This window comes from Staurois parvus, unplaced genomic scaffold, assembly GCF_062004578.1.
Source record: "Staurois parvus isolate SC_StPar_1 unplaced genomic scaffold, SC_StPar_1.0 ptg000450l, whole genome shotgun sequence".
In the NCBI taxonomy this organism is placed as follows: Eukaryota; Metazoa; Chordata; class Amphibia; order Anura; family Ranidae; genus Staurois; species Staurois parvus.
Genome location: NW_028318246.1, coordinates 1684546 through 2261261, shown reverse-complemented (window position 1 = coordinate 2261261; position 576716 = coordinate 1684546). Strand labels below are relative to the sequence as shown.

The following is a 576716-nucleotide window of genomic DNA, read 5'->3' as shown; positions in this document are numbered from 1 at the left end:
TACCTGGCAAGCCGTACTCAGCATCCTCTCTGAGGTCGGGGGGCGGGGCTCCCACTCACATCATAACTTCTACTACAGCAGCTCCCTCTGGAGCATACAGGATGTATGGGGTGGGGTCAGTGGATCTTGCCCCATCCCTGTTAGCTGGCCCCATATTCTAACACGACGGCGGCGGCAATGGGGGGAGGGGGGTGTCTGATCAATATTCACTCCATAAGATGCACAGACATTTCCCCTCATTTTTTTTTTTTTTTGGGGGGGGGGGTGCATCTTAAGAAGTAAAAAATATGGTAGTTAGGTAAAGAAAAGGAATGTTATGTTAATGAAATTAGGTACAAGTGATTTAAAACCACCACAGCCACCACAAAAAAATTAGAAATAAATAAAAGATCAGAATAAGTGTAGCGTCACCCCTGCAGGAGCCGCTGGTTATGTGGGGTCCTCTGTTAGTACCGTGGCTCCATTAAATGCCTCAGCACCACTGACACCTCAGTAGAGGAGCTTCAAGATACCAGATGGCAGAACTTAGATGAAACATCCAACTTTATTGAAGCATAAAAACATCCAAGTACAGCACTAAGACACTATGGGAACTAGAAGAAAAAAGGTCAACGTGTTTCGCTCTATCTTAGCACTTATGCATGACTGAATGACAGTCATGTATAAATGCTGAGATAGCATGAAACTAGTGTTTTGAACCCCCACAGCCAGTTTTTCTACATATGCAGTTAAGCAAACTGGGTTGGCACCCATATAAGTGAGAGGTTGAGGTATATCACCACATCAGACTCCCCTTGGGCAGCGACTAATCACACTGACACCTCATGTTATCCACTTTAACAGAGGTACGCTACTGATTTTCCAGAACCTTAGCAAATAACAGAGTCTGTTGTCAAGTATTTTCAGATGTAGTAAGGTGTAGTAGTGAGAAATGTAACAGCTTACACAATACACTAGGGACTTCTTGAAATATTTGGTGTACTACAGTAAACTCAAATCTGACAGAATAAACTGTAGCTCTCCTCAATAAATAGGCAGCAATAAGCAACCAAAATAGATACCAACACAGCTAAAGACTAGGTTGCCAATGGGCACTTGCAATGAGGAGGGGGGGGGGGGATAAGCCAAGGCCTTTTGTAACAGAAGATTGCAATGTGATGGTAACTGTCCACAACAGCAAGGGAACTAGATAGAGTCCTCAAATTGAGTCTTCTGTCTGCTACGTTGGGACCCTAAAGGCTTTATCTCGCTTATTGACGTTGGGTAGTACTACACTCAGTGACACAGTCTTAAACAACAATAAGCTCTTTAGAATACTGAAATGGGAGGGGCCAGGTAAGGTGTTAAGGTTCTGGTGAATAGGTTCTGGTCAAATAGGACAAGCAGTGCTTAATCGTGAACAGAAGCAGACTTGGCAAAGAATGATCAGCCTCACAAGAAACTGTACAATATCAACAAATAGGACAGTACTGGATCAGTGACCCATTCATCAGCTTCCTTGGGTTGGTTGTAGTAGGCTTTACTGTTGTATGGGCCCCTTTTCTTTTTTTTCCAAGAAGTTGATCACAGGCAGCTTCCTCTGGTGAACGGTGATCCCACTGATACAGCAGTCTGTCAGTGGCCCCTAAAGAAACCCTGAGCAGCAGGAAGACCAGGTCACTATGCAGGGCTGTATGTTCTGGTACACCAGGTGGTACAAGATGGACAAGCATCAGAGTAGGATCTAGTAGCAGCAGACAGATGCTGGCACTCCCCAGGTCTCAATCCAGTGATCTGCAACTTCAGTGAGTGGCCCTCCAGATAGTGCAGGCCCACCAACAGCTCAGCTTAGAGTCACAAACCAAACTCTTCAGTTCTCCTTCTCTCTCTCAAAGCAACAGCTCTTCACTCCCCGCACTGGCTGGCAGTGATCTACCAACAACTTCTGTTTTTTCTAAGGCTTTTTTATTTATACCCCTATCCTCTGGGAGCCTTCTGTCTCCAGGCACATTGGATCTTCTAGGCTCTTTCTCAGCAACTGTAATGGCACCGCCCATAGTCCAACTACATCTCCCAGCATTCAGTGTTCTGTGTTTTAGCATCAAGAGCTCAAGGACCATACAAGGTTTATCTTATGACCAAAAAACTGCATTTAGGCAACTTTGCAATATACATTTCTGTCTCTGCATAATCCAGTAACAGCATTTATGGTTACATAAAATAAAAACATTAGACTTAAGGGGTTGATTTACTGAAGCCACATAGGCTGTTAACTTTGCAAGGGAATTTGACCCAGAGTTTGATGAATGCAGTGAAATGCCACTTTTCAAAGAATACCCAAAAGAAAATGAAATAAAAAACCCTTTGAATAATGAAAGTCAGCAGAACTTCTCCTCATTCACTAAACTCTGGGGAAAATTCCCTTGCAAAGTGAACAACCTATTTGCTTTTAGTAAATGAACTTTTATTTCTTTAGCTTGATGCAGTGTTTGCTGAATAATGTTAGCAGTTAACTGACTGGTTTCCGTTGTCTAGAATTACAGCATACATATACAGTGTGTTGGAAAGCTGCTAGAGCAGGGGTGTCAAACGTAATTTCATCGCATGCCACATCAGCATTATGGTTGCCCTCAAAGGGCCAGTTGTATCTCTAAGAGTGTATAAATGTATCTACTCTCTATCATATTAAATAATTGCTTCTGCATTCAGTTATTACTGGTTTTAGTAATAACTTATGAAGGACAGGTGCAGACCAGCATGGAGCCCACTCACCCTCCTGTAACAGATAATATAAGTCTGAATAGGAGGGTCGCACACCACTGGTATCATCCACAAGACTCTTTATTGGAGACTGCTCAGACAGAACATGGTTTTGCCATGGTGTTCTGTCTGAGCAGTCTCCAATAAAGCTTATTGTGGAAGATACCAGTGTTGTGCAACCCTCCTTTCAACTGGCATGGAATTGTATTATTCCCATAATAATTATAGGCAGATGTCCAGAGCACCTCACCCCCCCTTACATCAGATGTCAAGAGCCCCCCCCCCACCGTCAGAAGTCAAGAGTCCCCCACCCTCCCTTACATCACAATGCACCCCCTGCTGCCAGGAAGAAGCTGGGGGCAGAGCTGGAAAGCAGAAAATTCAGGGCCTGGAAGAGGACCAAAGGAGGGCTGGAGTCAGCTGCTGGAATCTGCTGAATGCTAAGACCAAGGGAGGCTGAGACAAGTGGGTGCTGTGGCTTTACAGAGAAGTAGGATTTGTAGGAGCAGTTCTGTCCTTGTTTCTGCTGCTGACTGCTGAGGCGGAGGAGAGTAGAAACATGCCTGTTCATGGCTGCACAGAGAAGTGCAGGATTTGGTGGAAGAGTTATGTCCTCCTCTCTGCTGCCAACTGCTGAGATAAGATAGTGGCAGAGATGAGGGGGGTGCCGCAGCTCCAGGATAGGTGCAAAGGCCACTTGAATGGCCTTGTGCCTATGCCTCTTCTTTTAGTTGAATTCCTCCTCCATGCATGTCCTTTCAACCCTGCCACAGCAATTTTCCAAAGCGGGGGGGGGGGGGGGGGAAACAACTGAGGGAGCTGTCATAGGCTTTCATCAAGACAGCCCAACTATTCCTGTCCTTTTTGCCCAGCTGCTCCATTCAAAGAAGCCATACTTCAGCCTCTATGAATGAAACAGGATCTGTGAATGGAGAGGATGAAGCTTTCAATCATCCACCTGTTCTCCATTCATAGATCCTGTTTATTTCACAGAAGCTGTAGCATGGCTTCTATAACACTGTTCAACAGGTAAAAAGTTTTGGGCATAAAATTAGCTAATCTTACATAATTCTGGGGTGCTGAAAACAAAAATGACCCAAAAAATGTTTATTGGCTCTAGTTTCCATGATATATTCACCCATCTAATGACGTAGGCCATTCAAAATTATGATGCAACTTCAGCTGCATATTGCGCAATTGATACTGGTGACCAATAGAAAATTGCATGTATACTGAGATGATGCAATATTAGCCTTTAATTGCATCACTTCACTGCATAAAAGCTGCAGTATCTGTAGCTGATTGTAGTTCGACAGCGTGTTTACATTTCGTTTTATGCTTATATAGGCTACTCAGTAATGCCTCGAACTTGTGTGAATAAAGCAGATAATTTCTGCTATATCTGCGGTGAAATAACTTTTATCTCACAAAAAAGGAGGATAACAGGAATGATTAAGAAAGCCTACAACTTGTATTTTGGCTGCAAGATAGGAGACCAGGACAAGAGCTGGGCACCACATATATGCTGCAATTCTTGTGGGACGGCACTGGAGCAATGGTTGAATGGAAAAAAGGCATTCGCTGTGCCAATGATTTGGAGAGAGCCAACAGATCATGTTAGTAATTGTTACTTTTGTATGGTGCCTCCAATTGTAAAAGGGCTAAATAAGAAGAAAAAGTTATCTGTGCACTATCCAAATATTCCATCGGCAATACGTCCAGTTCCTCATGGAGAGGGGCTACCAATTCCTAAAGCACCAGAATCCTTTGTGGTTGAGTCAAGTGAGGAAGAACCTGAAGCGTGTAGTCACGTGCAGTTGTAAGAGATAGCCCTTTCCTCGAATACAAGAGAAAAGCCAAGAGAAGCAAAACCGACACAAACTGAAGACAAAACTAGTGAGAATCCTAAGTATTAAAATGATTCAACTTAGCTTATGGCTATAATTTTTCTTGGTAATCCTATGCAATATATTATGCCATTTAGGCTTTGTTATGTAGTCAATATCACTTGCTTTATATTTGTGGAAAGACATCTATCTATATAATTATTGTGCATTATGTAGTCATTACGCCTATAGTAGAAAACTTTCCGTTTACAGAAAAACTAGAGCCAATTGACAAATTTCATTGTTATATTTGAACTCAGAATGTGAAATTCATTAAGAAATGGATCCTTTTGTTTCCAAAACTGGCAAAAAATAAAAATTTGTTGAACAGTGTAATTAGAGCAGCTTGGCAGAAAGTGCTGGCATAGTTGGGCTTTCTCAATGAGAGCCTGTGAAAGCCCCCTAGTTGCAGTAACCCCTGCCGCATTGAAAAATTACGGCAGTGAGATTGGGGGGGAACATGGACAAAGGAAGTGTTGGAGATAAGGGGGGGTTCTGCAGCTGCAGGAGAGATGCGAAAGCCACATGAATGGCCCTGTGCTTATGCCTCTTCTTTTAGTTGAATTCCTCCTCCATAAATGCCCTCCCACCTGTGCCACTGCAATTTTCCAAAGCAAAGGGGGTAATAGAACTGAGGGAGCTGTCATAGGCTCTCACCAAGAGAGCCCAACTCTGCCTGCCCTACTACAGCCTCTATAAATGAAACATAATCTGGATCTATGAATGGAGGGGATGAAGCTTTCAATCATCTACCATTTCTCCATTCATAGATCTGTTTATTTCACAGAAGCTGCAATATGGCTTCTATGAATAGATCGGCTTGGCAGAAAGTGCTGGCACAGTCAGGTTTTCTCGATGAGAGCCTGAGAAAGCCCCCTAGTTGTATTAACGCTCCGGATGATTACAACAGTGGGATTTGGGATGGGGGGGGCATGGACAGAGAAAGATTTCAACTAAAAGAAAAGGCATCAGCACAAGGGACACACTATTCTAACTATATGTTATGATCCTTGTACTGATTTTTTTGTTTTTTATTTTGGTTGTACTTAGGCTTTAAGCCCTTCTTGCTTTATAGGAAACAGTAAGAATGGACAGAAAATAATAAGAACAGGAAACTACATCATAACCATTTAGTTCACAAGAGAGAAGATTGTATTATCTTTTGTCAAATAAGTCCTGTCTTCTTTTGGAATACTTTGTCTTTGGTAGTGGTTTGATCATAGCATTCCAGTCCCTTTTGCTGGAGGTTTGCTTACATGTCTGCAGAGAAGTGACATGGCAGCTCACCTCTGGATGTGTAGTGGTTGCAATCTATTAAAATTCTCCCATTGTTTGTCTGTACTGTCTATAGTATGCCCTGAAGAATTTGTACTGTAAGTTCCCAAGCTTTGAGCAGGTTGACAGATGTCATCTCTTCATCTGCAGCTTTTATCCACATTTGCTTATCACGAGCAGGTAGCTATGGTGCTGTATGAAGCATATGACAAGCATCAAGCCAACATACCCTTGCAGGTTGTTCAGCTTCTTTCAAGAGGATAAATCACTGACACCTGTTCACTTTTAGTTCACTTTTAGTGCTGTTTTGTTTTTCTTAGGGGGACTTTTTGCTCAGGTGGTTGTTCATCAGGTGTTGACTGTATCACTTCATAAGGCATTTCACACAAATATACAGCACCTCCCTTAGCATCCCATTTTATGTGCTTTCCTTCAGGAATATGTACGTCTGCTTGTTTATTTTCAGGTCATGCTTCTTTACCTTCCATACCAAGGACAAATGTACATTTAACACTTTAGCACTCAGATATCGTAGGGAAGCTTGCCATAAAGGATGCAAATGCCATGGCCGCTGTGCAACTCGGACTGGATAGTTGAGGCAATGCGGCCCTCCTCAGATCGGGGAATCCAGCATTGCATAAGCAACAAAGAACAAAAAGCATGCAAACACCTAGGGCATTACCTCTCGCACTTTATTAAACACTAGACAATCTGATTGTACAATCTCTGTGCAATCTCCTTTAGATTTACTAAAACTATATAATAGGAGGGCATACTTATCTATACAATCACTCTGTATCCAATCAGACAGGCCCTTTCACTACATACAGTAGCTGATGGTAGATATAAAGGAGATAGTACATCTAGATCACGGGTGTCAAACTGGTGGTCCTCCAGCTGTTGCCATGAGGCATTGCAAGATTGACAGTTACAAGCATGACTCCCAAAGGCAGAGGCATGATGGGACTTGTATAGTGTATGGTGAGCTTTACAGATGTCCAGGCCACACATCTCCTGTTTTCAATACTACATAGGCTGTTATGTGATCACTGGCTCCTGCACACTCAGCCAAATGAACGATCTATGCAAGAAAATGGTCCAGAACAATTGATGGCTATGTATTCAGTGAGAATGGTGTTCATTGACAATGACAGCATGTGAGTACAGAGGTGGGCAGAAGCAATCTCCTGGAGGGGGGTGGCAGGTGGAGGGTGTGTGTAATGAGCTCAGCTGCTGAACTCCTTCCTAAGTCTCTAAGAGTTGATTCACACATGTGCGGTGCAGATTGAAGCTCAGGTTTCACAGCTAATTGATACAGTAGTTGTTCACCTGTTCATGTCAGGTTTACATCAGGTTCAGGACAGGATTAGCTCAGGATCTTATTATGTTCACACATTTGCGGTTTAAGAACGGTTCCTATAGAAGTCAATGGCCTGTAATCTGCACCTGAACCTGAAGTCACTGCTCAGAAATTGGACAAGACTCTTTTTAAAACCACCACTGAATCCACACGGAATCTACACTGGCTGTGCATCGGACATATGTGAACAGACACCAAAGGAAGCAATGTTATTGCACGTCATGAGGATTGGATGCAGTTCAAACCGCATCCAATCCGAATATATGTGAACTGCATTAATGGTTTTCACAGCCTGAGGAATAGATACTAGGAAGTAATGTAGGGGTTTTCTATTCAACAAACTGGAGGCTGAGGTAAGGCCTGTCCTAGAATATATAGAAAGCTTTTTCTTTTCTGCAAAAGAGATACATTAATGGTATATTGGTACATAGCGAAGCTGAAAATGAGGGGAAAAAAGTTGAAGGTTTGCTCTCTAATGTACTGGGTCCATAACCTGTTGAAAAGCTAATACAGATATGTTATGCTACCTGTTTGATGCTGCTGGGCACAATTTGAGACCTTATTGCTTTATTGGGAACAAACACAGAAATCGGAACAGGAAATGACATCATAACCATGTAGTTAACAAGAGAGTGGACTACATTATGCAGCTATCAAACACAACACTTTAACACTGCCATCTAGTGGCAGAATTAGTAATATATTATATGAGAATGGATGTTCCAACTATAAACAGCCCCAAAAGTATTTACCCTCTTGACCCTGTTGCCATAATTCCCATTACATGTGGTGGTGCACTGAGCTTCATTTTGGATAGTATCCCAGTGTACAAAGGCAATGTGCTGCAGCGTGCTGCAATGAAAGGTATCACATTACTGTGCATCGTCTTCCCAAAAAATGGTTAGGTGCAATTTTAGCCATGCTGATCAACTTAATAGCTAATAGCAGATTATTCACTGGCTGAGTGTTGCCACTGCCGGTTCCAGGGGCGGACTGACCATTTGAAAACTCGGGCACTGCCCGAGGGCCCGGGATCAGTAGGGGGCCCTATGAGATGCCCCTGGTACCTTTTTCTTAGGTTTTTTTGAGTTTGGGTAAGGACACAGGGGCCCCATGATCCTCTATTGCCCGGGGGCCCTATGAGTTGTCAGTCCACCCCTGGCCGGTGCACATGCTCCACCAATGTACCCAAACAGCTGTTTACGTGCTTTTTTCCTTACTTTAAGCCACCACAAATGGCTCTTTTCACCAGGTTTAGGGGCTCCAGCACTAACTTGACATGTTCTCCCTGTTACCCCACCCCTCCCCGTGCTTCAACATGTGACCATTGTTTCAGCTAGAGGGTGGATCTAACAAGTATTATTGATAGAGCCTTCTTTTTTATGATAGCTGACCCATGTGACACACATTTCCCAAGCTGGAGGGGCATTTTGTTCATTGTGATTGGCAGAAGCTCCTCCTGAGAGTCTCTACCACAAACTCCAACTCCCCTTTTATACAACAAATATTAAATAAATATAAGTAAAGAGGTTATCTTTTGTATTCAAAATAAACTTTGGTATGGCTTTTTTTCATTACAGTTAGAAAGCTTTTTGTTTTCTGTAACTCATGACCACAATAGTGCCAACTGGCATTGAAAGACTCTTTACACTTCCTAAAGTGATGTTTACTAGCTTCCTCCGAGGATTACTCCAGACCCCACAGCATGGCAGAGAGGGTTTATTTATTTTAGGTACAGTATATAATACCTTCAATTTACATAGAACTTTACACATATATTGTCCATTCACATTAGTCCCTGCCCTCAAGAAGTTTACAATCTATGGACCCTAACTCACATTCATACACATACTAGGGCCAATTTTGACAGGAGCCAATTAACCTTCCAGCATGTCTTTGGAGTGTGGGAGGAAACCCTTGCAGGCACAGGGAGAACATGCAAAACTCTGTGCAGGTATTCCCATGGTTGGAATTTGAGACAACGACCCTAACGCTGCCAGGCAGAAGTGCTAACCACTTAGCCACTGTCCATATACCACAGTCAGCTGTCATCTGACTGTGGTATCTCCTAGATTGTAAGCTCTAATGAGCAGGGCCCTCTGTTTTCTCTTGTACCAAATTATATTGTAACTGTAATGTCTACCTTCATTTTACAAAAATGCAACAAACTGTTGGCGCTATATAAATCCTTATTATTATAATAATAATAATAATATTAATATATGGACTATGATAAAAGGTATTTGGGGCATTTTTTTTGCAATGTAAAAAATATTTTTTATTTTAAGGTGGGGAATGAGGAAGATCTACATGAAGTTGGTGTGCTGGGTTTAATAACACTTTATTATTTTGTTATAGAAGATTGAATCATTGTGAATGTAATTTTTTTTTTTTGCTTGATTAATAACAATAGATTCTTTCATGTAAAAGTAAAAATAGGTTTCTGCACAGTGGCTTGAATTAATCATCATGAAAAAAAAAACATGCAAATGTTTACTGCATGAATATGCACCCCTTTCAAGTTAGCATTCAGTATAGGCTCTTTTGGCAGCAGTTATACCCATGAGTTTGTGTGAATAGGTCTATATCAGTTTTGCACATCTGAAAACGTCAGTTTTTCTCCATTTTTCTTTGCAAATCTACTCCCTCTGTTACATTGTATGGGGATCGTGAACCACAAATTATCTATTTAATTGAGACTTCTGGACTTTTCTCTAGGGTCAGGTTTAATCAGGTTTTCCAATATTTCTCTATATTTAGTTTTTTTTATTTTATTTTCTGCCCTTGCATAGCTTCAAAGTCTTGCTGCAGATTAAAATCCCCTCAATATGTGACTGCCACCTGATGCAGTTGAACACTTTTAAACCACTTGACCTCCAGGAAGTTTTATCCCCTTCATGACCAGGGCATTTTTTTCTATTCAGCACTGTGCCACCTTAACTGGCAATTGCTCAGTCATGCAACCAGAGGAAATTTTAATATTTTTTTCACACAGATAGAGCTTTATTTTGGTGACATTTACTCACCACTGTTTTATTTTTATTTTTTGCAATATAAACAAAAAATACCAACAATTTTGAAAAAAAATGTTTTTCTTAGTATCTGTTATGCAATTTTGCAAACAAATAATTATCCTTTATAAATCTAGGCCAAAGTGTAGTCTGCTAAATTTCTTTGTTAAAAATAACCCAAATCAGTGTATATTATTTAGTCTGTGATTTACTGATTGCCTATCTCATTTCTTGAGGCTCTAAAATGCCAGGACAGTACAAATACTCCCCAAAATAACTCCTTTTTTGAAAGTAGCCAGTCCAAGATATTTAGTAAGAGGCATGGCAAGTTTTTTGAAGTTGTAATTTTTGGAAAAATGAAGAAATTTAATAACATTTTCCAAATATTTTTTTTTTACATACTGTTCAGTCCAGTTCAGTACAGCATCATCAAATGACTGGTGTGGCAATGATCAGGGATACTGACAGATGACAGTATGTAAACAATAGTGACACTGTACTGCTGTGGGGGTTGTGATCAGGGATTTTTTTTAACCCTGTGATTGCTTGTTACAGTGATGATCACTGTAAGAGCAATCCTGTGAACTGTCATGAATGGCTCATTGTTTACTATTGTGATGCTGTGATTGGCCACAGCTAATCACATGTACAGTGTGCTGTGACTGGGCCTGGTACTATGAGATCACTGGTGCCCATCACAGATCACACACAGTAGTAAACAATGATGTCACGAATGACATGTGGTTGCATATTGATCATGTAGTAACACAGCAGCGCAATACTGAGCACTGCAATCCGCTGTGTTTGGTGGACACAGTGGTCACAGATCACGCTGCTGTGCATGAATAGGGTGGCGTACGAGTACATCATGCCTGCTCAAGCCACCTGCCAGCAGTAAAATTACTGTTGACCGGTTGGCAAGTGGTTAAACGCACTGCAAATACATATGTATGAAAAATGAATGTATAGCCTAGCGTACACCATTGAACTGCTTTCATGTGCATTTATAACATATGAATACACCACAATTACATGTTGGTGCAACTCAGTAAAATAAAAATGCTAAAAAAGACACTGCAAATGCACTGCAATCACATGCATGCAGAACAACACACTAAAAGAGAAGATTGTAGACAAGTAATGTAAACAAACCCTCAAGGTGGGGATAGTGTGCTAGCTCCTGTTCACTAACATTCTCCTTTTCCCATTCTAATTATTTGTGGCACTTTAGTATGTTGATGATTTGAAGGCAGTAGTCACTTGTACCTGCTGTCCTGTCACTAGCAAACTACCTTTTTTTAAGCTGCGTGGTGTTCCTTAACCTCCCTGGCGGTATGATTATGTCAGGAATTTTGTACCAAAAGCGGTACCATTTTTTTGCATGGAAATTTGGTGTTATGTATTGTAGGCCTGCAATTCTTAGTAATTACTTAATAAATACTCATAAAAAATAATAATATAATAATAATAAATTGAATTCAATAATTTAATCAAACCAAAAACACTGAAATTTGAAATATAGCGACAAGTTTGCACATCACTGAGCAAAGTCGCAAAATTGTTTTCAGTGTCTGATGATGAATTTCCCCCATGAATCATTATCACTCAATGCTGCAAGTAGTTCTGATTTACTGTCGCTGTTCTCTAGCCGGTCTAAAACCGATTTTGACCTAAAGGGACGCTTTTTGGACGCCGTGGACTTTTCTAAGTTTCCAGGCAGAAAGAACAGTCAAAATGCAGGCAGGGCACAGGACAAAGCAGTAGGGACAAAATGTATGTGAAATGCTTTGATACAGGAATGTTTTGCTATGAAATAATCGTTTTAAAAAAAAAGTCTTTTTGTTTAAATTTTCAAATTTGCCGCCGGTTCCGGCGTCCGTACGTCCCAACGTCACAGGGACCGGAACACGGAAGCCAGATGCCGGCATCGGTGCGGAGGAGATGGCCGGGGACGCTACAAGGAACGCATCGCGGGAGCGAAGGACAAGGTAAGCTCTGCAGGGACTCCCTGTACAACGCCGCATGGTAAGCCCGAGTGTAGCTCGGGGTTACCGCTTTTGGTACTGAAACTTTAACCCGAGCTACACTCGGGAATACCGCCAGGGAGGTTAAGAAAGAAAAGGAGCTCATGCTCAGCTAGTGGCTCCAAAGAGGTTTGTAGCAACTCCCCAAAAGATCTTGATTCTGTTAGTCCTGACTGCAGTCCCTCCCCTGAGTAACTTCCCTCCTCAGAGACCTCCCCAACTCTTTCTGGGGCATCCCCCTCCTCCTGCTTATCCAAAAAGGAATTCCCAACCACTGTGTCTGAATTTATAGGTAGATGTTCAGTCCTTTTTGAGGCCTTAGAAAACAAGGGCTCTAAGTGACTCCACTCAGAATCTCTTCCTGAATCAATCTCTGAATTTCCTCTTCTTTTCTGCTTCCTAAAGAGGAGGAGGATGGCAACTCATCTGATTCTGAGTACTCAGTACAGATGGAGGTCCAATCTACTGATGTCTCTCCCAAGCCTAAGGATACTGTTTCCATTATTACTGATGCAGTGTGAACAATCAATGCCTTATAGCAGGAGTATTGAGCTAAAATTCACATTGGTATGATCAGAAACATTTTCAGAATAAAATTCAGAGGTCTGTCATAGCCCCCTCCTTATATATCTCAATCCCATTCTAATATCAGTGTATATATCAGCCCCCTACATATCACAACCCCCCCCCTTTACAACACAGACTCCCCATTTCACATTACCGTTCCCATTCACAATAGTGTTTTCAGTCCCCCTTCACATTACCCCCCATCCAATTCACATCACTCCCCCCTTCATTCAGAGCAGTGTCCACAACCTCCCCTTCACATCAATGCCTCCCCCCCACAGTAGTGTCCCCCTCTGCCCCCCTTCATCCCTCCACAAAAGTGTCCCCTTCTGCCCCCCTTCACCCCCTCACATCAGTGTACTCCTCTGCCCTCCTTCACCCCCTAACATCAGTGTCCTCCTCTGCCCCCCTTCACCCCCTCACATCAGTGTCCTCCTCTGCCCCCCTTCACCCCCTTACATCAGTGTCCTTCTCTGCCCCGCTTCATCCCCCACATCAGTGTCCTCCTCTACCCCCCCTTCACCCCCCACATCAGTGTCCTTTTCTGCCCCCCTTCACCCCCTCACATCAATGTCCTCCTCTGCCCCCCTTCACCCCCTCACATCAGTGTCCTCCTCTGCCCCCCTTCATCCCCCACATCAGTGTCCTCCTCTACCCCCCCTTCACCCCCCACAGCAGTGTCCTCCTCTGCCCCCCTTCACCCCCCCACATCAATGTCCTTTTCTGCCCCCCTTCACCCCCTCTTCACAGTAGTGTCCTCTTCTGCCTCCTTCACATCACCTCTCGCCCCCCCCCCCATCTGTCACAGCTGAGTCCTGGCCCCTTAGCTCCCCTACCTCACAGGGGTACACAGTAGCACTGGATGAAGGGCAGAAGAAGGAGCTGCTGAAGCTAACTTTTCATATGCAGCTCGTCCTCCAGATGACATCATCTCTGACGAAACACATAGGGTGGGGCCTACGACAGTGACATCAACACACATAAAACCATTGTTTGATGGTAGGGTCCGTCCAGAGAAGCCCATAGGAACGCCATTTATATCCTGCCATAGCTTGTCGCTACTGCTTTCATGTGAGTGCAATATAGAATGTTATTATAAACGTTTGACACATACTGTTTTACCCTATGGAAATGCTTTTCTTGCTTTATTTTTGAGCAACCAAGCTACTTTTTCTTAACCGCTTCCCATCCGCCCTATAGCAGTAATACTGCTATAGGCGGCACAGGTGTGCAAAATCACGTATATGATTTTGCATTTCTAGGCACGGGGCAAGCATAAGCCGTGCACGGATGCTACCCATGCTGCTATTTGCGGTCTCGGCTGTCAGTGATTACTCACCAGCACCCAGTGATCAAGAAGCATTACCGACGGAGGGAGAGAACTGTAGGTAAACAATACAGTTCTCTCCCCTGTCAGCTCCTGCACACTGCTATGCATGGCTTTACATAGCAGAGCCAAGCAAAGCAGTGTGCTTACAGTGAAGCACACAGCACACAGTAAAACAGCACACATAACACAGTTAACCCTTTGATCACCCCAGATGTTAACTCCTTCCTGCCCAGTGCCATTAGTACAGTGTCAGTTCCTTTTATTAGCACTGATCACTGTATTGGTGTCACTGGGGATGTCAGTGACACCAAGTCAGTTCCCCCCAGTGTCAGAATGCCTGCCGCAGTCCTGCTATAAGTTGCTGATTGCTGCCATCACTAGTAAAAATTAAAAAAAACATCCCAGTATATATACTGCCATTTGTAAATGCTATAACGTTCACGTAAAACAATTAATTTACATGCACTTGGATTTTTTTTTAGCAAAGACATGTAGCAGAATACATTTTGGGCTAAATTTATGACTAGATTAAATTTTTTTTATTTTTTTACTGGACATGTTTAATAGCAAAAAGTCAAAAATATTGCTTTTTTCTCAAAATTGTCTGTCTTTTTTTTTATAGCACAAAAAATAAAAACTGCACAGGCAATCAAATAACACCAAATGAAAGCTCTATTCATGGGAAAAAACGGATGTAAATTTAACTTGCATGGCCGTACAATTGTCAGTTAAAATAACAGCACCGTAATGCAAAAAATTGCCGGGGTAAATCCTCTGGAGGGCAAATGGTTAATTATGCTCTGGTAGAGGAAATCAATGATGTGAGTAAGATCCTAACCTTCTGAGCGCAGTTTGACCATCTGTAATACACTAGGTTTTTTATCTGGTAAGGAGCTGCTTTTTTCCTTTGGCTTGGGCACAACTTTTTCCTTTGGATCTGGAGTAACAACATTATTGGTCCCTTTCCAACACATGGTGCTTACTTTTGTCTATGAAGACACTCTGCAATCTTGTTTTCACTATCCAGTTATTGTGGACTTTTTACTATTTATCACTTTTGGAAACACGTGCTCCTAGAGCCTGTGTTGTATGATGACTTGCCTCATTCTGAAAAAAATGTCATCCCTACCAAGCACTTTGCTTAGCAATATCCTATTGAAGATGGGTTCCTGAAAAAATGGACTGCCCTAACGCTGGCCATTTCTTGCCTTAATCAGCATTTGGCTTAACCCCTTCACGCCTAAGGGTAAAACAAATCTAAATGCCTAAGCAAAATTCTGCAACGTTGACATGTGTTAGTAAGACAGTACATATAATCACAACTGTGATGGGCGCGGCGTCAGACCCCCAGCCCTTCTCACCAACTTGTGACCGAAGGACTAGCCAATCTAAAACCGCGCTGTCACGTGCATAACAATGCCACGCTCAGCTGCACCCTGCACAAAGATTTTCCAGCTCACTGGACCACAATCTATGTGCTGCAGCCTGAGAGCGATTGTTACCGGGTCAGGTTAATTACGCAATTAACCCTTCACACTGCCACCACTTCCTTTTTGTATGGAGAAGGAGGAAACTCGCCAATCTTAACAGTAACACTATGATGTTTGAATAAGCATCTGTATACACACTGTCAGATGTATGCAGAAGTTTAAAACACACAGTAGTGCTCTTCACAGGGATTCTTAGTTTGCATTAAAGAGCTTTAGAAACAGTTCAACAATTTTCAGAAAATAGGATTTATTACTAAAAAGGTCAAAATGGTGCAATAAAAATATTTACAGAAAAAGATGTAGCCAATATATATATATAAATACAGAGAGCAATAACACAACCGGGAGATAATAGAAAGAAGTTTAGAGAGGTAGAGTACTTGCCAGAGTCCTGGGTTTAAGCAGATCAAGATCAGATCCTGAACAAAAGGGTACAGGTTCTCCCAAAGTTGGTTTCTGACGTTAAAAGGGAGAATCTCTTCATCTTACCTCTCTCAGGCCTGACAGCCTCTTTTCTAGTCCACCAGCAGGGGATGTCTACTGAAGCCAAGGGCCAATCGCCTCATTTGGGGAGGGGGGTTTAGGCGGAGACCCAGGCTAGAACTAAATCCCTCCTAAATTATACTAAATTAGGTCAAAAACCTTCCATAGGTACATGTTAGCATCCTATCCACTGGTTGGACATTCAGAATATCATGCTGCATATTATCCTGACACCAAATATGACATATTTGCTTGGGACGGTTACGGAGATGTCGCTTTCTGCTCTTGGGTAGTTGTAATCTAGGGATGTAAGGTATCAGGTGCCTCGCATTAAACTGACCTGTCTGAATATATGCTCTGTTTCATTGTACGTATTTCCTGCGAGAAGTTATGAAGTTATATGAAAAGTAGTTTCCAAATGAGATGTATGTTTTTCTGCTATTCCGGAATGCTTTCAAGTCCAATGACTGGCGGGTTTATAGCTTTACGAGCAGCTCAGAGGAAGAGTTGGACAGACACCATGGCATCAGCTAATTGCATTTACAACCATGAAGGGTATCCAGCTGTGCCCTGTCCGCTCCTGAACTCAGCCACACCAGACCACATGCCATTCAACAAAAAGGGGAGGGGGGGACTGATTTGGAGTGAGAATGACACAAGATGGAGGATCTTTAGCAACATGAGTACAATGAGATGAGTACAAACACATGAGAAGGGATCAGGAACAGAACTGCAGCAAGAAGGGCAAAACTGTGGTGGTTTGGTCCAGGGTCCAAATGGTACAATCGAAAGTCCGGGATTTCCACACGGGTATCCAAATTATGCAAACTGCACGTGGATAATAATCACTGGTGAAAGAAACAGGATACAACTGTCATTTCACATTTTTGCTCTGGAGGAAGATTTTGATATTCTATCAGTGTACGATGGACAGCCACAACAAGGAAATTTAAAAGTCAGGTTATCAGGATTTCAGTTTCCATCTTCAATAGTAAGCACAGGTTCTATTCTCACACTCTGGTTTACAACAGATTTTGCTGTCAGTGCGCAAGGATTTAGAGCTGTATATGAAGCTGGTATAAGGAGGATTGGAGAAGGTGATAACCCCAGGAGGGGAATTAGGAGATCCTTAGAGAGCTGGTCAGGATATCTGTTCATGAGCAGCTGCACAAGGGGATAAAGGAGAGAACAGGAGAACCCCTATAGATCCACACCTACCTTCTGGAACAGCTTGTATAAGAGTATCATCCCATCCCATCAATCCTGGAAGGATTAAAAGCGTATTTGCCTGGATATATTCAGGCAAATATTAAGGTGAGCGCATAGGGAGACCACTAAGCACTCGGCGAGAGGGAATAAGGAATCCACCTGCACACTGAACTTTATTTTGAAAGACTTTTGATATTATTATTATTTTACTATATGCACGTGCACACTTTTATATGCTTTTGCACAATATAAATGGAGTGATCACAGTAGATCAGAGGGGCACTTATTTAGATTATATGTATTTGAATTTAATTGTTAATTTTCACAGTCACAACCAATTTAGGATTGATTGTTTTCAGTCACATGTATGAAGGTTCTTGATTTATTTATATTTATATAATTTGCTTGATTCACTAGTCATAGTGATTCACTATTAATTTATTACTGCTATTTTTATTTTTATTTAATAACTGTACTTATTGGTCACAGAGATTTATGAATTGTTATAGATAAAATTTTATGCACCTCTAGGAGTGAGAGATATATATATGAGTTAATAGGAGCGCGGCACTATTTATTTATAATCTTTAGCAACATGGATGTCCTCGTCCATATCTGTACGTACAATTGCTACAACTACTTTGTACATCCAGGGGGATTATACCTTGATTTTTTCAGGAGAAATTGGGCTTTCATTTGGTGGTAAATGGTAATGGATAGCTCCTGATTTTTTTTTATTATCAAAGGAAAACTGGCCCAAAATAGTAAAAAAAAAAATTTTTTTTATTAAGCTGTGTGTTTCTTGTTACTACCATAACCTACCACCAAAGAACAACCTACAATAAATTCTCCAGCTCTTGACAATCACAGCGATACCATATATATGTATGTTATTTGTTGTTTGTACCCGTAGTATAGCCCAGAAACAATAGTGCGCATTTTGTTTTTGTCTTTTTTTTTTTACCTAAAACACACTGACAGTGATATTGACACTAACTGACACTGATACAATTTTTTTTAAAAAACATCCTGACCTTTGACCTTGACCTTTGACCCTGACCTTAACACTAACCCTGGCAGTGAACTAGATCAGACCTCGATCTAAGTATTTTTCTTTATTTTTTCTTTAATTTTTTATTTATTTATCATCTTTTTTTTTTTTTTTACAAACATTTTTTTTCTCTCTTCTCCATTCATAGAGAGAGAAAAAAAGCAAGGGGGCCAGACTGTACGGTGACTGATCACTGTGATAGCCAATCAGAGGCTATCACAGCGATCATGTGACCCGGAATCTGGAGTACCGGGTCCCGATCATTAGAACGGGACACGGGCTCTCAGTGACACCACAGTCTTTGTGCTGGGAGCACGTCGTGCGGCGTGCTCCCAGCACAAAGACAATTACGCAAATATGCGGCCACATGGAAAAAAGCCCAGTTCTGTGAGGCCGCATATTTGTGTGACGTCAGTGTCAAGGGGTTAAAGCACCAACAAGGGCCAAATCTTAGCTTTAACAATTTTTTTTCTAAAGACCATTTGCTTCTCATTTATTGGTGAAAGCCTTTTGCAGGCTGTCACTCACATTGTTTCCCCTGTATGCTTCCAAGTAACACCACAGGATTTCAACCTGTAATTTAAAATTAAGGTGGTCTTATCCTGTAAACAGTGCTTCTTAGTTTTAAGACCTCTTTCGTTCTTCCACCTTAACTAGGACATTGTTCTTTCCTCTCCGTGTCCTGTCTAACTCCAAGGAAATCTCTCTCCGATGTCTAGATTTGTCAAGGGCTGTGTGAGTCTACCTCTCAGTTACAGATTCTTTTTAGACAACTAGATTCACTTTTTACAATTCCTCAGGGTCCCATAGGGGACATCATGCTTCCAGTTCACTATTGTCAGGATGATTAGACAAGGCATCATTTGAATCAATGGTCTAAAGCAGTGGTCTTCAAACTGTGACCCGGGGGCCAGATGCAACTCTTTGCTTGCTTTTATCTGGTTCTTGAGGCACTGTTTAATTCACCAACACCAATAATGGGGCACAGTTCCTCCCAATGACACCAATGATGGACCATAGTTCCTCCCAATGACACCAACAATGGGGCACAGTTTCTGCCAATGACACACCAACAATGGGGCCCAATGGCACTAATGATGGGGCACAATTCCTCCCAATAATACCAACAATGGGGCACAGTTCCTCCCAATGACAACAACAATGGGGTCCAATGACACCAATGATGGGGCACAATTCCTTCCAATGACACCAGTGATGGGGAACAGTTCCTCCAATTACACCAGTGATGAGGGCACAAGACCTTCCAATTACATCAACGATAAGGCAAAATTCTTCCCAATCACACCAACAATGGGGCACAATTCCTTACAATGACACCAAGGATGGGGCATTGTTTACTCCAACTGATGCTGGGGCATGTTCTGCTCCCGATGGTCACAGTGCAGCCTCTCTAAAGTCTTAAGGACAGTAAACTGGCCCTTTGTTTAAAAAGTTTGGAGATCCCTGGTCTAAAGGATTTTCAGCATCAGCCATATATTTTCCAGATTTTTAAAGGCTGCTACCTGGTTTTCTGTTCACAAATTTGTGTGTTTTACCAGATGGATGTTCATGCCTCATTTGATGCCAGTTTTGGCCGTAAGATGCTGCAATCTGCTGTTTGGGTAATTGAGCCCTCTTCTGACCCATAGATACAGTCAGGTCTATAAATATTGGGACATCGACACAATTCTAACATTTTTGGCTCTATACACCACCACAATGGATTTGAAATGAAACAAACAAGATGTGCTTTAACTGCAGACTGTCAGATTTAATTTGAGGGTATTTACATCCAAATCAGGTGAATGGTGTAGGAATTACAACAGTTTGCATATGTGCCTCCCACTTGTTAAGGGACCAAAAGTACTGGGACAATTGGCTTCTCAGCTGTTCCATGGCCAGGTGTGTGTTATTCCCTCATTATCCCAATTACAATGAGCAGATTAAAGGTCCAGAGTTCATTTCAAGTGTGCTATTTGCATTTGGAATCTGTTGCTGTCAACTCTCAAGATGAGATCCAAAGAGCTGTCACTATCAGTGAAGCAAGCCATCATTAGGCTAAAAAATCAAACCAAACCCATCAGAGAGATAGCAAAAACATTAGGCGTAGCCAAAACAACTGTTTGGAACATTCTTAAAAAGAAGGAACACTCCGGTGAGTTCAGCAACACCAAAAGACCCAGAAGACCACGGAAAACAACTGTGGTGGATGACCGAAGAATTCTTTCCCTGGTGAAGAAAACACCCTTCACAACAGTTAGCCAGATCAAGAACACTCTCCAGGAGGTAGGTGTATGTGTGTCAAAGTCAACAATCAAGAGAAGACTTCACCAGAGTGAATACAGAGGGTTCACCACAAGATGTAAACCAATGGTGAGCCTCAAAAACAGGAAGGCCAGATTAGAGTTTGCCAAACGACATCTAAAAAAGCCTTCACAGTTCTGGAACAACATCCTATGGACAGATGAGACCAAGATCAACTTGTACCAGAGTGATGGGAAGAGAAGAGTATGGAGAAGGAAAGGAACTGCTCATTATCCTAAGCATACCACCTCACCAGTGAAGCATGGTGGTGGTAGTGTCATGGCGTGGGCATGTATGGCTGCCAATGGAACTGGTTCTCTTGTATTTATTGATGATGTGACTGCTGACAAAAGCAGCAGGATGAATTCTGAAGTGTTTCGGGAAATATTATCTGCTCATATTCAGCCAAATGCTTCACAACTCATTGGACGCCGCTTCACAGTGCAGATGGACAATGACCCAAAGCATACTGCAAAAGCAACCAAAGAGTTTTTTAGGGAAAGAAGTGGAATGTTATGCAATGGCCAAGTCAATCACCTGACCTGAATCCGATTGAGCATGCATTTCACTTGCTGAAGACAAAACTGAAGGGAAAATGCCCCAAGAACAAGCAGGAACTGAAGACAGTTGCAGTAGAGGCCTGGCAGAGCATCACCAGGGATGAAACCCAGCGTCTGGTGATGTCTATGCGTTCCAGACTTCAGGCTGTAATTGACGGCAAAGGATTTGCAACCAAGTATTACAAAGTGAAAGTTTGATTTATGATTATTATTCTGTCTATTACTTTTAGTCCCTTAACAAGTGGGAGGCACATATGCAAAATGTTGTAATTCCTACACCGTTCACCTGATTTGGATGTAAATACCCTTAAATTAAAGCTGACAGTCTGCAGTTAAAGCACATCTTGTTCGTTTCATTTCAAACCCATTGTGGTGGTGTATAGAGCCAAAAATGTTAGAATTGTGTCGATGTCCCAATATTTATGGACCTGACTGTATGTGGGGCTGTTAGAGTTTGTTTGTATGCCACCCTTCAGTTGGACTTATTTTGGACATTCCATGGTCTAAAGCTGATCCTGTGTCCTGTAATATAAGATTAAAAAATCTGGATTTTTTTACTTACATGTGAAGTCTTTTATTTGGAGTGTATTAGAGGACACAATCCATTCCCTCTGCTCACTATGATTCTGAGGCTTGAAAACTGGGGCTTGATGGGAGTGGCATCATATTAGAGCTAACCATACAGTTTTGTTTGGTAGTGTCCAACCACCCAAAGGCGGCTACATAACCCATGATCTAACACTTTAAACATGTGTCTTCTAATGTACTCCAAGAACAGGATTTTACTTGTAAGTCAGAAATCCAATTTTATAGTCAATGTATGTGTGTATTACCAATAACTAAATTTTGTAAGTCGCATATTAATCACTTTATCCCAGTTGCCCAGTTTAACTAACTGCATTTGAACAGCTGCATTTGAACATTACTTTTTTTATTTAATTAGCTAGTTAGAATATAAGAGTTGTAGTGAGTTATTGATAACATAGTTGTACAAATACATGCATACCTATTTATTTATTTATTTGTTTGTATATGCATCTTCCGTTACAGGATATTTTTTCATGTGTTTTCATTGCTATTCATACATGCTACTGAATGTCAAATCGCTTTCGCTATGCGAGTCAGAGAGCAGTATTGATTGCTCTCACCATCACAAGAATAAGGCTCTAATCCTCTAGCAATTAACATCATGTCAGGGTCAGAAGGGGTCATTGCCTTTTCTTGTCCCCACAGAGCCTGACTGTGATTCTTGTCTCCATAGCTCTTTCATGGATTGCCCACCTGTGTATATCTTTCTGGTAGTCCAAATAAACCAGTATGGAGAAAAAAATTAAAAAGAAAACCCCTATGAAAGCAAAAGTAACATGTTAAAACATATGTTAATACGGTTAATCAATATCCTTATACCTTTTTAGACAGTCAAAGCCATGAGCAGATAGAAGCAGTTATACAAAGTCAATTCAAAATAAAGCAAAATATACAGTTGTACAGAAAAACAAATCTATATTTTACCTGCCAATCTTTATATAAAGCTTTTCATATACTCTGCTGAGCTCTCTTTCCCCTTTGTGTTACAAGGCTGCAACGGATGATTTCAAAATGATTTAAAGAATACATTTTATTTTCATCCACACTAGACTCACTTGCTCCTCTATCTACACGAAGTATCAGGCCCCGACCATTACAACTATGGCAGACTGACGACACCAGAAATCTTAAGCAACATAGTCATGCACTGGAGCGATTGTAGCATAAAACCAAATCTGAGCAAGCATTCACCCTATTTAAATCTGCTTTCTTAACATGCAATTCCTCCCTCCATGCTGCCAAATAAGCCTACTTTGTCACTCTTTATAATACCTTGTCATCCAGTCCTAATTGTCTCTTCTCTTCTATTAACTCTCTACTTTTTCCCCTTCCACCTCCACCCAGTAACTCACTCACTGCTTATGAGATTGCAAATCATTTCAAAAACAAGATTGATGCAATTCGTAGGGGCATCTCCGCTACACAGACATCTATCCCACTTAGCATACCTTATACTAAACCTCCCTCAACACTTTCCTCTTTTGACCTTGCTACTACTGAAGAGGTCACTAAAGTTTTCTCAGAAGCCCATCTCACCATGTGCCCTATGGATCCTGTCCCCTTTCACCCTCTTCTTCTGTCCTATGCTCCCTCACTCACATCTTCAATCTCTCCCTCTCTAATAATGCCTTGCCCACCGCTCTAAAGCATTCACAGATCACTCCCATATTTAAAAAACCCTCCAAACTGAACAACTTAAGACCCATCTCCCTGCTCCTGTTTACCTCTAAACTCTTAGAATGCTTAGTCTACAATCGCCTGAGCTCCTGCCTCACTGACAACAACTTTCTTGACCCTTTACAGTCTGGCTTTCACTCACTACACTCCACTGAAACTGCCCTACTAAAACTCACTAATGATTTACTAACTGCTAAAACCAATGACCACTACTCAGTACTCTTACTACTTGACCTCTCTGTGGCTTTTGATACTGTTGACCATCCCCTCCTCAAAAAACTCCACTCTCTTGGCCTCAGAGACTCTGCTCTCTCCTGGTTCTCCTCCTACCTATCGCAACGCTCCTTCAGCGTTACCTATAACTCTGTCTCCTCTCCACTTCCTCTTTTTGTAGGGGTGCCTCAAGGTTCTGTCCTTGGACCCCTTCTCTCCTTCATCTACACCTCCTCCCTTGGTCACTTGTAAACTCCCATGGCTTTAAGTACTATCTCTATGCTGATGACACACAAATCTATCTTTCTACTCCTCACCTCACCCCTTCAGTCTCCTCTCGCATTACTAACCTACTAAGCGACATCTTTTTTTTTCCCATAAAGTTTATTAATAAACTCAGAGCATACAATAGGTACAGGTAATACAAGGTATCAGTCGGAAATACAATAGGAGGTAATACACATACAGCAAACAAAAAGATACATAGCAATACATAGGCAAAAAATCAGATGTAAGTAATCCCAGGGAAAAGAAAACAGGGGAAAAATGAGGACATGCAAAACACTAAAGGCATATCTGGTCTCAAGCCCATATTCAGCATATTGGAATCACAGCACTGGCAGGGTCGATGATATATAACCTCAGTTACCAGGCAGCAGCAAAGAGCAGGGCCAGTGAGTCAAAGGTATGCATTGGAAATGTATATAGTAGGTGTGGAGGGGGGATGCAAGGGCTTGTAGGATAGGGCCTTTTACTTTTGATGAAACTGAGGTAACCCACTACAGGTTGCCAGCACGTGGGTAAAGGGTTCGGGAAAGGAGATATGTAAAAGTAAAACATATGTGCAGCTGGATTGCAGATAGGGAGTAGGGCTCCTTTGCGTAGAGAAGTGTACCAAAATGGAAAGGGGAGAATGAAAGCTAAACTCTGACTAGGAAAGCAAGGAAATGGGGATTAAGAATTTAAGAATAAGCATGAAAAAGAAGGGAAGAGAGGGGAAGAAGAAGAAAAAAAAAAAAAGGGGTAGGGTGGGGGAGAGGGAGATGGGGGGTTGGGGAAGGGTCGGACGGGGAGGAGGTGTGGAGGAGTAGGAGGGTAGGTAAGTCACTTTTACTCAAGACTCCCAGGACATGAGAGATACGTGCAACCCTGGAAGAGAAACGAGCTGGGGACAGTTGCTGGCGTAGCAGGGTGCCAAGCGTATCTTGCTCCAAGCAGTACAGGACATTGAGACAAAGGACCTCAATCACAACCTTAAAAAAAACAGAGAGCCGATATATCACCAGAAACACTACAGGGTATCAGAGAGGTTCAGAATCAGTCAGCAAAGCCCATGAAAGAACGATATTCAGGGGTCGTTCGGAAGTGAATCCAACAGGACCACGTATGAGAAAGTTTAGTAGGGTTATCCAGAGAAGAAGCAATCAGCTCTTCCATTTCAGCAATTCTGTTCAAACGTATGAACCAATCTCACATTCTGGGGGGGTGAACAAACCCCCAGAGAACCGGTAAGCAGAGTTTAGCTGCGTTAAGCATATACATAGCCAGAGATTTGAAATATAGACGTTTGGGAAGCAAGTGTGGTGGAGGAGGAGTTGGGCCGGAGAGAACTCAATATCAAGAGTAGACAACGAAGAAGTAATCCGATGTACCTCCTCCCAAAAGGGCTGAACTATAGGGCAGTCCCACCAGATATGAAGAAGAGATCCAACAAGAGCCCCACATCTCCAACAATTACTAGGTCTGGATGGATCAAAATGATGGATTCTAGAAGGTGTATTGTACCAACGTGTCGCCAACTTGTATCTGTTTTCTTGTGCTGAAACATTCAAGGAGCACTTATGAGAAAAGGTAAAGATTTGGTCCCAATCAGAGGAAGGAAAGTCAATGTTTAAGTCTCTTTTCCAAGCTTTGCAGGTGGGAAGTGAATCAGAGGTTCTGTCACCAAGAAGAAGCAGATAGGTAAATGATACTAAATGCCTCCGTGGTTCAGCCTTTGAACAGAGTGACTCAAAGGAGGTGAGAGGGCGGACCCATTTATGGCGATATGCAGGAGAGAGAAGAAAATGTCTGATTTGAAGATAGGCCCAAAAGGGAAAGGTGAGATCACCCATAGTACTTGCCAGGGAAGAACAAGACTTCAGCTGACCTTTGTGAAAAAAGTGGTTTGCCAATACTTGACTGTGTGGCCAATGTGCTGATGGAAAGGACTTATGCATACCAGGAGGGAAGTCCGGATTAAGGCGAAGAGAAGTTAGTGGGTTGGGGGCATCGGAAATGGAGGCGATTTACAGGCTAAGCAAAAGGTTTTAAGGGAAGGATCGATTATTGGAAGTAGGAGGAGGTCTTGAGGAATGTGTTTGGTCAGAAGCCACGGGATCGATGCCAAGGGGGAAGTGGAACAAGAGTGTTCCAGCTGGACCCACGCTTTGGTGGTAAAGTGGATATTCCAATCGATTATCCTAGCAAGATGGCAGGCCCGATGGTAAAGTTGCAGGTCAGGTAGTCTAATCCCCCCTTTGTATTTGGGGAGCACAAGTTGGGAGAAGGAAATACGTGGCCGTTTATGATTCCAGAGAAAAAGAGAGCACATTCTTCTGCATGAAACGAAAAAAGGCGGGTGGTAAATGGATAGGTAAGGTTTGAAATAGATAGAGGATATTCATTTTTAGTATAGCAGCCCTACCAAACCAGGAGAAGCATGGACGATGCCAACTAGTTAGGTCTGCTTGGATGGCACCAAGGGTTGGAAGAAAGTTTTTAACATAAAGATCAGAGAGGTTACTCGTAAGCTGTATTACCAGATAGGTAAGGGAGTCCCTTTCCCATTGAAACGGGAACTGTGACTGACAAAAGGAAACCAGGTCTGGAGGAAGAGTTATAATGAAAGAAGGAAAAATCATTAAGTAGGTTGGGCAAGGTAATCTGGGGCTCCGTCAGAAACAAAAGAATGTCGTCTGCGTAGGCAGCAAGTTTGTATTCTTTGTTCGCCACGGAAATACCCCTGATATCTGGGTTTAAGCAGAGTTTGCGTAACAATGGTTCTAGTGATATCACAAAAAGAAGCGGGGATAGGGGGCAACCTTGGCGCGTACCATTCCCAAGAGGGAATGGATGAGATAGATTCACACGGACCTGAGCCGTTGGACCAGAATACAGTGCCATAATGAAATTGAGCATGGTGTCCCCTAAACCAATCGCCTGTAGGGATGCCTTTAAGTAATCCCAGGACACCCTATCAAAAGCCTTCTCGGCATCTAGGGAAAGAATAAATCCTGGACTGCGAGAATCGTGAAGTCAGTGGAGAAGGTTAAGAGCCTTGATGGTGTTATCCCTTGCTTCCCTTACTGGGATGAAGCCCACTTGGTCAAGGTCAATCAGGGAGGGTAACAAGGGAAGGAGACGGTTGGCTAGGATCTTTGCGTAGATTTCGATGTCTACATTCAAAAGAGAGCTGGGCCTATAATTGGTAACCAAAGTGACATCTTTACCTTCTTTGGGGATGACAGTGATATGAGCTTCCAGGAGGCGATGATGTTGTGTGGAGGGTGAAGAGAAAGTGTTGAAGGCGGAGAGGAAGGGTCCACTCAAAATATCTAGAAACTCCTTGTAATATGCCACCGAAAGACCATCAGGGCCCGGACGTTTACCAGGTTTCATTTGCTCGACAGCTCAGGAGAGTTCCTCCGCCGTGATATGATGTTCCAAATCCTGAACAGTATCATCAGGTACAGTGGAAGGACTATAGAGGTGAAGATAGATTAGGGTGTCTCTAGGCTTAATGGCTTCAGAAGGGCGACATTCTGGAGGGAGATTGTATAATGTTTTGTAGTATTGCTCAAAGTGAGATGCTATATCCACATTTGAGGCGGCCAAAGAGCCATCCGAGCCCCTAATCTTGTGAACCGTTAAACTCGACTTTTTTGTCTGGAGGGATCTGGCTAAGAATCTCCCACTTTTGTTAGCAAACTCAATAAAAAGTTTTTGCGACAGAATGAATCTGCACTTAGCTGCCTTGCCTAGTTCGTTTAAGAGCTGTGTGCGGGTGTTCGTAAGATCAGATAAAGTTGAGGCGGCCTGATTATGTTTGTACGCCTTTTCCAGGAATTTAATGCGATCTAAGAGTTGTTGTAAGCGAGTCTGTCTCTCTTTTTTATGTTTTGTGGCCATAGCTATTAGGACTCCTCGAATGAGGCATTTATGTGCCTCCCATTGAGTTAACGAAGAGGTATCTGGAGTTTGATTGTTAGAAAAGTAGTCCGTTAATTGGGAGCGAACCTCTGCTTCATTGGCCAAGTCAGAAAGAAGAGAGGTATCCAAACGCCAAATCTTAGAACGGGAATGTTTCTCCAGAAATTGTAATGTCATAGTGATAGGGTGATGATCAGAGAGGATCATCAGTTCGATGGAGGAATCATGGAGGAAAGAGAGGTCAGCTTGCTTGATAAAGAGGTAATCGATTCTGGAATATTTGTTGTGTGGAGGGGAGAAAAATGTATAGTCTTTGACATTCGGGTGGAGGACTCGCCAAGAGTCGTGAAGTTGCAGATCTTGAAGTTGAGTGTGAATCTGTCTAATGGATTTATATGGCAAGAAAGAGCTTCCCGAGGAAGAGTCCAATAAAGGGCATAGGGGAACGATAAGATCACCTCCCAAGATTAGGATACCCGTCTGGAAGGAGCAGAGTGAAGAGGTAATGGAGCGGAAAAAGGATACCTGTCTAGTGTTGGGTGCGTAAAGATTTGCTAAAGTGATGGGCCTATTGGCAAAATTACCTTTTAGAAACAGGAATCTACCATCCGGATCCGGAAGTGACTCAGAGATAGCCAGAGGGAGGTGCTTTGCAATCAAAATGGCAACGCCTTTAGATTTAGCATGAGGGTTGGGAGCATGATATACTGTCGGAAAATGGGAGTTGGTAAGCTTGGGTATGGCATCGTGACGGACGTGCGTTTCCTGAAGAAAAACAATATCCGCTCTCTGTTTAAAAAGGTGCGAAAGCAGGAGAGAGCGCTTTTCAGGGGTATTCAGACCCTTCACATTAATAGACAGAACTTTCAGCGAAAGATGTCCTGACAGGGAGTTGAGAGAAGGCATGTCCAGGAGAGTAAAGGGAACCTAAAGGGATGGGAAAAGGGAGTAAGAACAAAAAAAAGGGGGGGTGGAGGGGGAAGGGGAGAAGAAGGGGGGGAGAGGGGAAGGAAAAGAAAAGAAATTAAAAGGAAGAGGAAATGTGGGAAGAAAAGAGAGAGATAGAGAGATAATCGGCAGTGGGGGTAGACCAGTTGACCCACCAAGATGTGGGAAGGAGGAAAGAAGAACAAGAAAGAAGAAGGGGTAGGAGGGAAATAACAGAAAGAGAAACAAGGAATGAAAGGAGATGAGAAGCAGAGGACAAGGGAGTAAAGACGTCCGGAAAAAGTTCAGCGAGAGCTCTCAAAGCTCGCCTTGTGGGAAACGCGGTGGACTTAGATCCAAAATGAAAGGATCCGCCGGGCTATGGACCTTAAAAAAATGCAGGATTCGGGGAGGGAGGGTAAGCACAATTCGTTGGAATGAAGATATAGATGGGGGCACAACCGCCATCACCCAGCATAATGGGTGAGGTAAGACACAGCAACAAGCTTAGGGATATCAGAAGGAAAATGTAACAAATGTCATGAGGGCAAGGAGACCAAATATATATCATTAGGGCGTATCGAGGTGGAAGCATTGTATGTAGGGAAATGAGAAAATGCACATCTAAGTGGAATGCAGTCGTGGCATGATCCTAAAGTTATGGGCAGAGTTGCGGTATCGTAGGTGTGCCGTGGTAGGGCCAGTGTGTGAGTCCATGCTGAAAATAAAACATCCGTGAAAGCCAGATGGAAAACCTGCATATCATTAAGATGAAAAGCAAATCGTATCATAATCTGTTTAGGGCAAAAACATTGCAACATCACAGAAACAGCACAGCAACCATTCAGAAAAAAAAAAAAGCAACCCTCAAAGGAAACAGTTGGGAAAAATGAGACATAGTGCACCATTTCTTTTTGGAACTCTAAGGTATCTCTCATCTGTCCTAACTCTTCTCTTTCCGACTTCCTCGCAAAAACTCAAACCATCCATCTCCCACCCCGCTCCCGCAGGACTCCACAACATTCTGAAAATCAAGTAGCACCTCGTACCTGAAAAGAAAAAATAGCGGTAGCTAAGCAAGGGGAGAGGACAGGACTAGGGGGGAGCTCAGCAGAAGCTCCAAATGATGGTTTCAAAACCTGTAAGCAGTAAATGTGGTTTAGATGGGTGTTATGACATGAGGTGGAGGAGGGGGCCGGACCCCACAGAGAACAACACCTGGAGAGTGTAACGAGCTGATACTTGATTTCAAACAGATATGTAACATAATAATAGTATGGAAATGACAGCCCAGGTCCCGGATCCCTTCCTCTTCCGCCATCCCACACTACCCCTGGAAATGGTATAAAGGCGAGCTGGAGTATGAAGCCTCTCACAGTAAACTCTGATGAAGAACAGTAGGGATCATGGTCAGGAAAATACAGACAATATGTAATTGAGGGCATGGAATTCACCTCTGACCACTGCAAGACCAACAAAAGACCCCTGGGAGGCCATACAACCAAACAGGGGCCGGGCATAGAGGGTCTGGAGATCCATACTCTCCAGAGATTCTATGCAGTGGACAAATCAGCATATACATTACAAAGAGGGCTAGAAAAAAGACTGTAGGACCATCCCCCAGGCTTCCATCAGAGGTAGTGAAAATGCAGCAATAAAAAGGTCGGTGACATGGAGGGTGCTTGCGGAGGTACATCAGGACTGGCAGTCCATTGGAGAAGCTGAGACGGAGAGGGAAAAGGTCTTCATGATCGATGAGGCAAATTTGGCAACATCTGCACGGGCATTAAAAGACCTGGACCAGGGCAGATGGGTTAGAGAGCAGAAAATGAAAGGGTGAAGGTGTACAGTTAAGGGGCCAAATAGGACCCGAGGTGCTACCGGCATGGTCCTGGAGTCGGATGGGAGGGATCTGGTAAGATCATAGTCTGGATAAGTATTGCTGATGAGTAATGGGGAAAAGATCGAAGAAAGGCCTTTAGGCATCATGGCGGGATCTGCGATGTGCAGGAGAGGCCGTCGGGCTGTTGTTGGTAGTAGAGTCTCCGGCAGGAAGTCTCGGAGGAGTGGAAGGGACTGATCGGCGGCGGCGGAGATGGGGGCCTTGCCAATCCATGTCATTTGGTACTCGACCAGATTCAGTAGCATTTGGAAGATGCAGAGATCTGTACCAATCTGGTAGCTCAACTAGAGGAATGTCTAGTGCGGAACAGAAGCTGGGGAGATCCTCTGGAACTAGCAGGTAGGCTGTACGCCCCTGAACGTGAGCGGAGAGGCAGAATGGAAATCGCCACCTGTATGGTATGTTATGAAATCGAAGTGTGTCCAGCAGGGGGCGAAGTTCTCGCCTTTGTTGCAAGTTTATGGAGGAGAGGTCCTGGAACAGGTGTATCTCATTACCCTTAAATAAAAGGCGTCTTCTTTCTCTGGCCCTTCTGAGAATGTCTTCTTTGATTGGAAAGCTGACCAAGCAACACACCACATCTCTTGGGGGGTCAGAATCTCTGCCTCTGGAGCGAAGCACTCTGTGTGCACGTTCCAGATCAATGGGTGCAGCAGGTGGACGGCCCAGCAGATCATTGAAGATTGCAATTACTGTTTTGGGGATGTCGCTCGGCTCCACAGATTCAGGCAAGCCACGCAATCTGATATTATATCTGCAACCTCTATTATCCAGATTTTCAATCTGTCTATAAAAATCATGAATATGAGATGTGTGCGATACTGACAACTGCTGTATCTCCACTATGGCAGCAGCATTAGATCTGCTTGTGAATTCCACCTCCTCTATTCTTAACTGTACTTGTACTTAACAAATGAAGGTCTTCCCTTAGGTCACTGAGGGCTGTGGCAAAAGTAGCTTTAATGTCAGCTGCCTGCAGATCTCTTAAAGAAAGTGTATGTGTGTCTGAAGAGAGATCATGCTGTGGGACAGATTCCATGCCAGTGTCTCTGCTCTGTACACCCTGAGCACATGTTTCTGTAGTGGAGGGAGGAGGGGGGGAGAGGGGATGCTGCATGTGGCATGTCCCTCTGCTGAGAGCTGAACAGCTCCTGAATATGTCTGGACTGCTGGGGGTTATGTGCCCGCGGAGAGCGGGAACGGGAGCCGGTGACCTTCCGGTTCGCTTTCCCCATCATGTAATGGCTCTGTCTCACCCGCTTCTCTGCTAATATCGATGCAAGGTCTCTGGCTGGCAGGAGCTCCTGTGTCACACAGCCATCTTGGATCTTGGCAGACCACACCCCACACCCCCACTAAGCGACATATTATCATGGATGTCACTCCACTTCCTCAAATCTTTCCAAAACAGAGCTCATAATATTCCCTCCAGCCCGTGCCCCCTCCCCTGACTTCTCCATCAAGATCAATAATACAACCATCAGCCCCTCCCCTCATGCCAGGGTACTAGGTGTAATCCTGGACTCCCATCTCTAATTTCAGCCCCAAATTCAATAACTGTCAAAATCTTGTAGACTTCACCTCTGCAACATCTCCAAGATACCCCCATTCTTAACCTTTGAAACCATTAAGCAACTTATTCACTCCCTTGTTATCTTTCGCCTTGACTATTGTAACTCCCTCCTCATTGGCTTACCTAATCGCAGGCTATCCCCTCTTCAGTCCATCATGAATGCTGCTGCCAGACTCATCCACCTTACTAACCATTCCATATCTGCCATCCCTCTCTGCCAATCCCTCCACTGGCTTCCCATTGCCCACTGAATAAAATAAGAAAAATTAACAATAACATATAAAGCCATTTATAACTCTGCCCCAATTTACATCACCAACCTTGTCTCCAAATATCACCCAAACCGTCCTCTCCGCTCCTCCCACGACCTCCTGCTTTCTAGCTCCCTTGTTTCCTCCTCCTATGCTTGTCTCCAGGACTTCTCCAGAGCCTCCCCCATCCTCTGGAACTCTCTACCCAAATCTATCTGACTGTCGCCTACTCTGCCCACTTTTAGGCGATCTCTGAAAACCTATCTATGCAGGGAAGCCTATCCCGCCTTCAGCTAATAACGGAATCTTGTATTCCTCCTATCAGTTCATCCCCCACAATTATTACCTTTTGTACCACCAGCCCCTCCCTCTTAGATTATAAGCTCCTAGGAGCAGGGCCCTCCTAATCCTCTTGTATTGCACTGTATCATTGCTGTATTGTCTCCCTTTATATTGTAAAGTGCTGAGCAAACTGTTGGCACTATATAAATCCTGTATAATAATATATAATTTTTACAATTTTCCACACTTGTATGTCTACTGTTTTGAGGAACTAGTGTACGTCCCTACCCTGTGACACTCACCTCTCCGTCCAAAAACCCTATTTAGATACCTCTCCTTTCTGCCCTTTAGCTTTTAGAGCATGACTCCAATAAGCCAGATCTTCTATTCACAGCTGGCTGGGGCTCGGACCTATTATGTAGAATTATTTAAATAGTTAATTTGGGCCAAACCTGTTAGTTCGCTTGCTCAGTGCATTGTATTAGCTGTTTGTAGCCTCAGTTTACATACAGTATATAGATTCATTTTCTGGCAATGTGACAGAGACTTCCAATCCCACTTCCCAAAAAAAAAATAATAAAATTGGGCTGAGTGCTGCTAAGCCATTCACAGGAAGCTTTGTATTCTATGAATTAATGCAAATCTATCTATGATTGGTAAAGAGGCGGGCTGATGATGTCACAATCTCTGACTCAGGAAATCAAAGGAAGCCGTGTATTCATTCATACTATACAAAGGTTCCCGTGAATGGCTGAGCATTCCAGGAGTTGAAGGGAAAGTCTCTCTCCCACAGCACTAAATACTGTAATGCAGACAGGTAATGCAGCATGCCCACTAAGCATACCTGTTAGTGCAGTAAACTATTTGTTTGGGCCAGCTTGGCTCAAATGAACTATTTCGAGGAACATTAAACATAGTGTTAGACTATAACACAAACTTGTGTTACTGGGTTGCATTTGCCCAAATCTTCTTGCATTTGCTCAAATCTCTTTCATACAAACCTATCGGAAGTTCACGCGGCAAAGATCTCATTAGACCAGTTACAGTGAGTAACCTTTCCCTAAACTAAGATGGTGCCATCTCTAAATGGAAAGGATGGGAGTGTCTGGATTCATTTTAATTAACCATGGCCAACATGATCGGGCATGAGGCTAGGGTGGATACTTTGCTTAAATTTCAGTGTTTTTGTATCCCTCTTTATTATCTCAGAAGGTAGAGAAGAACGAATATTTATTGAGATGAATAGCATGAGTAAAGGTTAATTCTTGGTTTTACAGAGTTACCTTGCAATATGGGAAAATTCCATGTCAATATATAAAGGCCCCTTTAAAATGTAACAGCATTCTCATTGGGTTAGTTTTGCTGCTTTTCTTTGCATTTGTCAGTTTTGCTGCAGGTTGTATACATTGTACAAATGCACCACTACACAGGACATCCCCACACAAGATTTTTAAAGGGATATTGCAGTTTTTATGTTTTCACTGAAAGCCATGGTAAAATTGCTGCTTATTAAAACCTTTTTTTTTTTGGCACATGTTCCCCAGAGCAGTGCTAGACCCCCATGTTATTTGTTTGTCTATCTCTTTACTTCAGTAAAACTCAGATTTGGCATCCAAACTCTGGTAATATTTACTGAACTTGCCTCAAAGAGAGAGCTGGTACATTTGGCTCACCCCTAGTGGCTAATACAGCACCTCTAAAATATGAATGGGCATCTTTACCATCAGAAGGACCAGTGCTTTACTGCTTACAAAAAATAGGGGTAGAGCACACCCATGTATATCTGTGTATATATAAGTATTATCATTCATAGAGAAATTCAAACATTTGCTTTGCTCATTTAGGGGTTTGCTTTGCTGCTCTCCTCTCAAGCAGCATATACTCACATTTCATTCTCTCCCTCCTCACCCACATCACTCTCTTAAGCCACTGGAAGCAAATAAAATAACTTTCTGGGTGTGGAAGGGCATTTTACGCACTCCATATCAATTACCTACATGCTAAGGTGGCTGTTCTTGCACTTCTATTTCAAGTGTGCCTGGCAGTGTAAACAGGAGACACAGGGACAGTAGAGTGCTGCTAGTTGCCTGTTTGATGATAGCATCAGTGTAGTGGTGAACAAGATGTTTGTCAACAGATGAGCAGTAGCAGTACCAGGCAGAAGACAGGTGCAGGGTAAGGAAAATGTCAACGTTGTCAACAGGCAGGCAGCAGCAGCAGGAACAGGTGAAACACATGTGCAGGGTCAGTAAAAAACTAAAGACATTAATAGATAGGCAGCAGTATTGCAGAACACTGGTGTGGGATCAGTCACAAACCAAAGATGGGCAGCAATGTGCCCCCTGAGATGCTGGGCAGCTTCCTGTCTGTTCCCTTGAACAATGTTTCCTTGCCTCCTGTTTCTAATGAACCTTGAACTTCTTACTCCTCCCATGAACTTCCTGGTTTAAGCCGTCTCTGCTATTCCTGTTTGCCAGATTATTATGCTCTCTCCATCCGATAGCTTGCTCCTTTGTACACCTGCAGCTTTCTTTATCTCCACTACCACTTGTTACCGACCTTTGGCTTGTTCCTTGACAATGCTTCTGCTTGATCCAAACCTGCAAACATTCACTATCGATGTTTGGCTTGTTCCTTGCCTACGCTTCAACTTGATCCTAACCTGCAATCACGTGTTACTGACCATTGGCTTGTTTTCTGACTATGCTTCTGCTTGATCTACCTGCTATATCTGCTATTGGACCCTGGCGGCTTCCTCACCTCAAGGAGGGGTGATCCCGAGCACCACGACCTGGTACTAACACGCAGCAATATCCATCTCCACCATCAGGAGCTCTGGTGAATTCTGGTTAGCGCTTAGACCCTGCGCCTCATGTGAGCCTGCATCATCCTCCAGGGTGATCTGCCTATGTACTTATCCTGCTGGTTGGTGGGAGCCACTCTACTGCTATAGCCACTGGTCTCTGACCCGGAACAGTGACCATAACAAGCAGCACCAGGAAAAAGACAAGTGCAGGATCAGAAACAAACCAAAAGACATTAATAGATGGGCAGCAGTGTCAGGCAGAAGGCAGGTGCATTGTTAGGAACAAACTGAAGACATTAAAAGGCAGAAAGCTGCACCATGCAGAAGATAAGTGCAGGGTCAGGAACAAACTGAAGATATTCATAAGCAGACAACGGCACCATCCAGAAGACAGGTGCAGGGACACGGACATCAGTATATGGGCAGCAGCAAGACCAGGCAGAAGAAAGAGTCACTAGTCAGGAACACCACAAATTGTCAATAAGCAGGCAGTAGCTCTACCAGGCAGAAAGTAGGTGGACAGCCTGGAGCAAACTAAAGTTGTCAACAGGCAGACATCAGCAGTATTAGGAAGGAGACTATGCACAGGCAAAGCACAAGTTCACTGTAAGAATGGACAATATTCCTTAAAAAGTGAGTCTCTGGGTTTATCATAGCAGTAACCTACCCAGTAAAAAAATCAAACAAGAATGTGAAATAGCATGTATAATAGGAATACAAAGTAAGAATTAGGAAGTAAAAGCTTGAACATTTTAGTATATCGCAGTCTAAATTTGTAATATTTAAATACCAAATCTGGTGTTTTAATTGAAGATTTAAATCACATACATAATGTTTTTGTGGGGAAAATGTAGGAGGAGTGAGACTCCAAGGTAAGAAGGAAAAGAGTGGAAATGATGGTGGGGTAATCGTATCACTGGAGTGTGAAATGCTATACAAAGCCAGTGGGCAATTCAGCCCACTAGACCCTACCTATAATTGAAATATCACTGTGGGCGGGCTGATCCTTTAAATATAAAAAGCAGATACACCAGGGTTAGCAATAATGATAATGTGGTCATGTAAACAACTGTCATGTTTCCTGTGCCCTTTGGTTCGTTGACATTTTAGTCATTGCCTTTTAGAGAATGAGCTGCCATGGTACATTCAGTGAGCGGCCTGTGAAAATGTGAACATGGAAAAGCTTTGCAGAATATTGATTTACTGCATCACTACAGCGGCAAAACCTCTCAGTCTAGCATTAGCCACGCTCTAGTTCCTGGAGCTCGGGGCTTTCCTCGGTTCCCTCTCAGGAATAACTTCTCATCTTTATGTGGTCTATGTAAAAACTATTGCAGGGACACATTACTGGCATAATGAAAAAGCAGTCTGGCTGTTCTAAAGCCATCTCACTTTTACAGGTAGTCTCATTTGTATTTGAAGGTAATGTCTGTCATGTAAAACATGCATCAATGAAGTCAGAGCAAACAGGAGGAAAATATTCTTGTCCTGTTCTTGTGCATAAAATCGCCTCTTATTAGCCTTATTATTTTAAATGTTTTTTACTAGAAGAAAAAAACAGACAGCATAAAAAATAAATAGATAAATAAATCAACACTACACAACTAGTGATCAATACACAAAAAAGAAAAAAAACCCACAAATATACAAATATAAAAAACAGTAAATTTTTTACCCCCCCCCCCGAAAAAAAAAATACACCTTCTATAAAAATAGATTAGTAATTTCATCGGTAGTAAAACTGATATGGCCAAACTCCCTCTGCTCATCCCTATTAAAGAGCAAATCCAGGAAGCAGGTGATAGCATTCAATTATCTACTAATGCCCATCAAACACAGAAATTATACTCCATTCAGAATGTCTACTCAATTTAAATTAACAATTTAAAAAGTTCCCTGTAATTGTTTACAGAATATGCGCACCACACACACCTTTGTAGCGTTTCCCCCTTAAGAACCACTGAGAATGTTTGAGTTCCCTGTCTGTACTGAGTCTATTTTGGAAGTACAGCCCCTGCTGACACCACTATGAAACCTTGACCAAGAGGTGGACCAGGCTTTGAACCATAAAATAAACACATAGTTTAAGGCGAGCAAATATTCTAATTGTATTATTGAGGTCAGAGTATAAAGAATGCAAGCACAACAGGAATGACAATAGATGTGCATAAAAATTAAACACTCCAAAAAGGTTAACAAAATAATAGAGCACAGTTTTACTTTACATAAACCCATTTGTCCTGAAGGATCAGAGATTAAACATGAATTTCAGTTTCTGAGATATTTCTACCCAAGTGGGCTGAAGTGGACTATCAAGATGTTAGGCTAACTCACTTTTGGGTTCTAAATAGCTGGAAACTGGGTTTAACTATTGAGATGAATCTTTTTCTAAGCAATAACTTCCCCTTTTTTGTATCTCATCAAAGAATGGTGACAAATATTCTGCATGCTTGATGGGGCCCTAGTTGGTGTACATGAAAGTCAAGATCCTTTTTGTGTAAGAGCAAGATTTCTTTAAGATGGTACAGCAACAGAAAGATTCCCCTTTAAGTGGTGTTGAAACTTGGTAAGGTCTCTTTAACCACTTGAGCTCCAGAGGATTTACCCCCCCTTAATGACCAGGCCTCTTTTTGCTACTCGGTGCTGCACTAATTCAACTGATAATTGCACGGTCATGCAATGCTGCACCCAAACGAAATTTATGTCCTTTTTTTCACACAAATAGAGCTTTCTTTTGGTGTAATTTGATCACCTGTGCGCTTTTTATTTTTCACGCTATAAACAAAAAAAGGCCAAAAATTTTGAAGAAAAACAATATTTTTTACTTTCAGCTATAAAAAATATATAGTAAACTCAAAGTTGGTTATAAATTTAGACCAAAATGTATTCTGCTCCATGTTTTTGGTAAAAAAAATCCCAATAAGTGTATATTGATTGCTTTGTGTGGAAGTTATAGCGTCTACAAACTATGGTATAAATACTGCAATTTACGCCATTTTTCTGCTATACAGCGCTGCGCTAGTTTAACGGACAATTGCGCGGTCATGCAATATGGTACATAAATTAAATTTCCATCCTTTTTTTTCCCCACAAATTGAGCTTTCTTTCGGTGGTATTTGATCGCCTGTGCGGTTTTTATTTTTTGCGCTATAAAAAAAAGGCTGACAATTTTGAGGAAAAAAAACAATATTTTGGACTTTTTGCTATAAAACATGTCCAGTAAAAAAAAAGGCAAAAATCAAATTTAGTCATAAATTTCTGCCAAAATGCATTCTGCGACATGTCTTTGCTAACAAAAAAAAAACCCAATACGTGTAAATTAATTGGTTTACGTGAAAGTTATAGCGTTTACAAATGGTGGGAAAGATACTGGGATTTTTAGTTTTTTTTTATACTAATAATGGCGGCGATCAGCGAATTATGGCGGCGATCAGGGACTTATGGCAGCGACCAGCGACTTATGGCGGGACTGCGGGACTGCGGGACTGCGGCGGACATTCTGACATTGGGGGGTACTGACTTGGGGTCACTGACATCTCCAAAAAATATAATACGGTGATCAGTGCAAAAAAAACACTGACACTGTACTAATGGCAATGGCGAGGAAGGGGTTAACTTTATTTTGCAGGGAAGGGTTATAGGAGTGAGGGGAGTGTTTTACTAGGGGGCGGGGGGGTGTACTGGACGGGACAAGGCTGATCGAGAAAGAGAAACTGTTCTTTCTCGATCAGCTCATCCTCGAGCTGACAGGGAAGTGACAGACAGCACAGCTACTGCAGCTGTGCTGTCTATCACTGTTTGCCGCTGATCGCCGGGAGATAGCCGCTAAAGACCAGCTGTGTCCCGGCGACTCACATCTGCGGCGGTGATTGGCGGGACAGATAGGGCGGCAGCGCGCCTCGCGCGCGCCCCCTATTTGTTTACAAAACGCACGTTTTAAAACGTGGTTTTGCCTGTGAGTGCCGCCCTGCCGCCGTATATCTACAGTGGCTGGGCGGCAAGTGGTTAACACAAAAGACAAGAATTGGCTAGATTGAAGAAAGTAGACTTCACCAGAGGTTGAACCCCTAAGGATGGTGAACTAGTCTGGTGAAGCAAGTTGCTTTGGAACTGTAAGAGGCTTGAATTGAAATACTAGTATAGCCCTGTCTGCAGGAGGCATGTGCTGTAGCCAGAGTCCTGCAATTTCAGGATAATATGGAGACACTAAAGCAGTAGGCTGCAGGACTGAATGGTCTAGGAAGTCTATGTCCCAATGTGATAATCTGTGGTGTAAAGTGTACTGAACTGAACAGTTGAAAATAACACAGTCACTAGCAACTTGTGATGATCTCTCCCAGTTTGTAGTATTTGCAGCTTGAGTGGTAGTCTCTATGTTGGGAGGGGGTGATGGCAGCACTATGATCCAACTGCCTGTAGGATTGATTGTCCTGCTCGTCAGCGATACTAGTGGTCTGCGGTCCCTCATTCCTTCTCCACGAGGTGGCCCGATCCAGCCTGGATCCCCAGAGTCCTGCACAGCCTTCTCCACACACACATCCTCCGCCTCTTACCATCTACTTCCTTTCTGTAAAATTCCCGGGCTTCTCAATATATATATACACCCCTGCTCCTTTGTCAGCTCTTCTGGGAAATGTAGTCTGTTCACTCCCTGTCTGAGTGCAGATGTCCTGCTAGCAGCATTCAACTTCAACAAGGCTTTGCTTCAATAAAGTCTGAATAACTAAACTGCAGAATACTGCCATCTTGTGGTTAATTAGCTTCCTGCAATCCATATTAGTGCAGTGTGTTACACCTTTATGCATGTTCTTAAGGAGGGCAGGAGTGGAATTCCTGCAGACAATGCTGTGTAACTTCTTGCCTCTTTGTTTCTTGTAACATAGATTACATTTAAACTTCCAAGACAGGTTTGTCTGGATTTAATTGGTGGCTGGAAGATACTTTAGTACTAGCATTAGATGTTTGTTTTGTTGGAGTCAGCAAAAAAAGTGTTCCAGCATAAACAGCCTGTGTATTTCAGGAGCACTAGTTTGCTCAGAATGGGAATACTGGTGCATTACAGCAATGTCTGTATGAAAAAAGAAAACTTCTCCCTGGGAAGGCTATGCTCTGTATATGTATCACTGGATCAACATTTTAATTTTGATTGTAGGGTTCTTTTTTCAATTTTGTCTAAATCCAAAACTTTACATTTTGGATAGAATGGGGAAGGGTTAAAACCCTGATCAGGTTTTTACTTCTGTCCCAACTGTGAAGAATCACTCCCTCTATTTTTCATGGTGACCACTGTCACTGAGAATTTCAAGTAAGGGATAATCCAAAAGTTTGAGTTGGCACTAGAATAATGGAGAGAAATTCTTGCAAAGGAGACACTTGTTTTTATACTAACTGCCTAACAGGGTACTTTCCTCACTTTGCAGCGACTTCCTTTCATGAACAATTCTGTCTACAGGACAGGAAATGAAGGAAAATTCCTTTACATGCACACAGATAGCAAAAAATAATTTGACAGGGGATTTTTGGCTTTAAGATTCAAAAGTTTGAACAGGGATGTACCTTTTGAGGTCATATTAGTTCCATCACTGTTTTATATAATGGTGCTTTATTTACTCAAGGGTAGTCTCAGAATAAGCCAGTATAATTTTTTAGAATTATTCAATAACTCGTGCACTAAAGAAAATTGAATTCAAAAGCATGTAAGAGGCACATATATGCAGAACTTCTAATACCCCTATAGCCAGCATACTATATCATGTAAAGCACCCTATTATTTTCCTAATAAAAAAATGTTCTTCAAAGACTTGTTTTTGGACAGATGCCTAACATCAATATCTGGAGTGTATTTGCACATTTTCTAGACAAATCACTAGGTAGCAACACAATGTGTAATTACATGTGTCTTCCACTGTTCCACTATGGGTTAAAGCAAAGTAACGATAATAAAAGCACAGTAATGTACTTTCTGCATCCACTGCTAACACATTCCCCAAACATTCATTATTAACACTGCACTAATCAATTTAAAGTTTTATAACATACTGGATAAAGATGCACTTTTAAGGCACGAACTGTAAGTGCCCCTCTTAACTGAAAAACACTGCTAAATTCAGGGATGGGAGGTGGGGATGGGAGAACAGAAAACAAAAATGAAAAATATGTTTAAATCAAATAAATCATCCAGTTCAAGTGTGTTAAAGTTATAGAAATAAAATCAAACAGTAAATGTGTACAGTAGGAATAGCAAGAAGTAGAGTTAGAAAACATTATTGTAAAGAGTAGTTGTAACATCCTTCTAGTTTATTTAATTAAGGACATATAACTCCATCTTCACTGTTAGGTTTTACAGTAGAGAGATGCCAACAGCACAGTAGTTTTGCTTTGCTAATTAATTCACTGCCCCTCAAATGGCATATTTTTTTTTTACATTTTCTCTACATTTGTGCGATCATTTGAAGCACAATGTACTGCAATGGTAATTGGCAGAATCTATATTTATATTATCTTTCCAAAATTCTCTGCACAGCAGAAATGGGAATGTAAGTGGAAAGTTATGCACTGTGAGCAAATATGATAGGTGGGGTGTTTATGCAGCTTGTAGGAACATAGGGAGGTCCTCAGTGGTGGGTGTATTAAAATGTTTCATAGCCCAGTGAGCAAGCAGAAGACACAACAAGCTGAGTCCATTAAACAGGTGAGTGACAAACAAGCTATTTCCAACACGCAGGCTGGTGACACAAAAAGGTGAGTCCAATGAATAGGTGGGTGACACAAAAAGTGAGTCCAATGAGCAAGCTGGTGACACAAAAAGCCAAGTCCAATGAGCAGCCAGGTGAAACAAAACATTGAGTCCATTGAGCAGGCAAATTAAACAAAAAACCAAGTCCAATGAGCAGCCAGGTGAAACAAAACATTGAGTCCATTGAGCAGGCAAGTGACACAAAAAGCCAAGTCCAATGAGCAGGCAGGTGAAACAAAAAGCCAATGAGCAGGCAATGGACACAGCAAGCTGATTCCAATGAGCAGGCAGACACCGCAAGCTCAGTCCACTGAACAGGCACATGGCACAGTAAGTTGAGTCCATTAAGCAGACAAGTAACACAACAAGGGAGTCCAATGAGCAGGCTGGTGACACAAAAACTCCAATTATCGAGCAGGGAACACAACAAGCTGAAAAATTATAATCAGTAGTGTGGATAGAGTGTTTAGGCAGCTTATAAGGAAAGGAGAACATAGAGAGGTCCTCAATGGTGTATTATTGCTTTTCATAGTATTTAACTGTTTGGTGGGGGCTCCACATTTATTAAGAGCAGCCTTGAGGTACACAATACCAGGGCCGTATAGACATGATAGACTCTCCTCTAGAGCACTGTGAGTCCAATGGACAAGCGAGTGACACAACTCTCTGAGTCCAATAAGCAGGCAAATGATACAAGCTAAGTACAGTGAGGAAGCGGGTCACACAAAAATCTGAGTCCAGTCAGCAGGTAGGTGACATAGCAAACTACGTCCAATGAGCAGGTGGGTGACACGACAAGCAAGTCCAATGAGCAGAAGGGTGACACAACAAGCTCAGACCAATGAGCAGGCAGGTAAGAAAAAAAACAAGTCTGAAGAGCAGGCTGATGACACAAAAAAACTGATTCCAATGAGTGAGCGAGTAACACAACAAGCTGAGTCCAATGAGCAAAAGAGTGGCGCAACTATATCATAACATATAAGAATTTCAACTATGCACTTAACTGTTTGGTGGGGGCTCTGCATTTATTAAGAGCAGCTTTCAGGTACACAATATCAGGGCAGATGCAGAGACATAATAGGCTCTCCTCTAAGGCACTGCAGTTGAGGGAGTGGGTCACAGCTGCCAGATGAGATTTTCCTGCCTTTGTGCCTGAACGATTTCTCCCACACTCTGCAGGACTTCGCTGTCAAACCTACAGCCCAACTCTGCAGATTACATTGGGACATCAGCTCTCCAAAGTGACAACAGAGTTGTTAAAGAGCTGATTACACAGCAAAAGCCACTGTCCCACTGAAAAGTGTAGGGATGGGTTATCAGTGTGACAGCCCAGTCCTGCTCTTCATTAATTTATGGATGAAGGCTGTGGTTGCAGTCTTCATTGATAAATTAGTGTTATGTGTAATTTGTAAATTCAACTTTTAATAATTATATATTTAACTTTTAATATGTGCATTCATTTATGTAACTACCTTAGTTTTCATGTGGAAGAACACATTTTGGTTACTGTGATATAAATAAAATCCTGGCTCATTTACCATGCTCATTATAAATAAAGCACATTAGTTTAAAATGTTCCCATTCCATAACACAAGCACATCATCGATATAATAGGCAAAAAAGACAATGTGTTGGGCATAGGGATTATTATGCCAAATATAGCACTCTTCCCAATAGTCCATTGTAATATTGACGTAGCAGGGGGCGGAATTACCGCCCATACTGGTTCCCTTAATTTGTAAGCAAAATTTGTCTAAAAAGTGAAATAATTATGTTCAAAACAAAACTTGGTTCTGTCAACCAAGAATTGTGCTTGATGAGAGTTAATATCAGAATTTTTACACAAGAAATTTTTCAATGATAGCAATTAGAGATGAGCGAATCGAACTTGGCGAAGTGGAATTCGTTTCGAATATTAGGAAAAATTCGATTCGCACCGAATCCGAATATTAGCAAACTTCGGATGCGCGAATCGAATTTTTCCCGATCGGCCGATTTTCATCCCTTCTACAGCCAGCAAAAAGTGTCCCTGCAGAGAGCTCCGCTATTTCTGACAGTTCTCTGACAGTTCCTTCACATTTACAGCGGTTGAAACATTGTATCTATTTGTTTCCATTTAGGATACAGATGTTTTTATTTGGAAACAAATAGATACAATGTTTCAACCGCTGTAAATGTGAAGGAACTGTCAGAGAACTGTCAGAAATAGCGGAGCTCTCTGCAGATACACTTTTTGCTGGAATGGAATTCTTCTTCTTTTCATTCTTCTTCTTCTTTTCATTCTTCTTTTCATTCTTCTTCTTCTTTTCATTCTTCTTCTTCTTTTCATTCTTCTTTTCATTCTTCTTCTTCTTCTTTTCATTCTTCTTCTTCTTCTTTTCATTCTTCTTTTCATTCTTCTTCTTCTTTTCATTCTTCTCCTTCTTCTTTTCATTCTTCTTTTCATTCTTCTCATTCTTCTTCTCATTCTTCTTTTCATTCTTCTTCTTCTTCTTTTCATTCTTCTTCTTCTTCTTTTCATTCTTCTTCTTCTTCTTTTCATTCTTCTTTTCATTCTCCTTCTTCTTCTTTTCATTCTTCTTCTTCTTCTTTTCATTCTTCTTTTCATTCTTCTCATTCTTCTTCTCATTCTTCTTTTCATTCTTCTTCTTCTTCTTTTCATTCTTCTTCTTCTTATTTTCATTCTTCTTCTTCTTCTTATTTTCATTCTTCTTTTCATTCTTCTTCTTCTTCTTTTCATTCTTCTTTTCATTCTTCTTCTTCTTCTTTTCATTCTTCTTTTCATTCTTCTCATTCTTCTTTTCATTCTTCTTTTCATTCTTCTTCTCATTCTTCTTTTCATTCTTCTTCTTCTTCTTTTCATTCTTCTTTTCATTCTTCTTCTTTTCATTCTTCTCATTCTTCTTTTCATTCTTCTTTTCATTCTTCTCATTCTTCTTCTCATTCTTCTTTTCATTCTTCTTCTTCTTCTTTTCATTCTTCTTCTTCTTCTTTTCATTCTTCTTCTTCTTCTTTTCATTCTTCTGCTTCTTCTTTTCATTCTTCTTCTTCTTTTCATTCTTCTTTTCATTCTTCTTCTTCTTCTTTTCATTCTTCTTCTTTTCATTCTTCTTCTTCTTCTTTTCATTCTTCTTTTCATTCTTCTTCTTTTCATTCTTCTTCTTCTTCTTTTCATTCTTCTTCTTCTTTTCATTCTTCTTTTCATTCTTCTCATTCTTCTTTTCCTTCTTCTTTTCATTCTTCTTCTTTTCATTCTTCTTCTTCTTCTTTTCATTCTTCTTCTTCTTTTCATTCTTCTTTTCATTCTTCTCATTCTTCTTTTCCTTCTTCTTTTCATTCTTCATTCTTCTTCTTCTTCTTTTCATTCTTCTTCTTCTTCTTTTCATCCTTCTTTTCATTCTTCTTCTTCTTCTTTTCATTCTTCTTCTTCTTCTTTTCATTCTTCTTCTTTTCATCCTTATTTTCATTCTTCTCATTCTTCTTTTCATTCTTCTTTTCATTCTTCTTTTCATTCTTCTTCTTCTTCTTTTCATTCTTCTTCTTCTTCTTTTCATTCTTCTTCTTCTTCTTTTCATTCTTCTTTTCATTCTTCTCATTCTTCTTTTCATTCTTCTTCTTCTTCTTTTCATTCTTCTTCTTCTTCTTCTTCTTCTTCTTCTTCTTCTTCGTCGTGCCCCGTGACTGCCCAAATGAGTGAAGTGTGCGGTGATTCTAAGATCGACGGCACTCATCTGCATGTCATACTGACTGACAGTATTATTTCTCTTCCCCAGCAGACTCCAAGGGCATTTAAATTAAAGGTACAGTGTTCTGCACTAATATAAAGGCTCTCTGAAGCCTAGAAACCCTTTTAATAAGTTAAATTCGCAGCGAATAAATTCGCATCGAATCGAATTTCTTCCGCAAATTCGGCGAATCAGCCGAATCGAATTTTTGAATAATTCGCTCATCTCTAATAGCAATCCAATCTCATGAGAAATTGACATATAAAGAGAGCTTACGTCAAGAGAGGGCATAAATAGTGATCCTCCCATCTGTTATTCTGGAGTTCCTCTATTATGCAATTGGAGTCACGAATAAATGAGGGAAGTTGGCACATGATAGGCTATAGCAAATGGTTTATATATGTGGTCCCCAAACTGGAGCCCGGGGGCCAGATGCTGCTCTTTGCTTGCTGTTATCTGTCCCTCGAGGCATTATTCCTCCCACTGCAAGCAACAGTGTGGCATAGTTTCTCCCACTGACATCGACAATGGGGCACTATTCCTCCTATTGACAACAATAATGGGGCACTGTTCCCCCATTGATACCAACGATGGGGCCCTATGCCTTTCATTTATACTAATGATTGGGCACTTTTCCTCCCATTGCTACTAACGATGGGGCACTATTTCTCCCATTGATACTAATGATGAGGCATTATTCCTCCCATTGACACCAATGATGGGGCACTATTCCTTCTATTGAAACCAGTGATGGGGCACTATTCCCTCATTGATACCAATGATGGGGCACTATTCCTTTCATTGATACTAATGATGGGGCACTATTCATCCTGTTGATACTAATGATGGGGCACTATTCATCCTGTTGATACTAACAATGGGGCACTATTTCTCCCATTGCTACTAATGACGGGACACTATTTCTCCCATTGATACTAATGTTGGGGCACTATTCCTCCCATTGACACCAATAATGGGGCACTGTTCCTCCTACTGAAACCAGTGATGGGGCACTATTCCCCAATTAATACCAATGATGGGGCACTATTCCTTTCATTGATGCTAATGATGGGGCACTATTTCTCCTATTGATACCAACAATGGGGCACTATTCCTTTCATTGATACTAATGATGGGGCACTATTCCTTCCATTGATGTTAATGATGGGGCACTATTTATCCCATTGATATCAATGATGGGGCACTATTCCTTCCATTGATACTAACAATGGGGCACTATATCTCCCAATGATATCAATGATGGGGCACTATTCCTCCCATTGACACCAATGATGGGGCACTGTTTCTCCTATTGAAATCAGTGATGGGGAATTATTCCCTCATTGATACTAACGATGAGTCACTATTCCTTTCATTGATATCAACGACGGGGCACTATGCCTTTCATTTATACTAACGATGGGGCATTTTTCCTTCCATTGCTACTAACGATGGGGCACTATTTCTCCCATTGATACTAATGATGGGGCTCTATATCCTCCCATTGACGCCAATGATGGGGCACTATTTCTCCTATTGAAACCAGTGATGGGGCACTATTCCCCCATTGATACCAACAATTCCTTTCATTGATACTAAGGATAGGGCACTATTCCTCCCATCGATATTAACGATGGGGCACTATTTCTCCCATTGATAAAAATGATGGGGCACTATTTCTCTCATTATACCAATGATGGGGCACTATTTCTCCCATTGATACCAATTATGGGGCACTATTCCTCCCATTGATACTAACAATGGGGCACTATTTCTACCATTGATACCAATGATGGGGCACTATTCCTTTCATTGTTACTAATGATGGGGCACTATTTCTCCCATTGATACCAATTATGGGGCACTATTTCTCCCATTGCTACTAACGATGGGGCACTATTTCTCCCATTGATAATAATGATGGGGAACTATTCCTCCCATTGACACTAATGATGGGGCACTGTTTCTCCTATTGAAATCAGTGATGGGGTACTATTCCTCCCATTGATACCAACGATGGGGCGCTATTTCTCCCGTTGATGCTAAATGATGGGGAACTATTTCTCCCGTTGATACTAAATGATGGGGTACTATTTTTCCTGTTGATACTAATGATGGGGCACTATTTCTCCCTTTGATACCAATGATGGGGCACTTTTCCTCGCATTGATACTAACAATAGAGCACTATTACTCCCCCTAATACCAATGATGGGGCACTATTTCTCCCATTGATACCAATTATGGGGAACTATTCCTCCCATTGATACTAACGATGGGGCACTATTTCTACCATTGATACCAATGATGGGGCACTATTCCTTTCATTGTTACTAATGATGGGGCACTATTTCTCCCATTGATACCAGTTATGGGGCACTATTTCTCCCATTGCTACTAACGATGGGGCACTATTTCTCCCATTGATACTAATGATGGGGAACTATTCCTCCCATTGACACTAATGATGGGGCACTGTTTCTCCTATTGAAATCAGTGATGGGGTACTATTCCTCCCATTGATACCAATGATGGGGCGCTATTTCTCCCGTTGATGCTAAATGATGGGGAACTATTTCTCCCGTTGATACTAAATAATGGGGTACTATTTTTCCTGTTGATACTAATGATGGGGCACTATTTCTCCCTTTGATACCAATGATGGGGCACTTTTCCTCGCATTGATACTAACAATAGAGCACTATTACTCCCCCTAATACCAATGATGGGGCATTGCTTACTCCCACTGATGCCAGAACATTTTCTTCTCCCACTGGTCACAGTCCAGCCCCCCCTAAAGTTTCAAGGACAAAAAAACGGCCCTTTGTTTAGAAAGTTTGGAAACCCCTAGTCTATATATTGTGACAGGCCAATTGAAAAACTATTTGTACCTGCTACCACGGGCCTACCCGAAGGGGTTGTTTATAGACTTGTGTATTTTTTGTAGGTGATAGAAATGAGGAGTGCTACAACTAGGGGGCAACATAAATTGATGGTCTTTCTTGCTGGCCACTCCTTCCCTACCTGCTCGCTCAACCAGCTGTCTAAATTGAGATTGAAAAGCTGGGAGGGAATTCTGGCTAAGGGAAATGTATGTGCTAGTGTCTGACAAGAGACAGAAGGATTCCTTCAAATAGTCATTTCGATCCTGAATGACAATACTACTGCCCTTGTCGGCTTGTGTTATTATAATGTCTTGGTTACTTTTCAGACTTTTTAGAGCCTTAAATTCACTAGGGGATAGATTTTGGAAAACTGTTTTCCATATTTTAATTAGGTCTCTTTAGGTGACCTGATAAAAGGTCTCAACAAATGCACCTTTGTATTAGGAGGGAAAAAAGATGGACTTGGGTCGGAAATTGGTATGTTCTATAGGGGAATCAAGCCAGTTCTCAATAGGCTGGCTATCCATGTGTCCTTCCTCATATAATTTCATCAAAGCATGTAGTGTAGAAAAATCATTCCGTACTATGGGTTCTCCCTGTTCTTCTTCAATAGGAGCTTTATCAGGGTCTCTATCATTAATGAAATGATGCTTAACGGTCAAATTGCATAGGATCCGGTTTAAAACTTTAAAAATATTGAATTTATTAGCAGTAATGTGGGGGGCAAAACTGAGGCCCTTTTTAAGGAGAGAGCATTCTGCATCATTTAGTTGTAGAGAGGATAATCTAAAAAATTTTTATGGTGCTGGACGTAGGAGCTATTGACTGTCATTTTTGTTTGCACTCACCTCTCCACCCTTCTTTTCCCCCTCTATGTGTTTTCTTTTTTTCTTTCCCCATATTGGGGGATGGTATCTCTAAAAAAGATTCTGTAAAGGGATTGATGTTGGTAGAAGTGTGGATGAGGAGCTTGTATCAGGATGTAGGGTCAAGGGGTGAGTTTCCTCCTTAGTAAATGATTCAAAGTCCCTCCAAAAGGGGGCTAAACTTATTGCTAGTGAAAATGGAAAAAAGGTGAGTGATTCAATACATGCGGGACTACTGATGTAAGAGGAAATATTGACCATAGGGCGGTATTCGATACCGATTGGGACAGAGGTAAAGTGATCCCTCTGATGGACTCGCATGTCTCCCAACCACATTCTTCAACAGGCACTGCGCTCTGCGAGAGAGTAGCAGTGTCCATGGGAGGCATTGGCATGTCTGGGGGTCATCACAGTGTCCACTTGCAGGAGATTCACTTGACATTTTTCTTATTGGGACAGTTGTATTTTTATTCCTATTCCTGTTATTAGAGGTCTTGTTCTTGTTAGGATCAGGTTTTTTTATTCTTGGAACCAGTATTAGAAGGACAAGGCTTGATGGATTCAGGTCCATAGATGATAGAGATGTATGAGGGGTGTGTTTCCAATTAAACAAATGTATACTGAGAAATAAGGAGAGACTCATGTTCTTGCCAAAATACCCTTAAAGGGAAAAGCTGTTGCCTACACCAAAATGTGTTCCCACATAAAAGTGACAGAAAAAAACTGACAAAGAAAAAAATGTGTGTAGTGTGCGCTGCTAATAAGTGCACAAATAACAAAGGCCAATAAAAGAAAGTAAATAATATATCAAAAACCAATAACGTGAAGCAAAAGTGGATGTATCAGCAAACACCTGGCTGACCATCAAACCTGTGTGTCAATCATCCTCTTTAAACTCAAAAATATATATTAAAATATAGTGCCTGACATCAAATTACAACTGTAGACACTAAATAGACACAAATAAAGAGTAAAAAATAAATATACAAATAATAAACCATCAAACCCATATAGGGCAAAATAGTGCAAAATAAAATAATATAACATAAGTTGTACTGATGTTCAAAAGAAATACCCACCTGCTGGTAACATTCCTAATCTACGTGCATAAAAAATACAATGAATAATCCGGCTGACAATCAAACACATTCAGGATAAAGAATAAATATAGTATAAACATGAGTACAGGTGTACCTCGGTTTACGAATTGAATATGTTCTCCAGGACGTTTCGTATTGCAAACAATTTGTAAACCGAAAAGCAGTTTCCTATAGGAATGCACTGAAAACCAATTAATCCATTCCGGAGGGCAGAAAAAAGTTAAAAAAAAGTTGCTGTCACTATAGGTCAGTGCCGGGTTTTATATGTAATTACCGGGGGTTATTTTTTCTTCACTATAGCTCAGAGAATCAGCTGTCACTTTCCCCCCCAGCTAAAAGAGAGAAAGTTTCCTTTTAGTTTATTTCCTCAAGTTAAAAGAAACAATGTTTCCTTTTAGTTTGTGTCCCGAGATAAAAGAAACAAAGTATCCTTTAGCTCTGGGAAAAGTGACAGTTAATTCTGTAAGTTATAATGAAGAAAATAAAAAGCTGGCAATTGCATTTAAAAATTGACACCAACATACACTTTGTATTGCAAAAAAAATTTGTAAACAATTTGTAAACCGAGGCATTATTTTCAATGGAGTTTCATTCGTAAACAAAAAATTACGTTAACTGAGGTGTTCGTAAACCAAGGTGTGACGAACGCGGCGTCAGACCCCTGACCTTCTCACCAAACTCGTGACCGAAGGACTAGCCAATCTAAAACCACGATGTCACGTGCATAACAATGCCACGCCCAGCTGCACTCTGCATAATGATTTTCCAGCTAATTGGACCACAATCTATGTACCAGCAGCCTGGGGAGTGATTGTTACTGGGTCAGGTTAATTACGCAATTAACCCTTCACACTGCCACCACCTCCTTTTTGTACAGAGAAAGAGGAAACTCGGCGATATCAGCTATAACACTATAATGGTTGAGATAATCGTCTGTATAACACGGTCACCACAGGCCGGTTATGCAGAGGGTTAAACAAACACAGTAGCTCTCTTTTAGAGGCAGGAATTCGTAAATTGCAATAAAGAGCTATAGAAACAGTTCAACACTTTCAGAAGGAAAGATTTATTACTAAAAGGTCAAACGGTTGCAATAAAAATATTTACAGAAAAAAGATGTAACTAATATATATAAATATACCGAGAGCAACAGCACAGCAAAGAGATGACAGAAAGGAGCTTAAAGGGTTAAAGTACTTGCCAATCAGCCTTGGGTTTGCAGATCAAGTTTCAGAGCAAAAGGGCTGTCTCCCAAGTTGGTTCTGATGTTAAACGGGAGTATTCTTCAACTTCGCTCTCTTAGGCCTGACAATCCATTTTGTAGTTACCCCACAGGGGGTGTCTCTGAAGTCAAGGACCAACACCCTGTTTAGGGAGGGATCGTCTGGGCGTAGGCCTAAACTAGAGCCAAAATCTCTTGTAGTTCATATTTGGGCTCATAACTTTCCATCTGCACAAGTGACACTCCACCCATGGGTAGATTATTATGCAGATACGTCTGAGGATTGATTAGACATGACATATGAAATTCTACACTGAATGGTTCATGAGATCTATTTTTCTGCTTTCCTATGTATTCCGGCCAAGGAGAATGACCTATCAAACTGTTTGTCTTCTCTTGGCCAATCTGACAATATGCCTGGTTTTTATGTAAGTCCCTCATATTCCTAGATATGAGACATAGGTGAAAAAATGGATTTTTAAAAGTGTTATCTGGGCTGTGCTTAGCTAGAATCTCTTTGAACTGCTGGGAAGGCTTGCCTTATCTTTTTATGGGGTGCTAGGTTGCACAGATTCTTTGGACAGCAAGGCCCCAGCTCCCTTGGGGGTTTTATAGCTCGTAGCCCCTTGCTGGGCCCTGTCCTCCTGTGACATTTCCAGCACACACACACACTGGCCAAATGTCTCTGTGACTCTTGGGGGGGGGGGAGAATGAGGGGAGAACATGGAGAATTCTTAACAAAATGGAGGGTTGGAGCAAAATGGTTGAACCGCGTCCATCTCTGTGTGTACGCTTGCGACACAAGGTACACCTGTAGATGGTGCAAAATGAAAAATTAGTCCATATAGTAAATGACTAGCAATTTTTAGTCCCCAAGTGAAATGACTCTTCAAAACGATGTTTCCACCATGGTGCTCATCCACCACCAGGCTTACCTGCTCACCTCCTTTTTTGACCTATATGTTAAACAGGTCAGAAACAGCACTGTGTATGATATTCACAGTCACTCCAATTATTCCTCCGACTGACTCCAACTCCAACTGTTCCTGCAGCATCCGTTAGAAATGCCAAAAGGGTAGCTTCTAGAGGATCAACTCAACTGTTTGTGTCAAAGTTGATGATAAGATAAAAAGCAGAGAATTTTCCATAGTGCAAACACAAAACCAAGATACAGCATGTAAACACAGAGAAGTAAAATGGCGGCTTCCATAATGCCAATAATAAGCGTAATATGCAGCTAGCTAAAACCAAAAATAATTGTATATGACCAACATAGCGGCTACGATCTCTTAAAGAGACAGTGTACTAAATCCAATGTGATATAGAAATATACAAATAAAAATGTTTTAAAAGACAATAAGAAACCAATAATAACTAACTGGACCCAAATAAGGCCTAACGTAATAAAGGGGAACCAAGGTAAACCCAAAAAAAGAGGAGAAATCAGGGAGAAGGAGGGAAAGGAGTAAAAAGGGGACGAAATATCCAAGTCTAATGCACCCCCCTTAAAGGGGCGGAAAGCTGCAAAAATGTTAACTACACATGCAAGACAGCAAAAGATGAAATGAACTAATATTCACTAATAAAACATTTCCATCAAATTCGATATTAAGACCTAAGGGAGCTATCGTATGCATATTTAAAATCTACTTCGATTCAGCCTGACTAAGGGCATGAACCTTATTTTTACCTCTCCAATGGGGATGGTATTTTTTCCATACCCCCAAGAAATGAGAGAGGGAGGGTCCATATTGTGGCAAGTGGCAAAGTGTTTAGGCACTATGCTTGGGATAACCTTTTTTTATATTTTGAGCATGTTCCCTCAATCTCTTCCATAATGGTCTTTTGGTAAGGCCAATGTATGGAAACCCACAGGTGCATTAGGGGGCGTATACTACTCCTTCCATTCTACAAGCAAGTAATGCAGTGCCTAATATGATAAGTGGTTCCTGTTACTGAACTGGCGAAGCTATCTTTTTTCTTATTTAATCCTCTTGTTTCTCTACATGGTTAACACCTTTTACACAAAAAAAAGGAAAGTGGTTAATTTATTGGTGGTTCCACCACATTTTTGCTAATCTTATCCTTCATTGTAGGTACTCTTCTGTACATGAACGTGGGGAGATCAGGTAGGTCATCTTTAAGATGTTGTTCTGATTTGAGGATGGGCCAATGTTTTTTAAAAATCCTTTCTATTTTCTTATGATGGGAGGTGTAATCCAGGATAATTGGTATTTTATCTTCTCTCTGACAATCTCATTCTATATTCAATAAGTAGTTTCTGATCAAGAACTTCCTTTATCCTCTCCTCAATAAATGACCTCTTATATCCTTTCTAAATAAATCTATGTCCAATAACTGAGGCCTGTTCCTCATAATCCTTCTTTTTAGTGCAGTTCCTTCTGAGCCTCATACCGTATTTTTCGCCGTATAAGACGCACCTGAGCATAAGACGCACCTAGGTTTTAGAGGCAGAAAACAGGAAAAAAAAAATTAAAAAAAACTAATGGACTGCAGACACAGTACAGGAGATGACCAGAGACTGCGGACAGCACAGGGATGACCAGAGACTGCGGACAGCACAGGGATGACCAGAGACTGCGGACAGCACAGGGATGACCAGAGACTGCGGACAGCACAGGGATGACCAGAGACTGCGGACAGCACAGGGATGACCAGAGACTGCGGACAGCACAGTGATGACCAGAGACTGCGGACAGCACAGGGATGACCAGAGGCTGCGGACAGCACAGGGATGACCAGAGACTGCGGACAGCACAGGGATGACCAGAGACTGCGGACAGTACAGATGACTGCTGACCTTTGGGGAGGTGGGGAGCGGGTACCTGAATTTGACAGGTACCCGCTGTTACTTCCGCAGAGTTTTTGTTTGATCTTACCTGTTCCTCGATCCAGCCGCGCGCTGTCTTCCCGGCTTCTGTAATGGCGCTCGGCATGACAGCCGGGTGCCCAGTGTGCATGAGCGAGAAGCACTTGCACTTTGTGATTGGTCCGGCGGCTTCTGGGATCTGTCATGTGTCCCAGGTACCGCCTTACCATTCACAAAAAGCACCGCTTCTTGCGCATGAGCACCCGGTTGTCATGCCCAGTGCCCACACTACAGAAGCCGGGAAGACAGCACACCGCTGGATAGAGGAACAGGTAAGGTCCCACTGCAGAGCTGAGCGGCCGGCCCGGTATTCTGACACGGCCACGGTGGAAATACCGGACCGGCCGCTCCATATTCGCTCCATAAGATGCACTGACATTTCCCCCCCAGTTTTGGGGAAGAAAAAGTGCATCTTATACGGCGAAAAATGCGGTAAGTTGTCCCTTAGGTATATTAGTAAGCCATGGGACATGAAGACAACTGTTGAAAGGGAAACCCATTTCGGTCAACCGTTTCTGGTCATAAAACGTTTTTCCTTCTGATCTATCTCAAGATCCAAAAAAAATATTTTTTTATTACCCACCTGCCATGTGAACGTTCTTATCATTGGTATTCAGATGATTCAGAAATATTTCCAGATCTTCCTGCCACCCTTTCCAGATAATAACCATGTCATTGATGCACTGCTTGTAGAGTCTCAGCTGTTCCAGTCTATTTGTATAAATAGCTTCTTCCCATTGTGACATGAACAAGTTTGCTAAACTGGGTGCAAATCTAGCGCCCATGGCCACACCCTTAATTTGCTTATAATACTGATGTTCATGCCAAAATGGTTATGCATCAGGCAATACTCAAACTATTTCAAGAGATACTTCTTTGGTGGGGAGTGCATAGTTCATGATTCATCTATTGCCTATTCAGCTGCTCCCATTGCATCCCAATGTCCAAGGAGGATATATCAGCAGTGGCTTATATAACTGGTTTCTGTCTCCTTTTTAAATTCTCTAATGATTGGATAATGTTTCATGTCCCTCAAATAGGACTTAGTTTGTTACACCAAGGGCTGTAGGAATTGGTCAATGTATTGGCCCATTGGTGCCCCAAATAATTGAATACCCTTTCCTTTGTTCTTATGGATTTTCGGTAATGTATATATTACCAGCACCCTACAAGTATCCGGCACCAGGTTTCTTGATTCCTTCTCATTTAGAATCTTCTTCCTAGTCCCCTTATTCACTAAAGCTTCCAACTCTTTCTTTATATTTAACCGTCGGGTTAGTCCGGAGTTTCTCATATATGTTAGGGTCTTCTAATTGGTTTTTGAGATCTTCCAAATATTAATCTTTTGCTAAAACCACTATTCCTCCTCCCTTGTCTGCCGGTCTGATGACAATATCTTTCATTTCTTGTAGACACTTCATCCCAGCTTCTATTTCTTTAGTCTACGTTCACACTAGCTTTGTCAGCAGACATCAGACAGGCATTTGGGAAGCGTTTTTAACGCTTCTCAAATGCCTATGAAAATTCTGCACATTGCAGCACACAGTGCTGTTCACACTGAAGCGTTAGCGTTGCGTCATGGCAAAATTGATGCCTCATGTCGAATCAGTAGGAGTTGAAGCCTCCCATTCAAGTCTATGGTGCAGCTCCTCAAACACCTGCCAGGCGTTTGCGACATGGTTGCGAGGCGGTTGTGAGGCGTTTGCAGAGCGTTAATACCATTTAACTTCATTATAGGCGTTTATAGTGCAGTTTTAACGCTTGGCAACCGCCTCAAAACCACATATAGGGCATTTGGGGAGCGTTTGGGGAGTGTTAAAAACTCTTCCCAAACACCTGTCTAAGGTCTGTCAAACACTATAGGGACGTTTGGCAAGAGTTAGAAATAAAGTCAAGTGTGAACGAGCCCTTAGAATTTTTCACCTTGGGCAAATTCAGATTGTATAGATCTTGTACCACCATCCATCTTTATGAATACCTCGATATGTTCATTGTCATTTACTTGAGGGTTAAAAAGGGATTTGTTCCAACGTATGTTGCACCTCCACTGGATTATTTATTTTATCTATACATTTTTTCCCCAGGTTTGGAGAGCATATATTTTTTAATGTTCAACTTCCTCATATATTTTTGTAAATTGACAAACACATCAAATTTATTCTCATTTCTTTTCAGGTTAAATTTTAAACCCCTATCCAATACCTTAATATCCTCCCTAGTCAATTGTATCTTGCTGAGGGTAAATACCCCCTTCCATTAGTACTCTCTTTTCCTTTTGTTTTTATCGACCAGCTCGGCACCCCCTCCTACATTTGCTTCAATTTATTGTTTTTTGATATATTTACTTTCTTTTATTAGCCTTTGTTATGTATGCACTTATTAGCAGAGTCATACTACACACATTTCTTTCTTTTTCCAATTAAACAATTGAGCCTCCTTGTAATCTTAAAATCTTTGAAAGTCTCTTTCAAATTTGTCTAATTTTTTTGTGAACCACCTTGTCTTCAAATTTTCTTAATTCATTTCCTGCTCCTTAACAACTGGCTACTCTGAATGAATCCAAATGATCCAAATGAATCAGAAAATTTTGTTCTAACTTTTTTGGATTTGTTCAGATTCGTTTCTAAGTCCATTTGGAAATTTGGATACAGTGGAAATTTTCATCCAAAAAATGAATTTGAATGAACTGAATCACATATATCTATCTTCTACACAACTTCTCGTTTACATATACAGCCGCTACCATATGCCTCATTCACCCAGATGCATGCTTTGCTCCTTGAAAAAATGCTACCACTAGTGATGGGCCAAACACCCCGTTTGGTTCGTGGATGAACATTCAAACCTAACGAAAGTTCGACCTCAAACATCAAACCTAATGCAAGTCTATAGGACTTGAACTTGTAACTTCAAAAGTGCCCATTTTGAAGGCTTATATGCAAGTTATTGGCTATAAAAGGGGTATGGGGACTGGGATACTGTACTGAGGGACATGAATCAGTGAAAAAAAAATTCAAATAGTTAAATTTTTAAAGGCGCAGTCATTTCAAAGTGAAAAATTCCTTTAAATACCATGCCCGGGGGGTCCCCTTAAACTACCTGCAATGTTGCACATCTGTACAATGTATAGAGCCTGCTGCAGCAGGACTGACTTTTTTTTTTAATTAAATTTTTATTTTAAAAAAACAGCATGCCCCCCCCGCCCACCACCACCAGTGCATACCAGACCCTTTAGTTCTGGAAGGAAGGTTAGGAGAGACCCCACAGTAAAAAATAAATATTTAAAAAGGGCATGGGATTCCCCCTAAAAACCATACCAGGCATTTTAGGCCTGGTAGGACTTTAAAAGGGAACCCCACCTCCCAAAAATGGGGGGGGGGGAATTGTGTGGGGTTCCCCCTAAAAGACTTTAAGGGGGACCCCACCTCCAGAAAATGGGGGGGGAAGTGTGGGGTCCCCCATAAACTCCTACCAGACCCACAGGCCTGGCAGGCCAGGATGGGCGGGGGGCAGGGGACAAGCGAGCACCCCCCTCCTGAACCAAACCAGGCCACATGCCCTCAACATGGGGTGGTGCTTAGCCCCAAGCAGCTTGTCCCCATGTTGATGGGGACAAGAGCCTCTTCCCCACAACCCTGGGCTGTGGTTGTGGAGGTCTGCAGGGGGTGACTTATCAGAATCTGGAAGCCACCTTTAATAAATGGACCCCCAGATCCTGCCTCCCCTTCTGAATGAGTATGGGGTACATATATACCCCTACCCATTCACCAAAAAAAGTGTAAAATGTAAAACACAACAACAGTTTTTGATAAGTCCTTTATTAATAAGAAAAGCAAAAAAAAATGGTTCCATCGTTGTAATCATTCGACAATCACGGCGTCTAGCAATGTCAGGGCAACACTGACTCGCTGAAAAAAACAACGCCTGCCGACCTGTCTACACCTGCCAAGCACTCACTGCTATCTAACATTTGCCAGTCAGATGTAAACAATTGGGCAGAGCTAGCAATGACATCACCGTTAGCTCTGCCCAATTGTGCTGTGATTGGCCAAGGCATTGCACCTGACCTGTGATCAGGTGCATTGCTTTGGCTAATCACAATGCACTGTCAGAGCGTAGTGCATTGTGGGGCGCGGCGGGCGAAAAAACGGCCCGCTGAACACACGAACAACCAATGTTCGAGTCGAAATTATGTTTGACTCGAACTGCAAGGACACCACTAGCTGTCACTTTATATAGCCACTCAGTGCTAGCCGTACATGTAACAATAAATTATCACTCATAGATTGAATGATTTGAAACAATCAATCTACAGTAAGACAAGAGATCGGTTTGATTGAATTCAATGACATTTTTTGCAAGGACCAAATTGTCTATTGACTGAATTACCCTCATTGCACTATTAAATTTTAAACAAAATATAACTCTTCTATCTAGGAGTTTGTTGTATTTAAGAAAACTCAACCCTGGAACATGTACGCACAAAGGAAAGTAGAAAACACATGTCTAATAATCACGATTGCCTGATGGTTATCTCCACATTTCTGACTTACCAAATCTTGTTCTGCACCTTGTGGGGGGGGGGGGGCGGTGGGCATCTTGGTCTAATGTCTGGTGTTCTGATCAAAAGAAAGAAGTAGCAGCATGGGCATGCATATATACTGCAGATTTCTCTCCAGCAAGCAGCACAGTAGAGACTTCAGCAAACCTCTAGCAGTCAACTTGTCTCAGGCACCCTCACATACCAGAGCACACTCTCATTATGCATTACCGTGATATACCACATATTTATTAAAAAAATTATTAGGTATATACTCATGTTTCAGGAGACAAACTCCCTTCTTCAGAGCCCTTCTTAGCTCTGAAGAAGGGAGTTTGTCTCCCGAAACGCATTAGCCTATCCCACCAAGGGTGCATTATTCCATTGGACTGTCTTTACAGACTACCTGCTCTGTTTTTATTTCCTTTTGGTTTGTGAATATATACCTAATAATTTTTTTTATAAATACGTGGTGTACCACAGTAATGCTTTTGTTTAACAGTACCTAGATTTCCTGATCTCTAAATGGCTGCACCTCAACGTTTCCGGGTAGGGAGCAGGGCTATTGGCTCCTGAGGATGTCAATTACCAGGTCTCAGCCCACGATTTTAGGCTGGGACTCAGTGATCACTGGTGAATCTGAGAGGGGAGAGACCTGTGTGTAAACAACACAAATCTTTCTCCTGTCATCATGGACATGCTGCACAGCAGAGAGATAGAAAGCAGCAGGTCTGCTCAGTAAAAAAAGCACATAGTACACAATAAAATGACTCCCTAACAAACAGTTAACCCAGATGTTAACCCCTTCCTCCCCAGTGTCATTAGTACAGTGTCAGTGCTTTGTATTAGCACTGATCACTGTATTAGTGTCACTGGAGATGTCACTGGCAGTTAGTCAGTTCCCACCCAGTTTCAAAATGCCCGCCGTAGTCCCGCACTTCGGCTATAAGTCGCTGATCGCCGCCATTACTAGTATAAAAACATTAATAAATAGAAATTCCAGTATATATATCGTCATTTGTAGATGCTATAACTTTCACATAAACCAATTGATATACACTTATTGGGCATTTTTTAGCAAAGACCTGTAACAGAATACATTTTCGCCTAAATTTATGCCGAAATTGAATTTATTAATATTTTTATTGGATATGTTTTATAGCAACGAGTCAAAAATATTGTTTTGTTTTTTTTTAAATTGTCAGTCTTTTTGTGTTTACAGCACGAAAAATAAAAAATGCAGAGGTGATCAAATACCACCAAAGAAAAGCTCTATTCCTGGGGAAAAAATGACATAAATTTAAATTATGAACAGCATTGCATGACTATGCAATTGTCAATTAAAGTAACGCAGAGTCGTATTGAAAAAATGGCCTGGTCAGGAAGGGGGGTAAAGCTTCTGGAGGGCAAGTGGTTAACTGATAGCATAGTGGTAATGCTTGTATGTGTGAATTCGCTCCCCCTCATAGCTGAATGCCAAATTTCTTCATCAAGCCTCACACCAGCACTTGCCAGTGACACCTATCCCAACACTGACAACAGAGACAATTTGAGAGGTACCACATTGAGCATGGATTCTCTCTGCTAGCTCTATTGTACACATTACACAATATACTTTTCTTGCTTCAGCTTGAAAACATGGAGAGATACCTCACAAGGCCTCGCACACGTGGTGCAGAAAGGGTCCCTAGGAGAGGGTTATGCAGCTTCACAGGAAAAAAGTAACAGTGGACAGTGCAATCTCCAGTCAGTCTCTTAGCTTGTAGAAGAGAAGAGGAAGAGCAAGGGAGTGCCATACCATGTTAGGCTATAGGGCTGTGCTTTTTTAATGCTGTACACAGTGTAGAATGACACAACTGCAGTCCTTGCATAGAAGAGTGGCTTCATATGATGCTGCAAGAGAAAGGAGCCACCATGAAACTGGAACGTAGGCAAGAATAGAAGATAAAGAGGTTGCATACTCAGTAGGTGATTAAATCAACTGCTGAATGTGCTTTAAAAAGTGAGCATTCAATATCACTTTAACATGTTCATGTGCATTTTTAATTGCATTTTATATTTTAAGATGTCGCATAATTGGTGTATATAGTACATGAGTTTATGTGGACTGCAATGGGTGTTATGCGCAAATGACTGCCATTTGTTTCCAAAATATTACTCATAAGGTTTGATATAATCTACACTAATGGCATCCTAGTCTTAATCCGTAGGGTTCAATGTTGAGTTGGCCCACCCTTTGCAGTTATATCAGCTTCAACTCTTCTGGGAAGGCTGTCCACAAGGTTTAGGAGTGTGTCTATGGGAATGTTTGACCATTCTTCCAGAAGTGTATTTGTTAGGTCAAGCACTGATGTCGGACAAGAAGGCCTGGCTCACAGTCTCCACTCCAATTCAACCCAAAGGTGTTCTTTCGGGTTGAGATCAGGACCAGTCAAGTTCCTCCACCCCAAACTCGCTCATCCATGTCTTTATGGAGCTTGTTTTGTGCACTGACGCACAGTCATGTTGGAACAGAAAGGGGCCAACCCCAAACTGTTCCCACAAAGTTGGGAGATGAAATTGTCCAAAATGCCTTGGTATGGTGACGCCTTAAGAGTTCCCTTCACTGGAACTAAGGGGCCACGACCAACCTCTGAAAAACAACCCTACACCTTCCACCAAACTTTAGACTTGGCTCAATGCAGTCAGGAAAGTAACTTTTCCTGGCAAACTCCAAACCCAGACCAGTCCATCGGTTTGCCAGACAGAGAAGCGTGATTTGTCACTCCAGAGAACATGTTTCCACTGCTCTAGAGTCCAGTGGTTGAGTGCTTTACATCACTGCATCCGGCGCTTTGCTTTGCACTTGGTGATATAAGGCTTGGATGCAGCTGCTCGGCCATGGAAACCCATTCCATGAAGCTCTCTATGTACTGTTGTTGTGCTAATCTGAAGGCCACATAAAGTTTGGAGGTCTTTAGCTATTGACTCTGCAGACAGTTGCAGACTTCTGCTCACTGTGCGCTTAAGCATGCACTCATCCCATTCTGTCATTTTACATGGCCTGCCACTTGGTGGCTGAGTTGCTGTTGTTCCCAGTTGCTTACACTCTGTTTTAATACCCCTAACAGTTGACTGTGGAATCTTTAGTTGCAAGGAAATTTCACAGATGGATTTATTGCGCAGGTGGCAACCTATCACGGTACCACACTCAAATTCACTGAGCTCCTGAGAGTGACCCATTCTTTCACAAATGTTTGTAGAAGCAGTCTGCATGCCTAGGTGGTTGATTATATACACCATGTAGGTGATTGCAACACCTGAATCCAATGATTTGGAGGGGTGTCCCAATACTTTTGGCAATATAGTGTATATCTGCACTGAGACCAGATTTAAAGGCAAATTTGTCTTTATTTGGTTTTGCAGTAAATCAAACAGTACATAGTATGAACGAAAGAATTATGAGAACATCAACAGTGATAAGGGTGAAAAAGCACATTCAAATGGGAATTAGCGTAGTCTATGAATTCGGGAGATATGGATCCCTTTGTAGTTATAGAGGGGGCATCCCCCAACAGTCGATATTCAAGGGTGATACAATAATTCCTTAACGTCTAAATGAGAAACCCTTGTAGGGAATAATGGAAACGCTCGAGAGAGAGTGAGGCAGGGAGAAAGAGATATAGGAAGGGCAAGAGGGAAAGAGATGTGGGGGAGAAGAGAGTCAAGAATGTGAAAGAGGCGCAGAGAAGAGGCGGACGAGGGGGGAAAGGAAGAGAAAAAAAAAGGGGGGGAGGGGAGAAGATCCTGGGTGGGGAGGATGGCCGGAGCAAACTTGTTAGGTGGCCCGCCTCTGGTATTTCGCCGGAATGATCCCCCATGTCGCCCCCTCAGGGCGTGTCAGTTAGTCGAACTGAGACCAGATTTAAAATGGATGATTAAGTGATGCTCCCCTCCCCTACTTTTTTCTGCCTGAAATATTCTACCATATATGCCATTTTCAACAAGACTTTGAGAATCTCAATTTATACAAACTTTGACTATCTAACTGATTTAAACCTTAGCTAATTGAATCTTGATTAATTAACCCAAATTCATCTAAGTGATTATATATAATACAGGAAAGGATCCAGGGCTGCTTATCCATCTCTGTACACATGTAAGCATTCAGATGTGTGGTTACAGACATACAGAAAAGGCATCTATCAGCCTGGTATTGATTTGTACAGGTTGTTGGCTGTGGTTTTACATCAATACCTGTGACTCCCAGGCACAGAAATACATTGAATCATGGTGGTGTATGCACAAATGTGTCTGTGTGCGCAAGCTTTAAAGATGAAATTTAAGTATGATCACTAGCATCTCATTAAAAGCTTTAAAATGTATTTTCATATTTCTTTTTAAAATTGGCTTTATGATTATATCTAGTGAGTCTATAGCAAAGTCCCTTGTTCAAACACTTCCTATTATAGGGTGACAGCACTCTTTCCCTGTTTTTCTATTGAGTTCCTGCATTGTCACCCTGTCACACTGCCTTCTGAGGGAGACTACAAGTGGCTGTTTTATCACACATTTTACAATTATGGTCCTCTGTTGTCAAAAGTAGGAAGCAACTTATCTTGAGAGACGCCATGTAGCTAACACTTGAGTGCATGTGGATAGGAAGTGGCTGCAAAGAGATTGCAGGAGTAGCAGCAAATGCGAAAAAAGTAAAAAACAGTAACATAAAAAAAAACTACACAGTAGTTTAGCAAACTAAAAGTAATTTAATTATGGTTTAATAGCATTTTTATATTGAATTAAATAAAAAAGAAGTTATATTTTCTGTTCTGTGAAATATTATTGCATATCATGGCCACTTATATCCTCCTCTTGAGTCTGCTGCCGGTGCTCTTTGCTCCTTCGTCCTGTGGGTGCCCCCATAACAAGCCATATGCTGAAAGTGCTCCCTTGTGGGTACACTCCCAAGATGGGCTGTGTGCATCCAGAGACACACACAGTGTATCTCGGCCACACCCCTTGCTCCCTCCTCACGGGTTTCCTATGAGACCAGGAAGATGGAAGGAAGGATAGCACTGGAACATGAGAGGACCAAGGTAAGTGTTTAGGGATGGAGGGGATTGGGATTGAGGTATCGGAAGGTTTTTTACCTTAATACAGTTTGAGTTTAGAACAACTTTAAGGATGAAAGACATTCCAAATATCTTTTATGAATGTTTGTTTTACATCCAGCTCCAGGCTGGAAGAAAAACGACCCTTCCCATGCTGAAGGGGCAGTATTATTTACCTTATCCCAATACTAGCACCCTACTCTCTCTGGTGCCCTTTACTGTTGGTGGTCCTTCAGCATCATCATGAAAGCTGCAAGGCCATTAACACTGCACTGTACATTCAGAAGGCAGGAGTGTGACTGTGACTGGGGGCACCTTAGGAGGCTTCGCAGGAATGGCTGCACCGTTAGAGGGACCCTGCTGGAGTGAAGGATATGGTAAGTATTAAACCTTATTTCTCGACTGTCATGTTTCACATGACTGTCATATTGACTGTCATATGCCTTGCTGTCATATGCCTTTTAAGTGTTTCTATATTTTGTTTCTGCTCCTCCCTTTCCTTTGGTTTAGTTAATGCTATATAGATAGCCCTCCCCCTTTCCCAGAAATGCATTGCAGCTCTAGCCTCATGTCATGAAGTAGATCACATTATGATCTTTTGACCTATCGAATGTTCATTGTGGTAAGATTCTCTCAGTTTATGGAATAAACTTCGCAAGATCTACAAGATGTCTTATCGATTGAGTCACTGACTGTGGTATCCAACTGAGGTTGAAGTTATCGCTATCTCATCACAACTGTAAGTTACAGAGATCACACTATCAATGCTTAGATTGGAGAGACAGAACATCGACCCTTAAGCAAAAACAAGCCTTTAACCCTTGCAGTGTGTGTGGGAGGGGCACTACAAGGGTGTTTTTTTTCTTGGGTCCAGAGTTGGGCTTTAAGCTTTAAATAGACAAGAGATTACAGATGCCCAATCATGACATTTATGCTTTCAATTTTAATGTGTTCACCCTTAATATTGATGGCCAGCTGCTTGTCGAAATAATCTGTCATGTAGGTTAGAAAACATACTCAGAATTGCCATCCCACATTGAGAAGCTACATGAGCAGTCTTTCAGCCCCTCCATTCTGCATTGACATACTATATCAGTAGAAACAACCATGGATGTTTATAGAGCACTCTGGCTCATCTTTTGGATTTTTTATTCTGAGTGTGATTGAATTGTACCTGCATGTCTGACTAGCTTCTCACATCTATGGGCAGCCTTAAAAAGACAAGCCCAACAATAAGTGGAGTTGTTTCCCATGAAATGCAATTATATTCTATATGTCACTTTTCTATTGCCTGCCTAATATGAAAGCAATAATACGATTGGTTAAATTAGACAGGTAACGTGAACTAATTTTTTTTTAAAAAAGAGGCCAGCTATCATTTCAAATCTGAACGAGAAAACCAAAAAAATCTTATCCCATCTCAGAATTTTTATATCTGGCTGAAAATATCTGGGACTGACACATGTAACTTTTACAGAGTCTGAACTCTTGGTGCCAGTTGTTCATAACCCGTGCATTACCACATTATTAGACTACTTGAGTGATAGCTATTGGAGTTTGAATCAAAAATTGTGACTGGATCCAATATTTGCATGCAATTCGAGAATCCAAGCAATTGTAATTCATGAGTTTTATGTTTCTCTGCATCTGCTTGCATATTTTTCAGGCAAATCAAAAAGCATAATATTTGCCATCATGCCCTTTTTGTGAACCAATTTGCCCATCACTAGCATTGCTAATATCAGTTATAAGTAGTATATGGCTACACAGATTATATGAAATAAAATGTATTGTAAATATTTCAGTCCCAACTTTTAGATCACTGTAAATAATCTCAGTAATGTTCTTTCCAAAGTGTTTACTGCCCCTTGCACATAAATATGTATGAACAGAATTGTTTTCAATCATATTGTAAGCCACTCTGGTGACGCAAAATGCCAGTAATGTGAAAATGATTACAATATATATATATATATATATATATATATATTTATATATATTTATATATATTATTATTATTAATATTCTTTCTTTTTTTTTTACAAATGTATTCTCTGTAATCACATAAACAAAATGTTCCCTATAAATCACCAGTATGAAATTAGCTTTCGTGTCCAGATGTAGCACACTATAGCAATGAATGAAGATTGACTGGGATATTCCTTCAGCCAGATGGAATCTTGTGCTTCAGAACAAAAAGGGAATTATTGATTTAAGGTCATGTTGCATGCTGAGGATTTGAGGAGGGGGTGTGCAGTCACTCTTTGGATGGCTAAAACCCTCCTTGTTTCCTTGTCCTGCAAGTCAGAGGTCATGGGAAAGGATCAGATATTAGGTAACACCTCACACCCACTGGAGATTCCCTATCAGACTCATTTCATTTCCTGCTGATCACTACAAGTCTGATTTTTGTTGGAGAAAGCACATCTTTCTTATTTACAGATCTGATTTATGTACTAATGCAGCAAAATATGTATAACTTTTGCAAACCGTCACATAAAAAGAAGGAAATCATAATAAAGCATTCTATGTGAACATGTATTAATATTTAAAGTAGACTTTTCACTCTTTTCTAAATTTCACTTTAGCATGCATCACTGTACTTTCATGTGAACTCCTCTAATGCTGATTTAAAAAAAAAAAACAGTTTATTTTTATGTATTTATTTATTATAGATTCTTATTTAGCACCATCGATTTACACACTGCTTTACATATATTGTACATTGACATCAGTCCCTAAACATCAAGAAGCTTACATTCTAAGGTCCTTAACTCACATTCATACATACATATACTAGGGCCAATTTAGACAGGAGACAATTAACCTACCAGCATGTCCTTGGAGTGTGGGAGGAAACCGGAGTTCCTGGAGGAAACCCACGCAAGTACAGGGAGAACATGCAGTTTTTTATTTACTTACCTTTTTTAAGTCCACTTCCTGATTCTCCTGAAAGGCGCTAGTGACATAGCCCCGGATGCACAGATGCTTCCTAATTAGCGGGATCTTGCTACTGCGCATGCGCGAGATGAAGCGCATCCCGTCCTGCACTTCATCTAGTGCATCATGTGCTGTATGGCAATAAACTCATTTGCTGTAAAAAGAAGAAAAAATTATTCTCCACTACCCCCCTCGAACCTCCGCCCCCTAAAAAGGGTCCTCTTTAAGAAAATCTACTTACAAATAGCTGCAGCATTACACATACAAAAGTGGGCATTCGTCAATACAATACAAGCAAAAGATTTATTTTCCAAGCCCACTGATGTAAGTCTAGAAGTCAATCTGTCACACGTTAAGCAAGATTACAATGCAGCAGAGCAGAGTGAAATGATGTAGAAATTGCTTAGAAATTCAAGCAGCTAACGCCCAGTAATCAGTAATGGAACATTGCATTATCTATTTGAAATCTCTGACAATATCAGAAAGCTGCATTGAGTGTGGAACTACTCACACTGCTTTGTGCACAGACACTACACATCATTTTTCAAAATGGCTGTACACAGAGCTAATTTTGTTCTAGATTGCAGGACACTTCTGAGTGATCAGATCATGCCCTTTAAACTCAATAGCCAGTTTGAATTGGGTTTTATTAATATTATCAGCTTAATATATATAATAATTGTGATGTTCATACCTTTGGCCTGTCACTATACAGTTTACTTTCTATACCCTGTACAGGTTAGTTCCAGTTATTGTTCCTGCTATTATATATTCAGAGGTAGTGATGAGCATAACAAGCAACATCCAGTTTGCTAGACATTCACCAGACAATTGAAAAAAATCTGTAAACCCTGAATATAGAACCTGAACCCCATAGGAGCAAAATCTTGTTATTTTTTTCTGGCCTTTTTCAAGGTCAATTTGCAAGCTTTTAGGAAAGAGGCACAGCTAGCTGGGCACTGCAATAGGGGACATATACTATACAAACTATCATTGAGCAGGCAGCAGGTTTTTTAATAAAGCTTGTGGGTGGGCCAAGAGCCGTGGTAACCAATGGAGAGGGTGCACTCACACAGAGACCACTAGTGGTATAGGATCATCCTTGATGATCATTGGGTAGGCATTTTTACAGGGAACCACTTGTAAAAACTGTGGGTTCCCTAAAAATGAATACCAAACACTTATCTGAGCATGCAGCCATGGCTGGCCAGGAAAGAGAGGAGCAGCAAGCATGCATCCCCACCTCCTACACCATACAAGAACACATGCCCTCATCATGGGGAGGGTACCTTGCAATGTTGACAGGGACATGGGACCCTTCCCCCACATGCCTGGTGGATTTTGGGGTCTGGGGAGGAGGTGGAATCTCAAGCTCTTTAAAATCCCCCCCTCTTCCACACATACTGAAAATGATTAAGAGGTACATTGGTTGGTGATGCTGCCTGACATCATTGACCAAATATTTTCAAGACCATATATGTATAATGATGTCACCAAGGATAGCCACAGGCTCAGTTACTATGAGAGATGGTCCAGCAAGTGGATGTGCCAGGAAGTAATTTGTCTAGTGGCTGTAGTAATACTGCCACTAAATGAATGACTTCTGGTTGTAGCAGCAGCCAGAGGTTCGGTGCAAGTAAGCAGGCCAGATATGGCCACTTAGTTTTCTCTTTCGTGAACCTTGAATGTTTGAGTGACTGACTTTTAGGGACCTCACAGGGACTAACCCTTGAGCCTTTGGGTTGGTCTTTATGTCTACCTAAACCCAAAGCTCATCCCTACTCAGCAGGCTGCATGGGTTTTACAGCTGCTTGAGCAAAACTTATGTCACTCTTTTACAAATTTGACTCCCAAACCATAGAACCCAACAGATTTGGTGATGAGGATGTCTCTTCTGGCCCTACAACAGCTTGGATCTCACTTTCCACACCCTGGTAAGTCCGTGATTGTGGACTGGAATTCCGTATATGTATAAAGAAAAAGGATAAAATCATAATAGAGAAATACCATTAAATTTTCTTTATTAAATAAAATCATATGAACGCACATGATCTGAATGCAGGTATAACATTAAAACATATGTATTACCCGCCAGCGTGAGCCACCAACAGGCAAGTTTGGAACCTATACTATAGTAAGTTTAGTTACATAGGATAAAGTGAACTGCTATATCAAAACTGTTGATGTTCTTATAGCAATACTGCGATTCCCTTTGAAATTATTATACTGCTTGCTCTGTTTGCATTATTCATTTCCTTATTATCAACGTGCAGTCACGCATTGAAAAACGTTACATATTATTTATAGTTGTCTGTCTCACTGTGTCACAGGATTGTAAGGGTCTTGCCAGATTTGAGTACGAGCTGTACCTGCATACTTATCAAAGCCAACACCTACAGGTGCATTATGTAGTTCATAACACCTTTGAGAGAGTTAGTTACCCATAAGTTTGGTGCTTTAACAGATGAAATTATAAAATACTAAGTGTAATTAAAAACAAGCCCAGTCCACATTAGAGAAAGATTGATTTTGGAACATAATTTAACTCTAGGTTAATACAATTTTAAGCCAAAGTGAAACTACCGTTGCTGATGCACAAACTCTCAGTCAGGGGACTGCTGGCACCGTACAGGCTGTAATTTCAGTATCTGCCTCTCATAAGACACATATTCAGGCTTAATACAAGGATACAATAAAAGATTAACTGTAAAGCGGAGCTTCACCCAAAAGGGAAGTTACGCTTTAAAGACTGCTCCCCCGCTCCCCAGTAAGGATTGGCACTTTTGGGGGGTGGGGAGGGGGAGCGGGTACCCGAATTTGACAGGTACCCGCTCCCACTTCCGGTCCAATCTCTTAGGTGATCGGAAGCGGAAGGTGTCCTCCCTCCCTCCCTGCCTGTTTTCTTTTGGGACACATAACAGGTCCCAGAAGATTACAGGACCATTCATGAAGTGCAGCACTACTCACGCAGCTGCTCACATAGACCAGAGAGCACACTCCCCTCTCCCCTTCCCTGCATGGACAGGAGAGGAGAGAGGGGATCCATGTACACTGCCTCCTCCCGCCCCTCTCCTCCTGTCTGCCCCACCCACATTCCAACTCCTAACCAGTGCTGAGCCTGAGAAGATGTGTGAGTGGGAAAGTTCAAGCACTGAAGATTGATTCCTCTGCCTGAGCCTGCAGAGACCAACATGGGTGAGTGAGCTGAGCTCTGCACTAAAGCTCGACTCTCCCCATCTGCCTCCTTCTCTTCCCTTCATCTCCATCCTTCTTCTCTCTCCCCTCCATTTCCTTCCTTTTTCTCTCCCCCCTCCATCTCCCTCCTTCTTCTCTCCCCCTCCATCTCCCTCCTTCTTCTCTCCACCCTCCATCTCCCTCCTTCTTCTCTCCCCCCTCCATCTCCCTCCTTCTTCTCTCTCCCCTCCATCTCCCTCCTTCTTCTCTCCCCCTTCCATCTCCCTCCTTCTACTCTCCTCCCTTCATCTCCCTCCTTTTTCTCTCCCCCCTCCATCTCCCTCCTTCTCCCCCCCTTAATATCCCTCCTTCTCCCCCCCCCTTAATCTCCCTCCTTCCCCCCCTCCATATCCCACCTTCTTCTCCCCCCTCCATCTCCCTCCTTCTCCCTCTCTTAATCTCCCTCCTTCTTCTCTCCCCCCTCCATCTCCCTCCTTCTCTCCCCCTTCCATCTCCCTCCTTCTTCTCTACCCCCTTCATCTCCCTGCTTCTTCTCTCCCCCCTCCATATCCCACCTTCTTCTCCCCCCTCCATCTCCCTCCTTCTTCTCCCTCTCTTAATCTCCCTCCTTCTTCTCTCCCCCTCCATCTTCCTCCTTCTTCCCCCTCCATCTCCCCCCTTCTTCTTCCCTCTCCATCTCCCTCCTTCTTCTCTCCCCCTCCATCTTCCTCCTTCTTCTCTCTCCCCTCCATATCCCCCCTTCTTCCTCCCTCTCCATCTCCCTCCTTCTTCTCTCGCCCCTCCATCTTCCTCCTTCTTCTCTCCCCCTCCATCTCCCTCCTTCTTCTCTCCCCCTCCAACTCCCCCCTTCTTCTCCCCTCTCCATCTCCCTCCTTCTTCTCTCTCCCCTCCAGCTCCCTCCTTCTTCTCTCCCCCCTCCATCTCCCTCCTTCTCTCTCCCTTCTATCTCCCTCCTTCTTCTCTACCCCCTTCATCTCCCTGCTTCTTCTCTCCCCCCCTCATCTCCCTGCTTCTTCTCTCCCCCCTCCATCTCCCTCCTTTTTCTCTCCCCCCTCCATCTCCCTCCTTTTTCTCTCCCCCCTCCATCTCCCTCCTTCTCCCCCCCCTTAATCTCCCTCCCCCCCCCCTTAATCTCCCTCCCCCCCCCCTCCATATCCCAACTTCTTCTCCCCCCTCCATCTCCCTCCTTCTTCTCCCTCTCATAATCTCCCTCCTTCTCTCCCCCTCCATCTTCCTCCTTCTTCTCTCTCCCCTCCATCTCCCCCCTTCTTCTTCCCTCTCCATCTCCCTCCTTCTTCTCTCACCCCTCCATCTTCCTCCTTCTTCTATCCCCCTCCATCTCCCTCCTTCTTCTCTCTCCCCTCCAGCTCCCTCCTTCTTCTCTCTCCCCTCCAGCTTCCTCCTTCTTCTTTCTCCCCCCCAGCTCTCTCCTTCTTCTCTTCCCCCTCCATCTCCCTCCTTCTTCTCCCCCTCTTAATCTCCCTCCTTCTTCTCTCTCCCCTCCATCTCCCTCCTTCTTCTCTCCCCCCTCCATTTCCTCCCTTCTTCTCTCTTCCCTCCATCTCCCCCCTTCTTCTCTCCCCCTTCCATCTTCCTCCTTCTTCTCTCTCCCCTTCTCCCCTCTCTATCTCCTTCCTTCTTCTCTCGCCCCTCCATCTTCCTCCTTCTTCTCTCCCCCTCCATCTCCCTCCTTCTTCTCTCTCCCCTCCATATCCCCCCTTCTTCTCCCTCTTCATCTCCCTCCTTCTTCTCTCTCCCCTCCAGCTCCCTCCTTCTTCTCTCTCCCCTCCAGCTCCCTCCTTCTTCTCTCTCCCCTCCAGCTCCCTCCTTCTTCTCTCCCCCCTCCATCTCCCTCCTTCTTCTCCCCCTCTTAATCTCCCTCCTTCTTCTCTCGCCCCTCCATCTTCCTCCTTCTTCTCTCCCCCTCCATCTCCCTCCTTTATTCTCTCTCTCCTCCATCTCCCCCCTTCTTCTCCCCTCTCCATCTCCCTCCTTCTTCTCTCTCCCCTCCATCTCCCTCCTTCTTCTCTCCCCCCTCCATTTCCTCCCTTCTTCTCTCTCCCCTCCATCTTCCTCCTTCTTCTCTCTCCCCTCCATCTCCCCCCTTCTTCTTCCCTCTCCATCTCCCTCCTTCTTCTCTCACCCCTCCATCTTCCTCCTTCTTCTATCCCCCTCCATCTCCCTCCTTCTTCTCTCTCCCCTCCAGCTCCCTCCTTCTTCTCTCTCCCCTCCAGCTTCCTCCTTCTTCTTTCTCCCCCCCAGCTCTCTCCTTCTTCTCTTCCCCCTCCATCTCCCTCCTTCTTCTCCCCCTCTTAATCTCCCTCCTTCTTCTCTCTCCCCTCCATCTCCCTCCTTCTTCTCTCCCCCCTCCATTTCCTCCCTTCTTCTCTCTTCCCTCCATCTCCCCCCTTCTTCTCTCCCCCTTCCATCTTCCTCCTTCTTCTCTCTCCCCTTCTCCCCTCTCTATCTCCTTCCTTCTTCTCTCGCCCCTCCATCTTCCTCCTTCTTCTCTCCCCCTCCATCTCCCTCCTTCTTCTCTCTCCCCTCCATATCCCCCCTTCTTCTCCCTCTTCATCTCCCTCCTTCTTCTCTCTCCCCTCCAGCTCCCTCCTTCTTCTCTCTCCCCTCCAGCTCCCTCCTTCTTCTCTCTCCCCTCCAGCTCCCTCCTTCTTCTCTCCCCCCTCCATCTCCCTCCTTCTTCTCCCCCTCTTAATCTCCCTCCTTCTTCTCTCGCCCCTCCATCTTCCTCCTTCTTCTCTCCCCCTCCATCTCCCTCCTTTATTCTCTCTCTCCTCCATCTCCCCCCTTCTTCTCCCCTCTCCATCTCCCTCCTTCTTCTCTCTCCCCTCCATCTCCCTCCTTCTTCTCTCCCCCCTCCATTTCCTCCCTTCTTCTCTCTCCCCTCCATCTTCCCCCTTCTTCTCTCTCCCCTCCATCTCCCCCCTTCTTCTCTCCCCCCACATCTCCCTCCTTCTCCCCCCCCTCCATCTCCCTCCTTCTCTCCCCCCTCCATCTCCCTCCTTCTCTCCCCCCTTAATCTCCCCCTTTCTTCTCTCCCCCCTCCATCTCACCCTTTCTTCTCTCCCCCCTCCATCTCCCTTCTTCTCTCCACCCTCCATGTCCCTCCCTCTTCTCTCCCCCCTCTATCTCCCTCAACACTCAGGGACAAATGTAGTATTATTGGAGATGGCTGACAATCTGCTGCCTGGATAAACTGTTGGAGGTTTTTCTCAAGTTTGTGTTGCTTATGTTTAATCCCTTCCTGCGCAGCCCCAGCATCCCTTTAGGGGCTTGTTCACATGAGCTTTGGTCTCTGAAGAGAGATCTGAATTCAGATCACTCTTCAGAGAGCAGTTGGCTGGCAGTGAGCAGATGCTGTATCACCTCCTCACCACCTGCTTTAACCCTTAGAACCCCACACTAGTGCACTGCCACCATGTTCATTGCATGCATTTGTCGGGTGCTTACAGAGCAGCCTCATTCACTGTAATGGGTCACATTCAGCAGGCGCTGTGCCCACAGGATGCAACAGAGAATATAATTTCTGCCACGGCCACAAAACATCACAGTGGCAGTATGTGTATACCCCAACGTGATGCTCATCCTGACTGCTACACTCGATATGTTTTGTTTTTTGCGTACTCCTGACCCCTGTGCTCTGTACTGGTTTTAATGAAGTTCTTCTTTAAGGAAATGCTCAGTAAAGCAGCCTATACATTAGCCTATACATTAGTCATTTTTTTTTTTGTTCAACAGTAGGTTGAGCAAAAAAAATTAATTGATTCTCTCATCCACAAATTCGATGTGGATGGGGGAATCGCTCCCGCTGAGGTAATGTGTTCTGAAAGTGAAGAGATTTCCAGTGCCACCAGAATACACTGATCAGTGCTACCAGCTATAGTCGGTGGTGCTGAGCGTGCAGAAATTTTCCTAGAGGCTGATTGTACAGAAGTCGATGGGTACATCGACTCCTGTACAATCAGCCTGCCCATACCTGGGTTGGAATTCAACTGTTTCAGTCACTCCCCACTGAAGCAGAGGAATTTTGATCCATGTATGGCCAAAGAAAAAAATATCCTTTTGTGTGCATAAAAACATATGCAATGGAAACATTTAATTAAAAATTGTTCCTTTGTCCTGAGGTTTGTCGTTGAGACTGTCGGTTGTGGCACAGTATTTAGTATTTTGTGGGTAAGAGTACTGTGGTATAGGTGTGCATTGTATACAGCAGGCACAGATTCTGTTCAGTCCCCTCTTCAGACCCTCCCACTGGCCAGCCATAGAACTTATTTCTCTTATTTCCCAGGGTGCCCTATGTCTTTCATAATCCCACTCTTGCTCATATTTTGTCATCCTGCTTTGATTTTTAATTGTAAAGCTAGTCAGATTACTTGTTATGAGTATTGTTAATATTGTCAACATTTACATATTGTTTATACTGTTTAGAGGCTAAGTTCGGAATTAAAAACATATATGTCCTGTGCACTGCTTATCCCTGTTTACTGCCATACTTACCCCTGTCCACTCCCCTTCTGACTAACCATCCTCTGCCCTGATGACCCCCTGTACACTGGCCTACAAACTGCTGACCCCTGCAATACAATACCATACTGACCCCTTTCCTCCACTCTGCTGACCGCCCATCCTCTGCCCTGCTGACCCCCTGTAAACTGGCCTACAAACTGCTGACTCCTGCAATACACTACCATACTGACCCCTGTCCTCTGCTCTGCTGACCAACTGTCCTCTGCCCTGCTGACCCCCTGTACACTGGCCTACAAACTGCTGACCCCTGCAATACACTACCATACTGACCCCTGTCCTCTGCTCTGCTGACCAACCATCCTCTGCCCTGCTGACCCCCTGTACATTGGCCTACAACCTGCTGACCCCTGCAATACACTACCATACTGACCCCTTTCCTCCACTCTGCTGACCGCCCATCCTCTGCCCTGCTGACTCCTGTACACTGGCCTACAAACTGCTGACTCCTGCAATACACTACCATGCTGACCCTTGTCCTCTGTTTTTCTGACTGACTGTCCTCTGACCTGCTGACCCCCTGTACACTGCCCTACAACTGCTGATTTTGCCCTTTGCTTTGATAATTCCTGTCCTCTACCCTGCTGACATCCAGTATACTATACTACTGATTCCTGTTTTTGCATGCTGCCTTGCTACCCTCCTATCCTCTGCCCCCCTGCACCCCCATATAAGACCAGCTAGATCCGGCCCTGCCCTTGTCCTAGACTCAGAGACTGAAAGCAGAAGATTATAATCAGCTCAAAACAACCAGATGCTGGGGTCTCCTGCTTGTTATGTGTAATCTATTTATTAGGTGTTATGTGTACCTGTGTTTGCCTATCCTGTCTAGGTATGGAGTGTCTTTCTCTCATTATATAATTTTCCCATTGTGTGCCTCCTAGGTGTGAACTCCCATTGTTAATTTAGTAACCTATTGTTTCTGTCTGTTTGCTAATCCTCCTGAATGTAATTAGTCTGGTGTCAACTTTCCTCCTTACCTAACCATTGTTGCATATTTAGCCCAATGTGTATTATTTGTTTTTATTGTTCATGTTGGGACTGCCCCTATTTTTGCAGTGTATATAAACCTGTATTTCTGTTCGATAACATTATTCCTTTGGTTTTTACCTCAACATCTTGTGTGTGCATGATGCTTGGGGTAAAGGGCTGGTATTAGCTATCGGTCTGCTGGAAGGGTTTGGAGGGCATGAGGCACTGTTTGGCAGGGGGCACTCAGGCAGGGTGCCAGGCAGTCCGTCACAGGCTAAATCTACAATTAGTGGACAGTCTCATTACAACAGATCAATTGCCTCTATGCTATCAGAATCCAAAATTTCACAATTCAGTAAAACCTCAATGGGCTGCGCAAAGCACTTTGTTCACAAAATTAAAGTGCGATCAGATGTGAAATCAGAGTGTCAGAAATCAAGATATTTAACCTTCTCTGTAAGTGAAGTTGTTTCCCAAGAACTACTTGTGTTTTATGTGTAGTCTATAAAAATAGTCTATAGTATAGTTTTATGGGTATTAAATAATGTAGTCTATAACCACTCTACCTCAGAGACTATAGGACACAAAAATAATGATAATATATGATCTAATCAGTTTGTATAACACTCAACCCCAGCTTGGCGAAAAACAAAATAGGCAGTTCCCAGCATTTAAAATGAGTCTACCCCGCAGACTAAGACACTTACTGACCCTTTGCAAGTAATTTTCAAATTAAGTGGCACCTCGTGTTATTCAACCAGTTTCTGCAGTCTCTGTTTCTTTGTATTCTGACAGTGCCCCCCCCCCCCCAAATTAGAATACACTGATCAGCACTGCAGCTATTGACTGATAGCACTGGTTGAATGCTGTTTTCATAGCATGACCATTCAACAGAAATTGGTCTATTGAACAGACAGCGGTAAACAAGGATCAATATTTGTCCGGTTTGTGCTCAGCTGGCCGAATTTTGGTATGTGTATACCCTACTTTACTTTTCCCACTCTTTCCAACTGTCCTATTTTCCCAGTGGTGCCCCAGGGAAAAGCCCTGTGTAGATTCTGAATCTGTCTGAGTTGTATCTTACACAGAGTTAAGGACCTCCACCCTCATGTAGCAATGCCTGTGCTTGGCTGCCCAGGCACATAGGGAGGGATCAGGGGAGGAAGGGGAGGGAATAACATACTCTACAATACCCACATATACAAGGTGATAGGGGAGCAAGGGGAATCTAAGTGTATTCATAGGAAGGACTAGGCTTGGGCTATGAAGTAACTCTGTTACTCAACCCTGAACTGGCAAAATATAAGTTTGTGTAAACTGTGCCCTGGCTGTTCTTGACAAGCAGTAAATGAGCCTTTGTGCCCATTCACACATAAACGTACAACTGCCGCATTATAAAACCTCATTAGTTTAATATCTGGCAACTATCTGTTCCAGCTGCAGTAAGCCAGTAGCACATCACACTGCTCCCTTTTTTTCCTGTGTGCAAACTTTATATGAAGTGCACAAAAGTGACACTTCATTCATGTCAATGTACAGAAGTTCAGTGTATTGCAGTGCTGTGCAATGTCAAGCAATCCCATCCAGTGCACTGCAATATGATGCAGCATGTATGCAGTTTATCACAGTTCACAGCAGCACAGCTCCCGGCTTTGCTTCAATGTGAATAGAGCACAAAGAAAACAACTGTGTGTCCTAATGGTAGCTGGTGTTTTCCCATGCAGAAACACACTGGTTGCTGCATTAGTGTTAATTGACCATTAAAAAAAGTTTTCTCTGTCAATTGTAGCTGCAGGCACTGTGGAGTAGTTTATCCTTAAAATTCACAAGAGAAGCATGGAAGTTTTTTGAGTCCTCTCAACAGATTATCTCCCCCTGCTCTCCCTCCCAGGGTGCCTAATCTGTGTTTACATTAGAGACATTAGGGATAAAAAGTCTGTATGTTTGCTGAAAATAAGTGTTTCTGCTAAAAAGACAGCCAAGAAATTTGACCGTAATACAATAGATAATTCTATTACATTTACAGCATACAGCTCCCTTCATTATATTTAAAAAAGCAACAAAAGTTTAGAACATGTAAAAGCTGTCCGGTCCTAAAACCAGGGGTGTATTTACCACAAGGCACTTGCCTAGGGCAGCATTTTTCAAGGGGGCAACACCTCCCCCCAGAAGAAGGGATGAAAGATGGGACACGAGCACCATGGGAACCAAGTGGGATCTGAGAGAGGCTGCTTGATGCTGTCTATAGAGCCTGTTGTCCAGAGCTGTGAAGATGAGTGTTTATTGCCGGGGGGAGGGGGGGTAGTGGAAGGCTCTCCTGGGTGGGGGGCAGGGGTGTTGTTGGTCAGTGTCAGGCTCTCTCCATGGGAGGGGAAGGGGGGGTTGTGTTGTTCAGTGTCCGTGGGGGCAGATGATTTTTGTGTTCCTAGGGCAGCACAAAACCTAAATACACCACTGCCTAAAAACATTCACCATATGTGCTTTCTCAGAAACAAATGGCCATAAAGAGAGTTGTGTGTGTGTTGTAAATGCCCTTGAAGAAATCTTTTGGATTCAATTAAAAAAAGGATTGGTGCAAGTGAGCACCAATGATAAAAAAGAAGAAATATCACTGCACTAATGTATATTGTAACCAGTCTATAAGTCCCAATAAAGTCTGTAGTTGGCAACTGCTCTATCCCAGAGTGAGCGCCTTCTAAGTGCAGTATAAAAAGATATTTAATAAGCCACAAATGGTAAAACTCACAATGTGGAAGTGATAATATAGCCCATCAGTATAGCCATGCCCCTAGTCCTGCAGGAACCCATCCAGTGGGGTGCTAACTGTAGCAATTGTACGTACAAATAAGGATGTGAACATCCATTTTGCTAACGATCCTCCATCTTGGGTCATCCTCTCTCCAAATCAGCTTCCCCCTTCCTTTCTGTTCAGTGACATGTGGTCCGTGTGTGCTGAATTCAGGAGTGCACAGGGTACAGCTGGATACCCTTGATGGTTGTAAACCCAATTAGCTGATGCCAGGGTGTCTGTCCCACTCTTGCTCTGAAGCTGATCATAAAACTATAAACCCGTCAGTCACTGGACTTCAAAATCATTCCGATATAGCAGTAAAACATATATCCCATGTGAAAACACTTTTTCAACAATTTCGTAATTTCTCGTAGGTAATACATACAATAAAACAAGACATATATTCAGAGAGGTCATTTTAATACAAGTCACCTGATACCTTACACCCCTAGATTTCATCTACCCGAGAGCAGAAAGCGATATCTCCTTAACCGTCTCAGCCAGATATGTCATATGTGATGTCTGGACGTTCAGAATATCGTTCTGCATATTATCCTGCCAGTGGATAGGCTGCATGTCCCTGTGGAAGGTTATTGACTATGATATAAACTGGGAGGGATTTGGTCATAACCTGAGTTCCCCGACTAAACACCCTCCCCAAATGAGGCTATTGGTTCTCTGCTTTAAGGAGACACCCTGCTGGTGGACTAGAAAATAGGCTGTCAGGCCTGAGAGAGATAAGATGAATAGATCTCCCTTTTAACATCAGGAACCAACTTTGGGAGAAAAGGCACCCTTTTGCTCAGGACCAGGATAAACCAGGATTTCTGCAAGTATTCTACCTTCTTAAACTTATTTCTTTATCTCTCTGCTGTGTTATTGCTCTCTGTATATATATATATATATATATATATATATATATATATATATATTGGCTACATCTTTTTCTGTAAATATTTTTATTGCACCATTTTGACCTTTTTAGTAATAAATCCTATTATCTGAAAAATGTTGAACTGTTTCTAAAGCTCTTTAATGCCATCTAAGAATCCCTGTCTCTGAAGAGCGCTACTGTGTGTTTTTAAACTTCTGCATACATCTGCCTGCGGTGACAGAGTGTATACAGACGCTTATTCAAGCATCATAGTGTTACTGCTAAGATTGGCGAGTTTCCTCCTTCTCTGTACAAAAAGGCGGTGGTGGCAGTGTGAAGGATTAATTGCGTAATTAACCTGACCCAGTAACAATCGCTCTCAGGCTGCGGCACATAGGTGGTCCAGTGAGCTGGAAAATCTTTGTGCGGGGTGCAGCTGAGCATGGCATTGTTACACATGTGACAGCGCGGTTTTAGATTGGCTAATCCTTCGGTCACAAGTTGGTGAGAAGGGCTGGGGGTCTGACGCTGCGTCCGTCACACTAACCACTGTAGATGGTGGATTGGATCCCAAGCTGCTGTGGATGGTCAGGAGTCCAAGCACCATCGTCTGACCGGAACCGGAAGTACCTGTAACCAACATGAACCGCAAGCCGGGCGGAAATGACGTCACACAAGAAGAGTTCGGCCGACAGAAGGGAAGAAAGAAGGCTATGCTCTCTGAGCTAACTGCTCCTTCTCTCTTGATGATGTAGTCATCATTTGGGATGGTCCTGACCACACTGTTGATTTCTTTGTCCAACACTGCAATAACAATATCCTGGGACTCTCCTTCACTCATGTTCATGACCATAATGTTCTTGCCTTCCTTGATTTAGAATTATATCATGAGGGTAATAGCAGTTACACCAGAAATTACACCAAACCCACAGCGGGTAATTCCTTCCTCCACTACAGTAGCTGCCACCACCCTAGATGAATATGAATCAATAACATCCCCAAGAGGAGCTTCCGGTTCCGGCGCCGCATGTGAAGACGGTGAGACCCGCGGCTCCGGCATATTAAGCATATTAATCCGGCACACCTCAGCTGGGGAGGACCTACTCAGCTTAAAAGTGCCCCCCGATCCCCCCCACACTCACCAGGCATGGACCGATTCCTGCTCCCGGTCCCAAACGGCCCTGGATCAGCCGTGGAGGCAGAGGGAAACAGCTCTCCCCCTTCTGCAGCCAAGATGGCCGCCGAGCACAGCAGCAGCAGCAGCAGCAGCATGGACACAGGACAAGGTATGGCAGTGACACACACACATGCCACGTCCATACAGTGCCATGCTGTCACCTGTAGTCCAGCAGATCAGTATGACAAGATAGCACAGGCTGTGGCTTCCTTACTGTTACCCACTATCACCCAAGCTGTTGACAGAGCAGTGGCAATGGGAATAGAGCAGCTTAGAAGAGATATGGTCTGAATTTCTCCAGCTCCACGGTCCGTCGGCTCTCTCGGAAGACTTGGTCAACTCTCTGGAAGCGGATCTGACCCTGAATGAGCTGCAGTGTGCTTTGAAACAGACAAAACCTGGTAAGAGTCCGGGTCCCGACGGCTTCTCCGCAGCCTATTATAAATCCTTCTTGGATATCTTAGGTACCCCCCTTCTTTTGGCGTTTAATACTTTCTCCAAATCCCCCCTGCCTCAACATCGTCTTTTGGAAGCCCACATAACTGTTATCCCCAAGGGTGATAAAGATAACACGCAGGTATCCAACTACAGACCCATCTCCCTGCTGAATGTAGACATTAAGTTATTTGCGAAGATCTTGGCTAATAGACTTCTCCCCCTGCTTCCCTCCTTGATCAATTTAGATCAGGTTGGATTCATACCGGGAAGGGAAGCAAGGGACAATACCATTAAGGCCCTTAACTTTCACCATTGGTTGTGCAAATCTAACACTTCTAGTTTTTTCCTTTCCCTGGATGCAGAGAAGGCCTTTGATAGAATTGCATGGGACTATCTGCAAGCGTCTCTGGTGTCACTGGGTTTGGGTGAGAAGATGCTCAACTTCATCATGACCCTGTACACAGGCCCCACCGCTCGAGTCAGGGTCAATGGACATCTGTCCAATTCGTTTTACTTAGGAAACGGAACACGTCAGGGTTGCCCCCTTTCCCCACTCTTGTTTGTCCTATCCCTCGAGCCCCTATTGCGCAAAATCCGCTCGAACTCTGACATCAAAGGGATCAGGGTATTGGACAAGGAATACAAGCTCGCTGCTTACGCAGACGACATCCTTCTCTTCCTTGCTGATCCACACACCACTTTGCCTAATCTGTTAAAAGAATTTGCCCTCTTTCGATTCTTGTCAAACTTTAAAATCAACTTCTCCAAATCTTTTGCCCTTAACATATCCCTGCCTCCAGAACTCGTATCTTTCTGTGAATCTCATTTCCCGTTTCGTTGGGAAAAGGATTCCCTTCCATATCTCGGCGTCCAACTTACCTGCAACCTCGATGACCTCTATGCAAAAAACTTCCTTCCCGCTCTACGTTCTCTCCAAGAGGACCTCCACAAATGGCATCGTCCTTGTTTCTCTTGGTTTGGAAGGGCAGCTATAATCAAAATGAACATACTCCCACGCCTTCTCTATCTTTTTCAAACGCTGCCAATCCACATACCTGCTGCTTTTTTTACATCTTGTAAAAAATTCTACACACAATTCCTGTGGAATCATAAGCGTCCACGTATTGCTTTTTCTCAACTGACTCTCCCCAAACTTAGAGGTGGAATTGGGCTCCCTGACCTTCACCGGTACTACTGGGCATGCCACCTTACACGCATAGTGGACTGGCATGTTCATTCTACCTCTAAAGACTGGGTCTGCCTCGAAAATGCCTTCTCACCCTCACCCCTGACATCGATTCCATGGTTACTGCCAAAGCATACACCTCAAGAGCTCCTCACCCACCCTTTAGTGGGGCCAAGCTTAAATATTCTCCGTCTGAACTGTAAAACGGTATCTATCTCTGAGTCACCAAATTCCTTAACCTCCATTCGTATTTATGCATACTCATAAATGCTCCCTCAATGTCTCGACTCAGGAAAATGGATATAAAATTGCTTCGAGATGGTACCGAACTCCGTCGAGAATCTCTCGTTTTAATCCTTCCGTCCCCAACAGCTGTTGGAGATGTGGAACCCCGGATGGATCCTTTCTCCACATTTGGTGGTCTTGTCCCAATATCCAACCATTTTGGCAGGAGGTCCACCGGCTTGTAGTGTCTGTGACCACCTTGTCCCTAGCTTTCTCTCCAGAGCAGTTTCTTCTCCATCACTCCTCTCTGCCCAGGGGACAATACCTCAAATCTTTAGCAATGCATATGGTCAACGCAGCCAGACTCTGTCTTCCCACTCTTTGGGGCTCCACCCGCCCTCCCTCCATACGTGATTGGCTGCTCCGTGTGGGTAAAATTGCGGAAATGGAAGAACTGATTGCGACCGCACTCGATTCCCCCACTAAATTCTCCCATGCTTGGGCCTGCTGGAATCACTTTAAAACTACTTCTACGTACTGGTCCTTTATGAACCGTCCAACCAACACGCCTGATTGATTACTAATCTCCATTGTATGTTACTCCACACTCTAGAGCATACGGTAGGCGACTTCCCCACTTTCAGGGCTCTATCCCCACCTACCGGCCCCGGTTAATAGACTTTTGCTCAAATCCACCCATAAAAGACCCTTGGTGTTGACGACAATACAAACCCAGCTCCCCCCCCCCCCTTCCGCCCCCCCCCCCCCCCCCGTTTTTTTTTTTTTTCGTTTTTTTTCTATCTTTTATCTTTTCTTGTTCTCCTTTTCTTTCTTCTTACCTTCTTGTTACTCGCCCAGTTAACCACTGGGTTCCTCTTTAGAGAACATTAGGCATGCCATTGTCATATTTACCTTGCTTACATTAGCGACCCTCACGACAATCTAAGCTTACTTACAGGTACCACCACTCCAGTAAAACACTAGCTTCATCCTCAACGGTTGTGCTGCATCTACCCTGCCTCCTTCTGCGGCGCTATAATGAGAATTACATACTAAGAAGGTCCGATGCGATAACATTCCCATGCGCCCTACTAGACTGCCTGAGTATTACAGACTTACCCCGTCGTGGACTGGCACATCCATGCTCCTTATGTGGTTCTTTGTAAGAATATTCCTACTTTCTCCCGACATGCACTGCCAAATGTTGTAAATGACCATCATTTGCTTTTCTTTTGTATTATTATGCACTTTTTCAATAAACGTTTTTTTTTGGAAAAAAAAAAAGAAGAGATATGGGTGACAACACTAAACGCATCACTGACGCGGAACAGCGACTGTCAGATTTCGAAGACGATCTTCAAGCTATTCAGGCGGGAACCGCACAATCCAAACGTGTGCAGCAGACCATCTTGGAAAAAATTGATGACCTGGAAAACCGTTCACGCAGGAACAACTTACGGGTCATAGGACTCCCTGAATCTTTCAACTCGGGCACCCTAGCGGACATATGCTGCACGCGCATTCCCGCCGCTTTAGGCATAACCACGCCATGTCAAGTTGAAAGAGCACACCGCCTAGGGGCACCCTCAAATGATCGACGTACTCCACGCTCAATCATAGTCAAATATCTCAATTATGCAGACCGCGTGACTATCCTCAACTCTTTTCGAAACTCCCGCTCACTTCAAGTAGATGGTCATAAATTACTCCTATTTGCAGACTATTCACAAGAAGTCGCTCGAAAACGCAAATCTTTTCAACAAATATGTGCAAACCTCTACCAAAAAGGGATAAAATTTACCCTAGCATACCCAGCCACTTTGCGCTTCACCACCCCCACGGGAGACTCTAAATCCTTTGTCCACCCTGAAGAAGCCCTCCAGTATATCCAGAGTAATATGTCGGATATCCGAGACCCTTCGCTTTCACATTCAGCAGTCCAAAACACAGGCTCAAGAGACCAACGCAGCCCCCGCAACGACCCACCAAAACGACAGCGAATCAACACCTCCTTGGCCAAGCCAAAACCACCCTGATGAGGTCTAATAACAAAATGGCGCGTTTATTCCTCTTTCACCTAATGATTACCACGATGCTCTCTTGGTCACCAATTTCTAGGCTACGTTACACGCCTTCTGGTTTGAGAACCACATATGTTATGACTATCTGTTATACTCGTTCAGGAAACTAACTTTGTCTCCTATTGTATTTTGATGCGTTTGAAAAGGTCATTCATCAATGTTATGGCTACGGCCAGGGTTACTTGGGGGATCGTCAGGACGTATGAGCGGCTGCCAAAGATATGTGCTCTGGTAATGACTACCCCTTAAAACTGCTTTGACCATCGTAACGCTGCGGATCTCAGGGATAAGAAGTCCCCCCCATGCCAAACGGCTATCTCCTAACTAGAGCACCCTTTTTTGATCACCACCCACTCGCAAAATTCCCCTTCCCCCGCTGTAGGTCCATTCTTTTTTCAGTTACGGTTACGCTGGTCAAAGTTTAGAGGCAACATGCGGAAAAAAGAGAAGTTCAGGCTGTATTTGTGTTTATCAGAATTTTTGTTTGTTCAAACGACCCTTGTTGGGTCTTACCTAGTTTTCCTCTCCTGTCTATTTTCTTCTTTTTTTCTTCTTTCCCGCCCGGAGAGCCCCTATCCCCCCTGGCCCCCCTACTGCCTTAAACCTAACCTGGAAGATAGATTCGAGCTTAACAGACGTACACTATTCTCAGATGATGCAAAACCTATCCATCACATCCAAGACTTCCCAATACCATGACACGCATTATTTCATGGAACGTGAAAGGCCTGAGATCACCCCACAAGCACATGGCGGTCTTGCGTCACCTCCAGCGGTTGAAGACTGACATAGCGCTACTCCAAGAAACACACTTGTCCCAAACAGATTTTACACGCATGCAGAAGCTATGGGTGGGTAAGGTATACGGCTCCTCTTCACCTCGCCACAAAGCAAGAGTTTTAATCCTAATACACAAACGACTCACCCCTGAGATTCTATCCATAGAGACGGATGAGGAGGGACGATTTATTACCGTACATCTCAAGTTGGGCTCCTCCTCGTTGGTAATCACAAATATCTATGCTCCAAACTCTCCTCCCAAACACTTCTTTCAGGACTTATCGCACAAAATCTCAAAATATATGCATCTCCCACTTATAATAGGGGGAGACTTTAACTCCTGCATGAACTTGCAGGAAGATAAGTCAAGGTCGACCGACCATACCAGACAGCTCCCCTCCACTCCTTCCCCACCTTGCACGTTGCTTAACAACTTTGCTGAGGCACTCCAACTCATAGACATCTGGCGATTGGCGCATCCAGATGGTAAAGATTTCACCTTCTTTTCCCCAGTACACAACTCTTTGTCTAGAATTGATTACTTCTTCACCAACCCTACTCTGTTACAACAAATCTCAGACTCTATTATTCATGACATTGCGGTCTCAGACCACGCTCCGATCTCCATATCCCTTCAACATCTAACACCCAGCCCTCAGGCATATACATGGCGCTTTCCTTCATATCTAGCAAACAATCAGGACCTATTCCGGGTGTTACGAGACGCCTGGAGTGAGTTCTGTGATACCAATGCTGCCCACTTGTCTAATCCGAATCTATTCTGGGATACAGGCAAGGCGGTATTACGAGGTAGAATTATTGCATTCACATCAGCTTATAAGAAAAATCTCCTTCATAAATACACAGAAGCTAGTCAAAGATTAAGACGAGCTCAAAGGCATCTGGCGGACCTCAACTCCCATCAAAATAGAAAGGAATGGGCAGATGCCAAACTCCAATTTGACACCTGGGCAGAAGCCCAAGAGTCCATACATAAATCCTATCTAGATCTTCAATACCACAAATACGGAAATAAACCGGGCAAACTTCTGGCACGCCTATGTAGAAAACCTTTAGTTCCCACCCACTTCACCGCACTAAAGGACACCCAGGGCATACAAAAAATGACCTCAGAAGAGATAATCTCTATACTGGAAAAATTCTTCGCAAATCTCTATGACGTTGACCCCATTGACACAGACCGGGCCATCACTTTTCTAGAAAAACTTGACCTCCCGCAAATTGACACTACTACACTCCAATCCCTTAATGCCCCCATATCTCAAATGGATATCAGCCGGGCTATCCAATCCCTAGCAAATGGAAAAGCCCCAGGACCTGACGGATACACCGCAGAGTTCTACAAACTTATGACCAAAACCCTTACACCTACCCTGCAGACAGTGTTCCAAACAATTCAAGAGGGAGGAGAATACCTGCCCTCTGGTTTTCAGGCGTACATCAAACTCATAGCTAAAAAAGACAAAGACCCTACTAATCCAGGCTCATACCGCCCAATATCTCTACTGAACCTTGATGTTAAATTGCTTTCTAAAATCATAGCAAACCGACTGGCCTTAATCTTACCTACACTAATCCACCCCTCCCAAGCAGGTTTTGTCCAGGGCCGCTCAGCCGCTTCCAATATACGTAAGGTCTTAACAGTCCTCAATCATGCTAAACTTAATCCTCTCCAGGACATAGTGATCATATCCCTAGATGCTGAAAAAGCCTTTGATAATGTCAACTTTAACTGGTTATTTCTAACACTACAGAGATTCGGATTTACGGGCTCTTTTGTACATGTGGTTCAGGCTATGTATTCAGCACCGTCAGCTCGGATATTTGCGGCAGGTCACATTTCTAATTCTATAAAACTCCATAAGGGAACTAGACAGGGATGTCCCTTATCCCCACTACTTTTTAATCTTGCCCTGGAACCCTTAGCCCGTTTTTTGCTTTTTCATTCTGATCTACATGGGGTCTTGATAGGCGGCCAAGAGTTACGGCTATCACTTTTCGCAGATGACATCTTAATTTTCACATCAAACCCCATATTGGATCTCCCATACATCCGAGATACCTTCACTGAATTCCGTCATTATTCAGGTCTGCGTATAAACTTCTCTAAGAGCGAAGTACTGCCACTTTTTCACGCCTGCCCCCCAGAGTGGACCCAAACCTCACAGTTAACTCTAGCTCACAGATACATCACATACCTGGGTATAAAAATAGGAAAATTAGCCTCTTCCCTATACACGCTCAATCTGACACCTACAATTAATAAAATTTTAGGAGAATTGGAGATGTGGAGAGATTTACCTTTATCACTTATGGGCAGGTCACATCTCTTTAAGATGGTGACCTTCCCGAAGTTACTATACCCTATGCAGACTATACCCCTCCTTCTCAGACACAAAGATTGTAGGCAACTAAACCAGGCAATATCCAAATTCTTATGGAGAGGAAAACGTCCTCGTATAGCATTGCACAAATTGCATCTTCCGAGGAGTGGGGGGGGATCCGGACTCCACAATATACGTATATACAATCTCTCCTGCCTTGTACGTGTATGCCTTGACTGGCTTACTCAGTCATCTAAATATTCCAACTTCCAACTTGAATCCGACATGGCCCACCCCTTTAATCTCACTGCCCTCTTACACTCAAACATTAATTCTCTTCCACCCCATTTAAAACACAACCCTCTTATTCGTGACACTCTCATTACATGGAGGGAAGTAAGACGCAAATTAGGGGTATCTCCGTGGATCTCATGCTTTCTCCCTATTCACAATAACCCATCTTTTCCCCTTTCCCGCCAACACGCAGCTTATGGTAATTGGGTAATACATAATCTTACTTTAGTACAACTATATGATACTCCTTTTGGTTCACCAAAACCTCTACACCTCATCCAACAAATGTATCATTTGCCTACTCACCACTTTATATATGTATTACAAGTGAGGAGCTATGTAAACTCTGTGGCACCAATCAAGTCCACCAGATTTGCCACCACAATAATAGAAGTTATGGCACAACACCAAAACTACAAAATATCCAGCATCTACAAACCACTAAACCTCCTCTACACGAAACCACTGGAAACTTCGAGCTCAATTCAATCCTGGATTAGAGACTTTGACAATGCCTTTACAGCGGATCAAATACTCACAGGTTTTAACACCACATGTGCCTTCAACACTAATGAGTTTTGGCGCGAACAACAATTTAAGATTATGCACCGAGCCTACATGCCAAGTCTCTACCTGAAAGACAATCCGGAAGCGGCTAAATGTCCGCTCTGCAATACTCCTAAACCATCCTTACTTCACAAGTTTTGGCTTTGTCCCTCCATATCAGTCTTTTGGTCACAAGTACTCAACTTTATATCCTTTATCACCTCCATTCAACTGACCAGAGATCCTCTGCTTCTACTGTTTGGCAATACAGAAAATGTAACCGCAGGATCTCTGCCCTCTCAAATACGGGCGCTGAGAAAACATAACCCATGGGTATCTACTTGTCTCCTAGTAGCAAGGAGGGCCATATTGAAAAAATGGGTCTCCAGTCAACCTCCTTCCTTAACAGAATTAAAACAAGATCTCAATTTTCTTCTTCGCCTGGACAAACTACACCTAATCTCATCGCACCCCATTCATGGGGTAGACCATTACATCAGGAAATGGAATTCATATGTGTCTGCAACACTCTCCCTGCAAGAGCAGAAATTTTTCCTTCAGGATGAAAAAGTTTTTGTGTCATGATATGTAACCCCTGCTAGTTACAGTACTACCCAAATGTAAGATGTTGGTTATGTGATACTGCTCAAGCATAGTTCTTGCCTTACTCTCTGCCTTCATTTATCACTTCCCACTTCTGGATCTCTTAGTGGCTTGGGATCCAGTAGTGGTCTGAACCAAATGCCTTGCTTCAGTTAATAATATTACACACAACCTATACAATCACACCCGATTTACTATTCGCATCTCAGCTAACAGATAGGAGAGAGTTCTCTCCTCATCGCTCTCCTCCTATATTACTGAGTGATCAAATGTTATACTCCCATCCGTACTCACTTTCAACACCTGTTAACGCGTCAGAACTGATTGTCACCTCAAATCTCTCTTCCATGGCCTGTATCTTGTATATGACATCTTCCTCTTTTTGCATCTTTGCGCACATAGAGGTTCTCGGGGCATACCTCAGTCAACTCCATTTCTCTATATCCTTCTCCCCACCCTATCCTCAACATTATCCCCCCTAAGCTAATATTTTCACACTACCACAGCAACTCCCTCCATATACCTCACTCCATTTCTTCCCTTTTTCATTCCCCTCTTCAACTTCACCATCTCCCCCCCCCCCCCCACCTCTCTCTTCCTTGGTAATACCGAAGTTGATGTAACAACTACTTCATCTAACTAAGATTTTATTCCTACTTAGTTGTGTATTATCTTATGGATCTGTTTTTGTGATAAATGCTACCTTTGTATTTTACTGTATGGTCGTTTTTCAATGTATGACTGTAAAATCCTAATAAATTTTCTTTAAAAAAAAAAAATAACATCCCCAAGAGCCAATTCTGCAGATTGCAAAACAACTGTACCTGTAAGGAGGATTACTTATCACATGGAGCTCACCTCACCGATACATTTCTGGAAAAGGGCTATCCAACCTACCAGATTTACCACACAATACCATGCATGATATAGACACATGGAAAATGTTTTCAAACAACATTGGTCCATTCTGCTTGAGGACACTTTCCTAAAAACCTCACTCACACCATATTCCAAAATTTCATATCGTAAGGCTCACAATAACAAATTTGCCCCAAGTAAACTGAAAACACAACAAACCACTTCAGGCTCGCTCACCACATTTCTTAGCCTTAAGGGTATGTATAGGTGCAAGGAAAAGTTGTCCTTTTGTTACACATGGGCTAAAAGACTTTGTAGCCAAAGGCAAGACATATACCATCAAATAATTCCATAACTGCTCATCTGACAATGTAGTATACTGTCTTACGTGCCCTTGTGGCCAGTTTTATGTAGGCAGAACCATTAGAACCCTGAGAAAGCGTTTTGGCAAACACAGACGCCTCATAGAGGATGGTAACAACCAACATAGTGTTCCCAGACTTTTTCTCGAGGCACACCAGGGTTACACTGTAGGTCTGTCAGTTTGGATTATCGAATCCATTCCCAGGACTCTCCCCATGGCAGAACATTTAAACATTTATGCCAGCGCGAGACCTTTTGTATTTATATGTTAGGGACCCTTACTCCAGGGGGACTCAATGAGGAGATAGAGATCCACACCCTACTATAAATCGTGCACTTGGTTCCATAATATTCTTCCCTTCACCGTATGACTCATAAATACAAGAGGCTTTTTCTTATTTTATTTTATTTTTTGATACTTTGTAATGTGCTATTTCCTCTCCCCCCCTCCCTGCTAGCAAAGAAGAAAACATCCCCCTCAGTTGATGATGCTATACATACTTGTGCCTTGTATTTACTCATGCTCATTTATTTATGTTATATCCTTATTTTTTACACATGGTTCGCTGGGCCTTGTAGTCTTCCCTTAAAATTCTTACCCTTTTTGACCATTTTAATCTACTAATCTATTGACACATTTTGTCTCATATATATATGTGATTTTATTTATTTATTTTGTGATTATATGGTCCGCTGGGCTCTTTAGTTCTCCGGATGGTTCAGCTCTATGAATACAACATGTAGACATTACACTGTTAGGCCTGTAGAAGGAGCAGTTAGCTCTGAGTGTGTAGCCTTGTTTCTTCCCTTCTGTCGGCCGAACTCTTCCTGTGTGACGTCACTTCCACTGGTTACAGGTACTTCCAGTGCCTGGGATTCCTGACCATCCACAAGCAGCTTGGGATACCCTCCACCATCTACAGCGGTTAGCACACAATTCCTGCAGGACTAGGATCACCGTTATACTGATGGACTATTTTATCATTTCCACATTTTACCATTTGTGGCTTATTAAATATCTTTTTATACTGCGCATAGAAGGCACCTCTCTCTCTTTCCTTATTGTGCAAGTGAGCACCTACACCCATGTGCATTATACAGATTGACAACACCGTGGGATTTCCTGGGGCAACCTCTCTGGGCACTCTTCTGTGTTTTCCTCCAATGAAAAAACAGCGTGTGCCACATTTCTATTAAGCAACCTAACTGTGCTGCCTGACAAAGCTTGTAAATCTCAGTAATTACTTATCAGTTGGCAGGTAAAATAGCTCCTATACACATATCTCAACTGTGCATTTGGTTGTTTGCCTGAAAATCAGCTGGAAATGAGAAATGCACCACTTGTGTTTTTTTAGTAATTTATCATGAAAGGAATAACTATGGATGTTCGGATTTGCTGCTCAGTGGAATTGCTGCTAACGCAGACAAAGCTGCCCTTTGCAGCATGTTTCCACATACTTGTGCAGTAAAATGCTCTGTTCACCCAAGCATCATATATTTATGCCTTCTATTGCCATAACGCCATAGCTGCCATTAAACTTAGGCAATCACAAAAAAAAAATGTCAAGCAGGCCCAAAGTGAGAGACAGTGATTTTGCATATGGGGATTGTAGAGCAGGTTTTGCAGGATAAAGTAGTAGTCAGGCCACACCATCTAGACACAGGGCACTTCTGCCTTTTCTATATCAAAGTGGCTGTGCTATAAAGCCACAGCATGCACAGGTGTTCTCTTTGTCTTCCTCCCAGACACAGAGCAACTAGTTGTCTGCAAGTCCTGCTAATGTACCAATTTCCTCTTCTACTGCTAATCCCACCATAGCCCCATGAAATGGCTATAAGAAATTGGTGGAAATGTTTGATCACACAATCATCAACTGATTACAGGGATAAGGCCTTGGTCATGCACAAGCATTCAGATATTGAAGATGGGGAATATTCCACCATGACCACAGAGGGAGAGGTTGGTTTAGCCACAGAAAAATTAGGGGACATCAGGCAGGGAGCAGTAAGAGATAATGATGATCTAGCAGCTAGAGCTTCCTGCAAAGTTGGCTCCAGTAATAAAGAGTGTGTGGATGATGAGATGGCAGACCATCCGTGAGTACCACTATTTAGAGATGAGGAAAGTTCTCTATCTTCTCTCTTTGTCCAGGGGCAGGGGGAGTTTTCAGAGAACTGGAGGGAGCAGCCATCCTAATCCAAACAGTCAAAATACCCAACAGGTACAGGGCACTTCAATACACAAAGAAAAAATGCCATACAAATTGGGTGTAATCACCCCTTCATAACTATTTCCCCAACTCACCACTACTGGGGTGTGGATTCTCAAACCAAAAAAGCATATAAATAGATATTAGCAGCTGGCAAGAGCAGACCTGCCACAAAGCGGTATATTGCGAATCCTATGCGGAGTAATGATCACTATATTAGTGGATGCACTTGTATTTATTAAGATCACATGGATCATGAAAAGGTAGACATTATATGATGGTGAACACAGTGTTAATTATGAAAATAAAATCAAAAAAGTAAAAACAAAAAACAAAAAAAGTTCTGCGTTTTCCACTTAGCTGCATAAGTGCCAAATGAGCCAGATAAAGTAGGTAAAGACTACTTCTGTATTCATTATGGGAAGTCCATGTAAGAAATCCAGGCCTTCCGCACAGGCCTCATCCTCCAACTTCTTGGAAACAGCAGTCCTTTGCCACATCCCCAGCCAAATGCTGCCAATGCTGTTTTTCAGCTTGTATGCTTGATGGATAGGAGCCATACTGGGCTTGAGCTGCTAGCAGCCTTCCAGGTACAGGCTAAATGGTGGCTGAGCCCATACTATCTTCAGCCATGCAAGATCATATGTGATAATGGAACTTAACTGCTGGCTGCCTTTCACCTGGGAAAATTCACACATCTACCTTTTCTGGCAAACGACCTCAAGCTGAGGGTTCAAAAAGCTGTGTAGTACCCAGCTAATGATACAGACTATGTTTTTAAGTGTCCAGTGAAAAAAAAAGTGTTCCCCCCACCATTACCAGGTTATGCCACCTCTCCTAGGCTATTTTAGTGGTCCAGCACTGTAAAGGTGCCACACATTGTTTCTGAAGCTCAACCAAAGCTGCTGTTTACTGAGAAAAACCTGCATTGTATATCAAAGCTTGCTGCGTATTTCTGTCTTGTCTCTCCCTCCTATATTATGTCCTAACCAAGTTGCTTACATACTGTCCAGCCACTGTAAAATATCTGTGGCTGTTTTCGCTTAGATAACATATTCTAATGTTTATATGCTTTATCTTTCCAGTGGCATATTTAAGAGAGTGTGCTTTCTCACACACTCTCTCCCCCACTCTGTCCCTCTCCCCCCCCCCTTTTTTCTTTCTCCCCCCCTTTCTCCCTCCCCCCTCCCTCTCTCTCCCCCCTCCTTCTCTCTCCCCCCTCCCCCTCTCTCTTTCTCCTCCCCTTTCTCTCTCTCCCCCCTCTCCTAGTTTTCTCTGTCCTCTTCCTCCTCTCTGTCTCTTTTCCCCCTCTCTCCCTTTCTTTCTCTATCTTTGCCCCCCCCCCACACCACAATTTTCGCCTTCTATCTCACACACATCTACCCCTCCTTCTCATGCTTCTCTCTCTCTCCCCCTACTCTCTCGCACACACACACACTTTCCTCTGTCCCTCCCCCCCCCTCTCTCTCTCTCTATCTCTCTCTCTGTCTCATCCTTCCCCCTCTCTCCCTCACCCTTCCCTCTTGCTCTCTCTCCTTAAAACCCCCACCCCACTCACATCCTGACTTTTGCACTCAATGCACTACGTTTTATGTTACTTACTCCTGCATTCAAGCATGCTGTATGTAGGCTTAACCAAAGTGTTCATTGTCTCAACAGTTGCTGGTTTTAATGAAGTTCTTCTTTAAGGTAGTCTCAGACAGACAAAGTGATATTCTCATAGATTGATGGGCTTCAGTTCAACTAGCTGCTGGCTGTAGCTCACAGCAGTGATTATTGTATTCTGACAACTGGGAAAATTCCCAGTTGTCAGAATACAATAAAACAGCAAGAGGAACTCCTCCTTCAACACTTACTGGGGGAGATTTAATAAAACTGGTACACTCAGAATCTGGTGCATCTGTGCACGGTAGCCAATCAGCTTCTAACTTTAGCTTGTTCAATTTAACTTTGGCAATATAATCTGTAAGTTGATTGGTTTCTATGCAGAGCTGCACCAGATTTTGCACTCCCTGGTTTTAGTACATAACCCCCATTGTGTTGATGGGGGAATCAAGCAATTTTCTTTCCTTCCACCTGTGGTTGAAGGAAATAAAATTGCATGGCGTATGGCTAGCCTTTGCCATGCTCCCCTTTTTGGACTGGAAAGGAGTATTCAAGGCTGTTAGGGAAGATTTGTACTGTGGGGAGATTGGGGCTGTTGGTTGAGATCTGTACTGTGGGGGATTGTACTGTGAGGAAGGGGTACATTTTGGTTGTATTCTGTGCAGTATATGTATGCTATGCACTCTCTACAATACCCACTCCTGAGCACTGCACTGTGTGCTTTTCACAACTCTGAGAATGTAGGTACAAGTACTGTGAAATATGTGTGCTGTGTATACAAGTAGTTTCAGCTGTTATTTAACCATGGATCTTTAGGCCCCTCACTCCTTTACATGCAGTTTGGCCACACTCAAAATATTTGTGGCAATTAGATAATAACATGATTATTTAAAATGTTAATTTCAAGATAAAACACGTCTTCTCTTTCTGTTTGCTGCCTACTCAGGTGCTTGTGTTTTGTTCTGATGATGGTTAGTTTCTACCAAACACATACTGTACCTAAAGACTATATATTAAATATTTTAAGAATAATTAGGGATAAGTGGGTGGATGAATGTCCAGTCCAGTTTTTGGCACTCTGTTTTGACATTTTATTAAACTTCCAAGACAATGCAGCATAGTACTTCAAAGAACAGAATCTCACAAACTGCTATTATTCTGCTGTCCTAATTTGTACAGCTGAGGGGCTTTAGGGTTATTTTGTTAAGAGGAAAGCTTAGATTCACCAGTCATTAAAGGTGACATGTAAATTCTTCACAGCATTTTAGTGTAGAGCGTATGGCCATCTTTTGGCCACCTTGGCCAATTTGACCATTTGCAACACTGTTTAATGCATAGCCTAGAAGAAAGCAAACAGCTCATCTTCTTCTTAGGAAAGTATTGGTGGAACAATAGTTTTGGCAGGGTAGTGATTTGCAAGGCATGGGCTTCACATTCTGGAAGCACTGGAGAGCCCTGATGTGAACTCTGTAAACAGTTGGAAAACAAAGCTGGCATCTTCATGCTTCCCTCTGGCAAAGAGGCTGTGATACCACTGAAATAGGAGTTCATATGTCCCATGATTGTCAGTTCTTGTCATGGATTGCAAGGCTGCACTGTCCTCATAGAATCCTTTCCCCTCAAAAGTGATTCCATTTGTCACTATGGCTGTCACAGTGGTCCAACATGGTTTGGAACTACAATAGTTAGGATCTATAACACCAGAGGATTGATTTACTAAAGGAATAGAGCATGTTCATTTTGCAAATTAGGTTGTCACTTTGCATGGAAATTTTCACTTAGCTTAGCGAATGTGGTAAAAATTCACTTTGCAAATAATGCCCAATAATGTGCAAGAAAAATGAAAATAACAGGATTTTTGCTTGCACATACTTAGATTATTTAGGTTAGCACAGATTACTTAAGCTAAGGGAAAATGATCTAACAAACTGGAAATTCACTTTGCTAAGTGAACAACCTATACTTGTTTTTGTAAATCAGACTCAAGACACTTCTAATCTCCCTGCTCCCTAGGACAGTAGTAGCAGAACTGGCCGTAGTTGCGAATATGATTGCTCCCAGTTTGGGGCACATAGAGTTTGAGTATTATGGTCATTGCTATATGGCAAGAGAGATTTTATTCAGTGAGCCCTGAGTGAGTAGGAAAGCAGATACTACCAATCTTACAACTGACTACCAAGGATTGACATTCACTTCACCCATCTTCAGCCAGGCAAGATCATGTGTAACAATGGAACTTACCTGCTAACCACCTTTCACCTGGGAAAAAATCATATATCTACCTTTTTTGGCACATGGTTTCAATCTGGGGGTTCAGTGGCTTATTGTGAGGTAGCCAGGCAGCTGATGATACAGACTAAGTTTTAAAGTGTCTTCCAGTACAAAAAAAAAAATTGCTACCCTCCACCAATACCAGTTTCTGCCACATTTGCAAGCCTGTTCTGGTGGTTCAGCACTGTAAAGCTGCCACACATTGTTTCTGCAGCTCAACCAGAGTTGCTGTTTGCTCATTTATAATCAGTAAGGCCACTACTGGTTAAGTAGCCAAAAGTATACTCACAGAGGGACCATGACCTGAGCTTAAGCATTGGATTTGAACACAAGATAACCACAGGAAAGAACTCTCTTATCCAGAAGGGATATGGAAGCATATCTCCCTGGCTCTACCAAGAAATCAAACAGGTTATAGAACAGATGATGCATCAAGGGGTGATCGAAGAGTGTAAGAGCTCATAAGGGGCTCCAATCATCTTGGTGAGGAAGAAGTATAGCACCCTCTGCTTTTGAGCGGATCATAGGCACCTGAACAAGATTACCATGGCCACCTGTCCTCTTCTACCAGTTGAATACTCTAGTTCCAATTGGGTGTCCCCCTGTGTTACCCTGACAGAGCAACAGAGACTTTGTTGTTCATATTTGTACAGCTTCCATAATATTTTTTCTATTATTATGCTGTGTAAGCATGTTCTTTTTCAATCTGACCCTGTTTTGCATTATTGATTCTAACTTTAACAGGTAATTGCAAGTTACAGTTACTCCTTGTCTGATCGTTCAACTGATTAGCTGTTCTATTAAACCCTTTGTATGAATACATATCTTTGTGACTACACATTTACGTATATATACATCACCAAAGAAACAGTTATCTTGAATTAATAAATGCTAGTTTACAAGAGAAAGAAATTTGATAAGATGAAATGAAATGTAGACTTTTTCATCAATCAAGGCCTAATCATGTACTGAATTTGACAATTGAGGTATGTGCATTGCTTCAGAACCATTTTAGAGCAAACAGAAAGGAGACGAGGGATCTCTATTTGAGATCAACAAAGTGATCAAAATTTACCCTACCTTTATTTTGTGCAGACTGGACTCAAAATTTACCAGGGAATATTTTCCCCATAATGTACAGATCATCAGGGGGATTTAAGAGGTGCCTTTTGGATATTCAACCATGCTTAATGCTTTTTGGACTTGAACGTGAGCTTTGAAAAGGGTGAAGACTGATGGCACTGAAAATTATGGGGAGTAGAAATGTTTTTCTTGCAAATTGTTCACCTCTATCCTTCTCTTCTTTCTGTAACCAATGCTAAATTTCACAAAGTTGCTACCTGACAACCACTGCCAGCCTTCTCCCCTCCACAACACAAATGGCACAAGTGATTTATTTCTCAAGCATCTGTTATGTTTTTAGTGTCCCAATTTGCTGATCAAATCACTAATCTCTATTCCATGAATGCACCCAATGGGTACATGATTTCCAGTAAAGAATACTTACGTGGGCATAAACAGATGGCATGGAGATCAAAGATGTATTTTTGTTCCTGAAGGTCTTATTCAATTTGATGCTCTAGTGCAACATTGAGCAGAGAAGCAGAACAGCATAATTTTGTGTAGTCCTGTCAGCTAGCATTGACCCTCAGTGAGCTTTAACAAATACTGTACTCTTGTTATTATTATTATAATACAGGATTTATATAACAGTTTACACAGAGCTTTACAATGTGAGGGCAAACAGTACAGTTACAATACAATTTAATACAGGAGGAATCAGAGGGCCTTGTTCATTAGAGCTTACAATCTAAAAGGTGAAGGTCAAGTGGTACAAAAAGGTAATAACTGTGGGGGACGAGCTGCTGAAGAAAATACATGTACAGTTGTTAGTTGGAGGGAGGATAAGCTTCTCTGAGGAGAAAGGTTTTCAGAGATCACCTAAAAGTGGACAGAGTAGGAGGTAGTCGGACAGATTGGGGTAGGGAATTCCATAGGATTAGAGAGACTTGCGATACGTTCTGCAGGCGAGCATGGGAGGAGGTGACAAGGGAACTAGAGGGCAGGAGGTCTTGGGAGGAAAGAAGAGTGCAATTTGGTTGGTATCTTGAGAATAGGTTAGTGATGTAGCTGGGAGCCGAGTTGTGGATGGCTTTGTAAGTTGTTGTTAGTATTTTGAATTTAATTCGTTGGGTGAGTGGCAGTCAATGTAGGGAATGGCAGAGAGGGGTAGCAGTCACTGAATGGTTAGTAAGGTGGATGGTTCTGGAAGCAGCATTTATGATGGACTGGAGGGGGGATAGCCTAAGAAAAAGGTAAGACAATGAGGAGGGAGTTGCAGTAGTTGAGACGAGAGATAACCTGGGAGTGAATTAGGAGATTTGTGGTGTTATTGGGATGTATTTTGGAGATGTTGCGGAGGTTGAGATGACAAGCTTTGGAAAGTGATTGGATGTGGAGCCAAAAGGAGAGTTCAGAGTCCAGGATTACACCTAGCACCCTGGCATTCAGGGACAGGTTGATGGTTGTGCCTTTGATCTTGACAGAGATGTCAGGGGGAGGGGCACGTGGGGGAGGAAACATTAGGAGCTCGCTTTTGGATAGATTGAATTTGAGGAATTGGTGTGACATCCAGGCTGATATGTCGGTCAGTAATTTAGTGATACGTGAGGAGACTGTTGTAAGCTGAGGAGTAGAGAGATAGATTTGGGTGTCATCAACATAGAAATGAAATTGAAAGTCATGGGAGGCTATCAACTGACCCAGGGAGGAGGTGTAGACTGAGAATAGGAGAGGCCCAAGAACAAAACCTTGGGGGACCCCAACGGAAAAAGGAAGAAGAGAGGAGGAAGTAGAATCGTAAGTGACACTGAAGGTGTAGTGGGATAGGTAGGATGAGAACCAACGAAGAGCACAGTCACGGATACCAACGGAGTAAAGGTTTTTTTATGAGGAGGGAGTGGTCAACTGTATCAAAGGCAGCTGAGAGGTCCAGAAGTAGGAGTACAGAATAGTGTTCATTGGTTTTTGCTGTTAGTAAATCATTTGTGAGTTTTAGGAGAGCAGTTTCTGTGGACTGTTGAGGGCAAAATCTAGACTGAAGGGGATCAAGAAAGTTATTCTTGATTAGGTGATCACTCAGTTAGTTATAGACCAGGCATTCAAGGAGTTTGGAGGAAAGGTAGAGCAAGGAGATGGGGCGTAGTTTGTTAAAATTGGTGTGGTCCAAGAAGGACTTTTTAAGTATTGGGGTGGCTAGTGCATGTTTTAGAGTGTTGGGAAAGGTGCCAGAAGAGAGGGAGAGATTTAACATGTGAGCTAGAGAGTGTAGGATAGAGCCAGATGGTGACTGCATTATTTGAGAGGGAATAGGGTCCAGGGGACAGGTGGTTAGGTGGGTGTTAGAAAGAAGTTTAGCAACCTCTTCTGTAGTAGCAGGATTGAATAAGGGTAGGGCATGAATTGCATCAATCTTATTTTAAGGGATTGGTGATCTCCTGGGTAGTGAGTGAGTTGATGGGGACTGGAAGAGAAGGTGTTGAGAGTGATAAAATAGGTCTACTTGGCAGTGTGGAGGCAAGAGTTGTATTTTGAAGGGCAGTTTTATATTAGTTGAAGTCTTTGTGAGACTTCTTACGCCACAGAAACTCAAGAGCACGGCTCAGTTTTTTCAGACTTCTTGTATTGTTTATTTGCCAGGGTTGTGGGGGTCAGGGCCTGATTCTGTGTGTAGTGAGAGGGATGAGCTCATCCAGAGTGGAGGACAGGGATCTATTGCAGACAGAAGTGGCTAGATTGGGGCAGGACACTGTGAGATATTGTCATAGAGGTGGCCAGTAGCACAGTGGAGTAGAGAAGGGTTAACTTGGCGAAGGTCTCTATGGGAGACCACAAAACTAATAAGGTGGTGATCAGAGAGAAGAAAAGGATTGTTGAAGAAGTTGGATAGAGTGCATAGGTAGGAGAATACAAGGTCAAGGGTGTTGCCTTTAGAGTGTGTAGGCACATGTACTCATTGCTTCAGGTCAAATGAGGAGGTTAGACTAAGAAGTTTAGAAGTAGCAGGGGTGTTAGTATTAACAGGGGTGTTAAAGTCACTGAGAATGATTGTGGGAATTTAAGAAGACAGAAAGTAAGATAGCCACGCAGAGAAGTCATCAAGGAAAGTTGATAATGATCCAGGGTGCCGGTAGATGACAGCAATTCTTAAAGAAATTGGAGGAAATAGACATACACACACAGTGAGCTTCGAACGATGAGAGGGACAGAGAGGGAGTAGAGTGAAGAACCTGAAAGGTGCTCACTGGGGATAGAGGATTCCCACTGCACCTCCCTACTGGTTCTGGGGGATTGAGTCCAGAGAAGACCACCGTGGGAGAGGGAAGCAGGAGAAGCAGTGTCGGATTCATGAAGCCAGGTTTCGGTGACAGCAACTAGATGAAAGGAGTTAGTGACAAAGAGATCATGAACAGAGGTAAGTTTGTTGCAGACAGAGTTAGTATTCCCGAGGGCACAGGAGAATGGTGAACTGGTTTTGGGAAGAAGAGGAATAAAGACTAAATTGTGTGGATTGCAGCTGCTGCCAGAGGGCATAGGGTGATGGGTGCATTGGTTGCAGTTAAATAAAGGAGGCCCAGGGTTTGGGAATATGTCTCCAGAGGTTGAGAGAAGCAGAAGGGTGAGAGAGAGGTAATGTGACAGTGTGATTTATATGAAGGGACAGTGATTTATATGAGGGGACATGCCTCAGCATCCTGGGAGTTTTATTAGCATGTGGGATTAGAATTAGAAAGAGATGATGAGTGCAGTGATAAGGGGAGGACAGAAGTGAGGATGATATATACATATAGATTGTGGGGTGGAGAAGAGGGGTGAAGGAAACAGAGTTTGAGGAGAGAGGACACAATTGTGAAAAGGAAAGGTAGAGAGCGCATGTTACAGAGAAGTTGGTGACCTGAATAGGGAAAACGAGGTCATCTGCAGTCTGGTGTTTTGTAAAGTAGCTTGCTGTAGATTTTCACCTCATGCAATTGCTGAAGTGCAACAGCGGAAGTGCCACTTAATTAACAAACCCCACTTTATTGGAAGAAATCCAACATGCACCACCCTGGCATGTGCCCCCCCCCCCCCCCCCGACATCATAGATGACTTAAATTGTGGCCATTCAGCCCACATGGGAGAGAAAACAAATAAATTCCTCCATCTACACTAAACATGGATGAAGGAATCTTCCCTGCTTTCTACTGCTTTCAGGCAGCTGCAGCAATCTCAACTTTGACTGCATCTGATAAGATACAATCATTGTTTGGCTGATAACTTTCCATCTAGCTCAGTCAATTTTTTAAATCAACTTTTGTCTGGCTGGGTGGTGCTTGCAGGGCCACCCACTGGTCAAACTTTGGGAGATTCTGCATATCATGGATCAGTATATCATGAATCAGAATTAAGGTAAAACATCAAAATAACAGAGCTTAAGATATTATCGTATATACAGTGGTATGATTACGCCAACTTTAGTTCTATAGTGAAACTGATCATTAGACATATGCAAACACTTAAAGACTTATCCCTTCTGCAATTTTCAAGTGTTTGAATCGAAGATTGGGCTCATTCCCAATAATCAAACTTGATTTTTCCTCCAGGTTTATTTTCCCACAAAAGTATTGAGTTCTGAAAGAAGCAAACCAATTTTTTTCCCATTTTACTTTGTGACATTTGTTTTCTTGTGGAATCTGACAAGACAGACTAGCTACATATAAATTAATGTATTAGGAGTAGCAATATTCAGAAGATAGGACCTCTTCCTTATATTACGATTTAATTTGTCAGATTGGAGTCAGGGTGTGTGTTGTAACCCATACAGTTTACCTGGTGTTAGGAGTCTATTTACTGTATATAGAAGCGGTATGGCCTTACCAAAACAATAAGGCTGCTTAAAAAAACATAGACAGGTTAATTGATAAAACACAGCTATATGCTTACGTATGTGCCCCTTGCTTTGCTTGCTTCTGGACTCTGAAGTAACCATTATAATTATAGAACGAAAGGGTGGCTCCAGTTAAGTCACTAGCATCCGCGTTTATTGTGTAAGGCGTCCACAAGCTAGCAATGGCAGTCCCCACCCTAGGACCTCTGGACCTGCCCCCCAAAGGAGCAATCCTAGGGCAACGACTGTCATTGCCATGCTTGTGGACGGCTTACACAATAAACTTGAATGCTAGTGTTTTATCCAGTGTATGTCAGTCCTTTCTTTCTCTTGAGTCTATGAGCAGAGATGGTTCAGCTTTGCCTTCAGCACCTGGAGCCAGAGTGATGGTGGGAAGGAGCTACTTAGAGTACAGCTGCTTACAGCAGAGAGCTGCATGTTCACTGTCATCCACTTTTATTAAATGGAGGAAACATGCATGGGGAGAAAGGGAGTTCAGTAACATGACCTGTCAAAATCATGTGACCGAAGTCTCCTCCAGTCACAAAGTATTCTCTGCAGTGTTATGCAAAAAACATTCTGAAGGACTCCACAGATTCCACACTGTTCCCTGTATTTTTTTTAATGATTTGAAAAATGCACGCATTGTGTGGAGTGAATGTTATCTGCTTGGACCCATACACAGGGCCACAGTGTCACTCTCTTTAATATTCTGCAATCAAGTTCTGAAGATTGCTTAGTGTCCCTGAGTATAATAACAGCCACACATGGACAGAAATGAATGTCTTTCATTGGATTACTCCACAATGTGGCCAGTAACCAAATGTCCATAAACTTACTTACACTCAACTAACCTCTATAACATGTTTTCTCCTCAGGATGCCCCCCCCCCCCACAAAGAGACACAGCTTTGTGCGGCCTACCGACATAAGTCTACATCACCCAAGAGGTTACAGTACAGTCTGGCTCTCCATAGCTCATTTTGCTCTGGCAACTGCTCTACTCCAGAGTACAGAGACTCATAGCTTCGGGGAGAAGAGTCTCTGTGACACATGGCTTATAATTAATCCAGCCACAGCTGATTCTCTGACAACCATTTCAAACATGTCTTTATGTCAAGTAGACTATTAGCCTTGTAAAAACTATAAAAATGGAGAGTCACTCAGTCAATGTAAAACCAATAAGGGAAGTGCACATGGGCAGGATCAATCCATGAACACAAAAAAACACAGTTTTACAGAGTTTAGTATTACCAAATACAACAGAGGAGATGTACAGTAAGTCACTAATTTAATTAAAAGCTCACACTGATAGGAAGGACATTTTGAGTGTGCATGTTGGCAGGTGCAGTCTGCATCCTTCACTGTATGTGGTACTCAGCCAGAGCGGTACTGCAGCTGGAAAGGAAGTCAAGAGAAACCTGGTTCCTCTATGATTTTTATTTATTTCAGGTACTTATATAGCACCGTCAATTTACGCAGCACTTTACATATATATTGTACATTCACATCAGTCCCTAACCCTCAAGGGGTGTACAATCTAAGGTCCCTAACTCACATTCATACATACACACATACTAGGGCCAATTTAGACAGGAGCCAATTAACCTACCAGCATGTCTTATGATTTCCTGGGCCCCAGAGGCAGCATTCCAGTTCACTCCACTGCATCCAGGTGACCCCTGGCGGCCATCTTGGGTCAACTACCCCTGGGTTTTGGCGCATATTTTGCATAGTGGCTACTTCAGGGAAATATCACCTGTCTGATAGGGAAAGTGATTAGTGGCAGGGAGAGGCAGACAAGTTGGGACAGGCTAGGGATACTCCACCCTTTTTGGAAGCCTCCCCATTTGGACTGATTGCATTCCACCCTCTGAGATGCTATCAGAGCATCTGAACCTGCTGTATCTCCAAGCTGCAAAGAACTGTGAGTGTTGCCTGGCATGGTGCATTTCCCACTGAGCTGTTTGTAAAGTTGAGCAGCTCTTTTAATACAAATACTTCTCCTACAACCAGACTCTGTGCAATTTCTGTTGCAGCACAACTCTGCACACTCCCACACTGGTTCAAACATTCCTTTAGCAAATTGGGAAGAATGGCTGGAGAGTTCCTGGTGCACTTCCCATTGGGCTGTTTGTAAAATTGAGCTGTTCCTTCAGTACAAGTTCTCATTCTCTGCAAGCAGACTCTGTAATTTCTGATGCCGTACCATGCTGTACACTCTCACATGCACACAATCCCAAACTCCACCCTGCTCATCCCACCTTTTAGCAAAGAGAACCTATCTGACCTGCTGCCAGGCCCTGTCTCTCAGTTTTTACCTCAGGTGGCGAAACAATGCATGTACAGTTGTGTTCAAAATAATAGCAGTCAGACATCACTAACCTGATCAATCACTGTTTTTGGTAGAAATGATATTTCTACATGGCAAATAATTTACTAGCGGGTGTAGTAGAGTAATAGAAATCCAACAGACCCAACAGTCATGACATGCATGCTGCTGATTCTGTGTAATTGAATCACTAATTGAAAGGGGCATGTTCAAAATAATAGCAGTGTGGAGTTCTATTAGTGAGCTCATTCATTCTTTGTAAAACAAAGGTGGCAATTATTTCCCTTATTTAAGGAAGGAAGGCAGCAAATGTTGTACATGCTGGTTACAGTGCATTTCTCTCTGAAATTCTGAGGAAAATGGGTCGTTCCAGACATTGTTCAGAAGAACAGCGTACCTTGATTAAAAAGTTGATTGGAGAGGGGAAAACATATAAAGAAAAGCAGAAAATGATAGGCTGCTCAGCTAAAATGATCGCAAATGCTTTAAAATGGCAACCAAAACCTGAAAGATGTGGAAGAAAGCGAAAAACTACCATTCTAATGGATAGCAGAATAGCCAAAATGGCAAGGACTCAGCCAACAATCAGCTCCAGGAAGATCAAAGAAGGTCTAAATTACCTGTGAGTACTGTTACAATTAGAAGACACCTATGTGAATCCAAGCTATCTGCAAGAAGCCCCCGCAAAGTCCCACTGTTGAAAAAAAGACGTGCTGAAGAGGTTACAATTTGCCAAAGAGCACATTGACTGGCCTAAAGAGCAATGGCGCAACATTTTGAGGACTGATGAAAGTAAGATTGTTCTTTTTGGGTCTAGTGGCCGGAGACAGTTTGTCAGACGACCCCCAAACACTGAATTCAAGCCACAGTACACTGTGAAGACAGTGAAGCATGCTTGCGCAAGCATCATGATATGGGGATGTTTCTCATACTACGGTGTTGGGCCTATTTATGGCATACCAGGGATCATGGATCAGTTTGAATACATCAGCATATTGGAAGAGGTCATGCTGCCTTATGCTGAAGAGGAAATGCCCTTGAAATGGGTGTTCCAACAAGACAACGACCCCAAACACACCAGTAAACGTGCAACATCTTGGTTCCAGACCAACAAGATTGACGTTATAGAGTGGCCAGCCCAATCCCCGGATCTTAATCCAATAGAAAACTTGTGGAATGACATAAAAAATGCAGTTTCTAAGGCAAAACCAAGAAATAGAGAAGAACTGTGGAATGTAGTCCAATCATCCTGGGCTGGAATAACTGTTCACAGGTGCCAGAAGTTGGTTGACTCCATGCAACACAGATGTACAGCAGTTCTCAGAAACAGTGCTTATACAACTAACTATTCATTAAGTGATTCAAAGGAAAGCAAAATCTTCAAACATTTTTCAGTTTATATAGTGAATGTTTGAGTTTGTAAAGAAGAATACAAACACTGCTATTTTTTTGAACAGTCTAATATTCACTTTTCTTCAATTTTTTTAGAGGAACAACACAAATTTGATATATTTTTCTTCATGTTTTGATTTGGAATAGAATGTGTAGTGTTCCCAATGCATTTGTGTGTATGGAAATAAAAGCTATTAGAAGGATTTTGAGTTTTATTCACTTTTTTCAACACACTGCTATTATTTTGAACACAACTGTCCATTACAACTTTAAAAGATTTCAAAATAACCCCCCACAGCATATTTTTTCCTAAAACACAGCACCTATAGAAATAAAAAAGTGAACTATGAGTTTGATATTTGCGCAAAAGTTTATGAATGCTTTAAAAAAAAAAAACCCCTTTAAATTCTTTGACACATATATTAACACAATATATCACATAATATTACATAATCTCAAATATTCCCATAAAATTTAAAGAATACCACCATATCATGTTAACCACTTGCCCTCCGGAGGATTTTACCCCCTTCCTGACCAGGCAATTCTTTGCTATACAACACTGTACCCACAATTTATATAATTTTTGACACAAATAGAGCTTTCTTTTGGTGGCATTAGATCGCCACTGGGGTTTTTATTTTTTGCGCTATAAACTAAAAAAGAGCGACAATTTTGGAAAAAAAAAACAATATTTTTCACTTTGAGCTTTAAAACATATCCAATTAACAAAAAAAATAACAAATCAAATTACTTTCAAAATGTGTTCTGATACATATTTTTGGTATAAAAAAAAGTCCTAATACGTGTATTGGTTTGCGCAAAATTTATAGAGTTTACAAACTATGGGCTATATACTGGAATTTTTATTTTATTTATATATTTTACTAGTAATGGCGGTGATCAGCAACTTATAGTGGGACTGTAATAGTATCGCGGTCAATCTGGCACTAACTGACACTTTAGGGAAACCAGTGACACTAATACAGTGATCAGTGCTAATAATATACACTGACACTGCACTAATGACACTGGTTAACATCTAGGGGCGATCAATGGGTTAAGTGTATGCCTAACAGTGCTTTGTGTGTGTTCAGTGTGGTGCTTTTACTAGGGGATGAGTTGTTTTGTATCCCATCAGATCCTCGCTGACAGGGCAGAGCTCTGTACTGTTTACATACACAGAGCTCTGTCCTGTCAGCCTCTTTGCCGATCACCAGGTCACTGGCCAGAACCCACTGATCTCCTTGTGCACCCCCTACCCGAAAGAGCTGGATCACATACTAGGTATTTCCCATAATCCCGATTGGCAGCCCACAAATTCTGCAGCACCCGTACTTCCCCCATTCACTGCCCAACCCGGAATCCAGGTGGAAACAGCAAATTTAAATACTCCCCTTGATTTGTTGGAGCTGTTTTTCACGGAAGATCTGTATGCATTGATTGTGGATTAAAGCATTTTATATGCACAACAGTTTATCGCCACCAACCCAAATTCAAACCTTGCCAGACTATTTGCATGGAAACCTATTATGGTTTTCGAATTTAAAGTTTTTTTAGACCTAACCCTCAATATGAGCATTACTAAAGAAAATGAATTGTGGTTGGATTGGTCCACAGACCCGATTCATCATATGTCTATGTTCTCTACTGCCATGGCCAGGCATAGATATGATAGTATAATGCAAAGACATGCTGGTAGGTTAATTGGATCCTGTCTAAATTGGCCCTAATATGTGTATGTATGAATGTATGTTAGGGACCTTAGATTGTACACCCCCTGAGGGTTAGGGACTGATGTGAATGTACAATATATATGTGTAAAGCGCTGCGTAAATTGACGGCGCTATATAAGTACCTGAAATAAATAAATAAAATAATAATAATAATGTGTTTTATGCATTTCAGCTACAACACACTCTGTTGTCCTCGGGGTGACCCTGAATTTGACCGGCTCAACAAAATTCGTCCCCTGATAAATCACCTTAACCAAAAATTTGCAGATATATATACAACTCAGCAAAACATCTGCGTTGATGAGTACCTCATTAATTTTTCTGGCCACCTTGCATTCAAACAATTTCTCCCCAGCAAGCATGCCAGATATGGAGTCAAGATGTATAAGACCTGTGAGAGGGCAACAGGCTATACATACATATAGGTTTCGGATTTACGAGGGAAAAGATAGTCACGTGGAGCCCCCCGGATGCCCAGACTACATATGGAGCAGTGGCAAAATAGTTTGGAACTTGTGTCATCTTTTTTCCACATGGGTTACCACTTATACGTGCACAATTTTTATTCAAGCATGCCACTATTTAGACATTTGTACAATCTTGGAATTGGCGCATGTGGCACCGTTTAACCTAATCACCGGGGCTTCCCCCAACGACTTGTAAATATCTTTCTTAGAAAGGGGGAAAAAGCCTGCTTGAGAAATGAGGAATTGCTCGCAGTGAATGGAAGGACAAATGGGATGTTTTCGTCCTGTTTTTCATTCACGCAGACACGACCATCCAAATTGCCACAGCAGCTGGTGTTGTTGAGAAGCCCCTCTGTGTCCATGACTATAACCTTAACATGGGAGGGGTGGACTTCAACGACCAGATGATGAAACCGTACTTAGTTTCCCAAAAAGCCAGACGCTGGTACAAAAAAGTGTCTGTTTATTTATTTCAATTGGCTCTATATAATGCAAATGTGCTTTACAAAGCAACTGGCAAAGTGGATCCTTCCTAAAATTCCAGGAACAGATCATCATGGCCCTTTTGTATCCAGAAGGTGCTGTTGCCCAAACCCCCAACATAGATGCAGTTAGCCAGCTGCATGAGAGGCATTTTACCTTTGTCATTCCTGGTACCCCAACCCAAAAAACACCCCAAAAAAGATGTTGTGTCTGTAGCAGACATGTCCCGCTTTATTTGTCCCTCCTGTCCTGAGCAACCTGGTCTCTGCCTCAAAGACTGCTTCCGCTGCTACCACACATTAGTGGAGTATTAGTATAGGGTACAGCATGGCACAGTTCAGGGCATATATTTACACAGGGTCTCAAAAGATGTTAGGTAGCCAGGAAACTCGCATTTTGAGAGACCCTACAATCTGTTTTAAAAATTTAAAGTTTACAAAAAAACATAAAAAATAAAAAATTTAAATTTTAAAAATCAAAAATAGTTTTTTTTTGTTGTTGTCATTGTTACTGTTCTACTGTTATAACTGTACTGTTTTATTGTTAACCGTTGCTGTTTTTTTGCAGGAATACCATTAAGCTGCAGCACCAACCTGTTTATTCTGACAGCACCAGGAACTTTCTCTCAGAATATACATAAGTCAGTGTGGGCAGTGCTGTTGGATGAGATTTTTCATCTGCAGTTAAAAAAGAGCATATATGCCAAAGCATGGAGGCCTGGGGTGGCCAGTGGGTGGATATTTTATAATATTTTTTGGCACATTTCATGTGTGCCCACCATTAGAAGTGGGTGCATGCAGGGCGGAATAGTCTAATGGTGGGCATACCACACAATTTTTCTGGCAGAGATTTCTTCTGTTTTTTTCATTCAGCCCACAGGCTGCATAAAAAAAAGAACATAGCATATATACCCAGCAAGGGCCAGCAATGTACTAGTACATCACTGGACTTTGAGTGATTATACTAGGATGATGCCTGCAGCTGCAGGCATCATCCTGGTATCGTTTTTATTCAGCCGATCGGCTTTCATGTAAAAGCAATCCTAGTGGCTAATTAGCTGCAGGATTGCTTTTACAAACAGCGGGATAAGATGCCCCCTCCCCCGCTGACTTCCACGACTGTAATTCCATATATACTCATGGCTTGTGTGAGCAATATATCATTTAAGTGACAACTTTGTGCAAAAAAAAAATGTTTTTGCCATTTTCCAAAAACTTGTGGCTGTTTGTACTGTCCTGGTATTTTAGCACCTCAAGAAATGTGATAGGTAGTCAGAAATAAAAGCTGTTTAAATTCCATTGTCTATACCAGGGGTCTCCAAACTGCGGCACGAGGGCCGGTTGTGGCCCTTTGCTAGCCTTTATCCAGCCCTTGGGGCACTATTCCTCCAAATGATATTCCCCCACTTGCCACACTCCAGCCCTCTTAAGTCTGACAGACCATAAACCAGCCCTTTGTTTGATAAGTTTGGAGACCCCTGGTCTATACCATAGTTTGTTGATGCTATAACGTTCACACAAAGCAATCAATATACACTTATTGGGATTTTTTTTTACCAAAAACATGTAGCAAAATACATTTTGTCCTAAATTTATAATGAAATTTTAGTTTTTTGGATATTTTTTATGACAGAAATGAGAAAATATTGTTTTTTTTTTATATTTCAGTCTTTTTTTGTTTATAGCGCAAAAAATAAAAAGCGCACTGGTGATCAAATAAAAAAGTTCTATTTGTTTTTGTGAGAAAAGGACATAAATTTCATTTATGTACAGTATTGCAAGACCGCGCAATTGTCAGTTAAACTAGTGCAGCGCTGTATAGTAAAAAAATGGCGTAAATTGCAGTATCTACACTATAGTTTGTAGATGCTACAACTTTCACTCAAAGCAATCAATATGCACTTATTGGGATTTTTTTTACCAAAGACATGTAGCAGAATACATTTTGGCCTAAATTTATGACTAACTTTGAGTTTACTATATATTTTTTATAGCCGAAAGTAAAAAATGTTTGTTTTTCCAAATTTTCGGTCTTTTTTTGTATATAGCGTAAAAAATAAAAAGCGCACCAGTGATCAAATGCAACCAAAAGAAAGCTCTATTTGTGTGAAAGAAAGGATATAAATTTAGTATGGGTACAGCTTGGCTTAAATGTATGACTAACTTTGAGTAAAAAATATTGTTTTTTTTCTCAAAATTTCTGGTCTTTTTTTGTTTATAGAGCAAAAAATAAAAAGCGCACAGGTGATCAAATACCAGACATCACGGGTATAATGGTCATTATGACTCCTGTCCAACAGAAGGAGACTGAAGTGCACATCTCCAGGTTTATTAAAAGAAAACTGGTGAATGTGAGATTCATATTGAATGATCTTTTTGCCTATCTTCCTAAATGAACGCATCAGCAATGAGACCAGGAACAGGAGGGGATTTCTGTCTTATTGCCAAGTAATGGGGAGGGCATCCATATGTTCATTTTGTACAAGTGATCAGCAACTTCTACATTCACTTCAACATTTATCTCAGTGGCCACAGATTAAAATAAAAACGAGCTCATGGCTGATTTTTGCTTTAACCCTTTGATTGCCTATTGCATACATCATTGGCCATCTTAAAAAGAGCAGATGCCATGGCTTATGTTAGGGGAACTCTGTACTGACAGAGATACAGAAACTGCAAATTTTTTTTCCACCTGAAAATGATAGGTGTCTGGTTGTTTCTGGTTTTACTACTTTTTGAGTCAATGACCTGGAATAAGTATGCGGTGTGAAGTCAGAACTACTTATCTACATGCTCTTTCCAGGTCAGTTACTCAAAGAGGATTTAAGGGAGACAGAGTAATGAGGCAAGCATTTTCTTAAAGTGACCTTGTAACAAAACTAATATTAGCCAAGGTGCTCCTCTTGAAAAAGCTAAAGTTAATAACTCTACTTGCCACTCTTGCTGCCGTATCCTACTCTGTTGAAGAGAAATCTTCCTTTAAGATCTTCTTCTTCTTCTGGGAGACCAATAATTCTGACAGTGTCTGTCCCTTTGTCTCTTGCTGACCTCCATATTACTAAAAAAACGAAGAAGTGATGCAGAAATTGTTTGGAGGAACCACAGAGCACAGCGAAGGTTCGGGAGACACTCCAGAAGTATTGTTATCTCCGTATATTTTAGAGAGAGACTCAACGGCATTTGACAATGGGATCAGCAGAAACAGTAACTTTAATGAGGGATGAGCAATCATAAACTGTATATTTCTCCCAACTCAAATTTCATTTAAAAACAGTGGACTATAAATGAAAGTATCCTAAACAATTGCAATTTTCTCTTATTTTTACAACATACCTTTTTACCCTTTTTGATCATCCTTTAGTCCTCATGCACACTGGACGTTTTTACAGCTGCTGTTTTTGGCTTTTGGCATTTTTTCTACAGGCAGTAAACTCCCCAGCATGTTATCCTATGTGTCCATGCACACATAGGCTTTAAAGTGGAGCTCCACCCAAAAGAGGAAGTTCTGCTTTAAGGACTGCTCCCCCGCTCCCCATTAAGGATTGGCACCTTTATGTGTGCAAAAAATGCTAAAAAAAATGCAAACGTGGAAAAACACAGATGAAAAACGTGCGTTTTTAACACAACTTTACATAGCTACGCTACCAGCATTATTAAAACGCCCAGTGTGCATGGAGTCTTATAGTTGCAACTGTGGCAGGAAGTTCTCGTCCTTACCATCCTAATAGTAAAGAACTTCTTATGCAGTTTAAGGTTGAACTGCTTCTCTTCCAACGTGGCCATGTGTGAGTTTTAGAGACCGTAGATTAAATACACTGCTCAAAAAAATTAAACACTTTGAAAACACATCAGATCTCAATGGGGAAATATACAAGGTTAGATATCTACACTGATATGGACTGGGTAATGTGTTAGGAATGTAAGGATGCCCCATTGTTTGATGGAAATGAAAATTATCAACCTACAGAGGACAGAATTCGAAGACACCCCAAAAATCAAAGTGAAAAAATTATGCAGCAGGCTAGTCCATTTTGCTGAAATTTTATTGCAGCAACACAAATGGTACTCAGTAGTTTGTATGGCCCCCACGTGCTTGTATGCATGCCTGACAATGTTGGGACATGCTCCTAATGAGACGACGGATGGGTTACTGAGGTATTTCATTCAAGATCAGGACCAGGGCTTTACTGAGCTCCTGGACAGTCTGAGGTGCAACCTGGCAGCATTGGATGGACCAAAACATGATATCCTAGAGGTGTTCTATTGGATTTAGGTCAGGCGAGCATGGGGGCCATTCAATGGTATCAATTCTTTCATCCTCCAGTATCAGCCTGCATACTCTCGCCACATGAGGACAGGCATTGTTGTGCACCAGGAGGAACCCAGGACCCACTGCACCAGTGTCTGACAATGGGTCCAAAGATTTCATCCTGATACCTAATGGCAGTCAGGGTGCCATTTTCTAGCCTGTAGTGGTCTGTGCATCCCTCCATGGGTATGTTTCCCCAGACCATCACTGACCAACCACCAAAATGGTCATGCTGAATGATGTTACAGGCAGCATAACATTCTCCATGGCTTCTCCAGACCCTTTCACGTCTGTCACATGTGCTCAGGGTGAACCTGCTCTCATCTGTGAAAAGCACAGGGCGCCAGTGGCGGAACTGCCAATTCTGATGTTCAGTGGCAAATGGCAATCAAGCTCTATGGTGCTGGGCAGTGAGCACAGGGCCCACTAGAGGTCATCAGGCCCTCAGTCCACCCTCATGAAGTCTATTTCTGATTGTTTGGTCAGAGACATTCACGCCAGTGGCCTGCTCGAGGTCATTTTGTAGGACTCTGGCAGTGCTCATCCTTTTCCTCCTTGCACAAAGGAGCAGATGGGTTAAGGACCTTCTTCGGCCCTGTCCAGCTCTCCTAGAGTAACTGCCTGTCTCCTGGAATCTCTTCTATGCTCTTGAGACTGTGCTGGGAGACACAGCAAACCTTCTGGCAATGGCACGTATTGATGTGCCGTCCTGGAGGAGTTGGACTGCCTGTGCAAGCTCTGTAGGGTCCAGGTATTGCCTCATACTACCAGTAGTTACACTGACCCTAGCCAAATTCAAAACTAGTGAAAAACAGTCAGAAAACATTAAAAGGGAAAAAAATGTCAGTGGCCTCCACCTGTAAAACCATTCCTGTTTTGGGGGTTGTCTCATTGTTGCCCATCTAGTGCACCCCTTGTTAATTTTATTAACACCGAAGCAGATGAAACTGATTAACAACCCCCTCTGCTACTTAACTGACCTGATCAATATCCCAAGAGTTTAATCGATTTGATGATATACTCTGATTAAAAAGTGTTCCTTTAATTTTTTTGAGCAGTGTAGATTCCTCCCAATGCTAGAGTCACCATTCAAAGATTTTTGTATAGTGATCAATTCCCCTCTTAAGCACCTCTTCTCCACAGAGAATCAGTTTATTGTTTGTAGTTGTTCCTCATAACTGAAGTCATCCAGTCCCCTTTTTAGCTTGGTTGCCCTTCTCGGGACTTTATCTCTTGAGTAAATACCATTTTTAATGCATTGAGTCTATGGGGAGGGAATCTTGTTAAATTGTGTCCAATTTTTTATTGCCAATAGGCAAACTACTGTCAGGAAAAGGCATGGAAAGTTGGTCACTGATAGGGAGGACATCTATTAATGCAAAAAATGTTTTAAATAAATATTGTACATAAGTCTTTTTAGGCAGCTTCGAGGGTGACATTGAAAATACACAAATCCTTGAAATAACATGCTCAAGGGATGCCTTAAAGCTGTACATAGTGTTATGAAACAGTATGATTTTCGTAGACAGTCTCAATGACAGTGTACCCTGGCAGTGCATATTTTAAAGCCTTGCAGCAGAAAAAAAAAAGTTGCAGCTAAAAGTGACAAATGACCTCAAATCAACCACAAAATAAATTGAAAGAGAAAAAATAAAAGGAACAAAGGCAGTAAAGCGGTTGATTGCTCAAAGAGCTAGCAATCAGAATAAAATAATTCCAGATATGGATATTTAATACATAGTTACATTGGTTCAGCTAAGACCAGTGTAACTATGCATATACATTAACTGAACGATGCTCCTGGAAGCTGAAAGAATTAGACACCGCTACTCCAGTGATCTCCACTAGCTTCTGAATCCTGTGTAAAGTGGCTACCATGCTGCAGATAGAGAGAATGACACCTCTCCACCCTGGGGCGGACTGACAACTCATGGGGCTCCCAGGCAATAGGGCATCATGGGGCCCCTGTGTCCTTGCCCAAACTCAAAAAAGCCTATGAAAAAGGTACCAGGGGCATCTCATAGGACCCCCTACTGACCCCGCCCCTGTCTCCACCTCATCCAGTCATAGAATGCTTTGCATTCATTCAGAAAATTCAAAGCCATCTCTGAATGGCTCCCATGCTGTGTTCAGAAAACAGCAGGGCAGCTGCTTGGCACAGGACCTGATAGTAAATGAAAATCTCTAGAGTAAGGATATCTACTTCAGTGATTTACAGCATCCAGGGGTGTCAGCCAGGTAAGGTATATACATACAGAAGTTACATTGGTCCAGACTAGATCAATGTAACTATGTAAAAAATATCCATGCCTGGTATTCCTCTTTAAAGTACAGCTTAATCTGTAACGAACTGTAGTAGAATTAGCTACATACAGTAAGTAGCACTGTGTCCTGGCATGAAAATAATTCATTTTTTCAAAAATTATGTACGGTATCCCCTTCACTAATATAGTACAAAAATCCCAAAACGCATATAAACACTTTCACCCCAAAAAGTGTAGTAATTTGAGAAAATAATATGCTTTCTATCAAAATCAAACCAGTGCAAAAAATAATAAAATAACGCAAAAATGTCCAAATTCCATTATAAAAATATAAAACAATGTCCTCCAAAAATATTATAGTCACTCAAAAAATAATTCATTTTTTGCCAGCTTGGCCCAAATGAACTATTTTATAATGAAAGCAAACCTGGAATTCTCTTTTAGGTCTCAGAAGATTCATCCTCAGTGCAGAGATGATTTTTGCTGCTTCTGCATCCACCTTGGAGCTGCATGCAGCTTCATCCAGCTCAGAAAGGTGGATGCAGATGCAGATGCAGCTGCTGCACAGAAACAGTCACATGTCAAAATTTGACATGTGGACAGGACTGGGATCTAAATGGGAAGTGTTTGCGTTCAGAGCCATGCACCCACTCCTGCCTGCATGTCAGATTTTGACATTCATCTGTGTCTGTGCAGTTGCTGTATCTACATCCACTTTTTTGGGCTGCCTGCATGCATCTTTGAGGTGGATGCAGATGCAGCAAAAAAACAGGATGAAACTTCTGAGCCATAAAAGAGAATTCCAGGTTTGCTTTCACTTTAAATAGTTTTTTTTTCTGGGCCAAGCTGGCAAAAAGGAACAGGTGATGTAAGGATTGAGGACCAGAAGTGCGGTGGTACTTGCAGTGTGTTATCTTGGAACACTGTTTCTGTTCATTGTGAGATGTTTATTTTAACTGTGAGTGTAATCTTTTTATTAGATTTAATGGTACAGTGAATACTACACTATTATGGCTCCTACAGTATGTGGCATTGAGTTCATCCCACAGAGTGGAAACAGTGGTGCAGCAGGATTGTAAAGATACAGTGATCCATTCAAAGACGGTGCATGAGAAGAGAGTCCAGGACCATTGAGAGGCCTTATAACATTATCCCCAGAAGGTGGGCTTCTAGACCTATTTAGTCCATAGGTCATAATTTGGAGGTGAGTGTATATCCTTACTCAGGATTGAGGTGTGACACAGTGGTTTAATGAGTTCTTACAGCACCGGAATTTTGGTTTCACTTCCCTGTAGGAAGAATGCAATTTGGTAGCGCACAACCTGTTCATAACCTGGGCCGGATTGGCTATAGGGCACACTGGGCATTTGATAGGAGGGGCGGCCAGGTGGCACATAGAAGAACCAGACTGTGGTGCATTTCTCTGTTCCTCTATATGCCACCCGGCTGCCCCTCCTATCCATCTTCTGCATGCCGTGGGCTCCTGTATGTTCCCTCCCGGTGGCCATCCCCCCCTCATCCCCCTCAGCGCTGCAGCCGGGTTCCCCCCTCCCTGCAGCTGCTGCGGGGGATCTGTCAGCATATTCTGTCCCCAGTGCTGACAGTTCCCCGCCCACCACAGACAGGAGAGAAGAGAGAAAGTTCCTCCTCCTGCCCTTTCTACCTGTGTCTGCCCCGCCCACACTCCCCACCAGCCTTGTGTCTTCTTGCCCCATTTTTTCTTTCTTTCTTTCTTTCTTTCCTTCTCTCATTCTCTGTTTCTTTCTTCCTTTCTTCTTACTCTCCTACAAAAAAGTAAGAAAATATAAAAGTGTGAAAAAATAAATAAAAATAAAATCTACTGACTCTAGTGGCGGAACTACCAGGGTCGCAAAGGTCGCTCTTGCGATCGAGCCCTGGCATTCCGCTACCATGCTCCAAGGAAAGGGTCCCCGGGATAGGGGCTGCTCAGTCTGAAATGCCCTGGCCTATTTCTTATCTCAGTTCGGGCCTGTTAATAAGGCTGTATAGCAGTGGGACTTTGGCTTCATATACCTGTAGGAAGAGTGCACTGGGAAGCATGATTTATTCATCAGACTGTATTGACAGTTTATGGGGACTTTTTCACTTTATGGGAATATATATATGTGTGTGTACTGATCACATGAGTTTGATCCTGTCAACATAAGTGAGGTCGACATGGTCAACTGACCGAAAGTTACAAAAGGACATTGCACAGGATTATGACTCGGAATAAGATAACAACTGTCACAAAAGTGACTGCAGAGCTCAATCTCAGTCGGCACTACGTTTATGCTTATCAGACGACGTGTTCCCGGAAACTGTATATGCCATCATAACCTTTGATAATGTATCTTTCTACATAGCAAATAAATTGGCAACTTCAGTCACAGAGGCACCTGCTAAGCGGGCATCAACAATTTGCCCTCTTTGAAGCTCAGTAAGCTCTGACATGACTCCATATTACTAGCAGCACATGCAGTGAATGGCACAAGTGAGGCTTCTCACCTGTTAGCCAGGTGTCTCATCACACACCAGAAACAAAAGAATGTTACAACACTTCCACTTTCAACACAAAACATTCACACCAGAAAATCTTGTATTGTTTCTATTTTTTTGTCTAACCCCTGTTTATATATATTTGGGGCAGACTATACAGACCACTTGGTCTTTTTTCTGTTATCAGTCTATCACATCACACACTAGGTCAGCCTTTCTCAACCAGGGTGCCCAAGCACTCTGGGGTACCTTGAGGTCTTCTTCAGGGGTGCCTTGAGGTCTTCTTCAGGGGTGCTTTGGCAAAATGTCTAAAAATTGCCCAGTACTTGTATACAAGCCTGCGGGTGGAACAAGCCTGCCTTTTAGTTACACAAAGCCACAGGTTTTCATTGTGCACTATTAAGACCTTCTAGCCACCAGCGTCCTGACAACCAATGACATAATGAGTCGATAAGGAGGATATTAGCTGGCTGCACAGCATCCTACTTTGACATTCCCCTGCTCCTCTCTGTCAGTACTGGGGTCATATTAGCTTAGTGATGGAGGAAAACTGAAGGAGAAGAGAAACCCTGGAATACTAGTCAGTACCAGTGTGCAAAAGTGTATTTGCTTTGGAAGAATAAATCACCTCTAATGTTGGGTGTGCTACATGTGTGGATGTTGCTGCGCTATATAAAATTATTAGAATAGATTTTAACATTTTAAAATGGGATGCCTCAAGACTGTCCATAATTGGAAAGGGTGACTTGACTGAAAAAAGGCTGAGAAACACTGCTCTAAGTCACCGGTCACACTGCTGCGATTTAAAATTTGTGTGCAATTTCAGCGCGATTTCAGAAGACTTCACTGCTACTTGTGAAGATTTTCAACGATTTCTTGCAATTTGCAGTGCAATTTCCATTGTATTCTATGTATGTGAAATCACAACAAAGCTGCAGAAAAAGTAATGCAAGAACTACTTTAGAAATCACGCTGCAGCAAATCGCAAATGTTAAGACACTAACATTCACGTTCATTGAATGCAATTTCGGGTGCGATTGCAATTCCCAAATTGCACCAGTGTGACCGGGCACTAAGGGCTCGTTTACACTTCCTATAAAATGTGGCATTGGACGTACTTTTTTAAAGCACTCTGAATGTCAATCAAAACACCTGTCACTAAATAAAATAGTAAGCTTACAGACCTATTCACATGTTGTGTTTGCTTTGCTTAAAAAATGAATCGCTTCCTGCCCACCCTACAGCAGTAATACTGCTAAACGGCGCCACGGGTTCTCAAAATCACATATATATATATGTGATTTTGCTTTTTCGAGTAGGGGACGTGTGCGAGCCATGCGCGCGCCCTACCCACGCCACTATTCGCAGCCTTGGCTGTCAATCATCGGGTCCTGGTGATTACTCACCGGCACCCAGTGATCAAGGAGCATTACAGACGGAAAGTAAGTAAACAATAAGTAAACAATACAGATCTCTCTCCTGTCAGCTCCTGAACACTGCTATGCATGGCTTTGCATAGCAGAACCATGCAAAGCAGTGTGCTTACAGAAAAGCACAAACACACAGTACACAGTTAACCCTTTGATTGCCCCACATGTTAACTCTTTCTTGCCCAGTGCCATTAGTACAGTGTCAGTGCTTTTTATTAGCACTGATTACTGTATTGGTGTCACTGGGGATGTCAGTGACACCAAGTCAGTTCCCCGTAGTGTCTGAATGTCCGGCGGTGTTGCTGATCACCTCCATTATTAATAAAAAATAAAAATCCCAGTATATATACCATCATTTGTAAACACTATAACGTTCACGTAAACCAATTAATTTACAGATATTGGGATTTTTTTTTAGCAAAGACATATAGCAGAATAAATTTTGACCTAAATTTGTGACGCAATTTGATTTTCACATTTTTTTTACTGGACATGTTTAATAGCAAAAAATAAAAAATATAGTTTTTTTCTGAAAATTGTCGGGTTTTTTTTATAGCGCAAAAAAATTAAAAACGTACAGGTGATCAAATACCACCAAAAGAAAGCTCTATTTGTGGGAAAAAAGGATGTAAAATTAATTTGGGTGCAGCGCTGCATGACCGCGCAATTGTCACTTTAAGTAACGCAGCACCATAATGCCAAAAAATGGCCTGGTCATCAAGGGAGGGGGAGTAAATCCTCAGGAGGGCAAGTGGTTAAACCCAATCACCGCTATCACATCTGTGTTCTAATAATCTCTTGATACTTGACTATTTTACATCCTGGAGTGTTATTAAAACCCATTTTTTATAAACCAGCAGTAAAAAAGCCGTTACTTTGGTACACAGCACATCTTCTCCACCTCACTTCCTAATGGCAGCTCTGGGGTTACAATGCACACAAAGAACTGTAGACAACAAAAGCAATTCAATGACCTCCAGCTTACAACAGGAAAAGAAAGGCCCCAGCAGGAACTGATGTTTGTAAATACAAAGTCAAAGCTTCTATTTGCTGTGGAGATGTGACAAATCTCAGCACATCAGCCCACAAAGCCTTCTGTCAGACAGGTGCCAATAAAGCTAGGCCCCTTCTCCAGACAGCCTTGAAGCAGGTACACCATGGCAGTCGGCTATCCTCCCTCCTTGTGCTGTAAATCAGCCAGCAGACAATTGTTGTGACAATTTTATTGAGAGAGGAAACAGCTTTACAAGAACATTTTCTCAGTCTCAGTCACTTGCTTCAGTGTGATCTCTACAACCTGCAAATATCCTCAGCTTTCTGTCACCTAGTCAGAAGAAATAGCATTGAGAGAAGCCTTTAACCCTTTTTTCCCAGGCAGCCATCTGTTAAACTGTTGCAATTTTTGTGCAAGTGAAACTTCCACATTGAAAAAATTCCTTCAGTCATTCTTCAACACAGAGGAAAAAAAAAAAGCCAAATAGGAGGATCCCCTGAGGCACAGAGTTTTTAACTTGGCCAATCCTGCTGGCCTAATGTCTGCCATTTTAGCCAATGTTGAAGCAGGGAGTGCGTCACGTGCTCACCTCCACCCCTCCTTTCACTCTGCTGCCTTTTCAGAAGACAGGAAAAAAAAATCCCCAGTTCATGTAAGGTCTGCAGCTCTAAGAGATGCACAATCTCAGTCTCCTGCAGACTGTGTGTTTTCATCTGCCTCTCTAGAGCCTCTGAAGATCAGGAATGTCTGGACAGAAACGTGGCCATATCCTGTAAGTGTGCCCTTTATTGTCTTCTCTTTAGAAATAATAAGAATGCATGATATATTGCCTTTCTTTCATGTGATATCATTAGAAAAGGAGTTCCCTAAATGACACTGTTGTGCCAAGTCATCTCCTTTACAGAAGGAAAATGTCAATAAAGCAAATGGAATGTCTGGCATATTAACTGCTTTGCTGCCAAGCTGACCGATTATACAAAACACACAAAACCAAAAGCTTAATAGTTTCCTTGCAGTATATTATTTTATGGTACAATTAATAGGGTAATGATTATACCTTCATTTAGTAAATCAGTGGATTGTGTTACTGTGTTAATAGGTCTCATTGTCTATACTCTGCTTGTTTTTGTTATTCTTGCACAGAAACATACTGTACTTTTGTATAATGGGTGGAATCTGCACGTTTAGCTGAATCAGATTTCTTGATATTCGGTTCAACAGGAATAACTCATGTGTTTCTTAGATACTCTGGTCATTTAAAGAAAAAAAAACTTTCTGCATATCCTCATGAAAGTGAACTGATCATTTTCCAATCCCAATTAAACAACCTATCAACAAGTATAGTATCCATGTATATTATAGTAGATCTCAATGAATGAAGTTGATGACACACAAGAGAGCAGAATAAGAGAATGTTGTGTCTTTTAGGACAATGATTAGTATCATCTAAGGTAATGTTTTATATGAAGGGGTGACGTTCACTGAAATTATATACTCCTGACATCATCAACAACGCAATAATATAATGATTATAAAGTAATTAATTGTAGAATTGTAAAGTGCCTTTCACAGTAAGCAAAGAAAGAAGTAAGGGGGGGGGGAGAAAGAAAGAAAGAAAGAAAGAAAGAAAGAAAGAAAGAAAGAAAGAAAAAGAGAGAAAGAAAAAGGGAAATAAATAAAGAAGGAGAGAAAGAAAGGAAGAAGGAGAAAGAGAGGGAGAGAAAGGAAGGAAGAAAGAATGAGAAAGAAGAGAAAGAAAGGGGGAAATAAAGAATGAGAAAGAAGAGAAAGAAAGAAAGAAAGAGGAAAGAAAGAAAGGGGGAAATAAATAAAGAAAGAGAGAGATAGGAAGAAAGAAGGAGAGAGAGAAAGAGAAAGAAAGAAAGAAAGAAAGAAAGAAAGAAAGAAAGAAAGAAAGAGTGTGTAAGTGAGAAAAAAGGAGAGAGAGAGAAAAAGAGGGAAAGAAAGAAAGGAGAGAGAGAGAGAAAGAAAGAAGGATGGAGAGAGAGTGTATGAGAGTGAGAAAAAGGGAGAGAGAGTGAAAAAGGAGAGGGAAAGAAGGAGAGAGAGTGAAAAAGGAGAGGGGAAGAAGGAGAGTGAGAGAGAAAGAAAGAAAGAAAGAAAGAAAGAAAGAAAGAAAGAAAGAGAAAGAAGGAGAGAGAGTGTGTGAAAGTGAGAAAAAAGAGAGAGTGAAAAAGGAGAGGAGAGAGAGGGAAGGAAAGAAAGAAAGATGAAGAGAGAGAGAAAGAAGGAGAGAGAGTGAGAAAGGAGAGAGAAAGAGAGGGAAAGAAAGAAAGAAGGAGAGAGAGAGAAAGAAAGAAAGACAGGAGAGAGAGTGTGCAAGTGAGAAAAAAAGAGAGAGTGAAAAAGGAGAGGAGAGAGAGGGAAAGAAAGATGAAGAGAGAGAGAAAGGAGAGAGAGTGAGAAAGGAGAGAGAAAGAGAGGGAAAGAAAGAAAGAAGGATAGAGAGAGAGAAAGAAAGAAAGACAGGAGAGAGTGTGTGAAAGTGAGAAAAAAGAGAGAGTGAAAAAGGAGAGAGAGAAAATGAGGGAAAGAAAGAAAGAAGGAGAGAGAGAAAGAAGGAGAGTGAGAAAGAAGAGAGAGAGGAAGAAAGAAGGAAGGAGAGTGAGAGTGACAGAGAAGGAAAGAAAGAAAGAATCTTTACTCAGCATCATTAAGTAAAAGGTTTAAAATTTGGGCCTCAGAACAGAAAGTAGTGTATTTGGTCAGTGATGGTTTAAACACAGTATATCCCAGCTCTTTAAATTACAAGGTGTGATTTTAGAAAAGAAAATTACTTTTTACACACTATTTGCAGGATGCTTCTATTAACGTTCAAAGAATGTTGGTTGATGCATACATTTACAATTATGAAACATCCTTACAGTGCAACGTGAGTGGGACATCATTATTTATATGTCAGAGCACATCTATGTACTTGTATGATGAAATTTAGGGAGTGGCTGCATTGAGCAATAATGAAAATGATCATATAGAAATAACATATAATGTGTAGAGTAAAGAGATGGACTATATGATGTAATATATATGGAGTTAATCTGGTGTGTAGAGTTTTGTGCCATGATATAGGTGTTCAGTTTTTGAGCATGTAGCTATGAATTTATGCATGCTAATATATATATATATATATATATATATATATATATATATATATATATATATATATGCAATCCAATAGAATAGACGCATATTATACACACAGATTAAAAAAAAATCTATGGGTATATTGTATGGATGCCCATATTGTAAATACATGTTGTAAATATATATATATATATATGTCTGTGTATGTTTCTTTATACATGCCTTTATATGACAAGTGAACTGAGAATGTGAAAATGCTTGTGTATCTAGCCTAAAAAAATGTGTCATTTAAGCGCTTGCTGTTTCAGGAAGAAGAATGGATACTTCCATCCACATAGTCTAGCTCCCTCCTGTTTCTTTGTCTGTTTAGTGTTACCGTCTGCCTTCACCCCACCCCCCCACCCCTTCCATCACCCAGTATGTTGGAGACACCTGAATGCCGACAGAGTGATCCGCAGAGGTTCAGACTGTCTGGAATTCAGCCATGTACCCAGACTTAATTTTCAGCCATAAAGCAGACAGCACTCTGTGTACTCCTGACTGTGAATCACTGCAAGCTGATTACATATGAAAATTAGTTAAAATTGCATTTTGTTAGCCTTAACTGATTTTTTTTTCCGAAGTTAGCAAATCAGCCAATATAGAATAGTTTTTAGGCTGCTCTGGGTTTTCTATAGTAGCCCATTGTCTACAAATTTTAGGTTGCTTGTTGCCAACTTTTGTTCTGTGTGGGCCTTTATAATTCAGCTGGTTATAAGCTTTGCTAAACAATGAACATGGAAAATTTTGAGATGTTCTCATTGTTCTCAGTACCATAAATTGCAGAAATATCATTATAAAAAACAAATTGTTAAACAGAACTTAAGAGTTCTACGAGCAAGGATATAGATAACTATATTTTGGTGTATTTGCTGATCACATTGTGCTCAGTATGTCGTACCAGCAAGCATCGCTTACCCTGCATCCTGTAAGACAGCTCACAACAAATAAGGTTCTACTAGCTGCTGACTGGAAGCCTTTACAGTGTCAATTTAAATGCACAATCCTTTCATCCCCCGTCTTTTGTAAGTGCCTCCTTTATCAGATGATTACATCCACTGTGCTATAAAGGCCTTCTGAAAATTATAGCTGCTTAAGCACAGAACAAGTCAAAATAGAGCCAGATGACATTTTCTCACTGCTGTGATCTCATTACCCTATGTCTACTAGGTAGAATTTAGAAGCCAGGCAGACAAGGAGATGATTTCAGAAGGGAGTATATCAATGATGAAAAATAATTTACAAAACTCCCAGTGTATCAACAATGCATAACTGTTAACTGAAGTACTGCCCTCGTTCATTGACCTTTTATTTCATAAACTGGTTATCTCCTCTTTTCCTAAAAGTAACCAGTACCAAAAGTCATCAATACACCTTTGTCTGCAAATACTAGGTAGTATAGGAACTTCCTATATACTGCAGTACTAAATGATAGATCAATATTTATAATCTGGAACACTTGTGGTCTCTGACTTTAGTATCTAGACCAGGACCAAAAAATACTACATTGTTTTACACCAGCATTGCTCTTCGCATTCTTTTCATAGTTCACCAAATAAATGTTATAGACATAATGCTTTTACTTTATTATCGTTGGAAGGCACAGTTTTGGTGTTTGTGAGAACATACTAGTGTTTTTTTATTGTCTACAGACCTTGAAAGTTACCACAATTGAGTACAATATATTGATGGGAGCACTTCAAACAATGTTTTTTTAAGAATTGTGAGAAAATAAGACATTGCACATTTTTAGACCGAATTTCAGTGTTTTGAGATATTACATGAGTAACAGTCTTTAATTGTCCAAAGAATCACAATGGTTTGAGGAAGCTTCAATATAAAAATATGGAAATACGTCTGGTTTACTCTTAAGATTAAACCATACTAGGCCAATTTCATTAGTTTGAAAATGTTTCATGAATTGTGAAATTCACTGTTGTCAAATGAAATAAAGGATACCATATCTGACAGTCTCCCAGTCTGGCTCTGATGGACATATCAGATGGTGACCCAGTTTCTGTTGTACAGTGCATGACAGCCCTGAACTAGCATTCTCAAGGATCAAACAAGCTGAAAACCCATCTGATCCCTATTGTGTTCCCTGGAATCAGACTTCTGCACCTGTCTCCCCCTCCTCTCTTCCATTACCCTATCCAGGAGTAATTCTCTGATTAGAACCTTCCTATTTTGAAGAACAACTTCATATGGTCAGTGTAGGCAATGTGTAGCTCTGATTTACCAAAATTCACATAGTATCAAACACATATAATTCATTCACGTTTTGCAATTTTTTTAAGGAATCTCTTGGAGTGTGTCCATTATAAACATTAGTCCAGGGTGTAAGCTTTTGTTAATTATTCCTTCAATGTACAAAAGATCATTTTGGGGCTGTATACTAGCCAGGAAAATCCACATGTGTATTTTAAATTTCTCTACGTCAAACATCCTATTTATGGATGTCCAGAGAATTCTAAAGTACTTTCCTGCCAGTTAATGTTAACATGCATAAGAAGAACTTTTAAACGTTACTTCATAACCTTTTATCACTTTTCTTTGTAAAGGTGTTAGGTTGACTTTGTTTCTTTTATTCAAAAGTATTGCTCATTCTAACCTTACTTTTTTTCATGCTTCTTAAAAATAAGCAGGAGTTTGCACTACACATCAGTCCACATCTGAATATGTCACCAAATTTAAAGTGGCTACAGATATTATTGAACGGTGAGATGTACAGGCACCAAGCACCCTGTGTTGCTCTCTCTCCAAGTTTAGAAACAGGAGCACTTTAGGGCTCATTCACACCAAAGAGAAAGACGTCACTTTTTCTGCATGTGTTCTGTAAGGACACAACAAAATCAATTGTTCTCTATGTGCCCTGTTCACACCACAACACTGGTATCACATACAGATTTTTTCTGTGTAGGAATCTGCAACATGTATAAAACTAATTGAAGCGCGCATGAAAAGTGATGTAAATTGGTGTCTCTGCACGTGAAATCTGTGCATTATTCTACATCAGATTTTCTGCATGTATAGTGTGAACGAAACCTTAGTCTTCCTAGCTTATAAAAACGCCACACTGGCAAACTGTCTTCTCTATGTTCACCTTTGGCTAAGTCTGGTGAGCAATGTCTTCATAAAAACAGAATACTTACTGCCATTGTTGCCAAATACCAACATATCCATGTTTATTGTCATTAACTTCGCCTAACAATATTACAATTTCATATTTATGTGTGCACTGAAGAAAGTACCACCTTCTTTAATCCCTCGATGCTTAAAGAATACCTGGCAAAAAGGTAACAGGTACATGCAATTGGACAGTGATGATCAAATTAGGAGGTCTGCTTATTCAATGATTGTTGATTTGCTTGAGTATTTCCGTGTGCAGATTGTGAGATTATGAGATTGTATGCAGAAAGGGAAAATCTAATACATATTCAAGAGAGTCATAAATGTGGAACTTGCTGATTTGCCTTGTTTTTGGACCAGTGTGCTCATCACTAGAGATTGGACTTGTAGTGCACTGGTCTTGAGATATAAGAAGCTAACTGCTTGTTTTGTCTTGGGGATGATAAGTAAGGTTGAAATCTTTTTTGTCACTTCCCTAGACGTTCGCTCCCCCTTTTGCTCTGCTGGAATATGGGCAGAACCTCAGCATCCTCACATACAACATCGGACCAATGGTCCTGCATTGTGCATAATGACGTCAGAGAGCTGTAACCAGTCAGGCAAAGAAGAGAAGAGAAGACCAGTCTTCTAAACAGGAGGAATCCTGAAAAAGAGGAAACCTTTTTTTCCTATTCCTCTAAACAAAACAAGCATTTAATTCTTGAAGTGCCGAGGGGGCTTGACTATAAGGGTTACTCTTTCACTAGTTTGGAGTTCAGCGCTAGAATGTGAAAATGCAGTCAACCTTATACTTTTTTTGACCATGGAAGTGCAGAGTCAAGCAGTTTTCTTTCCTTCAACCTGTGGTTAAAGGAAATAAAATTGCATAACGTATGGCCAGTCTTAAGCCGGCCATAGACAGTTTGCATCTTGGCCAGTTTAGCAGGGACTGGCTGAGATTCAATCCATGTATGGGAAGGTTGAATGAACACAAGTTGATCGATCAATCAACTTCAGTACAACCAGCCTGTAAGATTTTACATGTGATTATTGTTAGCGGCTTTTATAGCCTCTAGCAGTAATTACTGTGTTCTCTTGGCTGGGATGGCTCCCCCCCCTGTGCCAGGAGAACACAATTGGAGGAAAAGGATAGCAAATCACTTGATTCCCCCTTCAACACAGTCAGTGTTGATGGGGGAAATGAGCAATTTTCTTTCCTGCAACCTGTGGAAAATCGCTCCATCTATTGCCGGATTAAGTATATGCACATCTAGGGAGACAATGAAACAAGTTTATGCAGACACTGGTGTACATCAGTATAGGCTAGACAAGTGAAAATGCTAATTTGTGTGGTTTTTACATACACAGAATTGTATACTTGAAATACAGTATGTATTTATCATGCAAGTTGCTAATTTGAATGTGTATTAAAATACATTTGTTAAAACAAACCTGTGACAAACTAGGGTTGTCCAGTTTGACCATTTAATCTACAAATGTAAACCACAGTAAAAACTAAAGGTAAACAATAAATAGATAGATATAGGCATCTGACTTTATATACAAATCTTGTCGCACACCCAATTCTTTCCTATTGGTTCTTCAATGCAATAACTATCGTGTGGGCAAGGCCAAGTGTAATTTTTACAGAAAAAGTTGACATTTACAAATACATTCCATAGCCTATATTGTTTTATGCGGTTATCTATCATATGATTAGTTTATGTTACCATAACTGTGAATGTTCTACTTTAGGATGTGTTTTGTATATTTATTTTACCTTGACCTGTGGTTTTGTCTTATAAAATGAACTTTTTACTACACAGTTTTAATGCAATACACACTTTATCTAGAATATATAATAGGTATCATGTGCATGTGCATGTGCTTGTGTAATTTGGCTTTAGTACAGTGCTCCTTCAATATGTAAATTCATATGACAATTAATGTTGTTAGAATCCACTACAGTGAAAATTTAATATTGGACAGCAAGGGCATAAAATATATTTGTTAAATGGAAAAACTACTCTCACGTTAAATTTATAGTAATAACTCAAATATGCACATGGACAAATATTTTATCTCTTGGATGTAACATCAGTGATTTTGCAGTCAGAGTTTTCTTGGTAAATATGTTCCTACTGAGGTGCCACACTTCTGGTTACAGCCTCCTGCAACACCTTAACAGTCTGTTAAAACATTGTATTTTTTTTTCTAAATGCAGTAGTTCAAACTTAACTCCAGGCAGCCTGCTAAATGCACTGATGTAATACATATATGGGAACTGTTTTACTTATTACAGTATTTCTGCCCATCCGGTTCTGAGATGTACACAGTTTCCCCTTCCCCCTTCGTGTAACAGCCAAGTGGATGGTGCCACTAACATTTATGGGATACAGCATTAGCTCTCCACCCCCAACCTAACTGGATGGTAATAGAACAGCAGAAGTCTGATGGGGTCATTGTCCTGCTCTACTACTATTGACATAGTCCTTGTCAGCCCATTTGCATGGAGCAAACCTGATTGGCTACCAGTACTTTCCTATTCATAGTTAGTCTGGCTGAAAAAAGACAAAAGTCCATCCAGTTCAACCATTAAAAAAAAAAAGTTATAATCCTATACCCACAGTTGATCCAGTTATTCCAGTGAGAGTGTGCTGTATAGGGGACAGCAATCCCAAGTCAAATTCAGGCACTTACACAGATTGCATTAAAAAATATGTTTGATGAATTATTACTTACCACCTAAATGCAATGATTTGTATATTTTACAGCATATCTGTCTGGAGTACAGATTTCAGCTTCCTATTAATAGTTTTTTTGTTAAATGTTTAAAACTTTGATCATTAGGGACAATTCTGAAAATACAAATATGTAATAAATGGAAGCTTTTCTTTGTGCATTCATGTCTATAGTCATTTAATCTAATCAATGTTAAACTTTTTTAATAAATAACTCACTTTTAGGTGACCTTGTGACATTAATTACCAATATTTAGAGTCTAAATTATTTTAAAGAATGTAAGTGCAAGCCTGCAGAAGTAAGGAGATGTGCTTATGTACCTCTAATAACTGGGAAAAAAGTTATGAGGTGCATAAATGAAGCAATAGGAAGAGGTAAAAACATGACCGTGATTCAGAGCTCTAAGCAGTCAGGGATTGAGAGAATAATAGAGAGCTTGTTCTTTTTGGTGTATTACGCGCACAAAATGAATTCGGTAAAGTTTATTTCCAGTGGGCCATAAAAGATTAAAATGAACTCTTTCTGCTGGCTCAGCAGTCTTGCTTCTCGCTGTCTGTGTGAGGGAGACTTATTCTGAACAGCATGTTTTTTTCTCTTTTTGCCTGACTGGTGAAAGAAACACAAGGGTTTTGGAGTCTTCTTGGAGGACAAGATTTTTTTTTTTTTTTTTACATTACAAAGTTTGTTTTATTTCACATGACGTTGACCATATGATCTTCTGCAGGGTGTTGCAGGGTCATAAACACTCACCGCACAGATAACAAGACTTGTGCTAAAAGCTGCTGGTTGCACTAAAGTGAACATGTGCTTTCCCTAAACAGAACAAAGCAACAAGTTGACACGGGCTCAGAGGAGTGTACAATGTGCAGAAGGGTCATGTTCATGTGCCCAGGAGGCACACGCGTTCTTTACAGTAGTGGCCAGCAGTCTGGTAAAAATCAACCACAGACTGACAGACACAGCGGCTGTACAGATCTTCCTGCACTTCTGAGAGTTTCTATGCATCTATCCCTGTATGGGTGTAAAGCTTGGATGTGCGGGAGATCCGTAAGGCTGTGTTTACCAGCTTGTCATTGAATTTTAATAGGTTGCTGGTCAAAACTGGGTGAAAACACTTGTCACTTTCAAGAGCATGGATACATGCAGTTCTGCACACTATATGGGCATCTGTACCCATTTGAATAAGCTCCAATTGCCCCTTCTTTTCACACAGCATGCTATCAGTGTTCTTTCACTCCCCCAAATACTTTTAGTGCTGGTAGCAGAAGTAATCTACTTAAAGTGAATCTTTACCCTCAAATACATTATCCCTCTTCTCCATCCCTCCTCTGGTGATCTGTACAAATAGCACTTTTTATTTAATTACCATTTTTTTATTACTAAATTGTATGGCCCCACCTGCCATCTTCCATTTTCCTCCTAGGATATGCACATCACATATCTCAGGAGGCAAATCCTTTCCTTCAAGAAGAAAATCATCAGGAGGTGCATCAGATGAACCCGGAACAGCCAGTAGCCTCTCGATGACTTCCCACCAAAACATAGTGGTGTGGGGCAGATTACTTCCAGAAGAGAAGGGGGTCTCAGCTGGCCAATGCTGGATCCACTGGGTGGGTGACAGGGGCGGACTGACAACTCATGGGGCCCCCGTGCAATAGGGGATCATGGAGCCCCTGTGTCCTTGCCCAAACTCAAAAAAGCCTATGAAAAAGGTACCAGGGGCATCTCATGGGGCCCCCTACTGACCCCGGGCCCTCGGGCAGTGCCCAAGTTTCCAAATGGTCAGTCCACCCCTGGTGGTTGAGTGTCTGAAATGTGCAGAACTCACTACCAGTTAAGTAGGGTTTAAATAAAAAAATCCACTTTAAAATGGATTTTTTAAATCCACTAAGCCCAGTATGTAGTTTACATTGCTGTAACCTGGCACTGTTAGTTTTGGCAAAGATCTTTTGCTGCTAAAATGAGTGAAAATAGTAAAGTATTGATTCTGTCCATAAGGAAAAACTTTCTCTACACTAATGCACCCATTTCACATGTTAAATCCTAACTTGAAAGCACTTGTTGGTTTAGCTAATCATTTATTTGCATATTAAATCTTCTTAGTCTGTGTAACTTGTGGTGTGGCAAGTCCACATACTTTGTACAAAAGGAGTCCTTTCTTCTGTCTCAGAAGTTTGGAAGGTATGCTAACCTATTACTTTAAAGTGTTATTAAACCCGCAATCTGAAATGGGATATATAGCAGCATACTGCAGAACCTACCATGTTTGCTCTTTGCTTGCTGTCTGCTTTTGATGTTTCTGGCCTCTCCACTTCTGTCTAGTGGGTGGCTCCATTATCTTGTAAAACCTATGGTGCCAGGCACTTCAGCTTGTGACAGGGAAAATATGCACTGATCTATCAAGAGAGTGACATGGGTAGGCATGGGATGGGGTGGGTGGGTGTGATGAGCGACACTATGTTCATCTGACCTGGGGGACCTGGGGTGGGACCGACATTCACTGTGCAATCAGTGGATTATGGGCCAAGTATTGTGATGCAAGCGCTCAAGTAACCTTTCAGTGTCCTGTGAATAGACCACACCCTCCTATAACAAATGATCAGTAGCAACAATATACCCTTGGCCACCACGATAATACTTCCACCCAGGAAGTCCAAAATCAAAATGTGTTCGATAGCAAAAGAGGGATTTTTTGGAGGGATTGGTATTCTACAACTTGTTTAGGAATGTGTAGGGAGAGTATTATTCACTGTTTTGTATCTCACATACACATAGTAGTACTTAAGACATCAGGATTTGCTGCCCTATAGGGTGTATTGCCCCCCCCTTTTTTTTCTTGGATTGATATGCTGTACATGTAGATTGGGGTCCATATGGTTACTCATATCCTTTTGGACATAATTAGGGACCCTTTATCATCTTTCTGATACTAGTCCTATGGTCATAATAATTTTGCATGCGAGTTTCCCTTCTTTATTCCAATTTATTATAGGCAATTTATTAAAGGCAATTTATTTAATTTAATTTAATTCATTTATATCTGTTTTGAGTATGTACATTCATGCATTTGATTTTATCTATGGTATGCAGTTGTATTTGGAGATTCGGCATCTCGCCACTAGATGTCGGCAAGAGGTCGGAGGATCTGCAACATTGAGTACCTTTAGTGTCATCATTTAGTTCGCCCCTTGTTCACTTAACGATCAGCTGAGATCATTTAGATGATGTGGAGAGTGGTAGAAGGGCGCTCTTCCCTCTTGTAAGATGGTGATTGTAGTCAGAGGAGGGGCAGTGCATATATAGCCGGCCGCAGTCTGACGGACGCATCATTTGAAAAAGTCGTGATGATGAAACGCGTCAGTGACATCAGATGTTGCGGGAAGTATAGTGGTGGCCATTTTGGATGAGGTCCGGACTGGTAATACACACTAGAAGGAAAGCAGGCTTAACGAGAGATGCAAATGCTGTGGATTACTCTGCAAATGTAAGCGCTTTTTAAATAAAATAAGAAGTTTTTTAAAAAGTTGGTACGCGATGACTATATGTTCTTCTGGGATATGCCATCGTTGTCATTGGAGTACTGAAAATTACAGTTTTGGAGAAAGAGTCTGTTTGGTGAAGAGCCTCCATTACCTGTCAATCTGGTAAGGTGCTGGATCACTCGGTTGTCTCACTGTTTTGTGATCACTGGTGTGGTGTTTTAACACTGATTCAAATTATATGATGTTTATGTGTTGACAATTTTACACTATATATGATTTACATCTCTCGGAGGGTCTTGTTTATTGGGAAGATTTTTGGAAGAAGGATCTCAATAATCAACAATTTATACAAAGCAAGCTGTTCACCTACTGAGGGTAAGAGTAGGAATTGCGGTCACTGGATGGACAAATGGTTATTTGGGGCACGTTTTGAACACTTTTATGGAGGAAGAATCTTCTCAGAGAATGATTGGAAGTTGTTGGGAAGTATGAAGATATCACCAGTTTATATGGGAATTTATTGAGACTTTTTGGGATTTTTTTGTTGGATGCTATCGAACACATTTTGAACCTTTCAGTGTCCACCCCCCTTGTTTCTATCCTTCCTAACTGGAAGTTCACTCTAGCAGCAGAGATCAGTAAGGAGTGAGTGACAAAAAAAGGAAGATATTGGGGATATCAACAGTTTGCTCAGCGCTTTACAATATAACAGGAGACAATACAGCAACAATACAGTTCAATACAAGAGGGATAGGAGGGTCCTGCTCCTTGGAGCTTACAATCCCAGGAGGGAGGGGCTAGTGGTACAAAAGGTAGTAACTGTGGGGGTTGGACTGGTTGGAAGAGTAGAAGATTCCATTATTAGCTGAGGGCAGGATAGGCTTCCCTGAAGAGATAGGTTTTCAGAGATCGCCTAAAAGTGAGCAGAGAAGGTGATAGTCTGATAAATTGGGGTAGAGAGTTCCAGAGGATAGGGGAAGCTCTGGAGAAGTCCTGGAGATGAGCATGGGAGGAGGAGACAAGGGAGCTAGAGTGCAGGAGGTCGTACGAGGAGCAGAGAGTACGGTTTGGGTGATATTTGGAGACAAGATCGGAGATGTAATTTGGGGCAGAGTTATAAATGGCTTTATATGTTATTGTTAATGTTTTGAATGTTATCCGTTGGGCAATGGGAAGCCAGTGGAGGGATTGGCAGAGAGGGATGGCTGATACAGAACAGTTAGTAAGGTGGATGAGTCTGACAGCAGCATTCATGATAGACTGAAAAGGGGATAGCCTGCAATGAGGTAGGCCAATGAGAAGGGAGTTACAATAATCAAGGCCAGAGATAACTAGGGAGTGATTAAGTTGCTTAGTGGTTTCCGAGGTTAAGAACGGCCGTATCTTGGAGATGTTGCGGAGGTAAAGTCTACAAGATTTGGACAGCGATTGAATTTGGGACTAAAAGGACAGATGGGAGTCTAGGATTACACCTAATACCCTGGCATGAGGGGAGGGACTGATGATTGTGTTATTGATCTTGATGGAGAAGTCAGGGGAGGGGGCATGGGCTGGAGGGAATACTAAGAGCTCGGTTTTGGAAAGATTGAGTTTGAGGAAGTGGAGTGACATCCATGCCAATATGTCGTTTAGTAGGTTAGTAATGCAAGAGGAGACTGAAGGGGTGAGGTGAGGGGTAGAAAGATAGATTTGTGTGTCATCAGCATAGAGATGGTACTTAAAGCCATGGGCTTTAAGGAGGTGTAGATGGAGAAAAGTAGGGGTCCAAGGACGGAACCTTGAGGGACCCCTACAGAAAGAGGGAGTGAAGAGGAGGAGGCAGAGTTATAGGTAACGCTGAAGGAGCGCTGTGATAGGTAGGAAGAGAAACAGGAGAGAGCAGAGTATCGGAGGCCAAGAGAGTGGAGTTTTTTGAGGAGGAGGGGATGGTCAACCGTATCAAAAGCTGCAGAGAGGTCAAGTAGTAAGAGTACGGAGTAGTGGCCATTGGTTTTAGCAGTTAGTAGATCATTAGTGAGTTTTAGTAGGGAAGTTTCAGTGGAGTGAGCGAAAGCCAGACTGTAAAGGGTCAAGAAGGTTGTTGTCAGTGAGGTAGGAGCTCTAGACTAAGCATTCTAGGAGTTTAGAGGTAAATGGCAGCAGAAAGATGGGTCTTAAGTTGTTCAGGTTGGTGGGGTCCAGGGAGGGCTTTTTAAGCATGGGAGTGATGTGTGCATGCTTTAGAGGGGAGGGGAAGGCACTGTTAGAGAGGGAGAAATTGAAGATGTGAGTGAGGGAGCATAGGATGGAAGAAGAGGGTGACCGTAGTAGTTGTGAGGGGACAGGATCCAGGAGGCAGGTAGTGAGACGGGCTTCTGAGAAAACCTTAGTGACCTCTTCGGTAGTAGCAAGGTCAAAAGAGGAATGTGTTAAGGGAGGTTTAGTATAAGGTATGCTAAGTGGGATGGATGTCTGTGCAGTGGAGATGCCCCTACGAATTGCATCAGTTTGTTTTTGAAATGATTTGCAATCTCATGAGCAGTGAATGAGGTACTGGGTGGAGGTGGAGAAAGTAGAGAGTTAAAAGTAGAGAAGAGACTACGAGGCCTGGATGACAAGCTGTTGATGAGAGTGACAAAGTAGGCTTGTTTGGCAGCATGGAAGGAAGAATTGTATGTTAAGAAAGCAGATTTATATAAGGCGAATGCTTGCTGAGATTTGGTTTTATGCCACAATCGCTCCAGCACACGACCGCGTCGTTTAAGATTTCTGGTGTCATCAGTCTGCCAAGGTTGTATTGGTCGAGACCTGATGCTTTGTGTTGTTAGAGGAGCAAGTGAGTCTAATGTGGATGAAAGCAAACTGTTGTAGACAGTAGTGGCCAGGTCAGGGCAGGACAGGGGAGAGATTCTGTCATAGAGTTGGTCAGTTGCAGAGTGGAAAGGAGCAGGGTTCAAGTTGTGAAGGTTTCTGCGGGTAATTGTTTGCTGCTTGGAGGGATAAGTGTTTGAAGACGAGGATACTGTGAAGGTGATGAGATTGTGATCAGAGAGAGGAAAGGGGGTGTTTGTGAGGTTGCAGGGAGTACAAAGACGGGAGAAAACAAGGTCTAATGTATTTCCATCAGAGTGAGTGGAGGACTGTATACATTGTGCTAATGCAAAAGATGAAGTTATGTTGAAGAGTTGGGATGTAGCCGAGTTGTTGACATTAATAGGGATGTTAAAATCTCCGAGAATGATAGTGGGTAATTCAGAGGAGAGAAAGTAGGGTAGCCAGGTGGAACAATCATCAAGAAAGGGGGACACTGGTCCAGGAGGCCGATAGATCACTGCAATCCTCAGAGAAATGGGAGAAAACAGCTGAATGCAGTGAGTCTCGAAAGAAGAGGATAGAGAGGGAGGGTTAGGGAGGACTTGAAATGTGCTCAGTGGGGATAGAAGCAAATCAACCCCACCTCCTTTCTGACCACTGGGTCTGGGTGAGTGGGTCCAGAGGAGGCCTCCATAGGAATGTGCTGCGGGAGAAGAAGAATCTGCTGCTTGAAGCCAGGTTTCTGTAATTGCTAGTAGGTTAAGGGAGCTGGAGACAAAAAGGTCATGGACAGAGGTGAGCTTATTACAGACAAAGCGCACATGAAAAAGGGAGGGTGGTTTTTGGGAGCATGGGGACTGATATTAAATTGAGGGGATTGTGGCTATTCCTGGAGGAAAGAGGGTGCCTGGTGTGGGGGTGAGATGCTGGAGGACCAGGGTTTGGGGAGATATCCCCAGAAATTAGGAGAAGAAGAAGGGTGAGGAAAGTAACATGGGAGCGGGATGTACACAAGTGCACATGCCTTCCAGTCCTGGTGTTTGGGTCAATAGGAGAGTAAAGTATCAGCAAAAGATGATGAGAGCAGTAGTAGGGAGATGGTAACAGTGAGGGCGAGGTGTATAAGTTTTGGGGTGGAGCAGAGGGGTAAAGAAATGAGATTTTGGGAACGCAGGATAGTAATATGAAAAGGGTGAGTAGAGGCTGCATATTACAAAGGTACATAGAGTGGGACTCAGACTTGTAGAAGATGTTTCCCAGGGTGTTTGCTTGCAGTCCATCCAGCATGCAGTAGAGTTCTTTGTTGTATCTTCCTGCTGCTTGAGTTACCCTGCTTAGTTAAACTGCTGTGTTCAACTACATCTTCGCACTCCAACAAAAACCGCACTCACACAGAAAACTGCACTCCATCTGTGACTATAAGCTATTATATATTATATTAATATATAACTATAAACATGTTGCTTCGCATTCTCTTTAATCCTGTAGTGTTCTCACAATACTTTTCCTAAATAATCACTTAAAACTTAAGCCAGCAGTGCGATTTGTTTCCTGCAAACACGGGTTGCAGGAAAGAAAATCGGTCAAAAATCACTTAATTCCCTCATCAACACTGATCATTTGTAAAACTGACAGGCTGGTTGTAACCAAGTTCATCGATCAATCAACTTGGATTCATTCGACCTGCACATACATGGTTCAGATCTCATCCGGTCCCCGCTGATTTGTACTGTCTATGGCCAGCTTTAGTTAAAGATCAATGAAAGTAGTCCCAACTTTTACAGTTAAGGCATCAATTCCTTACAGTGAAGGGATACTACCACTCAAAAGGAATGATTTTACTAAATGCCCAATAAGCACTTTTAAAATACTCTGAAAATTTATTTTATATATATATATATATATATATATATATATATATATATATATACACACACACACACACAGTGCCTTGAAAAAGTATTCATATCCCTTGAAAATTTCCACATTTTGTCATTTTACAACCAAAAACGTAAATGTATTTTATTGGGATTTTTTATGTGATAGACCAACACAAAGTGGCACATAATTTTGAAGTGGAAGGAAAATGATAAATGGTTTTCAAAATATTTTACAAATAAATATCTGAAAAGTGTGGCGTGCATTTGTATTCAGCCCCCTTTACTCTGATACCCCTAACTAAAATCCCAACCAATTGCCTTCAAAAGTCACGTAATTAGTAAGTAGAGTCCACCTGTGTGTAATTTAATCTCAGTAAAAATACAGCTGTTCTGTGATGTCCTCAGAGGTTTTTTTAGAGAACATTAGGGAACAAACAGGATCATGAAGAACAAGGAACACACCAGATAGGTCAGTGAAAAAGTTGTGGAGAAGTTTAAAGCAGGTTTAGGTTATAAAAAAATCCCAAGCTTTGAACATCTCACGGAGCACTGTTAAATCCATCATCCAAAAACAGAAAGAGTATGTCACAACTGCAAACCTAACAAAGTAATGTCCGTCCACCTAAACTGACGGCCGGGCAAGGAGAGCATTAATCAGAGAAGAAGCCAAGAGGGCCATGGTAACTCTGGAGGAGCTGCAGAGATCCACAGCTCAGCTGGGAGAATCTGTCCACAGGACAACTATTAGATGTATACTCCAAATCTGGCCTTTATGGAAGAGTGGCAAGAAGAAAGCCATTGTTGAAAGAAAGCCATAAGAAGTTCCATTTGCAGTTTGTGAAAAGCCATGTGGGGGACACAGCAAACATGTGGAAGAAGGTGCTCTGGTCAGATGAGACCTAAATTGAACTTTTTGGCCTAAAAGCTAAACGCTATGTGTGGAGGAAAACTAACGTTGCACATCACCTTGGAAATACTATCCTCACCATGAAACATGGTGCTGGCAGCATCATGTTGTGGGGATGCTTTTCTTCAGCAGGGACAGGGAAGCAGGTCAGAGTTGATGTGAAGATGGATGCCCAATAAAGGGCAATCTTAGAAGAAAACCTGTTAGAGTCTGCAAAAGACCTGAGACTGGGGCAGAGGTTCACCTTCCAGGAGGACAATGACCCTTACATACAGTCAGAGCTACAATGGAATGGTTTATATTAAAGCATATTCATATGTTAGAATTCCCCAGTCAAAGTCCAGACCTAAATCCAAATGACAATCTGTGGCAAGACTTGAAAATTGCTGTTCGCAGACGTTCTCCATCCAATCTGACAGAGCTTGAGCTATTTTGCAAAGAAGAATGGGCAAAAATTTCACTCTCTAGTTGTGCAAAGCTGTAAAAAAAACTTGCAGCTGTAATTGCAGTGGAAGGTGGCTCTACAAAGTATGACTCAGGGAGCTGACTTCAAATGCATGTCACACTTTTCACATATTTATGTGTAAAAAAATTTATAGTTATTATGTGCCACTTCTATCACATAAAATCCCAATAAAATACATTCATGTTTTCGATTGTAACTTGTATCTTTTCATGTGACAACACTGAAGAAATGACACTTTGCTACAATGTAAAGTAAAGAGTGTACAGCTTGTATAACAGTGTAAATTTGCTGTCTCCTCAAAATAACTCAACACACAGCCATTAATGTCTAAACCACTGGCAACCAAAGTGAGTACACCCCTAAGTGAAAATGTACAAATTGGGCCCAATTAGCCATTTTCTCTCCCTGGTGTCATGTGACTCATTAGTGTTACAAGGTCTCAGGTGTGAATGGGGAGCAGATGTGTTAAATTTGGTGTTATAGCTCTCACTCTCTCATACTGGTCACTGGTTGTTCAACATGGCCCCTCATGGCAAATAACTCTCTGATGATCTGAAAAAAAAGAACTGTTGCTCTACATAAAGATGGCCTAGGCTATAAGAAGATTGCCAAGACCCTGAAACTGAGCTGCAGCACAGTGGCCAAGACCATACAGCGGTTTAACAGGACAGGTTCCCCTCAGAACAGGCCTCATCAACCAAATAAGTTGAGTGCACGTGCTTAGTGTCATATCCAGAGGTTGTCTTTGGGAAATAGATGTATGAGTGCTGCCAGCATTACTGCAGAGGTTGAAGGGGTGGGGGGTCAGCCTGTCAGTGCTCAGACCATATGCCGCACACTGCATCAAATTTGTCTGCATGGCTGTCTTCCCAGAAGAAAGCCTCTTCTAAAGATGATGCACAAGAAAGCCCAGAAACAGTTTGCTGAAGACAAGTAGACTAAGGACATGGATTACTGGAACCATGTCCTGTGGTCTGATGAAACCAAGATAAACTTATTTGATTCAGATGGTGTCAAGCTTGTGTGGCGGCAACCAGGTGAGGAGTACAAAGACAAGTGTGTCTTACCTACAGTCAAGCATGGTGGTGTGAGTGTCATGGTCTGGGGCTGCATGAGCACTGCTGGCACTGGGGAGCTACAGTTCATTGAGGGAACCATGAATGCCAACATGTACTGTGACATACTGAAACAGAGCATGATCCCCCTCCCTTCGGAGACTGAGCTGCAGGGCAGTATTCCAACATGATAACAACCCCAAACACACCTCCAAGATGACCATTGCCTTGATAAAGAAGCTGAGGGTAAAGGCGATGGACTGGCCAAGCATGTCTCCAGACCTAAACCCTTTTGAGCATCTGTGGGGCATCGTCAAATGAAAGGTGGAGGAGCGCAAGGTCTCTAACATCCACCAGCTTCGTGATGTCATCATGGAGGAGTGGAAGAGGACTCCATTGGCAACCTGTGAAGCTCTGGTGAACTCCATGCCCAAGAGGGTTAAGGCAGTGCTGGAAAATAATGATGGTCACACAAAATATTGACACTTTGGGCCAAATTTGGACATTTTCATTTAGGGGTGTACTCAATTTTGTTTCCAGCGATTTAGACATTAATGGCTGTGTGTTAAGTTATTTTGAAGGGACAGCAAATTTACACTGTTATACAAGCTGCACACTTACTACTTAACATTGTAGCAAAGTGTCATTTCTTCAGAGTTGTCACATGAGAAGATATAATAAAATATTTCCAAAAATGTGAGGGGTGTACTCACTTCTGTGAGATACTGTATATTTCAGGACATTATTTGAAATGAGGGTACTTAGTTGAACTTTTAGTCCAAAATTATGCTTCAGAATAATAATGATTCCTGACAAAATTCCAGCCCCTGCTGAGACTTCCAAGTCACTGAGTTGGAATACTCCCAGAAAGTCCCCAGAGTTGGCTCGCTGGCATAGGGATCACTCCTGGCCAAACTGCAAGTATGATGAAGTAGCAGTTGCACTTTTAAAGCAGCTGGGCAGATAACTTTTCAGTTATTACTGTTATTACTGTAAATATAAAGGACAAGTTTATCTTAAAGAATGACACTATGCAGTAGTCAAATCAATCCCATTTCCACTATGTTAATGTTGGAAAGTGCACACACTTTACCTTGGTTAACATTATTTAACAGGGCTTCATTGGCAGGTATGCTGCTCGTGGCTATTGTGGACCATGAAGGCACCTGTCTCTACAGTACTTCCAGGAGACTGCAGTACTGACTGATGTGCAGTGTTGATCATTTCTGTGACAGCAAAAGATAGATAGAATGTAGCTTCATGGGATGTGGATAACTACTGTGTCTATAAAGATAAGATATTTACAAATTAAATATCTTAACATCAAAGATTCAATAGTCATTATTTTTTCATTCATTATTTCCTAGAACACAGGTGTCAAGCAAACAAAAGATTTTGCACAGTATATTCATACAATGCCTGGCATATACTTTTATCAGTACTTTTATCATAATGGTATACTGTACATGTAAAAAAAAGAGTAAAATGAAGAATTTCCTTCATTTCATGTGGAAAACTTATATTTCTAAGATTTCGACTTTGCACAGCTTCAAAACAGTTGATACAAAATTCCACTCTACAAAGAACTTTGAAGGTTAAAAGCTTAGTGCTCATACTAGACCACTTCATGATCAAGTCATCTGCCAACTGGCTTGCTGAATAAGAATGGTGGCCATTTTGAAGCCTTTTCACATGATAATTTGGAGGCATTTGTATTGGCAGAATCTATATTTCACAAACCAAAAAAGTGTAAAACTCTTAGTGTTTTGCAAAAAATATCTGTAGTTTTAAAATAATTTTGCTAACTTAAAATGACTAGTGCAAACTTGAATATGGATGGGTACCTCGTGGTTTTCAAGACATTGTTGGGTCTGTGCTCAACATCTCTTCTGGCACAATGTGCCCTCTTAATTGAGGATGGCTTCCAACTCCATCCCCAATCACATACATTATTGGCTAGCCTGATACAAACCACACATAACCACACAGAACAAGCAACAATCTGTAGCATTTTAATAAAGCTAAGATACACAAGTATTTTAACAAATTGACAGTACTGTGTGAAACTATTTTAGGCATGCAAGTTACAACAACAAAAGACTAACAATAATAATAATAATAATTAAAAAACCCCATTTTACTATTACAGTGCAGCCCTTGCTGAATTCGAGCCAAGTAACTGTGCCTAGGCCCAAGAAGAGCATCTTGGTGCATGATCTGCTGCAGGCAGGAGATGAGCATTTTCTCAGTTTCCCCATAACCAGTCACTGGGACTGTTCAAACATTGTAACTTTCTGGCAGCTCAGTGAGAGCATGCTGAGACAATGCAAAAATTGCTTTCACATTAATCCTACTGTCATAGTTGAATAATCAGCAGAAAAAAATACCAGAAAGGATCATAGCTGGCTAATGCCTTCAGTTCTACTCTATGGATAAATATACTAGACCACACCAAGAATGGATTTACTATTATGCTGTAACATTCATTTGGACCTGGTGAAAATATGTAACTTTTTCCAATTAGTGACCTGTGGTAAGTATAGGATTTTTTTTGTAGGTGACAGATTAGATTCCTTTTAAAAAGAAAATGTAAATACAATGTATGGTTGAACTGAAAGCATCTATAATTTGTATTTTCTAGGATACAAGGGTGGAGTTTATCACTAAAAAAGAAAGACATTACACAGCTGGATTTGTTCATTACCAATATTTTTTTTATTTGTGCTTTTCAACAAAAATTATTTGTAGTATTACATCTCACCAGAAAAGCACAACATCTTGACAATTTGCATCAAAATGTGATATTTTTCATGCCCTTATATGACTTACCAACAGACTTATACCATAATGGTTATACTGTCATTTCATTTATCCATTTATGCCTAAATATTTATTACTCTTTTTTTTTTTTTTGAGAGAATACATTCTGCTTTCAGATAATTATTTTTGTTAAGCTGTTTATTAGTGACATTATTTTCTGTTTGAAATGACGTCTACAAAAGACAGCTCATATCTCATTCATATCAGATTCAATGACATCTTTCTTACTAAACTTATTATAAATTCAAGAACATTAAATCAGCTCCACATTTTCAATTCTAATTGGGCTTGTGTGGAGGGTGAGAGAAAGAAAATAAGTGAGTCCTTTGTAGGCTGTCTGTCCCTAGTCAATCTTTCCTTTGTTTTTCTTTTCAGTTGTACCCATATTTGATGCAAATTATTGAAGAATAAGACAGTAAAAAAACAAAACAAAACCATTTAGCATCAAACATGGTAGAACAGAATATACCGAAAAAAACATTTTGAATATTTTAGTGTAAAGAAGGTCACTTGACAATGCTACATTGTAGACCAATGAAAAACTGTTTTATGGCTAACCATGAGAGCGTATTAAATGTTTGAGTGAATAAAATTTCATACCCATTGCAAAATTACAAAAGAAGAAAGTGGGACAAGAAACATTAAGATCAATATAAAGGCATTTATGAGTATTAATAAATACGTGTAGAAAAGTTCACTTTTAGTAATGCATTTTCATATTATTACATGTACGGTACTAATATAGATTTACACAGTGCTTTGCTCAACTTACACAGTGCTTTACACATTCACATTAGTCCCTGCCCCAAGGAGCTTACAGTGTATGAATGTGAGTTAGGGACCTTACATTGTAAGCTCCTTGGGGCAGGGACTAATGTGAATGTGTAAAGCACTGTGTAAGTTGAGCAAAGCACTGTGTAAATCTATATTAGTACCGTACATGTAATAATATGAAAATGCATTACTAAAAGTGAACTTTTCTACACGTATTTATTAATACTCATAAATGCCTTTATATTGATCTTAATGTTTCTTGTCCCACTTTCTTCTTTTGTAATTTTGCAATGGGTATGAAATTTTATTCACTCAAACATTTAATACGCTCTCATGGTTAGCCATAAAACAGTTTTTTACTAGGACCAGTTAACCTACCAGCATGTCTATGGAGTGTGGAAGGAAACATGGTAGAACTTGCAAACTCCAGGTAGGGTCATGGTTAGGATTCAAACCAACAAACCTAGTGCTGCCAGGTGAAAGTACTAACCACTTAGCCACCATACTTTATTTTGTGCAATCAAGTTATGATCTTTAATGCATCATTTACTACAGGTACTTATATAGTGCACATATATACTTATACTATATACATATATTATACATTCCCGGAGGACACCCACACAAGCACAGGAAGAAAATGCAAACTACAGGCAAGTGGTGCCTTGGTTGGAATTTGAAACAATGACCCTAGTGCTACAAGGCAGAAGTGCTAACCATTTAGCCACTGTGCTGCCTATATAAGCATGTTTGTACATTACTGTAGCTTAGTACTTTGCAACAATGTTGAAGTGTTGAGTCCTGGGTTTGAATTCCTCTAGGAACAATATTTGCATAGAGTCTGTATGTTGTGCTGCAGTTTCCAGTCTCCAGGCTGTTCATGATTATGGAATTGGGGTTGTTTGTATTTTAAACTTGCATGATTCTCCAGAAAAAGATTCAAATGGAACAAAAATCTATGAATTGGTACTTCTACTGATTTGGTCATCACTTCTTGATCTTCCCATGTGTTTTTTTAATATGTATCTCTGGGTGCCCCAGTTTTCCCCACACAATCCAAAAACATTCTAGTATTCTTAACCGGTTCCCGCCCGGCCTATGACCGAATGGCGGCCGGCAAAAACCCTCACCTTTCCGAGTGGACGCCATATGGCATCCTTTCGCACATGCGCAGTTTGCGTGCCTGCAGAGCTGCACAGCGGCGTGATCTGTCACTGGCCGTGTACCTCAGACACGACCGATGACAGATCTGGGTACTGGCCCCGTTTCCGGTCCCATGTGACCTGCTGTGACCAATCACAGCAGGTCACATGACAGTTGTATACAATAGATGGCTTCATTCATGCCATCCATTGTATACTAGTGTGCCTAGCTGTGAATGGTCACAGCAATCACATGCACAAGCTGGGCCAATCACAGCCCAGCTGTGTCAAGTGATTAGCCATGGCCAAATCACAGCTAAGCACAAAAAAAAACCCTGAATGAATCGATGTCATTCAGGTAAATGCTTGCTTATAGCAAAGTAAATCTTTGCTATAAGCAAATTGTGTAAAAAAGAAAAAAAAAATACTGATCACTTCCCCAAAGTAGTACAAGGTTACTATGGTAACATTGTACTACTTTGGTCATAGTGAAATATGAAAAAAAATCTTTAAAAAAAAAAATTAATAAAAACTTTAAAATATTAAATTTTTTTTTTAAAAAATTATAATTTTTTTTTTCATACTGTCACCATTCAGTGTCCCTGATCACTGCCATGCCAGTTATATGATGATGCTGTACTGCTTTAGTGACAGTATGTAAAAAAAAAATAGTGAAAATAATTTTTTTTATTTTTTAATTTTCCGAAAAATTATGACAAAAAAATACAACTTCAAAAAACTCGCCATGCCTCTTATGAAGTACGTCAGACTGTCTGCTTTGCAAAAAGGGGTCACTTGGAGGATATCTGTACTATTCTGACATTCTTGGATCTCAAGAAATTAGATTGGATGTCAGTACTTCAGGATTGATCAATATTCAGATCTATACCATAGTTTGTGAACTCTATAATTTTCCTACAAACTAAAAAATACATCCTAATTTGGGTTATTTTCACCAAAGACATGTAGCAGAATACATCTTGGCCTAAATTTTTGAAGAACAATTATTTATTTGCAAACGTTTATAACAGAAACAAAGAAAACCGTGGGTTTTTTTTCAAAATTTTCGGTCTTTTTTTGTTAATTTAGCAAAAAATAAAAACCCCAGTGGTGATTAAATACCACCAAAAGAAAGCTCTAGTTGTGTGAAGAAAATGATAAAATTTTAGTTTGGGTACAATGTCGTATGACCGCGCAATTGTCATTCAAATTGTGAAAGCCTGAAAAATGGCCTGGGCAGGAAGGGGGTAAAAGTGCCCTGTATTGAAGCGGTTAACAGAGTTTGACAAAATTCGATCTAGTTTAAAGTTTCTGTATGGAAGACAAGTCTACAAGTTACTTCCATAGCTTGCCACAAAAATCCAATGGATGACAACAATAAAGCAACTATTCAAATGGGCTCCATCAGTCAACCTCCACTCAAAGGCTCAAGAGAGTCAAGTGTGGGCACACAGAATCAGTGTTTTCTTTTGTTATTCAAAGTTTGGAGCTTTTTTGCTCATTATTTTATTCAGCATTGCAACTGAGCTTAAGTCTCCTCAGTATACACAAGTTAATGTTTTATGTAATCAGGTGCAGCCAAATTAAAGGAGGCACAAACATGCTTTTAGACAGGACCTTTTTTTAGCATTTTATCACATGATTCAAGAGCAAGTAAAGAGTCTTAAACGGCTGGAGATGAAAATAACTAACCTGCACATTCAAGTGTCTTAGCAACTGGTGCTACTAAGACAACAAATTACCAGCAATAAGTCTGCATTAGGCTTGGGGTGGTCTGTGTACTACAGCTGTGCCTTTGAAAACAGAAGCCCAGTATGCATTTAAAAGCTTAATTTAAAATTTTGAGTGCTGCATAGGTTTAAAAATCTGTCGATAATTTGGTAAAATAATATTGTTGTTCATAAAGAATGCATTTTTTAAGGGTGTGGTGTTGGAAGAGTCTGCATTTGAAATAATGACCTCTTCACTCATATAACATGAGGATGAAGGTAGTGAAGTAGGAGGCAAGCAAATCAGGTTAGAAATATGCTTAGTTAAACATCAATGTTAGATAAGTCCCTGCCATTGACGTAAGAGCCGGAACACTTAGTGTTAGTAAAGTCTTCTGTGTGCCCAGGGAAACGTCCACAGAGTTAAGTGAAGTTCCCAAATTGTTAAATTATTAACAACCTATTTACTGGCACATAGCATTCTGTGTACCAATAAATGAGTTGCTAAATATTTCCAAATTTGGAATACACTGTATATATCATAATACTTTAAATCTAAAGACATCATTTTATTTTAGCAATGTTGGCTGACATTCTAATGTTACTCTTGGAATTAAACTGCTGAACTGCTCAAACTGTTTTTCCATGAACATGTTCTCAGTCTGCTGGAGTAGATTGTACAAGACAAATGTAGCAATAGTTTGCCCATAACTATCAAATGAGACTATTTGGCTCCTCAGAAAGTAATATTATCCTGAAAGTATTTTCATAAGTAGGGTATCATTTTATTGGCAGCTAAGCTGTGTTCAAACAGTGACTGTCACACTGGGGTTATTTCAGGCAAATCTTTTTTTTTCTATCACTTCCTGCTCTTTCCCAGCTTCATATATCTACCACAGTGAAGTACATGTGGATTTGTCTACACATAATATTTCATGCATGTGGTGGCCAGACACCCCTCCCTCCTGAAGCAAGATACATTTTAAAATAATCTATGGTGGTGCGTGGCAGGACCTCCAGATAGATGCTATATTACAGATGTTATGTGATGGTTCTGAAGCATTCCCATTATAATGTTTTATGTCTGTCCTCTGGTTTTGTTTTAATGATCCCTGCAGAGATATAAGAGTCTAGCCTTGAGTCTTGGTTTAAACAGATATATATGTCCATATCATAACTAGCATATAGAATATAATGTGATTATTTGAAGCCTGGTGGCATCTTCAGCCCACAATGTGTTTTTTGCTGATTAAGGGCTCTTTCATCTGCACACATTAGGACAGCGATATTAACCTAGGAAAACAGGTTGACAGGGAACAGGTGACAAAGAAGTGATGAAGGGCCTTTCACACGGGCATTCCGTACGTCCGTTTTTTCATTTCTCCATTTGCGGATGAAAAACGGAAACTCATGCATTTCTATGGACTAGCAGATGTAAGTGGAGGATCATCTGTTTACATCCGTTAATGTCCGCATCCGTTAACATACGTTTTTTTTATCGGTAAAAAAACACAAAACTGACAAAAAATGGATGTAAACAGACATACAGTTCGTTTTTGGTAAAGGATGTAAAAAACGGATATAGACTGATGAAAAACGGATGTAAACTGATCCGTTTGTATTTGAAAAAACGTGACTGAACTGATGAAAAAAACCCGTGTGAAAGGACCCGAATGCTGCAGCAAAAACTGTATGTGACTCAGTGATGGAACTACCAGGGCTCACAAATCGCACTTTTAACTGGGCCCTGGTGTTCTGCCACCATGGGGGGACCCAAGATGTCAGGAAGGGATCCCGCTTCAGAACAGGTAAAAGGGTACAGCTGCTGGACCTCGCAACGGGAGTAAAGGACCCCAGGATCAGTGGGAAGGGCCATGGGCCTGGAGCGAAGGGCCTCAGCTGGCGGTCACGGGGACCCTTCATGGTTTCTTGCACTGAGGCCTTGAAGGTTCTTGTTATACCTCTGGTGTGGCTACATTTTTGAAGACGAGTAGTTGAAAAACACAAAGTTAAAAAGGAAACTAATGATATGAACAGTAAATAATGAGGTTTTGAGCAAACATAGGAGGTTGTACATTACCCTTAGACAGGAAAATGAACAGATACCAAAAATCACTTCCTGGATGCATTTGAAGTGCTGCTATGCAATGTCCATAAATACTGAAGAACAGAAACTGAGAATTAAATTCAGTTTACAAAACATGAACTGAGCTCATTTTCAGCTTCCATCTTTACAGGACAATCAATGATACTAAGAATCATCCCCAGGGTACAGACTGTGCTACTGTGCACCGTTCATACAATACATACAAAAAAAGAGCAGCATCCAAATTACACCCAGCATTCAGACCAAGTAAAGGATCACTGTGCAGGATCCATACATACAGAATAAGAACACATACTAAGACTTACACCTAACATACAGACCAAGTGAAGGGTCACTGTGCTGGGTCCATACATACAGAATAAGAACACATATTGAGACTTACACCTAGCATACAGACCAAGTGAAGGGTCACTGTGCTGGGTCCATACATACAGAATAAGAACACATACTAAGACTTACACCTAACATACAGACCAAGTGAAGGGTCACTGTGCTGGGTCCATACATACAGAATAAGAACACATATTGAGACTTACACCTAGCATACAGACCAAGTGAAGGGTCACTGTGCTGGGTCCATACATACAGAATAAGAAAACATATTGGGACTTACACCCGGCATACAGACCAAGTGAAGGGTCACTGTGCCGGGTCCATACATACAGGATAAGAACACATATTGAGACTTACACCCGGCATACAGACCAAGTGATGGGTCACTGTGCCGGGTCTATGCATACAGAATAAGAACACATATTTTGACTTACACCCAGCATACAGACAAAGTAAAGGATCACTGTGCCGGGTCCATACATACAGAATAAGAACACATATTGAGACTTACACCCGCCATACAGACCAAGTGATGGGTCACTGTGTCGGGTCCATACATACAGAATAAAAAACACATATGGAAACTTACACCCAGCATGCAGACCAAGTGAAGGGTCACTGTGCCAGGTCCATTGAAACAAAATAGGAGCAGATACTGTGAATGAAATCCCAATCTACAGACCAAGCGAAGAGTCACTGTGCAGAGTTCATACACACAGGATAAAGAAAAATACTGAGAATTACACCAAGCATACTGACCAAGCAAAGGGTCATTTTACAGGGTCCATACATATGGAATAAGGGCATATACTTAGAATTATACTCAGAATACAGGCCAAGTGAAGGTCACTGTGCAGGTTCCATACATATATTATAAGAACTGGTACTGAAAATTACGCCAAGCATACAAACCAAGGGAAGAGTCATTGTACAGGTTCCATACATATAGAATAAGGGCAGTTACTGAGAATTATACCCAGCATAGAGACCAATTGAATAGTCACTGTGCAGGGTCCATAGATACAAAACAAGAGCAGACACTGAGAATTTTACCCAACATACGGACCACATGTAGGGTCACTGTGCAGGGTCCATACATACTGTATAGAATATGAAAAACATAGAATTAGTCTCAGCTGAATATGAAATGCTACCGTGTCACCAGACGTTAAAATAATAACACTGTATTATATCCAACATACTGTATATAGCAGAAAATGTTCAATGCCCATATGCAAATGTTGTCAGCATTTTGGGAACTGTAACCAAGACAACAAAGTACACATTGCCGTTCCTAAACATATGAAAACAGTGGGACTATTTTGCAAAAATGGGAGAATGGGAGAAATCTTATTATACATCATACAGGGAGACCAAGTTAGAAGAGTAATAAAGTGGGTTCCTCCTGATTTTAGATTTAGGCATTAATGCTGTTAGGATTGTGAGCATCTTCATTCTAATCTTTTTTTTTGTTTAGCACAATAATTTATCTATAAATAGTGGCAGGATTTTCAACAAGTGTTGTCTGTAATGTACTGTGAATGCTGATATAAATATTATTAAGATATGTATTGTATATCACAGCTTAAATGTTGAGTTTTACATTAAATGCAAAATAGACTTCTCAGTTCAAATAATTTGTGTTAGGAATAACAAGGTGTTTTTCAAACAATGCTTCCCCTTTTCTACAGAAATGCAAACATTTAGGCGAAGGTGGCCTTTGTTCACATGGATCTCTGTTCTCAATGATATCCACTGACTTGTCCCTTAAAATACTAATGCATTGTATTAAGATACTCTGAATCATCCACTTCAAAATCCTCTGACCCTATATTTGTCTTCCCTATGGTCTTCCATAAACAAAACTGTTAGGTTTAGCAATCTCAGCAGCTCACATACTATAATTTGATGTATTACTGGATTTACAGTACATTTTAGTTGTATAACAGGGGAAAATAAAAATATACAAATGCACATAGGATGTGTTTTGGTGTTTGGTATATTATCTACAAGCAATACAGAAGGGATTTTGGTAATATTGAATCATAAATCACAAAATGCATAGATAAGGTTGTTGTTTGAGCATTACATACTTGATTTTATTATTGGCATTTTAGTCCATAAGAACATTTTGGGTCTAGAAAAAAAAAATAGTCCAGTTTTATTTGGATCTTGCTGTTTTTACATTTTTCTATATATTATATAGAATACTTCTAAAACTATGTGCTCCAAAAATACGCTAGCATAATATTCTGCATTTCTCTTCGACTTTTGATTTCCTGCAGCACTGTGTTTACCTTTTTTATTGTAATTTTAGGTTAACTATTTTCATGTTTTTATGCAGTTTAGCAAAGTAGGAAGTATACTTAACCCCTTGATGCCGACCGCACACAAATATGTAGCCTCTCGGCAGCTGGGCCTTGACGCTGAGCAGACGCATATTTGCGTACCATTTGAAAACACATATGTGCTGAGAGAGTACGCCGTGCATGCTCCCAGCACATATGTTGGTGTCTCACGGAAAGGTCCTGATCCCCGCTTGCGATTGGGACCTTTTCTGATCATGTGACTGCCGTGACAGCAAATCACATGACCCCAAAACCCCGCCCTGCCTCCCAGCGTCTGAAACCTCTTAAAAGGCCGGAAGGCGCCGGGGTGAATTAAAGACAGTTTTATTTCACTTAATTTACAGGAAGACCAACACAGTCCTCGTCTAAAACACAGTAGATTACTTTTATAAGCATGCAAGTAATCATGTTATCCTTTTCAACTTCCTTTTGGGAAAAGATGCTAGGGTTTGTTAACATTGGAAAATATATTTTTATTTCTGATCAAGCCTAAGGCCTCATGCAGACCAGATGTTTTTGATGTGGCTGTTAGGGCTGTTCTTTTACTGCCCCTAATACTGGCGCAAACAGAATCTGGTGCAGCGTGCATAGTCAGCTTCTAGGTTTTATTGTCAAAGCTTAAAGTGTTACTAAAGCCTAAAATTAAAATAACAAACTTGTTCTACTCACCTGCTCTGTGCAGTGGTATTGCACAGAACGGCCCGATCTTCCTCTTCTTGGGTTCCCCCCAGCAACCTAGGCTTCTCTTCCTTGTGTGTTCCCTCGTAGCAAGCTGTTTGCCATAGGGAAACATTCTGCATGCACACTCTGACCTGTGTGTCTACGGAGCCACACTCTATAGATATACACAGTTTGACTTAACCCCGCCCACCAACGTCTTATTCACTACATTTGATTGACAGCAGCTAGAACAAATGGCTCCTGCTGCTGTTAGAGTCCCTGTGTGAAGATGGAGCAGGAGCGGACTGACAACTCATGGGGCCCCCGGGCAATAGGGGATCATGGGACCCCTGTGTCCTTGCCCAAACTCAAAAAAGCGTATTAAAAAGGTACCAGGGGCATCTCATGGGGCCCCTACTGACCCCAGGCCCTCATTTCCAAATGGTCAGTCTGCCCCTGGAGAGGAGAAGAGATGCAGCTGTGCGCAGCGCTGATCCCTTCTCCCCTCTCTTCCCTTGCACACAGGGAAGGGGGGGCACTGGGAGACTAAAACCGCTTTTTAACTGAATGCATGCAATGCATTAAGGTAAAAAACATTTTTAATTTTAGTATCACTTTATTTGAACAAGCTGAAGTTAGAAGCTGATTGGTTACTATTAGAGATGAGCGAATTATTCAAAAATTCGATTCGGCTGATTCGCCGAATTTGCGGAATAAATTCGATTCGATGCGAATTTATTCGCTGCGAATTTAACTTATTAAAAGGGTTTCTAGGCTTCAGAGAGCCTTTATATTAGTGCAGAACACTGTACCTTTAATTTAAATGCCCTTGGAGTCTGCTGGGGAAGAGAAATAATACTGTCAGTCAGTATGACATGCAGATGAGTGCCGTCGATCTTAGAATCACCGCACACTTCACTCATTTGGGCAGTCACGGGGCCAAAACCAGAGTGTGGAGCCACAGTGCGGCGGTGGAGGCAGCAGCAATGGGAGGCCATACAGCACCCTATGACAAAAATGGAACCCACCAGCAGTGTGAGGAGACCTGAAAGTGGCACATGGCAGAGTGTGGCGATGGAGACAGCAGCAATGGGAGGCCGTACAGGGACCCATGACACACTCTGGACCTGGCAGCAGCATGAGGAGGCGGTACAGGGGCCCATGACAGATTACGGGCCTGGCAGCAGCATGAGGAGGCGGTACAGAAGATGAGGATGAAGAAGAAGAAGAAGAAGAGGATGAGGATAATGAAGAAGAAGAAGAAGAAGAGGATGAGGATGAGGAAGAAGAAGAGGATGAGGATGAAGAAGAAGAAGAAGAAGAGGATGAGGATGAAGAAGAAGAAGAAGAAGAAGATGAGGATGAAGAAGAAGAAGAAGAAGATGAGGATGAAGAAGAAGAAGAAGAAGAAGAAGAAGAAGAGGATGAGGATGAAGAAGAAGAAGAAGAGGATGAGGATGAAGAAGAAGAAGAAGAAGAAGAAGAAGAGGATGAGGATGAGGAAGAAGAAGAAGAAGAAGAAGAAGAGGATGAGGATGAGGAAGAAGAAGAAGAAGAAGAGGATGAGGATGAGGAAGAAGAAGAAGAAGAAGAAGAGGATGATGATGATGATGATGATGAAGAAGAAGAAGAAGAAGAAGAAGAAGAAGAGGATGATGAAGAAGAAGAAGATGAGGATGATGAAGAAGAAGAGGATGAGGATGAGGATGAAGAAGAAGAAGAGGATGAGGAAGAAGAAGAAGAAGAAGGAGAAGAGGATGAGGATGAGGAAGAAGAAGAAGAAGAAGAAGAAGAGGATGAGGATGAAGAAGAAGTAGAAGAAGAAGAAGATGAGGATGAAGAAGAAGAAGAAGAAGAAGAAGAAGAAGAAGAGGATGAGGATGAGGATGAAGAAGAAGAAGAAGAAGAGGAAGAGGATGAAGAAGAAGAAGAAGAGGATGAGGATGAAGAAGAAGAAGAAGAGGATGAGGATGAAGAAGAAGAAGAGGATGAGAATGAGGATGAAGAAGAAGATGAGGATGAGGATGAAGAAGAAGAAGAAGAAGAAGAGGATGAGAATGAGGATGAAGAAGAAGATGAGGATGAGGATGAAGAAGAAGAAGAAGAAGAAGAAGAGGATGAGGATGAAGAAGAGGAAGAAGAAGAAGAAGAAGAGGATGAGGTTGAAGAAGAAGAAGAAGATGAGGATGAAGAAGAAGAAGAAGAAGAGGAAGAGGATGAAGAAGAAGAAGAAGAAGAAGAGGATGAGGAAGAAGAAGAAGAGGATGAGGATGAAGAAGAAGATGAGGATGAAGAAGAAGAAGAAGAGGATGATGGTGAGGAAGAAGAAGAAGAAGAAGAAGAAGAAGAAGAAGAAGAGGATGAGGATGATGAAGAAGAAGAAGAAGAAGAAGAAGAAGAGGAGGATGAGGAAGAAGAAGAAGAAGAAGAAGAAGAGGATGAAGAAGAAGAAGAGGATGAGGATGAAGAAGAAGAGAATGAGGATAAAGAAGAGGATGAGGATGAAGAAGAAGAAGAAGAAGAAGAAGAAGAAGAGGATGAGGATGAAGAAAAAGAAGAAGAAGAAGAAGAGGATGAGGATGATGAAGAAGAAGAGGATGAGGATGAGGATGAAGAAGAAGTAGAAGAAGAAGAAGAAGAAGTAGGATGAAAATAAGAAGAATTCCAGTACAGCAAAAAGTGTATCTGCAGAGAGCTCCGCTATTTCTGACAGTTCTCTGACAGTTCCTTCACATTTACAGCGGTTGAAACATTGTATCTATTTGTTTCCGAATAAAAACATCTGTATCCTAAATGGAAACAAATAGATACAATGTTTCAACCGCTGTAAATGTGAAGGAACTGTCAGAGAACTGTCAGAAATAGCGGAGCTCTCTGCAGGGACACTTTTTGCCGGCTGTAGAAGGGATGAAAATCGGCCGATCGGGGAAAATTCGATTCATGCATCCGAAGTTTGCTAATTTTCGGATTCGGCTTGAATCGAATTTTTCCTAATATTCGAAACGAATTCCACTTCACCAAGTTCGATTCGCTCATCTCTAGTTACTATTCTCAGCTGCACCAGATTCTGTGTGCACCAGTTTTAGTAAATCTCCCCTTATGTGTCCATGCACACAGAGCCATTTAGAGGAAGAAAAAAAACCCACTGCCAGCGTGTCAAGGAGCATTATGACAAAAAAAATACTTAGTGAGTGTAAATAAAGTGTTACTAAACCCAGGACCCTACATTCACTATATCTGGTCTCCCACAGTACACAGAACATGAAAATGCAATTAGTTTAGTAAATATAAACTGCTAAATACCTTTTCTCATCAACAGAGCAGTCTTCTATTGGTGTCCAGCTTAGCACTGGTTAAAGCTTGCAGGAGGAGTTTTCATTCTCCTCTGAGGCTGCATAACCCCTGGCCCTCTGTCTGGACAGTGCTGATTGGCCCTGTGCTGATCACATGCACCCTCCCAAAGAAAAAATAAGCTCTCTAGCCATACACACTAAACTGAGCATGCACACAGTGACTCGTGGAGCTTTTTACTGTCAACAGATGAATTGGAGACCGTAGAAGAAGGGGATGATCAGGACAAGATCAAACAGCCTTTTTACACAATGCCGAGGATTAACCCCTTAGGTTCCACAGTGAGTATAACAAGCATGGTTTACTGCATATACAGACTGATTTTACTGTTGTGGGTTTAGTAACAAGTTAATGCTAAACTTGTTTAGCACTCGACCATTAATTCATTTCAATGGCCAGAATAAGTTTTTATTATGGCCAATGAAATGAATCAATGCCTAAGCATTTGACACACCTAAAGGCGCCAAGTGTTTTTTCTGCCAAAGCGCTGCTGCCCGGGGGAAAGGTGTTTGGAGAGTTGGTAAAACATTCAGTGTGCATGAGGCCTTACAGCTGAACTGTACCCTTGCAGTGGGTAACCCTTTGCACTGCAAAGGTTCACTATTGATTTTGCCCAGATGATGAATAAGATGATACTTACCTTATTCCTCACTCCTGAAGGTTTCTTTAATGCTGCAATACTTGTCCTCCAAAGCTGCTTCTCTTCATTGTTTGACCATTCACAGCTCTCTGACATCATTCCATACAATGCAGGACCAGCAGGCCCACATTTTAGATGAAGGCCCGTCCACATACCAGGATGTCAGAGAACACAGGAGAGAACCTTCTGCCATGAGAGTGAGGAATCATGTATATAGTTCACTTTATTCATCATCCTAGAGCCTAGATTCACATATAAGCGGTGCAATATATCGCATGTGATTTGCACAGGAAACGCGCCACATTCCTGTGCAAATCACATGCGATCTGTGTGTAGTGTGACTGGAGCCATACATTTTGTATTGCTCTAATCTCACTGCACCTGCACCAGAAACATGCAGGACCCTTATTTGGGTCCACACTAAAATCGAATTGCATGGCTATTCACACCTATGCAATCCGATTCTGCACATCGCACTGTTTTTCGGACCACTTTTGGGGTGTTGTTAACTTAACATACACACACGCAGCGGTTTGCATGAACGGGGTGCGATTCTGATGAAGTGCGGAATTTGCACAAAAAACCCTGTGAATTCAGCACCACCAGTGTGAACCGGGGCTTAGGCACAGTAAGCATTTAAACCTTGTAGTGTGTAGAGACCCCCACTGCAAGAGTAAAGCTTTTTTATTTCCTGGAGTTCAGCTGTAAAGCCCAATTTCAATTAAGTCTTTAATTTTCTCACTTTTGAATAGAGTGGGTATGGGATATAACTTTTGTCAGGATTTGATTCTGTTTATTTGTCTTAACTTTGAGCACTGCAGCTTAGTTTTGATTTACCGCTATATAGGTGAGAGCCAGGATTTTTTCCCTATCCTTTTGATTCTGTCCCCATTGGGGTGATCTGCCCTCCTTCTAATAAAACTCTTTTTCAGCAGTATAGGGAGGGTTAGAACATCCGGCAGGTTATTATTATCTGTGTCTTCGTGTCCTGATGACGACTGCTTCTGTTATTTCTTGTCTTTCTGTCACAGGGACAGAAAGTGAGCTGAAATCTTTCCAGCATGGTCACAGACAGCAAAGAAAACTTGAATTAAATTGTTACTAAGTCCACAACAGTCCTGTGAACTGTGGGAGACCAGATATTGTGAATGCACAGTCAAGGGTTTAATAACACTTTAGGTACTAAAGTGATATTAACCACTTACCCTCCGCCCCATATCAGATGTACTGCTACAGAGCGGCTTCACTAGGCAAAATCACATTAATAAATGTGATTTTGCATTTCTGGGTAGGGGGCATGTGCGCCACATTATCCGCGCTTGTATTGGCTCCTGAGAATGTTATTCACTGGATCCCGGCTGGCGATTTTAGGCCGGGACTTGGTGATCGTCGGCAAAGCTGAGAGGGGAGAGACCTATGTGAGGCAACACAGATCTCTCTCCTGTCAGCATGGACATGCTGCTTTCAATCTCTCTGCACAGCAGAGAGATAGAAAGCAGCAGGTCTGCTTAGTAAAACACAACACAGTACACAATAAAATCACTCCCTAACACACAGTTAACCGGTTGATCACTCCAGATGTTAACCCCTTCCTACCCAGTGTCATTATTTTTATTAGCACTGATCACTGTATTAGTGTAACTGGAGATGTCAGTGGCAGTTAGTCAGTTCCCCCCAGTGTCAGAACGCCTGCCGCAATCACACAGTCCCTCTAAAAGTCGCTGATCGCCGCCATTACTAGTATAAGGAAATAAATAATTCAAAATTCCAGTATATATACCACCATTTGTAGATGCTATAACTTTCACATAAACCAATTTATATACACTCACTGGGATTTGTTTTTAGCAAGGACATGTAGCAGAATACATTTTGGCCTAAATTTATGACTTATTTTTATTTTTATAATTTTTTTATTGAATATGTTTTATAGCAAAACATCAAAAATATTGTTTTTTTTTCAAAATTGTCATTCTTTTTTTGCTTATAGCTCAAAAAATAAAAAATCTAGAGGTGATAAAATACCACCGAAAGAAAGCTCTATTTGTGGGAAAAAAATTATATTAATTTCATTTATGTACAGTGTTGCATGAATTGTCAGTTAAAGTAAGACAGCGCAGTATCGCAAAAAAAGGCCTGGTCAGGAAGGGGGGTAAATCTTCTAGAGGGCAAGGGGTTAAAGGTTCCAGATGTTTTTACCTAAAATGAAAAAAAAGAAGTTTATACTTACCTTCTGCAATATCATTGCACAGAGCGGCCCCTAACATCCTATTCTGGGGTCCCCTGCTGAAGCTCTCCTTCCTATATGTGCCCCCATAGCAATCTGTGTGCTGTGGGAGCACAAGTGCGGATGCACTCCTGAGTCAGGCTGTGTGCATCCATTGACACAAACAGCATATTTTTATCCCCCCCCTCTCAAGGAATGCATTAAGGTAAAAAGTGTTTTAACTTTATAACCCTTTGAGGACCATAAGAGTACGGAACGCCGAAAGAATACATTTTTTGTTTTTAAAGTTCGTAGACTTCAGTTGCTGTAACTAAGCCATTTCATGAAATAATTGGCAAAAAGCTAGATCCATTTGTTGATAAGAACTAATATTTTGACTCAAACCAAAAAAAAAAGTATTTTAAGTTCTTAATCAGATGATACAGACAATTAAAAACATGGGACAAATATGTCCCTTGGTCCTCAAAGGGATAACCACTTTAAAGTGGTTGTAAACCTCAGACATGAACTATGAACAAAGCATGTCCTTCTATAGTGTGTGCTTGTCCCGCTTAAGAGCATTAAGTGTCATTTCTGTCTGCTGCCTTGTTCTTCTGCTATCTGCATGAGCCATTTCTGACAAGTTTTCCTGACACAGAAAAATGGTGACAGGGGAGGGATCTCCAGCAGGTTGACAGTCTCAGCTCTGTGAGCTGGTTGGAGTGGGGGGGTTCTCTTCTCCCCAATCAGCTCTCAGAGCTCTCCTCACTGAGCTCTGCAAAGTGTAACTCCAGCTCTTTGTCCCATTTTTTCTGAACTTTCAGACAGGCTTTACAATTCAGCAATTTGAACAGTTGTAGAGAAGAGAAGACTGCAGATAAATAGGTACAATATATATAGGAGGATTTGTTTCATCTCTGGGTATCACCTCAGATCAGTCACTTCACATGGAAGGTATAAGGAAGGGTTGACAATCACTTCCCAATGCTATTCAAAACTAACTATGGACTTTAAGGTAGCCATAAACACTAAGGAACAACTGAGGATGGCAGCTAATTGATGAACACAAATAACTGCATTGGGCAACTAATTTTTGAACTATCTGGCTCAAAAAAATCCACTGAGCTGGGAGGAAAAATCAGATTCAGGCAACCGTGGGTGCTGCAACAGTCCGACAAAATAGCTGGCTCTGGAGATTGGATCATTCAAACTGTTTAGCATGGATGAGTAATACGTGGGCTACACAGGAGAAAATCTGGTTGTGTATGGCTAGTTTAAGTATCGCTTACAATGATTGGCCCCCATCTGATATACCCAAAGGTGATAAGAGCGCCTTAGGCAGTTGGAGGTGGTCATTATTACATGAAGACATTGCTCATGGGAGGCCCCATGAGTTATTAGTCCACCCCTGATGTGAAATTATCCAAAGTTTTCTTGCATGATACCAGAATTAACAAAAAAGTAAAGGAAAGAAAACTGTATAATCTATGGGTGGCCTTACCCTTCTATGAATATAAGTGACATATCCAAAGTGTCTTTCATGTGCTGCTTTCAGGGAAAGGTTTGGCATTGAACTCTGTTGTGATTTGTTCAAGGATGATCGTTTTTTAGGAAATTTCCACTATGTCCATAGTTCATGTTAAATTATCCAAAGGGACAAACACAAAAATTTGTCTCGCACAATACCAGAACAAAAATTTTTGCTTAATCAGTACAGTATTCGTCATAAAAAATGGAGTGACCAAGACCGCGCATGCTTGGAAATGAAAGAACACATTACAATACAAAACATTTGGGGATTCCCCCATCAACAATGACTGTGTTAATGGGGGAATCAAACTATTTTTTTTCTTTCAACCCAGTCATTGATGGAAAGAAAACTGCATAATCTATGGGTGGCCTTGCCCTTCTATGTAAATAAGTGACAGATCCAAAGTGTCTTTCATGTGCTGCTGTCAGGGAAAGGTTTGGCCTTGAGCCCTGTTGTGATTTGTTCAAGGTTGAGCAGGTATTTCCCTGTTGATCGTTTTTTAGGAAATTTCCACTATGCCCGCAGTTCATGTGAAATTATCCAAAGAGACAAGCACAAAAATTACCAGAACAAACTATTTTTGTTTATTCAGTACAATATTCAGCAAAAAAAGCGAGTGACCAAGATCGCGCATGCTCGGAAACGAAAGAACACATTACAATACAATACATGTGGGGATTCCCCCACCAACAATGACCGTGTTAATGGGGGAATCAAACAATTTTTTTTCTTTCAACCCGTGGTTGAAGGAAAGAAAACTGAATACTCTATGGGTGGCCTTACCCTTCTATGTAAATAAGTGACAGATCCAAAGTGTCTTTCATGTGCTGCTGTCAGGGAAAGGTTTGGCATTGAGCCCTGTTGTGATTTGTTCAAGGTTGGGCAGATATTTCCCTGACGATCGTTTTTTAGGAAATTTCCACCATGCCCACAGCTAGCATTACAGGTGAGAAAGACAGGAAATATATTGACAACCGGATCGGAAAATCAGCCACAAGAGATGCTTTGATTCTCGCATGACAAATATACAGTAGATGCTTTCCTATATTTGGGCTTAGAGTAAAGCCTATAAATCTCCCAGATATTTCATGTGTTTTTTCTGCCAGTGTGAACATACTGCTGTATCACGCAGGCTGGAATTTGTAGTCAAGTGCTTTCCTAACAAGCTGGTCACCTGGGTAGTTTATATGGTGATTCAGGAGCTGTCATCAATCAGACAGATGAGCCGAAACAGTTGATATGCAGGTATGCACTGCTTCATGGAGAAAAACTAAACCCGTCATTAATTTTCCACTGAATTCAAATAAATCAGACAGGCAGTTTGCAAGGAACAAGGAGTAGGAATATTTCAAAGCTGTACTTTGGACTCCTGTCCTTGCTCCCAGGAGGGTTAAGTGTAGGAGGCAGTGCATTGTGGGTAACACCCTGCTGAAAGAAGGGATAGACAAGGAATAAGGTAACACCCTGCAGGGTTTCTGTCTGGCAAAGAAAGGCCTGTTTATTCTATGTTTTAATGCCTAGGCTTGACCTCTGACCTTTTCGTCTTTGTGTAGCCAGGTGCAAGTTTCAGTGGAGGTTCATGCACTGTTAACTGCCTACTTTCCAGAAAGTTCTTTAAATGTCTTGTCTGGATTTTTTTCTGTAGATGTCAAGATTCGTACCTTCCACGTTATTCTCTAAATACAGAATCTGATTTGTTTTTGTTTTGTTTTTTAAAGTGAACATTTAATTTTATGCTGCAAAATATTAGATAAATATAGTCATATTACACGAATGCAACACAAATTCCTCATTAAAGTAGACCAATATCTGACAATCCATACGAAAGAGTCAAATTCCAGTGCTCATGTCATCAGCATAGTCACCATATGTAAATTAATGACTGCTTAGTCCCTGTATACAATTAAACAGAAACATTACAAAAATTGCCAGTTGTCTTCTGTGAAAATGTCTTTTTATTTTATTTTTTTTACGAATTTCTTTTTTTAAATGTTGTGCTTCTACAGGACTGGACAGTTTTTCTGGTGAGCAAGAAAATTCACACTTTTTTTGGGTGTCAGTAAAATTTATGTGATGGTGTTACATTTTTTTTTTTTTTTGCTGTGTTTGTTGTTTTTTCAATTCTTTTCTTTTTAATCACCGTTAAAATGACATTTTTATAATCAACCAATTTTTTGTTTAATCTAGCCATGAGGACTTTTGAAAAAAAAATTATTTTAGAATTTTTGAGAATTCTTGTGGTAGCACAATTAAACATATTTTACTGATTGATGTTTTAACCAGAAATGTATTAAATAAAAAAATACATGTTTATCTGTTCATTTTTTCTTTTGATGTAGGTTTGCAGGAAAAAAAAATATTGTTCTGCTGTTTAAACCAGAAACCATGAATATTTTTTTATACACAATTTAGACTTTGCGTAAAGGCTCCAAACCCCCTCAGGCCAGGCATATGCAAGTGTCCATACTAAATAATGGTAATGGTCAGCACAATCCAAAACTGATATTTTGCCTCTGCATGGAGCTGACAAGCGAAATCAAATATTGGTTTCTTTTAACCCTTCGGAACTTCAGCACTGAGATATCACTAAAGGCCCAGTTAGATGTGTTTGCATAGAGATGTGTTTTTTGTAGAATCAGGCAGGTGCGTTGTCACGCATCAGCACGTGTGTACGCATGTTTTCAATGCGTTTTTGAATTTAGGATTTCTAGCACTTCAACAGCTGTTTTTGAATACTTGCTGCATTTTTAAAAAGACAAAACATGGGGGAACATGCATGCATTGGAGACATCTACTACGTATATATATATATATATATATATATATATATATATATATAATTTTAACATTTTTCCTAGACATGTCCTTTAGGCCTCAATGACACTTTCTTTGCTCTCTGAAGAGCAATCCACGTTTGGATCACTCTTCAGAGAGCATTTGACAGCTAGTAAGAAGACATTGTGTCTCCTCCTTACTGCCTGTTTTAACCCCTAAATATCAGACTACTATGCTACAATTGCATGTGTTGTGGGAGGCTGCAGCGTGGTCCATTTCACTGGTCTGTGATGCTTTGCTTCATATGTATATGTACACCCCCAGCTTCTGACACTAGTTAAATGAGCTGTTGAGGGGCAGTGAAAATGTGGCTTAACCTAGGGGCTTTACTGCCCCCCAGCTGCAAGTATAAATGAGCCTTCAAAGCTTTTTTTTTCAAGTTTTCGAGAGAGTGGAGATGGATTAGACTACCTGTCAGTGTTAATAACTGTCTTTGCCCCTATTAGGGAGATTCACCCTCTCTAAATGTCCTTGTTACCTTTATCATTGAAAGTGAAAGAAAATCCAAAATTTTGGGTTGTCCCTTGAACAGTAATAGAGGGGAAATCTTCCAAGGGGGACACTGATATTGGTGACCTGGGAGGGCAATGGATTCCCCTAATTTGCAGGAATTTCCTCTCACTTCCTGTTTTGGCTGTGAAACAGGAAGTGAAGGTAAATCTCCCCAGTGGCACCCAGATAACAAAAAAAAACCTCGACAGGGGTTATAACCCTCCCTTACTCTAGCCAAAATGGGAAAAATAAGTTTTACCTATAGTTCTACTTTACAGTGTTTATCAAGGGGACAATGACTATAGGGACAAGGTGCTTTGAAGGGGAGCCCCCCTGCCCCAAAGCACCCCTCCCATGTTGAAGGCATGTGGCCTGCTATGGTTCGGAGGGGAGCACTTGATGCCACCCCTTTCCTGGCCTGCCAGGCTACATGCTCTGATAAGGGTCTGGGGGGGACCGCATGCCATTTAAAAAAAAAATCCATAAAAATCTGTACCAGACCCGAGTCATGGTTGTTAAGGATATGGCAGCCAGGAGGTCCTTGGTCCTTAAGAACTAGCTATTAGCGAATTAATTGAATTAATTTGTTTCATTCGGATCCAAATTAATTTCGTTATCCTGATTTGTTGAAAATCGTTACTGTTGTTTTTGGAAATTTTGGTACATCCAAATTTCTGAATAATGAAAAATTTGTCAGAATTTCAATTCGAAACGGAACAAAACGAACCGCATTTCTATTTTATACCTGTCGGTTTTCCTTCACTTCCTCCCTGCTCAAACTGTTGTCACCAGGACAGAAAGGGAGGCAAAACCTATATCATATACATAAATCAGACAGGGGTTTTATTCTTTTCCCGCAAAAACAAAAATAAATGTTTTAAGCTTGACACACTGTTCACTGCAAGGTATCGCCTACATTTTTTAGCAGAATTTATAAGAGTATAGTAAACAATTAGGCAGTTGCCATCCATTAAAAATGCGTATGTTTTTACATAATAGCCAAAATTTCAGTAAGCATGTTAATTCACTGCGTAGATCTTTTTCATCCCAACATTTTTGTCAGGGAAGACAAGAAATGTGCATGTGTAAGTGTAAAAAAATATATATATATTGTAAAATACACACACATATGAATATGTATATATATAGATATATATTTATATTTATATATATTCATATGTGTGTGTATTTTTGCAGCCTTAAATATACATATGGATTCACTTGAATTAAATAAATAAATATGTATTCAATGTCTTTTGTGGAATAAATGGAAGTCTGTCAGTAGCCACACAAATTGTAATAGTACTTTCTTGTGGAAATGCTTACACTGCAAATTATTGTTGGCAATTAGAGGTTTGCATGCACAGTGTGCTGCAGAAAGATAAGCATCTGTTTGACGCCAGACAGTTGTAGCAGTAATGAGCCCACTACAAAAAAAAAGTTCTCTGTCGATTTTGAAGTGGCAGCAGACATTTTCATCTGCACAATGTTATGACTTTTAAAATGTATTATCTTACAAAAAAGTATACATTGATAGCGAGCTTTTTTTTTTATGACATTTGTAAAACATCTAAACATAAATCAGCATTAGTTGCTTCTATTTTAAGCAACGTATAAAAAACCTAGACCGTGAATATATAGGCTTTGGTAAATGCAGCCAAATATTTTATTAAGTTTGGTTGTTCATTTTGCTTTTTTTTTGGTTTTGTTTTCTTCTGCATCCCCAGAGTTTTTCTCTTGGATGTTTTGCAGCATAAGTGAATGCATTTATTAAAACTACATTTTATGCATTTATTATTGGTTCACCATATTAAATAAGACATTTCCATGAATTAATTTAAATTGTATGTAAACCCTAACAGTGAGCTTTTCTTATTTCTTTCCTTTTGGTCTGTTTGTTATACAATTGAAATTGTTTAGTTATGTGTGTGTGTGATAAATGCAAATAATATCTCCTATGCCTACCAGATTTATAGTGATGATACATTCTTGTGCCTTCTTCCTGTTCTCACTGGTATAAGTTATAATTGTTCTCAGTTCCCTCTGTGGACTACAGAACACCTCCTATCTTATGGATATAAGGAGAGGGTTAAGGTGATATGTAGTCCTGTCTAATAACAAAGCCTTATTATTTTATGCACCATTGTTGCAATTATTTGCAATTACTGGACGAGGGTGTGTTTCTCTATGCACCAAAAGCCGTTGGTATAAAACTTAAAGTGGTTGCACAGGCTTAAGGTTTTTTACCTTTATGCATTCTATGCATGAAAGTAAAAAACCTTGTGTGCGCACAATCCCCCCCAGCCCCCCCTAATACTCACCTAAGCCCCCTCTAAATCCAGTGATGTGCACTGGAGTCTCCACTATCCAGGGACTCCCTCTTCTTATTGGCTGAGACAGAAGCGGAAGCCATTGGCTCCAACCACTGTCATTCACAGCCAGTGAGCCAAGGAGAAGAGAGAGGGGCCGGGGCCAAACTGTGGCTCCGTGTGTGAATGGACAACACGGAGCAGCGGGTGCCCCTATAGCCAAGCTGCTTGCTGTGGGGGCACCCGACAGGAGGAAGGGGCCAGGAGAGCCTGCGGGCCACCCGAGAAGAGGGTGATCAAGGCTGCTCTGTGCAAAACCACTGCACACAGAAGGTAAGTATAGACATGTTTGTTATTTTTTTCTTTAAAAAAAAATAAGCCTTTAGAATCACTTTAACCTTTATTAAGGGTATAATGATTGAGCAATACTGCAGGAGGGAGATGTCCTTTGAATTAGTATATGTTCCTAAAAGTAACTTTTGACTTAGGAAGGCCATGCATTATGCAATTTTCTTTCCTTCAGCTATGGATTGAAGGAAAGAATATTGCTCGATTACCCCATCAATACAGTTAGTTTGGAGGGGGGAATCCCTCACACTTCTATTGTCGCCAGCAGCGATATTACAAAAAAAAAAAACGACAAGCTGCTTGTACTGAGGTCAACTGATAGATCAACTTCAGTACTGCCAGACTGCCCATAGCTGGAACAAAGTTTTGCCATGTCAGGTCATTACAAGAATCGTTACATCCCCAGAATTTTTATCCCTATTGCTTTCCACCCCCTACTATTCCCCCAGTCCCAGGAACTCAAATGCCCAAAAGTTTCTGGTTATGATCATCACTACTAATTTCATTAGAATGCGAATAACAGTTGTAGTTGGAATCAGATGTGGATTGTTTATGGTTCAGATTAAGGTTTACCCTTAGCTAGCCATTCCTTAAACTGCAATACATTCATCCTTTTTTTTTTTTGTTCAACCAAAGGGTAGAATGAAAAAAAATGACCAGATTCCCCCATCCACACATTTGAAGTAGTTGGCGAAATTACTCTCGCTGTGCTATTGTGTTCTGATGTTAGGAAGGATTCCCTGTCGTCAGACTCCACTGATCAGCCTGACCATACATGGATTGAAATTTGTCTGGTCCCTGCTCAGCCGTTCAAATTTCACTTCATGTATGGGTGCCCTTACAGCAGGACCCTGCGCTTAGGTTGGTAGGTGGGGTTGTAACTACAGGAACAAAAGCCCAGATGTTTGCTATGGGACTGTTGTTGCAGAACTGTTATAATTCAGACAGAACTCTACCTGTCCTGTTGTGAGCAGGGGCGGACTGACAACTTATGGGGCCCCTGGGCAATAGGGAATCATGGGGCCCCTGTGTCCTTGCCCAAACTCAAAAAAGCCTATGAAAAAGGTACCAGGGGCATCTCATGGGCCCCCCTACTGACCCCGGGCTCTTGGGCAGTGCCCGAGTTTCCAAATGGTCAGTCTGCCCCTGGTTGTGAGATAGGAAGCCACATAATTCCTTGCTTGCTTCAGCTGCCAAATATTTTGTAATCTAGTCAGCAATCCCCTCCATGGATGTGTGGGAGGAGACATGCATCAAAAAGTTTTTTTTACCTTCATGCATTCTATACATGAAGGTAAATCTTCACTGTGCAGTTCCTTCCTCAGACCCCCCCCCCCCCCAATACTTACCTAAGCCCAATCTTGATCCACTGATGTGCACGAGAGCAGTGGATCTCCCGGGTCTTTCCCACCTCATTGGCCTCATTGAGACACAGCCAGTGAGGAGGGAGTGGGGGCGGGGCCAAGCCATGCTCTGTGTGTCCCATAGACACACACAGGCAGCTCGGGAGCAAGCATTCATAAGTGTCCCCAGATCAATCAGCTTGATCTGGGGGCACCCAGCTGGGGAAGGGCCCGGAGACCCAAGAAGAAGAGGATCGAGGCTGCTCTGTGCAAAACCATTTCACAGAGCAGGTGCATATGACATGTTTGTTATTTTAAAAAAAAATTTGAACATTTAGTAACACTTTAAGTTTGGCCTTTTTTAAAGAATGATGATAATGAGAGAGTTGAGTCTGTGGCATAAATTACATTAGCAAAATGTTTTTTTTCTTTAGAAACTTGGGTTACATACTGTATGTATTGTTTGTTAAAATTAGCTCTTTAAAATTCTTTTTGACATCTCAGATATTTGAGAGTACTGGTAATGCCTTGATTACTCCTTTGGCCTAGTACTCTTTACTATTCCCCACAAACCACCAGCAAAACCCACACCTATTGGTGTACAGAATGTACTGTCACTACCTGTCAAATGATATGCCAAGATCAGGCATGATCAGAGCAATGAACAAAGATCATTGAGCTGGCCCCATACCATGGGGCCCCGTGATATGCAGCTATACCCCTTTTTGTGTTCAATTACTCTATGGGACTTATTAATAAGAGTTGACATTTCAGGTATTTTTTCTTTGCATGTTTAGCAATATAGTCTATTTTTGGTCATTTCTAAAAAGTTGAACCTATATTTTCCTTGTTTTTGAATACAGTATTATTTTTCCTATTAAATATATTTTCTGACTGATTGCCTTTAAATAAAAAGGGAAAGAATGTTTTACCATTTTAAGAAACATTTCAGTTTGGGGAGTATGAACCTGTTGTAATCCATTGTTCTCAAGTCTGAAGAAAGAATTCCTTTTGCTGGTAGGATTGTTGTTTCACCTTTTCTGCAGTTTCCAATCGAATTTTGCCTTTACCATTGGTTTGCATTTGATGCTTTACCCTTTATACACCTTTTATACATTTTTCTGCCAGAGTTTTGTTCTGTACCAATATTGTTTAAATCGTGTCCAACTCAGATTGTGTTAGTACAATCATCCCTGTTATGAAAAATGTTAGCGAGAAACCAAAAATACCCTATTCCAAGGCAAAAGGTAAGTATTTATAATGCTTCTCTAACAATTTTTTTTTATTTAATAAGGTTAGTGATTTTAATAAAATAATTGTATTTGGACGGTACAGGTTCATTGTATGGCATGGATGCAGTTTTTCTTTTTCTGCATGCAAACATTATTTATTTATTACAGGTACTTATATAGAGCCGTCAATTTACACAGTGCTTTACATATATATATTGTACATTCACAGCAGTCCCTAACCCTCAAGGAGTGTACAATCTAAGGTACCTAACTCACATTCATACATACACATACTAGGGCCAATTTTAGACAGGAGACAATTAACCTATGGGAGGAGAAGGCCCATCCACTGACGTCCCCGCAGCTATCTCAGTACTCTGATGTGGAGATTGTTTTTATTGGCGCTGTTCTTTGCACTTGGACACAAGTGCTTCTCTTGTGAGTGAGTTTTTTTTTAATAAATTATTTGGCATATCTAGCAGAGAGCACTATTTATTTTATTTTTGCTCCTATTTGGTATTATAATACTTGTCGGACGATCTGCTGGTGAGGGCCGCCATTGGCGTTACTGGAAGCCCATAACCCGTTTGGGAAAGCGCTGTATGACCTGCCTGTACGTTCAGGGGTCATATAAGTAAAGTTAGAGGCCCAGAGTGCTCTTGTGGGTGATGGGATCTACTGTAACTCTCTTTCCACAAGAAGGATTTCATCGGATGACATATGATCTTTCATGTTTCATATTTATGGGAGGCTCGTCATTTTGGACTGACATCACTGGTGTTTCTGCTTATTTCAGATTATATAGACTTTTCATTTGTTTGTTTTATGATTACGCTACACTTTTATCTGTAATTAACCTACCAGCATGTCTCTGGAGTGTGGGAGGAAACCCATACAGGCACAGGGAGAACATGCAAACTCCAGGCAGGTGGTGCTGTGTTTGGGATTCAAACCAATGATCCTAGTACTGCCAGGTAGAAGTATTAACCATTTAGCCACTGTGCTGCCCTAGACGTTCCCATTTAAAATGAGCCAGAGATGTAAATCAAGTTTAAAAACTATCAGTATGGTTGAACAATAGATGCAATAAAGATCTCTGCAAGTACCCTTTATATTATTTTGGATGCATGTGGGGGAACCCCCCTTATCCAAGTCCTTATAGGCCTTATCTTTTGTTTTAATTCCAAATTAAGCCCAGTCCTCATGCCTCACCATCACTGTTTAACAATCTTATAGGAGAACCATAAATGCCAACAGAGGCTGTGATAGTGGACTGCTGAAAAGTATGGGTGGAGCTTAGCTGTGAGCTTGAGCAAAAGTCTAATCCTATGTGGACATTGCTGATGTGAATTGTTTTATGGTGCTGCACACTCATTTTTGTTATGATTTTTTTTATGCAGATGGGGTGAATTGTAAGCATAGAAAATTTACTTAAATAAAATCATACAGAAAAATGACATGACATAATAAATTAAAGGGGTGTTTCCTGGGGTGGAGGGGGTGTGGTTTGTTGCAGTGGGAATACAGAGCATGCATAAAATGTTTGTGGGCTGGATTTAATAAGGGACCATGCCTAGGAACAAACGCATATTATTTATTTTTACTTCTCTAAATTTTTCTTTACTCTAATTATAGTACAATACAATAAGGCAGGTGCAGTGCCTTTAAAAAAACCCTGCTTACTGCATTCTTGGTGCAATTTCCCCAAAACACAAATTCTATAGGGGTGAATATATCCACATTTAAAGTGTACAACACCCAAAGAGTATTTCACCCCTTATGCAAGGATTTTCCTTAATTTCCTGTAATTATTATTATTATCCTTGGCCATGCGGGATCTCCTGCATGGTAGGGGTTGGGGAAAGACCTGGCAACCTACCCTGTAAAAATAATTGCTAAGAGAATTCATGGAAAAAATCGCTTACGAGTGATGGTCCATGCAATTGCCAAGGGTCGGATACGACTGAATGGATAGATAGATTATTAATATTATATAGGATTTATATAGTGCCAACAGTTTTTGCAGTGCTTTACAACGTGAGGGTAAACAACATGGTTACAATACAATTCAATACAGGAGGAATCGGAGGGCCCTGCTCATTAGAGCTTACATACAAAGAGGTAAACTAGGAGGTAATAAAGACACACGAGAAAATGACTGGAAATTTTCCTAAAAGGAGGTTATATCTCACTTTTGACAACTGTCACCTTCTACAACAATGTTTGTAATAACTAAACCACTTTGGATGTTTGTGTCTCTGTGAAAAAAGTTACTAAGTCAAATAGTGAATAAAAATCTCCACAATGGAGACATAGGTGAAAAAGATGTTGGGTGTTCCTCGCATCCTTGCTCAAACATATTGCAAATCTATACAAGAGAGGCTTCTCTTGCATGAGTGAACCTCTCTTATTTGTTCCCTTTTGGTCTGATGAATATACCAAAGTAAGCACTATGTTGCATCTGATCAATTGCAAAAAAAAAAAAACCTGTATATCTTGCCAGAAATTCAGAGCTGCCCTGTGTGTTCTGTGTTATCTCAAACAGCCCCCCTAGTTCATATCATGGGCTAGAAAATTATTAATTTGCTTATATGTTGTAGAGATCTAAAAGTGGGTGTATTTGAGGAGGTTGGCGAAAGGCATTAGACTGAACTGACTTAAATATAATTTAAAAAAGTATTATATTTACCTGTTCTGAGCAGTGTTGTTGCACAGAGCAGTCCTTTACCTTCTCTTCACCGGTGCTTTCCATTCCTCCATTGCAAGTCATGTGCTGGGGGGGAAACCTTTTTCAGGTGCGCTCCTGAGTCTGGTTGTGTGCGTTCATAAACACACACAGTGCCAGTAAGCCTCGCCCCCTTTCACATTCCACAGGAGTCTGCGGCAGGAGCCTATGGCTCTTTCTGCTGCCTGTGTCTCCTGTGAAACTAGGAAGTGAAGGAAATGTACTGCAGCTGGGACAGTACTGAAACAACTCTACAAGCCAGGTAAGTGTTTAGGGACAGAAGAGGGGAAAAAATAGTGGGGCGTTATTTACCTTAAAGGATAAGATCACCTTAAAAAAACAAAAATGCACATTTTTTTTTGAGGATGCACAGTCCAGCTCCTGCAGACTGTGTGTGTAACTGTCTACCCATACCTCAGATAGGCAAGCAGTTACTTTCAGTCCAAGAAGAATCAATGAACTATGAGGATGCAACACCCTCGTAGTTCCCTGAGAACTACAAGCTGTCAGCCGCTAAGGCTGTCGGTAATTGTAATCTATTCATTCACAGAACCCTGTGAGTGAATGATGGGGCCATGTTGGTGGCCACACTCTTTTCAAAATGTGACAGTGGATTCAGGGAGAAGATCCCTGGCCCACTATCACAGGCATGGGGGGATCGAGGTGGAGAGGCTTCAGGAGAAGAACATGTTATGTGTTCCAAAGGTGAACTTATCTTTTCATGTATTAAGGTCAAATGTTTAGACCTTAGAATCACTTTAAAGAATAGGTTATGCAGCTAGATGAGCAGCATAGGCGTAAGGCCAGAGATGACTAGGTTTGCAGGCCAGGCTGGAGTAACATGGGGTTAAAAAATTAGCTTTGTTTAAAAGTTTGAGTATCCTGTCTGATTAAAGGAACATTGGGTTGGATGGTGCAAGGCAGGGAGGGCCCTGGAAAGGAAAAAAGGGTGGAGCATTTTCCTCATGGTCATTCGGAGCTGGCTCCCTCCCTCCAACCCGTGATATCTAATTTGACCTCAGATTGTTTTCGCCTTTTGTTAATTGCCTTGATGTTTGTTCTTTTGGGGTTGATCTTCGTTTTCTTTCTGGGTTGTGTCGTAGCAGTTGGCAGGGGGTCTCAGTTAAGATAGTGACTGGTAAAATTGTTGGAGAATGAGCGGGTTGGGCACATCTCAGGTATGAGTGTACCTTCCCTAGTTCAGTGAAGGAGTAGTGTATTAAGAGACATTCAGTTTTATTGAGATTATCTTTATATTAAATTGTCCTCGAGCCAGAGTGTTTTCGGCTGGAGGCCTTCAAGTCTATGCGGTGGTAGATATAACAGGTCGGTTGAATACAAGCTGCCTTAAAAGACCTTTAGACTTTAAGGAGGTTCGTTACTGTAATTACATTGTGGTCAGTGATGTTCACATATTTAAAAAGAAAGATGTAAATTTTAATAAAGTTGCATTTTATTGTCCTTACAATAAAATGGCTGCTATGGCCTTTGAATTCCAAGTAATAAGATTGTGTTGTCTGTTATTGGGGGGGACACAAGTAATGGGGTGGTTATAAAGGTTACGGCAGCCAATAAGTATCTGCAAAACCTCAGTCAAGTGGTAGTAAACAAATTTTTTTAGTTTTACCTACAGGTAAGCTTATAATAAAGCTTACCTGTAGGTAAAATTAATATCTCCTAAATGTTTAGAAAATATTCTCTCTTTCCTAAAGCCAGCGCAAATGCACTGGGAAGGAACAGCATGCCCGTGCTGTTCCTTAAGAGCTGTGTGCCGTGGCCTGGGACTCTCATGTGCATGCTGGACGGCCAGAGATTGGAAGAAGGACCAGATAAAGATGGAAGCCTCTGCAGCGGTGACAGCGTGCCGCTGGGGGGCTTCGTCTTAAGGTACGTAAGTTTTACATAATGTATTAGTTTGCAATGCATATCAGCACATTACCTTGCAGGGGACTGTTTTTTGGTGGTGGGTTTTGCAGTTTACTACCGCTTTAAGGGTTGATTTATTAAAGAAACAGAGACTATTCAATTCTCAAAGTAAATGTTGACTGAGTTTGTATAAGATGAAGGAATGTTCACTTCAATCATCTGCTAGGAAAAATCCTGTTAATTTAAAATTCCTTTGCACATGATTGGAACACACTACTATTGCTATTATTATTTTTCAAAGTGAACATACACTTTTCAAATGATATCTGTTGATACAGGTTTATAAACTTAATGTTTATCTGATTTTTAAATCTATTTATATTTTAAAAATCATTTAAAGTCCAGACAAAAATAGTTTTCTATTTGTATGGTGTGACTAAATTCTTAATGCTCAATAATGGTGCTTGCAAAGACATCTTCCTTACCCACCCTGCTTTCTATTCGGGGTAATTCACAGTCCGCTGTGTTCGAAGTCATTATTTCTGGCCCTGGGGACCTGGCATTTTTCTGTGCATCCTTATCCCTTCAGGGACCTGTCCCCTCAGCACTCATGTGTAGTTCTTCTGTGAATGGAGGTGATGTAAGCGCGCCAGCATCAGGTTAAACTGGGTGGAATTTTTTGATGCCGCTTTCAGTCTGCTTTTGCTGTTTCTGTCCCAATTTTCTTGGAGTGGTGTGTGGCTGGTTAAGTGAGCATTCCCTTGAAAAGTAGGTACTGCATAAGCTGCACCTACAGTAACAACCACCACATCATTTGCAAACTCTGGCCTCATGAGAAATGTGGTTTACTGTAGACTTACAGCAGAATACTGTAGAAGATGGAAGTCGTATCCCCCCTCTGTTGCCTGGAGTTGTAATGCATCCAACAGTGAGTGACGATGTCACCACACTAAAATACAAATGGTCTTCAAAAATAAATCTTTAATTGTGAAATTACTGCAATGCTTTTATTAGCTTATGTATTGGGAGTTGCGAGTAAAGGCTGGGCATGATCCTGAGTTGGGCTTTACTAAAGGGTGTATTAATGATCCCCATCTTGTGTAAGGTTCTTTTTTTTTTTTTTTAAATAATAAACATGTCTATACTTACCTGCTGTGTGCAGTGGTTTACACAGAGCAGCCTGGATCCTCCTCTTCTCATGTCCCCCGCAGCCTTCCCTGGTTCCTCCTATTTGTTGGGTGCCCCCACAGCAAGAATCGTTTTCAGTGTCTGATGACGAATTCCCCCACGAATCATTATCACTCAATTCTGCAAGTGGTTCTGATTTACTATCGCTGTTCTCTAGCTGGTCTAAAACCGCTTTTGACCTAAAGGGACGCTTTTTGGACGCCGTAGACTTTTCTAAGTTTCCAGGCAGAAAGAACAGTCAAAATGCAGGCAGGGCACAGGACAAAGCACTAGGGACAAAATGTATGTGAAATGGTTTGAAACAGTAATGTTTTACGATGTTATTTAAGTTTATTAGAAAATGAAATTTTTTAAGATTTGCCGCCATTCCATCCCCCGTACGTCCTGACGCTTGCAGGGACCGGAACACGGATGCCGGATTCCAGGGACGCTGCAGGTGACGCATCGCGGGAGCGAAGGACAAGGTAAGCGCTGCAGGGAATCCCTGAGCAATACCGCATGGTAAGCCCGAGTGTAGCTCGGGGTTACCGCTTTTGGTACTGAAACTTTACCCCGAGCTACACTCGGGAATACCGACCAGGAGGGTTAAGCCAGACACAAGACATGTATATATCTTTTATTGTTCTCAACAACTTGTAGCAATTTCAGCCTGAGCAAAGGGAAAAGTGTAATGACTTTTTACAATGTCTTTGTAGCCCAGTCTTGCATAGAGCACACAGTTATATTTTTCCACTAGAAAGAGCAGTACATTGCTGAGCTTCGTAGTGCCTTGTGAGAACACAAACCAACTCTCCAAAGTACACGGTCTGTGATGATGATGATCTAATTTCCCCAAGATGACTCGTTAAATTGTACTCTATACTTCACATAGAAAGTGATACATGTCCTAATAAAGGGGTCATTTTAATCAGTTCCACACAGATGACGGGGGGGGGGGTGGATATACAGTATTAAAGTAAGGATTGTTCACTTTGTAATGTAAGAGTTTGCTGAATGTTGTTTTCATCAGATGAGGTAGCGCCCACTTGATTCAGCTAATCATGTGCTAGCAAATTCAGTTTTTTTTAATTGCCCTCGCACATGATTGGCCATTTAAAGTGAATAAAGGTTCACCTTCTCTACTAACATTTACTTTGCCATCTAAACATAACACTATGGAGTCTCTCCACTACACTGCTTCTTCCAAGCATTTGTGACGGGGTAACAGGTGACATTATGCTGCACGCTGACCTACACTCTAAAGCCTTGTACACATATCAGACAAATGATCCGCCATTTTTTTTTTTTTTATGAGAAGCTGTTCTCATATCGAATTTGAATAGGTCACTAAAGTTGAAATAATTCTCGTACAACAGAATACAATTTCGGAAGTGATGTAAAGTATTGTATTGTATTTTAATGTATTTTTTAGTTTCCGAGCATGCATGGTCTTGGTCACTCAGTTTTTTTCAGATGAATACTGTACTGATTAAACAAAAATTGTTTGTTCTGGTATCATACGAGAAAAATGTTCATGCTTGTACCTTTGGATTATTTTGCATGAACTGTCATGGTTGCCTCTTGAAAGCTGTGTACAAATGATCAGATTATCAGACAATCGCTTTGCAGGTGGTATTTTTCATCTGATTTTCTGTCTTCACTAGGCATAACTCTGAGCAGATAATTCACCTTGCTTCCACTTGCTGTAGCAGAGAACCATGTATATTCACTCACTCTCCTGAGAGTGAACGACACCTAGTTTTACATCCAATTCCTTAAAAGTGATTGTAAATCCTAACATATACCCAGTGAAGTAACTGGCCTCAGGTGATACAGAGAGATGAAACAAATCATCCTGCATAAGTTGTACCTGTTTTTTTTGTAGTCTTCTCTTCTCTCCATCTGTTCAAAGTGCAGGATTTATAAAGCTTGTTTGAGAGTTCAGAAAAAGGGGTTTGAGAGCTGAAGTCACATTCTGAAGATCTCAGTGAGGAGGGCTCTAAGAGCTGATTGGAGGGAAGAGACATTCCCCCCCGCCACACAGTTCACAGGAACGGAGCTGAGGCTGTCAATCTGCTGGAGATCCCTCCCCTGTCAGCATTTTTCTCTTGGTGTCAGGACAACTTGTCAGAAGTGATTCATGTCAATAGCAGAGGAACATGGCAGCAAACAGAAATTACATTTAGTGCTCTTAATTGAGTTGAGCACACACTATAGAGCAGGGGTCTCCAAATTTTTCAAAGGGCCAGTATACTGTCATTCAGACTTTAGGAGGGCTGGATTGGGCCAGTGAGGATAGAAAATGTCCTGGCTCCAGCATCAGTGAGAATAAACATGGCCTCAGGGTTGATGGTCAGTAGGAGTAGGCGTAGTGCCCCACCATTGGTATTAGTGGGAAGAATAGTACACCATCATTGGTTTCATGGGAAGAAGTACTGCCACATTGTTGGTCTCAGTGGAAGGAATAGTGCCCCAAGGGCAAGATAAAGGGTAGCAAAAGGCCACATCCGGCCCTCGGGCCACAGTTTGGAGATCCCTGCTACAGAGGTATATACTTTGTTCATATTTTATGTCTGAAGTTTACAACCACTTTAAGTTGTGTCTTATGATCCCTCACATGGAGCCAGGGGGTCATATGCAAAAACAATAACACGTCTAAATACTGATTACCCCACTTTGGCAAAATTGTACCTTGAATAACTAGGATGCATCCAGGAGCCCCTTGCACCAAACAATGACCAAGAAAGATTTTTGAGTATCTGGGAACCTACTCTACGTAACCACATTCATTTGAACCCGTAAAGAGGACCAATCACATAAATAAAAATCTGAGCACTGCTTGTTTGGAAGCTCTTCATGTATAGCTGAGCCACCAGTCAGACAGATTTACCTGACATTACACAGCTATGAGATAAAAGGAGGGCTGTATTCCTTCTGTGCAAATCATTACTCAGTGAGTGTAATCTGAGCTTCCGGCTGCTCACAGCTATTTCACAACCAAAGCTTTTATCTAAATTCTAAAATCTACTGCTATTGCTTACAGCTCAGCAAATGGTGACTGCGAGGGGTTAAACATTTTTAAGATTTAATATTTCATATTTATATAAGGAAAAAAACATTTTTATGCCTGGACATAATAGTAAATAAAAAATACCATAACTGCCCTTATATATTCTTTAGTCTGTGCCTGGTTTCAACATACTATTAGTTTTACAATCTTTTGTAAAAGTGTTGTGCCAGCATATCTTCAAAAAATCTTCAAAAAACAGGTACTTATATAGCATCGTCAATTTATGCAGCGCTTTATTATTATTATTATTATTATTATTATACAGTATTTATATAGCGCCAAAAGTTTTCTCAGTGCTGTACATTAAAATGGGAGACAATACATGAGATCGTACAATGACAATACAATACACAAGGGGTTCGAGGGCCCTGCTCCTTGCAGCTTACAATCTAGGAGGGAGGGGATAGTGGTACAGGAGGAAATGGCTGTGGGGGATGGAGTGGTAGAAGGAGTGGAGGAGATCGGCAGTTAGGTGAGGGCAGGGTAGGCTTCCCTGAAGAGATGGGTTTTCAGGGTCCGCCTAAAGGTGAGGAGGGTTGGTGATAGTCTGATGGATTGGCGTAATGAGTTCCAGAGGATGGGGGAAGCCCTGGAGAAGTCCTGGAGCTGGGCATGGGAGGAGGAGACCAGGGAGCTAGAGAGTAGGAGGTATTGTGAGGAGCGAAGAGTACGTGTTGGGTGGTATTTGGATATCAGGTCGGTTATGTAGTTTGGGGCAGTATTATGGATAGCTTTGTACGTCAATGTTAGCAGTTTGAATTTTATGGGCAATCAGAGACCAGTGGAGGGAATGGCAGAGGGGGGTGGCGGATACGGAGCGGTTGGTAAGGTGGATGAGTCTAGTCGCAGAGTTCAGGATAGACAGAAGTGGGGATAGCCTGTGTCGAGGTAAGCCGGTGAGGAGGGAGTTACAATAGTCAAATCGGGAGATAATAAGGAAGTGAATGAGTTGCTTAGTAGTTTCTGGGGTTAGGAACGAACGTATTTTGGAGATGTTGTGGAGGTGGAGCCTGCATGAATTTGCCAGCGATTGGACATGGGACTGGAAGGACAGATTGAAGTCTAGAGTGACACCTAGAACTTTGGCTTGCGGGGTGGGACTGATGGTGGTGTTGTTGGTCGTGATGGAGAGGTGCTTTATTGTACAGTCACATCAGTCCCTAACCCTCAAGGGGCGTACAATCTAAAGTCCCTAACTCACATTCATACATATACACACTAGGACCAATTTAGACAGAAGCCAATTAACCTACCAGCATGTCTTTGGAGTGTGGGAGGAAACCGGAGTACCTGGGGGAAACCCAGGCAGGCACAAGGAGAAAATGCAAACTCCAGGCAGATTCTTCACTTATTCATCAGCTGATCAACCTGAACAAGTCACATCCCGGATGTATTTGCATTTGCAAATGTGAATACACTGGTATTCTTCTCAGAGTGAGCAATATTTTAATTGTGAGGGAGGATGCTACCGTGTTAGAAAATGAGCAGACTGCAGTCTTTACAGTCTTTACCTAATGGGAGTTTATTTCTAGATTTTTTTCCTGATCAGACTAATTCATCAACACCAAAATATTGACGACAATTGCTTGATTTGCTGGGCAGACCAGTTCACTTCCCTTTCCTTGTTTTTTGTTAAAGACTCTGTATATAGCTCTACAGAACAGACAGTGCACAGTCCACATGTGTTTATCTGCTGCTTCTCTGCTAACAGAACACAGGAACTTTATTTTCAGGAAGAAGACATAAAGTATAGTTATAAAAGCAGCTACAAACTTTTCAACACTGCCACCTACTGGTTGAGGAATATATCTCTACTGAACACTCACACTGATGTGCTGAAGTGGTTGTTGCACAAAAATACATGAAAAATGTGTTCCAACATTATGTGCAAATTTGTGTGCAAATTTTGTTCTTGGAACGTTTAACCAGTCCCATGCTCTAAAAACCCTCTGGCTTGTTTTTTACCTTATAAGAAGGTACCCTACCTTACTGGGTAAATGACATAAATGTTGTGTCGTCATGTCACATAATGTGTGTAAACACATAAACCTCATGTGTCACCATTCATGTCCAAGAGGAGATATAATATTTTCTTTTTTGTAAAAATTGTACACTTACATCCATCAGTTAATTAAAGCATGGTACACTATCAATCACATCATTAAGGAATCCCTGTTGGTTTTCTCAGTGTTTTATTGGTGGTTTAAAGGCATGCAAGTGAATGCATAAAACATTAGGTGGAGAAGGATCTGGGAGTTCTAGTAGATCACAAGCTTAATAATGGCATGCAATGCCAAGCTGCGGTTTCTAAAGCGAGCAAAATCCTCTCTTGTATTAAAAGAGGTATAGACTCCAGAGAGAGAGAGAGATCATTCTACCCCTGTACAAATCATTAGTAAGACCTCATCTGGAATATGCAGTTCAGTTTTGGGCACCAATTCACAAAAAGAACATTGGGGAACTGGAGAAAGTACAGAGAAGGGCAACTAAACTGATAAGAGGCAAGGGGGAGCTCAGCAATGAGGAAAGATTAGAGGAACTGAATTTATTCTCTCTTGAGAAGAGGAGATTAAGGGGGGATATGATCAACATGTATAAATACATCAGTGGTTCATATAGTGAATTCAATTTCCAAACACGGAAAGGTTTCTTCACAGTGAGAGCTGTGAAAATGTGCAATAGACTCCCTCAAGAGTTGGTTCTGGCCAGCTCAGTGGATTGCTGTAAAAAAGGCCTGGATTCTTTCTTGGATACACAGAATATAACTGGATACTAACATTTATAGGTAAAGTTGATTATAACTTTTTTTAATGGTTGAACTGGATAGACGTTTGTCTTTTTTCAGCCAGACTATGTAACTATATAAGGACCCATTTGGCAGTTTAACTCACAGACAATATTTTACTTTTCTCTTTAAAAAATATAAAAAAAATAAAATTGTCAAAGAATATGAGCTGCATTAAAATCCACTGACTTCCTATGCAGTGTATGAAACATCTACAGATTCAGTGATCCTTACTGATAAATACCAGTCGGTCCGTATGGCTGCTCGTGAAAGCAAATAATAGCAGATAATTGTGAGAACATACGTCATATATTATTTGTTGTGTATCTTGAATACAGAAGAAAGAAGGAAGAGCATTGATTAGAAGAAACACTTGAACATTATCATATATAGATTTCTTTGTGTGTTACCTTTCTAGCAGGCTGGACTAGAATGGCCTGTAGTCAATCTGTGTACCATTTCTATATATGTTCTAAAATGAATGTTAATAGCATAACTAAACTAGCTTTGTCTTTTTAGGTAACACTCTGATCTATCCACTTCTCAAAGGTATCTCAAGGTACTCTGCTTGAGGTGAGTGAGAATTATTATTGTTATTATTATACAGGATTTATATAGCACCAACAGTTTGCTCAGCGCTTTACAATATAACGGGAGACACTACAGCAATGATACAGTTCAATACAAGAGGGTTAGGAGGGCCTGATCCTGGGAGCTTACAATCTAAGAGGAAAAATATTGGCCAGAATGTGTAAAGATATAAAAGATGGTTATACTGAAGCAACAAAGACACATGGGGGGGTTACTAAAACTGGAGAGTGCGAAATCTCATGCAACTCTGAAGAGAAACCAATCAGCTTCCAGGTTTTATTGTCAAAGCTTAAAGCAGAGCTCCACCCAAAAGGGGAAGTTCTGCTTTAAGGACTGCTCCTTCGCTCCCTATTAAGGATTGGCACCTTTGGGGGGTGGGGGGGAAGCGGGTACCCGAATTTGACAGGTACCTGCTCCCACTTCCGGTCCGATTGCTACTCGCGCATGCACAGTGGGCACCTGGCTGTGAAGCCGCAAGCTATCACAGTCGAGTGCCCACACTGGAGATGTCAGGCTCCTGGAATCCAGGACGCCGATGAAACGGGCTGCGGGGGACACACCATGGGACCGAGGGACAGGTAAGTGGCTGTTTTTTAAAAGTCAGCAGCTACAGTTTTTGTAGCTGCTGACTTTTATTTTTTGACAGGATGAGTGGAACTCCGCTTTAATTGAACAAGCTGAAGTTAAGAACTACTTGTCTACCATGCACAGCTGCACCAGATTCTGAGTGCTCCAGTTTTAGTAAATCTCCCCCACTTTCTGCAGGCTAAAGGTGTCTACAGATATTTGAGATTCTTCCACCAATGTGGACATTCACAGTTAGGAATAGTGTTCTTTGTAGTACGACCCTGGCAGACATGCACTGGTTCATTCAGGCAACATACTGATATCTGCAAACTCTACATTTACATTCACAGATTGGATAAGTATAGCAATGTAAGACAATCAAATGTAATTTTAAATGATCACCAAAATAATCCCTTTTTCATTGCACTACTCTGTGCCCTATTTACCTGCTGAGTTTTTGTCTAGTTTATGAATGCTTAAAATGCAAAGTTGTGATGTTAAAAGGAAGGGAAGAAAATGCTAAAAATGAAATATATTGACATAAAAGTGTAGATATAGAAAACAATAAGTTAAAAAAAATATAACATCTTGAAAATAATGTTTCTAGTATTTCACCATTACAAATAATATAACACATACACTAGATAAAATATGCAAGCATCATATATTGTTGTCTTATACAGAATAGCAGCTAATCAGAAATCAGTTTATAAGCAAGCTAATGAAGTTTATTTTCAAATGGACAAAAGGATGCTTATTCTGAGCACAGGAGAATTAGGTGACTATCTAAACCCTAACTGGATGCCCTAGTGTCATTTTTAATTTTATAACATATAAACTGTTGCCATGTTTTATTCTTCATTTAAAAACTGGTTTTCAACTTTTTAAAGTGGTTGGTAACCCTTTCGTATACCCAGTGAAGTAACTGGTCTCAGGTGACACACAGAAATTAAACAAATCCTCTTATATAAGTTGTACCTGTTTATCTGCAGTTTTCTCTTTTCTACATCCATTGAAAGTGCAGAATTTACACAGGATCTCTCAGCTCTGAAAAGTAGCGGGCAGAGAGTTGAAATTACACTCTGTAGAGTTCAGTGATGAGAGCTTTGAGCCCTGATTAGAGAGAATGGACACACCCTTCATACAGCTCATAGGAACAGAGTTAAGGCTGTCAATCTGCTGGAGATCACTCCCCTACAACTTTTTTTCTCTTGGTATCAGGAAAACTTGTCTGAAGTGGCTCATGCAGATAGCTGAGGAATGAGGCAGCGGAGAGAAATGTCACTTTGTGCTCTGGATTGAGACTAGTACACACTATAGAGGGATATGCTTTTTCGTATTTCATGTCTGAGGTTTACACCCACTTTAATTCTTTTTTTTTCGCGCTGTAGATTGGCACATCCACCTGTAGTCTCCACCAGGGTTACATGTGACAGGGTGACACTGCAAAAGCACAATGGGTAGACAGTTTTAAACCCAATAACAGAAAGTGTCTAGGCTGGGGCCCCTTATGGCAGAATCACCAGGTATTGTTTTAATGAAAGCTGCAGATTTAGAACAACTTTACAACTACATGTTAGAGAGTTTATGAGATTTAGGAAATTGCATTTCTTCTTTAATAACATAATGGAGTGTATACATAATCAAGAGGAGAGTAAATAGAGAAAAGCAAAGTCTATAATGTGCAGTGGGAGTAAATGACATGCACTTTATTCCAAAGCTTACAATAATTTCCCATTAAGAGGCACCATCCATTTTTAGACTTAATTCTGTATGTCAAACAATAAGAATAAAAATTCCCAGCTCAACTTACAGACCAGCCTACTACAAACCAAATTGTCCTGTCTAGCAGTTTGCGTTAAAAACAAGGGTTAATTTACACACATTTGCAAAATGTGTGCAAACTAAGCTCCTGTTTTTAACACAAAATGTTAGACAGGACATTTCAGTTGGTAGCAGGTTGGCTGGTAAGTTGAGCTGGGAATTTTTCTTTTTATTGTTTGACATGCCTTGCTCTTCCATGTGCTCCTTACTGTGAAGACCAGTTATAGATTGGGGCAATCGCCATTTGTTTATACTGTTAATTCCATATATCCCTCATTTAGGTTTCATTTATTGATAAATCAAATTCCATGTGTCTATTTTAGGTTTCATTTATAGATATTACAGATAAATGTATTATTAAACTGCCAAAATATTTTTACATCATGTTTTATGTCCCATCTTGTACATGATTACATTGCATATTTTCAAACAATGGTTTGGTTTCAAACACTGGAATGGTGAAATGCCTATAGCAACCAGTCAAATTGACAGTTTATGTTATAACCTACCCAAAAATATGATGGCATTTTATCATTCTGGGATTTGGGTTATGTAAAATGCTTATGAAGTGAATGTTTAAATAAAATCACTTGGTACATCCCCAATTTAGTACCAGGCAATGGTCTCAGACTCTCTCTGGGACAATGGTCTAAGACTCTCTCTGGGTAAGAACTCTGAATACTATAAGAACCTTGATTACTACCATTGTTATCATTGAACATCAGGGTTGATCACTCATCTCAGCAGAGTTGGGACAGTCTACAGCAGGCCAGAGATGTGATTTTCTTTCCTGCAACCATGAGTTGCTGAGAAGAAATTTGCTCAATTCCTCCACCAACACAGTCAATGTTGATGGGGTAATTCCTACCTTGGAGGTTTTGTGGCTATAGCCACTGGTGATAATCGCATGCTGAAAATCTGACATGTTGGTTGTACCCAAGTTAACCAATGGATAGACTTGGGTACAATCTGCCTGCCCATAGATGGATCAATACACTATCAATCATGTCATTAAGGAATCCCTGTTGGTTTTATTAGTGTCTTATTTGTGGTTTAAAGGCATGCAAGTGAATGCATAAAAACATAAGGACCCATTTGGCAGTTTAACTCACAGGGAATATTTTACTTTTTTTTTTTTTAAATACTAAAGAAATAAAATTGCCAAAGAATATGAACTGCATTAGGCCTCATGCTCACTGGTCGTTATAAAAATGCCAGTGACATTAGCTGTAGAATTAAAAACATGAGTTTTGTCATTTTTTTAAGCATATTTGCATTAGCTTTTTTCAGCTTTCTTTAGTGTTTTTCAGCATTTGTGTTTTTTAGCAAAATTATACTCCCACAAAATTGTCAGGCTCAAATCGCTCATGAATGCTGGATAGCCACATTTTTTAATGTTTTTCAGCTTTTATCAGCATTTTTGAGCTTTTATCAGCATTAGAACATTTTTACAGGTAAAAAATTACTCCTGAAACACACTAGTTTTGGGTGGTTTTTCCAGCCAGAAAACGCTCCTGCCAAAAAATGCTGATTGAAGCCTATGTGTGCAAGAACACATAGAAAAACATGCTGTTTATTGGCTGTAGTAAAAACCACCAGAAGCCAAAAACAGCAGCTGTTAAAACTTCCAGTGTGCATGAGACCAGAGATCCACTGGCTTCTTATGCTGTGTATGAAACATCTACAGGTTCAGTGATCCTTACTGATAAATACCAGTTGGTCCTTATGGCTGCCCGTGAAAGCAAATGGCAGACTCTGATAATTGTGAGAACATACATCATATATTATTTTGTTGTGTATCTTGAATACAGAAGAAAGAAGGAAGAGCATTGATGAGAAAAAGCGTTTGAAAATGTTCATATATAGATTTCTTTGTGTGTTACCTTTTCAGTGGGAAATCGCTCAATTCCTCCATCAACACAGTCAAGGTTGATGGGGGAATTCTTTCCATGGAGCTTTTGTGGCTATAGCCGCTGGAGATAATTGCATGCTGAAAATCTGACATATGGTTGTACCCAAGTCAACCAATGGATAGACTTGGGTACAATAAGCCTGCCCATATGTGGATCGATTTTTGGGTGGTCTCTGCTGAACTGGCCGAGATTCAGCCCAGCTATAACCAGTTTAAAGAAAGCAGCCTTTGAGCTGCCTAAAAGAAAGAAAGATAGTGGCTGCCAATTCCAAGTCTGTGAACATCAATCTTGTCTTTTAAAATGGAAGTCTTGTATTTCAACACAGTGCTTGAATTTCCACTTATGGCAGGGTACACTCACATTTTGTGTTCCTCAAGCTGGAATGAAATGCCACCCACCTTTTTGATAATTATACACAATAGAAAGGATAATGTTCATAAATAATCTCCCATAGAAACATCTCTGGATCCCACATCAGATCCAGGTACAGAGGAGAAAACAGAATTTGCTTATAGCATACTTTAATGAATATATAGTGCCAAAAAGGGAGATACTGACACCTCGAGACAAATGAAATATTTAGGTCTAATCAGTGACCTCCACTCTGCAATAGAACTGAAAGAATATACACTATATTGCCAAATGTATTGGGGCACCCTTCCAAACCATTGGATTCAGGTGTTCCAATCACCTTCATGGCCAAGGGTGTATAAAATCATGCACTTAGGCATACAGACTGCTTCTACAAACATTTGTGAAAGAATGGGTTGCTCTCAGGAGCTCAGTGAATTCAAGCATGGTACCATGATAAGTTGCCAACTGTGCAATAAGTCCATCCATGAAATTTCCTTGCTACTATTCCACAGTCATCTGTTAGTGGTATTATAACAAAGTGGAAGCAACTGGGAACAACAGCAACTCAGCCACAAAATGGTAGGCCACGTAAAATGACAGATTAGGGTCAGCGCATGCTGAAGCGCACAGTGCATAGAAGTCGCCAACTGTCTGCAGAGTCAATAGCTAAACACCTCCAAAATTCATGTGGCCTTCAGATTAGCACAACAACAGTCCGTAGAGAGCTTAATGGAATGGATTTCCATGGAGCTGCATCCAAGCCTTATATCACCAAGTGCAATGCAAAGTGTCGGATGCAGTGGTGTAAAGCACGCCACCACTGGACTCTAGAGCAGTGGAGACTTGTCTTTTGGAGTGACGAATCACGCTTCTCTATCTGGCAGTCCAATGAATGTGTCTGGGTTTGGCGGTTGCCAGGAGGACAGTACTTGCCTGACTGCATTGTGCCAAGTGTAAAGTTTGGTGGAGGGGGGATTGTGGTGTGGGGTTGTTTTTCAGGGGTTGGGCTTGGCTCCTTAGTTCCAGTGAAGGGAACTCTTAAGGCGTCAGCATACCAAGACATTTTGGACAACTTCATGCTGCTAACTTTGTGGGAACAGTTTGGGGATTCCATGTTCCAACATGACTGCGCACTAATGCACAAAGCAAGGTCCAGAAAGACATGGATGAGCAAGTTTGGGGTGGAGGCACTTGACTGGCCTGCGCAGAATCCTGTCCTCAACTTGATAGAACACCTTTGGGATTAATTAGAATGGAGACTGCGAGCAAGGCCTTCTCATCTGACATCAGTGCCTCACAGTGCCTCACAAAGACGTTTCTGGAAGAATGGTCAAATATTCCCATAGACACACTCCTAAACCTTGTGGACAGCATTCCCAGAAGACTTGAAGCTGTTATAGCTGCAAAGGGTGGGCCAACTCAATATTGAACCCTACGGACATAGACTGGTATGGTAATTAAAGTTCATATGCGTGTAAATGCAGGCGTCTCATACTTTTGGCAATATAGTGTATGTACTGTATGTAGGCTTATATGTACATAGATCTGCATAACTTAAAGCAGTATTAAACCCCAAAACAAAAAATTTATATATTGTAGCCCAGCAGTACTTACATTTGGTGGCTGCATTTGTTTTCTTTTTTATCTTTATTTTTAGCTGGTGATCTGGCCTGTAACACACTTCCTGTCTTAGGGTATCTCCACTCTGGATGGAGGAGCATCAGAGAAACCTTTGGACAGCAGCATTGTCAGTCTGGAGAGAGGATAGCATTAGATGCACTTGCAGAATGGGAAGGATTTGACATAAAGTGTTTCTAAAGGTTGTAGGTTTTTTTTTTACCTAGGTAAAACACCTTCTGTGTGCTGCCCCCCCCCCCCAACTGCTCCCCCTAATATTTACCTCAGTCCCATCTCAATTTAGTGATGTGCACGGGAGCCTCGGGTCTCCCTCCCTTTGTTGGCTGAGACACAACAGTGGGAGCCATTAGCTCCCACTGCTGTCAATCACAGCCAGTGAGGAGATAGCAGGGGACAGGGCCAAGCCGCAGCTATATGTATCTTATGGACGTAGAGAGGGGGCTCGGGAGTGAACACTCACCATTTCCCCTATAAAATGCGGCTTGCTGTTGGGGGCACTGGTCAAAGGGGGGGGGGCCTGGAGTGCTGGCAGGGGACCAGACAAGAGGAGGATTGGGGCTGCTCTGTGCAGTGGTTTTGCACAGAGCAGTCCCAATATATAAATATGAATGTTATTTGATATATTTATAATATATAAATATGTTTATTATTTTATAACCTTTAGTATCACTTCAAGTATTTAAGTATCACTTTGTTCAACCTGAAAATATCTGTCCATGCTGTACAGTGCACATGCACAAATCTTTTATTATATGTTGACAGTTCGCCTTGTCAGCTGTCCAAATACCCAAACAGCAGCTGCATATGCTGTTCAGCTGACAATTTCCTGCCCAGCTTCTTCAATTCTTCATTTAAGGGATGTTGAGCAGGAGGCGGTGATGGGGCCACCCACTGTTTGAATTTCAGCCAGATTAAAAAATTAAAGTCAGATTCCAGCTAGAATTTTTAAGCAGTTACAGAAACCAATGCTTCTGCCACATACAAGAATTGGTAAGCTGCAATTTAATGCATATTTGTTTTTGGGTTTAATACCATTTTCAGGACTTCATTAGAAGTACAATAGGCGCAACACCATTGTTAAAAAAAGAGGATCCATTTGATTTTGCTGCCTTATTACTTTATAGGCAATATGGGTGTGTTGCTGGTGTCTGCCAAAGCTGGCCATAGATAGATTGAAATTCGTCTGTTTCATCGGGAACTGGCTGAATTGTAATGCATCTTTAGCTGTTCTTATTCAACAGACTTCAATCTAATGATTAACTTCTCTTGAACGGGACACTTGGAAAACTTTCACTTGATCAATGCTTGCAACCAATCGGCTGCAGTGCTAATCAGTGTATTCAGTCAGCAGAGGAATCCCTGCTGTCAGACTAGAGTAGCAAAGTGGAGAGGATTCCTCCTCCCACCTCACTTGTATGGATGGGTAAAAAAAAAAAAAAGATCTGTGTATGGCTTGAGTGTTGTCAGTGTTTTGTGCTGGTATTATCTGTATTAGGTCTTCATAAAGTAGATCCAGCATGTCTTCTTTTGACCTGGCGAAATAGAATCCATGTTTTCTAGTGATCATGAAAGTAACTAGGTACTATCTGCGTATAGGAAAAATCAAAACAGAGTGTTGGTGCATGAGAACAAAACAAGCGAGTATCTCACACTTCATAATCAGTAAAATAATCCAAATGTGTTATTGCTAGGTGAAATAAGCCAAATCAAATTTGTACAGCTTAATGTGAATTCCAAGATTGTTATTTTTAAATTACTGTAACAGAATTGCTGGTGGTTTACCTAAGTGGTCTAGTAAGGAACTTTTAAAAATTTGCCGTGGAAATTGTACACTGAACATAAAATGTAATTTCTGTACAGGCGGTATTCTTCCCAATAACTGACATTTGTATCCGTAATTCCAGTGCCAGCTGTGAGAGGAAAGTGGGTCACAGAGCACTTGAGCTGAGCCCCCATCCTCATTGTTCACTGCATATGTGACCGCTCCAGAAACGGTTGCATTAATCCACCACATTACAGTATTTCACATCCTTCCTGTCCTGAACTGCCCCATCTGTGCCATTTTAGTATTTAATTCTGTTTGTTAAAAAAAATGCTTAAACCCTGTCTGTCCTTTTGCTCCCATCTTTGAACATCCACCCTTCACATTCCAAGCAAATTTATGTTTATGGCTGCTAAGAACATCATGATGAAGCAGTAAACTTTACATTTACACCAAATGAAATGGATTATGGTATAGCTTTAATCTTTGTGTCATTTGCTAGACGTGTCTCCTTAATGGCTAGTAGGTCATTGCTTTCATCATACACTCATTTAGTGTGGGTCTCCTCTGGATCCTCTCTATTAATTAAATGTGACTTTGAGTCCATCTGTGCAGACACTAAGCATCTAATGTGTCCTATATTGCTGCCCTGGCTATTATTTTTACACAAATTTAACACAGGCAAAGCACTATTAATGATCTTTAACTGATGAAGCAAATACAGATATGTCTCACCCTACAGCAAACATTTGTTGACCAGATTTATTTTCCTGCTCTAGAGTACCTCCTTTATTACATCTGATAGCATGGCTGTATTTAGAACATAGCCTCTGAATATCAACTTGTTCTTCTCAAGACTGTGATCATCTGTATAACTCCAAAGGGGCTGTTTCTACAAAATGGAGAAAAATACTTCACCACAAAAAAGGGGGGGCACTTGCTCACAGCAATAAACCAGGCTTTATATTTCATTCACTGAGACAAAGAAAGAAGGAAGCTGATACTGGCTATAGGTACGTTTCGTTTTCCTGGAGAACATTCTTGTTTCCCATTTTTATGAAGTGGCCTGTAATTTGCAGGTTTTAAATTCCCATCCAATCCTCTCTGACCTAGCAGAGAACTTTTTTTTCAACTGAGCATACTCATATAAAAATAGATGTAAAGCAAACCATACTACTCATTTTAAAATCAAACACAAATAATTTGTTTCAAAGTTCATGACCAGTGCATCTTCATGCCAGTTTATCAGATGAACAATCAAGCAGGAAAAGATGCACAAGCAGGTCCCTGCCTTTCCCTGACTACAAAATAACAATAGATAGATGGGTTTTTGGATAGATGGGATCCTTTAGTAAGGCATCAAAAGAATAATATTTACAGAAACCAATTATTTATTATGGGAATTAATATAGCGCCAACAATTTATGCAGCACTTTACATATATATTGTACATTCACATCAGTCCTAACCTCAAGGAGCTTACAATCTAAGGTCCCTAACTCACAGCCATACATATATATATAGGGCCAATAGGAGCCAGTTTAAGATACCAGCATGTCTGGAGTGTAAGAGGAAACCAGAGTACCCGGAGGAAACCCAGGGAGAACATGCAAACTGCAGGCAGATAGTGTCATGCTTGGTATTTCAGTCAATGACCGTGGTGCTAACCAATAAGCCACTACTACCCATTGCTTTCATTGGTTGGACTAATCTGAAATGATGAAATCCGATTTGTTGCTGAGGCTTACAAAGTTAAATCTTTGCACAATTTATTACATAATTATCATTAATTATTAGTGATATAAAGTAATATATCACTTGTAATTGTTAGCTCTGAAAGATGGACATCAAAGCTTTTGGTGTTATTAACAAAACTTAAGAACTTAAAAACTGAAAAAAAATAGTGGCAAAGAATGGGAGTGCTAAATACCCTGTACAATCATCAAATTATTTTGTAAAATGCATGCAGTTATCATAATAAATTGAATTTCATTTTACCAAACATTAGTTTTGTATACATTTTTATTCATTTAGCAACATGTACCGCAAAAAGAGAATTTGCTTGAAAATAGTAAGAGATGTCATGTAAGCATTGCCTTTTTACAATATTTTATTTTTAATAAATTAATTTTTATTTCCTATACATCTTCTGTTAGTGATTTGTGGGGAACATCTTGAAGACTGGTAACCCAAATAGCTACACAACACAGTATTAAAACTGCATAATGTTATGTCTGGTTTGTTAAAATACTGTGTTTCCCTTACAGTTATATAAAACAGGCAGCCAAACCGTATCTTGTTATGTTTAATAATGCCAGACAAAGTGGTTTTTTTTGTATAGTATGAGAAATAGGTACAATTTCTTTCAGGTTTTAACATCTTTCTATGACCCCTCTGGGGAGATTTTCCCTAATTTCCTGTCCCCGTGAAATTCCTGGGAGAAATGTGGGCAAGGATTTTCACCGGGAGCAGAAGACATACACAGCAATAAAAGCATTGTTGGAGATTTCCCTAAGAGGGACATTTAAAAACAATAAACAAAACACATAAATAAATATAAATAGGTGCAGTGCTTGACAAGCCCTGCACCTTTTTATATTTGTTTGTTCAAGTGGAAGTGGAGGATTTGCCACTTTGTGCCAGCTGCTTCATTTTGTCTGTGTTTGTGCTCACCATTTACATTTTTTCAATAAAAATACTCCACTGTATCCAAAATAGGATAGGATAATAGGAACATTTTGGCTTGATTGGACTTTAAATATATACATTTTTTGCTACAGTTGCCTTCATATTAAGAATACATCAAAGGTCTGCAGCAAATCCTAGCAAAAATCAGCTCTCAATATCCTGCTTACTAATATCTGTTGAAGTTGACAGTTTCCAAATGAGTCCAGTATTGGTAGGTTTGCTGCATGCTGGTCCTGAATTAGATAGTAGATTAGAATTAATTTTGCAATCCACAGACCAGAGGTTGATTTACTTAAAAGAATGGAGACTGTTAAGTGAATGTTCAATGAATTTTGTAAATAAGTAAAATCTGTGTTCAATTAATAAACCAACAATGTGTCAGAAAAAATCCATAATTTCATGTCCTTATGTGATTGAGAATTCACAGCTGAACTCATCTTCACCCTATGTAATAACATCAACTTTACTGATGGAGCAGCCCCTGCTATTTTAATAAATCATTCCCATGAGTACATGTCATAGAGTTTCCACTGAATACCATGTGATACTGCGCAGACCATGATGTAAATTCATTGGACATTGAATACACTGCCTCTAGAACAGTTACAAAATGTATAGTCTATGTGAAGCCAACACTTTTTTGTTCTAAAAACATAGCTCTACACTTTTTATGTTTTGAGTTTTATATCTTGTATCATGATGTAGTGTCAGCTGTTACACTTTATAAATACACTAATACCGTAAATAACGGACTAATCATTTTTCCTCAGCACGGATTTTTCTACTTTTTTGTTCTAGATATAGTAGGAAATGGTTATAACCGTTATCAAGTTAATTTTTCTTTGCGTGCTCCGTTGGAGAGATTTCCCTTTACTACACTGGAGACATGATTGAAAATGAGGGATGCCTCTCAAAATTAAACCGAATTCCCATCTTAGAGATCTTTTACAGGAACAGGTGTCTATATTGGAGGATTTTCCTTACCTCTTTCTCTGATTACAGCTCAAAACGCTGGATTTCCTCTCACTTTTCATATTGGTGACAATAGTCTCAAAGAAAATTAGAGGGGTGAAACTCCCCAGCTTGGATACAAACAGCAGTTAAAATTTGGCAAAGGATCAAACCTTCCCCTACTCTATGGAAAAAAGAATTTCCTTTAGTTATACTTGAAAATACATTTGTGAAAAAATATATATTCCCTCTGTATATTATATATTTATTTATTTTTTTAGACAGATGGTTATGCATTTTTTCCTAATAAAATTAAGTAACCCGATGGCTCTGCAGCTACATACAATTCAAATATTATAGAAGACAATGTTCTTTTTATGAAGCAATCCAGGACCCCAGTGGCTTTCCAGCAATACATTCCTAAGTGCATGCAGTGGCTGTGATGTTTCGTCATTTATCTGTCTTGCACTCTGTCATGTATACAGTTGAAACCTGCAAATGTGTTGTGAGTGTGCATTATGAAAGATTTTTTGCGCATGACCTCCTTTTAACAATTCATGTCTGAAATTCACACTTTCCTCCTACTGTCCCTCGGTCCCCCAAACATACTGTGCTAATTCCAGGGACGCTCAATAATCTGCTCATTTAAAAAAACAGAAAATATTCCAGCAGCTTCGTTAGCGATTGAAATCCTTCCTTCCTTTGATATATTGTGGAAAGTGGTTTTCTGATGTTCCCGACATGCTGTACGAAAGCCTTCTATAATGAACTGATCTTATCACCCTGTCAGACTGGCCTGTCTGCTCAGCACCCTTCTCTTCACTATCCCTGATCCTCTTCCCAATTAATCCCATATGCCCCTCTCAGAACATTATCTGCCGCCTTGCAGCAAGGAAACTGGTTTTATCTCATAAATGCAGTTCTTCATAATATATTCACTGGGAAAAAGAGGCATGTGGAATTTTCAAGAGGAGGTGCTTTGTTCATTAAACAAAAAATACATTGTATGAATCATCTGCGGTAAGAAAACAAGCGTTAGCTTGTATGGTTTTGTAAGATTTAGTCAAATGAATTCAGGGCTGGTCTGTGATAAGGTATGAGAAAATGTTTATGTGGAGAATATACTCATGCATTATCACGTGCTTCTACATACTGTAAAATAGTACAGTTTGGCTTTTTTTTTTAGGATGCATAAACAATTTTTACCTTTCATGTTGCAGTGTGAAAGGCGTGAATAAGCAATGAATCACGGCTGCAAATTTCTCTAATAAACTCTTAAACTGTCCCCTTGGAGAGCAGTGGAATGAAAATGTGTGCATGTGGTGTCTATATATCCAATCTTCCTGAGATTAGAAAGAGGGACACCTTTTAGGACAAAGTATGAAGGCAAACCCACAGTTACAGGGACCATGATGAATAATTTGATTGATTAAACTCACAAGTGCTTTTTGTCATTGCTATGTTTCTTTTATACTGACTTGTTAAAATGGATGCAATAATTTAGGGGTTTGATGAAATAGAGGGACAACGGAGAAGATAAGTGGAAAAGAGTGATTTGGCTTTAAAAGAGGGACAGTCCCTCCAAATGAGGAAAAGTGGGAGCTATAGGTATCTTCACTAAATTCAGGTTTTCCAAAACAAACACAAAATGAGGTGTTACAACATATTAATACAAGAAATATAAAAGGAAGGGTGTTCACACTGTAAGTACATATCAGTGTATTAAAGAGATATTAAAGGCAATAAACAAAAAAAAAAACAAACATATTATACTTACCTGCTCTGTGCAGTGGTTTTGCACAGAGCAGCCCCGATCCTCCTCTTCTTGGGCCGTCCTCCGGCTCTCCTGGCCCCTCCTGCCAAATAACCCCAGAGCAAGCAGCTAGATATGGGTGCACCCAAGCAGGCTCTCTACTGAACCTCGTCTCTACGTGACTATTCACACACAGAGCTACTGCTCAACCCTGTCCCCTTTTTTTTCTCTTGGCACACTGGCTGTGATTGACAGCAGTGGAAGCCAATGGCTCCTGCTGCTGTCTCAGCCAGTGAGGGGGGAGAGTCCCCTGAGAGCTGAGGCTCTCGTGCACATCGCTGGATCGCAGTGAGGCTTAGGTAAATATTGGTGGGCTGTTGCACACAGAAGGTTTTTACCTTCATACATAGAATGCCTGAAGGTAAAAAACCTTGAATCTTTACAGCGTTCACCTTTTAAAAAAAACTAATAAATTAACATCTTTTTGCAGGTAAAAATTATGTGCATTTTTGTTTTTAATAGGAGCCTGTAAAGCATTGCGCCTATGCAATTGTAATATGTTACATGTTACACCTTGAATATCGGTGTATCATGTAACATGTTACAAATGGTGAGCTTATCCTTTAAAGCTCAAGGCACATCAGGATATATGTATAATCAAGATATGAGGATATGATTTAGAAACCAAGCATTTTACGATGCCACAGAACTGATGTAACTCAAGTGTAGACACCAACAAAAGACTGATACATTGCCTACCATGTTTCCAGCCTGTGTTTATGTTTATCTATGCTCATGAAAGAAAGAAATATACATCACACATTACATTGTTTTAATGGTTTAAATTATTGGTAAGCTCCAAGGCATGAAAAATGAGCATACACTTGCCGATAGTCCACGTTTTAAAAGCTCAGTTTCCCATATGAACCTAACAATTACATTAAATTACATCCTCCTAAAGCTGCTATTTCAATTTTTAAATCACCTGACATTTATAAAAAATCCTTCTGTTACACTGTTGGTGAAGTATGTGTGCTTGAATTCCTGGATCTGCACAACTGCTCTGGCCATTACGAGGAGCAGCCACTCACATAACTAGAATTTTAAATATATTTATTTTTTGCAGGTACTTATATAGCACTATCAATTTACATGGTGCTTTACATATACATATATTGTACATTCATATCAGTCCCTAACCCTCAAGGGGTGTACAATCTAAAGTCCCTAACTCACATTCATACTTACACATACAAGGGCCAATTTAGAAAGGATCCAATTAACCTACCAGCATGTCTTTGGAGTGTGGGAGGAGCTAGAGTAAACCCATGCAGGCACAGGGAGAACATGCAAACTCCAGGCAGGTGGTGCTATGGTTGGGATTTGAACCAAAAACCCTTGTACTGCCAAGTGGAAGTGCTAACCATTTAGCCACAGTGCTGCCCCTAAATGATTTTAGATTATGGATAATGCAACAGTAGAAGCCCACAGTAGAAGACAAAGCTCTCAAAGGTTAACAGGAACACCCAAAGGTAGGAGGAGCACACATTGGTAGACATGACACACAAAAGCAGGCAAGAACACCCAAAGGTAGGAGAAGCACACATTAGTAGACAGGACACACAAAGGCAGGCAGGAACAGCCAAAGGTATGAGGAGCACACATTGGTAGACATGACACAAAAAAGGCAGGCAGGAACACCCAAAGGTAGAAGGAGCACACATTGGTAGACAGGACACACAAAGGCAGACAAGAACACCCAAAGGTAGGAGGAGCACACGTTGGTAGACAGGACACACAAAGGCAGACAGGAACACCCAAAGGTAGGAGGAGCACACATTGGTAGACAGGACACACAAAGGCAGACAGGTACACCCAAATGTAGGAGGAACACACATTGGTAGACAGGACACACAAAGGCAGACAAGAACACCAAAAGGTAGGAGGAGCACACATTAGTAGACAGGACACACAAAGGCAGGCAGGAACACTCAAAGGTAGGATGAGCACACGTTGGTAGACAGGACACACGAAGGCAGACAAGAACACCCAAAGGTAGGAGGAGCACACATTGGTAGACAGGACACACGAAGGCAGACAAGAACACCCAAAGGTATGAGGAGCACACATTGGTAGACAGGACACACAAAGGCAAACAAGAACACCCAAAGGTAGGAGGAGCACACATTAGTAGACAGGACACACAAAGGCAAACAGAAACACCCAACACTCCCAGGTCGATAGGATCAGGTTTGGGAATTATAGCAGGCAGATATCTGCTGAAGTCTCCAATACCGAATATAAATCTCGAGTCAGTCTGGTTCCTTTGGGTGCCTGTATGACTTCGACATCTCTCAATAATTTATCCCAGTATAATGTTATAAGCTTACCAGTTGAGTATATATGTTCATTTTTAGCTACTGTTTACATATTATTAGCAGTTTGAGATTTGGCATATTCCAGCCAAAAATCACCAGCAAGGAAATCTATTAACAGCTCTATAGGCACAGTGATGCTTTAAAAAATGCACATTTTTATACTGGAGCAAGAAATGTAGTATTCATTTCCTACATGGTGGTTTTAGATACTTGCAATAAGTGCTGAAAAGCTTTGCATGGTTCTAAATAAATCATAGCTACTGTACTAAATCCTATTGAATTTATCTGTGCTCTGGTCAGGAGTAGGCACAAGTTAGTCATATGACATTTGTTCTTAAAAGCATCCAAAAAGTTCAAGCTCTCTATGAGGCAAAGTAAGCTCTAAACAGAATCTGTTTGCAAAGTCCAATATGAAGTGTGTTTAAGAAGCATTGTTTGTGATGTTAGCACTTAGCATTGTTTTTTTAACAGCTTCTAAAATGCTTGTGTGAACAATACATTTCTTCTGTTTTTGTTAAGGGAATACTTGAAATAATTTAAAGGAAAGCTTAGAGTCAGTTTCCAAGTTTTTTTGTCAAAGCTTAATTGAACAAGCTGAGGTTAGAAGCTGATTTGCTACCATGCACTGGTGCACCAGATTCTGAGAACACCAGTTTTAGTAAATCTCCCCACAGAGCACAAAGAAATAATCATTCCCCACTTGCAATTTACACTGTTCAATGCTGCTGACTTCTGCTCTCTCAGTGCGGCCTCCTTGAACTTCTATTCTTTACAGGGGAGAGTTAACATTAGGCAGTGTGGTCTTGAGCCATTGCTTAGAAAACTGAGGGTTTAATATTACATTAATGGTTTATGGTCAATTTAATTTTTCTTAAATGTTTGGACAGAAATGGTTCGTGAAGCCATCAAAGGGTTTATAGGAAGTATAGGCACAAAAATCAATTAATTACAAGTAAATGGTTGATACGTGTCAAATCGAAAAATGCGTAGCCATAAGGCTTGGTGCTTTAAATACTCTTCGGTGTCAAAAGTTTCCTATCTGATATTCACTGATTTTTGTGTCAACACTTCCAATAAACCCACCTACTGCTGCATATGGCTTTATAGAACATTTCTTTATTCTTCATTTTAAGTTGACAGCCAGGCAAGGGGGCAGGTGGATCGGGGTCAGTTTCTCTAGTTGCGTTAGTTTCATTTCCAAAATGATAGTTTTCAAACTTTTTTTTCTTACCACTTGACATCCGAAAGATTTTACCCCCTTCATGACCAGGCCATTTTTTTGCTATTCGACACTGAGCTAATTTAAATGAAAATTATATGGTCATACAACTTTGTACCCAAACAAAATTTGTATATATTTTGTCACATAAATAGAGCTTTATTTTGGTGCTATTTGGTCACCACTGGGTTTTTTAGTTTTTATTATCTAAACGAAAAAAGACTACACATTTTGAAAAAAACACAATATTCTCTACTTTCTGTTATAAAATATATCCAATAAAAATGTTTTTAAAATCAAATTTCTTAAAACAAAATCCCAATAAGTGTATATTATTTGGTTTGTGTGAAAGTTATAGCATCTACGGAATTTTTATTTATACATTTTTATATAATAGTATTGGCAGAGATCAACGACTTATAGTGGGACTGTGATAGTGTGGCAGGCAAGCTGACACTAGCTGATGCTGGCTGGGGGCTACACTAACTGACTAACTGACACTGACATCAATAGTGACATTAATGCAGTGGTCAGTGCTAACACTATACACTGTCACTGTACTAATGGCACTGGCTGGGAAGGGGTTAGAATCTAGGGGTGATCAAGGGGTTAACTTTGTGTCTAACAATGTGTAATGTGTGTAATATGTGCTGCTTTTACTAAGCCATCTTGTTGTTTTTACCCTGGGAATAAAAACACATCAAGGTCACTTGTCAGTGTGGAGAATTCTGTGTTTACCAGCACAGAGCTCTCTTGCGTGAATCACTTTGTTGATTAGCAGGTCCCGGCGATCAATCATTGGCTGCCCCCCATCAGCTTGGGTTGTGAAGAATCAGAGCACAGCCAGAGTAGTGGGCGAGCGTGTGCACGCACCCTACCTAGAAGAGCCGATCACATACCAGATCATGCGCAGAGCGGCCAACCTATAATGGCTAATATTATATATATATATATATATATATATATATATAATATACACGCACACGGATAGGTAGTAAAGTGTAAAAAAAAAGAAATACCTTCCACCTGCGAGTTAATGTCATAATGTGCTAATATGCATTGCATGCTACCACATTGTGGGAGACTAACCTAAAACGAAGCTCTGCAGCGATATGCTGTCTCCGTAGACATGGCTTCCATCTTCACCCAGTCTTCCCTCCAGGTTCGCAGGCTCTGGCCGTGATGACATCAGGATCCACGATCGCGGTACAGCACTCTGCAGGGATGGCATACTTATGCAGGCCATATATGGGTCCAATTCTGAATTAATTTTCTTTAGGAAATCGGAAATTTCATGCGTTTTGTAATTGGATGGTGCCATCACTGATTTAAAAATTTGACCAACCAAACCTTCAATTTCACGTCGTGTTGCTAAAGAAAAGAATTTTCGTGTCTGGGAATCTTCTTTTCTTTCCAGGTCACAGCTCACACCCATTTTCTTTTTTCATTATATTTCTCGCACATTTTTCCCATCGTTGATTAGAAATTAGTTAATTTTTCAAGAAATTTCTAACATGCCGGATCACTCATATTCAATGGCTGCACAAAAATCATCCAATGCTGTGGCCCACTAATGGTGGGAAATTCGAAAGAAATTTCTTAGTAATGATTTTCAAATCAGAATTCGACCCATGTATGGTCTGCATTAGTATGCCATCCCTTCAGAGCACAGTTCGCATGCATCGGGGATGTCACCGGCTGCAGAAATAGTGAATATCTCCTAAATGGTGCACTTTTAGGAATATTCCTTGTACCTACCAGTGAGCTGTATTTTGAGCTTAGCTGTAGGTACAATACATTGTCATGATAATGCGCGATGTTATTGATGTTTTAACATCACTGTATTTGCTTCACGGTTCTTATGGAAATAGTGGCACCTGCCATTGTGTACAAATAAAGAATTTAAAAAAAAAATTAATTGAAAGGGATTTTTTACGCTTTCTATTTTTTCATTTTTCTGTACTACATTGTGATCATGACATTTTTAATATGGATTTTTAGTTCCATCCTAAAATTGTTAACTGTACATCATACAGACTCTTCCAAATAGTTGGTGGGGGAAATTTTCAATTCAGTCAAGTTACAGGATAAGCCATCTAGGAATTGTATGATGTTTACTGAATCACTATGGGTCTGAACTGACTATTATTATTTTATTTATTTCAAGTACTTATATAGCAATGTCAATTTACATGTGTGTGTATATATGTATATATATATATATATTGTACATTCACATCAGTCCTTAATGCTCAAGGAGTGTACAATCTAAGGTCCATAACTCGTATTCATACATACACATACTAGGGCCAATTTTAACAGGAACCAGTGAACCTACCAGCATGTCTTTGGAGTGTGGGAGGAAACCCACACAGGCACAGGGAGAACATGCAAACTCCAAGCAAGTAGTGCCATGGTTGGGATTTGAACCAATGACCCTAGTACTGCCAGGTGGAAGTGCTAACCATTTAGCCACTATAATCTTACATAGCCCTTAAGATTACCATGTTCACATATGTTCAAATGTGGATAAACCATGTTTATTCTACAGAAAGAATGTTTGTGAAGTTTCTTCCTAGATATTTAGATTTTGGGTTGCGCACAAGGCAAGTTAACAAAACTTTGTTCACAAGAATTTAAACACCTACCGGTATACTACAATGGGTCTTTTAGTAAGGTAATGCAAAGAACTTTAATCATAATATTCAAAATGCACTTACCAATAGCAACCAGTCTGAATATGTTTAATTTGATTTAACTGAACTTAAATTTTATTGGTTGTTGAAGGTTGCTGCACTTTGCATCGCCATTGTGCATCCCACTGGAATAAGCCTATCTCTTTCTGGAAAGTAGTAGCTTCACCAGAGACAGGGCTTACATACCGCAAGGATGATATGAACTGAAAGAGGAAATGTAGCCATGCCACATCCTACTGTTAGTGTTTCCTCTACGTGTCCAAAGGGTTTGATGACAAAAGTAGGGATGAGGTTTGGGTATGGGACAATCCTGCATGTTTGGGGTTCACGTCCCAGCAAAATAATGCATAAATCCACCATGGTAGTCATAATGAACTGCTTGGCCTTTGAACTTAGGTCATCTGGCTTATATGGGCTTATATGGGCTTTCAAATAAGCCAGCCCCCTCAGCCAGGTCACAGCAGCCATATTGACAATGTGCTTCACTATGATAGGAAAAGCATAGGAAGTGCTGCTAACAAAATGCATAGGAGAGAATAGTGTAAGGCTTGTAGGCACTAGCAGGTCTGGTAGAGTAGATGAGACTATTACTGAATGCCCTGTCAGTAAGCAAAATTCTATTAGAGAATTAGGGGATGGGGGAAGGGAAGTATATTTATCTTTTTCATCTTTTACTACATCTTAATGCAGCTGTACATACAGTGATAACAGGCTGCATGTGTTTATATCACAAGGCATGTTTCTTAAAGGATAAGTTCACCTTTTGTAATATATTCAGGGTGTAACATGTAATATGTTCCAATTACACCTCCCTGCACCTCCCCCCCAATACGCTGTTGTAATAGCTAGCAGGGGATCTTTTCCTCCCGCTGGGTGTCACGCTCTGAAAAAAATCAGCCATGCAGGGAACTGGAGAAAGGGTTTTTTAAAACAATTTTTCACCATATGGGATTTAGGGGCGCATGGTTCATAGTCAAATAAGATGTAGAGGAGGAAGAGAAGGAGGAAGGGAAGAAATAGAGGGAGGAGGAAGGGAAAGAGGAAGGGAAGAAATAGAGGGAGGAGGAAGGGAAGGAGGGGGAGGAGGTCACATTAGCTAGGCTTGCCACCTACTACCTCCATCTGGCAGCATCTCTACGTCTCCTTTTATACATTGTATAAATGTAATTTTATTTTATTTTTTTTATTTTTTTTTATGGTCTTATTTGGGAAAGGGCAGACAGCCTATGAATTTTAGTTTCTATGTTTAGTATTCACTTCTGTCTGCTCTTCACTTTGGCCATGAAATCCAGCGCTGCCTCTGTTTCCCCCAGAGTGCTGGACCCACATCAATCAGACTGGCGCCATTCCTTTGAAAGGCAACAACCAATCAGAGGTTTTCCCCTTTCCCAGACTGGCTGAATCAGAGTGGTATAAAGTTACAGTCAGTCTGAGCAGTACCCTTCTCCCTGTGTCAGGCTGCAGCCTGACACATCAGAACATCAGAACAAAAAAGGGCACAAATGCCTAGTGCATTATCTTAAGGCATTTTATTCTAAAAATCATTAATATTATACTCACAAGCTCAGTAGGCTGAAAGCATGTGCACAAGCACGAAGTACATTCGTCCGCTATTCCATTCCAGCCGGAGACTAGATGACAAAGCCAGCTGACGTGTTTTGGGGAAACTGGCCCCCTTCCTCAAGCTAAGGCTGGTGTCGCATGCTACCTCACAAGGCGTTTGCACCCTTTTTTGTTTTAGTAATGGATTTCCCTGATTCGAAATTGGCTGCACCGCCTATCCTTCAGTGTGGGTTGCCTGACTTTGGTCCATGTGTGGTTTAGATGGGACCTTCACCATTTTTGAGCACTAAAGTGTCAAGTTTTTGCCACTTTCTACTTTGCAGCTGATCAGAGAAGCTTCCTCATCGTTCCTCGATTATTTAAACTCTGTGCAGCTCCCGGCTCCAGACTGCATCTTTTCCATTGATTTCTGTGTACTGACCTTTGGCATGGGTGCTGATGCTGTATTTAAGCCAAGATAAATGTAAAAGTGTGCAGTGATAAGCCCAACTGATGTATGCTTAGCTACAGTATGTGTGTGTATATATATATATATATATATATATATATATATATATAGTAAATATTAATTAGAATATCCAGATGTAAGGTGGGCAGCAAGGCTTTCAAAAAGTTCTGGCAAATATGCAAAGTCCAACTGGTGAATCTGTGGTAAAAATACAGCAAAATATCTAACAGGTAGCAGTGACAAAATTTCTGGGAAATTATTATTTAATGCTTTGTAAGTTTGCTTTCTAAAGTGTACCTGTCTGCTGGTGGTGTAATGTTGCTATACTGGCTTTTCTTCAGATAGCAGCTTCCAGCTCAAATGTAGTCTCAAACTGCAGGACACTCTGTAGGGGAAATTACATTGGTCACTGTGCAGAACTATTGTCCCAATTTCTATAGCTTTCTATAGGTCATACTGGTCAATAGGAAAGTGTAGGCAGTGGCAAGGATGGGGTTACATGTCAACCATGCATACTTTGGATCAGGGGCGGACTGACAACTCATGGGGCCCCCGGGCAATAGGGGATCATGGGGCCCCTGTGTCCTTGCCCAAACTCAAAAAAGCCTATGAAAAAGGTACCAGGGGCATCTCAGGGGGCCCCCTACTGACCCCGGGCCCTCGGGCAGTGTCAGAGTTTCCAAATGGTCAGTCCGCCCCTGCTTTGGATGTAATTTTAATGTATAAAGCATCCTGATATTTAAGGTGCTTTGCAAGGAAACTCATTCCTGGTCCACATCGATGCGGTGCGGAATTCGCAGCATATTCTGTACGAATTCTGTACCCCATCAGAATCACACCCCATTCATACGAACCGCTACGGGTGTGTATGCTAAGTTAACAACACCCCGAAATCAGTCCGCAAAACGTGGTGCGATGTGCAGAATCAGATCACATAGGTGTGAATACCCATGCAATCCGATTCTAGTGCGGACCAAAAAAAGGGTCCTGCACCTTTTTGGTGCAGATGCGGTGCGATTAGAGCCATACAAAATGTATGGCTCCAATCGCACCGCACACAAATCACATGTGATTTGCACAGGAATGCGGTGTGGTTCCTGTGCGAATCACATGCGATATACCGCACCGCATATATGTAACCCAGGCTGAAAGTTGCCTGCTAACCAGAAGAGAAGCAATTTTATCAGCATTAAACCACAACACAGGTTTTCTTTAATAGAAATAAGTAGACGGGAGATCCAGAGAGCACTATCAGTGACTCTCTGCTGACCCCTTTGAGACATTACTAACATATTTTCTCTTAATAAAAGTTGATAACAGCTTTTGCATATGTTCGAGGTGGTTACTAGGGCCGTAGGAATGGTATGTGTAGATATAATTCCTCAGAGAATGACACAGAAAAGGTTAAATAACTGCTCCGTTAAAATCATTAGAAATTCCTAAAAACCTTTCTGTGGGAAACTGGAATTTTAACATTTGCTTTTTCTTTGGAAACAGAAAAAAAATCTTCTCCTGGAGACTTGAAAATGCAATACAAAGAGCCTATTTACAGAGTCTTAAAATATACACCCAGGCTTCTGACCCGGTAGGGGAGCTTCCCCTGTAACTAGATTTTTGGCCTCTAAGTGTAAATTCAAACAGGGGCAGGACACAGTTGTGAGACATTAGTAGCGCCTGTTTCTGCACAAAAATAACATTTAAAATATAACCTTAAACCACATAGTCATTTCATGCAGCTGACAGGGCACATTTAAAGATAAAACTGACATCCATTGCTTTTATTGAGGAAGACCAGAGGCATATGATCTTCGAGGCTCCTTGGTTATTTCATTACATCTTGTAATATATGTGATTATATTTCATTCTTTGAAAATATAGTTTATACATTTCAGGGCGCCAACATTTCACAGAGCTTGGAACAATGACTAATTACGAGACTTGGCAAATCTTTTTAAATATGCCAGGATTTTATACAAGATGTACATACACAAATATACCATCAAAATGTTCACCTACACTTGATTAAGGGATTGTGAATTTAGTTCCATTCTTACTTATCTGGACCAGAACTTCTGCTTAAAGTGGTAGTAAATCGCCACAAATATATAAAAAAATGCAGGTTCAAAGTTATTATTATACAGGATTTATATAGCACCAACAGTTTGCGCAGCGCTTTACAAAATGAAGGTAGGTATTACAGTTACAATACAATTTGGTAAAAGAAGAAACAGAGGACCCTGCTCGTTAGAGCTTACAATCTAGGAGGAAGGGTTGAGTGATACAAAAGGTAATAGCTGTGGGGGGATGAGCTGATGTGGTTTTTTTACCTGCAAACCTTCAGTGTGTAGCAGCCCCTCCAACACTGACCTGAGCCCCATCTTGATCCAGCGATGTGCACGAGCCTCAGCTCTCTTGGAACTCTCCCTCCTTATCTGAGACAGCAGCAGGAGCCATTAGCTATCAATCACAGCCGGTGAGCCAATGAGGAGAGAGAGGTGATGGGCCAAACAAATAAACATGCAAAGCAGTGGCTCAGGAGTGAGCCTGCTTGGGTGCCCCATAGAAAGTTGCTTGCTTTGGGGTCACTTGGCAGGAGAGAGGAGCCAGGAGCTCCAGCAGGGCACCTGAGAAGAGAAGGATCATGGCTGCTCTGTGCAAAACCACTGCACACAGCAGGTAAGTATGACATGTTTTCTATTAGAAAAAGCCTTTAATATCACTTTAAGTCATAATGTACTAGTATGCACTGCATACTAGCACATCATGACAGACTTACCTGCACATATAGCCCTCCAGCGCAGCGCTGTTACAAATCCCTGGCGCTTCCATCTTCACATGGTCTTCCTTCCAGGTTCACTGGCTCCAGCTGGCTCCAGCTGTAGGAATGGTGCATGGGAGCCCCAGCATGGAACTCTGAAGGTATGGCTGGTGAAATATGCTGGTGACATCACTGGCTGCATCCCGTGTGAATATCTCCTAAACCAGTGTTTCCCAACCTTTTTTTAGTCAAGGCACCCTTTAAAATTATAGGCACCTTCTATAATTCTGGACAGGCCCGAGGCACCCTCATAAATTATAGACAGTCTTGAGGTACCCCATTCTAAAATGTAAAACTATTCTAGCAGCAACATACACAGGGAGACAATAATAATAGTGTAGCGCTATTACATAAGAAATAAAAATATATATATATAACTTAATAGGTGATAGTAATAAATAATATGAAATAAACATGCATATGAGCAAATCTATAGTGATATGATCCAATACGGATCTAATTAGTGCCAAAAACTGCATAGTGCAAAACAATGTAAAAACTGGTCCTCAACCAGGACCTCATATAGTGAAAAAACAAACCAATCAAAAAAATCCCCAGAATTATCCCTACCAGGGATTTTAAAATGAAAACCCCACACAAACTAGTGCAGAACATCAGTGACTCCCTAAATTGGGGGAATATTCTCCTAAGACAAAGTGACATGTGTTTACATATAAATACAATCAAAAAAATTTCAGTGACAAATTTTATCAAAAAAATTCCCTAAATGTCCACAAAAATCTTAGATGTAAACCGTGTTCCAAAAAAGACATAAATATAAATATTCCATGCAGGTGATGAAGTGAATGTGCATTCACACCAACTGTGAAATCCTTAATGGCCAAAATGCCCCCTCACCTCCTTACTATGACCCACTGGGCCAGCGCGCTTTCAGGATCACCCCAGGATCCTTCACAGGCAGTATCTAGTTACTGGATGGTATCCAACAGTAATCCCCTTCACTGGCGGCACTTACGCTTCTCTGGTCCACTCCAGGTAAAAGTATCCGCTACACAGCACAATCTCCCATCCGGATCATAATTGAAGAGAAAAGATCCTTCATAGTGTAATAGGTTTTTTTTATTTAAATGTATTAAAACCAAGCAAAATGCCCACTTACTTGTTTTTAGCAATATACAGGCCTTTAAACCTCATGCTATGGTGTACTGCATTGGTTTCAGGTTTTAGGTGTGCCAAGATGGCGTCCACGCCTGAAGTACTTCACTATGTATAAAATTTGTCACTGAAGTTTTTTTTTATTGTATTTATATGTAAACACGTGTCACTTTTTCTTAGGAAAATATTCCCCCAATTTAGGGAGTCACGGATGTTCTGCACTAGTTTGTGTGGGGTTTTCATTTTAAAATCCCTGGTAGGTATAATTCTGAGGATTTTTTTGATTGGTTTGTTTTTTCACTATATGAGGTCCTGGTTGAGGACCAGTTTTCACATTGTTTTGCACTACGCAGTTTTTGGCACTAATTAGATCCATATTGGATCATATCACTATAGATTTGCTCATATGCATGTTTATTTCATAGTATTTATTACTATCACCTATTAAGTTATATATATATTTTTATTTCTTATGTAATAGCGCTACACTATTATTATTGTTTTCACAGTTATTTATAAGGTATAAGGTAGAGTGTTGGCCGCTTATTTATATACTGACCACCATATAGAAGCCCAGGAGGAACCCTATAGTAACTTTTATGCACACCCAACAAGGTAATTTATTCTTCCAAACCAAATACACTTTTGCACACTGGTACTGACTAGTGTTCCAATGTTTCTCTTCTCCCTCAGGTTCTCTCCCTCACTCAGCTAATGTGACCCCAATGCTGACGGAGAGGGGCAGGGGAGGGTCAAACTAGGATGCTGTGCAGGTGACTGACATCCTCCATATCGTCTGATGATGTCATTGGTTGTCAGGACGCTGGCGGCTAGAAGGTTATAATGGTGCACAATGAAAACCTGTGGCTTGTGTAACTTAAAGGCAGACTTGATCCATCTCTGGCTTGTATACAAGTTTTGGCCAATTTTTATACATTTTGCCAAGGCACCCCTGCAGAAACTTCAAGGCACCCCAGGATGCCTGGGCACCCTGGTTGAAAAAGGCTGTCCTAAACAGTGCACATTAAGGAGATATGCACTGTATCTAAAGGTAAATCTTCTTATAGGTTTACCTGAAGGCACAAATTAAAATGTGGATTTTACTTCCACTTTACCTGTTTGCCAAAACCAAAGAAATACTCCACAGAAGTAGCTGAATGCATATATTTCTTTTGAAATTCAGGGTTTTTTTTAAAAGTGTGACCAGCCCTGAAGTTTTTTTGCTTGCAAATTCCAAACATGTGACATTTCCAGATTAAAAGATCCAGGGATCTCCTCTGTTATCCATTCATTTACAGGACACTAACCTAACTCATTTCTTATAGAGTTTATACCAGTGGCGAAGCCGGTGGCTTTGGCATTCAACACATTTCTGGAAAAGTACAGCAAGCTGCAATTTGTTCCAGTTAAACTGTGTCACCCGCTATTGATTGCCTTATTGGAGCCAGCAGTGAGCTAGTATTATACCAAATAGTGAAGAAAATGTATACGAGCGCACCTACAAATGCAATGTAGCAGCTGTGCACCAGGTAACCATAAACCTTATAAAACAATATAAATCAGAAGATGCAGCGCTGAACAAGAGATACTATAAATAAATAAATAAATATAAAATAAGCAGTTCATGTGATGATATCAAAGTGACTTCAAGTGCTCTCATCTATTCCTATCCTCCTGGTAATAAGGTGCTGTGCGGTATAGTGCAGAAGGAATGCACACTCACCAGAACGCACAGTTTAATGAGCGTTTGTAAATATATATTTCCCTTGAGGTCATCAGCTGGTCAAGGTAGGGTCTGGAATCCAATAGCCTCCCTCCAGTGCACTTGAGATTGCACTCCAGATTTTTAGAATGAATGATTTCTTGAGGGATAGGAGTGCAGGGGTAGAACATTATGGACTTATGCCTTTTTTTTCAACCTTTAAAGCTCAACTCCAGCCAAACCTTTTTTCCATAGGTTTGGTAGGTGTAGGAAAAGCTTTTATTGCCCGTGACCCTGTTAAGATTTCATCTTACCTCCTGTCCCTGTGAGAGCCAGACCAGAAATGAGAGAGTGGTTGCTCTTGGAGAGGAAATCCAAAACTAAAAATAAATCCAATAATCCATATGTCTATGTTTTGTAAACTATTTTGAAGCATTTGATAAGTAACTGAACTCTTGCAGCTGTGCCCAAAAAAAGGCAGGCAGAGGGCAATGGACTGGTCAACAGTATTGCCTGTGGGCACCCTTCAACTGATCGTTTCCCTATGACTGACTTCCCCTGTCTTTCTCTGCCTGGTGTTTCTTTGAGTAGACAGTCATCCTGGTAGAGGCAGTGCTTTACTTCCTCATCTTAGAGCCTCATAACCTCCTGAGATGTGCATTCAGGCTAGGTTCACATACAATATGTGCAGATGGTGCTGCTGCGGATCTGCACAAAAATCCATGCAGCCACACCACTCGCACAGAGGAATGCAGTCCCGCGGGTGGGTGTCATTAATTCTAATGGTATACCGCCCGCACTAGAAATTGCAACCGTACTGAAAACTGAGGTTCCCGTGAGGGCTGCATTTTCAGAAGAAGTGCAGGGACTTCTACCTTGCGTGTCCTGGGGCACGGGAGTCCATGCAAATGAAATGCGCTCCCGTGCCCACGCAAAACACGGATATGTGAACCAGGGGTTAGAGGAATTCAGAAGCAGCAGTAAATTGGACCCCTTAACACCTGAGCATTCTGTAGTGTGATTCCCTACACCTGACTACTCCTGACCATGCTCAACATGCAGAATCCCATTGTTTGTAATCTTTCCTGTTCACATTTTAGTACTTGAACATTCAACACCCCAACCTCAAGAAGTACTTGAGCTAATTTTTTAGCGTAATCAGGCGTTTTTAGCCCTATAGACTTCAATGGGAGCATCTGTAAATGTGTGATGCTTGCTTTTGAGCCTGAAGAACTGCTTTCCTCATCTTGCCCAGCCCAGAAAATGCATGCCTGCAGCTTGATACACATGCAAAAACGTGTACACATAGCTTGTATAATGTATGTAAAGTGCACAAAAAAGATTCCCAATCACCAAGAATACACTCTGCTCATGCTCTGCTCAGGTCTCACAATGCAGGTATACATCTATGAGGCTGCAGGCATAGACATTCCCAGGAACACTCACATACCAAGAAGTACACTGCTATTTGTCAGGAGAAATTCAGATTTCTGCTTAGGCACAATTACAATTTCTAGATGTCCCAATAAAATAGTAAATCTTCACTTATTGAGTTCAGGTATACTTTAATATTTTGCAGGTAATGCAGATTAATGGTTTGCCTCAGATGGTGCTTCCCAGGGGAATCAGGCCAGAGAACACAAAGTGAAAGTGGTTGCAAAGGCTCAAGATTTTTTTACCGTCATGCATTCTATGCATGATGGTAAAAAACCATATGTGTGCAGCAGCAGCCCCCTAATACTTACCTGAGCCCCATCGTGATCCAGCGATCTGCATGGGAGCCTCAGCTCTCCGGGGACTCTTCAGCCTCATTGGCTGAGACAGCAGCAGGAGCCATTGGCTACCACTGCTGTCAATCACAGCCCGTGAGCTAAAGAGGAAAGAGAGGGGAAGGGGCCAAGCTTTGTGTGCAAATGGACATGCAGAGCAACAGCTTGGGAGCGAGCCTGCTTGATTGCCCCCATAGCAAGCTGCTTGCTCTGGGGGCACTTGGCAGGAAGGAGGGGCTGGAGCCCTGGCTGGGGACTGAATAAGAGGAAGACAGGGGTTGCTCTTATCAAAACCACTGCACAGAGCAGGTAAGTATAACATATGTGTTTGTTTGTTTTTAAATTGCTCTTAATATCACTTTAAGAATATAGAGCCTGCATGGCTATACATGTTCTATAGTGGTCAGGGCTTATTACTGGGGACACACAAGTTGTGGAGATATTTCCGGGGTTGCCTGGTATACCTTGTTGCTATGTGTTTTTTCAATTTACACATAATTCCTCTTTGCACATTTTTTTCAAACCTTACACTTTCTTCCCCACAAGCTCTATCTGAATGCGATTATGAAAAAAGACAAGAAAATTACTCTGTTACCCTGACCGCAAAGTGCTTGTCAAACCTATGTGTGCCCACGTGTTAGCAGCTTGTATGTTAGGAAACACAACATTAGTAATAAAAAGGGGGTTACAATTACAGAAATCTTAATTGTGTCTCACAGCCAGACTTTATTGCAGAAATTGCACTTCAGCTCCCATGCAATTAAACACCCTTCTTCGGCTTATTTTTCCCAGAAATCCCAATAGAATAGTCTGGGTAGGAAGGCTCCTCAAAAAGCCACTGTTACATTAAGTTGGACTACCCCTTCATGCTTCTTATCAATTTGGTTGCCCATCTCTTTTTCCCCTTTTTTTTTGTTAAAAGCGCTTAAAGTGGAGATCCAGTTGAATAGAAATAAAAAAGTCAGCAGCTACAAAAAGTGTAGCTGCTGACTTTTAAAATACAGACTTTCACCTGTCCCTTCGTCCAGCAGTATCCTCACCACCGCTGGTTTCACTGGCTGTCTTCTGTGCCCGCCACCGGCATCTTCAGTGTGGGCACCCGGCTGTGTCAGCTTGCGGCTTCACAGTTGGGTGCCCACTGTGCATACGCGAGTACCGCTGCGCTTTGTGAATTGTCCCATAGTCTTTTGGGACCTGTCACATGGCCCAGAAGACTACGGGGAAGAAGGGGGAGGACAACTTCGGCTTCCGAAGTGGAAGTGGGTACCTGTCAAATTCGGCTACCTGCTCCCCAAAGGTACCAATCCTTAACAGGGAGCGGGGTACAAAGGCTTAAAGTGGAACTTTCCCTTTTGAGTGGAGCTCCGCTTTAACAGTTGTTGGACCTCACCTTATCTGTCTCTCAATATTAATCAGCTGCTTTGACAGGATTTCTTCACCATCTCTCTACCCAGTCTGAAAGGAACAGAATTTTGCCTAGAACCATTTATCGTTCAGTTCACTCATCTTTTCTTGGAGGTTCAACATGGAAACACACTCACTAATTAATAGTACAAAAATCAGGCTAAATCCTATCACTATATTAATGTCACTCTCTACCACTTTATTATTATCAACCAATAGTGGCATCTATATTATTGCCAAACACAACACAATATCAAACCTTTAGCAGGTATGGCTAATCTGTAAGTCTTTTAAAGTCTCTGTCAAGCCAAAAACCTTTTTCTAGTTTTGGACAGAGTGGGGAAGGATTTTAACCCCTGTCTGGTATTAACTAATATCCAGAGCTCCATTGGAGAGATTTTCTCTCACTTTCTAACCTGCTGCCATTTGTTAAATATACAACAGTGAAAAAGGATTTCTAGACTTCACCTACTGTACTAAAGAAAAGTTTCATTTTTGGCTGTGTTGCTCTTGGGAGAGTTCCATTCATAGTTATATAGTTAGTCAGGTTGAAAAAATCCACAGTCCAGCTAGTTCAAATAACATAAAAATAAATAAATAAATAAATTGAAGAGTTTCACATACAAAAACCTAAACCCACATTTGATCTGGAGGAAGGCGAAATCCTTTAAAGCTTGGTCCAATTTTTTCCAACATCCCCTAAGGAAATTGGACATTCCCTGGATCTGAGGTGGTATTAATTCTATATGCTAATAACCAGTTAAGTTCTGTGCATTTAGGAATACATCCAGGTTTTTTTTTCCATATACAGAGGTCAGATCTCTTTTCTTCCAGTCACAAAGAGTCCTGTCTTGTCCTTGTTAAAGTGAATAATTTTGCATCAAATTCACTATATGGACAATTTATGTATTTATACATCCCCCCTTAAACACCTCTTCTCAAGTGAAAATAAATTCCATTCGGCTATTCTTTCCCCATAGGTCCTTCTGGCCTATTATCAGTTTGATGACTGGCGTTCCTTGTCAGTGCTGGGACCCTTGCCACTCCTACTGTGAACACCAGTACTGACTGTTGCTTATGACATCCTCTGCCTTCAGATTAGTCTGCTTAGGACTACTTTTGAGTACATTTAAAATTCTGCCATTTCACTCAGCCCCGATGATGGGCTGATGAGGCCCCCAAAATGCATTAGCTGTCTTTTGTCCCGCTTGGTGCAATCAGTTGAACAGTAACTTTGGACTGAGGATTTTTCTTTTGACTCTCTCTCTCTGACCTATTACATTTGGATTTATCAGCTCGGGGCATGTCCTTTCCTGGGGGGGGCCCTCTCTCTGTGGTAAACTGCTGATAGGCCAAACGTAATGACGTTGCCCGCATTTTAATAAACTGTGAAAATCCATGTCCAGCACCTCTCTACCACTACCTGAAGGGTGCCCTCTATTATTTCTAGTTAAGGCTATATTCATACATCTGCATTTAAGTGTAGAGCATTAACAAAATGCTGCATGCTGCACCTTCCTTAGGATTAAGTGCTAATACGTGTAAAATGTGTTTAAAACACACTGCATTGCAACTACTTGGCAAGTCAAAAGTCGAGGTGTGAAAGTAGCCTTACAGACTTCTAATCGACAACAGCTGCAGTGTATAGTTCCTTTATACTCTTTCCACAGTTTGCATCCGTACCCACAGCTGCCAAGTATTTTACTGTTGCTAAGTTCTGCTCATACTTCCTGAGCGTTGTGAACTCAGTGGCAGACTATCCATTGGCTGGCTGGCTAACACACATGTGGCACTGAAATGAAACACACCAGCCCTGCCTTCCTAGCTGAAGCCACTCAAATAACGGTGACTTTAGTTAGGAAATAGTCCGGAAGCTGATATGAATTTGCATTCCAACCTCAGCATTTCATGGTGGTATGTACAGGTAGGATCCCATAAACCACACATGGAGAGGATCCCACTGATTTTGCAGCACATGCCTATAGAACATCTGGTGTTGCAAACCTAAGGTGGTTTGTATCAAGGGGGATAAAAGAGGTAAGCTTAACTCTGAACCCACCAGTCAGAACTGTTGTTTTGATGAAATTGGACATTTCTATACTAATTGCATGAATCAGTATAATGCAATTTTATAGCACTGGACCTCAGTGCTGTACAAGGAACACTGAGGCGTCATCTTGTATGTTTTCACCTTACATAAACTATTCATCCGGCTAAAGGCCAAGATCTGGCTGAAAGGGTTCCTTTTTTCGCTTTACATGGACAAAAACATCTAGAAATTGCAACGTAAACCACAATCTTTGGCTGCCAAAATCAATTCAGCTAATTCAGGTTGCTTAAATGTATATTCAGTATTTATTGCCTTAAGTTTTTTATGTGGATGGTAATTATGTTTTTTTATACATGCTCATTTAAAACTGATATTCGCTCCAGGGTAAAGGAAGGGCTACATGTGGTAGCAATTGTTGTCTCTGGTCACCCAGAATGTGGTTTGCTGTAAGGTACTTACATCATAAGTCATATCCTTTTTTTTTTTTTCAAACAAAGTTCAAGGTTAGAGAAAGAAACTTTAGAAAACTACAGAAGAAAGCAGAGAACTGAAAGATCTATTGTTCTTCAAATTAGTTTTAGCAATATTCTGGGCTACAATGTGAATCATGTTAGCAAACAAACTCTTTCATAGATTGATACTTGATAGATGGATTTTGTTTACCTAAAACTAGATAATTTTCCAAGATGTAGTCAGTGTGCACATAAATAAAATCAGTTTTATAAAGTATTTTGTTCAAACTCAGTTCTTGATGACCACTAAGGCCCATGGCACACAAGCAATATTGTCCTTGGGGACAACCTACCAGTGACAGATTCATCATAAAGGACAGACAATACTCATCTGTTTCCATGTGTGGCTCCCCCACTGGCCAGATAAGTAAGTCATCACTGGTAAATGACATTGTGCAGCATTTCCATCAAAGAGGCACAACTTCTTGTTTGACCTGCCAGCAAGGGAGGGATTTATGCAAATATATGGAAATGGGAATACTTACTTTGCATATTTTAGTGATCCTAAAGCTAGAAAGTTTCACCAATGGAAGGACTGCTTGTGTGCCTTGGACTTCAGAGTACATGTTCACAGAATTACAGGTGATACGATTACCCACCTGTTCATTGAATCGCTTGTAACTGAGTTCCTGTTGAGTTCTTCCTGACATGTTAGTTGTAGGCCCCATGTGTTGATGCTATTAAAATGTAGCATCCCCAAAATATGCAGATGGTATTCACATATATTCAGACATCTACTGTATGTTTAGATTTCACTAAATGTGAAATATGCAAACCTGCAGTGAGTGTCACTTACTTTCCCTGTAGCTATAATATGGGTTTGGGAATGCTCTTCTCAGTGGCTGTGGAATAAAGCAAATGTATTAAGGGTCACTGAGGTTGATTTACTAAAGGGGCCTAGAATGTTCAAAGTGAATGGTTACTTAGCAAACTAGGTGAAGTTATGTTCACTTTGAATGACAGAATTTTGTTTCCACTTGATTGGATGATTGACATGAATACAGCTTCATCATATTTGCTAAATTCTCAGTCAATCAGCTTCAGAACATGTGTGTGTCACATGACCGTGTCTTTTTTTTTTGCTGACAATTCAGTAACACAATACAAGTGGCATATCTAGGACTGCTTGGTGGTCTACATGCACTTTTGTAACAGTGTAACTGCATTGCGCACGAGTTAAAAAAAAAGTCAAGAATTGAGGAAACTACACTTTTTGTGGAACTATTTTTTAATTCCAGCACAACTTTGTGCTGGAAAAAATGTTGAATGACTTTGCAATAGAGATATGGAATAGGGGTATTTTTATTACTCAAAGTGTAACTTGACTTTTGTTGAGGTGATCTATACCAATTGCAAGGATTTTAACAAGCTTTGTTGCAGCATCCTAGCTGTTTCTGTTCTAAACAAATTGATCTTTGTTTCACTATATCCTTTGCGGACTGATTCTGAATGGGAGGGTCTGTTTCAGTATGATAATCTGGTGCACTCCCACTGTTCTGATGATAAAAGGTGGTATCCGTAAAGAAGTATTCCTTGGGGAGAATCTTGCCAAAACCAAATTTCCAACTAGGGCTGACTAATATTTGATTTGTATCCTATCACAGACTTTTGGGAAATTCTGTCAGCCAACCTCAGAAGCAAGAAATTATGTTTTTGGGGGTGTCCCATATGCCAGTGGTGTACAGAACACCTCCAGGTTGCAATATTTCATTGAATTTTACAGTGACTGCAGATTGAAAAGGAAAGGTCATTTTTAATTAAAGCAGAACTAAACCCTATTATCTTTTTTCAGCCAAGGAAGCTGCCATCTTATCTACTATTTTATCTGCAACTGTCAAGTTGCTTCACATGTGATCAGTTATGTCAACAGCCATTCGATGGTTTGACAGTTTGGTTGACAGAATAAGCAAATGTGTCAGTTAGCATTCCTGGCATGTCGGGAATATAACTGTTCTTTGATACTATGAAATCAACAGATTTAGTTCCTCTTTAACATTAAATTACAATATGGCTTGCCTATCATTTTTATATGCTATTTTTCTTTATTATTTTCCCCATAAAAGTAGAGTTATCCTTTGGTTTATTCTTTGTTTCATAAATGTAAACCTAGGTATAGGTATAAACACCTGTAATAAATAAATAAATAAATACAGTATTTAAACAGTTATTATTCTTCTTTATGGGAGGGCAGAGACAGAATAAAATAGTTTGATCCATTGCCCATTGTCATAACAGTGATCTGATAAAGTACTTTGAGAAGTCTTGGGCCAGCAATGGGCCTAAGATATTTCTATTCCTAATGAAGTCATATAGTCTCTGTACATATTTGAAGAGGATTACCTTATACTGTCATAGAGAAGCAGATTTTGTTTTAAACATCTATGAAATGTGTGGAATGATCACAGGACTGATGAATATGTTAACTTAAATTGTTGAAGGTCAGTTTCAAAAGATTTCTTTTTTTTTTTTCAATTGGCCCTATGCTTATAATCAGATGCACTAAGAACATGCAGCTGTGTGAACTCATCAAGCTCTTACTTCCAATAACTGTAACAACATTAATTGCTGCATGATGACATTTATTCTGCAAACAAGTCTTATTTATTGTCATTGCTTTCATTATGAATTCTTTAAACTCTCTAATAGTACCACTGAGACTTGGCTGTTCGTTCACTTCTGGTAGATGATGGGATATAGCATATTAACTTCTTCACTCTATTTTTCAAATTTATGACACACAAACCAACTATTAAATACATGTATCTCTTGAGTTTCCTCATTCATAATCATTTTGCCATGGTTTATGTTATTTCATATTGTAAAATTGATTTTGTCACCAGTTTATTACTCCTTATTGCTTAACATAAAATTAACTTTATTCTTTATGTGTGCTAAAGTTATGAAAACTATTGCATTTCAGTCTGGATTTCAAAACAAATCACTCCCCACACATTTGTTTAGGCAGTTAGAGTAGCTCTATATGTTATCTATATGATCAGAAGATCCTTGCTGACTATTTGGTGTATTCTAGTGTATGAATGGTCAAAAATTCAATTCCTAAAATATAATTAGTATATACTTGCGTACTATATGTTCATTCCGGAGCTGGCATCACAATAAATAAAATGTTTTTATTCACAAATAATGGTTCTATCTTTATGTGTCCCTGGAATGACAGCAGTCACCCTGTCATTTTTTCCTCTGAAACCTGAAAAATTTATAAATGACGTGGGAATTTTTCTCATTCAATAGCATACAGCAACAGCCCTGAAGAAGGGAGAGTCTTTTCTCCCGAAATGTGTTGGATTGATGTACTTGTCATTACTCTCAATAAATGCCTCCTAATCTACCATCAAAAGTGCAATCATTTGGACATCGGGTGCTCCTTCTTTTCTACTATTCCACTGATAATTTTGAGGCAGCCACCTAGTGCTGTCAGCCTGTAACAGGAACTGCTGTTACTGGCAGAAATTCTAGGTAAGAAGCTTTGCAAAAGATTAACAAAACAAGTTTTTCCTTATGAAATCTGTATACAGTGAAACATACTGAGAATAGGGCTTGGGTTTACATGCGCTTTAAGTGATAAGGTATTTTAGGTAGAATAGGGAATGGTTATTTACCCAGTCAGTTATTTTCTAAAATTTCAATATGAAAAGCACTCAGCGCACTAATGGCTCATATCCAGTGAGTATATAGAACAAATGTAAAAAAAGTCCATAAGTCCAAAAAGTCCATAGCTATATAACCGCTTAGGTGGCAGTTATCCCAGAGTAAGTCAACTCTATAAGCATAATGTAGAGAGAAAGAAAAAGAAAGACGCTTTCTAAGTGCAGTATTTAGCAGTTTTAATAAGCCACAAATAATAAAAACTCACAATGATGAAGTAGTTAAAAAGCCCATCAGTAAGGTAATGTCTGAAGCCGTCATCCGTGTCTTGCAGGGATCCGTTCGATTGGGTTGGTGGCCGCCATGGGTGGTGAAGGAGGTCCCAGAGCGCTGTGGATGGTAAAGAGTCACAGTGTACCTCCGCTGAAACGGGACCGGTTCACGCTGGTCACCGACACTTCCAGTTCCGGTTTTGGCGGCGGTCTCCTGTGACTCCTTACCATCCACTGCGCTCACCACCCAAGGAGGCCACCAACCAAATCAGACGGATCCCTGCAGGACACGGATGACGGCTTCAGACATTACCTTACTGATGGGCTTTTTAACTACTTCATTATTGTGAGTTTTATTATTTGTGGCTTATTAAAAGTACTAAATATTGCACTTAGAAGGTGTCTCTCTTTTTTCTCTCTATTTTCTTAAATTGCATTCAATTGGGGATATGTATGAAAAATTCCAATTTCAAAGCTAAGAATTTGACTACGCTCTTATAAATTTTTTTGGCTGCAGATGCGAATTGTTGGAATGTACACAAGTGCATTGTGACTTCCTTTGAGAAATAGCTATCTCGTGAGTGCAGTGTGATTCTATCTGGGGATAATGAAGATCACTATCTCCTTCGGTGTCGCCTTTCTTATCACGTTTGGATTTATTATTTATATTATTATTATTGATAACGGACTTGAATTGCATACACTTTCAATTGTGTATATTTATGTTAACATTTATGGTTACATATATACACCTATTTATTATTATTTTTGTAACACAATTAATATATAAGGGCTTGGTTCAATTCTTAGTTTTGGATAGGAATTTTTCATAAATCTTTGGGCTTATTTTAGTTCAGCGATGAGCAGCTCTTAACATATTGTCATTGACACACACACATACTTTGGATTTTATTTAGAAAGTGAGCACATTTTTTTATTGTGTTGAGAAGAGGGTGTGTATTGGACATTTATTTACGGTTGTCACATTTGGTTTTGGTTTGCATGGGTGTGGATATTCGTTTCAATTGGGGAGATGTATGTTTATCTCCTGTCCTGTAAACACAACAGGAAGTGAGAGGAAATCTCTTGCCCCCTTTGCAACAATGTTGCCTTATATTCATGTTCTGTTGGCAGCTGAGAAATTTTAATTTCTCCTCATTTCATTTCCTTCTATTTGAAAGTATCTTTTAATAGACATGTTATTTCAAACTCATGACCAATCTTTAAGAAATGTAATTAAATAAATTAAATAGTTTTACAAACTAGATGCAAAGCCAACAAAATGTATGTGTGTGTGTGGGGGGGGGGGAGGTATTTACTAAAACTGGTGCACACAGAATCTGGTGCAGCTGTGCATAGTAACCAATCTGCCTCTAACTTCAGTTTGTTCAATTAAAGTGTTACTAAACCCAGGACCCTGAATTCACTATATCTGGTCTCCCACAGTACACAGAACATGGAAATGCAATTATTTTAGTAAATAGAAATTGCTAAATACCTTTTCTCATCAGCAGTTATATCAGTCTTGTGGCTTCTATCAGTGTCCAGCCGAGCACATGTTAAAGCTTGTACGATGAGTTTTGATTCTGCTCTAGGAGGATGCAGAACCCCTGACCTCTGTCTGGACAGTGCTGATTGGCCCTCTGCTAATCACATGCACTCTCCCAAGGAAAAAAAACCCTCTCTGGCAATACACACCAAACTGAGCATGTACAGAGTGACTGAACATGATATGTCTTATCAGGAGATAAGAGGGGGACAGTGGAAGAAGGGGAGGATCAGAGAAGTCAGGATCAAACAATGATTTTACACAATGCAGAGGATTAACCTCTTAGGTTCCACAATGAGTATAACAAGCATGCTTTACTGCATATACAGACTGGTTTTACTGTTGTGGGTTTAGTAACACTTTAAGGCTTGACAATAAAACCTAGAAGATGATTAGTTACTATACACAGCTGCACCAGATTCTGTATGCGCCGGTTTTAGTCAAAATCCCCCCCATAATGCCCCTGTTCTATGAGAGTGAATGATGGAGCAAAGATAAAAGATCTAGTAAGCTCCCAATAAGTGTGACTAATAAATCTCAATCCACATGATCAATTTTCTGAACTAAAACTAGAAAAAGGTCCCCAACTTGTTTTGTCACAATAAAGGGTGGCTTTGTCTAGGGAATGTACAAAACCAAGTAAAAAAGAAAAGTGATGTGTTCTGTGCTATAATCAAAATTATAATGACAGTGCACAGCACGTTATGGTTTTTGATTACTTGATCTCTTTGATCCCAGTGGCTATAAAGACCAAAGTAGCTTGAAAGGACTATTTTTATTTGTTTTAGTTATTATTGAGCAATGAACCATGCCAAATGAGCATAGTCATTTGAAGGACTTAATCCACAGTAACCTGATGAATAGCAGCAAATAAAAGCTTAACCTAGCACACGCACATATGGATTTACATAACAAATATATTAGAAACATGGTCATACACATTTCCAACAGAAGAACATTTATTGATCTTTGGGTTCTGTAGGGAAAGATATAGTTGAGATAACATTGTATGGAAGGACTGTTTATATTCTTCAGTTGTAACCATAAAGCCATAGATAGAACAGGCTTACATCCCAAACCAAATTTATTTTATAGGAAATCCTCTTTGATTTTTCCAAAAGGTTATTTGTAAAGCTTGGGAGCCCCCCACTTAATGGAAACTGCTTTTCTGGCGTTAATGGTAATAGCAGTATTTAAATAAGAGCTGCTTTTAAATGATATGGCAGCAAACTGAATATTTTACTGAACTGAATATTTTTTCTCTGCGCACTGGCACATTTTCTCTGTATATGTAATAAAGTGCAGAAACCTTTTGACCATCATTATGTTTCATGGGCCTTTAGCCAGCTATGGCCTTCTACTGTCCTCAGCTGCCCTGCCAGTAGACATCTGTCTGATAATCTAGTTTGGAATGCAGCTGTTTATATGGAGTCCATATGTGTTTCTTTCACACGGTTCATGGCATTTTAACCGTTGCTCTAAATCTACTGAACTGAAGAGCAGATGTTTCCTGTCTAACGTCATAGTGTATTGCATATAGATGCAAAATCTCCTGTCTGAATTCATTGCACAGATAACAATCAAATACACACAGGTGATATTCCAAACTAGAACAGTTTACTTGTAAACCACGTGTATATACCAAGCACCAAGATACATTATATGTAATAAGACAAATCCACTTTGAGCACTCTAGTTTCACTTAGCAGAAAAGACACAGTACAGCACTAAGAAACATTCATTTCTGGAAATTTAACAGATGCACATAACTGTTTTAAAGTGATGTAGACCATAAATAAGGCTTGATGGTGCCGCTCTCTTTTAAAATATACCTATAAATATTAGGAATTCAATAACTAGAAGTGTAAAGGCTGATAACTTGAAGATATATTCATCCATTTCCTTTAGCTAATGCCTGAGCTCCTCTGTAGGAAGTGTAAAGGTTGATGACCTAAAGGTGAACATATTTTCATCCATCTACTTCAACTACTGCCTAAGCCCTACTGTAGGTTGGCAGAAGTCAACTTTTGGACAGGGGGGCATACCAGCTTACTGTATAAGTGAAGCTTCTCTGATCACGTTCAGTAAGAGAAGGAAGGAAGGAAAGAAGGAAGGAAGGATGGAAGGAAGGAAAGAAGGAACAAAGGAAGGAAGCGAAAAGGAAAGAAGGAAGGAAGGAAAGAAAGAAGGAAGAAAGGGAGAAGGAAGGACGGACGGAAGGGAGAAGAAAAGAAGGAAGGAAGGAAAGAAAGAAGGAAGGAAGGGAGAAAGGGAGAAGGAAGGAAGGAAGGAAGGAAGGAAGGAAGGAAGGAAGGAAGGAAGGAAGGAAAGAAGGAAGGAAGGAAGAAAGGGAGAAGGAAGGAAGGAAGGGAGAAGGAAAGAAGCAAGGAAGGAAAGAAAGAAGGAAGGAAGGGAGAAAGAGAGAAGGAAGGAAGGAAAGAAATAAGGAAGAAAGGGAGAAGGAAGGACGGAAGGAAGGAAGGGAGAAGGAAAGAAGGAAGGAAGGAAAGAAAGACGGAAGGAAGGGAGAAAGAGAGAAGGAAGGAAGGAAAGAAGGAAGGAAGGGAGAAGGAAAGAAGGAAAGAAGGAAGGAAGGAAGGAAGGAAGGAAGGAAGGAAGGAAGGAAGGAAGGAAGGAAGGAGGAATATGCAAACATGGAGCTCTGGTTCAACCCTCCATAGGACCTTGTCCCCTAATGGTGCTTTATTTATAACAATTAGGACAAGGGAGAGCACATTGTATGTTGATGACTGTTATAATTTTATAGGATGATGAGAATTTGTTTATATGAAGTAAAAATATGCTCATCCACATAGCTAAAGACAAATGGTAGTCAAACTGTAAGTGAATGGCGTGTATTAAATATGCTTTTCATGCAGAAACTCTAATATGCCTCTATTCATACTGAGTCAGCAAAGTTATTAGCCCTTTTATTTTGCAATTATTGGGTTCTGTGCTGGGTTCCTACCAGGACCATTTTATAATGGTATTGGTTTATTCTCCCCATGTCAGTGTAGATTTCATCCAGATGTTCCAGCTTCCTTTGACAACCCTAAAACATACTATTAGGTAAATCAGCTTCTGCTCCCACAGCGCATGTTTATTGACTGTGGTAGAGAAATTGAATTACAAACTCCTTAGACAACAAAGACAGTTTTGAATAGCTCTCTGTAAAGCGCTACATTATCTGTTGACCCTATATATTGGATAAGATAAATAAAATGTTTTCATCTCTGTATAATGCGTGTTTATCTTCTGGTAAAAGGCGGATTTGTCCTTACACCAAAAAGCATCAGCAAATTTAGGTCAGAGAAGAGAATTCCTGCAGAAACATCGCTTTTCTGCTCCAATTCCTCTGCTCGGCCACTGGATGCGTAGCTAACACCGTCACTTAAATTATGTCCTTTCCATCAGCGCTGGTGCATAGGCCACTGGAGACAGGCCGCAGAGACAGCAAAAGTCCCCTCGGGTATGTGAGAGAGGGAGGGAAGCGCTTACTTGCCTCCTCATCCTGACAGTGTGCATTAGGATTCCTGTATCTGCAAAGAGAAATCTTGTGTACGTTTTCACCCCATCGCTTACGGCAAACAAATTGCTTGGTTTATTTATATCTAGAGCACCCCTCAGCTCAGCCCTCTTTGTGCCTCTAGCAGATGAAGGAAAACTATTTAGCTACATAATTATTTTGTATATTTTCCTATATGCGCAATTGTATGCATGGCTTGCTGAAGATTTTCAAAATTCTACTTAATAAGTCATGTACTCAAGAAAAGGAGTAAAAAGGAGTAAAGAGCAAAATGTAGAATTGCATTATTAAAACAAAAAATAAAAAGCCTGTGTGTACACATTTTGCTTGGTAATAAACATCTAAATAACATGTAGACATGCTAGAAACCTAAGTGAAATATGAATCAAAGCTATCAAACATTATACTTATGTCTCCATTTCATACTGAGAGAATAACATGACCAGAGTTTTTTCCTTTGTTAGTCTAGAGGAAATATTCATTGGAATTAGTTACAGTATATTCATTGTGCAATGTGATGTACAGCATTGTCATGTCAATTTTTGTAACAAGCTTATTTTTTGGAACCGTTTACGGCCATCTCCTCTGTATATAGATTGTTTTTCTTCCTATACAGATTTTTGATTGGTGGTGTCTACTAGTACCATATCTCTGTATATAAAACAGAGAGTTAAATTTGCTTTGGATTTCTGTGAAGTAAGATTAAAGTGGTTCTAAAGGCAGAAGGATTTTTACCGTAATGCATTTTCTGAATCCTCCCCCCCAGCTCGGGAGTGAGTATGCATGAGTGCCCCCATAGCAAAAGGCTTGCTATGGGGGGCACTCGGTTGGGAGATAAGACAAGGAAAGCTGGTGGGGTACCCAAGAAGAGGAGGATTAGGGTTGCTCTGTGCAAAAGCATTTCAGAGCAGGTAAGTATGAAATGTTTGTTATTTTTTTTTAAATAAAAGTTTAGCTTTTAGTATAGCTTTAATGTAACATGGTTTTTGACCAAAGAGTAGAAACGTATGAAAGGCCTAGTCATTTATTTGTACCTTGATTGGCATGATCTCTTAAAACAGATTTGTTTTCTGATATGTGCACTAAATGAAACCATTGGGTGACTCTTAACCAATTTCATCCTTAAAGTGTATCTAAACCCAAGAACAAAAATGTAATATATTTTAGTTTACCAGTTCTAAAAGGTGGTAGCTGAATTAGACATCTTTTTTCAGGCTTTTATTTTCATTTTTTTCACCATTCAAACACACTTCCTGTCCTAGGAGGACAATGCTCACTCACTGTGCTGTGTATATAGGTGTCTGTTTATGAACCAGCGGTAAATGATCGCTGCTCAGTTCTCCAGAATTCTCAGAGAATACAGTTCTCCTGTGGATGCCGTTTATGAAGCGGTGTAGATCAGTTCTCCGAACGATCTAAATTATCGCTGCTTAGTTTGTGGTTCCTCCGATTCTCCAGCTCTGGGCTGGAGAATCTGGAGGGAGAACACAGATCTCCAGTGAAGGGCTGAACATGTTCTCCGCTGATCTCCTGAGTGTCAAGAACTGTGAATGACCAGAGAATAGCTGCGATCCTCTGAATCGCAGCTATTCTCTGTGTCATAAACGGACACCATAATGTGATAAGGGGGTGCCAACCCAAAAATAAAACCGTATGAAGTGCAGTTGCCCCTTTAAGTGTACACAACACTAAATTATAAAACCAAATGAATAAAAACCAAATGAACCTACTGTATAACTACTTCAAAAATATAAATCAGTAATACTTAGATAACAAAAAAGCCTTTAAAATAGAAGAGTGTGCCCAACCACCATGTCTTTAATCAGAATTGTGAATCTTCCATAAATTCAGCAACAAGTGCTGCATCACATGAGAGAATGCTCACCTATCAAACATATACAGCTATCACAAGCCTATCACGCCTTCCAAATAGACCCAGAAGAAGTAAGCTGAATACAATATTTCCATTCAATATAAATGTTGACTCTCTCTTAGTGGTGATGAACATATTAAGCCCAATAAAATGATATATTCCTAGCTTAGTATGTTTATTAAAAGCAGGATACGGCATTTCTGGTTGGTGAAATGCATGCTGGCTCTGTGAGCGGTGGTGCTTTTTGTGTCTAAGCTGTTTATGTTGGTGTCTTTCATGTGCACCAGAAAAATGTGAGCGCAATATTTTATTACCGTTCTTATTTATCCAGCATTTAATAAGCATACTACGCTATGAATATATCATGTTATTGGGCTTATTATGTTCATTACCACTGAGAGAGAGTCAACATTTGAAGTGCATGGAGATACCGGATTCAGCTTACTTCTTTCTATTTATAAGGCATGATAGGCTTGTGAAAGCCGCATATGTTTGGTGAGTGAACATTCTCCCTACACGTGGTAGAGCACTTGTTGCTGAATTTATTGAAGATTCACAATTCTGAATAAAGACACGGTGATTGGGAACACTGTTCTATTTTATGAACTTTTTTGATATCTATGTACATGCTGTATGTGGATACCAACTTATATTTTTGAAGTAGTTATATGTTCACCTTGACGTGTAAAGGAGTAGCGTCTACCTTTATTCATTTAGTTTCATTCACTGTACTGTATCAATAGCGGAGCAGCATTGTAGCATTTTCACCCTAGCATGGGACTTCAGCACACCTCCCCCTCTCACCTCTTTTATAACATGGGGGGGAGGGTTTCTACAGCCCACAAAGTAAGGTGGAAACAGCTGTAAATTACATGAATGTGGTACAAGCAAAGAGCACAAGGAGCTATTAGCGCACAAGACATTTTTCAGGAGTAATGTATATTTTAGGCACTGATTGAATGGATATAACAAAACATTTTCAGTGTTATATTTAACCACTTACCCTCCTGAGGATTTACCCCCCTTTCTGACCAGGCCACTTTTTGCATTACGGCGCTGCATTACTGTAACTGACAATTGCACGGTCATGCAGCGCTGCACCCAAATGAAATTTGTATCTTTTTTTCCCTCAAATTGAGCTTTCTTTAAGTGGTATTTGATCGCCTGTGCATTTTAAATTTTTGTGCGCTTAAAAAAAAAAGACCGAAATTTCATCATATATGTAGGTCAAAATGTATTCTGCTACATGTCTTTCCTCCAAAAAATCCCAATACACGTACATTAATTGGTTCACATGAAAGTTATAATGTTTACAATTGACGGTATATATACTGGAATTTTTTTTCTTTATTTTTACTAGTAATGGCGGCGATCAGCGACTTATAGTGGGTGTGCACAGCCATCCAAAGCAGGGTGCACGAGCTGACAGGGAGAACTGTTTTGTTTGCAAACAGTTCTCCCCATTGGAGACGCTTGGCAATCACCGGGCACCAGCGAGTAATCACCAGCCAGGACCCGGTGATTGACAGCCATGGCTGTGAATGGTGGCACAGGCAGGGAGTGGTTGCGCTTCGCGCGCGCCCCCCTACCCAGAAATGCATAATCACATATATAAGTGATTTTGCGCACCCATGCCGTCAGGAAGCGGTTAACAGACCAAAAGGGCACAAATAAAATAACGTTATTGTTACTGTTTACATACACTTTAGTGGCCATTGAAGACATGGAAGAGTAGGACTGCATCGTTATATGGCCCTAAGACAGATAGTGTGTATCACAGCATCGAGTGTAAACAAGGATCCTAAACTGTTGATCTGTTGGATGTATAAAGCTGGTTGGCACTGGAATACGAATAGTTTAGCTTGTTGATGAATTTCCAGACCTTGCGAATGTAAGCAGTTTTCACATCTTCATCTGCAAGTCAGCAGTTGATGTAATGGTTTACACCTAGACTTTACATCATAATTGTAATTGGCAGCTGTTCAATAAAGCAGTAGATGTAATTTAAAGTTAATTTTGGTAAAATATAATTTTCTGTTCATGTAAATGCACGTGTAGGTAGCACTTATGCCTATTGAGTTACTATAGACAATAAATATTTCTCTTTCATTTTAGGAATCAGGCCAGTGTTAATCCCTGTCATGATTTAGAGCTAAAAATCATGGTTTTAATCTAAGGATTAATGTTATAAATTCTCATTCTAGAAAATGGTTTTATTTTGTACTTTATGGAGCTTGGGAAATATATTTGAATGTAACCTACATTAGGAAACCCTTTAAAGTTCTATGTTCTATCAATTTCCTGTACCGCCAATACAATTCTATCAGTGTGTCTGTCTATCTATCCAGTCTTTTTTTGTGTGTAGAAAATTCTGATTAAAGCATCTATGTAAACACAAGAATAATATAGTGGTTCCAGATCTTTATTGCTGGTACAGAGTCTTGCTCCACCCACTGAAGTCAAGATAGTTTTGCTACATATTAAAGATAATCAGTTATTCTGCATTAAAGCGTATCTAAACCAAAAAAACAAACATTTATTATAATGTAGTATACCAGTCCTTCAAAACATCTATAAAAATATGCCAGAATTTTCTTGAACCATTTTGGTTAAATCATCAAAATATATATTTTCAATATATTTGATTATTGCTCGATTTATATGTTTGTTTTAATTTTCCAACAAGATGATAGAATTCTGTCAAATCTCAGTGAGTGTCTTTTAACAAAATAAATATTTTCCTCTTTTTTTCTTTTTCAGCACATTTATCTTGATGGTTTGCCAGCTGTTCTCCGAGAACACTGATTAGTCTTCCATCTGCAATTACCTCAGCTGACTACAGGGTACCAATTAAATAAATCTCTAAGCACGTCCCAGGAAAGGGTTAATTCTGGAATCTCAAGCACAGAGGATCCACAACGAATAATACTTCTAATGAAACTACATGCTTGGATCATAATAAATGCTTACACGAGCCAAGTTTAAAATGGCAGCCTGCTTTTATCAGGACACCATTCAAGCTGATAAACGGCATGTTTATTTTAGGACTGTCTTGATGAACATTCAACGCTGTCGGTGAGTTTGGTATTAGAAGGCAAACCATCGATCGTTGACTGTACATCACGACAAGACCATTGTCTGCAGAACTTCATACCTGCCATTTTTTTTATGACTTATATCCCACTGGCTCCAACTTCAAAGCCAACAGCAACCCAAAAATGTCTGTGTTTTATTAACCATGTTTTAGATGTTTTTTACATTACTAGATTCCTTCTACATTTGTTGTGTCTGTTTGATGCCACAGGTTTAGAAAATTGTGGCTCTAATGAACTTACAATCTGCCTTTCATTCGATAAAAAGTTCAATGTAACAACAGTTCATTCTAATACTCATTTACTCTATCATTTTGGTGTCTTGAAAATATTAAAGTAAAGATTTATCTAAGTTTTAAATTAAGCCTGTAAATACTCTCTGTAAAAATAACTCAGTCTGCACTGTAAATTGAATTATATTTTAGATTTATTAGTGTTTTTTTGATAATACAAATTTGATGTTGTACTGTGCATACTTCAAACTTCTTTACTTTAGTGTCTGAAATTCAAACTTCTTTACTTATTTAAACTAGTGTCCAAGTATTATAGGTGCCAACGATGACAATTCAGGTTTTTTTGCAAAGCACATGATACACCTGTCTACTATCAATTTCTTCCACTGTTACATTCAGATTCAGAATGGAGAGCTTTATGAAGAAACTAAATGAAAGGTCACATTTAACATTCATTGCTGTCGGTGGGTTGAATTTTGTGAATAAACTCGCTGAACGATGAATGCAACTGTGTCCCCACTTTAAACATAGAAAGAAACACATATTTGGACCTTAACTGATAATATAAAGTACTGTATATTATCCATGACAAATAATAGATTAATATTGGGACTCATCATTACTATCAATAATGTCTGGAGTCATCTAACGCTGGTCACTAATTGTGACAAAACAACAAGATTCACCAATTGGTGCATTCTATATTGAAGAATAAAATCTAAAGAAATATGTTGTTTGTGCTATGTAGCATTATTTCATTTGCTTCCTTTATATTCATTCAAAATTTGAGAATTTCACCGTCACCAGCTAGACACAGAGACATGCAGGGAGCTCATTTGAATGCTGGAGATTTGCAGTTTGCAGGACACACCTGAAACCTGACTCAATTACCAATACACATGACATATATATATATATATATATGAAAAGAGAAAGTAACAAAGTTTAGTCTCCTAAAAATGTTCAATGTATAGGTTTTAAATTTAGTGGGCTCAGCAGGACCATGGGTGACCCACAATACATGGATGTGTTATAGTTAAATAGCAAGATTGCAAACCTTTTTTTTTGTGGTAGAACTTTCAGATCTCTGTGAATATAAGGGCAAAAGCACACATATTAAAAATAATTGTAAATGGTTTTTGCAATGAGACTTAAGGGGAACTTTGAAAGCGTTTTGTGCATCTTATACATGCATACTGTATATATATATATTTATATATATAGAATTTTGTATAAACCAAATAGATTTATTCTGTCATCAATCTTATGCTTTATTGCTTGCGCTGCAGTAGGATTAATTTAAAGCAGAGTTCCAGCTGAAAAAAAGTCAGCAGCTACAAAAACTGTAGCTGCTGACTTTTAAAATACAGCCACTTACCTGTTCCTTGGTCCAGCGGTGTCCTCACCACTGCTGGTTTAACCGGACGTCTTCTTTCCCTGGTGCTGGCATCTTCAGTGTGGGCACCCGGCTTTGACAGCTTGCAACTTCACAGCTGGGTGCTCACTGAGCATGCGTGAGAAGCTCTGTGCTTTTTGAATGGCACCGTAGTCTTCTAGGACCTGTCACGTGTCCCACAAGACTACATTGAGGAAGGGGGGGAAGACAACGTCTGCTTCTGATCTCCTAGGTGATCGCAGCAGACGTGGGAGAGGGTACTTGTCAAATTTGGGTACCCACTCCCCAAATGTGCCAATCCTTAGTGGGGAGCGGGAGACAAAGCATTAAAGCAGAACTTCCCCTTTTGGGTGGAACTCCGCTTTAAAGCACCAAGCAAGGGTGCCTGAAAGTTCATTGTAATCATCATTGGAAATTAAAGTGTTACTAAACCCATTATCTCGCATTCACTATATCTGGTCTCCCACAGTACACAGAACATGGAAATGCAATTATTTTAGTAAATATAAACTGCTAAACACCTTTTCTCATCAGCAGTTAGAGCAGTCTTCTGACTTACATCTGTGTTCAGCAGAGCACTGGTTAACGTTTGTAGGAGGAGCTTTCTCTAGGAGGATGTAGAACCCCTGACCTCTGTCTGGGCAGTGCTGATTGGCACTGTGCTGATCACTTGCACTCTCACCAGAGAAGAAAAAAATCCCTATAGAGCAATACATACCAAACTGAGCATGTGCATTGTCTCCACACAATATGTCTTATCAGGAGATAAGAGGGTGAAACTGGAAGAAAGGAAGGATCAGAGAAGACAGGATTAAACATCCTTTTGACATAATGCAGAGGATTAACCCCTTCAGTTCCACAGTGAGTATCACAAGAATGCTTTACTGCATACACAGAGTGATTTTACTGTTGTTGGTTTAGTAACACTCTAGGTTTAGCTGCTCAGTTTAAATCATTCATTCATTCATTCATTCATCTAGCATGCTAGTTCTCCTCACACCCCTTTGTTAACAATCTGGCTATCTACTATGCCTGAATTTATGGGAAAAACTGCAGCCATGAGGCTGACTCAGAATGCAGAGTCCATCTCTGGATTCCTTGGGGCTGCAGTTTCTTCTGTACAGTCAGCTAAGGATGAGGAGGATTGTGCTTTGTCCTTTTTGAGAAGTTGGTAAAGGAGGAGTCCCAATCCATAGACAACTCCAAAACTGCAGGTTCTGCCCTGAAACTTGTCATTGCAACAATGTCCATCTGCCTGATCTTAGCAGTCTGGTCCAAATTTCCCAGGATTCTGGATCTATCCTAACAGATCCTTCTGTTCTCCAACAGCTGGAGCTTATGCTTTTTAACTTTACTTTATTATTTTGAAGGGCTAACTGATGTTATATGCCAAATTTGAAGAATGGACCTCTTTTCTATACACATGTGGAGGACCCTTTGGCCTAAATATTGGTCTGTCAACCAAACCCACCGAACACTACACATTCAAGTAAATGTGGAAGCAATGCAAAACACGCAGTTGATGAGAGTTTGTCAGCAAAAATGGTGTTAAAACAAGCGGTGAGGAGTTGTCACATCACTTCCTCATCGCCTGTCAGTTGCCTGTGGAGCGCGATCCGAACACAAATCGAGCAATAGAGGCAAGGGAGATTTAGACGCATGTCTAAATCTACCCTTAATATATGATTAAGAAAATAGATTATTTTACTTACTGTAAGATCCTTTGGAGTACATTAAGTGGCATGGGTCCCTCCCATCCTTCCCATCTGTTCTGATCATCCAAATGTAATATTGTTTGAAACAAAACTGAGGCATGCCGGACGTGGGAAGGGTTATACTGGGCTGCCCTTGCAGCTTTGTTTGCAGGGTCCTATGTCCTGAAATCTGCTGCATAACTCACTGTACCTGAATGCTTCATCCCATGTCCCTTAATGTACTCCTAATAGATTTTACACCAAGTCAAATATATATATTTATATCCACCAATCAAATTTAAGTTTACCTTGCAAGTGTGAATCTGATTAGTTATACATCAAACCCAAAGAGAGAAAGCTTTGCAATGCAGCCTTCCAGAAGAAGACCTACCCACAGCATAATTAAAGATCTGCCTAGAATCTAAGTGGATTTCACAGATACAGGAGATTACTGATTGCCTTTGTTTGTGGCCTGGATTTGCTCTTCTGTTCAGTGGATGTTTATGGGGTTTTTTTCACAATTACTTTTTGACACTCCAAACTTTTCTTCAGTTAAAAAGAAGCCATATTTTACAGATTAAAAAAAAAAAGATGTAACCTGGCAAGAACGATCTTTCAAATCAGAGTCTGTTTGATGGTATATACATATAACACAAACCAACATATTTCAGGGGATCAAAGAGGTACCCCTTTCATCAGAGCTGGAATAAGTATGTGTGACTAATGTGGAGTTGTGGTAGAAGTCTGCAGCTCTGTGCCTTTGGTCAAATTGAGAACGGATGCCAGCTGCCCAAATTTAATTCCTATAGAATGTCAGTTCACAATTTGTGAGGTTGTTTCACTAAACAGGGAGTGCCTGTACACAAGATTTCATGAAAAGGTCCAAAACCTACCCATTCTTATGAGATTTGGGAGAGGGTACATGTTCAACCCCTAAATAATTCTCACTTTAACAATTTTTTGGTACTATATGGCTCAACAAAACTTAATTAAAAAAAAAAAGTCAATAAACCTGAAAAAATGTGCACGAAAACATTAAGGTAAGAAAACTATTAAATAGGTAAATTAATGTAATCTGTAATATGCTGCTTAATTTGTCATTGCTATATAAATATGAGAAATAAAGCAGGAAAATAAATTAAGGTCCCTTTTGTAGAACTACAGTCATGGCCGAAATTGTTGGCACCCTTGATATTTTTCCTGAAAATCAAGTATTTCACACAAAAAAGGTATTGCATTAACACATGTTTTGCTATACACATGTTTATTCCCTTTGTATGTATTGGAACAAATATAAAACAGAGGCAGAAAAGCAAATATGACATAATGTCACACAAAACCCCAAAAATGGGCTGGACAAAAGTATTGGCACCCTTAACTTAATATTTGGTTGCACACCCTTTGGAAAACATAACTGAAATCAGTCGCTTCCTATAACCATCAATAAGCTTCTGACACCTCTCACCCGGAATTTTGGACCACTCTTCCTTTGCAAACAGCTCCAGGTCTCTCTTATTGGAAGGACACCTTTTCCCAACAGCAATTTTAAGATCTCTCCACAGGTGTTCAATGGGATTTAGATCTGGGCTCATTGCTGGCCACTTCAGAACTCTCCAGCGCTTCTTTGCCATCCATTTCTGAGTGCTTTTTGACGTATGTTTGGGGTCATTGTCCTGCTGGAAGACCCAGGATCTTGGACGCAAACCCAGCTTTCTGACACTGGGCCCTACAGTGCGACCCAAAATCCTTTGGTAATCCTCAGATTTCATGATGCCTTGCACACAGTCAAGGCACCCAGTGCCAGAGGCAGCAAAACAACCCCAAAACATCATTGAACCTCCACCATATTTTACCGTAGGTACTGTGTTTTGTTCTTTGTAGGCCTCATTCCGTTTTCGGTAAACAGTAGAATGATGTGCTTTACCGAAAAGCTCTATCTTGGTCTCATCTGTCCACAAGACGTTTTCCCAGAAGGCTTTTGGCTTACTCAAGTACATTTTGGCAAACTGTAGTCTTGCTTTTTTATGTCTCTGTGTCAGCAGTGGGGTCCTCCTGGGTCTCCTGCCATAGCGTTTCATTTCATTTAAATGTCGACGGATAGTTCGCGCTGACACTGATGCTCCCTGAGCCTGCAGGACAGCTTGAATGTCTTTGGAACATGTTTGGGGCTGCTTATCCACCATCCGGACTATTCTGCGTTGCAATCTTTCATCAATTTTCCTCATCCGTCCACGACCAGGGAGATTAGCTACAGTGCCATGGGTTGCAAACTTCTTGATAATGTTGCGCACTGTGGACAAAGGCAAATCTAGTTCTCTGGAGATGGACTTGTAACCTTGAGATTGTTGATATTTTGCCACAATTTTGGTTCTCAGGTCCTCAGACAGTTCTCGTCTCCTCTTTCTGTTGTCCATGCTTAGTGTGGCACAGACAGACACACAATGCAAAGGTTAAGTGAACGTCTCTCCTTTTTATCTGCTTTCAGGTGTGATTTCTATATTGCCCACACCTGTTACTTGCCCCAGGTGAGTTTACAGGAGCATCACATGCTTGTAACATTCTTATTTATCCGCAGTTGTGAAAGGGTGCCAATACTTTTGTCCAGCCCATTTTTGGAGGTTTGTGTGACATTATGTCGAATTTGCTTTCTTTCCTCCCTTTTTTTGTTTTGTCCCAATACACACAAAGGGAATAAACATGTGTATAGCAAAACATGTGTTAATGCAATACGTTTCGTGAGAAATACATGATTTCCTGGAGAAATATCAAGGGTGCCAACAATTTCGGCCATGACTGTATGTCCAAACTTTGGAAGTCAAATATTTACACATTCTTAACAAGCATTAATCTTTAAAACAAGCCCTCATTGACTTCTGTAGTTACAGCTGTTGTGGAGCAATACCTTCTCAAAGTTCACAATAGAAGCAGTGAAATTATTCAAGTCAGGTCTTGCTGTTTTGCTCTTCCATGTGTGCCTGCACTGTGTTTACACAAGAAATGAAAAGACTGGAAGGCTGTCAACTTACTGCTGGAAGGGGGAAGCTGAGTTATCCAGAGAATGTGAGACGAAAGTGAGAATCTTCTGTTGGGAATTGATGTTGAATTACTGCACAGTGACTGTAGTACAAAGATCAGTAAGGGCATGTGTTAAATTGTATTTACTTCTTTATAGGAATATGTAAATATTTGAATGTTCATTGTCTGGCCATAATAAGTGCTGGTTCACATACACGCGGACTGGATGCGGTTTGAACCGCATCCAATCCGCATGACATGTGAAAACATTGCTTCATACGGTGCCTTTACATATATGTCCGTGGTGGTGCGGATTCAGTGTGGTTTGAAAAAGAGCCATGTGCAATTTCCGAGCAGTGCAGTCCAGTTCAGGTGCGGATTACAGGCTATTGACTTCTATGGGAACCATTTCTAAACCGCCTATGTGCAAACAGGATAATCCTGAGAGCTAATCCTACCCTGAACCTGATGCAAACCTGACATGAACCTGTGAACAACTACTGTATCAATTAGCTGTGAAACCTGATTTTCAATCAGCACTGCACATGTGTGAATCAGTAGAGTTGCCACCTCATCATTAATTATACAGGTTGTGAGGCTAACTTAATGCAAATAAGGCACTAATTTTAATTACCACTTTAATCAGCTACAGATCCTGTGTAATTAATATGTGTTTGGTTTTAAAGAGATGAGGTGGCAACCCTAATTTAAAGCCATAACTTTTGATTGGTTCTTGATCCTTTTTATTCATCTTATCATTGTCACTTTTAGAAGAATAAGAACAGAGGGAAGTTTTCCATTGGGACACCTAATCTAGTGACAACTCTTTAGAAGTCTCCCCTCAAGTTAGAGAGATTTCTCTTCACTTTGTTACTGTGTCTCTAAGATAGGGAGTAAAGGGAAATGTCCCCAACAGGACAAAGCCAGCAATGTAAAAATACTTAAGCCTCTATCCATTCTCTGCGTTGTCCACATTTTTTGAACAAGTTTTGGCTTTTGATATAGTTTAACAGAATAAAAATGGTTTGACCACAAAAGGTTAAAAAAACACACAAAAAAATAACAGAACATAAAAATGACTGCAAGCAAGTGAAGAGAGGGATATCACTTAAAACAATTATACAGTGAGGAATTTATTTATCTTGCACTGCTGAACATAAGTATTTGAACACCTGAGAAAATCAGTGTTAATATTTGGTACAGAAGCTTTTGTTTGCAATTACAGAGGTCAAACGTTTCCTGTAGTTCTTGACCAGGTTTGCACACAGCAACAGGGATTTTGGCCCACTCATCCACACAGATCTCCTCTAGATCTGTCAGGTTTTGGGGCTGTTGCTGAGCAACACGGAGCTTCAGCTCCCTCCAAAGATGTTCTATAAGATTTAGGTCTGGAGACTGGCTAGGCCACGCCAGAACCTTGATATGCTTCTTACGGAGCCACTCCTTGGTTATCCTGGCTGTGTGCTTCAGGTCGTTGTCATGTTGGAAGACCCAGCCATGACCCATCTTCAATGCTCTGACTGAGGGAAGGAGGTTGTTGCTCAAAATCTCACAATAAATGGCCCCATTCATCCTCTCCTTAATACAGTGCAGTTGTCCTGTCCCCTTCGCAGAAAAGCACCCCCAAAGCATGATGTTACCACCCCCATGCTTCACAGTAGGGATGGTGTTCTTGGGATGCAACTCATCCTTCTTTTTCCTCCAAACACGAAGAGTGAAGTTTAGACCAAAAAGTTCTACTTTGGTCTCATCTGACCACATGACTTTCTCCCATGCCCCCTCTGGATCATCCTGATGGTCATTGGCAAACTTCAGACGGACCTGGACATGTGATGATTTGAGCAGGAGAACCTTCCGTGCAATGCATGATTTGAAACCATGATGGCGTAGTGTTCTACCGACAGTGACCTTTGAAACTGTGGTCCCAGCTCTCTTCATGCCATTGACCAGCTCTTCCCTTGTAGTTCTGGGCTGATTCCTCACCTTTCTTATCAGTGATACCCCACGAGGTGAGATCTTGCATGGAGCCCCAGTCCGAGGGAGACTGACAGTCATCTTTAGCCTCTTCCATTTTCTAACAATTGCTCCAACAGTTGATCTATTTTTACCAAGCTGCTTGGCAATTGCCCTGTAGCCCTTTCTAGCCTTGTGGAGGTCCACAATTTTGTCTCTGGTGTCTTTTGACAGCTCTTTGGTCTTGCCCATGGTAGTAGTTGGCGTCTGACTGACTGTGGGGTGGACAAGTGCCTTTAAAGAGCTCAGACAGGGGCTACTAAGTTAGATTAATGAGTGGAGTAGAGGTGGACCTTTTAAAGGCACAGTAACAGGTCTTTGAGAGCCAGAATTCTTGCTGTTTCTTAGATGTTCAAATACTTATGTTCAGCAGTACAAGACAAATAAATTCTTTAAAAATCCTACAATGTGATTTCCTGAATTTTTTATTTTTAAAATTCTGTCTCTCAGAGTGGGAATGCACCTACAATGTGAATTTCAGACCCCTCTAAGTGGGAGAACTTGCAAAATCGCAGGGTGTTCAAATACTTCTGTTCCTCACTGTATTAATTGTAATTTACTGCTTCATTATTTTAAAATACATAAATTCATCCAAATAATACCTACATAAATAAGGCTACTTCTATACAAACTATATCCTATACCTATGAGGAGTATTAGAATGTATCCCACACCAATGCAAGATGAAATTTATAAATTCGACACTCCACTATCTAATGCAAAAAAAAATTAGTTTTATTCTCTGAAAAATGTTTCATTTATGAATCCTCATGTAGACTAGCATTGTGAAGTTACATTTAATCTTGGGACCCTTTAAAGTGTCCTGTTCCCTTTTTTATACTTAGTTGCACTCTTTGATGTTGTAAACATGGATGATAACCTGAAGCTGAAACAGCCGAGGGTGAAAGCAAAAGAAAACTTGCCCTTCCTACTGTAATTTATTTCTGCAAATAATTTCCCTTAGGAAATCCTAATGATCAAGAAAAGTATTTAAACAAGTCACATTTTATAAATATTTCTGCATTTTTAGAATTATCTGTGCCTAAAAAACTCTGTAGAGAGCTAAGCTGAAAGAGCAGAACTATTCTCATATTCATCTCTATCTCATATTTTTCTAGACAACTAGTTAGTATTTGTCGTTATAGTATACCAGAAGATCCAATGCTAGCTATTGGAAGAGTGTGCCAAAGGGAAAAGAGAAATGCAATATAGAATGGGTTCATGTATGTTTAATAACAGCAAGAAAATGCATATGTAGGGATTGGCTTAATCCATTTCCTCCAACTCTATTAATGGTTCAAAGAGATCTAAAAAAAACTTGTTTTATGTAGAAAATCTATCAATTAAAATAGGCAAAGGGGGGATATGCAAAGAAAATATATCAACATTGGGCACTATTCGTAGAAAAATCTTTACCAGCACAAAAAAAGGATATGTTATTACCTACTTGGGTGTATATAAGTTGTAAGCCTAGAATATGATAGGTGACTGCATGTTTCTGTTTCCTTTTTTTTTTGTTCTCTTAGACTTTATATTGTATATTCTAGATTCCAGATTTCTGTCTACCTATGAAAATGTTTATATAATATAGGTGAGTTAAGACAATGAGAAGAAAATAATGGTAAAGGAAGTTTATAGGAATTTTGTGGATAGAGTTCATTTGGTGATGGGTTTTGAAGAGATAAATCCAGTAAAGGATTTGGATAATTCATTAACAATTTATATTGTCAAAAAGCTTTTTTTAAAATAAATAATATAATTTTATATATATATCCCATGACAGCCAGTTTGATACTGGAAATATAACTGAAGTATAGATATTGGATTCCCTCTTTTTAAATCTGTAATATATTTTTCTCTGTTTGTAAAAGAACATTTTTTAAAATAATTAATAAAATGAGTATTTAAAAAAGCTAATTAAAAGGTATGAGTAGAGGGTTTTCAGCTAAATTGATGTTACAGCTAAGTCAAGGATTTCGCCATTGGCAGGATTTTGCCAAAGCAGAGACTCCCAGTTTTACTTAAATCTGGTACACACATTCAGATTTTTTTTTGTTCAGCTGCATCTGCGAGAGCTGGTGTTTTCCAGCATGTCCCTTAGACAAAAGCCAGTCCTTAGACTGGCTTCTGTTAAAAGGACAGCTGTACACACAGTCCAAATTTTGGCTGCTTCCTGTTGAACTGGCCAATATTGTGTGTAGCCAGCTGTGTACCCAGCGCTGCTCAGGCGAAATTTGTTGGACTAAAAAACTTTTTTCCCTAATTTAGAGGGTGTGTTTTTGAGAGGTTGTATTTAACCATTTGACGCCTGGCCAATAGCTGTATGGCGGCCGGAAAAATGCACGAGCTTTCCGGGAGGCCGCCATTTGGCATACTCCCGCACATGCGCAGTTAGCGCGCTTGCAGAGCTGCGCAGGAGCGCGATCTGTCACCGGCCGTGTACCTCGGACACGGCCGATGACAGATCTGAGTATCGGCCCCGTTTCCGGTACCATGTGACTTGCTGTGACCAATCACAGCAGGTCACATGACAGTTGTATACAATGGATGGCTTCATTCATGCCATCCATTGTATACTAGTGTCTAGCTGTGAATGGTCACAGCTAATCACATGCACATGTCATGTGATTAGCTGTGGCCAAATCACAGCTAAGCACAAAAAAAAAAAAAAACCCTGAATGAATCGATGTCATTCAGGTAAATGCTGGCTTATAGCAAAGTAATTCTTTGCTATAAGCAAATTGTGTAAAACAAATAACAGTACAAGTACAAGTAGTAACATTGTACTACTTTGGACATAGTGAAATATGAAAAACAAATTAATAAAAAATTTAAAATAATAAAAAAATGTAAAAAAAAAATATATATATGTTTTTTTTTCACACTGTCACCAGTCAGTGTCCCTGATCACCACCATGCCAGTTATATGATGATGCTGTACTGTACTGGTGACAGTATGTAAAAAAAAAAGTGAAAATATTTTTTTTTATTTTTTCATTTTTCGAAAAATTATGACAAAAAAAATACAACTTCAAAAAACTCACCATTCCTCTTGTGAAGTACGTCAGACTGTCTACTCTGCAAAAAGGGGTCATTTGGGGGATATCTGTACTTTTCTGACATTCTTGGACCTCAAGAAATTAGATTGGCTGTCAGTACTTCAGGATTGATCAATATTCAGATCTATACCATAGTTTGTGAACTCTATAACTTCCTACAAACTAAAAAATGCATCCTAATTTGGGTTATTTTCACCAAAGACATGTAGAATACATCTCGGCCTAAATTTATGAAGAACAATTATTTATTTGTAAACTTTTATAACAGAAACAAAGAAAAACGTGTTTTTTTTCAAAATCTTCGGTCTTTTTTTGTTAATTTACCAAAAAATAAAAACCCTGGCGATGATTAAATACCACCAAAAAAAAACCTCTAGTTGTGTGAAGAAAATTATAAAATTTTAGTTTGGGTACAGTGTTGTATGACCGCGCAATTGTCATTCAAAGTGTGAGAGCGCTGAAACCTGAAAAAATGGCCTGGGCAGGAAGGTGTAAAATTGCCCGGTATTGAAGTGGTTAAGGAAGTTTAGTTTATTTATTTGGTGTTCTTTGTGGTTTTTTTTCCTTTGATATGTATTTCATCGTTATTTGTGTAGTGTTACTTTAAAATTTCATTTTTACTTTTTTCCACTATCTTTTTCTTTTTGTACTAAAAATGCTAAAATAATGAGGCCAAGAACAAGCATGGCAAATATGAGTCACACCTTATCTTTGGTGTCTTCATGCTCACTTGTATTGAGGAGCAGAGGGCATGTCTGATCAAGTCAGTTAAAATGCAGTGACAGTTTAATCTAACTCTAGTGGTTATTGGTCATATTTGGTCATATAGTCGTATTCAGACACATTGCACAACTGCTGTAACAGGAAAGTGCAACAAAGATCATAAAAAATCATAATAGTGGTTGTTAGTACTACCTGTCTGACTGAATAACTACTTATATTACTTCAATTGGGCTTTAAATGTTGCACCAGATTGTAAGGACTCCAGAGTCTCCTGTAAACTAGCTGAAAACCTGTGTTGGCCAAAGAGGGTTGGACTTAAAGGTGAGTATACTCACATGGCAGATAATTTTGTTTCTCTAGCTTTTAATGCCAAATTCCAACATTATTAAAAAAAAAATAACAAAAATGGAATCTAAGCATTTAACTATAAAAAGTCATCTTTGCTGACTCTCAAACACCTATGCCTTTTTTTGTTGGTTTGGTGACTTCCGATAGAAAATTATCAGGAATTACATTTGCTTTTCAATGTATCAAGCAACCATTGAAATCAAAGACCTCTCTAACAGGAACAGATACAGTGCAAAATCTGTAAGAAATATTGACTGGACTGTAAGTAACTACTGTTTGATGCTGGTTGGAGACAGATAAATTTAGGTGGCTTACTTGATCTGATTTAAAGAATCCAAATTCCCCTGTAGTGGAATGAGACTAAATGTGCCCCCAATCTCTGCATTTATTTATTCAAAGGGAGAATTAATTTATGTAAAGTACATAGTGGAGGAAAAGCTCCCGACTGCATGGAAATGAGATGTCAGGATTTAATCTCATAAAGAAGAAATGGGGCGGATTATAAAGCTTAGCACTGCAATATTATGTCTCACTTAGTAAAATACATTTCCAAGAGAGAACGAGATTGAACAGGAACTGTATGGTGGAGAAATAGACCCAAGAATTTAGTGTACTAATGGGAATGGCAGTTTTGCACAGTCAGCACCTTTTCAGGCCAGCATTCTCCAGAGTTGTAAAACAATTAAATGTCTACAATCAGCTGCACCTGACTAGCACATAGAAGTATCACATATGGTGGGAAATGGAGAGTGAAAGCTTTTGTCTCAAGTGACTCCAAGTAATGTAAGCAATAATATGGATCATTTCATTGGTTGGGGATGTCTACTGAAGCAAAGCATTGTAGAAGCTTGGCAGGCTCTAGGAAGCCCTACTTCTTACCATTTTAACTACTTCCCGTCCAGCAACTTACCCACTGGACTTTCAGTGCTTATACTGGGATTATGCCCACGGCTGCAGGCATTACCCTGGTATCTTTTTTTTAATACCGGCGGTCGCCCTTCTTGCAATAGCAATCATAGCGGCTACCTAGCTGCTCAATTGCTATTACAAGCAGCGGGAGGGGATGTCCCCCCTTCCATGGCTTGCTCAGGCTCTCCTATCCCACCAGGAGACCCGAGTAACCAGCCAGCGGATGCGCCGGCTGACTGAGCAAAGCTGAGAACAGCTTTGATCAGCTCTCTGTTGTAGTAAACCGGAAGCGATGACCTGACATCACTTCTGGTTTACTTGAAAGTACACGGTGCCATTTTAAAAAAAAAAGCATTCAAAAACACTGATCCTGGTGCAGAGGACCCCAGACCTCTCAATAATGAGCACCTGTTACGTGCCTATTACTATCACAAGGGATATTTACATTCCTTGTGACAACAGTAAAAGTGAAATAAATAAAGCAACAGTGTAAAATAAATAAATTAATACATTAATTAATTAACCTCCCTAACGGTATGATTATTTCAGATTTTTGGTGCTGAAAGCGGTACCATTATTTTGCATGGAAAGATGTAGTTTTTTTTATTGTAGGCTGTAATTTTTAGGAATAACTCACTGAAATCTGTCCGAACAAGAGTCTATTAAACATCCCGGGTATGATAAAATTTGAAACACGAAATCATAAATTATAATTTAATAAATAATCATAAAAAATAATAATATAATAATAATACATTTAATTCAATAATATAATCAAACCAAAAACACTGAAATTTGAAATATAGCGCCAAGTTCGCACATTGCTGAGCAAAGTCGCAAAATCGTTTTCAGTGTCTGATGAGGAATTTCCCCACGAATCATTATCACTCAATTCTGCAAGTGGTTCTGATTTACTATCGCTGTTCTCTAGCTGATCTAAACCCGCTTTTGACCTAAAGGGACATTTTTTGGACGCCATGGACTTTTCTCAGTTTCCAGGCAGAAAGTACAGACAAAATGCAGGCAGGGCACAGGACAAAGCACTAGGGACAAAATGTATGTGAAATGGGTTGAAACAGCAATGTTTTGCTATGTAAAATTTTTTTTGAAAAAAATGACATTTTGTAAAATTTTCAAATTTCCCGGCGCCGGTGGCGCTCGTACGTCCCGACGTCACAGGGACTGGAACACAGAAGCCGGATGCCGGCATCGGCCGGAGGAGATGGCCGGGGACGCTGCAGGGGACACATCGCGGGAGCGCAGAACAAGGTAAGCTCTGCAGGGACTCCCTATGCAGCGCCGCATGGTAAGCCCGAGTGTAGCTCGGGGTTACCGCTTTTGGTACTAACATTTTACCCCGAGCTACACTCGTGAATACCGCTAGGGAGGTTAATAGTTAAAAAATATAAAGCTCCCTCATCTTCTCCTCGTGTACAAAGGCGAATGCAAGTGTTGGTCCCACACGCACGCAAACAGCGATCGACCCACATGTGAGGTATCACTGCGAACATAAGATCATGGGCAGTAATTCTAGCACCAGACCTTCTCTGTATATCTAAAGTGGTAACTTTTAAAGGCCATACAGTCGCCTATGGATATTAAAATTTACGGTGTTTATCGCCATTGTGGTATCACTGGAAGTGTGCAATTTTAGTATTTATTTACTTCGGCGTAATATCCTCTTTTATATTTTGTTTTTAAGGAAATCATTCCTACCAGGACTCTTCATTATTCTGCATTTTATATGTTAAATACAACTGTAGCTATATTGTTGCTTTAACATCTTCACCAATACCACAATAGATATAAATCTTCAAGACATACAGTATGAGCTTGCACCTGAGATTTGTGATTGTGGTGTCACAATCATTGTGGTTGCCCAAGAGTGAAACATCTACACATTTCCCAATCAAGTGACAGTTAAAATATTCAGAGTAAAAACAATTCTTAAAATCCATTTCCCACCACATTTTAATTTTCCTGGCAAATTTATTCTATAAAACAAATGCTTCATTCTGGTAAAATAGAAGAAAATTAGAAATATGGACAAATTATGTAATAGATTTCTAGGCTGAAACTGGAGAACATTTATGAAAGCTGGCCATACCTGGTAACAGAAACATAAAGGAGATTCTGTCTATACTAGAACATTTTTCAAACTGTCACACCAAACACAGAGAAGCATCTTTAATGCTGGGGGGTGTCTATTGTTGCTGGGAGGATTTATTTCTGGGGGTATATTGTTGCTGCGTAAATCTATTGTTTCTGGGGGGTTTATTGTTGTTGAAGAAGATCTATTGTTGCTGAAGGAGTCTATCATTGTTGTTGTTTCTGCGGGGTATGTTGCTGCGGCTGAGGATCTATTGTTGCTCAGGGGGTCTTTTGTTGGGGGTACCTATTTTTGCTGGGGGAGCTATTGGGAGGGGGGTAAAGGCAGGGACAAGGAACAGTGGTTGGAGGTGGATTGGGTGCTGGAAAAATGGGTGACTCGTGGGAAGGGGAAGTGTTTGCACCTATTATCTGTGGAAAAAAGCCCCGTGCAAAACAAATAAGACTGCCTTTAACATAGCAATTTCACACAGAAAAGATAAAAAAAAGCTAATCAAAAACAATGAATCCAGAGCAGAGGACAATGAGAGCAGAACAGAGGATTTCAACTATGACACCTGCACAAGGGACACTTTGGATTAAATGTAAGTACCATCCCTTGTGCTGATATTTTTTAAAGATTTGCCTACATTTAGGCTTAAAATAATACCTTGTGATCCTGCCATTAAGGTCTTTGTTCAGGAACTTCCTGTTACATTGTGACAACGCTTCGCCCCGTCTCCTCATTTTTCTTCTACATTGTCTGCCTTTCAAATATGCTTCTAATGCTGACAACTGGGCTGAGAATCTTCACTAAAAAAATCTGTGGTTACTTTGGATACCTAATAATGTGTATGTGAAATAAATAAACAGGAATTCGTTTTCTGGGAAATTGAAGTAAATCTTCTTTAGTATATCAGCTTCTGTAAGCGGCTGTGCTGAAACTTACTGTGTGGGCATGTTCCATTGTTGGTATCATCAGGAAGCCTATCCAGAGCAATGCCATGCAGCTGCTGGCAGAGCAGTTGCATTTAGACCGGAAGCGGCTTAAAAGAGGCTGGGTGAGATCATCAGCACCAAGGTGCAACAAAGAATGAAGAAAGTAAAAATATGTCATGGCAATTATTTATAATATGCAGTGCTTTAGCAAACTTTTGTTTTTTTGGTTTTTATTTACACACATACTAAAATGCACATTTTTACATGAAAGTGCGCTTAAAAGCCCAAGGAATTTTCTGAAAGCAGAGAGCACATAGTATAAAAACATGGTAGTTGCAGTTTTCACAGTAAAATATTAGTACAACTGTTACAAATCTGAATTTTCCACAAAATAATACATTCAAATAATTTTAGTGTATAAAAACACTATAAAATCTCTACAACTACAACAGATGCCACAGAGTTAAGTAAATAACGGCAACCAATTGGACATGTTCACGCCTGAAATTTTCCTTTCAACCAGTTTTGGATGCATTTCTATATTTTTTGGTCTGAGTGAATTTGAAAAATATTGCAGTTTTTTTTCGGAAGATTGTTATATATTAGTTTTCGGTTTCAATATTTCAGCTGAATTTGATATTTACATATCAAAACTATTTGGAAGGATTCAATATATTTGGACACAACAGAATAAATAATGCAAAATTTGGCTGCTCTGAATTTTTCAATCCTAAGAATTGCATTAAACTGAACTGACTGACTGTGACAATTACAAATTCAATTTAAATCACAAATGTACATGAATCTGAATTATCGAACTAATTTAAAAATGTAATTAATTTCCCCATGGGCCCAAACTACTATCGCATCATGTGACATCATCCATATAAAACAAATGCAGGACATATTTTGTTTTATATTTTTTAGGATTTGTCAGCATTCGTTACTATCTCCATTCAAAGATTCGTATACATCCAAATCTCTGAAAATCTAATTTTCATCCAAACATCGATTAATAATGAAACACATGCTTACAACCAATTACAATACCAAAAATTGTTCATAGGTGGCATTGTTCATAGGCAACACTTTAAAGTGGTTGTAAACCTCAGACATGAAATATGAACAAAGCATATCCCTCTTCAGGCTAGGTTCACATCTAAGCAGGTTGCAGTTGATACGTTTTTCCGGCGCTTTTGGTGGTTTTTGAATATCTGTTTTTGCTATGTTTTTGCCGCTTTTTTTGCTAATAAAAAAGAATTACAGTTCAATTCATGTGGTGAAACTTTGATGCTACTTGAGTGTCAGAGCGGGTAAAGTTGCAAAAACGTTACATCAAAGTTGCACAGAACAGAATTGTCATTCTTTTCAGCATTAGCAAAAAAACCCACAAAACACATCAAAAATGCAGCAAAGACGCAACACTTGAGTTTTTGGTGCGGGTCCATTGAAAAAGCAATCTGCTGTGGGAAAAAAGTCCCCTACAGTTTCCAAAAAAACACACCAGCTCAAAACACACAGATGTGAATTAAATTCATAGGAAATCATGTTAAATAGACTGTAGTGCATTTCTGCAAGTTGGAAAATGCACTGAAATCTGCATAAGTGTGAACCTAGGATTAGTGTGTAATTGTCTCAATTAAGAACACTAAGTGTCATTTCTGTCTGCTGCCTTGTTTCTCAGCACTTGGATTTAGAGAAGAGAAGACTGCAGATCGACAGCTACAGTGGATATAAAAAGTCTACACACCCCCATTAAAATGTCAAGTTTCTGTGATGTAAAAACAAAGATAAATCATTTTAGAACTTTTTTCACCTTTAATGTAACCTATACACTGTAAATGGAAAATAATATGGTTGCATAAGTGTGCACACCCTAAACTAATAATTTGTTGAAGTGCCATTTGATTTTATTACAGCACTCAGTCTTTTTGTTTTTTTTGAGTCTATCAGCATGGCACATCTTGACTTGGCAATATTTGCCCACTTCCTTGTAAAAACACTTCACATCTGTCAGATTGCGAGGTATCTCCTGTGCACAGCCCTCTTCAGATCATCCCGCAGATTTTCGATCGGATTCAGGTCTGGGCTGTGGCTGGGCCATTCCAAAACTTTTAAGTTTCTTCTGGTGAAGCCATTACTTTGTTGATTTGAATGTATGCTTTGGGTTGTTGTAATGATGAAAGATGAAGTTCCTCTTCATGTTCAGGTTTATTGCAGAAGCCTGAAGGTTCTGTGCCAATATTGACTGGTATTTGGAATTGTTCATAATTCCCTCTACCTTGACTAAGGCCCCAGTTCCAGCTGAAGAAAAACAGCCCCAAAGCATGATGTTGCCACTACTGTGCTTCTCCGTGGGTATGGTGTTCTTTTGATGATGTGCAGTGTTGTTTTCGCGCCAAACATATCTTTTGGAATTATGGCCAAAAAGTTCAACCTTGGTTTCATCAGACCATAACACATTTTCTAACACGCTTTTGGGAGGCTTCAGATGTGTTTTTACAAAATTTAGCCGGGCTTGGATGTTTTTCTTCGTAAAAAAAAAGGCTTCCGTCCTGCCACTCTACCCCATAGCCCAGACAAATGAAGAATGCGGGAGATTGTTGCCAGAGCGCGTAAAGTTGCATCAACGTTACATCAAAGTTGCACAGAACAGAATTGTCATACTTGCCAGATATTCCTGCAGCTCCTTTAATGTTGCTATAGGCCTTTTGGCCGCCTCTCAGACCAGTTTACTTCTCGTCTTTTCATCAATTTTGGAGGGACGCCCAATTCTTGGTAATGTCACTGTTGCGCCATATTTTCTCCACTTGATGACTGTGTTCTTTTGTACCCTTCTCCTGACTGATACCTTTTAACAATGAAATCCCTCTGATGCTGTGGAAGCTCTCTGCAGACCATGGCTTTTGCTGTAGGATGTGACTAAGAAAATGTCAGGAAAGACCTACTAGAACAACTGAACTTTATTTGGGGTTAATCAGAGGCACTTTAAATGATGGCAGGTGTGTACTGACTCCTATTTAACATGATTTTGAAAGTTATTGCTTAGTTCTGAACACGGCTGTATCCCCAGTTATAAGAGGACGTGTACACTTATGCAACCACATTATTTTATGTTTACTCTCCCCCGCCCCGGTGTACTTGAAACCAGTCACTTCCCTGGGTATATAAAGGTTTACAACCACTTTAGGCTTTCACTGGTCAACAGCTTAAAGTGAATTGTAGGGTGTCAGGGCTCCAGGGTATGACCAGAGGTATGTGAACTGACGCAGGGAAACGCAGGCTTCAGATATGTTATAAACAATATAATTTATTAATACTAACAATACATAAATGCAGTGCAATACTAAAACATAACACAGTGCAAACGAACCAAACCAAACCACCCACAGATAACAATACATACAAATGCAAGCGTCATCAGGCAGGCCCGGTCAATAACAATCGGGCAGGTAGGAACAGGAGGAGCAGGCAGAGAGTAGTCAGGTCACAAGCCGGGTACAGCAACTAACGGGTAGGTAGGTACAGGGGGGTCAGGCAGAGAATGGTCGGGGTCACAAGCCAGGGATCAAACAGGAGAAGTCAGCAGAGGTCCGGATCAGGCAGGGTCGGCAACGAATCAGTCAGACAGGGACAGGGACAGGGACAGGAACAGGAACAGGGATGCAGGTAGCAAGATACAGGGGCCCAGGAAAAACACACACCAAGGCACAGACTGTAGGTCTGGCCATCCCTTAAATACACCTGCATAATCAGCTTCAGGTGTTTGGCTGGCTGCAGGGTTGAGTCTTTGATTGCTGAGAGCACCCGCTGGCCAGCCCTGGTACTGCAGCCCACAAGGCAGGTGAGTCCCACCATTACTGGCAAGTCCATTCATGACATAGGGTATGTATTACCACATTAACCGTATGGGAAGGGCTCCTAGGAAGAGCAGGTGAGCGCATGGAAAAAGGAGGGGATGCCAGACGGGGCCAAAAAAAACACTGACATTCACATTCCTTAGATGCGATTTCAGGTACGATTTCATTCAGTGTAACCGGGCACTTAAAGTGGTACTAAAGGTTAATTTTTGGGTTTTTTTTTATAAAATAAACATGTGTGTTCTTATGTACTGTGCAGGGACAGACTGACAATTCATGGGGCCCCCGGGCAATAGGGAATCATGGGGCCCCTGTGTCCTTGCCCAAACTCAAAAAAGCCTATGAAAAAGGTACTATGTACAGTGGTTTTGCACAGCACATCCTGGATCCTCCTCTTCTAGGGTCCCCTGCAGGCTCTTCTGGCTCCTCCTTTCTGTCGGGTGCCCCCATAGCAAGCAGTTTGCTATGGGGGCACACACTGCTCTGTGTGCCGATTCACACAGAGCCAAGCCTCCCTTTCTCCTCATTGACTGACTGACTGTGATCGACAGCAGTGGGAGCCAATGGCTCCTGCTTGCTGTCTTAGCCAATGAGGAGACCCAGGACAGCTGTCATGCACATGGCTAGATCTCAATGAGGTTCAGTTAAGTATTGAGGGGGCTGGGGGCACTGCTGCACACAGAAGGTTTTTTAGCTTCATGCATAGAATGCATGAAGGTAAAAAACCTTGAGCCTTTACAACCACTTTAACATCTGACCGCTGACATGGAACTAATTCTGCCTAATTATGCCTAACTCTGCCTCATGGGCCCATTCATTTCAATGGGTAATCATACTCAAGGCACCCTCCAGTGGCCACTTGAAGTATGATTCTCCCCTTAGGAATAGAAAGAATGAACGTGCAGTGAGATGCATAGGATAAAAAGAAGCTGGTTAGGTCCGTGTGAAAATAAGATCGATAAACTATAGATGAAGGTAATTAAGGGTACTCCAAGAGTATGGGGCTTTAGACTAATCACATTCCCTGCACTGATTGGATTGCATTTGGGGGTAGGGTGCAAGTAATACTAATCACATTCTTATAAAAAGCATTTTGAAATCTGGACATAAAACAGAATAAACAAAATACAGAACAGCAAGACAATGCAAAGTGCAAGGAATATTACTTTCTGATTAGTGTTAGAATAATTTAAAATATGCATTTATTGAAAATTATGACTTGATTCTGTCTGCCACCTAAAAGACTCCTTCAGTTGACTTAATAAAACTAGATTGTCTGCAAAATGTAACATTTCCAGAATATTTGCTATCAGTAAATGTGTTAACTGACATTAGGTTTATTACTTAAAGTGTTATTAAACCCAGGACCCTGCATATCTGGTCTCCCACGGTACACACAACATGGAAATGCAATTACTTTAGTAAATATAAACTGCTAAATACCTTTTCTCATCAGCAGTTAGAGCAGTCTTGTGACTTCTAGCAGTGTCCAGCAGAGCACTGGTTAATGCTTGTAGGAGGAGTTTTCTTTCTCCTCTAGGAGGATGCAGGACTCCTGACCTCTGTCTGGACAGTGCTGATTGGCCCTGTGCTGATCACATGCACTGTCCCAAGAAAAAAAAAGAAACCTCTCTAGCACTACACACCAAACTGAGCATGTGTGGATTGTCTTCAGATGGGGACACTCTACACATGCTCAGTTTGGTGTGTAGAAGGGGAAGAAGGGGAGGATCAGAGAAGTCAAAGTGGCACATAATTTTGAAGTGGAAGGAAAATTATAAATGGTTCTCAAAATTGTTTACAAATAAATATGTGAATAGTGTGGCGTGCATTTTGTGTTCAGCCCCCTGAGTCAATACTTTGTAGAACCACCTTTGGCTGCAATTACAGTAGCAAGTCTTTTTTGGGTATGTCTCTACCAGCTTTGCACATCTAGAGAGTGATATTTTTGCCCATTCTTCTTTGCAAAATAGCTCAAGCTCTGTCCAATTGGATGGAGAGCATCTGTGAACATCAGTTTTCAAGTCTTGCCACAGGTTCTCAATTGGATTTAGTTCTGGACTTTGATTGGGCCATTCTAACACATGAATATACTTTGACCTAAACCATTCCATTGTAGCTCTGGATGTATGTTTAGGGTTATTGTCCTACTGGAAGGTGAACCTCCAGTGTCAAGTCTTTTACAGACTCTAACAAATTTTCATCTAAGATTGCCTTGTATTTGGCGCCATCCATCTTCCCATCAACTCTGACAGCTTCCCTGTCCATACTGAAGAAAAGCATCCCCACAACATGGTGCTGCCACAATGTTTCACAGTGGGGATGGTGTGTTCAGGGTGATGTGCAGTGTTTGTAACATGGCAAAATGTGGAAAGTTTGAAGGGGTATGAATACTTTTTCAAGGCACTGTATATCAGTGTATTGGAATGTTAGCAATAAAGTCATGTCAGAAACAAAACCTACTATAAACCAACAAAAAATGAATGGAGAAAAGTTGCTTCCTTTAAATTAGTTGCCACGGAAACAGCCTAGCCTATCCCAAAAAAATCCAACTGAGAAAGAACAAGAACACAATCTTGTGTATTATATATCTGCTCAGGGAATATATCACTGAGCAGAACTGAAAATGTATTGGCATCCAACAACAATGGCAGTAGTCCAGGGACTGGCAACCTGCCTAAGAAATCTTACAAACAGAATGAACAAACTGAAATAGCTATTTGTTGGCAAATATAAAAAAAATCTTGGGTGTAGTAGAAATGTAGCCCTGGCTGGTGACCTCTTTAAGCAGTGGGAGCATTGCAGTAGTTAGTCACTCTTTTCCTGCAGGTGATGAAACCAATCCACCAGACAGGAAGAGGGAAGAGAGAGAACCCAAGAAGGAGGAAGGAGGTGGATAAGCAATGCTGCTGGGGAGAGAGAAATAGGACACATGTGGACACAAAGGAAATAGTTGCAGGCTTGGCAGAGGAGCCCAAGAGTGCTGTGCTAACTCTTCTCTGGTCTTTGGAAGATGCATGATCAGAAATAGACACCGACTAAAAAGGGGACCCTGAGGGTGCTGTGCTACCTCTCCCCTGGCCTTGCAGATGTGGGAGGTGTCTAGAAATGAAGGAGCAGGGTGATATCCCAGGGATATTACTCTTCATATGTTGCATCTACCCCCATCCAGTCTGCTGAGGCAGTAAAGACTATGGACATCCAATGGGTATCTCAGTGGTGGGAGACTTTTGGCCACACTGAACCTATTCATTACTGAAGAAACCTTCTTGGCTGTTACCAATAAAGCTATATTTCAGATTTGGACCTTTTCATCCTGTCATCCTCAGTTGCTTTAACATACTTTATGAGTATGTCTCTACATACTCCCATGCCAAGTTCAAAGGCTGTACCACCAGCAGACTATGCAGTTATTATTCCACTGACCAGTGGCTAGATAGGGTCTTGGAAATAGTTGTTAGTTCACACTGTTTCTCATGTTTCAAGGATATTCGAGGATATTATCCCCAGTAACTGTTGTTATTGTTGCTAGTAGAATCTTCCCCCTCCCACTTGACTAGTGTATTCTAGCAGTGCTGTTCACGGGTGACCATAGGAAATGAAAATTATTTACCTCATTGTATATTTGACTATTTCAATGGGTGATAACATGATAACTCTACTAATGTCAGTTCTGATCAATCAGTGCTCTATTTACAGGGCTTATTTCAGCAAACAAACCTCTTTATAACACTACTGGTGTGTCAGTGAGTTGTTGAGTCCAGTTAAGACCAGGCCATCACTGGAAATGGCAGGAGAACCTGATATTCAAACAGCTCATCGGGGAGTTATTTCTAGACTAACTTGATGCAAGTCATGATAATGAGATTGCAATGCTGTAGCATCTTTAAAAAGGCAAAAAACAGTTTGTTAAAAAAATATTGTAATAGTCCAGACCCATTTCATCCAGACCCATTTCATCTATAAGAAATCTTTAGCTTACCTAAACGACAAAATTACCAAATTTGACAAAGCTTGGAAACCCTTGTCAAACTGGTTCAGAACTGTAACCTAAGATATTATTTATTATTTATGTTTAACCTTTTTTTTGGATACTCTAAAATGATTATTTCGTGGAACTAGTAGGATTGTTAGGAATTATTCAATATGTCATTTTTTTTCTTGTTAAACTTTAACACAGCACCTATACTGTGATATTGTGTAGCTTTTCACTGTCCTATTTTTGTTTTTTTGTTGTTGTAACTATATTTGTAAAACCAAATAAAAATTCATTATGGAAAAAAAAAATTGTAACAACATTAAAGCTGTATTAAATGCAACAAAAATGTAATGTATTGTAGCTTGTCAATCCTTAAAGCAAAACTTCACTTGCAGCAATGAGCAGTGAAAGTTCTGTTCATCCTCCTCATCCCCACCCCCACCATTATTGAAAGCTTTTTTTATTTTAACCGGGAGTATCTTTTTCCGACAGGTACCTGCTCCCATTTCTGAATTTCTCACCTAAGTGAGAATTCTGAAAGTTCGGCCCACCCACTCTTCCAAAATGTAACCTCTTGGGAAACATCACATGTCCCAGGAGGCTATGGGATCAGTCTCAAAGTGTAGCACATCTTACGCATGTGCAGTGGAGAGCTGGCTGTGAAACAGCAAGAAGTTATAGCCAGCTTCCCACAGTCAAAATGGTAGCTCCAGGTATTTGAAGGTGAGTGAAGAACTGGGCTGGCTAAAGGCAGAGCTCGACTACTGGGCTGGTAAATGTTTATTAAAAGTTGGCTGCTACAGTATTTGTAGCTGCTGAATTTTATTTTTCAATTACTGTAGTTCCCCTTTAAATGTGGTAGCTGCAGTTTTATTTTTTAGGCTTTTTCCATTTATTTTACCTTATCTGGCCAGTAATGCACCTCCTGTCTTAGGATGGCTTCTCCATTTTTAGAGGAACAATGGAGTCACCCTTTAATGCATAACTCCAGCTAATACTATTACAGTTAGAGTATTTTTTTTAATATATGTTTTACATATATGCATAAAAGATGACCTTTGTAAGAATCCCTATCTGTGTTAAATGGTTTGTCTCAACCCCCTAACTTCCACTTTTGCTGCACAGCTTGGTCTAATAAAGATGGTTGAAAAATAACAGCAGGATCAACAGGTAAGAAAAGTTACAAGGGAGACTAAAAAAACAAAACAAAAACTTCATTGTTAATTCTAACGACAGACTGCATCATATACATGTAGCACTACTCCCTCAGGAGTCAAGTTATTTTCAGGCTCCATGTTGCTCTGGGCCCTTTTCTGAAAGCCCAACCCTTGCTGACACCACAGTACTCCTCTGACCAGAGTAAATTATCCCCAGAAAATAAACTCACACACAGATTAGAGTGAACTCATATGATGTTTATATTAAACTTGACTGTAAGCTTGGTCAAACAGCATAAAGTGGTATATATGTACATAGTGGCAAATACCACTTTTAGCAACTCTTTTAGCAAATCTCAACAAGTGTTGGCAAGCCTAATATTCAGAAGTTAACCCAAAACCTCCAACCTGAGGTGTTTCTAGTCCCCAATGAGCAAGGAAAACTATCAAGGATAAACTAGCTCACTTTGGGCCCTTAGGATCTGATGGCAAAGTTTAAGTCTGAGATAGGAAAGAACTCTTTAATTAGGGTAGTCAACATCCCCTTAAATGCAGTGAGAAATCTTCTGCGTGCTTGTTGGGGCCCAGATGGTGCACTACAATGATCCAGACCTTTTAAGTGGGAAGAGATGAAGGTGAAAGTCCCTCAAAGGATTAATACAAGAAAAAGAAGAAAGACAGACAGGCATTAACCCTTTAACTGGCACTTGACTGGGATGGTGTCCCTTTAAGGCACTAAGCAGGTTGCCAATTCTATGCAAAAAAAGGTGTCAGAAGTTGGTAGAAGCATTTGCTGGCAAAGGGCAACTCCTCTCTGGACTTCAGTAACTAATGGCAATGATGGTAGATACTCCATTAACCACTTGCCTACTGGGCACTTATACCCCCTTCGTGACCAGGCCAATTTTCAGCTTTCAGCGCTGTCATGCAATATAGTACCCATATGAAATTTTTATAATTTTTTCCACACAAATAGAGCTTTCTTTTGGTGGTATTTAATCGCTTCAGGGTGTTTTATTTGTTTTTTGCGCTATAAACAAAATGAGAGCAAAAAATTGGAAAAAAAAGGTTTTTCTGCACTGATAGGCAGCACTGATGGGCACTGATAGGCAGCACTGACGGGCACTGATAGGCAGCACTGATGGGCATTATTGATGAGGTGGCATGGATAGGCAGCACTGATGGGCACTGATATGTGGCAATGATGAGCTGGCACTGATGATACTGCACTGATATGCACCAATGATGGGCACTGATAGGGTCTCTCACTCTCTGTAGATGTTGACCCCGACAGATTCTCCGGTCTCACTTGCAGAGTTCTGTCTGGACACTGTGCTCCAGGTCACCTGCTGGCAGAATGTCTCGCTGAACAGGGTGGAAAAGCTGGTGATCAGCAACTCCTCCTTACCTCTCTCCTCTCTAGCTCTGTGGCCTATTCCAGTACTCCAGCAGTCAGCTTAACTCTCTCTCTCCACATCTGCTCTCCAGCTCTCTCCCCTCTCATTTCCTGTTCAGTCTCTTGTGCTTCTGTACATAAATGTCCCCACCCAAACTCCAGCTCCTCTGGGAAAAGTAGACCTCTGATACACTGCTGTCCAGCAAAGTCCTGAGGTTCAGCATACAAGGTCCATGGGGCTGTGCCATAGAGTGTGAATGCCACTGAGTGCAGGACACTGCCATCTTGGGTTTCTCTTAACATCCTGCAACTTGCATTATAGCAGGGTGTTACATACAGCATGTAATTTGTTTATATTTTGCCTTTAGTACCATTTAAAGTCTGTATGTCATAATACTGAATAGACAATAAAAAACAGAAAAATCATTTTTGTTATGAATGATTCTATTTATCCAGGCATAATTTTTACATTAAAGCTAGTGGACCTAGCAAAGAACATTTTTTTAATGGAAAGTAGAAGTAATAATATATGAAGAGCTTCAGGTGTCCCACAATAATTAATAAACACAAATCCAAAATCAATATTGTACAAAAGTATCTTTATTTTCATGATTGTACCTCAAAATCCAAACCCACAATTAAAAACTATTAAATTATATTAGCCACACCCCATGGGAGGAATTGAAGAGTCTAAGAGCAAACTCAAAAATTTTAATTACTATATCAATGACAAAAATTGTATTACTATATCAGATTGTATTACTATATCAATGACACCACAAAGCTTCTAATTTACTCTCTGGTCACCTCTCGCCTCAACTACTGCAACTCTCCCCTCATTGGATTACCTTTACATAGGCTATCCCCCTTTCAGTCCACTATGAATGCTGCTGCTATACTCATCCACCTTCCCAGCTGTTCAGCGTCTGCTACCCATCTCTGCCAATAGCTTCATTGGCTGCCACTCACCCAATAATTCAATTCAAAATACTAACAATAACTTACAAAGCCATCCACAACCTAGGCTCCCAGCTACATAACAAACCTTGTCTGAAAATACCAAGCAAATCATTCTCTTCATTCCTCTCAAGACCTCCTGCTCTCTAGTTACCTTGTCACCTCCTCCCATGCTCGTCTCCGGGACTTTCCCCAAGTCTCCCCATCCTATTTAACTCCTTACGCTAATCTGTCCAACTATCTTCTTCTCTGTCAACTTTTAGGCAGTCCTTGAAAACCATTCTCTTCTCAACTCATCCCCCCTGTCCGATGGACCGAAACATGATATCCCAGAGGTGTTCTATTGGATTTAGGTCAGGGGAGTGTGGAGTCCATTTATAGTTACATAGTTAGTCTGGCTGAAAAAAGACAAAAATCCATCTAGTTCAACAAAAAAAAGTTATAATCCTATACCCACAGTTGATCCAGAGGAAGGCAAAAAACCCCAGCAAAGCATGATCCAATTTGCTCCTGCAGGGGAAAAAATTCCTTCCTGATCCCCCGAAAGGCAATCGGATATACCCTGGATCAACTTTACCTATAAATGTTAGTATCCAGTTATATTATATGTATCTAGGAAAGAATCCAGGCCTTTTTTAAAACAATCCACAGACCTGGCCAGACCAACTCTTGAGGGAGTCTATACCACATTTTCACAGCTATCACTGTGAAGAAACCTTTCCGTATTTGGAGATTAAATCTCTTTTCTTCCAGACATAAAAAGTGCCCCCTTGTCCTCTGTGATGACCTCAGGGTGAATAGCTCTACCCTGAGTTCACTATATGAACCACTGATGTATTTATACATGGTGATCATATCCCCCCTTAATCTCCTCTTCTCAAGAGAGAATAATTTCAATTCCTTTAATTTTTCCTCATAGCTGAGCTCCTCCATGCCTCGTATCAGTTTGGTTGCCCTTCTCTGCACGTTCTCTAGTTCCCCATGTTCTTTTTATGAATTGGTGCCCAAAACTGAACTGCATATTCCCGATGAGGTTTTACTAATGATTTGTACAGGGTTAAAATAAAATCTCTCTCTGGATTCCATACCTCTTTTAATACAAGAGAGGATTTTGCTCACCTTAGAAACCTCAGCTTGGCATTGCATGCCATTATTAAGCTTATCATCTACCAGAACTCCCAATGGTATCAATTCCTTCATCCTCCATTGTCATGCACCAGGAGGAACCCAGGACCCACTGCACCAGCGTAGGGTCTAACAATGGGTCCAAGGATTTCATCCCAATACCTAATGGCAGTCAGGGTGCCATTGTCTAGCCTGTAGAGGTCTGTGCGTCCCTCCATGGATATGCCTCCCTAGACCATCACTGACCAACAACCAAAATTGTTATGCTGAGCGATGTCACAGGCAGCATAACGTTCTCCATGACTTCTCCAGACCCTTTCATGTGTGTCACATGTGCTCAGGGTGAACCTGCTCTCATCTGTGAAAAGCACAGTGGCGGACCTGCCAATTCTGGTGTTCAATGGCAAATGCCAATTGAACTCTATGGTGCCAGGCAGTGAGCACAGGGCCCACTAGAGGACGGCAGGCCCTCAGGCCACCCTCATAAAGTCTGTTTCTGATTGTACGGTCTGAGACATTTACACTAGTGGCCTGCAGGAGGTCATTTTGTAGGGCTCTGGCAGTGTTCATCCTGTTCTTCCGTGCACAAAGGAGCAGATACGAATCCTGCTGATGGGTTAATAACCTTCTACGGTCCTGTCCAGCTCTTCTAGAGTAACTGCCTGTCTCCTGGAATCTCCTCCATGCTCTTGAGACTGTGCTGGAAGACACAGCAAACCTTCTGGCAATGGCACGTATTGATGTGCCATCCTGGAGCAGTTGGACTGCCTGTGCAACCTCTGTAGGGTCCAGGTATCACCTCCATGCTACCAGTAGTTACACTGACCCTAGCCAAATGCAAAACTAGTGAAAAACAGTAAAGAATGAGTAGGGAAAAAAATGTCAGTGGCCTCCACCTGTAAGATTCTTGTTGTATTCTTGGCTAGGAAAAGAAATGTTTGTTGTATGCTTGGTGATAGGAGAGCAATGTTTGTTGCATGCTTGGCCAGGAAAAGAAGTGTTTGTTGCAGGTGTTAAATGGTCAGATGTAACAAACAGAATTTGTCATAATACCCTAAATATACCATTGAAAGTGTATTGTTATACCTGTGCACAAATACCTGTTGATGTTGACATATATTAATGCATCATTAAATGTATTTTTTAAATGCAAACAGTATAGGTAGCTGAAATTCACTTGATATCTGCCTTCACTGTACAACCGAGAGTGGGAGAAGAAGCAGCACAAAGAGACAATCAGTGTGCTGACAAGGAGTAGGGATGAGCTTCAGATTCGGATTGAAGTAGAATTCGGTCCAAATTTTGTCAGTTCGGGGAACGGGCAAACATCCCTCTTAGCTTACCTGAACCTCTTGCTGCAGTGGAAAATGATACATTTAGCAGTAATATTACTACTACAGATAATTGTGAGTGCCCTGCAAAAAAACACAGGGGTGATGGATGGGGATGATGGCTTACATCACTGACTAAAAAAAAAATGACCATGGCCATAACTGGTCAATGAGATCATGTGACCTGGTGAGGACTCTATGCCATTTTATTCTCTTTTTTATTTGCATGCGGTCTCCCTTTTCAAACCACAACAATGATATGGGTCTGGTATGCTATGTTAGGGGGAAACACATGCATTTGTTTTTTTGGGGGGTTGTTTAGGATGTACTGCAGCAAAAGAGATAGAAAAAAAATTATTTGTAAGTAATTTACATTTTCCTGTTGGCTTCTTTTTTTGTAATGAAATGTCATGTTGACCCCCAAAGGTTCCCCAAATTCCATGCCAGACCCTAAAGAGTATGGTATGTATGCTGTTGTATGTGGAGGGGGGCACCAAGCCTTTTTTGAATACAATGTACAAATGTGCCAACTCAAAAGCATGTTATTTAAACAATTAATAAAACCACTGCTGCCTGCTAAAAGGTGATTTTGATAAAAAAAATTGCATTAGTACATGTCACCCAGGGAAACGCTCAGTCCTTCATGCAATTTTTTGGACAATCCCTTGCCTTGCTGCCTTGATGCAGCAGTCTGGGGAAATTGCCGCTCTTCTCTCCGCAGAGGTTCTGCGGCAGATCAAAGCAATTCTGATTGGTCAGTGCCAACACAGAGCATCACTCTCATCCATCCCGGAAGAGCGGCAGAAAAAACAGGGAGAAGAGCGAGGATTTCAAATCCCCAAACTGTTACAGTGGCTGGGTGGGTACTGACAGCTCATTGCCCGCAGAGGTAAGTGCAGCTGGAATGGGGGGAGAGGGGTGTGGGGAGAATGTACAGTGGTCATTTTTCTTTTAATTCTTTCTGATAAGGTGAAATAACCCTTTAAATGTATTATTACTGCATAAAAAGCAACGCCAGTCAACTGAACTGACCAGGTGCAATATACTATTATGTGATATCTAAAATCTATGGCATAATAAATTCAGGCTAGTAAAGTAATTGATTATATATGATACACATTATCATTTATTACTTTTAGGTTCACCACTCCATCTGAATGCCAGAACTTGCATATACCTGTTCACAGCTTAATTGAATCCATTATACAACTGCTGTGGTACATAAATTGAAAGAGGGAAACAGAAAGAAGAAGGCTATGGAGGTGAAAGGCAAATATAGAGCTTTCTTTTGAACAAGACTGCATCCAAAGGATTACATCAGCTTGCTTTTATACCATTGAAGCAAACTGATCTACATTTGATTTATACTTTCAGGTTAAACGTCATTGTAATGCATGCAGAGTGTTCTCCAAGAGCTCACATGCAGGTCTAATTAGCTATAATTAGTCAGCTGGTGTTAATTACATGCTCTAGTTTGGTTAATAAGGATATGTGAATGAATCCAACTCATAACAAGGGATCTGACTGCCATCTGCTGGTGAAGATGACAATATTTGAATCTTATAAAGTGCACACATTTGTTGGAAAAAAAAAATGAAATTTAAATACTGTAGTTTTCTAAAAGAAGACGTTGCAAGGCAAATGTGGAAAGATCAAAATGGTGTTAACAATCATTGCAAACAGTGACAAATACCTTCTCTGATCTTTATACTGCTTGTTGCGTTAGACTGTCTTTTCTCTTTTCTCATATACCAACAGGATTATTATTATTATTATACAGTATTTATATAGCGCCAAAGGGTATGCTCAGCGCTGTACAGTAGCAAGGGGTACAGAACATGAGACAAGACAGTAACAATACAATACACGAGGGGTTCGAGGGCCCTGCTCTTTCGAGCTTACAACCTAGGAGGGAGGGGAAGGTGGTACAGGAGGAAATGGCTGTGTAGGATGGAGTGGTGGGAGGAGTGGAGGAGGTTAGTTGTTAGGTGAGGGTGGGGTAGGCTTCCCTGAAGAGGAGGGTTTTCAGGGTGCGCCTGAAGGTGAGGAGGGTAGGTGACAGTCTGATGGATTGGGGTAGGGAGTTCCAGAGGATGGGGGAAGTCCTAGAAAAGTCCTGCAATCGGGCGTGGGAGGAGGAGACCAGGGAGCTAGAGAGCAGGAGGTCCTGTGAGGAGCGGAGGGCATGGGTAGGGTAGTATTTGGGTATCATACATAGATTATACACTAATAGGAAAAATAGGAAAACACTGACACTGTACTGGGCAGGAAGGGGTTAACATCTGGGGAGATCACAGTGTGCTATGTGCTGTTTCACTGTGTGTACACTGTGTGTGTGCTTCACTGTAAGCACACTGCTTTGTCTGCTATGCAGAGCCATACAAAGCAGTGTGCAGGAGCTGACGGGAGAAATCTGTGTTGTTTATACACAGGTCTTTCCCCAGCAGAGATACTTGGCGATCACTGGGTGCCGGTAGGGAATCACTGGCTGGGACCCGGTGATTAACAGCCAAGGCAGGTAGGCATGCTTGCCCCCTGCCCAGAACTTCAACATCACGTACATATACGTGATTTTGCACACCCGTGCCACCCTGTAGCAGTATTTCTGCTAAAGGGAGGCACGGAACCGGTTAAATGAAATTTTCTTACAAATGATTGTGCTGAGGTCCGAACTTGCTTGTTATCCTCTCACTCATGGCACAGTAATTAAAGCATATTTTGTGGGTAGAAGGACTATGGAATGTTATTATTATATACAGTATATGTTACTTTTAAGCTCTCTCAATATTAGCGCACTTTTTCCAAACCCACAATTCGAAATAGCTTTCTCCTCTGGGCTCCCAATGCTGAGCACCACCCAGGAAAAAGCTTACCTATGGTCCTGCTGCTGCATTTGTAGTTGCAAAGACCTGGGCTTCATGTTCTTTTTTTTTCTATCCATGCACCCCAGAACTGTATTGGGACTGGCTAGTCAGGCTTCAAAATCAGGACTCCTCCATTCGTGTCTAGCTTTAGGAACTTTTGATTTATTTATGTAGTAGCAATTGTATAATTAGGCTGCAAAATAAAAGCTCTTCTACTCCCCTGCAAACCTTAAATTCCTTTTTTTATTTATTACTGTATGTATGTATGTATTGTACACTTTGTTGTATACAAGGTGTGATAATATAATTCTCAGAATAAACCAGTAATAACCCTATTAAACACCTCTGCATTCTTTAAAATATGAGATTAAATTTGGAGACAAAGTTCTTTCTAAACTTCTGTCAAGATTCGAAGGACCATCTTTGCAGAAAGCTTTCTCATCCACAAATCCTCCATTCTGACACACTGGTACCCTGTTCATCTTCAGTTCTTTTTGCCATCATTCGTACACTCATCTTCAATCTGAGCATATGAGGTTCACACTCTGTCCACATTTGCATCCATCCTTTGCATTTTTGGCTGTCCACTTCTTGTCTCATCGTGGACACCTTACCGCCCCTCCTTAAATTGTCTATGTAATTTCTTCATAGAATGTTCACCATAAAGCTGTTCTAACAGAGCTAAAGTTTCACTTATACTTTTGCCAATTTTCACAAAAAATTTGATATTAATCCGCTGCTATAGACTTATGTAACTCATTTTCCGCCAATGGTGCAACACACTTTATTTCTTCTACTACTCTGTAACAACTGAATCAACTGGTCTGTGACCCAGGCAACTGTTGACTCAACACCATAGCATTACCCTGCTGGCATTTTGGGAATTAAATTGTTACACTTTGTATACCTTTTTCCACACAATATCTAGATAGGAAGTGTATTACACCTTTCATTTCCTATCTGAATAGTTCTATGGACTCTATTACCATTAATAAACTCAACAAACAACATAAATGTAAAAAAATGCCTGTGCCAGGCTACATTTCTACAAATTCTTAGCACTGATCTACATTTAGCTGTGTGGATAAAAGCATAATCTATTGGACTTGTACTGGAGTTGTATGGTGCTCCTGAATTATTATTCAGTGAGACACATCTAATCTTAGCTTACATGTTTTGAGAAACAGCAGTTTGTGACTTAGCACATTTACCAAAAAGCTGAACATTTGGCTTTGACCTCATTTTAAATTGTTGTATTACACATGCAAACAAAATAACAAATGCTAAATGATTACTATGGCTGTTTTGATATTTTATAACAAGTGCCATCATCACATTGCTATAGCACAAGGTGTGACGCGCGCGGCATCAGACCCCCAGCCCTTCTCACCAACTTCTGACCGAAGGACTAGCCAATCTAAAACAGCGCTGTCACGTGCGTAACAATGCCACACTCAACTGCAACCTGAACAAAGATTTTCCAGCTCACTGGACCACAATCTATGTGCCGCAGCCTGAGAGCGATTGTTACTGGGTCAGGTTAATTATGCAAGTAACCCTTCACACTGCCACCACCACCTTTTTGTACAGAGAAGGAGGAAACTCGCCAATCTTAGCAGTAACACTATGATGTTTGAATAAGTGTCTGTATACACACTGTCACCGCAGGCAGATGTATGCAGAAGTCAAAAGCACACAGTAGCACTCTTCAGAAACAGGGATTCGTAGTTTGCATTAAAGAGCTTTAGAAACAGTTCAACACTTTTCAGTAAATAGGATTTATTACTAAAAAGGTCAAAACGGTGCAATAAAAATATTTACAGAAAAAGATGTAGCCAATATATAGTATATATACATAAATACAGAGAGCAATAACACAGCAGAGAGATAATAGAAAAAAGTTTAGAGAGGTAGAATACTTACCAGAGTACTGGGTTTAGGCAGATTCCAGGGTCCTGAGCAAAAGGGTACCGTTTCTCCCAAAGTTGGTTCCTGATGTTAAACAGGAGAAATCTCTTCATCTTTTTTTCCCAGGCATAACAGCCTTTTTCTAGGAACCCAGCAGGGTGTCTCCTTAAAGCAGAGAACCAATCGCCTCATTTGGGGAGGGGTGTTTAGGTGGGGAACTCAGGCTATGACCAAATCCCTCCCAGTTTATGCCATGGTCAATAACCTTCCATAGGTGCATGCAGCAGCCTAGCCACTGGCAGGATAATATGCAGAATGATATTCTGAACGTCCAAATACCAGATATGACATATCTGCTTGGGACGGTTAAGGAGATATCGCTTTCTGCTCTCGGATAGATGTAATCTAGGGGTGTAAGGTATCAGGTGACTCGCAATAAACTGACCAATCTGAATATGTTTTGTGTTATTGTATGTATTTCCTACGAGAAGTTATGAAAGTGTATGAAAAAGTGGTTTCCCAAATGAGATATATGTTTTACTGCTATTTCAGAATGCTTTTCAATTCCAGTGACTGACGGGTTTATAGCTTTACGATCAGCTCAAAGCAAGATTCTGGCAGACTTCATGGAACTAGCTAATTGGGTGTATAACCATGATGCGTATCCAGCTGTGCCCTGTGCACTCCTGAACTCAGCACACACACAGACCACCAGCCACACAATTTTGGAGTGAGAATGACACAAGATGGAGGATCTTTAGCAAAATGGATGTTCACGTCCATATTTGTATGTACATTTGCTACACAAGGTTGTCCAGCCACAGCTTCTTAAAAAAACTGCTGGGTTGTTTTTGCTTTTCCGTTGATGAGCTACTCCAGAGGTGATTACAACACGCCTTTCCTGCCCTCTGCATAGACAAGTAAGCCCTGGACAACTGTTTATATTTTGGTCTCAACTGACAGCTTCTTGAGGATTGTTCAATGAGACCTGTGAGTTTGATTGCCCTCGGGTGTCTATGTATGTTGTACCACTCTTTTTCCAGTTTTATGAGCACCCACAGCTATATTTAGTGTAGCTCATGTAATGCATTTTTTCAGTTCGGCGGTCAAATTGGTCATTTCCTAAACTGCTGTTCCACAAGTGTAGAGCATGACACTTGTGAAGTTTGCCTGGTTGGCTACAAGATGTCCCCATTACCCACAGTGAACCTCAGGTTCTAGAGCCACTGGGTTATGTAGTAACTCTGCCACCTTGGGATGGCTTAGGTTATATATACAGAAGACTTCCTTTTGTTGGGCCATGGCTTATGACAGTATAACCTGATCTTCTGTTTTGATGCCAGTATACGGAACATCATGTAGGCAGTAAGCCAGCACTACTTAGATTCCCCTTGGGGGTTAGTCTTAGGACTCCTATAACTGGGACTATTTCCATCCCCTTGCTGAGGATGGCGGGACTTTGACCCACCATCTTACCAGGTCATGTGTCTCTATATGTCTCTCTTTCTGTGTTATCAATTAACTGTGAACTGTATGCCACTGTAAAAGCTACGTGCCACCCCATTGGTAAATTAAATGTTTGAACCATTTAGTAAAGCAGAACTGCGGACCGAGACTCCCAGACACATTTAGCATGTACAGGCCTAGTATACCCGCCCACATTCACAACAATTCCCTGTGGTTGATGGGAACTGTAGTTTCCTTTTACTGCAGAGAGAGAGATGAGAGTATATGATGTAATCCCTATTGGTACACTCCCTCTTTGGCAGAGCAGGTGCTGTTATCTTTTGAATTACAAAGATAAGGTCATAAAAATGTAATTACACTTTTCTCCTATATTGTAGGGATTTTCAAAATGTTATTATTAGTGCTTTGTGTAGGGGGTGTACTAATGGGTGATTTTTTTGCCTATCCTGAAGATCTTCTTTAAGTAAATGTTCAGAAAAGACTATCCCTGTGTGTTCTGCTTGCTGATTCTACCATATAGGATTTCTTTTGAAAATGGCCCTGTGTAAATAGGTCACAACTGGGTCTGTTCTTGGTAAAGCAGGAATGGAATAAAAGATGGCCCTGGGTTCCTAGTCACACTAGGCTGGGTAACTCTCACGGGGGAGATTTACTTATACTGGAGCACTCAGAATCTGATGCAGCTGTGCATGGTAGCCAATCAGCTTCTAACTTCAGCTTATTCAATCAAGATTTGACAATAAAACCTGGAAAGTGATTGGTTTCTGTGCAGAGCTGCACCAGATTTGCATGCTCCAGTTTTAGTAAATCTATTCACTTAAAGCTGAGCTCTGCAGAAAACTGTAACAGGCGGAATAATCTGCTGATTGTGGGACTTGTGGAGGGGCTGGAAGGCAAAAACCCCACGGTCTGTGTGGAGGAGTTGCTTTGTTCCCTGATAACAGTTTTCGCTCTACTTTACTTTGGAGAGGGTGCACCTACACAGGGACCCCTGGGATCACCCCCTCACACTCTAATATTCAGACTGCTTAAATTCAGGGACCTTGATGAGGCCCTCAGAGCTGCTCGGGCTGTAGGTGAACTGAAACATTAAAATGCCACGTTGCTCTTATTCCCTGACTATTTGATTGAAACTCAAAAGCTCCACAAGTCCTTTGACCAAATAAAGATGGCATTGTGTGTGTATGCTATCCATTACAGCATGCTTTTTCCTGCAAAGCTGTGAGTCCAGGCTGGGGAGACCGTCCACTTCTTCCCCTTTCCCAGCGATGCTGCTTCATGGCTGGATATACTGCCTCCTCACTGCTGAGTAGCTGATGTCTGTGAGTTCTACCATTATTGTCTTTCATTTACCTGTTGTACCTCAGCTCCATGCTTCTATGCTGCCAAAATGAGCATCTACCTATTGATGTCTCACACAATGTTTGATTGCTGTGCTTCACTACCAGACAGCCTGGACTACCATTGTTACCTCCTTCCTGATTCCCTATGGTGTTGAGGCAATGACCTGCTGCACGGAAGTTTTATGAGGCTGCTTCCTTACTTATTCTTAAGCTGGTGCCCCTGGATACCCCAAGAGTAATTGGATCCTTTCACCTGTTCCAGTAACTCTATTGGAACATTTTGGAGGTTATTCCTTCTGTTGCCTAAGTGACTTAAACCCTCCCTTTAGTGTTGTTTCTGTTGGGAGCTTTGGGACTCATGCATCTCTTCCAAATGTGGGGAATGCAGGGTGGGGAGTTAGTTGATCTGCTGTTGCTGATCTTTTTAGAACTTGTCTTGTTGGATACGTCTGTCCGCGGGGGGCATGTTGCCTCTGTTACTTTATTATTGTTTCTAATTTTTGACATGGTATCTTTGCTCTACCTGAATATCCAGCATGTTGAGTCTAATGCACTGTCTTCTGGGTCTGAAGCCTCTTTACTGGGTGCTCCTCCATACTGCTCATATTTCCTTATTGTTTCCCTATGTCTCGGCTGACTATAATTTCCTGGAATATTCAGGGCTTGAACTCAGCTGTTAAGCGGGCTCTTGAGTTTAATTTCCTGCAGAAATTTACTCCTCACATCTGCATATTGCAGGAGACCCGTCTGGTAGGCTGTAAAATACTTCGCTTACGCAAACCATGGGTAGGTGCCCATTACCACTCTACCTATTCCAACTATGCCCGAGGAGTCAGTGTACTTATCCACAGATCTCTTACTCCAGATACTGGATGTGCGCACATACCCAGGGGGCAGATATGTGATCCTTGATACTCTCATATATGGTAAACGCTTAGTACTTGTGGGTTTATACCTCCCTACCACTGCTAATGTACAGGTTTTATATGATCTAATGCACTTATTGATGGATTATGATATTTCTTAGGTCTTCCTCTTTGAATATTTCAACACAGTCCCTTCTCAGGATTTGGACAGGTTCCACTCCATTTCTATCCCTCTAGTAAGAAATATACATGCCATTCGACTTCCCATAGAGTTCTGTCACGTATAGACCTAGTATATGCATTGTCTGGGGTCCTTCGCTGGGTGCAGGAGGTGCAACATTTATCTAGAGGGATCTCTGACCATGCTCCTCTCTCTCTCTCTAACCCTTTCTCTCTCTAAAGCTCCGGGCCTAAGGTTATGGTTATGGTGCCTCTCCAGGTTTTGGGCTATGGACACCAGGATACAAGTACCACTTATGGAAGCTATATGTAACTATTGGGTACTTAATGATGATTTGGCTGATCCTAAAGTGATGTGGGATGCCTTAAAATCCTGGATCAGAGGAAAATATATCTCCTATATCTCTAGAATCAAGAGGGAGGCAGTTTGTTTGCTGGAAAGTATGGAGAAGAAGGCTAGCAAATGGGAAGCAGTGTATACAGAATTCCCTGAGAGTGACAGTTATTTGATCTGGCACCGTGTGTTGAGAAATCTTTCAGTTTACAGAACTGAGCAAACTAAAAAATCATTATTACATTCCACACAGAGAGTGTTTGAGTATGTGCATAAAAATGGTCAGTTATTGGCTTGGTTGGCTAGGTGACAGGTAGCTTTCACACATATAGCTAGTGTTCGGGATGCAAGGGGTTCCCTGTTGATGGCCCCCTGATGAGATTAACAACCGGTTCTTGGAATTTTTTTCAGGAGAAATACTCCTCTAGGGCTCATTTTTCCTCCTTTGAACTGTGGGACTTCCTGAATACTATCCCCTTCCCTATGTTAGACAACTTCATTAGGAGTCAGTTGGAGTCAGATGCCTCACTAGAGGAGGTTCAGGAGCCCATCAGAGGGTTACAGGGTGGGAAGACTCCTGGTGAAGACGGTTTGCCCACTGAATTCTACTCCCAGTATACTGCCCCTAGATAACCTGGTCTTTTTTCAGACATCACTTAATTGGAGTCCCTTCCTGAATCTTTGGAGGAAGCAGTTATTGTGTTGGTGCCTAAGCCGGGTAAGGACCCAGAAGAGTGTGCCTCCTACAGGCCTCTTTCTTGAATGTAGATGCCAAGGTTCTTCCCAAAATACTTGCTTCTCGGCTGTCCACAGTTATTGCTGACCTCATTCAAGTTGACCAAACTGGTTTAATGCTGGGCAAAGGTACTGACATCAATATAAGACGCCTTTTCCTAAACCTGTCCCTGAAACATGATAATAGTGACTCTCGCGTATTGACCTCCCTGAATGTCGAAAAATCTTTTGATTTTGTAGAATGGGACTATTTGTGGGAGGTCCTACGTCATTTTGGGTTTGGCCTTAAATATCTACACTGGGTCTGAATGCTTTATAGGGCGCCTAGGGCACGGGTCCACACTAATGATTGGATATCTGATCCATTTTTATTGCACAAGGGATGTCCTCTGTCTCCTGGTCTGTTTGCCCTGGCCCTGGAGCCTCTGGTGATTTTAGTCAGGGAAGCTTCGGTGTTTCGGGGCTTGTGGATCAGGCAGTTGGAGGAGAAATTATCCTTTTATGCGGATGATATTTTATTTTATCTGAATGATGCAGGCCCGACACTTAAGGCAGCTCTGGAGATTTTTGACAATTTTTGGCACCTACTCTTGCATTCGCATTAATTGGTCCAAAGCTGTTTCATCTTGATGATCAGTCACTGGCCTTGGCTAACCCCTTCCCATTGCAGTGGATGACTGAGTTTCATCAAGTGACCAGAGATGTATCTGAATACTTTACACAGAACCTCATCCGCATCCTGTTGCTACTTATAGAATGATGTACTTGTGGGCTGGGATCTCCCTTAATCTTTTAGGACTTATAAATATTATCAAAATTATGATCTTGCCTAAATTTAACTACATGTTCTGCAACTGCCCAGTATGGATCCCACCCTACTTCTTTCGTGATATGGAGCGCTGTGTGAGTTCCTTCATATGGAACGGTTCTCTCCCCCACCTGGCCAGATCTCCCTTATACCTTCCTGCACAGTTTGGAGGCCTAGCCTTATCCAACTTACGGTATATTACTGGGTGGCAGTTTTAGTGATGGTGTATTGGTGGTTTGAGAGTTCCTGTTCTAATGCTGCAGTGTGCGTGGAGGCTTTCTGTCTGGGCTCCTTGATGGACCTCTGTAACTTGGTCTATAGGGGAGCAAGAGCATATGACACTGTGTCGGGTCCAACCAGGGTGACTTTGAAGGTTTGGATGGCGACTAGACGTCTGTTTTTACTAGGACCGTGTTGGTCCCCCGCTGAGCCTCTCTGGGGTAACCCCAACCTAACTAATTTTTGATCTGATCCTGATCCCCAGCTATGGGCATAATATGATGTGAAGACTCTCTGTGATATTATGCTTGCGGGTACCTTGCTCTCAGCTCTCTGAGTCATTTTGGTTGCCAGGTTGGATGTTTTTCTTTATGTTCAATTGCATCATGCTGCCATATCTCAGTTTCCTACCCAGCCCCTCCTCCGGATGGATCCAGTGGGGGACCTTTTATCTGAGGGTACTCTTCTAGATAAGCCACTATCTGCTCTATATAGGATCTTGCTCATTACTGACTCTCCTAAACCCCTCCTGGGACCTCTGGAAAGAGGATATTCCTTCCCTGGATAGGAAAGATTGGGAGGACTGTCTTGAACAGTGCCCTAAACTGGTGATATCCTGTAGGGATAAACTAATTCAGACTAAATTCCTACATCACATATACTATACCCCTATGAGACTACACAAAATGTACCGGGACAGGGACCCAAATTGCCCTCATTGCCAGATTAATTTAGGCTCTTACTTTCATATGTTTTGAGAATGTCCTAGAATTAGTGGTTTTTGGTTGGATGTTTTCAATCTTATTAACCTTAGACTTCGGATGTTGATCCCTAAATCTCTGGAGCTGGCTCTGTTAGGGATTCATGATGACAATCAGAGTCCCCACCATAGTAAATTATTGATTTCTTACCTTTTATTCTACGCTAAGAAGCAAATCCTTTGTGAATGGACATCTACGTCATCCCCAGATATGTCCTATGGAAAACCATGATTAACACTGCTCTGCCCTTATACAAGCTTATATATATTAACTGAGGTTGGCCCTGGAATTACAAAAAGGTTTGGCAGCCATGGATACCCCAATAGGAGGGGTCTGGCTAGGCCCTTCCCTATCCAAAGGTAATGTTTGGCTCTCACTGGTATTTGCCATGTATCTCCCTCCTTAGGGTCTGTGCGCTCCTGATTTTGCTCCCCCGGCCCCCTTCCCGAGGAGTTAGACTTGATCTTCATGCATTTATGGTCAGACCCATGAGTGATGTAATACATTCTGCCTGTATTTATGTGGTGATGTTGGATTTTTTCAGATATTGTGTGTGATCCGTTAAACTTCTATGTTATGCCATGTCAACTGTTTTGTTTTTCTGTTCCAATGTAAAGTGTCATACCTTTCTTTAATAAAGCACTTCTGATTGTTAAAAAAAAAGAAAAAAAAAAGCTGAGCTCCACCTAAAAGAGGAAGTTCCACTTTAAAGACTTTTGACAGGTACCTGCTCCCATTTCCACAGGAAGTTCTCCTCCTCCTCCACCCCCACAGTCTTCTGGGACACGGGACATGTCCCAGAAGACTGCAGGACCATTCACAATGAGCAGTACTACTCACGCAGGTGCAATAGGGATCTGGCTGGGAAGCCACAACCTGTCACAGCTGGGTGCCCACAGTTAAAATGTCAGTGCCAGGGACAGAGGACGGCCAGTAAACCTGGCTGTGGTGAGCACAAAAACACTAATTGTATGAAATAAATCAATGTTTTTAGCAATTCTACCCTGGCCCCCTAATGGAGTCCTGAAGTATTCTTTTGAGAGTGGACTTTTATTTCTATTATATGGATTATATTATATGAATTCTTTTATATTCTATATATATATGTTTATTTATACTGAATATGGTTTTATTTTTCCACTCTGTAAGTGACTTTATTAATTGATGTTAATATTATTTGCATCACTTTACTGTTTGTTTTCATTGTGATTTTTATGATTGGAGGTTTTGCACATTCTTTTTATTTAATATTTAGTTTTTCTCCTGTATCTGGAACACGGTTTGCAGCATTACCCTCTAGCACTGAGCACATTGTTTGGCAGTCTAGTAGCTTTATAGCCTCACGATCTAGTAAAAGTCTACCAGATAGTAAAGCATAATGTGTTTTTTTTTCTCTAGGTAGGAAGTTAAAAAAGGAATAAAATAAGACAAGCAAAGGCAGAATGATATACTAGATAACCAAAAAGAGAACTAGGAAGAGTTAATTAAATTAGCAGACCTAAAATGAGGGCTGTGAGTCATTATGTACTCTAGCTGACAAAGTAAATGCACAGATATGAAACTGTTATAGATTGTGTATATACAGTAACCTACAGAACAGACAGTGCACAGGCCACATGTGTTTCTCTAGTAACAAGAAACAGGAAATTTATTATAGAGAAAAGACATAGATTTCTGTCATAGATGCAGCTACAGACTTATAAACACTGCCATCTACTCGTTGAAGAGTATATTTTTCCTGAAAATGAAGCAGTTGTTACAAAATATATGAACACTGTATTCTAACAGAAACAACATAATCATTTTATGATGAATTGCAATCAATTGCTTTATTGGTGTAAATTTGTCTGAGAAATGTGTTCCTTTGTTTCAGAATGGATTGAAATATTTATTTTTTTGAGGTACTTATATAGTGCCATCAATTTACGCAGTGCTTTACATATATATTGTACATTCACATCAGTCCCTAACCCTCAAGGGGTGTACTATCTAAAGTCCCTAACTCACAGTCATACATACACATACTAGGGCCAATTTAGACAGGAGCCAATTCACCTACCAGCACTGTCTTTGGAGTGTGGGAGGAAACCCATGCAGGCACAGGGAGAACATGCAAACTCCAGGCAGGTGGTGCCGTGGCTAGGATTCAAACCAATGACCCTAGTACTGCCAGGCGGAAGTGCTAACCATTTAGCCAATTTACTGATTAATGTGCTTAATTTATTTCTATAATATAATACATACCTTTGCATGTTCTAAAGATAGAGTAGATAGTGTAGAACTTAAAGTGATTGTAAAGGCATAGCTGTTTTGTTAAAATTTTAAACATGTTTTAACTGCTCTGAACAATGGTATTGCACAGAGCAGCCCCTCTTGGGCACAGTGCTGGGTTGAAAAAGGAGCCAGGTAAGTATTTGGAGGGACTGGAGGGAAGCTGATAATGGAAGATTTTATACTTTAATGCAGAAAATGTGTTAAAAAAAAAAAACCTTATGCCTTTAGAACCATTTTTACTGCAAAATATGAATTTCAGGTTACAGATTGTAAAGTAATAGGTTTTAGCCTGGTGATGTCTAGAAATAAGTTGTGGGCACTGGAGGAGATCTTTCCCTATATCACTGGACTATAGAGCTTTGAATTATTTGAAATCCTGTCCAGCACTAACTCTGAAACCCATTGATAAGAATGAAGGGGGGTTTGCCAAGGAATTCTTATATCTAAGAGTCAACTCACATATAGATTTGTTTTACAGATAAAAACGCTATCATCAGATCCAGTGGCAAAAATTAGACTCAACTGCTGTTATTGTCAATGAGAGTGGGAATACGGGCTAGGTGGAGAGTTGCTAGATAAGTTCCTCAAAAAAGTCTAGTATTATTTACTAAAAGCCCAAAACTGGGATGCCACTCCCCTTTCTCCTCAACGGAGACCGTTTGGCCTTTCAGAAGACATCAAGCCACTCACATAATGCCTCCTTCTCTGGGCTGGACTGTGCTCCATGCAGAAAAAAGCAGCGCTGACATAATGATATCAGTGCTGCAATCTGCTCTATTATGCAGTGAATGTAAAATACCATGGTGACATCCCCTCAGGGGGTTGGTCCATGGACTCCTGTATTCACAAAATGTCCTCATGTCTCATGTTTGAGTGCCACTGGTAGTCATTCAACCTGGAAGTCTGAGAACATGTTGTGGCAGAAAAGGGGTATTGCAGGGGACAGCTCTGGATTGAAAATGAGTATTGCATCCAGAACTGCTTTTTTAACAGGTTGGAAAACATTTCTAAATAAAAAAGACCACAGTTTGGTTTTAAAGTATATAATGTCTTTATGAATTACTTGGAAAGAGCTAATGTCTCTGATCTGATACCTTTACCAAGCCTCAATGTTTGCCTGATATTTAAATTAGAACTAAAGGGGGGCGCATGCGCGGCCGGCTCCTGTATGGACGTGTAGTGTGAACCGCTCCGTCCAGCCGCCAGAACGATCGCGGCTCACACTGACCCCAGGGAATTCCGACAGCACAGAGACCAATACAAGCGGTGCCCGATCCTCCCCAGACATGCCCCGCAGGAGGAAAACCCCGGGACAGCCGGGGAAACTAACACATTTCTTCCCTGCCATCACGGCAGAAATCCAAGATGGCGCCGGCGGCAGTGACATGAGGGACAGCAGGCAGCAGGGGGACTACTCTGCCCAGCAACAAGATCCAAGGCTGAGATACACGCTATATCCAGGGGACCCTGGTGAGTTGTCTCCCCCTCTGTCCCCCACCACAAGAAGCCCAGCCAAGTCCAGAATTAGACTGGACCCTGAACAGCAGCAGACATGCCAGACCCTCAGTGATCCACCCTCACAATTACACACAGACCTCCCTGTCATAGAGGCATTCCCAGCAACAGATCAGCCAGTAACCGAAATATGCATGAAGAACATGCTATTATCCCTTAAGCAAACCCTGCATAATGATTTATCGTCATCTTTGGTACACATCACTAATGTGGTCAAACACCAAGATCAAAGAATACAACATATTGAAACCAAAATGGGCGACATCATTATAGCGCATAATGATTTGATTGACGCACATTCAGATCATACCTTGGACATCGAACAAATCAATTTGAAACTAGCCGATCTAGAAGATCGCTCAAGGCGTAACAATATCAAATTTAGGGGCATACCTGAAAGCGTCACTAATGAGACATTACTATCCTATATACAACAGTATATAAAAGCCCTCATTCCATCCATCTCAGATCTAGAGCTGGCCATAGACCGAGCCCACCGCCTACCCAAACCAACATTCCTACCGGCCTCCATTCCTAGAGATGTTTTAGCCCGGATTCATTTCTACCATATAAAGGATAAAATCATGCTGGCAGCCAGAAATACATCTACACTACCACCGCCACATGCAAATATCCGGTTATTCGCAGATCTCTCAAAGGCCACGCTGCTTAACCGCAAAAAGATGATTACCATTACTAAAGCCTTGAGGAACCATAGTATACCATATCAATGGGGATTCCCCACGAAACTAACCGTGAAACAACATGGTAAAACCTTCACCATTAAAAATCTCGAAGCAGGCCTAGACCTGCTTAAAGCCTGGAAAATAATACCTGAAGACACACCACAAAACGCACCTTCTCATTCTCAGAGTATGGAAGCTGATTAAACGTGTTACTACTCGCACCCGCTATAACATCAACGTAGCACCTCAAAGATGTCGTTTCCCCTCAATAATATCTGGCGATCAGCCGAGTTTTTGAAGTTTTATGTTATTAGAAACTGTTTGGCTTGACCTTTTTTATGGCCTAAGCCTGTTTGAACCCCCCACATCTGAAGTAGCAATGCAAGCTACTCAGACCACTTGCATTTTCCGCAAGTCTCTTTTTTACCCCCCTCCTTTTTTCCTTCCACCTCCCTCCTTGGCACCATCACCAGTCGCTCAAATCCGCCTTATTACCAACAGATTAATGAAGAACTTTCATGGAAATTTCACCTTAATCCAGCAACCGAACCTAAATCAAATTCTCACTTTTGGTTACCTCCTCCCTCACATGGAAATGCTAGCACAATCTCACATCCATTCAATTATCACCTCAAATATATCGCTTAGCGCTTCAAGACCTGCACAATGATCAACATTACATCCCTTAATGTCCGGGGTTTAAACTCTCCATTTAAAAGATCGATGCTTCATAAAGAAACTAAGAAATTTCAGACCGATATAGTTTTTATCCAAGAATCCCACTTCGCTACAAACAAGATACCCAAATTCCACCTCCACCGTTTCCCAAACATCTTCATGGCCACGAACTTAAAAAAAAAAAATGGAGTCATTACGGCCATAAAAGACTCTGTCCAGTTCCAACACATATCAGAAACTGTTGACCCTCAAGGCCGCTACCACATTCTAATATGCCAACTGAACAACAACCTCTACACTTTAGTGAACGTATATGGTCCCAACAAAAACCAACTGCAATTCTTTAACAAACTTTACAACACCATCTCTTCACTAAAACAAGGTAGAATTATCATTGGAGGAGACTTCAATATCATCGGCAATCCGCACCTAGACTCATCTTTTAATAAAAGATCGTCTAAACAGGCCTTCAATCAATTCCTACATAACCATGACCTCTACGACATCTGGAGATGTCAACATAGCAACGAGAAAGACTTCACCTACTACTCCCCTCCACATCTTTCATACTCCAGAATCAATTTTTTCCTCACGGACAAATGGACACTGCAACATATAACATCATCTACAATTGGTACGATAACATGGTCAGACCATGCTCCTATCCATATCTCAGTGGACGAAAACCAGCGCTCGGCAATCCCGCCAATCTGGAGATTAAACTCTGCAATCCTGAAGAACCCTGAATACCAGAAACATATTTTAGAAGCTCATAACCTATTTTTTGAGACTAATGCAACTCCGAACATGCCTATAACCACGCTCTGGCCCACCTATAAGGCTTACATGAGAGGTATCCTCATACAATTAAATTCCCGCATTAAAAAACAAAGATCCCATCAAATAGATCAGATTCTTTCCTCCATTAAACGTAACGAAGAAATTAACAAAACCAACCCAACTGCCACCATAGCCGAGTCCCTGGCCTCTGATAGAAACAAACTACGAATACTTTTGTTACATGAATACGACCTCAACCTACAGAGAGCTAAATCCAAATTTTACGCGCTTGGTAATAAAGCAAATGCACTCCTATCAAAAATGATTAAACAAAAGCGACTTAAAACTAAGATAGCCTCGATTAAACACCCCACTACCCAAGCATTGCTTACAAACCCTCGAGACATATCCGACGCGTTTGCGACATATTACCACACACTATACAACCTCAAAGATGATATTAATACGTCCCAACCCACCACCAATACCATTCAAAATTTCCTAGATAATACCAACTTACCCCGTCTCTCAGCATCCCAACTTACCTCGCTATCGATACCAATCTGCCCTGCAGAATTGACCGTAGCATAAAAACATTACCCCTAAACAAATCCCCAGGAAATGACGGTTTTACCAATGAATACTTCAAAATAATGGCATCCAACCTTACAACACATCTATCTGAATTATTTAATCATGTTGCCTCTACGGGGATATTCCCCGCTGAAATGTTACAGTCAGTAATTACAACCATTCCCAAACCAAACAAAGATCCCCAACTGGTACAAAACTATAGACCGATCTCGTTATTAAACACGGACATAAAGCTATATGCCAAAATAATTGCCCAAAGATTACTTCCTTACCTCCCCACGCTAATCCACCCTGACCAGGTAGGTTTTGTCCCCGGTAGACAAGCACCGGACGCTACTAGAAGAATAATATCCCTCCTCCACAAGCTTGAAACCACCAAACAACCATCATTATTACTATCTTTAGATGCTGAAAAAGCATTCGACCGAATTCATAGGCTTTTTATGAAACTCACACTCCAAAAATTTGGTCTTACAGACTGGATGTTGTCGGCAATACTCGCCCTCTACTCCAAACCTTCTGCTACAGTTTTAACTAATGGCACACTCTCCAAGCCCTTCCAAATCTCTAATGGCTCTAGACAAGGCTGCCCCCTCTCTCCCATAATCTTCACTCTATTAATTGAACCCTTGGCCTCTAAACTTAGAGATGACACAACATTCACAGGTATTACACATTCCAAAATGGACCATAAAATTAGCCTTTTTGCTGATGATATCATCCTAATGGTCACTAATCCCTACAAATCTCTTCAATCGATACGCATGCATCTTCACAATTACTCTGAAGTCTCCTACTACAAGCTCAATGAGCCAAAATCCTCCATTTTGAACCTATACACCCCTCCTAAGACCCAAAATTTACTGAGCAAGCAGTTTCCCTTCACATGGGAATCACACAGCATTCCATACCTGGGAATACAACTTACCCCCTCAACTAACCAACTATATGAAGCTAACTATAAACTTCTACTTGACTCCATTCCACGAGAGCTCAAACAACTCCATACTCCCACATTATCGACAATGGGTAGAATAGCATCTTTAAAAATGTGCATATTACCTAAAATACTTTATATTTTCCGTACCCTTGCTATTCCAGTTCCTAATACCTTTTTTCACAAACTCCAAGCGATACTAAATAAATTTATGTGGAACAACAAAAAGCCTAGATGCACGACAAATCTACTAATAAGACCTTCCTCCAAGGGAGGAGCAGGCCATCCTCATTTAAAATCTTACTACAACGCTGTGCTCCTAGACCAGCTCTTCTTTTGGTGGCATCCTACAAAAGATAAATTGTGGACTCACTTAGAAATTCCGTCACATCTCCCATATACTCCTGATAATCTATTATTCCTCCCTCTAAATAGCCAAACTCTTTCACTATCTAAACATCCATGTATAAAAGCCTCTTTACAAGCCTGGTTTGACCTCTTGTCCTCTCATTACCTAGGCAATGAAACAACAAAAATTCCTACTCCAATCTCTACATTGCACCTCATCATCCCCTCACTAAACCTCACGCAATGGGAAAATCAAGGTATAACCCGTATCCGAGACTTATATACAGATCATAAGCTAAAATCCTTTGTTAACCTCCAAACACAGTTTCACCTCCCTGACAATGAACAATTCTCATACATGAGAATTGCTCATGCCTTGCATACAATGGATATATCTCAAGAACGAATAATTCCCTCCAGAGCACACCTTTTCTTTCAGAGATCACATTACCCTCAATCTTCTACTCCATTATGAATAACACTCAGTTTAATATTCACACTACTTCCCTGATTAACTGGGAAAAAATATTCCGTCAACCAGTCTCTCCTTACACTTGGTCGAAAACCTTCAATACCACATACAAGGCATCCAAATGTAACTCCCATTGAGAAGCATACATGAAAATCTTACATCAGTGGTATCTAACGCCTGTTAAGCTCAATCTCTATTACACACAACATTCGCCCAAGTGCTGGAGACACTGTGGAGAAATAGGAACGCTCCTCCATATACTTTGGTCTTGTAAATCTCTCACATCGTATTGGAACAAAGTATTTCGGCTGATCTCCACCATATCTACAGTTTCAACGACTCCAAACCCAGTTATAGCTCTCCTTCATATAGGAATAGATAATTTTCCTGTGGACTCTCGTACTATCATAATTCATATACTAGCAATAGCAAAAAACAATATTTATTTATTTATCTAGTTTATATAGCGCCAAAGGGTTTGCTCAGCGCTGTACAATAGAGGGGGGGACAATACATGAAACAGTACAGTAACATCAAACAGCACACGAGGGGTAAGAGGGCCCTACTCTTTCGAGCTTACAATCTAGGAATATTACTAAATTATGGAAATCTACCACATCCCCTTTGTTCTCAACCCTCATTATAGAGCTTAATCTCCATTGTGAGATGGAAAAGAGAACAGCGATCCAAAATTTTTCATACCACAAATTCTGCTTTCAATGGTCTCGGTGGCTCCAAGACCCTAATTGCTCTGTTAAGTGACAACTACAATAATATACCACCATACTGTAATCAACACATTGGACTGGTGCTCCCCCCCCCTCCCTCCCCCCCCCCTATCTCCCTTCTAGCCCTTCTCCCCTCTACGGTTTATCATATATTCATCCACACTTAGTTCACAATCTTCTGAGCATACCTCTCAAGTATCCGAGACCCTGCTACATCATTTCCGGCTAAATAATGGAAAATTGTTTGTTTTCTCTCATAATTACCTGTTTTCTTGATTATACATTTTCTTATTGTGAACTTTGATCGTTTTATATATCTGTAATATGTTGTGGTAAATTGTTGAAAATTTCTTCAATAAAAACTATTTGAATATAAATTAGAACTAAAGGCAATTTTTTCTATAATTACGAGAAGAGTAAGGGATGGATATGACACCTGTCAGGTTTTATTACCATCTCCTGTTGGGGAGATTTCCCTTCATTTCCTGCCCCATACCCAAAACAGGGAATGAGAGGAAACCCTTCCAAAGTAAGAGAACCCCTGGTTGTCACCAGAATTAGTGCCCCAATTGGAAGAGTTCCTTTCTATTACTGTTCTAGGGACAACCCTAAATTTGTGATTTTCTTTTACTTTCACTTTCAATAATGTAAACAGGACAAATGGAGAGGGTGAACCTTCATAATTGGGGCACAGTTAACAATAAAAACCTAATAAACCAGGTGTTATAATTCCTCTCCATTCTATCCAAAATAAAAAAAAGTTTTGTGTATGTGATTATCTACGCACAAGCATGTGAATAAATAAAGCTGCAAGCATGAAGTGAAAAAAATCAGTTGAATGTGTATAAAAAATGATTGGTGCTGTGCTATCACCAATAGTTTATCTGTAATAACCACTGTCTGTGAATTGATGTTGTATGTGTTTTCAGCAATCATCAAATAATCAGAAAACAAAAACTGAAAAACTATGAATGAATCATAAACAAATACAAAATACAAAATACAAAAGTCCAAATAATTGTGAATGTGGTAGTCCCATACAACGTGTGACATATATCACTCCTAGGTAAGTGCTGCAAAAACTTGCAAGTAGAAAACACCTCCACCACAGTGAATTCCTTTTGGACAAACTCTCACCTCTCTGTATTAACCCTCATAATAAAGGTCAATATGTGCTCCAACATTAAACACTTTTAAGCACAAAATGGAATAAAATTAATTTGTACATTTGAGATTTTACAGGCTTACCAAATACCTACATGCATGTGGCAGGCGCAGCACCCTTTGGTGCCTTGTGCGCTGTGGCATTAGAAAAATTATGCAATTGCTGTTTCTTTGTTTGATTAGACTGACTTTACTCTTTAATTCCTCCCATGCCGCTCTATGGATGCAGTAGGTTTAAAGAGCACACCGAATACTTTAGTTAACTTCTTTAATAACTTCAATTTTCTTCATATAACTGCTTACAATGGCTTGTTTCATTTATCATACAGTAGCTTATTTCTTTCATATTACAATGGTTTAATTCGTATTACATTGGGTTGATTCGATAGCTTATCTCGATAGGTTCAATAGATTTGATAAATTCGTTCTGTATATTTCGATAGATTGATAAATTCACTTGGATTTATAAATTCGTTAGATTACTCTACAGTGACTTGATTCGTAAGTTCGTAAATTCGTAAGTTCGTAAGTTCGGTGGAACTACAAGTAAACACATACAACAGTTTTACATACAGATCTACCTGCATTACTAAACAATAGAGGAACACACAAGTGCATTAAATACCTATTTGGCCTTCTCTGCTTCCATAAAGCTTTTCTGATTGGAACTGTCTGTTTCCTCTTCTGTCTGGTGAGCATGTGTCTCTAGAAAATCCTAGCAGGGAGTTTTACACAGGCATAAATGTGAAACTGACTGGGATTGGTTAAGGCTCTGTACAGTATGAGGCCTGTCTGTGATTGGCTCAGCTCTAACTAACTCTTAAAGGCATATTTTCCTTTTCTGCTTCTGCTAACACAATGAATATATAAATGTCATATAACAATCAAAGACATAAATTACAGCAATGATTTTGCTTTTGGCTTTAACATATGCACATATATACTATACTGAGGTTATTGGCAGGTTTGGTATACACATATATATGAACCATATTAACAACTTAGGACTGGTCTTAGCTGGCCAGCTACAATGCACCCTTTTAATATTTATTAAATGTAAACCCACCTAATTTATTCATTATTAAGTGCTTGGATCCTTTAAGCTTCCACTTTCCTTTTTAATCAGTAAGGATTCTAGCTCTTGGAGAACCTCAGTAGCTCGGGTGGGTGGATGGAAGGACGATTCAGTGTGTATTTACATGTTAAAAGACAATGAGAACCTATATAGTGCTCACTGTTATTTTATTTAAACAAAAAAGCATTCAAATAAAAGTTACTCACTTGTGTTAAGACCAGACATGAAGCTACACAGCTTTAAAAACTTCCCATCTGCAACTGTGAGATGGGGAAACAGCTCTCATTGTTTGAATACTGATTGAAGTAAATTAAAAAATGTTCTGAATGACATTCTGCGGTTTAGCCACAAGATGTCACTGTTTTTTTCTAACACAGCCTCAGACTGCATAGAGATTTCTATATTCATGAACGGGTGGGGTTTTACACTTGGGGAGTGAACAGGAAAAGGATAGGAGAGCAGCCATACTGGAGAGAGAGAGAAGAAGGCTGAGTGATCGGAGAATCCGTTGCCATCCAGCTGTGAAGGCTGCCCTCCGTAATCAGAAATCCCATTGAGTGAAGCTGATGGTGTTCAAGACGCTAATCCTGTTCAAAGAGGGGAAGATTTGCTGCCAGGAAGCTGATGAGGACAGAGGAGCAAAGCAACATACATTGCTGATAATATCGCATGATTAGTAGAGAGACTTTTGTTCTGTTCAGAGTCATCAGCGGCTGCAATACAGACCCAGGTCGGTAAGAATTGTGCACGCACCTCCTTTCAGTGTTGGCGAATATAAGACTGAGACAGGCCTATAGTTAGTTAGGGTCTCTGTTTGTGTCAGGCCACAAGTGTCATTACTGATCATTGGAAGGACTCCATAACTTAAAGTGACATTTCACATTGGAGAGCTGATAAAATCCTACAAACTCAAGCCAGACTGGTGTTTTGCTCAGAAGGAATACTCAGGCACGTACTACAGGACCAGTTATGGGAGGGGGAATACTGTAGATTTGTGTAAGATTGTAAGATGTTGTGCTGCACCGCAGGCTAGCCCATACCATACACCCATACACTGATTCTTGTTCTTTTAGGGTAATACCATGTAAGGTGTGGCAGCTTATTTGTGCCCGCCAGTAGGTAAATTACTACACTTTCTACCTTCATCCATCAGAAGGCACCATGCTGTGCAGCACAAGGGTCTCAGCCTTTGGGCTGAGTGTATGTAAATTTATTGTATGTTCCAGCATTTGTGGTTTTGTTTATTTGCCACATCTAAGTAAAATTCTGTTGTGACAAAAGCTGGTGTAGAGGTTGCTTTCCCCGTTCGTGACTTCACTGCCCACCCCTGTACACGGCTTACACAACCGTCAGGATGGATGGCAATGGCTTGGATCCTTCAATGTAAGCTTCCACTGTCATCTTTCTCTCCTGCTGTGAATCCATGCCTCGACCACGCCCCACAGCATTGAGAGAGAGAGAGAGAGCGAGCTGACAGTGGAAGCTTAAAGGATTTAAGAACTTAAAAAAGAATAAATTAGGTGGGTTTACAGTTAATAAATATTAAAGGGATGCATATAGGTATTTATTAAGCCTGTAAAATCTCAAATGTACAAATTAATTTGATTCCATTTTGTGCTTAAAACTGAGCTCTGTGATAGTGAAAAATTACTACTCCCCCACACACACACATGCACTGCAAAGGTTAAATATTCAATTGTCTAGGAGGGTTGGACTAAGCAGTAATATTGAGCCTATTCCTCACTCCACCATCAGCCAGTGCTCTACTCCGCGCCCAAGGTGTGGATAGGCCCTTGCAGTAATACAGAGTACTTACGAGCCAAACAGATGTGCAGGCACTTGGACATAGGCACGCACAGGGGCGGACTGACCATTTGGAAACTCGGGCACTGCCCGAGGGCCGGGGTCAGTAGGGGGCTACATGAGATGCCCCGGTACCTTTTTCATAGACTTTTTCGAGTTTGGGCAAGGACACAGGGACCCTGGTACCTTTTTCATAGACTTTTTTGAGTTTGGACAAGGATACGGGCCCAGGGGCGGACTGACCATTTGGAAACCCAGGCACTGCCCGAGGGAACGGGGTTAGTAGGGGGCCCCATGAGATGCCCCTGGTACCTTTTTCAATGGCTTTTTTGAGTTTGGGCAAGGACACAGGGGCCCAGGGGCAGACTGACCATTTGGAAACTCGGGCACTGCCCGAGGGCCGGGGGTCAGTAAGGGGCCCCATGAGATGCCCCTTGTACCTTTTTCATAGGCTTTTTTGAGTTTGGACAAGGACACAGGGGCCCCATGATCCCCTATTGCCCGGGGGCCCCATGAGTTGTCAGTCCGCCCCTGAAGGGGCCCCATGATCCCCTATGATGCACTCGTGCATACGGGCACGCGCCTATCACTAATGCTGGCGCCAAAAGGGCAATTTAAACTGGGTGCAGTAGTTGTTCCATTGCCGTATGGTCTTTTTCCCTGCTCGTGTTCCCTGATTCCTATGATTGTCTCCTGATACCGAACCAGCCTGTTCCTGACCTCCACTTGCTACCTGCCCTGAACTCTGGCTTGCCTTGGAATATTCTTCTGTCTCCACTCCTGTCTGATTGATCCTCCGGTACTGACCTGGCCTGTGACCTGACTACTCTTCCTCCTACCGCTTTAAGCTTGATCTGCCTGACCAATACCGAACCCGGCTCGTCTGACCCTGCATCCTCAACACGCTGCTCTCGGGTATCCATCCATCCAGCACGGCTACATCAGAACCCTGCTTCCTGCCTACAACTCATCAGCTCACATGCTACTACTGAACTGATCACAGGCACTCATACCCCACCGTGCCCCTGCCACTGCTGTCTCACCATCAGCGGTCCTTGAGCCGGAGTTGTACAAGAGGTCTGCCTCTTCACATCAGGCTCACTATCCAGGTACGTGACAGTTCTTTAGTGTCTTACCTAAATTATGGCCTGATCTTATGTTTACGACTCTGCCTTCTTGCAAGCACGATTCTGATGTGAAAAGTTTGCTTTTCTTGCCAGGCGTCCTTTATTAACTCCTGACTGATTAACCACTTGCCTACCGGGCACTTATACCCCCTTCCTGCACAAGCCAGTTTTCAGCTTTCAGCGCTGTTGCACTTTGAATGACAATTGTGCAGTCATGAAACACTGTGCTCATATGAAGTTTTTATAATTTTTTTAACACTTTTGGTGGTATTTACTTGCTGCGGGGTGTTTTATTTTTTGCGCTATAAACAAAAAAAGAGCAAAAAATTTGAAAAAAAAAGTTTTTCTTTTTTTCTATAAAACAAATTTTGCAAACAGGTAATTTTTCTCCTTCACTGATGTGCGTTGATGAGGCTGCACTGATAGGCAGCACTGATGGGCTCTGATAGGAAGCACTGATGGGCACTGATAGGCGGCACTGATGAGCTGGCACCGATGAGGCGGCACTGATGATGCTGCACTGATATGCAACAATGATGGGCACTGATGGCCGGCACTGATGGACAGCACTGATGAGTGGCACTGACTGACGGCACTGACTGGCGGCACTGCTGAGCACTGGCTGGCGGCACTGCTGGGTGGCACTGCTGGGCAGCACTGATGGGAGGCACTGATGGGCACTGGTGTTAGGAACTGCTGGGCACAGGTGGGTGGCACCACTAGTCATTGATGGGCACAGGTGGGTGGCACTGCTGGGCACTGATGGGCACATGTGAGTGGCACTTCTGGGCACTTGTGGGTGGCACTGATGGACAAAGGTGGGCGTCACTGGTGGGTGGCGCTGCAGGGCACTGATCATCAGTGCCCTGATGATCTGTGCCAATCTGACCTCTGACAATTGCCGGTTATCGGCAGTACTTTCCTCACACTGTAACAGCGTGAGGAAAGTGCAGCCGATAACCGGCAACTGCATTTACTGGTGATCTGCTGTGTCATTGGACACAGCTGATCATGTGGTAAAAGGCTGCTGTGATTGGCCTTTTACCACATCACGTCATTAACTGTGTCCGTAGGACACAGCAATCATGGAGATCGCTGGGTGAGCTCCCCCAGGGGCACACGGGAGGGCTCGTTCTGGGAGGATGTCATATGACTCCCTCCCAGAACCGGACAACCGCGTTGTATCCATCATTAGGCTCTAGCGCGGTTGGCAAGTGGTTAACCGCTTGCCGCCCTGCCACTGTGTATATACGTGTGCAGGGCGGCAGTGGAGCGCAAAACCACGTTTAAAAACGGGTTCCGCGCTCCCGACACTTTCGCCGGCAGAAGGCGCGTGCGCGCGCTCACGCTGACCCGCGGGTGATCCGATTCGATCCAGGAGGGATCAATCATTAGATTTCAGCCAGTGATTTCTGGCTGAAATCGGATGATCGGTCCCTGTCCTATCCTGTCCTGTGTTGATATTTACACAGGGCAGGATATGATGTCATTCTTCTCTGCCTGGACACATTCCGTTCCAGACAGAGAAGAAGAGACATTTAAACGTGAGTAAAACAGCACACTGACAGTTAGAACACAGTCTAGGACACATTTAACCCCCTGATTGCCCCCCCCCAGTTAACCCTTCACTGCCCTGTCACCAGTGTCACTGATCAGTGAAGCGATTTTTATTGATCACTGTATCAGTGTCGCTGGCGACTTCCAATAGTGCTAGCGCCCCTCCCAGATAGCGCCAGTTTGCCCCCCAGTACACCAATAAAGCCATTTAACCCCTTAATTCCCCCCCCCCAGTTAACCCCTTAACTGCCCTGTCACCAGTGTCACTGATCAGTGAAGCGATTTTTACTGATCACTGTATCAGTGTCGCTGGCGACTTCCGATAGTGTTAGCGCCCCTCCCAGATAGCGCCAGATTGCCCACTAATACACCAGTAGTCCCGTCTAACCCCTTGATCGCCCCCCCCCCTGAGTTGACCCCTTCACTGCCCTCTCACCAGTGTCACTGATCAGTGAACCAATTTTTACTGATCATTGTATCAGTGTCGCTGGCGACTTCCGATAGTGTTAGTGCCCCTCCCAGATAGCGCCAGATTGCCCGCTAATACACCAGTGATCCCGTCTAACCCCTTGATCGCCCCCCCCTCCCCCCCGAGTTGACCCCTTCACTGCCCTGTCACCAGTGTCACTGATCAGTGAACCAATTTTTACTGATCACTGTATCAGTGTCGCTGGCGACTTCCAATAGTGTTAGCGCCCCTCCCAGATAGCGCCAGTTTACCCGCCAGTACATCAGTAATCCCATTTAACCCCTTGATCGCCCCCCCCCAGTTAACCCCTTCACTGCCCTGTCACCAGTGTCATTGATTACAGTGAACAGATTTTTACTGATCACTGTATTAGTGTCACTGGTGACTTCCGATAGTGTTAGCGCCCCTCCCATATAGCGCCAGTTTGCCCGCTAGTACACAAATAATCACATTTGACCCCTTGATTGCCAGGAACATGCTTACTTGCACGCTAAACCTTCATTGATAGTATAGTGTCTGATTGGATCAATATCTTTGATCAGATCAGCGCTATACCAGCATTCACATTACTTTAGTATCCCCAAAAACGCAGTGTTAGCGGGATCAGCCCCAACACCTGCCAGCACCTGCATTTAGCCCCTACGCCCCCCCCCTTCTCCCCCGACAAGTGCAGTGTCAGTAGATAACTGTCACTTGATACATATTACACACAAAACCGCAGTGTTCACAGAATCAGGCCTGATATCTGTTAGCACTTGTCGGTAATTTTTTTGTAGCGGTTCAAGCAGTCCCTGACAGCCAGGCGCTCTTTTTCCCGTGAGTCGCACTAGGTACCTGTAAATTTAGTGGCCAAAATGTCTAAGCAAAGGTACACTAGTGCAGAGGCCTATAGGATTCTGAGCATGTCAAGTGAGAGCGAAGGGGAAGACTCACTGGCAGAACCAGGCTCAGAATACGAACCTATAGACAGCAGCGGCACCCTGACAGCTAGCTCAGACGACGAGGAAGTGGTCCCTGCTAAGGTCAGGCGTACCCGATCCCATTCACAGGTTGCTGAGGTGGTACAAATGCATGATGACTCTCATATGCAGCAGAGTGCCAGTACTAGTGCCGCAGTATCTTTTGGTGAACTGGCGAGCACCAGCGGCCTAGTACGTCGTGGTCGTAGGCATACCAGCACTGCAGTATCACTTGGTGACGTGGCGAGTCCCATAAGTGCAGTACAAGCTGGTGCGGTGGCGAGCACAAGTAGTGTCCCGCGGCCACCAAGAATTCGCAGACAGGCCCGTAGAGCCCCTAGTGTCCTTCCGGATGTGCTTGCAAATCCCGATTGGCAGCCCACAAATTCTGCAGCACCCGTACTTCCCCCATTCACCGCCCAACCAGGAATTCAGGTGGAAACAGCAAATTTAAATACTCCCCTTAATTTTTTTGAGCTGTTTTTCACAGAAGATCTTTATGCATTGATTGTGGATCAAAGCAATTTATATGCACGCCAATTTATCGCCGCCAACCCAAATTCAAACCTTGCCAGACCATTCGCATGGAAACCCATTACGGTTTCCGAATTTAAACTTTTTTTGGGCCTAACCCTCAACATGGGCAATAATGATAAAAATCAATTGCGGTTGTATTGGTCCACCGACCCTCTTGTTCATATGTCCGTGTTCTCTGCTGCCATGGCCAGGCATAGATATGAGACGATAAGGCGTTTTATGCACTTCTACGACAACTCACTCAGTCGTCCTCAGGGTGACCCTGAATTTGACCGGCTCCACAAAATTCGGCCCCTCGTAAATCACTTTAACCAAAAATTTGCAGATGTGTATACTCCCCAGAAAAACATCTGCATCGATGAGTCCCTCATTCAATATTCTGGCCGCCTTGTAATCAAACAATATCTCCCCAGCAAGCGTGCCAGATATGGGATCAAGATGTATAAGACCTGTGAGAGGGCAACAGGCTATACATGTAAGTTTCGGATTTACGAGGGAAAAGATAGTTACTTGGAGCCCCCCGGATGCCCAGACTACATGGGGAGCAGTGGCAAGATAGTTTGGGACTTGGCGTCATCCTATTTCCATATGGGGTACCACTTATACGTGGACAATTTTTATTCAAGCGTGCCACTATTTAGACATTTGTTCAATTTGGGAATTTGCACATGTGGCACTGTGCGATCTAATCGCCGAGGCTTCCCCCAACGGCTTGTAAATACCCGTCTTAAAAAGGGGGAAAAAGCCTGCTTGAGAAATGAAGAATTGCTCGCAGTGAAGTGGAAGGACAAACGGGATGTTTACCTCCTGTCTTCCATTCACGCAGATACGACCGTCCAAATTACCACGGCAGCTGGTGTTGTTGAGAAGCCCCTCTGTGTCCACGATTATAACCTTAACATGGGAGGGGTGGACTTCAATGACCAGATGATGCAGCCATATTTAGTTTCCCGAAAATCCAAACGCTGGTACATAAAAGTGTCAGTTTATTTATTTCAATTGGCTGTATATAATGCTTTTGTTCTCTATAAAGCAACTGGACATAGTGGATCATACCTAAATTTCCAGTTAGAGAACATCAGGGCCCTTTTGTATCCAGAAGGTGCTGCGCCCCAAATCCCTCTCCCAGATGCAGTTAGCCGTCTGCATGAGAGACATTTTCCCGATACCATTCCTGGTACCCCAACCCAAAGAAGACCCCAAAAAAGATGTCGTGTCTGCAGCAAATGTGGAATTAGGCGTGACAGCCGCTATTGTTGTCCCTCCTGTCCTGGCCAACCTGGCCTCTGCATCAAGACCTGCTTCCGCCTCTACCATACACTAGTGAACTATTAGTATAGGGTACAGCACGGCACAGATCAAGGCACATTTACACAGGGTCTCAAAAGATGTTAGGTAGTCAGGAAACTGGCTATCGTATTTGGAGAGACCCTACCAGCTGTTTAAATGTTTGAAGTTTGGAAAAAAAAAGTTAAAAAAATAAAAAAAATAAATAAAAGTACAAATACCCCCCAAAAAAATAAAAAAATGTAAAAACCAAAAATAGTTATAGTTTTTTTTTGTTGTTGTCATTTTTGTGATTGTTCGACTTTCACTGGTTTATTGTTGTTTTATTGTTAACCATTTCTGTTTGCAGGAATGCTTTCAGCTGCAGCGCTGACCTGTTTATTCTGACAGCAACAGGAACTTGCTCTCAGAATAGACATAAGTCAGCGTGGGCAGCGCTGTTGGATGAGATTTTTCATCCGCAGTTATAAAAAACAGAATATATGCCAAAGCATGGGGGCCTGGGGTGGCCAGTGGGTGGATGGCCCCTATGCTTCGGCATATATATTTTATATTTGTTGGCACATTTCATGTGTGCCCACCATTAGAAGTGGGTGGATTGAGGGAGGTTTCTAATGGTGGGCATACCACCACACACTTTTCCTTATAAAGTTGTTTTATTGAGTTTGTTTTATTGTTAACCATTGTTGATTTCTTTGCAGGAACGTCAAACTGCAGCACTGACCTGTTTATTCTGACAGCAACAGGGTCTTGCTTTCAGAATAGACATAAGTAGGTGTGTGCACTGCTGTTGGATGAGATTTTTCATCCGCAGTTAAAAAAAAGAGAATATATGCCAAAGCATGGGGGCCTGGGGTGGCCAGTGGGTGGATGGCCCCCATGCTTCGGCATATATATTTTATATTTGTTGGCACATTTCATATGTGCCCACCATTAGAAGTGGGTGGATTGAGGGAGGTTTCTAATGGTGGGCATACCACACACTTTTTCTGGCAGAGATTTCTTCTCTTTTTTTTCATTCAGCCCACAGGCTGCATAAAGAAAAAAAGAACATAGCATATACACCCAACAAGGACCAGTGACGTACTGGTACATCACTGGACTTTGAATGGTTATACCAGGGTGATGCCTGCAGCTGCAGGCATCATCCTGGTATCATTTTTTTCAGCCGGCAATGGGCTTTCATGTAAAAGCATTCCTAGTGGTTAATTAGCTGCAGAATTGCCTTTACAAGCAGCGGGAGAAAATAGCCCCCCCTCCCCCTCCCTGAGATAGCATTAAAAGTGATTTAAAAAAAATGAATTAAAGGGACAGTGTAAAAATAATTAAATAAATCAGAAAAAAAGAAAAAAAAAAAAAAAAAAAAAAAAAGGACCCTCGCCCATCCGCGCACGCGCACACCTGCGGTCGTGAGCGTTGACCATTTCCCAGTATGGAAACAGCGATTGCACCATGCATGTGAGGTATCGCCACGAACGTCAGATCAAGGGCAGTAATTATAGCTCTAGACCTCCTCTGTAAATCTAAAATGGTAGCTTGTAAAGGCTTTTAAAGCGTTGCCTATAGATAATAAAAATGTATGCAGTTTGTCGCCATTGCACAGGGCATGTGTAATTTTAAAGCATGTCATGTTTGGTATCTATTTACTCAGCATAGCATCATCTTTTATATCATACCAAATAATTGGCCAATATATTGTGTTTTTGTGCATTAAAATTAAAAAAAGTGTATATTTTTCAAAAAAATTGCGTTTGAAAAATCGCTGTGTAAGTAATATGTGAAATAAAAAATTGCACCACCCACCATTTTATTTACTAGGGTGTCTGCTCTAAGAAAATATATAATGTTTGGGGGTTCACTTTAATTTCCTAGCAAAAATACAGATTTTATTAATGTGAACAAAAAGTGTCAGAAAAGGCTTGGTCTTCAGGTGGTTAGAAGAGTGAGTGATGTGTGGCATAAACCTCTAATGCTGGGCATAAAATGCCCCCACCCCTCAAAATGACCCCTTTTTGGAAAGTAGACACCCCAAACTATTTGCTGAGAGTCATGTTGAATCAATAGAAGAATTTATTTTTTTACCACAAGTTTTTGGAAAACGAAGAAAGAAAATAAAAATATATTTTTTCTTTTCTTTTTTATATTTCAAAACCTTGTGAGAAAAAATTATATCTGCAAAATACTTAACATGCCTCTTTTTAAATTCCTTGGAGTGTCTACTTTCCAAAAAGGGGTCATTTGGGGGGGTTTGGTGCTATCCTGGCATTACAGGGCCTCCAAAACTGTGATAGGTAGTGGGGAAGTGAAATGAAGAAGTTGCGCACCTTCAGGCTTTCAAAGTGCTCATTGGATTTCAGGCTCCTGTATGTGGCTAGGCTCCCAAAAAGTGTCACACGTGTGGTATCCTCATACTCAGTAGAAGTAGCAGAATGTATTTTGGGGTATAATTCCACATATACCTATGGCTTGTGCAAGAAATAAATAATTTAAATGACAATTTTGTGTAAAAAAAAAACAAAAAAAAAGTTTTTGTCATTTTCCAGAAACTTGTGGAAAAAAAATAAATCTTCCATGGACACAATATGTCTCTCAGCAGATAGCTTAGGGTGTCTGCTTTCCAAAAAGGGGTCATTTGGGGGTGTTTGTTCTATCCTGGTATTTTAGCACCTCAAGAGATGTGATGGGCGGTCAGAAAGTAAAAGCTGTGTAAATTTCAAATTATCTATACCATAGTTTGTAGACGCTATAACTTTCACACAAAGCAATCAATATACACTTATTGGGATTTTTTTTACCAAAAACATGTAGCAGAATACATTTTGGCTTAAATTTATGACTAACTTTGAGTTTACGATATATTTATTATAGCTGAAAGTAGAAAAAATTGTTTTTTTTTCAAGATTTTCATGTTTTTTTGTTTATAGCGCCAAAAATAAAAAGCGCACAGGTGATCAAATACCACCAAAAGAAAGCTCTATTTGTGTGAAAAAAAGGACGTAAATTTCAATTGGGTACAGCATTGCATGACCGCGCAATTATCATTTGAATTAGTGCAGCGCTGTATAGCAAAAAAAGGCATAAATTACAGTATCTATACCATAGTTTGTAGACGCTATAACGTTCACACAAAGCAATCAATATACACTTATTGGGATTTTTTTTACCAAAAACATGTAGCAGAATACATTTTGGCTTAAATTTATGACTAACTTTGAGTTTACGATATATTTTTTATAGCTGAAAGTAGAAAATATAGTTTTTTTTCAAAATTTTCGTGTTTTTTTTGTTTATAGTGCAGAAAATAAAAAGTGCACAGGTGACCAAATACCACCAAAAGAAAGCTCTATTTGTGTGAAAAAAAGGACATAAATTTTGTTTGGGTACAGCATTGCATGACCGCGCAATTATCATTTGAATTAGTGCATCGCTGTATAGCAAAAAAAGGCATAAATTACAGTATCTATACCATAGTTTGTAGACGCTATAACGTTCACACAAAGCAATCAATATACACTTATTGGGATTTTTTTTACCAAAAACATGTAGCAGAATACATTTTGGCTTAAATTTATGACTAACTTTGAGTTTACGATATATTTTTTATAGCTGAAAGTAGAAAAAATTGTTTTTTTTCAAAATTTTTGTGTTTTTTTGTTTATAGCGCAGAAAATAAAAAGCGCACAGGTGATCAAATACCACCAAAAGAAAGCTCTATTTGTGTGAAAAAAAGGACGTAAATTTTGTTTGGGTACAGCATTGCATGACCGCGCAATTATCATTTGAATTAGTGCATCGCTGTATAGCAAAAAAAGGCATAAATTACAGTATCTATACCATAGTTTGTAGACGCTATAACGTTCACACAAAGCAATCAATATACACTTATTGGGATTTTTTTTACCAAAAACATGTAGCAGAATACATTTTGGCTTAAATTTATGACTAACTTTGAGTTTACGATATATTTTTTATAGCTGAAAGTAGAAAATATTGTTTTTTTTCAAAATTTTTGTGTTTTTTTTGTTTATAGTGCAGAAAATAAAAAGCGCACAGGTGATCAAATACCACCAAAAGAAAGCTCTATTTGTGTGAAAAAAAGGACGTAAATTTTGTTTGGGTACAGCATTGCATGACCGCGCAATTATCATTTGAATTAGTGCATCGCTGTATAGCAAAAAAAGGCATAAATTACAGTATCTATACCATAGTTTGTAGACGCTATAACGTTCACACAAAGCAATCAATATACACTTATTGGGATTTTTTTTACCAAAAACATGTAGCAGAATACATTTTGGCTTAAATTTATGACTAACTTTGAGTTTACGATATATTTTTTATAGCTGAAAGTAGAAAATATTGTTTTTTTTCAAAATTTTCGTGTTTTTTTTGTTTATAGCGCAGAAAATAAAAAGTGCACAGGTGACCAAATACCACCAAAAGAAAGCTCCATTTGTGTGAAGAAAAGGACGTAAATTTTGTTTGGGTACAGCATTGCATGACCGCGCAATTATCATTTGAATTAGTGCAGCACCAAACAGCAAAAAAAGGCCTGGTCATTAAGGGGGGTAAATCCTCTGGGGCTCAAGTGGTTAATTGACAAATGACGACTCCCACCTTTAACAGTATAAACCATCTTCATGTTGTAAGCACATGGCTGAGGTGCACGTGACTGGGGTTCTTTCTATAAATGTGTTCTTTATTTAAGTTGGTGCACTTGGCTCTGCACTTCAGAGATTGCACGAAGTGAAAATACACAGCAAACTACTTTGAATAACACCAAACAGGATGCAGGTGACCTTATTTCCCCATTTAGTTCTCCTTCCTCTGTGTAACATACACTCTTTACCACTCCTTCTGACAGTTGTGTCCTCTCTCCTTAAACTCTATTTCATTCACCCTTCTTCTCCACCCTACAGCTCATATATATCACCCTCACTTCTGCACACTCCTTATTACTGACCAACTCCTGTTAATTCTAAACCCACTTGCTAATAAAACCTCCAGGACACTGGAGCATGTCCCTTCAAATAAATCACACTCACATATTACCTCGTTCACCCTTTTACTTCTTTTAATCTCTGGAGATATATCCTTAAACCATGGGCCTCCATCATTTAACTGTGCCCAATGCTCACATCACTCCATGCCTTTTAGGAGGCGCAATCCACACAATTAATTTGCATATCTCTTCTTCCCAAAACCAGCCTTCCCTATTCCTGCGCCCTTTAGAAGGCCCACTCTGTCTGTAATAAACCCACCTCTCTCCAGCACAACTTCTTCTGCTTCCCTCTCCCATGGTGGCCTTCTCTGGATATATTCTCCCAGACCCAGCGGATGGAAGAGAGGTAGAGTGAGAATCCTTCTATCTCCACATAGCACCTTTCAGGTACTTCACCCACATACCTCTCTGTCACTCTCCTCATTTGAGGCACATTGTATTTGTCTATTTTCTCCAGTTTCTTTAAGAATAGCTGCGGTTTATTGACTCCCTGAACTGGTATCAACCTTTCTTGATGACTTTCCTGCCTAGCTATTCTACTTTCTCTCTTTTGAAATCCCCACAATCATTCTCAGTGACTTCAACATCCCTGTTCACACTGCTGCTACTTCTAAACTTCTCAGTCTAACCTCCTCTGTGACCTGAAGCAATTAATACATGCTTCGAATTACCCTCTGGCTCTATCCTACTGTCTCTAACTCGCATTTTCAATCTCTCCCTCTTTTCTGGCTTCTCTGGCTTCACCAACTCTCTAAAACATGCACTAGTCACCCCCACACTTAAAAATCCCTCATTGGACCCCACCAATCTTAACAACCTACACCCCATCTCCTTGCTCCCCTTTTCCTCCAAAATCCTTGAAACTCTGGTCTACAACCGATTGAGTGACCATCTCGCTGAGAACAACCTTCTTGATCCTCTTCAGTCTGCATTTAGCCCTCATCACAGAAACTACTCTCCTAAAATTCACAATCGATCTACTAACAGCTAGAACCAAAGGACACTGTTCTTTACCGCTACTCCTGGACCTTATTGCTGCCTTTGACACAGTGGACAACTCCTTCATAATCAAATATTCCACTCCTTTGGCCTCCTTAACTGTACTCTTTGCTGGTTTTCATCCTACCTATCCCACCACACCTTCAACGTCACTTACAATTTTACTTTCTTCTATTCCTTTCTTCTATTCCTTTCTCTTGAGTCCCCCAAGGTTCTTTTCTTTGACATCTCTTATTCTCAATCTACACCTCCTCCCTGAGTCAGTTGATAGCTTTCCATGGCTTCTAATACCATTTCTATGCTGATGACACCCAAATCTATCTCTCTACGTGTTAGCTCACTCCATCAGTCTCCACATGCATCACTAAAACATATCAGTCTGGATGTCACATCACTTCCTCAAACTCAATCTCTTCAAAACTGAGCTCATATTATTTCCTTCCCATGTGCCTCTTTCCCTGACTTCTCTGTCAAGCTCAATAGCACATATATCAACCCATCCCCACATGCCAAAGTGCTAGGTGTTATCCTGGACTCTGAACTATCCTTTCAGTCCCACATCCAATCGCTGTTCAATACTTGCTGCCTCAACCTTAACAACATCTCCAAAATACACTTGTTCCTAACCAATGACATCACAAAGCTTCTAATTCGCTCATTGGTCATCTCTCGCCTTGACTTTTTCAACTCCCTCCTTCTTGGCTTACTTCTACATAGGCTATCCCTTCTTCAGTCCATCATGAATGCTGCTGCCAGACTCATCCACCTTACCAACTGTTTAATGTCTGCTACTCCTCTCTGTCAATCCCTTCGCCGGCTTCCACTCACCCAACAAATTAATTTCAAAATACTGGCAACAACTTACAAAGCCATCCACAACTCAGCCCCCAGCCACATTACTAACCTAGTCTCAAAATGCCAACTAAATTGTTCTCTTCTTTCCTCCCAAGTCCTCCTGCTCTCTAGCTCCCTTGTCACCTTTTCCCATGCTTACCTCCAGGACTTTTCCTGAGCCTCTCCCATCCTATGGCACTCCCTACCCAAATCTGTCCGACTCTTTCCTACTCTGTCCACTTTTAGACAATCCCTGAAAACCCTTATCTTCAGAGAAGCCTATCCTGCCCCCACATAATACTTGTATTTTTATTTTCTCCATCAGCCCATCCCCCACAGTTATTACCTTTTGTATCACTTGACCCCCATCTTAGGTTTTAAGCTCTAACGAGCAGGGCCCTCTGATTCCTCTTATATTGAATTGTATTGTAACTGCACTGTCTGCCCTCTTATTGTGGAGTGCTGCGCAAACTGTTGGCACTACATAAATCCTGTATAACAATAATAATAATGTGTGTGAGATAGCAGCTAATGTGGTAAATGACATGCAGCCATTGCTGAAGTCCATGTAGACAGGAAATGGCTGCAGGCTGCAGGAAGGCTGCAGGAAATCAGCAGTAAAGAGACGAGACAAAGGATGAAAAAAAATGCACAAATTGTTTTATTTTAAAAGGAATCTGTTTTTTTTATTTACTGTAAAATATATTGTTTAAGTCCATTGAGGACCACAGGATTGTAGTAAATCTTGAAAATGTGGTTCATACTGTGTTTTCAACACTGCCAAGCAAATAAGCCATTGCCCTTGTATAACCCTGCCTTCGAACGTCCTGCCTCAGTTTTGTGAACAACCAGTAGAACAACCAGTATTGGTTTAGATAATTTCTTTACATGCTTACTTAAATTTTACCCCACACCCCAGCCAGTGTACAGGCCGGGCATTTCCCCATCCCCACCCCTCAAAAAAAAATATATATATAGTATGATACTTTTCACCCCAGGGGTCCCATTCTTGACTAAGGAATCCAAGTGCAGCACCAACACCATGCTCATTATTCACAGTGGCAGCCTGCCAACTCATTGACCTAGATGCTGACAAGGATTGCCGATGTTCTCGATATAAATTCCCCATCCCCAACTATAGGCCTGTGCTGGCTGTCTAATTGGATTATTTGCAAATGTAAAGCACAGGCTGTGGTGGCTCTGAGCAGGATGCACAGCTAAAAAGCTATATTTGGAGGTATGGCCCGCTAGAGGGAAAGTTACTGGTGAGGTGGAGGAGGTTGCTTTGGCAATGTTTGTAGAAAATGCACTCATTCCTTGGTCCCTGTGGAGGTTGTGTACTGTCTTTCCAATTATAATCTCAAGTAAACATGTAATTTGACTAGGGGTTCCCAAAGTTTGACAAAACTGCATAGCTAAATATGAGATTAGTCATCCTCATAAAATGTATTTCTGCACCATGACATCCATTTCAGTAGGATGTATAAAAAACAACTTAGATAAACCGTATATGACAACTGAAACAGCTGGAGGAGTAGTAAGAGAGAATCAGGAACACCAGACACCATGATTCTGTTAAATGCCATCTGAAATTGTCAGGAGACATTGACTTAAAAATGACAAGATATCTTCAATACTGACTTGACTCAGGAAAGATTTTGACAACATATGTGACAGAGTAACTGAAGCTGAAAATTACATCTCCATTGTTGAGGGCCCAGAAGATGCACATGCTATGTGCATTAATGGTCTTATATCGAATATAAAACAAGAAAAAACAAAAAATACTGAGAAATTAATAAGGATTATATTACTGGATATTCCTGATAACTCACATACCGTATTTTCCGGCGTATAAGGCGACTGGGTGTATAAGATGACCCCCTAATTTTCCAGTTAAAACATAGGTTTTGGGCTATTCTCGCCGTATAAGACTACCCCCCTTCCGAGGCAACACCATTTAAAAACATCATACTTTTTAATTGAAATGGTTATGACTTACTGGTACTTAAAATCCTTCAAAATCCTCATGTTCATCCTCTGACATCATAAGTTCATGAATGACATCTTGTGATACATTTGTAAGACAGTCATCATATGGATCAAATTCCAAATCAGATGGTTTCCGCTGGATGTGCGGTAATACGGCAGCTTCGGCTACATACAGTATACAGTATATATACAGCCCGCTGGATGTGCAGTAATGTACATACAGTATACCGCACTGAGCCAAGCTGGCTCAAAACAAATTTCCCTATCACAGATTAATCTGTCAGCCCGCTGGATGTGCAGTATATACAGTATACTGAGTATATACCACTGTGGTGTATACAGTATACTGAGCCAAGCTGTTTCAAAACGTACCGGTACGTCCCTACTGTAATCAGCCCACTGGATGCGTGTATGTACGGTAGCTGTGGCTACATACAGTATACACTGGGCCAATCACGGCGAGCGATGTATTCTACTAATGAATACGAAGACTGCTCGGATTGGCTCGGATTGACATCATCAGCCCACCTCTCTGATTCAGCCAATCCAAGCAGGCTTTGTATTTATTAGTAGAATACATCACTCACCGTGATTGGCCCAGTGTATACTGTATGTAGCCACAGCTACTGTACATACACGCATCCAGCGGGCTGATTACAGTAGGGACGTACTGGTACGTTTTGAAACTATTTGGTTCAACGCAGTATACTGTATATACCGCACATCCAGCGGGCTGACAGATTAATCTGTCATAGGGACATTTGTTTTGAGCCAGCTTGGCTCAGCACGGTATACTGTATGTACAGTATTACCACACATCCAGCCAGCTTGACCCAAACAAACTCAAGGTTCACATTTTATACCCCGCGTATAAGACGACCCCCATTTTTTGGGGTATATTTTTAAGTATAAAAAGTAGTCTTATACGCCAGAAAATACTGTATATTTAATATAGAGCGATACTTTGTACAGTATGTGTGTGTGTAGGGAGGGGTTTGCTCAACTTTTTATGTCCTTATGTTTAATGCAGGGAAAGGTTTGACATATCTGGCATATTTTTGTATTTTATATATTATAAGGAGACTTTTCTTCACTTCCTGTTGGGATAGTAAAAAACAATTAAAATATGTTACCGGTTCGCTACTCTATCCAAAACAAATGAAAAAAAATGGCTGAAGTTAGGCTTTAAAATTATGTTTTATATCTTTTTTTATTCATATAAAATCTTTATTTTACACATTGCCATTAAATATATGTGGCATTTGATTCCAGAGTATTCTGGGTTTTCTAAAAAGCCAGTCTGGCATTATGAACCTCACCACACAAAGCACACATAAATAGAACAGAGAAGGGAACGTGTAACTCCTCTGATTCATTTACCCATTGTTAGTATAATTTGATCTCAAGCTATTTAGTCCTCTAGTTGGTAAACAGTTTTTTTCAGCAGAGTAGGTATAGTTTGCCTGATTTCAGTTGAGGTGATTGTAGCCGTATTAGTGCACTTGCAACAGAAACAATTGAGTACTGACGTGACACTTTTTTTATTTGTACTAACATACAATTTTGAGGACAAGCTTTCAGGGTATTTCCCCATCTTCAAGGTCCAAGCAGTACTGCTTGGACCTTGAAGAAGGGGACATACCCCGAAAGCTTGTCCTCAAAATTGTATGTTAGTGCAAATAAAAAAAGTATCACGGCAGTACTCAATTGTTCCTGATTTCAGTAAAATTAATGTTACAGTGAACTTTTGCATTCTCTGAAAATTCTTTGAAATTATCAGCTAACTTCCCCCATGAAGCATAATTCACATAAAGGATCCCCTTTGAGCCCCTTTAACTTGTGATTAGATGGATATAAACGGATTGCAGTGTAACCCTATTTATGGCCACTTGTAAGTGGATGTCCATCTGGGTCCCTTCCTGTTCATTGGACCAGATGCAAGATTCACTGTTGCACTGTTGCACTGTTGTACAAGATTTAACTTAATGCATTTACATTGCATTTGTATAATTGTATAGGGAAAAGTTTAGACCTTTACCAAAACAGTACCTTTGTCAATGATTTTACATGCAGTAATATTAATAATAATGATCAAGTATGCTTTTCTATACTAGCTATTGGAACAATAAGCACCAGACCAAAAGGATATTGATAGTGTAGGTGCTACATCCTCAAATGAATAACCAAATTAAGAGAAAAAAAACGACATGGACTTTTTAGGCACCGTTTGTGAGACTTACATAACACTGTTAATGAATCTTAAAAAAATTTAACAAAGTTTATTGTTACAACACATTTAAAACATATAAAACCAACAATACTGATCCTATGAATGTATACATTGTGATTCTGTAATATATTGGCATAATAATGATGAAGAGCATATATTTTTAAAATACTAGACACGTAGTCACATCACAGTCTATCATGAATGCTGCTGCTAGACTCATCCACCTTACTAACCGTTCCATATATGCCATCCCTCTCTACCAATCACTCCACTGGCTTCCCATTGCCCAATGAATACAATTCAAAACAATAACATATAAAGCCATTTATAACTCTGCCCAAAATTAAAACACCAATCTTGTTTCCAAATATCACCCAAACCGTCCTCCCTGCTCCTCCCACAACCTCCTGCTCTCTAACTCCCTTGTCTCCTTCTCCCATGCTTGTCTCCAGGACTCCTCCAGAGCCTCCCCATCTTCTGTAACTCTCTACCCCAATCTATCTGACTATCGCCTACTCTGCCCACTTTTAGGCGATCTCTGAAAACCTATCTCTTCAGGGAAGCCTATCCTGCCTTCAGCTAATAACAGAATCTTCTTTTCCTCCTATCAGTTCATCGCCCACAGTTATTACCCTTTGTACCACCAGCCCCTCCCTCTTAGATTGTAAGCTCCAAGGAGCAAGGCCCTCCTAACCCTTTTGTATTGAACTGTATTGTTGCTGTATTTTCTCAATTTATATTGTAAAGTGCTGAGCAAACTGTTGGCTCTATTTAACCACTTGCCTACTGGGCACTTATACCCCCTTTGTGCCCAGGCCAATTTTCAGCTTTCAGCGCTTTCGCACTTTGAATGACAATTGCGCGGTCATGCAACATTGTACCCATATGAAATTTTTATAATTGTTTCACACAAATAGAGCTTTCCTTTGGTGGTATTTAGAGTCACCACTGGGTGTTTTATATTTTGCACTATATACAAAAAAAGAGCAAAAAAAAAAGTTTTTCTTTTATAAAATTTTACAAACAAGTAATTTTTCTTTTTCACTGATGTGCGTTGATGAGGCTGCACTGATAGGCAGCACTAATGGATGCTGATAGGCAGCACTGATGACCACTGATGAGGTGGAACGGATAGGCAGCATTGATGGGTGCTGACAGGCTGCACTGATGAGGTGGCACTGATGAGGCTGCACTGGTGGGCATTGATGAGGAGGCACTGATAATGCTGAACTGATATGCAGCAATGATGAGCACTGATAGGGGGCACTGATGGGCGACACTGACAGGCGGTGCTGACCGACGGCACTGACTGACAGCCCTGACTGGCAGCACTGATTGATGGCAATGATAGGCAGCACTGATGGGCACTGATGGGTGCAACTGCTGGGTGCACTGCTGGGGGGCACTGATGGGTGGCACTGCTGGGCACTGATTGGTGGTATTGCTGTGCACTGATGGGAGGCACTGCTGTGCACTGGTGGGAATCACTGCTGTTCACTGCTGGGTGTCACTGCTGTCCACTGGTGGGTGGCACTGCTAGGTGGCACTGCTAGGCAGCACTGCAGGGCACTGATCATCAGTGCCCTGATGATCAGTGCTGATCTTCTCTGTGGCAGCTGCCGGTTAACGGCCTATGGACACAGTGATCACGGAGATCGCCGGATGTGTGCCCCTGGGGCCGTGTGGGAGGGCGCGTTCTGGGAGGACATCATATGACGCCCTCCCAGAACCAGGTAACCGCGCTGTAGCCATCATTCATCTATATCACAGTTACCAAGTGGATAAATCTTGTATAATAATAATCTGCATTGATAGCTCTTCATAGTGCTGTCCACATGAAATCACAGCTCAACGCATTTCATAACTGACAGCGCTGCTCCCTCAGAAAATAGAACAAGGATATCTACAATACACAGTACATGATTATGACAATAAAATGTATATGAAAAACAATAAATAATGATATACAACAATACATTATGACATAATAATGGTATACATGTATTTGATAATGTTACAAAATGACTTATAATGTTATAATGTGGCCTACCTTACCATAATATTGTTAATAATGATATACATGTATTTGATAATGTTAAAAAACATCTAATAAATACCTTACCTAAATATTGTAAAACCATACTGGACGCTGCCTGACATCTCCAAATAACCATATCATACAAGCCTGGGTTACAGTCCCTCCCCCAAAAAAAAGCATCAGTGCACTGGAGCACACAGAGGGGCCAATGCTGCTCTTGATAACAAAAACCAGGAAGGGTTCAGAAATGGGAAAAACCCAAACCATAAGGGAATTGACAATAGAACTATGGATACTATCAATCTAAATATCCCCTAATTCATAATATTATGAGGTTCTAATACCCCTTTTATACATATATATACACATATGTACATGCACATGGATGCATTTTTTAAGAATTATTAATGACATTTTGTAAGTTTCACATGTGGTACCTTAAAATTCAGTTTTTTTTCTATCAGTTTGTTTAGCTATTAGTAGGTATTCACATTCAACTGGTCTCGTTCTCTAACATTGAAGACATTTTGAAGCTTGTCAAAGCCACTTTTTCAGTTTTAATGAGTCCTTTACTAGGTATAGATTCTTTTTGACACCATATTGATGTTCTATTTTAAAAGCAGGATATGGTGCTAGAACTATGAGCTGTACTAATCACTAAATATAGCTAGGTAGAACTTTCCTTGCATAAGTTATTGCTAATACTATGTAGTTCTATGTCTGGCACCAGTAATGGTGTTATTGCATCCCTCCTAAAAATTAGTTTTATAACTCAACGTCCATATTTTATATAAACTGAGGATGAATGACTACTAATTAGTAGAATAGAAAATCATATTTTCATGTCAGAAACATGAGGACATTTTTAAAATGTTTTTAAACATTTTTTTTACATTTTTATATATATTTTATTATGTGGTCATTTTGGATGCAGAAATATGTAAAGACAAATGCTTTTCAATTTTCTAGTAAATCAGGTTACTTATGTATGAGTTACATGTGGGGGTTAATTTGTAGCTTTCATGTTTTTTTTTTATAAATTGCTTTGATCATTTCACACATCTTTTTACTGGATCCCTTCCATTCTTAAATTTGTTTAAGGTCTCAGCAGAATCTCTTCCAACCAGAGGAAATTCTAACAGATGACAGAATCTTACAGGAAGCGTGAGGTCAGATGAAGGGAGAACGAAACCACGGCTGTTTCATAAAATCATTTCTGCTATTTTTCCTAATATATAGTATTTGGCTGAGGATGCTACAAAGCCCTGAAGTTTCATTCCCAAAAAATAAAAGTTCGCCAATAATGTCCTCCAGAGAAACATAAGTCAGAGAAAACAAATTGGAGATGACTTTCCTTGAGCTTTTAGACGCATTTCTGCAAAAAGAGCCTTTTAACATTGTGGCCCAGATTTGAAGACTTTGAAGTGAGTTATGATACTCTGACTTCAGTGATTAATTACTGAATCTCTCCCACTGTCAGTAATTCACAGTATCTTATTAACTGTTTCTTAATAAATAGACAAGATATTTCCATCCTATTTCTAACCAGCACAACTAAATCCTAACATGCTAATCTCATAAATGACGGAATCATAAAGAAATACAAACTGTTCCATAAGAAACTGTCAGCGATTAATACTGACATAATTATAATATTCAAACTCTTGATAATTTAAATGAAACTGAAACAAAATAAAAATAAGCCATCCCAGTGCCTGACATGCATAGTCCTGTAAAGAGTAGTGTTGCATAATGGCAATTACAGTTATCAAAAGTGCTGTGCAGGGGCGGACTGACAACTCATGGGGCCCCCGGGCAATTGGGGATCATGGGGCCCCTGTGTCCTTGCCCACACTCAAAACACACCCAAAAAAGCCTATAAAAGGTACCAGAGGCATTTTATGGGGCCCCCTACTGACCCCGGGCCCTCGGGCAGTGCCCGAGTTTTCAAATGGTCAGTCCGCCCCTGGTGCTGTGTTACGGTGACAAATTAAGCCCAACTCCGGGCTCGAAAGACACACACAGTTTCTGTTAATCAAAAATAGTATACATACATTTTCCAGGTGTTTTCAGTTCAGCCTCTGTAACTCAAGGACAAAAATAAAAAAAAATTAGGGGTCACCAGGACAGGAAGGAACAGGCAGCAATAAACAAGAACAAAAGAATAAAAGAAGGAAAATCTTCCTGATTGGGGATATAGAGAGCCATTAATACTTGTCAAAGGTTCCATCCCTTTTCACTCAATGTAAAAACAAATGTTTGGACTGGAGTTGGGCTTTTATTGTCTCTGACTGTTGAACCTCCATGTTTTGAAGAAAACTTTCTCTTCCATCTAGTAATGAAAATAAAAAAGATAATACATTTGGGGTGTTATTTCTACTTCAGCATCCTCCCATCAGGAACCTGTGACCAGGGTGAGGAACCAGTTATGGTAAACTCAATTATCAGCTAGGAGGAAAGCTTTGCTGGCGAGAGGAAACATTCTGGTGGAATAGGGGTCAGTGGAATCCAATCATTTCTTATAAATAAACACATTTGTTACTGAGGAGGGTGCGGTGTGACTTTTGATTTTCTACATCTGAGGTTTTATCACAGTTGTAATTTGTAAGATTAGTAATTGCCTTTGTACTTGTACTTTTTATTCTAGTTAAGTTTCTCAGCGTATTGCCCTTATGTAATCTTTTAATTAAAGAACATTACTCCCACCTCTAGTTCTCTAGGAGGATTTCAGGGCTTGTTTTCCACTTCATTATTTAGGAAAACTTCTGGCCAGTATTTGTGAAATATAGTACTAAATGCCATCTACCAGTTTACTGTATATATATATATATATATATATATATATATATATATATATATATATATTATTATTATTATTATTATTATACAGTATTTATAAAGCGCCAATAGTTCGCTCAGCGCTGTACATTACAAAGGGAGACAGAACATGTGACAGAACAATACCAATACAATGCAAAACATGAGGGGATCGAGGGCCCTGCTCTTTCGAGCTTACAATCTAGGAGGGAGGGGGTGGTGGCACAGGAGGAGATAGCTGTGGGGGATGGAGTGGTAGGAAGAGTGGAGGAGGTCGGCAAGTTAGCAGGGGGTGGGGTAGGCTTCCCTGAAGAGATGGGTTTTCAGGGTGCGCCTAAAGGAGAGGAGAGTAGGTGATAATCTGATGGGTTGGGGCAGGGAGTTCCAGAGGATGGGTGACACCCTGGAGAAGTCCTGGAGGCGGGCATGGGAGGAGGAGACCAGGGAACTAGAGAGAAGGAGGTCTTGTGAGGAGCGGAGTGTGCGTGTTGGGCGGTACTTGGATATTAGGTCAGAGATGTAGTACGGGGCAGTATGGTGGACAGCTTTGTACGTCAGCGTTAGGATTTTGAATTTGATCCGTTGCGCAATCGGAAGCCAGTGGAGAGATTGGCAGAGGGGGGTGGCGGAGACAGAGCGGTTGGAAAGGTGAATGAGTCTGGCAGCCGTGTTCAGGATGGACTGAAGAGGGGATAGCCAGCGGCGAGGCAGGCCAGTGAGGAGGGAGTTGCAGTAGTCGAGTCGTGATATGATGAGGGAGTGGATGAGCTGTTTAGTGGTTTCTGGGGTTAGGAACGTGCGGATTTTGGCGATGTTGCGGAGGTGGAGTCTGCACGAGTTTGTTAAAGATTGGACTTGGGGCTGGAAGGATAGGTTGGAGTCCAGAATGACACCCAGTACTCTGGCCTGCGGGGCGGGTTTGATGGTAGCGTTGTTGGATGTGATGGAGAAATCAATGGGGGGTGGTGTCCGGGCTGGGGGGAAGACAAGAAACTCGGTTTTGGAGAGGTTCAATTTAAGGAAGTGGAGCGACATCCAGTCTGATATGTCGCTCAGTAGGTGTGTGATTCGGGCTGAGACCAAGGGGGTGAGGTGGGGGGTTGAGAGATAGATTTGTGTGTCGTCGGCATAGAGGTGGTAGTTGAAGCCGTGAGAGTGTATGAGTTGGCCAAGGGAGGAGGTATAGATGGAGAAGAGAAGGGGCCTGAGGACAGAGCCTTGAGGGACCCCAACAGAGAGGGGGAGTGAGGGGGAGGTGGTAGCATTATAGGTAACGCTGAAGGAGCGTTGTGACAGGTAGGATGAGAGCCAGGAGAGAGCAGAATCTCTGAGGCCGAGGGAGTGTAGTTTTTTGAGGAGGAGGGGGTGGTCGACTGTGTCGAAGGCCGCAGAGAGGTCAAGGAGTAGGAGCACTGAATAGTGGCCATTAGCTTTGGTGGTTAGCAGGTCGTTGGAGAGTTTGAGTAAGGCAGTTTCGGTGGAGTGTAGGGGACGGAAGCCGGACTGTAGGGGATCGAGGAGGTTGTTGTCGTTGAGGTGAGAGCATAGGCGGGTGTAGACTAGGCGCTCGAGGAGTTTAGATGTAAATGGGAGCAGGGAGATGGGTCTGAGGTTGTTCGGGTCATTGGGGTCCAGGGAGGGCTTTTTAAGTATGGGGGTGATGTGTGCATGTTTCAGAGGGGAGGGGAAAGTGCCTGAGGAGAGGGAGAGATTGAAGATGTGGGTGAGGGAGCGTAGGATGGAGGAGGAGGAAGGTCGTAGGAGTTGTGAGGGGATAGGGTCGAGGGGGCAGGTGGTGAGGCGGGCATCAGAGAGGATCTTGGAGACTTCCTCGATGGTAGTAAGGTCAAAGGTGCGGAGTGTTGGGGGAGCTTCAGTATGAGGAATGTAGGGTGGGGTGGAAGAGGAGGTCAGAGCAGTGGTGGGGCCGTGGGAGAGGGGTGATGAGGGGGTAGCTGAGTGAGGGTGAAGGGGGTTGGAGAGAGTTTGAGCAGCGACGAAATCCCTGCGGGTTAAGTCGAGGGGGAGTGGGGATAAGGGGGTAGCTGTGTGAGAGGGGACAGGTTGAGAGGGCGTGTGAGTTGCGGCAATGTCCTTGCGAATTGTGTCAATTTTGTTTTTGAAGTGATTGGCAATCTCAAGGGCAGTGAGTGAGGTGCTGGGTGGAGGTGGGGGTGGAGAGAGTAGAGAGTTGAAGGCAGAGAAGAGTCGGCGAGGATTGGAGGAGAGGACCTTGATGAGGGTCAAGAAGTAGGCCTGTTTGGCAGCATGGAGGGAGGAGGTGTAGGTGCGGAAGGCAGATTTGTAGCGGGTGAAGGCTTGTTTGGATTTGGTTTTGCGCCATAGTCGCTCCAGGGCACGACTTTGTCGTTTGAGGGTTTTGGTGTGATCAGTCTGCCAGGGCTGGAGCGGTCGGGGTCTGATGTTGCGTGTGGTTAAAGGCGCTAGTGAGTCAAGGGCTGTTGAGAGCGCGTTGTTGTAGGCGGTCAAAGCCAAGTCGGGGCAGGACAGGGGGAGGATGCGGTCGTGGAGTTGATCAGCTGCAGAGTGGAGGGAGGCAGGATTAAGGTTGCGGAGGTTACGGCTGGTAGTAGTGTGACATTTGGAGGGGTAGGCGTTGGAGGACGAGGAGATAGAGAAGGTTATCAGGTTGTGGTCAGAGAGAGGGAAGGGGGTGTTAGTGAGGTTGTGGGGAGCGCATCGGTTGGAGAAGACAAGATCAAGGATATTTCCGTCGGAGTGGGTGGTGGATTGTATGCACTGTGCAAGTGCAAAGGAGGAGGTTAGGTGGAGGAGACGAGCTGTGTCCGGGTTGTCGAGGTTGACAGGGATGTTGAAATCCCCAAGAATTATGGTGGGTAGCTCAGAGGAGAGGAAGAAGGGTAGCCAGGAGGAGAAGTCATCTAGGAAGCGGGGTATGGATCCAGGAGGCCGGTATATCACAGCAATCTTCAGGGGGGTTGGGGAGAATAGTCGGAGGCAGTGGGCCTCGAAGGAGGAGAAGGATAGGGAGGGGGGGTTTGGGAGGACTCGGAAGGTGCTCTGCGGTGACAGGAGCAGACCAACCCCACCACCTTTACGACCGTTAGGCCTGGGTGAGTGGGTCCAGGTGAGACCTCCGTAGGAGAGTGCAGCAGGGGAGGTAGAATCAGTGGGCTGAATCCAGGTTTCCGTAATCGCTAAGAGGTTGAGGGAGCGGGAAACAAAGAGGTCGTGGATGACGGTAAGCTTGTTGCACACCGAACGGGCGTTCAGGAGTGCACATGAAAACGTGGGGGAGATTTTAGGGAGCAGGGGGACAGATACTAAGTTGCGGGGGTTGCAGTAGGACGTGGAGGTGGGAGGGTGTTGAGCGGGTGAGGGAGGTGGAGGGCCAGGATTCGGGGAGATGTCCCCCGCGGCTAGGAGGAGGAGAAGGGTGAGAAAGGTGGCATGGGAGCAGGATGTGCAGGAGCGTGAGAAACTCCTAGTGGAGGTGTTGGGGTCAGTGGGAGAGAGGAGTAATAGGAGGAGGTGGTGGGTGCCATAGAGGGGTGAGGGAAGCAGTGAGGACACGATATACAAATGTTTGGGAGGGGCAGAGGGATATAGTGAATGGATTTTGGGAACGGAGGAGAGGAAAATGAGAAGGAGGAGTGGAAGAGACATTTTGGGGAGGTGAAGAGAGCAGTAGTAGGGAGATGATAGCAGTGAGGGGGAGATGTACAGGTTGTGGGGTGGAGCAGAGGGGTAGGGAAATGAGATTTGGGAACAGAGGGTAGTAATATGATGAGAAGAGGGGTGTATTATATAAAGGTACACAGAGTGGGTCTCAGGCATGTATGAGGTTTCCCAGGGTGTTTGCTTGCAGTCTTCCAGCGTGCAGGAGAGCTTCTTGCTGTTGTTGTGTCTTCCTGCTGCTTGAGTTCTCCTGCTTTAGTTCAACTGCTGCGTTTAACTGCTTCTTCTATGCACTCGTTCGAAGCCGCACTCAATCTGAAGCAGCACCCCATCAGAGACTGTGCCCCCCATCAGAGATCTCCCCCATGAGCTGATCTAAATTTATAGGGAGATGCTCAAATGAGCATTCAACTCCACCCCAATTAGAAGCTGATAAAGATCACATGAGGAGTGGGGGATGATTCTCTCAGGAAACAGACACCAGTCGTAAAAGGGTGCAACTGAAGGTGAGAGCTGATCAACATATACAAAAATATAAATACACCATTTGTTCTGAATATAGCAGGAGTCAATGCGTTTTGGAGTTAAGAGTGGAGGTAGGAGAAAGGAGCATTTACCCAGGAGGAAGGCAGCAGGAGTCAATGCGTTTTGGAGTTAAGAGTGGAGGTAGGAGAAAGGAGCATTTACCTGTGAAAGTAGAGAAGGCATAATTAGATTGCTGCGTTTAACTGCTTCTTCTATGCACTCGTATTGTCTCTGTATATATCTTGTATTCCCTATATTGTCTTTCACCATTGATATATATTAACAGTCTACCAGCATAAATAAAGTTAAATGAAAAACAATTTCATATAATTACACTCACATTGGTAAATCGTCCGTGTGTACCAAGTGAGATCATATGAATATACACTGCTCAAAACAATTAAAGGAACACTTTGAAAACACATCAGATCTCAATTGAGAAAAATATCATGCTGGATATCTATACTGATATGGACTGGGTAATGTGTTAGCAACGTAAGGATGCCACATTGTTTGATGGAAATGACAATTATCAACCAACAGAGGATTGAATTCAAAGACACCCCAAAAATAAAAGTAAAAAATAATGCAGCAGGTTAATCCATTTTGCTGAAATTTCAATGCAGCAACTCAAAATGGTACTCAGTAGTTTGTATGGCCCCCCACGTGCTTGTATGCATGCCTGACAACATCGGGACATGCTCCTAATGAGACTACAGATGGTGTCCTGAAGTATTTCCTCCCAGATCTGGACCAGGGCATCAGTGAACTCTTGGACAGTCTGAGCTGCAACCTGGTGGTGTTGAATGGAACGAAACATGATATCCCAGAGGTGTTCTATTGGATTTAGGTAAGGAGAGCATGGGGACCATTCAATGGTATCAATTCCTTCATCCTCCAGGAACTGCCTGCATACTCTCACCACATGAGGTCGGGCATTGTTGTGCACCAGGAGGAACCCAGGACTGCACCAGCGTAGGGTCTAACAAGGGGTCCAAGGATTTCATCCCGATACCTAATAGCAGTCAGGGTGTCAGGGTGCCATTGCCTAACCTGTAGAGGTCTGTGTGTCCCTCCATGGATATGCTTCCCCAGACCATCACTTACCCACCACCAAAACAGTCATGCAAAATGATTTTACAGGCAGCATAACGTTCTTCACGGCTTCTCCAGACCCTTTCACGTCTGTCACATGTGCTCAGGGTGAACCTGCTCTCATCTGTGAAAAGCACAGGGTGCCAGTGGTGGACCTGCCAATTCTGATGTTCAATGGCAAATGCCAATCAAACTCTATGGTGCCGGGCAGTGAGCACAGGGTTCACTAGAGGATGTTGGGCCCTCAGCCTATCCTCTGTGTCTGATTGTATGGTCTGAGGCATTCACAACAGTGGCCTGCTGGAGGGCATTTTGTAGGGCTCTGGCAGTGTTCATCCTGTTCCTCCTTGCACAAAGGAGCAGATACCGGTCCTGCTGATGGGTTAAGGACCTTCTACGGCCCTGTCCTGCTCTCCTAGAGTAACTGCCTGTCTCCTGGAATCTCTTCCATGCTCTTGAAACTGTGCTGGGAGACACAGCAAACCTTCTGGCAATGGCACGTATTGATGTGCCATCCTGGAGGAGTTGGACTGCCTGTACAACCTCTGTAGGGTCCAGGTATCGCCTCATGCTACCAGTAGTGACACTGACCCTAGCCAAATGCAAAACTAGTGAAAAACAGGTCAGAAAAGATGAGTAGGGAAAAAATGTCAGTGGTCTCCACCTGTAAAACCATTCCTGTTTTGGGGGTCATCTCATTGTTGCCCATCTAGTGTACCTGTTGTTAATTTCATTAACACCAAAGCAGCTGAAACTGATTCACAACCCCCTCTGCTACTTAACTGACCAGATCAATATCCCAGGAGTTTAATTGACTTGATGCTATACTGTGATTAAAAAGTGTTCCTTTATTTTTTCGAGCAGTGTATGTATCAACAGTCAATAAGATGAATAAATCTGTAAATAAAATTTAATAAAGCTCATGCAATAATAGTCTAGCACTCCAGTTGTCGACAAACTAACTTTATGCCATGATAATGTTTCCAAACGTGAAAAAACATCAGTGTTCCATGATCCTCCTACAGCACCTGCTTACCTACAGATATGACCTACTGCACAGTAAGGTCAATATGTGTCTTGCCCTTTAAGGTGGGTCGCTGTAATCCCAGGTGTAACAGTCTCCACAGTCTGTAAGAGCTAGCTTCTCCTACAGCACCACACACCAGCTCCTCTCTACATCAACAAAGTTGGCTCAACATCAAAAAGATAGCTCTCATTGCGCAATATATTAATTAAAATGCCCACATTTATTTAAATCCAGATAAAACACTCACAAGCAATGTGCACTGTATCCCAATGTACTCAGATATATCGCCTCCTTAATAGTTGTATTGTCACCTTAAGGAATACAAAGACATATAAAAAACCTCACTTCCAGTAATGATCCCCAAAAAGAACAGTTGAAGAAAAAGTTGCCCTAAAGAGAAATATTTTTGTATTTTCCAAATGAAAATTTGGTATGCCCATGGTAAGAATTAAAGGAGGGCTCTGTTCATCCCAAAATTAACTGAAAGATGTATGTATGAAGTACTGTAATTATATTGTTAGAAAGTATTGGTTGTTTAGAATTCTTTAGATGTAATAATAATATTTGTCATTAGATGGCGTTTAAAGATAATGTTTTACATAAGAATGGATTTTTGTATTGCATCTGTAAATGCTACAATTATAATGTTATGGTTAATCATTTGAATGTGTTTTTTAACTAATTGTTTTTTCCATTTTTCATCTGTTATATTTTTAAATTGCCTTTTAATATTTTTACTGCAATTTGCAAATTGTTGTTAAAGTTCTTTGTTACTTTCTTTTTTGTTACAATCCTTTTTCTTGCTCTTTGCTTTAGTGTAGGTTCATACCCATGCTTTTTCCATTGTGTTTTGCAGAAGCGCACAGCAGTCCATTTAACATGATTTCCTAAGGGACAGGTTCACAACGCCATGTGTGAAGAGAAATGGTGCTGCGCTACTTATCCAAAAAATGAATAAACATTACACATAAATAAAAACAATATGTGTATAAAAATCTGCAATACTAATAAATAAATAAATGAGTGAACAATCACATAAACCCAAACATGACTGAACAATCCACATAGAACCATATAACTAATGTGCAAAGTAATATCCACAGGAGTGAATCCACAATATGTGTATCAAGTGGCAATACGGATGAAAAGTGGTCAAATAGTGAATGCAGAAAACATCAAGTTTTCAGTGGACAAATAGCATAAAGATAACATATAGGAAAACAAAATGGCTGCCAATGGCGATAAAAAAGTGGCATAAAAATGGCAACAAAGATGAAACGTGGCCAAGTAGGGAATGTAGTGGATAAATAGCATAAGGATAGCATATAGGAAAAAAAATGCTGTCAATGGCAATGAAAAAGAGGCATAAAAGATTGGCAACAAAGATATAATGTGGCCAAATAGTGAATGTAAAAAAACATCAAGTGTTCAGTGAATGAAATACATACGAATATATGAAAAAACAAAATATGATCAATGGCGATAAATCAGTGGCAAAAAAACCCAAATAGTCCCAAAAAAAGTCCCAAAAAACACAAACGGTGTGTGTATATCTTTAACACGAAGCCGCGAAAAATCAGTTACCACAGATAAACAGATCCTTTACCACCTAGCGTGCGCGTGTTTTCACCCGGTGCATTTTTTGGAAAGGGTCAGGGACTTCTTTAAATGCAAAACGCTGCATTTTTGGTTCTATAGACTTCAATGGAGACGCTGCAGAAAAGCACGTAGTGTGTTTTTGATGCGTTTTTTACGTATCGTTGATGCGATTTTGATGTGTTTTGCATTTAAATTTGCCCAGCAGCAAATTGAAAAAAAGAAAACACAAAAACGCGTGAAGAACATATGTGCAACAATGCAAAACGCACCGCAAAAAGCACTGCAGAAATGGATCAAATGCAAACTACATAAGCGTGAGCCTAGCGCTAAGCTGAACCCATTCTGGCTTTCATGCATTCTTTAGCACATAGATCAAAAACAAGTATTACACCCCGGTCACATCAAACACTACTTTCAAATCGTGTGACGTACAGTGAAGTCGAATGATTTCAAAGTCGGATGACATGACAATTTCGGGTGCGATTTGCAAGACATCTGACACAGATGTCTATGCAAATCTCACCAAAAGTAGTGCATGTACTACCTTAGAAATCGGTGCAGCTCCAACCAAGTCAGAACCACACCGATATGACTGCAATAATTGCGGACAATAGGCTCTGATTTGGCATGCGATTTGCAAGTCACATGGCATGCAAATCACATGCCAGTTTGCATCCAGTGTTGCTGGGGTCTTAGTTATACATTAAATTGTGAGCTATTAGTGACTATTTTGTATTGCTATGAGGGAATTGTGGCCGCAGCCCCCCCCCCACACCCTTCCCCAGTATACAGCAGGTGATTAGGTGATTGATAGCCTCATGAGACTGTGTAGATAAGAGTGAGTCCTTTCCCCCCACTCAGGTCTCAGATTACACTAAGCTGTGCAGTATGTAATGTTAGATCTCCACCCCCTGCCTCCTGGAAGCTGAGAAATACCATCTGCTCTGTGTACTTTGGAAGGCTCTGAAGGAGAGTGGGCTTCAGATAAACAGATACAGCTTATATGGGAGGTTTTGCTTCATCACTGTGTACCACCTAAGGTTGGTTATTATCACTTTAATTGCAAAATGAACCTGTGATTTGCCCATGCAAGGCAAAGCCACAGGTGCACTGTGATGGCATCTCCACCAATTGCTTTTAATTGCCATATCTCCGCTACTCAGGCAATTGGTGGAAATTCAATAAAGCTGCTGCTCCACATATCTGGCATTAAAGTGCCTACAAATCCTCAAGGTTTTTTTACCTTAATGTATTCTATGTCTGTGTGTCTTCTGTGTCACAGACCCGCCCCCTCACTCCCCTTATACTTACCTGAGCCCCATCATGATTCAGTGCTCTGCATGAGAGCTCCGGCTCTCCTGGCTTTGTCCCTCCTCACTGGACAGATCAATAGCAGCAAGAGCCATTGGCTCCTGCTCCTGTCAATCAACTCCAGTGATGAGGAAGCGGGGAACAGAGTCGAGTCCTGCTGTTTGTGTCAATGGGCGCAGCAGCGGGGCTGGGGAGTGAGGAGCACAAGTACCCCCATGGGAATCGGCTTCCTATTTGGGGCACCAGCAAGAGGGTAGCAGCCAGGTGTGGTGGCAGGAGACCTGAGAAGAGGAGGATCGGGGCAGTCCTGTGCAAGTCTATTACACAGAGCAGGTAAGTATAGACATGTTTGTTATTTAATAAAAAATTGTTTTACCCTCTTGTTAACCACTTGCCAACTGCGCTATAGCCGAACGATGGCTAAAGCAGGGTTGTCCAGTTCTGGGAGGGCATCATATGACATTCTACCAGAACGCACCCTCCCACGTGCCCCCCACTGGCGTGCACCCAGCGATCTCCAAGTCCTACAAACACAGCTGATCACGTGATCTGGTAAACGGCCAATCACAGTGGCCTTTTACTACATGATCAGCTGTGTCCAATGACACAGCAGATCACCAGGTAAATACAGTTGCCGGTTATCGGCTGCACTTTCCTCCCGTTGTCACATCGTGAGGAAAGTACTGTCGATAACTGGCAATTGTCAGAGAACAGATCGGTACTGATCATCAGGGCACTGATGATCAGTGCCTTAATGATCAGTACCCAGCTGTGCTGCCCAGCAGTTCCATCCACTAGTGCCCAGCAGTTCCCAGCAGTGCCTAGCAGTGCCACCCACCAGTGCCCAGCAATGCTACCCACCAGTGCCCAGCAGTGCCACCCACCTGCGTCTAGCAGTGCCACCCACCAGTGCCCAGCATGGCCACCCTTCAGTGCTGCCCAGCAGTGCTGCCAGTCAGTGCCCAGCAGTGCCACCAGTCAGTGCCGTCAGTCAGTAAGTGCTGCCCATCAGTGCTGTCCATCAGTGCTGCCTATCAGTTCTCTTCAGTGCCGCTTATCAGAGCCCATTATTGCTGCATATAAATGCACCAGCATCAGTGCTGCCTACCAGTGCAGCAGCATAAGTGCCGCCTATCAGTGCAACCTATCAGAGCCCATCAGTGCTGCCTATCTGTGCCACTTCATCAGTGCCCATCAGTACTGCCTATCAGTGCTGCCTATCAGTGCCCATCAGTGCTGCCTATCAATGCCCATCAGTGATTTCTATCAGTGCAGACTCATCAATGCACATCAGTGAAGGAGAAGAATTAACCGTTTGCAAAATTTTATAATAGAAAAAAAGAAAAACTTTTTTTAAAAATATTTTTCTATTTCTTTGTTTATATCGCAAAAAATAAAACCCATCGGTGATTAAATACCACCAAAATAAAGCTCTATTTGTGTGAAAAAAATGAGAAACATTTCATATGGGTACAGTATTGCATGACCGCGTAATTGTCATTCAAAGTGCGACAGAGCTGAAAGTTGAAAATTGGCCTGGGCACAAAGTGGGTATAAGTGGCCGGTAGGCAAGTGGTTAATGTCTTGCACCAAATTCATGAAGCATCTGCAATGCTTTTGGTTCTGACAGCAACTCATGAGCCAAAATGAGGTAGTTCTAAAATGCACCGCTTTTATATTGTGGTGCAGTGTCTGTGCCAAATTCAAAATAAAATGCCGACAATTCATATCTTCTAAAAGGTGAGCTAATTAGGACCAACTCTCTTTTGGCGTACAGAGAGAGACCATGGCACAGACAGATTTTGTGAAAGTGTTTCACATGAGCTCTAAAAATGGCTCCGGATTCAAGTACAAGTTCTAGACAGGTATGTGAAGTTGATGTACACTGATCCACTTTTAGAATACACACGAGGCACTTTCACAAAATCTGTCTGCACCAGTCTTTGTGAATTTAAGGGATTATAAATTGCTCGGTACTCAGCCCTTTTCTCTCTATGTGACACTGCTGGTGCTTGGTGAATGGCTGCTCAGGCACTCAGAACTGTCATATGGGAAAGCATCCTTAGCCCTTACAAATGGTATCATTTTTTCCTTCCTGGAGGCTGAACGGAGTGGCGGGGTGGAAAGGAGAAGGTGAATAATAGCTAGCAGGACATTTATTAAAGTGACTAAAGTGTATTTCCACTTTTGCAGCCAAATTGGAATAACACCCACTTTCTATTTCTTACATGTCCCTAATCACATGGCATAACATAGAAAATATTTTTAAAAGTGCAGCTTTCCTTTTTAAATGCTCTTTTAAATCTCAAAAAGTGTATAATAATTGGTTTGTGTGAAAGGTATACATTCCACAAACTATGGTATACAGTATACATTTGAAAATTGATTAGTTCTGATATACTGACAGTCAATATCATTTCTTGAGACCTTTAAAACACTAGGACAGTACAAATACCCCCCAAATTACCCTTTTTTGGAAAGTAGACAGTCAGAGGCATTTAGTAAGAGGCATGGCAAGTTTTCTAAAGTTGTAATTTTTTGTCACAATTTTTTGGGATATTGTATAACATTTATTTTCCACTATCTTTTTAAAATACTGTCACCAGTGCAGTCCGGCATCATCCTATGACTGGTGTGGTGTTGATTAGGGACACTGACTGCTGACAGTTTGTTAAACAAATAAACTAAAAAAAATTAAATAATTCAATTTTTCAATATTTTTAATTTTTTTTTTACATTACAGTACTTTTATCAGAGTAGTTAGGTGTCACCATGGTAACACTGATCAGGGATTTTTTTTATTATTGCTGTTACAGTGGTGATCATTGTAACAACAATGCTTTTAACTGTCATGAATGCGTTTCATGCATAAGAGCTGTGATTACTAGTGACCTGTGATTGGCTACAGCTAATCATATGGTAGAGGATGCTGTGATTGACCCAGGTAACATGTGATAGCTGTGGGTCAATCACAGCTCACAGGTAAAGGAAGCAGAGCTGTTTTAAATTACATTAATTCTAAACAGTTTTCTTGACATTGTGATCATGTGATAGCAATCATAGTGATCACATTATCCCTGGGCTGCTCAATGTGACCCAGTACCAGGGACCTCAATCTGCTGTGTCCGGTAGAGTTGGGGGGGGGGGTCCAGCTTGCACTTGACACCCAGAAAGTGCTTCAGTGATTCTAAAGATAAACTTTTTTGTTTGTTTTTTTTTTAATAACAATCATGTTATACTTACCTGCTCTGTGCAGGTAAGTATAACATGTGGTTTTGCACAGAGCAGCAAAAATCCTCCTCTTCTCAGATCTCCTGCTAGTGCTCCTGGCTCTTCTCCTCTGATGAATGCCTCCAAAGCAAGCCGCATGCTAAGGGGGCACTCATGTGGGCTCACTCCTGAGCCGTGCTCTGTGTGTCCATTTCCTCCTCACTGGCTGTGATTGACAGCAGCAGGAACCAATGGCTCCTGTTGCTCACCCTGAGCCTACGAGGAGGGAGAAAGAAGGGAGCCACTGCTCTCGTGCACAGCTCTGGATCAAGATTGGACTCTGGACGGTGAGTATAATGGGGGCTAGGGGGGAAGCTGCACACTGAAGCTTTTTTACCTTCACCAATTCACAAAAAGAACATTGGGGAACTGGAGAAGGTACAGAGCAGGGCAACCAAACTGATAAGAGGCATGGAGGAGATCAGCTATGAGAAAAGATTAGAGGAACTGAATATATTTTCTCAGGAGAAGAGGAGATTAATGATTTGATCAACATGTATAAATACATCAGTGGTTCATATAGTGAACTCGGTGTAGAGCTATTCACCCTGAGGTCATCACAGAGGACAATTGGGCATTCTTTACGTCTGGAGGAAAAGAGATTTAATGTCCAAACATGGAAAGGCTTCTTCACAGTGAGAACAATGAACCAGCAAACACAAAAGCTCCTGCGCTTGGGGATGGACTCGATGCAGGCTACAACCACATTAAGTATGTCCTGGAACATGCACACCTTGCTGCCCTCAAATTGACCGGGGGAATCCAAATATACTGAATGAGAGCTCTGAGGAATTCCTCAGAGCTCTGAGGAAGAGGCAAGTCCTCGAAATGCGTCAGCCTATTGGATGTCTACACTCACCATTGCGGACTGTTACTCAGCGCGGTGCTGATCCAGCTGTTCTTTTATGATGTGCCTTGACTTTATTCTTGTTTGTGAGTACAACACCTACTTTATTTCTTATTAAACATTTTTTATGGTAATGCACTAGGCCTGTGCGCCCTCTGTTTGTTCTTTCCTCCTTCTTCACAGTGAGAGCTGTGAAAATGTGGAATAGACTCCCTCAAGAGTTGGTTCTGGCCAGTTCAGTAGATTGTTTTAAAAAAGCCTGGATTCTTTCCTAGATACACATAATATAACTGGATACTAACATGTATAGGTAAAGTTAATCCAGGGAGTATCCGATTGCCTCTCGGGGGATCAGGAAGGAATTTTTTTCCCAGCAGGAGCAAATTGGACCATGCTTTGCTGGGTTTTTGCCTTACTCTGGATCAACTGTGGGTGTAGCATTACAACTTTTTATTTTTTTTGGTTGAACTGGATGGACTTTTGTCTTTTTTCATCCAGACTAACTATGTAACCTTTATGCATAGAATTTAGTCTGTTGATCTGAATACAGGTCAGACCAATTCCAGACATATTTGGATTGCTATGGTTTGATTAGTATATTTCTATTAATATCGACTTTGACTGACTAGGTCTTAGGAAAGGGATGCAATTGCAACTGTTGATTTTCCTACACATACTTCTGATTTGAAATTCTTATCTGCTGAGTATGGAATAAAACTTTAACTGATAAATTCCATATGTAAACCATTTGCTTTCTCTTTCCTTGTAACACAATCACACAATCTTTTGCACATCCAGGCAGTTATGTAATGGAGCTGGAGAAATCCCCATGACATTCATGATGATGTACACCACAAGGATAATTTCCCACTGACAAATGCCACTTTCACTCTGCTGGAGATTTGATATTTGCTGCGTATGTCTTCCCTGGCGGGCGGTGAATCTCTGTCAGATACCTCACAGAATGTCTACCGCTTAGCAAAAACAAGGGAGCCACAAGCCTTCTGCTGCTGTTGGCAATCATATTCTCACATCCTTTGCATCACAGCCAAGGACACACAATCAAAGCCTTCTTTTTTCAGATATGAAACTGCAGATGTAATCGTAAAGCTAAACTCCAGACAAATAGCTAAATACACAGAAAATATACATATTGTATAACCCATGAACGGATTTGTACTTCTGTCCATCCAGTTCCGAGATTTACAGAGCCCTGCTACAAGGCACATCCAGGTGGATGACACGGCTTATTCTGTTACATTTATAGACTGTAGAAGTAGTTATTGATGGTGTCCTTTCTCCAACCCCAGTCTGAAAATGAAAAAGCAGCCACAAGCTGATGAGCTCATCTTTCTGCTCACTCTGCTCTCTGCTCCTATCAACATTCCTCGTCAACATTTTTGCATGCAGCACACATTCCCCCCCTTCCCAGTCTAAAAACTGCTGAATTGCAAGAGGCTGCAAACCAGGTCCAATTTGGGTACTTACACTAATTGCATTTAATGATTTACTGTATTTTAGATTGTAAGCTCCCAGGATCAGGCCCTCCTAACCCTCTTGTATTGAACTGTATTGTTGCTGTATTGTCTCCCATTATATTGTATAGCGCTCAGCAAACTGTTGGCACTATATAAATCCTGAATTATAATATTTTTTTTAATATCAGCTCATTATATAACCCATGGATTATTCTACAAATGTGTATACATATAGCCTTGGACCTATATATGTTTATGCTATATAAATGAGTCTCCATTGTCGCCCAGAACTGCTACCTTTAGTTTTTGTGATGATTTTGATTTTAATTGTTTCATTACATAATTGTTGGGTGGAGTATGTTTGTATATATGTCTTGTTGTTTCAGTATATATTATGCTGTGATCAAGGCTGCTTGCTGAAACATGTTCAATTTTTTTATGTCACTACCTTGTAACAAATAAAGACTTTTAGCCTGGGTTCACACTGATACAGTGCGGAATTTGCAGCGTTTTCTGTGCACATTCCGCATCGCATCAAAATCACACCCTGTTTATGCGAACCGCTGGGGGTGTGTATGTTAAGTTAACAACACCCCGAAATCGGTCCGCAAAACTCAGTGCAATGTGCAGAATCAGATCACATAGGTGTGAATACCCATGAAATCCGATTCTAGTGTGGACCAAAAAAAGGGTCCTACACCTTTGGGTGCTGAGGCGGTGCGATTGGAGCCATACAAAATGTATGGCTCCGATCGCACCGCACACAACTCATATGTGATTTGCACAGGAATGCAGTGCAATTCCTATGTGAATCACATGTGATATACTGCACCACATATATATGAACCCAGCCTAATACAGACATTGGAGTTGCTGTCTCTTCCAATAGCTCTATATATAAATTAATACCTAGGTGTATTAATTTGTATGATTTATATCTGCCTAGAGCTCAGCTTTAAAATACTCTTTTTTATCACATATGTGCCTCAATACAAACACATACTGTATTGAGTGGAGAATTTTCACTTTTGCAAATAAAATTGTTTACTTTGCTTAGCATATACATTTAAGCTCACTTGAATTATCCAATTAAAGGGAAACAAAACTCCTGAATCACTGAAAAATCCAATCATGGGCAAGCAAGACTTCATTATATTCCTTGTTTATGAATCCCTAATAAAAGTGAGTGCATCTTCACTGTTTAAAGTAGATGTAAACCCTTACCTTGTAAAACTATTCAGTTTAAAATAGAAATGAAAGACATACATGTAAAAACATTATAAATACTGTACATTTTTCCCTTTTTTTTAATAAGTGATCATATACACTCTGTTCTCAGCTGCAAGGAGCTCAGGGAGGCGAAACAGCAGCACATTGATCTTCCCAGTGAACGGCTGTGCAGGAGGGGATCCTCAATCATTGGATTAGCTCCCAGCTCAGCTAGAAAACTGACCACGCTGAACTCTCATGTCATTGTAGTCAGTTTTTAATAGGAAAGCAGAGTGACTGCCAGAACACCAGATATTTAACACAAAGGAAGCAATACAAAGAGAACAGGTTAATTTTTTGTACAATTACACGGTACAGCATCAGGAATATGAAATATTCCTTTTACATATTCCTTAAGCAGGACATACTGTATACAAGTAGAATTTTGTTTGAAAAGTTTTGTTTTAACAAAGTTCGTTTGACTTTCTAATTGTTAGTGGGGTTAAAGCAATGTTCATTTTCAAAACAGTGAAGAGAGAATTCAAAGCAGCAGGATCACAAATTTTTCTCGAACAAACACATTTCTACAGTAAATGTGCTTTTCATTCTGGGAAAGTCTATGTACTCCTAAATCAAATGTTAAAAGTACGCTTTTTTTTAAGTACTTTTGAACGACGTTCATCATGCCATTGAATTTACTGATGAAAATTTTCATACAAATGTTCATTTGAGTTTTCATAAGAACGTTTTTTTTTTAAATCTACTAGTGTATTGCCAGCTTTACTAAGCTAAGTGAAAATTCAGCGTTTAAAAAGAGCATTGCATTAGTTTTGCCAAGTAAATAAAGTCTTTTAGTTATGTAAAGGTTGTTGAGGTTATAAGGCAGTTAACCAGTAATAATGTTTCATTATCCTCCTTTATACTTACCTTCCTCTTTGATCACTTGGGTGTTATTACCGAGTTTTAAACAGATGTATATACGATTACGTAATATATAATTGCACCATCTGTCACTTCAACCTACATAGCCGACTGACCTCTCACCATTGCATGACTTATACATAATGCTTAAATTGACCATTATACAATTTCAAACTCTTAGAATGAAATGTCCTACTTCATGGAAGACAACACAAGATGCCTTCTATTACGTTTGTTGTTTTCATTACAACAAAAGGTTCATGCACACTGGGCGTTTTAAAAATGCTGGTAGCATTAGCTGTGAAAGTCATGTTAAAAACGCAAGGTTTTCTGCATTTTTGCATTAGCTGTGTTTAGCTGCCTTTTCCGTGTTTTAATTTTTTAGCGTTTTTTTACACAAAAAACATTTTTGGCTAAAAAAGCCAGGTTTGCAGCATTTTACCAAGTTAACTAGCGTTAGAGCATAAAAACTTCTCTAGAAACCCACTAGTTCTGGTGTTTTTTTCCAACCAAAAAACGCCCCTGCCAAAAAACGCTGATTAAAGCCTATGTGGGCATGGACACATAGGATAACATGCTTGGGAGTTTACTGACTGTAGAAAAAAATGCCAAAAGCCAAAAACAGCAGCTGTAAAAACGTCCAGTGTGCACGAGGACTAAAAATTAGATGATTCTGTTAATGGTTAATTGTTGTATTTTATTACCTTACTGTACATATAGTATTTCACCCATACAAACATCACAGCAACCTAAAGTACAACTGAATTTAAGCTTGGGTTTACACTGATGAGATGAGGAATTTGCAGCATTTTCTGTGTGAATTCCGCACCGCATGAGAATCACACCCCATTCATGCGAACCGATGCGGGTGTATATGTTAAGTTAAAGTGGAGTTCCACTCACTCTGTAAAAAATAAAAGTCATCAGCTACAAAAACTGTAGCTGCTGACTTTTAAAAAACAGCCACTCACCTGTCCCACAATCCCATGTTGCCCCCGCCGCAGTCCGTTTCACCAGCCATCCTGTATTCCAGGCGCCGGCATCTTCAGTGTGGGCACCCGGCTGTGATAGCTTGCGTGAAAGCATTATTTCTCAGCCTGATGCTTACTTGTCTTATTACTATCAAATTGCATTCCTTAATGTATCCCTAATATTATATGAAACCCAGTAATCTGCATGATGCATTAGAGCAGCGGTTCTCAACCTGTGGGTCGCGACCCCTTTGGGGGTCGAACGACCCTTTCACAGGGGTCACCTAAGACCTTCGGAAAGCACATATTTCCGATGGTCTTAGGAACCAAGACACTACTCCTCTATCCGTCCCCAGGCGGGTCCGCCCACATGCAGATATGCCCATATACAAGTACATGGCGTGATGACATCATCGTGCCAACCCCATCACATACACCCCGTACAAATTCAGGTGTATGTGACAGGGTTGGCTCCATAATGTACTTATGTGGACCAGTCACGCGTGTAAAGAGCAGCTACTGTGTAGAAAGCAGCTACTGTGTAGAAAGCAGCTACTGTGTTGAAAGCAGCAGTATTGGAAGTAATAGTAGCAAAATTACAGTTATGAAGTAGCAACGAAAATAATTTTATGGTTGGGGGTCCCTACAACATGAGGAACTGTATTAAAGGGTCATGGCATTAGGAAGGTTGAGAACCACTGCATTAGAGTAATAAAAAAGGAGCTCACTAATCTGAATGTTAGATTTTGTTTCACACAAAATGTAAATAATTACCAAGAAAATACATGAACAAAAAAAATTTAAATTTATTAAAATAACTCCAAAATCGTAAATCTTTACAAATCCACTTTAAATAATCAATAATCTGCCATTTTCACAGAATATTAAAAAAACAGATATTTGTTTCTGCAAGGCTTCAGGCATAGGGATTGATTTACTAATGGCAAATAGGCTGCATTGGAATTCCCCTTAGTTTAGTGAAAGTGGAGAAAATTCACTTTGCCAAGAATACCTAATCATGTGCAAGAAAAGAAACCAGTATTTTGCTTGCACTTGACTAGATAATGGAAGTCACCAGCACTTAACCTCACTCACTAAGAAAAGGAACAATTCCCTTGCAAAGTGAACAGCCTACTTGTCTTTAGTAAATTAACTCTACAGGTACCTACAGGTGACTACTTTCAAACAGCTTCTCGAGCTGGCCCCCCATCAGTGATCATCACAGCAATGAGTCTATTGTGAGACAAAGCAGGTGGAACCAATGCTCAAATTAACTAAGATAAGTTGATAATTGCATTTTCATTTGTCTGGAGTTTCCCGGGATCCTGAAGCTGTACATGCAGGGACATCTAGGTGTCATATTTTATTTATATAACAGTTTACTGGCTTGTAGAAAATCACAGATTTAATTCAACTTTTTTTTGAAGTATTACATATTACATACAGTATAAAAGCAAATCCTTCACAGAAAAAAAAATGCATTTTTTATGAAAACTGTAGTAACATCAAAGCAGATAAAAAATGTAACTGGACATTTATAACAAGGCCTGTGACAAAATGCATGCAACAATCTCTGGAACCAGTTGTGGGCTTCCTAAACACATGTGAAAGCCTGGTTCTGTGCTACTAATAATTCTGGTATGCTTACTACCAAGGAAGGTGGTGTGCAGATACTTGAATTTTAGGTAATTCTGCATATTTGCAGGAATAGTAAGGTCAGCTTTTTACACATAGCAGATAACACAATTACTGCCTATATATCCCTTACTAGCAATGCACCTTCCTAATGCAGAACCTGCACTGCTTGGGAATTATACACTTCTACCTTTATTCATAGGTTATCAAATTGATTGTTCTGGTAGGTATATCTGCTCAGATGACTCTCACACTAAATTGTACACTATTAAAAAAAGCCTGAGTCCCTTTATACAAGAAATATTCTGACTTTCTTTAGACAGTTTAAGCCAATAACGGAAAAGATATTTAATTACTATGCCTTATCCACCAACTTTCGATAGCTGAAACCATACAGAATGGGATACCTCATGCTGCTGTAGGAAAATGTGTGCAGAGCATTACATCTTTCAGTAGACCCATCATAAAAATGTTTTAAACTTCCATAGTTTGTTGGATTCAGGTCAATGTATCTTTTTTTTTTTTATAAAAGAAAGCGCACACAATAAATCAAAAGCACAAATATAAACGGATGAGTTTAAGAATCTGCTGCTGAGAGTGAATATAGCTTAGTCAGCTTTAAACAATGATATAAACCAATGATTCAATGCTGTACATGGTAATCCAGCCAATTATGGGTGGTACAACGACAATATGTAATCCAATGGCAATCTGCATAAAAAGAGATGGTGAAAAAATGTAAAAAACAGAAATATAAACTCTAAAGTTGCATAAAAATACCCCAAACTGTATGCAAAGATCTCCTGTGCTTATTAGATATGTCACCTGCTCATAATGGTCCATCAAGCACACAGCATCCACCTTTGAAAACATGTCTTTACACAGATTACAGTGGTCTGGTGACACAAACTATAAACTATGGGTATCCACTGAAGATTATGTGCGAATCATTTGTTCAAAGCAAATTTGCTTATTGATCATTACATAGCTGTTTAGTTGTCCAGGGAAACCTAACTGTCACCTCTGTACCCAATTTTTTGCATGTTATTCATCTATTCTCAGAGTCACATCTGTAAATGCTGCTGGGCTGGGTCCATTAGCGGTTGTATCATCATCCTTAGGTTTAGATAAGGTGTCCTCTCCTGGAACGGCTGTGGATGATGGGGCTACTTCGACTTCTGGAAACTTGCTTTCTATTTCATTCGGCATTTCCAGTTTAACTTCTTGGCTGTTGGATAACCTAATCTGACCATTCTGAGCAGGCACTGTGCTGGCCAACACGTCATAAAGGAACTGATATTGTTCCTAAAAAAGAGATAGATAACACAGTGTTTTAGTAAAAGTCTGCAATATGTGATCATGCCTCTAGTAATGCTCAATTATAGTATTTATTCCAAAACAAGTTTAAATCTAAATTCAGAATTGTTTAAAGTAAATTAAAGGATTTTAATTATTTTTCTCATTTGGAATGCTAAATAGATTATTTCTAAATGATCACCCCCTTTCTCTCTCTCTCCCCCCCACCCTCATCTCCCCCTTTCTCTCTCTCTCATTTCCCCTCTCTCTTTCTCTTCCTCTCTCTGTCATCCCCCTCACTCTCTCATATTTCTCTCTCTCTCATCTCCCCCTCTCTCATTCCGCCTCTCTCTTTCTCTCCCTCTCTCGGTCATCCACCTCTCTCTCTCATCCTACCCTCTTTCTCACCCCCCCTCATCCTCCCCTCTCTCTCACTCACTCCCCTTCTCTCTCATCCCTCTCTCCTCCACCCTCATCCTCCCTCTCTCTCTTTCATTGCCCCTCTTCCTCTCTTCCCAACTCTCTTTCTCTCCCTCTCTCTCCCTCACCCCCCTCTCTTTACTCCCCACCCCATTCTTTTTCATCCCCTCACCCACCTCTCTCTCCCTCATCTCCACCTCTCTCTCCTCCCACCCCCTCTATCTCTCATCCCCCTTCATCTCCCCCTCTCTTTCTCCCCCCCCCCCTCTTTCTCCCCCCCATCACTCATCATCTCCTCTCTCTCATCCCCCTCTCTTTCTCATCCCCCTTCTCTCTTTCATCCTCCTACCTCTCATGCTCCCTCTCTCTCCCTCACCCCCCCCCCCTTATCCCCCCACCCCCCTCTCTCTCCCTCATCTTACCCTCTCTCATCAACCCTCTTTCTGCCCCCCCTCTCTCTCACCCCCCCTCTCTCTTAGAAACCAGTAGTTGGAATTATTTGTAATTTGGTTTGAAAAAAAAATTGGGTGCTCAGTCTAAAATGCCCATGTTCATGCACACATAGGCTTTTAGAGGAGTATAGAGGCATAAAAAAACTGCCAGGGAGTCCAGCAGCAGTGGCGTTTTGGCACAAAAAATTCTTGACACGTGTAAATATGTGTAAACATACGTTAAGGCTAGATGCACAAGTTATTATTCTGGCCAATGAAATTAGTTAACACCCAAATGCTTGACCCAGCTAAACACATCTAAATGTGTGTACAAGTGCAAGCGGTTTTCTGCCAAAATGCCGCTGCAAGGAAGAAAGGCATCTAGGAGAAATAGAGAAATGTGCAGTGTGCCTAATGATTGATATTATTTTATGGAAATTAATCATTTCTTTCCCGACTTGCATTCTATGTTATACTACTGTATACAGTATATATGTATTTACATACTTACTGCAATAGCTTTTCTTTGAGTTCATTGAGGGACACAGAATTGAAAGATTATTGGATTAACTGCCACCTACAGGGAAATTTGGACACTGGCAACAAAAAAAAACAGTGACCAGCCTGGTATAACTCATCCTACTCCCAGCATGCCTCAGCTTTATAGAAAAGAAATACCAAAGGCAAGAACATTTGAACAGAGAGGAGAGGCCTGTGTCCCTCAAAGAACTAAAAGAAAAGGTTTTTTTTGTAAGTACAAAAATCCAGTTTTCTTTTTCATTAATTGAGGAACACAGTATTCAGACTATTGGGATGTCCACATAATTCTGACTATTGGGACATCCAAAAGCAGTCCAACTAAGGACAAATCACAAAGCAACCACAAAAAAACATCAGAACTTGTGACCTGCATCACAAATAACTGCCTAGAAGACGTTACGTCCAAAGCAGCATCAAATATGGCTTGAATATCTACCTGGTAAAACTTGGAGAATGTGTGAACAACAAACCAGGTAGCAGCCTTGCAAACCTAGGAAACAGTTGCATGATGTCAAAAAGATTGTGCTTTGACAGGATTGGGGCAAAACTCAACCCCTAAGACCATAAGATTGTGGAACAACAAGCTTGTACCCTTTTGAAGGGAACATCAGGGATGGGACAAGAGATTCAGCCTTTCTATTGGAATAGTTGCTGAAAGATACAAGCACAGCAAGGACTACATTCAGACAATGAAAGGATATCTCATTCTGGACACCTGTACATAAAGTGGAGGGAGTGAAAACGAAACAAACCCCTGGTTGAGATGAAAGGAAGGAAGGAAAGAGGTTCCTAACAGGTTTCTGAGTAAGCACATGGGTGAACCACATGAGAGACAGCCTGTAAAAAAAAGTCTTAATCAAAGAATGGGAAACTTGTGATCTCTGGAACAGGACCACAAACCCCAAGATCTGACCCTTAATAGTACTGAAGGTCATATGCTGAACCAGACCTGACTGCAAAAAGGTCACCATCTGGTCTGGAGGAGCCCACTGAGCATCTGCCAAGAATCTTATCAGGAAGGAGTATTGCATCCCCATGGGCCAATCTGGAGCTAAGAGTATCATCAGAACACCCTCTATCTTTATCCTACAGAGAGGGGGAGGAAGGAGCTTCAGGGAAGGAAACGTGTAGATCAGAATGTTCTAATCTCACAGTGAAACCAAAGCACGTTCTACAGGTATTTACTTGTTGTTGGATCTGGTGTTTCTCACCTGTAGCTGCGAAAGTCTGCCTACCAATTGTCCACATCTGATATCTAAATAGTGGACAAGACTGGAACATGCATTTCAGCCAAAGATAGAATTCTTGCTAATTCCCCTGTCGCGACAAGGCTTCTTTTTGCTCCATGATGGTTGATGTATCCCACTGCTGTAGCATTGTCTGACTGGATCCTGATTAGATGACCCTCCAGTGGGGATGTCCAGCATTGTAGGGACAACCACATACTCCAAAATCCAGACAAGTGATCAGGAGACAAGATACCCCCAGTATCCATGACTCCTGAAGTAACAAGGTATCCTGGACACCTCCCCAGCCTGTTCAATTGGCATTCATTGTGAAGATCTCCCAAAAAGTCAGAAGAAAGAATTTCCCCAACTCCAGAACTGAATTCCTGAGCCAACAAGTCAGAGACAACCTGTTCCTCAGGCTAAAACGATTTATCCCAAAAAGACAGAATGTCAGGCAACTGCTGAACTGAAGAGCCTGAGTCTGGGAGCAGAGAGATTAAAGCTTCTCTTTGTGAAGAAAATCCCTAGCTTCAGCTGTATTTAGCATAAAACCCAGATACTCCAAGCAATGAATCAGCTTCAACAAAGAATTCTGAGGTTCGGGATTTAACCAAAACTTTTCATTGTCTGAATTGTTCATGTTACACTGTCAGCCAGTCAGCCAGCAGTACTGACTGGCCATTCTGGAGGTTGTCCAGATATCTCACAATGAGAATGCCGTGGGTGTGTAACAAGGCTAGCACAGGGGCCAAAACCTAGGTGAACACTCAGGGTGCAGAACACATACAGTGCTTTGAAAAAGTATTCATGCCCCTTGAAATCCTAGAAATTGTCCACTTTTTGTCTGGTTACAACCAAAAACGTAAATGTATTTTATTGGGATTTTATGTGATAGACCAACACAAAGTGGCACATAATTGTGAAATGGAAGGAAAATGATAAACGGTTTTCAAAGTTTTTTACAAATAAATATCTGAAGAGTGTGGCATGCATTTGTATTCAGCCCAATACTTTGTAGAACCACCTTTTTCTGCAATTACAGCTGCAAGTCTTTTTGGGTATGTCTCTACCATCTTTGCACATCTAGAGGGTGAACTTTTTGCCCATTGTTCTTTGCAAAATAGCTCAAGCTCTGTCACATAGGAGACAGGAGAGTGTCTGTGAACAGCAGTTTTCAAGTCTTGCCACAAATTCTCAATTGGATTTACTGTAGATCTGGACTTTGACTGGCCATTCTAACACATGAATATACTTTGATCTAAACCATTCCATTGTAACTCTGGCTGTATGTTTAAGGCCGTAGTCCAGCTGGAAAGTGAACCTCTGCCCCAGTCTCAAGTCTTTTGCAGACTCTAACAGGTTTTCTTCTAAAATTGTCCTGTATTTGGCTCCATCCATCTTCCCATCAACTCTTACCAGCTTCCCTGTTCCTGCTGAATAAAAGCATCCCTACAACATTATGCTGCCACCACCATGTTTCACTGTGGGGATGGTGTATTCAAGGTGATGTGCAGTGTTAGTTTTCTGCCACACAAAGCGTTTTGCTATTAGGCCAAAAAGTTTGGCCTTATCTGACCAGAGCACCTTCTTCCACATGTTTGCTGTATCCCCCACATGGCTTCTCACAAACTGCAAACGGGACTTCCTATAGCTTTCTTTAAACAATGGCTTTCTTCTTGCCTCTCTTCCATAAAGGACAGATTTGTGAAGTGCATGACTAATAGTTCTCTTGTGGACAGATTCTCTTACCTGAGCTGTGGATCTCTGCAGCTCCTCCAGAGTTACCATGGGCTTCTTAGCTGTTTCTCTGATTAATGCTCTCCTTGCCTGGCCTGTCAGTTTAGGTGGATGGCCATGTCTTGGTAGGTTTGCAGTTGTGCCATATTCTTTCCATTTTCAGATGATGGATTGAACAATGCTTTGTGAGATGTTAAAAGCGTGGGGGTTTTTTTCATAACTTAACCCTGCTTTAAATTTCTGCACAACTTTATCCTTGACATGTCTGGTGTGTTCCTTGGCCTTCATGATGCAGTTTGTTCACTAATGTTCTCTAACAAACCTCTGAGGGCTTCACAGAACAGCTGTATTTATACTGAGAATAAATTACACACAGGTGGACTATATTTACTAATTAGGTGACTTCTGAATGCAATTGGTTCCACTAGATTTTAGTTAGGGGTATCAGAGTAAAGGAGGCTGAATACAAATGCATGGCACACTTTTCAGATATTCATTTATAAAACATTTATCATTTTCCTTCCACTTCACAATTATGTGCCACTTTGTGTTGGTCTATCACATAAAATCCCCCAAAAATACATTTTTTGGTTGTAACATGACAAAATGTGGAAAATTTCAAGGGGTATGAACACTTTTTCAAGGCACTGTAGGCTGTATGGCAGAGTCACAAACTGGAACTGCCTGGGACCCACCTCAAAGCAAGGGAAGCACTGATGTATTGCAGAAATGAAGACATGGAGAAATGGAGGTCAAACAGTCTTCATGATGGAGGGAGACTATAACAGACCTTTTTTTGACCTGAATGAAGATATTTAGGTTCTTGAGATCCAAAATAGGGCAGATGCCCCCTTTTGCTTTGCAGACTATAGAAAGGTTGGAGTAGAACCCCTAATACCATTTTTCAAAGGAACCCTTTCATACCCTATGGTCCAGATGAATTGCAAGGGCTGCATGGACATCTGCAAATCTGTGTGAAGATACAAACAGGTTGGAAGACATGAACCAGGGATGAGAACTGGGAGTGGAACTCTAGCTTGTAGCCCTTAAAAAACTGTTTCCTGTACCCAGACTGTATGAGATCCTGTGTATCCAGGTGTCTGCAAAGGCTAACAGACATTCCCCACTTTGGAAAGTGTGGGGAACCCTTTCATGTCAAAGAAGAGTTGGCAGCAGGTTTAGGTTTTGAAGTTGAATCCTGGGAATAAAGAGAATAGGTCTTCTTATCCTTGGAAGGGGGGTCTTTCCTAACTGAGATCTAGGCTTCTTCTGCTAAGTAGATGAGTACTCTTAATCCCAGTGAAATCCTTTATGAGGGTGTCCAAGGCAACTCCAAAAGAAATGCTATCCCTCAAAGGGAGTGTAGCAACCTCTTTTTGCATGCCTGCTCCAAAGCTTAAAGGCAAATTTTTACATGAAAATATTAAATAAATATGTTATACCTACCTGCTCTGTGCAATGACTTTGCACAGAACAGAGCCATTCTTACTATTATGGTGTCCTCTGCCAATCCACTGTCCATTCCTCCTCTTCTGCATGTGCCTACATAGCAAGCTGTTTGCTATGGAGACTTACGTGCGTAAGTGCTCCTGAGCCAGGCAGCGTGCCTCCATAGATACAGGCAGTACGGCTCAGCCCCATCCTTGCAGGATTTGACAGACAGCAGCAGGAGTCAATGGCTCCCATCAGTGAAGCCTGTGAATGAAGGCAAGGAGAGCAGGGCTGATTTCATTCACAGGCAGGAACAGCACTGGATCAATTATGGTGTCAGCTAAGTGTTTAGCAAGGGAGGCACATGCCAAGTGGTAAAACATTTTATACCTTAATTCAGGAAATGCATTAAAGTAAAAGATGTTTTTACTTTAGAACCACAGTATTTTAGGGCTGCTGGCATAAGATCTAAATGCTCCACAAACAGGGAATTGGTTTGAAGGAAAATAGGATCTCTTCTAATGGACCTATCCACCCCCCTAAAGTTTGATACACTAGCATCAAAGCCATGGCAAGCTGCAATGCAGAGTCAGCCAGGGAAAACAAGGTTTTGGAAAGAATCTCAAAATGTTTGGAACCCTTAAAAACAGGCACATCCTCTACAGGGATAGTGCTAGATCCACAGTGGGAATGGCCTTCTTTTCAGTAAAAGACTCCCTAAAGGGTATGATGCTTATCAGGAGTCCCACAGTTTTCATAATGAACATTTGGCACTAATGGGTACACCTATAAGTCTTGGTTGTCTTAAGGCCTCTAAGAAATCATAGATAAGTAGGAATGCTGGTGGAGGCTGCAGGCTGATTTCTAGTTTTAAAGTGATGTACACCTCATCAATAATGGCAAAATGGTTTCTCTAAGCCTGAAAGTAAGAGCAGTAGCCTGCGTCTCCTCATGGAAATATCAACCATCAAGAATGTCTGAGACTTATAATCATAAAGAACACAATACAATTCAAAGGTCACATTCCAGGCTATCCCTGCAGTTGTCCAGTCCAATGGGGTCCTGTGCATAGAGACCAGCTCAAGCAACATGTAGATTATTGATTTAGAAAAAAAATTATTTTAAATGCAGAAAAAATGGTTAGTAAACGGTTACATGTTTCACAGTACAAGCATCCATTCTTCTAATACACTAGTAAAAGAGGTATGCTGGGAGTAGGAGAGGTTATATTGAGGTGGTCACTGTTTGCTTTTGACAGTGTCAAAATTCTCCTGTAGGAAGCAGTATAACCCAATAGTCTCTGAACCTTCTGTCCCTCAATATAATAAGCAAAACAGAGGAGACATTTAGTGACTTGTGGTGACATTTAGTGAGTGGTATAAAGCATGTATAAGCCAGAATTGTGAAGGTGCCTGACACAGATCAGGAGTGTGGGAAAGTAGAACTGTGGCACTTTCAAGTGTATACATACTTTTAAAAAGCAGGCCTTCACTGATCTCTGTAGTTGCAGGCACTATAGAACAAGTCATTCCAAAAGTCCAAAAGAAAAGCAGTGAAGCCTTGCTCATCCTGTGCACCTACATTAGAGATCAAAAGTCTAAGAGCCTGTCAAGTCACTTGTGGGAAGAGAGAGCAGAATGAACTGAGCTGCTAAAATAAAAGTGAGTGTTTTTGCTGTAAGTTTTGAGGATAGATTTCTCCACGGTGCCTGCACCTACAGGGTTTATTGATGGCTTTTTTTAAAGCTCATTTACTGCTTGTTAAGAATGTTTACATATTTCAATGTCCATAGGCTGGCCACAGTTCTAAGTGTTGAACCATATTAGAAAATATACTTACAAAGGAAGACACAATTCCAGAACGCTGTCTACGAAGATTTTTCACAGTCTGGAAGACATCAATGACTCCTTCAACATCGGCACTTTCTAGAAGATACCACAGAGCACTAAAAGTGCCTGTCAGTTGAGATCCATCACTGCGGAATGCATCACATACAAAGAAAGAGAATTACTACAAATATATTAAATTTCTCCAATCAAATGTACATAAAATCTTTAGACCAATTATATTTTCATTAAAATATTTGTTAAATGTAATATTGGTGGTATAACTACTAGAAATCTCTTTGTATATTTAATTACCACAAGCCCTATAGCATTGTAGAATGATGACAAGCCAACATAATTTCTTATCCTGGGGGCTAAAAGGGAAGGAGTTAAGAGAAATCTCAGGAGTAGAGTAATGTTCCTCTTACTGTCGGGGTCCCCTAAGGTTCTGTCCTTAGCCCTCTCCTATTCTCGATCTACACTTCTTCCTTGGGGCAGCTGATAGCTTTCCATGGTTTCCAATACCATTTCTATGCTGATGACACACAAATCTATCTCTCTACTCCTCAGCTCACCCCATCAGTTTTCTCATGCATCACCGACTTACTAACAGACATATCAGACTGGATGTCACACCATTTCCTAAAACTCAATCTATCCAAAACTGACCTCATAATATTTCCTCCCCCACGTGCCTCTTCCCCTGATTTCTCGTTCAGGATCAATAGCACCACTATCAACCCATCCCTACATGCTAGGGGTAACCCTGGATTCTGGACTATCTTTTCAGGCCCACATCCAATCCTTGTCCAAATCATGCCACCTCAACCTCTGCAACATCTCCAGAATACGCCCCCTTTTAACCAATGCTCTTAATTTACTCCCTTGTTATCTCTCGCCTCGACTACTGCAACTCCCTCCTCATTGGCTTACCTTTACATAGGCTATCCCCCTTCCAGTCCATCATAAATACTGCTGTCAGGCTCATCCACCTTACCAAGCGTTCATTGTCTGCTACCCCTCTCTGCCAATCCCTCCACTGGCTTCCACTCTCCCAACAAATAAAATTCTAAATACTAACAACAATTTACAAAGCCATCCACAACTCTGCCCCCAGCTACATCACCAACCTGGTCTCAAAATATCAACCTAACCGCTCTCTTCGATCCTCCCAAGACCTTCTGATCTCTAGTTCCCATGTCACCTCCTCCCATGCTTGCTTCCAGGACTTCTCCTGAGCTTCTCCCATCCTATGGAACTCCCTACCCCAATCTATCCACCTTTAGACAATCCCTGAAAACCTTTCTCTTTAAAGAAGCCTATCCTACCTATAAACTGCCATTTATTTCCTCCATCAGCTCATCCCCCACAGCTATTACCATTTTTATCACTGAACCCTTCCTCCTAGATTGTAAGCTCTAACGATCAGGGCCCTCTGTTTCCTCTTGTACCAAATTGTATTGTAACTGTAATATCTACCTTCATTTTGTATAGCGCTGCACAAACTGTTGGTGCTATATAAATCCTGTATAATAATAATGTTCATTTAAGCTACATACACGCAGAGGTCCTGTGTGCTTCAGCACACTCACAGTTCCATCCATAGGGGCGGGTTCCCTGTATATGGAGCTAGGGCTTACCCCATCAGTATCGTGTGTGTTCTAGCCCATAGCGGCTGACATGCATCCCAGCGCATAGCCATTGTAATCGTATAAATCACTTAGGAGAATTGATCACTGATCATACATGGAAGGGTAAGTGCAGGTTTCTTAAAGGTACCATGTTGCTCTTACATTGCCCGACATCACTTGGTCTATATTTGTTGTATCAAGATAACTATCAAAGCTATGGTTTATTGTTTATTACTACTAATATATGTATGGGATTTGATTGCACTGATTGGCTGCTGCTCTTAAGCTCTAAGGTCTACTTCATGTTGTTATTTTATTTTATCTTATTTAATTTGAATCATCAGTATTGTGTGAACTTAATCCCTCCCTAATACTAAACAGTAGGAGGGGCTTATGATACCTACCAATATGTGGGATTATTTAAATGGTAGAAAATGGCAGACAGGTTAGCTCCGAGGAAGTGCCATCTGCCTCAAAATGCATCAGCTCCTCTTTCTGCTGTGGCATGTTGTCCAGGTCAAGGTCAACCTAACATGATCTTAATCCATTTAGAGGCTGGTGTCCTAGTGACTTAATGAGCTTTTGTTTTTAGTTCATTCGTGAATATAATATACTGTATGTGGTTTTTTTTTTTTTTTATAAAGAGTACCTAATAGGTAATATACAGGGCTGGTGTACCTTTTTTGTCATTTTGTCATTTAGTATAGGATTCTCACAATCTGAAAAGGACAGCAAATCTTCAAATGAATTACCAAGCCAGTAAATGTATCTGCTAGAGGATGACCATCTGTATTTGTTATAAGTCCACTACACTTGAGCTCCAAAGTGGTGTCTTTGTTTTTTAGATCCCATTTACACTGAATCTCTGCCATGAGCTGGCAGAAAATCCAGAGTAAAAATGCTCAGTCTGTTGAGCATTTAGCTTGCTGATGTGCATATTTTCTTATAATTACTTACTAGCCTGAAAATATGCACATACCTGTGTATTTATGCATTCATATGCATGCATTTATGCGTTAATTATGCCAGTACATTTCTCCCTGTTTGCAGGAGTTGGGCATTTTTTTGACCCTAAATACTGCTCTAAAATATGACTCTAACACATTGGACGCATTGGCTGAGACAGAGCTGTGTTCAGAGGCTTGAAAAAAGTGTACATGAGGCCTAATACTCCAGTGACAGACAAGTGACACAGTTAACTGCAATCGTGAATATTAATATCACCATCAAAATAGCAGTATAATAGGGGTGTGTTAAATCAAAAGAGCGGCTTAAAAATTACATATACTAAAAACTGATATTTTTTTTTTATCTCTATTCCATTAGTTTTTACATTGCCTTTTGTCTTATTACATAAGGGACTGCGAGTTTTCAGACAATAAATGCAAAGAGCAATAGTAAATTTAAAATGAGTAAGATGCCCATAAGACCTAACGTTTAGGCATATTGCAAGATTTATCAAGCGAAGACATTAGTGTCAGTACCTTTTATAAAAATAAGCAGGAACAAAAATCAAATACACCTCTACATACTATATTTACGACTTTTTTTTACTGCAAACATTTTTTTGTCATTACTTTAAGTGTTAATAAAGGCGGGTTTCTTAATTAAAATTAACAAACACGTTATACTCACTCACTCTGTGCAATGGTATTGCCCCGATCTTTCTCTTCTTGGGTACCCTGTCTGCGATCTCCTCCTCTCTTTTGTGTGTACCCATAGCAAGCCATTTGCTATGGGGACACATGCTTGTGCTTGCCCCTGATCTGTGTGTCTACGGAGCTGCGCTCTATAGACACACACAGCAGGACATAGCCCCACGTCTTCCATTTCACCATATTTGATTGACAACAGCAAGAGCCAATGGCTCCTGCTGCTGTTTGAGTCCCTGTGTCAAGAGGACACGAGGGGGGAAGAGATGCAGCCATGCACAGTGCTGATCTCTTCTCCCCTGTCTTCCGCTTCACACAGGAAGGGGGAGCAGAGGAAACCTAAAACATGTTTTACCTTAATGCAAGCAATGCATTAAGATAAAAAACATTTTTAGGTCTCATATCACGTTAACCGAATGCAAAGCTCTCACTTTGCTTCATGCTGTCTACCATTTTAGTTTTGAAGCAGCGATTGACAACTCATCTGTATAGGGCAGCTATTGTTTCATGATTCTCTTCACCAACATTTTTTTCCAAAGGATGTATGGGTATATGTAGATAGAAGCAAATTACACTAGTGTCTTACACTTACACACAATAGCACAATTAAATTTTCTAAATAACTCTCATAAAACTGAATATATTATTAGTTTTGCATGTGAGGCCCTCTCTCTATTTTTTTCAAGTAATAATAAGAACAATAATTTTTATTATCATCATTATCATCATCATCATCCTCATCGTCATAATAATCATCACACCTGCAATGAACAATAAGCGGCACAGATTTGTCATGCCTAGTCTGTTCCTCCTGTCTCTTAGTTGGAATGTTCTTCTTAATCTTGTCAATCACATCCAATAGTTGCTTGGTCTCTACAGGAATAGCTTCCCCCCACTGTTCATAATGGAACTGAGACACTTTTCTTATATCTTTCCTCTGAAATCACAGAAGTAATAATGTATAATTATTGTTACTCGTGGCAAAGTAGTATAACTTTTATAACCTAACAATGGAGAAATGAAAAGATAAACATAGTTGTTTGAATATAGTATGTTATATGCATAAGCTTATCGTTTGTCCACTCTTTGAAATTCAAATTAAAACCTGACTGAGTCATTTCAAAATTCCAGTAGCTTACTGTATACTGTTTTTGCATAACAACTTTAAAATAGGGACACAGGTATAGATTCTCCAAAAAGTAGATAGGTTCTCTGTCTAAAAATGTTTAGGAAATAAAGAAAAGAAGCGCTGTGACAAAATAAAATATACCCATTCTCCTTTGAAGTGCATTGCAAAGTTGAGCTGGTTGCCAGGGACCATGCTGGTTGACAATCAATCTGGAAATGATTAGCGCTCTACCCTCTAAGTCACTGTGCCTTAAGGCACAACTAATGTGTAGCCTAGTAATAGTCCTTATTACTAGCGCAAGAGACTAAAATGTTGATGTGTGGTTACCTAGTATTCAGTATCTGCATATTCTGTTTTAATGGCTAGTGCTGTGAGGTGGCAAGTTAGCAGCTAGCATGCTCATTGACACCCAGCCCAAGTGAAGTAGAGGTTTTCCATTAAGAGGGTAATAATTATGAAGAGTAGGGATGAGGTTCGAGTTTGGAGTGATGCAGCGAACCTCCAGATGTTCAGGAAGTCATTTATTAGTGGTGGCAATACTATCACCATTAATATATGACAGTTTCAAGTTCAGGGCTGTATTTGCTAGGAAGCTAGCAGCCTCCAGCATGCTACCGGTAGCAAATAATAACACATCCCTCATTCAGTGAAATATAAACACTGGGGATGCTTGCTGGTGTAGCCATGTTTGTTCAGTGACATCAGCCAGCACCCCTGACACTTTTTTTACATTCACTTTCAGGCTGGGGAGTCCCGCTACTGGCAGTGAATAGGAGGTGTCACCCTACCCATGCCCTTCGCTCCTCACAGGACCTCCTACTCTCTAGCTCCCTGGTCTCCTCCTCCCACGCCCGATTCCAGGACTTCTCCAGGAGTCCCCCCATCCTCTGGAACTCCCTACCCCAATCCATCAGACTGTCACCTACCCTTCTCACCTTCAGGCGCACCCTGAAAACCCATCTCTTCAGAGAAGCCTACCCCACCCTCACCTAACAACCGATCTCCTGCACTCCTCCCACCACTCCATCCCCCACAGCCACTTCCTCCTGTACCACTATCCCCTCCCTCCTAGATTGTAAGCTCGAAAGAGCAGGGCCCTCGAACCCCTCGTGTATTGTATTGTTACTGTATTGTCTCATGTTCTGTCCCCCCGCGCTATTGTATAGCACTGAACAAACCCTTTGGTGCTATATAAATACTGTATAATAATAATAATAATTGACTGCTAATACACCAGCATATGCTCTCTGTGAATGACAGCGTCGAAGCTTTACTGTCAAAGGATTGTTGGGAGAGGATCACTGCAGGACATTAACATTGTGAGCCATTATGTTTGGATACACTGGAACATTATTTGTTGACATAGTGGTATATTCTTCTTATTATAATTTTTTTAAATAAAGAGCTTCAGGGACAGTGAGTGTTTTCATTTATATAGCACCGTCTTAGTTTGCTAGTGTTTATTAGGTAAATTTAGTTATCTCCTAACTATACTGCCAAAAGTATTGGAATGCACATACATGAACTTTAATGGCATCCCACTCTTAGTCTGTAGGGGTCATTATTGAATTGGCCCACCATTTGCAGCTATAACAGCTTTGGCTGTCCACAAGGTTTAGGAGTGTGTCTATGGGAATGTTTGACCATTCTTCCAGAAGCGCATTTGTGAGGTCAGGTACTGATGTTGGATGAGAAGGCCTGGCTCATAGTCTCCACTCTAATTTATCCCAAAGGTGTTTTATCGGGTTGAGGTCAAGACTCTGTGCAGGCCGAACAAGTTCCTCCACCCCAAACTCGCTTATCCATGTCTTTATGGACCTTGCTTTGTTCACTGGTGTGCAGTCATGTTGGAAATGGAAGGGGTCATCCCCAAACTGTTCCCACAAAGTTGGGAACATGAAATTGTCCAAAATGTCTTGATATGCCTACACCTTAAGAGTTCCCTTCACTGGAACTAAGGTGCCAAGCCCAACCGCTGAAAAACAACCCGATACCATAATCCCCCCTCCACCAAATTTTACACTTGGCACAATGCAGTCAGGCAAGTACTGTCTTCCTGGCAACCAGACACGTCTATCGGATTGCCAGACAGAGAAGCATTATTTGTAACTCCAGAGAACATGTCTCCACTGTTCTAGAGTCCAGTGGTGGCGTTCTTTACGCCACTGCATCCGACGCTTTGCATTGCACTTAGTGATGTAAGGCTTGCATGCAGCTGCTCGGCCATGGAAACCCATTCCCTGAAGCTCTCTACACACTGTTGTAGTGCTAATCTGAAGGCCACATGAAGTTTGGAGGTCTTTAGCTGTTGACTCTGCAGACAATTGGCGACTTCTGCGCACTGTGCGCTTCAGCATGCGCTGACTCCGCTCTGTCATTTTACGTGGCCTACCATTTCGTGGCTGAGTTGCTGTTGCTCCCAGTTGCTTCCACTTTGTTATAATACCACTAACAGTTGACTGTGGAATATTTAGTAGCAAGGACATTTCATGGATGGACTTACTACACAGGTGAAAAACTATCACGGTACCATGCTTGAATACACTGAGCTCCTGAGTGCGACCCATTCTTTCACAAATGTTTGTAGAAGCAGTCTGCATGCCTAGGTTTTTTATTTTATACACCTGTGGCCATGGAAGTGATTGGAACACCTGAATCCAATTATTTGGAGGGGTGTCCCAATACTTTCGGCAATATAGTGTATGTAGACAGAGGAGCAGTGGTTGATTGCTTAGGTCTGCTCAAGGTTTCACTGGCTGCTGCTCTGCTACTTTCCCCTATGTTCTGGAATGATCTAGGGTTTTCCAGAATATAGTGGACGGGAGAGCAGAAGCTGCAGCTTGAATATTTATGGGGCTTCCAATCCCTGAGGAGGTGTTGTCCAGAAGGTGGGGGGAAGAGCCCTTAAGTAGTCTGAGCCTGAGAAGCAAAGGGTAGTGTGCAGCATGCTGAGGTGAAGCATTCCAGGGCCCAATCAGGAGGAGACTCTCACTTGCACTCCTGAGCAGAAGCCAAGGAAGGTGCCAGCAAGAAGAAAAGAGGGTCTCAGCTAGGTTTTCCCAGAAGACCTGAAGAAAGAGAGATCCTAGGAATCCAGGGGTTCAGGAGAGAGCTGGAAAGGAAGCTGTTGGAGAGAGCCCAAGTTGTACTGAAAGCTGAGTGAGTCTGTGTCTCCCTCACAAGTAAAAAGCCCAGTGGATATCAAAAGGTAACAGGATCCTATGGCTGAGTGAGTACAAAACCCCAGTGCTGCAAAAGTGATTGTTTAGTGCTTTAGTTCTGAGAGGAAGACAGGCTCACAGGCTGCATAGAGATTCTATGGGACTTGTTGCTAAAGTAAAGTACAGACTGAAGTGTGCCAGTCCAGCCAAGCAGGGGTGCAATACCATTCAGGTATTGAACAGGTACACTTGTAGGAGTACAAGGTCTTGTCTGTGGCTTTTTGTAAAGAAGTGAACAAGCCCAGCCAGAAAGTTACTGATCTTCAACCTGTTCAAGTTCACCTTTCTTCAGATTTGGAGTATCTCATGCTTGCTAGCCCCATTCAAGTTCATCGTTGCCAATAATACACCAAAAACAAAACCCTTAGACTGATTATTGAGCCTGTAGAACAGTGTGCAAAATACTGTGTGTCTGGCTGTGAGTGCTGTAAAAAGGAAAATAGGCCCAATTACCAGCAGTTCCTGTCAGAGTAGCTCTACATTTAATATTTGACTTAGGAATATCCCAAATGAAGCCAATAGTGTTCATCATTTAAATCATTTTAAATAGTGCAGGGTGTTGTTTCAAAGTTATATAGTTAATCAGGTTGAAAAAAGATACATGTCCATTGAAATCATGCAAATGACAAATGAAAAAATAAATAAAAAACCTGCTTCCTCGAATCCTAAAACCATAGTTTTTGCAGAGGAAGGTAAAAAAAACTTATACAACATGGTCCAATTTTCTCCACTAAGGAAACAAATTCCTTTCTGATCCCCTTATGCCAATCCTCTTCATGGCATTAGTATTTAGCATCAAACCATTTTAGAATAGAGGCTCAAACTCTCTATGTAACTTTTAAAGTGTTTACCAGTTGGAGGGGAGTTAGAAATTAATGTGACATTTAGGACAGAAGGGAACTGAAAGACTGTAAATAATCAGTACTCCGTGCTGGAGTCAGTAACTGCTGTTTTCTTTCAAATAGTGTATAATAGTTGTCTCAAGAAAAACACCTAAAACTCTTATAAAACGTTAACAGCCAGGAATTTCTTACCTTAGCATGCCTGATCTCAAAACAACGTTCAGTATAGCTGCCATGTGATTTTTCACTGGTTAGCTCCACCTGAAGATTATCATAAGTCTTGCTCTTCTCTTTCCAGTAAGGAGCACAGCTATTTTCCTGATGAGACAAGGGTATAAAACATTAAAGACATTGGAGGGGGGAGGGATTAACTAAAAGCGGAAAGTGCGCAATATGCTGCAGCTGTACACAGAGACCAGTCAGCTTTCAGGTTTTGTTGTCAAAACTTAATTGAACAAGCTGAAGTTAGAAGCTGATTGGCTACCATGCACAGCTGCACTAGATTCTGAGTGCTCCAGTTTTAGTAAATCCCCTCCATTGACTCTTATTATACTTTTTTAAAATATAACAAGGTAAGGCTGGCCATACATTATACAATTATCTGCAGATTTTCTGCCCAATTTCCTTTAGATTTACCTTCAACTATGTAGTGCAAGGGCCTGCCTAATTGGATACAACTGAAAGTGTTGTTTAGGTTTGTCCTCCTATTATATGGTTTTTGGTAAATCTAAACCAAAAATCTGCAGATAATTGTATAATGTATGGCCAGCCTTAGTCTGCTTAGTGAGCAGACACTTACAAATATACTTCTTCAAAAAAGGGACAATTGGAATGGACTGAAAATGTACCAAAAAGTAAAAGTGGCATGAAATAAAAATGATGCAGTACTCACATTGTTCTCCTGGTTAGGTGCTGATAGCATAACAATCACCTTGGTCTTCCTTTGGAAAACCATTTGCCAGAACTCGGACAGAGTATTTTTCAGTGGTGCTTGGGCAGCAATTATCTCTCGCGTTCCCCAGTATCCCTGCAGCAAAGCAAAATAAATGACAAAAAAGCCAAGTCCACTTTTGTGCACTATTCTCTCCCTGTTCTGAGCATTTTTGCAATATAATAGCTTTACCTGAAATGCAGCATCCCAGAGATCCTCATTATACAGTTATACTCAAAAGTTTTCATACTCTGGCAGAAATCATGACATTTTGGAAATATGACTGATCATGCCAAAAAACTGTCTTTTATTTAAGGATAGTAATCATATGAAGCCCTTTATTATCACATAGTTGTTTGGCTCCTATTTAAATCATAATGATAACAGAAATCACCCAAATAGACCTGATCAAAAGTGTACATACCCTGGAATGTTTGGCCTTGGTACAGACACACAAGGTGACACACACGAGTTAAAATGGCAATTAAAGGTTAATTTCCCACATCTGTACACTTTTAAATTGCAATTAGTGTTTGTGTATCAATAGTCAGTGAGTTTGTTAGCTCTCACGTGGATGCACTGAGCAGGCTAGATATTGAACCACTGGGAGCAGAAAAGAACTGTCTTAAGACTTGCGTAACAAGGAAATGGAACTTTATAAAGATGGAAAAGGATATAAAGAGATATCCAAAGCCTTGAATATGCCAGTCAGTCACTTTTTAATCAATTAAGAAGTGGAAAGTTCTGGGATCTATTGATACTAAACCAAGGTCAGGTAAACCAAGAAAGATTGCAGCCACAAGTACCACAAGAATTGTTTGGGATACAAATAAAAACCCACAGGTAACCTCAGGAGAAATACCAGCTGCTCTGGAAAAAGATGGTGTGGATTTGTAAAGGAGCATAATATAACAATACTTGAAAAAAAATGAGCTGCATGGTCGAGTTGTCAGAAACAGGGGCGAACTGACAACTCATGGGGCCCCCGGGCAATAGGGGATCATGGGGCCCCTGTGTCCTTGCCCAAACTCAAAAAAGCCTATGAAAAAGGTACCAGGGGCATCTCATGGGGCCCCCTACTGACCCCAGGCCCTCGGGCAGTGCCCGAATTTCCAAATGGTCAGTCCGCCCCTGGTCAGAAATAAGCTTTTTCTGCGCCAATGCAAAAAAAAGCCCCATTACAATATGCACAACAACACTTTGACACTCCTCACTGGGATTTTTTGTACAGCCTGCCTGACAGGGCCCTCATCCCCCAGATTACATAAATTACAATTTTTTTAAAAATTATTTTTCCAATTTTTAAAAATTATATTTTACTATTTATTTTTTAAATTTTTAGAATGATTTTATACATTTTTTTGTAACAATGCTGTTGAAGGGAGGGGCTTGGATGAAATATCAGGGGTCTAAAGAGACCCCGGACATCTCACCTTGGAGACAGAGAAAGGAATTGAGGACACAGATTCTTCAGTTCCTTTCTTAGTAGCCTCAGTTGCACTGAAGATGAATCAACAGGAGACAGAGGCTCCTGTTCATTCATAAACTGAAGCATAGTAAACACAGTTTACTATGCTCAGTTATCAATGGACACAGGAGCGATTGGTAGCAAATCCTTACTGTGTCCAATTCAGAAAAGGAAGGTGCCGGAAAATGACATATTCACCCATATTCACCCTTCCCCCACTCTCCATCCGCCTGTGTACCCGCAGCAGCTGGCGGGAGAGAAAAGCAAGCAGCACTGCAGGGGGATGAGCAGAGGCCCAGGCACGCTGTGGGCAGTACAGAGAGGAGGGTAAATGCCGCAGGACATGAGGACAATTACAAAATGATGCACTGTGTCTGTGTCTCTCCCTCCAGCAGATGACAGCCGGCAGGAGGCAGAGGGGGAGAAACAGTCTTTCAGCTGCTGGAGGGAGAGACATAGTACATTGTTCTGTAATTGACCTCCCATGCGGCCGCACTGATCTCCCTGCTGTCCAGGCCCCCGTACGCCAGGAGGCCCAGTGGTATCCCCTTTTGGCAGCCCTGGTATCACCCCCTGCACCCCCATAGCAATGCCACTGGGTACTGGATTGGTGCAAACATTCATTGACAAAGATCTGGGTGACTCTTGAGCAGGATTTTTCACCCCTTCCCCTCTAGACACTTCCTTAGCTACCCACAACCAGCAGTCACCAAAGATCCAGATTTGAAACTAAACAGGCTGAACTGCTGTAATACTGACACTCAGTGGCTGAATATCTCCTTGCCATGGGAACTCTGCCATACGGAAGTCTCTATCTGCTCAACCCAGCTCTGATGAAGAAGGGAGCACCCTTCGAAATGCGTTAGCCTTCATCCCCCTCCCCTTTTGGATTTACCTGTAACCCTGTTTGGATTATGGTTACTTATGCCTGTTATACCATCACTTTGTGAGTATATTTCCTTAATAATAAAATTAGTCACTATTTATTGAGGTAATGCGCAAGGTTTGTGCGCTCTTTCTTTCATCTTCTTCTACCCACAACCAGCTACCCAACACCTAAAAACTATCCACTGATAGGAACAACAATAAAGGTTATCCAAACAACAAAAGGTACTGCCCTTTCCTCAACTAAGCAGTCTCTTATGATGCCAGTTGTGGAAAACCCTGATTTTTTACCTGGGATACAAGAACCAGGTTTTCACCCCTTCTTCCACAATCATATATCCAAGTTAAAGGACTTTTTGTCAGAGGAAAGTAGGAAATCAATATCTGACATACAAGCTATTATTTTCCCACAGTTGCCATTTTGGCAAGCTCTACAGCGCAAACATTTCGTTACTTCCTTATGCATCAAATACTCTGACCTCCCTAAGATGACGGTATATGAAACCTTATGAAAAGATTAATCTCCAGTTCAGCACTGTCTCTTTATTGTGTACTCTATACTTGTGTCCACCCACTTTCTTATGAAGTAAGAAAGAGACTTGAATCAGCAATTCACAGATGAACACTGTGCATACATACTTTACTTTGCACATAATTCCTCAATTGCCTACATTTCTAGATTCTGAATATAAGAGTCTCACCCGATGGTATAGGGTCCCTGTGAGACTACATTGGATGTACCCAGAAATAAACCCCACTTGTTGGAGATATAGGGAAACTTGTTGGAGATATAGGTTTGTAAATTGATTCATAATCTCACTGGCCTATCTTTAGCAAATAATCCAGCAGCTTGTGTTTTGCATTTTAGCTCTTTATCCAAGAGAAAATATAAATGCTCATTAGTAATAATTTGATAAATGTGACCAAGTCATGCATTGCAGTAAAATGGAAAGATTCCTCTCCTTGTACAGTAGGGGAGTGGCTGATAACAGTAAATAAATTAATGAAAATAGAATATAGGACATACAACATAATACCAGTAAACTTTGTTTCAACTCACATTTATTTATAAGCAGATTATGAAAATAGTGCCACGGGACTGAACATGATTCCGCTAACCTTGCCAAATGGGCTGTTATGAGGTACTCTTTTTTTCATTTTGTTTTTTTTTTTATTTGGGAAACTCCCCTTTTTGGTAATAAAATAGTGAAGGGGAGAGGAGTGGGATGGGGGGGAGCGGGAGAGGGAAAATGGGCAAAATTGGAGATAATGTTGTATGGCGATAGTACAGGACTAATACTATGTGAGAATATATATTATTTGATACTTATTATTGTAATAGGAGGCTAATTTTTCAAATATAGATACCAAGACAATTTTCCTCACTGACTTGACTGTCTTAAAGCATGGGGGTCTGTAACTAGCTTTATATCTTATTGGTGTTGATGGACGTAATTGACTGTAAAAATATGTTTCTCCGCATGCCCTAATTAAAACGTTAATTGCTTTGTATAATAAAGAGATTTATAAACTGAATTCCAATGAATTGTTAAATACTTAGGAAAACTACAAGCCCAAGTAAGAAGACTTAGATTTGACAAGAAAGGAAATCAACAATGATCTTACAGAATTGTTACTGAATTAAATACAGAAAACATGATCTGGCATTTCCACAGTTAAGATGTAATAAAATATTTCACTAATCAGAGCAGTAAAGTTAGTGGATTTTGCTACTGGGCAGTGAAATTTACTGAATGCAAATGAAACTAATGACATTTCCAAAACTTCTAAAAGAGGTTACTTTGAACAACATTTGAACGTTGTGCTTCCTATTCCAGACAAGCTAGAAATGTAAATGAACATACGGTTATATATGAGGCATTGATGTATAGAGACTCATCATTGTCACTGTCAACTTCCGAAGACATTTCAGAATCCTCGGTTACTTCCTGTTCTGGCTCTTCATCAGTCTTGATCTGAACACTGTTAAATTCATCTGTGTTGATAAGAAGACAGTTACCTATACAGAACAGCCTAATAAACACAGAACTGTAGTAAATGTGCTGTTAGCATTTTATATAATGTTTATGTAACATAAATCTAGAATCTGTGAAATAAATGAAAATGCTATATATGAACAGCAGGTGCATACTATGCATATTATCAAATACTATTGCTGAATCACATGAAATCCAATCTAATGGCTACATGTACCTTACTTTTGGCTTCCCAACAGGCTCTCCTAGGTGATGGTGAAGTAATTGGGTTTTCCCACAGGATCCTGCAAAAAGCTGAGGATCCCAAATCCAACAAGAATGCACTACTGCACAGTGTTGGATAACCTTCTTGTGAGAGTTGGGAACCTGAATTATAGTAAGATCCTGCTATGAGGCCCCGGGACATCAGCGACAGGAAATAGAAAGCTCTTAGAACTTGGGAAAGGTATTTCTTAATGTTTTTATTTAATGTTTCTTTTTGTGGTTCTGCTTTCAATTAGTGTTTTGTAAACTAATGTTTAATGGTCATCATAGCACAGTGGAACTTCCTCTTAATGTGACCATATATAGCACTATATAGAAAGGTTTAAATAGGATTATAGTAAGGAGCATAACTTGGCCTTTCCAAAATACAAAATGCATTTTCTTGACACTTTGCTGCTGATTTACTTTTTTTTGGATCATCTTCTTTTGCATTTTAGATAACAGAGAGCAAGAAGCCATTCTATCTTTGAATATACTGATAAAGTTTGGTGGTCATACAAGCCCTAATGATAACAAGTGGTCTTGGCTGTGGGGCAGCTCTACATTATTATAGTCCTTACGCTATGCTTTGCATTTAGCACAAACATTTGATGTTGGCATGCAGTGTTCAGTTTTCTGGAAACATAATGCTGTGCATATTAGCCACTTGCTCTGCAGAGGATTTACCCCCCTTCCTGACTAGGCCATTTTTTGCGATACGGTGCTGCGTTAATTAAACTGACAATTGCGTGGTCATGCAACGCTGAACCCAAATTAAATTTGTGTCCTTTTTTTTCCACAAATAGAACTTTCTTTCTGTGGTATTTGATCACCTCTGCGTTTTTATTTTTTGCTCTATAAAAAAAGACCAAAAAGTTTGAGAAAAAATAAATATTTTTGACATTTCGCTATTAAACATGTCCAGTAAAAAAAATTAAAAAAATCAGATTTTGTCCTAAACTACTACATGTCTTTGCTAAACAAAAATCCCAATACATGTAAATTAATTGGTTTAGGTGAAATATATAGTGTCTACAAATGGCGGTATAGATACTGGAATTTTAGTTTTATACAAGTAATGGCAGTGATTAGCGACTTATAGCTGGACTGCGGCAGGCATTCTGACACTGGGGGGGAACTGACTGACTGTCACTGACATCCCCAGTGACACTAATACAGTGATCAGTGCTAATAAAAAGCATTGACACTGTACTAATGACACTGGGCAGGGAGGGGTTAACATCTGGGGCGATCAAAGGGTTAACTGTGTGCTGTGTTTGTGCTTTACTGTGTAAGCACATTGCTTTATAGTCCTCTGCTATGAAGAGCAATACAACGCAATGTGCAGGAGCTGACAGGGGAGAGATCTGTATTGTTTACATGAGCCGTCACTGCGATGTATCTGTAGGCACAACCTGCTTACGCACACTGGTGTGCCCCCAGGGGCACGCAGCAGTGTGCGATCCTGTGACTGTGGTGTCCTATGCATTGAGCGCCTGAGGTATTGTGATTGCTATGACCAATCATAGTGCTCACATGATAACATGTAAACAAAACGATCATGAATGGCAGCCACTCATGTCAGCTTGTTTACTATTGTGATAGATTACATAGTACAAGGCCATTTGCAGTGGCCTTGTACTGCATGATAGCTGTAGCCAATCACAGAATCACACTAGTAAGCAGTTAAAATGATTGCTTATAACAGTGATCATCGCCAACATCATCATCACAGTGTTAAAAAAAAAAAAAGCCCTAATCACCCCCTACTCCCAGAGTAGCACAATGCCTTTATGGTGACACTGAACTACTCTGATGACAGTATGTTTTAAAAAAAACATTTATTTATTTTTTTACATACTATCACCAGTCAGTATTCTTGATCACCACCACACCAGTCATATGATGACACTGTATTGCACTAGGTACAGTATGTAAAAAAATGTGGAAAATAAACAAATCTTCTTTTATTTCCTCATTTTCCAAAAAATTGTGACAAAAAAAATTACGGCTTTAAAAAACTTTCCATGCCTCTTACTAAATTTCTCGAACATTTACTTTCCAATAGGGGTCATTTGATGGAGATTTGTAATGTCCTGGCATTTTAGGGCCTCAAGAAATGAGATAGGTAGTCAGTACATCAGGAATGATCAATTTTCAAATATATATACCATAGATTATAGACACTGTAACTTTCACACAGACTAAATAATATACACTGATTTGGGATATTTGCTATCTGTAATTAGTGCCTACCCGATCAAAAGAGAAAAGAAAAGTCAAAGAAAAAGAGCTTCAATATTGGAAAACTCAATACCTGGAAAATAGTCTGGAAAGCAGTGCACATTTTTAAGTCATAAACATAACCTAATCAGTGTACTGTCTCTTTAAATGCAAATATGCATACAATATTGGCCTATAGTGCAATAAATAATCCAGAAAAATAATACTTAATGTGGAAGGTGTGATTCATACACAAAAAATAAAAAGTAGGATTAAGAATAAGACTAAACAGTCCAAAGTTCATCGGCTTTCTCAACAAATTCTGTGATAAATTTTATCAGAAACATTTGTGAGGTATCCCACCACCTATAGAGGCACCCCTTACTGAAATAGATTATTAATCAGCAATTGTACTCACAAGTACAATGCAGTCATACCCTGAAGACGAGTACTGATGTGAAAGTGGTGACAGAGTTTACCTGTGATGTCATTGTGCATGCCAGACTTTATATGTATAATTATATGTATATTGTGATTGTATGCATCTTTGCATTTAACCGCCTCCCGCCCGCCATATAAGGTAATGACGGGCGCAAGGCGGTTCTCTCGTTCTGGGAGGACGTCATATGACGCCTAACAGTGCCAGTCAGTGCCACCTAACAGTGCCAGTCAGTGCCGCCTATCAGTGCCAGCCAGTGCCGCCTATCAGTGCCGCCTATTAGTGCCATATATGAGTGCTGCCTTTCAGTGCCCATCAGTGATGCCTGTCGATGCCCATCAGTGCCACCTACTGGTGCCTCCTCATCAGTGCCCATCAGTGCCACCTATCAGTGCCTCTCAGTGCAGCCTATCAGTGCCCATCACTGTAGCCTCATTAGCGCACATCAGTGAAGGAGAAAAATCACTTATTTACAAAATTTTATAACAAAAACCAAGAAAAAATGTGGGTTTTTTTTCAAAATTTTCAGTTGTTTTTGGTTTGTTTTGCAAATAATAAAAAACCCAGAGGTGGTTAAATACCACCATAAGAAAGTCTATCTGTCTAAAAAAAAAATTCTAAAAATGTCATATGGGTACAGTGTTGCATGGCCGCGCAATTGGCATTCAAAATGCAACAGCACTGAAAGCTGAAAATTGGCCTGGGCAGGAAGGGGGTATAAGTGCCCTGTAGGCAAGTGGTTAAAGAGACAGTACACTGTTAGCACTTAGCACTTTTTCAGCTAGAAAGTTACACTCATTTGATGACCTGATCATATATGTATTGATGTACTGATGTATTTTTGCTGTTTATGCACTTTATTTTTGCCAAAGAAATGTATCAGACTATATTTTGTCCTAAATTTATGAAGAATGATTATTTGTTTGCAAAATGTTATGACAGAATCAAAAATGTATATTTTTCTAAAATTGGAGAATTTTTACTTTATATAATAAAAAATAAAAAACCCAGTGGTGATCAAATACCACAAAAATAAAGCTCTATTTGTTTGAAAAAATGATAGAAATTCCATTGGGTACAATGTTACAAGAGCAAGTAATTATTAAAGTAGCACAGTGCTGAATAGCAAAAAATGCTATGGTCATGAAGAGGGTAAAACCTTCTGGAGGCCAAGTGGTAAAAGCCATAACTTCTTCTTTGGAGCACCTTTGCCTGTTGCGCATTGTTATTATTACTATCATGATCAATGTTAAGAGATAATCAGGACAGCTGTATGCTGATCTGATTTTTTTTTTTAGTGAAGGGGGGGGAGGCCTGCTTCAAATAGCATTTAACCCTTGCAGTGCAAGGGAACCCTAATGCAAAGGGATTTTTGTAGTAATTTCCAGAATTCAGCTGTAACCCTTTCATTGTCAGGGCCTGCCCCCCACTTTTAATCTCAGGTTGCCACCGATTTTCCACTTTTTTGTTTAATTTTTCATTTTTAGCTTTCAGAGTTTGTAAAAGACCATATTCTGCTAAGATTTCACGGAGCTGAAGCCACCATGAGCTTGCAGAATTAGGGAAATCCAAGGAAGTAAGGCATACTGAGCTGGCCAGCTGTAAATTCTTCAATGACCTTGGTAGCAAAAGCTTTAAAGTGATCCTGTAGTGAAAGCGTCACTTTAAAAAATTGTTCACCTGTAAAAGAAAATCTGCTGGATCTCCCTTCACCTGCAGCTGCAAGTATTCTACACTTCTGTATGTGTAGAATACTTGCGCTCCCTCTGCAAGCAGTGGTTTTTCCTGCAAGCTCATATGTCACTACAGGATGTACATGTACAGTTGTGCTCAAAATAATAGCAGTCAGACATCACTAACCTGATCAATCACTGTTTTTGGTAGAAATGATATTTCTACATGGCAACTAATTTATTAGCAGGTGTAGTAGAGTAATAGAAATCCAACAGACCCAACAGTCATGACATGCATGCTGCTGATTCTGTGTAATTGAATCACTAATTGAAAGGGGCATGTTCAAAATAATAGCAGTGTGGAGTTCTATTAGGGAGGTCATTCATTCTTTGAAAAACAGGTGGCAATTATTGCCCTTATTTAAGGAAGGAAGGCAGCAAATGTTGTACATGCTGGTTACAGTGGATTTCTCTCTGAAATTCCGAGCAAAATGGGTCGTTCCAGACATTGTTCAGAAGAACAGCGTACCTTGATTAAAAGGTTGATTGGAGAGGGGAAAACATATAAAGAAGTGCAGAAAATGATAGGCTGCTCAGCTAAAATGATCGCAAATGCTTTAAAATGGCAACCAAAACCTGAAAGACGTGGGAAAAAGCAAAAAACTACCATTCAAATGGATAGAAGAATAGCCAAAATGGCAAGGACTCAGCCAACAATCAGCTCCAGGAAGATCAAAGAAGGTCTAAAGTTACCTGTGAGTGCTGTTACAATTAGAAGACGCCTATGTGAAGCCAAGCTATCTGCAAGAAGCCCCCGCAAAGTCCCACTGTTGAAAAATAGACGTGCTGAAGAGGTTACAATTTGCCAAAGAGCACATTGACTGGCCTAAAGAGAAATGGCGCAACATTTTGTGGACTGATGAAAGTAAGATTGATGTTATGGAGTGGCCAGCCCAATCCCCGGATCTTAATCCAATAGAAAACTTGTGGGGTGACATCAAAAATGCAGTTTCTGAGGCAAAACCAAGAAATAGAGAAGAACTGTGGAACATAGTCCAATCATCCTGGGCTGGAATACCTGGCTCATACACTTCTATATGACGTGCATGTCTGTGGGAGGAACCACAAAGGCTAGAGACTCATCCAACTGTCCAATACTTGCAGCAGTTGGGAAGCAAGAGAAGAGATGAATTTTTAATAATGGAAAGGTCACTTTAAGATTAGTCTAAGCAGAAGTCTAGAGTTTTACCTTGTGGAAGAAAATAAAAAAATATTTATTTATTACAGATAGTTATATAGCGCCATCAATCTATGCAGTGCCTTACATATATATATATAGGTGCTTAGCATAAATGAGTATGCCCCAACAGATTTGTCAGAAAACCTTTACTCTTCTTTCAGAATCAACATTTGCTATAGGACACTATGCTGTAAAATACTTCCACAAATGCGGGCCATTGATTGCAAACAAGATTTGTTAATTTGCACACACAAATAAGTATTTTTCCTAGCAAATTAATTTAAGACCATGCTGCAAAAATGAATACACCTCAATGAAAGTCTAAGGAGTAAAGCTAAATTTTAGACAAAATTCTAATTAACATGAATTCAGCTACAGGTGAGCCTAATTATTCATTAAACAGGTGCGCAGCAGACAGTTGATTAAAAAAGGGCGTTACTTAGCAAAGAAACCTCTTTCCCATTTCATGCTGTCAGAAATGGCACCACATGGAAAAGAAATGTCACAAGGCCTGAGAAAGAAAATAATTTCTTTACATAAGAAAGGTGAAGGCTACCAGTAGATCATCAAAGCTTTACTCATCAGTCAGAATACTGCAGCAAAAGTGAAACAAAAAGTTAACAAAGATGGAACTGCAACCATCTCACAGAGACATCCAGGCTGTCCATGGAAGTTAACATCTCGAAAGGAGCACCTTCTGATGAGAAGGCTTGAAGAAAATCGCCATGCAAGTTCACTGCAGTTAGCTAAAGAAGTAGAAAGCCAAACTGGGGTGATTGTTTTGTGTGGCACATTTCGATGTACACTGCAGAGGAATGGCATGCATGGGTGTCATCTATGAAGGAAGCCTCTCCTAAAGCCCATGCACTAAAAAGCCTGCCTAGAATGTGCCAGGGCCCATGCTGAAAAAGAAGACTTCTGGGACTCTGTACTCTGGAGTGATGAGACCAAGATAAATGTTTTTGGAACTGATGGCTTCAAAACTGTATGTTGTCGCACAGGTGAGGAGTACAAAGAAAAATGCGTGGTGCCTACAGTGAAACATGGTGGTGACAACGTCCTTCTGTGGGGCTGCATGACTGCTGCTGGTGTCAGGGAGCTGCGTTTTAATTATGACATCATAAATTCACAGATATACTTTTCTATATATTGAAAGAGAGATGCTACCATCACTCCGTCCCCTTCATCGTCGTGTACTATTCCATAATGACAATGATCCAAAACACACATCTAAGGCCACTGTTACATTTCTGAAGAACACTGATTCAGTGGCCAAGTATGACGCTTGATCTGAACCCAATTGAAGAGACAAGTTCAGCATCACTCTCCGTCCAGCTTCCAGGCTCTAACAGAGGTCATTCTTGAAGAATGGAAAAAGATAGATGATGCAATGTCTCCAACTTGTTCATTCCATGCCTAGAAAACTTCAGGCTGTCCTTACAAATCATGGAGGTCATACAAAATACTAGATGTTGTAGTTTTTGTTGTGGGGTGTATACATTTTTGCATCAACTAATATGAGTAAAACTGAAGATTTTGTAATCTAAGTTATATTATTTAACTTACTTTCATGTAACGAGCTAAACAAATGTTCTATAAAACGCAGTTTTGTCAACATTTTGTAAATTGTTCTTGTGTTCATTGAGATATTGATTCAAATCTTACTTTTCAAAAGGGGTGTACTCATTTATACTGAGCACTATATAGTGCTCAGCATAAATGAGTACATCCTTTTTTTTACTAAATGTGACATACCTTAACTAGATAGTATGGGAAACCAAACATGTTTATTGAACTACTGGATTACTTACAAGGAACAACTGAGGAGAAGCGATTCTTATCTTTGTTATCTTGATGGTTTCCTATCTTTTGCGGTCTCCAGTTTCTATATGATGGTAATCTCTGGAATATATAAAAATATAAGATATATGATTACCAGAATGTTGTTGCAAATGCTTATTGACATGCAGCCATTTATTCATAGTATTGACATCTTTCTTATATCAAATAGTAACCATAAATCAAATTAAATAATTTTGTGCTGCGACAAAATCAACAATAAAAACAATATAGAAACAAATCATTCCATTAACCAGGGCTTACTGCTCCCACTCCCCTAGGATGCTCATAAATCATACTGATACTAAAGCTATTCCCATAGTTCTGAGAGCTAACTTAGCTTTTGTGTTCTGTGGTGTTTGTGAAGGTTTAAATTTACCTAGGTAGTGGTGTAACTCCCACCTGATCTGGCCATGCAGCTGCTATGGTCCCTGCACATGAATTGTGTTTCATTGGGGCCTCAGAGATCAAGAGCAAACTGGACAAGGCAACAGATGCAGCCAGAACCACTGTAGTTTGTTGCGGTTGCCCATCCATCCAGCCCCTCCTGCACACCATGCTGCATCCTTTGTCCTAGTACCCTTTCCTGGAAAGCTTGCTCCAGTTTTGGATTTGTAAAAAGCTATATAATTTCCTATACTACTCCGCTTTTTTTCCAGCTTTCTGGATATTCTACATTTTGTAAAGCAAACATATTTATATAAAATCTAAAGAATGAAAATAGATACACCATTTCTACCTGAAAATATTTACCTATTAAACTCCCTTTCTGGGGAGGTCTGGCGTTATCTTCCGTTTTTGTAACTGTTATTTATAGAAAATTAATAAACATATTGAAATCTAAATTTGTACAATACATAGGTAAGTAAAGGAAAATGGTGCCTAAATAACTTTTATAGGTACTTTTTAATGGAGTCATGGTCATGAATGTTCACGAATATTCTGCAATAAATGAAACTTGAGATGCCATAACATTATAATGGACAGTACACCTAAGATTCCTAAAAAGAATAAATACATGTCTCTTCATTAGCTGCATGCAATTAAAACAGTTACTAAGCACCACAGATACACTTGAATCCCTCAAAAACATGCCTGATATATTTAAAAATTGTATGGCCGTATTTACAGATTATAATTATATTGGAAGTCTAAATTCTGAAAGGTCCTTCTTTTTGCTTTGTTCCTACTAAGTACTACAAGCAGTGCATATATGTATACTGCAAGTCTGTGTACATATGTCACTGTTACAATCTAAATATATATAATAATATGATTTATTTTTCTTTGAATTGCATATATTGTGTGATATTTCATTAAATCAATGATACAATAAACACATATTTTAAAAAAAGTAAACATTTCCCTACATCATTTACACATTCGTGACAACTTTAGTATAGAGCACATTTTAAAGAGAGTAATTGTTTAAAGCAAGAGAACTCAATTTCATCCACAGAACAGCACAAACACAATGTTGGGCCAACATACCTGAAATTCACACATTAGCTGAGAGGGTTCAGAAGCAGGATCATTCTTCTTCAAGTTATTGAGGACTAGTGGTAGTTCAGCCATACTGAATTCTGTTTCCCCAAACTGATTGTATTCCACCAAAGCTTTGTGTATAAATATATACTGGAACTGTTATAAATATACAATCAAGAAAAAGCATTACATGTAAGACCTAATATTGCACTACATTTACAACTTTATAGAAAATGTTCATAGTAATGCATTTAATCTGCTTTGTCGAACACAATGTACATGAAAATGTTATATTACAACATCACAGGTACTGTACATACTTAATATTAATAATGTTTGTGTATTTGTGTGTCAGAAATGTCTATCATACGTTATGGGGCTTTAAAACGAGCTCATGGCTGCAACAGGCTTCCAGAACTATGGCTCCAGAGTTCAAGAAGGCTGCTGATTAAGGATGTATATACCTATTCCTGGTCTACACCTCCTTTACACAGATGTCTCAGATGGAATTTCCCTGGGCAGAGTTGGAAAATTAGGAGAGGCTAGCTGCATCCTAGACTTATCAGCATGAACTGTTTATATATCTTAGTTTGTGAGTGCATTATACTCTATTTAATTAATTCTATAACGCCTAATACACTATGGAGTTTTTCAGCTCCTCTCTTTTGACAGTGCTGTTTTTGAGATCCCCTGCCACACCATAGCTGGTTGCAATACATTGTTTTTGTCTGCCAATTGTCCACTCTTCAGTCCCATTCAACTTCGTGTAGCAGGAGCAGGCATTCCTGCTAACTTTTTTTGCGTAAAGTGTTCCACGTTTGTAGAGAGTTTGCTGCACAGAAAAATGTGCATTGACTGTGTTTGGGTGCCATTAACAATTAATGGCAACATAAAATGTGCATTGGCTAACTGTGCTTGGGGTGCCATTAACAATTAATGGCACCGCAAGTGTGATGTGTGTTTGAAGCACATTTATGAAACGTAATCCAAAACATACACTTCCTGAGCATTTTGTAGTTCATTCAGGAAATGCCAAGTGTGAATGCACTCTTAGAACTACCTCTGCTGCTGCTCTAATCTTCTTAACTCCACGGTTATTACAATTGTAATATTATTCTCTATGTTTTAAGTAGTTAGATACTTCATATTTCTGTTTGTAATATCTACAGAACATTGCAGTCTAAATATAGTTATCCTTTTCCCCTTTGATTTCTGACTGTCAGTGTAAAACGCTCTTTGCGTAACTGTAAATAATTGCCTCCTTCTTTGTGTCTTTGTGCTTGTTTGTAGCTATAATATAGGAATGAGATCTGGGGTGAAAAGGGGAATCGAAACGGTGTTCCCTTGTCTTCAAATTTGTTTTGTGCATAATGCCTAAATTTTCACATTTACAGAAATTGTGATACGGGCTCCTAATTCTATTACACAAATAAAATGTATTTTTAAATAATTATTTATTATTGAAGTATTAACTAATGTTATGAACAACACAATACATTACAGAATACTACATTATAATTAAAAGTGTATATAGAAAGTAATTTTAAAACTTTCTGTTCCATATATCATCATAATCATAAAGGACTTGTAACTGAAGTAGACCAAGGTTTTATGTTATTAGATATTTAACCTTATTTCTATACCTACCTCAACTTGGACCATAAGACAGCGTTGACGCCTCAACTGTACCACATAACCATAAACATCCACTCTGCCCTCTGTTTCCAGACCTTCCAACATGGCATCAATACTTATATAGGTTCCTGTACGTCCAACTCCAGCACTACCAAGGCAATCAATAGAATATATGTTAGCATACCTCACTCTGTTAGGCTGGCCATACATGAGTCATTTTTTTTTTTCGTTCAACGAGTGGGTTGAGCAAAAGAAACTGATTTGATTCCCCCAGCCACACACTCAAGGTGGATGGGGGAATCCTTTCCAAGGAGCCATTCTATTTTGACAGAAGAGAAACTTCCCTGCAGTCAGAATACACTGATCAGTGGTACTGATTGACAGAAAGTTTCCAACAGGTTAGTTGTATACAAATCGATCCATAGATCAGCTTATGTACAGCCAGCCTGCCAATACATGGATTAAAGTTCAGTCAAGTCCTTGATGAACCGGTCGTATTTCAATCTGTGTATGAAGTATCAGATATACAATAAAAAACAGTTGAACAATGTATACATTGTTTTGAGTCTAATTGCTTTCCATAATGTTTACATCCTCAGTTAAGTTTCCTTGGGCACTGGTTGTGCCTTTGCAGTAGCTTACTAAAAATATGATACTGTATGAACCTTACTCCTATACAAGAGATGCTAGGAGTAGGGTTCTATTAAACTATACAGGGAGTTACTGAGCAGGCAGGGCTAGTAGTGGAGGAGGCAAAGGTTGAAAACTTTTCAGGAGGCCATCCATGCCACTGAGAACCAAGTATGTACCATTACATTATTTTAGAGAGCTAGGGAGAAGGGACTGGGGTATTTATTACAAAAAAGTGTACTGATGCTTTAAATCTGTTGTTTTACAATCTATATAACATCTTTGTTTTAAAATCAAACATGTAATACGGGTTGCAACCCTCACAAACATTTCAAGGAGCATTATTGGTTTTCTAAAGAGAGTTCAGCAGAAACTGTTTGCCATCAGATACATCAGATATGTCTCTAACTGAAACCCCAGGTGTGCTCATTTGAACACAGTAGACAAGGAGAAGACAGGATGAATGAATCCCTTCTCTGCAGGGGTGGACTGACCATTTGGAAATTCGGGCACTGCCCGAGAGCCCAGGGTCAGTAGGGGGCCCCATGAGGTGCCCCTGGTACCTTTTTCATAGGCTTTTTTGAGTTTGGGCAAGGACACAGGGGCCCCATGATCCCCTATTGACCAGGGGCCCCATGAGTTGTCAGTCCTCCCCTGCTTCTCTGATTCATTTTGTTTTTGCAAATTTCAGCTTGAGGTTCGCAGCTATGTAAAGAGTTTCTTTTCCAACAAAGTAGCTAAGGAGAATGTAGAAAACATGTGAAATGGTGTTGAAATTGCATCTGCTGGCTGGATATAATTCATATCTAACTGATTTACAAAAAATAAAAACATTTTTACATATGTATTTTTCAGTTCTAACCACAGTAAAAAATAAAAATGCTTATAAAATCACTATAAATGTCCTTAAACACGGCAATGACTAATAATTGGGGGAAAATAGAGCTAACCTAGAAGTTGAATTATAAAGTTGGTATTGGTTATCAGTACACAGTAAGTCCCCCCCTCAGAATGCATGACTGATTTTATACATTTACTATTCTTAAGGAGAAATGCAATTATGTGTTTGTAAGGGTATAACAATAAAAAATACCTGCAATGAACAATTATTGGGCCGCTGAAAAAATTGCTTAAAGCATTCACCCTCCGACGCAATTTCAGCAGTAGGTTGGGATCATCAGGCACACCGTGATCTGGCCAAACTGTAAACTGGATGTGTGTGATGTCTCGTCCTGTTTTCTCTCGTTTCTGCACAGTGGGGCAAGGTAAGAGAATGTAAACAATATTGAAAAAAAATATGAAAGAAATTACAGGGCTATCAAAGGGAGTTTTTTTGCATGAAATATCAAAATATCCCAAAATGTGGAATCAATCTTAAGTGATAGACAAAGATGATTAAAAAGATCAGTTATCACATTATAACTTATGCAGCATCTCCCCAATTTCCTAGAATACCACAATACATTGTAGGAGTGCAAAATTGTTAGTTACTGATATTTAAAACTACCTCAATATCATATCAGATTTGGTTTTGTGTCGAGAACAGGAAAACATGCATTGTTTCTTACATTGGTTGTAAGTCTCTAACATGAAAAATGAACAAAGCATGTCCTTCTGTATTGCATACTTGCCTCAATTCAAAGCATTGAGTGTCATTTCTCTCAGATCTCTATTCCCTCTCCTATCTGTATAAGTCACATCTGTCTACAGGTGTGCACAATTCTCTGAACTATAAAAACTGTTTGTTAGCAGCAACAGAGAGTTACAAGGTTAGAAATAATGGATATATCAACTAGCTGTTGTAGATTAGTGAATAATAACACATTTTATTTTTAAATGAACTGAGCTTTTTGTTACATAACATGGCGGTGAGTAGCCACTGTGTCAAGTCATACTTGACCGCAGTTCACATAAATACATGACACCTACTTCATGGTCATTTTAAACATACAATTACAAAACTGCAAAAAAAATGAACAACTCTTTGGTAGATAAAATGAAATAAACTGATTTTCTGGGAAATTCACTAAGAAATATTACTAGAATATCCACAGAAACTTACATGAGTGACGTGGAGCTTCCGGGTGATGTAATCAGGAAAGAATTTCTGGTCTGAGAGTTTCACCCCAATGTCCCCATACTCTTCAGTTTCTCCATCACCTGATGGCCAGTACTGAGCACATTTATTCTGAAATTCAACATGTCATATTTCATGAATGTTCCTTGGGGGCAAGGACAGTACTGTATATCTTAAACATAACATGGAGCAGTGTATTTTATTCATGCCTGTTCTAACAGAAATATCATCGTCCATGGTCATTGCAATGTAAGTGTAACCCTGACAATAGACAGGGAGACATTTGAACGACAGTGACAGACAGCTACCATATATGTATTTCAACTGTGTATTTAAAGTATACGTGAACCCTTACCCTGTATAACAACCCATTTAGTTCAAAATAAAAATGTAAGGCAAAACATTTGTGTATATACAACATATATAAAAACATAAATATGTTCTTTTTTCCTTTTTTTATAAGTGATCCTATAACCTCTGTTCTCAGTTGCATAAGATGGCAGTGGAGACTGCAGGGGGGGTGGGTGTCAGCAGGAGCTAGAGAAATAGTAGCACACTGATCTTCCCAGTGAAGAGCTGTACAGTGGGCATATCAGCAACTCTAACCATTAGAGTACAGGTAGGCTGCGCTCCAAAGTAGAAGGCAAAAGAGTAAACTGACCATGCTGGTATGGATGCGCTAGTTTGAAATAGGAAATCAGGGGGGCTGGCAGGAACACCAGGTATTTCACACAAAAAAAAGCAATACAAAGGGAACACATGAATATGATTTGATCTAAACCATTCCATTGTAGCTCTGGCTGTATGTTTAGGGTCATTGTCCTGCTGGAAGGTGAACCACAGTCCCAAGTCTTTTACAGACTCTAACAGGTTTTCTTCCAAAATTGCCCTGTATTTGGCTCTATCCATCTTCCAATCAACTCTGACCAGCTTTCCTGTCCCTGCTGAAGAAAAGCATCCCCACAACATGATGCTGCCACATCACATTTCACGATGGGGATGGTTTGTTCAGTTTGATGTGCAGTTTTAGTTTTCTGTCACACATAGCGTTTTGTTTTTAGGCCAAAAAGTAAAATTTTGGTCTCAGCTGACCAGAGCACCTTCTTCCACATGTTTGCTGTGTCCTCCACATGGCTTCTCACAAACTACAAACAGAACAGCTTATGGCTTTCTTTCAACAATGACTTTCTTCTTGGCACTCTTCCATAAAGGACAGATTTTTGGAGTGCACAACTAATATTTGTCCTGTAAGATTCTCCCATCTGAACTGTGGATCTCTGCAGCTTCTCCAGAGTTACCATGGGCATCTTGGCTGCTTCTCTGATTAATGCTCTCCTTGCCCAGCCTGTCAATTTAGGTGGATGGCTATGTCTTGGTAGGTTTGCAGGTGTGCCATACTCTTTCCATTTTTGGATGATGGATTGAACAGTGCTCCGTGAGATGTTCAAAGCTTGGGAGATTTTTTAATAACCCAACCCTGCTTTAAACATCTCCACAACTTTATCCCTGACCTGTCTGGTGTGTTCCTTGGCCTTCAGGATGCTGTTTGGTCACTAATTTTCTCTAACAAACCTCTGAAGGCTTTGCAGAACAGCTGTAGTTATACTTAGATTAAATTACACACATGTGGACTCTGTTTACTAATTAGGTGACTTCTGAAGGCAGTTGGTTCCACTAGATTTTATTCAGAGGTATCAAAGTAAAGGGGGCTGAATACAAATGCACACTGCAATTTTCAGATATTTATTTGTAAAAAGTTTTGAAAACCATTGATCATTTTTCTTCCACTTCACAATTATGTGTCACTTTGTGTTGGTCTATCACATAAAATCCCTAATAAAATACATTTCCGTTTTTGGTTGTAAATTGACAACATGTGGAAAATGTCAAGGGGTATGAATACTTTTTCAAGGCACTGTACATGCTAACATTTTGGTGAACAGCATGCAGAAACCAAGGAGGAACAACAAGCAACAGTAGGTAACCAGGCAGGGGTAGACGAGCATAGCATGCAGCAGTGTGAGTGCTAGGAGTGCCACAAGGTAAGGAGAACCAGCTTTCAGACCAGTGATGCCGAGGATGGGCTGCAAACACATCACATTACAAAAGATCCATCCCAGATCTATTTGAAGAGCTGCAAGAGTTTCCTGGACCCTTTCATCCCATTTTCCACCTTCTACCTTGGGTTTTGATAGATGGCTTTATGGACACTTGATGGAAAGTCTTAAGAGTTGTTCTGATTGTTAAAAAACCTAACGCAGCACTTGCTCAACCTCACTGAAGGGTTTAAACCCCAAAACACTTTGGCTAATATCTATATAAAAGTTTCTAAGAGTTTTCTTCAATGGTGCTCCTCAACCACTATGACAAGGACAGAATTTGACTGGTAAAGATCTGCTTTACCAATGTTCATTAGCTTTTCCTAGTGAAAGAGCTGTGAGCAGGTTGGCTGGTATAACCTTGGTTACCCCATAGACAGTTCTTTAGTTTTCTGATACCAACAAATTTTAGGCTGTGAATTATTCCAACGTTTTAGGCTACTTTAAGCTGATGTTCATAAAAGCAGCTGAATACACAGCTAAACTACAGATGCGGAAATTGCTTTACCTCTCAAATAAGTCATCACTTGTCCAAGCTGAGTCTTTACTCTAGCAGCAGACTAGCTTGGTCAAGGACACATCTTAAATCTGCTGTCTGAACACTAAACAAGCAACAGGACACTGATTGTATCAATCCTCTGTTCATTCTACTTTCTTCTACTGTCAGTGCCTGTTCACATACATGCGGATTGGATGCAGTTTGAACTGCATCCAATCTGCATAACATGTGATTCATCATTGCTTCCAATGGTGTCTGATCAGTGTGGATTCAGTGCGGTTTAACAAAAGAGTCATGTCCGAATTTTGAGCAATGCGATCTGGTTCAGGTGAGGATTACAGGCTATTGGCTTCTATGGGAACCGTTTCTAAACCTGACATGTGTGAACAGGATAAAATCCTGAGCTATTCCTGTCCTAAACCTGATGTAAACATGATCTGAACGGATGATCAGCTACTGTGTCAATTAGCTGTGAAACCTGAGCTTCAATCCACACCACACATGTGTGAATCAGCACTCAGTGTTTTACCTATCAGCACATGTGCATTGTAGCAGATCATGACTGCCACCTAATGCAATGTTTCTCAACCTCTTTTCAGTCAAGGCATTCTTTAACCACCTTCTGCCCGCCATATAGTAATATGACGGGCGCAAGGTGGTTCTCTTGTTCTGGGAGGATGTCATATGACGTCCTCCCATTCTCACTGCACACGCGCGGCTCAGGGAGCGTGCAGCGCGGCGATCGGCGGTGCGCTTTGTCCCTCGGACACAGCAGATCACCGATCATGGAAAGAGCCAAAGATGTCGGCTCGGTCATGTGATTGGCTGTGTCCAATCACAGCTGATCACATGTAAACAGGGAAATGCCAGTTATCGGCATTTCTCTCCTCTCGAGCTGTCTCGCTGACAGAGGAGAGGAGAGCCGGTAATCGGCTTTCTGCGGAGGGGACATGTACACTGATCATCCAGGCACTGATGATCAGTGTGCCCTGATGATCAGTGTAGCCCCAGCAGTGCCACCTGTCAGTGTCCATCAGTGCCTTATGTCAGTGCTCATCAGTGCCACATATCAGTGCCTACCAGTGCCCATCAATGCCAAATATCAGTGCCCATCTGAGCTGCATTTCAGTGTCACCCATCAGTGCCAGTCAGTGCCACCTATCAATGCCAATCAGTGCCACCTATCAGTGCTGCCAATCAGCGCCACCTATCAGTGCCAGTCAGTGCCGCCTATCAGTGCCAGTAAGTGCTGCCTATCAGTGCGCATCAGTGCCACCAATCAGTGCCTGTCAGTGCCGCCTAACAGTGCCAGTCAGTGCCGCCTAACAGTGCCAGCCAGTGCCGCCTAACAGTGCCAGTCAGTGTCACCTATCAGTGCTGCCTATCAGTGCCATATATCAGTGCCATGTATCAGTGCTGCCTTTCAGTGCCCATCAGTGATGCCTGTCAATGCCCATCAGTGCCACCTACCAGTGCCTCCTCATCAGTGCCTACCAGTGCCACCTATCAGTGTCCATCAGTGCAGCCTATCAGTGCCCATCAGTGCAGCCTCATTAGCGCACATCAGTAAAGGAGAAAAATCACTTATTTACAAAATTGTATAACAAAAACTAAGAAAAAACATTTTTTTTCAAAATTTTCAGTGGTTTTTGGTTTGTTTAAGAAAAAATAAAAAACTATAGAGGTGATTAAATACCACCAAAATAAAGCTCTATCTGTCACAAAAAAATTATAAAAATTTCATATGGGTACAGTGTTGTTTGACCGCGCAATTGTCATTCAAAGTGCGACAGCGCTGAAAGCTGGAAAATGGCCTGGGTAGGAAGGGGGTATAAGTGCCCTGTAGGATAGTGGTTAATATCCTGCACTATTCCAAAGCACCCTATTCTACAATGCAAAGACACTGGAATTGATTTATTCTAACAAAGCTAATACACCTTTGTATAATAGTACAAACTAGTATTCCACCATTTCTCTTCCCTCTCACTCAGCTAAATGACCTCAGTGCTGATGGAGAGGGGCAGACATAGATGGAGGCTCCTGACGTCCTCCTTATAAACCAATTCATCAGTCAATGGCCCAAGGTTGTAATGCTGCACTTGCCAGCTTGTTGACAATTTGGCATTTTGCCAAGGCACCCCTGAAGAACCCAGAAAGCACCCCAGGATGCCTGGGTACCCTGGTTGAAAAAGACTGACCTAATGCTTGTGATCCCTCTCACAGTATACGTGTTGATTTGCAAGTTATTAAATTAGATTGGTATAAGGATAAATATAGGGATTTACACTAGTTTCATTTAAAATCTATTGAATGATTGTGTATAACCACAGAACTTTGTTTATTGGTATTGGTATTATCTTCCTAGAGCTAATCATTACAGAAGGCTATGCACATTTACTTTACGTATATAGTGACAACAGATTTAATAATAATTGTTACAAAAATAATACTTAAAAATGAAATTCCCAATTTTGACATACCCGATTGCCCTCCTCACAACGCGTCACCATCACAATAATTGTTGACTTCTGTTCCCAAATCATTCTCCAAAAATCAGTCATGGTTTCCTCCTTAGGGCCTGAAAAATATTTCTCAAGTATTATCAAGGCACAATGTCAAAGATTTCTCTTGGAGTTTGCATACATAGAGATTGCAGTATAGAGTCAAATGTTTTGTACTGTGTAAAAATTAGGGATCTGTAAGTAACATGGAATATACCTTGAGCAGCAATGTATTTTCTTGGTTCCTTAAATCCCTGAAAAAAAACAACAGATGGCATTAATGTTTAGTATTATAACGGAAAGAATATTACACAAAAGAAATTGCTAATTTAGAGACCCACATACATATAGGACAATACTGTTAAGAGTATTATTCAGTATAGCTAATGAATTTGTATGTATATATACATATGAATATACATGTACAGGGAAGTCAATTACATATGTCCAGAGAAACAAGCAAGCATAATGAACAACATCAATTACTCCAGTAGCGCTTAATCTATGAAGAAATCAAACCACCTCCACCCACCTATGAAGTAAATGTTCAACTAAATAGTAGGCAATGGAAATGTCCTCTCTTGCCACTGCACTCACCACTAATTATTGCCTCCCATTACTGAGCGGCTCAATGCGCTCAAACAGCTTATGGTAGCAGAGGATCAAGCATATAAGAGGATCAAGCATGCTTTATAAGTGATGTTTAGAGTGTATTTATATTGGAGGAATTGTGTGATTTATACAAAATGTACAATTTCTTTGGATTGTATATTTATACTGCAGGTTATATAATTGTTATATTAAATATTATGTAGTTATCATGAATTGTCTAGATTAATTGTGATTGGGGTGCCGAGGGATGGTGCAGAGAGATTTATTGCTCTCTGACCCCACGTCTAGGGTAATCCTATGGATTCTCTATACCCTGGTATTAAGGATGCAGTATTTAGGATTTAATTATGTTTTTAATTATTATGGACTATTTTATTTTTATTTATTTTGATCAATTAACCAAGATTACAGCTCCATGGATATATGCAGAGGGAATAAATTCTTTCGGACCCCACGGCTAGCTCCAATCTACACATTGTTTATAACCCTGGCAATGAAGATGTAGTACCTATGGTAGGCTGTAATAGCTGCTGTTTGAGATTATGTATGCTTATTCAAACCACCATTTGTGAATATTTGGTACTAAAGGGTTGACTGCCAGAGGAGGAAGTAGATAAAACTGGAAGAGTAAGGCTGTCTAGTCACACCCTCAGATGAAGTCAGAAGGGTGCAACACCATGGCATGACATAAACATCACAGCAATAGTAAGTGACGTCAGAGTGACCAACGGATGTAATGCAAAACCTGGTGATACGGTGAGATGCAGTATGTCACTGCTGCTTTGGCCGGAATGTAGCTGAATTTGATTAGCTGTAAGTTGTTTTATCTCTGTGAATGTATTTTTAACTTTTTAATAAATTTATTTCTACTGGATAACACTATGAGGAGTGTTTTGTGTCCTCTATGCTTGAGATTCTAGTGGAATTGAAGACCAGTTTAACGGGGACTGCTGCCCAGTGCACTGACCAGTAAACTGTTTGGGCGCATTGAGCCGATCAGTAATAGGAGGCAATAATTAGCGGTGAGTGCAGAGGTAGGAAGGGAGTGTGTTTCACCTAAAGCACAATGGTGGTGTGAACCTCTCAATGGATCCAGAAGTTAAAGTTTATGGACTTTTGATCAAGCACATTGCCTACTATTTAGTTGCACATTTACTTCACAGGTGGGTGGAGGTGGTTTGATTTCATGATAGATTGAACGCTACTAGAGAAATTGATGTTGTTCACTTATAGTTGGTTTTATTGATTAAAGCGGGGCTCAATATATTAAATTGGGTTTTCACCAATCCTCCGAGTGCGCCTAATATTGTTGGTATATTACTTTGCTGAATTCAGTTTTCCATTTATACTTACATTGATGTAGCTGGCGTTGATATAGTCTGACCCAGGCTCTCCATGTGTTTCAAACAAGACCACTCGATTGTCATCATCTATAATATCATTATATATCAACAGTTCAATGATTTAAGAGACCCACTTTTCAAGATTTAACATTATATTACTTTTTGTATAAATGAACACTGTACGTACAAGGCAAAATATCAATATAACGGTTTTTAGCCTGATTGCAGGGTTTTCTGGCTTCTTTAATGGGAAATTTGCTAAAAACACGTGGGATACTCTGAAAAAAACAAAACATATATTTTATTTAAGTATGGTGAAATGGATTTTTAAGACATGGCTGTATTAATATTGCAGAGGCCAAAGTGAAGATCACTGCAGCAGATTCATAAAAAAAAATTCAAGACAGGAATAAGTTTTAACAGTCATAGAATACAATCCGATTCTAACTTTATTTCTCTAACAAAGCTCTTCTTCTATCTCTTTTTATATTAAAACTATATTTCCCTAAATTTCATGGTTATGTTTGTGCTGTTCTCCATATTTCTACATAGTTAACACAGAGGAAATACGCATTAAAACCATCAGACCCTTACCAGGTTACAGCAAACTATAACAAGAAAAACTTAAGCTTAAAGTGTTACTAAACCCAGGACACTGCATTCACTATATCTGGTCTCCCACAATACACACAACATAAAAATGCAATTATTTTAGTAACTATAAACTGCTAAATACCTTTTCTCATCAGCAGTATATAGCAGTCTTGTGACTTCTATCAGTGTGCGGTCGAGCACTGGTTAATCTTGTAGGAGTTTTCATTCTCCTCTGGCTGTCCTATGAGGTTGCATGACACATGACCCTTTGTCTGAACAGTGCTGATTGGCCCGTGCTGATCACATGCACCCTTCTAGAAAAAACTCTCTAGCAGTACACACCAAACAGAGCATGTGCAGACTTGTGCTGCTCTGTGCTATGGCAGATACATTGGGGACAGTAAAAAAAGGGGAAGATCAGAGAAGTCAAGATCAAACAGCCTTTTTACACAATGCAGAGGATTAACCCCTTAGGTTGCACAGTGAGTATAACAAGCATGCTTTACTGTATATACAGACTGATTTCACTGCTGTGGGTTTAGTGACACTTTAACCCAAATTATGCCACATTCAAAGGACTGTCCTATTATTTTGGCCCATGCCTAGTGCAATGCTTGTTCCAGCACCTGGCAATGGGTCCATGCTGGCACTACTGGGCAGAGTGATTTCCTGCTAGATGGTGTCTGCATAGACCTGCAATGCTAATGTCATCAGGATGGTGAGAGGCCGCAGCACCAGCCACAGACGGGTTAATCTACTAAACTAATAGCACTATTGGTTTTGCTAAAGAAGTATAAGATGTGCATTTAGCAAAGGGAGTTGTGCCTGGGGAATTTACCTTGGCTTACTGAATGCAGTTGAGCTCTGCTAACTTAAATCACCCAATCATGTGCAAACAAAACAAAACATTTTTTTTTGTATGCAATTGGGTATTCTTTTCACCACATTCAGTAAGCTAAGCGAAAATTCCAATTAAAAGTTAAAACTCACTTTGCAAAGTTAAAATGCTATACTCCTTTAGTGAATCAATCCCAGAGTGCCTCTTCAGAACAGTAACCACAGAAGATGAATCCTTTGACACATAACAACCAATAAAGACACATGATTTAGTTCATTGACTGAACGATTGGATATTCCAAAATTTAAATTTTTCTTTCTAACTTCTTATGTACCAATATACTATTAACAACTTGTTGACCGCGCTACAGCAAATGAAGGCTACAGCGTGGTTGTCCAGTTCTGGGAGGACGTCAGTGGTGTGTACCCTGCACTCTCTGTAACTGCTGTGTCCTTTGGACACAGCTGATCACATGACACAGTATCACAGCGGCCTTTTACCACGTGATCAGCTGTGTCCAATCACAGCTGATCACCATGTAAACACACTTGCAGGTTATCGGCAGCACTTTCCTCACGCTGCCACAGCGTGAAGAAAGTACTACTGATAACTGGCAGTTGTAAAAGTACACACCTACACTGATAGGGCACTGATTATCAGTGAAACCCCCAAAGGTGACCATCTGTGCCCATCCTTGCTGCCAATCTGTGCCCATCAGTGCTGCCAATCTGTGCCTGTCAGTGCTGCCAATCTATGCCCATCATTGCCAGTCAATGCCACCTATCAGTGCCACCAGTCAGTGCTCCCAATTATTGCTGCCTATCAGTGCTATCAGTCAGTGCTGCCAGTCAGTGCCCTTCAGTGCTGCCTATTATTGCCCATCGGTGCTGCCTATCAGTGCCCCTCATTGCAGCCTATCAGTGCCGCATATCAGTGCAGCCTCATCAGTGCCTCCTCATTAATGCCCACTAGTGCTGCCTCATCAGTGCAGTCTATAAGTGGCCATCAGTGCTTCCTATCAGTGCTGCCTTATCGGTGCCCATCTGTGTTGCCTGTTAGTGCCCATCAGTGCTGACAAACAGTGCCCATAAGCGCAGTCTCATTAACGCACATCAGTGAAGGTGAAAAATTACCTGTTTTCAAAATTTTATAATAGAAATTAAGAAAAAAGTTTTTGGTTTGTTTGTTTAGCAAAAAAATAAAACACCCAGTGGTGATTAAATACCACCAAAAAAAGCAGGAAGGGGATAAAAGTGCCCAGTAGGCAAGTGGTTACCATACCTCTTGCAGGAAAGAAAAATTTTTGTTATAAGGCTTTCACATGAGTAGGCGCTTAGCCCATCTTATTCCAAGTGAAGGTGGATGAGTCTCACTGAGACTCTCTATGATTAAGATTTTCATTGAGTGATGTGCATTGTGGATGGAGGGGCAGGTGGATCTTGTTATAATATTTATAATGGAGAATTGCTCTCTGCCTTCCTTCCAATGTTTTTAATACAGACAGCAGGCTGCTGGAAAGCCTGCACCCATTAGTCAGGAGAGTCGGGGCACTATGTTTGCAGTCAAGCAGTGAACTCTTCTTGCTGAGGCTAATGTATTCTGACAGCTGGCTCTGTCACCAGAGCCAGCTGTCAGAATATAGTGGGTACTGCCAAACAGCTGGTTGGTTGCAGTCACTGTTCGGCCGAGAATTATCCCCCTTTTTTCTTTTTTTTTTAAGGATTTTGGACAATCATCCATTGCTCAAATTTTGGCTTCATGTTTAGTTCATCTAAGTTCGCTAAAATATGATTAGTATTAGTCCCTCTTAAAACCCTTTTTACATTTGATGTGTACATCTGCTCAGTGCATAGTCATAATCGCTGCAATACAGTACCAGCTATCAAATAACTATACAAATATTACATGTAATTTTCTTGATTCACTAATTTGACACTGTTTGCCAACATTTGTGCTACACACACATGGGTTAGGCACTCCAAATGTATCCATGCCAAGTAACAGTCTTTCTTTGCTTCTTGCTTGCAAGCACCTGCTATGAGAACCCTACCTGAAATTCATCAAGAAACAGCCGTCCCTCATCTGCATTTTTCTTCTTGTATGTGTCAAGAAGTTGCTCCACTGGAATAGGCTCAATGTTCAGCAGTTGCTTCTCATCATCTTTTCAAAAACAAAGAATTTAGAGATTAACATAACAGGATATTCCAGAATATTCAGCTGTACAAAATACAACATGACTCCAGTATTTAAAAAAAATAATGTAACTAAATTAATACAATTTATTATGTCCATTAACAGGTGATTGTTTTATTATATAAAGATTTTTTGTAAACTAATTCATGTGTTTTGAAAAGGTATTATTCATTTTTAATGATTTCTTTCCTCAATGATTATTAAAGTTGAACTATAGCACTGCCTCCAGACTTGCAAAGCTAAACCTAGTCTGTACTGAAATTGCTTACTCTGATTTCACTGTACAGTGAAAGCTTCCCACAATGTGCATTAGAAGCTGAAGAATGTCAGTAAAACCTGCCTCATTTTCTGGCTTGGGAATGCCTAGCATCATCTTACTCTTACCTCCCCAGCCCTACTGTCCTTGGCCTACCCATTCATTGTCTATCTTTTTTTTCTATCATGGAGTCTCAGAATGACATGTGTGCATTACCTAGGGAAGTCTGTATGTAAATGTAGTCTGTTTAGGATGCCCACTCCTCTTGAATGACACCCACCCATAAAGAAAAAGATCCAGTTTTCTGCTTGTATCAGAGCTGAGGGCTTTTGAGAAGAGTACAGAAGCAAAGACACACATTCATAACATAACTGGGTCAAAAATATGGTATGTAATGAAAATGGAATTGTTTTATTTAACATTTTCAATACTATGTTGGAAGGTAGAGGAACTGGGGAAAACCAAATATATATAAGCAAATAAATAAACTTTAAAGAATTTAAACTTTGTAAGTGAATTAAACTTGAGCTTTAAAGAGGCACTGGTGGTTTTGGATTTGTTCTTAAGATTTTTTTTCCAGCACTTTGCATTAAGGCAAATACTCTACACTGAATATACATCAATCACCGTCAGAATCATGCCAGATAAAGTATCTGTAATATCACATGTTATTGTGGGACATCACAGTTTCCACTTGGCCTTAGTTTCTAAACCTGCCTGGTAAAAATGATATTTTCTTATTGAGGTCATGAAACTGTATCCCCATTTTCATCAATGATTTTGCATTTTGCCATTTAGTCTTATCAATGGAGAGTTTGCACTAGTTCACACCATTCCTGGTGTCAGTTTTATCTGTAGTAAAATTTCTGTTTAGTATATTTTTACAATATAAATTCATGATTACCTGGGTTGGTTAGAGGGATGATGTCCTCACTGTAACTGAAATAAACAGAATTTTTTTAGACCAATATCAATTAACAGAAACAAACTAAACTGAAATAGCTGTAAAATATAAAACAAACACAGATATCAACATTTCCAGAACTTCCATTGCAGTTATCAAAATAGAGTGTCATTTGGTATTGCTTTCTAAAGTAAAATTTCTAAACATCTTGTAAACTACCGTTTATATGAGGGCATTCTACACCTTTACACTTCCCAAAGTGGCGCTTTTACTCCAGCCTCGTTCTTCTCCAAAACAGAATCTGAATATGGCTTGGTGTAAAGAAGAACTTGAAGAAAAAGCATTTATATTATGTATTTATATATTTATAAATGTCCTCTTGTCTGCAATTCTACAAATACAACAACCCTCTCTGGACAAACTTTGTTTTGGGGGCTTACTTGACTCATAACAGTTTGTTTCTTGCTTTACTAATGAAGTGAATATTTGCTTTGCTCACTACGCTGGGCTTGTAAGTATAGTAAGTATGGTCTGCAGCAACCATAAGAAAAACACATTCTTGAAATGATGGGATGCCAACATTTTACATAACTCCCTTTCTTTATGTTCCAAGTGAAAAGCATTGGCTCATATGAAAATAGATAAATATTCTTGTTGTTGGGTTTGCTGGGGGAGTTGATGTAAACATTGAGGCCTACAGATTTCAATAGGTAGAACACATATTTATTATTGTTTTACATATTTACAGCACGCCCAGGGAAATGTGCATAGTTTTTAATGATTACTAGAGTTCCTTTGGTTTCTTCCAATAGATAGGGTTGTAGGTAGTTTAGATTTAACATAACAAAAAGATCATGATGTGTGGACAGAGAATGACACAATAATACCAAACATTACCTTGATGATTTCTTTTGTAGCTTGTAGATTTTAATAAGGACAAAGATTAGGGCCAGAGATGTGATTGTAATTAAAAATGCCAGGAATCCAATCAGGGCCTTGTCGTTATCTGCACAACAAATACACATAACTTACTGTAGAATAAATTCATTTTTTGGACCTATAAAAGAGAACTGAACCTGACTTTAACAGTCTCTACATTCAGTCTCAGCATTTTACTTTTTGATTTACGTTACATTCACATTCTTTGACTTTGTCATGTGGTACATATGGAACAACTGTGTGCAATGGATATGGCACATGTTGCAAGCATTACCATTACCTTTTAGCCCTCATTTGCATAGTATAAGAATGAGAAGAAATAATTTTCATTTTAATTCTCCTATATACACATAACCCTACTTTCTTTATTTTCCAGTTTATTAGGGTTTGAAAGTTGTAATGTCTAAGTAATGTGTAAAAAGGGAAAAGGCTAACAGACTGAAACACGAGTAATAAATAAATGGTGGAGATACCTTGCCAGGCTATTGTCCTAGTTTTAAAAAAGTAGGAAAAATCATCCTAATCAATTTTATAAACTGGAAAACAAGTGATAACTGTTATTTACCATGAACAAATTACAAAATAGAAACTTTCCACCTAGATAAAAGCAACATTAAAGCTAGCCAAACACAAAAAGATCTGGGTGCATTGGCATACACACATAAGCATAAGAAGAGGCTAGGGACGGTTGAAACTAAGCTATGATGGAACAGGGTGGAGCAGGATGTACAAAGCAACCAGCAGGATATAGTTACATAGTTACACAGTTAGTCTGGCTGAAAAAAGACAAAGGTCCATCCAGTTCAACCATTAAAAAAAAAAAAAAGTTATAATCCTATACCCACAGTTGATCCAGAGGAAGGCAAAAAAAAGCCAGCAAAGCATGATCCAATTTGCTCCTGCAGGGAAAAAAATCCTTCCTGATCCTCTGAGAGGCAGTCTATTCCACATTTTCACAGCTCTCACTGAAGAAACCTTTCCGTGTTTGGAGGTAAAAATGTATTTTCCTCCACATGTAAAACGTGCCCCCTTATCCTCTGTGATGACCTCAGGATGAATAGCTCTACCCCGAGTTCACTATATGAACCACTGATATATTTATACATGTTGATCATATCCCCCCTTAATCTCCTCTTCTCAAGAGAGAATAAATTCAGTTCCTCTAATCTTTCCTCATAGCAGAGCTCCTCCATTTCTCTTATCAGTTTGGTTGCCCTTCTCTGTACTTTCTCCAGTTCCCCAATGTTCTTTTTGTGAATTGGTGCCCAAAACTGAACTGCATATTTCAGATGAGGCTTTACTAATTATTTGTACAGGGGTAATATGTTATATCTCTCTCTGGAGTCTATACCTCTTTTAATACAAGAGAGAATTTTGCTCGCTTTAGAAACCCCAGCTTGGCATTGCATGCCATTATTAAGCTTGTGATCTACCAGAACTCCCAGATCCTTCTCCAGCATTGATTCCCCCAGTTGTACCCCCCTAGTATATATGATGCATGCATATTTTTAGCCCCCAAGTGCATAACCTTACATTTATCAACATTAAACCTCATTTGCCACATAGTTGCCCAATTAAACAGTGCATTGAGGTTGGCTTGTAAGTTGGAGACATCATGTAAGGATGTTATTCCACTGCACAGCTTGGTGTCATCTGCAAAGACTGAAATGGGATTTTTAATCCCAGACCCTATATCGTTTATAAATATATTAAAAAGTAATGGTCCTAACACTGAACCTTGGGGTACACCACTGACAACCCTTGATCATGCAGAGTATGAATCATTAACCACTACTCTTTGAATACGATCTTTTAGCCAGTTTTCTATCCATTTACATATGGATTTTTCTAAGCCTGTAGACTTTACCTTACATATTAGCCGTGTGTGGGGAACTGTGTCAAATGCTTTTGCAAAATCCAACTATGCCACATCCACCTCCACCCCTCTGTCCAAGGTTTTGCTCACCTCCTCATAAAAAGAAATCATATTTGATTGACAACTTCTGTCTTTCATGAATCCCTGCTGTCTGTTGCTTAAAATATTTTTTTCCAGCATCTGTAAGCTCATCTATGTGGTCTTTTATTTAACTTCTATAGTTGGGAAGATACTGGAGAGTTTAACTAACAGGTCTATAATTACTTTGTAAAGATTTTGACCCCTTTTTAAATATTGGTACCACATTGGCCTTACGCCAATGAAAAGAAATATAGAAATATATTCTCAAATGACTATATTGGAATTGTGTAAGACTCATTCTCAGAATGCTACAATTGGGATTTAGATTATGATAAGGAATATCTCAGAGCACACATCCTCACATGAGGATTCCTCATTTGTATCACCCTCTTAGCAGGTGCTTTAAACAGAAAATCTGGACCTGTTGACCTGGACTATGTAACAGAATTAAAGGATTCACAAAAAATAATAATAATAAATGCAGTTGTAGCACCCTCCTAGTCTAGGGGGAGCTAGATCCTAATGGTTAGACAGGAGCTATTAGCAGGTCAGGTGTAATAGCCAGAGGGGTGAAATTGTGGTCAGGGCTGAGAGGCTCTGCAGGTCAGCCCCTCTGGAATTTCTCTCTGCGCTAAGACTTTTGGAGAAAGGTCTTGGAGGCAGTGGATGGATCTGAGGAGTGGCTGGCTGCACTCTTGAGGGACCTCAGCCAATTCCCAACAAAAAGCAAGGCAAGGGGCTGGGACTCCCTTAAAAGTGTTGGAGCCTGCTCAGTTTCAGGAGTGTGTGGTGGAGAAGTGTGCAGAGTTAGAGGAATATGTGAAGCTGGAGGAAGAAGGCAGCCAGGAAGCCTAGTGGATTGGGGCCTTCCTGCAAGCCTGGAGCTGGAGAGGAGGAAAACTTGGAGCTCACTGGCCCTCTGAGCGAGGACCACCTGTATGACAGGGAAGGAGCAGCCCAGCTGATAGGCCTGGTTGCAGCAGCCAACCCATAAGAAGTATAGAAGAGGATTTGAATGAGTACACCTGCACCCCCTGCGTGGGTAAGGAAAGGAGCACTCTGATGGGAAACCAGATTAGCCTCCTACTAGTGACTGTTTACCCTTTTAAAGTAACATGAGCCAGATCCCCTGCTCAGGAAAACCTCCAGATTTCTGGGTGAAGAGGAGAGTTTCATCTAGGGTCTGGGGTGGTACATCAAGAAGACACTGGCTAGCTCTCCAATAGAGACTGTGTTGCAGAAGAGAAGCTTGTGATAGTTCAAGGAAGTTGGTCCTCGGTTATTGGCTCCCTTGGACATCCTATACCCCCCTTACCCTATCCGCTCAATAAACAACAAAACAAATACTCAAGGACTGATTTTTGACTCCGATCGCAAGCTTGTGTGGAGAATGTAGATTGCCTGGCTGTCCATGACTATAGGGGGAACCAAATTCATTAGCAACCCCTAAGGAGGCAGTGTTACACAGTTTTTTTTGTTTAATTTATTAGTTCTTTCTTAGGAGCCTGCAGAGCATTGCACCCATGATCAGCAGACCACAGCTGCAAAATCAAGCGCCTGCACTCTGTCAGTACAGCTATCTGCCTGTACCTCCTGTACAGGTACGTAGTTACTGAAGTCCAGGAAGATCCATGACCGCCAGTGCTTTCAGTTCATTGAGAACTACTAGCCATCTGCTGTGTGCATGCATAGAGCATGTAAAAGTCCATTGGAGGAAACTGGTCAGGAAGGGACATCAGACTGACCCTGGAAGAGTACATGGTGTGCGACCATTGTGAAAGAGGCTCTATATACATGCACAAATCATTATACTGATGTGAGCTTAATATGGGGAACTACATGTTTTTAATGTTTTAGTACTACACTATGGTCCTTTTTAAACTTTCTTTCATGGGCACTACTTATAATAGGTAATTCTATGAAGTATTTTTGACTATTCTTGGTATATTATTGATTTGTGTTGATTATTGATTTTTGTATATTACATTGTAGAATTGCTATACCCACCTTTTTCCCTGAAGAAGGAATTATTACAGAAGATTACACAACTGACCAAGCTACATTACAAAACATTGGCAGTTCTTCTGGTGTATCTCTCTAATAGAGTATATGTACAATTTACTGTCATTAGATTGCATGTATGTTACTAATTGGATGCAATATTGGTATGATTTTTTATACCCATGGGTCTGTTTTATAAAAACAAAACAGGTTTACATTTGTCTTTTAGATGGTACACTTTTTTTATTCTGCTTTTAAAGTCACAGGGGGTTACTTTTCTAGTCTGTGTAATTGCATTTTGGGAAGTAGAGAGGACATTACATGCAACCATATTAACTGACCCATTTTTTTTTGTAATTGTTTATGACACATGAAATGTGGTGAGAATACAAAGAAGAGAAAAAGCAGATGAAATTAAAACTGGACACATTGCCACATTTGATTTTGCAAGCTTTATTGGACCCATTTTTATGAAAGGTCTATCCATCTGATGGGGATCCCATGAGAAAACATTTATTTTATACTAAATTGAGAGACATTGATTGAATATTGGAACATTTCCTTGAGCCCTTTATTTTAACCACTTAAGCTCCGGAAGATTTTACCCTTTCATGACCGGGCCATTCTTGCTATCCATCACTGCACTACTTTAACTGGCAGTTGCACAGTCATGCAACGCTGTACCCAAATTAAATATATAACATTTTTTAAAACACAAATAGCGCTTTCTTTTGATGGTATTTGATCATCACTGGGTTTTTTATTTTTCATTTTGAAAAATAAAACAATATTTTTTAATGTCTACTATAAAACATATGTCTGCTATAAAACATATCCAATAACAAAAATGTAAAAATCAAATTTCTTCATAAATTTAGTCCAAAATGCATTCTGTTATATGTATTTGGTAAAAAAAAAACCCAATAGAGGAATATTAATTGGTTTGTGTGAAAGTTATAAGGTCTACAAATTATTGTATATATACTGGAACATTTATTTATTTATTTTTATACTAGTAAGGAAAGTGATCACTGTATAACACTGTACTAATGACACTGGCTGAGAAGGAGTTAACATCTAGGGGTAATCAAAGGGTTACCTGTGTGCCTATTAAATGTGTAAAGTGTGCTGCTTTTAATATTGGATATGACTACTTTTACTCCCTTCTTTTCAGGGAGAAAAAAACTGCCACAGCACTACAGTGGTGGAGAGCCCTGCATTGTTTACCAACTCAGGGCTCTTATCTGTCATTCAGCAGCTCCTGGCCATAAATCATTGGCCGGGACCTTAATGATCGGCTTGTGCTATAGTGAATAACACATGCATGCCTACCCCCTGCTCGAACGTACAGTTTCACATGTGAGTGTGAAAGAGGACCTATTTGATGGAGAGTGTGATGAAGCTAAAGCATTATAAGTGGAACTGCACATGTGGGTGCATATTACATAGGAGTTTGTTATAGGCCTCCCAGTTTTAATGAGGAGGTGGAGACTCAGCTCCTTGCACAGATCAAAAGGGCTGCAAGGACTGAGGCAGTGATAATAAATTTAACTACCTAAAAATTGACTGGAGTAATGGTACTCCAGGAACACTTAAAGAGCAAAAATTTATAAACCTACTGTCACGATCGCATGATCACCGCCACCAACATGCGACAATCTTACGACCGTGACCACCAATATGTCACTATCGCGGTGTCAGACCCCAGACCTTCTCACCAAACTCGTGACCGAAGGACCGGCTGATCCAGACCGCGATGTGACGTGTGTAACAATGCCACACTCAGCTGCACCCTACACAGCGATTTTCCAGCTAATGGATTTCAATCTGTGCCTGCAGCCTGGATGCGCTTGTTACTGGGTCAAGTTAATTACGCAACTGACCCTTACACTGCCACCACCCCTTTTTGTACAGAGAAAGGGGAAACTCTCTTTATCAAATATACACTGTAATGGTTGAAAAGTCACCTGTCCAATACGGCCACCGCAGGCTGATAGGGCAGAGGGTTAAACAAACACAGTAGCGTCTCTTTTGAGGCAGGAATTCGTAAATTGCAATTAAGCACTTTAGAAACAGTCTAACACTTTCAGAAAGAAAGATTTATTACTAAAAGAGTCAAACAGGTGCAATAAAATATTTACAGAAAAAGATGTAACTAAGATATATATATATATTCATATACAGGAAACAGCATAGCCCAGCAAAGAGATAACCGAGAGAAGTTAAAGGGTTAAGTTACTTGCCAGTAAGCCTTTAATGTAAGCAGATCCAAGTTTTTAGAGCAGAATGGAGCTTTGATCTCCCAATGTTATGATGGAAAAATGGAAGATGTCTTTAACTTCACTTTAGGCCTGCTAGCCTGTTTTTTAAATTCCCTCAGCTAGGAATGGCTCTGAGTCACTGACCAATACTCTGTTAGGGCGTGTGGTTGCCTTACTAAAGTAAAAAGATTCCCATAACTCATATTTGCCTATACTTTTTCATCAGGTCAGCATCTCTTTCAACTCCTGGGAAAGCTCTGTTATCTGTTTTCCAAGGTGGGAAATCACACAGGTTCTTGGGACAGTGCTTCTCCAATTCTCTGAGGAACACTGGCCTTATCATGACTTAGGTGAGGAAGGCTACACTTTCGCAGACTGCTCGGCACCGAACTAGGGATGCCTTGCCCTGCTGTTGACCCATAACCAGCACACACACATCTGTCACTGTGCCTCTCAGGAAGGGAGGGGGAAGGAGAATAAGGGATAACTGAATACTTTTAATAAAAAGGGGGAATCTGCGTCCATCTCCGATGAGCAAGTTTGCTACACTTACTACAGAAGAATTTTATAGTACAGTTCATAAAGGGCCCAACTAGGTGATGCAGAGTTTATTACAAATGTCCATATAAAAGAACATCTGGGTAGCAGTGACCATAACATGATTTCATTTATTGTTAGCTGTAAACAGCGAGCACATACGGGAAAAATAAAAATGCTCCATTTTAAGAGAGCTAATTTTCCAAGGCTGAAAGCTGCTCTCCAAGACTTAGACTTGGAAGGAATATTGGCATCAATGAACACAACACAGAAATTGGAGTTCTTCAAAAAGAATGTGTGTGAATACACTTCAAAATATATTCCCATTGGCAACAAGTTTAAAAGACTAAAAATCAAACCTATTTGGCTTACGGCCAAAGTTAAAATAGCTTTAAATAATAAGAAAAGAGATTTTATTAAATATAAAAATAAAGGAAAGCTATCATCATTTAAACATTACAGGAAATATAACAGTATATGCAAAAAGGAAATAAAGGCCACAGAAATTGTAAACAAGCAACAGATTGCAAAAGCTAGCAGGATAAACCCTCAAAAATTCTTCAAACATATTAATAGTAAAAAGGTCCGGCCCGAGCATGTAGGCCCTTTGCAAAATAATCTAGAGTGGGTGACTGGGCACAAAGACAAGGCAAATTTATTAAATACCTTCTTCAGTTCTGTGTATACAAAGGAGCATGGGGGAGCTCTTGTCCATAATGGGCATGGCATTGACACTGCTCCAGATGATCCACATTGACTCACAACTGATACGATCCAGAAATATTTAGACAGAATAAAATAAATAAAGCACCTGGACCAGATGGCATACACCCATGGGTCCTTAAAGAATTGAGCTCTGTCATTTCAAAGCCATTGTTTCTAATTTTTAGGGACTCTTTAATGACTGGCATAGTACCACTGGATTGGTGTAAGGCCAATGTGGTGTCAATATTTAAAAAGGGGTCAAAATCTTTACCAAGTAATTATATACCTGTTAGTTTAATGTCTATAGTTAGGAAGATACTGGAGAGTTTAATAAAAGACCACATAGATGAGTTCTTGCTGTAAAAAAATATTTTAAGCAACAGACAGCATGGATTCATGAAAGACAGAAGTTGTCAAATAAATCTGATTTGTTTTTATAGGAGGTGAGCAAAACCTTGGACAGAGGGGTGGCTGTGGATGTGGTATACTTGGATTTTACAAAAGTTTTTGACACAGTTCCCCACACATGGCTAATGTGTAACGTAAAATCTACAGGCTTGGAAAAATCAGTATGTAATGGATAAAAGACTGTATTCAGAGAGTAGCAGTTAATGATTCATACTCTGAATGGTCTAGGGTTGTCAGTGGTGTACCCCAAGGTTCAGTGTTGGGACCATTACTTTTTAATATATTTATAAACGATATAGGGTCTGGGATCAAAAATACCATTTCAGTCTTTGCAGATGACATCAAGCTGTGCAGTGGAATAACGTCCTTGCAGGATGTCTCCAACTTACAAGCTGACCTCAATGCACTGGTTAATTTGCCAACTAGGTGCCAAATGAGGTTTAATGTTGATAAATGTAAGGTTATACACTTGGGCGCTAAGAATATGAATGCATCATACATACTAAGGGGAGTACAACTGAGGGAAACAATGGTGGAGAAGGATCTGGGAGTCCTGGTAGATCACAAGCTTAATAATGGCATGCAATGCCAAGCTGCGGTTTCAAAAGCGAGCAAAATCCTCTCTTATATTAAAAGAGGTATAGACTCCTGACAGAGATATCATTTTGCCCCTGTACAAATCATTAGTAACACCTCATCTAGAATATTCAGTTCAATTTTGGGCGCCAATTCACAAAAAACATTGGGGAACTGGAGAAATTGCAGAGAAGGGCAACCAAACTGATAAGAGGCATGGAGGACCTCAGCTATGAGGAAATATTAGAGGAACTGAATTTATTCTCTCCTGAGAAGAGGATATTAAGGGGGGATATGATCAACATGTATAAATACATCAGTGGTTCATATATTGAACTCGGTGTAGAGGTATTCACCTTGAGGTCATCACAGAGGACAAGGGGGCATGCCTGGATTCTTTCTTGGATACATGGAACATAACTGGTTACTAACATTTATAGGTAAAGTTGATCCAGGGAATATCCAATTGCCTCTCAGGGGATCAGAAATAATTTTTTTCCCCTGCAGGTGCAAATTGGATCATGCTTTGCTGGGCTTTTTTTTGCCTTCCTCTGGATCAACTATGGGTATAGGATTATAACTTTTTCTTTTTTGGCTGAACTGGATGGACTTTTGTCCTTTTTCACATACATGTACTTGATCTGGCACAGAGGAGCCGCCGCCCTGGAGTGTAACATGTTACTAAAGGTGCACTTTTCCTTTAAATGTATGTCAACAAATTTAGCGAATGACAAAACAATAAAATCATCAGCCACTCCATTAATTAAAATGACACTAACCTGCTGATATGTTATAGTACAGGTTACAAAGCAAGCATAATTTATCCAGCTAACAACAGTTTTTAGTGGCCAGCTAGGCACTGAAGTTTCTCTGCGTTTTAGAAGGACAGGATGTAATAAATTCCTTCCCTGTATTTTATGCAAAGAATCTGGGGCCTTTATACTTCTGAAAACTTGGTAGTTCCTATTTTTAATTGCTTTTAAAGTGTTGGGAAGAAAGATGCAATCTGAGCTGATTTTGGCAAGGCTTTCAAGTTCTGGAGGCAAGGTTCTCTGCTCATTCAAAAATATCTGTTTACATTATTCTAGCCAGTAATCATTTCTGATGAGCATGTCAAACTAAATTCAGGTCCTTTATGGTACTGGTTAGACCATTTATTATTAACTATATTAAGCTGTGGCATTTCCCAAGTGAACCACTGTCCATTGGATAGGTGAACCATTGTTCATTGTTGTGCCACAGCCCTATCTGAGATGCTAGTGCTTAGACTCTGCAGTTGCACCTCATTGCATTGCAGGTCCATGGCAGCAAAGCAAGCACGTATACTTTGGTGGTCAGAATCTTGAAATGAGAGGCCAAGTCTTAGCCTACTGTTAAAACAGTTTAAATTTTCTGATGGCTGTTCCCAGGGAACATATGTAGTTGGGGTACTTTGGGTTCAAATAATTTGGCTTGTGGCTTGGTAGCTTACTCTCCCATGAAGGCAGTAAAAGAATGACATTTAGCCACCAGTTTCTTCATAGCCAGAAAAGGCATGTTTGGACACTATATTATAAGGTGAGGGTAGAATTCATGCAAACTAACCTAGGGTGGCAGAAAATGCCACACAACATTAGCTCTAGCCAAAGGGTAAGTCCTGAAAGAAAGTGTTACTAAATCCCCAACAATAAAATTAGTTTGTATATGTAGTAAAGCATGCTTGTTAGACTAACTGTAGAACCTAAGGGGTTAATCCTCTACATTGTGTAAAATGGCTGTTTGATCCTGTCTTCTCTGGTCCTCCCCTTCTTTTGCTGCCCCCAATCCATCTGCCATAGTTAGAGCAACAGTGGCAAGTCTGCACATGCTCTGTTTGCTGAGTATTGCTAGAGAGGGTTTTTTGGGGGGAGGGTGCATGTGATCGGCATAGGACCAATCACCGCAGTCCAAACAGAGGGTCAGGAGTTATGCAGCCTCATAGGACAGTCAGAGGAGAATGAAAACTCCTCCTACAAGATTAACCAGTGCTCGGTCGGACACTAATAGAAGTCACAAGATTGCTACACATTGCTGATAAGAAAAGGTATTTAGCAGTTTGTTTACTAAAATAATTGCATTTCCATGTTCTGTGTACTGTGGAAGACTGGATATAGTGAATGCAGTGTCATGGGTTTAGTAACTCTTTAAAGTGATATTAAAACTTCATTTTGTAATAAAATAATAAACATGTTATACTTACCTGTTCTGTGCAACGGTTTTGTACACATCAGCCCTGATTCCCCTCTTCTGGGGAACCCAGCCAGTGCTCCTGGCTCCTCCTCTTCGGTGAGTACCCAATAGAAAGCCTTTCTATGGGAATATTCTTGCAGGCTGACTCCCAAGCTGCCCTGGCTGCATTTATTGACAAGACAGGGTCGCTCGGCCCTGCCCCCTACTCCCCCATCACAGATCGGGCTAAGAGGGGGAGAGGGGGGATTCTGTGACACAGACAGTTTAATTCATAGAATGCATTAAGAATAAAAAACTATTAAGCTTAAAAACACTTTAATTTTGCACTGCACAATGATGTGTGGGCATCCTTAACCCCTGTAAGGGGAGAGGACCCCCAAATGAATAAAAGGAATAACGGTGTGTATGTGCGCTGACATAGTAGGGAGCAAAGAGCAGCAAGATATTGCAGGTTTAGCCCTGGTCCTTCCCCTCAGCTGACATCACATCTGCCCCCCCATGTACGCTCCAAGCTGGACAGAGACACTATTGGGTTTCCACAGAGTGTCCTCGGCTCTGTGTACACAGCCTACAGGTGCACTGATTTGGCAGGTCCTATAGGACGGGGGTCAAGTGATGTTGCATTCTTGTTATGATGAGCGATACCACCTTCAATATTTTGCTTGTTTTTATTACCACTGCTTACTAAAGTTGTTTTTTACAATGCACTTAGATGGCATTTACATTCTCCTTTTTATAATCCCACTGCAGAGCTGGCTTAATCTGGGGACAACTGCCACCAATGCTCATCTTTTCTATGGACACTGTATGGACTGTTAGCTGTATTTGATTGATGATTCTCTACATGATGCCTTTACCCATTTGACATTTAATGCATGGGCTGTTAACCCTTACCTTGTGCCATAATAATCCATATCAAAGACATTGAGATTGATTTACTAAAACTGGAGAATGCAAAATCTGGTGCAGTTGTGCATGGTAACCAATCCGCTTCTAAATTCAGCTTGTTCAATTAAGATTTGGAAAAAAACTTGGAAGCTGATTGTTTTCTGTGCAAAGCTGCACCATACCTTGCACTCTCTAGTTTTAGTAAATCGACCTCATTAACTGCATTAAACTACACTAAAAAAATTGCACTAGAAAATTAGAAAAGTCCTAGAGACCCCATTGGCAGTTCACAGTTCTGTGGCTGGTTAGAAAAATGCACAGAAATTCCTGACAATATGGTTAAATCTATTAAAGCAATACATGTGGCCAGGGGCGTATTTACCACAAGGCAAACAAGGCACTTGCCTAGGGTGGCATTTTTCAGGGGGGCAGCACCTCCCTCCAGAAGAAGGGATGGAAGAAGGGACACGTGCGCCATGGGAACCAGGTGGGATCCAAGAGAGGCTGCGGGCTGCTTGATGGTGTATGTAGAGCCTGACTCTTGTTCCCGGGGATCTCCGGAGCTGTGAAGATGGGTGTCTTTCCCGGGGATGTCCGGAGCTGTGAAGATGGGTGTCTTTCTCTCTGTCGCTGGGGGGGTAGTGGAAGGTTCTCCCAGGTAGGGGGCAGGGGTGTTGTTGGTCAATGTCAGGCTCTCTCCATGGAAGGGGGAAGTGGGAGGGTGTTGGTCGTGTCCATGGGGGCAGATGATTTTGTGTTGCCTAGGGCAGCACAAAACCTAAATACACCACTGCATGCTTATGATGTACTGTATAGTGGAAGCAGTAGTTGTGGGAGAGCTGCAGTTTACTATTCAATCAGATCAGTTCCTCCTTGTGTGATTTACACATTCTAAAGCTGAAGCAAATGGAAAAAAAAATATAGGCCTTTCTTGGCCTATAATAAAATGCATATTTGTAAAGCAGTGAATGTAACATTCACCAAACATTTACTGGCATGAATAGTGTATTGTATATTAAACATATTTGTCAGGAAGATTCGCCTACAGTGAATGTTTGGAAAATGTCACATTCACAGCTTTATAAATATAACCCAAATACATTTGAATGTAAAAAATATATTTCAATTGTAATAGAACTGCAAGTTCATAGTAGCAACATTAAGATCAGTAGTACGTTTTCATACAAATCATTTGTCAGAAATGTACTTACAGCGTGTTGTAAATGTATCAGTCGTTTTTTCCCCTCCATAAAATGTGTTGTTGTAGTAAATCTAACAGGAGCCAATAGGAAATATATATTAATATATAATAATACAGCGAAAATATTCAAATAATATGGACAATGAAGATCCCACATGTATTAGAGAAAACAAAGAGAAGACAAATGAAAAAATTAATTAATGTAGGTCCTAGTTGTTACAAATAAAAGCAAGAATGACCATATGCGTTCAAGTGCTAGAACGAGTATTAAACACAAAAACTGTATGTTGTTACTGCTTGGCTCATAAGTTATTTGTTGAAGTGTTTAAAAACCCCAATTTTCTTTATGTACTTTATGTTTAATCTGTTTTATTTAATTTGCAAATAGGACAATATACATAGATACAAATCATAATGTTCCAGTGAAGTAAGAACATATCTATACCCGCATCTGTAGATAGTACCTTGTTTTTAAAAAAAACAGTGCCATCAAGCAAACTATCATTTGTATGAACGCTAATTGCATTCCATAATATATCAGAGTACAAACTTGGACTGTAAACACATAGGGCGTTATTTACTAAAACTGGAGAATGCAAAATCTGGTGCAGCTTGGCACAGAACCCAATCAGCTTCCGGGATTTATTGCCAAAAGCATAGCCTCCCTAGTGGTCCATATTTCTGTACTCTAAGCGGTACATTTTATTGCATGGAAATATGTAGTTTTTTTATTGTAGACCTGTAATTTTTAGGAATAACTCACTGCAATCTGTCCGAACAAGAGTCTAGTAAAGATCCTGAGTATGTTAAAATTTGAAACACAAAATCATAAATTATAATTTAATAAATAATCATAAAAAATAATAATATAATACATTTAATTCAATAATATAATCAAACCAAAAACACTGAAATTTGAAATAGAGCGCCAGTTCGCACATCACTGAGCAAAGTCGCAGAATCGTTTTCAGTGTCTGATGATGAATTTCCCCACAAATCATTATCACTCAATTCTGCAAGTGGTTCTGATTTACTATCGCTGTTCTCTAGCTGGTCTAAAACCGCTTTTGACCTAAAGGGATGATTTTTGGACGCCATGGACATTTCTCAGTTTCTACGCAGAGAGAATGGTAAAAATGCAGGCAGGGCACAGGACAAAATGTATGTGAAATGGTTTGATACAGTAATGTTTTACTATGTGATTTTAGTGAATTTAGTGAATGTCACTTTTAAAATTTTCAGATTTCCCGCCAGTTCCGTCCCCGTATGTCCTGACGTCGCAAGGAATGGAACCCGGAAGACAGATGCCGGCATCAGCCGGAGGACATTGCCAGGGACACTGCAGGGGGGGGAGGGCATCGCGGGAGCGAAGGACAAGGTAAGTTCAGAAGAGATCCCGGAGCAACGCTGCAGGGTATTCCCGAGTGTAGCTCGGGGTTACCGCTTGTGGTGCTGAAACTTTACCCCGAGTTATACTCGGGAATACCTTCAGGGAGGTTAATTGAACGAGCTGAAGTTAGAAGCTGTTTGGCTACCATGCACAGGTGCACCAGATTTTGAGTGCACCAGTTTTAGTCAATCTCCCCCATAGTATAAAAGTAGAAAACAAAACAAATACTTGCAGTAATAGAGCAAGGGCTCCATGGTGACATTGGATTGTCACAGAAAAAGAGCATATCTAAGGCTTAGTCTGGCAACATAGTAGAGGGGAGAGCATAGAGAAAACCAGTAAAAGAGGAGAGAGAGAGATCATAAGGGGAGAGAAGGGGTAAAACACCCAAAAATATAATAAAAGTGGGGAAGGTATTGACAGAGCTAACGGGAAGACAGCACCAGGATCCCTGAGCTGCTCACAAGGTTAAACCATGGATGAGAAAAAAAGTATTAGAATTAGAATACCGGAAATGGTTCCGGAGAGTGCAAATGAGGCTGTGGGAGTTAGATTTGTCATCATCCCAAGCTATCATATTTTCAAGATATTCAATCTGATTAATTTCAGAAGCCCCAAGTGGCTAATATGGGTGAGTCAGTTTGATGCCAACATCTTGCAATAACAGATCAAGCTGTGGTCAAGAAATTGATCTGTTTGTAGCAGCAGTACAGTAAGCAGTGGCTGGCACGGGTTCTGATATGTATCACCCGCTAGATCAGTGAATAGTTGCAAAATTTTGTCCCTAAAAAGGATTACGTACGGGCAAGTGTCCCATATATGAAGCATATTGGCAGGAGCCTGAAAACAGCACCTGCAAACTTCAGGGATGGTAGGATTGGTTTTATGAGGGTTGAGGACAGCGATACCACCTAGTGATTATGCAGTAATTACATTCTTGGGCAATTGAAGAAGCTGAAAGTTTGTAAGATAATGCTATGATTTTAGTCCACTCTAGATCATATGCCAGTACATTCAGTTCTGTTTCCATTTGGACAGAAGTAAAGGCAAGTTCAGATATGATTCCTGCAGTAGGATTTGGTATATCTGAGAGAGCAGGTCAGGTCAGGTCTGCAGGACTGGGAAAGCAATGATTCAAAATCCGTGACTGTTCTAGTGAGATAATCTGGGGAAGAGTACTGTCTTATGCAGGCCATACATGGGTCAAATTCCGAACAATTTTTCGTCCAAAAATTGAAACCGTTGTTCGCTTGGTAATCCGATGGTGCCATCAATGATTTAGAAAATCAGCCAAGCAAGTCATAAAGTTCACCCCATATAACAGGCGTAACTTCTGTTCCTTCCAGGGCATGGCTCATGCGCATATTCTTTTCGGAAAAACGATCGTACGATTTGACCATCATTGAGTGGAAAATCGGTAGTTTTTTGAGAATTCTCCAACATGCCCGATCACCGAAAAGGGGAGGAACCATGAAACTCGGCTGGTGCCATTGACTCACTAACAGAGCAAAAATCGGCAGATTTAATCTTAGGTGAAAAATCGGTCGAATTTCGACCCATGTATGGCCAGCATTAAGAAGTGTTGCAGCTGTGTATATTCCAGCTGAGCACTCCATGGGTTGTGCAATTTGGAAGGGTCCAGGAGAGAGGGAGGTGTCTACCACCAGATAGAGGATTATCACTCCTAAACCAGGAGAGAAATGTAGAGCTAACTGTAGTTGGGGCAAAAGAAGCATTACTGCATAATGGGGTCAGGGGGCTCAGCCTTGATGAGAGTAACCCCATACTCATGTATCGCTCCGAGATATGCAAGGTATCACTAGTGATATTTGACAAGAGATCTTACGAGGGCCAGTCCAAAGCAGTGTTTCTCAACCTTTTTTCAGTCAAGGCACCCTTTAAAATTATGGACAGTCCCGGTGCACCCTTTAAAATTATGGACAATCTTGAGGTACCCCTAGATTGTCCATAATTTTAAAAGGGCACCCCATTCTAAAATGTGAAAAACTATTCTAATAGTTTTATATAATGCAGCAACATCCACACTTGTAGGACACCCAACATTAGAGGGATATATTATTCCTAAGCAAATACACTTTTGCATACTGCTACTGACTAGTATTTCAGTTCTCTTCTCCCTCAGTTTTCTCCATCACAGAGCTAATGTGACCCCAGCACTGATGGAGAGGAGCAGGGGAGGGTCAAACTAGGATGCTGGGCAAGCAACCGACATCCTCCTTATCAACTGATGATGTAATTGGTTGTCAGGACACCGGCGGCTAGAAGGTGATAATAGTTCACAATGAAAACCTGTGGCTTTGTTGTAACTAAAAGGCAGACTTGTTCCACCCGCTGGCTTGTATACAAGTTTTGGGCAATTTTTAGACATTTTGCGAAGACACCCCTGAATAAACTTCAAGGCACCGCAAGGTGCCTAGGCACCCTGGTTGAGAAAGGCTGGTCCAGAGTAAGGAGGTAAGGTCAGAAGAAAGCAAGGCATCCTCAATGTGGGTCCACAGCTTGGATGTTCTACTATGATCCATTACTTTAAGTAGGGATGCTGCCTGAAAATAAGGTTATTTGAGGCAAGGAAACACCTCATCCCCCCAATAATAAGTAAGGGTAGAATAGACTAACTAATTCAGATTTTTTTTTTATTGTGCCATATGTATGAGGGAATACCCCAAATTTTATTTTTCAGTATATTTTGCATCATGCCACACTGTTTACAGTTTTCTGAAAGCCAAGTATGACAAAAAGGTTTTTTTGGGCATTTATCCAGTAAAATAAGCTAGCACAAAAAAATGTGTGCCCCACTTCTGGCTGCTACAGCATTTGTTACATATCTTACTTTCATTCAGGTCCTGTCTGTACAGGTCTTCTGTCTGTACCGAATATCCAGCGATGAGGCTTGTAGTTCCAGATGCAGTATACTCATATTCCTCAGAAGTGTCCACCCAGTCCCATTCCTCCTCTGAGTCACTCTCTGGGGATCACTCATCACAGTCTGCCTCCAGGGGCCCAAACTCTGCCTGCAGTGTGGATGAGGCCAGCTTTTGTAGGACACTTGCTGGTTCACACCAGCTACATAATCCTGACTGCAGGTGTACATTGCAGGTACTGGGTGCCAGGTCGCTGGGTGTCAGCTTCATCAGCAGCTCCCCACAGTGCTCACACTTGATCCAAGAGCTGACCAGGATGGTGGGCCTCCTGCTGCCAGGCCAGGGCAGATCAGACACAGTCTCCCAACACCCTCTATCAGACCAAGGATGAATCCTCCTTGATGCTCCAAACTCCTGAATCCACCAGATTCACCATCTGCATCTGCAGCCACAAAAACGTCAGGAAAACTTTTACACCACCTTCCATGTTGCTCTGCTCTCCCACTCTCTTCACGCTACATACTCTCAAAGTGAATACTGACAGCACAAATGAATAATAACAACAATAAAATAATATAAGGGACGGTATTATGACTTTATAGGGTTATGCCAACCAAAATTGGTATTTCAGTTTTCAGTAGATGCTGGAGTTAAATAGCCCAACAATGGTTTGGGGATAATATTGATAAGATTTCTGCACCTTGGTTCTCAGATGTACTGTATACACCTGCTGTGGCCATTGTGAGGGGTTTATACTCATCTTGTTGGACTTTTTATTTATTTTATATTATAAGGAGACTGCAAGTAAAGGAATAAACAAAGGAGGCTGTGAACACCCAAAACTCTCAGATGGACAGAAATGTTGTAAATTATGGAAAGATCTTGGTGTTGGAGTACCCAAGACATGTAAGAAGCAAGGACCTGATTTGTCCCAACTGATTCTGCCTATAACTAAAATATCACTTTTTGGCAAGCCCCTTTACCCATCTAATTTTCTTTACAAGTGTCTAAACATTCATATTATTATTATTATTATATATTTTATATAAAGCAACTTAAAGTGTTTTTATTTTGATTCACAGTATTATGCAGCTAGACATAACTAAGCATACAAAACTCTTAAAACAGACCTATACACACCTACACTCAGCAATACAACGTCTGTGAGCTCCTTCACCATCACCACCATCTGCTCGCTGGCTTATTTCAAGTTCATAATTTTCAGCCATGTTGATTAACTAGGCTGTAAGTCCTGCTCATGCATATATAACCAACAATTATCAGGATGATACACTGAGTACCAGTGTAAAAAATTTATAAGGAACTAGCACAAGTGTTCCTATTCGTTGAGCAGAATTTGGGGGTTAGGTAGGGGATGTGATCTGACAGGACCAGAAATTAGAAGGTCATGTTCCATTGCAACTCAAACTTACCTACTGCAGTGACCACTCTGGATGTTCTTCTCTCCTGATATAGTTGTTGTAGAAGGCACTGGTCTACATTTGAGTGTTCATACAACTGTACAACTGCGTAGTAGCGACATAATGCTAAAACTTTGCTTAAGCTACTGGCAGCATTTTGAGTTATTCCAAAGACTCTAATCTACCCCCAGAGTAGTCTAATTACAAAAAAATTGTGTTCAAATGGCTTAGCATTTGCACAGCCATCATGAATAATTGCTGTAATGTGTCTAATATGTTTATTTCCTATCATTGTTGGCTCAATCTAGTGGTCATAATGTGCTGTTTCCCTGACTGAGGTATTTCAGGAAAGAACCACTTTAAGGCCACTAGATGACGATCATAGGAAATATTTGAAAATTCTGGGGATTATTTGTGAAGACTTTTTAATTGTGAATAGACCACTTAGTGACAGTGCTAAAAGCTGCAAATAAGTTAGTGATGGTAGACTTCCGGTTCCAGGAGCTGATTGCTTATATATGTAGGGATCGCCAGAAGTTAAAGTAGATCAGCAGCACTGTCACTAAATGATGGGTCCAGGTTCTGCTTCGTATGCATTTGCAGTATAACCCCATAAAGTTCTATGGTGTCAGAACACATATCCCCTACTTTCATAGAAGTCTAAGGTGTTCTACTGCACAGGAAGTAGAAAATAGAGGATTTACCGGCCACATGTAAACATTAAACATTAATTAACTTGATGTCAGAACTGTGTGAGTTTACAGCTGTGGAGGAGAAGGATGGGTTAGATCAGCATAGTGGGAGCGGGGAAAGGGTGATGAAATGTTCAGAAAATGCTGTTTGAAAGTTTTCTTATCATTTAAGTTAAAATCAATCATAATTGTAGCACCCTTTAGTGTGCTACTACTGTAGTGTGGTGTAGGTAAATGTATTGTGTATGACTCATGATAACTGTGTGAGCCTTTGATTAAGGTTAGGTTACTGCAGGTCAAGCTGGATGGCTTAACAAATTGGAACTCTATCGCCTTCACCTGGCTCTGGAAGACCGTAGAACCTTCCAGAAGCCACTGGACAGAAGAGGTGGAGACCTAATCAGCATGTTTATGGTAGTCTAACCAATCCCAGGTTTGGAGGCCCTGGTAGAGTGGTGTACCAACCCATATATATGGGATAATCTGGCTGGCAAGGGAGTCGGGTGTAAGATGGAGTGTTGAGGAGACTGTCGGTGGCCTGGGAGGGGTCCCCTAAGTCTAGGGGGGGCTGGGCTCAGGTTGGCTCAGGAGGGTCCATTCAGCAGTACAGCATGAACAGGATCATGGCCTGGGAGCAGAGGGGGCAAGAAGGACAGAGTGAGTACATCATTACACCCAGTAATTTACAAGGGGGAGACTGCCATGTGTAGCAAGCTTTCAAAAAACAGCGCTGTGCTTAATCCTTTATCCTTGTTCTGGGAGATCTTCAGAGAAGCCAGGAGGGCTGGTAGTGTCTGCAGGCTGTGGAGCTAGGAGCAGTTCTGCAGGGGAGAGGAGACATCTCTGCATGTAGTTTGCAAGAAGTTAAGCTGATTTTCAGAGGGGCTGCGAGTCCCTAGCCCATAAGGAGCTGTTGCTACTGATCTGCATAGAATGATGGCTTTCAAGGAAAAGAACAGTTCAGGATCTGTTTCTGTAAATAGGAAGGAAATTGTTCCTGTGCATTGATTCAATCAAGTTGGGTATCCCATAACCCCTATTACTCTATCCCAGTTATTTCTCCTAATAAAATAACCAAAATCAAGCTCATGGACTGTTCAATGACTGTGGATGTACAGTTGTGTTCAAAATAATAGCAGTGTGTTGAAAAAAGTGAATAAAGCTCAAAATCCTTCTAATAGCTTTTATTTCCATACACACAAATGCATTGGGAACACTACACATTCTATTCCAAATCAAAACATGAAGAAAAATATATCAAATTTATGTTGTTCCCCTAAAAAAATTGAAGAAAAGTGAATATTAGACTGTTCAAAAACATAGCAGTGTTTGTATTCTTTACAAACTTAAACATTCACTATATAAACTGAAAAATGTTTGAAGATTTTGCTTTCCTTTGAATCACTTAATTAATATTTAGTTGTATAAGCACTGTTTCTGAGAACTGCTGTACATCTGTGTTGCATGGAGTCAACCAACTTCTGGCACCTGTGAACAGGTATTCCAGCCCAGGATGATTGGACTACATTCCACAGTTCTTCTCTATTTCTTGGTTTTGCCTCAGAAACTGCATTTTTGATGTCACCGCACAAGTTTTTTATATTGGATTAAGATCTGGGGATTGGGCTGGCCACTCCATAAGGTCAATCTTGTTGGTCTGGAACCAGGATGTTGCACGTTTACTGGTTTGTGTGGGGTCGTTGTCTTGTTGGAACACCCATTTCAAGGGCATTTCCTCTTCAGCATAAGGCAGCATAACCTCTTCAATATTCTGATGTATTCAAACTGATCCATGATCCCTGGCATGCGATAAATAGGCCCAACACCGTAGTATGAGAAACATCCCCATATCATGATGCTTGCGCAACCATGCTTCACTGTCTTCACAGTGTACTGTGGCTTGAATTCAGTGTTTGGGGGTCGTCTGACAAACTGTCTCCGGCCACTAGACCCAAAAAGAACAATCTTACTTTCATCGGTCCACAAAATGTTGCGCCATTTCTCTTTAGGCCAGTCAATGTGCTCTTTGGCAAATTGTAACCTCTTCAGCACATGTCTTTTTTTCAACAGTGGGACTTTGCGGGGGCTTCTTGCAGATAGCTTGGCTTCACATTCTAATTGTAACAGTACTCACAGGTAACTTTAGACCTTCTTTGATCTTCCTGGAGCTGATTGTTGGCTGAGTCCTTGCCATTTTGGCTATTCTTCTATCCATTCGAATGGTAGTTTTTCGCTTTCTTCCATGTCTTTCAGGTTTTGGTTGCCATTTTAAAGCATTTGCAATCATTTTAGCTGAGCAGCCTATCATTTTCTGCACTTCTTTATATCTTTTCCCCTCTCCAATCAACTTTTTAATCAAGGTATGCTGTTCTTCTGAACAATGTCTGGAACGACCCATTTTGCTCAGAATTTCAGAGAGAAATGCACTGTAACCAGCATGTACAACATTTGCTGCCTTCCTTCCTTAAATAAGGGCAATAATTGCCACCTGTTTTTCAAAGAATGAATGACCTCACTAATAGAACTCCACACTGCTATTATTTTGAACATGCCCCTTTCAATTAGTGATTCACTTACACAGAATCAGCAGCATGCATGTCATGACTGTTGGGTCTGTTGGATTTCTATTACTCTACTACACCTGCTAGTAAATTATTTGCCATGTAGAAATATCATTTCTACCAAAAACAGTGATTGATCAGGTTAGTGATGTCTGACTGCTATTATTTTGAACACAACTGTAAGTGTTGGCAATGCATGTTGCCAGGCTGTGCGGAGCTTAAGGGACCTAGAAACACAGCAGCCCTTACAAGGGTAGCACTACATAAGGCAATTGTATATATGTTATTCAATATATTTCATGACAATTCTTTTAACAATTACAGTGTCCAACTTATTAAACTCTGAACTGCTTTAAAACATACTTGCTAAGATCTCAGACATAATATAACAGCTCAGATTTAATAGGTTGTACATTTTTTTAAATATATGGAAGGCGCATACTGCCTGCCATTCTGAGAAATTTTCGCACTCAATGCATCATGTTGCCAGCAGAGTAGATAAAAGTATTAAAGCCCCCTTTACATCATGCCATTCCCATAATCCAAAAAAGAACATAAAAATGGACTAAGAGCTGATTCACATGTGTGTGGATTGAAGCTCAGGTTTCACAGCTAATTAACACAGTAGTTGTTCAGCAGTTCATCTCAGGTTTACATCAGGTTCAGGACAGGATTAGGTTAGGATTTTATCCTGTTCACACATATGCAGTTTAGAAATGGTTCCCATAGAAGTCAATAGCCTGTAATTCATACCTGAACCTGAAGGCACTGCTCAGAAATTGTACATGACTCTTTTTCAAACTGCACTGAATCCACACCACCAGTGCACCGGACATATGTGAACAGGCACCACAGGAAGAAATGTTATTTCACATGTCATGTGGATTGGATGCTGTTCAAATCTCATCCAATCCGCATATATGTGACCCAGCACTTATGACTCAAACCAATCCCAATCTTTATACTGATATCAATTTAAATCTAATGGTACAGTTGAACAAAATAGAGATCACTCCCTGACAGATATCCTTTTGAAAAAATAAATGTGAAAACAGATAACATATAACAAAAGGTACCTAGATGGACCCCAAGGGCCAATACTGCAGGTGAATGGATGAATATAAACAAAGTCCTTCCATGATTTGTTAAGTAGTCATGGAAGGACTTTCAGTTTATATGTATCCATTCACCTACAGTCTTGGCGCTTAGGGTCCATCTACACTGGATTGTGTCCGTTGATCGTTATATGATAAAGCCAATTTATTCTAATGATATTTATCTATATGTGCATTTGGAGACATAATGATATTTATTTATTTAAGGTACTTATATAGGGCTGTCAATTTTACGCAGCGCTTTACATATATACTGGGCATTCACATCAGTCCCTAACCCTCAAGGGGCGTACAATCTAAGGTCCCTAACTCACATTCATACATACACATATTAGGAACAATTTAGACAGGATCCAATTAACCTACCAGCATGTCTTTGGAGTGTGGAAGGAAACCGGAGCACCCAGAGGAAACCCACGCAAGCACAGGGAGTTCTTTTTAGAAAAAAAATAGACCTGCTCCTTTTTAATGCAGCACAGCACAGTGCAAGGCAAGTGTATTGTGGTGCTCCGCAGTGTGAGTTTGCTGGAACCTACTGTACCTGTGCATTTAGGTGCCATTCTAAATTAATGGCACCACAGTGTCTTGTGTTACACAATACTGCTGTGCAAAGGTCTGAACCTAAAGATTAACTATACTTTCATACAACCTAATCCTAATGATCCCCTTCCCCACACTAACTAACCCCCCCTCCCTCTTACACTATTACGCTTACCATAGATCTGTAGGTGATGCAGTTCAGGAGCCTAAACAGGTGGTGCTCAGTTGGAGAAGCCTCCTTGCAGGCTTACAAAGAGACAATTTTTGCATTCAGGCCTATGAAGAAGCTTGTTCACCTAGATCTCTTCATCCTGACATTGCATACCCCTGCCATCTAGTACCTTTCTGCCACCCAGCAACTCTGGGGTGCAAATTCTGCATGTTCCCAGGGGAAGGGAGAGGACGTGTGCGCTTTGGGGCTAAAAGGAATAGGAAAGCCAACTACTGAACCCGCCCACCACCTCCATTTTTGAAACCCTTCCAATATGGCAGCCAATTTCCAACATCCATATTTAAGCTATGAGAATGGCCGCTTTAGGCTGAAATGTGTTAGTAGTACTACATTCATGGAGCTTTACCTTGTACGCTAATAGACTTCTATTTTACCACAAGTACGGGTTGAGTGCTGGTTTCAATATCAGTTTGAACTGGCTATAGGAGCCTTCAGCTGTGACACTGACCTCCTTTGCTGCCTGAATGGGCTCCAGATTTAATCTTTATTTCTTTTACTTTTAAGGTAAGCATTTTATTTCAAATACAACACCAATATTTATCACTAGTTGTTCTCATAGTATTGTATACTTTATAATATTATTTTGAAGATGCAGTCTTTATATCAGGCTGAAGCTAAGGAGGAACTGAAGCTGCATTTCACTTTCTGTACTCTTGTTTTACAATAAAGATAGGATATTGATCAAGTTAGATATTGAACAAATAGTGGAAATAGGAAACATTAGCATTAACATAAAACAATTAATTGCAGATTAATATTCAACATATTTGCTTTTATTTCTTACCTCATATGTGTATGTTGTCAGATACTTAAGTCCAGATATATTGAATATACATTTTACTTCCTGATGCAGTTTGCCATCTAATAACAGGAAAAATTTGCCATCTTTCCCATGTTTTTTTTTGGGGGGGTCGCATAATATTTTGATCTCGTTATTATGTTTTGAACTATAGTGTGCTTTAGCGTTTTCAACAACAGTTGGTACTGTTAAAAAACATCAAGAACAATAAAAAATTAGAAAATGTATAGGAATTGACCTAAAGCAGGAGTAATAAGTAGTGACAATACAAAGGGTTGGGTTTACTAAAGAGTGAAGATAAGAGACATGAATCTATATTCACTTCAGGCATAAAATGATGTGTAGGAGAAATTAAAATACAAAAAACTTCCCTAGAATGTAATTGGATGTTTGAAGTAAGAACTTTTACGGTTCCTGAAATCCTCCCCATTCACACTTTATCAAATTGGACACATTTAATACTTTTTATGAACGTGCAAACACAATAGAAAAATGCAGATATGTAAATTAAAATGTTTGGCTAAACTGACCAGAAGAATTTTCAAATTCAAGCGGGTCACACATTCGGGAGAGATAAGTATCTGAATGTAATATTCTGAAGCCATGCAACTCCTTTACAAGCAAATTATATTTTAGAAACAATTTTGAAGGGACACCCAGGCAATGTAATTAGGAATTAACAAAGGGGAAGGGGAAAATCACAGCAGCTCACTTACATCAGACATCAATGCCATAGATCCACCACTCTGCCCACTAGTTCCCAGTTTGTTTTGGCGCTGCTTGTTGCATGGCATACTCAACTACTCACTGCATGTTTGCCATCTGCTGCCTGCTGTCCCCTCTTGGTGATGCTTTGTTGGACATCAAGATTTTATTTTGTAAGTATGCTTTCTTTTTAATAAAATCGTGTTTATGTGGCTTAACTAACCCCAGTGCCCTATCTGTGCTCTTTCCTTTATATTGTGTGGAAATCCATGCTAGATCTGTCTTAGTAGCTGTTGGAGCCTTTAACACTTTCACTGCCAGAGCTGTTTTTTTGCTTTTTTTTGCACACCTGTTTAAAAAATCATTTTAGGCCTGAAGATTACAAAACAACCCCCAAACATTATATATTTTCTGAAAGCAGACACACTAGAAAATAAAATAGTGGTAGTTCCAATTTTTTATGTCATACGATATTATTGCAAAGATCTAGGAAATGCAAAATTTTAGTAAAAATCACACTAAAGTGGATTTTAGGGCAAATAAACACAAAAAATTACCCAAATGTTTGGTAAAATATAAAAGACGAGGTTGTGTAACCAACATGCCAGAACTTAAATTTGTGTGTGCCTATGAAATTGTGTCAAACTTCAGTACCCTATATTTTCTATAGATCACCACTTCAAAAGCCCCTATAGTTCATCAGTTTAGTGTTACGGAGGAGGTCTGGTGCTAGAATTATTGCTCTCACTCCATCGTGCGTGATGATATGTAACATGTGTATCACAATCAACGTTTTCACGTGTATGTGTCCTGATGTGTGCGTATACGTTTGTATGTGCGTATATGTGGAGGTGGTGGGGGGCCTCAGCATTTTTTTGGGGGGGGATGTTATGTACTTGGGCGTAACTTTATTTTTTTTACAAAAAAAGAGAGTTTTTTTACTTAATTTTTTTTCATCACATAGGGGACACAAAGTCCCCTATGTGATTATTTTTTGGTGACAGGTTTGCTTTATTGAGACATGCAGGGTCTAAAAGAACCATTAGATGTCTTGCAATGCAAACAGCATTGAAATACATCTTTCCCCAGCTATTCTGGCTGGAAAAGCAACAGCCGCAGAGGCGGACTGACCATTTGAAAACTCGGGCACTGCCTGAGGGCCCGGGGTCAGTAGGGGGCCCCATGAGACACCCCTGGTACCTTTTTCATAGGCTTTTTTGAGTTTGGGCAAGGACACAGGGGCCCCATGATCCCCTATTGCCCGGGGGCCCCATGAGTTGTCAGTCCGCCCCTGAACAGCCGTGACCTGGAAGTGATGTCATGGATGTTACCATCCAGGTCACATAAAGAAAGGGAGAGGAGCAGACACTCATCTGCTCTCCTCTCCATCCACAGGCACCTGCCATGGCTCTCCCCGGGCCCACAGATGGGCAAGCGGAGCCCAGATACATGGTGCACCCCCGGGGGGGGCACTGTCACCAGGGGCTGTAGAAGCAATTGGCTGCAGCTGAGCCACCTGACTGCTTCCACCTGACAGGCAGGAGTCTGCCTGTCAGTTTTATACACAATCCCAGTGGCTGCAGCCACCAGATTGTGTATAAAACCACCCACTGTCAGGTCCATACTGTGTATGGACCTGGCAGCAAAAGAGTTAATCCCATCTCCCCCCTTGCATTTTTGGCAATGAACTTATGGACAAATTGAAGTGAGGAGCACTGAGTAAGTGTACATCTTGTGCAAAGTATTTAGCAATAAATGGAAATCTTCTTGGGACTCCTCTGCATCACACCATAGTGAAATACTATCCTCTCCCAGCACCCTTGCCAATACAGCAGTGTTCGGATATATGGTGTCTGCTATCCCCTGGAATCCAGGAAATCAATGAAAATCTTTTACGTAAAAGTTGTAGAGCAGTTTTAGATTTGGCAGAAAAGTTATATTTCTAATCTAAAGTCTTATTCAATTGACTGAATTTCTAACCCTCCTTACTCTTTCCAAAATTAAAAGAAACGGTTAGAAATTCAGTTTTACATGCTCTTGCGTGCACACTGAGGAGTCTTTGGTGTCAGCTATTAAATGTTGTATGTCCCAACAGAGGAGATGTCTCTTTTCTTCCTGTTTTGTGTGACACCTGTTAATTGAACATCTCCCCCATAGAGATATAGACACCAAAAAAAAACCTGACAGAGTCTAATCTAAATTTAACCGCATATAACTAGCTATCACTTGTCAGGAGATTGGCCTCATTTATGGAGCATATTCTCTGTCCAGTTTCCGTGCTAGTTTGTGTAATTGTGTCACATTGACTGCTGTCCTTCCAACATCTAGACTTTCCCTTCTTCAACATGAAATCCAGGTCTCAGTAGTATTCACAAATCAACGCAGCCACTGTTGCATTTGTTAGGGCCAGTAATCTTGTAACATCACCATGTTTTAAAAATGGCAATTCAATGATTTTATGAAAGATTCACACTTAAATAAAGCAGAAAAGCGGAAATTCACCCATAAAGGGGAAGTTCCACTTGTTTGCATCCTCCCCTCTTCCACTGCCAAATTTAGCATTTTTTTTTTTGAAGGGGGGGACCCGCTCCCACTTCCAAGTCAGACCACTGCCGTGATCTGTGAGGAAGTTCGACTTTCAGCCTTCTGGGACACACACGGGTCCCAGGAGACTGCGCAGACCAGCTCATGCATGCTCAGTAGGAAACCAGCTGTGAACCCGGAAAGCTTCACTGCCGGTTTCCTTTTCATAAGATGCAGATGCCTGCACCCAGAGCTGATTAAAGAAGCGGTTTGGGAAAGGACATTGCTGGATCCCTTGACTGGTAAGTGTCCATATATTAAAAGTCAGCAGCTACAGTATTTGTAGCTGCTGACTTTTAACTTTTTGGGGGGAGACTGGTGCCCCTCTTTAATTGCATTATACACTTGCAAATGTTTTTGTTGTTTTAACTTGGTATCAGTGTAGTTTTATTCCCTGTGCTGTTTGTTTGCCTTACCTTGACTTCCCCATATCCATGTATTTTTACACCTAGTTTGTCCCTATATGCTAAAGAGACAGGCAACTTCTTGTTTCAGGTGATGCAGCATGCTTCATGTTTCATCATTTCCTCTATGTTGCATCACAAATGTGATGAAATGCATCTCCACCTTCATTGCTCTGCCTACTTGTTAGATTTAATTACTATGCAGCTTTTACCTGCAGAACACTGGACTGAAAGGTTTAGGGACTGTGGGATATGTAGTTTCTTTACTTTCTTTCTTTAGTATCAGTTCTTAAACTATAGAGAGAGGTCGTCTAGTGCCCGTCATATGCCACATGTTTACTGTTGACACAGGAATGTGAAGATTTACTCTACATATATCTCACATAATCAAACTACACGATCAATACACATCTGAGAATGCTGTACTTCTGTGGTGACAATATGTAAAGAAAATTGTGAAAAATACACATTTTATTTAATTTCTTCATTTTTCATAAAAGTGTGACAAAAACTTCAAAACACTCAGCATGCCTCTTACTAAATACCTTGGGTGTCTACTTTCCAAAAAGGGGTTTGTTTGTTTGGGGGGGGGGGCGGTATTTTTACTGTCCTGCCATTTTAGGGCCTCAAGAACTGAGACAGGCCCTCAGTACATCAGGATTGGTAAATTTTCAAATATACAGTTGTGGCCAAAATTATTCAACCCCCAATGCTGTAAAGGGGTTTAGGGACTATAGTGTACATTTGGAATTGTATTCAGAATCAAATCCTACAAGGACGTTGTAACTACCCAAATGCAACTAAAATGACATCAATTGTTTATGTAATACAGTAGTAAATGGTTCTTATGTGGTTTCTTCATTGCCACAATTATTCAACCCCTTAAAGACTACCACTCTGAAGAACAGAGGTTCATACAGGTGCTTTCCATCAGGTATTGAAAACACCTGTGGATGTCACCGAGCAGCAATCAAGCATAATAAGCACCAATTAGGCAGCTTTAAAATGACTGTGATACTCAGCTCCTTCTAGACATTTACTGGTGTGGTTACAAACATGGTGAAGGCAAGAGAATGGTCCAGGAAGACAAGAGAAGAGGTGATTTCTCTTCACAGGAAGGGCAATGGCTATAAGAAGATTGCAAAGATGTTAAACATACCAAGAGACACCTTAGGAAGCATCATTCGCAAATTCAAGGCAAAGGGCACTGTTGAAACGCTACCTGGTCGTGGCAGAAAGAAGATGCTGACTTCGACTGCTGTGCGCTACCTGAAGCGTAGAGTGGAGAGAAGTCCCCGTGTGACTGCTGAGGAACTGAGAAAAGATTTGTCAGATGTGGGTACAGAAGTTTCAGCCCAGACAATAAGACGCACACTGCGTAATGAAGGCCTCCGTGCCAGAACTCCCAGGCGTACCCCCTTGCTGTCTCCAAAGAATAAGAAGAGTCGACTGCAGTATGCCAAAAGCCATGTGGACAAACCACAAAAGTTGTGGGATAGTGTTCTGTGGACTGATGAAACAAAATTAGAACTGTTTGGGCCCATGGATCAACGCTATGTTTGGAGGAGGAAGAACAAGGCCTATGATGAAAAGAACACCTTGCCTACTGTGAAGCATGGTGGAGGGTCAATCATGCTTTGGGGCTGTTTTGCTTCTGCAGGTACAGGGAAGCTTCAGCGTGTGCAAGGTACCATGAATTCTCTTCAGTACCAGGAGATATTGGATGGAAACGTGATGCAGTCCGTCACACACCTGAGGCTTGGGAGACGTTGGACCTTTCAACAGGACAATGATCCCAAGCATACCTCCAAGTCCACTAGAGCATGGTTGCAGAGGAAAGGCTGGAACATTTTGGAGTGGCCATCGCAGTCACCAGACTTAAATCCGATTGAGAACCTCTGGTGGGACTTAAAGAAAGCAGTTGCAGTGCGCAAGCCTAAGAATGTGACTGAACTGGAGGCCTTTGCCCATGAAGAATGGGCGAAGATACCCGTAGATCGCTGCAAGACACTTGTGTCAAGCTATGCTTCACGTTTAAAAGCTGTTATAACTGTAAAAGGATGCTGTACTAAGTACTAAGATTGAATGTCACTTGGGGGTTGAATAAAACTGATAATGCTGTGAGCACAGAAAAGACATTTGTGGTTATTTCATTATAACTGTTATGTTATATTTGTCTGACCTACAAGTGCCTCTTTAATGTAAATGTAAGCAAGATGACTGAATGATCAAAAGCAATGTCAAACTGGCCAAAACACTCAATTTCAGTGGGGGTTGAATAATTTTGGCCACAACTGTATATACACCATAGTTTGTAGACTCTATAACTTTCACACAGACTAAATATTATATACCGATTGGGGTTATTTTCATCAAATAAATGTAGCAAAATACATGTTGGCCTAAATGTATGAAGAAAGATTATTTATTTACAAAATTTTTATAACAAAAAGTAAGAAAAACTTTTTTTTTCAAAATGTTTGGTATTTTTTTATTTATATAACAAAATATAAAAGCCAAGTGATGGTTAAATATCACCAAAAGAATGGCTAAAGTGGGCACAAACCTTTAAGACTGGAATTTTGGGGGCCTGGGACAGTAGTATTATGACAAATCTTTTCATCAGAAACTATTGGTGCATTCGGCCCTCAAGTGGCGTATGAAGAATGTGGGGTTGTGGCTGAATTTAATTTTGCCGCAAAAGCCTTTTGTTAATAGGCAATCCACCTCCTTGGCTCCTGTGGCGGCTTACAGGAAGGGCTATTGCTTTGCTTTTAAAGAATCCCAGTGTATGTGGAATCTGCCATGTAAATATCGGTACAAGCGTTCCTTTTGTGCAAGTCCCCACCCTGTGCTTAAATGTCATAAGAAGGTGTGTGGGCCTTCCTTGTTACAGTGTGATATTTTTCCAAAAAGCCTGCACACAGGTGAGGCTGGAAAACATGTATGGCTGGATTGGTATCCAGAAAGGGAGAGAGCACAATTTCTGCATAATGGGTTTATTTTTGGTTTTCCTTTGCCTACATTTTCTGGTGAGGATTGTGTTGTAGTGGTTAATTTGAAATCTGTGCTCCAATATCCACAGATAGTCCACAAGAAAATAGATAAGGAGATTGCTGAGGGCTGTGTGGTGGGCCCTTTTCCTAGTCCAATGTTCCAGAATTTTGGTATTTCACCTTTGGGAGTGGTACAAAAGAAGAAACCTAACTCCTTCCCTATGATATACCACCTTTCTTTTCCCAAGGACCTTTCTTTGAATGATGAGATTGACAATTCTTTATGTCCTATGTGATTTTTGGACACTGTGGTGAAAAATCGAGCCTTCGGTCCAGGTGCTTTGTTGGCCAGAACATATATCAAATCTGCCTTCATGCTTTTGCCCATCTCTCCATTGGCCTTCAATTTCATGGGTTTTTATTTTGATGGTGGTTTTTATTTTGATAAAAGCCTTCCCATGGGCTGTTCTTTGTCTTGTGCTTATTTTGATATGTTTTCAAATTTTCTCCATTGAGTACTTTACAATTTATTGTTCATTGATCCCCCAGATTCTGTGCTGTGTGCTCATCTGCTTCAGCTATTTTGTGTGATCATGGATCACTTCAGGGTTCCTTTAGTGGAGGAGAAGACCTGCATACCATCCACTTTTTTGGAATTCCTCAGTATTCTTATTGATACGGCTGCAATGGAATTCCGGTTGCCCCAGGTGAAGTTGGAGAGGCTCCAGTCTTTTATTTTTCTTTTTCACCAGAAAAATGTTTTGTTGAAGGAAATTATTCCAGTTGGACAAATTTTTCCCAGTCATTTGTATCTTTCAACATCTGACTATAAACCCACCTTTGCTCATTTACGCTTTACTAAAGACTTGAAAGAGGACCTGTGGCAAACTTCTTAGGCATGTATAATGGTAGGTCCTTTTTTCAGGCAGATTATGTTTCAGCACAGGATTTTCTGTTGTCTACGGACACGGCTGCTTTCTGGGGCATTGCTGAGAAATGGCAGTCACTGTCACAAGATAGCCTGCAGTTTCGTTTGTGTTCTTAACTTCTTGCTGCAGTCCTGTTCCTGATCCCTTCTCATGTGTTTGTCTTTGCTCATCTATGGGCGTTGTCTGCTGTCCTCTGGGTTTTATTTCCTTCCCTTCCATTACTTCCTGTCCAACCTCCTTGTTTGCCTGTCTATATAAGATGTGTTCAGACTAGGTCACTTTGCCTGAGTAACTTTCTAGTTGTTGGAGCTCTCGTGTGTTTCTGCTGTCTGAATCTTATATTGACTACTCATGCTTCGTTCTCTGACCTTGCTTGTTTTCCACCTGTCCTGACATCGGCTTGCCTATCGGATTCCATTGTCTTCTCCAGTTATACTCTGCTCCTGTGAGCGGTCCCCTTCACCTCAGCTGGGTGTACCTGGGGGCCACGATCTGGTCCCAGCTTGTTGCAATTCCATCCCCACCATCAGGGGCTCTGGTGAACACGCAGGCTGGAGCTTAGACTCCACACCCTGGGGAACCCCAAGTTGAGGATCAACAAGAGCTCACTACCACAGGTGCTGAGGGACATGGCCAGAGTCTTGGTTTCAGAAGAAAGCCACTAGGAATATTGTGTTGCTGTAACTTTTTCTGGTGAAGGTGGCCCTGAAGTTTTGGGGTGCACAATTTGCCGACAAGCCGATCTTGATAATTACTGATAATAATGGTCTGATATTTGCAGTGAATTGCTAGTCCTATAAATCGGTGTTTGTTATCCAGTTGCTGTGGCACTTAGTCTTTGTTTGAAAATTAACATCTGGATTAAGGCACGGTATATCCCTGGTTTTTCTAATACTCTTGTGGACACATTGGCCCTCATGTACTAAGAATTGAGTCTACCAGCAGACGCTGAACATTCAGGCAGACTCAATTCAATCAATTAAGACCTTTCAGTGTTCAGAAAGGTGCCCAGCAAGCTAATTAGAAAGAGTCTACTTTCTAGACACTATCCTGTTCATAAATACGAAACCACATTGGGCGTATTTCTAGAAGCAATGCCAGATATGGTCTCTATGTGGCGCACAAGCGCGGGCTTTGTCCCTTTGGCGTTTATCTGTCTGCATATGAGAATACTTATAATTTAAAATAAAAAGCACACCTATATTATAATTTTTTATTTTTTTTTGTTGTTGTTTCTCCAAAAATGATCTGCCAACTAATGCATTTCCTAGTGAATGTTACAAAGTCATACATCCTATTTTCAAATGTCAAACATTTTCAAACTTATATCTCAAATAATTAGAATGTTTAGTTCTAATTTCCCAATATAATTATACATCTTCATTCTTTTTAGTCATGTATTATTATTATTGTTATTATACAGGATTCATATAGCGCCAACAGTTTGCTCAGCGCTTTACAATATAATGGGAAACAATACAGAAACAATACAGTTCAATACAAGAGGGATAGGAGGGCCCTGCTCCGTGGAGCTTACAATCTAGGAGGGAGGGGCTAGCGGTACAAAAGGTAGTAAATGTGGGGGATGGACTGGTTGGAAGAGTAACTATTCCACATTCCAGGTCGAACTGTCTGTTACAGTGGATTAGCAGTTAGCACTCAGGGCTTGCAGCACGTGGGTCATGGGTTCTAATCCCAGTCATGGTCGCTCCTGTCTGGAGTTTGTATGCTTTCTCTGTGCGGGTGTTTTTCTGCCAACACTCCAAAGACATGCTGTTAGGTTAATTGGGCCTAGTGTATGTCTGAGTTTCTGGCCTTACATTGTAAGCTCCTTGACATTTGTGAATGCCCAAAATATGGAGATCAATTTTCAGGGTTCTGTCAGTGCCAGGAATATTGATCAATCAATTACGATTTTGGCTACTGACTAGAAAGAGGAAAGGGAGTGAATCTTACCTGCTTATACAACTTGACCCCCTCCCCCACACCCCCTCTCATCACCTGTTCCATCTGCAAATCTATGTATCACCACCCCACTCTTTTTATGTAACTATTTATTTACTGATCAAGTTAATATGTCTCATTTCCTATAACCTACAGCTCAGATCTAGCATTATTATAAGATTTCTAATTACATCTCACCACTAGTCTGATTAAATTCACAATTCCTGGTCAGTCCCGTTCCCTTACCTATAATAACCTTTATGGCCAGTTCACACTACATGTGTTTCAGTTGCTTTTTTCTGCATCCAAAACGCACAGAAAGAAGGTTATATGGTTGTCAATGTCATAGTTCACATCAGTGCTTGCATTTCCAGTGTGTTGGAGGTGCTGCAAAAAAAGCCGAACAGGCTGCATTGTCTATGCATAGAACTGTACTTGAACGCGGTAAAACGCCCTGAAGCGCACTTAAACGCACATATCCCTAAATAAATTGAAGAAAAAGAGAGGGGAAAAAATTAACTGGAATGCATAAAACAATGCACTGGAACATGTCAAAAACGCATCAAAAATGTACTGGAACACGCTAAAAATGCATAAAAAAGTGCATGCAAAAACGCATCTGGAACACATCTGTGTTTCTATAGTGTGAACTGGGCCTTAGGACTTGCAGAAACGCATGCAAGAGCATACATTTTCCTGCACAGCAAAGAAATGCATTACCCTTTGCAGATGTGCGCAGGTACCATGATGAAAACTTAATTGCACCTCCACACGTCTAGTAAACACTGATGCAATCACAGCCACCAAAACACATGGCACCACACTACTGTGCATTTAGGTGCAACACACTTTTAAAATAATATGCCTGCAGTATTTTTGCATGTTTCCACACATTATACTGCCCATTGAAATTAATGAGCTGAGGGAAAAAAAAGTAAAAAATGCCACATTCGCACAGGTCCTCTGGCCTGTACAGCATGAATGAGTGGGTTGTTTATGTGGCTGGAGCCACCTGTTACACTATGGGGACACATCAGCTGTATGAACACAGGTTTTAATCTGACAGGTGGCAAGACGTGGGGAAGTGGCCCTGAATGCTCACTGTCTGTGTTCAGGGCTGTACACCTGCACCCATTTGCCTGTAAGCATTTCCATAGTGTAACATAGGTTGCCTGCAAACAGCGACAGCCACAAAAACAAACCACTGATTCACACTCTGCAGGCCATAGCACCCATGTGAATGAGCCCCAAGACCTCAATTACACACACAGCTTTATTTATTAACTCAGTACAGTTTTATCATTTTCGATTTAACAGGAATTTGGTTGGGATTGTGTCCATTGGGAGGCTGTCAGGTAGGCTGTACAGGGCCCCGTGATATCTAACAGTGGCCCTGGGTGTATGCTTGTGTCTGTGCCACCTGTATGGTTAGGAAGAACAATAACTTCTTCTATGGAATACCCTGAACCTCTGCTATGTACCTCAATGTATCTAGGAATTGGACATGTTTTCAACTGAAAATACAACAATTATTAGTAATGTTTCCCCTGCAAATGAGGATCAGCTCCTCGGTCGAGAACAGCGATCTCGCCATGTCCAGATGTGGTCTGGAATTCCGCAAAAGATCGATTCGCAAAGCCAAAAAATAGATTTGCAAATTACCACTAAACTCTCCTAACTACACTCCTATCCACTAACACTTCCCACTACCACTTCCAGGTGTGCGCAAACATCCTTCTGCAAACGTGATGACATATTTCCGGTATGACAGCCGTTCTAGCTCCTTCTCCAACAGCCGTTTTGGTATTTATTTGTGCACCACAGCACTTTTCCACACGGCTCCATTGTGTATATGGCATTGGCGAATATATGTTTGCAGCTCTATTGTGTATTTGGCATCAGTGAATATACAGTGGGGCAAAAAAGTATTTAGTCAGCCACCAATTGTGCAAGTTCTCACTCTTAAAAAAGATGAGAGAGGCCTGTAATTGGCATCATAGGTAGACCTCAACTATGAGAGACAAAATAAGAAAAAAAAATCCAGACAATCACATTGGCTGATTTGGAAAGAATTTATTTGCAAATTATGGTGGAAAATAAGTATTTGGTCAATATCAAAAGTTCATCTCAATACTTTGTTATATATCCTTTGTTGGCAATGACAGAGGTCAAATGTTTCCTGTAAGTCTTCACAAAGTTGGCACACACTGTTGCTGGTATGTTGGCCCATTCCTCCATGCAGATCTCCTCTAGAGCAGTGATGTTTTGGGGCTGTCGCTGGGCAACACGTGTTTTCAACTCCCTCCAAAGGTTTTCTATGGGGTTGAGATCTGGAGACTGGCTAGGCCACTCCAGGACCTTGAAATGCTTCTTACGAAGCCACTCCTTCGTTGCCCGGGCGGTATGTTTGGGATCATTGTCATGTTGGAAGACCCAGTCACGTTTCATCTTCAATGCCCTTGCTGATGGAAGGAGGTTTGCACTCAAAATCTCACGATACATGGTCCCATTCATTCTGTCCTGTACATGGAACAGTCGTCCTGGTCCCTTTGCGGAGAAACAGCCCCAAAGCATGATGTTGCCACCCCCATGCTTCACCGTAGGTATGGAGTTCTTTGGATGCAACTCAGCATTCTCTCTCCTCCAAACACGATGAGTTGTCTTTCTACCAAACAGTTCTATTTTGGTTTCATCTGACCATATGACATTCTCCCAATCCTCTTCTGGATCATCCAAATGCTCTCTAGCAAACTTCAGACGGGCCCGGACATGTACTGGCTTAAGCAGGGGGACACGTCTGGCACTGCAGGATCTGAGTCCCTGGCAGCGTAGTGTGTTACTGATGGTAGCCTTTGTTACGTTGGTCCCAGCTCTCTGCAGGTCATTCACTAGGTCCCCCCGTGTGGTCCTGGGATTTTTGCTCACCGTTCTTGTGATCATTTTGACCCCACGGGGTGAGATGTTGCGTGGAACCCCAGATCGAGGGAGATTATCAGTGGTGTTGTATGTCTTCCATTTTCTAATTATTGCTCCCACAGTTGATTTGTTCACACCAAGCTGCTTGCCTATTGCAGATTCAGTCTTCCCAGCCTGGTGCAGGTCTACAATTTTGTTTTTGGTGTCCTTCGACAGCTCTTTGGTCTTCACCATAGTGGAGTTTGGAGTGTGACTGTTTGAGGTGGTGGACAGGTGTCTTTTATACTGATAACAAGTTCAAACAGGTGCCATTGATACAGGTAATGAGCACAGGACAGAGGAGCCTCTTAAAGAAGAAGGTACAGGTCTGTGAGAGCCAGAAATCTTGCTTGTTTGTAGGTGACCAAATACTTATTTTGCACCATAATTTGCAAATAAATTCTTTACAAATCAGCCAATGTGATTGTCTGGATTTTCTTTCTCATTTTGTCTCTCATAGTTGAGGTCTACCTATGATGCCAATTACAGGCCTCTCTCATCTTTTTAAGTGGGAGAACTTGCACAATTGGTGGCTGACTAAATAATTTTTTGCCCCACTGTATTTGAACATTTGAGAAAATCAGTGTTAATATTTGGTACAGAAGCTTTTGCTTGCAATTACAGAAGTCAAACGTTTCCTGTAGTTCTTGACCAGGTTTGCACACACTGCAACAGGGATTTTGGCCCACTCCTCCACACAGATCTCCTCTAGATCTGTCAGGTTTCGGGGCTGTTGCTGAGCAACACGGAGTTTCAGCTCCCTCCAAAGATAGTCTATTGGATTTAGGTCTGGAGACTGGCTAGGCCACTCCAGAACCTTGATATGCTTCTTACGGAGCCACTCCTTGGTTATCCTGGCTGTGTGCTTCGGGTTGTTGTCATGTTGGAAGACCCAGCCACGACCCATCTTCAATGTTTTGACTGAGGCAAAGAGGTTGTTGCTCAAAATATCCCAATAAATGGCCCCATTCATCCTCTCCTTAATACAGTGCAGTCGTCCTGTTCGCAGAAAAGCACCCCCAAAGCATGATGTTACCGCCCCAATGCTTCACAGTGCTTCACAGTAGGGATGGTGTTCTTGGGATGCAACTCATCCTTCTTTTTCCTTCAAACACGACGAGTGAAGTTTAGACCAAAAAGTTCTACTTTGGTTTCATCTGACCACATGACCTTCTCCCATGCCTCATCTGGATCATCCAGATGGTCATTGGCAAACTTCAGATGGGCCTGGACATGTGATGACTTGAGCAGGGGAACCTTCCATGCAATGCATGATTTGAAACCATGACGGCGTAGTGTTCTACCGACAGTGACCTTTGAAACTGTGGTCCCAGCTCTCTTCATGTCATTGACCAGCTCCTCCCTTGTAGTTCTGGGCTGATTCCTCACCTTTCTCATCATCAGTGATACCCCACGAGGTGAGATCTTGCATGGAGCCCCAGTCCGAGGGAGACTGACAGTCGTCTTTAGCCTCTTCCATTTTTTAACAATTGCTCCAACAGTTGATCTATTTTCACCAAGCTGCTTGGCACTTGCCCCGTAGCCCTTTCCAGCCTTGTGGAGGTCAACAATTTTATCTCTGGTGTCTTTTGACAGCTCTTTGGTCTTGCTCATGGTAGTAGGTGGCGTCTGACTGACTGTGGGGTGGACAGGTGTCTTTAAAGAGCTCAGACAGGTGCTACTAAGTTAGATTAATGAGTGGAGTAGAGGTGGACTTTTTAAAGGCACAGTAACAGGTCTTTGAGAGCCAGAATTCTTGATGTTTCTTAGGTGTTCAAATACTTATGTTCAGCAGTGCAAGACAAATAAATTATTTAAAAATCATACAATGTGATTTCCTGAATTTGTTTTTAAATTCTGTCTCTCAGAGTGGGAATGCACCTACAATGTGAATTTCAGACCCCTCCATGATTTCCAAGTGGGAGAACTTGCAAAATCGCAGGGTGTTCAAATACTTTTGTTCCTCACTGTATATATATATATATATATATATATATATATATATATATATATAGGGATAGGCAGTCTGACCCCTTCTCCTCTCCTCTCTGCCCCCACCCTCTCTCTCCTTCTTATCTTTCTCCATTTTGCTTTACCCCTCGCTCATCTATCATTCTCTCTCCCACTCCCCCCCCCCATCTCTCTTTTCTCCCCCCTCTCTCTTGTCTCTTCTCTGTCTTCCCCCCCCATTCTCTTTTTCCGCTGTTGCCATACCCGCTGTTCGGCAAGCTTTTTTTTACGTTAAAAGAGAAGTATAAGTTGACTAAGAAAAAAAAATCATACTTATCTAGGTGGATGTAGCATCAGTCACTCAGTTCTCAGTCTTCAGTTACCGACACTCTGCTCTGCCGTCCAGCACGGGGGCTGTGGAGGTGGTGGGAGTGACTGGCTCAGGCTCTCAGCAATTCGCTGAGAGGCTGAACCATCTGCCGATCCAAGCATCTGGGTGGTGTCCTGACTGTGAAGTTGGGATCTTTCCTGAGCCTGGACTGACTCTGTGTCAGCTGAAACACAGGAGTGCAAAAAAAGTGCACTCCTGTGATCCATAGGAGAAGTATGGCCAAAATAGCTTTGGCTATACTTCTCCTTTTAACTGACCAGATATTGTATTATGGGTATTGTTAATGTTTACATAGTATTTATATTGTTTAAATATTGCTTGGTTTAATTATTAACTACTTGCCAACCGCAGATAGCCGAATGACGGCTACACTGTGGCCTGCCAGTTCTGGGAGGGCGTCATATGACGTACTCCCAGAACGTGCTCTCCTGCGCGCCCTCAGGGGCGTGCACCCGGTGATCTCCATGATCACTGTGTCCTACGAACACAGCTGATCACGTGATGTGGTAAAAGGCCAATCACAGTGCTGTCTATCAGTGCCACCTATCCGTGACACCTCATTAGTGCCGCCTATCAGTGCTGCCTATCAGTGCCTATCAGTGCCACCTATTAGTGCCCATCAGTGCCACCTATTAGTGCCCATCAGTGCTGCCTCATCAATGCGCATCAGTGATGGAGAAAAATTACCTGTTTGAAAAATTTTATAATAGCAACAAAGAAACTTTTTTTTAAAATTTATTGCAATTTTTTTGTTTATAGCGCTAAAAGTAAAGTGCCCAGCGGCGATTAAATACCACCAAAAGAAAGCTTTATTTGTGAAAAAAAATTATAAAAATTTCATATGGGTACAATCTTGCATGATTGCACAATTGTCAATCAAATTGCAACAGCGCTGGAAGCTGAAAATTGGCCTGGTAAAGAAGGAGGTATAAGTGTTCGGTAGGCAAGTGGTTAATAGGAGTTTCCATCATATTTTAGAATGTCAGTAAAAAAGGTGCTATGTCAGTAATTTGTAACTTGTACATTGTGACAGGTGCCAGAACAGGTAAGATCTATGGCAGTCGCTTCCCTAAACTGCTCTGCTCTGCCCACCTTGTACTGTGTACAGACAAATATACATGCAGGCCACCGATAGGCTGGGAGAGGCATTTATGGGGCACTCCCACATTTTGTTGCATGTGGCGCACATAGCAGGTCACCATGGCACTGCTTGCTGTAGACTACTGAGTGTGCAAGTGCTAGAAGAGAACTAAGTGCCAGAGGATGCTATATGGACTGGGACTGCTCTTATATAGTCCTAGATATAGTGGCCTGTTACCACCAGGAGAGGCTGCTTAGAGAAGATTAGTGAGAATTCCTCCTGTTATTTATGCTATTGTTTGGAGTATTCAGACCATCAAACCCCTCTCCTGTTCAAGTTATTCAGCAATAAATTCTAAAAAGAAATCCTCTAGACCAGTGGTTCTCAACCTGTGGGTCGGGACCCCTCTGGGGGTCGAACGACCCTTTCACAGGGGTCGCCTAAGACCATCAGAAAACACATATTTCCAATGTGTAAAGAGCAGCTACTGTGTAGAAAGCAGCTGCTGTGTTGAAAGCAGCTACTCTGTTAAAAGCAGCTACTGTGTTGAAAGCAGCAGTATTGGAGGTAAAACGACACTCATGAATTATAATTACTGGGTAAATGATTTTATGGTTGGAGGTCACCACAACATGAGGAACTGTATTAAAGGGTCACGGCTAGAGATGAGCGAATTATTCAAAAATTTGATTCGGCTGATTCGCCGAATTTGCGGGAGAAATTCGATTCGATGCAAATTTATTCGCTGCGAATTTAACTTATTAAAAGGGTTTCTAGGCTTCAGAGAGCCTTTATATTAGTGCAGAACACTGTACCTTTAATTTAAATGCCCTTGGAGTCTGCTGGGGAAGAGAAATAATACTGTCAGTCAGTATGACATGCAGATGAGTGCCGTCGATCTTAGAATCACCGCACACTTCACTCATTTGGGCAGTCACGGGGCACGACGAAGAAGAAGAAGAAGAAGAAGAATGAAAAGAAGAATGAAAAGAAGAAGAAGAAGAAGAATGAAAAGAAGAAGAAGAAGAATGAAAAGAAGAATGAAAAGAAGAAGAAGAATGAAAAGAAGAAGAAGAAGAATGAAAAGAAGAAGAAGAAGAATGAAAAGAAGAATGAAAAGAAGAATGAGAAGAATGAAAAGAAGAAGAAGAAGAATGAAAAGAAGAATGAGAAGAAGAATGAAAAGAAGAATGAAAAGAAGAATGAGAAGAATGAAAAGAAGAATGAAAAGAAGAAGAAGAAGAATGAAAAGAAGAAGAAGAAGAATGAAAAGAAGAATGAAAAGAAGAAGAAGAATGAAAAGAAGCAGAAGAAGAATGAAAAGAAGAATGAAAAGAAGAAGAAGAATGAAAAGAAGAAGAAGAAGAAGAATGAAAAGAAGAAGAAGAATGAAAAGAAGAAGAAGAAGAATGAAAAGAAGAAGAAGAATGAAAAGAAGAAGATTTCCAGTACAGCAAAAAGTGTATCTGCAGAGAGCTCCGCTATTTCTGACAGTTCTCTGACAGTTCCTTCACATTTACAGCGGTTGAAACATTGTATCTATTTATTTCCAAATAAAAACATCTGTATCCTAAATGGAAATAAATAGATACAATGTTTCAACCGCTGTAAATGAACTGTCAGAACTGTCAGAGAACTGTCAGAAATAGCGGAGCTCTCTGCAGTGACACTTTTTGCCGGCTGATCGGGGAAAATTCGATTCGTGCATCCGAAGTTTGCTAAAATTCGGATTCGGTGCGAATCGAATTTTTCCTAATATTCGAAACGAATTCCACTTCGCCAAGTTCGATTCGCTCATCTCTAGTCACGGCATTAGGAAGGTTGAGAACCACTGCTCTAGACTAAGCCTGTATTGTCAGTGTGCATGGAACTGTGCTTGTGACAGGCAACCTCTGTACTAGCAAGGGGGACCTGAGTCATATTCAGTGGCACCTTGGGGGTGAATGCTGCAGACTATCTATCTATCTAATATATATATATATATATATATATATATATATATATATATATTAGACACCCAGAAAATCAAAGTAAAAAATTTGCGGGAGAAATTCGATTCGATGCAAATTTATTCGCTGCGAATTTAACTTATTAAAAGGGTTTCTAGGCTTCAGAGAGCCTTTATATTAGTGCAGAACACTGTACCTTTAATTTAAATGCCCTTGGAGTCTGCTGGGGAAGAGAAATAATACTGTCAGTCAGTATGACATGCAGATGAGTGCCGTCGATCTTAGAATCACCGCACACTTCACTCATTTGGGCAGTCACGGGGCACGACGAAGAAGAAGAATGAAAAGAAGGAGAATGAAAAGAAGAAGAAGAAGAATGAAAAGAAGAATGAAAAGAAGAAGAAGAATGAAAAGAAGAAGAAGAAGAATGAAAAGAAGAATGAAAAGAAGAATGAGAAGAATGAAAAGAAGAATGAAAAGAAGAAGAAGAAGAATGAAAAGAAGAATGAGAAGAAGAATGAAAAGAAGAATGAAAAGAAGAATGAGAAGAATGAAAAGAAGAATGAAAAGAAGAAGAATGAAAAGAAGAAGAAGAAGAATGAAAAGAAGAATGAAAAGAAGAAGAAGAAGAATGAAAAGAAGAAGAATGAAAAGAAGAATGAGAAGAATGAAAAGAAGAATGAAAGAAGAAGAAGAAGAATGAAAAGAAGAAGAAGAAGAATGAAAAGAAGAATGAAAAGAAGAAGAAGAATGAAAAGAAGAAGAATGAAAAGAAGAATGAAAAGAAGAAGAAGAAGAATGAAAAGAAGAAGAAGAAGAATGAAAAGAAGAATGAAAAGAAGAAGAAGAAGAATGAAAAGAAGAAGAAGAAGAATGAAAAGAAGAATGAAAAGAAGAAGAAGAAGAATGAAAAGAAGAAGAAGAAGAATGAAAAGAAGAATGAGAAGAAGAATGAAAAGAAGAATGAAAAGAAGAATGAGAAGAATGAAAAGAAGAATGAAAAGAAGAAGAAGAAGAATGAAAAGAAGAAGAAGAAGAAGAATGAAAAGAAGAATGAAAAGAAGAAGAAGAATGAAAAGAAGAAGAAGAAGAATGAAAAGAAGAATGAAAAGAAGAAGAAGAAGAAGAATGAAAAGAAGAAGAATGAAAAGAAGAAGAATGAAAAGAAGAAGAATGAAAAGAAGAAGAATGAAAAGAAGAAGATTTCCAGTACAGCAAAAAGTGTATCTGCAGAGAGCTCCGCTATTTCTGACAGTTCTCTGACAGTTCCTTCACATTTACAGAGGTTGAAACATTGTATCTATTTATTTCCGAATAAAAACATCTGTATCCTAAATGGAAATAAATAGATACAATGTTTCAACCGCTGTAAATGAACTGTCAGAACTGTCAGAGAACTGTCAGAAATAGCGGAGCTCTCTGCAGTGACACTTTTTGCCGGCTGATCGGGGAAAATTCGATTCGTGCATCCGAAGTTTGCTAAAATTCGGATTCGGTGTGAATCGAATTTTTCCTAATATTCGAAACGAATTCCACTTCGCCAAGTTCGATTCGCTCATCTCTAGTCACGGCATTAGGAAGGTTGAGAACCACTGCTCTAGACTAAGCCTGTATTGTCAGTGTGCATGGAACTGTGCTTGTGGCAGGCAACCTCTGTACTAGCAAGGGGGACCTGAGTCATATTCAGTGGCACCTTGGGGGTGAATGCTGCAGACTATCTATCTATCTAATATATATATATATATATATATATATATATATATATATTAGACACCCAGAAAATCAAAGTAAAAAACTGATGCAGCCGGCTAGTCCATTTTGCTTAAATTTCATTGCAGCAACTCAAAATGGTCCTCAGTAGTTTGTATGGCCTCTACATTCTTGTATGCATGCCTGAAAACATCAGGGCATACTCCTAATGAGACAACGGATGGTGTCCTGTGGTATTTTCTCCCAGATCTGGAATAGGGCATCACCGAGCTCCTGGACAGTATGAGGTGTAACCTGATGGCGTCGGATGGACTGAAACATGATATCCCAGAGGTGTTCTATTGGATTTAAGTCAGGCAAGCGTGGGGGTCATTCACTAGTATCAATTCCTTCATCCTCCAGGAACTGCCTGCATACTCTCGCCACATGAGGCCAGGCATAGTCATGCACCAGGAGGAACCCAGGACCCACTGCACCAGCATAGGGTCTGACAATGGGTCCAAGGATTTTTTGCGCGATACCTAATGGCAGTCAGGGTGTCATTGTCTAGCCCGTAGAGGTCTGTGCGTCTCTCCATGGATTTGCTTCCCCAGGCCATCGCTGATTCACCACCAAAAAGGTCATGCTGAACGATGTTACAGGAAGCATAATGTTCTCCATGGCTTCTCCAGACCCTTTCAAGTCTGTGCTCAGGGTGAACCTGCTCTCATCCGTGAAAAGCACAGGGTGCCAGTGGCGGACTCGACAATTCTTCTCAGCAGGGTGTAGCGCTCAAATGAGAATATAAGACACTGATAAAAATAATCGTGGTAAGATAAATATAAATGTAAAACCATATATCAAGTCTTGATAACAACTTATGGATATGACGTTTTTAAGCATCAATATATCAATAATAATGGTGACAGTCCCAGAATAAGTGATAAAGTGACATCTACTGCCCATGGATAGCTCGCCTCCTCAGTAATGGTGATCCAAGATGGCTGCCGCGAACAGTGTGGTGCCGGCAGCGTGGCGTCCTAGTGCTGTAGCCCCTCTCTGACACGTTTCGTGCGATGGCACGTACTCATAGGGGGTCTGAATACAGCCAAAGGACACTATAATTGTGATTTAAATAGAAACAATGGCACCTGCGCGTTTATGCGGCCGTCATTTTCTAATAGATTGTTGTCCGCATGCCAGGCGCCATTTTGGCATAGCGGGTGTACATGGCGCATGCGCGGGCGCCGTGTACCAAAAGGAATTTGTAAAGAAAGCGGCGCCTGCGCATTACGCAGTCGCCACTTTTTAATAGTTCAATTGTCCATACCTCAGCGCCATTTCGGCGTAGCCGGCGTCCTGGCACACGCACGGGTGGCGTGCATTAGAAGGGGTAAAAGGTTTAGCAATAAAAACTAGATCACCAGGGAAAATCATTTACACATAAATGTTCAACTAAAACAGTATTTAGGCATATTAATATGCTATAATAGGGAATGAATTGCCATAATGGATTACCATACCAGATCTATAAATCTACAATAAATAAGTAGTGCCAAGTCTCACTCGATGTGACCGCTATTAGAGCATTCATATTGGTGTGGTTCAAACTTGGTCAGAGCCGCAACGATTTATAAAGTAGTGATTTGCAGAGAGATCTGTGTCAGATGTCTTGCAAATCGCACTTTAAATCGGCATGTTCCCTGACTTTGAAATCATGTGACTTCACTGTAAGGCACATGCTTTAAAAGTTGAGCTTGATGTGATCGTGGTGTAAGTTGCACAATTTCAAAATCCGATTTGATGTGAGGTGCCCCCAGTCACATCGAGTGCGATTTGGCATGCCAGGCGACTTGCAAAACGTAGGCCAAGTCGCAACCTATTGTCCGCTATAGCCTCCGTTCACATCAAATCAAATGTTGAAATCGTGTGACTTCACTGTAAGTCACACCACTTCAAAATCTGCTTTGATGTGACAGGGGTGGCCCACAGTCACATCAGGTGCAATTTGGCATGTATTTTGCAGGCCAGGCTACTTGAAAATCGTAGGTCAAGCCACAATCTATTGTCCACTATAGGCTCCGTTCACATCCAATCTGATTTTGAAATTGTGCGACTTCACTGTAAGTTTCAAAATCGGATTAGATGTGACTGTGGTGTTAGCCCCCGGTCACATCGGGTGCAATTTGGCATGCGATTTGCAAGTCGCAGGGCATGCAAATCGCATGCCAAGTCGCATCCAGGGTGTGTGATTTCAGTTGTGATTTGGAATCTAATGAATGTGAATGTGAGTGTCTTAACATACGCGATTTGCTGCAGCACAATTGCAAAAGTAGTTCTTGTCTAACTTTTTCTGCATTTTGTATTGATTTCACATATAGACTACAATAGCAATCGTAAAACACAAATGAAAATGCAATAACTTGTTGGGAAATCTACAGAAAACACTGAAATTGCCAACAAAAAGCGCAATTTTAAAACGCATCTAGTGTGAACCAAGCAGGCAAGTAAACAAAGGAAATAAATCTTTGAAGACATACGGTATCTGTATGCTCGGATAAGGGCCTGTTATGGATTTGGGGGGGACTCCATTCCATTATTTTATTAAATCTTGGCATGGGGATTCCCCTCCAAATCCTTCTCTCTCTCATCTTGACAAACCCTTCCCAAAAGGGGGCAGAGTGCAAACCAACCAGTTTGAACACAGGCAAGGCCTCATTCTAATTCACATTCTAGGGATCATTTAGACAGAAAGCAAAGATGCTGCCACATCTATGTTAAGGTAGCCACCCAGGAAGAACAACTTCATTGCCGTGGTTGGGATTCAAACTGACAACCCTAGTGCTGTGAGGCAGCAGTGCTAACCACTTAACCACTGAGATGTGACACCCATCCAGCCTGCATTTCTGTGATATGAATCAACCCTAAATCCCTGGGCAAGGTCAGTGTAACTAGCCAGATATCTCAAATTTGACACAAATGTTGCACTATGTTGCCAATTCCGATGTATGTTGGTTCTATGACGCTTACGAACGCCTCAGTTAACGTAATTTTCGGTTTACGAATGAAAATCCATTGAAAATAATGCCTTGGTTTGCAAATTTTGTAATAATTTTTTTGCAATACGAAGTGTATGTTGGTGCAGATTTTTTAATGCAAATACCAGCCTTTTTTTTTTCTTCACTATAGTTCACAAGATTAGCTGTTACACTTTACAGGAAACTTTGTTTCTTTTAAGAAACTAAAAGTAAACATTGTTTCCTTTAGGGAAATAAACTCAAAGAAAACTTTCTCTTTTAGCTGGGGGGAAAGTGACAACCAAATTTCTGAGCTATAGTGATGTAAAAAATAGAACAAGGCAAGGGGCTTATAGGAGTCTGGAAGCCCCCTTTAACAAGGGGGTCCCCAGATCCCGACCCCCCATGTGAATGAGTATGGGATACATGTAGCCCCATACTCATTCACATAAAACAAAAAGTGTAGTGTTCTAAAAGAAAGGACACGGTCTTTGACAAGTCCTTTATTAAAAGAAAAATCTAAAAGAATGTCCCCTGAAGTAGATCCAACATCAATCACGATGTATGCCACCGCCGACCCAAAAAAAGAGAAAAGAAAAAAAAAAACAAAGGTCCCGTTCCCGACAATAGCTTCTGCCATTTGACTATTCCGGTGGTTTGATAGTTCTTAAATACATAAGGGGTGGGGTCACCCAGGGACATCATCCAAGTGACCCCGCCTGTCTTTTTTTACACTACACTTTTTGTTTTTTTGTGAATGTACCCCATGTACCCCATACTCATTCACATAGGGAGGGGACAGGATCTGGAGGCCCCCTTGTTAAAGAGGGCTTCCAGGTTCTGATAAGCCCCCTGCCCACAGACCCCCACAACCACCGTCCAGGGTTGTGGGGAAGAGGCCCTTGTCCCCATCAACATGGAGACAAGGTGCTTCGGGGGGAGAGCCCCCTGCCCCAAAGCAACCCCCCATGTTGAGGGCATGTGGCCTGGTATGGTTCAGGAGAGGCGCTCGCTCGTTTAATTTTGGCGTGGGGCTTCCCCTCTAAATCCATACCAGACCCGAAGAGCTTGGTAAGGATGGGAGGGGGACACTACATCATTTTTTTTTGTTTTTTTTAATTGCCGACCTTAATTTTACATTCAGCTGTCAAAATATATATATTATCTAGATCTTTGAAATATGTAAAACCATTACAGAAATCATTGTAAAGGATAAGAAGAAAAAAAAGAATCACTAGAACTAAGGAAATCAAATTAGAATACATAAAGATATGCCTAGCTACAAATAGTGCTGTTTGGCAGACACAGTAGACGGGTCATGATTGCTGTCTTGCAGAGGACTCCACACAGATATTTACTACTAAACAGCGTCTAAAAAGAAAGTGCCTACAGCAGGTGGCTAAATTGTGTTTTGCACATGCTCATTTCTATCCCTGCATAGATGTTGGAAAAGCGATTAGTTCTTAACTATCATGAATTCCCTTAAAAAAATATTTTTTACCCATTGAAAAAAACTTTTGAAATGTAATATATTGCTTAAAGTGAAGTCCAAATATTTGGGAAAGCAAATTTCAATGTGAACATGTTTCTACAATGATTTTTCATTTTGTTAGACGTGCTTCTAGGACGTTTGCTTTTTTAGACGGGCTCCTGTATTGTGCCTAGTTAGTAAATTCGAGTCTACTTGTGTGACCCTTTCTTTAGTAAATGTGTTTGCCGTCTAAAAATAGATGGACTCTAATGAACAGTGGACTTTAGCCCACAGAAATGTGTCTATGCACATTAGTAAATCAGGGCCCTTGTCTCCTTTTGAGATATCCAGGTTTCAGCAACTGCTTCCAGAGGTAGACGAGGTCAGTTTCAGTTGTCTGTTGCACTTGTGAGACCTGATTTTAACCTCTTGCTGGAGACTATTAGGAATTCAGTGGTTCCAGACACATGGGTTGATTAGTCAGCAGCATGAAGGAAATGGGTCTCCTTTGCGAACGGTCAGGCCTTTTAGCCCGATTCTCCAACTGAATTGGCCCTGCTGTTTCATATGACGTTTTCCCTGACGTATTTTGAGGCTTTGAGGATCTCTGAGCTGGTCCCATTGTCCAGGCCCGGTTCTTCAGGAATTTTATTTGAGCATGTTGTGGTGGGTGATTTTTCTATTTGACTGTTTTTGCGTCAGTCGAAAACTAAACAGCTGGGGAAGGGTGCATGGATTACGTTGACTACTGATAGTGGTTCTGCTATCTGTCCAGTATGTCTGGTAAAACAATTCTCAGATGTGCGTCCTCGTTGTTCAGGTCTCTTTTTGCTTCATCTGGATTTGTGCCCTCTTACTAAGTATCAGTTTGATGCCATTTTTAAATAGTGCCTGAATCATTTGTGCCTTGCCCACTTTAAGTTCTCTTCCCATTCATTTCGGATTGGTGCAGCATCAGAGGCCTCCAGGTTGGGTATTTCTCTCTCAGGTATTAAGAACTTGGGTAGATGGAAGTCTAAGTATTTTCAACTGTATGTTAGACCTAACCTTTTTCTTTGACTTGTTGCAGGTGCTCAGCATTGCATCTGGATTGTAGAACACTCATATGTTTTTTGGGATTGAAAGAGAGCCATTCAGCGCCAACATTATGCAACGTTGTCATTATCACCTGAAGCCTTCACTGTCTATTGGAATGGAGTGAGAAAACTACACTAATGTCAGTTTTACTGGCATTTTTCCAAATTATTTCAGGTGTGCAACCCCCATCTACCTTGGAGGTCGATCTGGGAGGCAATGATTAGGGTAAATTGAAAACACTTGATTCGTTATTTATGATCAAGAGGGATTTGTATCAGTTTCAGTTATCTTCCCCATATACAACCATCGTTTTTTCAGATATTGTTCTCAGGTTTACTTGGTGGTCTTCTCCACAGCTTCGGGCTTTTGAGAAAATGAGGAAGAGCATTAATAGGGCCTTGGAAAAGTTTATGCCATCTTTGGTTGGCCTGTCTTATAGCCATGTGGATCTGGAGGGTGAATCTCCAGATCTGTAAAAATGGGAAGGGATTAATCTTTCGGACGTTGGCCCGGACATTTGTCATTTGGGGCTACAATCAAGCATCAATGAGCATTGCTTTGGGGTAGGCGGCCCTTGTTCACAAGGTCGGCAGGTGTGGAAGTTGTATTCAGTGTTATATGATGTTTAAGCTGACTTGAGCTCTTATAACTGAGCCAGAAAAGGTGATCTGTCATATTGCACGTTGAATCTACATTTATTGATATATTGATTTATTGTTTAACACCAATTGGGGAGTGCCACAGCCATTTCTTGCCACATTTTTGCTTAATGGTCTTTCTTTAATTGGTGGCATTTGGGGAATATTGTGGTTGGTGGGGTGGGGTGGGGTGAGGAGGGTGTGGTCTGCAATGCCAAGAGCTATCTGTCCAAAAAGCTGTCTGAAAGCTGAAAATTGGCCTGGACAGGAAGGGGGTGATTGAGTTCAGTGTTGAAGTGGTTAAATAACAATGGAATGCTTTGATGCTACAATATATCAGCTGACAGAATGATCATGTTTGCCTTACAACTTACTATGAAGTTTCCTCACAATTTAAGATAATATTACAACATAGGTAAGATTGTCAGTGACTTACCTCCTGCTTCTGTCATTTTTCTGTTAGATACATATTCTCCACAAAGCTCTTTTTTCTCATCATAATTGCATGCTTTAACGTTTATGTCATATTTAATATATGGATCCAAGGGTCCAAATGTGTGTCTCAACTGTGAGATTTGAAAGGGTTTATCATTACCTAGAAACAGAATGTAGTTTCTTGTTAGGCTAAAATACAAGATATTTAGTGTGTCATATTTGATCTTTGATTTCTTACTGTATCCTATACATTTATGTAGACCTTTTGTAACATGTATATGTGAAGCATCTTTGTATATAATAAATACATGAGAAACATATTATGTGATAATACTGTATATAAATCCTAGAAACCGTGCACACCTACTGACTGGAAAACTTGACTTACCACAAGGAAATCCAACAAATCTAATCTCTATAAATCTCTTACAATCAACCTCTTAAATGACTTTTCATATCTTTGCCAAGGTTGATCCAGACAGAATACCCCACATAGCTATTAGAGGTGAACAAACAAATCACAATTTGCTCCACTGCCAATTTGCATGAATCAGACTAAAATCTCACACCGATGGCAAATACCTGTCTTGGGAAAAAGTACATCAGCAAAAGGAGGTTTTAGGGTGTTTTTTGTAGGGTGTTAACTAAGGCTGGAGGGTGAGCCAAACAGTACATCAAACTAGGCCAGCTCAGGTTCCCTGTCAATTCTGCAGACCCAATATGCCATGAATTCAGTGAACTATCATGTGAGAGATGAGGCATAAGCATCTTTTCCAGCTACTAGAAAAACTTGAGAACTATCCAGTGCAGTTCACAGAGTCAGACACAGCAGAAAGTCAACTCAGAATTCTGGTATCAAAGACATTAACTGACGCTTGTCCAGTGAAGTTCAAAGAAGAACAAAGCAGTACATAGAAGCAAGCCAAAACCACAGTGCAAAAAAAAAAAAGAACCGTTACCTGTTCACAAATTCAAGTACACAGCATCATAATTAGGTATTGATAATAGTCCCTTTACATTGGAGGTCAGCGATAGACTTCTATTGCCTAAACAATAACCTCCTTTATCTGTATAGTAGTTTTATGTCCCCTATCAGGACCCGCTTTAACCACAGGGGCAAATGAGAAAGTTGCTCTGGGTTCACCGATCAAAGGAGGCCCTAATCCAGTGGCAAAAGTGCTACTGTGTGCCCGATATCGGGGTGCAGCTATGGATTTTGGTTATTTCCAAATAAAAAAAAAACAGACTTCCTTTTATTTCTGCAATGAGCATCTGTCACTCTTCCGCACCACCCTATAGCAGAAATACTGCATTGGTGTACAAAATCACGTATATACACAGTACGTGATTTGTGCTCCCGCGGTTTTCGTGAGACAGGGGCATTGTGATTTAATCCCCGAGGGATCAATATTCCGATTTAGGCCAGTGATGTCTGATCCTGATCCTATCAGGGATTTTCCTGTACCTGTGTTTACAGTTACACAGGTACAGGAAATTATGACATCTTCACTCTCTGGGCACATTCCATCCCAGAGAGAGAAGAATCAAGACAAACGTGAGTACACTACACTTTTACAGTTAGAACACTCTAGGACATATTTAACCCCTTGATCGCACCCCACCCCCCCCCCCCCCCGGTATTACTCTCACTGCCCTGTCACCAGTGTCATTACTTACAGTGTACAGCTCTTTTGCTGATCACTGTTAGTGTTAGCATCAGTTAGTGCCCCTCCCTGATAGCGTCAGATTGCCCATCAGTATACCAGTAATCACATTTAACCCCTTGAATGCCAGGAACACGCTCACATACACAGTAAACCTCCATTGCTAGTATAATATCTGAACGGATCAATATCTTTGATCAGATCAGAACTATACCAGCGTTCACATTAGTATAGTGTCCCCAAAACACAGCATTAGTGGGATCAGCCCCTGCCAGCACCTGCGTTTAGCCCCTACACTTACCCCCCCCTTCTCCCCCAGCAACTGCAATGTCAGTAGGTCACTGTCACTTGATATACTGCACACAAAATCGCAGTGTTTGCAGAATCAGGCCTGATCTCTGTTAGCACTTGCCGGGAAATTTTTTTGCAGCAATTCAAGCAGTCCCTGACAGCCAGGTGCTCTTTTTCCCCTGATTCGCACTAGGTACCTATAAATCTAGTGGCCAAAATGTCAATGGGAAGGCACTCCAGTGAAGAGACCTACAGGATTCTGAGCATGTCAGGTGAGATCGAAGGGGAAGACTCACTGACACAATCAGCCTCAGAATAAGAACCTTGACAGATAGCTCAGACAATGAAGAAGAAGTTCCTGCTAAGATCAGGCATACCTGATCGCGTTCCCAGGTTTCTGAGATGTTACAAATGCATGATGACTCTCATATGCAGCAGAGTACCAGTACTAGTGCCACTCTACCTTTTGGTGAACTGGCGAGCACCAGTGGCCTAGTACATCCTGGTCTTTCGCATACCAGCACCTCATTATCACTTGGTGACGAGTCCCATAAGTGCAGTACAAGCTAGTGCGGTGGCGAGCACAAGTAGTGTCCCGCAGCTACCAACAATTTGCGCACACGCCCATAGAGCCCCTAGTATTCTTCCAGATGTGTTACCAAACCCCATTTTGCAGCCCAAAATTTCACCCGTCCTTCCTCCATTCACTGCCCAACCCGGTATTCAGGTGGAAACCGAAAATTTAAATACTCCTTTTGATTTTTTGGAGCTGTTTTTCATGGAAGATCTGTATGCATTGATTGTGGATCAAAGCAATTTATATGCACAACAGTTTATCACCAACAACTCAAATTCAATCCTTGCCAGACCATTCTCATGGTAACCCATGGCGGTTTCCAAATTTTAAGTTTTTTTGGGCCTAACGCTCAACATGGGCATTACTAAAAAAATTAATTGCAGTTGTATTGGTCCACAGACCCGATTCATCATATGCCTGTGTTCTCTGCTGCCATGGCCAGGCATAGATATGAGAGTATAATGTGTTTTATGCATTTCAACGACAACACACTCTGTTGTCCTCGGGGTGACCCTGAATTTGACTAGCTCCACAAAATTCGGCCCCTCGTAAATCACCTTAACCAAAAATTTGCAGATGTCTATACTCCCCAGAAAAACATCTGCATTGATGAGTCCTTCATTCATTTTTCTTGCCACCTTCCATTCAAATAATTTCTTCCCAGCAAGTGTGCCAGATATGGGGTCAAGATTAGAGATGAGCGAATTATTCAAAAATTCTATTCGGCTGATTCGCCGAATTTGCGGAATAAATTCGATTCGATGCGAATTTATTCGCTGTGAATTTAACTTATTAAAAGGGTTTCTAGGCTTCAGAGAGCCTTTATATTAGTGCAGAACACTGTACCTTTAATTTAAATGCCCTTGGAGTCTGCTGGGGAAGAGAAATAATACTGTCAGTCAGTATGACATGCAGATGAGTGCCGTCGATCTTAGAATCACCGCACACTTCACTCATTTGGGCAGTCACGGGGCACGACGAAGAAGATGAAGAAGAAGATGAAGAAGAAGAAGAAGAGGAAAAAAAGAAGAAGAAGAAGAAGAAGAAGAAGAAGAATGAGAAGAAGAAGAAGAAGAATGAAAAGAAGAAGAAGAAGAATGAAAAGAAGAATGAAAAGAAGAAAAAGAAGAATGAAAAGAAGAAGAAGAAGAATGAAAAGAAGAATGAAAAGAAGAAGAAGAAGAATGAAAAGAAGAAGAAGAAGAATGAAAAGAAGAAGAAGAATGAAAAGAAGAATGAGAAGAAGAAGAAGAATGAAAAGAAGAAGAAGAAGAATGAAAAGAAGAAGAAGAAGAATGAAAAGAAGAATGAAAAGAAGAAGAAGAAGAATGAAAAGAAGAAGAATGAAAAGAAGAAGAAGAATAATGAAAAGAAGAATGAAAAGAAGAAGGAGAATGAAAAGAAGAAGAATGAAAAGAAGAATGAAAAGAAGAAGAAGAATGAAAAGAAGAAGAAGAAGAATGAAAAGAAGAAGAAGAATGAAAAGAAGAAGAAGAAGAATGAAAAGAAGAAGAATGAAAAGAAGAATGAAAAGAAGAAGAATGAAAAGAAGAAGAAGAAGAAGAATGAAAAGAAGAATGAAAAGAAGAAGAAGAAGAATGAAAAGAAGAAGAAGAATGAAAAGAAGAATGAAAAGAAGAAGAAGAAGAATGAAAAGAAGAAGAATGAAAAGAAGAATGAAAAGAAGAAGAAGAAGAATGAAAAGAAGAAGAAGAATGAAAAGAAGAAGAAGAAGAATGAAAAGAAGAATGAGAAGAAGAATGAAAAGAAGAATGAGAAGAATGAAAAGAAGAATGAAAAGAAGAAGAAGAAGAATGAAAAGAAGAAGAAGAAGAATGAAAAGAAGAATGAAAAGAAGAAGAAGAAGAATGAAAAAAAGAAGAAGAAGAAGAATGAAAAGAAGAAGAAGAAGAAGAATGAAAAGAAGAAGAAGAATGAAAAGAAGAAGAAGAAGAATGAAAAGAAGAATGAAAAGAAGAAGAAGAAGAATGAAAATAAGAAGAAGAAGAATGAAAAGAAGAATGAAAAGAAGAAGAAGAAGAAGAAGAAGAATGAAAAGAAGAATGAAAAGAAGAAGAAGAAGAATGAAAAGAAGAAGAAGAAGAATGAAAAGAAGAAGAAGAAGAAGTAGGATGAGGATGAAGAAGAAGAAGAAGAAGTAGGATGAGGATGAAGAAGAAGAAGAAGGATGAGGATGAAGAGAAAGAAGAAGAAGAAGTAGGATGAGGATGAAGAAGAAGAAGAAGTAGGATGAGGATGAAGAAGAATTCCATTCCAGCAAAAAGTGTATCTGCAGAGAGCTCCGCTATTTCTAACAGTTCTCTGACAGTTCCTTCACATTTACAGCGGTTGAAACATTGTATCTATTTGTTTCCGAATAAAAACATCTGTATCCTAAATGGAAACAAATAGATACAATGTTTCAACATTGTACAGGTTTCTACAGGTTTCTAGGCTTCAGAGAGCCTTTATATTAGTGCAGAACACTGTACCTTTAATTTAAATGCCCTTGGAGTCTGCTGGGGAAGAGAAATAATACTGTCAGTCAGTATGACATGCAGATGAGTGCCGTCGATCTTAGAATCACCGCACACTTCACTCATTTGGGCAGTCACGGGGCACGACGAAGAAGATGAAGAAGAAGATGAAGAAGAAGAAGAAGAGGAAAAAAAGAAGAAGAAGAAGAAGAAGAAGAAGAATGAGAAGAAGAAGAAGAAGAATGAAAAGAAGAAGAAGAAGAATGAAAAGAAGAATGAAAAGAAGAAAAAGAAGAATGAAAAGAAGAAGAAGAAGAATGAAAAGAAGAATGAAAAGAAGAAGAAGAAGAATGAAAAGAAGAATGAGAAGAAGAAGAAGAATGAAAAGAAGAAGAAGAAGAATGAAAAGAAGAAGAAGAAGAATGAAAAGAAGAATGAAAAGAAGAAGAAGAAGAATGAAAAGAAGAAGAAGAAGAATGAAAAGAAGAAGAAGAATAATGAAAAGAAGAATGAAAAGAAGAAGGAGAATGAAAAGAAGAAGAATGAAAAGAAGAATGAAAAGAAGAAGAAGAATGAAAAGAAGAAGAAGAAGAATGAAAAGAAGAAGAAGAATGAAAAGAAGAAGAAGAAGAATGAAAAGAAGAAGAATGAAAAGAAGAATGAAAAGAAGAAGAATGAAAAGAAGAAGAAGAAGAAGAATGAAAAGAAGAATGAAAAGAAGAAGAAGAAGAATGAAAAGAAGAAGAAGAATGAAAAGAAGAATGAAAAGAAGAAGAAGAAGAATGAAAAGAAGAAGAATGAAAAGAAGAATGAAAAGAAGAAGAAGAAGAATGAAAAGAAGAAGAAGAATGAAAAGAAGAAGAAGAAGAATGAAAAGAAGAATGAGAAGAAGAATGAAAAGAAGAATGAGAAGAATGAAAAGAAGAATGAAAAGAAGAAGAAGAAGAATGAAAAGAAGAAGAAGAAGAATGAAAAGAAGAATGAAAAGAAGAAGAAGAAGAATGAAAAAAAGAAGAAGAAGAAGAATGAAAAGAAGAAGAAGAAGAAGAATGAAAAGAAGAAGAAGAAGAATGAAAAGAAGAATGAAAAGAAGAAGAAGAAGAATGAAAATAAGAAGAAGAAGAATGAAAAGAAGAATGAAAAGAAGAAGAAGAAGAAGAAGAAGAATGAAAAGAAGAAGAAGAAGAATGAAAAGAAGAAGAAGAAGAATGAAAAGAAGAAGAAGAAGAAGTAGGATGAGGATGAAGAAGAAGAAGAAGAAGTAGGATGAGGATGAAGAAGAAGAAGAAGGATGAGGATGAAGAGAAAGAAGAAGAAGAAGTAGGATGAGGATGAAGAAGAAGAAGAAGTAGGATGAGGATGAAGAAGAATTCCATTCCAGCAAAAAGTGTATCTGCAGAGAGCTCCGCTATTTCTAACAGTTCTCTGACAGTTCCTTCACATTTACAGCGGTTGAAACATTGTATCTATTTGTTTCCGAATAAAAACATCTGTATCCTAAATGGAAACAAATAGATACAATGTTTCAACTGCTGTAAATGTGAAGGAACTGTCAGAGAACTGTCAGAAATAGTGGAGCTCTCTGCAGGGACACTTTTTGCCGGCTGTAGAAGGGATGAAAATCGGCGGATCGGGGAAAATTCGATTCGTGCATCCGAAGTTTGCTAATATTCGGATTCGACGCGAATCGAATTTTTCCTAATATTCAAAACGAATTCCACTTCGCCAGGTTCGATTCGCTCATCTCTAGTCAAGATGTATAAAACCTGTGAGAGGGCAACAGGCTATACTTATAAGTTTCGGGTTTATGAGAGAAAAGACCCCCACAGATGCCCAGACTACATAGGGAGCAGTGGCAAGATAGTTTGTGACTTGGTGTCATCCTTTTTCCATATGGGGCACCACTTATACGTGGACAATTTTTATTCAAGTGTGCTACTATTTAGACATTTGTACAATCTTGGAATTGGTGCATGTGGCACCATGCAACCTAATCGTGGGGGTTTTCCCCAATGGCTTGTAAATTCCTGTGTTAGAAAGGGGGAAAAAGCCTGCTTGAGAAATGAGTAATTGCTCGCAGTGAAGTAGAAGGACAAATGGGATGTTTTCATCTTCCATTCACGCAGATACAACCATCCAAATTACCATGGCAGCTGGTGTTGTTGAGAAGTCCCTCTGTGTCCATGACTATAACTTTAACATGGGAGGGGTGGACTTCAACGACCAGATGATGAAGCTGTACTTAGTTTCCCGAAAATCCAGACGCTGGTACAAAAAAGTGTCTGTTTATTTATTTCAATTATCTCTATATAACACTTTTGTGCTTTACAAAGCAACTGGACATAGTGGATCCTTCTTAAAATTCAAGGAAGAGATCATCACGCCCATTTTGTATCCAGAAGGTGTTGTGGCCCAAACCGCCAACCCAGATGCAGTTAGCCGGCTGCATGAGAGACATTTTCCCAGTGCCATTTTCTGGTATCCCAACCCAAAGGACACCCCAAAAAAGATGTTGTGTCTGTAGCAGACATAGAATTAGGCGTGACACCTGCTTTTTTTGTCCCTCCTGTCCTGACCAACCTGGTCTCTGCCTCAGGGACTGCATCCGTCGTTACCACACACTAGTGGAGTATTAGTATAGAGTACAGCATGGCACAGTTCAGGGCACATAATTACACAGGGTCTCGAAAGATGTTGGGTAGTCAGGAAACTGGCTATCGCATTTGGAGAGACCCTACAATCTGTTTTAAAAAGTTAATGCTTAAAAAATAAGTAAAAAAATTAAAAAATACAAATCCCTCCACAATTTAAAATTTTAAAAACAAAAAATAGTTATAGTTTTTTTTGGTTGTTGTCGTTGTTGTTATTGTTCTACTGTTACAATTTTACTGTTTTATTGTTAACCATTGCTGTTTTTTTAGCAGGAAAGCCATTCAGCTGTAGCACAGACCTGTTTATTCTGACAGCAACAGGAACTTGCCCTCAGAATATACATAAGTCAGTGTTGGCAGCGCCATTGGATGAGATATTTCATTCACAGTTAAAAAGAGAGCATATATGCTGAAGCATGGGGGCCTGGGTGGCTAGTGGGTGGATGGCCCCTATGCTTCGTCATATATATTTTCTAATATTTGTTGGCACATTTCATGTGTGCCCACCATTAAAAGTGGGTGGATGCAGGGAGGTATATTCTAATGGTGGGCATACCACACACTTTTTCTGGCAGAGATTTATTTTCTTTTTTTCTTTCAGCCCACAGGCTGCATAAAAAAAAGAACATAGCACATACACCCAACAAGGACCAGCGACGTACTGGTACATCACTGGACTTTGAGTGGTTATACCAGCTGCAGGCACCATCTTGGTATCATTTTTTTCAGCCGGCGATTGGCTGTAAAAGCAATCCTAGTGGCTAATTAGCTGTAGGATGGTTTTTACAGCGGGATAAGATGCCCCCCCCCCCTCCCTCGCTGCCATCCACGGCCTTCTTGGGCAGTCCCGTGCCATTGGGGGAATCTGAAAATGCAGCCGGTGTTTCTGCTAGCTGACCATAGATCTGATTGGAGACCGGAATGGTGCCAATCATCTCTATAGTCTAAGAAATTGGAAGCTACGAGCACTTCAGTTTCGCAGGATATGAACAGCGCCATTTGTAAATTGGGAAAGCATCTGATCACACCGATCTTGGTGAGATTAGATAATGTAAGGGCAGAGGAGATATCTAGAGTCTGATAGACCCCAGATTTCTCAAAAAAGAATATATGACAATGCCCATTGAAGTTATAGAGGACATTTGCATTCCCTGTGATAGTATTAAAAGTGATTAAAAAAAAATGAAAGGGACAGTGTAAAAATAATTAAAAAATCAAAATAACTTAAAAAAAAAAGAAAAAAAAAGAACCCTCGCCCCCCCCTGCACGAGCTTTGACCCCGTGCCAGTATGTAAACAGCGATTGCACCATGCATGTGAGGTATCGCCGCAAACATCAGGTAAAGGGCAGTAACTCTAGCACTAGACATCCTGTGTAAATCTAAATTGGTAGCTTGTAAAGGCTTTTAAAGCGTTGCCAATGGATATTAAAAATGTATGCAGTTTGTCACCATTGCACGGGGCATGCACAGTTTTAAAGCATGTCATGTTTGGTATCTATTTACATAGCATCATCTTTTATATGTTACCAAATAATTGTCCAATATATTGTGTTTTTGTGCATTAAAATTAAAAAAAGTGTATTTTTTTTTAAATTTGCATTTGAAAAATTGCTGCATGAGTACTATGTGACATAAAAAAATTGCAGCACCCACAACAATTTTATTCACTAGGGTGTCTGCTTTAAAAAAATATATTTTTTATAGCCGAAAGTAAAAAATATTGTTTTTTTTTCCACATTTTCAGTCTTTTTTTATTTATAGTGCAAAAAATAAAAGGCGAACAGGTGATCAAATACCACTGAAAGAAAGCTCTATTTGTGTGAAAGAAAGGACATACATTTTGTTTGAGTACAGCATTGCATGACTGCGCAATTGTCAGTTAAACTAGAGCAGCGCTGTATAGCAAAAAATGGCGTAAATTGCAGTATCTATACAATAGTTTGTAGATGGTATAACTTTCACACAAAGCAATCAATATACACTTATTGTGATTTTTTATTACCAAAGACATGTAGCAGAATACATTTTGGCCTAAATTTATGACTAACTTTGAGTTTACTATATATTTTTTATAGCAAAAGGAAAAAGTATCTTTTTTTTTCTTTTTAATTTCAGTCTTTTTTTGTTTACAGCGCAAAAAAATAAAAGCGCACAGGTGATCAAATACCACCAATATAAAGCTCTATTTGTGTGAAAAAGGTCATAAATTTAATTTATGTACAGCATTGCATGGCTGTGCAATTGTCAGTTAAACTAGTGCAGTGTTGTATAGCAAAAAATGGTGTAAATTCTAGTATCTATACCATAGTTTGTAGATGTTACAGCTTTCACACAAAGCAATAAATATACATTTATTGGGATTTTTTTTACCAAAAATATGTAGCAGAATACATTTTGGCCTAAATTTATGACTAACTTTGAGTTTACTATATATTTTTTATAACAGAAAGTAAAAAATATCTTTTTTTTTTAATTTTTGGTCTGTTTTTGTTTATAGCGCAAAAAATAAAAAGTGCACGGGTGATCAAATACCACCAAAAGAAAGCTCTATTTGTGTGAAAAAAAGGACATTAATTTCCTTTGGGAACAGCATTGCATGACCACGTAATTACTAGTTGAAACAGTGCAGTGCCGAATAGCTAAAAAAAGCCTGGTCAGGAAGGGGGTAAATCCTCAGGAGGGCAAGTGGTTAAAAAATTTTAAAAGCCCCTGTACTTGCACATACAAAAACATGTGTGCATGTTGGGCATACATGTGTATGAAAAATTGGATTTTTTGCTACACACTGTAAAATCCCTTTCTCATTCATGGACACAGCTCTTCTGAATCTTGACCATAGGTTTATAGAGCCACTTAAAGGAGTAGGACACTAGGTAGAAAAAAAACACAGCACTGCCTATGGGCAGTCCACTCTGGTATAAAAACCCCCTCTCTGCTATAGGCAATCCAGTTTGTAACAAAGCAGTGTCAGAAGAGTAAAAAGTGGTCGGTGCTGTGTCCATCAATGAACTCAGAGACGGGGATTGTAAGGTGAGTAGCAAAAAATCCCATGTTCTTTTACGTTCATTGATAGACAGCTCTTATGAGGTCATCCCATAGGGGAAATTAGGTAAACATGCCAACCACCCAAAGAACCCCTAAAGGGTCAAACAAAGAACCTTAGTCAGCAGCGCCAGACAACACATCTCCCGGATCTTTTAGAAAATCTCCAGTCTCCAGGTCCCAAAATGGATTTTAGAAAACAATGAGGAAGCTGAAAAGCCAGATTCCCCTGCATTAGGCACACCCCCTGGAGTCCCTCAATCTGCCTAGTTGAGAATCCTGAGTTATAATCTGCATTTAGACCCTGGCAGGTTACCGCACTGTCACACAAGATTAAAGCGGAATTTCACACAAAGGGGGAGTTCTACATGTTTGCATCCCCCCTCCACAGCCACATTTGAAACCTTTTGGGGTTCGGGAGAGTGGGTATCTGGTTTTGACAGGTACCTGCTCCCACTTCTTGTCAGAGCTCTGTGGCAATGTTTGGCCCCATAATATACATTATTTTCTTTTCAAAATGTATATATATAGCATATATACATTCTGACTAAAAGTCCCTGTAGCCACCAAAGTTACCAAATCAGAAATGTATATACAGCCTAACCACAGCTCCCTGCAGCTAGCAAAATTATTAGAGCAAAAGCATATGTACAAGTAACTTACTAATGCGAACAATTATTTCTTCCAAATGGAGTACCTCCCTTAAAAAGAAGCCCTCCAGTGAAAACTGTAAAAATATTGGAAGAGGTCACAAAGTCCCATATTTTAGAAGGACAACCGTCTGTGATGAAACTATAAAAGACACATCCCTCACACTAACTAAACTACTGTATCTGTACAGTCTGCTAGCAGGGGGTTATGATCCTGCTGGCAGTGAACTTTTTACACAAGAGTCTCTGAAGGAGGAGCCCCTCCATAGCAACAGTCTTTTTAATAGTGATCTGGGCCTTACCACCACATCATCTTCAGGGACCATACTAAGAAGAAAAAAGAGAAAAGGGTGGGTGGTACGATCCGGCCCAACAGATCAAGAAAAAAGAGGTTTTCTCAAGAACTTTCACCAGTACTTTTCTGGGTTAGGTAGTCCGATGACTTCTCCACTGGGACCCTGTTTGGCCACCGAGTAGCTCCTGTTGGGCCATCCAGCCTTCCTCAGCTCCACTCCAGTCGAATGTACTGGAACCAGGGCAACACATCTGATTTATGAGACCACCTTTGAGATATGGAAATGTGCAAGTAATCCCAGACCATCTCCTCTTCCCAATGGGGGCGGAGGCCTCTATGATGTCCATAACATTCTTAGGGACATAAAGGAAGTCCAATACCCATTCCAGCATGGTTCTTCTCTGTACATCCCACAGGAACCTGGAGAATATAGGGAGCTCCCTGTACTTGCATTGTCCAGGCAAAACACAGGCCTGTGGGGACAGGGTAATCCACAGTTTGTGAGTCAAGTCCCATGCTTCTTTCCTGCCCTTAGTGTCCCATAGCTCCTCCTGTGCCCGATGTTGGGCATGGACAAGATCCGGTCGGTCTAGCTGCTGTCCATCTGCAGAGGGTGATGGTAACTCTAGTCTAGCTGCCTATGTTGCCTGGCCAGGGGTGATGGTCTTCTTCCTCTGTCCTGCCTCCCTGTCAGGTGGGCCCATTTGCAGATTAGCAGTCTCCTGAGCCTCCCCTCAGTCCCATTCTTCATCCAACTCACTCTCCAGGGAACACTCAGTCTCTATTTCTAGGGGCCAAAACTCAGCCTCCAATCTGTGAGTCCCCCAGTCGATCTCGCCCCCACTGTCACTCCGCACTGGATCAACTGAGGACATGTGGTCATCATGATGTGGCTCCTTCCAGGTGAGGCTGACAGGGTGAAATTCAGCAGCCAGCCTCTCCTGTGGCACAACTTGAGCTAGACTAGCAACTTTTACCTCCGGTCATGGCTCTTCCTTCCCCAGGCTCCAAGCTGTGGCTATCATCCAGCCTCTTCCACAAGAGTAGTGGTGGTTACCTGACCGACTGAAGGACTGCACACCACACACTCCTTGATTTGCTCCAGCCAACTGGGATTTCTCTTTTTTTCTCTACGCGCAGTCCCAACTTCAGGTCTACCGAGTAGATGACCGGTGGCAGGTCGCTGGGCACCAACCTCATTAGCGGTTCGTCACAGTGCCCGCACTTTAGCCAGGCTCCGATCGCTGCAGTGGGTCTCCGACAGTCAGGACACAACAAGTACAAACTTTCCATTCCACTGATTGTGCCGAGAGTGAATCCCACAGGTGTTCCAATTGTATACCAGTATCCATCATCCAATAGTCTGGTACTGATCTCAGTACTTCGGCAAAACTTGTCATTTGGTTGTATAGCTGCAGGTAACCAGCTATACAATAGTGAAAAAACCTTAATCACCCTAAAACACTGCTAAAACACACTATTGCAAGAAAAAAATATCTATAAGCTATATATAATAATTCCTTCAAAATCAATATGTAAACCGTATATTCATCGCACAAATGTGATGTGAAAATATATAAAAAACCTAACACCTGAAAAAGTGAATAATATATTGCTCACCTAAATCAATAAATTAATAAATAAATCAATAAAAACACACTAGCAAAATGAAAATATGACACAAAATATAACACTATAAATGTACACAAATATTTAAATCATTTGACATAAGTCCATCAATTGAAAAATGTAAAGTATGATGAAGTGCAAAGACCTTATTGATCCACAGAGATCACCATGTGAACAACATAACGATAATTGATTGAGTAAAGTGCACTCATATATCACCATGTGCTCCAGAGGAAAACCTCCCCCAATTCAGTGGCACTCACCAGATATTGTGGCCCATGCAAACCTGATAGGCAATAGCCACTTATGGTGAGTGTCAGCGTAGTAGAGATCATTAATCAACAAGCCCTTCATCAATTAGAGATTGATATGATGGGACATCCTCCAGACTATTATACTCCGTAATCAGGGAAAGATGTAAAAGGAAACTCATAGCGTAAATCCATTAGAAACCATTTATTGGAAAGAAAGTATTGAATTCACATGAAATAAATGAAAGCATGCCAAAATATCCACAATAACCGTTAAGGGTATCTGTATGGCACATGGAGCTAGCGTCTCACCCGATCCTACTCGCTGCACGTGAGCGATACGTCACTTCCGGTGGGGGATGTAAGATGGATGCCTCATTACAGAATATGTCATGCGGCCCGACCCTGACATATGTTTTGTCACCTGACTTTATTAAAGGGTTCAGAACGTGACAAAATTTGTCTCTTCCGATTTCTTAGACCATAGAAATGCTCAGGGACTTCCTCGGTCATTTCTATGATCAGGCGGCAAAACCTCCGGCTTTAATCTCAGTCTCCCCAGAGTGACGGGAGAGCCTGAGAAGGCAGCAGGAGGAGGGGACCCCCTTCCGCAGCATGTAAAGGCAATCCAGCAGCATTTTAGCCAGTAGGATTGTTTTTACATTTTTCAGTATCACCAGCTGAAAAAAATGATGCTGGGGGCATGACTGCAGCTGCATCCATGGCCCTGGTATACCCCCTTCAACCAGAAGCCATACATTCCTTTTGGGGGAAGGGTATGACAAAACCTTTTAATTATTTGAGTTGGATTGATAAATGCAAGCTGGTCTGTAAAACAAACAAAACATTTTGTACCAGTGTGCCACCTACACGTTTTTGTCTAATGTGCAAAAATGTATTTCTGAAAGTAGCCTAAAACACACAGCAGAAGGGGCCAATCAAAGAAAAGCAATAAGTCAAGTACAGAACAAATTACCTTTTTTCCTATACCCACTTGAGCTCCATAAGGTTTTTTTGTTTACAAACGTTTTTAACAAGAAATAGGCTGCAAAAACAGCTTCACAGCATAAAGTATAACATACAACAGAAAAAGAAGGCACATCTGTAATATTCATTTCAAATAAGTACAGTTATGTAGAACATAAAAGTTAAGTACATGAGCAAGGTAGGCAGGGAAGTAGACAAAGCAACAAAGCCACTAAAAGAAAGACACCATCAATTAAAGCATGAATAATCATTGGTCAGACAGTAAATGTCCAAACATCCCATTTTTTTATCATGTTCGTGCATCCTATCCAGTAACGTAAATTGAATACGTTCCATGAGCATCAACTCTTCAGAAAAATGAGGCCAATGGTACTGTAGGATATTTCAAGTGAAGAGCAATGGCCCATAGGGCTGAGACACAGTTAGTGTGAATCAGCCTCATAGCCTCAGTCTGTATTCCCGGGATATGGGCTCCCAGTAGGCAAGTCTGCATAGACAAATGCACCGGGGCATCACCCACAGCAGAGGCCACTGCAGAGATCTTACTCCATATCAGTGAAAGGGCTGGACAGACCCAAAATGTATGTATAAGGGTGCCAGTTAGGCCACAACCCCGGAAGCAAAGATGGGACATCTGTGCTAACGTGTACATGGGGATGTGTAGTCTAGAGGGGGTATAATACCAGCGGGTTAATACTTTAAGGGCCATCTCACGGACAGAAAGGGTTCTAAAGCTCTTACGTATGTCATCTACCATGGTGTCCCAGTCCTCCATTGAGAAGGTGACACCACTATCAACTTCCCATTTCTGTCTATATAAAGGGGGTGAGGTAAAGATAGTGGCCAAAAACAGACAGTAAAAATCTGAGATAAGACCCCTACCCCTAGGAGAGTCGCGGCTTATACGTTCGAAAAATGTAATCGGGTATCAGACCAAAATGTGAGGCTCCATAAGGTTTTATCCCCTTTATGACCAGAGCATTTCTTGCTATTCATCACTGCACTAATTTAACTGGCAATTGCACAGTCATGCAATACTATACGCAATATTGTGTGCAAATTAAATTATCATTTTTTTTTCACACAAATAGACTTTCCTTTTAGTGGTATTTGATCACCACTGTTTTTTTTCTAATATACACTAAAAAATACTGAAGATTTTTAAAAAAGCAATATTTTCTACTTTCTGTCATAAAACATATCCAATAAAATCAAATTTCATCCTAAATGTAGGCCAAAATGTATTATACTACATGTCTTTGGTGAAAACAATCCCAATAAGTGTATTATAATTAGTGTGTGTGTGAAAGTTATAGTGTCTACAAACTATGGTATATATATTTGGAAAGTGATTATTTCTTGCGTACTGACGGCCCATCTCTGGGCTTGTGGCCCTAAAATGTTATGATAGTACAAATTCACCCAAACGACCCGTTTTTGGAAAGCAGACAATCTGAGGCATTTAATAAGAAGCATGCAGAGTTTTTATAAAAGTTGTAATTTTTGTCACAATGTTTTTGAAAATAAAGAAATTGAATCTTTTTTTCACAATTTCTTTTTACTGTCACCAGTTCAGTACAAACTCATCATATGACCAGGGGCGTACTTGCAACTCATGGGGCCCCCGGGCAACAGCTAACCACATGGTTCAGGGTGCTCTAATTGGCCCAAGTACCATGTGATAGCTGTGGGCCAATCACAGCATAGCTCAGAGCTCTACCACCTGTTTTTACCACCCACTGGCAGCCCAATTTACTTTATTTTCCAGACCAAAACCCATTCATTTTTCACCTACTGCATATATTCTGACTTCAAGCTGAAGTTTAGGTATGCACCTAAACCTAAAGGTAAGCATCATTCAGGGAAAACTTTTATGCACTTTCTCAATGATTGCAAAGCATTCTCTGACTGGATGAGGTAGAAAGGTGGGATGATGACATCATGATTTATACCTCATCCATTCAGAGGACACCTAATATTCATTTGAGAAAATGCAAAGTGTTCTCTGTATGGCACCCGTACTGAGCCAGCTACTTTCTGTGTAGTAAGCAGTAGGGCAGTCACTTGGCACAGAACCCGGAAGCTAGTGGCATTCACTGTATTAGTGGTGCGTACTACATTCATTTCCAGCTACCACAGGTACTATGTAAAAATTGCCTATAATTATGTATTTAAAGAGAAGAAAATGGGGATTTTTGGTAAGAAGACCATTCTTTTGGGGTTCTTACAGGACAAGAGAGGCTAGTGTACTAAACCTTTAATATCATAACTGCTGTTAATCAGCCCTTTCATGTGTGTGGCTCAGTATACAGTGTACATTCAGAAAAAAAAAATCATTGCAGGCAGAAGAGGTAAGCCACCCCCTCACTATAAAAGGCACTGTCTTTTTGTATTATTATTTGGGGCTTCTTTATATTTAATTTTATAGTTGATTAGAGGTCACCTGTCACTTTTAGCTGTTGTCTCATTTATAGCAAGATGTCTTTTCAAGAAAATAGGCTTTTGTTTCAGGGGTATGGTGTTTTGGCGGTTTTTCTTTTCCTTTGGGTGTTTCTTGATTTTTATTTTGTTTCTAGAATCTTTGAGGTGTGCAAAATGCAGTGTTCACTTTTCACAGACCATCTCTGAAAACTACGTGCAAGAACAATGTGCACCTTAATTTAAATTAGACACATTCCCTTTCCCACAGTAAAATACAGGTTAGGCATATGGCGGTCAGGCATATTTTTTTAATTTTTTTTTAAACTCTATTTCTGATGGTCAATTTTGCATGCCTGTATCTTCTGAAGTGTTCCACTCTTGTAGTAAAACTGCTGCTTGTACTCTGTCTCTAATAAATTTGGTCAAAGCCTTGCTCCTAAAAACTGATGTGCTGCTAGACCAAGTTTACACTGCTGTATCATTGCTCTCTTAATTCTTGTAGCAAACAGTAAACATGTGTCTGTGCTTTTTGTCTACAGTACATCTTGGCCTATTATCTCCAAATAAACTATCCTGCCACTGGCCATGTGTACACTGCTGTATCATTTGCAGCATCTTAATTCTTGCAGTGAAGCTCCTGCCTGTTTTTTTTTTTTGTCTCTAGTAGATTTGGGCTTAGCCTTGTTTGTTAAATTTGTCTTGTTGTGGTAAAAAAATACTTTTTTTCAAACTGCAATTAATTCGTTTGGAGTGCTATTGGTGTTTCTAAACCAAGTCAATTGTTAAAGAAGCAAGATCAGGTCCACAGCCAAATATGTACTGACAGACTATGCTCTTGGTGAGACTGTCTGTTAAAATCATATTACTCTGTAACGCTATGTGCAGCTTTAAGGCTTCTGACAAGCATGTTATTTAAAGGATTCAATGTTGCCCTCAAGGTGGCATGGAAAGATCCTCCCCATAGGATATGGTATTTGGTGCATGTTCTCTATGGCAGTGTCCAGCTCCCTATGTTTTTGTTTTTTTTTTTATTAGTGTGCATATTAACCCTAAAAATGGGCAAAACTTATTAACAAAATCAAAATAATGTGAAAAGCAATCAGCACAATCAGTCCTTAGTGAAACACAAATAAAAAAACAAATAAATACAAATACCATACATTGCCTGCTGAAATATCATCAGAGTGATTTCACAACACCCCCTAAGTTAAATATAAATCAATAAATGTAGTGCAACTTTCACAATCCCCCCCCCATAAATAACATACGGTCCATGAACAAAAGTGTGAATTCTCATCCAGATCTCTATAAGCGGTTTTGGCTAAAAAGGGTTAAAACAGTCTCAAGATAAAAGCACATCATGTGAATAATACAGCTCTTCCTACAATCAATGACATATTGCTCTGTACTGGTCTCATCACACAATAATCCCAATTCCAGCATGGCCGAATGAAGTCACCTGCTAGGCTCCACTCCCTATATGCTTTACGTCTAGTGGGCCGGACCTCCTCAGTAGCTATATTGGAATTGGGATTGCTGTGTCATGAGACCGGTACAGAGCGACAGGTCATTGATTGAATGAAGCACTGTATTTAACACATGATCTTGTGATTGCTTTTAACCTTTTTAGTAATATTAAAAATACACAGAGAGCACTATTGGTCCTCTTTTTTGCCTTTTATATGCCCTATTTCGTATGAGCGATGGGTGCAGTGGAGAGAAGCAGAGTGTGGATTATCAGGTTCCTGCAAGAACCCAGAGGGTGAAGCAAAGTGCTTCTGGCCTCATACTATCTATTTACTAATTAGGTGACTTCTGAAGGCAATTTGTTCCACTAGAATTTAGTTAGAGGTATCAGAGTAAAGGGGGGCTGAATACAAATGCACGCCACACTTTTCAGATATTTATTTGTAAAAACGTTTGAAGACCATTTATCATTTTCCTTCCACTTCACAATTATGTGCCACTTAGTGTTGGTCTATCACATAAAATCCCAATAACATACAATTACGTTTTGGTTGTAACATGTTAAAATGCAGAAAATTTCAAGGGGTATGAATACTTTTTTTAAGGCACTGTACTTCCTTTGTGTGAACTCCCTGGTGTTCCTGCCAGTCCCTCTGCTTTCCTATTAAAAACTGAATGCACTAGGCAGAAGAACACACCATGGACAGTTCTCTAGCTATGCTGGGAACTCAGTGTGTTCTCCTCCAATGATCAGACTTGTACTGACACCCCCCCATCTTGAATAGCCATTCACTGGGAAAACCTGTGTCCTGTTGTTTCTCCTCTCCAAGCTCTATGAGCTCCTTATGCAGCTGAGAACAGAGGGAATGTGATCACTTATAAAAAAAAAAAAGTGGGAAAAGAGTATTTATAATGGTTATAAATATATACACACGTTTTGCCTTTCTTTTCTATTTTAAACTGAATGCAATGTTTTACGAGGGTTCACATATACTTTATAGTGAACCTTCACTTACAAAGGAAGGCCCTGCCGTTTTGCTCCTTCACCTCGATCTGTAACTGAGTTAAAGATTTTACTAAGGGGGGGGGGATAAAGCACCCTGCCTAGTCAAGGATGATGCCCCTTGCTCCTGCAACCTCTTGGAACACATCACATGGCCCTGGAGGCTGCAGGACTATTCACAAAGTGCCATACAAACTCTTAAAAAAAAAGACAAAGTAACATCTGTAATAAAGTAGATTAATTCCTTCTGAGAATATACATTTTAGAATAAAACTTATAATTTTAGTTATCTATTAGCCATCACTTTGAAAACACAGTTTTGTCTTCTCTATTGCTACATTATTTGGTATATCAAATACTCACCAATAGATACGTTATATCTCTGAAATGGTCCGTTTGTTATATTTGGCTTTTCCCATGTACATGTAATTGTTGTATTTGTTGCTTCACAGCTCACATTCCATACCTTTCCAGGTTCTGTATATACACAAGGTAAAAGACAATGAGAGCATTTTATTTAATCAGCTATGGGGAAAAAATAAATTTGTCAGGTTTATGTGTCTACGTAGGAAACAAGAATGACTGTATATTTCTGACTGTACTGGATAACAAATCACAAAGCAACAGTAAATTCATAGTATAAAACATTTAGGGCCTTATTTACTAAAATTGAATGCAAGGTGGAACAAATGTTGACCCGCTTTTCTAGAGTATGCAGTTAAGTAAACCTAAGTGCACCTATGTACAATTCCAACTCTGCCTTTAATTCGGGGCGATTTAAAAACAGAGCATCTTTACATGATTTGAAGTTTTGAGTTAACACAAGTGGATGTAAGCTGGCCACACACAATACATTCTGATTGTACAGTTTCCTGTAAGATTTACCAAAACAATGTATTCTGAGGACAAACCTAAACCTAGCGTATGGTCAGTCTTAAGCTCATTTTATCTCACTTCATGCTTCAGTAGACTGAAACTGATTCACTGAAGCATGAAGTGAGGTGAAGATAATAATAATAATGCACATACAGAAAAATACCTGTTTAGCTGACAGAAATCCAGTGTGCTCCTAACTTCCTGTTTGAGCTAACAACACAGTGCTCTAAATATCCAACCAGCATTGTCAACTCTGCCTGTTGGACTACCAAGCTATCCTATTCCCCACCCATGCAGTCCCACTCTACATGCAACAAATATGTTGTTGCCCTATGAGCCTTCCCACACAGTGTGTATATCAGAAAGGTAGTTCTGAGGAGGGGAAGGGGGTAAATCTATAGAAACTGGCCTCCTAGCAGCTGCCCCTGCATAAATTTAAAAAGCCTGGTGATGATGTCACAGGGACTAATAATAGCTGATTCTCACCACTGTACAATGCTGTTAACTGCTTTGTGGGGGTGGGAGGTTTAGAGTTAAATTTGGGTCATGCCTGGACATACAGTCTTCAATAATGGCCAATTCACACTAGAACATGGTGGTGGGGGGCCTGCATTTCATTCCTGCACCCCATTCAAAATGGGTGCCAATATTAAGTTAATGCAGCGAGTTTGCCCCCAATGAATCCCATGGTACAGATGTATCATGCAATCCAGTTTCAATGAGTTACCAAAAGTAGTGCACGCACTAATATTGGTGTGGTGCAAATTCATCCTGATTCCTATTGTGAACCAGCCCTAAAACACAGACAGAAAATACAAAATGGCAGGAACAGAACACTAAATTATGATGATTGTAAAAGTAAGCAGGGTTCTTCCTCAATGGAAAATGCATACTCTCTTGCTAGGGTACAGTATGTGCAGATAGGTGTGCAAGCATGATTTAGGGAATGAAGCTTATGCTGGAAAACTGAGATGCTTAGTTTTTTATTATGTTCAAGTATTTGAAACCATCACAACCCCCCTCAAAAAAGCAATCAGTCACTTGTATCACTTATTGGAGGAAATTGAAACAGACATACCACCCTAACCCCCAAAAAAACTCCCAATATAGACCAACAGGGAGCCCTCTGTAACTATCAATTAAAGATGGTGTATAAACCATGTCAATAAATAAATATTTCACAGTAGTAGTAACAATATAATCTAATTGCACTTTAAAACTCTAAAGATGCTCAGCAAGAGCACCTATTTGAGGATACCCCGGGTTCTATAACTAGAACACAAAATATATGCAAGGTACTATAAGCCAGTAGCGATCACAATATTATTGTACACTTTGGGGGATTCCAAACCTCTTGGGGGTATGGGAGCCAAATGATGGGTGTATGGGACAGGGTTATCTGCATTATTAAACTTAAAATCAAAATGTAGAAATCAATGTGATGTGCCAGATGGCATTCAAGTAACATTGTCCATAAGTGCACTTTGATTTTGCCCAGTTCTACACAAAAACAACTGAAAAATACACACTAGATGTATCTAGCTAGTAAATCTGTGATTTCCATATTTTTGTTTAAATATGTGTGATAAAACCCTTAAGACTGCCTTTCAACTCTTTTCTTTTCCTATCTATCAATGTAATTCATTTTTCAAGCCATACTGGTGCCTATTAGGACTGGTGGTGATGATGAATATTTATAATCTCTTTTTATTGAAGACATTTTCAAGGCAGAATAAAAAGAAACACATAAAATAAACAGGGAATGTAAACAAAAGCATAAGAACAGACGTGTTGTAACCGTACAGCTACATGCCACATAACCACCTGCCCACCGTTAAAGCAGTGGGAATTGGCGAGTTCTTTAACACCAAGGGATCCAGTGGCCATGCAGGAGCTATATCTCTGCATATGGCCAGCGATCTCCAAGCAATAGGTTTGTTGCGTCTCAGCAAACCAGGATATCATAACAAAGCCAGGAACTAACACGCTGGATAGTGATATGTAAATATAACACAATAATTGAGTCAGGGTACAAACATGAAAGAAAAAAATAGAAGTAGCAGGGGCCACAATAGGCAACTTTAAAATAATTATGATCACGCCATGATGTGCGTAAAACATGAAACAGGTGGGTAAATGTGCAGGTAAGAGAACTATATACCATGAAGTTGGAGGGGATCACTAACCAAAGGTACTGAAGAGAAAGGAAGGGCTTTAGAAATTATAGCGGGACATTGCCACAGGCAAGGTCGTCGGGACTATCCAATTCCATGGAGTAATACAGCCAGCCAGACTACATTTTGTGAAATTTCTCAAGATCATTTCTAACTGTGTGGACCCAGTGTTCAGCTCCACCTCCTTCCTCCAGTCCTGTACAGTAGGGCACAGAGATTGTTTCCAAAATTTTGGTATTAAACTCTTGGCAGTATTCAGAAGGTGAGGGGTGACACTATGTTTATATGATTTGATAGAGGAAGGGGTAGCGTGAAACAAATAATGGAAGGGGGTAAATTCAATAGGTTTAAGGGTCATTCCCTGCATCCAAGGGGAAATATCTCTCCAAAATTTTTGGATCTTGGGGCAATACCACCATACATACAAAAAGGTGCCTTCATGAGAGCAGCCTCTCCAACAGCTACGATTAGCCCCAGGGAAGATCCTAGCTAACCGTGAGGGTGTCCTATACCATCGAGATAAGGATTTGTAGCATGAATCTTGGGTCTTAGAGCTGATGGAGGAGACATGTGATAATTTGATTACTTTCTGTACTTGGTGGGGCGTAAATTCAAGTCCTAACTCCAATTTCCATTCCCTAACATAGTAGGGAGTCGTCTGGGAGAAAATGGAAAGTAGACCCTTATACATTTGAGAGAGTAAATGTTTAGATTCCCCAAGGTTCATGCACATAGATCCAAAAGAAGTTAATGAGTCATGTGGGTGTACTTCAGGGACTAATTTCTTAAAGAAATGATGTAGCTGTCTATTGTGCCCAAAGTCTATAGGAAATGTCCCAACGGAACCTCTCAATCTGTTTAGGGGCAATAAGGAACCCATTGGGGCTAATTTCATGCAGGTATTATTCCCTTTCCTGTCCCAGGAATTAAAAAAGGAGATATCCTCCTCTGGTGGGAACCAAGGAAAGCCCCCTAGCAGTGCAAGGAGCAAGGTTGGAGGGGAAAGAGCACCTGTCCTATTGACTTGATTCCAAACTCTCAGAGTGTTCAGTATAACCGGGTTTGTCCATCTGGACAATCCACGGGCCATATGCAGTATCCAAGGGTCCCCCGTCAAATTCCTACCAGCGATAGACTTTTCAAGGGTAACCCATATCTTTTCTTTCGAATGGTGGTTCCAATTCAAAATACGGACCAAAGCCATAGCTTTATAGTAGAGAGATACATCAGGTACTCCAAAGCCCCGTCCTCTTTGCGTCGACAGAGAAGCGAGTATGCCAACCTAAGTCGCTTCCCCTGCCAAATGAAAGTCACGAATAACCGGCGTGGATGACGGAAAAATAGAAGTGGCAGGTGTATTGGGATCGTGGAGAGCAGGTACAAAATTTTCAGCAGGATCTTCATTTTAAGAGTGTTAATTCGACCCATCCATGTGAGGGCAGTATTTTGCAAAGCACTCAAATCTCTTTCCATCCCCTGAATTAGTGCCCTATAATTTGCAGAGTACAGTAATTTGAGGTCCAGAGAGATCTGAGTACCCAAGCAGGGCAATGTTTGCGATTGCCAGGTAAATTGAAAATCTGTCTTGAGTAACTGCATAAGATCAGGGGGAATCATGACCAGTAGTATTTCAGACGTACTGTAGTTAATACTGAAATTTGAGAGAGAACCATATCTGTGAAACTCTGACAGCAACACTGGTAAGGTGGTAAGTGGCTGGGTTATATAAAACAGAATATCGTTGGCATACGCCGAGAGTTTATGAACTCCAGACCCAATAGGAACCCTTTTGATGTTCTTATTACTCCTAATTTTCCTTAGGAGCGGTTTTAGCACCAGAGTGAACAAGAGAGGGGATAGAGGGCATATTTGTCTGGTACTGTTGCATATACTCAGTGAGTCAGAGTTAGTCCCATTCACCTTCACTCTAGCCTCTGGGTCGGCATATAGGGCCAAGATCCAGCCCATCATCCTCCTCCCAAGCCCCATTTTAAGCAGGGTCTCCTCCATGAACAGCCAATGTACACCTATCAAAGGCCTTTTCGGCATTGGTTGATAGTACGAGGAATGGAGATCGATATTGGCCATGTCGTGTCCAATGAAGGATATTGAAAGCTCAAATGGTATTATCCCAAGCCTCTCTGACCAAAATGAAACCCGTTTGATCAGGATGGATGACCAAAAGGAGGAGGTCTTGCAATCTAGTAGCTATAAGTTTGGACAAGATCTTGACGTCGGAGTTCAACAGAGAAATGGGTCGGTAATTTTAACAATATATGGGGTCCTTTCCAGGTTTTGCTATAACAACAATATGGGCTAGCAGAGCCTCTTTGGACAGATGGTTAGAGGTGGTAGTAGAATTGAAGTAATTACACATGGGCTATGCCAGGAGGTGTGCCATTCATTTATAATAAGCATTAGAGAAGCCATCTGGGCCAGGGCTCTTCTCGTTAGGGAGGTCCAAGATAATCAATGCCACTTTTAGAGGAGTAAATGGGTGCTCTAAGTCGTCTACTGTCTCTTCAGGGAGACTAGGAAATTGCACTTCTTGTAGATACTGGTGGATGAAAGTCCTATGGTTGTCAGCCCAGGATGAGTCAGGTGGCAGTTTAATATTGTATAAGGAGCTGTAGCAAGTCAAGAAAGCCTCAGCAATGTAATCAGAGTCCACAACCTGTCTGTCACGAACCATTAAGTTATGCACATGCAAAGCGCCCACTGTTAACGAAGAAAGCGGGCTAGAAGGTGGCCGCATTTATTCCCATGTTCATAAAATTTGTGTGCAGAATGACGTAATTTGTTCTGAGCCTTCCTTTCAAGGCACTCAGACAGTTTGGACCTAAGATCCGCCATTGCCGTTAACTCAGAAGGTTGCAGTCTGTTCTTATGTGTATGTTCAAGTAAGTGAATTTTAGTAATCAAGGCCTCAATTTCTAAGCCTTTAACCTTTTTGAGTCTTGATCCATGAGCTATCAGGACTCCTCTTGTCACCATCTTATGTCCCTCCCACCACGCCCCCGTGGACACCCCATCAGTGGAATTGAGTTAGAAGTATGTGGTAATGGAGGATTCAGTGGCACTGCGGGTAGTGTCTTCATCTAACAAAGATTCATTCAAATACCATGTCCAAGCAGGTCTATGGGGGGAGTATAAAGTCAGAGTCAAAGAAACAGGGGCATGATCAGAAATAGTTATTGGGCCAATATCTGTACCGTGAAGTCAGCCAAGGTAATACTGATAGAGAAGGTCAATCTGTAAATAGGAGTTATGAACATGGAAAAAATAGCTGTAATCTTTAACAGGGGGACGGACTACTCTCCAGCTATCCACCAAGTGAAGGCCCTATAAACATTTCCGAAAATGTTTAAAAGCTTTAAACGAAAAAGATGATTTCCCCGATGAGGTGTCCAATGGAGGGTGCGGAGGAAGATTGAAGTCCCCCCCTAAGTATGAGAAGGCCTTCCCTAAAATCAAGAAATAACAGTGAACCAACATAAAAGTTCACCAGCTGCGAACTACAAGGATAGAGGGTTCAGACGTGGACCCCAAGGGGTACCCGGCCGAAGCCCCTAGAAGACTGTAGTCTACAGTATAATCTCCTGATGGCGGAAATAGTCCTACGTGGGGGAAGCGGCTAGACACGAGCAGGAGGCAACAGCACTACCCAGAGCCAAAAGTAAAAAAAAATATAAAGCAGGTACAGGGAGGCCTAGAAAATCGAACAGAGATACAGCTCTGTTCTCTCTACCAGAGAAGGAGCATGGTAGAGTCATTTGGTGATGAATAGTCAGGGGTAGGCAACTCCAATGCAGCAAATAGTGGGGATCTGCCGCGAACCACCAATCAGAAGAATAACAAAAACAAAAAAAAGGAAAAAAAGGGGGGGAGGGGGAGGAAGCACAGCATGGTTCCTGGCGTAGATTCTCCATAGGCAGTGTACAGGTACTTGGCTCCAGGAACTTTGGAAAAGCAAACTGTAAAGCTTTAAAAAGGCATCCAAGAGCATCCAATATCAAGACCAGGAAACCCTCAAGAGTTGTGGCTAGGATAGTACGAGGAAGCCCCTCTCCATTAGCGATGGCGCTGGCGAAAGCGCTGGGGTGCCAGCTGTCAGCGTACCAGGCCTTGGGGGATGTACACTTCACTTGTATAGTGAAATCCTGGAAATCAAATTGTGAGAGTTCCAGTGTCTCTAGAAATTTATCTTTGTTGCGTAGGGTGGCAGATTTCTCATGCCTATGTGCAGTAAGGCAAATGGAGAAGCCCCATCTATATGTCACCCCCTCCTCGCAGAGAACCACATCATGAGAGTGCGTTTAGATAGGTCAGGAAAAAGTAGCAGGCGAGTCCCGTCAAGTTCCACAAATTGCTTTCCACGCATGGCAGACATGATGGCCTCTTTAACCATATACTTATGTACCCAAGAGATAATGTCCCGTGATTTGTTAATTTCCTGGGGTGGCGACAATAAGGCTCTATGCGCCTGATCTATTTCTACTGGTGCTGATGTAGAATCGCCCAGGATTAGACTGAAGATCCCTTGGAGAGTGAGTACCAGGTCTTGCGCATGGGTAGCCTCAGGCAAGCTGTGAATCTGTATTTTCCGCCATCGCTCGCGGTTTTCATAGTCATCCAGTTGTAATAATAGGGAATCAATCATGGTGTCATGCGTACGAGAGGCTTCCCCCAATTTTGTCACCGTATGGGACAGGTCTTCATGAGTCACTTCTAGAGCTTCTACTCAATGGCTTATAGCTGCGGTGTCAGCCTGCACTTTATCTAAGGCCTCTTTAAAAGAAGATTCCACAGTTGCATCAGCTTTACCATATAAGCCTTAGTGGGGAGGGCCCGAATGTGTTCCTTGATGTCCCAGTCCCCAGCAAGGTCATCCAAAACAGAGTGCACTTTCGAGGGCTGTGTGGAAGCATGTGAAGGAGTAGGGATATCACTGCATACCTGAGCAGAGCTGGCAGCGTCCCCCTGGTCAGAGATAGCGGCGAGAGAGGAAGCAGGGAATGCTGGGCATTCCGGCACTAACTTGGATTCCACATGGCGCGGTCCCGTGGTCCCAGTAAAGTAGGAATCCAGGGCACCAGATCATGTCTGGGGGGGCGTACAGGTGTGAAGTATGCCAGCTGCCTCCCTGGAATCGTGGGTTATGTGTAAGGCAGTGCCCGTGCTCTGTGAAGTGGTAAATGGCCCCGAGTGGACGAGAGCTCTCAGGCGTGTGTCTTCTCTCTCTCATGGCCAGGCCATGCCCCCGGTAATGTACTTACAATAATGGGTGTTTCCAGTCTTTAAATGATGTAAGTACAACATCACTGTATAAAGTTTCATTGGTAGATGTGTAGTACATCAGGTGACCTTTATCTTCACAGTGAAAAGCTACCCAAAAGAGACTTATAGTTAATCATTAAAAATCACACTTTTTGTGTATCAGATGGACAGATGTCAACATTGCCAAATAAGACTATATTTTTCATTAAAAAGCGCTTCTTTCGGGTCATGAATAAAAATGCAAGGATAACATGGTCTCTTGTTACCAGGATCATTGCGGATGTTTAGCATCAATAGTTATCGCCCAAAGCCTATTATTGTGCTTACTTATACAGATCTTATAATTTGATGTTTCTTCCCAAATATATAAAACATTTTAAAGGTTTAAAGGCATCTTTGAAATTGTAATAATTATATTTACTGATAAAATTGTGGAGGCTTTTTATAACTTTATTCACTTATTTTGTATAACTACTTACTATTTTCAAATATCGTATTTTAATGCTCCCTACGACGTACTTTTTTCCCAAAAAAATGGAGGAAAATGTATGTGCGTCGCCACCGTCGTGTTAGAATATCGGGCCGGCCGCTCGGCTCTTTTGTGCAGCAGAAACTGCTTCTCGGTCCTACCTGTTCCTCGGTCCAACGGTGTTCTCATCACTGCTGGTTTCAGCAGCCATCTTCTTTCCCTGGCACCGTCATCTTTAATGTGGGCACCCGGCTGTGACAGCTTACGACTTCACAGCCAGGTGCCCACTGCGCATGCGCGAGAAGTGCTGCGCTTTGTGAATGGCCCCATAGTCTTCTGGGACCTGTCACATGCCCCAGAAGACTACGGGGAGGGAGGACAACTTCCACTTCCAATTGCCTAGGCGATCGCAGTGGAAGTGGGAGCGGGTACCTGTCAAATTCGGGTACCCGCTCCCCAAAGGTCTGCAGTCTCTGGTCATCTCCTGTACTGTATCCGCAGTCTCTGGTCATCTCCTGTACTATGTCTGCAGTCTCTGGTGATCTCCTGTACTATGTCTGTAGTCTCTGGTCATCTCCTGTACTATGTCTGTAGTCTCTGGTCATCTCCTGTACTATGTCTGCAGTCTCTGGTCATCTCCTGTATTGTGTCCGCAATCTCTGGTCATCTCCTGTACTGTGTCCGCAGTCTCTTGTCATCTCCTGTAGTGTGCCTGCAGTCTCTGGTCATCTTCTGTACTATGTCTGTAGTCTCTGGTCATCTCCTATACTATGTCCGCAGTCTCTGGTCATCTCCTGTACTGTGTCCGCAGTCTCTGGTCATCTCCTGTACTGTGTCCGCAGTCTCCGGTCATCTCCTGCACTGTATCCGCAGTCTCTGGTCATCTCCTGCACTGTGTCCGCAGTCTCTGGTCATCTCCTGTACTGTGTCCGCAGTCTCCGGTCATCTCCTGCACTGTATCCGCAGTCTCTGGTCATCTCCTGCACTGTGTCCGCAGTCTCTGGTCATCTCCTGTACTGTGTCTGCAGTCTCTGGTCATCTCCTGTACTGTGTCCGCAGTCTCTTGTCATCTCCTGTACTGTGTCCGCAGTCTCTGGTCATCTCCTGTACTGTGTCCGCAGTCTCTTGTCATCTCCTGTAGTGTGTCTGCAGTCTCTGGTCATCTTCTGTACTGTGTCTGCAGTACATTGGTTCAGAATATTTTTTTCCTTGTTTTCCTGCCCTAAAACCTAGGTGCGTCTCATGGTCAGGTGAGTCTTATGGAGTGCAAATATGGTACTTTGAAAATCCTATCTTTATATTGGTTTTCTCCTAATCACTTTTGCTTGTTTGATCCAGCAGGCTTTTTCCTTCCTATTGGCGATATTACATTAATATACCTCATTGCAATCTATCACAAAAACAAATCAGCATGCAAAAACTAAACTGTCAGCAATAGCATAAGTGTTACATAATTAGGACAATATTACCTGCAATCTTTGTTTCTACATTTTCAGTTTTGTTTTTTATGACATTTCCATTGTACAATACATTTGATGCACAACTGTAATTCGTGTAAGGCTTCAAAGAGACTTTTTCATCTCCAGAGAATTTGTTACCGTTTTCTGGAAAATAATGGATAAACATTTTATTGTTTCACACATCTTATTCATATTGTTGACACAGAAGGCACATATTATTTGGTACATCTTTTAGCTAGGCTCACACTTGTGTGGGTGGTTGGGGGTGCAGGAATTGCACCGATTCTCGCAACCACCCGCAACCAAAATGCGCTGCTCTTTTACAGATATGCAGGGCTGCCATTCATTCTTAATGGCACCCCGCACATCGAAACATGCAGTGCGTTTGCTGGAGTGCTTTTGCACCATGCGATTTCCCTGTGGTTGTGGTTTTAAAAGGTTTAGGGACCTTTTTCCTGAGTTTCCCACAGGTACAGCAACCCATTCAAGAGAATGGGCTGCTGTGCCTGCACAAACGCAGGCCCCACTGAATGCATAGGTGTGAACTTAGAGTTAAGGTGATTTTGAACATTTCCTTTTTTTTTAAGTAACAAATATGTCATACTTATCTGTTCTGTGCAATGGTTTTGCACAGAGCAGCCCAGATCCTCTTCTTCTGGAGTTCCCTGCCAGCGCTCCTGGTCCCATCGCCCCCACCACCAAGTGCCCACAATTGCAAGGCTCAGCCCTGTCCCCACTCCCTCCTCACTAGCTGTGATTGACAGCAGCAGGAGCCACTGGCCAATGAGAAGTGAGAGAGCCGAGAGAGCTTCTGCTCTCTTGCACATCGCTGGATCAAGATCAGGCTCAGATAAGTATTAGGAGGGACTGGGGGGCTGCACTCAGAAGGTTTTTAGCATAAAATGCATGAAGCTTCCGCCTTTATTTAGCTTCTTTTGGCATCTAACATGCTTGTAGTCATTAACTGAAGGGGCAATGTACAAATTCAGAAAGAAAAAATAAAAATGTATCTGTGGTATGAAACAATATGTGACACATGATGAGACTAGTAAATGTAGACTGTACCATTGTTCATTTGTCATGAACATATAGGGCTCTTCACACTATCTACATTGGGTTTCATTGCTCAATGTAGTCCAAATGCGAGGACAAGGCAAATAGCAGTTTTCAATTGTGCAAGTTTACACCAGTACCTTGCCTGGAAATACACAGAACATGTTGTATTTTATCACAGCATTTGCAAGATGTCACAACCTGCTGCAACCCACCATAGAATACTTCTCATGTGCTTAAGCCCAGGGAAAAAAATGCACATCATCACACTGTGACACATTAAATAAATGCAACACAGTTCTGTAAAAACATACATCAGCACATGTTAACGCACATGCATTTTGCAGGCACTGATACAAGCAGTGTGTTTGAGCAAGCTCTAAGAGCCTATTCACATGCTGTGTTCATAGAGCACGCTGACAGCTGAGCAGAGCAGAGTGCTGCTTATATATGGAAAGCTGTGATCTCTCAGTGTAGTCTGTAGGACTGAGCTGTCAGTCTGATATGACTAGGTGATGCAGAGGCAGGGAAGACTCCTTTGACATCGAGCCCCCCACAGCATGGTTTCCAAGGCAGGCCCCTCTTCCTTGGCCTAGACCTAACTAACTGTCTCATATCTAAATGTACTAGTTCTGAAATTTCAGTGTCAAAAACAAGTGATCCTACAACAATCCTTATTGTGTAATTGCCAACAATATAGAGGCACACAGGTATGCTTGGGAGAAAGGGTAACTTTTTCAGTTATTCGGTTTTACAAATTTATAGCCTTTTTACAACCAGAGGTCATTAAAGCCTAAATGACAAGGCTGAATTTAACACTGTCATTGTACAATGGTTAACTTTACAACTAATAAGCCTACCTGCATTATATTTTTCAATCTATATTTCTATACAATAAAGGTATAGAACAAACAGCAAAAGGTAACAAACAAATATGTCATCACAGTTTCCAATAGGAAAAATAAAGCACCAATTTATAACTAGCATGTACTGTATGTGAAATTATCCATCTACCAGACTTGGTTTAAAAACTAAAGAATGGATGAGGCAAGAGTGAAAAGAGGGGAGAAAAAGAGAGTGGGTGGGAAAATTTGGAGTGGTGTGATCAGGTAAAAAGGGCAGTTCTCAGTGTCAAAGTTTTGCAGGTAAGCAGAGGTCATGTATTATTAAATACTGTAATGTATGGAACTGTATTAAAGTGATATTAGAGGCAATTTAAAAAAAAAATAATGTTATACTTACCTGCTGTGTGCAGTGGTTTTGCACAGAGAAGCCCCGATCCTCCTCTTCTCGGATACCTTCTGGCCCCTCCCTCCTGCCTATTGCCCCCAGAGCAATCAACTTGCTATGGGGGTACTCGAGCAGGCTTGCTCCATTCACACACAGGGCTGTGGCTCAACCCAGCCCCCTCTCTCTCCTCATTGGCTCACTAGCTGTGATTGAACTAGGCCCTTACTCCATAGTGCTGCTGCGCTGAGATGGAAATTCTGCAATATTTTCATTCTGAAAAAATACATCTACGCAAAACTGTCCCAACAAGTTTTCTTTAACTACTTGACCTCTGGAAGGTTTTATCCCCTTCAAAACCAGGGTATTTTTTGCAGTCTAGCATTGCACAACTTTAACTGCCACTTAGTCAGTATGCAACACTGTACCCAAAAGAAATATATATCACTTTTTTTCCACACAAATAGAGCTTTCTTTTGGTGGTCTTTGATCACCTCTGGGTTTTTTATTTTTTGTTATATAAATGAAAAAATACATAAAATTTTGGAAAAAAGGAACAATATTTTCTACTTTCTGTTATAAAATATTTCCAATAAAAAAAACCAAAATATTTAATTTATTCATAAATTTAGGCCAAACTGTATTCTGCTACATGTCTTTGGTAAATAACAATCCCAATAAGTGTTTATTAATTGGTTTGTGTGAAAATTATAGCGTCAAACTATGATAACATAAGGTTACAGTGAAATGCACTGAAAGTAAACCCATGACATATGTTTCTTTGATGTAACAAAAAAATTTTTATTGTCAAGATGCATGTGATCTATATGGATTGTAAACTTATTTAGATGTTTTATCAGTGCTTTTTGTAAAAAAAAACGTTTGTTTTATACACTTGTAGTTTTTTATTACCAATGAGTCACCCTTGATTACCCGCTATCTGTTTTCCATTTTGTCTGATTTATATTTGGGTTGGTGACTCTTCTGTAAATCTATTGATCTTGTCCACATTCATACATTTATTTCTTTATAAATGTATTGTTGGTTTACATTTGTGTTTGTCTTTGTATTCACTGTCATATTTTATTTCTGTGAAAAAAATTTAAAATAATGAAGCTATTGGGGGGTCAGAAACATGTCTAGAACAATTAAAAGTTGCCTTTATAATCCTCAGGAGCCACTTAACGCCCATTGCACTACCTTCATTTCATTTTCCCCATTGGCTACAATGCATTTCACTATAACGGTGACATTTCACTGAAACGTTAATTTTAAAAAATCTCAGTTTTACTCATTTATACTTAACAGCTGATAAATATTTATTCATGTCCTTTAAATTGTTTGTTTTACTATCTGTGCATCACAATACCAGCTACAACCTGGTTGTTGCTACTGTCAATGTGCCTGCTTCTGTGCAAGGTACAGTGACAGCTGAGCTGGCAAGTGTGTTAAAAAACAAGCCTATGTGATCACTATGATTAACTGTCATAGTACTCTTCTGATGAATAACCAATCAGAGTGGTTAATTATGACAGTGCTGATTTTATGCCGATCGGCTGCTGCTGGCTTCTGTCGGACAGTTTTTAGTGAACGGACGTTTTTTATTGAACTGGCCGATAACAGCCCATATTTAGCCGCTGTGCTGCCCCACTCTGATTGATATATATATGTGTGTGTGTGTGTGTGTGTAAAAGAATGTATCTTCTTTAACAATGAAACATAATCATTAAACATTTATCCCTAAATAAACCCAGACTATTATTTCTATAGAACTTTAGGTGATAATGGCAATTCTTCTGTGCCCTTTTAATAGCAGGAAATGTTTTGTCTCAAATCATATCCAATACTTACTGTCAGTACAAGTGGTGTTTACAGTCACATTACAATTTTCTATGTTTGTCCAGGAGAAAATGGCATTCCTTTTTTCTGGAATGACAGTTAAGTCCAAACTATCGCCATCTGGAAAATAGTTTTGTAGTTAGTATACTTATAAACTGGTAAATGCACACAGTGTTTTGATGTTTTTTTCTACAAAATAATCAGTGGGCTGGTAAATATTTTAGAGCTCTGGAACAGACTTTTGTAACACCTGCAGAATCACAGAGAAATGGACCTAAAGTCAGTATGTGATTATCAAGAGTAAAATATGATGTTGTTATTGACTCCAAAAATGTACATATACCCTGGAGTCCAGGGGCGGACTGACAACTCATGGGGCCCCCGTGCAATAGGGGATCATGGGGCCCCTGTGTCCTTGCCCAAACTCAAAAAAGCCTATGAAAAAGGTACCAGGGGCATCTCATGGGGCCCCCTACTGACCCCCGCCCTTGGGCAGTGCCCGAGTTTCCAAATGGTCAGTCCACCCCTGCTGGAGTCAGAGCTCTTTACCTGCATACTTGTTATGAGTCATAATGATTTGTTTAGATTGAGTGAAAAAGGTTATAGTCCCCTTTGGTTTTACTACTATATATGTCCCTGTTGTTGAAATCTCCTCTCATTTCCTGTAAGACAGGAAGTTAACATTTCTCCAACAGGAATACAGAAAAAAAAATATTTTAGTAGTATTTGGAAGAAAAATTTGCTAGACTTAGGACTCATTTACACTTGCAGTTGGGGAGCAGTACATACAGATCGTTGAGCCACATTTTTGCCACCACGCTTAAGCTGCAAAGGCTGTTGGATGTGGGTCAGCCCCAGCAAAAATGATCCCCCTTGGCAGTATTGCCTCCAAACACAACTGATTCAAGTATATATGGCAGCTCCACAACTGCTATGCAACAGTACAGTGATGCGGCAGTTACAGGGTTAAAGAGGTAAGGAACTTACATATCACCTCCTCAATGCCTGTCAAATTACTCTGAAAACTGATTTGTAGGGGATCGGTTTTCAGAGACATTTCCAAACACTGCCACATGTGTAAGCTTAGGCTTAGGCTTTACTGGGTTTGATTTACCAGTAGATATTCATTTAAGCCAGTTAAGCTGTGTTTGCTTTGCTCATCTAACCAGGATGAGTTGGTGTAATAGTTTTACCATTTTCAGAGTAATAGATGTGGTCATTGATCCTCTGGCATAGGTGTCTGATGGTTTTCCCTACGTAAAATCCCGACAAGTACACAACATCAGGTATACAATGCCAGTAGTTTCATAGTCTACAAAGGACATTAGGAGAAACACTTTCCCATTAGGGAAGGACTGGGACTCCTTTCCATATATGGGAGCCTCTACATATATTCTCTTTTTGGAGGTGGCTGGCTGCAATAACTGGGAGTTTGGAATTTATTATGACAGGACTCTATATTCAACCCTACACCAAAATAGGACTTGCAACTCTGTGTGTTATCTGGATTCAAATTCAATAGAAGATTATCAACCCACTCCCACCACTTCCCTCTTGGTATCCTCATATCCTCATACCTAAAAACCCCAAATTTGTAATCAGCACAACTACGTATACAAATATATACCAATACAAATAACAGTGAATAAATAAATACATCTTAAACACCAATATTATAATGCAAGGGGAACACTTGTTAGTGAATTTCCCCTCAGCTTAACATAAAATAATAAAAATAAAAGTGCAGAGCAACATAAGCACATCTACCCAAAAACACCATATAAGCTCAATTAGTGTAAAAAATATATAACCATTGTCCAAAATGTGAATGTCCAATTGAATCTCCGTGACACATGCACATCCACGTGTGACTTAAATGTGTTCCCTTCTTCCTTCACAATCAGTGCCCCTCCACCACACCAGGTGAAAAACCTGCTCACCTCCAATATATCATTCAAAGCTCATCTCATTCAATATAAAGCCCTTCTGGTCCCGATATCCACTTCTTATCCAGGTGATATCCCTCTTCTCCTCTGCCTATGCTCAGAGATTGAAGGATGTGTGTGCCATGTTATAAAAAGGCCAAAACACGATGCTCTCTGTTTGAGACTTTAATTTTCCCCACAGTTAAAATCACACTTACATAATCCTCATCTAAAATCAGTATATAACTCCAATGATCCAATTGCTCACCACTCCGCTAGCAAGAGGGCAGCAAACAATTGTGACAGAGATCAGCTTCTCCTCTATAGATACGTTGCGCCCACATATGGGCTTCTTCAGTAGGCGGGGGAGTCGATAATACCGAGCCTTAAATAGTCTCTAGTAGATCCAAATGGAGACACACAGTGCGATATCCGGAAGGGCGACGACTGACACCAGACCAGAAGTACATCATCCCCGGACCAGAAGTCCCTTACCAAAACCGGAAATTCGTCATCCTCCGCCCCCTGACCCAGAAGACACTGCTATCCAAGTCAGCCTATCAATAGCACTCCTGAAACACTACCTTAGTGTCCCCAGATGTATGCAAAAATGCCACTTCCGGATATCGCACTCAAATATACAACCACCGTTATTAAACACAATCTCCAGATTATATAAAATTATAAATACCGTCATTTTACATCCACCTTATAAATAACATTGCATTAATACATACACATAAAAACTAAATGAAATATAAATAAAATAAAATGAAATGGATCATATGAATTGAGGATGAACTAAAATACAATAAAAATAAAAATATATCATATAAAAAATATATGTGGTGGAGGTGCACCGATTGTGTAAGGAAGACGTGAAGAAGTGACCACATCTCCTCATACCTAGATCTCATATAATCTTCTCTTGATGGTTGTTGCCACTTTTTGCTCACACACCTGCCCCAGGGAACAGATTTATGTGGTTATGGGCTGCTGTTCCCTTTCACAATGAAGTGCATTCTCTGGGGTGGAGACACCCCCTAATGAACAAAGAGGTGTTATACGGGGGTTCTTAAAAAAGTTTCCACACTTTTTTAACATATATATATATATACCGGTATATAAAGTTATAAAGACCCCCTTGTACTACAGTATTGCACTGGGATAGTAATATTCAATGTCTCCAGCTGAGACAAAGAATGTAAGGGTTAGAATGACTGTCGGGTTATTATTTTTGCATGTGTCTTCCTTTCCTGGCAACATGGCTGGAGTTGAATTTTAAAGTATTTCCAGAAAAAGAACCCCACGAGACTAAATATGAAGTTAGCAGACTGCTAGTCAAAAGTGAGCAGATTGACCTAACTTACCCGGTGGTGGAATCAAGGTTAAACTGATGTTGCATCTACCAATCATGCAGTTGATACTCGTTGACTGACATTGATTAACATGGAATTTAAACGGTTCCAATATGAATAAATAGTCCCCATGGGAGGAAATGTTTTCGCAGTATGTACTGTTGTTGGAGCGATTCTCTATGTACAATTCTTCCGTTTTATTGTTGTAAAATGGTTGGCGGAATTTTACACCATCTGTCACAGAATGAATTGATAAAATAATAATTATTTCACTTATCTGCCAACAATAATTTGTTAAAGTAAGATATTAGATTAATAACAGTAAGAAAGGAAATATCTTTTAATGCCAATAATACAGCATACAACTAAATGCCCAGCAAAGAGCTCAATACACAGTTTAACACATGTATAAGGTGTTTTATCTGCCAAATTATTTGTACTTTTCTTCAGCTACTCTTGTGCTTTAAATACTTTTGTCTGCAGAACAAAACAGCCATATCTTCAACCGCTATTGCAATTACCCAGTGCAGCTTGGCCTATGACACACCACCAGCTTGTTGATATGAAAAAAGGACAGCAGCACACTAATGATATCATCCAGTCCTTTTTAAAATGACATTATTTTGTTTTGACATTTCTACCTCATATTGTATTTGACAAGTTATTCACTCTTGCTGAAAAAGAACCCCTTCTTAAACTGTTGAAAAAAAAATCACCCAGTCCTATTTTCAGCTCAGTTATTGCTCTTGGCATTGCTACCTTGTGTGGTAGAGCACTCCACAGATTATAACCTAAAAATAACCATTTCCAAAATGAAAGGAAAACCTTTCTAATGTCCCCTTACCTTTTTACAGTCCTCTGGATAAAAAGAACATTTGGCAAGTTTTTAAACTGGCCTTGAAAGTGTGAATTAAAGCTGAATTCCAAGAATTTAACCTCTTTCTAAAATCTATGGGTTAAGTTCAACAAGGTGCATCTTTAATTTACATCTGAAAGCTTTACTGAGTACTGAAAGTATAGCTATTGCTACACTCCTGACTCTCTGACAGGAAAGACACTGCCTTCTACTACAGAAAAGCTATGCTTGCCCCTACCATCTGCTGCTCATTCACAAAAGGCTTTGTATTTTGTGAATGGGTTCACATAATCCAAAGCGCTCTGTGATTGGACAGAAGTAGGGCTGAGGCAGGAAGAGCAGCTGCATATGACTCTGCAGCTAAGGAGCTGAGACCAGAAGAGTCCAGCATCAGAGGGCCAGAAATAAAGTGATAGAAATGCTCCCAGTGCTCAGGGAAAACAAATAGTAAATAAAAGAGATGAGTCCATGAGGTGGCACCTTGTTGGACTTAACTCCTGGTAATCCAAAACATTTTAGAAAGTGACTGAATTCCTGGAGTTCAGCTTTAGGCCCCCTCTGAAGCTGGCCAAATACCTTTCAAACGTATTGTGCAATCTATGGCCTTAAACAGTCAATTCAATTTTGAATCCAATCAGGCTCCTTCACTACATACACTATATTGCCAAAAGTAATGGGGCGCCTGCCTTTACACAAACTTTATTGGCATCCCAGTCTTAGTCCGTAGGGTTCAAAAACATAAAATCTATAACGTAAATGGAGAAAGAGTGATTAGGTCCCAAGCAAGAAGCCATAGTCACTGTATGGTAGATCCAGGTGTGTTAATCCACTTCTATAATGACTGCAGCTCTTCTAACAGGGTATTGGATGTCTCTGTGCACTAAAACAATAAACAAACAGAAGGTGCCGCCATAAGGATGAGAGTAAATGGGAATATCATCAGTCCTTAATCGCTGGCAAGCCTTGGTGAACAGCAGGTGGATGACTATGGCTTCTTGCTTGGGACCTAATCATTTCACCATTTACGCTATAGAGTTTTTTATGTTTTTGAACCCTATGGACTAAGACTGGGATGCCATTAAAGTTTGTGTGAAGATGTATCCTCTGCAGGATAGATGGAATTAAGCTGGACTCTGTCAGAATGCAGATTAAGTCAATATGACAGGCTGTGTCTTCCTCCAGCAGCAAATATAGCCCATTTACTGTCATCCTTATGAGGGCGCCTTCTGTTTGTTTATTGTTTTAGTCCATAGGGTTCAATATTGAGTTGGCCCACCCTTTGCAGCTATAACAGCTTCAACTCTTCCAAAAAAGCTGTCCACAAGGCTTAGTGTGTATGGGAATGTTTGACCATTCTTCCAGAAGTGCATTTGTGAGGTCAGGCACTGATGTCGGACAAGAAGGCCTGGCTCGCAGTCTCTGCTTTAATGCATCCCAAAGGTGTTCTAACAGGTTGAGGTCAGAACTCATGGAAGTTGCTGAGTTGCTGTTGTTTCCAGTTGCTTCCATTTTGTTATAATACCACTCACAGTTGACCGTGGAATATTTAGTAGCAAGGAAATTTCACGGATGGACTTACTGCACAGGTGGTAACCTGTCATGATACCACGTTTGAATTCACTGAGTTCCTGAGAACGACCCATTCTCTCACAAATGTTTGTAGAAGCAGTCTGCATGCCTAGGTGCTTGAGTTTATACACCTGTGCCCATGGAGGTGATTGGAAAACCTAAATCCACTGATTTGGAGGGGTGTCCCAATACTTTTGGCTGTATAGTGTAGTTGTTAGTAGTTCTAAAGAGGATTGTACAATCAGACTGTAACATGTATAATCAGCTTTTCCAAATTGATAATAGCTGATTATTCTAGGATTTAAAACCATTTAGAGACTACATACTAATATGTTAAATATGCTTCTGTTTAATGACCTTCATAGCACAGTGCAATGCTTATGATTACATACAGAATATTGTAACACCATTTGTGGGTTGTATGTGCTATGTAAAAAACAGTGATTATGTTTCAGAAGAAAGGGTGCTAAATGGGTATCAGAAAGTAAACTGGGATAGGCTCCTGACTGTGGGTGGGTATATATGGCAGAGTGTAATAACTTTGTAGGTGGTTGCAGTACAGGGAAATACATGAATGTTAAAATGCCTCAATTGTCGTTATTTTAATGATAGGTCTATTTTAATATTTGTAAGTATTTTGTACCATTTGTGTTAAAAATTTTAATGAAATTCAAGAATCAAAATTCCAAGCACAAAATACTTACTGCATTCCTGTGAAACATCTGCAAAGAAAAAAAAAACAGGAGATTAGTAATTTGTTTAAATTACTGGAAAGAAAATGTAGCATTGGTAAAATACTTGGAACAACAGGAGAAATTATAAGACTGCGTATCACGCCTGTGCTTTGAAGACATTGTTCCATGTGTGCTACCATTCCCAGACTGCTGTCTGAAAAATAGGAATTTCTTGCTATCCTGGATACATTGCTTAATATTGCACCAACCTGGGACAAGTTCGCAGCCCAAGAGTTCCGATTTACCTGGCTGCATACTAGGTCTAGGTTAATGATTAACAAAGTGCTGAAGCCAGCATGTTTATATGACAGCCAGTAACTACCAATTTCAGAAAGGAGTGGGGTAACAGCACAGGCATTCCTCATATTATAGTTTTCTTATTGCCTTTTACTAACTTAACTAATATTGTTTAGAAAATTATAGAACAGTGTATTTTTGTTGTGTTGTATTTTGCATGCATGCCAAGCTATGATTGCAGTGGATGCAGGTCTGCTTGTCACCTCCAGGAGTAGAAGGGGACACGCTCATGGCTGGTGTTGATTCTGGTGATGTGGACAGGTGGAAGTCAGAGCTGGAAGAACCTGGAATATGGAAAGACAAACAAAAGTATGCCTTTAATTAAAAAATGCTTAAACTATTAAAATGTATATATAGTAGGGTTTGTTACATGAATATTTCTAACAAGTTTCCTTGTAAAGACAAATAGCCTATGCATGTTATGTAGATGTCCCACATCTAATGTACAGAACACTGAAAAATATATAACCGAAAAATGAAAAGTGTTCTTTAATACAAAGAGAGTTGTATAATCTGAGCCTGCATTTTATTTACACAACTTAAAATTATCCTAAAATGTCCCCAACATTTCATAATCCTTATACGGGTCTGTTGTAACATGTATTTGTATGAAATAGGATCCTGTTCTTTTTATATTGCTTCCATCTATCCATCCAAACGTGGTCAGCTTTGTTCTTTGCATTCTATTTGGGGGCACAGCCTGCCTGTAAACCAGTAGTCAGACTTGTGCTGACACACACTCTTGCACAGCTCTTCACTGTGAAAGGGAGTATACTGCTGTTTCTCTGCCTCCTGCTGAAACGTCCCCTGAAGTCACCACCCCCTTCCCTATAAGTCATTTATGCAGCAGAGAACAGAGGTCTTGCTATCACTTTTAAAAAGAGAGGAAATCATTCATATTTATATATATATATATATATATATATATATATATATATATATAAATACACACACACACTACTGTATATTGCCAAAAGTATTTGGACATCTGCCTTTACCCACACATAAACTTTAACGGCATCCCAGTCTTAGACCATAAGGGTCCAATACTGAGTTGGCCCATCATTTGCAGCTATAACAGCTTCAACTCTTCTTGTAAGGTTGTCCACAAGGTTTAGAAGTGTGTCTATGGGAATGTTTGACCATTCTTCCAGAAACTCATTTGTGAGGTCAGGCACTGATATTGGATGAGAAGGCCTGGCTCACAGTCTCCGCTCTAATTCATCCCAAAGGCATTCTTTTGGGTTGTGGTCAGGACAGGCAAGTCAAGTTCCTCCACCCCAAACTTGTTTATCCATGTTTTTATCGACCTTGCTTTATGCACTGGTACGCAGTTATGCTGGAACAGGAAAGGGCCATCCTCAAACTGTTCCCACAAAGTTGGGAGCATGAAATTGTCCAAAATGTCTTGGTATGCTGATGCCTTAAGAGTTCCCTTCACTGGAACTAAGGGGTCAAGCCCAACCCCTGAAAAACAACCTCACACCATAGTTCCCCCTCTACCAAACTTTACACTTGGCACAATGCAGTCAGGCAAGTTCCGTTCTCCTGGCAACCAACAAACCCAGACACGTCCATCGGATTACCAGACAGAGAAGCGTGATTCGTCACTCCAGAGAACACGTCTCCACTGCTCTAGAGTCCAGTGGCGGCGTGCTTTGCACCACTGCATCTGATACTTTGCATTTCACTTGGTGATGTACAGCTTGGATGCAAGCTGCTCAGCCATGGAAACCCATTCCATTAGGCTTTCTATGCACTGTTGTTGTGCTAATCTAAAGCCACATGAAGTTTGGAGGTCTTTAGCTATTGACTCTGCAGACAGTTGGCAACTTCTGCGCAGTGAGCGCTTCAATGTGCGCTGACCCAGCTCTATCATTTTACATGGCCTACCACTTTTTGAGCTACCATTGTTCCCAGTTGCTTCCACTTCATTATAATACCACTAACAGTTGACCATGAAATATTTATTAGCAAGGAAATTTCACGGTTGGACTTATTACACAGGTGGCAACCTATCACAGTACCACGCTTGAATTCACTGAGCTCCTTAGAGTGACCCATTCTTTCACAAATGTTTGTAGAAGCAGTCTGCATGCCTAGGTGCTTGATTTTATACACCTGTGCCCATGGAGGTGATTGGAACACTTGAATCCAATGATTTGAAGGGTGTCCCAATATTTTTGGCAATATAGTGCATATGAACTAATATATTGCTTTGCATTTCTATTTTGAACTAAATGGGTTGCTTTAAAAAGTAAGAGTTCACACATTTTAATGTTCAAGCACATGCTTACTATAAAATCCCCATGCAATTCTTCCTAATACTCATAGTCCCTCCTTCCCAATATTTGATTGGACAGTAAAAGTTCAGTGGCAGGGTGCCCATGCCTGTGCACTAACATGCCATAGACTTGAATGGGACATGCCCACATTGCTGGAGCAATGTCTCATTCCAGTCAAGGAGATATTATTGTGCAGGAGTGGGCAGTCCAGCAATAGATTTTTACTATCCATACTGCAGTTAGTGCAAGAGGTGACTACAGACCTTCGGGAGAGGGTAGCTGGGGAATGATACAGATGATGGTATTGAGGGGACTAGAGAGGCTGGAGGAAATAGCTTGAACTTTAAATTTCCATGTTCTCATGCTCAAAAATTAACAGAGAGGAATGTTACAGTGACTTAGCAATTGTATCCAAGATACAGGATAGTCATTGAGCTGCAGCATCTCTGGATGCGCACCATTACTAATCTCATGTGTACAAATAAAGATATACTATGAGTATACAGTTATTACTTTAAAAGTGTGTGGTGCCTTAGAGATTAAAGCAAGCTTAATATATCTGGATAGTCTTTATATATTTATTGTAAGGAGACAGAAAAGTGGTTTATTGGAAATACATTTCCTAGAACACTCCCAGAATCCTGGTCCATAGTCCACCAAGGGAATTTCTTGGGGGTAGGTTTTCTTTAATTATATTGTCCTGCAAACTTGTAATGCTCAAATTAATTATTTTACATTTTCTTTACAAAAAAATAGTTTACTGTGCATTTTCAAACTTGTTCTAAAATACACCAGTGCCTGGTCCACTTCTATGGAAGCAACTGCCAATTTAAATTTTCTACACCCTCAAATAATGTATTCATAAATTTCAAATATAGGCATTGAAATATTATCTAGATATTCTAGAAGCCATTTTTTATTGTTAGTTTTGGGTAGAGAAAACAAGGGTAAAACCACTGTCAAGTTTTTTTTTTTCCATTTGTTGTGTCTATTTCCATTAACCTCCTCTCTCCAAAGTGTGGGAATGTGCACTTAAACAAGTACACCCCTTGGAAGGATAAAGTGTGTGGAAACATTCAAACATGTTACTACTTTTCTACTTCCTCTACTCATGATTTGTTGTCTAAAATTAACACAGGTTCACTTCACTCTACTATACTTCATATTTAGTAAATTATTCTAAGTTTAAGGTTCTTACTGAGGTTTAAGTGTTACAGGTTTCATCTAAATATAATACAGCCTTGACTTATGAGAATAGAGGGTGCCCAACCAAATTTTCCAAAATTTGGGTACCTTGGTTAGATAAGCAGGATACAAGCGACTTTTTGCTATATTTGATCTCTGATGCACCTTTATAGTTGACACCTCCTATGGTCCTGGTTCTGTTTTGTGCGCTGACCTTTAACCCCCTTTTTGGAAAGTGAGGTCAGAGTTCTGTGGTATAGGTTTGGGGGCCACTATAGTGATGCCCCTATGGTTCCAGGGGTATAATGAGCATTTTAGGTGAATGGAACAGTACTCCCTGCGTGATAAGCAGGGTGTAGTGTATATTACTGCTCTGGTCTATTTAAAGTTTGCGTAACTGGATAAATAGATTAAGTTTAAAAAATATATATATATTACAGCCTATATCGTAAGTCCTATCAGTGAGCACTCTTGAAATATCATGTAGATTCCTATATATTTAGTAAACCCAAGTAATGCTACTCACATGTTATAGTGCAATATAGCTATGGCCTGGGGAATATCTACATGACTGGGTGACAGAGATTTCTTTGTCATGTGGGTGTTCATTATCCATTTTGTACAAAGAAGAAGCATTTCTTTACTTCCCTTTTTTTGGGGGTTATCTGTTTGAAAATGTGCACCCCAAACATGTAACAGGACAATAATGAGGTTTGGAATCAATCATGGTCTCATTCAGTTGAGATTTTCACTTTCACAAACTGAGGCAATCTAGCTAAACCTTAATCTTATTAATAGTTAACATGTATAAATAGTCAAAACATTTTTTTTAGTTTTTAATAGAGTAGAGAAGGGTAAAAATCTTTGCATACCATTGTGGAAATTTCCCTTCACCTCATGTACCAAATTCACAGCAGGATATGAAGGGAAATCTTCTAAAGTGAGTGAGTGAAATTATGCTCTTAGACAGTGGTCACCAGAACATATGTTCCCTTTGGAAGATTCTCCTTTTCCTCTTGTTCTTGGGACAAATCCAAAATGTTAGATGCCCTCCCATTTTCATTCTCAATGACAATGGTCATCAGTACACATTGGAAGGTAAATTGTCTTCTGAACACAGTTGACAATAAAAACTTAAAATAAGGTCTAACCCTTTCCTGAACTATCTAAAACTTAAAAAAATGCCTAACAATATACTTTAAAATTAAATATTAGTATAGCGTCAGGCACTTCAACTGTTTAAGAAATTCAGTATGGAAAAATAATTGATCAGGCCATTCCTCTAGACATAGCAACTTGAGTCAGGGGGTTATCATTTTCTTGCTGAAAGTAAAAGAAACCTCTTTAACAATCATCTTTGAGCTGACATATGGACAGATAAAGCAAGTGTCTGATTTCTGTCATTTAGTGCAAGTTCACAGGTGAATGCTTGTTTGCAAGTAAGTTGAGTATACCTAGTATAACGATTTAATTTTCCATTCTATGAAATATTATGTCAAGTTGTAACAGATAAGAAAAGCATCAAACCTGTGGTGAATGCAGATGTGAGATCCATGGTAGCAGTTACAGTGGGTGCTTGCGTGGCAGTGGTGACATCTGTTATAGAACATGAAAAATGACATCTTGATGACTTTTTTTTTATTTTCTTGAAAATTGTGGTGCTATATCTAGTATATTTATTCACTCAGCAATATAAATATCGAGGCTCATTTTTGGATACACATAAGTATTTTTAAGACTACATTAAACTGTAAAACCAGCCAAAAGTTTTTTGCTATATTTGGATAAAACAGAGAAGAATTGGATCAGAACCCCTGTTGGTTTTACTGCTGTCCCAGGCTTCTTTATAGAAACAACAGATTCACAAGACAGGCAGTAAGGGAAAATCTGCAACAAGGACATGAACAGCAATAAAAAGCCAAAACGGTTCTAGCCTTTCCCTGCTCTACTAAAGAAAAGCGTTTGGCTGTTTTCCCCCACTTACTGTCTGGTGAAAATCTTGTCATTTAAGTGATGGGAAAATCTTTATAACGGAGCCTCGGTTTTTCATTAAAAATGCTCCTTCACAAGTTTATCCAAAATAAAAAATAAATAAAAAAAAAATTGGGCTGGACAAACACTTTAATGCTAGTTATAAACATTCAAAAATAGCAATCAGTAGATGATAACAAGGGCCTAATCTGGTTGGAAGTGCTTATTAGCAGCAAGGGGGATTTTCTTTTTCGTCCTTTTCCTCTCCATGGGGATGTGTTAAGAAGCAAAAGGACCATGCAGTGTTGCAATCAGGCAAGAATCCTGGTCAGATACAGCAATGTGTCAATTTGCTCAAGGCTGGCCATCACCTCCCTGAGTTCAAATTCTCATAGGATATCTGGCTAAGACCACCCTTGTATTAATTCATGGCAAGGTTTAATATAGCTTGTCAATCATCAACTAATAACATCACTGTATCATTCCAGCACATTCATTTCTGTCAAACACCTTTTCTGTAATAGGTTTACTGATGTTTAGAAGCAAGCAAAGAAATCAATGTAACAAGGAAGTAAGTAATACAATCGACATGAAACAATGTTCATGTTGCCACCCTCCTCCCTGCTTTCTTACATTAACCCTGCAGGTGCTGTATCCTTTCAATGAATAAAATACTAACTTGTGTAGTCAATAGCATTACTGTGTTCCGCAAGCTCAGGAAATGGAAAAAAATGTACATGTTGTAACAGAAAATACTGTATATCCTAAAGATATCATTTGGACCAGAAAAGAATATCTAAAAAAAGGTTTAGCCACAAAAGACTCTTAATACTCACCATGCTGGAGGGCAGCGAGTCTCTTCTTTGCTTTCTCCAAAAGCGGTCATGTGAAGGATCTTCAGAACTGAACATGTCTGTTGCTGCTTGCTATCTTTCCTCCTGCTGGCAACAGTGGCCAGCAGGAGGAAACACAGTGTGTATTGGAGATACAAGCATTTGAGTCAAACAGAAGTTTCAGGTCCAAAAGATTCTGCCAGAGGCTGTAGGTCTTGCAAACAGAGAGGTGAGGACTCACCACCCTCTTGAGAGGTAAGTATAGGAGTCATCTTTTACAAGTAAACTTTTTTACATTTTTTTAAGGGACAACGTCACCTTAAACAACATACTACAAGTAGCAAGATTTGTTATCAACAATTTTAAAAAGTCAACTGAATCTGCATACATAAAGTGATGAAGATAATTTACAACAAATATTAGAAAGATTTAAGGTTTTAATATAGAGCCCTTGAGCTGACTGCCTCATCAAACCTGTAAATAAATGTTGAGTGGTGGTGGTGTTTGCGATAAATGGGGTAAGAACAGCATAGCTGGTGCTTGTGGGTTTGAAGTCTTTTCTGGAACCTATTGTAGAATCTGGCAAAAGTGTTTGAGTGATTGGAGCTTTGTTAGCTGAATGGGTGCGACCTGTGATAAAAGATATACTGTAATATGATTACGATGATCACATGAGTCATTGATGGTAAAATGTTACATATGCATAGTTACTCAGCAAAACATTTCAGAGATTTTTACATATAGTAGCCTGCAAACAGAAAATAGAGATGACTGATATTCTGGGTTAGGCCCAGGGGCGGACTGACAACTCATGGGGCCCCTGGCAATGGGGCCCCTGTGTCCTTGCCCAAACTATGAAAAAGGTACCAGGGGCATCTCATGGGGCCCCCTACTGACCCCGGGCCCTCAGGCAGTGCCCAAGTTTCCAAATGGTCAGTCCGCTCCTGGTTAGGCCTATAGTTTCCCCTGCTACCTAAAACACTAAATATACCACATATTAAAATGTATCTGTACCAAAAAATTTTGGATAGAATTTAAAAAGGTTAGAATACCAGTTTCGCTACTATTGCAAGCTCCATACAGACTTCTCCTTTCTTTTCTGAGAACACCGTTTTACAAGAAAGAAAGTCCAGGAAAATCTGAACAGGAAAACCAACATTAAAGCTGACACAGGTTCTAGTCCTATTTAACGTAAAAAAAAAAATAGTTTTGTCTGAGTTGCTGTTAGAGAGATTTCCCCTCACTTCCTGTCCTGGGGACAATCATTTTACCTGACAGGGAGTGAAGGAATCTCTCCAACAAAGCTTCTGACTGCAGTATTCAAAACTAAAAAAAGTTTGGGGTTCCAAGATTACACCAATCTGGGTGCACTGCTTCTATTATTATAGTAGAAAGCAAAGAAGAGTTGATTGGAAGATCCAAAATAAAATAAAGGGAAAAAGAAAACAAGTTAAGTATAGAAAACTTCTACATAGTAGAGAAGAGGTCCATTTCCTAAGGATACTAGGACAACCTGATTGCTTAAGGTCAGTGGCGATGACAGTCACAAAATCCATGTTGTCTTGATAGTGTTATTCCAGCATCAACCAAAGTAGGCCCACTATATTTCTTTCAACAAAGCCAACAGTATGGAAGTGAACCCTCTAGGCTTTTCCTCTATGTTACCAAACACATTTACAGTATGTCTTTAGACTACAATTAGCTGAATTAGAGCCCTATGTCCATGCATATCAAGCTACTATGTCATTCTTTGTATCGCATTTAGTCACAGGTATATCTGACCAGCTAGTTCTTACATCAAACAATATATTAACTTTCATATGTTTATGACCATCCTTTATTATTGATTTGGATATATCAAATAAAGTGTGCCGCTTGCTATTGCTTTGCACAAATATGTATATAGTTTTGGGTATTAGCTAGCTTGTTTTTATTCTTTTAAAGAAGAACTGCGCAACTGGTGGATGCATTTTTTCCCTCTAAACTCTTAGCCCTCTTAGCATAACCAATATACAGGCATATGGAAAGTGTAGATGTACAGTAAATGCATGCACACACCCACACAAGTTTAACTGGATGGACTAAGGTCTTTATTCAACCTTGCCAACTATGTAACCCTTTAAAGTGTAAGTCCAGGCTAAATTTGGCTGGACATACACTTTAAGCTAGCTAGTAAATTATTACTCTTTCTGAAAAGGATTGCAGGGTCAAATTCATTAGACTGCTGGTGAAGCAAATTTGCTCACCACTAATGTTTATACTGTATGGAAAAGATGCTTTTTGTGTTTTGCTTGAGAATGAGTACATACTAGAGCTGAATGGAGTAGTAGGTGCAGTAAAAACAGCAGAGCTGGTGTTTGCAAGTGTGGGATTGTCCACAGAGATAGTGATGTTGAGTGCTTGTGGGTCAGATTGAGAGGTGTCTGCAATACAAAAAAAATCACAATGATATTTTCCAAATCACATTACATTTTAATTTTCTGTGTGTATCTTTTGCGCCATTATTCAAATTAAACAAAAAAACCATTAAGACAAGTTATTTTTGAGAAACGGCAATAAAGTTGCTACTAGCCTATCAAATATTTATTCCTTTAATCCAAGTCTGTTGTTCCGTTGGATATACACTATATTGCCAAAAGTATTGGGAAGCCTGCCTTTACACATACATGAACTTTAATGGCATCCCAGTCTTAGTCCGTAGGGTTCAACATTGAGTTGGCCCGCCCTTTACAGCTATAACAGCTTTAACTCTTCCAAAAAGGCTGTCCACAAGGTTTAGGAGTGTGTCTATGGGAATGTTTGACCATTCTTCCAGAAGCGCATGTGAGGTCAGGCACAGATGTTGGATGAGAAAGCCTGGCTCGCAGTCTCTGCTCTAATTCATCCCAAAGGTGTTCTATCAGATTGAGGTCAGGACTCTGTGCAGGCCAGTCAAGTTTGTCCACCCCAAATTTGTTCATCCATGTCTTTATGGACCTTGTGGCACATGTTGGAACAGGAAGGGGCCATCCCGAAACTGTTCTCTCAAGGTTGGGAGCATAAATGTGTCCAAAATGTCTTGGTATGCTGACACCTTAAGAATTCCCTTCACTGGAAATAAGAGGCCAATCCCAACCCCTGAAAAACAACCCCACACTATAATCCCCTCTCCACCAAACTTTACACTTGGCACAGTGCAGTCAGGTAAGTACCATTCACCCGGCAATTGCCAAACCCAGACGTGATCACTGGATTGCCAGACAGAGACGCGTGATTCATCACTCCAGAGAACACATCTACACTGCCATAGAGTCCAGTGCCAGAGTGCTTTACACCACTGCATCCAACGCTTTGCATTGCACTTGGTGATGTAAGGCTTGGATGCAGCTGCTTGGCCATGGAAACTTATTCCATGAAGCTCTCTGTGCACTGTTGTTGTGCTAACCTGAAGGCCACATGAAGTTTGGAGGTCTTTAGCTATTGACTCTGCAGACAATTAGCGACTTCTGTGCACTGTGCACTTCAGCATGCGCTGACCCTGCTCTGTCATTTTAGATGGCCTACCACTTCGTGGCTGAGTTACTGTTGTTCCCAATTGCTTCCACTTTGTTATAATACCACTAACAGTTGACCATGGGATATTTAGTAGCAAGAAAATTTCATGGATGGACTTGTTGCACAGGTAGCAACCTATCACAGTACCATGCTTGAATTCACTGAAGGTGATTGAAACACCTGAATCCAATGATTTGGAGGGGTGTCTCAATACTTTTAGCAATATAGTGTGTATATAATGTATATACCATTTTGCATTACCCTATAATTCTATCACCTGGGTTGTTTATTATTATTTTTATACTCAAAGAATGATACAGAAGTTTAAAATGAGAGAATGAAGGAGGTCAGCAAGGCAACATTAGAAGACATAAGTAAAATGGCAGGTGTATCATCTTATTATTAGCATATAAATCTACAAGAATTCTATTATTTTAAAGCGACTCTGTCATGAAAAAAGTGTGGGCTGCCATTGCCGGGCCTCTTTTGAAAATTCTGCATGCCTGGCTGTGTCTGGTTTCAATACTTTTGATTTACATATGTGGAACAAGTATGCTATTCATTAGTGTCAGACTTCCTTATCTCTATACTTGTACTGGGTCAGAGACTCAGAGAGCATTTAGGCTAAAGGATCGGAATGACAGCCAAGGAACTAACATTCTTAAGCAGCACTGATACTTTTCTTATGACAGAGGTACTTTCTAAAAAAATGTGCTGAAAATGAACAAATGAAAATGCTGCAAACCTTTAATACATACCATACTTACATACTTAATTTTCAATTTGCTAACACATAGGGGTTGATTTACTAAAACTGGAGCACTCAGAATCTGGTGTAGCTGTGCATGGCAGCCAATCAGCTTCTAGCTTCAACTTGTTCAGTTAAGCTTTGACAATAAAACCTGGAAGCTGATTGGTTTCTATTTTAACCTGCACCTGACTGTGCACTCTCCAGCTTTAGTATATCAACCCCGTAGCATAATTTACCCATTCTGCAAGTACTCACACCTTCATTTGCTGATAACATAATTATGATGACACACTAGGAGCAAATACATTTTTGGTGGTGCAGAGTGGGAAATTGTGGTAAGAAAAGTATGTGCAAAACTGTCACAGAAAAGTCATACGTTTCGAAAAATGATCAATTATATTACAGTGATCATAGTTTATAGGGTGTCCTGAGCCACCCACTAATGTCTCTATTCTATGCCCACATAATATATGCCATCTTTTCATCAATAAGTTGCGCAAATTGCATCATTTATGCAAAATATTGCAAAGAGAGACTTTCTTGCACACATTTACAAATGTGAGTTATTGTTTATTGATGCAATATTAAAAATGTCTCAATATGTTCTATTTTAATGTGGTTTCACTGATTTTAGACCCCCTGTGTCATTTACCAAATAAGCAGGTTAATATTTATTGAATTATTTGGTAGTTTAGATACCTCCTCCAAGTATTGACATCATGCAGTGCCCATCATTCTAACAAAAAGAGAATTCTCATTGCTAATTTAGTTCACAGGACCTTATTGCCAGTTAACCAATGGGGACTTGACATCTGGATATGAGAAGCCTATTGTAACACCATTTGCCATATATTTGTACATATGTTAGGTGTTTTATGTGTTATGCTTTCCAATCCAGTTGTGGGTAGTGGTATGCGTTTTCAGATCATTTAGGGATGTTATTCCTGGTGTTTTTATATGCACTGTCTATGTTTTAATGACTAGTGTAATAAACTCATTGGATCTCTACTATATATTTCGTGATGTGCCAATAAAGTCCATGGTACGTTGAGAGCAGAAGCGGAGTATACTGTATACCTCTACTCTGGTTCCACTTTCTTTTCCTATTGCCAGTTAATAAATGTGTCAGCAAGCTCAGAATATTGACCCATGTGAAACAGGCATCAGGATAAATTAGCTGGATTTCCCATCACTATTTTTCACATTGTAATAAAAATGCTTCTGTAGGCTTGCTTGCCCACCCAAGCTTGAGAAAGTACATACTGGAGAAGACTGGAGAAGTGCGTGCATTGGGAACAGCAGGGCTGTTGACTGTAAGTATGGGAGTTTCCATGGAGACAGTGGTTGTGGATGTTTGCTGGTCAGATTGGGATGAATCTGTAATAAAATAAATTGTGAAAATATATTCTGTAAATAAAAAAAAAAAAATCTTCCCCACTGTAGCTCCCCATAAACATGAATGTAGCCATATTCCATCCTGAGAAGCCCAATAGCTTATAGTGGATTATGCTTTTCTAAAGATCTCCAAGAGTGCTCTCTCCTTATCTTTTACTTAAACCTCCTTATCTCTTACTGCACCCAGTGGTTCCTCCCACCAACTCCCATATCACTACTATGATGTATTCGTGTTGTGGACAGGAGAAACCACTGAGTGCAGCAGAGGACCAGAAGATCAACAATCCTGGATGTTTTGGTTTATGAAGAAACAACTTATTATGAAGTATGACTGTGACTCAACACATATAATTTCAGACAATGGACCAGATAAACTACCTTTGGAACTACTTACGACTTTTCCTTGGACTACTGAATTACTAATGTTTAAATATCACACACAGTATGAAAATTGACAGATATGATAAAAACTCATGAGAACAGCATGGTACATCTGTCTTGTCTTTTAGCTTAGATTTATTTGTATAGATCTCCTTTACTAGTTCCCTCACATTTAGTAAACTAACCCTCAGACTAGGCTGCACTAGCACTTATAACTGATTTATACTATAGGAGAACTAATTATTTTGTGTATCAGAGGCAGTATCTGGCATGTTATCGATAGATAGATTCAGGTTGCTGAGAGTGGAGTAAAGTGGCGGTAATAGTTTATCTGTCATGAGAAACATTTAACAAATATATTAATACAGTACAAATAAATTATTTCTACTTATTCTACATATAAAAATACCATAGATCACACTATGGTATGTTTATAGGAAACCTGTGTTTTGAGGAATCCTGAAACCTTCATTGCTGATGTCTCCTGAAAATTCTAATACCCTAGATGTCAATATGATTCAACTGCTCTAAAATTTTCCAAATTGCTAACCTAAAACAAATATGTTGATCTTGGACATGTGCTGCTCGTTTTTTTCTGAATCGAAATTCAGACAAATTTTTCGTTATTTGCCAATTTGGATCTAAATTTGTAAATTTGTAATCTGAATTCCGAATTACGATAGTAACGAATCCGAAATTAGGAAATGAAATTCAGATTACATTCAAATTTGACTCGAATTCGACTCAAGTTCGAATATGAAAATAATAGAATAGAACATAGAAGAATAACTTAGAATAGATTAGACTAGAATAGAAAATAATAGAATACAAAATGGAATACAATACAAAAGAATACAACAGAAAGAATGTAATTGTCTTCCGATATTCGAATAGAATAAACTTGAATAGAAAAGAAAAAAAACAATAAAATAGAAATAATATAACTGTCTTCTGAAATTTTTAATTTTTAATAAAAATAAACTAGAAAGAATATAGTTGTCATCCAAAATTTGAATTTTGAATAGGTTAGAATATCATAGAAAAGAAAAGAATATAATAGAAAAAACAATAGAATAGAATAAAATATACAGACTATAACTGTCTCCCGGAATTTGAATAGAATAAATTTGAATTTGAATAGAATAGATTAGAATAGAAATGAATAGCATAGAATAGAAAATAATAGAATATAATATTAAAAAAAAACAGAATAGAATTCAATAAGTAGAAAAGAATAAAATAGAATATAACCAACTTCCGAAACTGGAATTTCAAATAGAATAAATTTGAATTCTAATAGATTAGAATACAATAGAAAAGAATAAAAAATAGGTGAAAAGAGTAGAACAGAATAGAAAATAATAGAATAGAATATAAAAAAATTAAAATAGAACAGAATAGAATAAAATAGAAAGAATATAACCATCTTCCGAAATTCAAATTTCATGTATAATAAATTCAAATTCTAATAGATTAGTATAGAAAAGAATATAATATAAGAGAATAGAATATAAAATAAGAGAATACATAAAACAATAGAATAGAAAAAATATAGCCATCTACCATCATTTGAATTTTGAATAGAATTGAATGCCAACTTGAATGCCAATTCAAATTTGAATGTCGATTCAAATGCTGATGTAAAGTTTCTGAATTGGTTTAAATCAAATTAGAATCGCATGGAATCGAATTTGAAAATGAAACTAATTCCAAAAACAAATTAAATTACTCAAATTTAACAAAACAAAATTATTTAAATAAGAAATCGAAACAAAACACATTTTTTCATACTGCAAATGTCTAGTTAATCTGGAGTTGTAGCTTCACTCGAATTTCACTTGCTGCAAGCTTGTTCATAGTCAGGCAGCTACTACTTTTATTTTTGGTCCAGAAGCTCATTCATACCATTATTATAGGGTCTATAAAGGGTGTTACTTTCCTTTGTGAGAAATTCATTGCATGGACGGTTATGTCAGTTGATTTTCCTCAGTTTCGAGAAAGAGTGTACTAGTGTGAGAGGGAGTAGGACCTAATAGTTTCAGGAAGCAGAGCATCAAAGCAGGGAGGGGTAGGTGTTTTTGTTCTCTCTTTGAAATGCTGTCCAGAAACCACAATGTAGATGCTGTTCAGTGTTCCTCTATCCTGAGGGAGGGGGGACAGTATGTTTAACTGTGCTTCCCAATTGTTCAAAGTTTTTATACCTTAGGGTCCTTTCATATGGGGCAGACATGTTTAGTGGATCTGCTTGCTCCACTGATCCCCGCTGAGTATGCGGATGACAGCTCTGTGTCTGCTCTGCTGCTGCAGAGTGGACACAGAGCTGCTCGCTTTCCTCAATGGGTGGTCGGATGAAAACGAACCGTCTGACCGTTTCCATCCGAGCCAATCCGACGGACGGAAAGGGAATTGGATCCCCATCCATCCCTTTTTGGCAGATCGGATCGGATGTTGACGGGTGTAAACAGATACAAGTTGGTTTACTGTGAAGCGAAAACAAACAAAGAGCGCACCGACCTTGCACATTACCTCAGTAAGCCAAAATTTATTAATTGCAGAATAATACTCAAAAACACTGAAGTATATCATGCATGTAAGTCCTCAAAGGGACTAAGGATAGAAGGAGCCTGCACGAGTCCCATCAGAGGAGTAGACACACAGGGGACAGCTGACGCGTTTCAAAGGACGAACCTTCTTCATCAGAGCTTTCATCTTCGAAACGCGTCAGCTGTTCCCTGGGTGTCCACTCCTCTGTTGGGACTTGCACAGGCTGCTTTTATCCTTAGTCCCTGTGTGAAAGAGCCCTTAGGAAGTAGTAGAGAAGAATCCATTAGTCATGAAATTGGAGTTCAAGGCCTAAGGGTCACACGGGCATTCCGTTTTTTTCACCAGTTCAGTCTCGTTTTTTCCAAGAAAAAACAGATCAGTTTACATCAGTTTTTCATCAGTTCATACCAGTTTTTCATCAGTTTACATCCATTTTTCGTCTGTTTACATCTGTTTTTCGCCCATTTTTTTATGGAAGAAAAATAGGGTTTTCTTCCGTTCAAAAAAACGAATGTTAACAGATGTAAACAGATCATCATCCATTTACATCCGCTAGTCCATAGAAATACATGGGTGTCCGTTTTTCATCAGTAAATAGACAGATGAAAAACGAACATACAGAATGCCCGTGTGAAAGGGGCCTTACAGATCATGCATCTAACATTGCATATTCAGTCTGTTTGCCATAAGTCTGATGAGATTTCATGCTTGTCCTCTGCTTGTACACAGATATCCAACTGTGTGGACTTCCATTACTCCTGTTGTACCATAGAGGGGACCTGTCCAAATTTAGTACAACTAGCTGCAGAAAAGGGTTTGGAAGAGGCCAAAGAGAGAGTGACTGCAGTAAATGTGAAGTAAGCGGAACTAAGAGCTACAATTGATAAGGATTAGCGGCTTTCTGATGGTAAACTTTGTTTCCCTCCCATGAGGCCCTCATGGGCAGAAAAAAGATAGCTGGTGGTTTGCTGTTGAAAAGAAACTGGTTTCTAGTGATGTCCTGTCCATAACACAGAAAATGGGCTAGTTTGAGTGTGCTGCATAAAGTCTGGCCCTGGGACATTTTGGACCCATGTTTTTTGTAACTGTAGAAAGGTTCAGTTGATGGATGCCCTCAGCTGTTAGGAAATCCACCTAATATTTTCAATGTGGTATGAGTTAAAAACTGAACATGGGACGATAGCTCTAATATACATTCACCAGCCACTTTGTTTGGTACACCTTGCTAGTACCGGGTTGGACCTCCTTTTAGAACTTCTTTGTCGGAAGGTGTTGGAAACTTTCCTCAGAGATTTTGGTCCATAATGAGATGATAGGGTCACACAGTTGCTGCATATTTGTCGGCTGCACATCCATGAACCATTGATACAAGACAGGATATATCTATGCTTTCATGTTGTTTACGCCAATTTCTGGCCCTACTATCTGAATGTCGCAACTGAAATCCAGACTCATCAGACCAGACAACGTTTTTCTAATCTTCTATTGTTCAATTTTGGTGAGCCTGTGCAAACTGTAGCCTCTGTTTCCTGTTCGTAGCTGACAGGAGTGGCACCCGACGTGGTCTTCTGCTGCTGTAGCCCATCTGCTTCAAGGTTTGACATTTTGTGCATTCAGAGATGGTATTCTGCATACCTTGGTTGTAATGAGTGGTTATTTGTGTTACTGTTACCTTTCTATCATCCTGAACCAGTCTGCCCATGCTCCTCTGACCTCAACAAGGCATTTGCGTCAACACAACTACCGCTCACTGGATATTTTCTCTTTTTCGAACCATTCTCTGTAAACTCTAGAGATGGTTGTGTGTGAAAATCCCCAGCAGTTTTTGAAATACTCAAACCAGTCCATCCCCTTTCTTCCCCATTATGATGCTCTGTTTGAACTTCAGCAAGTCATCTTCACCACGTCTAGATGCCTAAATGCATTGAGTTACTGCCATGTGATTGGCTGATTAGCAATTTATGTTACCAAGCAATTGAACAGGTATATCTAATAAAGTGGCTGTTGAGTGTAGATCACTGTGAGTCCATCCTTTAAATAATAAACAAGTCATGTGCTGTTATGCTCACTACTTCTGTCTCATTCAATATCTGCTGAAGAGCATGGACAGCAAAAAGAATGGTGACAAGAAAACCAAAACTTTGCATTGTGTTTTGGATGCAGCAGGGGGAGGTTAGAGCCTGAGTTTATTCTTTTGTTATTGTATCCCTGTTACTAAACTTTCACTTATTTGTCCAGTTTGGAAATGATAAAATGCTCCAACATGAACACAAACTACAGTTTTAGTGAGGAAAAATGAGAACTTCTCACAATGTTTCTATTGTGGTCTGTGCCTTGCTGTCCAAGTAGCAACCGCTCCCTCCTTTGGTTGTTCAGATGCCACAAGGACAGGAAGCAGGGGAAAGCTTTCCAATAAGGAATTACTCAATGAAATGCATTATTAGGGAACTTACGTAAGGGACAAAACTCTCAACTGTCCCTCATTTTGGGGAGGAAGGGGAAGTCCCTCTTTTGAAACCAATTTCCTCTGTCTATATTTGTTCCTCAGGCATGAATTATGAACAAAGCATGTCTCTCAATAGGGTGTACTTGTCTCAGTTAAGAGCATGTCATGTCAGTATCTGCTGTTTTGGTGCTATGCTATCAGAATTAGTTACTTCTGAAAATTTTTCCTGACACCAAGAGAAATAAGGTGACAGGCGAGGGAGCTCTAGCACACAACCTGTGATTGACAGCCTCAGCTCTGTTCCTGTGTGATATGTGAAGGGTGGTGTGTCCTTTCTTTCCAATTAGTTCTTAGAGCTATCCTCACTGAGCTCTTCAGTGTGTAATTTCAGCTCTCTGCCTCATGTTTTCTGAAAGCTCAGGAAAGATTTGTAAATTCTGGATGTTGAGAGGATGTAGAGAAGAGAAGACTGTAGATAGACAGGTACAACTTATGTAAGAGGATTTGTGTCATCTCTGTGTATCCCCTGAGGCCAGTAACTTCACTGGGTATATATAAGGGTTTACAACCACTTTAATCAATGATTTTGTGCACATTGATCATGAATTGTAACAATATTTTATATAAAAATAACAATGACGTAAAATATTTAGTAATAAAATGTTAAATTTTAAATCATAAATTTGCATTATAAAATAACTACAAAATATTTAATATGAGAATATTACATTTTAAAAAAGAAAATATTTCAGACTTTGAATAACATATTATTATTGCAACCTGCAGTGTTTGTTTATTTTATTAAATAGAACATTTAATAAAGACTATTTAACCAGTATGGAGAAGTCACTAAATGAAGTTGCAATATGAAAAAGTAGTTTTAAAATATTACCATTTTCGTTCTGCAAATTATTCTCTCCTGTGAAAACACAAAAACAAAATAAAACAGGTGACTCAGATATTTCATTACACCTCATTAATGTTTGCACATTCCTTATCACAAATCAATACAGGAGTTATGTGAATGTAGTTGAAAATGCCAGCAGATGGCACTAGAATACACTGTTTTAGAGAATGAAAAGTAAAATATTAGAGAATATAGCACTTTCTATAGTGTCGGTCCGCAGGAGGCGCTGTTATTCTATTAATGAGTACAAGCAAACTATTTTACATTCTTCAGTGACAGACATTTACTATTATATGTCAGATACTATACTGTAATTAGTAAAAGCATTTTGAATAATTTAAAGGCTGATTATTAAACAAATAAAAACACAGAAAAATAAAATAAGCAAAAGGGCATCTTACCAAGAAAAATGCATTAGTATATGCAGCAATTCACTAATTAGTCAAACAATATATTTTATACGTCTGTTTCCAGGTTATAGCAATGTTCTAGTAAATTGTACTGAAAACAAGTATGAATGCCTGACATCTATTTTCATATTGTTTTTATATTGTGTTCCAACAGTGCAGTATAAATCAGGAAGAAGATACCAGTTATAAAGATATCCCCATCACACACCAAACTGCTATCACCCTTTGCAAGTGAGGTACTATAGCAAGCAATGGATGGCACCATGTTCAACAGATATATTGCCAGCACACCTCATTTCTTTATGAATTCAGTTCTTTATTGTGCAAATTCAGCAAATCATAAATAAATACAGCTTTTCAACCAGGGTTCCTTCGTTACATAGTTTGTCTGGCTGAAAAAAGACAAAAGTTCATCCAGTTCAACACTAAAAAAAAAAATGTATAATCCTACACTTACAGTTGATCCAGAGGAAGGCAAAAAACCAGCAAAGCATGATCCAGTTTGCTCCTGCAGGGAAAAAAATTCCTTCCTGATCCCCTGAGAGGCAATCGGATATTCCCTGGATCAACTTTACCTATACATGTTAGTATCCAGTTATATTCTGTGTATCTAAGAAAGAATCCAGGCATTTTTTGAAGCAATCCACTGAGCTGGCCAGAACCAATTCTTGAGGGAGTCTATTCCACATTTTCATAGCTCTCACTGTGAAGAAAACGTTCCGTGTTTGGAGATTAAATTTCTTTTCCTCCAGATGTAAAGAGTGCCCCCTTGTCCTCTGTGATGACCTCAGGGTGAATAGCTCTACACCGAGTTCACTATACGAACCACTGATATATTTATACATGTTGATCATATCCCCCCTTAATCTCCTCTTCTGAAGAGAGAATAAATTCAATTCCTCTAATCTTTCCTCATAGCTGAGCTCCTCCATGCCTCTTATCAGTTTGGTTGCCCTTCTCTGTACTTTCTCCAGTTCTCCAATGTTCTTTTTGTGAATTGGTGCCCAAAACTGAACTGCATATTCCAGATGAGGTTTTACTAATGATTTGTACCGGGGTAAAATTATATCTCTCTCTCTGGAGTCTATACCTCTTTTAATACAAGAGAGGATTTAATAATATGATTATTGTGATGTGACTTATGATATTATAATTATTGTGATACATGATTTATGACATTATGGTTATTGTGATATGTGACTTATGATATTATGATTATTGTGATACGTGATTTATATTACAATTTTTTCTGTGATACATGACTTATAATAATATGATTATTGTGATAAGTGACTCATTATATTATGATTATTGTGATACATGATTTATTATATTGTGGTTATTGTGATATGTAACTGATGATATTATGATTATTGTGATACATGACGTATGATATTATGATTATTGTGATGTGTGACTTATGATATTAGAATTATTGTGATACCTGACTTTTAATAATATGATTATTGTGATAAGTGACATGATATTGTGGTTATTATGATACATGACTTATAATATTATGATTACTGTGATATATGATGTATGATATTATGGTTATTGTGATATGTGATGTGACTTATAATAATATTATTGTGCTGCATGACTTATGATTATTGTGATATGTGACTTATGATATTATGATTATTGTAATACACAACTTATATGTTCTCCAAAGCTTTACAAATAACAAAATACCTTGCTATGTGTTCTGTTACTTGCATGCAGTGTCTGAAAGTGTAAAGGATCTGTTCAGTAAGGCCCCATTCAAACCTGAGCATTTTGTACCATGAGCCTGGGTTCACACTGATGTGGTGCGAAATTTGCACCGGTTTCTGTGCGATTTCCACACCACATCATAATCGCACCCCGTTCAAACAAACCATTGCGGGTGTGTATTTCAAGTTAAAGACAGTTTGCAAAATGCACTGTGATGTGCAGAATCAGATCGCATAGGTGTGACCACCCATGCGATCTGATTCTAGTGCGGACCAAAAAAAGGGTCCTGCACCTTTTTGGTGCAAATGTGGTGCAATTTGAGCCATACACAAAGTATAGCTCAAATCGCACCACACAGAATTTGCATGTGATTTGTACAGGAAAGCGGTGCGGTTCCTGTGCGAATCACATGCAGTATGTTGCACCGCACAAGTGTGAACCCAGGCTAAAGCTCTAATATGCTCAATATCTAAAATCCCATGGTTTCCATTTGTGCCTATTCACATCTGCGCATAGTTTTGTTTGAATCTTAAAGTACATACGATTCTTTTGCGCTACAAGCCACAGGTGTTTTTGACCACAAAAGACTTTAATGGAAATGCCTGAAAAAAACGTGCAAAATGTACACAAACACGCTAATCTTGCTAATGCATGTTTTTTTCCATTAGTACCTAGATTTTTATTGGCTAAAAAAAAAATGTAAAAGCCCTCAAATAAAAAAGTTAGCAGCAACGACCAAAGACAGCTCACATATGAATGCCACCTAAATTTCTAATTCTACATTAAAACATTCCTGGCATGACAAAATACAATGGTATGATTTTTCAGAAGAGCTCCATCTTTTATCAGTAACAAGCCGTCCTGGAGCTCCAGTTCAGTGATTTAACCTAGGTGGAGATGATATCATCAGTCTGCTGCAGGCAGGAGAAATTACTTGTAAAATTGGAAATAATAGGGGGCTTTATAAATAACACGTATCGCTAAATGTACATTTATCTGCCCAGTAACCAAAACACCATACAGCAAAAAGGAACATGAAAAGAGAGTCACAAAAAAGCGGTTACATTATGGACAGAATGCGATACTCAAAGTAATTAAAAAAATTATGCTTTATTACACAATACACATGTGGACATATAAGGTAAATACAGTACCTCAGTTCACCATCACCTCAGAATGACATAATACATCAAAATTGACCTAAAATCATTTAAAAACAGATGGCCTGACCGGTCAAAGTAATAAAGTGCTGCAGATATAGTGACAGTAAGTCTAATACATATGCAGCACTGACACAATGGTTACACCGCCATACAGGAGGTGTTTCAAAAAATTGGACCAAACGTGGCATAACAACAATGCAATATATGGCTGATCACAAGTACCAGATAGTGGATATAGTTGTCCAATAGACCTTGACAGGTGTATATAGAATATAAAATATAAAAAGACAATCTGCCTCCACAACCACTAGCTTGGTAATAACCAGAACAGGTAGTAGTTACGGTAGGTATATGTAGCAAGAGCAGGTGGTGAAATGTCAAGCAGTAGCAGTAATGTCCATAATCTTGATAAGATGAACTGGATAGCCATGGTTATATCACCATATGACTTCCACAGTGTTGTAGAAATGGCAGGGCCCTGCCACAAGGGGGTTCTTCACCGCAACATGTGGGCTGCACACCTCCTTATAAATCATGTAATAATGGGAAATAGAGGATCATCCGTGCCTTGTAGTGAATATGGGGTGCAATGCACCTTTAAACAAAGTAACATGATGTCCCCATCCTGAAATAAATAGGTGACATATGGGAAGTCAATTAGTGAGTCACTTTAAATAGATATGCAAAGGCGTAGATGCGCTGTATTCCCGTTCATATATGCTGCATATCACTCACCACCCATGCTTTAGGTGATATTCTTGCAGAGTTTCCTCCATCAGGGTAACCGCCCATAGTCCCGGAGGCAGCCGCCACCATCGGGACTTGAAGTAAACGGGCTCTGCTCCCATCCTGGTACTGGTGTAGCCTAGCACCGCTCATTGCCGGTGTGTATTGCCGCCTCCCCTGAAGTACTATGTGTGTGGCACCAATGCGTCCGATCGGAAGTGACGTATCTGACTTATGACGCCAACGCGTTTCGCAGATGGGCGTATCTTACTCAGACCAATGAGATGCCTACCTTCCATGCATATAGAGAAATTACTTCATATGGAGAAATGACATCCTCTGTCTCCCCCACTGGTTAAACTGCAGCATTGTAAATTTGTAGCAAATCACAAGGTGAGAGCCAGAACAGTTGTGAGCTAGATCAGACATTTAGTGCCAGTTCACACCGGAAAGCAGTTCAGGAAACCCACATTCTGAGTGTGTTTACAGCACCACACTCTAAATGCATCTAGTGCGCATCTGCTGCAGGTTTCAATAGATTTCTAAGGACACCCCAGCAACAGAAAGCAAATGTAGTAAAAAGAATATTTTAGATTTGAGTGCATTAATTTATGTGTATATGTATTCACAAATGCACAGAGGCGTATATACATAAATTCAAAAGCTGGCAGCTAGGAGAGGATGAAGATTTTAACATGCATATATGTGTACACACATACACATATACACACATGTCAGCCCCTGTCAGCATGATCCTGGATAGAAATATCAGTAAATTGTTATGTCCATGTGCAAGGGGCCTTGTGAACACTAGCATAGAAGTCTAGAAATGCACATGCACTTAATTGAAATGACTGTATTAAAAATGGGTTGCCATCTCAATCTTGAAAGTAGCTTCCTACCATAGAGCCTGAAGGCGGCTGCGTCCTTTGGTAAGGGGTGTACTGTGATTTCTTTGATAGTTGGTAAAAAAAAATGTAAGGCTTCATGCACATGGCCATGAAGAGGCCGTACAGATTGCAGAACATGCATAATGACATTCCCAGGTCTGCTACTGCACACGTGCACCCAATGAGATGCATTAGAGGAGGCGCCAGGTTTTCCGTAGAGCAAGTGTACAATCCAAACGCACACGTTCCTGCATTAAAAATGGCTGTGTGTACAAGTGGGTGCTGCAGCGACTGTTGGCTGCAACCGAACAGAATCAGAATGGGAGAATGTCACCAGCACACTGAGGATCACCAATATGGGTCCAAATGTTTTAATAATTGATCACATAGTTACAGCAAGGCAACATGTTGGAGTCTCGCAGGACCCCTTCATCAGACATGTGATTAAAGGTTTTCCATAGTACACCCACATGCACACTATTTGCACATTATCTGCACTGGCCACATACATCAGTGTGTATGCAGGTGCTTTACGCAACCCTCAGCATACAACCGCATTCAGCCACGTCTTCTAATGTATCTTAATTGACCCCTGAATGCAGAGGCAGCTTCTTCCAGGAATGGCATTACGCAGGCTCTGTGCACTGTACGGACATGTGCATGAAGCTGTACACTTACATATGAACATGCAAGCATTTCACATAATACATTTTCATCTGATGCTAGGTCTTCTTTGAAGTAATGTCTTTTTTTATAAAATATACTTCATTATGAGTAATGCTGTTTTAAAGCTGGGCACACATTGGAGTCAGTCATTGTTTTCTCTTCCATGCTCTTTGTCCCACAGCTGTAGCAATGCACACCAGCATTTCTACAGAGATATTAATTATTTAACTCTGAAATCCTACATATCCTCAATTCGCTTGTCAAAGATGACAGAGAAAAGACAGTTAATGTCTGTTTCCACTCAAAAAGGAGTTACAATTTGAATTATGTATTTTTTTTCGTTTGGTTTAAAAAATAATTGATTTACTAAAGAAGTAGTGACTATTAATTTAGCAAAGTGCATGTTCTTATAGTATAGCAAATAAGTTAAATTGTGTTCACTTCAATTAATCAAGCCATTATCAACCTTTTTAAAGCAGAGGAGGCCTTGAAATAATGTTCTAGTCCAGTGGTCTCCAGATGTGGCCCTCTGCTTGCCTTTATCTGGCCCTTGAGGCACTATTCCTCCCGCTGACATTAGCAATGGGGTATTATTCCTGTCACTGACCCCAAAAGTGGGGCACTATTCCTCTACTGACACCAATGATGGGGCATTATTCCTCCCACTGATACCAATAATGGGGTGCTATTCCTCTACTGACACCATTGATGGGGCACTATTCCACCAATCAATGACACCAATGATGGAGCACTATTCCCCCCACTGACACCAATGGTGTGACACTATTCCTCCCACTGACACCAATGATGGGGCACTATTCCCCCCCACTGTCGCCAATGGTGTGGCACTATTCCTCGCACTGATACCAGTGATCGGAAACTATTCCTCCTACTGATACCAGTGATGGGGCACTATTCCTCACACTGATACCAATAAAGGGGCACTATTCCTCTCAATGACACCAACAATGGGGCACTATTCCTCCAACCAACACCAATGATGGGGCATTGCTCACTCCTACCAACGCCAGGACATTTTCTACTCCCACTGGCCACAGTACGACCCCCCTAAAGTCTGAAGGATAGTAAACTAGCCCTTTGATTAGAAAGTTTGGAGACTCCTGTTCTAATCTCAGGGAACCTCTGTTAAAATTACTGCAATTACAGCTGACTGTGCATTGGCGTGATGTCAAGGAGAAGGATGCACCTTACTTTCTGGTCAGTGGGAATAATCTTGCTCTTACAGAAAGCTAAAAAGTTCATTGGTTTCAGTGGCATCTTATCTTAAGCAGGCCACAAACAAATCGAAAACTGAACAAATACTCTTGATCGTTCACTTTTCGCATCATTAGTGTGCCAGCTGTGACACACGATTTCATGTCGCAATTGAAAGCACCTAATCCAACATGATGGATTTTGTTTTGAAAATTTAAAAAAATTATGGCACAATCATATGCGCCATTTTTGTTTTTCGATTGACAGAATGTTTCGTTTTTGGCTCATCTATGGCCTGCCTTAGGCCCCATACACACCTGAGCAATTTGTAACTTAAAGCTAGAAAAAACTTTAGGAGAAAAAAATCAATTATTCTCAATAGAGATGGTTCACATCTCCAATCCAACTCACCTAAAGCCAAACACCTGAAGCTCAAACAAGTTATGAAGCTTTTTTGGTCATTCAAATCGAGCAGATTTGCACACTTTTGAGTGTTTTTAATCCCATAAAAATGAATGGAGACATACCATTTGCAAATTTTTTAGCATTTTAGTGCATTTTGAAGTGCATTTTTACAGCGTTTTTCTGCTCAAATGAAAAAAAAACACATAAAGCTCAAAAACCCTTAAAAACACTACAAAAATGCCAAAAAATGTTAAAAAATGTGCATACAAATGCGTAGCAAAATGCCCCCCCAAAAAAACGGTAAAAAAACGCAACAGTCAGGTGTGAATGCAGCTGAAAGGCAGATACTGCTCTTTGCTTCAGGAACCCCTAGCAAACTCTGGAGGAACCATAGAGTTCAATAGAACCCTGGTTGGGAAAGGTTGAATAAATCTATGGGTCTAAGCATGATAGGCCGGCTTTAAATAGCATTGTTTAACCACCTTACCGAGCTATAGCTGAATGACGGCTGCAGCACGGATCTGTTGTTCCAGGAGGGAGTCCATGGACATCCTTCTGGAACTGTACCCCTATGACCAGCTCCCAGCATGCTCTGTGATCTCAGCTGATCACAGATTGCGTTAAAGGCCCAATCATAACGGTCCTTTACCATGTGTTTAGCTGAGTCCAATCACAGCTGGTCACAGTGTAAACACACTTGCCGCTTATTGGCAAGACTTTGCTCATGCGCTGTCACAGCGTGAGGAGAGCAGAGTCGGTAACTGGCAAGTGTGACAGGGGCATGTACACAGATAATCAAGGCACTGATCATCAGTGCCCATCAATGCTGCTCATCAGTGCCACTTATCATTGCGCCCTATCAGTGCCACCTCATCAGTGCCGCCTCATCAGTGCCCATCAGTGCAGCCTCATCAATCACATCAGTGAAGGACAAAAATTACTTATTTGTAAAATGTTATAGCAGAAACTAAAAAAAGTTTTTTTTTCAAAATTTTTCTTAATGTAAAAAAATGAAAAAAATAATCATCAAAAACGCAAGTACAAAAACACGAAATGCAATGCAAAATGCAATGTAGAAACGGCTCAAACGCAACCTGCATAGATGTGAACCTAGCCTTACACCTTATAGGCATATACCTATTCAAGGCAGTAAGCCACCAAAGAAAGGGCAAGGATGACAACCCTATAACTAGCGCTTTCCAAAACAATGCAGCAATGGCAGGAAGATCCTTGAACATTGCATCTGGTATGTAAAGCAGACACATGGAATAACTTTTCAAAAATTAAAATGATTCTAAAGACTTAGATTTTTTAAAGAACAAAATAACAAACATGTCTATACTTTCCTGCTGTGTACAGTGGTTTTGCACAGAGCAGCCCGGATCCTCCTATTCTTGGGTCCCCAGCCAGCGCTCAAGGCCCCTGCCTCCTGTCGGGTGCCCCTACAGCAAGCAGCATGCTATGGTGCACCCTCTGCTCTGTGTGTCCATTCACACATGGAGCCACGGCTCGACCCCGGCCCTGCTCTCTTTTCATAGGCCCACTGGCTGTGACTGACAACAGTGGGAGCAAATGGCTCCTTCTACTGTCTCAGCCAATGAGGAGAGTGACTCCCAGGATAGCCAAGACTCGAGTGCACATTGCTGGATCAAGAGGGGGCTTAGGTAAGTATTAGGGGGAGCTAGAAGGGATGCTGCACAGATGTTTTTGCCTTCATGAAGAATAGAATGCAAAAAAACACTTGAGCCTTTAGAACCACTGTAAGCTCATCAGATTTACAGTAGGAGGCTTAGTTCATAAGAAGGACTTACTGTAGAGGGAGTTTAGTATTTGATATTTGCATGTATTGCATTCTAACATCTAACCGGATGCCAGGGGTTTAAAGCTAAACTCCAACTTTTGTTCCAATAAAACTGAATGGAATGATCAATTCCAGCATAAATCAGACCTCTATACCACTTGCTTTGTTGTCTGCAGATCCCCTGATTTTCTGGGTTTAGTTATGGCTTGTGTCATGTGACACTCTGCATACCCTGCTGTTAGACTCTGTCCCTTCCACAGCCACTTCCTGCAGCAGCTAGAGCCTAAAACACACCCCTCTGTGGTCTTTTAGACTCTGGAAATGATGTCATTTCCTTCACAGCTCTGATGGTGGGTGGGATTGAATACATCCTAATTAGCATTCAGCCCCGCCCAGTCACACCGACAGGAAGAGTCCAAACCTCCCAAGTCCCGCCTCACAGATCACAGCATTATTCAAAAGGAAACCCCTTCATATACATGCATACACAGCCTGATGTGAAAGATCGCTGTGCTGATTCTGGGAGGGACTAAATGGATAGCACGACATGAAAGTCATGTGACTTCCAGTGTGACTATTATTCCTATGCAACTTTGATGGATTATTGTTTTTTTATTAACGCTCACCTCTCCTCCCTGGTCATTTTTGGTGCCTAAAAACTTAGAACCAGGAAGGGGTTAACATGAGGGGCAATTAAAAGGTTAACTGTATGCTGTGTGCTGTTTCACTGTGTGCTGTGTGAGTGCTTTATACTGTAAGTACACTGCTTCATGCAGAGCCATACAAAGCAGTGTGCAGGAGCTGACAGGGAAGAGATCTGTATTGTTTATACACAGGTCTCTCCCCCATCAGAGATACTCGGCAATCAGCGGGTGCCAGTGGGGAATCACCTGCTCGGACCCGACGATTGACAGCCGAGGCCGCGAATGGCCTCAAGTCCCTACCCAGAACTGCAAAATCATGTATATATAGGTGATTTTGCGCACCCGTGCTGCCCTGTAGCAGTATTTTTGCTATAGAGCGGCGCAGAAGCGGTCCATTTTCTGACTAAATTTTCACTACCTGTTTCTTCCCTATTCACTGCAGAGAGGAATGGAGTGGCTGGTGATAACACAATTCCATTCCTCTCCTTTCACCACCCACATGAAGGCCCAGAAGTGCCCACAGTATTACAAGTGTAGAGATGTGCTGGTTGCTTTAAATCTTAAACAGCAGTTGCAAAGCATTTTTTTTTCTTTTCCCTCGTTGTGAGTGATAGACAGGAAAAGCAGGACTGTGCTTTGATTGGTGGTTGCTACAGCTGAGAAGGATCCACCCATAGCAGCACTGTTGCAGCTGAACTTATGATTGGCTGTGGAGGAAAAGGAGAGAGGAAAAAGGAAGAAGAAACACATGTGGGGAGGCAGACTTTTTCAGGGGGCCGCATGGAGCTAGGGCTCCTGGTGTAAAGTCACAGAGTCTCACTCTCTGTGCTGCTAGAGCCCATGGGCTGGGCTGGGAGTGTGTAGCAGAGAAATTGTTGCAGGAGGACAGTGTGCAAACTAAAGATTGTCCTGCCTGACACTCAGGATTACAGCCACTCAAGTGCATGTGTCTCTCAAAGTCTGGAGCTGCCAAAAGAGAGATGATTTCTACTGCTATCTAATGCTATCTAGAGGACAATCCAGAAACAGTGAGTACTCTGTGATGAAAGGGGATTTTGATATTGCTGCGTTTGCTGTTCCTTTCTGGAGAATGGTCATGAGAAAGCCTGCTCTAATTCTCAGAGTGACACAGATCTTGGAAAGCCCAAGCTGCTCAGAATTAGCTATTCCTGATGCTGATTGATGAGAGAACACTGTCTCTGTATATTACTGGTTTGTCTCCTCAAGACTTGTGCTGTGGCTGAAGAGTGTGTTTAGTTCCAAGTCCCCACAGAAGTTTGCTGCTTTAAATATACTGAGCAAGTGTCAGTATATCAGGATTTCACCTGTATGGTAAAGATTTGTTGAAGTGTTGTTTTTTTCTATTGCAATGTTCACTGGAAGATTATGCTTAAAGGAGACTTTGCTATCCTGCTACCCCTGGATTACAAATACTCTCCCATGCAGAGAGTGAACGCTCTTCCATTGATTAAAGGGCTCCAAAGTTGAGAGACTTTAAGTTTCATCCCACTGGCCAATGGTTAGGTAGGACATTTCTGCTCTAGATAGTACTGCTAAAGCAAATGTCAATAAGCTGCTAAATCTCATTAACAGTTATTGTTTCATGTGTCAATGTCACTCTAGTCAGTGTGATACTAGTCAGTTTTTGGAGTCTTTGGCGAGTGAATTGTGATTTCTTTCTAACTGTGTTATGCAAAGTGGTATCGGTGTTTTGTGTACATTACCTGTGTTAAATCAGCTAGTTCTTTTTCAGGGTTTGTCTTCTTCAATAAAACCCATAAAAAATATTCTCAGAGTGTCGGAGTGTTCTGGGTATAATCGGAGGTGTCACAAGATTCAGGTGGGAGCTAAACCTATATATCTAGCCAAGCATCACCCAAGGGTGTGCTACACAAGCAGTGTAAGTACTTAAATGTAACTTTGTATCAGCCTGTTACAGTCCCTGTATTGCAATGCACATAATGGGACAGAGAGAAGAAGGAGGAACAAATACGGTGTGCTGCAGTGTGAGAAGCATTCTGGTGCAAGGAGAGAGCAGAGTGACAGAGAGATGGGCTCTTCAGTCTGCTGCTTCTCCTTTTACTGTCCAGTCTCGGGGATGGACAAGACTTGTAAGTTTTATGAAACTTTGGCATAGAAACGTTTGCTCTTCCAGACAAGGCTGTGTGGTGTGACAAAGCCATGTACATCTAAAAAACAGACAAAAATACAAATCTCTTGGTAGGTAAATCATCCATTTGTATCTATTTTATCTGTGTATTTAGCTGTTTTGTAAAGTTTAGCTTTAACTTCACTTATTTGCGTCCCTTTCAGACGGAGTGGACCCGTCAGCCGATCTGCCTGCTCAGCGGGGGATCTCTCCGCTGATCCTCGCTCAGCAGGCGGATGACAAGTCCGCACACAAACTGTCTTCTATGGGGCGGTCGGATGGAAACGGACCGCCTGTCCGTTTCCATCCGACTGCCTCCCGATTCGATCCACCAGACAGATGGAGAAGGGATCCCCATATATTTGTTTTTGGCATACAGGATTGGATCAGATGCTGGTGGGTGTCAGCAGACACTTCTCCTCTGACACCCGCCAGTCCACAGAGGTCTATGGATGGTCCATTCGGGTTCACCTGAAAAACTGACAGGCAGACACGATCGAACCGTCACTGTAAAAGGGGCCTTTAGGTCTGTTAACTAGATCATTGAAAGTGTTTATCATATCTATTCTCTAAGTGCAAAAATTACTGTTGATCCTGAAAGTAATCTTGTGAGTGGATAACCTGTGGTCTCTGTCTCTGCTGCACTGTTATCTGTTACATTGTTCTTACCCTATCTCTGTGGCCTACAGAGCACCTCCCCCCTATGTAATGGGTATTTAGTAAGTGGCATGGCGAGTTTTCTGAAGTTGTAATTTTTTTCCACAATTCTTTGGAAAATGAAGAAATTAAATAAAATGTGTTTTTTCCCACAAAAATGTATCAACAAGTTTTTTCTCACACATGGCATATGCATACTTGGAACTACACCCCAAAACACATTCCACTACTTGCTCCTTTCGAATATGGTGATACCGCATGTGTGAGACTTTTTCACAGCCTAGCCACAAAGAGAGGTCCAACATCCAAGGAGAACCTTCAAGCGTTATTCACTTTAAGACCAGGCTGCCTTCTGACACTTTTTGTTTACAAGTAAAAATGAGTATTTTGCTAGAACTTAGAACCCCCAAACATTATATGTTTTTAGCAGAGGCCCTAGAGAATAAAATGATGGGTTTTGCAAATTTTTATGTTACGCGATATGACATGTCACACGCAGTAGTTTTTCTAACAAAAGTTTACACACTAATGCAAAAATACACTTTAATATATTTTAATGCACACAAACACAATATAATACCCAATTTTTTGGTAAAATATAAAATATGGTGTTCGCTCAATTAAATAGATACCAAACTTGTCACAGTTTAAAATTGCACAACCTTGTGAAATGGCGCCAAACTTCGGTATTTAAAAATCTCCAAAGGCAATCCTTTATAAATCTTTAAAGGTTACCAGTTTAGAATTACAGAGGAGGTCTGGTGCTAAAATTATTGGTCTCGCTCTGACGTTTGCGGAAATACCTCACACATGGGGTGCGATTGCCGTTTGCGTATGCGTATGGGACCAAAAAGTGTGTTCACCTTTGCACGCAAACACGGGGGATGGGGGCACTTTACATTTTATATTTATTTATTGGTGAGACACTAGTACACTGACAGATGTTTTTGTGCACTTGTACACTGTGACAGATGTTGATTGCCCACTGACGGACACTATTGCAGATGTTTTTGTTCACTAGTACACTGTGACAGATGTTGATGTGATACTGGTATACTGTAACAGATGTTGATTGGACATTAGTACACTGTGACAGATGTTTTGTGCACTGGTACAGATGTTGATGTGACACTTGGACAAGGACAAATGGTGCATGGTGTACTGTGTGGGGATAGTTGCAATTTGTGTGTTCTCTGTATAGCTGAATACTAAAATCATCAGCTACACAGAGAGTTGCCATTGGCTCACGCTGCTTTCAATCATAGCCAGTGAGCCATGAGGAGAGAGTGGAGGGCAGGGTAGGTCCTAGGCTCATTTATTGTGTCTTATGGACACATAAAGCAGTGGCTTGGGAACAAGCACACAGAGGTGCCCCCTGGGTGCTGCTTGAGGGGGAGGAGCCAGGAGCACTGGCGGGGACCCAAAAAGTAGAGGATCAGGGCTTCTCTGGGCAAAATCATTGCACAGAGCAGGTAAGTCTAGACATGTTTGTTTTTTTTTAGTTTTTTTAAACAAAATTTTAGTGTCACTTTAAAAAAGGAAACCACCATATGAAAGGACAGGGGAACGCCAAAATAATATATGCTTATTCCTGGGTTTAGAGATGCATTAAACCCTCTTGCTTTGAGGTCTAAAACCTGCTGGATTCTAAACTCACAATGCTGTAATGTCCTTCTACATACCAAATGAAAAAATGACTATTTAAAAGAAATGGTTGATGAAGTAGATTTATAAATGATAGAACTCAAATATTCATTAACACCATGTGCTTAGCAACCCACGTGTGCAATAAATATAAAGATAAAAATGTACAACTGTCACATGTATCACAGATATGCCACACCAAGCTCTGCAACAACTGCAAGCTTTAAGCCTCTTGGTTAGATACAGTATATGAGCGAGATTTTAGAAAGCAGCAGTAATACTAAGTTTGACTTCAAAGTTACAGGCAAGATCCACTATACCTAGTTAGGGCAGAAATATATGCAAACATGATAAAAAGCTGATTCTTTCTCAGTTTTCTGTGCACATTGCTGCACATCAAGTGTTATTTTCATGATATTACATGTATTGAGAAAATAACTTATCGTTATTATAATTAGCAAATTGGGTCAATACAGTCTTGCCAATATAAGAACACTTTATAAATAAAATCAGAGAAATATATAAATGGGATTCTTTAATATGCTTATGATAATGAATAAAAACATCAGGATGTAATTAAAGTCAGCAGTAGACAATCAGGATACTAAGTCTTCAATAGTCTTGGTCCTGATTCAGCAGATTTGTGGGGGGCAAGCCTGTTTTAACTGAGGTTCCAGCACACATAAACACAATTATTTTAGCAACAATCTGCAGTCCAGCCACCTTCCACTCATTTCAACAAACCCAAAGAATTATCTTCATTTACTACTTGTATTGTAATATATATATATATATTTACTACATACAGTATATGATATACTGTTTATTTTCTATTGACACTATTAAATAAAGTCTCAATAGATACTGTGGATACTATGTTGTTGTTTTTATTTTATTTTTTTTGTGCTACCTGGCTGCTGACGCTTGCATTGAGGTACCCACTAGAGCACTTAATGGCTGCCCTATGGCCTTGAGCTGCCTATCTTATTTCACTGTATATTTCTATATATGCTCTTTTTATTTTGTACAATGTTCTTTGTAATCCACATATTTTCTTTTATACTGTTCTGTGCTGTTTTAGTTTTAAAAAAACAAAACAGTAAAATGAAAATTAAAAGAAAAAAAAAACAAAGAGGGTAGAAAAGAGGTTAGGCCCTTTTGCAGTCTGTGACTACTACAAACTTGTAATAATGATGAACAATAATGATGAATAATAATGATTAAATCTGTGTAACAGATTTAATAGAGATAAAGATTTTAGAGATACATCTTTTGAAAGTAAAACATTTCCTTTACATGAATATACTGGTAGTAGGTTCACAAAAATACCCTTTAGCCAACATATGTTTACCACTTTTACAATGGAATCTGAATTTGAGAAATATTTCACATAAAGTAACTACAAAATACTTGTATACTTACAACATTAGGTAATATTAGTAATAATAATAATTATTATAACATTTTTATAAAGACAAAAAAAGCAGATTCACACTTGAACATTGAACAAAACTGTAAGTTATTAGACTCACTTCAGTTATTTAGTCATGTGGAAAGCACTTTTTTATATCTACTATTTTGACTCACTGTGACTCTTCATCAGATAACTAAACTCACCAAACACTTGTAATTCACAAATGTCTTTATTGTATGCAGCACACTGAGGCAATACAAGATGCGGTAGACTTGATATCCAAGCATTTAAGGCATTCAAAATGACTATTGGTTTTCAATTACTGTAGCTGCTGACTTTTAATATTAGGGCCCTTACCTGTCAAAGGATCCAAGGGTGTCCTCTCCTCAAGCCGATAATACAATCTTGACTAAGGGAAACCTGCAGTGAAGCCTTATGGCTTCACAGCCGGTCTCCTACTGTGCATGCGCAAATCACGCTGCGTTTGTGAATGGGCCACAGTCCTCTGGGGCCTGTGAAATGTCCCAGAGAGTTGCGGGGGGAGGAGAAGGGCCCCCCCTAAGGTCCCAAATGTGGCAGCGAAGGGGGCGAGGAGGCAGATAAGCAGAGCTTCCACTTTTGGATGGAACTCAGCTTTCTGCCCAGGCCAATTTTCAGCTTTCAGAGCTATTGCCCTTTAAAATGACAATTGCGCGGTTATGCAACACTGTGCCCAAACTACATTTTTTTTAGACAAATACAGCTTTCTTTTGGTGGTATTTAATCACCACTGGGGTTTTTATTTTTTGCTAAACAAATGAAAAAAGACTGAAATTTTTGAAAAAAAAAATTTTTTCTTAGTTTCTGTTATAAAGTTTTGTAAATAAGTTATTTTTCTCCTTCACTGATGTGCGCTGATGAGGCTGCACTGATGGGCACTGATAGGCTGCACTGATGGGCATTGATAGGTGGCACTGATGGGCACTAATAGCCGGCACTGACAGATGGCACTGATGGGTACTGATGGCCAGCACTGATGGGTACTGATACCCAGAACTGATGGGCACTGATAGCCAGCACTCATGGGTACTGATAGCCAGCGCTCATGGGCACTATTAGCCTCACTGATGGGCACTGATGGGGCTACACTGATTATCAGGGCACTGATGATCAGTGTAAATGTCCCTTCTGAGAAATGCCGCTTACTGGCTCTCCTCTCCTCACATATTGTCAGTGTGAGAAGAGGACTGCCGATAACCAGCATTTCCTATTTACGCTGTGATCAGCTGTGATTGGACACATCTGATCACATGGTAAAAGGCGGCTCTGATTGGCCCTTTACCTGGACACGTGATCAGCTGTGTCTGAAGGACACAGCAACCACAGCACAAGCAGGGTGTGCATCCCAAGGTGCATGTGGGGGGTGTGGCTCTGGGAGGACATCCATGGATGCCCTCCCAGAACTAGCCCACCGTGCTGTAGCCGTCTTTTGGCTATACCATGGTTGGGAACTGGTTAAAGTCAGCACACTGGGGGCAAAGCTCATTAGCCATAGCCTGCCCCCCTTCCACAAAGGGAAGGTAGCAGCAAATGAAGGGGGGAAATCCTATGGCCATGGGAAAGGGTATGTAGCAGCAAAAAATAAGTGTAGAATCCTATGGTCATAGGATATTTGACCTTCCCCAAATCATGGTTTTGTTTTTGGATAGGTAATATGCTACTGTATTTTCTGAAGTACTTAAGGCAGTTTCTGAAGTACAGAGAAAACCAGACTAGGTTTTAATCAAGTGTGAGAATGGTTGGAAGGGCAGAAACCTGTTGAGGGTCAAATACTGGTCCAGACCATGTCATTTTTACACTCACCATCACTATTTTTAAAACAATATTTACATTTTTAATTTTTTTATCAATTTTTTTTTTTTCTGGTAAAGCTATCCTTGCTCCATTCAAACAAACACAGGCAGGGACAGTAATGCAAATTAGGTACTCCTATTAGGCAAGAAGGAAGTCCTGGGTCTTAACACTATTTCAATTTTATGCAAAAAAAAAAATGAGTTGATCGCAATAAAAGGCAACCAGCTGAGACACTCGCATCAAAATATATACCAATGTTCTGTAAACAAAAGGCATAGAACAGATGGCCAGTGACAAGTGTATGTCTGACCTCCAAAAAGTTAAAAAAGGTCCTATCTACACAACATGAAAATAAAAAACAAAAGAAATTAAAAACCCAAAATGCCACCCTTGAAAAAAAGCATGGCCTTGCTGCAATAAAGGTCACTGTAGTTTAACCTAAAATAAAGATCCTTTACACATACAATGAGCAACAATATACCCAAAAATAACTTAAAAGCCAGAAAATACCACAAAGGACCATTTTATGGGAAGGTGTATAGCAAAAAGTGACACTTCCCTTGCAGAGGTGGTGGCTACAAGATTGTAGGTGAGAGTAGAGAAAGGAATTTATCTAATGGGTTTAAAAAAGGTAATTTCAGAAATGCAGAGAGAACCAGATTCAGATCCCACAGAGTCACAGGGGAATGAACAAGGGAGCTACACCGCTTATGAAACCTTTTGTGTAATGTTCTCTTGCATTTTGTGTGTATAGCAATTACCAATTTGATTTGTACAATGCTGTATACAGTTCTGCAAATTTAATCAACATTATTGAACAAGAACAAAGGAGCTACATGGGAGACCCCTGTATTAAGGGTTTAACTAAGAAGTGAGGGGCCAGCAGTCTCTGAAGCAAGATAAAAAGGCCTTTGATACTGCTGAGAGCCAAAGGCTGGTCCAGACCAGGGGCGGACTGACAACTCATGGGGCCCCCGGGCAATAGGGGATCATGGGGCCCCTGTGTCCTTGCCCAAACTCAAAAAAACCTATGAAAAAGGTACCAGGGGCATCTCATGGGGCCCCCTACTGGCTCCAGGCCCTCGGGCAGTGCCCAAGTTTCCAAATGGTCAGTCCGCCCCTGGTCCAGGCCCAACCAGTTTCACACCCACCATCACAATTTCTTAATGTTTTTTTAAACATTATTAACATGATGTATCACGTTGTAGATCCTGACCCTGTATTTTGCCTGAACATAGATGATGCCATCCTTCTGTACAGAAAAGCAGATAGCAGCATTGTCAGAGGAGTACTGGGATCTCTATAATCTGTACGTGTTACACCTACTCCATACTTAGCATGTATGCATTTAAAATTAAAAAATATACCAAATGCTAGGTCCACGTACATTTTTAATATATAAAATATGTAATGAATTGCATGACAGTTAAGCACCTTTTCAGGGGTAAGGAAACATAGAGATAAACTGTGTCAGATCTTAAAATTCTGCTACATTTATAGATGTTTAGCACATCAAAATATATCTAATCAGCAATTGGCTATTTTTATTTATTACAAAGGAATACAGTAGCATAATCACACACTAGACTATTTATAACTTCACATACTAAATACTCTTAAAGTAGCAGGGAACTCTGATGAGGACCTCTATACACATTCAGTATATTTAGCAACCCAACCCTTGACTGTACATTACACCAATTTATTGTCATCTCTAGGAGGGTACAGGGGTGTAAGTGTGAACTGTGCTCAGGCTGCAGTGAATTTTACTGTGCTGTGTAAATAGGGTCAACTGAGGATGAGCAGTCTAGAGGAGATTACATCAGCCAGTAAATGGACACATCTGTCTGGCCTTTTCCAGCCTATTGCTATTGCATAAAATTTTATTTATTTAAGGTACTTATATAGCGTCGTCAATTTATGCAGTGCTTTACATATGTATAGTGCATTCACATCAGTCCCCAACCCTCAAGGAGCGTACAATCTAAGGTATAAAATTCTCATTTAAAACATGATGCTTGTGCACAATTATACAGGCATGTCATGGTAAATCTTACAGTAATTGCCAAAGCTCTTATTACAAGAAGAACAAGAAATCATGTGTTCTTTTACAGAGCTCATGTCTAACCACTTCCTCAAACACTTTGTTTTCAGATATCAGGATATGTAACAAAAGCCTAAAATGAAACCTGCAAATTGAACAAGAACTAGTTCTAAAAATATGGCAACAGTTCAATTGGTGCCTGAATATTTACACCATAGTTGTTTTTTTCTCAAGAATTATGTGCATGCATGATTGATTGATTGATTGATTAATTAATAGTCTGATTGATTGGTATATTGCAGTTTAATTTTCTGCTACCATAATGATGTCTGTGTGGTAGGAGCACTAGCTCAGGGTCTTTAACCAATACTGAACCCTGCTTCTCTTTTTACAGCAGCCACCCTTTGGAAATGCTTTAAGCACACGGTCCTTTGCTTGAGGGCATAAAGAACTAGTGCCTGTGCAGGGTGATTGCAGCTCAAAAGAGATCAGGCCATGGTTCAGATAGACCAGAATCAAACCAGGATGAACGACAATAATTCAGAAGATAATACAGAGCAGTTGAATAAACACGCTGGGAGAAGATGATGCCAAAGAATGATAATCATAATCAGATTTATTGCTACAGGTTTTTGCCCCAAGGCAACCATGTTCCAAAATTACAACAAGCAATGAAGCTGATCTCAGAATTTGCAGCAAGATCAAGGTAGCCAGGTCAACTAGGTCTGTCCAAAAGCAAATATAGTTTTCCAATGAATCATATGCAAGTCAGCTCCTGATACTGTACCATCCATTTACCACAATGAATTTCGTTAAACAGGCACTGCAAAGTATGATGATGTGTAAAAGTAAAGTAACCCAAAGTTACCAAGGAGAGCTCATTTTTCAGCAATAATTCAAAACAGTGCAGCGCATAAAATATACATCATGTACATAAATAAATGAGTTACCATTAAAAATTATCTGTGTGATCTACCAAGTGTCCTAAAAAAATGTTAAGCCTAAAGAATAAAATAAATAAATACTAATATATAAATAAATAGTGCTCATAAAGTGCCAAGTGTTTAGATATAGTAAAAGTCCTTCAAATGAAAAAAGTCCTATAAAAATCTCCAGTGATCAATCCAATAAAGTACTCACTCCAAAAGAGCTCCTCTACTGTGCAAGGTCCTCCACCACCATACACTCACCAGAAGGCTAAATGATCAGTAGCCTATAGCCCAAACATAGAGGATCTCTGTCAAAAGCTCCACAGTAGCGCTGATGATGCGAATAGAGGCCTAAGGGAAAATGCTCACCACACGAAGCCCAGAGGATGGTATATAGTGTAGTATTTAATATAATTAAAATGGTGACATTAAAACCAAATACTGACAATCTTCCACATGGAAAACAAATAAACAATAGTGGCCGCACGTACTAAGATGGCCACTGATCCGGGACTCGGAAACAGCGGCGTGACGTCAGCATGTAAGGCTCCACTGACACGTTTCGTGCACTTACATGTCCCACAGGCACAGGGGGGGAGCGGGTACCTGGTTTTGACAGGTACCCGTTCCCACTTCTGGCTGGGCTGGCTTCTCTCCTGCTGACAGGCTGCAGCTCCTTACTTTTAATTTTTTGGGGGGGCATTGAGCACCGCTTTAAGTAGAAGGGACTGGCCAAGATTCGATCCATTTATGGTCAAGCTGGTTGTACTGAAATCAATCCATTGATCAACTTCCGTGCAACCAGCCTGATGGATTTTTTTTATGCAATCACTGCCAGCAACTATAGCCATCAACAGTGATCATTGTGTTTTGCCAGCAGGGAGGGCTCACTGGCGGTAGAACACAATAGCACTGCAGGAGGAACTCCCACATTAACACTGACTGTGTTGATGGGAGAATCAAGTGGTTTTCTTTTCCTGCAACCATGGGTTGGGAGTTGAAAGAAAATTGCATCATCTATGGCCTACTTAGGACTGGGCTCTAGACAAAAGATCCCTATCTAATCCAGTTCCAAACATTCATTCATATTAAGTATATTTCAAAATATATTTAAATACCAGAACCTGCCTTTGCATCAAATCATATTTTCAAATTCCCTACACACCAGGACAGATCAGAAGGAGGGGTAGCACTGTGAGCCAGTCAGGCTTTACATTTTTTAACAGTTTAGAACAGTGCTACTGACAGAAGAATAAAGAAGAATGAGCAGAGTGATGACTTCATCAGTGTGATGATGACCCTTAATTATCCAAACTTCAGGGTTGTCAGTGACAAAGCTGTATTGCTTAACTACATTAGCAAAAAGTGGGGCATCCAACATATCTCTGCTGTCAGACAGATCACTTGGCTGAACAGAATTAAATATTCTATGGCAGATAAAACAGTTATAAAAATATATGCTGTATATAGCTTGGTCAGAGCTTTAAATAAGCCCAGAAATGTCAATTTTAGATTTGTGTAACTGTTGTATTTGTACACAAATATTCCAGGTCCTATAGTCTCTCAAGAGGAAAAATGTCTTAGGTTAGGATGCTTATGTAGCGCTACCCTCTTGAGGGCTGCTGAGTTCTTGGGTCCCCCTAAACCCTGCACAGCCAGGCAACACTCATTTTCCATACATTCATCAAAAGTCAGTAAACAATCCATGGGCTTTTTTTTTTTTAGGGGTTAACAACTTGGAGGTATATGGGATGCCCAATGGAACTGACCAACTTGAAAGACAAACTCTTAGACAAAATGGCAAGGTTCCAGCAAACAACACTAAATGTGTCCTAGGCTCTCTACTCCTTCAGGAGTGACACGTCCCTTCTGACAAATTAGCACACTGTTTTTGTAAGGAGCACTTGGTCCCCTTAAAGGAATCTCCTCAGACCCCAGATGAAAATCTCCACATCCACCTGGTTGTCTTGAAAGTATCGCAGGGCAAAGGATTCCAAGACACACAAGTAATATAGTCCCAGAGAAAACTATTTTGGTATTGCACCTGACCGCCCTCTCCCTTCTTTGGCCCAGGGGGGTGTAGAAGTATTCACACTGTCCTGTTCCTGTAGTTTAAAGGTTGAAGCTGCTTTCAGGCTTTATGATGGGCTGGCCCCTTCCCTGCTGACAGGCTGTCTTTCTCCGGTGAACTGTGGGACAGTGGAGGTCCTTCTGTCCAGCTTTAGCCTGTAGGCAGACCCCCCCTACTCTGGGACTCTCATATTTAGGGGCTGAACGAACCACTATGCCAGGTCTCCTGCCTGGGGATTGGCTAGATTCCCCTATGTTTACCCTTACATACTGCTTCTAGAAACTTCTCCAAGTTTCTAGAGTAGGGGGAGGTATCAGAGAACTGACCTACAGAGCCCTTCAGCCTAACCTCGATGACTCACTTCCAGGCTTCTAGCAATCCTCTAACTATGCACACAAAAAACATACACTAATAAACATGGTTTATTGCTGACAGCAGCAGATTGAGTTTGGAGCTTTTTTCACTAATTTTTACAGAAATTCTTACCTGTCGTGAAAAGCCTGCTGTTTGCAGATCTCAATAGTTGAAGATGAAACGTACATGTACTCACAAGCTAATGAATCAGAGTAGTAACTGACCCTTCATCGGACAGCTCTGATTGATGTTTCAAGCAGACAGAGTAAGCAAATCAGAAAAGGAAAGACATCTTCTGCTATGTTTTCACTTTGAATAGTTTGTTGGGCCCTGGAAATCTTTTGCAATTTTTTTTAGTGTGCATTTTCATAAACAAAAATGTATACACAGCGTAAAACCAGGTATAAAACATTATTTCTAAAATGCATGAACATAATAAAATAAATAGATAAAAATTACTGAAATCCCCCCCCCCCTTTTATTTCCTTCCCTCCTCCCCCCCCCCCTTCACCCTTTCCTTCCGCTTCCCCTTTCTCCCCCCCCCCTTTTTTTATTTTATCCACTCTTTTCTTTTCCACTCCAGCTCATGCCCTTGGATCTCTTTCCTAACTCTTATTTGGTGGGTGATGGCCATCTACAGTGTAACATATACAGTCATGGCCGAAATTGTTGGCACCCTTGATATTTTTCCTGAAAATCAAGTATTTCACACAAAAAAGGTATTGCATTAACACATGTTTTGCTATACACATGTTTATTCCCTTTGTATGTATTGGAACAAATATAAAACAGAGGCAGAAAAGCAAATATGACATAATGTCACACAAAACCCCAAAAATGGGCTGGACAAAAGTATTGGCACCCTTAACTTAATATTTGGTTGCACACCCTTTGGAAAACATAACTGAAATCAGTCGCTTCCTATAACCATCAATAAGCTTCTGACACCTCTCACCCGGAATTTTGGACCACTCTTCCTTTGCAAACAGCTCCAGGTCTCTCTTATTGGAAGGACACCTTTTCCCAACAGCAATTTTAAGATCTCTCCACAGGTGTTCAATGGGATTTAGATCTGGGCTCATTGCTGGCCACTTCAGAACTCTCCAGCGCTTCTTTGCCATCCATTTCTGAGTGCTTTTTGACGTATGTTTGGGGTCATTGTCCTGCTGGAAGACCCAGGATCTTGGACGCAAACCCAGCTTTCTGACACTGGGCCCTACAGTGCGACCCAAAATCCTTTGGTAATCCTCAGATTTCATGATGCCTTGCACACAGTCAAGGCACCCAGTGCCAGAGGCAGCAAAACAACCCCAAAACATCATTGAACCTCCACCATATTTTACCGTAGGTACTGTGTTTTGTTCTTTGTAGGCCTCATTCCGTTTTCGGTAAACAGTAGAATGATGTGCTTTACCAAAAAGCTCTATCTTGGTCTCATCTGTCCACAAGACGTTTTCCCAGAAGGCTTTTGGCTTACTCAAGTACATTTTGGCAAACTGTAGTCTTGCTTTTTTATGTCTCTGTGTCAGCAGTGGGGTCCTCCTGGGTCTCCTGCCATAGCGTTTCATTTCATTTAAATGTCGACGGATAGTTCGCGCTGACACTGATGCTCCCTGAGCCTGCAGGACAGCTTGAATGTCTTTGGAACATGTTTGGGGCTGCTTATCCACCATCCGGACTATTCTGCGTTGCAATCTTTCATCAATTTTCCTCATCCGTCCACGACCAGGGAGATTAGCTACAGTGCCATGGGTTGCAAACTTCTTGATAATGTTGCGCACTGTGGACAAAGGCAAATCTAGTTCTCTGGAGATGGACTTGTAACCTTGAGATTGTTGATATTTTGCCACAATTTTGGTTCTCAGGTCCTCAGACAGTTCTCGTCTCCTCTTTCTGTTGTCCATGCTTAGTGTGGCACAGACAGACACACAATGCAAAGGTTAAGTGAACGTCTCTCCTTTTTATCTGCTTTCAGGTGTGATTTCTATATTGCCCACACCTGTTACTTGCCCCAGGTGAGTTTACAGGAGCATCACATGCTTGTAACATTCTTATTTATCCGCAGTTGTGAAAGGGTGCCAATACTTTTGTCCAGCCCATTTTTGGAGGTTTGTGTGACATTATGTCGAATTTGCTTTCTTTCCTCCCTTTTTTTGTTTTGTCCCAATACACACAAAGGGAATAAACATGTGTATAGCAAAACATGTGTTAATGCAATACGTTTCGTGAGAAATACATGATTTCCTGGAGAAATATCAAGGGTGCCAACAATTTCGGCCATGACTGTATGTTTCTTTCACTCTGGCTCAGGATGTTTGACTATGTATGATCTTTAGCATTGGAATCTCAGGTGTATTGTATATCTACTGACTGCCATACGTATCTTTGTTCTTATGTACCTTGACTTGTTTTACTTTTCTACGGATTCAATAAACGCAACTGTTAAAAAAAAAAAATTACTGAAATCCATTATCACTCTTTCATTTTATTTCTCAGTGGCCAAATGACAAGACTAAAAAACTACCTTAAATGGAACAGTTATTTGATATATTGTTTTCCTGAGACCTCTAGAGAATTACAGATGTAGATTACACCTGCAGATAAAAAGAATGCATACTGGTTCTGTCAGTTTGTATACAGTATATCTGTCTGCACATTTTGGTTAGCAAAAAAAAAAAATTCTGACACGGGGACTCACAGTTCATGCAAGCAATCTTTCATTAAGTGCAATACTTAGTAACGGGTATATGCACAGGGCATTTTTAACCCCCTGACGCCGAGCGCATGCAAATATGTGACCTCTCAGTGCCTGGGTCTTGACACCGAGCGGCCGCATATTTGCATGCCATTAGAAAATACATATGTGCTGAGAGCGAGCCCTGCGCGCTCCCAGTACATATGTCCGTGACTCACGGAAAGATCCCAATCTCCCCTTGCGATCGGGACCTTTTCCGATCATGTGACCACCGTGTCGGCAAATCACGGTGGTCACATGACCCTAAAACCCCGCCCGCCTCCCGACTTCTGATACTCTTAAAGGGCCGGGAGACGCCGGCACCAAGAGGTTAATCATGTACATTTCAGAAAGGAGCATGTGCTTCCAATACATGTCACGTGACCAAGCTATTCAAATACTCCTTAGCTTTCTGTCATATGGAGTCCATCATGATCAGTCCCCCTACCACCTTCTACACAGGCGCTTCACACGTTCTGCTGCCGTGGTGGCTGGAGGTGAGTGGCTCTACCAGTTCCTTCTCTCCCTGGGCTCGTATCCCGCATAGCAGGTTGCTGTTACACACAGAGCTCCTGGCAATGTTCTTAATCTTCAACTGGACATCAGAGGATCGCAGGTGGTCAGCTAGGAGTCGCTCTTAGGATCTGCTGCTGACTATAGTGAATAGGTTAAAGTGGTAGTAAAGTTGTTTTTTTCACTTGTGCCTACAGGTAAGCCTATAATAAGAGTTAAATGTCAGTACTGTAAATATCTCCTAAACGTGCACTATTTAGGAGATATTTACTTGTAAAAGACACCGGCTCATGCGCTTTGAAGGAACGGCATGTCCGTGCCATTGCATCAGAGCTGAGTGCTGTAAAAAGCAACTCCTGCGTGCATGTGCGGGAATGACATCACTCTCGTGCATGCGCGAGAGTGACGTCATTGTGGCTTGGCCATTCAAGCCGTCATAGCCCGTGAACCCGGAATAGGACCAGGTGAAGATGGACACCATGTCAGCGATGACAGTGTGCTGCTCCAGGGCTTTGTTTCAAGGGTAAGTTTCACAAAATGTGCTAGAATGCGATGAAAAGGTTGCAGTGTACTACCTCTTTACGGAATGATTATTCTATTGATCATATGAGTGCATTTTATGTTGTGTGGTATATCAACCAAATAAAAGGTTTTATTGCACTAGGTTGTGCTTTCCTTGTTTTTTCATTTTTTTTTTTATTTAATCATTTACAAGGAATAAAGGATGACATACATGGGTTGGTTTACTAAATGCAAATAGGCTGTGCACTGCAAGATCTGAGGGGAACATGCAAGGTAAATAAAAAAACAAAATTTTTACTTGCGCATGATTGGATAAAAGAAATCTGCAGAGCTTCGCCTCATTTCAGAGCTTCCCTTCAGATCTAAAGCAACTGCACTTGCAGTGCACAGTGTATTTACCTTTAGTAAATCAACCCCACAGTGTAAGTTATGTTTGTGCAGTTTACCTTTATTTTCTCAGATCTCTCATTAGTTGTATTCCTTCTTTTAAGAATGCTTTTGTTCTTTTGTTAAAATATTTTTTCTATTTGATTTTTCACTGGTTGTCACAATAGAATTAAAAAAGCTAGATTAAAAACTAAATGAAATCTGACCTTACATTTTCAATACATCTATTTTATGTTGACTACAGTGTAAAAATATTGCAAACAGCAGGAAAAGAACTGCTGCATTTTTAACAAGGCTGTAGAGCCTTGGCTATCATTAGCAATTGATCAATACAGAAAGTTTGTTGGTTATGTGATATATTTTACTGGCTAACTTATGAAAGATGCAATCTATCAGGACCTCCCTTATGTCCCTTCCTGAGGCATAAGACAATTGTATAATGTCAGAGGAAGGGACATAAGGAAGGTCTCAGAACATTTCATCTTTAATTACTTAAGTTAGCCAATAAAAATGTCACTTAAGCTACAAACCTTCTAAAGACAGAAAACACATTAAAAAACAGAAATTGATTTACTAAAGGCAAATAGGCTGCACACTTTGCAAGTGCTTTTGCACTCTGTAGGGTAATTTGCTCCAGCGCTTTGTGAATGAGTTAGAGCTCTGCTAACTTCAAGCATGTGTAGGCAGAAAAGTTATTTTCTCCTTGCATGTGATTGGTTATTCTTTGCAAAGTGAAGCTTTAAGCTTTAACTTATTTTCTAAGCTCTGGAGCAAATGTCTTTACAGAGTGCAACTGCATTTGCAAAGTGCACCGTTTATTTGCCTTTAGTAAATGAACCCCATGATCTCAAAGTTAATTCAGACAGACACATTCCTTAAGACCTGTGTAGTGCTGATGTTTTCTTACAGTTTTTAGAAACAAAAAATAAATAAATAAAATTGATCTAATAAAAGGTTTCTGTAAGAGCATATTAAATATTGTCAAAGACTGGAAAAGTATTAATACGACAAAAATGAAAAGTTTTTGGATGCTTGGTGAATTAAATTTTAGTGTAGGATGGTGTTTTTGTCATTTGCTTCTATTGTGATTAGAGAAAGTGTATTAATGTATTCATTATGTTTATCATTTATTCATTATGTTTTTTGCCCAATTAGAGTTTTCTAGCATGTTTGTCTAGTAAATATTGTAGCTCACATTTGTCATGTTCCTAGTTTCTAGGAAAAAGCAAATCATTTCAAATGTAATATAATCATTTGAATATGTCTAAAATGTTTGATTTCTAAAAATAATGCTAGTTTAACTTACAAAAATATATTTCCATGCAAGTAAGCATAACCAGCTGAATGTTACTTTATGCACAGTATTTTCAGTGCATTAGAAAAATAACACTGTGTTGAAGGTATTAAAAACAACAGTACTTAGGCTGAATGTATTGGACAATATGTTACCTAGTGTGGTTCAAGTTTGGTGTAAATAATAAAGAGTAGGCTTTCAGGTTTTTGAAACTTCTAAAAGCTTTGCAAAACCAGTGATTGTTCTTTAACCGCTTCCCGTTCGCCTTATAGCAGGAGTACAGCTACAGGGCGGCTTGGGTGTGCAAAATCACGTGTATATATAGGTGATTTTGAACTTCCATGTAGGTGGTGTGCGCGAGGCCACGGCGGTCAATCACCGGGTCCCAGCTGGTGATTACTCGCTAGCGCCCGGTGATTGCCGAGCATCTCCGACAGGGGGGAACTGTTTGTAATCTGAACAGTTCTCTCCCCTGTCAGTTCCTGCACACTTCTCTGCACGGCAGTATGCTTACAGTGAAGCACAAACACACAGCCCCACAGTGAAACACACACAGCACACAGTTAACCCTTTGATCGCCCCACATGTTAACCCCTTCCTGCCCAGTGCCATTACTACAGTGTCAGTGCTTTTTATTAGCACTGATCACTGTATTGGTGTCAATGGGGATGTCAGTGACACCAAGTCAGTTCCCCTCAGTGTCATAATGCCTGCCGCAGTTCCACCATTTGTAAATGCTATAAATTTCACGTAAATCAATTAATTTACATGACATGTAGCAAAATACATTTTAACCTAAATTTATGATGAAATTTGATTTTTTTCACTAGACATGTTTAATAGAAAAAAGTTGAAAATATTGTTTTTTTCTCAAAATTGTCAGTCTTTTTTTTTCATAGCACAAAAAAAACCACACAGACAATCAAATACCACAGAAAGAAAGCTCTATTTCATTTTCTAAATTTAATTTGGGTGTGCATGACCGCGCAATTGTCAGTTAATGTAACACAGGGCCGTAATGCAAAAAATGGTCTGGATAGGAAGGGGGGTAAATCCTCAGGAGGGCAAGTGGTTAAAGTGGTTGTAAACTCTTAGGGCTCATGTACACGGGGCATTTGGAAAACTCTTCTGAATGATGGAAACTGACTGCTGGAAAACATAGGTTAAAAAAACTCAGTTTAGCTGCATTTGCATACCATGTTTATGCGTGTTTATGTGCTTTTGCGTTTAGAAGCGTTTTTAAAAGATACCTCAGGATACCTTCCCAAATACCCAGAATGCTGTGAAAAATAGTAAATAATTAACTATGTCAGACATTTTGAGAGGAATAGAGAGAGCAGAAGCAGAGAGAGTATGTGTTGAGATGACCTGTCTTTTCTGGTTGTATTCACTAAGGATCCCATCATGAGCATAATGCAGCACATTCTACCATTTTTTCCTTCACGTGAAACCTGGAACTGACTACGCTGGTGTGCTAGGTCTATTTGAATACATGGAAAACGCTTTGCATGCATTTCTGATGGTGAAAAAAAGCTCTGGACAGCATCTGGACATGGAACAGTTAAAAAATGCTTCTAAACGCAAACACTTATAAACACGGTAAACCACGTTTACAAGCATTTACAGGCATTTGTATGCCAGTAAAATCTACTCCTGAACGCAAGTTTGGTGCATTCAAAAAAACGACTGTAAACTCAACTGCCTATAAACAACTGTAAACGACTATGTGTACATGGACACATAGGAAAACATTAGGGAGAATGCTGAACAGCTCCTAAACGTCAGTTTAGGAGCTGCAATGTACATGAGTCCTTACATATACCCAGTGAAGTGACTGGCCTCAGGTGATACAGAGATGAAACAGATCTTTCTATATAAGTTGTACCTACAGTATTTATCTGCAGTCTTCTCTTCTGTACATCAGTTCAAAGTGCAGAATTTATAAAGCTTGTTTGAGATGTCAGAAACCAGGGGGTGGAAAACTTGTCAGAAGTAACTGAGGCAGATAGCAGAGGAATGGGACAGCGGACACAAATCACACTTAGTGCTCCGGATAGAAACAAGTACACACTATACAGGGAAATGTTTTGTTCATAGTTCATGTTTGAGGTTTACAACCACTTTAACATAGAATCGAACAGTCTAGTACACACAAAAATTCTGATAGTATTGGTGTTTTTTTTTTATTTCGCCACCACCAACACTTACTAATCAATATCTAAACCTATATATCCTAGATTGTAAGCTCCAAGGAGCAGGGCCCTCCTTTCCCTCTTGTATTGAACTGTATTGTTGCTGTATTGTCTCCCGTTATATTGTAAAGCTCTGAGCAAACTGTTGGCGCTATATGAATCCTGTATAATAATAATAATAATATAAATTGCAATTTCATCAAGCATCATTCAAGTCATTCAACATAAAGAAATTCTTTAACACCATTCCATGTTTTTGGTACATATTGTTTAAATGTTTTTTTTTCCTCTCTCTCTCTTTTAACATGAGATAAAACACGGGAGTTATCTATTTATCTATGAGGAAAGTGGCAATGCCCTCACTGATGAACAATAGGCTCAGCAATGAACTGAGCAAAGCTATTCATGGTTGCTGATCACAACTGTTCGGTTATATTTATAGACAAATCTCCCACAATGCATTGCCTATCTTACATCAAGGCTGTCCAATGTTGGCCTCCTGCTTCCAAATTGCTTTATCACAAGCTGTCAACAGGAACAACAATACCATTAAAGTCCCTCTACATTATCGGGCGATCAAACCACAGCTCAAAGTCAACACTTGTGACTTTCAGCTTTTTCCAAGCACTTCTTGTAATTCAGCATCCTGTTCTTTATCTTCTCTGATGCAGAAAGATAAAACACACTCTGGGATGATACATATTTTGCTATCCGCTTGTATGAATCTATCTCTTCAGTGGCAGTGTTTGAAATGTGTGATTTTACTCGAGAGGCCTAAAGCCCAATATGTTATTTATCCATTTCCATTTTATTGTTGTAGCTCTGTTTAGCAGCAGCACAATGTGGATGCCTGTGGAGCTCAGGCCATGGGCTCGTCACAAGTCAACTTAGGCGCTAAATGGTGTCATGTGACTATTCGATTGTTCTATTGAACAGCCGCTGCTGACAATCACAAACAAGTACTTGTCATAAAATATATTATTTAATGACTGATTAAAAGCAATTACGCTTGGAGAACAAAATACATGAGGTCAGTTCTGGTCATTTTTGTCACAAATAGTAAAATTCCCTAGAGTTAGCAGAACATAAAATTCAAATGAACTGAAATTGTTGTCTGCTTGAAGCATTTTAAAGAGAAAAAACATGCAGAAAAAAATTAATGAATTGCAGATGTACTATTTTTTTCCCCCAGACATACACTTTAAAGAGAACCTACATTACGTGAGCATCTACTTTGCCTGTGATGCTCTTTGAAGATCTCATGCAAATACAAATTTACCTAACATCAGCCCTGTCTGTAACCCACGCACGACTTATCCATGGTAATAAGTCGGGTGCAAAACACTGCATTATGGGAGCTGTTGGATAGAAGTAGAATGTGCGGTTGGACTTACACAGAAATGTTAAGTTTCCCAGGAAGTTTTGCCAATATGTTAGATAGGTTGGCAGCTATCTAGGTAGGTAGGAGCAGACAGCTTTTGGTGTCTGCTGTAAAACAGTATTTTTTTTTTTAGTTTCCTTTGAGTCTTTCAACCTATTAATGCTCTAAATTGTCCTTTAGAGAGTAGATTCGCTAACATGACTGATTTGTGTACAGTCTATTGCAGGGGCGGACTGACCATGTGGAAACTCGGGCACTGCCCGAGGGCCCGGGGTCAGTAAGGGGCCCCATGAAATGCCCCGGTACCTTTTTCATAGGCTTTTTTGAGTTTGGGCAAGGACACAGGGGCCCCATGATCCTCTATTGCCTGGGGGCCCCATGAGTTGCCAGTCCGCCCCTGGTCTATTGGCTCTATAAGAGCAAGGACAATAGAAAATGATCCGTGTTCTATCTAAAGTTCTGCAGAATATGCTGGTGCTATATTAATGAATAATTGAAATCAATATAACAAATTTTATGTAAAACATGTAAATTAGCAAATTAATGTAATTTTTTTCTGTAGTGAAAAAAAACTGTGGCAGCAGTAATAGCAAAGCACTTCACACAAGGTACACCTACTGTGACCATTTCTGCTGGTTATCATATTATGAGGCAACAAAGGACTCAGGCTTTATTATTTGCCCTACCAATTGTTTCAGTTGTTAATACTAATAAGAATGAAAATATTAATTGCAAGACATTTGGACAATATAGATATACTGCTATAACAAACAATCAGGCAGTAACCTACCTGCTTTTGAGTTACTCTCAATTTCTTGATTTCTGTAGTGCTCATGAGAGAGACAGTTAAAGTATTGGAAGTTAGTGAGTTGTTGGGTAACTTCTCATTTTGAAACCTGTACACTTTTTGGCATTTTTGTTGGATAACTATTTTAAAAGAAATTCAGTATAAAACAGTATTACCTATAAATACTTTTATTTCAGTTTCTGAATCCATGGAGACTGCAAATATATTAATCAATGAGGCATCTAAATGAGGTTTCCATCACAGGAGCCATGATGCATAGTTATCTACTACCATAATGTTGATTGCTATGGGGTACAGAGGAAGAAGAGTAACCACACAGCTCCCTCTTTTCCACATGTGTGTGAATGTTAAAGGCATTGCCATAAACACCAAAGATTTTTTTCTCCTTTTTCTACAGAAAGGGTTGGTATTTTTTAACCACTTGCCTACTGGGCTTTTTCAAGCCCTTCTTGCTCAGGCCAATTTTCAGCACTGATGGGCACTGATAGATGTCACTGATAGGTGGCAATGATGGGCACTGATAGGTGGCGTTGATTGGCGGCACTGATGGGCACTGATAGATGACACTGCTGAGGAAGCGCTGACAGGTGGCACAACTGAGCGGCCAGGCAACACTGTACTTAAACGAAATTTCTTAAAACATTTTGAGACAGATATAATGTTCTTATGGCGGTATTTAATCACCACTGTTTTTTTTTAATTTTTTTGCTAAACAAATGAAAAAAGACCAAACATTCTTAAAAAAAAAAAAAAGTTTTTCTAAGTTTCTGTTATAAAATTTTGTATATAAGTAATTTTTCTACTTCACTGATGGACACTGATGAGGAAGCACTAATGGGGAATGACAGGCATCACTGGTGGGCACTGAAAGGCAGCACTGATGGGCAGTGATAGGCAGCACTGATATGTGGCACTGATAGGCGGCACTGATAGATATCAGTGATAGGCAACACTGATGGGCACTGATAGGTTGCACTGATTGGCACTGATAGGTGGCACTCATAGATGACACTGATGAGAAGGCACTAATAGGTGGCACTGATGGGCACTGACAGGCATCACTGATGGGCACTGACAGGAAACACTCTTGGGCACTGATAGGCAGCACTGATGGACACTGATAGGCAGCACTGATATGTGGCACTGATAGGCCGCAGTGATAGGCAACACTGATGGGCAATAATAGGTTGCACTGATTGGCACTGATAGGTGACACGGATGGGTGGCACTCTTAGATGACACTGATGAGGAGGCACTAATAGGTGGCACTGATGGGCATTGACAGGCATCACTGATGGGCACTGGTTAGCAGCACTGATGGACACTGACAGGCATCGCTAATGGGCACTGAAAAGCAGCACTGATGGGGCTACACTGATAATCAGGGCACTGATGATCAGTTTGATATCAGTGTAGCTGTCCCCTCTGAGGATTGCCACTTACAGGCTCTCCTTTCCTCACATGCTGTCAGCGTGAGGAGAGGCCTGCCGATAACCGGCATTTCCTGTTTACATGTGATCAGCTGTGACTGGACACAGCTGATCACATGGTAAAAAAACCTACATCATCGGCTCTTTATCGCAATCAGTGAGCCGCTGTGTTTGAGGGACACAGCGCACCACCAATCGCTGCGCCTCCCCATGGGCGTGCATGCTTGGCAAGAGTGGGTGTACATCATATGATGTCCTTCCAAAACAATAGCGGTCCTGCCTGGCCATCATAGTATTTTAGACCGGGAAGGGAAGCAGTTAAACTTTGTTATGTGATCATTTTAAATGAATTTCTCCTTAATTCTGAGGTTCTCGAATTTCTTGCACATTACATAGGAACTGTTTTCTAGTTGCTGCAGCCTGTGTAAAAGCTAGTTTAAAATAGTTACATTATTTAAAATAAACTAAACTTTATGAGAAATTGCTTCTGTAAATCCCCCTCCCCCTCATTTCCAGGATTGTGAAATACTGTGGCAGGGTTGATGATACTAAGTTGTAGCTGAGCATAGACCTTTTTCATAAAATATCTGAGGAAAGAATCAACAGCAAACAGATTTTAACCTGCACTGAAAATGAAAATTCCAAAAAATTTTATGAAAGTGGAAAGTTTGATCAGTAGAGCTGTCTGAATTAGATCTTTATACTGATAATTGAAAAAAGGCCATGTCAGGCCAGCAGAATCACTCAAATGTAACTGTCACACTATCACTACCCAAACTGAAGTTTTGTTGACTTGTTTCTGCTATCATGCTAATGAATAAAGAAAAGAATATTACATCTCTCCATTACCTGCATGTCTCCCTAGGTTTTGTCTCTTTAATAAAGCTGCAGGTATTGAAAAACACTTGTTGATGCTTACAATGAGCTCCTAACTTCCTGTGCAATGTGCCGCTCCTGCATTGAAATCTCAAGCAGTGTTGTCGTCAGCTTCTCCTCTTTGGACCACAGGAAAACACCCCCACATGTTATGCAGTCATTATGTAGTCCAAAACAAAACTGAACAGCTGCTCATCCACAGTACAGTAAGTGATTGTTGTCATCTATGGATAGGACGTGTGCTATAAGCAGGACCCCCAGATGAATGTAAGGGGAAAAAAAACCTTCAAAAATAGAAAATCAATGCAACTATTATGTCTAAAGACTGGTGAGATGTAATTTATAAAATTTTTGTTTTTTGGTTTAGATATACTAAAGTAAACCAATGACGTCCCGAGGCAGGTGTGGGGGGTGCGAGGGGTGCGTGCCGCACTGGGTGACATCTACCACACGGGGTGACACTGGACCCGCTCCACGAAAAGGTAAGTTGTAAAGCAAGCCAACAATCCCCATCTTCGATCCATTATGCTTAATCCACAGATCCGATCCATCCTGTGGGGATCGTCGGCTTTCATTACAACTTTTCGTGGAGCAGGCCCAGTATCACCTCAAATAGGTTGCATGCCAACGATCCCCGCAGGCAGGGGCGGACTGACAACTCATGGGGCCCCCGGGCAATAGGGGATCATGGGGCCCCTGTGTCCTTGCCCAAACTCAAAAAAACCTATGAAAAAAGTACCAGGGGCATCTCATGGGGCCCCCTACTGACCCCTGGCCCTCGGGCAGTGCCCGAGTTTCCAAATGGTCAGTCCGCCCCTGCCTGCAGGATGGATCAGATCTGCGAATTGGGGAGCATAATGGATCGGACTCCAATCCATTATGCTCAATCCGCAGATCTGAACCATCCTGCGGGGATCGTCGGCATGCAACCTACATGGGGGTGACACTGGACCTGCTCCACAAAAAGGTAAGTTCTAAAGAAAGCCGACAATCCCTGCAGCATGGATCGGATCTGCGGATTGAGCATAATGGATCGGAGTCCGATCCATTATGCTCAATCCGCAGATCCGATCCATTCTGCGGAGATCGTCGGAGGGGGGTGTCACTAAGTGTTATTGCACCGGGTGACACCAACCCTAGGGACGTCCCTGAAGTAAACTTAAAAGTTTCAGCACCATTTTCAAAAGCAACAGAGCAAATTTTAGTGATTTCATCACTGGTAAAATAGTTTAAAGACCTGGTGTGTTCATGAGTCAGGAGTGTGTGTGCAGCATACTGGAAAGTTTTCCAGTATCAGATAATTAGGAAACCCTGTCAACTTGCTCTATGTTACAACATGGGCAACCTACACTCTTGTTTAGCCATATTCTATATAACATGATACACAAATTCTAGCAATGTTTTTTTATGACTGTCTTGTTATTAGTTCCTCCTAAAGTATGATTCAGAATGCTACCTTAAAACATTAAAAAAAATAGGTCTTTCTAAAATACAATTAGGAATACTACCTTACAACATTTTTAAAAAATGCACACTACTTAAAAGGAATAATCGCCCACTACTTAAGTTATACATTCCTACACAGGTTTTAGGTCGAATTTGTACTCCATTTTAAACTTTAAATACTGCCTTGGGCAACTTTACGTTAGAAAAGTTTTATTCTGCACAACTCTCTGATTAAGTTTCACTTCATTTACCTGACTTCCCTGGCTTCATGGCAGATCTTCACAAAATGCCATCAACCTAACCAATGAGACTGTCCTTCCTGACCATTCACTTTTTGGGGAGTTTAAGGCAGTTGGTCAAACCTCAGCTTTGAAGCCAGGTAAAGCCAAACATTGTAGTTAAGTCAAAACAGTTATAGAGGGGTAAGGAGAAGGCTTTGCTAAAAACAATTTCAACATTAAAGCATAGCTCAGGGCAAAACAAAATGTACATTTCTCCATGGTTTATCCCATTAAAGAACCTGCAAGAACAGGAAAATATCTGTTGATCTTCCAGAAATAAGGCCAGCCATAGATTGTTCAAATCTCATCCAGTTCAGCAGGAACCGGCCAAGATTTGAACCATGTATGGGCAGGCTGAATGTACCCAAGTTGATCATTCAATCAACCTGGGTATAACCAACCTGCTGGATTTTACATGTGATTATCCCTAGCTGCTGCTATAGCCCTGTTATAGCCAACTGGGAGAACACAATGGCTCAGCCAGAGGGATTTCCCTGTCAACATTGTCTGTGTTGATGGGGAAATCAGCACAATGTTTCCTGTGGTTGCAGGAAAGAAATTGATTCTGTCTATGGCCTGCCTAAGTCCAGTTGTGGGTTGACAACACACAACAGTTTTTTAGCATAAGTGTTTTACGCCCTCCTTGTGTCATTTGCTATAATACTCACTACTCTCACTCTCAGATATCCATAACATACTGGTTTATCTTTCTGTAGTCTGAGATAACAACTAAAAGGGATAATTAGTCTTTTTGAGATGACACAGAAGTGTGCACAAGACAAAGAATGACCCTAAATTTCTGACCAGATCAATAGGGTTTTTTTTGTTTTGTTTGGTGTTTTTGCCATTATCAAACATATTGCAAAATGTTTCTAATAGTAAATCTAACAGACCAAAAGGGAAGAAATAAAAGAAGTTAAATGTTAGGGTTTACATACACATTAATAGCAGACATTTTGTTGTGACTGTTATAGCCAAGACTTATACTTTTAACAGTGTAAAATGGAGTACAGGTTCACTTTTGATCAAAATGTAGATGTTAAAATGGGACTGCAGCATCAACTTATGTTGTAGATGTTGCAACCTGTGTTCATTGTATGTGTTGTGATGAGCAAATCATTTATTTTTTTACTTTTGGATAGAGTAGGGAAAGGTTAAGAACCCTGTCAATCCTTTTCTTTTATTTGTCTGTGTCCTATCTTGTGGAAATTTCCCTTCACTTCCTGTAACCAGAGACACGGCAGGAAGAAAAGGGGTTGCACCAGCAACAGGAATGTGGCACACCGAGATGCAAAATTATTTTCTTCCTTTATAAAAATAGCCAGCAGGAATACGTTCTAATCTGACATGTTTTGTGTTAGACACAGGACTTTCACTTAAACATTTCAGAACATAACTTGCTCCTGTTAGCTATTTTAATAAATGAAAAATTTTATTTTGCATCTCAGTGTTTTACATTCCTGTTGCTGGTACAATTGATTACTTCAGTGAAGATGAGCCAAGCCAGCACCTGAGATGTGATGGTGGAGCGAGGAGCCTGAACTTGATGGGGATAATTAGTTGTTAACAGAACAGGTTTTGTCAGTGGAAGATGTCCCCTAACTTCCTGTTTCTTTTGGCTACTCAAACATTTGGATTACTTAACACTCTCTGACCCAGACATAGTGGTCACCAGGGCCAGGGGTTCTAACCCTTTACATTCTTTCCAGTACTAACAAAAATGTGGGTTTTTATATAAACTTTCATTCCTCTATACCAAAAATGCTTTCATCCTGTGTGCTAAACAGCTTTGGAATGGCTGTGGAAGTCTAAATTTGATAACAAGTTTTGCCATTTTTATGTACTGTATATAGTCTAACATACTTGCATGCCAAGCAGAACTCTAAACGTAAAATCACATATATGTTTCAATAACCAGAATTCCTTGGCATCCTCCACATTTAAAAATATGCATAGTAAAAATGGACATAGTAAATATCAGAAAGCACATTCAAAGCAATCAGTGATCCAGAAGATAAAAAAAGTAAGTAAATAAATAAAACTAACATTATAATTTGCAAAATAGCTTTAGAATGCACCAATGTAAAGTCTTATACATTAGAGAAGGCGATCAGAACTGCAATGGTGTACTGTATATTTTTTTTAACCCTTTATTGTCTGGCTACAGGCTTTGCTGGCAGTTACTAACATTTCACTGCCACAGCCAGAGCAGACAACATTTAAAAGCAAAACTCCTTGTGTGTCATAGGTGTGACTAAATATGACTAACCTCTGCTAGCTATACCATGATCTGGAGAAAGGAAACCTTTACAGACATAGCTCTGCTTTAATTTTGCAATATTTAAGGTGAAGTTAATTTCTTAACAGCTGCCAAGTCACTGCTAGGAGGGGGATCAGGGTGAGATAAGCTGTTTAGAGAATGACTTTGATTACTTCAGTGCTACTGTTGTGAACATGAGGATGAATTGACCCACATTGCTTGCAGCTACAAAGGTCAGAGATGGCTTGTTTAAACACTGTTTTTTAAGAATATTTAAATTATTTGATGTCTTTATCTTGGCCTAAAGTTTTATAAAAGTTATGTTTATATAAATCTCAGGAAGAGATGGGACTGCTGTGTCTTGGTAGTCAGGTTGTACAGTCTCTCTACTACAAACTGGTAACAATAGCAAATTTCAGACTTAATGTAAGGAAGTAATGTAGAGGCACAGTGTACTACTGGGCAAGATAATTCCATGATTTCAGATATTTTCATAATTGGCATTAAATGGGCCAAAGGAATGCTAGCAAGTATAATGAAAATGAAACTGTAAAGAAAGTTTTTTTTTTCTGTATTGGGAATGGAAAGAGTCATTGAACACTACCTCATTTCACCTTCCAGCTAAACTGAAAGTAGGTCCCATATCCACTTAAAATTTTATTAGACATCTTGTCAGTGAACTTTGTCAATGTTAACCACTTAATTCTTGGCACCACAATCCTTTGGAAACTCCGGGCAAAACTTTTTTTAAGAGAAAATGTTCTGTGTACTGTGGGAGACCGGATATAGTAAATGCAGGGTCCTGGGTTTAGTAACACTACAAGTTTACTATGGCACTAGCATAGAAATGTGGTTGATATACTAAAAGAGTAGAAACTGTACAACTAGCATAGTCAATGTTCACTTTGCAAAGTATACTGTATGTTCACCATTTCCCTGCTCTGGGTATAGACAGTATTGGATTTATTTACTAAAGTTGGCTCACTCAGAATCTGGTGCACCTATGCATAGTAGCCAATCAGCTTCTAACCTCATCTTGTTCAATGAAGCTTTAGCAATAAAACCTGGAAGCTGATTGGTTTCTATGAAGAAGTGCCCAAGATTCTGACTGAACCAGCTTTAGTAAATAAACCCCACATGCCCAAAGTGGGCCTTTCCCAGGGCTTGCCTCAGACCATACAATTTTCAAATCCAGAGCCTCAAACCACACAAAGTCCTCATTTATATGTCTTTTACCCCTAGGGGTTTCATCGATTAGGCATTTGGGAGAAGATTGCATCAGAGGAATGAGCTTGTGCGATTTGTACGGTAATCAGTAAAGCAAATGGGATTGTACCATTTGTGCTGCTGCCTTTCTTGTGGATGTGTCCACTTTTGCAAAGTTAATGTCAGTAAATAAGGACCCATTTTCAATTTGAATACCCAATCATCAATAAATGAAAAGGAAAATAAAAAAAGAAAAACGACAAAAAAAAACAAAAAACTAAAAGACAGGATTTATGCAGGCACAATTGGTTGATTAAAGTGAACATAGCTTCATCCTATTTACTAAGCTCAGTGAACATTTACATTGCAAATTGTAAAGTATCTATTCCTATCAGTAAAGCAATAGCATTGAGTTGGGGACTTTGGTTTCAGCAATTGCTGAAACATTTCTGTTTGCAATAGCTTACAACTATAAAATACTGAATAAGGGTGCCCACGTACCCTTGGCACGCACAAGATTGCAAATGTCATTAAGTGCATCTAGGGTGTTGGGGGTGGAGATGGAGGGGGGATATTTGTATCATTTTCCTTATGTATTTATTTAGTTGTATTTACATTTTTTTTATTAATGATGGTGTTGGATCCAGTTCCACTCATTTCTGCTTCAACAGATCACTTATATTTGCAGCAGTCTGTTGTTGGGAGAGAGGTATGGCAAGGCTGGATCAGCTGAGCTCTGCTTAAACATGGTCATTGAGAATTACGGGAAATTCTGATTATGTCAAAGACAACATCATGATCAGGATTGAAGAAGAGTAATACCTTTTGTTACAGAAAGCTCTATGGCAATACAAAAAAAGTTGTACCTTGCCTGTTGGTGATAGCCAGCAGTGCCAGCACTGAAGCCTACAGACTTGGAAGGAATTGGTTAAAGAATTAAACAGTATAGAAAAGACACTTGAAAGTGGCCAATACAGCACATTGAGCTTCAATGGGAAATGTGTAATTTTCACAGTAGCTACTATTGTGACCAATATATGTGTCATTTGTTAAATGTGGGTAACACACAGCACCACCTTAAAGTGGAATATAACTGTACCACAACCTGAAAATGTAATTTAATTCATGTTTGATATTCAAAGCACGCTCACCCATCCATCCATATCTCCAAGCTTTATTTTGCTGAGAAATCACATTGAAACCCCCCCCCCCCCCCCCCCTAGAATTTCTAGCCGCAGCCATCTTGAGTAAGGCATATGATTCATGTAGTATTTACTTCCTGGAATCCATCTGCCCTTAGCTCAGGGACAAAGTCAGGAGGATATGCTTAGCTGAGAAAGCCCCTACTCCAGATGAAAGAAAAAATGCTCATTAAAACTCCTGGGACATATGGCATTATTTTGGCCTAGGCCAGAAACCATGAAGTAAGTGAAGGAATGTAAAAAAAAAAAAAGTTTAAAACAAGTAAATATAATATACCTTCCTATCTATTTACTAATGCTATCAGCATGAGGATTACAAATGTTGATAGAGTTTAGTTCCGCTTTAAAAAAAAAAAACTGTTTGCACAAACTCACAAAAACACATGTTGCTAGTGGAAAAGAACATGCTCTCCCATTGTACTGTATATGGTGTATTATATCAAAAGGGATGCAGTAACTAACAGCAAACACCAACTATCTTTCATTTTTCTGACTGCTCCAAACAGATAAAAGATACAATATGATGTCAATGCTCTTTGAAGTTTACTTCTCTGTTGATACAAATTTTCTTAGATCACATGGGGACTGCCATTGCAACATCTCCTGTAGTTTGTAAGTATGTGTCCTGCTCTCCTTATGGTGTTCCCACCCCATTTTGAATTTTATTGTCAAATAAATTTAAACTCTAACGGACAAAATAGAGTTTCCTTGTATTTACTGTGTCAGTTGTGCAGCCTCTGAAACTCAAATGTGGAGCAGTTTAAAGCGGAGCTCCAGTTTCCTGTGAATTAAAAAAAAAAAAAAGTCAGCAGCTACCAAAACTGTAGCTGCTGACTTTAAAAAACATTCACTCACCTGTCCGTTGATCCAGCTCGCTGCAACCAGCCGTCCTTTGTCCCCTGGTGCCAGTATCTTCAGTGTGGGCTCCGGGCTGTGACAGCTTGTGGCTTCACAGCCGGGTACCCATTGCGTATGCGCAATTAGCACTGTGCATTGCGACTTGTCCTGCAGTTTTCTGGGACCTGTCACATGTCCTAGAAGACTGCGGGGGGAGGGGGGGAGAGGATTGCCTAGGCAGACAGAGTGGAAATGTGAGCAGGTACCTGTCAAAATCTGGTACCAGACCCCCCCCTTTTGGGTGGAGCTCCGCTTTAACTCTTCAGAATCTGCTAAAAAAATCACCTTGGGGTAGACTGGCCTTTCAAGGCATGTAAAGAAATGATTATTTTAGGACTGCTGTCACTGAATAAGCCAAGCTTATGGAGCAATACAACAGTTCTTTTATTTTCTTTTTTTTTAGCACAAAAGTGCATAAAACTCCAATCACTAAAATAAACCTTAATATGTTAATATACTTACAAAAGTAATCTTTTTAAAACTGCAGTTTTTCTTAAAATAATACCTGGTAGTCATTCCATAAAGGTTCTCTTTTAGGCATTTTCTGCGACAGGTGATGATCTGCTTTCTGTCTTGTCACCGTGTCACATGGGCTTCTGAAGCTTACTACAATTCATCACATACGATGGAGGCATGGTCCGTTATTGATACCATCACAAAAACTGCCCTGAGAAACACCATGCAGCCACCTCTAGAGTAAAGGCATGTAAGCAAAGATCAGAAACACTGAGATGCAGCAAACGATGAAAAAAAATATAAAAACAAGTATTTTATATTTTTAAAAGCAGTTGTTTATGATACAGTGTTTTAGCAAACTAAATGTCACTTACTTAGGGTTCACATCTACTTAGTATTCCAGCCAGCAACACCTATATTTAAAATGGCCAAATAACCTTTCTGTAGAAATAAGACAGATAATGGTGTCCATGTCCCCAGAATGCCTGTTTTTTATGGATAAATGTCAACTTTAGCTTCTGTGTTTTGCCTCTTCTCTTTATTGACTCCCATGATAAGTGAAGGTTGCCCTGTTCTGATCTTGCAGGATCTGTGCTGTCAGTCATTGTGATTTACAGTCTACTCACTCTTGTGTGTTTCCCTGCAGTTACCTGCCCCAGCTCACCGCAGGGGATCTGCAGCTCAAGTCCAACATTCATCAAGTCAGGTGGTGCAGTTCAGATCACTGCTTAGAAATGCCATGCATTATTAGAAACGATTCTCTGCTGCATGCGTACAAAGGATTTTTGTGTGTTGCTCAGGCAGGAAAACATAAGCAATAATGAGAGAGAGAATTCTTTCTACCAACATCACCTGATGTAAAAAATGGATGTTAAGGTATACACGCTGCAGAAAAAAATGATATAGTATTGAATGTTAAAGCTGATGTGTTCCAGTTTTTCTCTCTCTCCTTTATCAACATGATAATGAACTTTTTCTGTTTTCTATGCACAGATCACGTCTGGTGGGAGAAACTGTCAGGGTGCTGTGCACGACTTCCTAAAAATATCACAGCACCCTCACTCCTCTCAAAAGCCCTCAGTCCTGATGCAAGCATTGGACTGGCTCTAGAGAGGAGTTATGCAAATATAAAAATGCAGAAGAAGGCTCCCTGTACACTGCAGCTGATAAACTCACGTTTAGGAGCTTTTTTGCGTTTTTTTTCAGCAGCCCCGGAACTCTCCCTAATGTTTTCCTATGTGTCCATGAACACTGTGTTGTTTACAGTCATTTACAGGCAGTTGAGTTTACAGTCGTTTTTTTGAACGCATAAAACTTCAGAAGTAGATTTTATCAGCGTTTCAAATGCCAAACGCTTGTAAACGCATGTAAATGCGGCTAACCGTATTTATAAGTGTTTACGTTTGGAAACTTTTTTTAACTCTTCCATTTCCAGATGCTGTCCAGAGTCTTTTTTCATCATGAAGAATGCATGCAAAGCGTTTTCCCAGTACTCAAATGGACCTGGTACTCCATACTTTGAGGTTTCAAATGAAAGAAAATATGTTAGACACTGCTGCAATAATTTCTGCACAGAAATGAGCTGGAACACATCCAAACAACACACAAAAAAAAAAGACAGCTAATCTCAACACATACTGCTCTATCTGCTTCTGCTCTCTCTATTTCTCTCAAAATGTCTGAAATAGTTAATTTTTTACTGTTTTTCAGTGCATTCTGGGCATTTTGGAAGGTCTCCTGAGGTTATCTTTAAAAAAACGCTTTTAAACGCAAACACTCATAAATGTGCATAAAGCTGAATAAACGCTAAACAGATGTTTTTTAACCTACGTTTTCCAGCAGTCAGTTTCAATTGTTCAGAAGTGTCCCGTGTACATGGAGCCGAAGAGTGGAAGGTGATGAAATAAGAAGAAACATTTGATTGATCAGGTTTTTTTTTTACCCATATATGTGAAAGGTCTTTAGATCTGGTGAGCGTTCATAAGACACTACAGACTTTGATCTTAGATTGATATACTTTAGCGCTGACTTTTGATTTGTATTTGGACTTGCCTGGGATGGGCAGTGCTTTTCCAGCTGCTTAGGAGGACATATATAAATTGAAAAAGTGTGTCTTCTGTGCGCTGATATACACATCATCAGGGTCTTTAGTTTTGCAGCAAATCCTGTTCTTTTGTAATTCACAGTCCCAGCAAATTTTTTCTGTCTGAATTCTATAACCAGCAGACCTACAAGGGTCAAACTGGGGGCTACTAGATATGTCATAAATAAGGAAGAAATTCTGGTGCATAGAGGTAAAGTTATTCCAAAGTAATAATACAGATAATAAACAGAATATCAGATGTACACAAGGCACATAATGTATAATTCCATGCTGGAACAGGCACAGGGAATTAGCATGATTAAAAAAATATCATATAGTGTCCATGGAAGAGGCGGAGGGTCAGATGTGGAGGATACCAGGAACACAGACAGAGAAACAGGCTATGTGCTTGGAGCCTCTAGCTCCTTCTACAGGCCTCATGGTACTTGTGATAGGTGATACTTAAATAGAGAAATGCCATCGTCATTGGACAACAATGCCCAGCAAAGATTAAAGGGACGGTGTTATAATCATACTGAATAAAACATCATCTGTTGGGACAATACATAAAGGGAGCAACAGAAGAATAAATTACATGTATAAAAGAAAATATATACAGTGAATAATACATAAATAAATTAATTACTCATATGTATGGAAAAAATAAAAAAGTGTAATAGTATAATAATAATATATTAATCTTTGCGTTCTTTTTTTGCGATATAAAAAAAAAGACCAACGATTTTGAGAAAAAAACAATATTTTTGACTTTTTGCTATTAAACATGTCAAGTAAAAAAATTGAAAAAATCAATTTTCATCATACATTTGGGCCAAAATGTATTCTGCTACATGTCTTTGCTAAAAAAAAAAATGTGTAAATTAATTTAATTTGGTTAACGTGAAAGTTATAGCGTTTACAAATGGCGGTACATATACTAGAATTTTTATTTTCTATTTTTACAAGTAATGGCGGAGATCAGTGACTTATAGCGGGACTGCGGTGGGCATTCTGACACTGGGAGGAACTGACTTGGAGTCACTGGCATATCTAGTGACACCAATACAGTGATAAGTGCTAATAAAAAGCACTGACACTGTACTAATGGCACTGTGCAGGAAGGGATTAACATCTGGAGCGATCAAAGGGTTAACTGTGCGTTGTGTGCAATTTGTAACTGTGTGGTTGGGTTGCTTTTGCATGTAAGCCAAGCTAATTGTAAAAGGAAATCAAATGTGCTTCTCGAAGTACTCTGTTGCACAAAGCTGTCTGTAAAAATCGTACTGTTGCACAACACCATGTTCAGCTCTAAGGCATCCCTAAATCTGTCATTTAAAGGAAAAGGTCACCTTTTACAATAAAATAGTAAATGCACATCTTTTTTGCAGGTAAAAAATGTGCATTTATTATTTTTTTTACACTGCAGTCTGTAAGGCATTACAAATCGCGACTGCAATGCCTGGATCCTGCAGACACTCAATAAGCTCTTTGCCTATACCTCGTATGGGCAGGCAGTTACTGAATGGCAGGAAGAATCAATGGACTATGAGAGCACTCACCAGCGCCCTCGAAGTTCACTGAGAACTACATTAGCTGCAATGGCTGATAAACTCATTACATGTAGTTTTAATTTTTTTACTTTGTAGAAATGTAAGTGAAATTTTGTAAGTTTTGTTGTATTGCTAGCAAAATATTGTTTTGATAAACATTGGCATAAATATCACGGGGATTAAAAAATCCTGATTCCTTCACTCTACATACATTGTGCGTCCTAGCCAAAGTGTTCATTATCCCAATAGTTGCTGGTTCAAATTTTTCAATGATTCCTTGTCCTGAGGTTTATGTGTGTCTGTGAGACTGTCAGTTGTGGTACAGTAAGTAGGAGTATTTTGTGGGTACATGGACTGTGACATATGTGTAAAGTGTATACAGGCACTAGACTCAGGTTCTGTTTAATCAATCCCCTTTATTTCATTCCCACTGTTGGGCACAACCTGGCCTTGACTTCTTTTCTTCGTCAGGCTAAGTATGCTCACATTTTGTTGCACTGTTTTGACTTTTTTATTGTAAAACCCAGCAGATTACTCTCTTTGGGTATTTTACATTTGTACATGTTGTTCATATTTTTTTAAATATCAATTTTCTTAGTTCATAATAGGAATTTATGTCATATTTCAGGTTGACAGTAAAAAATTCACTCTGTCAGTAAATTTTCCATGTTTTGTCTGTGAAAAAGGTTGTGAGGGGCTGGGAACCCTGGAAGGTGCCAAGCAGGAGCCAAATGGCCACACAAGACAATTAACCCTACAACCGCTGGGCATGTTTACTTTACTATGTAACCGCAGAAATTACTACACCAAAATGTTGCAGCAGAGCTTTATTTTTCTCTGACTGAAGGGCCAGACACACAGGCCAACTGCTTTCATAAAACGTCCCTGATTAGTAGGTTCCATGGTCTTCCTCCCTACAAGTTCCTCTTGTCGCAACCTGTCTTCCAAAGCCTCTCTTCTTGTTGGCCTTCAACCAGTCTTGTTGCTGCCTCTCTTACTTATGTCAGTATATACAGTACAGGACCAGCAGCTACCCCTGGATCTGCATTGTACAGGATGACATAGTAGTGCTTGCCCACATTCGGACTGTGGAAAGAACAGAAAAGTATGACAGCTGCCATGGAAGCCGGGATTACGTATCATCCCCTAGACCAGGGGTCTCCAAACAAAAAGCCAGTTTACTGTCTTTCAGAACTTAGGAGGACCGGATTGTAGCCAGTGGGAGTAGAAAATGTCTCATCTTTTGTATTATAGGAGGAATAGTGCCCCATTGTTGGTGTCAAGGGAAGGAATAGTTCCCCATTGCTAATGTCAGGGGAAGGAATAGTTCCCTATCATTGGTGGCACTGGGAGTAATAGTGCTCCATTGTTGGTGTTAGTTGGGGGAATAGTGTCCATCATTGGTATTAATGGGAGGAATAGTGCCCCAACATTGGTGTCAGTGGGAGGAATAGTGAACCATCATTGGTCCCAGTGGGAGGAACAGTGTCCTATCATTGGTGTCAGTGGGAGGAATAGTACTCCATTGTTGGTGTCAATGGGAGGAATAGTGCCCCATCATTGGTGTCAGTGTGAGGAATAGTGCCCCATCATTGGTGTCAGTCGGAGGAATAGTTCCCTATCATTTGTGTCATTGGGAAGAATAGTGCCCCATCATTGGTGTCAGTGGGAGGAATAGTGTCCCATCATTGGTGTCAGTAGGAGGAATAGTACCCCATCAGTCAGTGGGAAGAATTACAGCCAGTTGTTTGAAGGAATGATGCCCCAGGGGCCTGACAAAGGAAAACAAGGGGCCTCATCTGCCCCCAGGCCACAGTTTGGAGACCACAGCCCTAGACAAAACAACACTAGACCGTTTACCTGCTAGGAGGTTGGGGGAATTGAAATCATTTAGAGTATGCCTTAATTTCAGTTTTAAAAGTTTATATTTCCTGCTGGTAAAGAAGAACATCTAGTAGAGGAAGTTTTAAAAAAAAACACATTTCATAACAGAACTTCTTCCATTAATGCTACAACACTGCAGGGTTGTATCATATTCTTTATGCTTCTGAGTTTCCAAATGATTCAGCATAGGGGCGAGGCATATAAATTAGACATAGTGTGTGGAAAGTACACTTCTCTATTTCTTCATTCACAGGAAGTGCTTGCTTCCCTTATATATTCTCACGTACCTCCTGAAACATTGTACTTAATAGTCGATGCTGATGTATTGTTTTAAAACATATATATTAGTTACATTTACTGAAACATCTATACAGAATAGCTAATAGTGATAAGTTACATTCAAGGTGACTTTTACTGCAATGTTCAAGATGTCATACTGTACATACACGTATCTTCCTCAGTTCTAAAAAAGCTACTAAGATAAGTGGTAAAATGTCTTCAACAATACAGAACAGGCCTAGTTGAATGTTACTAACTACAACTAGCTATCTCAAGTCCTAGATAAGGGGAACCTGCACAGACACCATGGTGGCATATATATTAAAAAATAGGAGTTACCAGTTTATTTATTTACTGCTGCTGATGTAGCAGTTTGGAGTATGTGGATCCATTCATATTAGTCCCTGTCTGCCAAATGGAACTGCCAATGTAATGTCCTACACACCTTTGTTAACTGGATATAAAGCATACCAGTTTGTTCCTGGATTGTAGGTTGAATCCAGATTGAATAAAGAGGTACAGTGCAAATATATAACTCCATATAGACATTGTCCTCAAAGGGTTTTTGAACCTAAGGCCAACTGCTGCAAGGCACAAGTCTTGACCACCTAACTGTGCAATTTACCACTAGATAAGCCTGAATCCCACTGGACCAGTGGACCTTTCACTACAGTAATAAAGCACATTTGATGCCTGTGCATTTACAAACAGAATTACATTGGCAACTATTTTCCACACATCTGGTGAAAGGCAGGTCTCACTTACATTCAACATATTGATAATATTGTGAATGTTAGAGCTGCCATGCCCAATCTGTTTTAAGGAAGTTGCCTTCTTCAAATGTTGAAAAGTTGATTTTAGCAATGATCCTTATGAAGGACCTGTTTAGTTTAGGTTTAGTGCCCTACATATGATGCCTGGAAAAATGATTCAGTCTAAATTCCTCATTTACAGTTTTCCTGTCCATCTGTTGCAGATTCACATTATAACAAACAAGAGTTTGCAGAGTAAATGCTTAAGAATGGCCAGCAATCACAGGTATTTATTGGCAGATTATAGAATGAACAGCTATTTTTACAATATGCCGCATAATGTTGCATGTATTTCATGCAACGTATTACATGCAAGTAATGCTACTAATATTATATGTGCATCTGTCACTTTGAATAGAAATATAACACAGAAAAGCTTGCCAGCATGTTACCCTAAGTGCTTAATTTATCTTTAACATAAACGAGAATTATTCGAGGTACAGCTGGTTTTTAGTCCCTGATGAAGAGTTAGAATCAGTCACCTTTTCATTGTTCATCATGTCACCACATTTTTCTTTTACCTCTTTTCTTGGTGCAACATTGACACTGGGGCAAAAAGTGATTGAACATATCTCCAATAAGGCAACAGACAATGATGAGAAACCCCAACAGAGGTTCTAACTGTTAACCAATAGCCACACTTTAAGCAACCTACAGGAGTCAGATGAAGGCAGGCAGAGCATGCATAAATGGCCACTGAACACTATCTTATAAAAGATCACTGTATGAGAATGCATTTTTCTTCCTATGCATAAAGAAGTGAGGTGCACTTTGCCGCAGGCCTATCCAAAAGCTTAACTTCAGTCAGCTATATAAAATATGTTATTAGGGTGCCCCCCTCCACGCTCATTTAGTCTAGGAGGATTTAAAGCAAAGTAATGTTTAGCTTACTCCTCTCTTTAGCTGCAGCCAATGACCTTCCTCTCTCAGTCTCCAGCTCCAAAACGAAAAGGGCCATCAACATCATCACATGCAATGCACAAAGAGTAGTAACTGCTATCCCTGCATTGAACATGATAACGTTAGCATGGAGATGACCACATGACCAAGAGATGAGGAGTGGTTTTGAGGGATTGGTCATTTTTCCTAGAAGTGGAAGAAGACTGCAGGGGCAAATAATAAGGTAAGTAATTCCATGCATTAGACTAAATGAGCAATAAATTATAAATATATAGGGAATCTGGTTACATTGTTTCACAGCAGAATCCTTTAGGTGGCAAAAATAAGAAACTATACAGGAAAATCCAGCCCATCTGATTGGCATTTGAGTAAGGCCAATAGAGATGTGAATGTAACTATTAAAGGGCAATGTTCGATTATAGACAACTTTAATTTATTTTCCTCAGAATTTGCTAAAACAGCTTTACTAGATAGTGCCCTCATTGACGAATCAAAGAGGAAATCTGCTAGTCCCAGTAAATGAAACCCAAATTTAGGTTGAAAATAGGTACTGTATCACTGGCAAGGCATGGAATAGTTAGGGAGGAACCTAGCAGTGTCATATTATTCCCAGGATTTTCCTAGGACTATCGAAAAGCATTACTCAAGGGCATTACTGCAAGGGCCTTTAAATATACCGTATACTGTATATTCCCCATCGCCTATGTATATAAACCCTTATTTTTATTTTATTTTCTTTGTGGGGGAGGTGGTCATATCTATGCCCATTAATAGCCATGTATAAGGATATTTGGGAAATCCTTATTTCTGTGACTATGGAAACTAGTGAGTATTTGGTGTTATTTTACATTGCAGATACCCTATAAGCATACCTTCTTTCCTTTCCACCCAGTCTAAGAAATATACTATCAACAGGGTCACTTTATGCCCCTCCACAAGCTTATGAGCATATGATTTTTTGTATCTACAACTGCCTCCCTTTCCGAACTTCTGACATTGGCTCACCTGTTAAGATTCTTGCTCTTTTTTGTTTGAATACATCCAGGTAAATACTATTTAAAATACATGGATACAGAGCAGAATGCATTAATACATGCTAACAAAATGCGTATATTTCTTTAGATCTAGTGTTAAATCATCTCTGTCTCCTGATGAAGTGGATAAAATCCAAGAAACGTGTTGAGCTTTCAGAGAATTGACACCTGTAACTTGCAATTTGTAATGTATCTTGAGTTGTTATTCACAAGGTAACTGTGATTTTAATCACATATTTTGATTTTAAAAATTATTTTATTGTGAGTGTATCAATAAAATGTATATTTGATGGAAATGGTTGTATTGTGCCTTTAAAGTCCCACCATGTCAAATGTCCTCTTTAACTATGAATAAAATAGTCTCTCACTTACATGTCTCACAGAGAAGCTCTGTTAGGAAGTAATGAAAAGCTGGGGGAAGGGGGCTCAGAAAGTATAAGGAAGTGTGAATCAACCAGACCAAAAATGGCATTGTCTGTGGTCTGTCCAGTCTGATTTTATTGCTTATTAGCGCATAAATAGACCAGTTCTTTGAGTAATTTGGGTTTTGATTAACTGGAAATTGACTGCTTAAAGTGAGACTAAACTCTCTCAATCAGCATGACTATGATTAATGCTTATGCTGCTAGCATCAGTAAATAGATAGGAAGGTATATTATATTTACTGCCTCCTGGTTTTTGGCCTGGGCCAAATTTTTCTCATACGTTGCACATCCCATGAGTATTCATGGGCATTTATCGTCTTTCACTTGGAGGAGCAGAGGTGGGACCCTCCTGTCTGCATGCCTGAACTAAGGACAGATGGATTATAGAAAGTAAATGCTACATAAATCTTCTGGCTTTAGTCAAAATGGCCACAGCTAGTAGTGCTAGGGCAGGGGTCTCCAAATGTTCTAAACAAACAGCCAGTTTACTGGCTTTCAGACTTTAGGGGGGCCGGACTGTGGCCATTGGGAGTAGAAATTGTCCTGCTTCATTGGGAGTAAAGAATGCATCTTTGGCATTAGGGGAGGAATAGTGCCCTATTCTTGGTGTAAGTTGGAGAAATAGTGCCCCATTGTTGGTGTCTGTGGGAGGAATAGTGCCCCATGGTTTGTTTCAGTGAGAGGGATACTGCCCAATTATTGGTGTAAATAGGAAGAACAGTGTCCCATCCTTCGTGTCAATGGGAGGAATAGTGATTGTTGTTGATGTCAGTAGCAGGAATTATGCCCCCTTGTTGATGTCAGTGGGAAGAATAATGTCTTGTATCAGTGGGGGAAAAGTTACCCAAGGGCTGGATAAGGGCAAGCAAAGGGACACATCCGGCCCCTGGGTTTGGAGACCACTGTGTTAGGGGATTATTTTCAAAGTGATTTCTCAACAAAATAAAGCATGGCGGTATGAATGGATGCTTTAAATCACATGTACCCAGCAGGAAAATTCATGCGGTCTTCACACCTATCCTCCAACTGCATCACCCTCCCATCTCTGCCCCACCTTGTCTCAGCAGTTAGCAGCACAGAGGAGGACGGAACACTTCCACCAGAGGGCAGGACTTCTCCTACAGATCCTGTGCCTCCTGCCGCCTCCCCAGGACTCAGCATTCAGCGGAATTCAGCGGACTCCGGCAGCTAACTCCAGCCCTCCTCTGGTTTTCCTCCAGACCCTGCACTTTCTGCTTTCCAGTCCCGCCCCCAGCTTCTTCACAGCCAAACTCCTGCTATCCCTTTTAAATCAGAAACAGCAACGGCAATTTTTTCCTCTTGGGATAAAGGTTTTACATAAATGGATAAAATCTGACTTTTGTAATCACCCGAGTGAGTGGTAAATGGTTTCTCCTAACATTCCAACTGCCACTTTTGCTAGATAGCTTGGTCTGCTAAAGAAAGTTAAAAAAAACAGACTTACTGGCTGGATCACCAGGTGAAAACAACGGGAAAACATCTGAAAAAAGAAAAACAATAACGCTACCACATTGGAAGGCTGGCATACATTAATTTTTGTTTCTAGGTTTAATGCCGCTTTAAGTATTTCTTGTAAACAAAAGTATTCAACAAAGTAAGAAAAATATGGAGGGGAATTTACCAACGCTAGAGCAGCCAGAATACACAGCATTTGTGCATAGCAACCAATCAGCTTTTATCTATTACCTTTAAAGCTTCATGGACAAAACTGAAGATAGTAACTGATTGGTTGCCATGCACAGCTACACCAGATTTTGCCTGCTCCAATTTTGGAGTCCCATGTTGAATATCGATTCAAATGCAATCCTGCCCAGGACTCCTGAACCCTATGCACAAAATGGAATTCAGGGGCACAGGTTCTCTCTCCCTCACTTTCATCTTCTAACAAAAAAAAAAAAACAGTAAATAGGCCAGCAGCACATCTTTGATATGGCAAGCTCAAACACCGAAAACCAACTTTTTCACCTAGTGGTAAACTTGTGAATCAGGTGTTAAATCACAAGTAGGGCTGGACTTTATGTTTGAGTCAAGCATAAGTTTGACTCGAACATGGGCCGTTCATGTGTTCAGTGAACATTCAGCAAGCTATTCGCCCACCGTCCTCTACAATGCACTGACAGGTCAGGTGCAATGCTTTAGCCAATCACAGCACATGATGACATCACAAAGGGGCAGACCCCCCCTTTGTGATGTCATCACAGTATTTAAGAACTGTCATCCTGGGCCAGCTGTGAGACGGCGGGATCCAGCATCAAGAGCAAAGCGTTTTTTTTTTTGTTTTTTTTTTGGGTTGGCGGTGGTGGCGGGCATCGTCATTGACGTTGGATCTACACTGCTCAAAAAATTAAAGGAACACTTTTTAATCAGAGTATAGCATCACGTCAATTAAACTCCTTGATATTGATCTGGTCAGTTAAGTAGCAGAGGAAGTTGTTAATCAGTTTCAATTGCTTTAGTTTTAATGAAATTACCACTAATTTGGACTAGATGGACAACAATGAGGCCACTGACATTTTTTCCCTACTCAGATTTTCTGACTGTTTCTCACTGGTTTTGCATTTGGCTAGGGTCAGTGTCACTACTGGTAGCATGAGGCGATACCTGGACCTTACAGAGATTGCACAGGTAGTCCAACTCCTCCAAGATGGCACATAAATATTTGCCATTGCCAGAAGGTTTGCTGTGTCTCCCAGAACAGTCTCAAGAGCATGGAAGAGATTCCAGGAGACAAGCAGTTACTCTAGGAGAGCTGGACAGGGACGTAGAAGGTCCCTAACACATCAGCAGGGCCGGTATCTGCTTCCTTGTGCAAGGAGGAACAGAATGAGCACTGCCAGAGCCCTACAAAATGCCTCCAGCAGGCCACTGGTGTGAATGTCTCTGATCAAACAATCAGAAACAGACTTCATGAGGATGGCCTCAGGGCCTGACGTCCTCTAGTTGCCCTGTGCTCACTGCCCGGCATTACAGAGCTTGATTTGAATTTGCCATTGAACACCAGAATTGGCAGGTCCAGCACTGGCACCCTGTGCTTTTCACAGATGAGAGCTGGTTCACCCTGAGCACATGTGACAGATGTGAAAGGGTCTGGAGAAGCCATGGAGAACGTTATGCTGCCTGCAACATCGTTCAGCAAGACCATTTTGGTGGTGGGTCAGTGATGGTCTGGGGAGGCATATCCATGGAGGGACACACAGACCTCTACAGGCTACACAATGGCACCCTGACTGCCATTAGGTATCCGGAAGAAATCCTTGGGCCCCTTGTCAAACCCTATACTGGTGTAGTGGGTCCTGGGTTCCTCCTGGTGCACGACAATGCCCAGCTTCATGTGGGGAGTGTGTGCAGGCAGTTCCTGGAGGATGAAGGAATTGATACTATTGAATGGCCCCCACGCTCGCCTGACCTAAATCCAATAGAACACCTCTGGGATATCATGTTTTGGTCCATCTGACACTGCCAGGTTGCACCTCAGACTGTCTAGGAGCTCAGTGATGCCCTGGTCCAGATCTGGGAGGAAATACCCCAGGACACCATCCGTCGTCTCATTAGGAGCATGCCCCGACCATACAAGGCCATACAAACTAGTGAGTACCATTTTGAGTTGCTGCAATAAAATTTCAGCAATATGGACTAGCCTGCTGCATCAATTTTTCACTTTGTTTTTTGGGGTGTCTATGAATTTACTCCTCTGTAGGTTGATAATTTTCATTTCCATCAAGCGATGAGGCATCCTTACATTCCTAAAACAACACTGCAAATTTGATTTATTGCAGCTTAACAATAGTCAAAGCAGAACTGCAGGCAAAAACTTTTGTGCGTGTTGCTGATTTCCTACCTTCACTGAATAGATCATGCATCTTCTGATTCACTCAATGTTTCTTCTGAATTAGACTACTCATTTTCAAATCAAACTGTTAATTCTCTTTGGTTTCCTATTGCTGCTATGCCACCTATTCATGAAATTTCAATTAGACTTTTCTTCTAAATGGTAAGGATTTTCAAAATTGGATTAACTGTTTAGTGTTTTGTGTAGGGGGTATACTAATGGGTGATTTGTTTGCCTATCTTGGAGTTCTTCTTTATAAGCAGTGCCTGAATGCGTTTTCTTATTTTAAGCTTTTTCCTTTATTTTCACGTAGTGATCCTGCCATTAAGGCTGTTATTTTTCAACTTGCTTTAACAGACCAAGCTATACAGCAAAAGTGGCAATAAGATTTGATTATAAACCATTGAAACAAATCATTTAACACTGACAGGGTTGCCTACAATAATCAGCTTTTAATCATTTGTGTAAAACCTTTATCCCAAAAGGAAAAAAATCTGTTGCTGAAGCTGCTTAAAGTGGTGACCCCAATGTGCTACTAGTCAGATCACCAAGTGAAAATAAATAAATAAATAAAATGAATGCAGCTGCCACATTTCAGGATTAGTAAACTGTATTATATTACACTTTTGTTTTGGGGTTTATATGAGCTTTAATTGCACTAGGGTAAACCATAAGCAGAAGCAACATCCATCAAATACTAACAGGCTTGCTAAATAATTTGCTTTGTAACTGATTACCCTTAAAGATGCTGACAACACTAGCCTCTGTGATACAGGTTTCCATGTGTTATTAAGGCCTCGATTTTGTTCCTGGGGCTAAGCCTTGCCAACAGAGTTGCAATTTTCAGCTTCTCTCCAGCACTGTCTTTCACAGACTAGGGGTACATCATTGCATCAGACTGAACTCACAGGACTACTGTACAGAATGGTTCTTGCACATCACTACATACTGAGGAGCAGCAAGGACTACTCACTGCCAAGACAGGAAAAGAAGAGGCAGTACCCTGCTTATCAAACCTACTCTTTTTGTAGCCACTATCCAACAGAATGCCTCTGTGGCCAATAAGAGTGCACACAACGTGAAATAGGTCAGTAGAAGGCATGAATGAGGGTCAGCAGGTTACGCCTTAAACAGGCCATAGAGGGTTCGAATCCCAACCAGTTTAGTAGGAACTAGCCAAGATTCGAACCACGTATGGACAGACTGAATGTAACCAATTTGAATAATCTATCAACCTGGGTACGACCAGCCTGCTGGATTTTACATCAGATTATTGCTAGCTGCTGTTATAGCCCCAACAGCACCGCGGCAGGGATTCCCCTGTCAATACTATGTGTTTTGATGGCGGAATCAAGCAAATTTATATCCTGGGACCTATGGTTGCAGGAAAATATTTGCACCTTCTATGACCTGCTTTAGCAACAAACTGAAAGCAACAGAAGAAAATCAGAGAAACACAAAGAGGCTTTTGACAAATAATGATAACTACAGTATCTCTTGTATCTCTAGGCAAAGCCATTTTAAATTCTTGGGTAGCATGGAAATTTAGTCCCTGTGATAAGTTTTTAATGCTGTTTGTGTCCCCGTTTGGGAGACTTACCCCTTTGTTTTTACTGTTGACCATTGCGGTAAAGGGCAATTGTCCAATGGAGATAACTGTCGAAAAGGGGAATTCCCCTCACTTTGGGGATTTCCTCATTTCCTGTTGTGTCTCTGGGGATGGAAGTGAAGAGAAATTTCCCCAATGGCACACAGAAAAATAACCAGGCAAGGGTTTAACACTTTCCTACTCTATCAAAAACTAAAAAAAAAGGTTTGGGCTATAATACTGTACAAGTTAAGTCTACAAGTCTATATGTAGCTGCACACATACCCAACATAATAAAACATACAATTAAAAAAAAGAACATAAAGAATTCAGAGACTCCAATGCCTCCTCATTCTTGATATTAACTGAATAATAGTCAAGCACTTTTTTAATAGGACATTTCTGAACAATAATTGGAGAGTTTTAAAAATAATATAGGATTGTAAACTGAGGTGATATTTTTTTCAGTAGAAGGATGTTTTGATGGTAAATTGGTACTTTTTTTTTATCAAACTGAGAATATTCTGTAGTGATCATAAGCTCAATTCACAAAGCTTTAACAGAATGGTAAGTTCTTTACTTTAGCCATGTGACTATAATTAGCAAATTGCATTGGCTGCAGCTGAAAATAACTGTCACATTTGTGAAAATAAAGATTCTTCTCCTGGTGTTTTAGATTTGTGAGTTGAGCCTTGTATTTATTATCATGGGTGCACAAAACTCACCATTGCATCCTTTGTTTTTTAACTCTATAAATGGCTTCTACAGACATCCTTAATAGAGAACAAGGATGTGCTGCAATCCATAGCATCCCCTCAGAAGCCAGTTTGTAGCAGTTTATTATAGTAAGACTAAGAAAGCTATTTTTATCATACTACTGCACTTTGATGTCTGCTATGAAACAAAGCTCTAAATCTCCTTGGTAAAATATTTATGGAGGGCAGTTTAGAGCCAGATTACTGTGTAATTCCACTGCAATAATCATATGCAAGACAGAATTTCCCTCTGCTTAGAGGTTTCTTGGTATTAACTGGATTTATAGAAAAGGCTTGCAGGCCAATATGTGTCATGGCAAATTAGGGTAGTGCAGGGAAATTATTAAAGGAGAACTCTAGGCAAAATGCAAAGGGTGATAAATATGCAAACATAATAGCTTTTTACTTGTATCGATGGCACCAATTTGACATCAGCTGAAGACTCTTCAGATATTATTTAGAATTCATTGAAATATGCATTATAACCTGCTATAGCCCTTTGTCTGACTTGCATTTGACCTGCTATAGCCCTTTGTCTGACTTGCATTTGACCGGCTATAGCCCTTTGTCTGACTTGCATTTGACCTGCTGCAAGCAGTTTTCCATCCCTATAAACTCGCATGGGAATGCAAAACCATTTTTGCCAACACAGGCACTAACTTTGACAGGATAATCCACAGGACCCCATTGAAATGCCCCTCTCTCTCTCGCCCTTAAAGCATATTTACCCTGTTTCGCGCCGCCCTATAGCAGAAATACTGCTACAGGGCAGCACAGATGCGCAAAATTACGTATATATATGTAATTTTGCAGTTCCAAGTAGGGGGCGCACGCTGCCTTTCGCGGCCTTGGCTGTTAATCACTAGGTCCCGGCCAGTGATTACCCGGTGATCGCCGAGTATCTCAGACGGGGGAGAGACCTGCATGTAAACAATACAGATCTCTTCCCTGTCAGCTCCTGCCCACTGCTTTGTATGGCTCTGCATAGCAGAGCCATACAAGGCAGTGTGCTTACAGTGATGCACACACACAGCCAACATAGTGAAACAGCACACAGTTAACCCTTTAATCACCCCAGATGTTAACTCCTTCCTGCCCAGTGCCATTATAACAGTGTCAGTGCTTTTTATTAGCACTAATCACTCACTGTATTGGTGTCACTGGAGATGTCAGTGACACCAAGTCAGTTCCCCCCAGTGTCAGAATGCCCGTCGCAAACCACAAACCTGCTATAAGTCGCTGATTGCTGCCATTACTAGTAAAAAAAAAAAATTCCAGTATCTATACCATCATTTGTACATGCTGTACCTTTCACAAAAAACAATTAATTTACATGTATTGGGATTATTTTTTTTTTTTTACTGGACATGTTTAATAGCAAAAAGCCAAAAATATAGTTTTTGGTTTTTTTTTAAATTGTCGTTTATTTGTTTATAGCACAAAAAAAACACACAGGCGATCAAAAACCGACAAAAGAAAGCTCTATTTGTGGGGGAAAAAAAGGACACAAATGTAATTTGGTTGCAGCGTTGCATGACTGTGCAATTGTCAGTTAAAGTAACACAGCGTAACGCAAAAAATGGCCTGGTCAGAAAGGCTCTGGAGGGCAAGTGGTTAAACCACAAAATAAAGGTGTACTATATTACAGATTACCAGTCCTTGGATGCGGTGCCCACATTATTTTTTTCAGGCTTTTAATCCTTTTTATTATTGCCTGGTAATCCTGCAAATAACACACTTCCTGTCACTTTGGGGATACGCTCTCTTCTCCACTATATCTATGAGGGAAGCTATGGTTGTCACGCAGGGTAGACTTCAAATGTGTATGTTTGTGTTCATCTCCATTACATGGTAGTTGATGAGATGAGTAGTTTACATGAGAACGATAACATTGTTTTCTCTGCATTTTCATCTCACAGGAAGTGACAAGCCCACCGTATTTCTGGCAAGATCAACAGGTATTGTCTGTACTTGCTGGAAATGTCATTGGCATGAAAAAGGAAATCTGATGTAGCCACCAAATCTAAGGACTGGTAAGCATCAGTATATAACATTTTTGGTTCTGGGTTTCAATATGCTTTAAGCACTCCTACCTACTGAGGCCCCCTTTAAGTGCTTCCCACTATAGTTCTAGCAAAGTGTCCCCTTCTCCCTACTTACACAAAGGATTTTCCATTTCTTATCTCCAGAGTGCATTTTTGTTTTTCTTCTTGCCCTGACTGACCGGATTCTCTATACTCTAGATACCTTGCTGGATTTTGGCTGCTCCAAGTAGTCTTCAAAGAAATACAAAATATTACAACACAACACAAACCACAGGGTCAAATGTTCTGGGCAAGATTCTACACCTTCATATCCAACGACTCACACAATATTCCACAACTCTTCTGAACACATCAGATCATGCAACAATAATATTATACATTTATCAATTATTATATTACTGTGTACGACAAATACTCACTCTGATCTTCACTCACTGGCAAGGCTAAACAGTCTGAAGACTCTAAGACATTTAACACTTTTGGATGTCTCAAATCATTGTGTCTCCCTGTGCTCTGTGCTTAAGTTAACTGGTTCTTACAACATACATCATTACTGTGCCCTGTAGTGACGTGGGGTCGGCAGTTGGATATACAGAGCACACCAAGGGAAAGACTTCCAAAGCACCTAGAAGTGTGTTGAATACTAATTATTTTTCAGAGGTCGTAGCAAAGAGTGGGTGAACATCAGCACCAATGCCTACCACAGAGAAAAGTTTTATTGTACTATATATGTAAAACCTAACAATAAATTTATTTTATTTGCTCCCTTTTGGTGCAATACATAGACCATTGAAAGCAGTTTGTAATATTAAGCAAAAATCCTGTTTCTATCCCTTGTAAATGATTGTGTGTTGAAAGCCATCACTGCTTTACCTTAAAGCGGTTCTTTGCCCTAGAAACAAATACCGTAGATGCGGACTTTTAATAATAGAACACTTACCTGTCCAAGGATCCAGTGCCATCCTCACCCACGCTGGCTCTTTGCCAGTCTTTGGGTTCCCGGTGCTGGCATGTTTAGTGTGGGAAATCAGCTCTGACTCCTCTTGGATTCACAGCTGACTTCCTACTGCAAATGTGTGAGCCATGCTATGCTTTGTGAATGGTCCAGCAGCCTTGTGGGACCTTTGACCTGTCACAGAAGGCTGCAGGAAAACAGAGGGGCCGAACGTCCTTCTGGATCACTTAGGCTATCTGGGCAGAAGTGGGAGAGGGTACCTATGAAGCCAGGTACCCGCTTCCCCCCAAACCAAGTACCAAAAGTTAAAGAAGATGGGGAAGGAGGCAGACAAAGAACTTTCCCTTTTGGGTGAGGTTCCACTATAATCTAAGGGAATATTCATACTGTTAATTGAACAGTCTTTCGGTAAGTAAACTCCATTGTGTTGTGTGCCTGAAATAATAAATGACAGGTTCATTGTTCAAAAGTCAAATCAGCCCAAGTTTATTCTGAAGTGCTGCAGTATTTAAACCTCTGCTATATTACTGAATATGTCTGGGACTTCTTTTTGGAGACTGTCTCCTAAATAGAAGTGACTGATGAAACTCTGCTTTATGCAAAAATGTTAACTTTACACGGGTCCAGCCTGGTTACATCTAATTCTTCATATTTCACATAGAAATTCATTGTAGTAGTCTGTGCTACATACAGTCAGTGCAGCTCTCTTCCACATGCTGCTCGAGTGACTTGCTGTCCATATATTTAACACATAGGGTCACTCACTCGACACCTCCACAGTTCAAAGAATATCATGTGCTTTTTTTTCAATGAATACAAGGTGTTCTTTATTTGGATGAGACAGAGAGTAGGTGCAGATGACATCACAATCAACACCTCTTCCCATCAAAGAACTCCTGTTCATTAAAAAAATGCAAAGCATTCTCTGAATCCAAGAGCAAAGAAAGTGTTCCGAGAGCCATACACCAAACAATACTGTACATTAAACAGATATTAGTAGCCTTGGTCTACCTCTGTCCTAGCCACGCCACCCAATGTGACACGCTCATGGGGCTTAGTCATGGAGGTAGAGACTCCCTGTGGCAGGAGGAATATATTGCATCATGAGTGGCTACTGCAATTAAAGGAATTGATGATACCAGGTAGGAGACTAAGAAGGGGAAAGGAAGATGAAAGACAAATAGAAGAAATAATAAACAGCGCATTACACAATTATTTCTGAACAATTCTTGTTAATTATAAATAATTTATAAACCAGATTCATCAACATGGAGCCTCTTATTGCGAGGATATTTCAGAACTTTGTTTATACTCCTGTGATGTGCTGTTTATTATTTCTTCTATTTTTCTTTGGTCTTCATTCTCCCTTCTCAGTCTCCCACCTGGTGTCATAAATTACTTTAATTGTAGTAGCCGCTCATGATGCAATATATTCCTTCTGCCACAAGAAGTGTCAATTCCAAGACTAAACCCCATGGGTGGGGCGAAACACATCAGTGGCATGGCTAGGACAGAGATAGATTGAGGTTACTACTACCCAGGGGCGGACTGAAAACTCATGGGGCCCCCGGGCAATAGGGGATCATGGGGCCCCTCGGTTCTTTGCCCAAACTCAAAAAAACCTATGAAAAAGGTATTAGGGGCATCTCATGGGGCCCCCTACTGACCCTGGTCTAGGCAGTGCCCGAGTTTCCAAATGGTCAGTCCGACCCTGCTACTACCCCTTTGATGCACCGTATTGCTTGGTGTGTGGCTCTTGGGACACATTACTTGCTCATAGATTTTGTATAGTGTTTGCAAGGACTCTTTGCCCAGCCAGCACCCGCAGCTGAACCCACCAAATTTGACTGTGGGGTCTAGAAGCTTATATTTGTTTCACGGAAGTGCCAATTAAGTGATCCCCTGTGTTCAATATACAGAAGGCAAGTTGCTGAAACAACACCTAGAAAGGACCAGCACCTACTGTATGTAGCACAGGCTACTACAGTGAATCTCTGCATCCCCACCAGCCCTGTGAGCTGCAGTATAGTGAATTAGATGTAACCAAGTTGAACCAATACAAGTAGAAAAAAATATAATTCATGGACTTACGTTTTAAGCCACCTTGGCCTTTAGTTTTGATATCCAAATAAATGATGGATGGATATTTACATTATCATAAAACATCTCCCATATACTAAGTAATAATGTGTAACAGAATGCCTTAACAAGCAAGAACATGTCAAGATAAAAAATATATTCAAGACAAATAAATATTGTAAAAATCTATAATTTTTCAGGTTGTTTGTAATACGATAAGGGGTGAGGCTTTTCTTACATGAGGAAATTATTTGCAGTTTGGTCTCTCACTTCCCCAAAGCTGAAGGTTTCAGACTATCGCTGAGAACTTGTCTCCATGACAACCTCCAATCTCCGGGAGACAGAGAAAGGTTTCTGAGAACCCATGTTTTATTTTCTCATGTGTGAAAAGTGGATATCTGCTTGGCTTAAAACCACATATAAACCTCAAATATGAACTCCATCTGATGTCAATAGCATGACAAAAGAACTATTTTTTTCTATTATTTTGACACTCTTTGGCCTTTTTAGGACAGAAGTGTTATAAGATTCTAAAATCAAGAAGAAATAGAATAAAACAGATATAACATTACTTAGAACTGTTTATCAATTGAAAATAAAAACTCTCTAGTATTATCACTGAATATTCATTTTACATTTTTAATTGTAACAGTTTCTGAAATTCGTTTTCACTGTGATTTTTGCACATTTGCTTTCTGTATCATATTTGTATAATAATATTTCACTTAACAATCTATAGGTTTCCATATAGCAGCTATTTATATGTCAGTACTGCAATATTTATGGTCCAATCACTAGCCAACCGTATCTTGGTAAAACAAGCGATCTTTATTTCTTCACAAAGGGCAAACAAAACAGCTTATTTTCAGGATAAGCCAACAAGACAGTCCATAACTCTGGTATAAAATGAAGCTTCTGCTTGCCGGCAGCATTACCCTGTCCCTCAACAAGGTTTAAAGTTCCCTAATCCATGGGTCCAGAAAAGGTTACAGAAGCCCAGTAGTGCCTCAGCAGATCTGAACAGCCCGCAGCTCTTCTGCCAAGTGTTCTCTGCTCCGCAGAACACCCCATCAACCTACTGGCTGCTTCCTGCCCTCTTTGGGTCTGACTTGCAGGTGAGTTTAATCTTGAGTGCTCCAAAACTGCTTTTCAAAAAATGTTTGTGTTATGGGACCATAACCCAAACAATGGTGCTAAGTATTTGCCATCTAGGACCCATACCTGGCATCCTGGACAGTACAATAAACAGCCATGATGAACCAGTACTATGATACAATCATCCAGGCAAAGTGCTTATAAAACCAAATAAGCTGTTAGTAGACTTTCAGTAGCACATCATGTATAGTGACCACTGTGAAGATGATAACTGACCACACAAAGAAGCTTAGATTGAAATCCTTCACTATAATTATGTATGTTTGAAAGGGAAGGGGACTGCATAGCTTTGTGACTACTCTTAATCTTTCGTGTGACTGCCATGAGCCATGTGACTGAGAAAAACCTATCACGTGACTTCTTCTAAAGTGTTACTAAACCCAGGATTTTGCATTTGAGTGCCCCAAGAGCAAGCAGCTTGTTTTGAAGGCACTCGGAAGGGGAGAGGGACAAGGAGCGCCAGCGGGGGACCCAAGAAGGGGAGGATTGGGGCTGCAAAAACATTGCAAAGAGCAAGTAAGTATGACATATTTGTTATTTTATTTAAAAAAAAAAGCAACACATCTTTACAACCACTTTAAGGCCTATGGCCGGGGATTTCAATAGTGGACCTACGGCCAGGAGATGGGTAGTTGTCCTATCAAAGAAGCTTTCTCAATTTGATGCTAACATCTACCCAATCGTAATCCCCCGTACAAGTGAATGATTGGATAAGCTTGGTTAGCAGGGGAATTTGGGGCAAATGGGCAGGAAAACTTTCAGAAAACTTTGTCTACCTTTTAAATATTCTCAAGTTGTAACTATGAATGTAATATCTCCCTATAAAAATGTGAATTTTTCAAGTATGCGATCTAGTGGGGTTTTGCTCATGTAAATACTGAAAAATATTGCAGATGGATTGGTTGTTAGAAGCAGCATCCCTATTTTCCTTTCAACCAGTTTTTCTAAGCCAACTTATTTAATATAAGCAATATAATAAAAAAAATATATATAATTAAAAAGCAGTACAGTACAGTCTGCAGCTTCAGCTTAGTTGGCCTACACTTTTTGATTGGTAATATTTCATCATGAACTTTGTAGTTGTAAAATGTTTGCCCTGTGTATATTTATAAGACCCCTTGCAATGCTCATGGACATCATCATTTACTGATCTTTATACTCAGACAGAAAGATCCTGAGTGAAACTGTTGCCTAAAGACCTTTTATAAATGCACATGCACAAAGAACTTAGTAAACCTGTAAAGGTGCATAAAGACCTTGTGTAAACGTGTATGGACATACAGAATCAAAATCTTCTTCTAGTTTGCAAAGTGTTCTGTTGTGCACATGTTATATCATTCAAATTGATATAATCTTGACTTATTTTTTGTATGTAACTATAACTTTACCCCATTTTACCCCCTTGGTGGCATTTAAGAAAGACTGCTCCCTGTGGGAGGAACAGGTAATGCACACCAAGGGGGACACAGACACTGCCGACTAAAGGGGACACAGTCTCTGACCACCAAGCGGGCTCAGACACCATCAAGGAGTGGCTCAGACCCTGACCACTAAGGGGGGCTCATACACTGACCACCAAAGGAAAGCATTGCAACTCTTACCCTTTCCCACTTTCACCCCCCACTCTCATCAGCATCTTCACAACCTAATTCCCTGGAAGCAGGTCCCATGATGCCAACAATGCCCACACATGTTGTGCTGACAGCGGAAGCTGGGTGTGTGGGCACAAGTGTTGAGAATTTAGCTGGGCATGCTGTTTCTCATTAGTGCAGATAACTGTCTGTCATAATAAAATCTGCTGCCCATTGGATATGTATCAGAGGAGTCAGTGGGAGGTGGTACAAATAGGCAGGTGGAAGTGGGAGGTGGTCAACTGGGAGGGAACCTGATAAATACATTTTCAACCAGTGCTCTATTTTACATCTATACACGTGTACTCTCCTGTGCATTTACTTGAGTATACACATGTAGATGTAAATTACTGTAGTCAACTATATAAATTTAGATTTTTCTATGGCTCTATACACAACACTGCTGTACTGATCCATACACAGCTATCTGCATTGTGTCATAGACAACAATGCATCTGTATTCAGATCCATAAAAAAATGATTTTTTTTACTGTCATGTGCAACTGAAGCTAAAGCTGTAATGATGAATAATCAGTAGCGCTTTCTGAGGCCCCATTCACACCTGGTTTCAGAGCTCCAAAATGCTCAATATCCAAAATCCCATGTATTTCAATAGTGGCTGTTCAAGAAACAGCGCTCAGTTGCCTGTAGCTTGAAGTCTGATGCTCCAAAAGCTACATGAGCTGCTTTTGAGCCAGAACTTGTTGCTAGGAAAAGAGCATGTTATGCTATTTTCTTCTTCATTAACATGTTCACCCCATTTTAACCCATTTATACAGTATGTTTTAACACCATGCTATTCACACATTTAGCCATGTGGATCAAAAGATTAAAGGATAAGTTCACCTTTAGATAAAAAATAATAAATGCACATTTTTTTGCAGGTAACATAATGTGCATTTATTATTTTTTCCAGCAGGAGCCTGTAAAGCATTGCATCAGCGATCAATAGATTACTGGTGCCTTGCCAGCCTCCTGCAGACCTGTCAGTATATTTGCATGCCTGTATAGGATGTACGAGCAAGCAGATACACTGACAGGAGGAAGAATCAATTAACTAACTCACCAGAGGGAGTGGGGGCCAGTGCTTTCATAAAATGTTACATGTTACACCCTGAATATAATATTCAATCTAATCTACGTAGACTTCCTACATAATTTTACCAACACACCCATTCCTGCAAAGTGCATATAGGTGGTGGTGGGTGCTGCAGTGGCCACCAGCTGGAACCAAGGGTAATCAGAGCAAGAAAATAAATTTAATCTCCAAACACGGAAAGATTTCTTCACAGTGAGAGCTGTGAAAATGTGGAATAGGCCTGGATTATTTCCTAGAAACACAGAATATAACTGTTGATCCAGGGAATATCCAGGGAATATCCAATTTATTTCGGGGGATCAGGAAGGAATTCTTTTCGTGCAGGAGCAAATTGGATCATGCTTTGCTGGGTATTTTTGCCTTCCTCTGAATCAACTGTGGGTATAGAATTATAACTTTTTTTTTTTTCCTAATGGTTGAACTGGATGAACTTTTGTCTTTTCTCAGCCAGACTAACTATGTAACTATGTAAAAAATATCACCAGCACACCATGGGTCTCCAGAACAGGCCCAAAGCTTTAATCAGCTATCACACCATTATACTAGAAGCAACATTTGGGAGCCTCACAGAATCCCTTCATCAGGCTCTTGATGATAAAACACCTTAAAAGTAATTCTCAGCAGATGTATCAATATAAAAGACTTCTTACAGAGTCCCTGCCCTAAGCCACGCCCCCTGACATGTTTCACCCCGAATGGGCTTTTTCTCAGAACAGGGTGGTTCACAATTTTTACACTTCCGATCTTGGCCATGGTAATCAACATCTGCCTTGACACATTCAATGGTGATTGAAGTAATGTGTCTGTGCTACCTATGTAGATATAAATGCAGAGGTATGTTCCTGACACTCATTAGATCTGAAGAAGTGCCTTGGTTGTTATGAAATGTATTTAATATTACAGAATAGGTCCAGTTGAATGTGACTAACGACTACAAGCTATACCATGACCTGGATAAATTTGAACCTTCACAGACAAAATGCGTGCTAGATTTTCATCTGAATGTGTTAATTGTGAATATTACAGGAAATGGAGGTTATACAAAAAAACAAAAGTGAGAAGATACTCTTTTAGCAGCTTGTGCACAATGTTGCAGCTTAAATGCAGCCAAACAGAAGAGATTAGAATGTCTTCATCTTTCATCTCCATTTGACAGTAACTCTGGATTAGAAATGCAGCCATTTTGAGATTCTCACGTGTTTCTAACCCATCTCTCGGGAAACAGGGGTTAACTATCAAAATGGATTTTAGATATTTAGACACAAGTATGAAATTGAAGAGGCCACCTTGTTTCAGAACTGTCGTACTGCTTGAAAATCACATTTGAGAGGTAAAAGGCCTGGGGGTTTTTAACCTAAAATAAAAGGCCCTTTTTACCGTTGAAAGTGGAGTTGATGCTGGCAGTGCCACATCAATAGAACACAGTCACATCTATCAGTCCGTACGGTACAGGAGACAATCATTCTGTGTGATGGAAATAAAGAAGGGAGAAGAAAAAAGTTTTCTGAGTGTTTTATGTGACAGTAGAGGGGAAAAAGGCAGTGAAATGACAGAGACGTGTTCTAGTGGCTTAGACACTTCAGAGTCACTGTCCTCAGTATTGTCACTAACACTAGAGCTGGATATTTTTCCAGACTAGTGGGCCATAATCAAAGCTGCTATTGTGGTTTAAATGGTTTAGTAAAATGTTTACATAAAAATATTCTCTGTTTGTATGATAATACAATTTTACTTGAGCATATCCCAATGGAAACAGTATGCAGTTCTATAAAAGGGAACTCCACTTTCTCTAAAATAAATAAATAAATAAATAAATATTTCCCATATATATACTGTGTGTATATATATATATATATATATATATATATATATATATATATATAAATAAAATACAGGTGAAACTCGAAAAATTAGAATATCGTGCAAAAGTTCATTTATTTCAGTAATGCAACTTAAAAGGTGAAACTAATATATGAGATAGACTCATTACATAAAAGCAAGATAGTTCAAGCCGTGATTTGTCATAATTGTGATGATTATGGCTTACAGCTCATGAAAACCCCAAATCCACAATCTCAGAAAATTAGAATATTACATGCAATCAATAAAACAAGGATTGTACATAGAACAATATCGGACCTCTGAAAAGTATAAGCATGCATATGTACTCAGTACTTGGTTTGGGCCCCTTTTGCAGCAATTACTGCCTCAATGCGGCGTGACATGGAAGCTATCAGCCTGTGGCACTGCTGAGGTGTTATGGAAGACCAGGATGCTCCAACAGCGGCCTTCAGCTCTTCTGCATTGTTGGCAATGCCCCATAGATTCTCTATGAGAATCAGCTTGCTCTGGGGACATTCAGCGAGGGGGGGGGGGATCCAGGAGCGACTGGGGGGGGAACCAAGAAGAGGAGGATTGGGGCTGCTCTGTGCAAAACCACTGCACAGAGCAGGTAATTATAAGATATTTGGTATTTGTTAAAACCAAAAATCTGAACCTTTTAGCATCACTTTAAAGTGCAGAAGTGAGTCTAAATCTGCTGTTTGAATGAAAGATAGGTTTGCTCTCGCTTTCGCTATGAAAAATACTACAACTCACCTCACCATAGCTTTAGTGCTTTGCTAATTTTTCTATATATACTGTGTTTATATATATATATTTACACACAGCAGGTACTAAGTGCACTCAATAGGACTTACAACTGGAGGAATATTTTCATTTTTAAGCAATGTCAATATTTCTACGGGGCACAATATATATATATATATATATATATATATATATATATATATATATATATATATATATATTATTATACAGTATTTATATAGCACCAAAAAGTTTGCTCAGCGCTGTACATTATAGTGGGGGACAGTACATGAGACAATACAGTGACAATACAATACAATACAATACACGAGGGGTTCGAGGGCCCTGCTCCTTGGAGCTTACAATCCAGGAGGGAGGGGATAGTGGTACAGGAGGAAAAGGCTGTGGGGGATGGAGTGGTAGGAGGAGATCGGCTGTTAGGTGAGGGCGGGGTAGGCTTCCCTGAAGAGATGGGTTTTCAGGGTGCGCCTAAAGGTGAGGAGGGTAGATGACAGTCTGATGGATTGGGGTAGTGAGTTCCAGAGGATGGGGGAAGACCTGGAGAAGTCCTGGAATTGGGCATGGGAGGAGGAGACCAGGGAACTGGAGAGTAGGAGGTCTTGTGAGGAGTGAAGAGTACGTGTTGGGTGGTATTTGGATATCAGGTCGGTGAGATAGTTTGGGGCAGTATTATGAATAGCTTTGTACATCAGTTTTAGTATTTTCAATTTTATACAATCGGAAGCCAGTGGAGGGAATGACAGAAGGGGGTGGCGGATACGGAATGGTTGGTAAGGTGGATGAGTCTGGCCGCTGAGTTCAGGATAGACTGAAACGGGGAGAGTCTGTGTTGAAGTAGGCCGGTGAGGAGGGAGTTGCAGTAGTCGAGTCGTGAGATAATAAGTGAGTGAATGAGTTATTTAGTAGTGTTTGGGGTTAGGAACGAGTGTATTTTGGAGATGTTGCGGAGGTGGAGCCTGCATGAATTTGCCAGCGATTGGACATGGGGCTGGAAGGATAGATTGGAGTCTAGAGTGACACCTAGAACTTTGGCTTGCGGGGTGGGACTGATGGTGGCGTTATTGGTCGTGATGGAGAGGTTGGGGGGGGCACGGGCTGGGGGAAAAACTAGGAGCTCGGTTTTGGAATGGTTTAATTTGAGGAAGTGGAGTTTCATCCAGTCTGATATGTCGTTCAGTAGGCAGGTGATTTATGTGGAGACTGAAGGGGTGAGGCGAGGGGTAGAGAGGCAGATTTGCGTGTCATCGGCGTAGAGATAGTAGTTGAAGCCGTGGGAGTGTATCAGTTGGCCAAGGGAGGAGGTGTAGATGGAGAAGAGAAGGGGCCTGAGAACAGAGCCTTGGGAGACCCCAACAGAGAGGGGGAGAGAGGGGGAGGTGGCAGCGTTATAGGTAATGCTGAAGGAGTGCTGGGATAGATAGGAGGTGAGCCAGGAGAAAGCGGAGTCTCTGATGCCGAGGGAGTGTAGTTTTTTAAGGAGGAGGGGGTGGTCAACTGTGTCGAAGGCCGCGGAGAGGTCGAGGAGTAGGAGGACTGAGTAGTGGCCATTAGCTTTGGCGGTTAGCAGGTCATTGGTGAGTTTGAGTAGGGCGATTTCGTTTGAGTGTAGGGGACGGAAACCAGACTGTAGGGGATCAAGAAGGTTGTTGTCATTGAGGTGGGAGCTTAGGCGATTATAGACCAAGTGCTCGAGGAGTTTGGATGTAAATGGCAGCAAGGAGATGGGTCAAAGGTTGTTCAGGTTGGTGGGGTCCAGGGAGGGTTTTTTGAGTATGGGGGTGATGTGCGCGTGCTTTAGGGGGGAGGGGAATGCGCCAGTAGAGAGGGAGAGATTGAAGATGTGGGTGAGGGAGTGTAGGATGGAGGAGGGGGGTGACCGTAGGGGTTTTGTGGGGACAGGGTCAAGGGGGCAGGTGGTGAGGTGGGCTTCGGAGAAGACCTTAGTGACCTCTTCAGTGGTAGCAAGGTCGAAGGAGGGTAGTGTTGGGGGGGTTTTAGTGTGCGGGATGTTGGGTGGGGGTCTGGGCAGTTGCGAGGTCAGAGGAGGGGAGTGTTGAAGCGGTTATCATGGGAGGGAGGCTAGGTGGGGTGGAAGCCTGAGCATTGGCAATGTCCCTAAGGATTGCGTTGATCTTGTTTTGGAAGTGGTTAGCATTCTCGTGGGCGGTGAGTGAGGTACTGGGTGGAGGAGGGGGGTAGAGAGTAGGGAGTTAAAAGTGGAGAAGAGCTGGCGAGGACTGGAGGAAAGGGTATTGATGAGGGTTACGAAGTAGGCTTGTTTGGCAGCATGGAGGGAGGAGGTGTAGGTGAGGAAGGCAGTTTTGTATAGGGTGAACGCTTGTTGGGATCTGGTTTTGCGCCATAATCGCTCCAGCGCACGACTGCGCCATTTAAGATTCTTGGTGTAATTCTTCTCCCAGGGTTGAAGCGGTCGAGGTCTAATGCTACGTGTGGTTAGGGGTGCTAAGGAGTCTAGGGCGGCTGAGAGCGAGTTGTTATATGCAGTAGTGGCCAGGTCAGGGCAAGACAGTGGAAGGTTATTGTCATAAAGTCGGTCAGCTGCAGAGTGGCGAGGGGCAGGGTTCAGGTTGCGGAAGTTACGGCTGGTGATGGTTTGATGTTTGGGGGGGAGGTGTTTGAGGACGAGGAGACGGAGAACGTAATGAGGTTGTGGTCAGAGAGAGGGAAAGGGGTGTTTGTGAGGTTGTGGGGGGTGCAGAGATGAGAGAAAACAAGGTCCAGGGTGTTCCCGTCGGAGTGGGTGGGGAACTGTGTACACTGTGTGAGTGCAAAAGAACTAAAAGAAAAGACCTTGTTTTCTCCCTAAGGATTGCGTTGATCTTGTTTTGGAAGTGGTTAGCATTCTCGTGGGCGGTGAGTGAGGTACTGGGTGGAGGAGGGGGGTAGAGAGTAGGGAGTTAAAAGTGGAGAAGAGCTGGCGAGGACTGGAGGAAAGGGTATTGATGAGGGTTACGAAGTAGGCTTGTTTGGCAGCATGGAGGGAGGAGGTGTAGGTGAGGAAGGCAGTTTTGTATAGGGTGAACGCTTGTTGGGATCTGGTTTTGCGCCATAATCGCTCCAGCGCACGACTGCGCCATTTAAGATTCTTGGTGTAATTCTTCTCCCAGGGTTGAAGCGGTCGAGGTCTAATGCTACGTGTGGTTAGGGGTGCTAAGGAGTCTAGGGCGGCTGAGAGCGAGTTGTTATATGCAGTAGTGGCCAGGTCAGGGCAAGACAGGCGAGGTAGAGTCAGTGGCTTGGATCCAGGTTTCGGTGACCGCTAGGAGGTTGAGGGAGTGGGAGATAAAGAGGTCATGGATGGCGGTGAGCTTGTTGCAAACCAATCGGGCGTTCAGGAGCGCACATGAGAATGGAGGGGTGGCTGTGGGGAACAAGGGGACAGGTATTAGGTTGAGGGGGTTGCGGCAGTTTGTGGAAGTAGGAGGGTGCCTAGTGGGTGAGTGAGGTGGTAAGGGACCAAGGTTCGGGGAGATGTCCCCAGCGGTTAGAAGGAAAAGAAGGGTGAGAAAAGGTGGCATTAAAGCGGGATGTGCAAGAGCGTGTGAGTCTGCATATACAGTTGTGGCCAAAATTATTCAACCCCCAATGCTGTAAAGGGGTTTAGGGACTATAGTGTACATTTGGAATTGTATTCAGAATCAAATCCTACAAGGACGTTGTAACTACCCAAATGCAACTAAAATGACATCAATTGTTTATGTAATACAGTAGTAAATGGTTCTTATGTGGTTTCTTCATTGCCACAATTATTCAACCCCTTAAAGACTACCACTCTGAAGAACAGAGGTTCATACAGGTGCTTTCCATCAGGTATTGAAAACACCTGTGGATGTCACCGAGCAGCAATCAAGCATAATAAGCACCAATTAGGCAGCTTTAAAATGACTGTGATACTCAGCTCCTTCTAGACATTTACTGGTGTGGTTACAAACATGGTGAAGGCAAGAGAATGGTCCAGGAAGACAAGAGAAGAGGTGATTTCTCTTCACAGGAAGGGCAATGGCTATAAGAAGATTGCAAAGATGTTAAACATACCAAGAGACACCTTAGGAAGCATCATTCGCAAATTCAAGGCAAAGGGCACTGTTGAAACGCTACCTGGTCGTGGCAGAAAGAAGATGCTGACTTCGACTGCTGTGCGCTACCTGAAGCGTAGAGTGGAGAGAAGTCCCCGTGTGACTGCTGAGGAACTGAGAAAAGATTTGTCAGATGTGGGTACAGAAGTTTCAGCCCAGACAATAAGACGCACACTGCGTAATGAAGGCCTCCGTGCCAGAACTCCCAGGCGTACCCCCTTGCTGTCTCCAAAGAATAAGAAGAGTCGACTGCAGTATGCCAAAAGCCATGTGGACAAACCACAAAAGTTGTGGGATAGTGTTCTGTGGACTGATGAAACAAAATTAGAACTGTTTGGGCCCATGGATCAACGCTATGTTTGGAGGAGGAAGAACAAGGCCTATGATGAAAAGAACACCTTGCCTACTGTGAAGCATGGTGGAGGGTCAATCATGCTTTGGGGCTGTTTTGCTTCTGCAGGTACAGGGAAGCTTCAGCGTGTGCAAGGTACCATGAATTCTCTTCAGTACCAGGAGATATTGGATGGAAACGTGATGCAGTCCGTCACACACCTGAGGCTTGGGAGACGTTGGACCTTTCAACAGGACAATGATCCCAAGCATACCTCCAAGTCCACTAGAGCATGGTTGCAGAGGAAAGGCTGGAACATTTTGGAGTGGCCATCGCAGTCACCAGACTTAAATCCGATTGAGAACCTCTGGTGGGACTTAAAGAAAGCAGTTGCAGTGCGCAAGCCTAAGAATGTGACTGAACTGGAGGCCTTTGCCCATGAAGAATGGGCGAAGATACCCGTAGATCGCTGCAAGACACTTGTGTCAAGCTATGCTTCACGTTTAAAAGCTGTTATAACTGTAAAAGGATGCTGTACTAAGTACTAAGATTGAATGTCACTTGGGGGTTGAATAAAACTGATAATGCTGTGAGCACAGAAAAGACATTTGTGGTTATTTCATTATAACTGTTATGTTATATTTGTCTGACCTACAAGTGCCTCTTTAATGTAAATGTAAGCAAGATGACTGAATGATCAAAAGCAATGTCAAACTGGCCAAAACACTCAATTTCAGTGGGGGTTGAATAATTTTGGCCACAACTGTATATATATATATATATATATATATATATATATATATATATATTGCTGGTAGGTAATTGGATCCTGTCTAAATTGGCCCTAGTATGTGCATGTATGAATGTGAGTTAGGGACATTAGATTGTGAGGGTTAAGAACTGATGAGAATCTACAATATATATATGCAAAGCGCTGCGTAAATTTATGGCGCTATATAAGTACCTGTAATAATACATTTATTTATTTTGAACTAAATTATTTTAATATAAATTCAGTTATATTTATGCCCAACTTCAAACCCATCAATCATTATGTTCACAGTAATTTCATGTTACATATTGGGCTAACAATATTTACATTTTCCAGCACAGCTGTTGACACTAAAATCAGGAACAAACTTTCTCCTAGTAGAGAAAGCTACTGATGTAAGAATCTAGGATAGATACCTCACTAAAAGCACAAGTAAAAATACAAAAGCACTTTTAGTAAATTAGTAAAACTTAGTACACACGATGAGAACATTGGATGAACGATCGTCTGTTTTGTTTTGGGTTTTTTTGTATGCTAGTCTTAAACCTTAGATTGTATGCCCCTTGAGGGTTAGGGACTGATGTGAATGTACAATATGTGAATGTAAAGCGCTGCGTAAATTGACGGCGCTATAAAAGTACCTGAAATAATAATATCAAAAATAAATAAATTGCTAAAGTTATGAAAATTCTTCTCACAATGATGTAATGTATTGTATTGTAATGTATTCTTTCATTTCAGAGCATGTGCTGCCTTGGTCACTCGATTTTTTTACGGACCAATACTGTACTGATTAAACGAAGATCGTTCCTTCTGTTATTGTATGAAAAAAAAGTCATACTTTGGATAACTTCGCATGAACTGTCGTCATTGGCTCTCGAAAGCTGTGTACTAATGATCAGATTATCAGACGATTGATTCAAAAACGGTATTTTTAATCCTTTTTTCTCATTAGGTGTACTAGGCATAAGGGTGTCACAACTGTGGCCCAAGAAGTGTGCATCACATACAGGTATCTATGTTTACACAGCTGTCTACACCTATGCCTGAGATTATCACTTAGAGCAGTGTTTCTCAACCTCTTTTGAGTCAAGGTACTCTTTAAAATTATGGACAGTCCCGAGGCACCCTTTTAAATTATGGACAGTATTGAGGCACCCTTTTAAATTATGGACAGTCTTGAGGCACCCTTTTAAATTATGGACAGTCTTGAGGCACCCTTTTAAATTATGGACAGTCTTGAGGCACCCTTTTAAATTATGGACAGTCTTGAGGCACCCCATTATAAAATGCGGTGCCTCAAGACTGTCCATCTTTCTAAAAGGGCACCTCATTCTAAAATGTGAAAAACTATTCTAGTTTTATATAACATAGTAACATCCACACATGTAGGACACCCAACATTAGAGGTGATTTATTCTTCCAAAGCAAATACACTTTTGCACACTGGTGCTGAGTAGTATTCCAGTGTTTCACTTCTCTCTGTTTTTCTCCATCACTGAGCTAATGTGACCCCAGCACTGATGGAGAGGGGCAAGGGAGGGTCAAACTAGGATGCTGTGCAGACAGCTGACATCCTCCTTATCAACTGATGATGGTTGATAAGGAGGATGTCAGGACGCTGACAGCTAGAAGGTCATAATAGTGCACAATGAAAACCTATGGCTTTGTGTAACTAAAAGGCAGACTTGTTCCACACGCTGGCTTGTAAACAAGTTTTGAGCAATTTGTTTACATTTTTCCAAGGCACCCCAATTAAGAAAGGCTGAGTTAGACAGACAAACATAATATAAATGTACCTATATATATTCAATGCAAGTCAGAAAATTATAAATGACGCGCTAATTGCCATTTTCAGGTACTTTATATCCATACCAGAAATTTTTTTGAGAAAACAGATGCCATTAGGTAGTGGTGGAGAGTGCTGGACACAAATGTTCATGTTATCAAAATATAGAGAAAATCATTACAATTGGCTCACCAATAGGAGGTCCCCCAGGAGTGCATTGAAAAGTCTTAATTGTTTGATTTGTTACAAAAAGCAGGGCAAAAGACAGCCAATGTGTTTTGGGGGCCACGCAATCCCCGTTCATCAGGGTTGAGTGAAATGGCAGAATGTTAAATGCACTCAAAAATACTTCTAAGCAGACTGATCTGCAAACGGAAGGGGTTACAAACAACAGTCAGTGCTGGTGTTCATAGCAGAAGCGACAAGGGAGCGTCACTTCTACTGTGAACACCAGCAGTGACTGGTAAAGAAGTAGAACGTGTAACAGCACTCTTTGTCTCTGATGATCAGGCTGCCTGGTACTGGGAGGGTGGGACTAGAGTCGGGTGGGATAAGGTCTGGATCAATGGAGGGAGGAAGTAGATCAAGAAAATAAGAAGGGCATAGTATGGCTTTCCGCAAGCGGTTGAAACCAAGGGAAATCATAGAGATGAGAACTGCATAGAAGTCTCTGCAGGTATGGAGTTTTTCAAGTCTTGTCTATAGGTTTCTCCCTGGGGCCAATCTTAGGGTACAGTGTCGAGTGAGTGGTGGGATTAGAGGCCATATATATTTGATGTACTATGATACCTGACTCCTGCATGTACGTTACCCACCCCAGATCCCTGCACTATGAATGGTACTCCCGTAGCCGCTTGCACTATGTAATTTACCCACCACAACCCTTGCAGTATATACCTTACCCAAACCAGACCCCTGTACTATGAAAATAACCCAACTCATACCTCTGCACTATGTATGGTACTCCCGTAGCCACTTGCACTATGTAATTTACCCACCCCAACCCCTGCAGTATATACCTTACCCAACCCAGACCCTTGTACTATGAACATAACCCAACTCATACCTCTGCACTATGTATGTAACCCAACTAAGCCCTCTGCACTATGTTTGTTACACACTTCTGACTCCTGTACCCTGTACATAGGCTCAATTTATAGCCCCTCCCACTTTTAGCACAGCTTTTCCACACCCACTATTTGTTGTGGTGTGCATAGTTACAAGCTTACTGGATTTCTAAAAGGATCAATAAGTATTTTTCTGTACTTGCAGAATTTTTAAGAGACAAAACATGGGAAAATGTGAATTTATTAGAGGGAAGTCCTACATTTTTTTTAAACGACTTCAATACTGGGCACTTTTACCCCATTCCTGCCCAGGCCAGTTTTCAACTTTCAGCACTTTTACCCTTTGAATGACAATTGCGCAGTCATTCAATACTGTACCCAAATTACATTGTTATTATATTTTTAGACAGCTAGGGATTTAATTTGCTGGTATTTAATCACCACTGGGTTTTTTATTTTTTGCTAAATGAAAAAAGACCAAAAATTTTGGGGAAAAAAGGTTTCCTTAGTTTCTGTTATAACATTTTTCAAACAAATAATGTGCACTGACGAGGCTGCACTGATAGGCACTGATGAGGCTGCACTGATGGGCATGGATGAGGCTGCACTGATGTGCACTAGTGGGCAATGATGAGGCTGCACTGATGGTCACTGATAAGGCTGCATTGATGTGTACTGATGAGGCTGTATTGATGTGTACTGATGAGGCTGCACTGATAAGGCAGCACTGATGGGCACTGATAAGTTGCACTGATGGATACTGATGAGGAGGCACTGATGAGGCTGCACTGATGAGGCAGCACTGGTAAGCGACACTGATGAGCATGGATAACCTGCACTGAAGGGCACTGATAACCTGCTCTAATGAGCACTGATTGGCACTGATGGGCATGGATAACCTGCACTGAAGGGCACTGATAACCTACTCTAATGAGCACTGATTGGCACTGATGGGGCTACACTGATAATCAGGACACTGATGATAAGTGCACTGATTATTAGTGTAAACAATGTACTCCTGTGCCCTGTCAGACATGCCGGGTATCGGCTCTCCTTTCTTCACACAGGGCCAGCATGTTAGGAAAGAAACCGATAACCAGCAAGTCTATTTACATGTGATCAGCTGTGATTGGACACAGCTGATCACATGGTAAAGTGCTACTGTGATTGGCCCTTTACCATGATATGTGATCAGCTGTGTCCATAGGACACAGCGGTCACAAAGTGAGCCCGATGCATGCCCCAGGGGGTGAGCAGGAGGCACGCATATAGGATGTCCATGGACGTCCTCCCAGAACTGGTGAGCCACACTGTAGCTGTCTTTCGGCTATAGCCTGGTCGGGAAGAGGTAAGATGTTTCCCTGACATACTTTTTAAGTCCCAAGGTTATGAGCAATGCTCTGGGCATGGAATAAAGAGAGGTTTACAGTGAGTAGGACTAGAAATACCTAGCCTTTTAATTGACATATCTACGATTACCAGCCACAAGGAGATTTTCAGTGATGTTTTAACTGACACACTGTACTATGGTTGTAATGGTTGTAACAAAAGCCCTGGATGAGATTGTTTTATTTTGTATATGCATTTTAATTAATTTAGTTTTGACTTATATGTCCATTTATAGTTTATGACAAAAAGAAACTTGCTCAGGATGTTGGTATTTTTCATTTGCACCCAGCACATTTGCAGATTACTCAAAAATAAAATATAATTCACACCAAGCTGCCACTTCCTTTCTGACATATACGAGATGAATGTAATCTTTGCCGCATATACTGTAGATGGAAAATTAATGTAGCGTGTTCATTTTACCGGGCAAAATATTACACCTTAAAGTTATACTACAAGTTAATTTTTTATTAAAATGAAAAAAAAATGTTTATACTTACCTGCTCTGTGCATCGATATTGCACAGAGTGGTCCCTTACTTCTGCTGTGGCAGTCCCCCCCAGTGCTGTACTCTCCTCCTTTCACCGGATGCCTCCTTAGCAAGCCAGGTCCATAGACACATGCAGTGCCAGTGAGCCATGCCCTTTCTCCCTTCTCACAGGGGTGTGAATGACAGCAGCAGGAGCCTATGGTTCCCAATGCTCTCAGTATCTCCTGTTAGACCAGGAAGTGAGAGGAGTGGTGCTGCAGCCAGGACAGTGCTGGAGCCATGATAGGAATCGGATAAGTGTTCAGGGATGGAGTGTGGGGGGGGGGGGGTTACCTTAATGCAGAGAATGCAGTAAGGTAAAAAAAATTATAATAACTTTACAACCACTTTAATGCCATAAAGATATGGTTATGTTGGTTATTGAATAACATTTTTTTTTGCATAGAACTAGAATAAGTACCTGTTTTGACACCAGCCTTCTGTAATCCTCTGTACAGCAGAAGCTGGAAGCACTCTGGACTAATTAGGTGCTATTACTTTGTGCTGACCTGGGGTGAACAGAGGGAAGGCCTCATGAGTGTACTATTGCTCCTTCAGAGGCAGGGGCAGGCCCCAATCACGCCATATTTCTTCACTGTAGCATAGTCCGTAAACTGGTAAACTGTACAGGATGAATTGGGTGGCTGGGTCACAGGGCTGGTTGAACAGAATTACATATTCATAAAATATATAAGCATGCAGCGCTGATAATAGAAAGATAATGTAAAACACATATAAAATATAATATAGGCAATAAGTTGTGCTCTGTGGCGCTGAAATGGATAATGTTATAATTATGATAAAAGCAGCATCAGTAACCATACATATAAATAAGCGCTCAATGGCATTGCAAATAATGACACGTGAAAACGTCCAGTCTCGACGTCATAAGGTGCATATAGTGATGAAAAATAAAAAGTTCAATAGTAGTACAATGGTGACAATCTGTGATCGTGGTGTTTAAAAGGATGAGTGCAGACTGCACTAACCAGAAAGCGCAAATTAGTGCGCATTTGAGTAAATCAAGACCAACTCCTGGTCATCAACATCTGGAAACTGGAACAATGGGGGTCATCTGGCAAGCGTCAGCTAAGCAGGTAGCACACCATCAAGATATCCAGGCACCAGGGATACACTCTCCCAACAGCAGGGGGAACCAGACACGCAGGTAATGCAAGGTCACCAGGGTTCGCCTTGGGGGGGCTCGTAATAAACGAGCCAAACAGAAGAAATTCCAATAGTGTAGTCATTTTATTAAAGTAGGGGTAATAACAAGGCAAGAAAGCACACTCACATGTTGGTGAATGACAATAACCAAAAAACCAAAATGGCCACCAGCGGTCCACGTGGGCCGTGCGGAGTGACGTCACAGGGTAGGTGCTCGTTTATTACGAGGCCCCCCCCCCCCAAGGCGAACCCTGGTGATCTTGCATTACCTGCTTGGCTGCACTCAATTGTTATCAATCTGATGCCGGCATTCTTACCTCGGCTCCTGTATGCTGGTAATCAAGATTTTAGAACGTAAGTGTATGTTTAATTGGTGTCTTTGTGGTTTAACTAACTTCTGAACCTTCCACTCTGTACGTAACACATTCCTGAATCCTGCACTCTGTGTGAAACGCACACCCGAAACTTGCACTCTGTATGAAACACACTCCTGAATCCTGCACTCTGTACGTAACACACTCCTGAATCCTGCACTCTGTGCGTAACACACTCCTGAATCCTGCACTCTGTGCGTAACACACTCCTGAATCCTGCACTCTGTGCGTAACACGCTCCTGAATCCTGCACTTTGCTTAATACAGTCCTGAATCCTTCCACACTTTGTGTAATGCACTCTTTCACAGTTTGTGCAAAACCATTTGTAATGGAAGCGTTGTTTTTTCTATTTTAACCACTTGCCCGCCAAAGGATTTACCCCCCTTCCTGTCCAAGCCATTTTTTGTGATACGGCACTGCGTTTTTTTAACTGACAATTGCGCGGTCATGCAACACTGCACCCAAATTAAGTTTATGTCCTTTTTCCCCACAAATGGAGCTTTCTTTTGGTGGTATTTGATCCCCTCTGAGTTTTTTATTTTTTGTGCTATAAAAAAAAAGACCGACAATTTGGAGAAAAAAAACTATATTTTTGACTTTTTGCTATAAAACATGTCCAGTAAAAAAATTTAAAAAATCAAATTTGGTCATAAATTTAGGCCAAAATGTATTCTACTACATGTCTTTGCTAAAAAAAAATCCCAATACATGTAAATTCATTGGTTAACATGAAAGTTCTAGCATCTATACATTTTTTTGTTTTATACTAGTAATGGCTGTGCTCAGCGACTTGAAGCGGGACTGCGGTGGGCATTCTGACATGGGGGAACTGACTGTCACTGACATCCCCAGTACAGGGGCGGACTGACAACTCATGGGGCCCCCGGGCAATAGGGGATCACGGGGCCCCTGTGTCCTTGCCCAAACTCAAAAAAGCCTATGAAAAAGGTACCAGGGGCATCTCATGGGGCCCCTTACTGTGCCTGAGTTTCCAAATGGTCAGTCCGCCCCTGCCCCAGTGATACTAATACAGTGATTAGTGCTAATAAAAAGCACTGACACTGTACTAATGACACTGGGCAGGAAGGGGTTAACATCTCGGGCATTGAAAGGGTTAACTGTGTGCTGTGTGCTGTTTTACTGTGTGTGTGTTTTACAGTGTAAGCACATTACTTTGTATCATACTGCTATGCAGAGCAATACAAAGCAGTGTGCTGGAGCTGACAGGGGAGAGATCTGTATTGTTTACATTCAGACCTCTCCCTCCGTCAGTGATACTCGGCGATCGGCAGGTGTCGGTGGGGAATCACCGACCAGGACCCGGTGATCAACAGCTGAAGCCACCAATGGCTACCCAGAAATGCGAAATCACGTATATACACATGATTTTGCACAGCCCTACCGCCCTGTAGCAGTGTTTCTGGTATAGGGTGGCGGGCAAGCGGTTAAATGACTGTGTTGGAGTTGGTATCCGTGAGACTCTTGCTTGTGGCACAGCAATCAAAGCATATTTTATAGGTACAAGGAAACCCAGGTTTTGTTGTACCATGCCCCTTAGGCCCCTCCCAATGTTTAGCATTTCGCCACACCAATTTTTGCCATGGCGTGCTACGCACATTGCAGGTCACTTCCTCCCTCAAGTGTTCCTCATTCTGAAGTTCAAAATTAGGAAGTATGACTAATGTCATACATCCCAGGAGTCTTCAAGCAGGGAGGAGGAGTTTTCTCAGCTAAGCACACCCCCTTGCATGCATGATTGAGCTAAGGGCAGATAGGTTCCAAGAAGAACATGCTACATGAATCATCTGCCCTTACTCAAGATGGCCATAACCAGAAATGATAGGGGTATTTTTTAAAGTAATTTCTCAGCAAAATAAAGCATGAAGACATGGATGGGCAAGTTTGCTTTGAATATCAAAAATAATAAATGAAATAGCGTTTTCGGTTAGTGGTGCTCAGATACAGTGTAGTTCTGCTTTAAAGTGGTTCTAAAGGTACAATGTTTTATACCTTAATGCATTCTCTTTGCACACAGCTTCCTATCCCCCAGCCCCCTCTTATAGTACTTACTAGAGCCAAATCTAGATCCACTGCTGTCCACAAGAGCAGAGGCTCTCTCAGCTCTCTCTCTCCTCACCAGACAGAGAGGCAGCAGCAGCAGTCATTGGCTCCTGCTGCTCTCAATCACAGTCAGTGAGGAGGAAGCAGGGCTGAGCAACTCTCTGTGTGTCAATGGACACACAGAGCCAGATTGGAAGTGAGCACACATGAGTGCCCCCAAAGCAGCTTGCTATGGTGGGCACTCAGCAGAGGGGAGGAGCCAGGAATGCTGGCAGGGGACCCAAGAAGAGGAGGATTGGGGCTGCTCTGTGCAAAACCATTGCACAGAGCAGTTAAGTAAAATATGTTTGTTATAAAAAAAATTGCCATTACAATTACTTTAAATTCAGGTAGTTACTGTATATGAGTTGTATTTAAAAGTTCACTAAATTATTTTATATGAATACAGAGCCACATTTGTTGGTAGTTTTTTTTTTTGCCAGAAGTTCAGCTCTGATTAAAATCAAGAAATGCCAGCCACAGACGTTTAAGTCAAAGCAATAATAAACCCCAAACCAAAAACGGAATGTATTGCATCTTAGATATGGGGGCTGCATCAGTTTTCCTTTCCTTTTTTCTTTATAATTAACAATTCTTATTAAACTTTTTGCATGATAAACAACAGAATAGTATACATTGTATTCTACAGTAGAAAAGTAATGCTCTGGTGATAAGCACACATGTCCAAAGAACATGAGTATGCACTGAAATGAGAATCTCTAAGTATCAATAAGCAGATATTAGCAGCAGTCAGGTATATTCAAGCCCGCCAAAGGACAATGAAAGCAGTATATCTTTTTTTAGGCTTTTATCCATCTGTTTTCCCCTAATCATCTGGCCAGTAACACACCTCCTGTATTATACAGACACCACTCTGGATGAATGAACACAGGGGGCAAGTTTGCACAACATCATTGTCACCCTGGGGCTAAAGGGGGGTGTTAGAAGTACTAGCAGATTTAAATACAGCAACAAATTGAAGTCAAACTCAAGCTAATACTTTGCAATCATTTACAGCAAACATTTTGTTCCCTTTGGGATTAAATGTTTTACATCCCAGTCAGTGTTAAATGGTCTGTATAATCCCTGTAACTCCAATAGAACTTTTGTGTTGAAAAACAACAGACTTACTGGCAGGATCGCCAGATGAAAATAGAAGGAAGACTAAAAAAGGAGCCTAATACTGCCAAGATCAAATAGAAACAATTTTATTCTTCAAATTTCAAGCAATACTACTTTGAAGATTGTTTCTTTTAACATTCTGCTAAAACTTTGTGAAGTAGTACTGCTTTGAGCTTGAAAAAGGAGACATACCCTAAAAGCTTGTCCTAAAAATTGAACTGTATGTTAGTGCAAATAAAAAAAGTATCACTACCAGTAATCAATTGTTTCTGTTGCAAGTGCACTAATACGGCTACAATCACCTCAAGCAAGAACATCGTGAGAGAATGTATGTGCCAAAAGTGCATTGTTTTGATAGCTTTGGAGAATACTTAAATTCTGAGGTTCCATGGTAGGCCGTATGGAAAAGGCTTAATCTTTATCTTTGAATTTTTACTGCGTAAATCTTATTTCATCTGAGAACAATATCACACAAAAGAGCATGTAACCTGCACTTGGTGTAAAATATTACATTCACCAGCAATGAACCCAAAAATTTTCAATATTTCCCATGCATATAAACATGCAAGCAAGTATTGAAATTTGCAATCACAAATCATTGCGTTCTAGGACTCTGTACTTAAATACAGGGCCTTGAAAAAGTATTCATACTCCTTGAAATTTTCCACATTTTGTCACGTTACAACCAAAAAACATAAATGTATTTGATTGGGAGTTTATGGGACAGACCAACAAAGAGTGGCACATAACTGTGAATTGGAAGGAAAATGATAAATGGTTTTAAAAAATGTTCACAAATAAATATTTGAAAAGTGTGGCGTGCATTTTTATTCAGCCCCCTTTACTCTGATGCCCCTAAATAAAATCTAAGTAGTAAGTAGAGTCCACCTGTGTGTAATTTAATCTCAGTATAAATACAGCTGTTCTGTGAAGCCCTCAGAGGTTTGTTAGAGAACATTAGTGAACAAACAGCATCATGAAGGCCAAGGAACTCACCAGACAGGTCAGGGATACAGTTGTGGAGAAATTTAAAGCAGGGTTAGATTATAAATAAAAATCCAAAGCTTTGAACATCTCATAGAGCACTGTTCAATCCATCATCCGAAAATGGAAAGAATATGGCACAACTGCAAACCTACCAAGACATGGCCGTCCACCTAAACTGACAGACCAGGCAAGGAGATCATTACTCAGAGGAGCAGCCAAGAGGCCCATGGTAACTCTAGAAGAGCTGCAGAGATCCAAAGCTCAGGTGGGAGAATCTGTCCACAAGACAACTAATAGTTGTGCACTCCACAAATCTGGCCTTTATGGAAGAGTGGCAAGAAGAAAGCCATTGTTGAAAGAAGGCCATAAGAAGTCCCATTTGCAGTTTGCTAGAAGCCATGTGGGTGACACAGCAAACATGTGGAAGAAGGTGCTCTAGTCAGATGAGACCAAAATTGAACTTTTTTAAAAACAAATGCTATGTTTGGTGGAAAACTAACACTGCACATCACCCTGAACACACCATCCGTGAAACATGGTGGTGGCAGTATCATGTTGTGGGGATGCTTTTCTTCAGCAAGGACAGGGAAGCTGGTTAGAGTTGATGGGAAGATGAATGGAGCCAAATACAGGGCAATCTTGGAAGAAAACCTGTTAGAGTTTGCAAAAGACTTGAGACTGGGGAGAAAGTTCACCTTCCAGCAGGACAACGGCCCTAAACATACAGCCAGAGCTACAATGGAATGTTTTACATCAAAGAAAATTCATGCGTTAGAATGGCCCAGTCAAAGTCCACACCTAAATCCAATTGAGAATCTGTGAACTTGAAAATTGCTGTTCACAGACGCTCTCCTTCCAATCTGACAGAACTTGAGCTATTTTGGAAGGAAGAATAGGCAAATATTTCACTCTCTAAATGTGCAAAGCTGGTAGAGACATCCCTAAAAAAAAAAGACTTGTAGCTGTAATTGCAGCAAAAGGTGGTTCTACAAAGTATTGACTCGGGGGGCTGAATACAAATACACGCCACACTTTTCAGATATTTATTTGTACAAAAAACCATTTATCATTTTCCTTCCACATCACAATTATGTGCCATTTTGTTACATAAAATCCCAATAAAATACATTTACATGTTTGGTTGTAACATGACAATATGTGGAAAATTTCAAGGGGTATGAATGCTTTTTCAAGGCACTGTATCTCAAGCCCAAAACTTCAATAGATGCCAATGCTTTCCCCAGTCTCAAAACTGGTAACAACTTAATATAAACTATACTGTAGGTATAGAAGGGATTTTACACCTACCTAAAACTAAATATATTGTTTTACTTTTGCAATGGTATCAATGCTACCAAATTGTTAAATTAATATTTAGGGACACTTAGCTGTGATAGTATACAAGAAGAATCGTTAAGGAAAGGTAAAGTCCACCAATCCTATCATATCATTTGTAATGTAGTGTACCTCTATAATGTATTAACAAGCAAATTAAAATCCCATAGTTAGATCGAAATAATTGAATGTAAACATCTAAAAATAGACATTCTATTGGGAAGAAGCTTAATGTTCATAACTGGAGAAAGACCTCTAAAACCTGCCAGAGCCTTAGGAAATTACCTACAGTGTATGGATTTGTGCTTTTTCTAAAATAAGCCAGGAATAAAATATTACTGTGTACATTTGTGGGCATGTGTTTACTTAGATAAAAAAGGAATTTAATGAGTTTGTCAGTTTATGCATTTTGTTTGATGCCAATTTTTAAACATATTACTTTAAAAGAAATTTGCAAAATGTTTTTGCCTTCTATACACCTATATTTATTTAAAACATTTTTTATCCATAAATGAATGTTTAAAAGCACTTTCATGGCATTAAACCTGAATCTATGTTTATTTCCAATAAACATATGGCATTTGTGGACTGTTGGCTTGGATGTGAACCCATAATATTGAGTGTCAAACTGCAAGAAGGTTTCAATTAAAAACTTAATTCAACGAATATGAACAAATCAATGCTGGAGGCACAAACATATAGTACACGTTAAGCCAGTATGTGAAAATTTAGAGAATGAGGTTAGGTGTATCTCATTTTTGTCTCATACACAAGTGTTTAGTGTACAGCATTTATAGGTGCTTTTGCCTAAAAACCTCAATTGAGCAGTCTGGGTGCAAGTTTTAGCAGCCTTCCTAGGGACAAGAGTGTGATTATACAAAGTTATTCTCTCAATCTGGGACATGCCACAGTTTTTATACAGAGTAGCACACAAAAAAAATCTAGCTACATTTTAGATTATGTTTCAATTTATCACTCCACAGCAGCCATTTTCAACCCTAGGGTTCCTCAAGAGGTTTCTAGGGGTTCTTTGAGGTGTGGCTGGTTGACCTCTCATTTGATGGTGCCTGCATATTTCCAGGGCCATTGTCACTTGGCAAAGCAAGCAGCTTGACATCAATGATCTATTAGGTGTCTGCAAGGGTGGCATTCTGACATCCACTATAAGAGTTGCATTCTTTCTATTTACCCAATATAATGATAATTTTACCCACTTTTCCAGTTGACCCCAACATAACTAGTTGGTAAAGGTTCCCTGAAACCTGAAAAGTATTTAAGACAACCCTTTGCATTAAAAAGATTGAGAGGCTGCTTTACATAGTCAAAAAAGTAAAAATACCTACAGGTTAGTTCATAAATCTAATGCGGGAGTGCCAGGGATTTGTGCTTGTTATTAACAAATATGTAAACTTTCTTTTTGCTTGTCATTTACTGGAACTGGATATTGACTATATTTATTTAGATACAGGGTATATTCAAATAGATTTGGTTCAGTACTTTCTCTAGTCTCAAAACTCATCACACAAAATTACTGTAAACGTAGTCATTGATCACCATATATACAGTGAGATAACAAATGTATTCCTTTGTGGAATTTGTGCTAATGTATTTAGCCATATATGTGCTTAAAAAAGTGTTTCTTGCAAAATCTAAGGATATGCATTCAGTAAATATATATAATAAGCCTTTATCCAGAAAGACATACCTAGAATAGAATTATCCTCCTCGGGTTTTTTCCAAAACAATAATGAATTAAATCTGAAATGTTCTTATTGTTGCCTACTAGCAAACACTAACTAAATATTAACAATATGACTCAGTACTTTGCATGCAACATTGAAAACTATTCCCCCCTTCCATTCAATTTTCGAGTATACATTGAATGATAGTGGGCATCACTGCCAAGCTCAGTAGTCACCAATGGTCTGTCTTCAAACCCTGCTGAGCAAACTTAACCTCAGATAACATAGTGCATCAGATAACGATACTAAACCAATTTAGCTCTTGTATACAACCATTTATACATTAATTCTTATAGTAATAGATCTCTTACCTGAAATGACATTATTTTGGTCCCATAGAAGAAATCCAATCACCAGCAGCTTTATACACCAATTCATTGTGATACAAGCCCCAGCGTGTTTGTCTGTCCCTATAATTTACACAAACCAGTAGATATCAGGTTAGGAACTCTGCAGAAGTTGGAGATAGGTATTAGAGAAGTAAGGCTTTTACATACGGTGTAACTCTTATCTATCCTCTTGCAGCTTCCTCTGTGACTTAGAACTGTCTGTATACCATGCTATGAAACTATGAGAGCAATGCCTAATTTGTCCTACCTACTTCTTTAAACCTTCCAGGAAGTTGGTTTTTCAAACTGCGCTGTCATTTCCTTAGCAGAATTATGAACCATGAATATACACAGAGAATAGCTTAATAACAGTCAAGAAAGGCAATGCAGTTAAGTCATATCTTGCTGGGATCCTAAGTACTACTGTGTCATTTTTATGGGAGTTCAAGTGTTGGTGAGCCACTACAAGAGCCAATGTACAGTATTATTTCTTTCATAGGAGTGAAAGCATAGTTATTTCAGTATTTAAAGGGTTAGGCGCCTACTGGTATTCTAGCAGTTTTGCCATGCACCAGGACTGATGCACCTAACAGAATCTTTAGGCTGATGTAAACTTTCCATGTGCCTCTAAGACCCTGATATTTCTAATTTAAACAATTTGCAAACTTGTTGAATGCTTCATAAATGGCTAGTATCAGCAAAAATGTGTTTATGGGGTACCATTAAAGAATGTAGTGCTTTACACTACTGATCTCACAAGACATACTTTGAAAAGTCTGAAGATACGTACTGTTAAATGCCAACTCTTGGCTTTGAATAGAATGGGAAAAGGTTAGAACCTATATGAATTGGGAAGAAGTCTACTGTGTATGTCTCAGTGACACCCCTGTGATGCTAAGACATGCAATAAAGAAAAACGGGTCACCATGACAGGGTAACAAATATACAGCATTAAAAACCTGTTAGAGGTTCTGATTGTCCCCTAAAAAAAGTTTAACTTTTCTCTCTTCATTTGCAAACAAAAAGAAAAGTTTGGCCTCAGCAACACAGAACAATGGCAAAATAGAACATGGCAGAAAGCTAAATTATAAAGCCGACCATAGACGGTTCAAATCTCAGCCACTTTAGAGGGGACCCGTTGAGATTTGAACCATGTATGGACAGGCTGAATGTACCCAAGTTGATCGAACAACAACCAGCCTGTCAGGTTTTAGATGTGATTATTGCTATAGCCACTAGCAGTAATCACTGTGTTCCCCCGACAGGGACAACTCCCCCCACCCTCCCTGCCAGGAAAACATAATGGCTCTGCGGGAGGGATTTTTTACATATTTGAGTTAATATCTAATAGTGGAATGACACAAAAAGATGCATACAATTTTGATGTTAAATATATATATATATATATATATTATATATATATATATATATAGTGAAGGAAATAAGTATTTCTTCTGATTTTGAATGTTTGCCCACTCACAAAGAAATGATTAGTCTAAAAATCGAATGGTATGTGTATTGTAACACTGAGAGACAGAATAGCAACAAAAAAGTCAAAAGAAATGCATGTCTAACAAATTATGCACTGATTTTCATGTTCATGAGGGAAATAAGTATTTGATCCCCTTCACAAAACATGACTTAGTACTTGGTGGCAAATCCCTTGTTGGCAATCACAGAGGTCAGACGTTTCCTGTAGTTGGCCACCAGGTTTGCACAGATCTCAGGAGGGATTTTGGCCCACTCCTCTTGGCAGATCCTCTCCAAGTTATTAAGGTTTGGTGGCTGACGTTTGGCAACTGGAACTTTCAGCTCCCTCCACAGATTTTCAATCGGATTAAGGTCTGGAGATTGGCTAGGCCACTCCAGGACTTTAATGTGCTTCTTCTTGAGCCACTCCTTTGTTGCCTTGACCATGTGTTTTGGGTCATTGTCATGCTGGAGCACCCATCCACGACCCATTTTCAATGCCCTGGCTGAGGGAAGAAGATTCTCACCCAAGATTTGATGATACATTGCCCCGTCCATCGTCCCTTTGATGTGGTGCAGTTATCCTGTCACCTTAGCAGAAAAACACCCCAAAGCAGAATGTTTCCACCACCATGTTTGACAGTTGGGATGGTATTCTTGGGGTCATAGGCAGCATTCCTCCTCCTCCAAACACGGCGAGTTGAGTTGATGCCAAAGAGCTCGATTTTGGTCTCATCTGACCACAACACTTTCAACCAGTCCTCCTCTGCATCATTCAGATGTTCAGTGCCAAACTTCAGACGGGCCTGGTCATGTGCTTTCTTAAGCAGAGGGAGCAGAGGGACCTTGCGGGCACTGCAGGATTTCAATCCTTGGCGGCGTAGTGTGTTACCAATTGTTTTCTTGGTGACTGTGGTCCCAGCTGCCTGGAGATCATTGACAAGATCCTCACGTGTAGTTCTGGGATGATTCCTCACTGTTCTCATGATCATTGACACTCCACAAGGTGAGATCTTGCATGGTGCACCAGACCTATGGAGACTGACAGTTGTTTTGTGTTTCTTCCATTTGCAAATGATTGCACCAACTGTTGTCACCTTCTCACCAAGCTGCTTGGTGATAGTTTGGTAGCGCAGTCCAGCCTTGTGTAGGTCTACAATCTTGTCCCTGACATCCTTGGACAGCTTTTTGATCTTTGCCATGGTGGAGAGTTTGGAATCTGATTGTTTGATTGCTCCTGTGGACAGGTGCCTTTTATACAGATAACAAAATGAGATTAGTAGCACTCCCTTTAAAAGACTGCTTCTAATCTCAGCTTGTTACCTGTATGAAAGACACTTGCTAGCCAAAAATCCTGCTGAATGATAGGGGATCAAATACTTATTTCCCTGATGAACATGCAAATCAGTGCATAATTTGTTAGACATGCATTTATTTTGATTTTTTTGTTGCTATTCTGTCTCTCAGTGTTACAATACATCTACCATTTGATCTTTGTGAGTGGGCAAACATTCAAAATAAGCAGGAGATCAAATACTTATTGCAGACTGAGTTGTAATCAAAGACAGGTTAACTGGAGAAAATCTTTCTTTACCAGATGGCATGGGTACTTACTAGCACAACAAGCTGCTTAGACTTTACCAGTAATGTTAATTTATACACCTTGCTGGATATGAACGAGTGAATGTGCCCAGTTTCGATTTGCTGAGGATTGTCAAATTCTAATTTAATCAGTATTAAACCAAAAAGCAAAAATTTATTATATTGCAACTTACCAATTCTTTGATAACGTGGCTGCATTTATTTTTTAGGCTTTCTTTCCTTTATTTTTATCTGGTGATACAGCCAGCAAGTCTGCTGTTCTCTTTTCAACAGAGCAAGCTGTCCTTCAAATGTAGCTGTTACATGGATGAGACAAATCAATGTGTGCTTACAATGATTCGATTTTATTTATGTAAAAACTTTATTCCAAAAGAAAAAACACATTGCTGTAACTGCTTGTATAACTGCATTGTGAGCTGCAGTTTGTGTTCAATTTGTTAGTGTATCTAAATCTGCTAATATATGTAAAACTCCCCTCCCCCTAGACTGACAATGCTGTTGTTCAAAGATGTCCCTGTGAGCCTTCATCCAGACTCTAATACAGTAGGTGTGTTACTAGTCAGATCACCAGACAAAAACAGAGGGGGAGCCTAAAAAAAAAGAAAACTAATGCAGCTACCACATCTAAGGATCAGTAAGCTGCAAAATATTATATTTTTGGTTTTGGGTTCAATACCATTTTATAGCCTGCAAAATCTGAATTTAACAATAAATCCCACTGAAGTCTTTGGGAAGTCATTTTTTTTATTCTGGCCATTTTCAATCTTGAAAGGCAAGCTATGGTTAATAAAGGTTCATAAGGAACTCTGCTCAGCCTTGGGGGACGTGTACCAATAGAAAAACAATCGTTAAAAAAAAAGAATACTTTGAAGCTGTATATGGTACTATGGTACAGTATGAAAAAAAAACCTGAAAAAGCTACAAGTCCCCCTCTTCCTGTAATAGACCAGGAAATGTGCCTTTCAACATTGGGGGGTAAGGTTCTTTGCAACAGGGTGGCAGCAAAGCCTTTCCCCATAGCAAAGCACCCTGGTCCCACTGTTGAGGGTTAAGGGACCTTTTTACACCCCCTGATGCCCTAAGAAGGAAATGTGAAATATCGTGGAATTGGAAAGCGCTCATTATAATAAGGGGACACCAAGATATCTATTCCCTCCAAAGTGACCTATATTTGGTTGATGATGTCACCTAGGATTCCTGTTGGTAAATGACAGATATGCAGGCTGCAGTAGTATTAACTGACAGATGAGGATTTATCATTTAGCAACAGTGTGGCCGATTAACATCGGTGGGCATCAGGTCACCTTGACTGACGACATTGTAATTGACATGGAACATTAGTAAAATTAGGGGACATTAATAACATTTATATTATATGTATATGCCTTTTTTTCAGAGGACTTTTTTAAAAATGTGTATTTACATACTTAGTGGGAATTTGTAAGAGGTACTAATGTGCCCCTATAATCATTCCCACGTAAGGGGAAACATGTGTGTCCCCTATTAAAAAGGAAGCTTATAGATTCCACTACAAGCCCCCATATATATTACTCCCCCCCCCCCCATCTCCTTCACGGGCTATCGGAAGTGTGCAATGGGCCCTTGCCTTGCTTTGTTGCCCACCCTCCTTACAACATACCCCCCTACAGTGTTGAAATACTTATGGACTGGTCAGGTAAAGGAAGGGGGTGGCGATACACTTGCAGCCCTCCCTTTCCTGGCCACCCAGGTTGCATGCTTAAGTAAGGGTCTGGAGGAAATTCTAGGGGGAACCTACACTGTTTTTTTATTTTTTTACTTCATGAATTAAGAGAAAACAGATGACAGCAATTTTATGCCCAAATTTGCTAAGGACAGAGAGCAAAGGTAGAAGGGGAAACTACAAGAATTACGAGACCTCATATTACACAGCAGTGTAAAATTGACTAGCAGTAGGAAAAATCTCTATAGCAATTTTAGACTAGAGAGAAAGAGTGCAGGTAGAGGTTTTACTAGAATTAAATTTTTTTGTTTTACTAAAATAACAAATGTATTGCACAGAGCACCCAGATCCTCCTCTTCTAGGGGTCCTCCACCAGCACTCCAGGCTCCTCCTCTTTGGTGGGTGCCCCCATGGAGAGCCATTTTCCAGGGGGGGCATCAGTGAGAGCTTGCTCCTGAGCCACCCTGTCTGAGTCCATTGACACAGAGCAGGCGGCTTGGTTCCACCTCTGCTGGATCAGCAGAGCATTTGATTGGCAGCGGGGGCCAATGGCTTCCACTGTTATCAATCTGCCCAGGGAGGAGGGAGACAGTGACTATGCTCTTGTGCACATTGCTGGATCAGATCTGGCTTACATAAATATAAGGGGGGGCTGGGGGGGATCCTGCAGCACAGAAGGTTTTGCACTTTAATGCACAGGATGTATTGGGCCTGCTGCTTCAAACTGGTGCCACGTGCTTTTGGCGACGGTGCGGCATATGGCTGACCGTTTTGGTGTGCCTTTGGCTCCAGACAAGACGGAGGCCCCGACCATGGTTTTGAGTTTTTGGTGTATTTTGATTGATATGGAGGCCATGGAATGTCGGCTTCCGGTTGACAAGGTGGCTGATTTGCAGGCTACTGTGTGTTCTGTTCAGCAGTGCGGTAAAGTTCGGTTGCGCCAGTTGTACTCTCTTCTGGGGAAGCTTTAGAACCGCTTTAATTATTATAGCATTAATGAAATCGGTTGAAATGTATTAGGGGAAAAGGACACCAGCAGGTGCTTTACTGCAAAACTGGAGACTGCAGATGACACAGATGATTTTTTTATTATTATTTTTTTTTAACCTCAAATCATATAGACTGGCAACAAAAACAATGCTGCACCTTGAAC

The 576716-nt window shown here is 40.7% G+C and overlaps 1 protein-coding gene and 1 long non-coding RNA gene across 7 annotated transcripts; one reads left to right on the top strand and one right to left on the bottom strand.

The window, feature by feature from the left end:
- Nucleotides 1–121514: 121514 nt before the first annotated feature.
- LOC149453159 (uncharacterized) lies at nt 121515–228845 on the top strand. The gene is made up of 3 exons (XR_016314731.1): nt 121515–121651; nt 180769–180822; nt 227552–228845. It is a non-coding gene; the product is annotated as an uncharacterized LOC149453159 (long non-coding RNA).
- Nucleotides 228846–323187: 94342 nt separating this feature from the next.
- Nucleotides 323188–571050, bottom strand: PTPRC (protein tyrosine phosphatase receptor type C). Of its 6 annotated transcripts, XM_089688681.1 has the most exons (33): nt 570958–571050; nt 570772–570870; nt 482294–482320; nt 475899–476012; nt 472660–472773; nt 469074–469142; nt 464280–464360; nt 463750–463767; nt 460633–460854; nt 457350–457457; nt 453228–453362; nt 443326–443439; nt 423558–423716; nt 397328–397527; nt 385721–385781; nt 372927–373035; nt 372030–372064; nt 370727–370836; nt 367432–367522; nt 367255–367331; nt 365507–365543; nt 365269–365366; nt 360176–360301; nt 359207–359361; nt 357496–357631; nt 355855–356004; nt 354336–354426; nt 346575–346705; nt 342318–342452; nt 341618–341743; nt 336995–337170; nt 332964–333099; nt 323188–325345 (listed from the first exon to the last, which is right to left on the bottom strand). In XM_089688681.1, the coding sequence occupies exons 2-33, from the start codon at nt 570836–570838 to the stop codon at nt 325085–325087; spliced, it is 3669 nt and encodes a 1222-aa protein (XP_089544807.1). In that variant the 5' UTR covers nt 570839–570870; nt 570958–571050; the 3' UTR covers nt 323188–325084. The 6 variants fall into 6 exon arrangements, with proteins under 6 accessions (XP_089544807.1, XP_089544808.1, XP_089544809.1 ...); XM_089688682.1 differs by lacking the exon at nt 464280–464360; XM_089688683.1 differs by lacking the exon at nt 472660–472773.
- Between the last annotated feature and the right edge of the window lie 5666 nt (nt 571051–576716).

Bases quoted from the DNA above. Each gene is read 5' to 3' on its own strand.
- PTPRC (XM_089688681.1), bottom strand. From the start codon at position 570,838: ATGAATTGGTGTATAAAGCTGCTGGTGATTGGATTTCTTCTATGGGAC. The intron at 356,005-357,495 runs GTAGGTATAGAA...TATTTATAACAG, and splicing joins GTCTTATGGTCCAAGTTGAG to TTCCAGTATATATTTATACA. The intron at 346,706-354,335 runs GTAAGTAATCCA...TTATCAACACAG, and splicing joins CTTCTCCTCAGTTGTTCCTT to ATGAATTTAACAGTGTTCAG.